This window comes from Periplaneta americana, chromosome 4 (genome assembly GCF_040183065.1).
Source record: "Periplaneta americana isolate PAMFEO1 chromosome 4, P.americana_PAMFEO1_priV1, whole genome shotgun sequence".
NCBI lineage: Eukaryota > Metazoa > Arthropoda > Insecta > Blattodea > Blattidae > Periplaneta > Periplaneta americana.
The window spans coordinates 135580004-136047122 of NC_091120.1; the positions used below are offsets into that span (position 1 = coordinate 135580004).

General features: G+C 35.6%; 3 protein-coding genes and 3 non-coding genes across 8 annotated transcripts; 2 read left to right on the top strand and 4 right to left on the bottom strand.

Annotated features, from left to right (window-relative positions):
- Nucleotides 1-13954: 13954 nt before the first annotated feature.
- On the bottom strand, nucleotides 13955-53085 carry LOC138698213 (cytochrome c oxidase assembly protein COX18, mitochondrial). Of its 2 annotated transcripts, XM_069824002.1 has the most exons (8): nucleotides 52570-53085; nucleotides 37405-37545; nucleotides 37014-37161; nucleotides 27578-27702; nucleotides 21567-21677; nucleotides 19313-19519; nucleotides 19097-19198; nucleotides 13955-15291 (listed from the first exon to the last, which is right to left on the bottom strand). In XM_069824002.1, the coding sequence occupies exons 1-6, from the start codon at nucleotides 53083-53085 to the stop codon at nucleotides 19319-19321; spliced, it is 1242 nt and encodes a 413-aa protein (XP_069680103.1). In that variant the 3' UTR covers nucleotides 13955-15291; nucleotides 19097-19198; nucleotides 19313-19318. The 2 variants fall into 2 exon arrangements, with proteins under 2 accessions (XP_069680103.1, XP_069680104.1); XM_069824003.1 differs by lacking the exon at nucleotides 21567-21677.
- Nucleotides 53086-53355: 270 nt separating this feature from the next.
- Nucleotides 53356-118834, top strand: gcl (germ cell-less). Of its 2 annotated transcripts, XM_069824001.1 has the most exons (11): nucleotides 53356-53485; nucleotides 53574-53758; nucleotides 65223-65346; nucleotides 84735-84831; nucleotides 85120-85271; nucleotides 90841-90971; nucleotides 92459-92631; nucleotides 98398-98599; nucleotides 106001-106219; nucleotides 110074-110164; nucleotides 116937-118834. In XM_069824001.1, exons 2-11 carry the CDS (start codon nucleotides 53595-53597, stop codon nucleotides 117111-117113), a joined length of 1530 nt encoding a protein of 509 aa, XP_069680102.1. In that variant the 5' UTR covers nucleotides 53356-53485; nucleotides 53574-53594; the 3' UTR covers nucleotides 117114-118834. The 2 variants fall into 2 exon arrangements, with proteins under 2 accessions (XP_069680102.1, XP_069680101.1); XM_069824000.1 differs by having other exon boundaries at nucleotides 53369-53758.
- Nucleotides 118835-142131: 23297 nt separating this feature from the next.
- Nucleotides 142132-464059, top strand: LOC138698214 (UPAR/Ly6 domain-containing protein crok-like). The gene is made up of 3 exons (XM_069824005.1): nucleotides 142132-142480; nucleotides 447700-447861; nucleotides 461795-464059. Exons 1-3 carry the CDS (start codon nucleotides 142411-142413, stop codon nucleotides 462028-462030), a joined length of 468 nt encoding a protein of 155 aa, XP_069680106.1. The 5' UTR covers nucleotides 142132-142410; the 3' UTR covers nucleotides 462031-464059.
- Nucleotides 238281-238353, bottom strand: TRNAK-CUU (transfer RNA lysine (anticodon CUU)). The gene has a single exon. It is a non-coding gene; the product is annotated as a tRNA-Lys (tRNA).
- On the bottom strand, nucleotides 243492-243564 carry TRNAK-CUU (transfer RNA lysine (anticodon CUU)). Its single transcript has one exon. It is a non-coding gene; the product is annotated as a tRNA-Lys (tRNA).
- TRNAK-CUU (transfer RNA lysine (anticodon CUU)) lies at nucleotides 260060-260132 on the bottom strand. The gene has a single exon. It is a non-coding gene; the product is annotated as a tRNA-Lys (tRNA).
- Nucleotides 464060-467119: the final 3060 nt, after the last annotated feature.

Consider the following 467119-nt stretch of genomic DNA (forward strand, 5'->3'; position numbering starts at 1 on the left):
ATGCTAATTGGCACATAATAAATAATGATGCCTTTTGTTACGTATTATGTTGAAGGTATGTTTCTTCATTTTTTCATAGATCTTTATACTTGGCCTAACTGTATTTACATCCTCATACTTTATTATAATATGTCAATAGTTTCCTCTCTTTACATTTTTATTTTATTTGCATAATTTACATTTGTAACTTGTTTTCTGTAATTATATTTATTTAAAATTATATTTTAAAAAGTTTATAACAAATAATTCAGGATAACAGTATTGTTGTGGTGACTGGCCAGGTTCAAACTAAAACTGGCTTCCTGAGTATCTGAAATATTTATAGAAAGCATAACAGATAATCACATGAAATTAAAATGTATATATCCTAGACCTTTCTCGTCAGATGTGAAACACCATAAAATCGCAAAACATTGTCAATTTGCTAGCCACAAATTTGTTCACTGAATGGAACTTAAGAATACTGCGTAGGAACTTACGTCTTTATTGTATTATTGATTTTATTATTTTCGGTGCAAGGAATATCTTATTACCATTGTACTATCAACAAAAAACATGTTTTTTTATAATAATAATTAATAATAATAATTATTATTATTAAATACCTTACTCTATGCCGATGATCAAGTCATAATTTCCAATTCAGAGGATAATTTACAAAGAGGATTGTATACATTAAATAAAATATTAAAAGATTTTGGGATGGAAATTTCAGCACAAAAATCAAAAGTAATGGCATTTTTAGGACAAGACCCAGTCAGAAGTAAGATAATACACAATAACCAATGCCTCGAACAAGTGCAAAATTTCAATTATCTGGGTTGTGAAATATCTTATCAAAATGAAAAAGATGTGAACAAGAAAATTACCAAATTTACACAAATTCTAGGAATAATAAACAATGCATTAAAAGCTAAATTAGTACAAAAATCTACAAGAATAAAAATATATAATACACTAGCATTACCCACCCTTTTATACGGAAGCGAGATTTGGTCATTAAAGAAAAAAGACATGAACAGAATCAAAGCAACGGAAATGAAATTTTTGAGGAGGACAGTAGGATATACTCTTTTAGACCGAAAAAGGAATGAAGAAATTTTAGAACAATTAGAAGTAGAGTCAGTAGAAGAAAAAATCAGCAGATACAAATTCAATTGGCTAGATCATGTAAGAAGAATGGAAAATTCAAGAATCCCAAAAATTATGGTGCAATATAAACCTAGAGGACATCGTCGACCAGGAAGACCTTTAACCCTTCAGTACTCGCGTGGATTACAATAGTAATCCATTGATATTTAATCCTTTATTACGTCACCACCTGCAGCACTGCGTAGTTGAGCGTCAATGCAATTTCTCGTCACAGTCTAAGTGAGGCATTACTGGTGTTTAGACGTATTTGTCGCAATGCATTGCAAAGTTATACGGAGTTTTATCAAGTGATGCACAATTTTTCCGAGTGGATTACCATTGTAATCCACGCGAGTACTGGCGTTATCAGATAAGTGAAATTGTTTTTATATGGTTTTGAGTGATACAATGCAGTAACTTTATGAAAAAAATGTGTGATATCGTTCCATCGTCTTTGTAGTTGGCTGCAAAGGGTACGGAAAATACAAGCAATATTGCAAGTGGCTAGATGAAGATCTGGATGATGGCATTGAAAATGAAAGTGATAATGAAAGCAACAGAGAAGATCTTTTGAACGAAGTTAACGATTCTAATTCAGAACTAGGCAATGAGGAAGAGGATGATGATAATGGTGATGAAAGACTAATGTATATAAATGATGGAAACTGCTATAAGGGGAGAGACAACACGACAATTTGGCAGAAAGAACCAGTAGCTCAACGAGGGAGAAGAAGAGCACAAAATATAGTGATTCATTTACCGTGCCCTAAAAGAGCTGCAAAAAATGCGCGGACACACACAGAGTGTTTTGACTGCTTTATTGATAAGACAATAATCAATGTAATAGTAAGGTGTAAAAGGTAAGGTAAAGGTATCCCCGTAACATGCCATGAAGGCACTTGGGGGGCATGGAGGTAGAGCCCCATGCTTTCCATGACCTTGGCACTAGAATGAGGTGGTGTGGTCGGCACCACGCTCTGACCGCCTTTTACCCCCGGGAAAGACCCGGTACTCAATTTTATAGGAGGCTGAGTGAACCTCGGGGCTGTTCTGAAAGTTTGGCAACGAGAAAAAATCCTATCACCACCTGGGATCGAACCCCGGACCTTCCAGTCCGTAGCCAGCTGCTCTACCAACTTACCCAGCCGCCAATACTAAGGTGTACTAATGTTTATATTGGAAAAGTGAAGCGTAATTACGGACGTGACAGAGATTGCAAATTGACAAATGACGTTGAAATTCGAGCACTCTTGGGTATTTTGTATCTTGCTGGCGCTTTGAAATCGGGAAGACTGAACGTAAGAGAACTGTGGGATAAAAATGGCACAGGTATAGAGTCAATTTACCTGACTATGACCTACAATAGATTCCAATTTTTGTTACGATGTCTAGGCTTTGATAACATTCATAACAGGCAGGAAAGGAAAGAAATTGATAAACTGCCTGCTGTACGTGAAATGTTCGAGTTATTTGTTCAGAATTCACAAAGGTGCTACATTCCAAGCGAATATGTAACTATAGACGAGCAGTTGGTTGCATTGAGAGGACGATGTCCCATGAAAGTGTATATACCTACTAAACAGCAAAATATGGGATCAAAATTTTTGCTATGGTGGATGTGAAAACACATTACACTCATAACTTGGAAATTTATGCTGGTATTCAATCAGATTGTCCTTTTCACCAAAGTAACAGTGCACATGCAGTGGTGAGGCTGGTTCATTCCATCAAAGGAACAAAAAGAAATGTGACCACCGATAACTGGTTCACGAGCATACCTCTGTGTTTAGATCTTCTAGAAAATGATAAACTTACACTTGTAGCAACCTTGGAAAAAAAAGAGAAATCCCTCCCCATTTTTTCAACTAGTCAAGACAGGCAAGTTAGCAGTACATTGTTTGGATTCAATGAAAACTGCACAATTAATTCGTATGTACCAAATAAAAACAAAACAGTGTTAGCATTATCAACCATGCATTATGATAAGGCAATGGATGAGGAAACGGGAGGAAGCCAGAAACCTGAAACAATATCATTCTATAATAGAAATAAATGTGGTGTGGATGTCCTGGACCAGTTATGCTCAGCCTATGATGTAAGCAGAAATTCACGCCGCTGGCCTCTGACTATTTTCTTTGACTTACTAACCATAGCAGGTGTCAATGCTCTTGTTGTTTATTCTGCAAACAAACAAAAAATCTACGGAAAAACTTCATAAAAACGCTTGCTCTGGACCTAATGAAGCCACTAATTTTCGAGCGTATCACCCAACAGACAATTTCAAGAGAAATAAAGAGAAGAGGAGAGCAACTTTTAGGTATTCCACAAACAGGTCAAGAAGAAGGAACACGGCCAGAAGGTATTGGTAGGTGCTACATGTGTGGTAGAACAAGAAACAAGAGCACAAGACAATCTTGTTTCCAGTGCTTGAAGAGAATTTTTCCTACTCATTCAGATGTAATTTGTTTGAACTGTGTAGAAGAAATGCATAGGTCTACTCAGATAATTGAATCAGATGTAGATTAGACTCACGTGTGTAAAGTGTGAACAGCAAACATAAAAATGAAAGTGCATCAATATCCTTCTTACAACACACAAAAACTTCTGTAAAATATTACAAGTGAAATGAGAATGATTGTTACATCCCTGAATTTTTTCATTGTACACCCCTGAGTGAGGTATTTAGTTATCAAATATGACGTAAGAAAGGTCAGCAGTAGTGAACTTGCGTTTCCTGTGGGAGAGATTACATCAAGAGTTCAGGTGACCTTCAAACATCGAGTGAGCAACATTGCTAGATATCCTACATAATTATGATGATAGTGAACTCATAACTATCGTGCAACAATAAATTATGACTCAGACACACGTCCAGCATGGAAATATTATGCAAACATGTCACTTGAATGCAATTTGTGTACTATAATATATTTCATTATTAATATTTATATTTAATACGTTCCGTTATGCGTAACATATCCATTCTCATTACTGTAATAACTGAAAACAATATATTTCTTAACATTTAAATCTAATTGCAATGTTTAAACCTTGTCTGTAAACAAAAACAAATATGGATTACCATTGTAATCCAGGTGAGTACTGGCGTTACGAAATTTAACGCGAGCAACGAAGGGTTAAGAAGACTGCTAGATGGGGCCGAAACAGGTCTACAGAGGCCTAATTCGTGAAGGATGATGATGATGATGATGATGATGATGAATAATTATTTTAAATGGCAGTCTTTGTATGTAAGTAGCCTATTTACGCCGAATTCTGAAGTAAGCTTATAGCTAATTGATTGCAATAAAACACTATTTTCGAATCCGTAATAATTTACATCACTACTCTGAATCTTGATCTTACTTTGTGCATGAAGTAATATTGAAAACATACGCATTCCATACAACGAAAGCAATGAGCAAGCACAATTACATCAATATCACTTGAGAATCTCCTGCCTCCACTCAGCATTGCCAAACCTACTCATGCTCCGGCTTGTAACCGAAGAAGGCTCTGCCTCGTCCCATCTGTGCTGACAGCTATGCATTTGTCTCACAGTAGTGTCATTTCCCATAACTATGGTCTGGAACACAACTATGGTCCATTCAAATTTTGTACTCCATAACGTAGTACCTCGTTTATCTAAATTTTTGCTGAACTGTAGTTTGGAGTTGTCACTGCAGCTACGGTCTATGTTACTTCTACAATGTTCTTTGAATAGTTGTATCATGGACCATAGTTATGGGAAATGACGGTATGTCATTTTATGACAAAATTTTATTCAAAATATTCAATATCTCCTCTGTGGTTGCATTACTTTTCAGTGATTCGCACTGAAGGAGGTCTTCTGCAATACAGAGTTGGTGCTAATATCTAACAAAGGCAAGCAATACTGCAATTCTTTCTACATTTGTGGACTCATGCATTTGTAAAGCAAATTCAGAGCACTTCTGCCACGAGATGAGTTCAGTTTCCACATTCTCTGCTAAGTCTTTTATTTGGCGAGATATATTATGTAAAAGTAGTACTGCAGCTATAGCAATAAATGCTTGCTTTATCTTTTAGTATGCACTTAACCATGTCCATAGCACAGGGTTTGAGGAGTTGCTCTGCAATAGTGTGTGCCTCTACTGCCTATGCAATTCTGTAACTGATCAATTAAGATGCTTCCATTGCCTTTTCATTTTCAATGTGTAATACTTTGAAACATAAATTCTTGGGTTGTTAACAAATCATCGTGCTTCTGTCTGAAATATTCAATTGGCTTATTTTGTTGGTCTGAATGGTAGGATTAAAAATTACAATGTAATTTAGCAGGGAACATGGAACTGTTTGGTAACACTTTCCTACATATAACACCTTGCGGCAAATTGTTACATGTGTTACAGAATCCAAGAAAGAAATAACTTTCATCATACTTGCGCTCCCCTGTTATTACGAGGTTGATTTCGAGATGATGCAAATTCCCCTTCTTTACTCGCATTGACTTGTATGGAATGGTTTTCAATTAAAGAAAAATTCTTTATTTTTTTTTCACTTCCAGCCTGCATGTCGGATTTTGCACAAGGAGAAGACGAGATTTGGAATTCTTCTTCAGCGTCCCAAATCTCAGACATTGATCCATCTCTATGCGTATAAACATGTACAGTAAAATCCCTCATAACCGGCTCCCAAATAACCAGCAATACCAAAACAACGGCACTTTTGGCTGAGCCAAAAAAAAGAAAGTTTAAATCTGTCACATTGCCACAGTCTGGACAGTCAGTTTTGCCACATTAGGAAGTTCGCATGAACTTTCATTTTCACTGAATACTTATTCGAACCTAAAATTAATGTATTATTTGTGTTGTGTGATGAGTTTTATTAAAGAAAACACACACAGATTTTAGGTTTGTTTTATTATTTACGGGTCGTCAGTGTTGCCGTATTAGGAAGTTTGCATGAACTTTCGTTTTCAGTAAATATTCGAACCTAAAATTAGTGTATTATGTGTGTTGTGTGATGTGTTTTAATAAAGAAAATCCACACAGCTTTTATGTTTATTTAATTATGTTCGGGCCATCAGTGTTGCCACATTAGGAAGTTTGCACCAACTTCAATTATCAGTGAATATTCGAACATAAAATTAGAGTATTATTTGTGTTGTATGATGTGTTTTAATAAGGAAAATCCACAGTTTTAATGTTTATTCAATTGTGAGCAAGTGATAGAGAAATAAGTTTCACATGGCTGCAGTTTCAACATTTGGCACCATGAAATACGATCTCTTTTTCTGCATATACCAGTATTTATTCAATTATCCGGCAAAATCTCGTATCCAGAACTAGCCTGGTCCCTTTGGTGTCAGATAGAGAGATTCTACTGTACTTCATGAACACAGATCTACCGGTACTTTTTGTTATGTTTTTTGAAGACTACACTGGAAGTTTTAAAGTGACCTACTCTAAAAAACGACCAGTGTTGCCAATGTGATCCTCAAATAAATATCTGGGTTACAATTGGAAAATATTATGTAGGCAATAGTAAATCATGTAAGCCTACTGCAAATTTAGTAGCTAACCTAATACAGAAACTAGTTAAACTCCTGTGTTATCAAGATACTTGCAGCAGAATAAATGTAAAAAAAATAGGAAAACTTGTACAAATCTGGCTTTCAGGTAGTAGCTCCCTGTAAAGCAGGTTTGAATAATTTCAAGGAAAAATTGTTCCGGGGCCGGGTATCGATCCCAGGACCCTTCGCTTAGTGCGCAAACGCTCTACCGACTGAGCTACCCCAGGAACTATACACGACACCGTCACAATTTTTCCTTTTATATCCACACAACTCACATGAGCTGACAAGACGCCAGAACTCAACTGTGACTGCACAAAAATACTGTGTGACTTTAAATTGTGGCTTTCTGTTAACGTACCTCCAGTAACGAATGTATTATACAAATCTGGCTTTCAGGTAGTAGCTCCCTGTAAAGCAGGTTTGAATAATTTCAAGGAAAATATAGGAACACTTGGTCACAAAATGGCTAAATTTGACAAATCTTCAACAGACGTCATCCGTGAAACATTAATTGAAGCACTAGCATCATATACTTTTACTTGATTTTTCATTACCTCAAGGGATGGCGCAGTAATCTTCTGCACTAGCTTAGAGCGTACATTATAGGCCTACCACATTTTTTCGAGTTATTAAATTGGATTTCTTGCTTTATTTCTCCATTATTCCCTAGAGTAGTTCGTGGAGTCCTTGATCACATCTCGCCTAGAGTTCTGCAGAGCACACTTTGAGAAACATTGTTCTACACAAATGTTTAAGACGAAGAGGGCTACGTTCAATAACTTCTGTACTCTACATATTAGAAGCTATTAGGAAGGAAACTTATGGTATCACAGTTTTCATTGTTTATATTATGCGCTAGTCAAATATGTTAAATGTTCTACGATGCATTTACTTGTGTTTAAATGTTCCTCGAAATGCTTAATTTGGAAAGAATGGACATTTATACAGAATAAACTTCAAATATGTAAACAAAGACTGGGTGAAAGTGTTAGATTTCACATCTTTCTATATTCTGAACTAACAGTGATAGAAATATGATTAAAAATACTATACCCATATATATATATATATATATATATATATATATATATATATATATATATTTTCCATAGCTGGTAATGGTTACAAGGATTAAAAGGAGGCATTATGTTTCTGTTAAGAAGTCATAGACGTCGACATTTTTTAGTTATTTTCAAAATATATTTCGTCATTTGTGTTTCATAATAATCGACAATAAATAATTACTAGATTTCATGAATCATAAATAAGGTGAGCGAATAAAACAGGTGATTATAAATATCATTTTTTCCCATCACATTTGGCTATTTCAACTGTTACCAATAAAAATAGAACCTTCATTCCATAACATTTAGTTCTGATGGAAAGTTGGACAGGAAAACAACGTGCATCCGATATTAACACATTTTATAAAAATATGGATAGTTTTGTGGCTACATAACAGCTATGTTATGTTATGAACAGAACAGCTCATCAATGATGAGGAACCATCACTCCATGCTATTTAAAATTGGATGCAGAATTTTGAAGCAATTGGTTTGAGTTGAAAAAGCTTTCTGGTAAACAAAGAAGTGTACATAAACCTGAAGACATTAATTCTGCAAGTGCTGCTTTGCTGCATAGCCCTAAGCATTTTGTCTGTCACCATGCAATTTCACTCGACTTGTTGAACACCAGTGCACTAAGTACTTTTTTTTTTTTTTGCTTTATCAACTGCTATGATTATTTAGCATCTGAGTGAGATGAAGGTGATAATGCTAGCAAGATGTCAAGGTCCAGTGCTGAAAGTTACCCAGCATTTACTCTTAATGGGTTGAGGGAAAACCCCGGACAAAAATCTCAACATGTAACTTTTTCCAACCGGGATTTGAACTCTGCCCCACCAGTTTCATGGTCAGACGTGCTAAATGTTACTCCACAGTGGTGGACTCCCAAAGTACTCTTGATAAAAATCTACACATGCATTTCATACAAATTCAAGTAGTAAGCTGATCAAATCAATCATATGACTTTTTGATGCCAGCTCTTGGATCACATAAACGTTAATAAAGACGTTATTCACAATATGGTAATGAGCGAAGAAGTACACTTCTGTCTCGATATGCTAATAAACAAAACTTTCGGATCTGAGCAACAATCACCATAATAAAATGCACCAGGAACAGTTGCATAGTCACTGCATGGTGTGTAATAGCATCCTTTGAAATCATTAGTCCTTGCTTCTTCAAGAATGATAATCGGAATTCTGTTACCATCACATTAGAGTAAAACTTATAAGCTGACCTAATACAGACCGTCTTTCATAGGAATTGTTCTCCTATGAAATCCCCATTGAACACAATTTTAGAGCAACATTTCCTAATGTTGAAATACTTTTTAGATTGTATTTAGTACTTAGGGTGTCAATGATAGAAGGGAAAAGGTAATTTTAAAAAATGAAGTTAATATAAAAATACGCTATGTGTAACCATGAACCAAGCTCATCTAACATAATTTTCCTTATTCAGCATGGAAATGATACTCTTCATTATATGGACTTTAAAGACATTATTGACAAGTTTGCTGCAAAGAAAGCACGGAAAGTTCCTACATAATTAACATTATTATATTTTGTCTCTATACAGCATACTTCCTTTTTCTTTGTTAGTATCACATTGTTTTTGTGTAGAATCAAACAGTTTCTTAATTTTTACATTTCCTCAGTTACACTGTGATGTTAGGGTTGTCAACCGTCCAGAATTTTTCCGGATTGTCAGGAAATCAGTCCTCTATGGCGGAAAAAATTTAATTGTTTTCAGGACACTTAATGTCCGGAATTTTGTTCATTGCAATATAATATTCTGAAATTTCGTATTGATATTTCATTATTAGAGATCCGACGTGGTTTGCAATGACTGCCAAAGATATTTTATAATTATACGATATACTTTTTGATGAATAGAAGCAAAGAGTTTGTAAGTATTATAAGGTCTTTGGAAAGAACACAGAAGTGAAGCGAGTTTGTGGTGCTCATTGGTGACATGGCTTTATAGTAGATCAGCATTTGAATGACTTGAGTGATTTTGATATGTATCTCTTTAAGAAGGAAGCACTGAATATGTATCAGATGGCCAATGACTATTTGCAAAAATGGTTTGATTACTATTCTTCTTAAGAAAATCACTTTTCTAAGCCTTAATGATACTTTCACATTCAATGTCCTTACTGAAATTGTCATTATATTGCATGTTAATATAAAACTGGACTTTAAAAATGGTGACGCATTGTACCAAGAGTACTACCTATTGAAAGAGATGATGCCGATACTGAGGGATATATCAACTCCTCAAGAAAGCTGCGACACTGTTTTGAAGATACGTAGTGTACCAAACTTAAAGAAAATTGCTGAACACATACATGCTCTTCCAATTAGCAGTGCTCATGTGGAGTGAGTTTTTTTTCAAAAATGAATAATCTCTGAACTGACGAGAGGAACTGGATGAGGCCAAAACTTGTAAAATCAGAAGTCTTAGTACAGACGAACTTCAATATGTCATGTAGAGAATTTTTTGATTATATTTCAACAAAGAACTAGAAAACAAAAACAAAGGAAGCAAGAAGTATTTTTTCAAACAATATTAATGTAGTGAATGTAGAGACATGTATACTTATCAACCCCTTTGCTTTTCAATGTGTACAGATTTATGGCATGTTCTTTAATATAGGGCTACACTGCTACAACCAAATAATAATACGAAGGCAATTCTAATTGATTAATTGAACGCCAAAATACAAGTGTATTTACGAGGCGCATCCAGAAAGTAAGTTTCCCTATTTTAAAAAAAAAAGAACACACACTTTCAGGAAAACATTGGCAACACGTACAGCAATGTTTCAGCTATTTTACAACATATCCACCATCAGAATTGAGACACTTGTCGTATCGTGGGATCAACTTTTGTATCCCTCTGTCGTAGAACTCTGCCGCCTGTGAATGGAACCAGTGTGTGACAGACGTCTTCAGCTCTTCATCATTGCCAAAACGCTCACCGGAGGACGGGAATTTCTTGAGGTGCAAGAAAACGTGAAAATCGCTGGGAGCAAGATCAGGACTGTAGGGTGGATGATCAAACAACTCCCAGCCAAATTCCGTCAAAACAGCTGCTGTGCGCCGAGCCGTATGTGGACGAGCATTGTCATGGAGGAGCACAACACCTGCAGTAAGCATTCCACGCCTCTTGTTTTGAATGGCACGTCGCAATTTTCGCAGTGTTTCACAGTAACGGTCAGCGTTCACTGTTTCACCTCTTGGAAGGAAGTCAATGAGCAGAATGCCCTTCCTGTCCCAGAACACCATGCACATCACTTTCCGTACCGACAGCGTCTGTTTGAATTTCGTCCTGACCGGAGATCCACTATACCGCCAATGCATTGACTGCTGCTTGGTTTCTGGGCTGAAGTGCGAAATCCAAGTCTCATCGCCCGTGACGATCCTGTCGAGGAACTCGTCGCCGTCATCGTGATATCGTTGCAGAAATGTCAGTGCTGCTCCTAAACGTTGCATTTTGTGTTCGGGTGTCAGATTTTTCGGCACCCACCTGGCTCACACTTTTTTGAACAGTAGGTGCTTAGTGACAATCTCATGCAACAAGGATCGCGATATCTGCGGAAAATGGCTGCTCAGCTCCGTAATCGTGAAGCAATGGTTCTCCATGCTGCACTGCCGCACCAGCTCAACACGATCATCATTGATGAGGGACGGTCGCCCACTGCGCTCTTCATCATGGACACTTTGACGACCTTCGGAAAACTGCCTACACCAGCGACGCACCATCTGCTTACTCATGATGTTTGGCCCATAGACCTGACAGAGCTGCCGATGAATTTCAATTGGCGCAATGCTTTGTGCATTAAAGAACTTTATCACCGACCAAACCTCGCAGGCGGCGGGAGAAGGAATAAGAGCTTCCATTTTGGACCACTGCTGCCACACTACTGGCACCAGGCGGGACCTGTCCCGCTGGCAAATGATTGATACGTCATAGATCTGTTACGCATGCGCAATTGACACGGCTAATTACGTTTACTTTCAAGGGGAAAAACTCGGGAAACTTACTTTCTGGATGCGCCTCGTACATTGAAATTAATTATAACTTTATATGTTTTTTATTTTTTAATGTGTCTTGAATTTCCAACCACAAGAGTTGGTAACCCTATGTGACGTAATTTAGGCCCGTTACACAGTTGAAGAGATTTCACTAGCAAGAAATGTGTTGCAAGAAAGAGGCGAAGAGCCTTCCTCCACACACTTAGCGAATTCTCGCTATCATAGATCACACTTCACTATTATCATCTATGCACTGCCTTCACGCAAAGAATATTTTTCTGATTATAGTAATCACTCATTGGGGGAAATATTACAAGTTATGTATTTACGTATATTGTCGTATTTAAATATATAACCTGTAAGTACATTGTCGTACTTTACAAATTATGTATGAACACTACTATGTTGAATCTGAATCTTCAGATGATGAGGAAATGGAGTTTATGAACATATTTTGTTAATGAAAAGAAAAAGTAGGCCTAAAATTAAAGTCAGAAATATCTAGAAATCACATTGTATCTCACGAAGATAAGGGCGAGTTTCGGTCACTGATTTCGATTCGGATGATGATACGTTTAGGCGATATTTCAGGTTGAATAGATCTCAGTTTTTTGTCATTCATGATATGATGGAGGATTCTTTGCTATGTTCTGATTAAATTATGTAAACTATTAAGACATATACGTAGATAAATTATTTAAAATGTTATAATTAATACTATCTGATATTTGTCTCTAGATTTCTTCTTTAAGTTTCGTGTTTTTATAGTTTTCATCCTGTGTATCATATAAATAGGCCTATGCGTGACATCGTACAAGTTCGATAAGTTTCTGACTGCAATTATCAGCCATCTTTCCTCATTGTCAATAAAAACAATACCATCCATTGCCACCTGTAATATTACTTCTTCATCTTCTTCTACATTAAATCGTCATAAAGAGTATAAATGTCAAACATCTTTGATAAATATGTCAAGAAAATTCGCTGAGCTACCGATTTCAGCGAGAAACTCGCTCGAGGTTTTCACCTCGAACAAGAATATCTTCCAGTGTGTGAATGTCCATTTGAATCCATGTTAACAATCTTTGAATTTTCTCGCAACACATTTCTCACTAGCGAGATCTCTTCAAGTGTGTAACGGGCCTTATATGGGTTTCTGGAGTTTCCTCACATGCATGCTGCCCTGGGCCTGAGGCCCCCCACATATATAAATCTCACCCTGGATGAAGGATAGAAATAACAATGAATAAAATATTCAGAAATAACAATGAATAAAATATTAGTCAGTATCAGCAAAGAGTAATGCCATATTTAATTAAGATAATTTTGTACATAAAGATATGGATAACAATGAATAAAGTACAATGGTACAGTGTAATGTGTACTTGTACAAACTAAGAACAGACAATATCTACGAAAAAAAAAAAAAAAAACTAATTCTAATATTGCTAAATAAATCAGTAAAGAAAACTGGTTAGTTATTACTTCCTCAACTATTATCCAATCCAATCACCATACTCAAACTTTACCTATCTCTTACCTGCAAAATCTTTCTCAATTACACACCAACTAACTTCTCAGCACATTTACTGCTAAGTTTTAAGACTAACTCCATATTTGTTGGATTAATAACTGTGACATAAGAGATAATTGGCTCCAATGTTTGGGTCTACAAATAAAATTTGTCTTTGTTCAAACACAGAATAACATAAAGAAGTTGCTGAAAATCAACAGTTTTCTATAACACATGATTGTGAAAAAATTTTCAACAGTAATTCTTAGTGGTCGAATGAATGGTTACCACTTTTTTCGTTACATCAGTGGTTTGCAGGTTCAAATCTAGTTATGAACAACGAATTTAACAATATTTAAAAGAATCCTGTTCATAATTGAGAGGACTCCAGGTAAATTTACCAACCATTTTTCAACTTTACTTTCGGAACCAGAATTGAAAACTGTCCTCCTGTAACACTTTACAACAAAGAACTTCCCCAAGCAGACGATGTTAAATATTCAGGTATGCATTTATATCGCCGATTAACATGGCGTAAACATATTGAAACAAACGTAAAGAATTAAATTTTAAAACATCAAAAATCTATTGGTTATTGGGACCTAAATCAAAACTGTCATTAGAAAATAAACTTCTTGTTTATAAAGTCATACTAAAACCAATCTGGAAATATGGCATTCAACTATGGGGAACCGCTAGCAACTCAAACATTGAAATACTGCAGAGGTATCAGTCCAAAACTTTATGTTCCATTGTCACTGCACCATGGTATGTCCGTAATGATGTCATTGATCGTGACCTAAACATTTCAACTGTGAAAGAAGAAATCTCTAAAGTTCAGTAAAAAATACCTGCACTGATTAAATCAACATCCCTATTATTATGCATTAAATTTGTTGGATAATAGTCAAACAATAAGAAGACTTAGAAAGACCAATGCTCTTGACCTTCCATTCATTTTTACTACAGCTATTTGAAACATTGTTATATTTCTTTTGGAGTGTTGTCATGGGATAACATCTCCACTCATGTCATATTCTTTTATAATATTTACTTATTGTCTATTGTAGACAGATTGTAAATGTGGCATAAGCGTTAAAAAAAAAATCTCAACCGTGTAAAAATTTCAACTCTGATAGTCAATAACGCCCTTGCCTATTATACCATTATAGATGGCGGGCTCATGTGAGGGCGGCAATGAACCTTCGGGTTCCTTAAAAGCCATTTATAAGTAAGTAAGAATTTCGTCTTGGTGACCTGAGAAATTCTAGATTAGATTGTTGTTGTGCACTGTGGGGGGCATTTTGGTTTCATCGATGGTACTCTATTTGTTATTCACAAGAAAATGGCAGATGCAACTGCAGACTATCTTGGCACAATGAACTCTTTACTTTTCGGAGAGTGGTTCGAAAATTACTGAAAATACTACAGAAGCCCTTTGTAATAATATGTAACAACGCACCTTAACACAGCCGAATTCTTAATCTGCGACCTAATTTCTCTTGTAGAAAGCCTGAAATCCTTCAGTACATGACCGATCACAACATTCTCATTCCCAATCCTGTCCCAATAATACCACAACTTTTGCAGACTGAACAGCAGTTACCACCAGCAGAGCGAATTAAGATGCATGTCACTGATGAAATGGCAACTCATTATAGACACATAGTCCTAAGATTCCCACCATATTATTGTGTCCTGAATCCAATAGAATTCGCCTGGTCTCACATGAAGCTGAAAATACAGTCGAAAAATCTTAAAGAACATCCCCTAGAAGAGCTAGTTAAACATATGACTTCCAGCAACTTTTATTTCTTTGCATTTCTCAATATTTTTTCAAATAAAAATTATCTACTTTTGAAGTTGTGAGACATTGCATAAAATTCTAATTGCCTTAAACACTCAGATGCGTATTTCTCTCTTCATGACCTTTCCTTCCATAACCAAAAGCAGCTGACAGCAGTTCCTCCAAGTGTGCTGTGGTACCTAGAATTTTATAACACATGTTAGACCATAATTAACATACCATCATTTCTCATAACTATGGTCCTGGAACACAACTATGGTCCATGATACTATTCAAAGAACATTGTAGAAGTTACGTAGACTGTTTGCAGATAGCTGCAATGACTTGACTGCAAACTACAGTACAGCAAAAATATAGATAAACGAGGTACTATATTATGAAGTACCATAATTGTGTTTCAGGTCCATAGTTATGGGAAATGACGATACTTATTTCGAGATTCTTACAAATACAGACTTGTTAAACAATGATACCATGGGATGAAAGAGTAATGGAACGGAGAAAAATTCTCTCCGGCGCCGGGATTTGAACCCGGGTTTTCAGCTCTACGTGCTGATGCTTTATCCACTAAGCCACACCGGATACAACCCCGGCGCTGGATAGAATCGTCTCAGATTAAGCTCCAACTCTTGGGTTCCCTCTAGTGGCCGCCCTCTGCACTACGTCATAGATGTCTATGAACGTAGGACCGAAGTCCACACATGTGCTGAGGTGCACTCATTATGAGTGACTAGTTGGCCGGGATCCGACGGAATAAGCGCCGTCTTAAATCACGAAGTGATTTACGCATATCATATATATTATTTTAATGTACCGAAGTACATATGATATTTCCATGCAGATATTCTGCGTCATCATACAATGAAAGAGTAATGGAACGGAGAAAAATTCATGGGAGATTAACTTACTGGCCCTTCTTCATGGATGTGTGTATGTTATATACAGGTGTTAACTAATATGTGAGAAACTTTTGGGGAATGGATAGAGGACCTAAAAGCAAACAAAGAAGTTCATGTGTATATATATATTTTTCGCTTTGTTTTTTTAATTACAGGCACTTTTCAGTTCATACATGTTTGCTTGTTAGAATTTTATTTTTTACATCTTTGTCTACAAAGTCCGTGCAGATAGTGCCGCCATAAACTCTAATACAGGCTTCTAATTGCCGCATCGTGATGTCTGTTGTACCTGCTGACATCTCAACTCAACACAGGAAGAAATTCAATGTCCTCAATAGGTTATGAATGCACAATTGCTTTTAAATGTTCTCATAAGTAAAAAACCAATGGATTGAGGTCAGGAGAAGGAGTAGGTCGTGTAATGTATTGTAATGAGTAGATGATTTAATAAACATAAGCCACTGATGTAAGAACTAAACCACATGAAATAAAAAGTTCCTGTAATTAAAAAACAAAGCTTAATTGACTATATATTTAGACGAACATTTTTGTTTGTTTTTAGATTCTCTATCCATTTTCCAAAGGCTTCCCAGATGTTAGTTAACATTCTGCATATCATAACTAGGGCTAGAATAGTTATGTAATAACTTTTTTCTATTATATTAAAAAAATATGCATATTGTAATATGTACATTAAACAATGTTTCCCCAGTCATAAAATGTAATTTTTTTAATAGTGCATGTTTTTACATTTTATGTGATTTTTTCACAATTGCACAATATTTAGAGGATATCGTTACAATTATACATATTTTGCGATTTTCACAGAAAAAAATGTTTTTAAAAATATGATTATTTTATTAAATTAATAGTTTATTACTAGTACCTACTCACTTATGGCTTTCAGAGAACCCGGAGGTTCATTGCCACCCTCACATAAGCCCGCCGTTGGTCCCTATCCTGAGCAAGATTAATCCAGTCTCTACCATCATATCCTACCTGCCTCAAATCCATTTTAATATTATCAACCCATAGACTTCAACAAACAAAATTTCATAACACAATCTCAAAGGTAAAAATGGAACTCTATGCATCATAATCCACAGTTAATTCCCAATTTACCACGCAAATCATCTGTAGCTGCATTTAGATTGGCAACAGGCCATGACTGTTTGGCCAAGCACTTGCATAGGATTGGAATATATCAGTCCCCTAACTGCCCATTGTGCAACTCAAATCAAGAAATGGATTCGGAACACCTCAAAATTTGTGCTTCAGTGGCTGACCATGACAATATGTTTGAAAAATTTGGAGTGCAAGAGGTCAAATGACTTTATTGTCAAATGCCTGGCATTAGAAAACAACAACAACATCTAAGTCTCGCTCTCCCCAAAGATCTTTTTCCCTCTGGCCTCTCGACTAACACTCTATGTGCATTTCTGGATTTGCCCATACGTGCTATATCTCCTGCCATTTCAAATGTCTAGATTTAATGTTCCTAATTATGTCAGGTGAAGAATACAATGCGTGCCGTTCTGCATTGTGTAGCAAGCAATATGTTCAAGTAACTCGAAGAAATCATCACAAATGAAGGAAGCATATAAGATGATAGCTCAACTTCACAAAACAATATACTTTCAATGGATTCCAGCACATTGTGGAATTGCAGGGAATGAACTGGCCTACATGCTTTCAAGGAAAGGAACAGCAATATTACAAACAAAAAAAGTCAATTTTCCATTTTCATCAATAAAACGGATAATGAAAACAAAACTCTCACAATAATACTCGCAAAAATTTCAAAAAGATGCTGCAGACAAGAAATGGAACATCCTTCTCTCCAACTCAGATGTAGTTCCTCAAGGACCAAGAAAAACAGCAGTAGCAGCTTTTAGATTGCTTACAGACCATGGTTGTTTGGCGAGCCACCACTACAAAATACGAATTCTGACTTCACCATCCTGCACTAACACTCAAACTGTTATGAACTAAGAACATCTGAAAACCTGCAGCACACAGTCCATATCATTTCTTGTGCCTCTTGTATCTTACCTCCCAAAAAACAAATAAATAAATAAATAATAATAATAATAATAGAATAAAATAAAGAGACAAAAACAGAGTCAATTTTGAGTTAACCACGATTTTCTGCGTTTCTAAGACCTATTAATTCTTAGTATAAATTGCTATATTTCATACACATCATCCTGGAATGTTTTATCACAGATATTGAATGTGATCAAAATCTGTACACAGACGAATGGAAAAAAATCATGCTAAAAACTACCTTTTTCGGTTTCAGATATGCTGAAGAAATGTGTTTCAATGAAAATCTCGAAACCTGTTTTTATAGCAACACAATATTTTGTCTTTATACTTTATAGAATGAGAAAATAAAATAAATAAAACACACACAAAATTACCGTATAAAATATAAAATGAGAAAAATTAATAGTAATAATAATAATAATAATAATAATAATAATTACACAGTGCAAACACAAAAGATAAATGTCTAATTTGTATACCAGTAGCGAGTTTTATTTATAACTAAAAAACTACCATTTAAAAAAAAAACCAGTACGAGATTGTGGTCAAACTTTTTTCATTATGGCACAAACTCATTGATGTATATGTACGAAGTGCACGAATTAAAAGTGATAATCTACAAAGCTGAGAGACTGGTAATGAAAAGGCAAATACATACTTAATTATACCAATGGACCAAAATACAGTTTCTGTATGACTTATGTGCACATTTTTTCAAGTGTTATATATCTCATATTCTCAACAACTTTGAAGTTTTACAGTAGCATTATTTTAAAGGTTACCAACAAAACGATTTCGTATATTAATTATACAACTGAATATTCGAGTTTCCATTAAATGGGAAGAATAACAGTTTATTTAGCTTATTAATTAAAAAAAAACTACTCTCCAAAATTACTTTAATACATAAAAAAATACTTTCTTTCCTTTATAAATATATTTTCAAGCAATGAGAACAAACAAAATTAAGTTACTCTTAAAATTAAAAAATCCAATATGTTCAATCATTTAAAATGTAAAAGGACAAAATACCTACCATGAACTCGTTTCTATGTAAGTTTTTCAAGATTACTCATTCATGCAGCAAACACTTCAGGCAATCTTCACAGTAGCTGTTGAAACTTCTGTTGCAAAGTTCCTAATAAAATTAAAAACAGTTATGTTTTCTCCATTCATTTTGTATATCATTTGTCTTTAAAAGTAAAAATATTATTCTTCACCTGTAAAAAATTTTAATAATCGAGTTTCATACCTTCTATTAATTTTTAGTATCAGTCTTCCTCCAAAATGGAATTCGAGCTGCTCGCTCTCTAATCACAGATGCGATATGTTGGTATGGGTTTTCCAGTTGACTAGGTGTCTCTGGTATGTGACTCAGCTTCTTAACACGTGGAGAAAGCAGAACTAAGTTCTGCATTAGTCCATAAGTACTAGATGTTACCCAATACAAATTCAGACACTGGAAAAGAGAGAACGAACTTTTAATCACAACTTTCTTAACAGAAATGAAGAACACAAGATGTAACTGAATATCTAAAATTATGAACTTCTAGAATAACATATACAGTAGTTCTGGTTAGGAACCCATGTCCAGAGACGTGCTGTTCCCACGTTGCAGACTGAAAAAGAATGGTTCTGTGAGAACACATGAATCTTGTTTATGACAATCTTATCAAATTGGAGGAAGATATGGTGGTAAGAATTCTGAGAGTGGCAGAAAAAATACAACACATGCCTGGCATTTTTGAGAACATCAGATATTACTTCGCAGCTACAATGTTTGCAACAAAGTCAGTGGTCCCTATTTGCTATGACGTCAAAATTAAATAACAAAAACAAAAACCACTGATAATAATCTGATGAACTCGTGGATGACATGGGATGAAATCTTTTCAGTCTGCAGCACAGAAACAACACATCTCCTGATATGGGTTCCTTAACAAATCTGCAACTACTCTGTTCCTTCTTCTCTGCTGTTACTAATACTGAGTAATACTGAGTGTTTGAAAAGGTGGGAGCCTTAATCTCCAGCTAGACGTAGAGCCTCCATGACCTGCAATAATGATTATTTTACTTTACTCTGTTCCCTCTACAAATCCTAGGAGTTGATATGTGCACCGCTGTGGAGTAACAGTCAGCTTGCCTGACTGTGAAACGAGCAAGCCTAGGTTCAAATCCCAGTTGGGACAAGTACCTGTTGGGGTTTTTTCCGAGATTTTCCCTCAACCACTTGAAGCAGAATTGCTGGGTAACTTTCGGCATTTGACTTCGGACTCAATTCGTTTTCATTGGCAACATTTCATCGTCTGTTAATAGTTACAGGTTGACCAAGAGGACGTGGTGGATGTGGTTCTGGTATCCGCCTACAGATGGCATCTATCTGCAGAAGCTGCACATACCTCAGAGAAGCACCAAGGTCTTCAATAAGCAGAGTGCGGTTTAATGGGGGAGTCTCAGATAGATGCTACCTTGGTGGATCGCAGAATCAACAGCAGGGTTTCCCTCTGGTTAAGGATGCAGCAGATTCAAGCACGTGAATTGCGAACAGATATCATTGATCTGAGAAGACTCCTGTAAGACTTGGATTCTGTGGCTGAATTGTACGATGGCACCAAGCAGTGGATCACATGCTTGAAAAAAAGCGATCCTAAAGACTTAAAAAATCATCCCAAAATTATAAGGAGGTTGCACAATTATTCTAAAGACTGTGGTGCTTGTCCAAAGGGCCCTCCTCTGAAGGAAAAAAAAAACGAGTTGATATTCTGTGACACCCTATACAAATTTTATTAAAATTACACTATTTCGTTTTAAACATATTCATAATTCACACTTATAATTTATAATGCATTCTGAAATAAAATAACTGTTGTTATCTACATGAAAAATACTCCATTTTATCCTCAATCAAGTGGTTATCATGTGGGTTCAAACCTGGTCTGGAGTGATGGAGATTTAAGTACGAAAAAATGCTTGGTATGGCTTCTTTCAGGCTACAGTGGACTACAGTGGACTTTACATTGTCAGCAAACAGCTGGATACATTAAGAAGATTGATTGACTGATTCTTTCAGAAAGGATGTAAAGTCAGTGGAAAGAGTCACAATGCATATTTATGACATGTAAGACAATTCCATCTATAGAAAGGAAATTTCCAAGGAAAACCATAGGCTATACATTGTTAGAATGGAACAGAAATTTAGCCATTGTAAAAAAACTCAAAATTACACCAATAACAGATTACATTAATCAGTACAGGATGAAACGGCTATGGCGTTAACAGAATAGACAGAACTAGGATACCTAAAAATGTTTTTTGTTATATCCCAGATGAAAATGATTACTTGTAAGCCATCAGAAAGATGGCGGGAGAACGTAATAGGGCATTAGACTGGAAAGGAAGATAATGAAACAATACAACTATTACTGAATTAAAAATGTGAAAAATTAACTTCATTCATTTTATTATTAATGTAACTTCACACATATTTTTCAGAAATATGTACTTACTGAAGGAACAGAAGCTGCAATTGGAATCATAACAAGGCTTAGTACTCGGAAGATGTTCACCACATATTTCTGAAGTTTAGTCTCCTTTCTTATTTTAGACATGGTTTGGAGCTGAAAGTAAAATATGACGTAACTCATATATGACTGAATTGATACTTGTGACTAATAAGATCGAAGAATGAGACTTTTATCCTGGTTCTCCATTCATATCAATCTAAAAGCCAAATTTACCAACACTTTCCATTTCATCTTACATTTCCCTTCATTTCATACCATTTTAAGTTCATTTTGTGAACATACTAAGTGAACAGAATGTAGAGAAACCAGAATGCAGCAACCCAACTCTTTGTCAAGCTACGTTTTGACTCCAGTTACACAGATGATATGCTGCACAGTACCAGTAGTTTGACTCCCACAAATTATTAATGTAAAACATTACTAAATATAAACAGTTAGGACATTATTTACTCACCAAAATTAAGAATGAAATGCTGAAACTATCTGTCTTCTTGTTCAAAATATCTGTTGCACATGTTTAACAAGTGGAGCATCACTTGCTGCAGATCCCACTGAGAAATGGTGGCAATATTTTTTCTGAAAATATTTTTCACTTCTTCCAGAATATGTAGAATACTTTTGTATACTTTATATTTTAGAGTTTCCAAAAGACAGAAGTCACAAGAGTTAGGTCGGGGAATCATACTGATAATTCTACTCTCGAATACAATACGAAGTTCGTTCAGTGAACAGTCAACTGTATTTTACCAAAGAATCCTGTAATAGCACATGTACAACTGACTATTCTATGGATGAATTTTATATTGTTCGAAGATATATTTTCAATGGGAACTATGGCAAGTGACGAGTCACTTCACTTGGTAAACAGGTAAAAAAGAAAATGTTTGGAATAATAAGGCAGACAGTTTCAGCATCCCCTTTCTTAATTTGTGTGAGTAAGTGAAGTTTTAACTACTTATATTTAGTAAAATTTTACATTAACATTAATAGTATGGGGTGCAAAGGATAGTGATGTGTATATAACCTCTCCTAATAGTGGTCCACTCTGTTTTTACAAACAAGGCTCTAGGACAGTCACAGTGGTATAATTATTACATCCAGTATAGAGAAAATAATATACTGAAAACATACAATGCTGGTCTACTGTGGCATTATTAAGTGTCCTCAGAGTGGCAATTGGAGGATATGGTCGTGGATCTAATATTTCAGTCTTCCAGGCTAGGTTGAATAACCCGTTGACCAACGGTAGGTATGGTCCTTCATACATGCGTCGATTAGTGACTAGTTCCTCCTGGATAATCTGTTCCTTTTCTGAAGACAATCTTTTGTAATAGCCTACACCAGGGGTTGGCAAACATTTTTTTAAATGGACCAAATAGTAATAGTTTTAGTCTCTGCAGGCCAAGAGCTGGAGAGGTAAGACCTGGCATACAGTGGCAAAGCGTCCTTAGAAGTTCTGGAAGCACCGCTTCCCCTTAAATTTTAGGAGAAATAATATTTATTTTATATCTTTAAATAACATTCGCCGTGTTGAAGATCACAGCCTCATGTTAGGCAGCAGACGGCAGCACAGGAACAAGTGACAAGTGCGCATTGAAAACTGAGCATGTCGTGATAAGCTGGACTCGACACAATCGTAGCTGCTTGGAAAAAATCGGGAGTTGTTGGTAATGGGAAGCGACTCCAGAAATCGGTCCGCTGAAATATTTGTGGTGGCAAAGAATATTTTATTGTTTTTATATTATGTGACATTATTAAAAAGAACTGTATGTATGTTTTTATTTGTAGTGATTCTCGTATTATGTGTACATTAGAGTTTAGTGGATAAAAATAAGGTTTTCTCATTAAGTTGTTAATGATTGGTAAAAGTGTGCAAAATACACATTAACTCCACCTTAGGTTGCAAGTTGATGGGGCGAGTGCCAGCTCCGTGAAATTTTGGACCCTTTGGACAGCATGGCTGCTGGCAGCAGCGTAGGCAACATTGCAGTGGAAAAAGGGCCTACGTGTGACTGTGTGATAGAAAGAGTACCTTACGAGGAAAAACTAAGTATAATTAAAAGTGACAAACCAAAAAAACTTCTTAATAATGACCTCGGTACACAGAGTAAAGTTGTTAAAGCGTTTATGCGTCATTTTAATGAAATGATACAGTTCCGTGGTTATGTGAATGTCATAGATTGCGAAAATTGTTCTACTGGCCATGCTTATTATTTTCGCAAGAGAAAAGTGCTTGGAGTCACAATGGCTTTGATGACTTAAATAACTTTCATAAATCTCAGAAAAGACATCAAGTCACACAAAATCACAATGTTTCTAAAACAATTTACACAGTTTAGTAAAAGAAGGATCAAATCGTGTTTAAGTGAACAATTCCGGCTTTGGATAGAGAAACATAATGAGGACATAAGAAGAAACAGAAGAATACTTTCTCAGATGATAAAGGTAGTATGTTTTTCGGGAAAGCAAGAGCTTGCATTTCGAGGCCACGAGAGTCCGAAGGTTCTTTGAACAGAGGGAATTATGTTGAACTGTTGAAGGAATTTGGAGATTTTGATGTAGAGTTATCTCATCATTTGTCAAATTCGATGGGTTTTTCGGGGTTGTCCAGTGATATACAGAATGACATTATCTTCTCTGTTTCGCAGCTAATGACTGAAGAAATCAAGAAGGAAATTTCTAACACTACTTTTGTTGGCATTATTATGGACGAAGCGACAGATTATGTAACAAAATCACAATTATCTGTTATACTGCAGTATGTGACAAAAGCTGGAAATATAGAGGAGAGATTTTTGTATTTCAGAGACGTCAGTGATGACAGAACAGCAAATTCTTTAGCACATCACGTATTTAAGGTCTTACATGAATTTAACTGTGAAACAAAATTGGTGTCACACACATATGACGGGGCGGCAGTAATGTCAGGCGAACACAGTGGTCTTCAGAGGAGGGTAAGAGAAAAATGCCAGCACACAGACTGAATTTAGTTTTGTCACAAGCAGTTAGTTTTATTACGCAGTGTAAAATATTCTTTGTCACTCTCTCTGGTTTTGGAATTTTCTTTTCTAAATCAACAAAGCAAATGGCAGCACTGACAATGAGATAAAGAAAAGATTTCCTACATTATGGACTTATAGTAACAGGCTATTACAAATTGTGTACGAACACAAACAGCAAATAGAAGAATTGCCAACTTCAACTGTTGAAAATTCAGATAGTTGAGATCCAGAAACAGTCTGTAGTACTCGAGGTTTTCTTTCAACAGTACATGACTGATTTCAATTTTTTCCTTAACATATTCTATTCCATATTTCCTCAGGCTGACAAATTGTTTCAAATTCTCCAGAAAAAGACTTTTGATATCGAGTTCTGCAGTAAACAAGTTGATAAATTTTCTAGTCATCTTACAAAACTCAGAGAAGATTTTGAATCTATTTGGGATAAAATCTCATACGAACAGTGATAAGCCTACTCCTAGTAAAAGACTAAGAATTGATGCTATTTCAGGAGAAAGCAGATCTACGTCCTATAAAAGAATATTTTTGGAAGTTATTGACGTAATGAAAACAAACATTGACTATCGATTTGCTGACTTGAGTAAACTCAAATTCCTCAGTATTTTAGATTCAAGATACTTTAAAGAGTTTTGAAAACAATTTCCAGAAGAGGGCTTTTTGAGCTTAAAGCAGAACTATGGCAAATTCTTTGATTTTTCAAGTTTGAGAGGTAAACTGAGTGTATTATACAAAGGTAATGAAATGCATAAGGACACTGTTGTGAAATTTCATCAGTACTTGACAGAAGAAGGATTAGTATCAGTTTTTCCAGAACTACACAAACTTGAGTTGTTAATAATCACCATCCCCGCATCTAGTTCATCTGCGGAGAGGTCACTCTCATCAATGAAGAAGATTAAATCCTATCTTCGGAACACTCAATGTCAGGAGAGACTATCTTCACTAGCTCTTTTGAGCATCGAAAAGTCCTTGCTTGCTACATTATGCCAGAGACCATCCTTCTACGATGATGTGATTGACATCTTTGCCAGAAAAAACAGGAGAATTGAATTAATAAGATACAATAATGTTTAATGTATTTTTAATTAGGTACATATTTTATGCATTATTTATGTGCACAAATTTAGATCTAATTATTTACTTGTTTCCGAGCTCAAGGACACCCGACACCCCATGCACTACGCTCTCTTAATAATTTTTACAGTGAAACATATGTATAACCTGAAGTAAAATTGTGAGGTCCACTTTACATAGATGTAATCAATGACATGAAATATATATCATATATCGTATAACTTGGAGCTTCCCCTATTTGAAATGTCACGCCTCCCCACTGCTGGCATATGATGTCAGGATAGGTAATTTTTAATTGTATTGTTTTTTATTTTCCTCTAGCCATTCTCGGACATATTGTGCAACAGATCTAATCTTTCCAGCTGCACTTAAATAACCATAAAAATTAATTTTCATAAATTAAACGAAAATAACAATAATAATAATAATAATAATAATAATAATAATAATAATAATAATAATAACAATAATAATAATGAGAAGAAAATAGTGTAGGTCTACTAATGAGAAGAATGAAATTGCCCTTTTTGAGATAATATTTCACAAGTCTGAGGTTCAAAATTAGTACACCCTATCATCAAAACTGATTGCAAATGATCATCTGTTAATACTGACCTTTATTTAGATTTTACATACTTCATCTATGAATATGTCTTTTCACAAAGGTAGGTGCTGACAAATACTGACATAAATTCCCAAGTGTATGATTTTAACTGATCATATTCATCACTTGGAAGACACTGATAGAATTCTGTTACATTATTCTCATGAAAGCTGGCTTTTAGCATGTCAACCTGCATATTAATCACTTCCAGTTGATGGATAGGTGGAAGCTCCTCAATTATACAGTCAAATGGATTTTGAAAAATGTAAATTTCTTTGGCACTTGCATCAAGGTCGGAAAAACGATGCTAGAACTGATGTTTTAGCTCAGAAAATATGATACATATGGCACTAAAATCTCTACCGAAATGCATGAGGTAGAAGAAAAGGAGAAGGCGAGATGGTTGTGCACATGCGCTGACTTCCACAACAGAAGCATCGGCAAAGTGTGAATGTAAAGCTATAGAAATGCTACATATGGTCTTTGTCACACCTCAACTTGACAGACAGATGGTACAGCATGTATTTTGATCGCGGGCCATACAAAAAGGGGTGGTGGGCTGATTTGGTCTGCAGCCATAGTTTGCCGACCCCTGGTCTAGATGATCAGTGCGTAAGTAACAGCTCAATCTTCAACATTCTTCTCTAGACAATACATGTAAGCAGACTCAGCAGTTTTCTTCCCTTCCCCGTAAAGGTATACTATATCAAAATTAAATCTCAAACAGAATATATACATATTTTTTTTCTCAGATTTTCTGACGCCACTGACTATGTCAATATACGGTAATATGTTCACAAATCATTTTTCCAAGACAGGAGTCTACATCATATTATCTCATTGTACACTTACTCAAAACTACTGAAAAAGATTAGTGTACATAGGCCTTAACATTACTTTAATTTTAACTACTATCACAGGGTGAACCCATATATACATTGTTTTAAACATAGTAATGATATACAATTTTAAAATGTTTTTATTTATATAATTCAAATAGGTCTACAATTGAAAATATCATGTACTATCTTTGTAAATTACCAGAGTATTCAAATTGAAGTGACCCATTGATGACTTACAAAGTAAAAAATGTTCGTCTCCATTGTTATAATTCAAAATATGTCTTGTAATTAGATATATTTGTATGTGATAAGTTATAGACGGTTCTAATTAAAAGTTCAGTAGCTTTAAGTGTGTTGTAGTTTAATTGCAATGTTAAGGTATTCCTTCCAGTACATTAGTAAGCCAAATCGATAAAAAATCTGTATTACAGTATAAGCTAATGTGATTCTTACCTCAACAATGGCAAGATTGATAAGTCCAAGAGCAACTGGTAATACCAAAGACTCATCAGGAACAAGAAGATTTGGAATCCAACCGAAACCCCCAACACTCAGTTCAAGATATGTCACCATAGCAGCTACAAAAAAAGGAAATATTTGTTAGCTTATAACCTGGAACTACATTTATACAGAATGTAAGACCAAACTTTGTGAATATAATTCTTTTTTTCCAAAAATTAAATAAGTCTATTAGAATATAAGTGAAAAAGGGTGATCCAGAAGGAACAGTAAATATTTTACGTGGTGAAAGTATGGACTATTTTGAGTAAAACGTTCATAAAGCATGTGTCCCATTTTCAATACATGTGCAGATACAGCTGTTTGAATATTATGGATGAGTGTTACAAGAGGCAAGAAAGACAAATAATACTGCTATGTAGGACAGGATTTCCTGAATGTGTGTCTGCGACGAGAAAAGCCATCTAAACTGTTTTGCATGTTTATTGTTTGAAGGTGATGTCTGCTGGAGAAAGGAAGGAGTATATGATTTAAAACACTTTCATGAAAGAATAAGAAAGCATGAAAGTTAATAAAACATCAACAGAATGTCGTCAGTTTTCAACTTCTCGTATATGTAATATAGCCGAAAGTTTGAGTAGTGTCTATAAATAATCTGTTCGTGTTCATAATGATTTAGTAAAAAAAAAAAGCAGTAATGTTTTGTCCAAAATAATTAATGTATTAAAACTGTGTATAGCATGCAATCTGCCTCTTTGCGACATGATGAGTCGACTACCTGAGGTAACATAGGTGTATTTTTAGAGCTAATAGAATACAGCAGAAACCTGATCCAGTAATACACAGCCACTTTAAAAATGCAAACGTTTTCAAAGGCACAACTATTATATAAAATGAATTGTTGGACTGTAGGCTTCAAGTTTGTCGAGAGTTTATTATAACACAGATGTGTCAAACTCATTTGGGTTGCGGGCAGTGTTATGCATTATCAAACCTCTTGCAGGCCACACATGATCTATATATCTTGCCATTGCTAAACTTATCAATGTTTTTTAAATAGCTGAGCTCTCGCTTGTTGTCAATTCATATTTATAGCTGATAATACATTAACAAATGTTTCAATGGAAATAAAAATATGTTAAAATAATACACTATAATATTATAATGACCTTTTCATATCCTAGCATGCTGCCATTCCATACAGCATCTACACATATAAGAAGTCGAGTGAGACAATGTTTCCTTACAGTTTGGAGGAACAAATTAAGGATAAACACTGGAAAGAAACACTAAACTCCTCTCTCCCCAAATGGCCTAGAAGAGAAGCTGTAGCGATGTTCCGCACCACAGTAGGTCATGACTGTCTGGCTAGTCTGGCTAATCATCTCTATTGACTGGGTGTACTATCCAGCCCTCATTGCATGCTCTGTGGATGTTTAGAAAACATGGACTCAAGTCACATTAAGACTTGTCCAGTGTTTTCATCTATCAGATTTGTGAATAGATACTGGGAGGCCAGAGAAAGAATGCAGCAGTACTGACATCCCTCCTTCGCAGTTTTACTCTGTACATTGTTTGCTTTATTTTGTTTTCTATCTTTCATTTTGGTTTTAATCGCCATTGTACGGCCAATGACTCCAGTCGAATGCCACTGCATTGAATTAAATAAATAAATACTGTAATATTATAAGGACTATGTTATGAAAAGCAAGTTTAATCCAGGTTATACATATAATTCAATTTACAAAGAACGAATTTTATTAACAAAAGTTATAAAATGGAGTATTTCACTAGAAAAACAAAGCAAGGAAAAGCAAGTTTAAACCGGATTATACATTGCAATTTATAAAAGAACAAAACATAAGAAAAAAGCTATAAAACACAGTACTTTACCAGAAACACGACCAACCAACTAAAAATATTTTTCGACTTCTTCCTAGTTACTTGACACTGCTTGTATTTTCACCAATTTTGGAGAAAGGGATTCTGAAGACACAACCTTCATTATAAAAGAAAGATTGGCATCTGTGGACTTGACCTGTGAGCTGTTCTGTTAGCTTTCATAAGTGAAAACAGCTGTTCACATGAATATGTGCTCCCAAAGTAAACAGGATTTCTGTTACAAACTTTTTCATCTGCGGATATTTTTCCCTAAATATGAATAGATTTCTGGGATTACAACTTCTCGGTATTTTTCTTTTAAAACTGAATAATTTTGCAGATCAATTCGTTCCATCTGTAAGGAAATAGGAGCACTGTTGACATTATAAGAAAAGAGGCCATTAAAAGGAGTAAAGTCGTCCTCATGTGCCTTGAGATCTTAAAGTACCACTCATATATTCTGTATTCCCTCACAGTATTTAAAAAAATTATAATTTTGATTTTCAATTTTGAACAGTTCACATGTAAGAAGGTAAACCAGATTACCTTCTTTTGAATGATTTTGCTCCAAGATCAACTTTTTTTTTTTAACTAGCCAGTGTGTCAAACATGTGAGTTAACTAACAGTTTGTCTCTAACTTGTAGTTTGATCAGTGACGTGCAGTCCACCCAAGCAACACAAGTACGGCTTGCAAGCACTGATTGATTATAAGAATAACGATATCTACGTAAATCCATGATTAAACTTTCTGTTTATTTAATCATAAAGTCCTGAAACGTTTCTAAACGTTTTGTTAATTGTAAGTCGCGTGATGAGGCATATACAATGCACATACTGTGTTCCCGAGCTGGCACCAGCATGCCAGCAGTGCTGAATGCAGGTTAGCATGGAAGTTGCCATGACAACCCACGTCATCATAACTTCTAACCAATGAGGGACATCTCACGAGACTGTAGTAGATGCATATACCCCAAGCAGCCGGTAGCCTGCCTGGGCTGGCTGTGTACGCGAAGTCGAATGAGTGTAAAACATACTGTTTCTAAATAATTGATTAAATGGTGATCTTACTCGTGTTAATTATGTAAGCATGTGCGGCTCACGCAATTAACACGAGTAAGATCGCCATTTAATCAATTATTTATATTCAAGTGTTAAAAGTAGTGAACGAAAGATTCAACATGGATACTGTTTCTCTCACGTTTGTTTGTACCGGTACTTTGTAGTTAACATTATGTACGTGTATATAAGTGCAATAAAAAGTTTTGATTATGTCTGGTGATAATTTAATTCAGCAACAAAAGCTAAATAGAGTAATTTAACTAAAGCAATACGGAATCATGATGTTGCTATTGCACATATTCGTGCTCTTAACGCACTTGCGACTTTTGGAACTGTTCATATTGAAACTGAGCTAAGTGACCAAACACAACAAAGTATTATTCTACATAATGAAAAGGTAACATGCAATAGACACATTCTGGAAAGATTATAAACGCCGTTTGCTTACTTGCAAAACTGGAACTTTCATTTAGAGGAAACGGTAAGTCGAAAATGTCCAACAACCGCGGTAATTATTTAGAACTTTTGGACTAAACCACCCAGTACGACCCACTTCTAAAAAATTACTTGGAGACATCTACAGTATTCAAAGGTGTACCAAATCGTAATCAAAATGATTTAATTTAATCTGTTGTCAGTGCACTTAATAAGGAAATTAAACAGCAATTACAGAAATCTGATTTTTTTTTTGCCATATTAGCTGATGAGACAACTGACGTCTCAAATAAATCACAATTTTCTCTCCTTTATCGATATATGATTGAAGTAAGGGTGGTAGAGTGGTATGTGTGCCTCCGTGATGTAAATGAGGACAAAACAGCGGCAGCACATTCTGATCGTATTTTTAAGAGATATTCAAGACTTTTCAAACTGCAGTAAGAAACTTATCGCACAGAGAGAAGTGCAGTGATGGCCTCTTCATTACACGGTGTCAAGCTAATATTAAGGCGTCTTTTCCACAAGCTCTCTTTGTTCACTGTTATGCACACTGTTTAAATTTAGCACTGTCCCAAAGTGCTTCAAGTATTCCTGAATGCCGTGAAGTTTTTGCTACTCTTTCTGGGCTTGCAGCGCTTTTCTCCAAATCATCAAAGCACACAAAATTTCTTGATGAATTTCTGGGTTGACGATTTATACCACATGTTTCCCCAACAAGATGGAATAGCTCGTCACGACTTACCAATACTTGGAGTAGTCTTTTATAATATTAGGTTATTTTTAATTTTAGGCAGTAGTTACAGTAGACCTAATCTTATAGATTTTGTAAAAAAAAAATGGGTACCAAATACCAACGTATTAGTAAAGTTATAAGTATTCGAATCAAATATAAATACGAGGTAGGTTTTTTCCGGGGTTTTCCCTCAACCCAATAGGAGCAAATGCTGGATAACTTTCGGTGCTGGACCCCAGACTCATTTCACCGGCATTATCACCTTCATATCATTCAGACGCTAAATAACCTAGATGTTGATACAGCGTCGTAAAATAACCCCCCAAAAAAAAAATAAATACGAGGCGTGTTCTTAAAGTAAGTTTCAAAAGGGTGTAGTAAGTAAATGGGAAGATATTTACAAACCATTTTTGTTGCATTGTATTCCTCACACTTCAATTACTTCTCAACATAATCTCCACCATTATTGAGGCATTTATCGAGTCATGGCACAAGTCTTTCTATCCCCTCATTGTAGAATTCGCTCGCCTGCGATGCGAACCACACCCGCACTGCTGTTTTCACTTCATCGTCGCCATCAAAATGTTGACCACCGAGGAACTTCTTGAGGTGCAGGAAGAGATGAAAGTAATTCAGAGCCAAAGCTGGACTGTAGGAGGGATGGTCAATTTGTTCCCAGCCAAATTTTGAGATGAGATTTTGGGTGTCACGAGCTGTGTGTGGCCGAGCGTTGTCATGAAGCAACACAACTCCATCGGTCAGCATCACACGTCTCTTGTTCTGAATTGAGCGACGGAGCTTCTTCAATGTCTGACAATAGGTTTCTCTATTAATGGTTTCATCCCAAGGCAAGAATTCGATGAGTAGGAGTCCTTTTCTGTCCCAAAAAACAGTGCACATGATCTTGCGTCTTGACATGGTTTGTTTAAATTTCTTTTTCCTTGGTGATGCAGTGTGCCTCCATTCCATGGACTGCTGCTTCGATTCAGGTGTCATGTGAGACACCTAGTAAGTCTCGTCACCTGTCACGATATGGTCAAGAAACTCATCGCCTTGCTCACTGTAACGTGTGAGAAAGCTCAATGTACTGGAAGTTCGTTTGGTTTTGTGTTCCTCGGTGAGCATCTTGGGTACCCATCGTGAGCACAATTTTCGATATCGTAATTGATCTGTCACAATTTTGTAGAGAACACTCTGCAACATTTGTGGAAAATTCAAGGAAAGCGAAGAAATTGTGAATCTCCTGTCCTCATGAATTTTTTCATCGACAGCACGCACCAAATCATCATTGATCAAAGATGGCCAACTGGTACGCTGCTCGTCATGCACAGAGATGCGGCTCTCGTTGAACTTCCTAACCCATCTCCTGACCATTCCATCACTAATGGCATCATCACCATACACATCACAAAGTTGACGATGAATGTCAGCTGGTTTGATGTTCCTCGCATTCAAGAAACGGCTAACAGACCGCATCTCACAGTCGGCGGGGTGCTCGATCACTTTAAACATTTCAACTGATCACAACTAACCACACACACGGACTGAAGCTCTGAAACTGCATGCACAGCTTGCCTGAGGACTGAAGAAGAAAACACACATGCGCAAAATAACGATTGCAGCGATGCGACGGCTATAATTGAAAACGGAACTTACTTTAAGAACACGCCTCGTAGTAAGAAGGAAAAGAAAACTTGACTACGCGGCTGCTTGGGTAATCTGTTGGGCCACTGCACGTCACTGAGTTTGATGTTTAGATTATTTAAGTGTCCTGTTATATCTACTAGGAAGATCTTGTACCCATGACAGATCCTTAAAAAAGAAATACATAGTCACCTTACATTTTCAGCAACAGTATTATTTCTTCCGAAAGTAAATAAAATCTCTTTAGTATGTTGTGGCAAGACAACCAGCAAACCTCCGTGTAGAATGGTAGCCCTTCAAATTCATGTCCACATCCTACTTGCGAATTCTAAATGAGGTAGTAGAGCAAGTGGACAGCTTCAAATTCTTGGGATGTGCGATAAACAGGAACGTGAGCTGCTGCCAGGAAGTCAAAAGGAGAAGGGCAATGGCCAAGGAAGCTTTTAATAGAAAAAAGAGCATTTTCTGGGGACCTCTGGAAAAAGAACTAAGGAAAAGACTAGTGAAGTGCTTTGTGTGGAGTGTAACATTGTATGAGGCAGAAACATGGACATTACAACGAAGTGAAGAGAAGCAAATAGAAGCATTTGAAATGTGGATATGGAGAAGAATGGAATATGTGAAGTGGACAGATAGAATAAGAAATAAAGCTGTGTTGGAAAGAGTAGGTGAAGAAAGAATGATACTGAAACTGATCAGGAAGAGGAAAAGGAATTGGTTGGACCACTGGCTGAAAAAAAAAACTGTTTACTGAAGGATGCACTGGAAGGAATGGTGAATGGGAGAAGAGTTCAGGATAGAAGAAGATATCAGATGATAGACGACATTAAGATATATGGATATGAGGAAACAAAAAGGAAGGCAGAAAATAGAAAAGATTGGCGAAAGTTGGGTTTGCAATAAAAGACCTGCTCTTGGGCAGAACACTAAATGAGTGAATGAATCCTGAAGGAGTTAAGGAAACTGGCGATGGTAAAGCCCTCTGAATTTAATGAAGTTCACTGTCTTGTGCACATTGTCTATTTTCAGCACTTTGGAACAAAGGGACTGCTGAATAAGAAAGTGGGAAGTTTGCAATTTTGGTTTTTCTGGATATTCGTTTTTCAGCTATTTTTCTCTTTGTCTGCCCATCATTGCTGGAGCGCCATCTGTATTCACAGCCACGAGCCTCTGGAGAGAAAGTTTGTATTTTTGTGAAATTTCCCATACAGCATCACAAATGTCTTCCCCAGTAGTAGTGTAGTTCCATAGATGGAAATTCATTCCAAAAGCTCTTCAGTAACTTTCAAACTATCATCGCAGGCTCGAAGAAACAATGCAATTTGTGCCACATCAACAATGTCATTACATTCGTCAAGTGCTATTGAAAAGCAATGGAACGATGAAGATACTTCTTGGAGTTGTTCACATAAATCGTCAGTTATTTCAGTTATTCTTTGAGCCACTGGCTGTGTTTCTTGACAACGAAGTTTCTTGGAACACTTTCACTTTTTCTGGACAGACTATTTACACCACTTTTAATTATACACTCCTTAATATTGGAGCCTTCACTAAAGATTTTGAATGTTTTTCCAATAAACAACTGATTTCATAACTGGTTTTCACTGCTCACTCACTACTTTTATTCACTTTTATAAATACACTTTGCTGTCTTTGCAATTTATTTTTCACTTCCTTTAGCTTTTTTCTTTTAATTTACCTTCAATGCAGAAAAAAGTTCCTTTATGAGCTGTATCATAGGGTAGTTTAACATTATACTCTTTGACAACACTTATGGATGCATTGCAAATAACATACACAATTTTACCTTCCACCTCCGTCCAAAAATAACTGAGCTCCTATCTTTCTTGGAATTTTCTCCCTCTTCTTCTTTTCCTGGATGGCTTGTACAGCGACATCACACCAGAATTACGTGAGTATGACTAAATATAACTAAAAATGCAATGAGTTTATTAAATTGTTAGTTAACTAGCTTTATAAGTTACCATCCGATTTGCAAGCTGCAATAGAACTGTCTCTTACTTGTTAGTATGGGAAACAATGACATATTTATTTATTATTTTTTTAACCAATGTCACCAGGTTGTCTTTTCGACGTTTCTGGTCTTCTCTCCTGGCAGTGGCTTAGTTGTAACCCACTTCAGAGGTTGGGGTGCCTGGAATGCGGAGTTACATTACCCCGATGATATGATAGGATGATTATGTGTTATTTTTTACTTGGTTATTTAACGACGCTGTATCAATTACGAGGTCATTTAGTGTCGATGGGATTGGTGACAGTGAGATGGTATTTGGCGAGATGAGGCCGAGGAATCGCTATAGATTACCTGACATTCGCCTTATGGTTGGGGAAAACCTCGGAAAAAACCCCAACCAGGTAATCAGCCCAAGCAGGGATCGAAGCTGCGCCCAGGCGCAACTCTAGATCAGCAAGGAAATGCCTTAGCCGACTGAGCTATGCTGGTGGCTGATTATTTGGTGCCAGGAGAGGTCTTAAATCTAAACTTAGCCTCCTTATAAGACAACAGAATAGGTTAGAACTCGCTAGAATTTCCTCAATTGAGAAACTAAATGTAGTTAACATGCCGAAAACAGATGACTCGCCCACCTGGATAGTCAATCTTAAATATTTCTGTCTTAAGTAGTAAGTGTTGTTTCGAATAGGTGACAAGCATATCAACAGTCGTCACAGTTATTTCGATAGATCGACTGGAGTTTGTGCGGTAAAATACAAAATTAAATTGTAGTCTTATTTTTAAAAGGAGACAGGACAGGCCGTAAAATAACATGCAAAGGGCCACATGCAGCTCACAGGCCGCCAATTTGACACACCTGGTAGAGCAATAGAAATAAAACAGTCATTTTTACCAGATTGTACAGCAGATGATATGGTGATACTATATACATGTCAACGCACACCCGGACAGTGATAATATTTCTATATAAGTTGAAGAAAACAATTTATGAGAAGAGTGGTTCTGGAGATTTTTAATGCAGAAGACCATAATGCACAATGATTACAGTAACTTCTCTCTCATCCAGACAGTAGGGTAATTATTATTGGCTACTCACATATAGTACAGTACGTACCTTCTTCCTCCCCCCCCCCCATCACTTTCAAACCCGTCATGCTCTCAGTCAACCTCAAGCACAGGTTGTACGTGGAAGAAGTTCACCATGCTCTCTAAGACATTTACTGATAAATGCTCGAAGTTTACTTATTCTTTAAAAGAAAAACTGGATATTTTGAAGCGACTGGATGAAGGGGAAACTATTTCTGGTATCCTGAGAAGTACAATTCATGACTGGAAGCGTAATCGGGCTGCATTGGAAGAATATTATGCATCCAAAAGCTCTAATGACAAGAGTCGTACATTGAAACAGCCTAGTGTTTTCAAATACGATAAGGCACTGTTTCTAACAAGCGGGATTCGAACTCACGACCGAAAGCAGCCTCGAATCAATATAATCAAATGCTCTATTGTCTGAGCTACGTCAGTGGCTGATGATGTTTACGGCAATGATGATGATGATGATGATGATGATGATGATGATGATATGACGATAATGACGTAACAGTTTTATTATTTTAACAGTACAGCAGTAATGATAATAACAAAAATACAAGTGGCTAAAATAAGTTTTGTGTGTATAATTAAAAAAATGATATCTTACCACCATCACTATGAGGCAGCATGTATACTAAATTTCTCAAAGCAACAGACAAAAATATCCACATGGGCAGCTGAACCCAGACAAGTAAACTGGCCTTAAATGGATGGCAGTTATCACGTATTACAAGGTCATTCCATTGCTTCTTTAACTGTAATAAAAAACGCAACATACAAAAAATATAATCTTATTCATTTAAGTGACTAATTTCTTATAACTTCTTCAATGCAAATGTAATGATAAACAAATCTTCTTACAATTATATCAATGGACTATATTAATTTAATTTCACATATTTATGATACCTTATATCACAATTTCATAAACATTTCAATTTGATTTACTTTACCCTCAAAACGAACATGGAACATATTTTGCAATTTTGTTACCTTACCGATCGATTATAAATTACTCGTGCTTGTTTCTCACTCCAATTAAACTTCTTTATAGCAATAGCTGTTTCTTTTTTCAGTTCCTTTACTAATTCAGGCATCTCAAGTAGTTGAAGATTTTCAACCTTGGCCAGAATGTAATTCTACAAAAACAAAACACAAATGAATTAATTATATACAGATGAATAAATGTTTAATATAAGACCAAAGGATAAGTTACAGAAAACAACATACAAACTAGGCTTAAAATAAATTGGACGGAAAAGAACACAGGTTAGTATGAAATATATTCAGTATCTACATTCAGAAAAAATCAAAAGAGAGTTAAAATTGAGATCTGAAGACAAATGTTCGCTTTCACTTATGCCCTAATCAAAGAATACATTTTTGTAATATATATTTAATATCATTGCAAACTATGAAAATATAATACAGAAGTTCTAGACTACTAGAAGAGGCTATTTCTATAATAGATTTTAGAATATGTATGATAAGACTTTCTTGTGTTAAATTCTAACGTACCGTGTTTACATGTTTCGATCTTATCATACATATTCCGAAGTGATACAGCGTTAAAAGTTGTGTAATCAAGATGTATGAATAGATTTTAATTTTTCCTAGCTTTGTCAGGCAGACATGTCTTTAATTTTACTTTTTTGTAGGTTTTGTGCTAATTCCATTAAAGAAAGAAAATTAGCAGCAAGGCTGAAGATGCCACATCACATTATTAAACGAAGTAGCTACAAAATATTAAGAAAGAGATAGTTTAAATAAAATTCAAAATAATCATATGGCACATCTTATTCCAGAGGTTTATTTTAATGCATAAATGTACGAGTACACAAGACAAAGTCATAACATACCATTTTGGTGATTTTATAACAGACTCTAAAACACATTCATTCATTGGATTAGAAGACATAGCTTACACAAGGAAAAAAACTATTTCAATTATTATGTAACTGATAATAATACAAATAATTTTGCTGAACTTCAAACAGCTTAATCGTTAATTAAAGAATCTTCCTTGCATAAGGTACATAAAAGGCAGCACAAATAAGTTAAAGCAACATAAAGCATCTGGAAGTGATTACATCACTCCAGATACCTGAAAATCGAGTTCTCATTAATTTTAAAATGTACAGATCTATTTTTCAATTAGGTATTATTATCACTGCTTGATTCAGCATGCAGCAGATGGGCTTCAACCAAACACCCAAACACAGAGAAGTTATTTTATAATGCAGAATTCGAATTAGAAGAAAAAGGCCGACAGTTTGAAAAGAAATGCGAAAATTTGAAAACATACTCATACTATTTTTAACGCCTTCAATTTTACTACTAAAGAACAATTACAACAAAGAATGAAAGCTTTTGGAATTCCACATAAATTGCTTCGGACATGACTTGTAGAACACAGGCCTATATTATAATAATAATAATAATAATAATAATAATAATAATAATAATAATGAACTCGACTGTCCCTATGAAGGGCAAAGGTTTACTGCAAGAGGGTAGCGCTTGTTCTCTAAAGCGATGAGCTAATTCGCATTAGGGCTGTACTCAGTGGTAGTAACCTGTATGATGATCTATATTGCATCACATATTCACTGTTTACACTTGGTCACTTGATTGGTTTAGATTGCTACATTTTGTTACACATTTGTCCATCGTGAGCCTGCCTGGAGAGAAATAAAAAATAGGTTGCAACCGCCAAATTACTCTTCAAGGAACGACCACTCATATAAATTGAGGGAAAGAAGATAGAGGACGGACACTGGAAAGTTTTCTTTTCTCAATCGTACTATCAGGGACTGGAATGCTTTACCTGCAGACTTACTAAAGGCTTTACCAACAACCAAAAACGTATTTAAAAATAGGCTTAAGGACTTTACTAATAGACGATAATTATACACAGTATGTAAAGGATATTTTGTTATTGAAGTGCTGTATCAGTGAAGAATTATGTTGTGTCAGTGAAGTGTGTTGTGTCAGTGAAGTGTGTTGTGTTAGTGAAGTGTGTTGTGTCAGTGAAACGTGTTCCTGTCAGGGAAGCTTTATAATTTATAGTGGCAGTGCAAAGTATTTGAACAGTGAAATGCTTTTGAAGTGTTAGTGAAATCAGGATAGAATCAGTGAAATGTGTCGTAGTTCCAGTGCAGTGAGTGAGTTGACAGCGAAATGAGTGTAATGTGGAAAGGTACTTGTGCAGATATGAACATATCATACTCGTGGGTTTTAGTTCGAATTTAGATTTAAGATACAAATTAGATTTATTTTAAATGTTATTTTAAGCGAACGTGCTTCATTTAATTTAGGATATTCCCTATTATTATTATTATTATTATTATTATTATTATTATTATTATTATTATTATTGTTATTATTATTATTATTATCATCATCATCATCATTCTTATTATTATAAATTATTGTTAGTATTAATTATTTGTATTAATTATTGGTATTATTATTAAGTGCATTTTTAATTAACAAGTTTATTATTGTCATTATTGAGTGTAATTAGTTACCACTGCCACCGGGTATATACCCATTGCAGTGTGAATAAATACATACATACATACAATGTTATGGTTACTTGTAGAAACAGGATCAACACCCAGCCCTGGAACAATTTATTCAAGTCTGCTTCACAGGGAGCTTTACCTGAAAGCTAGATTTGCATAATATATATGTTACTGTAGGTACATTAACAGAAAACCACAATTCAAGTCACACAAAGTTTGTGTGTACTCGATGTGGGTTTCTGGAGGTCTTGTCAGCCCACTCGAGTTATGTGGATAAGAAGGGAAAAATTGAGACAGTGTCGGGTGAAGTTTCTGGGTAGCTCTGTCAGTAGTGTGTTGGTGCGCTAAGCCAAAGGTCCCGGGATCGATACCTGGCCCCAAAACAATTTTTCCCTTGAATTTATTCAAGTCTGTTTGACAGGGAGCTTTACCTGATAGCTAGATATCCAAATAAATTGATACTTTCAGTATAAGTCGCAAAGGCTACAACCAGAATTTCTTCCTCATCATAAGTATATTAAAAGCCATGTAAAATAGCGCATGATCATTCCAGATCACTCTTCATAATAAAGAATTACCTACTGTTCACAGTCGGTTAACTAAGACCACTTTTGCATTCGAGTAAGGTTGTCCATAGGCCTATGTTTTTATTCTTGAATGATTCTCTTTCATAGTTCTGTTAGTTGATTAACAAGTGATATAATTGTAACCTCATCATAAATGACTAACTTGGCTAACCTCCTTCCTGTTATTTAATTATTGTTATGTTATTTCTTTTCTCAAATATCCAAATACAGATTGCTTACAGATGTTATAGTGTTCTAAAAAATTAAGATTATTCATATCTAAAGTACACACTTATGAATAAATTAATCAAAATTGTACATCTACATGTGTGGGAATCATATTATACACTCACAAAGCTGAATGAAAATAAAACATTTTTCAAAGGTAATATTTTGAGAAAAATGCTTGGAGAACTTCAGAATCCAACCACAGGAACATCATTATATTTTCCTAAAAAAGAAAACAAGGTGACTCAAATGAATGGGTCATGCTAACAGAGCTCCAAAGAAGAAAAATTAAACAACAATTTCTAATTCAAAGAGGAAAATGACCTTAACGCAGATCCGAAATAAGATATGGTAAAAATTAGGAGAATGATATCAAATTTCTACAAAGTATTGGCTTCAATACAAATACTGCAACTATGACAATACATGACACAAGAGGAACAATTGTTTATATACTTCTGAAGTCTGATTAGTGTAATATGTAGCTAGTCGGCAATGTATGCAATTGAGGGAGAAAGGAACTGGCCACTATACCTCATTATCTTCTGGCTTGGTTGCCTCGAGTGATGCGTTATGGCGTCACTTATGAGGTTCGGAACTGTTCTCGGACAGTTGATTAAACAGCAGCAGCAGCAGTTAGCAGCATTAGTTAATGATAGCAATAGTAGAAATCAGAAGCAGTAGGATAGGAGTAAGATTAGAAAGCAGTACAGTATTTTAGTATTAGTATTAGTAGTAGTAGTGGCAGTATTTAACAGTAGTAGTAAAACTAGATCGTAGCAGTAATTGCATTAGTAGTAAGAGTACAAAGTAACAGCAGCACCAGTAACAATAATAAATTATAGTAGTACAAGAAATAGTAAGTAGTAGTATTATACAGTTTGGATGGTAACGTCTGCACCAAAATTCAAAAGGCAATTCTACATGTTAAATATAACAAAACTTTTATTACACCTTTCCTTCGATGAAACACCATTAAGCAGGAAAAAAATTGTCTTTGCCTAATGTTTGCAGCACTCTATTGTGATAATAGCCCGAGAGAAATGGTTGATTATTATATAAGCAGAAAGGTAAAAAATATCTTAACAGTTAACATCTTGAATCTTTTTTTACAAATTAAACCGTTTACCATGAATTTAAATTGAATAATAGCGAAAATTGTTATAATAAATCTTGCAACGCAGTGCACGTAGCGTGTTACTGAGTAAGCAGAGGGGGAGGGGAAGGTAAGGAGTGCAGACCACTTTGCTTGCAGTAGCCGTAATGTTGCCAAATGCTTCATAGAAACATAAATTTCCTCTAAAACAGTGAATGTTAGAGGAAAAAACTTATTTAGATTTTTCAAATCTCTCCTCATGATCTAGTACCAATTTCATTTTGGTGCAGAGTTTACCATCCATTCTGTATAGTATATAATTCATTCATTCATTCATAGTGTTCTGGCCAAGGGCAGGTCTTTCACTGCAAACCCAGCATTCTTCAGTCTTTCCTATTTTCTGTCTTCCTCTTTGTCTCCTCATATGATCCATGTATCTTAATGTTGTCTATCACCTGATACCTTCTTCTGGCCCAAACTCTTTTCCCATTCACCATTCCTTCCAGTGCATCCTTCAATAGGCAGTTTCTTCTCAACCAAGTGACCCAGCCAATTCCTTTTTCTCTTTCTGATCAGTTTCAGCATCATTCTTTCTTCACCCACTCTTTCCAACACAGCTTTATTTCTTATTCTGTCTGTCCATTTCACATGCTCCATCCTTCTCCATATCCACATTTCAAATGCTTCTATTCGCTTCGTCGTATTGGCCATGTTTCTTCCCCATACAATGCTACACTCCACACAAAGCACTTCACTAGTCTCTTCCTTAGTTCCTTCTCCAGAGGTTCGCAGATGATGCTCCTTTTTCTATTAAAAGCTTCCTTTGCCATTGCTATTCTCGTTTCGACTTTTTGGCAGCAGTTCATGTTACTGCTTATAATACACCACGAGTATTTGAAGCTGTCCACTTCCTCTACTGTCTCATTTAGAATTCGCAAGTTTACTTTCTTTACTTTTCTTCCTATGACCATGGTCTTCATCTTGTTTGCATTTATCTTCATTCCATAAAAGCATATTATTTCAGAAAATAAGGAAATACAATGAAGAACTGTGAAATATTGCAGTATTTAGACTAAATAATAGATTGGTTATGAAGCCAAGTTGTTTTGCACCATTTAAATGCAGAAAAGATAAAGTGGTGGATTAAAATTAAGTTACATAGTATGTGCTCAAGTGCTGATACCTCTTCCTTCAAATATGAACTTTTTTTTGCTAGCTTACAGTTTTAACTGCAACCTCCTGCTGTGTATAACCCCCTCTACTGACCTACCATCCAGTCACAAGCATTACATATACAATTTAAAACTCTATGAGACAAGATATAAATAATGCGGTAAAAAAACTGTCAAAACAAACAGCTACAAACTATAACAAAAATAAATATAGATTATGACTCATAATGCCGTGTGAAGAGGAAAAGAAATTATTTCTTAGTGTGGAAGCAGAGTAAATTTGAACTTCACTTTAGAACAGTCACTAGACAATATGAATAATGCATGATCTACTTAGTAGTAGTAGTAATAGCATAGTCCTACTGGCTTTTCTCATACACTTTTTATGGAATCACATTTCGCTGTAAGTGCAATCTAACTGCACTGCAACCTCATCAAACTGGGATTCCAGTAATCTGAACGGGGAAGGGAGAAGTTGAAACTAAATGGAAATTTCAGTTAACTTCAACAGATTGCGATCATTTTTCAAAATGCTAAAACAATTTAAAAAATACGTACATAAGTTTGAACTTCCCATGAGATTCGGTTCGAATTCTTTCTACAAATGATTTGAAAGAATAAATAATGTGCCATAACACTGTTTAATAAGCAATCTACATAGGATGTTAAATTACAAAAAAATATTATCAGATATAGTGAAGAAACAAAAACATACAGTAATATAAGTAATATATTGAGAAACACAATTTCAGACAACTCAAACAGATTCGGACTTCAGTTAGTTTGGATTAGCGAGGTTATTTTGTAATAGAAAATGAAATTCAATTATAGTGCAATAACTGTTAAAACATTTTGGCTGACTTCCTTCTTGTTATATTATTCATTTTCTTATAGATTTTATAGAGCTACAGCACTGAACGCTCAATAAAATTTATATATATATATATATATATATATATATATATATATATATATATATTACGTCAACAAAAGGATAGGAAAATAAAATTAAAGCTTAAAGAAACAGGCATAGGCCTACTTAAAAATTAACAAACACAAAAAAAGTTGTGATCTTCTAAGTAAGTTTTTCTACTAGATAAACAAGATATGGCTGCAATATCGCAATAGATAGTCATTATTATTCTTAGGAACTAAAATATCTGAACCCTGCTATCTACGAAAATAATAATACCGGTACTATTACAGAAAATATTAGAAGTTTTACCTTTCTTTTTGTTTTCTTTTCTTCAGTGTGTTAGTTTTAATGATGAATAATTTTATAATACAATTTGTACCTATTTGTATTAGTTTATTGAATTTGGCAAGTGTTTAAATACATTTCTCGAGAATACCTACTTATGTCTATTTAAACACAGTGAAATAAACAAATGAGTATTGATACGCCTATAATAATAATAATAATAATAATAATAATAATAATAATAATAATAATAATAATAATAATAATAATAATAATAATAAAAAGAATGTTACAGTAAAAGATGAAATGAAAAGAAATAAAAAAACAGAACTAAACATAAAGATTCGAACCTAGAACCTCACGCATACTCATAACATTAAATCACAGAGTTTCAGGCTCAACTTTCCCTTGTCTGCCTCCAGTCATTTACCATTTATTTTCCTGCATTCACACTGACAGTAACTTCAATATCTATATGCATCCTCACATACAACAATATTGTGACATCAGTGACTCACACAGTAAATTTGTTTTGCAAGTACAAGCTTTCTCATATCACTCCTTGACCTATTTAAACTATGGCTGATGTATGTACGAACTCTACAGGCGGAAACAGATGTAGTGACTTCGATACAAAAACACTAGGCCTACCTAAATCTAAAAAAAAAAGTTACAATAATCGCAATGTAATGTGCATATGAATAAAACAAAAGTGAATAAAGTATGATAATCGTAATTTTTCATGAAATGTCCATTTTAAACTACCGAAACTTATTTATTCATAATTATTGACATAATTACAGTTCTTAAAACTCTTCCAGCATCACTTATCCATCGCCACACCTCTGGAAGGTGATAGATGCCATCCATACATCACTTTTCTCTAACATTCCAATTGATTTCTCTACAGTCGTTATTATGGCCTGTCTATTTTTGAAGTCTACTCTCTCATAAAATGGATTTGAGGGAGGTGTGATATGATGATAGAGAAAGGATTAATCTTGCTCAGGATAGGAACCAATGGCGGGCTTATGTGAGGGCGGCAATGAACCTCAGGGTTCCTTAAAAGTAAATAAGTACTCTCTCGTTGTCAGTGGTTCTTTCATGTTATGAAAAAGGTCGTAGGTGCGGGTACTCATATCCGGAGAATATGGAGGATACTCTAGAATTTCCCAGTTTCGCAGAATGGCAGCAGTACTGGACAGAACTTAAAGACGTATATATGTCAAAAAAAAAAAAAGACGTTTAAATGTCATTTAGTTCAGATTAGCATACTTTTAAGTCATATTTGGAAGATGAGTTATGGCTTTGCACTTTCTAATTATGGATTATTCTGATTAATGGTTCATTTTCTGCGTGGAAATGCGACAGGCTCATGTCAGTAGATTTACTGGCATGTAAAAGAACTCCTGCGGGACAAAATTCCGGCACATCCGGCGACGCTGATATAACCTCTGCAGTTGCGAGCGTCGTTAAATAAACCATAACATTTCTGCGTGGACAGCTCTTCAGTAATTTGGTAGGGTTCACACATATATTATTTTAATGTACCGAAGTACATATGATATTTCCATGCAGATATTCTGCGTCATCATACGATGAAAGAGTAATCGAACGGAGAAAAATTCTCTCCGGCACCGGGATTTGAACCCGGGTTTTCAGCTCTACGTGCTGACGCTTTATCCACTAAGCCACACCGGAAGAATCGTCTCACTTTTAAGTTCCAACTCTTGGGTTCCCTCTAGTGGCCGCCCTCTGCACTACGTCATAGATATCTATGAACCTAGGACCGAAGTCCACACATGTGCTGAGGTGCACTCGTAATGAGTGACTAGTTGGCCGGGATCCGACGGAATAAGCGCCATCTTAAATCACGAAGTGATTTACGCATTACGCATATCATATATATTATTTTAATGTACCGAAGTACATATGATATTTCCATGCAAATATTCTGCGTCATCATACGATGAAAGAGTAATGGAACGGAGAAAAATTCTCTCTGGCGCCGGGATTTGAACCCGGGTTTTCAGCTCTACGTGCTGACGCTTTATCCACTAAGCCACACCGGATTCCACCCCGGCGTCGGAAGAATCGTCTCACTAGAGGGAACGCAAGAGTTGGAACTTAAAAGTGAGACGATTCTTCCGACGCCGGGGTGGAATCCGGTGTGGCTTAGTGGATAAAGCGTCAGCATGTAGAGCTGAAAACCCGGGTTCAAATCCCGGTGCCGGAGAGAATTTTTCTCCGTTCCATTACTCTTTCATCATATGATGACGCAGAATATCTGCATGGAAATATCATATGTACTTCGGTACATTAAAATAATATATATGATATGCGTAATGCGTAATGCGTAAATCACTTCGTGATTTAAGACGGCGCTTATTCCGTCGGATCCCGGCCAACTAGTCACTCATTACGAGTGCACCTCAGCACATGTGTGGACTTCGGTCCTAGGTTCATAGATATCTATGACGTAGTGCAGAGGGCGGCCACTAGAGGGAACCCAAGAGTTGGAACTTAAAAGTGAGACGATTCTTCCGACGCTGGGGTGGAATCCGGTGTGGCTTAGTGGATAAAGCATCAGCACGTAGAGCTGAAAACCCGGGTTCAAATCCCGGCGCCGGAGAGAATTTTTCTCCGTTCCATTACTCTTTCATCGTAGGGTTCACACAGTTTTACACGTTTTTTATCTCCAAGTTAAAGAAATTGGTTTCATTAGCTTCAGCTACAGACTGTCATAAAAATATGTTTATTTCGAAGAATGATGTATTTGCTGTTATTTTGCGATTTCGTAGTCCTACTGAGATGCTTCCATAATTTGCCTAGTTAGGTCGCATAGGATTAGTTAGTCTCTGCAGTGGCTGCGTGGTCTACACCATCAACCTGTCACGCAGGTGTTCTACATTGAAGTCCCAATCAGGCCTGACGAAAAATTCGTGACACTTGTGGCAGATAAGGTCGCAGCTGGGGATTTTCTCGGGATTCTCCCACTTTCCTATGTTAGGTATCAACATTCCATGAGCTTCATTCCATTATCATTCTATAGCATTCTCCAATCTCTGGCTGACAACAGGGGCTGGACTAGGGACAAGCAGGGTTGCCTGCTTCAAAATCTAGATACTCAGCGAACCTTAGCATAATCAGCTGGTACAGGTTCGAAATGCGCATAGATGGAGGGTTAATAGAAAAAATCTACATGACAGCAGTGCTGGGTCTCTCCAATAGTATCACACTCACTCAGTAAGGATAAATTAGCTCAGGTTAAGAGTTTTTATTGTTTTTTGTGGTTTCTCAGTAATAGATCTGGTTTAAAATGTTACTTACTTGCTTATGGCTTTTAGAGAACCCGGAGGTTCATTCGTCACCCTCACATAAGCCCAACATCAGTCCCTATTCTGAGCAAGGTTAATCTAGTCCCACCATCACATTCCACCTCCCTCAAATCCATTTCATCTTCCCATCTACGTCTCGGCCCCAACAAAGATCTTTTTCTCTCCAGTCTCCCAACAAACATCCTATATGCATTTCTGGTTTCGCCCATATGTGCTACATGTCCTACTCATCTCAACATCTGGATTTGATGTTCCTAATTATGCCTGATGAAGAATACAATGCATGCAGTTCTGCATTGTGTAACTTTCTCCATTCTCCTGTAACTTCATCCTCTTAGCCCCAAATATATTCCTAAGCACCTTATTCTCAAACACCCTTAACCTCTGTTCCTCTCTCAAAGTGAGAGTCCAAGTTTCACACCATATAGAACAACCGGTAATATAACAGTTTTATAAATTCTAACTTTCAGCTTTTTTGAGAGCAGACTGGATGACAAATACTTATTAACAGAATAATAACAGGCATTTCCCATATTTATTCTGCATTTAATTTCCTCCCGAGTGTCATTTATATTTGTTACTATTGCTCCAAGATATTTGAATTTCTCCACATCTTCAAAGGATAAATTTTCAATTTTTATATTTCCATTTCGTACTACCCCACGAGACATAATCATCTTACTTTGTCTTTTCGGGATTTACTTCGAAATCTATCTCTTTAATGCTTCAAGTAAAATTACCGGTACCGTGTTTTCTCTATTAGTTTGTGGATTTTCTTCTAATATATTCACGTCATCCACATAGATGTAACCCATTCAATTCCAAACCGTGTCTGTTATCCTGAACTTTCCTAATGACATATTATAGAGCAAAGTTAAAAAGTAAAAGCAATAGTGCATCTCCTTGCTTTAGCTCGCAGTGAATTGAAAAAGCATCTGACAGAAACTGGCTTATACGGACTCTGCTGTACATTTCACTGAGACATTTTAATTAAACGAAGTTTCTTTAAAATATTAACATGATTATATTTTTGAATGCTGATATTATCATTATTCGTTTCATTCTATAGCACTAGTTGGTCAATAGTATTAGTTTATGACAGAAGAGGCAGGTAGTCATCATCACATGCAGCTGTTCTGAAGGGATACAATATTGAGTGCATTAAGTGTAACTCTGGATATTCTCTACTGTCACTATCTAGGCTGTTTCAACAAAATTACGTTTATTCATGTCATTTCTTTCCAAATAAATACAGAAGCAGGATTCAAAATTTGTAAATATTATTATCCAAAGTCAAAGTTCATTAAGTTATCACAACTAACTGTGTTATTTGCATAGGAGCTCTAAAGCTAACTTCCCTTGCATCTGTTGTTCCAAAGTCCTGATGACAGTTATAAATCTATTGGTTGCTAAAGATATAAAAATCCATAGCTCTACAGCCCTTTGCAGGGCCAAGACCAACCAACCGGCTGCTGGCCTCACATCCACATCATGTGGACGATCATTCAACCAGAATGGAGGTATCGTGTGGTTAGCACAATGAACCCCCCCAGCCGTTATAATGGTTTGCGAAACCGGATTTTTGCTACTTATCATAGCTCCCCAGGTGCATCACGATACTGGGTGGGCACCGGTCCCATACACTGGCTGAAATTTCATGAGAAAATTTCTTTCCCCATGAAGACTCGAATCAGTGCACATTCCATAACATGAGTCTTAGGCGGGATGCCTTAGACCACGACACCACTGCGTGGGACATGCTAAAGATATAAAGGAGAATAAATCTGCCAACTTGCACAAATTTACTCTTTTAGGTTGTCTGTCTAACCCCAGTGGATGGTGAGCACAATGGGTCAACACCAGTGGCGAAGCTATTAACAGGTTTTTGAGGCTTAGCCTACCCAAAAAATTTGAGTCATTCTAGTAACATTAGGTCTATAAATTCGTAATAACAATGTATTGTAACACTTGGTTGCACTCCAATCCTTCCATATAAAGTTCACTGTTGGCAGTCATTCCAGTATGTAGAAATCAGTGCGAGCCTTGTGGCAAAAGTCTCTAAAGGCATTGCTACGACCTTGACTCGAAAGTTTGAGGTGAGACCAGAGAAGGGGCATCAATTTGCTACATCTCCATATGAAATGAGACTAGCCTTCCATCACAATAATATATTGAGCTATATTGGTGTTCTCTGAATGCATTGTGTTGTTTACTTACTTACTTACTCCACAGCGATTACGTTCCTTGAAGGAACAGAGCCTGCTTAGCAATAGAAGCCCATTCTCTTCTGTCCTGAGTTCTTCTCCTCCATGCCCTTATACCCATCTGCTTTATATCTTCTTCAACGCCTTCAATCCATTTCTTCTTAGGTCTCCCAACACATCTCCTACCATCCGGCTTCCCTCTATAAATCTTTTTCAGTAATGATCCCTCTTCACTTCTTTCAACATGGCCGGCCCATCTCAACCTTGCACTTCTAATTACTCCCATTATATGTGGTTCACCATATTTTCCTTTCCTCATTTATTAGTAAAGACCCAAGTTTCGGAGGTGTACATAATCACGGGCCTGATTATTGTTCTATATATTTTCTTTTTTCCATTTCTTGAGAGATCCCTAGATCGTAACAAAGGAAGTAAGGCCCAATAGCATCTGTTTCCCGCCTGTAATCTTTCTTTAACCTCTGTCAAAACCATATTATTATCAGTAATTACACTCCCGAGATATTTAAAGTTCTGTACTCTTTCAAAATTGTTCCTTCCAATTGTTATGTTATTACAGTGTATCAATCTACCTTCCTCTCTTGTAGCAATCATATATTCAGTTTTACTAGTGTTCACTCTCAAATCCATTTTAATACTTTCTTGTTCTAGTTGGGTATTGTATTGTATTGTATTGTATTTATTAACATTCCATGGTATTCATACATGCTTACAGCTAGAATATGGAACAAGTCAAAAAACTTAATACTATTATAAAATCTTAATTTATAGTCACAGTCTAGATGAAATATATACAGACGAGATTTACAATATAGTCTACTAGTACAACACAAAGTTTTAGTATCAATTTCATGAAGTGTTATTGAATGTCATGAATTCACCTACAGAATAGAAGGGCGTGAGAAATTAGGTACTTCTTCAATTTGGCCCTAAATAATTTTATGTTTTGAGTTTCATTTTTTATATCGATAGGGAGGCTATTAAAAATTTTTACTGCCATATAACGCACTCCTTTTTGATAGCACGATAGACTTGCCGATGGAGTATGAAAGTCATTTTTTTGACATGTATTTATGCTATGAACTGTTGAATTAGTTACAAAGTTTCCACGATTACATACGAGGAAGATTATTAATGAAAAGATATACTGACAAGCCATGGGCATTATTTGTAGTTTTTTGAAAATAGTCCTACACAATTCCCTAGATTTGGCACCTACTATTATTCTAATTACTCTTTTTTTGTAATAGAAATATACTGTTACTATCTGTGGAATTTCCCCAGAATATTATTCCACAACTCATTACCGAGTGGAAGTATGCGAAGTATATTGTTTTTAAGGTACTGATATTTACTATCTTTTGCATAGATCTAATAGCAAAACAAGCTGAATTTAGTTTGGGGGTAATTTCTTTAATATGATTTTTTCAATTTAACACATTATCGATTTTTAAGCCAAGAAATTTGGTTGTTGTTGTTTCTAATAGGGATCTATTATTAATTATTATGCTATAAATTTGCGACGTTGAATTTGGACAGGATTTAAATTGAATCATCAGCATATGCTAAAATTTGAACCATTCTGTTATGTATCGTGCTCCCAGGATTGATGTCAATTTTTTTAGTTACTCTTGCCAACACAATATTAAATAATATTGTGGAAAGCATTGTGTTGTTTAGTTTAGTTTAATCAAAGGTTCATGAATATGTGTTACATATTAATTTTGTGTAAAATGGCTCATACTGAGAGAACATTGAGGTCATTAAATGTAGAATTAAAAAAAATACTTTTTTAAGTTGAACATATGAAATAAAATGTGCTTACAAAGAAGGAGATCGACAACACATTTACATATTAAAATAGCAGATGAAGACAAAATAGAAATTTTCAATTTTCATAGTATAAGAAATATCTTTGGCTAACAGGGTGCTCTGAGACAAATAAGTTATATTGTTTTATCTGTATTCTGTTTGGGGGTGAAAATGAATGATCATCTTCTTGTGGGGTCTGTGTCACAAAAAAATGTTGATAGACAAGCCGATAAACATCTGCTCTATAAAAAGTTACAAGATAAGTAGATTTTTTCAGCCTACCCAGTATTTACATCTTGGCTTCGCTACTGGTCAACACATGTTTTAGATCATTTCAGACTGTCTTGAAGGAGAATACCAAACACCAATAAAGCTCAGTTATTCTGTTAGTAGGCTGCAGAATTTGTATTAAAGATGATAACAATTCTCTTTTCAGGAATTATACAATTTAAATGACAATAAACTACATTCTGTAGTCTGTGCTTTCTTTTTTTACAAAGATAGGACAAACACTATAGATAATTGCAAATCTAGTCTTTCAGGTAAGGCTTCCTGTAAAGCAAATTTGAATAATTTCAAGGGAAAAATTGTTCCGGGGCCGGGTATCGATCCCGAGACCTCTGGTTGAACGTACCAGCGCTCTGCCAACTGAGCTACCCGGGAACTTGACCTGACACCGTCTCAACTTTTCTCTTTATATCCACACAACTCGCGTGGGCTGATGAAGCGCCAGAGACCCACATCGAGTGCACACAAACTCTGTGTGACTTGGAATTGTGGTTTTCTGTTAACGTACACACTGACGTATATATTATGCAAATCTAGTCTTTCAGGTAAGGCTTCCTGTAAAATACTGGTCTATCTTAGCTCGTTCCTTGCAGTTAAGAAAAATTAATCAGTTTAGATGAAAAATGGTGAGTAACCTTTCCTTGTGAATTACTGATATACCTACCTAAGAAAGACTACATGTGAAATAAGAGATCCGTTTTCAACCAACAAACCTGATAAACTGCTAAAGGAAGAGTCATGACGCTTCGTAAAAGAACTGTTGTCAGAACAATGGTTGTCCACCATGGAAGACCAGTTGAATTATGCATAAACAACAAGAAATCTTGAGCGTAGCTGACCGGTATACTCTCTGACATCCACAAAAACACGCGAGTCCACGGATTTAGATACTCATATGATTCTCCAGAAACATGTCTTACTTGCGTATACGAACAAGCAAGTGACAAAGGCATAATATTTTTACGAAGTGAATTTACTGTTCTGTAATTTATGTTTAAACATGTTTTAGGAAGCGATGCAATATTTTCATCTGCTGAATAACGACATCTCCTTTTGTTATTAAATGAAGAAAAATAAGTTCTGTGAAATGAATATGATATTGAATGTTGGTATCGGTAACAGAGTTCCCATTTTGTGAGACAATAGGGATATTGCTTGTAGGTTTTTAGTGATATTACAGAATTCGGACACCGGGAGAGGTTTTTCTGCACTTGAACTAACAAATTCATCGCGTAAGTCGTCACAATATATTTGTTTTAAATAAGTATGTTTAGGTTAGAATGTCATTTGCTTGCAAATACACGTGTTACCACACCAAGGTCACGTAATTCACACACGTCATCCGCCGGTGGGATCGTCTTCGCCAAATGCGATCCGTGTGAACCACACCTACTTCTTAAATTGGTCAGAATAAAGTCATTCTCACTCCCACAGCTTTCACTTTCTACTGTGTTACATAAGCGACCATAATAAACTTCCTTCCTGTAACGTTTAACTTTCTCCAGCAGATGCCTCTGTGCGTATAGGAGTGATGTGCTTTAAACTTTGTTTATTAACACCAGCTGTTCGTGTTCGTTCCTATTTGACAAAAAGGCGGCTGCATTGTGATGCAATTGCAACTATAACTATGTAAATCCGCTATGTGTTCATTAACGAAGTTATTGAAGTGATTTTTTATAGCTGTGTGTGTATGTGGAAATATTATATTGTGTTCCAGTACAAACAAGCTGTTTTTGATATGGGTGAGAGTATTAGCAAATTTGTGACAGACTATTGTGACCCACATACTGTTGCTACAAACGTCAGGGCTTTGGTAGGCAGGAAAAGACGGCGCGATGAAAGTGATGATCAAGATTCCGATTCTGATCATCTATTGGAAAAGACGTTACATACACCGAAAAAGTAAGTTTTTAAATTATTCATCATTCCGTATGTAAGTTAATTAAGCTATAGAGAGGAGTGAAGTAATATAGCTAGATTGGCTGTGTATGGCTTAGGAGCTGGCGTGTTTGGTATCGTGTGGAGCTAAATATTATATAGTGTAATGAAAATACCTAATACTTTAATAAAAAAAAACTTCACATATATTTTAATTAGCATAACAAACTATTCCTAACAGTATCTAAATTACTGAGCCCAGTATGCCCATCAACAAGTGACAATATACAGGTTACAGAGTTAACTTATGCCTACTTTATTTTTTCACACATAGGCCTGTATTTAGGCCTATAAGTGGGCGCGCTTCCATAAAGGGGCAGTGGCATTTCCTCTAAGGTTAGAGCCCAGTTTAGGTGTGTGTGTGTGTGTGTTAATCGAAAAAAAATGTCATATAAACATACGGCCTATTCTCAATATTTTCTAGCCCCTAATTTTTATTAACACACACACCTACACCTAAACTGGGCTCTAACCTTAGAGGAAATGGCACTGCCCCTGTATGGAAGCGCGCCCCTCCTTTCTTCGATGCAGAGTAAATCAATCTATTTAGGCCCTATGTAACTACCTGTCTACCAAAAAGCGCCTATGCAAGTCGTAGACTATCAAATGCGTCTATGCAAGGCATAGGCTACTAAAAGCAGGATTGGCATGAATTTCCCCGACCCATTAGTGTTTTTTTTTCGGGTAAAATCCACCCGAAAAAACCCGTAGGTTTTTGACTGTTTTTTTTTTTCAAAAAATCTACATAAAAGGTGTTCCAATAAAACTGCAAGTGATATAAAATAATCCTTTATTAACAATTCCAATCACTTTTATTATTTTATACTATGCAAATCATTATTAAGTAAGGTAACTATCCTCTAATACAGCGAGGTAGTTGGGGACGCTCGGGTTTTCGTCCAGAGCCAGCCCGGCTATCAATGTGTTGGTTATGGCGATGAACACGCTCACGTCTCCGGCACTTTTAGGTCTACAACCCTATTGTTATAATGCTTAAAAGTTACAGTATTTACTAAGCTCACATTCGTTCCTCAAAATGTTCTCCATTTACTGCAACACACATTTGACATCTTTTTATGAAATTTGCAATCACTCTCACAAGTTCTTCAGCACTGATACAATTTATTGCATCTCTTTTTTATTGGGTTATTTTACGACGCTGTATCAACATCTAGGTTATTTAGCGTCTGAATGAAATGAAGGTGATAATGCCGGTGAAATGAGTCCGGGGTCCAGCACCGAAAGTTGCCCAGCATTTGCTCGTATTGGGTTGAGGGGAAAACCCCGGACCGGGATTCGAACCCGGGCCACCTGGTTTCGCGGCTAGACGCGCTGACCGTTACTCCACAGGTGTGGACTATTGCATCTCTTAGGCCTATATTCTGTTTAAGTGCGTGTATGGAGTGTGGGTTTCTTGCATTTTGTAGGACTTTAATTTAAGTAATTTTGTCGCTACACGAGCAGAACTTTTATTTATTCCAGTTTCCTGGGCTAAAGGTCTGAGGGGTGTGTTCCAATTTTTCACCAATCTTGTCTAATTTTTCTTGCGACAGAACACGGCATTCTCTTATCGATTTTTTATCGTTTACCGAAGCTGTCCGCATGAATTCTTATAAAGTCTTTTTATTGTACTGGCAGCTGAAACAGGTCTCTATGGAAACTTTTCCCTAAATTTGCATCTTGTCGCACCACAAGATATTATAGATAAGTCCGTTCACGTAATGAATAAGTCATTACAACAGTAGCCTATACGGTGCACCTTAAATTCAACTTAAACTTTTAAGATTACAACTTTCACCGCCGACTTACTTCTCACAACACAAATAAAGCGAAACTGCAGTAACACTCATTGCTTGCACGCCGAGAATGCGGTTGCACTATTCCCAGTGATCATGCCATCTCTTGGCGGGGAGTGGCTCCTGCAAAACCCGAGCATCCCCAACTAACCTCATTGTAGTATACTGGTACCAAATTATTGTAAACATTTATTAAAATGACTAAAGTAATTATTATTTGTTTAATATTTAGTTGAACAATCCACCAAAAATTCTTAGAATTTACAAAGTAGTAGCCAATGTAAGAATTAAATCATATTAATGAAATAACAGATATTTCAAACAAATTTGCAAAAAAAAAAAACAAACTGTAATAGATTTTTATTTGACATATCTACATAGGCAAGAACCATACTTAATTTGAATATCGAAACTGTCACTAACCAAATTACAAGTCACCAATCCCACTCGCACGGGTTCTTGACACAGTGATACCGGTGTATGCTGACAAGTTTCTGGGCTTTTTCCACATCCCGTCTGTTCCGCAATTTTGTCCAGACGATTCCAATTGAGGCAGAACTGGCCGGACATGTAAACGACCAAAATCCATTGGGCAGTTTGTTTGCCTTTGTCACCTCCATCTTTTCAATTTTTTGGCCCACAGTTTTCCACCATTTACTTAGTAAAATTCTTGAGACTGCATTTTCATGAAAGAAGGTAGATACAGCAGTATCCTTGATGCTAAATAGCAAAACTCCAGCCAGGAACTCAGGACAGTCAAACTTTTCCCTCTCATAAGTGGACCCCCACTTTGACTCCAGCAAAGCAGGGGAGGGGAACCCAGGACTCTGCACCTGCACTGTAGCAGAGGTAATCATGTAAATCCCCTGGAGTAAATTAAATGAGGGAATCCCCTTGAAGGAAGTCCCAGATTCAGTTCTCAGTGGACTCCCCTTACTGTGAAATATGTTTTGTTAAAGTTAAACCTACTTTGGGTATAGGTAGGCTTACAAAATTTAAGTGTTAAAATTTATATATGTAGGCCTATATATTACATTTAAAAAATGTTTATGTAAAAACTAAAATTAACTTTACCAACATTTTTACCTGGATAAATGTAAATATCGGTAATTTTTTCTGAAACTCGAAAAAAAAAAAAAAACCGAAAAACCCCAGTGGACAGATGATTTTTGCTAACCCTGACCAAAAGCCACAACAAACCAAGCATAACCTGTCACTGATGCTGGACCTTACGAAAACTCTCTTTTATCTTTCTACAGTATAAGTTACAGTAGAATCCCTACTATCCGTGGTAATGAAGGGGGTGGAGTGAACAGTTAATCAAAGAAATTGGATAATCCGTACTATAAAAGGTGTCCGTAAACTAAGAGCATAATACAGTTTAATTTCTTTCGTGGTTCGTGGTCTTTTCTTTTAACACGCTAGGTAGTGGATCATAAGTTCACTAATTTAAGTCTAGTTTTCAACAGCCAAGGAACTCCTTATGACAGCTGTCTGTGGAAAAATAGGAATAGTAGAGGTCTCATGTTGTAGATTTACAAATTTGATGCACATTTTATTTTGTTTTTCATTAAATCGTGCACAGTTGTAATTCCTATCTCGTATTGTGATGAGACAGTTTCTCATTTTCCAAACCATCCAATTACTTGCATTTTTTTTTCATAGCAAACACGTTTTCTTTTGACACCTGTGGAAGACATTTTGCATAGAAGTTAGACAGTACGACCACTCGAAGAGTAGATCATACTGCGTAAGGGTAAAGGTTTGTAAAAAAAAACTTTGAAGAAAGAATTTCGTACTAATATAATGTGCAGTAAGTTACTCATATTTTTTCTGCAAAACAAAAAGAGCAAGAGAGAAAGACAGTCGGATAATCCACCAATCGGCAGTTAATAAGGTGACGGATAATCAGGGTTTTACTGAAAAATAGGCTATATGCCTATGCAAGACATACTAAAAACACAGTCTACTTATATACAGTCACGAAGCTTGAGTTTAGAGGGTACGAGGAACAATTGACTGTGCCAGTACTATTTCTCATTGTCTGTAATGAGGCGATAGTAGCGATCCTAGTGGTCAGCAACTATCTATGGATGCATATTTACTACGTATTGAACTTCGTGACTGTATATACTAGACTGTGCTAAAAGCCTGAAGAAACTAAAACTAAACTGATGCTCGACCCTATGAAAACTTGCTTATATTTATTTTTCTTGATATATGTAGGCCTATATTAAATTTGTAAACTTATGCCATCTTTCAGTTTCATTTCATCATGAAATAACACAACACAAACATACGTCAGTGCCGTGTATGGTGTGTAGTGAGATCGAAGTTTCAATAGTAGGGGTGAGTAGGTTTATGGAAATTTCCTTCTGTATGTAGCCTGATGGCCTGCGCGTATTCCTTTACCACGTTTATACTAGTAGGGCCTAAATAAAAATATGTCCTTCTACTAATTATACAGTTTTGTTGGCAATTTTATAGAACTAAGTTTAGACCTAAAGGAGGCGCTTACTAATTATTGCGTAATACTACTAGTACTAAGCACGTGGTTTTACTTGGCGACACTCAATACTTTCCACAGAATGACCGAACTATTCACCTGTTGTACTTAATAATGAATGGATGTATTGTCGCCATATTGCCCACATCAGACGTCGTAAACAAAAGAAATTAGCCTAGATTAAAAATTTCGGTAATTTTACAAATGGCTTTTAGGGAATCCAGAGGTTCATTGCCGCCCTAACATAAGCCCAGCATCGGTCCCTATCCTGAGCAAGATTTATCCAGTCCTACATCATATCCCATCTCCCTCAAATCCATTTTAATATTATCCTCCTATGTATGTCTCAGTTTCCCCAAAGGTCCTTTTCCCTCTGGTCTCCCAACAAACACTCTATATGCATTTCTGGATTCTCCCATATGTGCTACATGCCCTGCCCATCTCAAACGTCTGGATTTAATATTCCTAATTATATCAAGTGGATACAATGCGTGCAGTTCTGCATTGTGTAACGTTTTCCATTCTTCTGTAACTTCATCCCTCTTAGCCCCAAATACAAATATTTCCTAAGCACCTTATTCTCAAACACCCTTAGCCTCTGTTCCTCTCTCAAAGTGAGAATTCAAGTTTCACAACCATACAGAACAACCAGCAATATAACTGTTTTATAAATTCTAACTTTCAGCTTTTTTGAGAGCAGACTGGATGACAAAAACCTTCTCAACCGAATAGTATCAGGCATTTCCCATAAGTTATTTATTGTGTTTAATTTCCTCCCGAGCGTCATTTATATTTGTTATTGTTTCGCCAAGATATTTAAATTTTTCAACCTTTTCAAAGGATAAATTTTCAATCTTTATGTATCCATTTCGAACTATGTTCTGGTCACGAGACATAATCATATAAGCCTATGTTGTCTTTTCGGAATTTACTTCCAAACCTATCAGGCCCAGGGTTGAAAAAAAAAACAGTTTTTTTAAAATAAAAAACATGTTTTTTTTTTAACTGGGGATTTTTAAAATGTGTTGTCATTAACAAATACTGGGTTCTTGGCAATAAAGCCATTAACTCGCTTGTTCTCCTACATTTCTTACACACAGTGTGATTTAGAGGAAATGGCTGGACATATGATTCTGATCCATTTCTTTCTGAAGGCTGCACAATGAACAAAGTGGTGAAGAAAAAATTCCAATTTTGTTAAAGTATTTTAACAAATAGTCATATCCTTGAGTAATGAAAACTGCATTTTTCCTAGGATACTCAGGGATGATAGCCTGTTTTGTACATTGAGACTCTCTCATCTTCTATTATTTGAAATGTCGTGGAAATGGTTGATATTTTAAGTTGATTAGTCTTTTAACTGTTAAAAATGATAAAGATGACTCTTTTTTTTTTTTTAATATTAAACATGTTTTATGCATAGGATTGCCAGATGGTTATTGTAAAAATAAGCGAAATTCCAGATTTTAATAAGAAAAATTCGGGAAACCGACATTTTAAATTTATCGCGCTGTTTATTAAATTGAATAAGGTTAGTTATTCATAAAATTAATATCCTATTAACTAAAAAAAAAAAAAAAAAATACATTTTATGAAACTTAATGGTGAATTTTATAAAAAACTAATATTTTCAAATTTATCTCGGTTTAATTGCTTATATTTCTCTGAAGATCTATCTTCTATTAACAGTGAGAAATCATTTTTACAACATTATAAAAAAACTTGACAGTCCAGTTTTGGATTGGCACAAAGTTATAATTCTGATTTCATTAAAACAGTGGGGCATCTATTCCTGCCGTTTGACCATTTGTGGTTTATTGAGAGCTTAAGAGGAAATTTTTCCACATAGACACAAAGCCATTTGTACACATCTTTTCACCTCTTCAAATAAACACTTTTTTTTTTTTTTTAATGGAGGTTCCTCATCATCAGAATTTTGCGTTCCTAAATATTTAGACAGCATATGTAAAACACCGATTAGGGCAGGGCTGGGCACCAAGAGCGAATTCTACTCTTTCACAGGGAGCCAGATGAGTTCTCTTCAACCCCTTTCTTCTCCGCTGAACTCCGTGCAGTGTTGATGCCATGATGGATGAATATTAAACATCCCTGTTTAGAGTTTGGATTCGCTCCCGGTGCCCAGAATTAGGGCCTACTTTGGATTTACCATTTAATACTTAGACCACACAACAGAAACACAAAGACACATTTCCAATGAAACTGAATATCCAGTTTCTGCTTTCTTATGATGCCACTATTGAGTATTGATTAATGAGCAAGTGGTCATGATCAAATGATTACTTGTACCACTGAGGAGGCTGCCAAACTTGCATGTCTTTTTCGTGCACTCAACAATCAAAACATTTCATGAAGTAGAAGTGGTGTTTGGTGGTTTAATGACTTAATGGCACAACAGAAAAATTGGTACCCTGTGGTGTACTTTCAAAATTTTATTCTATAGCTCAGTTTTTCATTTTGAAATTTTAAGGTAAGTTTGTAGGAAAGTAAAAAAGACTAGAATAGACCCATTTTATAATTTAAGCTTTTTAAAATCCTTTTTCATTGAATTTCTTATATATAACAAAACCTGCTAGGCCTACTTGCAGATATCAGCATTCAGATTGTTTGCACTGTATATCCTACAAAAATTTCTTTTTAATAATAATGTTTGTTTGGAAAAAAGTTAAAGTTTGGCTTCATAAAATCAGGAGTTCTTGTAGTTTTTGAAGAGCTGAGATCATATTTTCTTAGCCAGGAAAAATGTCCAATGATAATGAAATATTTTTTTGAAAACTCATTGACGAAAATTGTTCTTTTTTTGCATAATCAAGCTACAACTTTCCACCAGGCAGTTCTCTAGGTAGAAAGTGAGTTAACAACGGGTGTTGAAGTAGTCATGGTACTTTCCAAGTTGAAAGTAAATATGACTGAGAAAAATGAGTACAATTTTATCCCAAATGTTGTAAAATGTGCTTTACATGAATTATTATAAGATGAATTGAGCGATTTTGCCTGCAATAGCAAATTGCTTAATATGAACAAATTCACTGAAAATGACATTATCATCAATATTTGATTCACCAGATACATTTTTAAACGTAGGTAACTTACACATAGGCTATTTCAACATCATTTCATTTTAGGACATTGTTAAGCAAGGTCCATACAAATTTATTATATAGGCTACCTACTTCAAATCTGTCAGTTCAGACTTTTAAGTACTGAATACATGACTCATTGAAACTATTTGCAACTTTTTGGTAATCCTCTACTTTCGAATAATGATGGAAAAGAAGCCCAACTGAGATGGGTAAAAATGTTTCAGTATTTCTCTTCTCAAAAATTGTCATTCAGTAACTTTTGTAAGGTTGTAGAATTTGAGTTATCACTGCCAGGTATATTAATGCACCTGTAGAGAGAGTTTTTGCAAGCATGAACAAAATATGGACATCAGAAAAAACAAAATTAAAAGTTGAAACGCTGAAAGCATTGTTGCTCACCAAAGTCAGTTGCTTTGAGTTTTTCAATTACTTGAAGCAAAATGAAAAACTTCTGAAGAAAATCCGTTCTTAAAAAAAAAGTCCTGTAACTATATGACATGATGTAAAATGTATGTTACTGGTATTTTTATAGTAAATACTAATGTTATATGTTGTGTATTCAGTATTGTAATCATTTTACTTTATGTTTGTAATAAATTGATAATCAGGCATATAGTTTTCTATTTGCTTTAATTTATAGGCCAAATAATAATTTTAAAAAGTCAGTTGATAAAGGTCCCGTTTTCAGCTCGAGAAATTATGGTCACATTACATAAGGGTGTACAAAAGTTGTCTTGTAGTTTCTACTATAACCAGTAAAAAATTTAGATCTCTGATTACATTTTTCACTGAGCCACAGGAGGTTTAAAGATTATCGTATAAGCCTAGGCCTACCTAAAGTAAAATTTTTATTTATTTTCACAACTCTTTGGTGCATGATCAATGAGGGCTCAAGTCACTTCTTTTCTACAATTTTTAGTTTCTGAAAAGCTATTAAAAAGAAAAACTCAAGTTTTCATTTGGTATTATGGACTTGTGTCTGGGTGGAATGCAAGTCATAATACAGTAAAATGATCATTTTGCCTTAAGTCCTATTTTCTTAACATTTTGTCTGTATTAACGGTTTACGTCGACATATGCCCTTAATATCATCACTATATGATGTACTATTATTTTCATCAGTGTTTTTATTTCTTTTTTGTATTTATATGTGCTATCTGGTAGGATGGAAGAGAAGGTCTTATGGCCTTAATCCTGTCAGATTAAATAAATAAAAAAACATGTACTGGAGAAATATTATGTTGATCACTTAAAGTTTTATGCGTCTGTACTTAAACTAGCAGGTGCCAACTCTATATTAATGAGGAAGCTTATAAGATTTATATTTCCATTGTTACATTCTAGAATACGAAAGAATAGCATTAACGAGCTACTGAAAGTCAACACAGTAGAAAGAAAATGAGTTTTTTTTTTGTATGAAAGCAATAAAGGTGGGTAAATGTTTTTAATAGAAGTATTTTCTGTGGGTATTTCTATTTTTAATATAGAATAGGCAAATTGAATCGCTATATAAATTAGAATCAAATTAAAATCATGATTTTAGTGACTGATATTATTTATTATATACAACTGGTAAATGCATATAGAGTGTTAATTGGGAGACTGGAGGGAAAAAGACCTTTGGGGAGGCTGAGATGTAGATGGGAGGATAATATTAAAATGAATTTGAGGGAGGTGGGATATGATGATAGAGACTGGATTAATCTTGCTCAGGATAGGGACCGATGGCAAGCTTATGTGAGGGCAGCAATGAACCTGCGGGTTCCTTAAAAGCCATTTGTAAGTAAGTATATACAACTGGTTCCGTGTGGGTTATTTTTTGTCCACTGCAACAAAAAAAATTCTTTCCATACCTGTGGCGTAACGGTTAGCGCGTCTGGCTGCAAAACCAGGTGGCCTACTGTCCTTTACTCAGGAGAAGACGAGGGGCAAGAATGTGACCTTCTTGACTATCGCTGTTGATTATTATAAACATCGCTCAGATAAGCATCCCAGTATCCAGGTTATTACTCGTGCAGGAAACATGAGTAACAATGCGTATGGAAATTAAAGCTAAGTTGAACAGAAGGAGACCTAATGTTTCCTCTTACTACATTACAAATATTGACGTGTTGTCGTACGTTATCTGTTCACATCCCTTCCCCCTCAGTCCGCTCTCGTCTTCTCCTGAGTCACCGACAGTAGGTTCGATTCCCGTTCGGGGCAAGTTACCTGGTTGAGGTTTTTTCCGAAGTTTTCCCTCAACCGAATATGAGCAAATGCTGGGTAACTGGTGCCTGGACCTCAGACTCATTTCACCGGCATTATCACCTTCATCTCATTCAGACACTAAATCACCTAAGATGTGATAAAGCGTCGTAAAATAACCTACTAAAAAGACTAAAATTTTCTTAAAATTTCACTTCTCACACAAATTAATAATAGAAATATATACATGAAAAATATTGAATGCTCTGTATTCAGATGCGATGTACTGATAGAAGAAGGAATTGAAAATATTATTAATGTTGGGATCACTAGCAGTGAGGAATCACAAGGTGAAGATGAATCAACAATGCCCGTAACAGCTACTTTGGAGACTGAAACTGCAGCGAAAGGAAATAATGGACAAAAGTATTTCAGATATATCCCCATAGAGTGAAACTGCAAGCAAAGATGGATATCGGCAGCATATATTAAAAAGCAACAGATAGCCCTGCTTTGTTGGTCAGAGACCGGGACAGCTCGCTAACGTGAGAATAGTATGTAATCTCTTCGTTCTGGATGTGACAGAAACTATTGTGTCTATATAAAAACATTAAACATTATTGCAGTCAATTATGTTCAATGTATGATTACTGTATAATATTGATAATGATAGGTATACTCTTTTTATGTTACGAGTATAAATGCATCAGTGGAACACTATATATTATTTTCTGAAATATATTATTTATAACAACTAAAATTATGTGTAACTAAGTACCCTATATCACTAATAATTATTAATTTTTTTTAATGTTATCTATTTATGTAAAAATACAAGATTTTTTCTTATATCCAAGCAAAAATGATGCCATGAAATCCAGATAAATATGTCGCATGGTTGCATCATATGACATTGAGTTAGTATCTGGTGCTTTAGTTGCCTCTATAGTCTGACTGCACCACTGACTACAGGACGGTATCGTTCGTAAACAGAACAAGTGACGCGCTCATCTGCCAGGCCCTCACTCACCTTGATTGGGTAATAAACATAACAGAATTTTGTTGCCTTAAAACTTAATATAATTTAGTTTTAAACGTTAAGTTTAAAACGTTTTAATCAATGGATAGTGTTTTAAACAATTTTGAACACTTTGTTTAAAACATTTTGTTTTTAACATGCCGACCCTGATCAGGTCTACTAATTACGTGGTTCTGTTTGTCTCTTCGCCTCTTCTCTCTAATTCTCTGTCATTTTCTAATGTTTTCTGTGTCTTAATTAACTTAAATTCCTGCAATATTAACGCACATTTAATTGAAAATGTTTATTACAAATTACATACTTGAGGTAGACTCAATCCATCGTCCTCTGGAACTAGTGGCGGAAGTGTTAGCCATTCAGCCAACATGGCACGTGCTGAAGAGTTATGTAATTTAAGTACCGGTACTGTACTTAAGTTTGCTCGAGAGATCCAGGTGCATATTTCTGGACAGTGGGTGTTGGGGGCCTGGACCGGACCAGCAAGAAATCATTTTTAGTACCAGTGGAGATGGAAATTATTGTCGAAAAAGGTCGTATTTAACATAACCTAATTAACAATCGTATTTTACATATAAATGGTCTTCTGATGTAGACAGTATGGTGGTGATACATCCATTCATTACTACGAGCAACAGGTGAATAGCTCTAGAATATTCTGTGAGAAGTATTGAGTGCCGGAAAGAACTACATGCTTGGTATCTATACCTACTATTTGTAGTACGCAGTTGTTACAGAAAAATTGTGCCTTCTTTGATTTAGACCTAGTTCTGTAGAATTACCATTTTTGCTCAATTTTCAGGAAGAAGCTCTTGTCCACCGCACAATATATCTACCGAGCCCTGTTCAAAGAAGGCAATAACAGTGATGTTACAGTAATAGCTTTGGGAAAGCCATGGAGATTACATAAAGTGTACCTTTGTCAGGTAACTAATTAACTTGAGTATTGATAGCATTTTCTGTGTACTTGTGTCATGTCATTTGACGTTTAATCAATCTCCATAAGAACTATACTAAAGGAGACACATCTCCCTCCCGAGCTCTATTCAAGGAAGGCCAAAGTAGTGACATAACAGTAACAGCACTGGGAAAGCCATGGAGATTGCAAAAAGTGTACCTTTGTCAGGTAACTAATTAACTTAAGTATTGATAGCATTTTCTGTCTGCTTGTGTAATGTCATTTGACATTTAATCAATCTCTAGAAGAATTATACTAAAGGAGACACATCTCCCTCCCGAGCCCTGTTCAAAGAAGGCAACAAGAGTGATGTCACAGTAATAGCACAGTCTAGTATATACAGTCACGAAGCTTGAGTTCTTGAGGGTACTAGGAGCAATAGACTGTGTCGGTACTATTTCGCATTGTTTGTGATGAGGCAATAGTAGCGATCCTAGTGGTTAGCAGCTATCTATGGATGCATATTCCCTACGTATTGAGCTTCATAACTGTATATACAAGACTGTAGTAATAGCTTTGGGAAAGCCATGGAGATTGCATAAAGTGTGCCTTTGTCAGGTAATTAATTAAGTTAAGAATTGATAGCATTTCCTGTCTGCTTGTGTCATGTCATTTGACATTTAATCAGTCTCTAGGAGAAATATACTAAAAGAGATACATCTCCCTCCCGAGCCCTGTTCAAGGAAGGACATAATAGTGATGTTCCAGTAATACCTTTGGGAAGGCCATGGAGATTACATAAGTGTACCTTTGTCAGGTAACTAATTAAGTTAAGTATTGATAGCATTTTCTGTCTACTTGTGTCGTGTTATTTGACATTTAATCAATCTTCAGAACTATACTAAAAGGACACATTTTCCTCCCGAGCCCTGTTCAAAGAAGGCAATAACAGCGATGTTACAGTAATAACTTTGGGAAAGCCATGGAGATTACATGGAGTGTATTTCTGTCAGGTAGCTAATTAACTTAAGTATTGATAGCAGTTTCTATCTACTTGTGTCATGTCATTTGACATTTAATCAATCTCTAGAAGAACTATACTAAAGGAGACACATCTCCCTCCCGAGCACTATTCAAAGGACACAATAGTAACGTTACAGTAACAACACTGGAAAAGACATGGAGATTGCATAAAGTGTACCTTTGTCAGGTAACTGATTAACTTAAGCATTGATAGCATTTTCTGTCTACTTGTGTCATGTCATTTGATATTTAATCAATCTCTAGAAGAACTATACTAAAGGAGACGCATCTCCCTCCCAAGCTCTATTCAGGGAAGGCCAAAGTAGCGACATAACATAATAGCACTGGTAAAGCCATGGAGATTGCATAAAGTGTACCTTTGTCTGGTAACTAATTAACTTAAGTATTGATAGCATTTTCTGTCTACTTGTGTCATGTCATTTGACATTTAATCAATCTCTAGAAGAATTATACTAAAGGAGACACATCTCCTTTCTGAGCCCTGTTCAAAGAAGCCAATAACAGTGATGTTACAGTAATAACATTGGGAAAGCCATAGAGAGTACATAAAGTGTACCTTTGTCAGGTAACTAATTAACTTAAGCATTGATAGAATTTTTTTGTCTACTTGTGTCATGTCATTTGACATTTAATCAATCTCTAGAAGAACTATACTAAAGGAGACACATCTCCCTCCTGAACCCTATTCAAAGGACACAATAGTGACGTAACAGTAACAACACTGGGAAAATCATGGAGATTGGATAAAGTGTACCTTTGTCAGATAACTAATTAACTTAAGTATTGATAGCATTTTCTGTCTATTTGTGTCATGTTATTTGACATTTAATCAATCTTAGGGCCCTACTTATATTTGCCAAAGAATTAATTTAAAAATCACTTGGTGCGGTGGGCCCTGCACAAAACTGTAAGCACAATACAAACCCCAACAAATCATCATCATCATCATCATCATCATCATCATGTTTTAGTTCTAGAAAAACTGTTACTGTTTGGTAAAGGAATTTTCATTTTCATGCCTTCTTTTCATAGTATGATCCAGTGAGCTTTTTCCATTTGAACTATTTATTATTATTATTATTATTATTATTATTATTATTATTATTATCCTCCTACTAATTACCAATATAACATGGACCTACTAAGTGTACAAATACAAATTACAGGTAAAGAAATTCTATCTTTTGTTGAATTGTGTTCATTTACATGTTTATGATATATATGGAGTTTATTTTTTGTTTTATTTGTATTCATAATGCTCCTGAACAGAATGTTCAAAGAAAAGTATAATATGTGTCCTTTATCACCAAATTTGTTACACATTTTCACCTGTACGAATAAGACTGATAGACACTGCATTACTACTACTTTGTCTCTGACTTCACCCTTTTGGAATTCGTGACTCCACCCAAGTACCTCGCTAACTCTTTTCATCATTCTTGTGTTACACAGGTCAGTGACACCACGCTGCAGCCGTAAACCACACTAATGATGCCACATAATGTGCCTTTGTGTAATACAGTATATCGTACTACTCATTTCGTTTTGTTAATAAGGCATCACAGTGTTAGGATGCGCCAATAGTAACAATTAGACGCTAATGTTGTTTCCTTTGTTCTCTTTAATTAAAAATTATAGAAGCTATGGTTTCAGTCATGTATAAAATCATTACATTTGATAGAATGATGTACCTACTTAATTAAGCATTTAGTTTAAAGTAATAGTACTCATAGTTAATTTTAAACTATGTGTGAATTGACGAAAGTGTAAATGAGAACTTAATTAATAAATATAAAAGATACAAACTTCCTGTATTCACACGCAGCTGGCTTTGTATACAAAGCTGTGAAAGAGTAGCTCTTGCAGTGGAGCATGAGAGTTCGAATCTCTTTCCTAGGTCGAGTGTTCAATGTCAGTGTGATATTACGTGTTGTCTTAAGGTAAGCGTTCACCGATCCGTACTGCAAGAGCCGCACGAATCGATATTCTTTGCATTGTTTTAAATAATTTAAATAGACATGTATTCGCTGATCCGCACCACAAGACTCGCCTCTTGAAAAATGCGGACGGATTCCTCTGCAGAGCAACTCTTTCGGCGTGTGCTGATGACGTCATAGCCGAATTCTGGTTAGTGAATGATACCACAAGAATCGTGCGTCCGTATTTTCTTCTTCAAGTATTGTACAGAGTTTCTCACAGGCAAAGTGACAGGTATAATGAATGATGGCACGCTTATCACAAGTGTTCAAAATTACGAAGAATTAATTATTTAATCTAAAACACCCTGATTACAGCAGTCATCAGCGTAGGGACAATATGTATATATGTATTTATTCACACTGCAAATGAGTATATACCCGGTGGCAGTGGCAACTAATTACACTCAATAATGACAATTAATAATAAACACAATTAATAAAAAATACAAAATTAATAATAATACTAACAGTAATAATAATAATAATAATAATAATAATAATAATAATAATAATAATAATATGTGGGAAGAGGTTGGAATAATAATGAAGCAACCACAGAAGTTTTAAAAATGTTTTATGTCTAGAATCCGCAAAGTCGAGACTCCTAGGAGAGGATGTACCGGTACATTGTTGGTTGTATGTAACCAACAATGTACCGATACATTGATACCAACATGACATGTTTATATTTATTTGATTATTATCATCATTATCTTTATTATAGTTTACAATAATCAAATAAATTTAAACATGTCTTGTCGAGTAGTTATTATCAGTTCTGTACGTAATCAACAATATAGATCTACGTCGTCTCTTAGGAACCTCGACTTTGTGAGATCTAGAAATAAAACATTTTTATAACTTACGTAATTGCTTCATTATTGCTCCAATCTCTTCCCATATATTGTCTCTACTTTGATGATTGCTGTAATCAGAGTGTTCTAGATTAAATAATTTTGAACAATTGTGATAAGCGTGCAATTATCCATTGGACCCGTATGAGAAAATTCTGTGCTCGTGCGCATGGGATGTGGGTGATACTGATGTTGATCACTGAACGCTTAACTTTAAGCTGCATAGCCTATACACTAGTATTTAATTTGATGTGGCATGTGTATTAAACACATGTTATAGTGTATGTGTATATATATATATATATATATATATAAAACCGGGCCCTATCTCATTTGAACGAGAGTGTTTACATTGCAATTGCACCTATGTCTTGTTATTGCAGCAGCAGATATTTTCATAGAAAGTAATCGATAGTTCTGAGATTACAGGACCATAGGTACCATCAGCAGTGTATCATTAACATCAGACGACAAGTGAAGAGAGAGAGATAACTGCACCAAAATTAAGTTCCTACAAAAACAGACAAAAATATCTGATTTGTAAAAATATCTTCTCACTGTGGATTAGAAGGGAATGAAATTGCAGTTTCTTTTTTTGCGAAGAAGGGAACCACAGTCCAACGAAGATTTCATTCTGAGATTTCGTGTATAATAAAGCTGCAGTGTGGGCTGCAAATAGTCTTTTGGCGTCAGTTCCTAACATAACATGACTCTGAAATAGATAATAGAAGGATTAGCCTACTTCCTTATCATGAAACGGAAACTTGACTCTCGGGCTCAACATTCCCACACGCCAATTACAAAGAGAGCGTGTTTATCAATGGTTCAACAGTCCTCAGATTATTGATGTAAAATATTATTAAATATAAACAGTTAAAACATACCGGTAATTTACTAAAAGATATGTTGAAATGTCTTATTGCAGACATTTGCGTGTATTTTCATACACATGGAGATAAAACCAGGTCTACTACGAAAACAGAGGGATTAGGGTCAACTTTACTGTCATGCATTTCCTTTAAAGTTCAGTCACAAAAGAATTTAGCCTATATTCCCGATTACACGGTCATTGGATCGTAGTTCTTGCTTACACCACTGCAAATTCGTAAGGTTTTAAGTTAACTAGCTTTGTAGCATTTCGAATAGCACTGTAAGTCATGTTAGTTACCTACAAAAGACGAGCTATTTTTAGGTGAATTTTCCAAGCAGTGTCCAGCGTCATCTAATTTCTCATCGAGGACAGTATGCCTTCAACATTTCTTATCTATAATACTTCCTGTCTCTCGGAATTTATTCACAAGGTCATGTATCGTTGGGTGACGTGGAATGCTAATGGCTTCATGAGCCGAATTTGTCAACACAATTTTATACATAAAGACTTACTTTCAATATTGTATCTGTATGCCATTTAAGCAATAAATAATTAACATGAACACAGACGTGCAACACCTGATCTAGTCTTTGCTTCAACTGAGACTAAGATGAGCAGAGGCACAATCGCAGATGACAATGTTTACTCATGGTATTCGAGCACATGGTAGCATTGTGCCAAGAGTCAACTTGCCACTTAGTGTTGATAACATTGTATAGAGTAAATACTAAAATTTGAATTGACTAGTTGTAGATCTAATTATTATTATTATTATTATTATTATTATTATTATTATTATCATTCCTGCCTAATAACTCTGGGTATAACTATGATAAAAATGCGAGCACGTTAATTCTCGAAGCCTGTATGCCAGACGTCATGATTTCGATTACTTATTCTTATGCAAGGACCTTAGAGGTGACATTAATTGTCAATCTTTCTTAAACAGTGTCAGCCTTCGTATTCCTATGAAGGACATGAGACATCACAAACTCTTCAATATTAGAAATTCTAAATCTTCCTTGCCGGTCTCCAAATGTATTAAACAAGCTAACTTATATGTAGGTGATTTCGATCCATTCAATGTATAGAAGTATTAGAATATGGCAGTGTCTTTGCTAATATTATTTGCATAATCCTTATACACAAATTGGTAGTAAGAATCAACTCCTTTCCCTAATATTCTATAGTATTAATTCTTGTAAATTATTGTAATCTATGTTCTTTATTTTGTTGTTAACTCAAGTATTTATCCATGTTGTATCTTTCGTACACTACTTTTAACACGTGAATATAAATAATTGATTAAATGGCGATCTTATTCATGTTAATTATGTAAGCATGTGCGGCTTACAGCTGTTTCGGTGCTACTTGACAGCATCCTCAGAGCCTCAATTATTTAAGTATTTAATTTGTACCATAGTTGTTCATTTTAATGTATGAATTGTATCACTGTGCTGGACTTTTATTGGCCAATGGCTGTTGTCCAGCACATAAATATAAATAAATAAATATCATCATCATCATCATCATCATCATCAAATGATCTTAGATTTTAAAATAGAATATTAATATATCATGATTTTACAAAATGATTAATTTGTTAGAAATTAAGAGAATGTGATTGGTACTCGCTTATATTTTCTTGTATATAAGCTCCAAAAGGCAGTTTTTCTTCTGAGTGAAGATGTCAATCACATGCTCTTTGAAGGTATGGTCACCACACATTTCACTTAATAACTGTTTTTCAATTGCCAAAACAAGACAGTCTATTGTTTGTCATTTAATTTCTTAAGTAAGTTTTAATTATTTTCAGAGTGCTCATACTACGTTCACTACTGCTGGTTGTGACAGGCATTGTCAACATCAGTCACAAGAGTTTATAGATCTCTGTGTTTACGTCATCTAAGCTATTGTCCACCAAGTAACACACAGAGGAGGTGACAGGTGCTTTTCTGTATCTCCGTAAACATTTGCTACTTCACCCGCAAGTTTTTCAGAATTGAAGCATGGGTACTGTTCAGTCAATTGAATTAATTTCATTTTTGGAATTTGGCTGCTATATTGTGGATGTAACTTTTCATTCACTAGTTCAACGAATTTAAGTTTGGGCAGATCCTCAAATCTTTTTTTCTAATTGAACAACTAGAGAGTCAAATATTTCAAAGGACAAGCATTTCAAATTTTATTTGTCAAATTCACTGATCACTAGTTTTTCATTCAGTTCCTTGCTTTTATTAATGTAATTGGTGATGGTGTCCTCCTCCCTAAGTTTCTGTATATTTAATATTGTGAATTTGATTTTGATAAGCCAAAATGTTTGAAGTAGTTTTGCATTGTATCACCTTAAACAAAATGTCAACAAAAACGAAGATCATCTTATACATATAAAGAAGATAAACAAAAAGCCTTTTCAATCCAGTAGCACAGTTGAATGACTCTGAATCCCACTGACTATCTGGATCATCAATAATTGCTTTGAATATTTCATACACTTCTTCAAAATGCATTGTTATTGTCGACACATCTCTTGAATGAAAATTCCAACATGTTGTATTTGTATGAAGCACCCTGAAACCTTTTTCTCTTAAAAGAACTGTGCGTTTAAATAATTTGCTAAAGAAGCTATGAAATGCCACAAGGTCATAAATGAATATGCGCACATCATTAATTGTCTTAGAACCATGCAATAACACAAGATTTAATTGATGCGTGTAACAGTGTAGAAAGAGAGCATTTGGCTAAACTTGCTTAATCAGCCCTTGCACCCCTCCCTTCTCAGTAGCCACTACCACAGCATCATCGTATGTTTGACTGACTAATTTAATGTCCCATTCTTTCAAAACTTTTAAAATTATTTCAGACAGACATTTAGCAGTTTTGCCTGTACATACTTAAAAAAATCTATAAACCTCTCCTCTACTGTGTCAGCTATGCAATATCGGAGTATGATTGTTTCGTCCACTTGTACAGATACAAAGCAAGCTTCTTTAATTTCTCTCTGAATTTGTTCATTTAGAACTGACGTTCATTCTGGATATCTGACGAAGTGCCTTTGAAACAGAAAAGAAGAAGAAGAAGATAAGTGGTCTCATAAATTGTTCTTCCTGTGCAGTATAGTCTAACAATGCTAAAAAAAAATGCCCTTATTGTTTGACTCCGACCCTTCTTTGTGTCCCCTGAAAGCTAGTTCTTGTTTTCCTAAGAAAGCTACAGCTTGAACAAGACAACCTATTATTTTTTGATTAGCAGATACTTTTTCATTGTCATTTCAGACAAATGTGCAGCTTCAGATAAAACATGTTCAATTAGTGTATCCCTACCCTGTAGTTGAAATGATTCCCAATTATGAATATGTCTTCTTCTTGTTTGCATGCTTTCCTTTCAATATTCTTTACACTTGGTATTCCTTCTTCACTCCACTCTTTTTCTCCCCCAAACAATAGATATACAAAGCAATACAATTTATTTTGAGTATGAATGCCTGTTAACCAATTAAATTTGTCATACCACAATGTTTGAAACATTCGCTTTTGACTCTTCCCATGCAAGATAATGTCAAATTCAGGAATTGGTCTTTTACTTTTTAATTCGCACTTTCTTCTGTAAGAGTGCCGAAAACGGCGTTTTTAATAAATAGTCAATCAAATCAATAGAATCGTCCATACTACCAAAACAATGAAGATCGGAATATTTATTGGCATATTCAGTCAACTGTTCCCCACCTCCATTGTCACTTCAAGAGAGCAGATAGTTAAAGACTAAACCCTCAAAAACAGCATCCAATCTCAAATGCTGCACCTTATTCCATTTATTAAAAATAAATAAACTCTTCCTTCAGCGGGCAGGTCAAAATTCAATGGGAAAAGCTATTTAACTCAAACTTGTATGAGATTCGGAAGGTTCTAGATTTTACTCGACTGTACTGCTGCATCCAATAATTTCAAGACTGCTTAATCACATGAGTTGGACATTATCGTAGTTTTTTTTTTTATTTATTAATTAATTAATTTGTGTTTTATTTTATATTTTTCAGTTGGTAAACTCACTCTCAAAGTCTCCCCTGATGCAGAGCCACTGCTAATAACAGAAAAATTCTAGGTCGCCTTATCCAAGTAATTACTTACTTAGGTAAACAAAAACTCCCACTTCATTGTCATCGCGAAGACGAAGATTCAGCAAACAGGGAAAATTATCTAGAACTTCTGAATTTACTAGCTGAAAAAGAACAAAATCTGAAAAATATTTGCACTCCAATTCCAGTTTCAGAGATACTTCTAGCGACATACAGAATGACTTGATAGATTGCATAACTGACATGCTGCAAGAAATAATAAAGAATGAAGTAGATGAAGCACAATTTATTTCTGTTCAAGCAGACGACTGACATGACGTCTAGTGCAGAGCTCAGTCGACCATTATATTCAGATATGCAATACAAGACAAAATTGAGGAAAGATTCTTAGGATTCTTTGATGTCTCAAAAACCAAAAGTGCAGAAGAATTGTCGTCCATTATTATGGACAACTTAAAACTCTGGAAAGTATGGAATATACTAGTATGCCAGACTTACGATGGGGCTTCTACCTTAGCAGGAGGTCATAAAGGTGTTCAGGCCCTTGTGCAACAGTCTTATCCACATGCAATGTTTATCCATTGTTATGCACATCAAATGAATCTAGTGTTATTGAATGGCTCGAAACACATTAAACAAATTAAACTGTTTATTTGTGATCTCACTATGTTCCACACATTCTTCAGTAGATTTACAAAACGGAATGAACTCTTGCAGGAATAAGATTTCAAACTTCCTCACCACAGTGACATAAGGTGTAATTATCATTTTCGAGCCGCTGCAACAATAAGATCTCATTTCTCAGAATTGAGGCGGGCAGTAGAATATGTAATAGACGATGATGATTGAGATGCAGTGCCAGTTGCGCTTGGAGTCTTGTTAGAAAATTAAATGACTCAACTTTCGTGTTTTTGCTGTGCCTTTTTAGCAAAATGTTTTTGTTCATTGAGAATAATCTGTTCAATGTGCTTCAGGCAAAGGAACATCTGACATAAAACTGTGCAACAATGAAGTTAAAAATGTATTATGCAATTTCAAAGAGATGAGAAATGAAGCTACAATACTTCACTGTTGTAAGCAAGCAAAACTGTTAAGTGACAGCATTGAGTATAAGACAAAATGTCACCAAACTGCGTATTCTCATATATGAAATTTTAGATTCATTGATTGTTTAAATCAAAAATAGATTTGAAGATTTTGAAGAAATAAGTTTTGTGGAACTGTTGGGCAAAAAAAAGTTCACTGACTATAAATTAAGTTTCCCTCACAGTAAAGTTCCAAAATTATTGTCAGTATATCCATTTTTCGAAGATGAGCAAATGAAAAATGAATTAAGTATTATCTGTTGTGTTTCTGAGAAATATTTGTCACCTCTTAACCTTCTAAAATTCATTCATTAGAATGACTTACAAGATGTTTACGAACAAGTGACAAAGCTTCTGCATTTAGTCTTGTGTTTACCTGCAACAACTATTTCAAGTGAATGTAGTATGAGTACTCTTAATGGGTTAAAACAATTTTACGAAATTCTATGATCAATGAATGACTATTGTGTTTATCTTTCTTGGCCATTGAAAAGGCACTACTATCTGAGATGTCAAATGATCCTCAGTTCGAAGATAGAATTATTGATTTTTTGCAGAGAAGAAATCTCGTCTTATTGAGTTAAAATACAAACGTATTTAGAGGAGTGCCATATTTTTTTTTTTTTTTTGCAATAACTTTAAAATTGCAGAACAATATGCATATAAGTAATTATATGTTGTATGCAATTTAATTACCGTATATTAAGAAGTGATTTATGGAATTTAAAAATGTTTGGATGTCTACCCTTGTTATAAATGTACGCTTCGCCATTGCAGTTTATTGCCCATTATTTGCATTGACAATTCAACTCACTGCTTGTTTGCTAAGCAGACAAAATGTAACTCAACCATACCGATTATGTTAGGGAAAGAGCTGTGCACTGCACGCCAGAATGGAAGTCAATTGGTCGCATCTTAGATTTACTACTATATTGCTAAGGAAATCATGATACTGCTATTTCAGTAAGGATTTCAATAAAATTTTTAGATGTCATAATTCGTTAATGTTTTTCGTTATTTTCATGACCATTCTGCTCGGAAAAAGCTAGAGAGATCACTAAATATTGTTATGGTAAAAAAAAAAGAAAGATTGACAAAAATTAAGATATGTCTTTTAGGCTTAGGACGACAGTGTAATGTAATACAGTGGACTCATGTTAGCAGTATCCTGCTGGATAAATTAAGATTTAATAATTGAACATTTTTTAGTTACAACACAAAATGCAGTTGCAGATGCCAATGACTCATCATTAGACCGCGGATCTTTAGGTAAAAGCCTATTTTTTTTTTTTCCCCCCAGAGAATGTAGTTATAAATACAGCTGTATATATGCGTTTGATGACTTTGAACTCGAAACCTGTAATTTTAAAATATTTAAAATTATCCAATTCAACATAAATGCCTATTTTTACTTATTTTATGTTAAAATGCCTAAAAACTGCCCATTTCATGCATTAAAATACAAAATTAATTACTGGTACCTAACAGTTTTGTTGAAGGAATGATTATTACAGTATCCTTAGAAGGGTTTGAAATTCCAGCAAGAATAAACAGTATCAAGACCTCGAGCTCATTCTGTAAAGAAATAGCCAATGTGAGAATATTACTGGGCTGGAAGGTTCAGGAAAACTTATATATGAAAGCATGGCTCTGCTGGAGGAAGTGAAACAAAAAATCAAGGAAGCTGAAGAGGATGTGGCAGAGAAAAAGTACGTACGAAATAGACAACGACCTGAAGGACCTGTGTGCAGCAACAGAATATATTCTTGCGGAAAAATCCAGTGCAATTGATTTCAACATTCCAGTTCAACAAGTGCCGAAAGTGAAGTGCCGTATATTTCTGCATATAAGATGATAGTTTAATCATAAAAAATACCCACAAAATCGGAGGTTTTCTTATATGGTTGATACAAAAGAAACATAAAATTGTACACTAAAACTATTATAAAATACAGCAAATCACAATCGTCATCTGAGGCAAAAAGTTTGTCGAAGTATGCCCTGACTTTCACTGTTGACAGTGTCAACATACAGGTCCCATTCTGAATGTAGCGAGTCTGTACTTCATCATCAGTATTCCATAACAAATCGTCCACTGTGCCATCCATAGGGCTACAAATTCTGCACTTTTTGAAGGATTTGATCATGGTTTCCGCTTTCACTTTTTCCAATGACAGTTGATAGTTTGAAGATCGTCTTAAAGGACAGAGGTAAGCTGAAACCATAATATTGTGCTCGAAATGTATACTTTCTTCTTGTTTGAAAGTCGTCTTATCTGTACAAATATGTGGTATGTCCTCATCACATCATTTGATGTAGAATGTTCTTTTTTGGCATATAAACTGATTTCGACTGACAAGTGCAATACTTTTTCTCTAGAAAACTTAGAAAGATTTTCAGTAACTTATTGCGATACCAACTATGATATGAATGTTTTAAACAATTCATTGCTTACTTTTGTAAAATTTAATCATATTCATTTAAGTATACCTATACGTGGTAGTGCCATTTGAAAATATTTAATCTTTTGCATGAACACTTTGAACACACAAAGTAATAATTTCCACAATGTTGTTAACTGGATGTGTGGCTTATTGTTTATTCCTTTGTCTTTAGTGAATAAATCTGCTGCTTTGGTGGTACTGGTATGCTACAAAATGCTGGGTTGAGAGAGCGCGTTTTTCTATCCTCCTGAGTCCTGAGACATTTGTTGTTTTATTTTTAAAGTTCAATATAATTCTACACTTCAAAAAAAAAAAGTCACTGACATGGGGAAAAATGCTAAAAAAAATTCTGCAGGTTACAGTTAAGGTATAAATGCAAGTATTTTACTATACTTTGGGTCTTGTATCATAATCATGTATGAAATACAGTACTGGTATAGTATACTATACTCTCAGGACTCAGGAGGCTATAAGTGAAAATAAATTGCATAAAAATAAGAGGAAGATACGTAAAGCGGAAAGTGGAGGTGGAATGAAATTTGTGAAGTGAAAGACTGGGGGATCTATACTCATACCCACGTTCATACTCTTGCCTGGGATCATATCCTAGTGTGAGGAATAATAAACCTACACTGTAGTATTTTTTGTGAGCAACCAGAAGAGATTATCTATGAACTTATTTAAAATCCCTTTTGAAGGTATTTTCTCTCCCATACCATTGCAACCTGTAGTGTAATCTCACCAACATTAACTAACCATATTCTTTTAAAATAACCATGAAGTAAAATAATAAACAAGTCAATAACAAGCTCTTAGGTGAGACTTTGTGCGTGCTATTGATACATCGAGTTTAAGTTGTATTCACGTATGATGCAGTAAGTGTAGAAACTGATAACATTTGATTCTTATAGTACAAGTATTTGTAGGCCACTGCTCAAGGTGAACTGGTGCCACTTCATTTTCCTGATCCATGCAAACAGTTGACAACTTAATGTCTTAAAATAGAACTAGCTCCGTTACGTCTAATTGACATTAATTACAGGAAGTAAGAACTATACAAACTTCGTCCTTGATAGTTGAGTGATTATCATGCTTATCATTAGATCCGACGTTCATGAGTTCAAACCTAGCAGAAGATGATACTTTTTAAGACGATAATAATCCTTAGCATGATGTTCTTCAGATGGGAAATAGAACTGGGAGGTCCAAGTAAATGATTTTCGATGTGTAGAAGAACTGTTGTCAATATAAAGAAGATAGTAAATTATTTTCGAATACTGTCAAGAACATGAGAGGAAAGTTTGGCAAAAGAATTAGAAATGTAAGGAATAGAGATAATAATATAGAAACGGAATTAGGAAGAATAGTGGAAACCTGAAGAGAAATTTGAAGAAAATATTGAACCGGACTTGGAAATTTAAAATAGAAACAGGAATAATGAAGAGGAGGAAGATCTAACAGAAGAAGAAATTGGTGGCGATATAACAAGGACAGAGATGGAATTGGTGATAGAAGAATTAAAAGTGGGGATGGCATCTCACCAGAATTGATTACTGGAGAGGCGAAGTTATAATAGATAAATTATGAAATCTGTACCAGAGGATTTGGAAGGAAGAGATAATACCTAAGGATTAGGAACGTAATATAATAATACAAATTTATAAAAAGATTTGATTGGAAATAAAAAAGAAGCATATAAAAAATTTCTCCAAATGAAAACATCTGAAGTAGAGGAACAATATAATATACAAAGAAATGCAACGAAATCAATTATGAGAAGAGCACAGTAAGAGTCCTGGGAGAACTTTATTAGTCAAGTTGAACACGATTTACATATCAGGCAACAATTTGCATATAAAGTTATTAAAATGTTACAAAAAGATGAGAAGGATAGAGCTAATATCAATAATATTCCAGAACAAGAGTGGATAAATCATTATAAAGAATTATGGTATAAGACAGAAGAAATAAAAAAATGATGATATTGATCATTCAGTAGATGAAATTAGAGAACAAGAAGTAAAACATGCAATGGAGAAAATGAAAAATAGAAAATCTCCAGGACCTGACTGTATCAACACAGATTTGTTAACATATGGAGATGAACTACCGCCAGATTATTGAAGTATATAAATAAGTGTTGGAAAAGTAAACAAATTCCAAATTCATGGTATCAAACTAATTTAATCCCAATTTTTTAAACGAAATAAATGTTCGAATTACCGAGGAATCAGTCTCCTAAATACAATGCCCGATTAGAAAGAATAACAGAAACAATATTATTAGAAAACCAAAGTGGTTTCAGGAAAGCTCGTAGCTGTATAGATAATATATTTGCAGTGAATCAAATAACAGAAAAGAGAAGAGAATATAGCCTAATTTGCAAACACATATAGCCTTTATAGATTTAGAAAAAGCATGCAATAGAGTAAAGAGAAATCTACTTTGGGAAATGTTAGAAAAGAAGGGATACTCCAGACATTTAATAAAAGTATTACAAAATATGTATAAAGCTTCTAAAATTAGGATAAGATTAGGAAATGAACGATTTTCAGAAGAAATGAAAGTTAACAGTGGTCTAAGACAAGGATGCAGTTTGTCTCCACAATGTTGTTTGAATATATATATATATATATATATATAGGGTGTTTCAAAAATACGGGGCATAATTTCACGTATGTATTTCCCACATGTAGACAATCAAAATAGTTCATTACAACATGTGACCGGAAATGCTTTATTTCCGAATTATGGCCCTCACAACATTGAAATTCACCGGAACGTTTTTCTTTCCGCAGGTCGTTGCCGTCAAAGAAGACATTAAGAGGGCACTCTGACAGTTCATTCCGAGGCAAAGGTTACATTCAGTGTTGTGTAGGCGTTAGACTGTGCGACATGTATTCAAATCAAGAGCTGGCAGAGAGACACTTCATGTACGGTAAGGCGGACGGCAATGCTGCGCTGGCTCGTCTTTTGTACCAGGAGAGGTACCCACAGCAACAATGTCCAGATTGGAAAACATTTGTACGTCTCCATTACCGTCTGTGCGAGTATGGAAAATTTAACTCTCCTGGTTTGGGAAGGGGCCGACCAAGATCTACAACTCCAGAAGTACAGGAGGAGATTCTGGAGGCTGTGAACATGACTCCTTCTCTCAGCACACGAAGGGTAGCGTTGCAAGTCAATGTTCCTCATACGACTGTCTGGAGACTGTTGAAAGAGTATCAATTGTATCCTTATCATTTGCAACGTGTACAGGCCCTGTCACCAGCAGATTACCCTGCACGAACGAGTTAGGTTCTGTCAGTGGTTCTTGCAGCAGTGTGGTGTAAATCCGAACTTTCCTGCCTTAGTATTATTTACAGATGAAGCACAGTTCACACGAGATGGCATAACAAATTTCCACAATCAGCATGTATGGGCGTATGAAAACCCACGTGCAACTGTTCCATCTCATCACCAGGTGCGGTTCTCCCTCAACATGTGGGCCGGTATCATTGGTGATCGATTAGTTGGACCCCATGTACTTGTAAACAGACTTACGGGGCAGGCGTACACAAACTTCCTGGAAAACATCATACCTCATGTTTTAGAAGACACTCCACTGATCAATTGTCAACACATTCACTTCTTGCATGATGGCGCTCCTGCACACTTCTGTCGTACGGCTCGCCGGTACTTGGATCGAAGGTTTCCTGATCGATGGATAGGTAGAGGTGGCCCAATTGCTTGGCCTCCACACTCACCTGATCTGAACCCTCTCGATTTCTACTTGTGGGGCCATTTAAAATCATTGGTTTATTCGTCTCCGGTGCCTGATTTGGAATCCCTTCGGAATCGAATTGTGGCATGTTCTGAGGACATACGCAGTACTCCTGGAGTTTGGGATCGTGTTCGCAGGTCAATGAGACATCGATGTGAGGTCTGTATTCAAGCAGGAGGTGGACATTTTGAACATCTTCTGCGGAAAGAAAAACGTTCCTGTGAATTTCAATGTTGTGAAGGCCATAACTCGGAAATGAAGCATTTCCGGACACATGTTGTAATGAACTATTTTGATTGTCTACATGTGGGAAATACATACCTGAAATTATGCCCCGTATTTTTTAAACACCCTGTATACAGTATATAAATGAAATTTTGAGAGAAATAAATGGGGAAATTACCTTCAGGAATTAGAATAAATAGGAATAATACAATGAATATACTACTCTACGCTGATGACATTATAATAATACAAAAAACAGAAAATAATTTGCAGAAAAATGTTTTTGAATTGGGAAATGTGTTATAAAAATATGAACTTAGAATTTCAACTAATAATATTAAAATAATGGCCTTTGAAGGAAAGTACCCTCATAGTTCCAAAATAATAATAAATGATATAGTACCGGAACAAGTACAGAAATTTAACTACCTCATATGTAATATAACGTATCAATGTAATCAAGATCTATGAGTATATAATAGAGTAAGTAAATTCCAGAAAAGTGGTGGAATATTAGCAAGAATATTAAAAAGAAAAACAAGAAAGGAAAGTAGTTCAAAATTTTATAAAACCGTGCGATTCCAACATTGACATATGGTTGTGAAACATGGGCTATAAAAAAAAGAATGGGATAAGATAAATGCGGCAGAAATGAGATACCTAAGAGCTATTAAAGGATGTACAATAATGGTTAAAATAAAAAATGAAGAAATAAAAGAAGAATTAGACATTTGTCCAATAAGTGATAAAATAAAACAATATAGAAATAGATGAGAAATCATTTGCAGAGGATGGATAAAACTCGTTACCCTAAAATGGTATATGATTATCAACCACAAGAGAAGAGATGTTGGAAGACCGATGAAGAGATGGAGAGAGACATGAGGCCAGAACAGAAGAAATCTCCTAATCCATGAAGAGATGACGATGATGATGATAATGACGATAAAAAGGTAGAAACAACAAATTGTGATAATTATACAGCAGTATGTTTTGCATCAGTAGCATTAAAAATGTACATGCGAATTTTGGAGAGGAGATTGAGGAAGGAGGTTGAGGATGATTTCGAGGATGAGCAGGTAGTCTTTAGACCTGAAAGACAGGCATAAGATTTAATATACACTATTAGAACAATAGACGAGAAGTTTTTGAATAAAGTTTTGAAAGTTTTTCTGGCCTTCCTAGACTTAAAATCAGCATTTGACATGATACCAAAACTGGAAGTATGGAAGATATTGAGGAAGAGAGGAAAGAATGAGAAGTTAATAAGGATTATGGAATCATTCTACAAGTCAGTAAAAGACTAGTGAGGATTGATGGATTACTATCAGAGGATTTTGAAATGAATAGAGGGGTGAACAAGGGGATAATTTGAGTTTATTGCTATTTTTTACTTTTATGGATGAAATAATTAAAATATGCAAAAGAAGGACAGCAAAGTTGAGAGTTGGTTATTGAAATATGAGACTAGTATATAGCCAGGTGTTGGTGTATGCACATGACATATTATTAGTAGCAGAAACAGAGTAAAAATTACAAGAATCAGTTGTTGAATGGACAGAAATATTAAGAAGTAAGGGAATGATAGTAAGTACCAAAAAGAGTAAAGTAATCCAGATGGGTAGAATGGAAAAAACAATAGGTACAATCCATATTAATTGTGACAGGGAAGAACTAGAACAGGTGAAAACTTGTGAATATCTTGGAACCATTATATTCGAAAATGGAAAAATAAAATAAGAAATACTAACTGAACCAAGAAAGCCTGTAATATTTACTATCAATTAAGTAACTTAATATTTGGAAAAAAAAGAAATACTGCCTAGAACAAAATGACAGATACACAAATCCGTTATAGAACCAACCCTGCTGTATGGAGGGGAAAGTTGGCTAGTGACAAATGAGAGAATAAGTAATATAACAGCAATTGAAATGTAATGCTACCAAAGAATAGTTGGAAAAACAAAGAGGGATAGAGTACGAAATGAGAGAACTAGAGAGGAATTAAAACAGAAATCAGTAGAAGAGAAGTTAAGAAGAAAACAACTAAAGTGGTATGGACACATGGTGCAAATGGCAGAAGAAAGAAAATTAAAGCAAGTAATGAAGGCAAAGACGAAAGGGAGACGAGGGAAGGGAAGACCAAGAAAGAAGTATATGGGTAATATTGAGATGATGGCAAAAAAAAAAGAGGGAAAGGAATTGGGGAACTGAGGAGAATGGCAGGGGATAGAGACGAATGGAGGAGATGGATCGAGGCAGACCTGATGCCGTGAGGCAAAAGGGGAAGAAGAAGGAGAAGAAGAACTGTCAACATTTTGTTAGCCATTTCTTTCCCATGTAGAAATTCATCTCTACAGTCTATCATCCATTCATCATAAGATAATGAATTCCACTTCAGAAATGAAATTCTTCACACTACCAAACTAGCATAGTAGTTTAGGAAGCTGTTCATGGACCATATCTAGGGTTGCTAGATGTCCTGTATTTCAGATCGAAAAAACTAGCCCCATATAGATTCCAAACAGAAAACCAACAGTTTTTCTCTTTTTCTTTTGTTCTTTATTTCTACTATATATGTACGAATATAGCATTGTATTTAATGTCACAGCAATCACTTTTTTATTAACAACGATATCTTTTCGTGACAATGAAGCAAGTCAATTTAAACCTCTAGCTTTTAATAGTGATTATTGCTTGGATTGTGTGTACTGTATGTGAAGATGCGAAAAGTGTTTGAAATCAAAATAGCGATTCTCTCCTTAAGAAACAAAGAGGAGGTACGTGTGTATTTAGAGAAATAGAACATTTTATTTAATAATTTATATGAACACCTTTGCAATTCCATCTTCCAAATCAAGATGCCATAGATCTCTCTCTCTCTCTCTCTCTCTCTCTCTCTCTCTCTCTCTCTCTCTCTCTCTCTCTCTCAGTAATTTCTCATATTCTCCTCTAGTTAAATGTTGCAACTGTCCCTTATTTGCATTCTGAAACACTGACATCCCTAACCATATCGGAAGTGCTAGTAACCAAGCAACCATATCAAGATTGTACAAATATTTTTATTTTATTGCAGAGTCCATATTTTGCGAGTATGTTTTCTGGAGCTTGGCGAGAAGCTAAAGAAGATGTTGTAAATATTAAAATTGTGGACCCAAAAATTAATCTTGACTGTAAGTTCACTTATTATTAATTATGCAATTTTAAAAGATATTTCATAAAATTTTAGAACAAGGAATTTTGATTACCATGCTTGGCTGTAGTAGGCATAATAACTTGGTGAGAAGCTAAAGAAGATGTAAATATTAAAGTTGTGGACCCAAAAATTAATCTTGACTGTAAGTTCACTTATTATTAATTATGCAATTGTAAAACACATTTCATAAAATTTTAGAACAGGAAATTTCGATTACCGTGCTTGGCTGCAGTAGGCATAATATGTGTGACTTCCTTTTTCACAGCTTTGTACACGGTTCTTGGTTCCCTTTACCTTGATGAGATTACTTTGGAACCAATAGAAGTAATTCCAACACTCGCTACAGCAACTCTATTTCAGCTGGAAGGAATCATTGATCAATGTGCAGAGATCATGATTGAAACTGTCAATGCTGAGGTAAGGTATATATTTTCAAGGTTTAGGAATAAACTGGAATTAAAATAAACATTGCAGATATTATAAACACGCTGAAAAAATATAAATTAATATTACAGTAGGAAAATGTCTTCTATAAAAACTGTGTTTCTCTGTTGTCTTATGTTGCCTTTAAGTAGTGTGTTACCCACATGAGCAGAACTCTCATATCACAATATATTACATGGTCATGCCTCACCTTGAGCAGTCTGTTTGTGAATGGGTGATTGCATTAGTCAAGAATGGGAATATTTCAAGTTCAGTTGCATCTCATCGCTATGAAATTTCAGCTCACACTGGTTGACAGTGGATAGCTCTGTACAGGACCTCCTTGATTTCACTCTTCAGCGAGGGTCGAGATTCTGGCATTTTTCAACGCCATGCTAGTGGACTTGGCTCAGGAAAATCCATTGAATTCCACCAAATTTAAATGCATCAGTAATTTTACCTGGGTGTTTGAGAACTGTGAGGAACTATCTGAAGGATGCAGCTAGTGTGAGCAGATTCACATCGATAAAAAAAAGAGGACACAAAGTTTTAAAAAGGAGGACATCGTTCGAAAAAAGAGGACAGAAAATAAGTACTTAGATGTGGAAGCGCAACTATGAAGGAGTGGCTCTCCAAGGACCACAGACTACCAGCTCACTTTTGCTCAATACGAATCGAAACTGGGAAGGTGTAATTTTCTCAGATGAGTCCATGTTTCCTTAGGCAAATGAAGGACTGATACGAGTTTTTCGGCCTGCAGGAATCTGATACAATGCAAAGTATCCCTGCCTGACAGGATGAGAATTGGTTGTAGAGAATGAGGAATATGAACATAAAACTGAACAGTAGTCCAATATGGCACCCTGACAAACAGTCTTTCAGGACTACCTAAACTAAACTTTCAGAACATCTAGTCAACATTGTTGACCGACAGTAGAAAATAAATGCTATGATGTTAAAAATATATATCTTTGAAAAGTAAATGAATTGCAAAATATGAGATATAGCAACTTCTTTGTGAACGTGAACCCTCTCACAACAGAGAACATCTTCTCAGCTAGGGTGACCAGATTCACATCGATAAAAAAGAGGACACAAAATTTCAAAAAGGAGGACATTGTTCGAAAAAAAGAGGACAGAAAATAAGTACTTAGATTTAGGTTTAGGCCTATATTATACTTTAAATTACGTCAATATCTATTTTATTACAAAATATTTATAGTACAGATTTAAGCTTATACCATACTTAAAAGTATGCTAATATTTATTTAATTACAAAATAATTAGGATCAAACTTAATAATAATGATTTTACAGTTAGCTATATATGAAAGTCAAGGGAACTATATTATCAATAAAGAGGACAGAAAATGGGCAGAATGGACAGACTGCGAGGCGAGAATGCGGAAATGGATCTACATTCACATCTCGATTTCTCGATTTACTAACTGACTGTGAGTAACGACCATAACAAGGAGGAGCAAAGAGTTTTACAATGTTGGCAAAGAGTATATTCCATCGATGCTACTGCAAATTACTTCAAAAAGGCGTTAAATCAGATAATTTCAAAATCTCAGGCATGCAAGTTACGAAAATTTCTTGATTCTTAAAAAACCTGCCCGGATTCTGGACAAAGGCCTAAAAAGGAGGACATGTCAGGACAAAGGAGGACATGTCCGGACAAAGGAGGACATCTGGTCACCCTATCCTCAACCCACTGTTTAACTGAGCTGTTTCAGCATGTTGAAAAGTAATATGGTATTCACATCTAATTCTGTTTTTGTGTGTGCGTGCGTGCATGCACGAGTATGTTCCCCCATTTTGATTGATTGATTGAAAATACAGATAATATACATATTTGAATAATTTCAAGGGAAAAATTGTTCCGGGGCTGGGTATTGATCCCGGGACCTCTGGTTGAACATACCAGCACTCTACCACTGAGCTACCCGGGGACTCCACCCGACACCATCTCAACTTTTCCCTTTATATCCACACAACTCGCGTGGGCTGACGAAACGCCAGAGACCCACAACGAGTGCACACAATCTCTGTGTGACTTGGAATTGTGGTTTTCTGTTAACGTACACAGTAACGTATATATTATGCAAATTTTTCCCATGAAATTATTCAAATCTGCTTTACAGGGAGCGTCACCTGAAAGACTAGATTTGCATAATATATACGTTACTGTGTACGTTAACAGAAAACCACAATTCCAAGTCACACAGAGATTGTGTGCACTCGTTGTGGGTCTCTGGCGTTTCGTCAGCCCACGCGAGTTGTGTGGATATAAAGGGAAAAGTTGAGACGGTGTCGGGTGGAGTTCCCAGGTAGCTCAGTGGTAGAGCGCTGGTACGTTCAACCAGAGGTCCCGGGATCGATACCCGGTCCCGGAACAATTTTTCCCTTGAAATTATTCAAATCTGCTTTACAGGGAGCTTCACCTGAAAGGCTAGATTTGCATAATATACATATTGAAAGATGTTTAGGAAAACATTAGGGGGAAAGAAACTATATTAGAAGCTATCTGTTATGGCAATGAAACATGAATGCTAAGAGAAACAGATTAAAAGACATGACAGATTCATTAGTCATCCTTTGATCTTGGGTTAGGTGAGGTACAGTAAGTGAAGAAATTACTTAACGCTATATTGTTGGTTCTGCACTCACAAGGGAATCTTCTACAAAATAAGTTCGATAACCGTGAAATTTTGCACAAGGGTAAACTCTCCAAAGGAAAAGTAACACAAAAATGTAGTTGTCAGTACAAACTGAAAAATACAAAGATTAGCTTGAAATGTAGCATAAAATGTTCCATTTTTTTATAATATTTCAGTAATATTCCGACTTATTGGCAAATGTAAGCCAGATGCATTGTATTCTATGCTATTACTGTCTTGTAAAATCATTTTCGTTTATCTATTTTTGTTTATTGTATTATATTTTATATTGTTTATAGTGATTAGTTCTAGTTGAGTAGAAATGATGGCCTGAAGGTCTTAATTCTATCAAACGAATGAATGAATGAATAAATAAATTAGAAATAATAATAGTAGAGTCTGTTCAATTTCCTCAAGTGCAGTTTTACAGAAAAGACTTTCAACTGACCCTATACTGCCTCCTACTAATTGATGTCATAAATAAATGTCTTTCTTTACTGTGATAGAAATCTTGTCTTTGCCTGTTATAACCAATCACAACCCACATTTAGAAAAGCTGACATTTTTCCTTCATCTTCACGTGGGGAAGAGTTGCCACATCTATGAATAAATTGAGAGGTTGAGAGTCGCTAGGAAAGCGTAGCATGTGAATGGAGGTGGTCAGAGCTGTTTGGATAGGAAGTGGTAAATCTGTTAAGTGGGTGTTCGAAGAAGTCACTGAACTGCACACTAGGAAATTGTACGAATTGTAGAGGGAGAATGATATAGCTTGAAAATCACAATTTAACTAGATCAATAGAAATTAAAGTTTTCTCTTTAGATGCCATGAAAGCATTTTCGAGCATAGAGGAAGACCTTCATGCTTTCATGACATTGACAGTGAAGTGGTGTGGCCAGCACCATGCTCCAACCACCTTTTTACCTATGGGGAAAACCTCGTACTCAATATGACAGGGTATACAATTCAGGCCAAAATCAAAATCGGTGCTTCAGTGGCTGACCATGATAATATCTTTGAAAAATATTGGAGTGCAAGAGGTCAAATGACTTTATTGTCAAACGCCTGGGATTAGAAAACAACAACAACAATTCAGGCCAATCTGAATGTGGGGTCAGCAAGATACAGGACTACTACTGGGACAGCACATAATATAATAATCACAAAGCAGTCCTGTGGTGTAAAGATGTATTCCTCGATTAATCTAAAAGTTTAGCTCCACCTGGGATTGATCCTGGGATCTTCTAGTCTGTAACCAGTTACTGAGCTATACAGTTACCATGTTGATGAGTATGTATTGTGAACTGTATATTATACGATCATTGAACACTTTTGAGGGTTTTTGATACTCCCTGTATAATTAGAAATTAGTAAATATTTAGAAAGTCAAAATCAGAATGTTTGAATATGATTTGTACGTGTGGACGATGAATCACGGAAGTGCTGTATCAAACATTTATATTTGAACAACCTTACAAGAAGTCTACTGAAATTCAGATATTAAGCATTTTGGAATCTGATTTTTGTGTCTTACAATTTGTATTGGTACCTAATTATTATTATTATTATTATTATTATTATTATTATTATTATTATTATTATTATTAACCTTTTCTTTTCAGTAGTACCTACTCGTGTACGACTTTAAAAACGAGTTTTAGGCCTGATGGTTTTTGGTGAGGTTCCCATATCAGTTGCCTAAGTATGAAATACAGACGTAGTATGGATTCCAGAATATTAGTGAGACACATTATCACTGTGTCACAAGGTAGACCTATCGAAACAGTTCAGTTTCAGAAAGTCCCTTCTAGAAAATAGTATTGCTTAAATAACGAAATTACTTCAGATCCATTACCTTGTTAACAAAGCTTTCAAACAAATGGGCTTGGAAATATTTCAGCTGTCAAAAGAGTGTTTAATCATTTTTGACTAACTATCCAAACTGATTGCTTTGTGCACTCAATCATGCTTTTGACAAACATTTCAGGTTGATTTGTATTTTAATACAGTGTGTTCGCTTAAATTTAAGTAACACTATTATAGACTATGATTATACAACTATTCTCCTTGCAGAATAAGGCTGAAATGGAGCCTTTGGTTTTCTCTATAATGTCCAAGTACTATAAATCTGTATGTTGTGTAGCGTTCATGCATGAGGAATGAGATTTATTTAGAGTGTAGAAGTTCTGTTATTTTTTAAGGGTCTACAGTCATATTGGGGCCCTAGTCTAATAATTCTAAAGAAGTTCTTGTAAACTAACGTTAGACACACACAGTTCAGGCCAACCTAAACGTGGGGTCAGCAAGATGCAGGAAAGCACAGGACAGTCACTAGGCAGTATCGTGATATAAAGATATGTTTCTTGATTAATCACTTCGAGAATCGAATCCAGACCACATGGTTTGGTCAGGCATATGTTGCCACTAATCCACCATGGTGGACATTCTCTTATTGTGCTCATAAAAATGTTTCCGTGTTCAGTATTTCAGAAAATTTAGATTTGGTCATGAACAGACCAGATATCGTGCTGACCTTCGTTACAGGAGTCCTACTATGTGCGTTCAGTCTCCAGTGTAATGTCAAAAAGCCCAAATATAGACTAAAGAGTAAAATCTTGCTAGGGTGTGAAAACTGTTAAATACAAAAGTAGGACTTATTAAAATATAATTTACCAAAGAGAGATATATATGTTTTCAGACTGCAGTAATGTATTATTCAGCAGCTTGTGAATATGGAGTACAATCAGTGAAAGAGGCAGCATTTAATTGGTTACTCATCAACTTACTAAGTCATTTTCAAGAGATTAAAGAATAAAATCTTGCTAGGAGTATGAAAACTGTTAAATACAAAAGTATGTCTTATTAAAATATAATTTACCAAAGAGAGATGTATATGTTTTCAGACTGCAGTAAAGTATTATGAGGCAGCTTGTGAATATGGAGTACAATCAGTGAAAGAGGCAGCATTTAAGTGGTTACTCATCAACTTACTAAGTCATTTTCAAGAGCAGCCCAAACGTCTTCGTGAAATCAGGTGATGTAATATTCAATGTAATGTGTAGGAGGAACATACTTTCGCTTTTAACTTTCATTTGTAATGATGAAGTATCATGCATGACAAAGCAAAATTTTTGTTAATAAACTTTTAACAGATGCTGACACATTTATCTGAGAGGTACAGTAGTGGCATTGGATGAGAGAGCCTTTCATATTTGTCCTCATTACACTTATAGCTAGTCAAGTCATTTTTTAACAGTTGCAGTACAGTACAACCCTGTTTGTCCGAAATAAAAGGGCGGAGCCATTTCGGATAATGTGATTTTTCGGATAATTGATGAGAAATATTTTCGATAAAAGTGGGAAAGAAAAGAGATCGTTGAGCATGTAAGTTACTATATAAACAAAAATTCAGTGAATTTAATATTGTAATTACACATCAATTTTACATCCAATAATCATTTTACCCGATATCACACTCGTGATAGAACATACTGATAACGAGATAACTGCAACAGAATTAAAATGAAGGGAGAAAAGAACATCTCACTTAAAGGGACTGGCCGCATCCAGTTGCTATACAAAAAAACAAGTGTTTGGTGGATGGAGTTGGAAAATAGATGGAACATTGATGTGACATCATTACCACTCAAATTTGTAGCTATGCTTTTGGTTAACCGAAGTTCGGTTAAGAGGGATTTTACTGTGTAAGAAAATTGACGTTATCATTGCTCAAAGTGCAGAGAAACACAGAGCTAGTAACACAAATTAATAATAAATAAACAAACATTGCTATATGAAAGACTATTCTAACTTTATGTATTTTATGCAGCAATTTTTTCTTCCTAAATTCGCAAGTCTCACATAAATGTAACATGTTTGTGCCAAAAAATGGTAATTTCACTTCATAAAAGAATAAAAAAAATGACATACAGTTTTTCAACTCTACAGTAAAATCACAACTCCTGTTGGAGTGAGAAATAGCCATCTGAATCTAACATGGATTTGACTTTAAATGAAGTATACTATCTTTGAATCTATCACTATGCACCATTAAGAACTACTCCATAAAATGTTAATATGTCTGTCTTAAGACTAGAAGTAAATTGAGATGTGCCTTGTGATATGTTTACAGAATCTGAAAAAAAAATCTGTTTGCGAATGACAGACTCCTAAGCAAAATTCAACACTTGCCTCTCATCCATGTCAAATTACCTTTATTGGTCATCATCCTGGTATAGGAGGTAATAAATTACGCATTATAAATTCCTCAGCTCAGGCATTGAATCTTTTACAACACTCGACTGACAAAATCTATAACAGTTGTGATAATATCTGGAGGAGTTGGAAAGCTAATCCATTAATCAAATAACTTAAAATTGTAAATGTCCTGTTACATATTACTGTAAGAAATTTATTTTCTATATAAATATTTGTGAATTCTGAACTCCCCTTGTGCTACTTCAAAGAAGCTATCCTTCACTTCATTTCCTTCTCATTTTGTATGTATTTTTGTTAATCTAGTGTGGACCTGATGCAGAAGCTGGTAACAAATTGTGATCTATATGTGATGCAAACAGAATTTTCCCTTTATGTGCTCCTACGGTTTTGGGTGTTCCTACAACTGCATCCCGAATGGGACAGTTCTTCAAGAGATAGTCTTCTAGAAGCACATCATTACTTTCAAAATAGGGAAGGTAAGTGCTTACATAAATAATAATAATAATAATAATAATAATAATAATAATAATAATAATAATAATAATAATACTCATATTAGAATTAGAAAGAAGTGATCATCAAGAGATAATCTTCTAGAAGCACATCATTTCTTCGAAAATAGGGAAAGTAAGTAAGTGATTACATAAATAATAATAACACTCGTATTAGAACTAGAAAGAAGTGAATAATCAGCATCACACTAGAATCACGCCACATGGAAGACAGACCCTAATTTCTGTAGAGTATAGGGAGTAAAGGTTAAATGATTTCAATTGGAAACAATCTTACAATTTTTATTACGTGCACTCACGATTGATACAAAATGTGCACTAAAATTTACCGAAAGTTGTACTCTTTTATTTTATCTTAAGATATTAGAAGTACAGTACAGAAAAACAAATCTTGTGATGTTTATCTCGAAATTTTGTCGGAAATATTCATTTTCAACAATCTCTACTCTGTAACTATTTTTGCAGTGATGTCTTGCTTTATTTTATACTGTTATCAGTCTGTCTGTCCATCATGGGAATATTAGGCCACTTTCATTTATTGTGATTATTGATAGTTCATTCCAAAACCAAGTATATAATATCAGTAACTCAGTAGCCAGGCTGTATTTAGATTTATCGAATCTCTTAATGTAACTTGTAGGTAAACGCAAGGAAAAATCATTATTAATTCATTAATATTTGAACTGTATACGCACAAACATCTTATGTAATTTTACAGCCTTATAATGGAACATTCAGGAATATTTTAATTAGTGGAACATAACTTTTAGATGCTTAGTTTTTTCTTTGCTTACTATTATATATAGTGTGAAAGAATATTTTTAAATTTACATACGAGTATGAGTGTACAGTTATCAAAAAAAAAGTGGCCGCACTCGTGAACAGCGAATATTTTCAAAGTCCACTTCGGGTCGAGGCGATGTTACACGATGCATGTGCTTGTACAAGCAATTCCGGAACTATGAAAGTGTTCCATATCTGCACCTCATAGACCAGCGGTAGAGTGCTTGTTTAATGATTCAAAGGTTGTGGGTTCGGGCCTTCTTTAAGTTTTCATTTTATTTTTTAATCGTTCTTTAGCGATGTAAATGATATTCTAATTATCATTTATATCCAGTTATCGTCCTTTATGGATATCACGTTATTTATATTTTGTTATCATTCTTTAGAGATATGAATAAAATTCAAGTCATCATTTGTATTCTGTTATCGTTTTATAACGATATGAATAATAATTATTATTATTGTATCTCCAATGGGGGTTAGCCCTATTTTACATATGTATGTTAGGGCTATAGTTTTATACACAAAAAACATAAGCATAAAGAGAAATGGAAAAGAAAATTAAATTAGCTTACGCGATGTAAACAAAACATAAACAATCCGTAAATTAGGCATTGCGATTGCAAAACAAATATCAGTTATCAATTTTAAACATACAAAAACATTAACAACACACATACGTAACACTTCTATAACACAAATATGCAGCTTTCCGTACCATACATCATAAATTAATACACAACAGTCACACAAACACAATCAAACTATAATTACGACATTGCGACGACATCAAGCATCCCATAACTGACTCACATACATAACAAATCAAGCATCCGTTGCAACACATACACTTCAACATAGTAACCACACTTTTAAAAGTTACAAATTTGGCTCCAAGAAGAATAAATAGGACACTGTTACTAATTACTATTCTTCTACAATTTCTTAAATACATCTGTAATAAATCTGTGAAATTCCGATATGAATAATATTCACGTTCTTTATATTGTTATCGTTCTTTAGCGATATAAATAATATTCAAGTTATCATTTATATTCTGTTTTCCTTCATTAGCATTATAAAACAATATTCAAGTTATTTATATTGTTATTGTTCTTTCGCAATATAAATAATCTGTATTTTATGTATAACCATCTTTCTTTGTAAAATAGGTTATTTTATTTAGATAATTAAATACGTATTATATAATATCTTATATTAATTAAACAAACCGATATTTATCATTTATATTCTGTTATCGTTCTTTAGTGATACTGTATAAATAATATTCAAGTTATTTATATTGTAATCGTTCTTTAGCGATATAAATAACATAAATTTAATATTAGGTTTGGAAAAATCCAGTTGCATAATACTGGTATTAGTTTTTCTTTTCGTATTATTACATTATACTATCTTGAACCAGAATAAAATGAAAAGGAGTAACGAGAAATTGAACCTGAGACGTTGATATCTAAATTCCGACGTTCGTCCGCTGAGCTACGAGGGCAAAAGTGTGGAAACATTTTCGGAAAAATTGGCCCAATCACACTCTTAAGATTTTCTGATGATTCGTAGAAGCTAGTCCAGGATTCGGGGGGCAAAGGCTAATTGAGATTTCCCGGTCTCTGATCGGGTCAAACATCCTGATAGAATTAATATTTAACCCTTGCCGTGACTTTCGGTGAAGTCCGGAGGGCCCTCATCTCCACGCTTGGGCCCCCTGGAATTTAATAAGATGCGAAAGAGACAGTGGTGTGCGGAAAGCAACGGGATGTTACCGCATTTAGGCCTATCCTTCACAAGAAAAACTGCAAACATGAACAAAGGAAGCTTTTAATAGAAGAAGAAGGATCTTCTGCGGACCTCTGGAAAAAAAACTAAGGAAGAGACTAGTGAAGTGCTTTGTGTGGAGTGTGGCAATGTATGGGGAAGGAACATGGACATTACGACGAAATGAAGAGAAACGAATTGAAGCATTTGAAATATGGATGTGGAGAAGAACGGTGCGTGTGAAGTGGACAGACAGAATAAGAAATAAAATTGTGTTTCAAAAAGTGAGTGAAGAAAGAATGATGCTGAAACTGATTAGAAAGAGAAAAAGGAATTGGTTGGGTCTCTGGTTGAAAAGAATAATAGACGACATTAGGATATGTGGATCATATGTGGAGACTAAGAGGAAGGCAGAAAATAGGAAAGATTGGAGATTGCTGGGTTTGCAATGAAAGACCTGCCCATGGACAGAACACTTATGTATGTATGTTCAGAGTGCCTGGAATATCGTTTCTAAGAACAGTCGCCATTTGCAAAGACTAGTCAATTCCATGCCTGCTCGACTGCAAGATGATCGAGATAAGAGGAAGGTAGACTAAATATTGAATTGTGGCTTTTTGTTTTGTTTTTTGAACGCTTAATTGTTTGAATGTTTTAAGGCCGACGCCAGTAAATTTGTTTTGTTTATGCTACGAAAGATATTTTATTGAGAATAAAATCTTTTTTCTTTCCACTTGCAGCCACAATATCATAATGATGAAGTCATGGCATAATATATTAATGAACCTGATGTTAATTACTAAAATAATCGTAAAAGAGAAAGGAGCCATTATGTATAGTTTGCCTCTCTCAAAAACAGAACAAAAAAGAACATAAAAAGCACGAGGTTGTAGTCGAACGCAGGACCTCATGAATAAGAGGCCTGAACACTACCATTACGCTATCGAATAACACACAGAATACTTCAATTATAACTGTAGATATCAGGCAACGTGGTCCAACAACATGTAACATCGCCTGTCTCCGAATTGTAGTGAAGATACCCGAAGGGAACTTTGTTTCAGGAGAGCGGCCACTTTTTCTTTTGACAGCTGTACATATCTCAAAAATAAAATTGTATTAGGAACTTGATTTTTTTTTACTCGTTCTTAATAAGGTAAGCTTTAAAATAAACTATTATAACAGTGTTTCTGTGATTGGTTATGTTAAAAGAATTCATTTGATCATAAAAAATCACTAATTAAAAATTCGTAATTTCTGTAAAAATACTTGAAATTCTTACATAAATATAATAATATTATTCTTTTAATGTATGGTGAACATATTCTTTAAGAAACACAAAAGTGCACAATGGACCTGGCACCTCCCTAAACTCTACAGCAATTCGCACGCCAAAATAGTCACAGAATGGGAGGGACAAAAATTTAAATCGAGAGGGGAGACCTAATCTCCCGGAAGTTATTTACAAGCTTGCTGGAAGAGATATTCCGAGAACTGAACTGAAAGAAATATGGAATCACAATTAATGGATACAGGTTCACAAACTTATAGTTTGCTGATGATGTGGTGCTGTTCGCCAGTAATGCAAACAAGCTACAAGATATGATCCAAGAACTAAACAACGGCAGCAAAAAAACCGACCTATCAATGAACATGAATAAGACACATGTAAGCAGGGTAATGACAAATAGCCAAGACATACCAATCATAATTGACTCCAAAGCACTACAATATGTACCAGAATACATATACCTAGGACAACTGGTAGGAATACAGAACATGGACAAAGAACTAAAACGCAGAGTAGTGATAGCATGAAAGGCTTTCTGAGTCTTAAAATTCATTCTGTTAGGCAAAAAACTAAGCCGGATCAAGATCAAAACACTAGACTTCTGCATCTTCCCATCACTACTGTACGGATGCCAAACCTGGAACTTGATGGAAACACAAAAGGAACACATTAAAGTTTGTCAAAGAGAGATGGAGAGGAAAGTGCTAGAATTATCCCTTAAAGACAAAGTACCAAACACTGCACTGGCAAGAGACAACGAGACAGACCAGGAACAAGATGGGATGACGCTTGCAAGAAGGAAGCAGGAACACACTGGACTAGGATTGCATGAGACTGCAGCAGCTTGAGAGACATCCAAAGGAGGAGACAGGAAGTGCTAAACACGATCATCTAGTGTCCGACTGGGAAGAAGAGAGGAAGTGCACACAGTGGAGAGTGATGAACACCATCACACAGTGCCTGATCGCAAAGAAGTGAGAAAGGGATAAATAGGTGAAGTGTGGAAGTGATCCAGTGACTATCCAGAATTGAGCGAATCCCAACAAAGCTAACTACTTACTTGGACTAGCTCCTCACGTGAGCCTTACCGAGCTATCCCTCGCAAAAGGAGGCTTTAGCCCTTCAGGGACAAATTGGCTCTTCATTCATTCAATTCATTCATTCATTCATTCACTACACACTATTTCAGCTTTGTAACATAATGAGCGTGTGATGTGTGCACAGTATGCAAATTTAAAAATATTTTTTCACATGTTATGTTAATGAGTAAGAAAAAGACTATGCACCTAAATAAAAGTTATGATTCACACCTTAAAGTGGTCCTAAATGATCCCTTATAACGCTGTAAAAATTGCATCACATTGTGACTATATTTTGTTTGTTTAGTCAACTGTCCGAAGACAGTCTGAACCTCACAAGTGATACCAAGAAGGCACCACTTATGAGGCAATTAGGCCAGGAGATAATGAAGTAGGATGGCCAGTTCCTTTCCCCCTCCATTGCATACATAGCCGATCACCTACATATTACCCTAGTCAGACTACAGAGGCATACAAATATTGTTCTTTCTCTGATACATATCGTCAAGTGAGATTACTGCCTAATAAAAGAGGTACATATCAGCCAGAACCTCTGTCAGAGAAGATACACTGTTAAAGAATGTTATGTATTATATCAGTTCCTTTTGAGATTTTTTCGGTCTGATACCAGACGAAGACAGAGTGGGACTCCCATGATAAATAGTTAGCATAAAATCGTTCTTACATTGGATATGATTGAACCAGTGACTTTGGCTTCATTGCAGTGACGAGCTGATTTCTATTGAAAAATATGATTCGTGAAAATATTACGTTTAATTTAATTTTATCATTTTCTTTTTACAGATGAAGAACCATTTCTTCTGACGAGAGAAGGAAGAACTTTTATTGGTCCATTCAAAGCCTTGAGATATAATCATTTAATAAACCATCATTTAGATGTGGAAATGCTGAAGACCGATAGGATTGTGCCAGCAGAGTGGTTGACACCAGCAGTATCAGATCAATGGTACCACATGTTGAGGGTTGATCAAGGTCTGGACAGAGGGTAAATATCATTTTATTTCTACAGATGAAGAACCATTTATCTTTACAAAAGATGGAAATCCCATATTGAATGCTTTCAAGGCTTTGAGATATAACCATTTAATAAACCATCATTTAGATGTGGAAATGGTGAAGACTGATAGGATTGTGCCAGCAGAGTTGTTGACACCAGCAGTATCAGATCAATGGTACCACATGTTGAGGGTTGATAAAGATCTGGACAGAGGGTAAGTATAATTTTATTTCCATAGATGAAGACCAGAGAAGGAAGAACTCTTATTGGTCCATTCAAAGCCTTGAGATATAACCATTTAAGTCAACACATCGGTGAAATTTCTGGGGAAATGTTAAAAAATTTGATTGTTTGTTTTTGAGGTTTTCATGATGTTTGTACCTTAACGTTTAAACTAGTGCTTTTGTTTTTCAAGTTCCGACCATATTTACCATAACGTGACAATTTAAATGCCCATGTGCAAGGGGGCATTGCCACGTGACAGTTCCCTGTTCTTGTTTTTCCCAAATAACTTCGATATATTTTCAACAACTTTGAATTTGCCGGGCACATGGGTTGTGGTGATATTGAAGCTGGCTATTTTGATAAACATATTAAGCTCGTAGGTTGCCATGCAACATAAAAATAAAGCCAGTTGGCGGTAATAATGTTGTAAACATGCTTTAGTTTAAGCGAATTCCGAATCTCAGCACTGGTGTTCCGAATTTCAATGATGACATCACTGATGCTCCACCGGTGTCGCAGCTGTTCCATCAGCTTGCAAAGGTGGTGGCAGTATCCATCAGCCTCCATCAGTGATTCAGATTGGTTCTTGTATAGGGCGGGAATTAGCAGACAAATGACATTGTGGACTGTTGTGTCATAGCGGTGTGTTCTGCTTTGCTTCAGCTGTGTTGTTTGTAATGAACACAACATAAAAAAATATGTTAATGACTTATGAGCAAACATGTCAACAGACCATTTATTACTACCGGTTCAAGAAATAAATTGTTTATGCTTTCTTTTCTTTGAACGAAATGACAGTATGGAAATTTAGCAAAATCTTGCTAGCATAGCACAGACAACAACTTGTACAGCCGCCATGATAGCCATTGAACCTTCCAGCAGTTTTGTTCCTATTTCGCTGCAGCATGATGTCATTGATGTCCACCAGTCCGGTGAGATTCGGAATACACTGTTTACATCCAAGTACCAGTTTATTATGTTCGTTCTTTGTTACTGTGAAGTTTAGTGAAATAGATATTCAGTTTTTAGATAATTAGTGTATTTATTAGGCATTTGCAAGATTTATTTCAAACGTATGTAGTTCATCAGTAGCTATAGTTATTGTGTACAGAGACCAAATTATATCATATTGTAACTTTTATTACAAAACAAGAATGTAGCTTTTATTTCAAAACAACAATAATTACTTTCTATAGTTGAATGTAACACTCCCGTCAACAATGGGATTTGCAATCCACACAGCAACACAGTATTCGTTATTGCACTCCACAGACGACAATGACGATTTACTTGGATTATTGAGAACAACAATGAACTGTTAATCGTAACTAATGTTCACAGAGCACTATTTACAATTCAGAACTGTCAGTTCTCAGTTCACAGTTCGTTTGTCTTGGCTAGTTCTTCTAGCTCAGTCACTCGAGTTCACAGTATCTCGAACCCCAGACCTTCAGAGACAGTCCACTGAACTTCGAACTCAGATCCCCCAACTGCGGTCCACTGCACTCGAACTCAGGGCTTCGGATGCTCACACAGCTGCGGACACACTCAAGTTGAACTCTGGTCTCGAAGCTGGCTTCACTGCTACACAAGACTGGCTGGCTTGCTGTCCTTAAGTTCACTCGCGTGTTGTATTTATAACTAAACCATAGATTCTGGAGAGTTCGCGATCAGTCGACAGATACCTAGAAGATAATGCCTATCCAGACTTCTCTGGATTTCTCCCTTCAGTCACCAGCTGCTTTACTCCCTCCTCACCCGTTGTCGCATCCGACGCGCCTCCACCTCGTGCCCCCCCCTCTTACGTCTCTCCCCTCCAGACCCGAGCGGCTGCAGCGAAGAAGGTGGCTGCGTTGCTCGTTTTCCTCGTGCACCCCCGACCTCTGTGGGACGCGATCGACTCCCGACTGTCACAATATTGTGTATTTAGTAATAGTGTTAAAAAAAAGACGCAGTAAGTTATCTGAAAAAATTAAAAAAATTGCAACATGTAAAAAACAAAAAAGCAGAGCTGATACAAGAAATTATGCCTAGTATTTGTGAAATGCCTTCAGCTCAAAGTAGTGAACCTGAACCATCCACAAGCCATAAAAAACTCCCTTTTTAGTGGTAGGTCTATAACAGAACATAATATATCAGAGCCAGAAAAAATTTATAAATATTCGGAATATAGCCTGGTTCACCATAGTGTGTGGGATAAAATTTTCAAGGATTGTGTATGTGTTATTTGTGGACTAGACACATTGTACATAGACATAATAGAAACGAAAGGGTTTTCTAATCACATGACTACAAAGTGTAGAAACTGTTACCAATAACTTTTACACAAGTCCTAGACTTGAAAATGAAAATTCATCTCGAGCACCAATCGAGATGAATCGAAGAATTGTAAATTCTTTCCTAGGTATCGGTAAAGGCTATGCTGCCATAGAACAATTTTGTATGCGAATGGATTTACCTGTGATAAGTTGTTCCACATACAGTGCTCATCCACAGAAACTGGGGAAGCACAATCACACCCTAAAGCAGGAAATTCTGAAAACTTCCCATTCAATTATACGTCAGGCCCATGTCGACACAAACCCCATAATAAACATAAACAATGTAATTGACATATCTGTCTCGTATGATGGAACTTGGCAGAAGAGAGGCCATACTTCTCTTTATGGAATGGAAATAATAATGGATGTCCTTACAGGTCTTGTTGTAGATTACCATATCCTCTCTAAATATTGTGGTATGTGTGCCAGCAAAAAAACCTACTTCAGGGGAAAAATCTCAGGAATACGAGGAGTGGTATGCTGAACACGAAAAAAGTGGTGAATGTGAATGTAATTTCACAGGCTCCTCCAATGCAATAGAAGTTGCAGCAGCAGAAGCTATTTGGAAGAGATCGGTGGATAAATATAAATTCACGTATGTAACAATGCTGTCAGATGGGGATGCCAAAGCTTACAGTCACTTACTGAAACTTTCTGTTTATGGTCCAGACGTCATTATAGAGAAAGATGAATGTTTGAATCATGTGGCTAAACAGTTGAAAACTGGGCTGAAAAATGTATCTGTGTGGAGGGTGAAGGGTGTTATAGGTGCCAAAAAAGTAGGGAGTTTGAAGGAGGAGACTACAGTTAAACTCTCTATTATGGCAAGGCGATAAAACAAAACTTACCTAATGTACACCAGATGAAATCTGCTACATATGTTACACTGCACCACTGTATGTCCTCTGATAAAAGAGGTGGTGAAAATTCATTGTGCTTTTTTAAAAGGGCTATTGCTGCTGGACGTGACATACCGAAGCACAATAGCAGCACCATACAACCATACTCACTCCAGAAGTGGTGTGTAAGATCATGCCAGTTTATCAGAGGCTTCCATGCAATGAATTATTGGAGAGATGCACTTTGGATAAAACCTAAAATTCAAATGAGTGCCTCCACAATATAATCTGGCGCAGATGTCGAAAGGAAGTGTTTGTATCAAAAAAGAAACTGGAATGCAGTCACATCAGCCATCTCTGTATACAATATGGGATGTGAAACTAGTGAAAAACTGAAAGAAAATGTATCAGGGTTAAAACTGAGTGACTCAGGGCAGAAAATTTGTGTAGTAAGAGACAGATGTCGATTGTACCACAGTGCATTGTCGGGAAAAAACAGTTATAGAACAGCCAGGAAGATGCTTAAATTAAAAAAATAAACAGTGAAAGAATTCAGGAAGAAAAATACAGAAGGCCCAATGTATGGAGCTGGGGAGTTTTAAGTCTATCAGAGGTTGATAAAATGTTGTTGTTGTTTTCTAATGCCAGGCGTTTGACAATAAAGTCATTTGACCTCTTGCACTCCAATATTTTCCAAAAATATTATCATGACCAGCCAATGAAGCACAGATTTTGAGGTGTTCCGAATCCATTTCTTGGTTTGAGTTGCACAATGGGCAGTTAGGAGACTGATATATTCCAATTCTATGCAGGTGTTTAGCCAAACAATCATGGCCTGTTGCCAATCTAAATGCAGCTACAGACGATTTTCGTGGTAAATCGGGAATTAACTGTGGATTTTGATGCAGAGAGTTCCATTTTTTCCCTTGGGATTGTGTTATCAAATTTTGTTTGTTGAAGTCTAAGTATGTAGATTTAATAAATCTCTTCACAGAGTAATACGTAGATTTAGTAACAGGTCTGTAAGTAGCAGTGCTGCCCTCCTTTGCTAATGCATCCGCATTCTCGTTTCCCAGGATTCCACAATGGGATGGTATCCATTGGAATACAATTCTTTTATTGAGTGATATTAATTGAGAGAGCATTTTAGTTATTTCTGCTGTTTGAGATGAAGGTGTGTGTTTAGAGACGATTGATAGAATAGCTGCTTTGAAGTCTGACAATATAGCTGCATTCCTAAATTTATTGATGTGGCATAGAAGATTCCTGAGACATTCACTTATTGCAATGATTTCACCATCAAAACTTGTTGTTCCATATCCAAGAGATCTATAAAGTGAGAAGAGACAGCACGTAACACCTGCACCGGCACCTTGTTCTCTGGAGATCAAGGATCTGTCGGTGTATAAATGAAGCCAGTTTTGTGGAGAGTACCTAATATTAATTGTCTCTACAGACAATTGTTTCAGTATTTCAGTGTTTACTTCTGATTTCAGTATTTCTTCTGTTAAATTTAGATTATATTCTATATTTAATAGAGTTAAAGGGTTTGGTTTAATTTGTAAGTTTTATTTTAAATTCGGGATATTGATTTTCTGTTTTAATTCTTGAACAATGGATATGAAACTTTTTTGAGTTTTCAATCTACAGGGAGGACTGTATGAATGCCAATTGTTTCCTGGTAATCTAATACGTTTTTCATATTTTTCATATTGAATCAGTGCTTTTTCTTCTATTGTCATTTTGATACTGTTAATATTAGTGAGGAATCTCATAGAATCTATTGGAGTTGTTTTGATTCCACCAGTAATGAGTCTGAGAGCTTGGTTTTGAACATATTCTATGTCGTTTATGGAAGGTGAAGTAATTAAAATTTCTCCGCAGTATGTCAGCACTGGCTGTATAAACAATTTGTATGTAGTGTTCAAAGTATTCCTAGAGCATCCCCATTTCTTTCCTGCTAGTCTTTTTAGAAGGGAGAATCTTTTACGAGCTTTTTCAGAAATATATTTCAAATGGTTGCTCCATGTTAACTTACTATCGAAAATAGCTCCAAGATATTTGGATTCATAAGTCCTAGGAAGGTGTTGGCCATTGTATTGTATATTGAATTCTCTTTATTTTTTACCGAGTGAAAATATTTGGTAGTTACTTTTGCTTAAATTGAGTGTCATCAAATTTGATGTATTCTATACATGTAGTTGATTTAGAGCTTTAAGAGCAGAATTTTGAATTTTGTCTCTATGTCTGTAAGATCTGGAAGTCCACAAAACTATATCATCTGCAAATAGAGAGGTTGGTAAAATAGTTTACAATGTAGTTAAACTTTAAAACTCTGTTTTCTCCTACATATCTTTTTCAGCATTTCTTTGTCTTCTAAGTACTCCACACGTCACAATTATCATTCAATCTCAGTACAAATTTCACTGGGTGTTCATAAATAGTGTATCTACAATTTCATGTCTGCTCGGTCTTGTGTGTGTAATGGTTTTCCCAAAATTAAATATTTTTCCTTCAATTTTATAAGAAATTAGAAAAAATCTATACGTAAACACATACATAATTTTTTTTTACTTTTATAATTGAAATACTTCAAAATCCCAACAACATTTTTTTACGTAATAATATCCGGGAGTTAGAAAAAAAAAATTGAGCTAAAAATTCATAACCATTTATCATGTGGAGTGTTTTGAACGTTCGATAATAATATTGTTAAAATTAATTAAATAAATTTGGTTGTAAAAATTTGTATGTTGTATGTTGAGTAATAGCTCAATATGTGGTCAAAATTTGATAAAGATTGGTTGGAAATTGTAGATTTTAGGTTTTTCACAGATGTGCTGCCTTAATGAACCATCATTTAGATGTGGAAATGCTGAAAACTGGTAGGATTGTGCCAGCAGAGTGGTTGACATCAGCACATGGTATAATTTGTTGAGAGTCAGTGAAGGTCTGAACAGAGAGTAAGAATCATCTCGTAAGAAATAAGGCTCTCAATAAAATGTTCAGTTATCGTAATCTTCACTGATGATCAGATGATAATACAAAACACTGGAGATAACCTACAAGAAATCTGTTTACTATATTGCTACAACTGTAATATGAACAATTAGAACTCGAAATATATATATATATATATATATATATATATATATATATATATACATACATACACACACATACACACAGTGCTTTTTTTCTGGAAAAAAATTTACCGGAACTCTATCACTCGATCACATTATACAACAAAAACGTAGGTATAAAAATATTAGGCCTACATACCTTATATTACAGTAAGTTCCAAACGGAGCTCATCGATTTTAAGCATAATGGAAATTTTGCGATTTCGAGCTATAGTTTCAGGATCAATAACGGAGGATGGCAGCACTAGATTGCACGAGTTACTTTTGCACCAACGATAATAATGAAAAAATATAAACTCTTGGACTCGGCAGTGGCGGCAATTTTAATTTTCAATTTTGCTTATAAAATGTATCTCGCTGGAATTTGTAATGGCAAAAAGTTTACCGGAAGCGTTCCGGACCGTTCTGGCTGAAAAAAAGCGCTTTATATATATAATGTATACATAAAATTAAAAGATTGTATATTATGTAGTGGTGAGGGATAGCAAATTTAAAAATATTGAAAAAAGTAGTATTAGCTTCTGAAGTGAGTATCTGCAAGTATGTTAAGATAAAACTGATAATAAAAAATTTGTGAACGAAAAATGTAGAGATATTATACTTGTATATTTTACTATGTTAAGTGACATCAAAACTAAACTAAGATGATTCATAGTTTGGAAGCGAAAAATCATTTTAACAGCTTGTGAAATGAAATCCGTAAAAATAGTTTGCTTTTCAAAGTGAGACAAATTTAAAATATCATAGAAGAACTTGACATTTGACCAGTTTTGAGGTATATTTCTAATGTTTAATTAATTAGAAAAGTGTATGGAAGTGTGATGAAATACGAGCCCTACTAATAACTAAAATATTTTTCAGGCCAAAGTCAGTAGCACATGACGACTTCTGTAGTGCTTGTTTCCGTTGTGGAAGGACATTAGTAAATTCTGGTGAACATGTATGGAGATGGACGGGTTTCAACATGGGGCTTGACCTTATCTGGTCCTGCAATACTCGTACTCTGAGAGTAAAGAGGAATCATCGCACAGAACATGAGGTCATGTTGAGTATGCAGTCTCGGAGACATATTATTTGTAGGTAAGTTAGTTTTCCCTTCGTTGTAATTCATACTGTAGGTAAATATAATAATAAAATTCCCTCATAAAAAATATCTTATAAATTCTCGAAATTTGACTGTAACATGTGACTGGTAGAATAAGTAATTGAGGAGTGTTTTTGCAAAAGTTGATAGATACAAAAATCAAAATTTTACAGAAATTACAGTTTTTAATTTAAACACACAAATATTTATTTTACAACAACCATTTTCACAGGAAGCATTCTTTGTTCTGAGGCAATGAAAGTAGTTTTGAAAACTATAAGAACTTTTTTTAATTACTTGTCAATTTTAGGCACAAAAATAAGAATTTTTTTCAAAAATCGATAGATGCAGTCTATCTTCATATGAGTCTCATTGCAACACCAATAAAAATTGAACAGCATTATTAGTGTAAACACAAATACAATTTTATCACAAAAATCTAATGGGACACATCTGCTAGAACGGTTGTGTAGAAGTACTTTGCCTCACCTGTTACTTCAGAATACTGCACGAGTTCCTTAACATCATTATTTTTTTCTTTTGACACCATGTTTACTTCTGAAAAAACAGGGGAGTTTAACATACTACTACTATTTTTAATTCTTGGTTTGAACACACACACACTGCCACTGGACACGCTGTATATGTGTTCTGCACTCTAACAGAAACATTATGATGTTTGCCCGAACTTTTACTGTTAGTGATCGCTGCGGAGCCATCTTACAGGGCAGTGTCGATTTTAACTCCTTTTGAGCACTCGATTTTAAGTCCATGATTTTCCAGTCCTTGTTGAGATTCTTGACTGTACCTGATTTTATAGTATCTTGTGGTAGCTATCAGGGGTCAGTATGTCTTACACTCTCCTCTACTCTTTTTCTGTTCTTCCGAAAACACGATTTGGAGCCATATAGCTATGACCTCGTATTGGAAAGACATGAAGAATGATAGTAAAAATACTGTTTTCCTCCAAAAAACGATTAGAATTGCTGTCATAATGCTATTCTTGTTCTGACTGGCAGCACAAGAATCAGAAAACAGATGGAATATCACAGTGTTGGAAAATGCACTTACTTAAAACTCGTCTGAAGTCACTGGTGAATGAATGCCGGTTTGAAAAGTATTTCATTTCATATTTGCCCCTTTATTGTCAGGTTGGGTGGAACAAATAGATAAATAGTTTTCGCATCAGTAATTTACAGTTACGCGAGAAATCCTAAACAGTGAAGCTTTAGTTTAGGGATGGAGGATGAGTAAGTAGCTTCCTTCTCAGCGATTTACTGCTAGACGACAAAATAATAGCATTCCACTTCTGCTGACAACCCCTAAGTAAAGTAAATTGTCTGAAATACTATACTGATAACTATTTTATTGGACCTTGCATATACAATTTCAAATAAGGGCTCGAACATCTATCGAGTTTTGCTTTAACTAAGTGACAGCATCTATTGAGTTTTGAAAAAACCTGCAATGTTTGACAGTCTCTACATACGCATGAATAAAGTTTTGCTAAATTCGATTTCATATGTCGATTCTAAAGCTAGAAAACATACCATAGCCATTATATAACTCATTTTCGGAAATTTCTGCTCCACAGTTGTGCAATATATTAACATGTTTTCACCTTTCCTTTCATTTTCATCTTTTCCTCGCTGTTCTCTTCTTCCTCTATTTTTCTTCATTGTAGGCTGTAGTTTGTGCCACTGTCATTTCTACCATTAGTTGTAGTGGACTTCTTGCTTTTGTTTCCTTCTAAAAAGCAAACTATGGCCTTGGATTGTAACAACTGTTTCATAATTTCTTCTGTTATATCAAAATATTTTCAGTTTGCAGGGCTATTAGGGTAGTTGTTTGTATTCAATGTTGTCACAGCTTTGGTGTCAGATCTCAGATTCGTCCCTCTGCTGTGAGATATTTCCTCTCTCTGAATGGATTCTCCCACTCACATATCACTAGTTCACTGAAGTTAGCTTGTGCAGGGATAAGCAAGGGCAGCTTCGAATTTCCACGAATTTCAAAGTGGATCACATCTGAACAATGAACACGTATTGTATTTTCACGGCAAACCATTATGGAAGTATGTTAGTAAATTCTGGTGAACATGTATGGAGATGGACAGGTTTCAATATGCAACTTGACCTTATCTGGCCCTCCAATACTTGTACTCTGAGAATAACAAGGAATCATCAAACAGAACGCGAAGGAATACTGAATACACAGTTACAATAGTAATATGCGTTACAAGAGTGGTATGTTGAAGTGTTCATGTTCGAGGAAAAGTTTGAAAAAGCGAAACATAGTTGAGCTTTTTTAATTTCCGAGAATTGAAAGAAAACATACCGCTCGTGTATCGTACATTATTTTGTGCGAAGATCGTTTATTACATACCTGAAAGAGGAATTTCTAATTAGTTGCAATGAAATCTCCATCTTGGTTTCTGTTCAATGACGGCAAATTTGCAAAACAAAAATATCTATCTTCAACATTGTTGCTTTAAAATGTTTTCTTTGTTTACTATACTCAGCAGGCTGTGATATAAGTCTGTCTTTTTTTTTCCCCAGTCTATAAATGCGAACTTAAAACAAACGGTAAGGTTATGTAATGATTTATTTTTCATTTTAATATTTTAACAATATTATTTATATAACATATTGCAGTAATAACATCGGCATCTGGAATCTTGTTGATTTTTTCATAGCTTCCTTAATGTTACTTGCATCACGAATGCAGTAACTTTAGTGGAGTTGTAGAGTTTACTTAATTTTTGCAGATATTTAAAAACAATAATTAACAGTGCAATTTAGGTGAAATTGCAGTGGTAAGTTTCCAATTTATAATTATACTATATTGAACGTCTCTAAAAATAATATGTTAAAAGCCTAAAGCAGTAAAATCAATATATCACTTAAGCGGTAAGAAGAGGGAAATTGTTATGTGTGTTAGGTTGGGAATACTGAATGTGGAATTTTAGACTTAACGCGGATTCGTTTTATGCGGAAACCAAGCAAATACGCACGATCTCGCACAAAGACATATTATGTATTTGTAGGTAAGTTAGTTTTTACTTCGTTGTAATTCATACTATAGGTAAATATAATAATTCCCTCATAAAAAATATCTTACATAACTTATAAATTCTCGAAATTTGACTGTAACATGTGACTGGTAGAATAAGTTATTGTACAATATATTAACATTTTTTTCACCTTTCCTCTCATTTTCTTCTTTTCCAAGCTGTTCTCTTCTTCCTCTATTTTTTCTTCATTGTAGGCTGTAGTTTGTGCCACTGTCATTTGTACCAATAGTTGTATTGGACTTCTTGCTTTTGTTTCCTCCTAAGAAATAAACTCTGGCCTTGGATTGTAACAACTGTTTCATAATTTCTTCTGTTATATTAAAATATTTTCAGTTTGGAGAGCTATTGGGGTAGTTGTTTGTATTCAGTGTTGTCACAGCTTTGGTGTCGGATCTCAGATTCGTCCCTCTGCTGTGAGATGGGAGTTTACTCACATATTTCCTCTCTCTGAATGGATTCTCCCACTCATATATAACTAGTTCACTGAAGTTAGCATGTGTCGGAACAAGCATGGACAGCTTCGAATTGCCATGAATTTCAAAGCGGATCACATTTGAACAATGAACACATATTGTATTTTCACGTTCCTACATTTTCACTGCAAACCTAATTTCGAGCTACAATAATTTAAAAGTATAGAAATTTTTGCTGGAACCTCAGAAAAAAACTAATAAGTGCAAAACATATAAAAGAAGTTTTACTTTAATTATGTATTTATGTATGTATATATGTATTGATAAAATACACCATTAGCATGACCTTGTTCTTACATTTCAGGGTCACATTAACATCCTTGAATGAGCAACGACAAGTGAAACATACACAGACTACAGGAATGAAATGTCTCACCTTATTCAAGAATGAGGAGGTAAAGTGAGAAGATAAATATTTAAATTATAAACTAAATATTGTCAGATGGGAATGGCATATCACAAATAAGTGATTACTTGTTGTATTATGGGGAAGGAAACAATAATCACCAATTAGGAACAGGATTCTTTGTTCATAAAAGAATAAAATCAGCAGTAAAAAAGGTCGAATTTATCAGTGACAGGTTATTGTATTTAGTACTTAAGGGTAGATGGTGCGATATCATAGTTATAAATGCTCACACCCCTACAGAAAGAAAGACGACCATATAAAGTATAGCTTCTATGAGGAATTGGAACACACTTTTGATCAGTTATCTAGATATCACATGAAAATTTTATTGCCGGATTTCAATGCTAAAGTGGGACAGGAGGATATTTTTAAACCGATTATTGGAAAAGAGGGCCTACACATAACTAGTAATGACAATGGAGTTAGGATAGTCAACTTTGCGACATCAAAAAATTTAATCGTCAAAAGTACAACATTTCCCTATACATATATACTTGGACTTCTCCAGATGGATTGACAGACAACCAAATAGATTACATCTTGATACATAAACTGAGACTTGCTAGTATAGCAGCATTCGAACTTTCAAGGGGACAGACTGCAATTCTGACCATTATTTGGTAATAGGAGAATTAAGAGAAAGACTATCAGTAGCCAAGCGAGTAGAGCAACAAGTCAATATCCTGAAATTAAAGGACGAGGAAACTAAGCAACATTATCAGGTCGAAATTTCAAATAGATTTGCTACTTTATAAAGCTCCGACGAAGTTGAAAATGAGTTAGATGTTAATAGCATGTGGGAAAATATCAGAGATGGTATCAAAATTGCAGCTGAGCAGAGCATAGATTATTATGAAACTAAGAAGATTGTTGCACGGTAGTAGAAAGAAGGAAACAGGCAAAATTGAAATTCTTACAGGATCCAGTTGAGGCGAATAGAGATAATTATTTCAATGAAAAACCGGAAGAAAGTCGTACACTTAGGAACAAAAAGAGAGATTACTTGAAGGAAAAACTGAATCAATCAATCTTCTTAATGTATCCAGCTGTTTGCTGACAACATAAAGTCCACTACAGTCCACTGTAGTCTATTCAGTTGTTGTTTTTCACGAGAAAAGGAAAAACTGAATGAGGTAGAAACAAATAGTAAGAATAAAAACATTGGAGATTTACCCATATATAAGGGTATAAAGGAATTTAAGAACAGATATCAGGCAAGAGTAAACGTGATCAAGGATGAGAATGGTGACTTGCTTGCAGAATCTCATTCAATCCTGAACAGATGGAAAAACTATTTCGGGCAACTACTAAATATAGGCCAAATAGAAATGATCAGGACGAAATTCAAATACAAACTGCTGAGCCATTTATACCCGAACCCACACGTTCAGAAGTCGAAATTGCGATAGAAAATCTGAAAATCTGATCAAATTCCAGCAGAATTAATACAAGACGGTGGAAGTGCATTATCCAGCGAAATTTATAAGTTTGTACTATCTATTTGGGAAAAGGAAATTGTACCAGAACAATGGAAGGAGTCCATAATTGTACCTATGTTTAAGAAGGGGGACAAGATTAACTGTAGTAACTTCCGAGGAATATCATTTTTGTTGATGTCGTACAAAATTTTGTCCAGTATCTTTTGAGAAGATTAACTCCATATGTAGATGAGATTATTGGGGATCATCAGTGTGGTTTTAGACGCAATAGATCGACATTTTTTGTATTCGACAGTTATTGGAGAAAAAATGGGAGTATAAGGTTACAGTACATCAGTTATTCATAGATTTCAAAAAGGCATATGACTTGGTTAAGAGAGAAGTTTGATATAACATTCTTATTGAATTTGGTATTCCCAAGAAACTAGTCCGAATTAATTAAAATGTGTCTCAGTGAAAGGTACAGCAGAGTCCATATAGGTCAGTTTCTGTCAGATGCGTTTCCAATTCAATGTGGGCTAAAGCAAGGGGATGCACTATCACCTTCACTTTTTAACTTTGCTCTAGAGTATGCCATTAGGAAAGTCCAGGATAACAGACAGGGTTTGGAATTGAATGGGTTACATCAGCTTCTTGTCTATGCGGATGACATGAATATGTTAGGAGAAAATCCACTTAAACGATTAGGGAAAACACGGGAATTTTACTTGAAGCAAGTAAAGAGATAGGTTTGGAAGTAAATTCCGAAAAGACAAAGTATATGATTATGGCTCGTGACGAGAATATTGTACGAAATGGAGATATAAAAATTGGAAATTTATCCTTTGAAGAGGTGGGAAAATTCAAATACCTGGGAGCAACAGTAACAAATATAAATGATACTCGGGAGGAAATTAAACACAGAATAAATATGGGAAATGCCTGTTATTATTCGGTTGAGAAGCTTTTATCATCCAGTCTGCTGTCAAAAAATCTGTAAGTTAGAATTTATGAAACAGTTATATTACCGGTTGTTCTTTATGGTTGTGAAACTTGGACTCTTACTTTTAGAGAGGAACATAGGTTGAGGGTGTTTGAGGATAAGGTGCTTTGGAAAATATTTGGGGCTAAGAGGGATGAAGTTACAGAGAATGGAGAAAGTTACACAACACAGAACTGCACGCTTTGTATTCTTCACCTGACATAATTAGGAATGTTAAATCCAGATGTTTGAGATGGGCGAATCCAGAAATGCATGTAGTGTGTTAGTTGGGAGACTGGAGGGGAAAAAGACCTTTGGGGAGGCCGAAACATAGATGGGAGGATAATATTAAAATGGATTTGAGGGAGGGGGATATGATGATAGAGTGATAGAGACTGGATTAATCTTACACAGGATAGGAACCGATGACGGGCTTATGTGAGGGCGGCAGTGAACCTGCGTGTTCCTTAAAAGCTATTTGTAAGTAAATAAGTATGTGTCATCACTCATTACTAGAGCCCGGATGTTGACACATTTATAACAGTTAAAATAGGCAGGCAAAAAAAGGCAATAAAAACGTAAAAAAAAGCACAATAAATTTTGAAAGATGTTATAAATTTGAAAAAGGCATAACCTATTTTAGCAATAAATTAAAATTATGTCAACATAACTCACATTTTTACTTCGTAGTTGATACATATTGATGTATAAAATACTTTTTTTCGTGATTAACTTGTCTTTTCACAAACCTTACATAAGAAAACTGTTCCATCAGTTGAAAGCACATGGGCACCAAATTCACTAATGTAAGCATGAAGCTTACTTTTCAATGGTTTACTGAATTTAGGCATTCTAGCTAACCGATCTTATTTATATCTTCTGTCACCCTACAATAACTCACTGTTCCTCACTCAGATTTCTTTCTCCTTCAATAATAAACCCCTGTAGCACAAAATTGTAACAGTAAGATTTGAAAATATGAAAGCAAACAATTGAAAATTCTACGTGACGACTTCTATGAGAATGGGCTTGATATTTAAAATTATAAAGCTGATTGTTGGTATTGTGAACACATGACATTATGTTTGTAACTGTGGATTGTCGATCATTATTCACATTACACCTATAGTATTAAAGCACGATTACTATAGTCCTGTCGCTGTAATTTCCGGCAGCCAATCATGTTGTAGATTGGCTACATTTAAATGTGTGCGTCTTGTGATTTGCTGATGAAGACGTTAAGCATTTCCTTAGCTGGATAAATACTTAATATAATCGCCCGCCATTTTGGCTCTTTCATTGGCATTCGCAGAAAGCACACGAGAACGTTATTTGCCACTCAGTTATTTGCTGAATTACAGTGTGTTTGATTTATTATCATAGAAGCTACGACATGATAATGTTTAACGGTATGGCAAATAGATTCCTCATGTGGTAACTCGACAACGAAAGAACAAAAATGGCGAACGATACTATCTACCTAGACTTTATAGAGCCTTCACTTTCTAAGACGTAAGCAAAGAGGAGGAGTCACGCCGGGAATAATAGCATCGTGACTATAGCAAATTAAGCACCGAAATAAATTACTTTTATTTAGGCTACTATTGTTAGTAAAGTGAGTCATTGTTTCATATATTTAAATTTCGTACACATTACCTTACAATTAATTAGAAACTTTTAAATAAACAAGAAATATTGCTTTAAAATGACAAAAAAAAATACATTTATTATTAAATTAGTAAGAAACACTTTAAAAAGGCAAAATAGGCAAAATAAAAAATTGGCCCATTACTTTGATTTATCCCAAATAACATTTATATCTATGAAAATAATGATTAACTTCCACTCAGTAAAAAAGGCATTTTTGCCCAACATCCAGGTGTTACTCATTACTCATAACTGAGAATCGGTTTAATATATGGTCGGAAGGTAAGATATTTATCCCAAAAGCTCCTTTTGTCACTTCAGTTATGTTCTTTCCTTTGTTGTTGTTTAAAATTCTTTATAGATGTTGCACTTCATTCTACTGAGCATGTCTTTGGTGTACCGTATTTACTCAATTATAGAATAGAATTTGGTAAACTCACCATCTTCAAGCTGGTACTGCATCTCGAATGCTTCAGATACCCTATTTACGCCAATATAATGACAAAATGTCATCTTGAAAACAGCATATTATAACCGTGTATTATATTCGCATGCAAACACTCAGATACGAACAAATTTAAATTAATGCTCTATACTACCAGATTCGGTGGGAAACTGCTGATGGAAATAGCCATTGTGAGTTCGTGTTTTCTCATCTTTTACGCACTTTTCATTTGTAATTTCACGTCCAATGTTGACAACAATAATTATTAATACGAATATTATTTTTAACTATGGTAGTGACTTATAGACACTTTTTCCTTCATTATGAGATTTTATATGTAGTACAACTTTTAACAGTCACTCGCCTTTAAATAAACCAAAAGAATGTGCTAATAATTACTGATGAAAGAGTGACATGACTACTTATTCTCAGTCAGTGTTCTGACATCAACCTTGACCTGTTGACTGAAAACTTTTTTACAGAATTAAAAATATTGCTGCCTGTCAATCTTTTCAATGAGACATAAAACTGTATTCTAAGATGGTGTGATGAGAATGGCATGAAATTAAATGTTTCCGAAACAACATTGTAATTTTCACTAGGAAAACTACTTCAAATTACTTTAAATTCAACTTATTTTAAATCAAAACCGGATCAACCAGTCTATTCTGACAAGCAAACATTCTGATGGGCGCAGATAAAAGAGTTATTTTTTTTTTCTTTCACCATGTTAATAATGTCTAAAAAAGTGCTATACAAATTTTGGCCACTCGACCGCAATTACGAGGCCGTCCAGAAAGTGATTTTCCCTGGGGTCGTTTATAGAAAAAAAGCACAATTGCATGAAAAGATTTATTGAAACAGATTCAGCAATTATTATGCTATTTGTCCACATATCCCCAACTAGGATTGAGAGATTTGTCATACCATGAGATCAATTTTTGTATCCTTGTGTCATAGAAGTCAGCTGCCTGGGATCAGAACTAGTGTTTGACAGCCGTCTGTACCTCTTTAGATCCTATAATATGACAAATGTCTCATTTCCAGTGGCGAATATGTTGAAAAATAGCTCAACGATGCTTTGTTTGTTCCATTACTGTAAATTTTTCCAATGATATTGTGTTTTCTTTCTGTTAATGGCCCCTGGCGAACTTATTTTTTTACAGTCCTTATGAGAGTTAACTTTATTTTCATAAACATGTTGATTTCCCTTGTCACCAGAATGTTGGGTCCATTACATGTCTTAACTTATCCTTTTTCAATAACTCATTCCGTTTATATTCTGGACGTCAATATATTGCTGCTTTCTTTATTCACTAAATTCTTTAAAGGAAATGAAATGTGTGAATCATTTATGTGCAACATGGGTTTACGTGTTTATTTGAAAGGTATGTGAAGTTGCAATCTTTTCTAAATGCCCAGATGTATGAAAATTGCTAACTCATACAGGAAAATAAGACTATCCTGTTACCAGCAGTATTTTAAAATTTTGAAATATATTGTATGTTAGCACTTTATTTTTATGCATTTATTTTATTATCAATCTCTAGAAACTAATTGAGGCGTTTAGTTGCAAAATCAGATACATCACTAAAACATAATTTTTCAGTATGAAGGAGAAACGTTTGCAAGGAACCAAGGAATTGAAACCAATACTATTCTTTAATCATACAAATCCATGTGATGTATCTGGCTTTGGAGCATAACAGTGATACAGCAGTTGTAGAATCATATGAAGATGTGAAATATAACATTACCTCATTTTCGAAAAAAAAAGTGATGTATCTGATTTTGCAACTACACGCCTCAATTATCAGCACAATCCCAACTTTTCGTTACCAGTATAAGAAACTTTTGCATTTCGAAGATTGTTATTACCAGAGGTAGCTGAAAATCAAATGTGACAAGTAGCCATTTGAGATCTCTGAATTTGCGATGATGTATGAATTAGTAAGAAAACTTTACTGTATATATTTTTTTCTATTGAATTTACTGAATTTTCCTTTAATGTCATGCACTTTTTCATACTTTTTATCCTGCGTAACTCATCTGTCTTTATTTATGATGTTATTAACAAATTGTTGTTGTATCGGTACTTCATTTTCCCATTCAATGCTGGCATGCCTGGCCTAGTTACAATACTGGTAGTCTTCTTGTCATTTAAATCTGCTGCTTCATTGTCTTTCAAGCACAATACGCAGACTTCAGTTGGAATCTTATTTCTTTTTTCAAACTGAACAGTAAGATTTAAATGCTTGCATTTCAGGTGACACTCCTGGTGCTGGATAAGGATCTCACATATCCATTACTTCTGTCTGTAAACTTGTTTCTAAATACTTCTCTTGTACCATCCCAAGAAGAAACAAATTCTAATGACGCCACTCCAGCTTCACCATCACCATCACCACCACTACAACCACAGAATGTCAATGAAGAAGGCTAGTCATGTATCAGAATCAAGGACTTGCATCCATAAAAGCATATCTCATAAATTTTTGTCCTGAGAGAAAAGAAGACTTTATTTTGAGAAACTTCGTTGATATGTTAATAATATTTATGTTTAAGTAAATAATCATAGTAAATTTATATTTATTATTTATCTGGATGCATTTCCTTGAAACTTTTCTTTTTTATGAAGGTTGGGGCATGTCATGGCAACTATTTTTTTTTTTTTTTTTGTGAGAATTCGAGCGTGGTTGGAAAATGTGAAATATACAGATGAAAGGAAAAGGAATGGACGAAATGTAAGGACATTTAACAACACTCCAACATTTTGCTCCTCATGTTTATTACTGTCATTGCCATAACATTACAGGGTTCCTGTGCCAGAATCATTACAAGACACATACCCATTCTAAAGGCCCTCAAAGTAGCTAATCACTTCGTGACTGTCCGGTATGAAAGGAGATTATTCCCAACAGCTTCTACCAACTCCTTGTGGCATTCTCTGGCATTCCTTCCACGAAGAACGACTATTTTGATATATAAGTGTTGTTCAACACGGGTTACATCCATCCTACACGGTGCTACACTGACAACTGATTTAACATTACTCTCTGTTCTATTACAGTCAAGTACAGAACCATCTTGTGTTGTGGATACACACTATGACTGCACGGCTTCCATGATACTACCTTTGAAAAAAAATAGTTGCTATGATGGCCAAACCCTCGTATTACGAGATATTAATTGACTGATTTCTCAGAATGTACAACTTGAGATGGATATATTTCCATTTTTATAATTCAAAGAATTAGTGATGTGCGTAGTTACCAAATTTAAAAGAAGAAAAAATAATGACTCTTCAGAATTTTTGAAGCACCTACATCCTATTATAAGAATGTACCATATACATCACTTTAACACACTCATATAGTACTTTATACTTAGTCAGAATTTTTATGATTATTATTATTATTGTCTTAATTTAATGCATATTAACTTATATAGCGCTTCCTGTTTTGGTAATCATTGTCATATATAAAAATGATATTTATTATGTAAAATGAAGACTAACTGAACTTGAGTCACATTTAAAATCTCTGACTTATTAGTTAATTTGTGATTAACATTTTACATGAAGTTTTGAGTGTTCATATATATTATGTTCATTAACATAGAGTATATTACAGTATATTCATTCCATTAATAATTAATATATTGCATTTTGTCATCCTTATGTATAATATTATTCCAGTAAGTTAATGGGAAAAGAACAAAGAACTTTTTCTACTATGTTTTGGCGTGCTCTTAGTGGAACAAATGGATCATAATACACTTTCTTATTCGATTTCAAGCAAGTAGATTTTTTTATAAATTGTTCTAGTTTCATTAATTTAACCCAACTTTCTTTGTTTGTATTAACTGAAGTTTATTTATCAGAAGATGATAAAACACATTATGTTTTTACTTTAGTTGGTAGCATTATTGTCTAAATCACGTAAACATGGAGAAGTGGACTTACATCTGTAGCAAGACATTCAACTGAAGTGATATAACTTATCAATGCAAATGTATATCTTGAAATAGTAGCAAAAACAAAGAACTTTCACAAAATTTAAAATTTTGAACTTGAATATAATTTAGAATTTTTTGTAATTTTGATGTTCAAATGGATATGTGCAATTCATCTAATAAAAACTGAATAATTATACTAATAATAAACGATGATGAAAAATTGTACTCTTCCTGATTATCTGCTTTATTATATTATACGGGTCAAGTGGCTGTTTCCCCAAATATGTCTAGAATATTCTATGTTTCATTATTTATTTGAAAGACTAAAGAGCATTTCATGAATTGCATTAACACAAATAATACAACGAAGTTTCATTAATTCCATTAAGGTTTGGCTGCATGAAACCTCAGATCACATATGTAACAGACTGCTCATCCCTATGTTAAAATCAGTAGCACTTTGAAGAGACCAAGTGCCAGGATTGCCACCCGTCCACTATAAACGAACACGAGAAGGCAGTACAGTTGCTAATGCAATTCAAATGGGAGTTATGATGTGACTCCTTATGTAACAACTAGATGGCAGCATAGTAAACCTGACAAAAGTTGTTACCGTCAAAGCCTATAAGGCCGAGCAATCTGGGTGTATGTGAACTAGGATAAAACTTACGTATATCTGCAGATAGCTATCAATTCTCTACCTTTTATCTAATGGATAAACACATGTTCGTTTCTGAAACCAAATCTACAGATACCACTGATAAAATTTAATAATTTTCGTCTGCTGCTAAACTGCAGTTGACCACGAGAGTCCAGAATACAAATTAACAATTCATTGGATAAGAAGTTACTTCTGTAGCCAATAGATGTCGACATATGTATTTGCATTATCATGGCCGAATTAATGCTCGCTTTGCTACTCTGTACAGAGATGTGAAGCAAGCATCAAGTCAGCCATATCATTGTTATTGTCTTACTATTTGATGAATATAAAAATAAATTACAGTTGGGATGGTCGTTCTGTGCCGGTGTGCTTGGTTACTTGAGCAACAGAGTGAGTTTATAGAAACACGTGACTTACCGCCTCGGCTGGGATCTGCAGCGTGTAGTGACATCATCATGCGCAGTTGGTTCCAGGATGTGCGATGAATGGCGCATTCCACTCACAGTTGTCCAGTGTCACTTATCACGTCACACGTGTTATCATAATAAATACAAACTGATTATAAACATAAAATGATATCCATGGTTCAATTATATAGCAATGAAGAGAAACAGACGCAATCAATGTATCTATTCATCAGACAAACTTTCGATACCAGATATATCACCACCATTGTCGTCGTGATTTTCGTTATGATCATCATCTTCATCGTCGTCGCTTTCACTACTGCTGTCTCCGCCCGTAATTATGAAGCTTTCAATTACATTTTCCATAATTCCTTCCTGTTCAATATATTCATCTTCGATTTTTTCAACATGTTCGCATACTTTTTCCCATTTTTCTACACTGATGTCATCAACCCGTTGTTGGCACAATTTCATCACTTGCTCTAATTTAAAAGTTGTGTTTTGACCGGCTACCCACTGCTTGATATCTGCCCAAATCAATTCCAATGGATTTAGCTCAGGTGAATCTGAGTACACAGTGTCCATTCATAGCTAAGAGATTCTCAATCACGTAAGTTTTATGAAGTGGCTTATGTGCTTTAATGAGCCCATAAAGCTCCACTTTCAGCATATTTTCCTGAAACTGCACATTGTTTCTTCTAAGCCAGTCCTGCATATCACTTTTCTTTGAATTACTTGAGGGAGCTTTATGCAACTGCACGTTATGGTAAGGTGCGTTATCTATTATAAAAACAGATCTAGGGGGCAAATTCGGAATCAACTTTTCCGTTATCCACTTCTGGTAATTGTTGGCATTCATTTCATGATGGTAGTCTCCAGTTTTCCTGTTCGATTTAAACATCAGAAATGCGCCAGGTACAAAACCCGCTCGACCCCCTGCATGAACAATAATAAGCCTAGGTCCTTTCGAAATAGGCGCCAGTAAACCTGAGGTTTTGTCAGCACTCCAATTTTTTGGTCTTGTATGCGTGCTATGAATATACGTTTCATCCTCGTATATTAGAGGCCTACCTTCTTCTCTGTATTTCTTTATTGCGTGTAAATATGATACGCGCTGTTCTCGAATATCATGCCTTTCCTGTAATACCGCTTTATTATTTCTTGTCTTCTTCCATTTAAACCCCATATTACGTAAAATGATCTTTAAACTTGTACTACCCCCGTTAAAGTTTATGGCATCTTTTAGTTTAGGTAGCAGTTTACTGACAGTGGGCACTGTTTTGTCATTTATATAAATATTATAAATTATCTGTCGTATAACTCTTTTATCAAAATCATCAACATCTGTGATGCGTTTCGGTACACGATGAACTTTACCGGGCGTTCCAAAAGAGGTCCCTTCTTCCTCACACAGTTTCCCTTCTTTAATTATCTTTCTTATTGTTCTTTCGGGCACTTTAGTTGCTGCACTCACTCGTTCTTGCACCTTTTTCAGCGGTATTAAAAAGTCTCTAGAAGCTGCTTCACTCTTCATGAAAGAATGTATATTGTACACAACTTCCCGAGTTTGTCTATGCAGTGTTTTTGCGCCAAGTTTAGACTGAATAGGAGGCATTTTAGTCTACACAAACACACACAACTGCAATTTGCCACGATAATAAATAAACAATATGAATATGAACTAACTAAACTAACAAACTGCAATTATCACGCACGTGGCAGGATGATGTTACACAGCCAAGGCTTTCTGCGATACTGGCCACTTGCCATATTCTGCGCATGCGCGAGAGTGTAGGCTCACTGGCTAGCTACCACATGATTCTCACCGGCACAGAACGAACGTCCCAACTGTAATATGTAAGTATTTTTATCTATAATATTAATAATACAATAACAATGAATGCTAAATGCGGGAAGAATTTCAATCACTTTGGGAAGAATCTATTAATTGAATTAATCATAGATTATAAAAAGATAATTGAAAACGAAAATACTGATGCAGTAAATGTAAAGCTGAAAATAAAGCACGAAATTATGATTAGGATTATGTTTGTAATTTGTACGTAGTTATATTACAAGTATTAACTGAAAAATGTGTTATTTCCATTAGCATCATTATTATGAATGGCATTATAATTCACATCATAAGGTACTTTCAGCAAGGATAGACACTATCGCCAAGAATGGCATTATCATAATTCACATCATAAGGTACTTTCACTTATTTCTCCTACCTCAAAACAGGCACGAAGACCTGAAGAATCGAAAATTGTATTAGTGGTGCTTAAGCTACAGACGTGACTTTTTTCATTCTCACCAATTGCTTGTTCATTATGCATTGTACAAGTGAGGGGGCGAGAAGCAAAGGAGTACAAGTGACATTTCTAAGTACACGAGTTAAGTGCATACAGGGCAAGCTAAAACATTTAAAATTTTAGTGACGTGAAGAATCGAAAACTGTATTAATGATGCTTAAACCACAGATGTAACTTTTGTCATTCTCACCAATTGCTTGTTCATTATCCATTGTACAAGTGAGGGGGCCAGAAGCGAAGGGGTACAAGTGACATTTCTAAGGACATAAGTTAAGTGCATCCAGGACGAGCTAATATATTTAAAATTTTAGTGGCAAAGGGACACATATTTAAACCACACCATACACTAAAATTTAAATAAAAAATGTCATGGAATTTACGAAATCTTAAGTACTTTTAACCACATTTTCTCACAAATAACTTAAGTGCACTTATACCCCTTTGCTTCTGACCCTTTCAAATGTGATCAATCAATCGATCTTCTTAATGTATCGAGCTGTTTGCTGACAACATAAAGGCCACTATAGTCCACTGTAGTCTATTCAGTTGTTTTTCACGAGAAATGAGGGGTACTTTGATTGGTGTTCATTATAGATGCCTGTTGCTAGTAGCCAGAGTTGGGGTGTAGTCAATATGTACTGCAGGGTTGTGTCTTCTGCAACTGTTACTGATGTTTTTAATTTACTTCTTTTGTGGTTTATGGATGGACAGTATAGAAGAATGTGTTCCAGATCTTCATCATGATTATTGCACCGCAGACGAGTAGGATTATCAAATGTGATACCTATGGCAAATTTTATTCTTGCTGAAAAATTGCACAAAGAAGACTTATATTTTACCAAGATGCAAAAAACATCACTCTCATCACGTATGCTTAAGATATAAGTGCGCTGTGAAGTGTAAAATATCATTTTCATGCTTGGCTTAGATATATACAGTGACAAGTCATGAAATCTGTTTTGACGAAACTCATACAAATTTAAAATCTACATACAACAATGAAACTATTGTCGTCGATAAAGCTAGGATGAATGAAAGTTTAGTGTATTGTGTGTCAAATGTCCTTGAGTGTTTTGTAGAGGCCTTGTGCAAATAGGTTAAAAATATTTCCGCTTGCCTTGGGCAGCCTTAACTCGGCAATGGAGAGGGCTAGGTCGATCAGACTTGCACCAAACAATTTGCTTCATCGAGTTCTATAAGATTAGCAAGTAGAAACTTTCAAACATTACTTAAAATTAGTGTAAAAATTGAAAAATTGTCGAACTTTATAGTAAAAATTCGCATTGTCCTGTCACTTGTGTAAAAAATATGGTAATCACAGGACGAAAGGTATGCAGTATTAAAGAATTTTAGATAAGAAAGAAATCAAGCAGCCATTGTCTGGGGCAGAGCGAATCAGGCTTTTAGGCAGCATTGCAAAGATACCACATGCAGTGCAAATATGCATTGGTGCGTCTAGCACACCAGCTCCCATACTGGTTAAAACACCTAAAATCAAATCTGAGTGACGCTTTGAAGCCAAGCAACTTAAAGTGACCACAGTGATCAGTAGAGCAATGCATGGACAGCATATTGGCAAGTTGGCAGATGATCACTTCGAGAAGGGATTTCATGCTAATATGTTTGGCCATATATGCCATATATACCATATATGTGATTGCTTGGGTGATCAGACATAATGTCCATCATAGAATGTCCAATGCACAAAAATGTCCACACCATATTGTCCTGCACTATATCGTCCAACCCAAAAGGTCCATTGCCAGAAACGTCCACAAGGCAACTAGTTCATACCAAAATGTCCACGTAGTAATGTAATTCCAGTATGATACTGTGACCAAGAAGCTGCATGGAGTTTAAGAACAATTTGAAACCTGCTATGCCTAGACAACTTCCACTACTGGTGAATCATTTTCCCAGTGAGAATGCCACCTTTCAATTGTGAATATGATTCTTTGCCAGTACCTGTGTCAAAGACATATTCTATGTGGATGATTTGTCTCCAACATTACGTAATGTCACGCCATCTTGTATTCTAAAACTGTTATTAGGCTACATGATACAAAGAAGAGACAATTTGGAATAGAGATTGCATATTCCTACAAGTTGGAAAGCCAGACCTGCGCTTTCCTCCTCCTAGATAGGTTTTCATTCAACTAAGGAGTTTTGTTCTTTCACCTCTTCAATGTAACTCTGTCATCTGAAATGTCCAGTGTTGTTTCCATATTCGTTATAAGAATGAGGACAGAGTCACAAGATCCAGTTTTGGAACATTGATAATGATGAAGCTAGAAGTTAATATACTGTATGTTCAGAATCATTAAGAAATATAGGCCTAATTTCTTTCATTCACATGAGATTGAGTTCTTTATCAGCCCATGCACAGGAATATAGTATGATTACTAGTTATAAAATGAGAACATTGTAATTAATATATATTATCTGTTTAAAATTGTTCTAGATTGGGATTTTACGAAAAGAAAATAATATAGAACAAGGTGAGAAATTTCTCTTAAACTTTAAGTTGTGATTCCTCCCCCCCCCCCCCATCCTAATGTCATATCCATTATTATTAGTTATGTTCTCAGATATACCATTTAAACCTCCTAAAGCATTTTCTCATCATTACATGTAGTATTTATACAAATTTATAAAAATATTTACAATACTTGAAATGTAAATTATGAACATGCTTGTATGATGCAGGAGCGAAACATGGTATGAAACATAAAGACAATGTCTACCGAATTTTATCTGTGTTTATAATAATTAAAATTCTAAGCTCTATTAATATTTGGAGTTACGAAATTACTGGTTATATCAATCAGTCAACATGACTTTATTATTGTAAGACAGCTTACTTGCTAGCCCCGCACCGCTACATTAAAGTAAAGCGCTCGTCCACATTATCAAACAAGTTGTCCGGACCTGTTGTAACAAGACATGACTTGACACTGTCTCATCCAGTCTTCATTTTTGCCATTCAAGTGGCTTCGGGCATGTGGACCAAGTAACGGGTGCATGCATAGTACAGCTCGTCATCTAACCGCTGTGAGACATGCCCAATATTGTCTCGGTTCTCTCGCGACTAGTGTGGCTTGTAGGCAACAGCGTAACAATGAAAGCTTAATTTCTAGCGCACTGAGCATTAATGTTATGGTAGATTATTAGTTATCAGTAGAGACAGTCAAAATTCGTGACTCGCAAAATCGCGAAAAACCCAAAAACCAAATAAACATAGTTTAAAACATGGTTCACATAAAAAATATCATATATTAACACGTTTCAACTCGCAAAAATCCTATGACTCGCGAATTTAGCATATTTTCTGTCGTTATTCGTGAATAGACGCAATGTTTCAGTAATTAATAAATACAATATCTAAAGTAGGAAATTTTAGAAGTTCTGTTTTTTTTTTTTTTTTTTTTTTTTTTTTTTTTTTTTTTTTTTCCCCACAGTTCTCGTGTATGCTAACAAATAGAAGAAAAAAAACCTTACAATGGCAAACTTAGAACTGTTGTCTGCATACAACTTTGAATGTTAAATAATGTTAAGTACCTATATCTTAGAATTGTTGTCAACGTAAAACTTTGAATATATAATTATAATTGTTAATTATCTTAAGCAACATAATAATTTAATAAAACAGGGTGAAAATTTCAGATTTACTCACGAAATTTTCGTTTTCACTCAAGAATTTTTATCCTTTTTAACCAAGAATTTTAGCCCCTTTTATTCAAGAATTTTGACTGTCTCTAGTTATCAGTTATTTTATAAAATGTGTGATCAAAGCAATTCTGATTCAATCTACTTTTTATTAAATACAGGTTTCTCGTCCTTATCTTATGAACAAAAGTGCGACATGAAAAATCGAAAACCTACTTCCAATTTAAATATAATTCAGAAGGATGGTAATGTGAACAGGAAATTCAAACACAATGGTATTCAAAATACAAGTAGTTGACTGGTAGCATAAATAGGAATAAATTGTATTGTTTTGTTTGTGTTATGCTTGGAGGTGAATCTGAGTAGAGTAAAGATGGCATCTCAACAATAAAAAATTTTGAACGTAAAGTGTGTAAGCATCAATCTTCACAAAAAAACATTTAAAGACCAGTGAAAGTTTTCATATGTTAACCAAAATCGAATTGAATATGCTCTGTCAGAAAGTTCGCGTCTTGCTGCTATTCAGCACAATGAAAAAGTTGCTAATAACAGAAAAATTCTAAGTCACCTTATCCAAGCAATTACTTACTTAGGTAAATAAAAATTCCCACTTCGTGGTCATCATGAAGACTAAGATTCAGCAAATAGGGAAAAATTATTTATAACTTTTAGATTTACTAGCTGAAGAAGACGAAATCTAAAAAATCATTTGCACTCCAACTCCAGTTTCAGAGGTACTTCTAGTGATATAAAGAAGACTTGATAGAATGCATAACTGACGTGCTGCAAGCAATAATAAAGAATGAAGTAGCTGAAGCACAATTTATTTCTGTTCAAGCAGACGACACAACTGATATTTCGTGCAGAGCTCAACTGAGCATTATATTCACATATGCAATACAAGACAGGCTTGAGGAAAGATTCTTAGGATTCTTTGATGTCTCAAAAACCAAAAGTGCAAAAGGATTGTCATCCTTTATTATAGAGAATTTAAAACTCTGGAAAGTAAGGAATAGACTAGTATGCCAGATTTATGATGGGGTTTCTACCTTAGCAGGAGGTCATAAAGGTGTTCAGGTCCTTGTGCAACAGTCTTATCCGCATGCAATATTTATCCATTGTTATGCCCATCAAATGAATTAGTGTTATTGAATGGCTCGAAACACATTAAACAAATTAAACTGTTTATTTGTGATCTCATTATGTGCCACACATTCTACAGTAATTCTACAAAACAGAGTGAAATCTTGCGGAAACAAGATTTCAAATTTCCTCCCCACAGTGATACAAAGTAGAATTATCATTCTCGAGATGCTGTAACAATAAGATCTCATTTCTCAGAATTGAGGCAGGCAATAGAAAATGTAATATACGATGATGATTGGGATCCAATGTCAGTTGCGCTTGGTCTCTTGTTAGAAAATTAAAAGGATTCAACTTTCGTGTTTTTGCTGTCTTTTTTTAGCAAAGCATTTTTGTTCACCGATAATCTGTTCAATGTGCTTCAGGCAAAGGAACATCTGACATAAAACTGTGCAACAATGAAGTTAAAAATGTATTATGCAATTTCAAAGAAATGAGAAATGAAGCTACAGTACTTCACTGTTGTAAGCAAGCAAAACTGTTAAATGACAGCATTGAGGATAAGATAGAAGATGTCACCAAACTGCGTATTCTCACATACTGGTATGACATTTTAGATTCATTGATTGTTCAAATGAAAAATAGATTTGAAGATTTTGAAGAAATAAGTTTTGTGGATCTGTTGAATGAAAATAATGTTCACTGACTATAAATTAAGTTTTTCTCACACTAAAGTTACAAAATTATTGTCAATATGTTGATGCCAATGTAGAGGGACTCCGTCTTGTTGGAAAATGAACCCCTGTTCCTCCTCGTCCTTGGATTGTGGCATTAGCGAATTTTCCTAAATTAACATCTATCAGGTCGATGGATTGGTCATGCAACGGTTGTAGACAGCATCTTCTGCACATGGCCACCCCGTTCACCGGAGTTCAGTGTGTGATTTCTTTCTGAGGGTTTATCAAGGACAATGTTTACATACCTCCACTTCCAGCGATGTTGGCCGAATTAAGAAGGTGCATTAACACAGCAATCAGAAACATCACACAAGGCATGCTTGGGAGGGTTTGGCAAGAATGGGATCACCACCTGGACGTCTGCCCTATTACACGTGAGGCTCACATCGAGTGCATGTAAGGTCAGTATAAAGCTTCAAACTTCCATCTTTCAAATGGTGGTAAGATCATGTATTGATGTTCAATATTAGTGAAAATATAGCCTTCTGAAATCGTCCAATAATTTGTAACCATAGTGTATAATTAACATGAAATTATTTAAAGAAGTTATACTAAAATTATACAAACATATTTACGAGTATGTAACTTGTGTGGAAAGTGAACTTTTCTTCTAGCTATTGTCAGAACGAACTGTAGGCAAAAAAGTCCACGCCTCACATAAGTTGCATATATAATTTTATTTATTAGCAAAAAAAAATTTCTGGAAGAAATTTGTCCTGATCTTAATAGAAACGTATCCTACGAATCCTACGATGTCCAGGGAACAGAATATTTAGTACATTAGAATAGCTCTGGATCGATTTTTAATGTTCATAGTAATAGCATTCTGTTTCTATGGTGACAAGCAGTGCTGTAGTTGGAAAAAAAATTAAGGGTATTGAAATCTTCTTGATTAGAATAGACTCCATACGGACTCATACTGCACTTCTATTTCAAGGTTATTTCGTCGGCATGCAGTCTCCTCTGCAGACCTTCCAGATCGCATCCACAATTGCACGTAAGACATGGGGTTAAATGCTGACCCTGATAGCTCAATACATTTTTGGGAACAAAAGCCTAGAAGTTCTTTTACTAGGAAGAGTATTCCTTTTCTCAGTCCAGATATCGTTCATTACACTAATGCACCTTCACATTCTGAAGTTTAAATTTCAATAGAATCTATTACAGGCCCATGTAACAAACTACAAAGCTCTGATGGTTTCACATTGAAATCAGTATATTCCCTGAAGGCCTGAATGTACTTTCGTTTCTCTTTGAGATGGAAATATTCATGCAAGTTTGAGATGCATGTATCACTATAGATTATGTATGTTTGTATTTACAAGTCAAATCTTTCAACAGTCTCTTTTTTTTTTTCTTTTTTTTTTTTTTACCTGTCTTCCTTTTTATATTACTAATCTTAGACCATCAATGTAAGCAGGATGTTTGTATGGAATTGATAAGCCTCTACTTGAAGTTTTCTGCCAGGCTTCTGTAAAATTGACTAGGGTTTATTTCAACTATCTTTGTCCTGCTGAGTAGTTAACTATCTTTGAAAACTTTCTGTTTGAAGCAGAGAATGCCTCCTCAACTTAAGATCCTGGCGAATGTACCATAGATTCAAAGACCTTAACAGTACAGTACGCTTTTGAGCTTTGGAATAGTTAGATCTCTCATAATAAGGCCATCACAGAATACTGCCATATTCTGAACAAAATCAACAGACATCGTAATTTTAGCTAAACTTGCATATTTAGATCTTTATTTAGAATTTCTTTACTTATTATTGGAGGCTTCAGTCTTGAGGCACCATGTTTTGAGATTAGTAGGCCTATTAATTAGAAATACCACGACAGTCTGTAAGCTTTAAATTAACAGATCACAACTATTCTTGAGGTGCCAGAGCATGGTTTTCGATAAAACAACGAATTTACAAGCATTTAAGCCAAGGATATGAGATGTCAGCTGTTAAGTACTTTTATGCTAGATATCAAAATTAAATATTTTCAGACATATCCTCCATTTCAAAGTGTATTAAAGACTAGTTGAACATAATGAATGTTTTCGAGTCTAATTTTTTGCCGCTAAAAAGTGGAGCTGCCCCATTTCACTGATGATTTCCAAGTATTATATAAGGATTAAGATGAAACAATTGTTTCATCTTAATAACTATTCAAAAAATTGCACCCCTAATATTAATTTCATATTCACTAACCATAACTATATTCATGTGAACTATTATTTTAACATCAGTTATTATTGGGTCTATTGGTGGATTAAATCAAATTTCAATCCGAAAAATCTTAACAGACTTTTCAATTAATCATATGGTAACAGCGAGTTTTTATTTTAGACAGTAGGGCATACAGCAGTGGTGACAAGTGACACAATAGGTTTCTCGATCATTAAGCATGACGTGATGACACTTTATTATTACATGTTCCGCATTCTTGTATTAGGGATTGAAGTAAATATGGAGCATTCCAGGTTAGGGAAGAAATCATTGGGCATATGGGGCTATTCCACAGAATGACCAGGTGCCATAAAAACGCCTACCTACTACACAGTTTCTACAATATGCTAGGTAAGGTCCATAAAACTAATGCTTTTTTCTTAACTTGGAATCGTCTATAGAATCGTTACTTTGTATAAAAAAAATCCTTCAGAATGTGAACATGAACGAGTTGACTAAAATTTAGTTAAAATAGTGTTTTTTTTCTAAATTGCTGTGTAGTATAACAAGCAACTATGATAATAAGAATAGTTTTTATTTTCCCTGGCAGAGTTAAGGCCATCTGGCCTTCTCTAACACTCAACCAGGATCAAAGCACATACAGAAAAATACATACCAGTATACAAGTATTAACTTAAAAAAAATAAATAAATAATAATAATAATAATAAATAAATTAAATAAAAAAAAAAGAAAGATTGAATACATATTATGAATATAACCACAAACAGGAAAATACATTCTGGTATACAAGTATTAACTTAAAAGAAAAGAATTAATACATATGAATATAGTAATCACACAACTAAAGGAATAGTAATAAAGGATAAAAGCCTTTGCTGCCCTAAAAGAATGGCATGGGTTTTATCTGGATTGATATTTAGCCCAAATTTTCTTGCTCAATTATTAATTGACAAAAGATCGTTATTAAGACTCGACAAACGTTCATTAAGAGTATCAGGCTGAGAATGTATATATACTTGAATGTCATTCACATACAAATGATATTGGCAATGCTCTAGAACAGTAGTGCCGAGTCGTGAAAGTATGGAGCTCTATAGAGCATTGGAGTTCAGGAAATACCTATGGATATATAGGCCCTAGGCATTTTCTTAGCTAACATATACCCTCATTGTAATACAGTTGATATAAGTAGGCTATGTTATTTACGTATTTTCTAACGTATATGAACTAACAGAAGTAAATCTAAATACTTGCTTCAAATATAAATGTTTCATATTGCTTAAAAATAGATAAGTATACTTACTTACTTACAAATGACTTTTAAGCAACCTGTAGGTCCATTGCCATCCTCACATAAGCCCACCATCGGTCCCTAGCCTGTGCAAGATTAATCCAGTCTCTATCATCATATCCCACCTCCCTCAAATCCATTTTAATATTATCCTCCAATCTACGTCTCGGCCTCGCCAAAGATCTTTTTCCCCTCTGATCTCCCAACTAACACTCTATATGCATTAAATCTAGATTCACCCATACGTGCTACAAGCCCTGCCCATCTCAAACGTCTGGATTTAATGTTGCTAATTATGTCAGGTGAAGAATACAATTCATCCAGTTCTGCATTGTGCAACTTTCTCCATTCTCCTGTAACTTCATCCCTCTTACCCCCAAATATTTTCCTAAGAACCTTATTCTCAAACACCCTTAATCTCTGTTCCTCCAAGGAACAAAGGCTTTTATCCTCTATTAATATGAATCCTTCAGCTTGTCTCTTTCAACAACAAAATAATTCCTTTCAGTGCTACTGTAAAAAACCTCGGCATCTATTTTGATTCATATATAATGTTACTGGAGCTAAATGATGGCTGTGAGCAGTATGGGTTGGAGATAAATGCAATCAAGACGAAGACCATGGTTATCGGAAGAAAATAAAGAAGGTAAATGTGAGAATTGTAAATGAGGCAGTAGAGCAAATGGACAGCTTCAAATACTTGGGGCGTACTATAAACAGTAACATGAGCTGCTGCCAAGAATGTATATATATTATTTAATGTACCGAAGTACATATGATATTTCCATGCAGATATTCTGCGTTATCATACGATGAAAGAGTAATGGAACGGAGAAAAATTCTCTCCGGCGCCGGGATTTGAACCCGGGTTTTCAGCTCTAAGTGCTGATGCTTTATCCGCTAAGCCACACCGGATACCACCCCGGCGCCGGAGAGAATTTTTCTCCGTTCCATTACTCTTTCATCGTATGCTGCCAAGAAGTCAAAAGGAGGATAGCTATGGCAAAGGAAGCTTTTGTTAGAAAAAGGAGCATCTCCTGAGGACCTCTGGAAAAAGAACTAAGGAAGAGACTAGTGAAGTGCTTTGTGCAGAGTGTGGCATTGTATGGGGCAGAAACATGGACATTGTGACAAAGTGAAGAGAAGCGACTAGAAGACTTTGATATGTAGATATGGAGAAGAATGGAATGTGTGAAATGGACAAACAGAATAAGAAATGAAGTTGTGTTGGAAAGAGTGGGTGAAGAAAAATAATGCGGAAACTGATCAGGAAGAGAAGAAGAAATTAGACAGCATTAAGATATATGGATCATATGTGGAGACTAAGAGGAAGGCAGAAAATAGGAAATACTGGAGAATGCTGATTTTGTGGTGAAAGATCTGCCCTTGGGCAGAAAACTATGAATGAATGAATATGAATTTATTTGTATTGCCAATAATCGAATAAAATGGAATAGATTTACTTCTGTTATTTTGTATTCGTTAGAAAATACGTAAACTTATTTAAGGTATATTACAATGGTACCGGTATTTTCAAAACTCTGAATGTTCTAAACCTCCATGCCACTTCATAACTTCTAAGGAGTATATCTTTACCCTTTTATTATTTGTTTATTAGTTGAATGAAAATGCTTTATATTATGCCATTACCTTAATAGCTACAAGTCTTGTTTATAACATTCCAAATCATGTTCCAGTCTCTGCAATGACCTTGGAACTCGAAAATACTCTATAGGCCTACAGGCCTACTCATGATTTGCTAGTTTTTCCAAAAAAAATACACTTTCGGTCACTCTTTTTTAGAATTACAGTTATTATTAGGGCCCGGAAGTTCATGCCCTAAAAACTATGAAATATGAAGCAAATATGCTCTTAAAAACTTGAAAATATGCCAGTAAATACCGGTATGCACTATTAAATTATAAGAATTAATGTCCCTTGGCAGTAGACAAGACGAGTTAGTATTAATAATAATAAACTTACATTATTCCTTAGAGGTTGAAGCAGAAGTGGTCCCGCTGCCAATGTTGACTGATGAATTGCATTCACAACCATCATTTTGCACAAATTTTCAACTGAAAAACTTCGTCTGTTGTCTCGCAAAACACTTTTTTAACGTGGAAAACTTCTCTCCACGTCACAAGATGTTATTGGGGCATATTTAAATGATGTTAACTTCTTCACAGAGAGAGGCAAGTCTCTTGGTGTGACAGACGGTTTTTCTTCGAGGATGTCTCGAATATCGCAGATCTGTTTATAACCAGGATTTTTTGAAATTACATAATTCACTTTCTCTTTCACTTTTTGTCCTATACTACCAGGAACAGAACTTAGATTGCATATTGTTTTTTTTCAAAAACAGTAAGTGATTTGTTTAAGGGAGATCCTACAGCTTTCAGTGACATTATGGCTGTTGGTAAGAAAGAAAAATGGGCAGATATGAAAGCAAGATTCTCTTCTAACCTAGTGCCTGACAGAATATTTTGCACCGTTTCTATTGATGTAGCATCATTCGAGTTCAATGAATTAACAACCTCGTTGGCTATTAATATGTGCCGAGCATAATACAAAGCTCCAGATGAAAAAAAAAATAAAAACCATAAAACTCATTAAAATATGCCATATAGGCATTAAAATATTGAAATATGATGCATTTATAAAAGTCACGAAAATATGCAGTTATATGCAGTATAAAATCATGTTCAAATAACTGAAAATTCCATAATTCGTGCACATAATGTATAAGCATACATTTTTAACCCCTAAGAAAAAACATGCAAATGCATGAACTTCCGGGCCCTAGTCATTATATTGTTCGATTGAATAAATGAACGAATTAATAGAGAAAACGGAAAAAAATAACTTGAAACGTACGCGTGACTATCTTGTTTTTGCAGAAACTAATTATGACAAGGACGTTTGAAACTAGTTTGTGCATTAGATGCTGTGTGCACTCTCTGGTGAATTTGTTGTCCAACTTAATTAACATTTCTCTCTCTCTTTTTTTTTTTTATACATGATCCACTGAAGTCAAACAGTAATGTCAACACTGACGTCACTTCTTTATGGAATTTTACACAATAGAGGCAGACAGGATGTGACTCATACATACTTATATTTCTGTTGAAATTCGTTTTGTAGTTTAACGTGCATATAGAGATGGAAGTTAAAAGAATAGACCATATTTCCTGTTTATTCAATGTTGTAGCGCAAACTTAAAATACACTGAACTTGTAAAGGCAACAGATATGGAATTCATATGCTACACTGGCATTAAGAATTCTGTTTTAAAATGGATAAATCTTGCAATATTATATTATATTCTGCGAGATTAGAAATACTTGAGTGTGTATATGAACAACATGCCTGATAGAATAGTGCCATACATTTTCTTCGTGGAAAATTGGAGATTACATGTCTTTTCTAAACATACGAATTCGAAATGAGGCAGCAGAGCAGGTGGACAGCTTCAAATACTTGGGGTGTACTACAGTATATGCAGTAACATGAGCTGCTGCCAGGAAGTCAAGAGGGGGATAGCAATGGCAAAAGAAGCTTTTAGCAGAAAAAGGAGCATCTTCTGCGGACCTCTGGGAAAAGACCTAAGAAATAGACTGGTGAAGTGCTTTGTGTGGAGTATGGCACTGTATGGGCAGAAACATGGACATTACGAAGTGAAGTGAAACGACTAGAAGCATTTAAGTTGTGGATATGGAGAAGAATGAAGCATGTGAAATGGACAGACAGAATAAGAAATGAAGCTGTGCTAGAAAGAGTAGGTGAAGAAAGAAAAATGCTGAAACTGATCAGGAAGAGGATAATAAATTGGCTGGGTCGCTGGCTAAGAGGGATGCAGTGGAAGAAATGATGAATAGGAGAAAAGTTCGAGACAGAAGAAGGTATCAGATGAAAGACATGATAAATGGATCGTTGGTAGAGGCTAAGAGGAAGAAGGAAAATAGGAAAGATTGAAGAATGCTGCGTCTGTAGTGAAATACCTGCCTTTGGGTAGAAAACTATAAATGAATTAATACTTACTTACTTACAAATGGCTTTTAAGGAACCTGCAGGCTCATTGCCGCCCTCACATAAGCCCGCCATCTGTTCCTATCCTGTTCAAGATTAATCCAGTCTTTATCATCATATCCCACCTCCCTCAAATTCATTTTAATATTATCCTCCCATCTACGTCTCGGCATCCCCAAAGGTCTTTTTCCCTCCGGTCTCCCAACTAACACTCTATATGCATTTCTGGATTCGCCCATACGTGCTACATGCCCTGCCCATCTCAAACGTCTGGATTTAATGTTCCTAATTATGTCAGATGAAGAACACAATGCATGCAGTTCTGCGTTGTGTAACTTTCTCCATTCTCCTGTAACTTCATCCCTTTTAGCCGCAAATATTTTCCTAAGAACCTTATTCTCAAACACCCTTAATCTCTGTTCCTCTCTCAAAGTGAGAGTCCAAGTTTCACAATCATATAGAACAATCGGTAATATAACGATTTATAAATTCTAACTTTCAGATTTTTTGACAGCAGACTAGATGACAAAAGCTTCTCAACTGAATAATAACAGGCATTTCCCATATTTATTCTGCGTTTAATTTCCCTCCGAATGTCATTTATATTTGTTACTGTTGCTCCAAGATAAATGAATTAATATTCTTTTTAAATTTAGATTTTAAATTTATTGTGTGAAAGCTATGTTTGATATTGTGCCTTTGTTTTGATTCAATTTCTGACCTAATCTTTATGCTAAAGGATCTACATGTTCATTTTATTAACATGAAATTGGAAAATTGTGCATAATATATTGAGTAATCTTATTAGGATTTGAAAAATTTTACTTGAGTTTCCCAAAATATAAAATTATTGTTGGAATCTGTACTAAATAAAATAATTAAACTTTAGATTTGCTTTATTGTAAAAAAATATCATATTGTCAATTTAGCTCTATAGCTATGAACAATAAAAATCTACTTTTCAAACCACATTTCTCAACAACATTCGATTCTATTTTATTTTGAACAGTGCTACTTTTCATAAATAATTGGTATTTGTGGCCTGTAGCGGATTACAAACCATATTATGTCAAAATTGTGCACGATCTCTACTATATATCAGACTATTTCATTTTTTAAAACATAATTTATTACTCTGTGTTTGGAATAAATTATTCTTGAGTGTACTATGTGTTTTAACCAGGGTTTAAGTTACAGTCGCTTTTGTCGCTTTTTGCTACTCGAGGTCGAGAAATGCGACGAACTTTAAAACAGAATACGGAAAAATTCGACAACAATCTTTCACAGAAAAAGCTTTCAATTTGTCCGTATATAGATGAGAGTCGGGAAAAGTATGTTCTTCTTCTGATATTTTTCCGACCTGTTTAAGGTTTGCAGACATCATGTCTGAACCTCTATTCTATTTTGGTGGCACGTACAGACTACAGGGGTCTTAAAACATGATGAATTGTACTCCTAGTTGGATTTTAAAAGACATGTTTTTGCATTAATTTCTAATATTCAAATTATAGAATACGCTGATACTATTCCCCTGCACAGAGTTGACTCTGAGCGAGGCTTTAGTTGCATGAACAATGTAAAAACAAATTAGAAACCGCCCTTTTTGAAGGGCCATCTCGCAATGACTTCGATTTTGAAAAGGCATTCAGTGAGTGGAATATGCATGAAAACTGACGTATTGTGGTGTGATATAACGTAATGCAAATGCAACAGCAATGCTGACAGTTTGCTGTAGATATGGTACGTGTAAATATATATATACATATATATATATATATATATATATATATATATATATATATAATTAATTTTAGTATGCTATTTTACGACACTGTATCAACAGCTTAGGTTATTTAGCGTCTGAATGAGATGAAGGTGATAATGCCAGTGAACTGAGTCCGGGGTCAAGCACCAAAAGTTACCCAACATTTGCTCATATTGGGTTGAAGGAAAACCCCGGAAAAAACCTCAACCAGGTAACTTGCCCCGACCGGGAATCGAACCCGGGCCACCTGGTTTCGCGGCCGGACGCGCTAACAGTTACTCCACAGGTGTGGACATGTATAAATATGTGTAGGCCTATGTGTATGATATGTGTAAAAGATAATTTAAAAACAATAAAATCTCAGTAAGCAGATTACCGTTTGTTTCAATTCAATATATATATACATATATACTTCACTTTTGGAACCCTCATTAATAGTATCATTTAGAAAATTTACTATAGAATTTGCACAAACTTTTCACAATTTGCACAAATGTAAATTTTGATCTGTGCATTTTTGCGACATCTTTTTATTTTCTAGCTTAAAACCTGGTTTTAACATAAGTTCCATATTTTGTAAAATCGTCTTCCACTTTTACAACTTGTAAACAATACGGAAAGAGTGCAAGTTAGCGTTGTAAATACAAAATAAACATAAAGTGATTTTGTATTTAATGTGTTCAATCTCTTATTACATTTCAGTAACACATTTCAGTAATTCTAGATGATGAAAAAATTGAAACAAAGATAAATCTCTTAAATATAATAATAATTAATAATAATAAGCAATAATGATTAATGGTGATAATAATAATAATAATAATAATAATAATAATAATAATAATAATAATAATAATAATAATAATAATAATAATAGAGCTAGAGTTGCAGCCTTGTATAATACTAGTCGATAGATTTGGTAGAATATGAAAATTGGGTATTCTACGGTGGAAATGGTCGTAGAATTGGTAGTATTGGTCAGAAAGGATACTTAATGCATGTAGGCCTATAAGGATATAGGTATTCTTTTTTAATTAAGGATTACAGAATCATAAAAACTAGAGAAATGCCTTTGTAAAATATTCAAATGGGACACTAAGCTGGTAATTAGTTTTATAATTACTTATGTGAATGGTAATTTGGACGTATGTGTAAAATATAGAACACATATTTAGCTAGAATTTCCAGGAGTGCGGAAAGAATTTCTGTTACTTCTGTTAAAATAATAATCATAGATATTTTTCTATCAGTAAAATTATGTAGTATTTTCGAAGCCATTCGTTTGAAAGATTGTGGACGCATGATACAATTAAGGTGATGTTCTCTCACAAGGGTGGCCACTGCATTATGGTAAATCGATCCGCAGTATTTGTATTTGGCTTCCTTCGTGTTGGTGATGGTTTTGTATAGTACAGAACATACAATTCAAACGTAGACGCATGCTGAGGACCTTTCCTTGGAACACTGATGTGCTCCTGTATATAGCAAATCCTTATATACACTCAGCGTCTAGATCTTTACATCATATACCAGAAAATTATAAAATAAGGGAACGCAAGTATGTGATTTTTCCTATAGAAACATATCATCACTCAGATAACTTCTGGAACTTTACGGGTTCCAGAATCATCATACTTAAGAAAAATCTTCTAGTGAAAGTATTAAATAGACTCTTTAAGGGCAAATTTCCATGCTCAGGACGAGGAACGTGACCGGGATCTCATGATTTGTAGTGAGGAATACTGAACACTAGACCACGGATCCGTATGGTATAAAATCTCATTATATTTTCATTTTTATAGCACTGATTGATAATATCGCCTGTTGTATATGCAACAAGTAGAACCTTGGTGTATCTAAGGGTGCATTATTTTCTACGAATGCTGCTAGGTTCACTGCCGTATTCTACACTCCTATTACTATTCTATGGTAGGCTACCCCAGATTTACACTAGTCAGAGGGATAGAACAACAGAAAGCTTGTCCTCTTGATTTCTCATATTCTTACAGCAAAAATATTTATAATAATAATAATAATAATAATAATAATAATAATAATAATAATAATAATAATAATAATAATAGTATCGCAGCTTATGTTCGACGAGTAGATATGTATCTACTACACGCAGATGCAATAAAATTATATAATTTGGAAATAGCTACAATTTCACTTGTTGGATTCCGCTTTCTTTTGTATTTTCCTTTCGTATTGTATTAGGCCTAACTCTGCTACAGAAAAGAATAATAAAAATATGCCTTAATAAACCTCTTGATTACTTACTTACTTACAAATGGCTTTTAAGGAACCCGCAAGTTCATTGCCGACCTCACACAAGCTCTCCGTCGGTCCCTATTCTGTGCAAGATTAATCCAGTCTCTATCATCATATCTCACCTCTCTCAAATTCATTTTAATATTATCCTCCAATCTACGTCTCGGCCTTCCCAAAGGTCTTTAGGCTTACTGTAAGGTTTCGTAACAAGCTGTTTTTTAAGGTGATGGATTGTTAGCCCTTCGCCCAACCCCCAAGCTGGAGAATCACCCGTTTTCGGAAGTCCACGAATGCTTATTCAATATATTCGCAGCCATCCTCTGTATTTATTATTATTATTATTATTATTATTATTATTATTATTATTATTACCTCTTGATTGTCCTTCAGAATTGTTGTATTCAGAATTTAAAGTATTTGACTTCCATCAAATTTATAACAATTATTGAATTTCGTACATAAAAATCGAAATATATTTAATTTATATTCACATAAATATAAAATCAAAAGATCAGACAACATATGCCTGACTACCTAAATGTACCACAAATGTAGCATATAATCACAGTAGCAATTTCGGTCCAAGGCTTTATAACATGATAATAGCTAAATTCCCAAACATACGTACAATTTGCTAATGCTCCTTATTTAAAAAAATCGATTAAAAATTGCTGATTAGAGAAAAAATTTAAAGTTCAATTATTGCGATCTAGCTCACAATAAAATTTAAAACGAAAAATTATGTAAGCAGGTTTAAACAAAAGAGATTAAGACATATAGAAAAAAATAGAACCTAGTACAATTTAAGTACACCATACACCATAAAGATGCTGGCGAAATATCGCTACAGGTGACGATGGCATCTTAAATATCTCTCTTCAGCTTGTATTGTTCTTGAAAGTATTGAAATTATATATTTTTTTTCATTCCTCATTCATGCAAACGGAATACATGTAATTGTATTAATATACAGAGCTTTCATTTCAAAACTTCCCAGTCTAAATAACTACCGGTAATTATTTAAATTGAATTCAATTTAAACAAAAAACACATCAATTTAGATATGAGGGGAAGTCTGAAACCAGGCTTAATTGCATTTTAGATTTCACCCCCTATCCCCAACCACCCCCACTTTGAAATTTCAAATAGCACTCCTATATTTTTATACTTAAATATGAAAGAGTATTCAATTGTTTATACAGCTCATTCATTTGTTTTCGCATCTTTTGTTTTCTAATGTCGCCTGGCAACCTGGATTGTTGTTATTGTTGATTAGAGCTGAATATAAAGCTTCAAAAATGTATTGAGCATTTCATGTAGGCCTAGTGGTTGTGTTTGTGTATTAAATTATTTTAAAATGGTGTATACCCTTCAAGAGAGAGCATAGATCATGCTTATTGGTTAAATTTAGGAAATTACACAAAATAAGCTGTGTTTTAATCCTACAATAAACTGGTAACAAAAATACAAGTTACCAGGCGACGATAGAAAACAAAAGATGCGAAAACAAATGAATGAGGTGTATAAACAATTGAATGCTCTTTCATATTTAAGTATATAAATATAGGGACGTCATTTGAAATTTCAAAGTGGGGGTGAAATATAAAATACAATTAAGCCTGGCTTCAGACTTCCCCCTCAGTATCTAAATTGACGTGTTTTTTTTTTTGTTTAAATTGAATTCAATTTAAATAATAAGTTATTTAGACTGGAAAGTTTTGACATGAAAGCCCTGTATACTAATGTTATATTAGTGTACGCCTATAAACTTCAAGGAGAAGCATAGAGAAAGTTTAATTTTCGTAATGTAGGCCTATTACTGAAATTATATCATTTCACACAGAGATCACAGAAGAAATTTTTATAGACAGATATTCAGAATTAGGGATATGAAACATATTATTAAAATTACATACAACTACTGGTACTGGTTGATAGATGAGTAACAGCTATATGACCAGAGGTCAGTGCTTTCATTCAACATTGTAACGCACTTCAGCCAAATAAAATAAATGAATAAAATATTGGTAGCCTACTGATGGTCTTTAATTTCGTTGTAAAACCACGAAAATGCTGACATTTACATTTTTTAACTCTGGGGACAGAAGAGTTCATTACCGGTAAGTATGTTTAATTAAAACATACAGTTAAAGCAAACTGTTAAGAAAATATTACGTAAAAAGGAGTATGACTTAAATCCCCGTTAGGCCTATATACAAAATGGAGTTCCGGTTCTAGAAAGAAGGTATGTACCAGTATCCAAGTCTTGTCATGTCTGTACAATAGTATGCACTTTGAAGGGAATGGAATGTACTACCAACAAGCCATTTCTTCCCCAAGGGAAGAATATAGCCATTAAATTCTTATTGTAAAGTATTTTTAGATGAAGGTTCAGGACAGAGAGTATTAGACTAGTAGGCCTAAGCAAATTCCCTGTTTACAATCCTTGGTAAGAAAATAACATACACAAATTTCCTTACACCCCATTCTTATTTAAACTTATGAGTCTTGATGTTGGACAAAGAGAGAAGATGTTACAGAGTTAGACATTTGAAAATGAATTTGTAGAAGCTTTTTCTACTTGGGGTGGATTTTCTCCTATAGGGAGAAAGTATTCTATATGGAAATACAATTAATTTGACCCAAAATCCAGTTTTGCACAGTCGGTAACCATGGCGCTGGAGTTGGGGAGATTAGAGAGAAAACCGGTGGCTCAAAAGTTGGGGGGGGGGAGAGGGGGAGACGGCGTTCTCCTCTCTTCGGCAGGGACATTAATCCAAATCCGAATGACCCAAGGAAGTTGTATGTGCATCCTATAAAAGATACATTTTAGGTTCCATAATTGTTTTTTATAAGTATTATAGTGTTCACGATAATAATAGTGGGGGGTTTTTGCAAAGGGGTTGCATATGTAGGGTGGAAGCACGAAGGCAGGGGGAGGTTTGTCATCTGAAAAAGAAGGGGAATTCGGTCGATTTCGGTGCTGAGTTCGTGTGGCATCGATCGTCGCGGGACTGGAGAAGGGGGAGGAATAACCATCCCCCACCCCACCACGGCTGATATGGAGAAGGTCTCCCCTCTCCTCTACCTCTTTTGGTGCCCTGGCTTTGCGTGTTGCAGAGGCGCCAGGCGCTACCGGCCAACACCGCTACCCGTCGCCACAGAGGACCGGTAACAGTGGAGCTTGTGGTCGGCAAGAACAACTTTGGGGGTCAGAGAAGAGAGGAAAGGACTATTGCTATTGTCGTCTCCGAATATCCTTCTGAGACGACAAACAAGAGACGAAATACGCAGTGTGATTAGTGATTCTGTTGTTGGGTGCTTTTTTTTTATTGAACCACTTTTTTTGTTGTGAAGAGACCTATCCATAGACAATAAAAATGGAAGGACTGCGGATAGCCACAATTACAACGGGGATTGTTGTCATCTTAGGCTTTCTAACATCCAGCGGTAAGTACAGTACTTTTCGTTTACTTTCTTTCCGTTTCAAATAGAAGCGAATGTCGGAACGATGACGGATGGGAGGAGGAGAGGGGGAAGACATGCCGGCAGCGAAGTCTCACAATAATTACTGCAGTCTGTGAAGTAGTAACACTGCTTTTTATAGCTCTAGATGTGGAACATGATCACACATATACGACGTTGCTCAGCCGGGAACAACCTTCAGAAATGACTATCATTTACGTTACGAAAGACGACGATGACAACCTTGTACCTGGCACAGTATGTAGAAACTTTCAAAAACATTTCTAAGAGCAAAGAAGCAGCGGTCTTATTTAAAAATACAACTTTTGAATACATTAATCAATGACAAGACTTCACGGAACTACTTTCATCACCATCAAATTCGGTATAGTTTTGTATCTTGCTGTAGTTATATTTATAATTATTGTTATGTCCTATTTAACCAATAGGCTATAAGAAACACAGCTAACCTGTAATAATGACAATTGCATGCTTTATTGTTTCATTCTTAAATTGTTGATGCCAAAAATTTAATTCCTATTATATTCATCATCATCATAATTATCGCCATGATCATCATCGTTGTTATCGTCAAGATACAATTGGCTTGTTTCGTCCAGAGGTAATGTAAGTTATTTTTGAAACTCGTTTTTCCTTCCTGACATATTTCCGAAAGAAATTTCTGGACGGAATAATATGTCTTGTTATTCAGTTTTCTCTCACTCTAAAGTGATTGTGACACTTTATTCCTTTTCTTCGTCTTCTTTCCCAATAATTAAGTCCACTTAAATCTGTGTTAGATTCAATTTCTTTAAAACTTATCTTAATGTTATTTTAAAGCAATTTTATGTCACAGTACATTATCATTATGTACATTACGGACATTCAGTTTCCAGAGCTCAAAATTAATGTCATAAGTTCGGCCCTAAAACTACGTAAGTTATTTTAAAAGTCGTCCCATACGACGGGATGGAAAAGTAAAGTAGATAGATATTCTACTTTATTTTTCCGTTTCATTTGCAGCTTATTATCACACGATTCTGTTCTATTTAATTCTTTCTACAGAATAATATACCTACCATGACTTATTAGTTATGGAATCATTTTAGTCAAGTTTGTATTAATCGATAAGTTATATTAAATGTTAATGTTTTATGTAACATTATACTTAAAATGTATCTGGAACACTCAAAGAATTTGCAGTCATGTTATGAGAACAATCATATTAATATCGCGACGAAACTGGAAGATTTTACTAAGCGCTTGCTGCAGTCAAGATATGAAATAGTTTTCAGCAGGTTGACCTATTTAAGAAAGCTCCGTCAATCACATCCCGGAAGACCTTGGATCGATTCCTGCGCTTCCTAGAACTGAGCGTCAGAACCCTTCCTTTATCTAGCGAATAAAGCGTTAAAACTTAATGATGCGGAACGACGCTGAATGCAACTTCTTATCAAGGCAAAAGATAAAGAGATTTCAAAATTCCTTTTTAACTATACAGACTATTCAGAAATTCTGATGGTATGATGGAAGTGAAGAAATTATGGAATTAGAATTAAAAAAAAATAGTTACGAATATTCATACTAGAAGAAAATCTATTGCAAAACCACTTCATCCACCACTAATTTCATAAATTCAGGAAGATGTTGAACTCCTGTTTCTTCTAATTACGGCTGAGTGACAATGGATAACACGCATTGATTACTATACTGCACAAAGATAGTACTTTTTTTTTTTACTTTTTCATTATAAAATTATTTTACAAAATCAAACGTTTCGGCATCATTAGCAGTAAGAAAAAAAAAAAGAAATCCGTGGCTCTACAACCCATGGAAGGTCGAGGCAGGCCAGCCGACTGCTAGTATCAAACCTACATACCTCAGCAGAAGTGAACGATCATCCTACTATTACAGGAGTGATGTGTGATCAGCATGATTTCCCCCAGTCGTTACAGTCGGATTTCGCTATTCGCTTTAGCTTCCTAAATTCCCCACACTGCTGGGTGGACACCGGTTCTATACACTGAAATTTCATGAATTATTTTTTACCAATGAGAACTCAAACCAGCGCGCATTCCTTATTCCTAGTCCAAGGCATTATGCCTTAAGGTTGGTTCACAATAAAGTGAGAACGGAAATAATGTTAAAATAAATGTATTTAAATATGAGCATTCACAATAGTTAATTGTGAATGATCACATTTAAATACTGTACATTTATTTTAACAATATTTTTGTTCTCGTTCTCGTTGTCGTTTGCGTTCCCGGTTTATTGTGAACCAGCCTTAGACAAGCCATTTATAGTGGAAATGTGATTTTTGTCATTCCGTCCGTTTGCCCTGTCCATCTATCCTCCCTCCGTGTGTTCGTATTTTTACAGTTTTTTCTTCTGAATGCTGTACATACTCGATATCTACTAGTCATTATGTCATGTAAGTATGCATATGAAATGTATCACTATATTTTGGCACTAACAAAGTCAGATTATATGGAGCATTTATGTTGAAATTGCGCAAGAGAGTTATTTACTTAAATCGGCTTTAACGATTCTTATTTCAAAAGGAAACGTTAAGTGAAGTAGTATAGACCATAAAGTCTCCAAATGTTCTGATTTAGATTACGCAATTATTAATTGTGATGTAAAGATTTTAGGTTTAGTGAAATGTAACTGTATCATATAGACGTAGAAACATTCTACACTAACTATTGGCAAAGGACCCACCAGATCCTGATCTTCCTGATAATGGAGCCAATACAAAGCTCCGAATCTTTGGACAATCTATGTCTATGACTCAGTGCAAAAAATCTGACATCACTTTGAATATCTTAAACCGTTATGTTGGTTCTCACCAAGCTTACAGGTTAGCCTAAGAATAAAATTAGGGAGAGATTGGAAACTTATCACTTGTTCAGGATGAAAATTTTTGTTGTTATAGTTAATTATATATTCCTCATTTAGAAGTTAGAGCAGATAGACAAATAGGAATATTGTAACTGATTAACATGGAGGAATATAAGCCTATAAATGCGATCGTGGATAACTGGACAAATCTTTTCTTTAAAGTCAACCCTTTTTAAGTAATTAAATGTCAAATATTGCGTCTTTTGGTCTATTCCTTCTTTCCTTCCAAGAGAAATGTGTACAGACATTAGAAATCCATAGATAGCACGGTCGCTTAAAGCAGTTCGATACGCCGCATACCTATACAGGGTGATTCACGAGGATTTACCGTCCTTTACGGAGCTTATTTCCGAAGACATTCTGAGCAAAAATATCATATAATATTTTGTCCTAATCTCAATATTTTCAAAGTTCCATTAATTTGAAGTTGATAGTAAAGTAGCTTTTTTCTTTATTTTTAAGGGTAAAAAATATCACAACTAGAGAATGAACTATTGAGAAGTGTCATTTCTTTAATTGGCTAGTGTTCTGAAGCTAAAAATCTGTTGTTAATTGTTTTGCACAGATTTTATTTTTCAAGTTTTAACTAAAATGACATCATTCTTACGCACTTATAAAAAAATTGTTACAAATCATGCGACTGTAGGAACTTGATTATTTACAGTTTAATTATACATTCTAATGTACAATCATAAAGAATTTATAAGAGTGGCGTGATTTGTAAAATTATTGTGATAAATGCGTGAGAAAATGTAATTTTGTAGTTAAAAATTAAAAAAAAAAAAAAAAATCTGTACGAAGCAACTAAGGAATTCACAACACATTTTAGCTTCATAATATTAGGTAATTAAAGAAATGATACTCCTGAATAGTTCATTCTTTATCTGTAAATTAACATTCTTTTACCCTTAAAACTCATGAATAATGGTATTTTACAAACAACTTCAAATTAGTGTAACTTTGAAAATACTGAGATTAGGACAAATGTTTATATGACATTTGCTCAGAATGTCTTCGGAAATAAGCTCCGTAAGGGACGGTAAATCCTCGTGAATCACCCTGTATAATGTTAAACGCCTCAAAGCATGATCCATTTTCTCAGAGAACTCCGAAATTAGTCTTCTTCTTCTTCTCTCTCTCTCTTTTTTGGGGGTTATTTATTTAACGACGCTGTATCAACTACTATGCCATTTAGTCGATGAGATTGGTGATAGCGAGATGAGGCCGAGGATTTGCTATAGATTACCTGACATTCGCTTTACAGTTGGGGAAAACCTCGGAATAAACCCAACCATGTAATCAAGCCAAGCGGGAATGAAATCCGCGCCCTAGCGCAACCCCGGATCGCCAGACAAGCGCATCAGCCAACTGAGCTACACCGGTGGCCAGTCTTCTTCTCTTCTGAATAATAAGTAAATAAATCAGTCATGTTCTCTTCATACTACGTAAATGAATCTTCAATTTTTGTAGAATCTTCTAATAGTGTTTATTATAAATTTTAACAACACCTTTCGTTAAGGGGAGAGAATAGTGAAATTTATTTATTTTTTTCCCTTATCAATGTAATTAGACAATATTTTGTGGGTAACATATCGATGGCTAATAAGTGATACCTCGTATCTATAAATTTGCAGATGAATAGAAAGATTGTTAAAAAAATTAATGTTTCTTAAACTACACAATCTTTTTTATATACGAGAGTGTCAGAAGCAAAGGGATAAAAATAACATTTCTAAATAAATGAATTAAGTTCATCCAGGGTAAGCTAAAGCATAACAAACTTTAGTGACAAAGGGATATATATATTTTTTAACATCTCACGTTAAAATTTAAAATTAAACCTTCACGAAATTTACGAAAACTTAAACATTTTCAAACACATTTTCTCAAAAGTAACTAAAGTGCATTATTTGCTTCTGACCCTCTCATACGCTTCTGCTTTGCAATTTTTTTACTCGAAGACAAAATATTAGTTAACTGCTCAATTTTGTGAACATAATAATAACGTAGTTAATCTAAATAATAATGTAGCTAAATTGAATAACCATTTTTAAGATGCGGAGTATTACTTAGCCATCGATATATGGCCAAATCCCTTAAATACTACGTTCTCACAGGATCAAAATTTTCCAAAATATTTTAGTCTGCTTATGCCCCTCTCGTAATATAATGCAGTACTTTGCCTGAAACTTAATAGCTATCATAATTTTTATGGTAGATTCAAATTTCTGGCATCAAAATGATCACAAATTATTGTCGAACAAATTGTTTGGGCAGAATTTTAATAATCCTGTGGGAAGTATTTTTAACTGAGGAAGAAATTTAAAATAAATATTAATTAATTCATTCATTCATTCTCAGAGGAGGTTTTCACTGCAAACCCAGCATTCTCCAATTTTTCCTATTCTCTGCCTTCCTCTTAGTCTCCGCATGTGATCCGCATGTCTTAATGTCGTCTATCATCTGGTATCTTCTTCTGCCCCGAACTCTTCTCCCGTTCTCCATTCCTTCCACTGCATCCTTCAGTAGGCAGTTTCTTCTCAACTAGTGACCCAACCAACTCCTTTTTCCCTTTCTGATCAGTTTCAGCATCATTCTTTCTTCACCCATTCTTTCAAACACAGTTTCATTTCTTATTCTGGCTTTCCACTTCACATGCTCCATTATTCTCCATATCCACATTTCAAATGCTTATATTCGTTTGTATTCACTTTGTCGTAATGTCCATGTTTTTTCCCCATATAATGCCACACTCCACACAGAACACTTCACTAGTCTCTTCCCTAGTTCTTTATCCAGAGGTCCGCAGAAGATGCTCCTTTTTCATTTGTCATTGCTATCCTCCTTTTGACTTCTTGGCTGCAGCTCATGTTACTGCTTATGGTATATCCCAAGTATTTGAAGGTGGTCACTTGCTCTACTGCCTCATTTAGAATTCGCAAGTTTACCTTATTTATTTTTTTACGACAACCATGGTCTTCGTCTTGTTTGTATTTATCTTCATCCCATACTACTCACAGCTGTCATTTAGCTCCTGTAGCATATCCCTCGTCTTCTCTTCTGCTAGCAACACCATATCATCAGCAAATCTTATGCACTTTATTCTTCTTCCTCCTACTTTTAAACCTCCCATGTTCTTAAAACAGTTCTTCACCAAATCCTCCAAGCAGATGTTGAAAAGGTAGATGATAAAGGGCATCCTTGTCATACTCCTCTCCCTGTTTTACTTCCGCCAGACATTTCTTCTCCTATCCTGAATTTGACTCGTTGTTTCATATATAGGGGAGAGTTGGGTATTATCGGACAGTACGTTTCTTTCATCTATCACCAGATAGTAGTACCTGAATAACATGGTTATGTTTCTGTATGCGACATCATAGAAACGTAACAATGTCATTCAGATACTGTCATCTGGTTGTAGATGAAAGAAACTCAATGTCCAATATTACCCGATGTCCAATACTACCTAACTCTCCCCTAGGTTACTGAACAGCTTCCTGTCTTTCCAATCCACACTTATTTTCTTCAGGATGTCCATCAGTTTGTTCCAATCCACTCTGTCAAACGCCTTTTCTAGGTCCACAAATACTATATACACTTATATATCTAATAATGTATGAGATATTAAACTTTTAGTATACACATCTGTGTGATATATGTACATGCAGACAAAGCTCTCGAAGTATTAATTATATGCAATTAGCCATTCCAGCACCTACCATTTAAAAATGGCGTCTCTGAAGGTGATAAAAGTCACTTAGAAGTATACAGTAATCAATGTAAGATTCTTTAGATATCAAAGGGTTATTTTAGTCGTCAATATTTTTTCAACATTTTCAAGTTTTTTTTACATTTTCCACTATTCCCGCCTCTTAAATTTATTAAAATTATGTGAGCTGTAATAAGTTGTAATAATAATAATAATAATAATAATAATAATAATAATAATTATTATTATTTATTTATACTGGCAGAGTTAAGGCCATAGGGCCTTCTCTTACACTCTACCAGGTCAAAGAAAATTGAAAGAAATATTGAAAATATTGAAAATTAAAAAAGAATTGTATGCATTTTTTAGACTTTAACGGTGAATATGTTCAGAAACAGACTGTGAAATACCCAAAAATCTATTTGCGATAAAAATATTTCTTTATGCTCATTAAAAAAGTACTGGATTAAGAAGAAGCCCCTTTGTTAAAACTGAGGACAGAACGAGGTATAAATACATGTGGTACAACTTCATTATTATGTTTCACACAAGTTGAGAAAATGGGTTGTAGTTTTCAAAACCTCTCAAGAGAATTCAAAATGGTTACGAGACAAGGGTACCTACAAAGATATCCTGAGAGAGGGAGAAGGGCTTGAGAGGAAGAGAGAGAGAGAGAGAGAGAAGATAGTGTGCATATGTAAGAGTGAGTGAAATCTTCACTTCTGTGTCGGGAATCGAACCAGGGTATGCGTGATTTTTAGCTGGGAGCACTACCAATTCAGCTATAATGGAAGACAAATTATTTTATTTCGAAATCAACTACTACAGCACAAATACACGCGTAAATTTATTCATCTCTGAAGCTACAGTTGTATCCACAGCTGCCTTTTCACATAGATAATTGAGTACGTACATCAAAGAAAAAGTTACGAACACAGTCACAGTACTTCAGTCAATATACGAGTATTTACATATTTTATTAATCTGTTTAAGGTTTCCAATTTTTTCCATGTTTAATCCACATCTGAAGGAGAGAGTTGAATTAGAGAGCCTGCAAGAATTGAAATATAAATATCGAAGCGCTATTTTGTTTGTGAACTATCAAACAGTTATCACAGAAACAAAAGATAAGATAAACCAAATAACGGAAAAATATTATTTAAAAATGTAGCCAACAAACGTTAAAATTGATTATGGTTCCTTTGGAGGAAATGGCTCGGCAAGAAAAAATGTAATTTAAAACATTTTGACAAAATTGACTGCATATTTCAAGTATCTAGGTTGTAATTCGTTATAGAACCATTATAAGGACATAAAGATAAAATTATCTGAACATGCAATGTGTAGTCAAATATTAGTATAGATCTATGAGTTAAGAAATTATAAATTTCTATAAAGCTTTGGCAATAGCCTACCTAATTCTTTTTGCGCATTAAAGTGCTGGATAATGAAACGTAAAGGTAATTCCTCCTACTCTTACTTCTGCTGCTCCTCTCCTACTACTCTTTTTCTTTTACGCAGGAGGGGCCCGAAGGCTTGCACCTCAGCCTGACGCTTATTGTGCTTACTACTCTTGTTCTGTCAATGATATTTGGTGCCGAACGGCGGCGCTCTTGTAAGAATACAGCACGCTACATCGTGAACTTAACCCAGAATATGGTAATGATCATAATATGTGAATAAATGACGGTGAAATGAATCCAAGGTCCAACGCCGAAAGTTAGTCAAAAATTCTGCTTCATGCAAATCTGGCTTTCAGGTAGAAGCTCCCTGTGAAGCAGGCTTGAATAATTTCAAGAGAAAAATTGTTCCGGGGCCGGGTATCGATCCCGGGACTCTTCGCTTAGCGCACGAATGCTCTACCGACTGAGCTACCCCAGAAACTATACACGACACCGTAACAATTCATTCCTTTATATCCACACAATTCAAATGGGCTGACAAGACGCCAGAACCCAACTTTGAATGCACACAATTCTGTGTGACTTAAATTGTGGCTCTCTGTTAACGTACCTACAGTAATGATATATATTATGCAAATCTGGCTTTCGGAAGCTCCCTGTGAAGCAGGATTGAATAATTAAAAAAATTATTCAATTCTGCTTCAGTTGGTTAGAAGAAAAACGTCGGAAAAAACCCAACCACGTAACTTGTCCCAACCAGGATTTGAACCCGGGCCTGCTCATTTAACGGGGCCAGACATGCTAACCTTTACTCCACAGCGGTGGACTATTATTATTATTATTATTATTATTATTATTATTATTATTATTATTATTATTACTATATTTCGTTCCCAACTCTCCGGTTGAGCATAACTGGTCTAGAGCACCAGACTCTCTCGCAGGTGACTCGGGTTTGCAAGCGGACGACGTACTAGTTGGAGTTTCTCTTGAGCTTTCCATTATTTCCAAACAAGCTGTCACTTCTTTAGGACCTCATCTTAAAAAAGAATTGTTTCAAACAAAGTTGCTTCATTTGTTGATAATCAGAACAGCCAAACAAATTTCAATAATTCAATTCAAAATATCAGAGTTCCCCTCCCCTCATGGCCCAGGAGTGGGTAACAATTGAATACCATCCATGACACATACAATATGATGTCCTCTAATGAGATTTGGAAAAATCAGCACCGACATTTAGTTTTATTTTTCCATTCAAGAGAAATCAACACAATCAAATACATAGCACAAGAAAACGGATACAATCCTAACATAATAGACAACATAATACGTAGGCCTAAGACAAAACATAACCACAAAAAACAGAAGAATTCAACACAAACACAAGAACACAAAAAAATACATCACACTAACATCCGAAAACAAAAACACACACAAAATTGCTATCTCATTCAATAAATTTAATTACAACATTGCATACAGAACAAATAACACTCTACAAAAGCATCTCAACACACAAACAACACAAACAAACAAATACAACCACACAGGCGTATACAAACTCAAATGTAACACCTGCAATAACTACATAGGACAGACAGACAGATCATTTCAAACACGTTACAAAGAACACATCACAGCCATAACAAGATTACAAAACACCTCCACATATGCAGAACATATCACAAATGCTAACCACACCCGCAGAGACATGAACACAGACATGGAAATACTACACATCCAACCAAAAAGCCAGAAACTAAACACACTAGAATAATACGAAATATACAGACACACGAAAACACACCCCAAGGATATTCTCAACACACAACTCAATTCCAGAACACACACACTCTTTGACTCTACACTATACTACACGAACACACCCTCACAGGAAACAAAACAAGAGGCGCCAAGACCAACAACGACCAGTTCTGAGGATGACCCATAAAAGGTCGAAACATGTAAACAAGGTACGTTAGAATTTAACACAAGAAAGTCTCATCATACATATTCCGAAGTGATACAGTGTTAAAAGTTGTGTAATCAAGATGTATAGAAATTAACTTGTAACACTTTATGTAGACCACCTTCTAAAGGCCTACTGACACCCATTGTAGGCCTATACAGGAATGGACTCTTTCACATTGTTGATTTTGTCGAATATGATGTAAGCACTTTCATGGTGACCGAAATAGAATGACGCCAGTGTAACTTCCGTTCCACCAAATTCTTCAATTTATTCTATTAATGTAGGTCGAATACAGACGATACACGTCAGTAACTCAACTAGGTACAGTATCAGCCCAATCGGGAATCGTACCTACATCCTAATGCAGCCTGGGAACGTGAGTCCCTCTCCATACCTCTAGATCACGTCAGTGACTTCCATTCCTTCTACGTGATCATACGAAAGTGATAGGTAGTCATCAATTTTATTTTGGCTAACAGAAATAATAATAATAATAATAATAATAATAATAATAATAATAATAATAATAATAATAACAATTTCTCACAAAGAAAGAGAGACATCTGCCCGACAGACCAGGTGACCATTCAGATCCAGACTACAATCATACAAGAATTTAATTTAATTAACATGAAAATTGTACTAATTTAGAAACTAGTATTACCAACTATAAAAATTTCTATAAAATTTTGATACAATCACATTAATATGTAGAATACAAATGAGTATTTAGTATAAGGACAGAGTCGTTAAGAATTTATAGATAAATATTTTCTATCATAGATAAATAAATAGTGCTTTCTATGCTGCAATATAGCTAGAGATATCAAATAATTATTAGTAGGCCTATATTTAAAACAACTTCCTCGAGCTACGAAAAGAAGACCCTTTACCTCCCATTATAACTCTCACTGAAGTGAGATATTATTATTATTATTATTATTATTATTATTATAGTACTAATAATAATAATAATAATAATAATAATATAATATAATAATAATAATAATAATAATAATAATAATAATAATAATAATAATAATAATAATATCCTGTTATTCTGGCGGAAAGTACATATTTCTTGTATTTTTCACATTGGAACCAAGAAATGTGTTTTAACATAATTTTTCTTTTAACTCTGCTCACCCTTGAAAGTCTTAAGGTTGGCGAAAGGGAGGTTAAAAACGACAAAATCCCCGTGCACTGGACAGTAATCATCTCCCCAAACGCTATAATATATTCAGCACAGAATTCCACCACGTTTTACTCCATAAGAAAAGCACTGATAATAATAATAATAATAATAATAATAATAATAATAATAATAATAATAATATCTGGAAAGATGGTCACAGTTTTCTCATGATCATTTCAATCGCAGATTGGTCCTCTGGTGCAACAAATTGCAAACTCGTAAGATGACATGAAATACGAAACGTCAATCACTTCTTTCCGCTTTATTACCAAAGAAGGCAGTCGTACACGACGTCGACATTCTGACGTTTGCTTGAATGAGGAGTCGATAACAGTTCAGACAACTACACGGACGAGAAAGGAAGTGGTGATAAACAATTATTGCTTGTGCTGCGAAAGAGTAGTGACGAGTCACTTGAGAATGAGTTTATCAGTTTTGTTCATAGCACAATAATAATAATAATAATAACAATAATAATAATAATAATAATAATAATAATAATAATAATAATAATAATAATAATAATAATAATACAGTAATAACCCTATATATCGGGATTTCAATGTTTTTGAAATCGTCCGATTGCCCTTCTCCATTCTTCTCTATCGAGCCATAGATCATCATCCAAATTAATTTCTATCATCACTGCTGTTATCCCATTTCGCCAGGTAATCCTTGGTCTTCCCCTTTTCTTTCTTCTTTCTGGTGTCCACTCGAATACACTTTAGAAAAGTGTCTCTCCATTCATCCTTTGCACATATCCATACCATCTCAACTGTTTTGTTGAGAAGTCACCCAAAATTGTATGTTTGACTCCGATTTTTTGTCTAACAACTTCATTTTGCCTCTGATTGAGATTCTTGCTGATATATGCATCTATTGTCAGGCAGTACATCTCACTTTCAGGACAGGAGAAGAAATGTCGGAAGGAAGCGAATTAGGGAGAGGAGTACGGAAAAAAATACCCTTTATCACTTACCCTGTTCAAAATATATTTGGAGGATTTAGTGAAGAACTGTTTTCAAAACATGGGAAGAGTGATAGTAAGAGGAAGAAGAGTAAAGAACATAAGATTTGCTGATGATTTGGCGATCTTAGCAGAAGAGGAGATGATACTAAGGGATATGCTACTGGAGCCAAATGACAGCTGAGAGCAGTATGAAATGAAGATAAATGCCAACAAGACGAAGATCACGATCATAGAAAAAAAAAGTAAAGATGATAAACTTGCGAATTCTAAATGAGGCAATAGAACAACTTCGAATATTTGGGGTGTACTACGTATAAGCAGTAACATGAGCTGCTGCCAAGAAGTCAAAAGGAGGATAGCAATGGCAAAGGAAGCTTTTAAGAGAAAAAGGAACATTTTCTGCGGACCTCTCGAAAGGAAGAGACTAGTAAAGTGCTTTGTGTGGAGTATAGCATTGTTTGCGGGAGAAGCATGGACATTATGATGAAGTGAAGAGAAGCGAATAGAAGCATTTTAAATGTGGATATGGGGAAGGATGGAGCGTGTGAAATGGACAGACAGAATAAGAAACGAATCTCTGTTGGAAAGAGTGGGTGAAGAAAGAATGATGCTGAAACTGATCAGGAAGAGGAAAAGGAATTTGCTGGGTCACTGGTTGAGAAGAAACTGCCTTCTGAAGGATGCACTGGAAGGAAGAAATGGTGAACAGAAGAAGAATTCGGGGCAGAAGAAGATATCATATGATAGACGACATTAAGATATATGGAGACTAAGAGTAAGGCAGAAAGTAGGAAAGACTGGAGAATGCTGGATTTACAGTGAAGGACCTGCTCTTGGGCAGAACATTATGAATGAATGAACATCTCATTTGGTAATATGTGTCAGAAGAAGAACAATCGTGTGTATGCATCTGAAGCCTGATTAGTGTAATATGTAGCTAATCGGCGATGTATGCAATGGAGGGGGAAAGAAACTGGCCACCCTACCCCATTATTCCCTGTCCTAGTTGTCTCAAAAGTGGTCCCTTGTTGGTATCACTTGTGAGGTTCAGACCTCTCTTCGGGCATTTGACTAAACAACAATAACAACAACTTCATTTCTGATTTTTTTCCCTTCTTGAGGTTCTGGTAGCTCGACCCCAAAAATTAATTAAAAAATTTAATGAGATGACGCCGAGACACAGAAGGCTCTGAGGATGGTGCCAAGTAGCACCGAAACAGCTGTAAGCCGCACATGCTTACATTATGAACACGAGTAAGATCGCCATTTAATCAATTATTTATATTCAAGTGTTAAAAGTAGTGTACGAAATATTCAACATGAATTAATTTCTGTTCGGCTCAGTCATAATTCCTTCAATTCTTGACTATCATCTCGTTTTCATCTCGCCATGATATGTAGCAGACTTTGCAAAACAACGCAAAGAGTAGAGTCGTCTAATCTGACCAACCACTTGGACTAAAGACAGAGAGTGAAAAATACACTGCAAAGTACGGATGGCAGGCTTGAAATTACCAGTTTCTAGAAACATACCGCTTTCTTGTAAGCTAGTTTCACCCTTGTGTGGATCTTGGGTACACATGGGAGTTGAAACGTTGCGTGAACGCACAATAATTGTATTCTGCCTTGCTACTCAAAGCGACAGAGTTGGTATCACATGTTCATCAAAGCTCTGTGTTTGTTGGGGGACTCCACAAACAGCCCTTGGAGCTTTCCTTTCAGATGCCACGCGATAGCTATGTGTTATAATGGTTAAATGTTGTAGTAGCTAGACATGTAAAACTTATGTACGGACATGTAAAATAAAAACTTGGCTTATCATGAGAGAAACTGTTTCTTGCTGCTGCTAAAATTAACGCATAAAAAGCTAAATATTACCACAATGTGAGCGATACAAACTGTCCCGAAAGTATAAGCTGAGGCAGAAATATCTCCCCATTTTCAACTGTACATAAAAGTCAAATACCAAACAGTAATACACCGTGTCCACACTAAGTGTATACAGAAATAATAGCTTATAATTTCCCAAAATGAATGAAAATTTGCATTAATCAGTCTAACTTCTTGTCAATAGAAATGTGGACGGTACAGCAAAAAGTTCAATGCGTGCTCTGGTTTGCAGAATTGAATTCAATTATGCGTGTTCAGCGGCGCATACGGAGGAAATAGAATGTGGATCCTCCTACACTCAAATCCATTTACGAGTGGGATAGAACTCTAAGAGATAATGGAAGCTTGATTTCAAAGACAGCACGTGGCCGAAATGATTGTGAATCAGGTGCGTGAAGCCCACGTAAATCACGTACCTCGATATGCTGGAGAACTTTGTTAGTCCACAATTTCCGCCAGGTTTAACATTTCAGCAGGATGGTGCTCCACCACATTTCCATCGAAATGTTAAAATGTTTTTGGATGTAACCTTCCCAAGAAATTGGATTGGTAGTGGCGGGCCAACTTCCTGGACGCCTAGATCCCCGGATTTAACTCTTTTCGATTTATTTGCGTGGAGATTTATTAAAAATTTTGTGTACAGCAGAAAAGTTCGTAATTTGATTGATTTGAGACAGCGCATCATTCAAGCAGTTGAGCTTATAACACCTGATATGTTAGTGAACACCTGGCGAGAGATTGAGTATCGTTTTGGTATCTGTCGAGCTATAAATGGTGCATACATACATACATACATACATACATACATACATACATACATACTGCACATACATATTGTACATAGGCCTACTTAGAATACATAGTATACATACACACATAACATACATACGTACATAGTATACATATACACATAACATACATATACACATAACATACATACATAACATACATACATACATACATAACATACATACACACATACATACGAGGCGCATCCAGAAAGTAAGTTTCCCGATTTTTCTCCTTGAAAGTAAACGTAATTAGCCGTGTCAATTGCGCATGCGTAACAGATCTATGACGTATCAAACATATGCCAGACGGACAGGTCCCGCCTGGTACCAGTAGCGTGGCAGCATTGGTCCGAAATGGAAGCTCTTATTCCTTCTCCCGCCGCCTGCGAGGTTCGGTCGGTGATAAAGTTCTTTAATGCACAAAGCATTGCGCCAATTGAAATTAATTGAAATTAGCTCTGTCAGGTATATGGGCCGAACATCATGAGTAAGCAGATGGTGCGCCGCTGGTGTAGGCAGTTTTCCGAAGGTCGTCAAAGTGTTCATGATGATCGTGTTGAGCTGGTGCGGCAGTGAATCATGGAGAACCGTCGCTTCACGATTACGGAGCTGAGCAGCTATTTTCCGCAGATATCGCGATCCTTGTTGCATGAGATTGTCACTAAGCACCTGCTATTCAAAAAAGTGTGTGCCAGGTGGGTGCCGAAAAACCTGACATCCGAACACAAAATGCAACGTTTAGGAGCAGCACTGACATTTCTGCAACGGTATCACGATGACGGCGACGAGTTCCTCGACAGGATCGTCACGGGCGATGAGACTTGGATTTCGCACTTCACTCCGGAAACCAAGCAGTAGTCAATGCATTGGCGGCATAGTGGATCTCCGGTCAGGACGAAATTCAAACAGACGCTGTCGGTACGGAAAGTGATGTGCACGGTATTCTGGGACAGGAAGGGCATTCTGCTCATTGACTTCCTTCCAAGAGGTGAAACAGTGAACGCTGACCGTTACTGTGAAACACTGCGAAAATTGCGACATGCCATTCAAAACAAGAGGCGTTGAATGCTTACTGGTGTTGTGCTCCTCCATGACAATGCTCGTCACATACGGCTCGGCGCACAGCAGCTGTTTTGACGGAATTTGGCTGGGAGTTGTTTGATCATCGACCCTACAGTCCTGATCTTGCTCCCAGCGATTTTCACGTTTTCTTGCACCTCAAGAAATTCCTATCCTCCGGTGAGCGTTTTGGCAACGACGAAGAGCTGAAGACGTCTGTCACACGCTGGTTCCATTCACAGGCGGCAGAGTTCTACGACAGAGGGATACAAAATTTGATCCCACGATACGACAAGTGTCTCAGTTCTGATGGTGGCTATGTTGAAAAATAGCTGAAATACTGTTGTACCTGTTGCCAATAAATATTGTCCTGAAAGTGTGTTTTCTTTTTTTTTAAATAGGGAAACTTACTTTCTGGATGAGCCTAATAGTTACGGCAATCGAATGGATTTAAAAAATATTTATAAATGTGTCATTTCTAATTTTTCTTCTACTATAGAGCGCTCCGAGTTTAGAAAATACCGGACGTTTTCATAGCGTACATCCTCCCTTTGTAATGTAACTAGACATAAAATAAGTTATTTACGTATTTTCTAACGTATATAAACAATAGAAGTAAATCTATTCCATTTACTCTTTTATTGGAAATACAAGAATTTATTTATAAGTAATAAAAAAGTTTTATGTGAAGAAATGTATAGTTACAATATTTAGATTCAGTAGAAGAGCCTATATATTCAATGGCATTTTCTAAACTCCGAACGCTCTATAGCATTCTTGTTCAACACAGGCAGTTATTGTTAATCTTTCGGGAGAAGGTCTGCTAGCCCCATACTATTTTAAAATACATTTTCTTCTAAAATGTTAATTTGTAGTTATCACCATGGAAATACAGAGCGAGTCAGAAGGAAAAGTTTATGATGTGATATGTGATAATATTGGTGATTCTGAAAAAAAAAAATCTATGAACATATGCCCTGTTCTTAACAGAATCTGACATACAACTGTTTGAAAATCACGGGTGTCAATCTCATGTCCATCAGCACTTATATGCGGACACAACCAAAACGACATTAGGTTGTAGTAGGATTAATGAAACGTATCCTGGGCGTTGGATCGGTCACGGTGGAGTAATTTTTTTGGCCACTGAGGTCACCCGACTTTACTTCATTTGGATTACTGTGTGTGAGGTTTGCTTAAGAGCGAAGTCTACAAGCGTAAATTGGAAACAAGGGAGGAACTTCTCGCTCGCATTTTACATACTTGTGCTCAAGTAAAGGAATGTCCGAATCAAATCATATCAGCAATACAGCAGCTGTCTACAAGAGCTGCAAAGTGCATTGAAGTTGATGGTGCACTTTTTTAACATATTCTGTAAAGAAAAGTACACAATTAAACAAAATATAAGGTAACAATATTTTAATTTATTATCACCTGCATTTCTCAAGTTCCTCATTGTTTCCATTAGTTTTCTCCGAAACCGTTAAGATTAGGACATACTGTATGTTCATATAAACTTTTGTTCAGAATCACCTTTCAAACCCTGTAACTTTCCTCCTGACTCAGCCTATATGTACTACCTGTTCCACTTCACGTTACCTCTCGAAGTGATGTCGCTACCGTCTCTGTTTACATCAGAACTACGGTGACTGCGGGCAGCAAGCGGAGTTGCGGGGGTAGGAAACATGGTACAGTACGTGTTGCAATGTTATAGACAGTATGTAGGTACACCAACGGCTTTGGTGCTCTTTCTACTGCTTTTGCTAAAGGTAGAATGAGATCCGCTCTTTTTTCCTCTCTACAAAATTTCAATACGTTATAAATTATCTTCCTGCTTTGAGAATTGTACACTTTCGGAGATGGTTTCTTCTTTGGAGGAGTTTCCATATTTTGTCACAATTGCAATCCTTCCCTGAAAATTCCACACAATATATTAGGCTATCTTATGGATTCGGTTATATAAAACCTAAACTGAACTTGATTGAATGCACAGTGTATTCAATGATACTACAACTAAATAAATCACTAATACAGTATTAGAATGCGTCAACGGCATGCAAACACGAAACGTTTCATTCAATACACAGCATATTAAAAGATATTACAACTAAATGAATCACTAATGCAGTATTAAAATGCTTCAGTGGAGTATAAATACGTACCGTTCGATTCAATGCACAGTATATTCAATGATAATACAACTAAATAATTCACTAATGCAGTATTAAAATGCTTCAACGAATTATAGACACGTCCCTCACGCTGCTCTAGTCTAGACTGATAGACTAATATTCTCTCGCGACTGTACATTGTGTGACGTAACGGATGGTTCACGGAGACGCCGCGGGTAACGTGAGCTGAAACGGGTAGTAAGTGGGAATTTTCGTAACAAAAGTACCAAAATCTTCACTGCTGATAGAAGATTGACAGGATAAAATGACAAAAAGCATACGGTACCTATTATAAACCTATTATAATCGTCCCCTTTGGTACTCAAGCTTACACCGCTCACCATGCGTGTATTATTTTACTCGTGTGTTTCTTACTCGCCGCGCCAATCAGTATGCCAAAGTTGCAATATTTCTTATTACTTTATTTCTAGTTCAGTTCAGAGTCTTTTGGATCAGTCAAGGGAGATGATGAGGTCAGCAATCAGGTCTTGTTTTCATCTTACCAGCGTGTAGTATACCGTAACTTATAATAAAACAGTCAGTCAGTGTTACAAGGGAAATCCGCGAGTGTTTGTTTGCGGTACACCCAACAGTAGAGGATACCCAGAAGTGCTGTACTAAGTGAACTCAGTGAACTAAGTGAAACCAAATGGCAAAGTGACTGGAATGTAACTGAGAAAGGTGTAATCACAAAATCATTCTTCCCAAATATTGCAGACAGACTCAAACTGAAATTCAGTGTAACCCCTGTTAACAGGACACGGCAAAACCAGAGCGTACCTACATAGATTTAAAATTATAAACAATCCAACATGCCCATGTCAAATTAGCCACCAAACGGTAGACCACTTATTGTTCGATTGCAAACTATTAGATCAGGAAAGAGATGCTTTAATTGCGGCTATATTAAGAACTGAAAACTGGCCACCTAACAAAGACGACCTCATAAAAAAATATACTAGGAAACTTATACAATTTGTAAATAATATACCTTTTGAGAAAATAAGCCAGTTGTAGAAAAAAAAACAAAATATAATTGTAAATAATGTTAAATGTAAATGGTAGAAATTGTAAATAATTGTAAAACTAGAGTATCATAAAAAACAATAATTTTAGAATCTGCAATAACATCACAGTCTAACAGTAGATTGTAAACTATAAACGGTAGATAGCTATAATTAATTGTGACCTTAGAACATTTTTATAGAGAAAAAATAAGAGAAAATTGTGGAAAAAATATAATATAATCCAAATCAGATTGTAAATTTCAAATTGCAGAAAATCAATATAAATGCAGCATATATTTCGAGAGAAATAAGTGAATGGCAAAAACAAAATCAACTGATCTTCAAATTAGATTGTAAACTTTGAATTGTTATAGATGATTGTAAATAATTGTAATATTATAAGAGAGCTCAGTGCATGTAGTATTACTCAGTGTAATGGAGCATGCCGTTTTTAATAAATACAAAAAAAAAACACCCAACAGTAACTCTTTGACTTTCCGACTCTTACCATTTGAGTGGAATTAATGATTTCTTACGAAAGGAGTTGGAAATGCTTAGTCACATTGTCTTCGAATAGCAAACAGATAGGCTCAAAATGTGTCGTATAAACGTTAAATGAAGCAACAGCTGACTGACACAGAGTCTGTTTGAGGTGCGTGTGAGCGTTGTGTGTGTATTGACATAGGATTTATAGCCGCTGAGTATGCATTGGCACTGATAATTAACATCAGAGAATGTGCAGACGCATGTTAACTGTGAATAGTGACACCTCTCAGTCGTTTGTCATTTTTGGCGTTATTTACCTTCAGTAGCCTATAAAAAAGTTCTACCTTATGCTTTACTTAATTAATAGAAAGTGTTGGAATGCTGCAATAGTAATATACGTTACAAGAGCGGTATGTTGACGTTTTCATGTTCGAGGAAAAGATTGAAAAAGCGAAACGTAGTTGAGCTTTTTTAATTTCCGAGAACATGAAAACAAACATACCGCTCGTGTATCGTACATTATTTTGTGCGAAGATCGTTTATTACATACCTGAAAGACGAATTTCTAATTCGTTGCAATGAAATCTCCATGTTGGTTTCTGTTTAATGACGGCAACTTCGGAAAACCAAAATATCTTTCTTCAACATTGTTGCTATAAAATGTTTTCTGTGTTTACTATACTCCAGCAGACCGTCTGTCTTTTTTTTTCCCCCCCAGTCTATAAATGCGAACTTAAAACAAACGGTAAGGTTATGTAATGATTTATTTTTCATTTTAATATTTTAACAATATTATTTATATAACATATTGCAGTAATAACATCGGCATCTGGAATCTTGTTGATTTTTTCACGGCTTCCTTAATGTTACTTGTATCAGGAATGCAATAAGTTTCGTGGAGTAGTAGACTTTACTTAATTTTTGCAAATATTTAAAAACAATAATTAACACTGCAATTTAGGTGAAATTGCAGTGGTAAGTTTCCAATTTATAATTATTACTATGTTAAACGTCTCTAAAAATAAAATGTTAAAAGCCTAAAGCAGTAAAATGAATTTGGCGCTTAAGCGGTAAGAAGAGGGAAATTGTTATGTGTGTTACGTTGGGAATACTGAATGTGGTATTTCACACTTACCGCGTATTGGTTCTGTGCGGAAAGCAAGCAAATACGCACGATCTCGCACAAAAAATATATTTATAATTCATTGCATTCACACTTAAAGAGTTACCACTAATATCACCAACTTTTTACAGACTTTTATAAATCGGTGTCTAAGACGTATAATAACTTCGATTCCAGCTGATTCTAGAAGATTCTAGTTAATATTACCTAATCGATCGAAACATCATATGAACTAGAATGTTCCACAGCATTGCTATAAAACTCGAATCCTGCCATCAGTAATCATGCACAGCTCGAGCAAGAGCAAATGTGACTGATAGAGAAGACCTAAGAATTTAATATAAGGCATTTCAGTAAGCAGAATACGTCGACATAGTCCAACTCCATGCGTGTTTTCGATCTCATATTATGTCTTAGACTAGCGGTCATCAGAATACTGCACTCTCGAGCTAGCGTCTCTTACCCGCAGGTCTCTTACAGCACTAGCGTGCATCCGTGGCTACTGGCGGTTATGCTGTCTCCCTATCCCTTCTGCGCAACGGAGCATATTTCGTTGCATTCCTTGCACTCTACCCATTTCAGCGAATGCTGACGACCACTGCCTTAGACTGTAATTGAGGCGGTTAGAAGAAAAGGGCTATAAGTGACATTTCCAAGAAAATGTTAAATGCATCCAAGGCAAACTAAGACATTTAAAATTTCAGTGGTGAAGGGATATACTCGTATCTTTTAATCACAACAAACATTAATACAATGTTACTATAAATGATCTTTCCGATTACAAACTTGAATACCTATCGTTAAGAGATACATATAAACATGATATTGGTATCAGTGGAAAGAGAAACTCAAATATTTTTTGTTATCCATTCGGTTAAATCACATGTGCTACTCTTAAATCGTCAAAAATTAGAAAACATGAAATTGGTATCAACAGAAACAGAAACTCCAACAATTTTTATTTATTTATTTTTTCACTGGAAAACATGAAACATGAAACAGAAACAGAAACAGAAACATTTAGTTCACAACCGTAAGTAAGTCACATGTGCTCAATGTGAGCTCCTTGTGTCACACGATACACAAAAATTCTGTAGTCATTTCCTGCCATACACATTGTAGCATTGGACCATCCACCAGTGCAATGGCCTCTGTAATGCGGACACGAAGATCCTCAATGGTAGGTGGTAAATAGGGGCTGATACACTTGTTTTATAAAACCCCACAGAAAAAAATCACAAGGAGTGAGGTCGGGGGAATGTAGAGGTCAATGCAAACATTCTAAATCTTCACGGCCAGCACGTCCAATCTATCTCCTTGGAAGTCGTGTTTTCAGTTCGTTTCTGACATCTAAGTGGTAATGGGGTGGTGCCCCATCCTGCTGAAAAATGAGACCTTCGATGTCCTGTTCCAGTTGTGGAAGAAGCCATAACTGTAACATGTCTAGGTACGAATTACCTGTGACTGTCGCCTCGACAAAAAAGAGAGGACCATACACCTTTTCACGGCTTATAGCACAAAACGCGTTCACTTTGGGGGAGTCGAGTACATGTTCCACATAACTGTTAGAATTTTCCAAAGCCCATAGCCTGACATTGTATTTGTGCACTTTTCCTGACAGATGGAAAGTGGCTTCGTCACTAAACACTAATGATTCGATGAAACCTTCAGTTTACATTCTGAGTTGCACCTCCTCACAGAAAGACTGTCGCTTGGCTTTCTCGTCTGGTTTCAGAGCCTGCAACAATTGCAGACGGTATGGAAGGAACTTCAAACGTTTCCGTAAAATCTTCCACACAGTTTATTGGGGAATGTTTAATTCTCTACTGGCTTTTACGGTGGATTTCTGTGGACTTCGTGTGAAACTCTCTCTCACACACGCTCCACATTTGCCTCACTTACTGATGGACGACCGGTTGACTTCCGCTTACAGATGCATCCCCTCGTTTTGAAGTCAGCGTACCATTTACGGATACTGGGCCCACTGCGTGGGTCAACACCAAAGTTTCTTCTAAAATTGCGTTGTACAGTGACAACAGACTGGGATATGTGAAAATCTAGCACACAAAATGCCCTCCTGTCTTCGTTTGCAGCCATTTTTCTATTATATCGTCTCCTAGCAATGAAATTAATAAATATGCGACGGGTTCACCAACATAACAAAAAATATTTGAGTTTCTCTTTCCATTGATACCAATATCATGTTTCTAAGTGTCTCCTAACGATAGTTATTCAGGTTTGTAATCGGAAAGCTTATTTATAGTTATACTGTATTTAAAGTTAAAATCACGGAATTTGCTTCTGATCGCCTCAATTATGATCTGTTACAATTTAAATCAAACATTTTTCTTGCTCTACCCAGGTTGTGATGTTCTCATGGTAGTGTCGCTGGAGTGACATGTCGTTTTTCCTACAATAACTTCTATGTGCTAAATATAACATTTTTCAGTAGGAATAAAAAACACATTTTTTTCATCCCATGGCAGCTGTACATTTTATTTTTTATTTTATTGGGTTATTTTACGACGCTGTATCAACATCTAGGTTATTTAGCGTCTGAATGATATGAAGGTGATAATGCCGGTGAAATGAGTCCGGGGTCCAGCACTGAAAGTTACCCAGCATGCAACCGTACATAGGAGATTGTGAATTCTTACATTTTCGAAAGAAAGAAACATAATTACGTATAGGAGAATTTATTATTTGCTATATCACTATTTAAGTTATTTAATAGAGCAAAAATCTGAAAATCGATAAATATGTCACATAGGAATTATTACAGGAACAACAACGATATTCAAAATATCTCGAACTGTGAATGAATAAGTTCTGTTAAAATTCTGCGTGGTCTGTTCTTTAAAGATAAGTTCCTTGGCTTATTGCGATTAAGAAAAACAAATGAATTAATTTGATGGACTGAAGGTGCAGTAACTTATTCGTATTTAGATATGATATTACCTACAGGAAATACAGGGTCCGGCAGAGAAGACTGACTATTTTCTTTCGTCAATAACTACTTTATTTGTTTCATTAAGTACTTTACAATCATTGCAGCAAAAATGAAATCTTGGAGATAACTCTACCTTTGAAAATGTTCATTTTTTGAAGATCGTGCGAAGTAAATATCCACTTTCCTCAGTGATGCATTCTTGGAGACTTTGGAAATATCTTGAAGCACATGCCGACCTAGTTGGCGAGTTGGTATAGCGCTGGCCTTCTATGCCCAAGGTTGCGGGTTCAATCCCGGGTCAAGTCGATGGCATTTAAGTGTGCTTAAATGCGACAGGCTCATGTCAGTAGATTTACTGACATGTAAATGAACTCCTGCGGGACAAAATTCCGGCACATCCGGCGACGCTGATATAACCTCTACAGTTGCGAGCGTCGTTAAATAAAAAAACATAATTGAAGCACATGTTGTAACATGTCCTGTAGTACGCTTTTAATTTATTGTCTTATGTTTGCCTTAAACCTGCATTACTCAGGTGGGGTGTGGTAAACCCCGGTGCGTATATTTCAACGAAAATCTAAGAGATGGAGCTAGTGTGTACTCTGTGCATCTATATACTTTTCAATCACATCCAGAAGAGTTCACTTAAGAAATTGTTTAAGTGAACTAAGGATAGCATATTTAATTGCGTTTATCTGATTTCTGAAACTTGCGGAAAAATATATTAGTTATTTAAAATGGGGTTTGTGAAACCCCACCTGAGCAATGGTGAGAATATTTATAACATGAGTAACGCAGGGTTAAGATCATCCAAGATGGTAGGACGAGTTTGCTACACGTGTCTCTTAAGGCACCCTCAAAGAAAGTAACAGAAGCTGACAAATCTGTGGATCTGGGAGGCCAATTTAAACCACCGCACCTCGAAATCAGACGACCAGGAGAAATTCTTCGTAATGTTTTCATGCTTATCCTGGCAGTATGTGATGTGACTCCATCTTGCTGGAAACACACTGGATGGTGAAATCTTGCTAATTCTGGCTGAATAAATGTTTCTATCATGTTAGTATATCGAGCAGCCGTCACAGTTCCTATTGTGCCCTCATCATCTTGAAAGAAATATGGCCTAATTATGCCAGTCACAGATATTGCATACCATATCGTTACCTTCGAAGAATGAAGCGGGTGTTGGTGAACCTCACGTGAATTGTCACTGGACCAATATCAGAAATTCTGTTTATTTACGAAACCCAAAAATAAAAATCAATAATCAGTCACAAATGTCGCTATTCTGTGCTTTAAGTTTCAAGAAGGCTCAAGCAAATGTTAGTCTAGCCAGGGCTGGGCACCAAGAGCGGATTCTACTCTCTCACGGGGAGCCAAATGACTTCTCTTCAACCCCGTTCTTCCCCGCAGAACACCGCGCAGCGTTGATGTCGTAACGGATGAATATTAAGCGTCCCCGTTTAGTCTGGATTCGCTCCCGGTGCCCAGCCCTGGTCTAGGCTGTTTGTCAATGGCACTATGGTTGAAAGTGAATGTCCTTTAGAAGTCTTCTTCTCACACTCCGATCAGACATGCGTAACTCAGAATCATGGAGCTTCGCAGATTTTTTGTGAACTTCTAATGAACGCCTGTCTAATCCTCTCCCTGTTTTCTGGGATACAAACTGAAAGCTGTTGGCCTGGGCGCTTCAAGTCTACAACACTCCCAGTCTGACGCCATCTTGACACCCACACGTTGATAATATTACGCGAAGGATATTTACACAAATTGAACCGCCGTCGGAAATTGCGTTGTGTTTGCACTATTGACCGACTTACTGTAAAGAAATTAACACGTATAATGCGATGTTCCACAGACCACGTAGCCATCTTGACGAGTGACTGTGAGCGTAGACAAAACTCCCATTGTTGCCCTATGCTCACGCGACCTTGAATACTTCACTCTCTCTTTTCTTCTGTTATACTACACAACATAAAAACGTCAGTCTTCCCTGCCGGACTCTGTATAAGATAAAACAATATCCAACGATAAATGAAACTGAAAGAAACGTTGGGAAGCCAAAATAAAATAAATAATAATTAACGCAAGAGATTGACTGCAAATGTTTAGCATAAAATTATCACATGAAGATTAAAATTCGTAACAATCACGTGACGAAGTCAGTGCATGTTATACCTACCCCTGATTCCATCCTCGAAACCACTAAATACTTCCCACATGTCCCGACTGATATTTGGGCTGCCTAACAGAAATGAACGACCTAAGCCAGATACCCTTTAAGCTTATAAACGGGAAGTACGATTTTGAAATAACTAATTCTGATTGTACTGTTTCGGACAGAAGTTAATTATTAGAACGAGGTCCAGAAATGCAAAATTATACTCGTATAATGCTCGAAGTTTGCCGAGATACTGGGGGGGAAAAAACTATGATATGCCAGTTTTTTAATGTACTTATCTTTCTTGAAGTACTCCAGTCAAAGTCGCGGTAGTTCAGTGTGTAAGTGTGAATGTGATAATACAGAGGTCCCGAATTCGAGACCTGTTAGTGTTTATTTTATTTCTTTTCAAACAATCAATCAATCAAAACAAAACAAACTGTCGACTTCTACGACAAATTTAATCATGCTATTACTTTATGAATAACTCTCCATCCATCCCAACTTGCAATCAATTCAGGATTGCATATCAGCAAATAAGGTAGTGACTATTCAGAAAGAAAGAAATCCTAAGCGTTTGGAACTTACTGATAGAAGAGTTGAGTGAATACTTCAGCTAAAAGGGGATAAATGTCAGTTATGCCATTCTGAAATCAGTGCATTGAAAACCCACACAAAATGTAGTATTTATCAAAGAGACTCAAAACAGACCCTTTTTCCTTCAAATTTATTTCCTGCTACACGGTCACTGTTCTGTGAGGACTCGTGTAGCATGATATTCTTAGCTAATATTTCGTTTGAAAAAGATGAAAATCGTCATTTTAAGATATTTATAGAAAAGTACACTAAAAGAAAACTTCCTTGTGCAATAAAACTGCGTAAATATAATTTTGCGCTCTGCTATCAAATTGTTCAAACTCTCGTAAGGTACGTATACCATATAAGGTAATAAGCTGTGGGTTTCGCGATCTGAAACAACTGATGTAGGCCTACTGGGAGATTCCTAGGTCATGTTGTCGCGGAACATTTACATCTAACAGTATGACGATGTAGACATCTGATATTCCACATTTTCAGTTTGTACCAGTTACTTTTTGAGGATTAATGGAGTTTTCTATATACAAGCATTGTCTAATAAAGGGGAGAAATGTTTAATTGGAAACAAATTACAACATGATTGTCAAATCTAAATTACCGTACATAAAAACAAAATTATACAGGTATACTGTAATTCTATAGAGTTTCGTGTTTGTTTTAAATTTAATTTTAAGTTTTGGTTTTTTCATATATGTTTTAGCTTTTTTGTTACAGTAATATTATACTGTATAGGCCTAAACTGTATAAAATTATTTTGTATGCCAAATATTTACTGAAAGAATTGTTTACAATTGGTTAAACGAGCGTTAAGTGACTTCTTTTCTTATTGCGGATATGAATCTTCAGCCGTCTTACATGTCGTACCAACATAACTTACGAGACAAACGAACGTTTCACGCTAGTTTGCAATGTTCCAGCGGTATAGAAATTCGGTCATTTTCATACCTCAGGGAAATGTGTAGAGTTAAGAAAATGGAGTGTTGTGACAGGTTAGGTTAGTTTAGACTTTTATTATGTCTTACGTACTTATCTGTGACAGGTTAGGTTACGGTAGTTCAGGGTTTTGTTATGCCTTGTATAGGCAAATCTGTGACAGGTTAGGTTAGTTTAGTTTATTTTAGGATTTTAGTGACAGGTTAGGTTAGTTTAGACTTTTATTATGCTTTGCATATACGAAACTGTGACAGGTTAGGTTAGGATAGTTTAGGCTTTTGTTATGCCTTGTATAGGCGAATCTGTTACAAGTTAGGTTAGGTTAGTTTAGGATTTCAGTGACAGGTTAGGTTAGGTTAAGTTAGTTTAGGCTTCTATTATCGTCAAGATGAATGTCAAAGCGATTGAGTGTAGCGCTCTTGAACAGGTAGTGTTTTTTTGTTTTCTATGTTGAGTGTTCAATTGCGTCGGTTTCTATTTAAAAATCGGCGTAAGTCACTCAACGCTCGTTTCTCCTACAATTTTATTTATTGTGCCAACCGACTATACCTTCATATGTATAAGATACACGAGATAAACTGAAGTAAGCCTACCTAGCACTCATTTCCGTAGCCTTGAGAATACTAGTCACTGCATACCTAACTTGTGTTTAATTTGACCAAATACTGAGCTTTACTCATAAGAGGGCGGATCTGTGTGCGCTGTCCCCTCAAAGTTAGTATGCATGGACTGTGTTGCTACTGCTAGCGTCGCGTCTAACCCCTTTCGTTTTCTAATCGCACCCAGATCCGCCCTCTGCCAAGCATTCACCAGTCAGCTGCAGTGAAGTCACCCGGGTATTAAATAAACTGTAAAACTGTTACGCAGTTATGACTAGGTTCGATCGAGTTTTAAAAATATTACATAAACGAACAGTACATTTTTCAACTCTGTGTTCTACAATCAACTTAAAAGTGCTTATTTCCTTAGCACTTCATTACGAATTACGTTGTCATTATATTAGAAATACGTGAACGACAAGTAAAGTAGCTTTATTGATTCCTCGTCTCGTGATGAAGTGCAGCTGCTTGTTTGTTTTTTTTTTTGTTCCCCCCCCCTTCTTATTTCAGCGTGTGAAAAAGAGAGGCCGGTCTTCAGATGTTTTCATTCCGTTCTAAAATGGCAACTAGCCAGAACAAAATTACCTTTACTTCTCAATCGATCTAGGAAACTTAATCCAACTGCAAAGCGATGAGTGTTGATTCCAAGAAGAACACCAAAAAAACTCAACTATTTTTCATGAAGAACAGTCGCATTTGTAATTCCTAGTGCTAACAGTATTTGAATCATTTATTGTAAAAACACCACAACCGACATTTTTTTACAAAATGCGTTTTTTGTGGATTTTTATTGCCAGCATGAATGCGCATCTTTTGATATAAAAACCTTATATCTAGCATGCCTGTAACATGTAAAAAATTGGACAAGAAATATGCATTTATTGTAAAAACCCCATAACTACCATCACATAAGGTGTTTTCAAATAAACTAGTCTGCCGCAGTAGCTAACAGCAGCACTGTCGCATCCAGCAGCTGATTCCAGTCCCAGCCGAATCAGTGTTTTGTTCTGTCTATTGCTGATTAAGTGTTGTCCTTACTATTATTATCTATTTTGAGTATTTTGTTACAAGATGGTTAGTTCAAACGATGAAAATGTTGCTAATGAGGATAACGAAGTGCGCAAGAAAAGAAAAGGGGGCGTTAGGAATGATGAAATGTACAAAAGAAATGTTATAAAGAAGGCAAAGTTAAAAGGAAAATCTTACTCAAACAACAAAGGAACTATTAAACCTGAAGTTCAAATTGGCCCAGATTGTAAGTAAGTAAATGGTGTGACTATTTTAGAGCTGTAAGAACATGATTCAGTGCTAGTATTTTAACTAATCAAAGAATTGTGTAGTCCTGATAAGAAAAATATCTGTTGCAGCAGAAAAAAATATGTAGCCTATATATATTTTTTTTGTGATTTTATACTGCAATTTTTTACATAGATTATAAAGTTTTTTCATACTTTGATTCACTCTAATACTTGGAAAAAGACAATGCTTTGCTTAGTTTCAGTTTGTTTGTTGGAAAAACCCCGTAACATCCTAATTAATTTAATTTTTTGGGGACTATATATATTATAAAACACAACTAATTGTGAATAAACCTCATATTTAGCAACTAATATCACTTGTTAAATAAAATTAATGAAACTAAACAGTTTTTATAGGTTCCCCAAAAGTTTTGTTTTTCTCACTTGTGGGGTTTTAGAAATAAACGATTCATTTGTAAGATTTCTCCTTTTTCATCCATCCTTTTCTGCCGAATTCCAATCCAATGCAGTTCATGAGAGGGTATCTTTAGACCAACACTCGACTCTCTTACAATGTGGTGCTCCCTGACTTGAGTGGTTAGAACGAATCAAGACCATTCGATTCCCGCTTGGGCTGATTACCTGGTTGGGTTTTTATTCCGAGAAAATCGATGGAATTGATAGCGAAATAGTATTTGGCGAGATGAGGCCGAGAATTCGCAGGATCATGGAGAAGTCACAGGATAAGTACAAGACAAAGGAACGAACAAATCTTTGGCAGTGCGGCACACCATTAGAACAGCGAATCTTCATTTATGGTACATACAGTATATTACGAATGGCCTATGCATTAATTATATGGGACCCGAGAATAGGGAAGAGAAGCCAGGGCAGACCGAGGCGGCAGCGTTCGGATCTGTTCAGAGAAGCAGCAACACACAGTGAAGACTGGAGAAGTCTAGAAAGAAGAGCGCTAGAAACAATATAAATAAGAAGGACCGACCAAACAATAAAAGAGAGTATACTCAAATTCGAGTCGCTCACTGCTCCTATACTGTTGCCACTACAATTGCTTACAATGAAGAACAATACTTTCATAAAAACATCAGGGAAAAGTGGTTGAGCTTTATACCAGTTATTTCCGATAGAAATATCTCCTAACATGAAAGATTGTGTAGGTCGTATAATTGCAATATTTGGATCGACATATTGTTGTGAACATTTTTTTTTTACGAATTAGTGTAAATCAATTGAGTACTTTAATATCAAAGATGGACATCTGTTGTCTCCATAGTTTTGATCTAGAGGCACTTTTTTGCTTCCCAGTGTTCTTTGTAATATTTTAACACAATTTATTTTTATAGATGTAGTATTAGAGTTTGCATATAGTTCACCATATCTGAAAAGAGCATGAAGAAGTGTATAAGAATCCACACTACCTAAATTTCGATCTGAGGGTCAGATGTCCGCCTTTGATATTAAGCTACTCAATTAATGATTACCATCTTGTCTCTGCTCTGAGTCTATGTACTAACACAATTAAGCAGAATATTGATACAGTATGCCTAGTGGAAAAGAAGAGGCGTCAGCGATCAGTTAATCACTAAATAGAGAAATGTTCAGTAGTTTGTGTGTACATTTATCAATCTTGTCCTAATTTATGTTTGGAGTGGTGATTGTTTTTACAACACGAGTTTATGTACTAACCGTCACTGAAGCAAGTTTGAGATTGAGAGCGATACATGAACGTCAAGTGTGTCTAAAGATTTGGAGGTTGACGTCATACTTTCTCCAACTGAGTTGGACGTGACTGTTCAAAGGTTTCAGCGATGAACTCACGAAAGTGCTAACGCTTTTTGGTCTCTTACAGAAACCTATACAAATTTTAATTTTGCACAGGCAAAAGTTACATCGGTTCAGAACATAGAAATCGGTTCACCTACCTATCTAATCAGTGAAATTGGCTGAAAGTAAGTTCCTCAATTTGGAAGCGTGATGAGGAGAGGCACCATTTAGTTGTCAAATGAAATCAATGTCTTTATAATCTGGAAAGTATCTCATTTCAGGGAGAAATAATGAACAACAATGAACAGTTTTGTCAACAATGTTGCTTGTGTGGGAAAAAGTACCTCAATGCACAAAATAAATGTAAAAGAAAACCATTATTGCAGTATTTCATTTCGTTTATTTGGTCTATGGGACGTCTTTCGACAACAGAACATTTTTTTCCAAATTATCTACCACTCGATATCAAAATCACAATACCATTGCTGAATAAATCCTGTGATTCAAAACATCAAATAAATACGTCACATGATTCAATACATATCATGCGTTCATTGTGATCAAAGCGTGTGTGTTAGTGTAGGTGTAGATACATACAAGTTCCGTCCAACAGCCGAAACTGTGCAGTCCTACATGTAGGAAATAAGATAAGAATTTCCCGGATGTAATAAATCTTTCAGGGTCAAATGTTGAGACTCAAAATTCCTACCTCTAATATCACTACGAGCATTTCCAGTGACGCAGAGCTATGATTAGCATCAGCAATTCCCGAACAGGGGAGCTCGCCAGACCGTGAGTGAGCGCTGCAAGTGTTGTTTGGTTTGTTTTCAATGCCGAATACTTTACAATGCAATCATTAACACTTCTCGACTAACCTCAGCTTTGTTGATAAACTCGTGCGGCCTGTAGTACTGCTTTAATTTAACTAACGTTACGTCGGCAGTTATCACCATAAATAGAAGGCTGTGGACAGAAACGAGGTTTTAATCGACATGCTTTGGCTCTTTTCTGCCAGAGACCACCGAAATCGTCTTCGCGCTGACGTTTATTATCAAACGTTGTTGTCTTTGTCATACTTACTTACTTACAAATGGCTTTTAAGGAACCCGTAGGTTCATTGCCGCCCTAACATAAGCTCGCCATCGGTCCCTATCGTATGCAAGATTAATCCAGTTCTATCATCATATCCCACCTCCCTCAAATACTTACTACGTACTGGCTTTTAAGGAACCCGGAGGTTCATTGCCGCCCTCACATAAGCCCGCCATTGGTCCCTATCCTGAGCAAGATTAATCCAGTCTATCATTATATCCCATCTCCCTCAAATCCATTTTAATATTATCCTCCCATCTACGTCTCGGCCTCCCCAAAGGTCTTTTTCCCTCCGGCCTCCTAACTAACACTCTATATGCATTTCTGGATTCGCCCATACGTGCTACATGCCCTGCCCATCTCAAACGTCTGGATTTAATGTTCCTAATTATGTCAGGTGAAGAATACAATGCGTGCAGTTCTGTGTTGTGTAACTTTCTCCATTCTCCTGTAACTTCATCTCTCTTAGCCCCAAATATTTTCCTAAGAACCTTATTCTCAAACACCCTTAACCTATGTTCCTCTCTAAAAGTGAGAGTCCAAATTTCACAACCATAAAGAACAACCGGTAATATAACTGTTTTATAAATTCTAACTTTCAGATTTCTTGACAGCAGACTGGATGAGAAAAGCTTCTCAACCGAATAATAACAGGCGTTTCCCATATTTATTCTGTGTTTAATTTCCTCCCGAGTATCATTTATATTTGTTACTGTTGCTCCCAGATATTTGAACTTCTCCACCTCTTCAAAAGATAAATCTCCAATTTTTATATTTCCATTTCGTACAATATTCTGGTCACGAGACATAATCATATACTTTGTCTTTTCGGGATTTACTTCCAAACCTATCTCTTTACTTGCTTCAAGTAAAATTCCCGTGTTTTCCCTAATCGTTTGTGGATTTTCTCCTAACATATTCACGTCATCCGCATAGACAAGCAACTGATGCAACTCGTTCAATTCCAAACCCTCTCTGTTATCCTGGACTTTCTTAATGGCATACTCTAGAGCACGCTGGGGCTAGTCTCTCTTACCCGCGGAAAACGCAGTGCACTAGGGTGCACTCCGTAGCTGCTAGCGGGTATGCTCTCTATCTCTCCCTGTTGCAAGACAGTGCACACGGGACTGCACCGCGTACCCTTTGCACATTTCAGCGAGTGCTGACGACCACTGCTCTAGAGCAAAGTTAAAAAGTAAAGGGGGTAGTAGATCTCCTTGCCTCAGCCCACAGTAAATTGGAAACGCATCTGACAGAAACTGATCTATACGGACTCTGCTGTACTTTTCACTGAGACACATTTTAATTAATCGAACTAGTTTCTTGGGAATACCAAATTGAATAAGAATATTATATAAAATTTCTGTCTTAACCGAGTCATATGCGTTTTTGAAACCTATGAATAACTGATGCACTGTACCCTTATACCTCCCTCAAATACATTTTAATATTATCTTCCCATCTACATCTCAACCTCCCCAAAGGTCTTTTTCCCTCTGGCCTCCCAACTAACGCTCTATATGGATTCCTGGATTCGCCCATACGTGCTACAAATGTAATGATCATTACATTTGTAATGTTTCTTCCCACCCATAAGCAGTGCTGACTGATCAGACGCTATGGACAGTACTCTATAACAGAGTCGCCAGTATGAAAGGATGATTCCGAGCCTTTAGCGTGATACGAACTCGATAGCTCAGTTGGTAGAGCACCTGACTGGAGTACAGGAAGTCGCAGGTTCGAATCCCGCTCGAGGTTGTGAAATTTTTCTTTCATACCATGGCATGATTGTGACTATAAAGCATTTAAATTCATTAATATGTCACATCAACGGACATATATACGTCATCCAACATCGTAAGATGAAATTACAGTAGTACAGTGTATTAGGAAGCAAGTGTCTATGTTTAGCGAACGAACGAAGCGAGTTTCCTCATTTTCACGAGTGGAATAAATGTATGACATTATAAACGTGTTTCATACGTTATTTTTTGTACGATAGCATTATAAAACAGCTAATAACTATCATAAAATGATGGGTAGTTGGATAATATCATGGTCTATGAAGAAAGAGGTTGCTATGATAACAATGATGTTTTAAATATTATTCCATGGCAAATCACTCCATAATATTAACGTTATGGCACTTAAGTTATGCCGTCATAATAGAACTCATGACGTTTTAGTTGGCATGGTAATATTGTAATGCAATGGCACAATAATGTGGAATATTATGCACAATTTTTACTAACGATAAAGATTGTTTATAATGCTGGAGTACAAAAAATATAATTACATGCGGCTATCGCCTTTACTTCCTTATTTAGTTGGAAGTCGCACTGAAAATTATTTTTTGTACGATAGTGTTTTTTGTCGTTACAGCAAATGGCCGCCACAATTGAAAGTTGATTTTACTGAATTCAGAGTTGCCAACCTAGATAAGTATGCTGAAATATTACAAGTAACTGCTCTAAAGTTTTAATGAAAATCACTGCCTTCTATGTATGCTACAATTCTACAATGCAAGTAAAATTCATACGAAAAAGGCAGTGTTAATTAATATGCTGTACATTATACGAAAGAAATCACTGATTTGAAATGTGCTGAATTTATTTAAACAATTGAAACTTCACTTTAAAAAGATAAATAAAAATTATTTCAATTATTGAACACGAAACATTACAAGTACCGCCAACCGGCTGACTTTATCTCATTTTCAGCACCTTTTCCCTTTTAAAAAATTTTTATTCCGTAAAAAGTATTTTTTTTAATCTTTAGAATATTATTATCAAACTGTTTAGTGTCTAATGAATAATTTGAAGCTATTTTAACAATTTCTTGAAATTTACTAAGTCCACATATTTTTTTTTTTTTTTTTTTTTTTAATGGGACAATCTCACCTCGATCTGGGATGACATTGTCTCGGACCTCAAAAACCACTGATTAAGTCTTTACAGGAAATAGTGAGACAATGTCACTCCTATATTATCATAGAAAAAATGAATCTCAATAAACAGTCATAATTTCTGTGTATAAAAAGTCATAATTTTCAGTAGGTAAATGATATAAACTAGGTGAACAATACAATTTAATGAAAATTTTCATTTATTTTCATATTTTCAAAGTAATTTGAGGAGTACAAAAGCAGACACAAAAAGCTGGAAAACAAACAATAATAAATTATTTGCAGTAATAGTCACTCAACTCTAGGACTGAAAAACTGTTGTTCCTCTTCACCGATACAGATCTCGGAGGATCAGTTTTCCTAAAAATGTTCTTACTTTCGTATTGCTGAGATGCCAGCTCTTACTTTCTTAATATTTTGCACAAACCTCACCGCTAATTCTTGGTGATCACGAAAAACCTTTTTGATCCAATCAGAGACTGGGGATTGTCCTTGAATTTAGACACACACCTTTGCGTTGCAGATAATATTCCACAATCATTCTAAAATCAGTTTCATCTACAGGGAACCCAAACTCTGATAACTTGATAAGATGGTCAACAAATTATTGTTCCTCCCTATCGTTGAAAAACTTTTGGGCCCCCAGTGTTTTTGTGTGCCTGTTTTTTTAGTTTATTCTTCAAAGTTGTATGGAATTCTATAATTTATGGCCGCTTATGCCAAGCTGAATACAAAATGCGAAATGTATGTGTTTCTGCGAAGTAAAAACAAAATTACATTTTATGAGATATTTTTATTGTTGTTTTCTTTTTTGTAAAAAAAAAAATCAGAATGTTTCTAAGAACCCCGTCACATAAAGGTTCTCACATTTTTTTTTCAATTAGTTTGATCATCCTTCCATGTTAGTGTTTAAGGTATGGATAACATAGAAATGTAACTTACCTGATACTCTCTTTGTTGTTATTTGTACCATTATTGCGAATTTTGAATTAATCTGTCTGGTGCTAGTGGTGGAATATTGGCTGCCTATGAAATCTCTTTAGGTCCAGTGTTCACTCACAAACAAGTTCTATGTGATGGCGAATGATTGTTATTGAGAAACAAGATGTAGGCCTACAGAGATAAAATCACACCATATTTTTGTCTGTGTTGCCAACGTAGACACTTTGCTGCTAGTTCTAACGAGTTTTCGAACTATGTTGGCGACAGATTTGGTGGTCTAGACCCTAGCGACAAATACAGTATAACGACATTTTAAGTTTAAAGCAACGACATTTCATGCATTAGATGTCATTGAAATCTTTAATTTTATAGAATTTTATGAGAAGTCCAAACTGCTTTGGAAATATTTCGAAGTGAAAATGCAGACCAAACAAAACTTCTAAACACACTAATTCAACTTCTAAAGCCATTCTGCAACAGTATTTCAGCAGCCAAAATATAATTATGTCATTGCGTTTTTTGAGCAGTACTTAGATCCATCACCACGCCTTGTTGATGATATTTAAATATGTGTTAAATATATTTGAGGTTTTTTAAATTAAACTCGCGCAGATTTTGCATTTATCAAATTGTGTATAATATAGGCTAATCCAAAATATTACTAATTAAACTTCAGAACATTTTAACAGACACCTCAAAAGTGCGAGCCTCCATGGCCATGGGATTAGCATGCCACAGAGCCACCGCAGAGACATCACAGGACAATCACAAGACAATGAACAACCACCCAGTCCCGTGGACGGAAGTTAAATTTCTTCCATTATCCACGCCGGAAATCGAATATCGGACTGTTTGGTCGGGAAGCGCACACGCTATCCACATAGCCACAATGGAGGAACATTTTCTTGCTTACTACGTAATAATCAATTCAACAATACAAGCAATAATAATCCCCAACAATTATTATATATTTATCTGCTGTGACAACGAATAGGATATGTACAGACCACATGAATGATAACTAATTTAATGTTACAGGTACTTTTTTTTGTCTTTTATTTCCTTTAACGACAGTTTTAGCAACTTTCGTGCGTTTCTTAGCGATTTTCTAACGGCTTTAAGATATCGGAATAGCGATTTATCCAATTCAGTTGTTGGTAACACTGATTTTTGGGCATATTTCTTTATGTTCACAATTTCACTGTAATTTTATATTTTCTTTACTTATTTATTTTCAAGAATTTAAATTGGAAAACCTAGAAAATGCACCTGTTAATACAATGATGACATTGAATTTCTACCACCAAACTTACAACAGTTTTCCAATCCAAAATGCCATAAAATGCTAAATTCTACCATTAAAAGTGCAATAAAATGCTAAATTTTATTTTTGAGGTACAACATTTTTAATTTCAAGTTGCTAAAATTTACCATTTCTAATAACGTCTTTCTCTCCTTCACTCCCAGTAATGATATGGGCTCGCCACTGTGAAATGTGACGTCACGAGATATTGACGAGTGTGACCTTGACCCTGGAGCAGGAAGTCAACGCTAAGTGCGTGTTCACGACGCGTGAACACACGTGATAGTGTCACACAGCTGTAATTAAAAATAAACACGAAATTTAAAGTAAAAGATTTATGAAAGTGAATAACATGCGCAAGCATTAATGTACACATTTATCCTGCATGTTAACTAGAATGCAACTGAGAATTATATCATGAAATTTTGAACAAGTTAATGTCTTTAATCGCACCGCAAATGACGACTGCAGAGTAGGCGAAGTTCCATAGTTTCCACTGTGACTTGCTTCGTGAAATGTTTGTCAACAGTAATCTCACTAGGGGTTTTGATTTATCTAGACAAAATCAAAACCCGAGTGGGATTTAAATGACTATTACACGATTAGAAGAAAGTATATAAAGATTAGAAGTAACGAAGTACTCCAATACAATAAAATATTAATTGACTTACGAAAATACAACTGTCTTCAATTAATATATTATTGTACCATCTCAAAATTACAAATATTACGCTAGATGTATGCTAGATGGCAGGGGTGTGTTATAATCAAAGAGTTTGTAATATATAAGTATTACAAACTCTTTGGTTATAATTATGTTATGTTATTAGGTGTGCCAACTATGGAATCTTCATTGAAATCTGTAGACGGTTACTAGTCAAGAAGGCTTTGTTGATTCAATTTCATTTTTATTAAAACAGTTGCATTCCACTTCAGTTATCCGGATCCCAGTAATCAACGTCACTTTACAGATGATTTGCAATAAATTTTAGTATTAAACAATCTCTGATTCGTGACTATCCATAATATCATATAGCAGAAGCTACAGTATAACATAACCTAAATAATATAAACAAGTGTTAGAAATGTTTTAATTAGGGATAATGAAATAAACAAGAAAAGTTTTAATTAACGATGACATAAAAATAAATATGAATAATTTTAAAAGAAACAATTATTGAAAGTACAATTTTCAAATTTGAATGTTCTAGTGGTTAGTGTTAGTGTTTTATATTAGACGTGTGTGTAAAAGAAGTGCAACTCGCTTGTGTACATGGTGTATTCCCCAACTTATTCAGGATTCTCGAATGGTGCTCTTCATTTATTTGTAAATAGGATTTCAGGGAAGATGCATAGGTATGAGCAGTTATCTTTATTAATTCTTGTTCTTGAATGCCAATGCGAGTCATATTTGAAACTGCTGTGCATCGACTGGAGTGGTTTGTAATTTTCTGTTTTTTTTTTTTTTTTTTGTTTTTGTTTTTTTTTTTTTTTTGACGTCCAGACCAGCGCAGTTTGAAATGTTGGCAAACAAAGAAACATATGCTAGGGACGCTAAAAATTAAACAAATGCTAGGGACGCGATAAAATAGCAGCCCTGATTGGTTGAAATACGTCCTTTCGTACCGTTGTATTGGTCAAAAGTAGTATGACGTAGTAAAAGTGTAATAGTCAAAAAAATTCCAGCTCTAGCCTAGAGGATTCTGTTGCATTTGAGGTTTGCCGATTTTTAAATGCGATAACATCCTTAGCATGACTTGAAATGAAGCTACAGTCCGCACTCACGAGAAGATCCGAGCAAGAAATGCGAGTTTTTCCCCTTCTCTTACAATCAACTCCCCAACATGGAACCGGCCGGCCAATGACTAAACCTTGTATTTGACTATGATTATGGTGTGTATTCCGCCTTTGCTTATCATACAATTAAATGAATGAATTAATTAGTCATATTTTTCATTAACGTTTTCGGTACGTAACTTGTAACATCTTCAGATGTATGTATATGATGCTAATTGTTAACCAAGCCTATGGGTACATGTATCGTGGACTTAAATGATCAGTGTTTTTGTGCATACTGTGCTATGTCGGTGAAGTGTTGCCATGATTACATAAATGATTACCTTAACTCTTATATACTATTTGCTGGTACAACACTTTGTCAAAATTAAATTAGAATGTTTCAGTCAATATTTAAAACACTATTTAAAAACACTGTTTAAAAAACACTGTTTAAAAAGCACATAGTTTGTACATCACTTTAAATATATGAAGTATGTGATCACTTATTGTGTGGTGTTTGCCGGTGTGAAGTTAAATGAGGCAGTTGTGGTGATCTTGTTATTTAGCGTTGAGCTGGACGCAGTATCGTAACATGGCTATGTTTGCTAAAAGTGATGTTGAGACACTTATATAATAGTTGATGGCATTACTGTGATTTGTACCTATAGATGTAATGTTATAACAGATTGAAGGTTGTCAAGTCCATGGATTTAGTGTCGCCTGGCGTGTCTGTAACAATATGATTAAGTATTAGTTTATGAATTTGAAATTGGGAATATTTGTAATTGAAAATTTGGAAATTCCTTTAACTGGTATTGGTTATGGTTAACTGCTTAGGTAATGCCTATTATGTAAGAAAAGTAACTTACAATTTTAACGTGTATTGATCTGCTCGTGCTTGATGCTAGGCTGATACTAGAGCGATGGGCTTGCTCACAGTATTTTTTTAGTTATATTGTCTGTTACCGGAAGTAGAGGGGGGATCGGTGAAATCTGTGTGCGTGATTGTTTGGGCGGGAATAGTTTGAATAAATTGAAGAGTGGATTATTTATGTTGGCTATTTGTTCATTTAGTAGGGGTTTTCCTGAGTTGTATTCTTTTATAATATGAAATTGTTCCGCCGTTTCTATTGTGGGGTCGTTTGTGATTTTTAGTATTTTCAGAGTGTCATTAATATTTGCGAGTTCGTGGTTTTCATCTATGAGGTGTTGTGCGAATTTAGATCTGTTTCTATTATAAACGAAGTCAGAGGTGTGTTCCCGAAATCTTATTTTGAAGTTGCGCCGGGTCTGTCCTATATATGTTTTGGTGCAATTTTTGCAGTTTAACTGGTATATGCCACTGTTTAGGAGGGGTTCATTGTGGTTGGTATTATTGGGAATTATGTTGTTTAGTTTGTTGTTGGTACGAGGGGCTATGTTAATATTTTGTTTTTTAAAAAAGTTACTAAGTTTATTTGAAATCTTGCCGTAATATGTTAGACTATGCCATTGTTTTTTGTTTTGTGTTTTCTCAGGCTGTAATGTTGTGAATTCTTTTTTATGTAGTTTTGTTTTTCTCTTTTGTATTAAGTTGTTAATTAGTTGGTTTTCGTATCCATTTTCAGAGGCTATTTGCTTTATATAATTAAGTTCTTTATTGTAATTATCTCTATTTAGCGGTGTTGTGAGTAATCTATCAATGAGGAAACGGAATTTGCTAATTTTATGTGTGGTTGGATGTATTGAATGTTTTTTTATAGCATGTGTGGTTGTTGTTTCCTTCCTGTATATGTTAAATGTAATTGTTGGGGTTGCTATTGTTATATTTAAATCTAGAAAATTAAGGCTGTTGTTATTGCTTTGTTCAAAGGTGAATTTTATGTTTTGATGCCATTTGTTAAATTCATCTAGTATTTGACTGTCTTTGTTTTGGGTGTTTTCGTATATTATTATTGTATCGTCAACATATCTTGCGTATGTACTGAAATTGAACTTATTATTTAAATTATTTATATGTTTGTTTTCAAGTTCTTGTAGGAATATGTTAGCTAAATATCCAGATAAGGGGTCACCCATGGCTAATCCAGTTGATTGAATGTATATTTTATTATCAAATTTGAAATAATTTTGTTTTAGAGATGTTTTTAGTAATTGGGTGATTTGTTGAATTATATTGTTATCTAATTGGGCTTCATTCAGTTTTTGAATAATAATGTTAATGGTTTTATCTATTGGTATGTTGGTATATAAATTTGTGACATCTAGTGAAAGTATTTTGGTGTTGCTCGTGGTTTTGAGTTTTTGGAGTTTTTTTATTATTTGTTTTGTGTTGGTGATGGTATATTGGTTGTCTTGAATGATATTATTACTTAAGAATTTGTGTAAATATTTATTAACTTTGTAATTTAGGGCTTCTCTGCAATTCACTATTGGTCTCATTGTCATTTCTTTTTTATGTGTTTTAGGTAGTGTTTTTAAATTAGGTGCTTTGGGGTTCTTCATGATGAGGTTTAGGGTTTTATTTTTTGGTATAAAGTCAGGTGCATTTTTTATGGCGGTTTTTATTTGTTTTTGATAAGTTTCTGTGGGGTCTGATTTAACTTCTGTGATCTGGTTGCTGGTGAAAAATGCGTTGGTTTTATCTATGTATTCTATTTTGTTCATCAAGACTACTCCATCATTTTTGTCTGCTTTTATGTGTAGAATGTTGTTGTCTTTTAGTTTTTGTTTTAATTGTTTTAGTTCTTTATGTTGGTTTTTGGCTATTTTGAACTCTTTTTTTTAGTGTTTGGGTTTTTTACATATTTTTCTATTATTTTAGCGGTGCTGTATTGTAGGAATTATTTGTTTTCGTGTTCGCTGTTCTGTATGATGTGTAATAGGAAACACAGCAATAGAAACCCAACATATCATACAGAACAGCGAACACGAAAACAAAGAATTCCTACAATACAGCACCGCTAAAATAATAGAAAAATATGTAAAAAACCCAAACACTAAAAAAAAGAGTTCAAAATAGCCAAAAACCAACATAAAGAACTAAAACAATTAAAACAAAAACTAAAAGACAACAACATTCTACACATAAAAGCAGACAAAAATGATGCAGTAGTCTTGATGAACAAAATAGAATACATAGATAAAACCAACGCATTTTTCACCAGCAACCAGATCACAGAAGTTAAATCAGACCCCACGGAAACTTATCAAAAACAAATAAAAACCGCCATAAAAAATGCACCTGACTTTATACCAAAAAATAAAACCCTAAACCTCATCATGAAGAACCCCAAAGCACCTAATTTAAAAACACTACCTAAAACACATAAAAAAGAAATGACAATGAGACCAATAGTGAATTGCAGAGAAGCCCTAAATTACAAAGTTAATAAATATTTACACAAATTCTTAAGTAATAATATCATTCAAGACAACCAATATACCATCACCAACACAAAACAAATAATAAAAAAACTCCAAAAACTCAAAACCACGAGCAACACCAAAATACTTTCACTAGATGTCACAAATTTATATACCAACATACCAATAGATAAAACCATTAACATTATTATTCAAAAACTGAATGAAGCCCAATTAGATAACAATATAATTCAACAAATCACCCAATTACTAAAAACATCTCTAAAACAAAATTATTTCAAATTTGATAATAAAATATACATTCAATCAACTGGATTAGCCATGGGTGACCCTTTATCTGGATATTTAGCTAACATATTCCTACAAGAACTTGAAAACAAACATATAAATAATTTAAATAATAAGTTCAATTTCAGTACATACGCAAGATATGTTGACGATACAATAATAATATACGAAAACACCCAAAACAAAGACAGTCAAATACTAGATGAATTTAACAAATGGCATCAAAACATAAAATTCACCCTTGAACAAAGCAATAACAACAGCCTTAATTTTCTAGATTTAAATATAACAATAGCAACCCCAACAATTACATTTAACATATACAGGAAGGAAACAACAACCACACATGCTATAAAAAACATTCAATACATCCAACCACACATAAAATTAGCGAATTCCGTTTCCTCATTGATAGATTACTCACAACACCGCTAAATAGAGATAATTACAATAAAGAACTTAATTATATAAAGCAAATAGCCTCTGAAAATGGATACGAAAACCAACTAATTAACAACTTAATACAAAAGAGAAAAACAAAACTACATAAAAAAGAATTCACAACATTACAGCCTGAGAAAACACAAAACAAAAAACAATGGCATAGTCTAACATATTACGGCAAGATTTCAAATAAACTTAGTAACTTTTTTAAAAAACAAAATATTAACATAGCCCCTCGTACCAACAACAAACTAAACAACATAATTCCCAATAATACCAACCACAATGAACCCCTCCTAAACAGTGGCATATACCAGTTAAACTGCAAAAATTGCACCAAAACATATATAGGACAGACCCGGCGCAACTTCAAAATAAGATTTCGGGAACACACCTCTGACTTCGTTTATAATAGAAACAGATCTAAATTCGCACAACACCTCATAGATGAAAACCACGAACTCGCAAATATTAATGACACTCTGAAAATACTAAAAATCACAAACGACCCCACAATAGAAACGGCGGAACAATTTCATATTATAAAAGAATACAACTCAGGAAAACCCCTACTAAATGAACAAATAGCCAACATAAATAATCCACTCTTCAATTTATTCAAACTATTCCCGCCCAAACAATCACGCACACAGATTTCACCGATCCCCCCTCTACTTCCGGTAACAGACAATATAACTAAAAAAATACTGTGAGCAAGCCCATCGCTCTAGTATCAGCCTAGCATCAAGCACGAGCAGATCAATACACGTTAAAATTGTAAGTTACTTTTCTTACATAATAGGCATTACCTAAGCAGTTAACCATAACCAATACCAGTTAAAGGAATTTCCAAATTTTCAATTACAAATATTCCCAATTTCAAATTCATAAACTAATACTTAATCATATTGTTACAGACACGCCAGGCGACACTAAATCCATGGACTTGACAACCTTCAATCTGTTATAACATTACATCTATAGGTACAAATCACAGTAATGCCATCAACTATTATATAAGTGTCTCAACATCACTTTTAGCAAACATAGCCATGTTACGATACTGCGTCCAGCTCAACGCTAAATAACAAGATCACCACAACTGCCTCATTTAACTTCACACCGGCAAACACCACACAATAAGTGATCACATACTTCATATATTTAAAGTGATGTACAAACTATGTGCTTTTTAAACAGTGTTTTTTAAACAGTGTTTTTAAATAGTGTTTTAAATATTGACTGAAACATTCTAATTTAATTTTGACAAAGTGTTGTACCAGCAAATAGTATATAAGAGTTAAGGTAATCATTTATGTAATCATGGCAACACTTCACCGACATAGCACAGTATGCACAAAAACACTGATCATTTAAGTCCACGATACATGTACCCATAGGCTTGGTTAACAATTCGCACCATATACATACATCTGAAGATGTTACAAGTTACGTACCGAAAACGTTAATGAAAAATATGACTAATTAATTCATTCATTTAATTGTATGATAAGCAAAGGCGGAATACACACCATAATCATAGTCAAATTGTGATAGCTTATCGGTATATCTTCAACATGAAATTCATAAACCTTGTATGTCCCACCGGCCAATGACACCAACCCCATTCACCTGCTTCTTCAGAGGAGCAGAGTTACTAGTTTACCCTCTCTTCTTACCCCGCAAGGACCATATCCCCTCGCAGGTATCCTCTCGTGAAATTTGGACAGTATGGTTACCATGTCGTTGATTTACGGCACGTCCTAGTATTCGGCTCTGATGTCTCAGTCTTTTACAACTAGAGAAGAGGTTTGGTGGAACGAGGAAGGACAGTAGGTGACGTGGCACCAGATTTACGTGCGGAATACTGAATGAATGAATGAATGAATTTAGCCATTATGCTCCACGAAGAGCAAAGGCCTCCTATAAAAGGGATGACTCGTTATTACTCGCCTGGTGAGCCATTCCAGCCGAGATTTCACTTTGTCGGTCTGTATAACTTAAAACTAATGTATACTATGTAGCACTAGTTGTCATTGTAGGCTAACCTATTAACACTATACACTATAACACTCCTAACTATTTCTACTTCGTATTAGTCCCAGTTCTTTCCACTGAGATCTGACCCTTGCTTTTCTTGACCACTGTGTTCACAAACATATCCGCCCATCTGAGTCGTGGTCTTCCCTGGTTCCTTCTTCCTATGTATGGGTCCCACATGGTGATCGCGTGTGTCCATCTTGAGTGCTGCATTCTCGTCATCATGGCACGTTCTGCTGCATCGGATATGTTGGCCAGTTTTTGTAGACTGTCGTTAGGGAGCTTGTTTTTTAGCGTGACTCCTAATATTTTCCTCTGCATCTTCCTCTGGCAAGTTTGGATCGCTGCATACTGCTTCGTAGACAGAGCCCATGTCTGACACCCATATAGGATTACTGGTAGGAAGCAGGTCTCTAGAGTCTCAAACCTTAGTTTGCGGCTGATTGCTTTGTCTAACAATATTAATTTTAAACTCCAAAACGCCTTCCAAGCCGATGTTATTCTTCTTTTTATCTCTATGTCAGTGTTCTTCTTGAAGGTACTTATATTCAGAGACGTATTGTAGTTCTGTGTCGTCCAGTTGTACTGAAGTTTGTTGTCCATTGGTCATTATTTTCGTTTTGTCGCTGTTCATAGTCAGACCTATGGCTTTACTCTGGGTGTTTAGTTCGTTTACCATCTCTTGAAGTGCTTGCTCTGTTCTGGCGAACAGAATGATGTCATCTGCGAAGCGCAGATTTGTTAGTCTTCTGCCATTGATGTTCATTCCCTGTTTTTTTGTTCCATTTCAAGTTTCGAAAAACGTCCTCCAGAACTGATGTAACCAGCCCTGTTTAACTCCTCTTTCAAGAAGGTATACTGCTACGCAAAAAACATTTCTTATTTTAATCAGATTCATCCAAAGAGGTGCCTGTCACCGTACTACCATTTCAGCACTCGTACCACTTTAGTCGTTCGTATCAACAATTATTATTCTGTTACATCCGCAACTATATCAACTCTTGTCCAATAGTCTGTCTCGAGTTTTTGTACCTGGTTACAGAATCCATCCCAGTCTGCTCAGGTAACTTGGTCAATGGCCCTGTTTTGTTTTTTCCAGTGAAATTTCGAAACAAAAATACATTTTCTGTGGGGGAGAAATCTTTGCCATTAGTTTTAAGTGGAGAAAGTTTTAGTGCAAACGTTACTTATTGACAGTGAAAGCATTGTTGACTTGCTTCTTTATTGGTTATTTTACAACGCTTTATCAACTACTGTGGTTATCTAGATAGATGGATTTATTGAGCAATATTATACATACAGATGTACTATATTATCATAATTTTCTCTTAAATCCAATGCACGGGTCTTCTGACCGTACGTGCTGTGTAAAACAAGTCCTACTTTGTAGGTTTCACCCTCCTCACCTATGATTAGATCCAACTACTCTCTAAAAGAACACACAGATTAAAATGAAAATGGCACAAACAAAACACATTATTATATCCTAACCCAAAACAGGCATAAAAGTGTATAATTGAGTAGTTACCATTATCCCTTCGTCAGTTCGCATTACGAACTTCAACAGTTGAAGTTCTAATCTGTCTCGCCTTCAAGAGGAACAATCCAGTCTTTTGTTCGCATTCTCTATTCCCCATGAGGTCAAGACATGCAAGCGAACTCCTATTCTGACTTAGCATCGAGGGAAGTAGATATTTTCTCCAGATATTTTCCGATTCGACACACTGCAATAAAATATGTCTCCAGGAGTCCTTTTCCCCGCAAAGTGGACAAAGGCGCTCTCCTTCTTCTTTGAAAATTTTATTACCCTTCCATGCTCCCAATCTTAGCCACGCTAAACCTGCTCTACTGTCTTTATTCTAGTGGCTGAATGAAATGGAGTCCAGTGTCCACCGCTGAAAGTTACCCAGTTTTTGTTCTTAATGGGTTGAGAGAAAATCCTAGAAAAAATCTCAACCAGGTAACTTGTTCCAACCAGGATTTGAACCTAAATAAAAATTTATTATTATTATTATTATTATTATTATTATTATTATTATTATTATTATTATTATTATTATTATTATATGAAGGAATGGTGCAACTCTTTGGGTTGCTTTATTTAGTGGAATAAACAAGACGTGTTTAATCTTCTCATCACATTGTTCGACAACAGAAGCAATAATAATTTCTCTGCTTTCACTATGATTTAGCTTAACATTTATTCTTATTTATAATACTGTTTCATTAACTATTTACACATTATTATTGTGCATTACGAGTAGCTTAAGTTTTCAAACTATATATGTTACATTATTACTAACTTCTGTAACATGCATCATAGCTAATCTCATAGAATGTTATAATTTTATTGTACTTACGAATTACTTTGTACCTCAGGTTGATTTATGGTGAAGCAGAAGAGAAGGCCTGATGGCCTTAACTTTACCCTAATAAATAATTCGAATTCTATGAACAGTCATATTGGTCTGCAATTTTACTATAGCTCACTTTGCAACGTAATTTTCACTCCGTTTAATTTATAATCATCATCATCATCATCATCATCATCATGTTATTTCCCATAAATCCAGGCATATTTCAAACTAAGATAAACCACATCTCTAAGATAACGTCGAAATTTTTAAACTAATTTTTGTTGACTTCTGTTACTTTTTGCTGTCCTGACAGCTGTTCTTTGTATTTTCAGAGTGCTATAAATGTGATTTCCATTGCACTTTTAAGCATCCTTACTGTTCGTACGATTGCTGCTTCTAGGTTCCATATTATTTGAATTTCTATATTTAGGACCTATATTTTAGGCATCTGTCTTCAAACATGTTTAATACTTTCTTATAATTTACTTATCCAAATTACTTCCTTACGTTTTCGATGGATTACTACACATAGAAAATATCAATCATAAGTGTAAATTTCTTTACAACGTTTCAGGGATGATAGAGGAGGTAAAAACTAACATTTTTCTTTTATGTGACAAAAATCTGACAAATGCGCCATTTTGCCAGTAAATGTCCTAAAATGATAGGTCGCTTGGCTTCCGTCAGACCACTTACCAGTCAGTTCTGTTTTGACTGTTTTGCCTGCAACACGTAGTAAGGCGAATAGTGTTACAAGCGCAGTGATTGGATTGTTAAGATAGGTAAGTTTGCAGTCTGCTAGCAGTATCATGGCCACCGCGATCGCCCGAGCTAACGCCTATGAATTTCTTTGTGTGGGTAGGATATGAAATGTCTGGTTTACGAAATCCCGATAAATACGACAGAAAAACTGGTTTCTCGTGTTATTCGACAAATTCCTGATATTTTTAGCACCACAGTCCGTGGTGCGTAGAAATCAATTGTGCATTCGGTTAAATGGAAGACAGTTTGAACCACATCTCTGAACATTTTTTTCACATCACTGCATTCAGGTAACAGAGTCTGAATACAATCTCTTCAAACCACTTATTAACTCATAGCGCCGAAATTACAAGTCTGAGAGATTTTTGTGACATACAAAATGTTTGTTTTTACCTCCTCTGCCATTCTTGAAATGTTGTAAACGAAATTTTTTGACACTCTGTATTGCTGTTGCTCACAATTTGCCCAAACGTTCTTGAGCTCTGTGACAGCACATCCGCTTTTAAATTAGCATTTCCTGCTACTCGAATTTCTTCCCTCTCTACAGCTTTGTGCAACCTGTTCGCAATACCAAACCAGCCTACTCAAACCGATGAAATCCCGACCAGGTATCTTTATTTTTTATGCAAAAAATATTAGATCTTACAGCTTAATATTGTGTAACACGTAAATACTTATCGGAAACTTATCTGTACAGACCTCAGGAAGGTATGTCTGAATTGGATGATTGTCCATACATACATGCTCAGGCTTAGTTCCTAGACTTATAGCTAGTTCACAAGGAAGTCGTGAGAGGTCGTTGAAATCAACAATCTCCCGTGGAGAAATGCGATCATTCGAGAAATACTATTTCTTCATGATTCTAAGTTCATAGAAATGCGTGAGAATAGTTTCTCAAATCTGTAGGCTAAGTACTTCCACAGCTTGCCGTCATTTAGCTACAGAGAACTGTTTGAAACGAAATACAGTCAACTCTGTATATAGTGAACTCGGTTATAGTGTATATTGGTCTAAAGTGAACTTAAATCGTTGGTCCCGAACAGCAAAGTTACATTAAAAAGTTAATTAATATTTCCGTTTATAGTGAACCCTCGCGTTGGTTATAGTGAACCTTAAAAATTGAAGTTACAAGAGTTGTATCATGACAAATTCGTATTTGAAGCCAGATCTTATTGTATAAAATTGAAAGAATGTGTTGAAAACATCATTCTAAGTTTCTTACTTTTTTAGTCAAAGGACAAAGGTAGGATTAGTGATTCCTAGACAATGAGTTGTACTATAAATCCAGGAAACGCGTGGACGACCTTGCCTCACTCCACCGTCGAAGAGTTGCCATTCTGTTCTCAGGCACACTACTCTACTGTTATTTCTAATCCTCCACCGTCAAAAGGGTTGACTTTTGTTCTCAACAACATTTTCATTACGATGGATAGCATCGAAACAGCGGAAAATGAAATCGCCTTCTTTTATTAAAACGGGACGGACATTATGTCCAGAGTATAAATGAAGGTTAGATTCCGATAACTTTCAAACTCCATTAAGCCCCTCCCAGTTTCAATTAAGTGACCCGGGAAATTCCAAGGCTGGGTACGCAGTCACACCATAACACCGTGTGTCATTTCTACCTGATCAGTCTGTTTCTAGTGTTCGAACAGTGAATGTATTGTATAAAAATGTTGAAGCGTAAAGATAAGTGACATTGAACGTGGTCTTTCGCAAGCGGACGTGGGTCGACAGCATAGGATAAGTAAATCAACTGTGAGTAACACTATACAGTAGGAATATACAATGTAATCCACTCCACAAAAATGAAATATTTTAATTATTGTACAGTATTTTATTTTCTTGTTCACAATTTCATTCATTTCTGTCACTTAAAGTTAGGAGAGAGACACTTCGGATTTAGTGAACCTCGGATATAATGAACGAAATATGTAAGTCCGCAGAGGTTCACTATATCCAGAGTTGGCTGTAATAACGAAATTTCGACGACAAGTTCGCAGTATCGTTTGTTTCTATGTTTATTTTTTTTCTCCCGTTTAATTTGGAGAGCACTACAGTCGGAAAAATAAAAGCAGTCGCTGAAATCTGGAGTTTTACCTCAAGGTCGAAAAGTCGTAATACTTCTCGCCCATACATGAGAAGATTTTTCCTTATATTTAGCTTTTTACAGACTTGCATTCAGGTAAGTCTCTGCATGTATGGGGCTCTTTAGATCTGCAGGAGTGAGTGAAGCTAACCGGAGCTGCCCTTATTTGAGTGGGAGAAAGATGAAAGGGAGGGAGGGAATTTAGCTCTATCATCCCTGATCAGCAGTTCTATCCCTCACAGAGCGTATTCCGAATGCCAGCGCTGATGGTATCACAGTGTTCCGAATTTCAACGATGACGTTATTGATGCTCCACCGGTGTCGAACCGGTTCCATCAGATTGCAGAGGTGGTGGCAGTATCCATCAGCCGCCATCAGTGAATCTGATTGGTTCTTGTATAGGGCGGGAATTAGCAGACGAATGACATCGTGCACTGTTGTGTCATGGCGGTGTGTTCTCCTTTGGTTCTGCTGTATTGTTTGTAATGTGCACAACTTAAAAAAAAATATATGTTAATAGCTTATGAGCGAACATGTCAACGGGCCAGTTATTACTACTGGTTCAAGAAATAAATTGTTTATGCTTTCTTTTCTTTGAACGAGATGTCAGTACGGAAATTTCGCAAAATCTTGCTCACGTAGCACAGACACAACTTGTACAGCCGCCATGATAGCCACTTAACCTTCCAGCAATTTTTTTCCTATTTCGCTGCAGCGTGATGTCATTGATGTCCACCGGTTCGGTGAGATTCGGATTAGGCCTACGCTGACAGAGACTCTCTATTTATTGGGCGGACAGTAGAAAGAGGGTACGACGACTATTCCACATTCTGACAGAATGACGGATATATACACTTGGATGTAGAGATGTTTGGAGGAAATTAATTCTTCTTTCGGCTACCATGTAAATTTAAGGAATAGTCCTGTGTATGATATAATAACTAGGATTGTGTGAATTTCTTGCTGATCTTCGGTTTTGATTTCATCAGCCAGTTCTCTGTACTTGGTGAATTTTCAGTCCAGGTCGTTTGAAGAATCTTATATTGTGTATTATTATTATTATTATTATTATTATTATTATTATTATTATACTACACAATGAAATTCCATGGTTTTGTCTAAAAAATGAATATCGGAACAATAAGAAAGGATGGCATTGTCAAGAAGTTCGAAACTGCTGGTAAGTCGAGCCTCCGCCGAACTAGACTGTGGAGCAAGTTCTTCGTTTGTTTTGTAATGAAGCTGGAATTGATTTCAATTTCTGATTAAATTAAAGCATAGACATTCAACAAAGAGCACTGCACACGCCTTAATGCATCGATTTGAATCTGAGATACAGTGAGAACTTTCATTTACGTTCCAATTGTGAGAGTTTACACATCACCAGCGGAACAACTGCGCGCTCGATATCGTCGTCAGCAACAACATTGCGTAACTATAATGTCACAACCGACAAGTTACACAAAATGGCGCACCCAATCCTTCTCATTCTTACTTCATGTAACTTATTTACCGTATTTGCTCGCGTAATTTGCGCCCCCGCGTATTTTGCGCACCCTACTTTATTTTTGCTCCGTGTATTTTGCGCACACATTTTACGTACATATTTTTTTTTTCAGTGTAGTAGGGATTACGTACATATTTTTTTAGTGTAATAGGGATTTTCCTTCCCTACAGTCCATCGTAGGTCATTCACCAGCAACTGAAGTAACTGCTTCAGAAAGAAACCCCAAAGTCCCGCCACTTTAACAATGCTTGTCCTTGGTAGAGACAAGTTACCGGTATAGAAAATTAGCCCTACCGTAAATACTTACCTATCATATACTAATTGAGATAAACTCAGAACAGGACCTCTTATTTGAAAAATCCGCATATTTTACGGACCCAAATTTTTCAGTGGCCAAAGTTAATTAAAAAGTGCGCAAATTACGCGAGCAAATACGGTAGTTACAAAGAATTAGTTACAAGTTAATTGTAGAAGTTAATCGGCGTTTGTGGAACGTAATGAAAAAAGTGGGATTTCCTATCACTGAGTGAGTAAATAAGTAAACAAATGAACAAATAAAGAATAAATAATAAATAAATACTGGTAAATAAAAAGTGAGTTGCTGAAGCAATGAATGATACTACATGAAAAATAATGAGCTTTATAAAGTGAAAAACAAATTTATAAGATGAGTTAATTAAGAGATATTATAAATGAAACAATGAATTGAAAAGCATAAGAAAATGAAGTAAAAAGAATGAGAAAATGAATTGGAAAAAATGAGAAAATGAATTGTAAAGAATGAGAAAATGAATTGAAAAGAATGAGGGAATGTCTAAAAAATAATCACAGTATTAATAAAAAAGAATCCTGTAATTAGAGAATGATGTAAATAAATCAAAGAATGATACAAATTAATCAATGACGTAAGCATATAAGCAAACAATATTAATTCAATCGGCAAATGAATAAATAATAAATTGATTTGCATTATTCACTATAATTAAGTTATAGAAATTATTTGATTAATTGAAGAAATGAATCAATTTTGAATGATTTAATTGAATTATTAATTAATTTAACTAATTATTTATCAGAATTGTTATTGTACGAATTAGTTAAATTAATCAGGTTCCTTAAAAGCGTAAGTAAGTAATATAAAGAATGGTAGCAGATTGTGCTTGAAATTAAGAGTACGAGAATATGTGCAGTTCTCCTGTCATTGCAAGGAATGAAATATGTGATTTAAATAGTTACGACTTTATGTAGGGACCGTATTTTGTCCCAGTGCGTACGGAGATAAAGTTAGCTGTTCATAGACTATATTGACGTGACGTCACATTTGACGCGTGCCACAACATCTTGTTTGTGCTGAAGTTGGCTTTCTATTCATGATTAAAAAATAGATCTCATAGACTATTTACAATGAATTATAGTGATAAAGAATAATACTATGATGAAGTTTCCTATAATTTAAATTATTTAATTTATTTTCACTGGCAGAGTCAAGATCATAAGGTCTTCTCTTCCACTCACCCAGTATAAAAATGCATAGCAAATGTAAATAACAGGAACACTAATAATAATAATAATAATAATAATAATAATAATAATAATAATAATAATAACAGCAAAATGTAAATGTGTTTAGTTACATGCAATTCGAAAAGTTAAACAATTACAGTTTAGTATTAAATAAGACAATTTGTATCAAAGACATGATATTTCATAATGAAGGACAATTGATACACAGAAAACAATATAATAATAATAATAATAATAATAATAATAATAATAATAATAATAATAATAATAATAATAATAATAATAATAATAAATAATAATAATAAAATAATAATAATAGTAGTAATAATATAATAATATTAATAATAATAATTATAATATTCATTATAATACTAATAACAGCAAAATGTAAATGTGTTTAGTTACATGCAATTCGAAGAGTTAAACAATTACAGTTAAGTGTTAAATAAGACAATTTGTATCAAAGACATGATATTTTATAATGAAGGACAATTGATATACAGTGCCTTTCAAAAGTCATGCACATTTTTTTGCTATAGCCAAATGGATTTTTTTTTTCGAAAAAAAAAAACGCTCAGACACTTCAAACACTATATTTTCAAAGATACTTTTTCACAAAAACAAACCATTCTTCATATATCATCGTTACGCGAGTTATGACGTCATCGGAAACATTTTTAAATGACACCATGCATTTTTCTGTATACTACCTGAAAGATTTGATTATTCTTAATGGTTACACAAGCTATCAATTGTTTTATACATCAAACGTTCCTATGGTGTTACAGAAGCAAATGTTCAATTAATTAAATGTTCAAAATGTTGCTTATTTACAATCTGGCAATGTGAAAGACGCAGAACAAATTCCTGCTTAACATTTTCAACGACTGCTGGTGATATTTCTCTACACTCCACTCATATTCTTCTTTTAACTCATCAATATCAGCAGGATTCGTAGCAAATACCTTAAATTTCAAATAACTTCATAGAAAGGAATCAAGAGGAGAAACATCCGGCGATCTTGCAGGCCACTGTACAAATCCTCTTCTTCCGACCCATCTATTAGGAAATACTTCATTCCAATATTGCCGTACAGGAGCAGCATAATGAGAAGGAGCCCCATCTTGTTGATACCAGATGGAAAGCTAAGTCTGAATCATGGAGGTTTGAATGAAGCACGGCAAGGGCTGGTATTAACTCTTCACGCAAAAATTCTAGATACCAATCCCAATTAACTGTATCATTAAAAATGTAGGGGCCCACAACTCTGCATCCTAGAATCCCTCCCATACAATTAATTACTAGGGAAATTGCGTGTGAATTTCTACCAACCAGCGTGGGTTAGTGTCTGACCAGTACCTGCAATTTTGTCTATTCACTTCTCCATCCAGACAAAATGTAGATTCATCAGAGAAAAGTAAGCTTGATACGAAAATGGGTCTCTATCGCAGAGGTTGATCGTTGTCTCACAGAATTGCAATTTTCTGTTTCCGTCATCTTCCATTAGCTCTTGCAAGGGCTGCACTTTATAAGGATGATGTTTATTACGACGCAGCTGTCTCCAGATGGTTATTCTCGATACATCAAACGTAAATTGTAATTAAGTAAGTGAAGAATGTGAATTATCTTTCACTGTTATCAAAATGTCTAGCTCCAGTTCTTCAGTAGTTGATGATCGTCTACCAGATCTTTGGACATCTATCACATGTCCATTTTCATTGAATTTGTTTCATCTTTGGACATCTCTCACATGTCCATTTTCATTGAATTTGTTTCATCTTTGGACATCTCTCACATGTCCATTTTCATTGAATTTGTTTCGTATTCTACTCACAGTGGACTGATAAATAGGAGGTCGACCTGGATGTGTTTCATTGAAAAGTGTACATACTTCATCTTGTGTACATTTCCTGTCACTATATCCAATCATCATTAAAATCTCAATTCTCTCACTTTCACTTAATAACATCGTATTTTTTCTGTTAATTTCTACGAATAAACTGCTTCCATAACACCAGGAAATCCAACTACAGTATTTATTTTGTTACCATAGCAACGTTTATTGTGTAAAATAATAATTGATAGCTCGTGTAACCATGGAGAATAATCAAACCTTTCAGATGATATACAGAAAAGTACTGGGTGTCTTTTAAAAATGTTTCCGATGACGTCACAACTCGCACAACAATGATACAAGAATGGTTTGTTTTTTGTGTAAAAGAGTCTCTTAAAATATACCCTTTGATGTGTCCCAGCGTTTTTCGAAAAAAAATTTCCATTTAGTTGTAGCAGAAAATATGCGAGACTTTTGAAACACACTGCATGAGAAATAAAAATCATATTTAACAAAAGTTATATTTGAAGAAAGATCATATTCTAGAGATGGAAAACAGTCTTTTTGAAAATCAGCTTTTGCAAGTAATCCATGTATAAAGAACCTTTACACACTATTTACAAAATATGTGGGCTATAGTACATGGGTCATTCAATAATTAGTGGCAACATTTGAATTATCAGCAAAGAAAAATTTTTTTTCGAACAGTTACATTGTTGCAGTGCTCAGATATAATCTCCTCCAACATGAAGAACCCGCCTCCACACCTCAGGGAGACGACGGACGCCATCCACTAATCTTCGAACAGACTGTTCTACTGTTGCTATAATTGCCTGTCTAGTCCTAAAGCGAACTCCTCTAAGTGGTAATTTCATTTTCGCGAAAAGGTCAAAATCACATGAGCTCATATCTGGGGAGTATGGAGGATGCTCCAGAATTTCCCCGTTCCATCTGCGAAGTAAATTAACCATAGGGATAGCTATGTGAGAGCGAGCACCATCATGTAGCAAAATAGGATGAGAATTCAAGAGATTTGGACGTTTACAGCGCACAGCTGGTCGTAAATGGTGTCCCAGAAAGTAACTGTAATATGCACCATTCACATGATTTCCCGCAGGAACTGAATGAGTGAAAAGGACACCGTCAAAGTCACAAGCAACAATGAACATGATTTTAAGTGGATCCTGTTCTTGCCGATACTTTTTTGGGTGTGGGGAATCATTGTGCCACCATTCATTTGATTGTCTCTTCAATTTTGGTTGGTAACATCGAACTCAGGTTTCATCTAAAGTTATGATACTCCTTCACGTCCATAGCATTCTAAGTGCAATCCCGCTGTTTCCATTCTGCCACATGTTTTCCTCTTTAAGATTGTGTGGAACCCACCGAGCGCAGATTTTCCTCGTCTTTAACGTCTTCTAAGTATGTGAAGAATTGTGCCAGAAGCAATTCCAACTTCCCTTGCTAGTTCAATACAAGTCCAACAACGGTGTTCTTCCAGCAGTGCTCTTACAGCGTTCACATGTACATCATCACTTGCCTATTGCAGTCTGCCAGCTCCATGTTTTTAATGAACATCTTTCCTCCCGTTGGGAAATGCATGTGCCCACATAGCCAAGATACGATATGGTGAAGTCTCTCTACCACAAGCTTCCAGTAATGCTGTATGACATTGTCGAGCATTCTTGCCTCTTGCAATCTGAATTTTAATTAAGCATCTTTGTTCGTATTTGCTAAATATTTTAGAGCACTACAGATAAACTACAAATTAAACTCACTAAAAATATCTTATAAATGAGATTGCCTTCAAACTCACAGATAACACACATTAGATGCTCTTCTTTCTCATTGTTATCAGTTTACATAATTTACAGCCGATAACGCCACATACAAACGTTGCTGCCACTAATTATATCACCCATGTAACATGAAATAAAAACCTTTCATTACAATACACAAACTGTAGGTCCAGTACTTAATAGTGTTTACTGTAGGTCTATAATGTTTGATCAATGTAAGCCTACATTATTTATCACAGTGTAAATATTGAAAATAGCGTATTCTAGTGTACACAATTTAAATCAGTGGTATTCATACTTTTTTGCTAGCGTATCCTCTCCCCACCAGAAAAAAAAAATATTTTTTAACTTTCGTACCTCCTCAACTGCACGCAGTTATATAAGAAATAACAAAAGGGTATGATTGATGTGTGCAAAAATTATCATTATCATTATTATTATTATTATTATTATTATTATTATTACTATTATTATTATTATTATTATTATTATCATAATTATTATACATACAGTAGTTATTTATTCAATAGTAATAATTAGTAATAAATTATGTAAAATGCTATTGAAGCATGGAAAAACAAAAGTTCATATTGTAAAAGAAAATATGTAAACTGCAATAATTATCAGCAATTATAATAAAACGAATGTGTCAGCATTTTTACATGCCTAGTCAGTGGGATGCGTACCCCTTGAGACAACCGCGCGTATCCCAAGTGGTACGCGTAACATACATTGACTACCACTGATTTAAATAATATAAATTTTAAATATTAGTGTAATTGTTAAAGTGGTCTATGTTTTTTGCCCAACTTGACAAAACAGGATTCGCGTGAGCAGAAAAAAGTACTTCGCTTGCCACATGCACGCAATCATCCGTTACAGTAAAAATTCCAGTAATACTTAACCTTGTAGCCTTCCGAGACAAAGTACGATTCCTAGTTATGAGAGCTCTAAGCCTGTAGACGACTTGTTCGACTCCGAACTCTACCTTCTTACTGAACGAACAACTATCCCAAATCCTTTTTGGTCATCACTTCACACACAAGACGTACCGGCTCCTCTTGTTGAGTTGTTCGCTAATTAACTGACTGTGAAGAGAACTGAACCTCATTGTTATTTTTGTCACAAATTCCAACAACTTCCTCTTGTGGTCGACTACAGATAAAGCTAAATTCGCAGCATACGTGCTCTGAGAGGACACACCCGCAGTATTAATATTTTGATCGAGGCTCATCACACGTCAGTCATCAATTATGGTAATTAGTAATGATATATTGCCTACAGGGGAAATCAGAACACAATATAATGCACGCAGGCCAGTGTTTCGCTATCAAGTAACGCGCTAACATATGATCTCCCATCTAAGCTCCTATTTTCGTTCTTGCTAATTGAAACATTCTCTCAGAAGCTGTTAACACGAAAAACTAATAACTGTACCGACATTCACATGTATTTTTTTTTAGCACTTTCGCTTCATTTTGACGTTAAAATCAATAGCTCTTTCCGTCTACGACAAATGTCGTGGACATAGATTGATGTAGTCAGTAATGATTTATTTAATCTCATTTCTTAATTATTTCAGTAACAAATGCTATTCGGAAGCGATGAGGCAATGACATGGCGATGCTGAAGCAATTACGTCATGTCAATTAAGAGAGAAACCAATGATTTCTCTCCGAGAAACTGCAATCAAAAATCGCTGTGCGTTTACAGTTCTTTAACTTTTGAAGACCGCTGAGATCATGATAGATAAATAATGTAAAAAATGGCAGGACGATATTGATAGGAGAGACTAAAGTACTATTAGAAACCAGGTCCACAGATTTATATAAAGAGAGGCTACGACATGGCGAGAAGAGAGGCTACAACATGTTAAGATGGGAAGCTACGAAGTGGTGAAAAGAGAGGCTACAACATGTTAATATGAGAAGGTACGACGTGACGAGATGAGAAGCTACGAAGTGGTGAGAAGAGAGGCTATGACGTGGAGAATAGAGAAGCTACGACGTGGCGAGAAGTGAGGCTACGAAGTGGCGAGAAGAGAGTCTACGAAGTGGCGAAAAGAGAGGCTACGAAGTGGCGAGAAGAGAGGCTACGAAGTAGCGAGAAGAGAGGCTACGACGTGGCGAGAAGAGGATACGACGTGGCGAGAAGAGAGGCTACGACGTGGCGAGAAGAGAGTCTACGAAGTGGCGAAAAGAGAGGCTACGACGTGGCGAGAAGAGGCTACGACGAGGCGAGAAGAGAGTCTACGAAGTGGCGAGAAGAGAGGCTACGAAGTGGTGAGAAGAGGCTACGACGTGACGAGAAGAGAGGCTACGACGTAGCGAAAAGAGAAGCTGCTTGGCGAAGAGAGTGGCTACGACGTGACGGGAAGAGAGGCTACGACGTGGCGAAAAGAGGCTACGACGTGACGAGAAGAGGCTACGACGTGACGAGAAGAGAGGCTACGACGTAGCGAAAAGAGAAGCTACGACTTGGCGAAGAGAGTGGCTACGACGTGGAGAGAAGAGAGGCTGCGACGTGGCGAGAAGAGAGGCTACGACGCACAGTGTGCAATTTTCTTAATCTAGCTGGACAAAATTAATTAACTTCACTTCTATGCAACAGATTTCCATGAAACTTTATGCAGAACTTCAAGGTAACATATTTGATTTCAAGATAAACTCTGGTTACGTTTGTGTAAAGGCAACTACCTCTATACTAAAAGCCAGGTTATGAACCGACTAAACCGGAAGCAACGTTCTGTTGGTCTCTTTCTGAGCTCTGTTGCCACATAGTGGGGCGAGATTCAAAGCGTGTTCAGCGTTTGTCACCGATACGTTTAAAGTAACTACTGTATATAGTTCTCGATAACACTATCTACAATATTAATAATTAAAATTGCTGTTTTTAAGAAAGCACGAGCTAATGACGCTGGTACGAAATGCGACTCGTAATGCACGTGGTACTGCAAATGAACTAGCTACACTGTCTCCGTGATTCCGTTGCCAGATTTTCGTTAGCAGACGAGATTTTCACGCGAGGTCCAATGAAAAGCTCAGTTCTCGTTCTCTCCTCCATCCCCCACACTCAACGTGTCATCACTGCACAGGCTACCCCTCTAACCCGCACTTTCCTCTCGCCCATCCAACTACTTCCTGTTTCGTCGGTTCATAACCTGGCTTTTAGTATAGGAGATGAATTTACACAAAATCAATACCTTCTTTTTTAACATATGTTCATGAAACATTATGCAGAACTTTAAGGTAGCATATTTTATTTGTTTACAAACTTTGATTACGTTTGTATATGGGGAACCCTTTATAGAGGGTGAATTTAAACAAAATTAATAACATTTATCTTATATAATATAATTTTTTGAAAGTTATGCAGAACTTAGAGGTAGGCCTATATATTTTATTTGTGTACAAACAATCTGAGTACGTTTATATAACAAAAACTCTTTGTAGGGGTGCAATTAAACGAAAATAGTAACTATCAATAGAAATGAATATATGAAAAATTTGACATAAAATATATACCTTATCTTGTTGAATTCATTCTATATGTTGTGAATTGTTGAAATGCATCCACATTTATATCAAATCCACACGATAATGTTTTGCAGAATCACACAGAATCGCTGGATAAGATCTTCATTTTTTCCTGTTGTGTTAGCGCTTTGTGTGGTATTTTAAAAAATCTTCTGGTCGTATTGCTGTCATTAGTGGCCACGCATCCAAATTTAATTCTATCAACCAGAATACCCATTTCACTTTGGAATTTTTCTCTATTTTCATCCTGGATTCACACTTCCATTTGTCAATTTCACTCCTGATCAGGCATTTTTTAATCTTTAATCTGTAGGCGATATGTAGAAGGTATTCGAAACAACGAATCCAGGCGTAAAGTGTAGAAAGAATGAAACTGTAAGTTTGGTGTCCTCAACGGTTGTGTCCTTCGTCGCTGGGTCCTTATTGAAATCTTTGGGCAGTGCACCCCAAATATAGTATTTCTTAGACGTTTTATTCTCTGTTAGAGTGAGCATCTTAGGTAGGTTCCAGAACACAGATTTGCTGTTTGAGCTTTATCTGTCTCTTCTCTGATTAACTGTGACATATCTTTCTGGAAGAGGGTTTTAATGGATATGCAAAAATATCGTAGAAGATGCTCGAGGATTTTGCTACATGATTCTTTCTACAAGGTCATTGGTATGAATTTGAAGAGGAAATTATGAATACATTTTCATTAACATATTTCTGAGAAAAGTATTCATTTGGGATTAATATGGTATTAAAATTTTTTGTTGTACTCTATTCAAGAAATGAGGTATTAAAATCTGCATAGTTATATTACTTCCACTCTGTATTTGATAATAGCGACGATAACTAACGGAAAAATGGTTGTAAGTGGAAACGCTTATTCCGAGAAAAACTGATCAATCACAGTTTTGTTTACTGCTTCCAATGTGATCTCCGACGTATGAAGCCGAGTTCGAGTTTGTTTCCTACATGCTGTTTCATCTGCACTTCGTTTTCCATCTCGCAATCACGATTGTATAGACCCAGAAACAAAATTTGGGCCATCTAATTTTACTAAGTTCCAGATACAACGCATTGCGCATGCTGAGTATACAAGAGCGCTTAATGTAACTTGTTCTACTTGTGACAGTTTTCCGAAGCTTGTTGCCTACATAGAGGAGGACTGCTACCAAGACTCGGCCCATTTTTTAATTCTGTTTCTGTGCATATGGGAGTGGACTGAACTCTTGAAGTGAAGGGCAAACACTGCTTATGAATATCAACCTACTTGTCCGGGAGATTAGGAGAGCCTTTATCTTCTTTGATATTACTTCATTCATTGTGATGAATGATCTTTCGCACTCTGATGTCGAAATTGGTAGAGTGTCGATTGTTTGTTTTAACATTTTCAGTTCACGTGTTTCAGTCAATGAACTCACGGAAAGCAGTCATGAAGAGTCGCTTTTTTGGAAAAAAAAAAAAAAACACAGATTTGCTCACACTTTTATCAACACCAGTGATATCAGTCTCAGGAAGCCAGTTTTTTGTGTTAATCAAGTTCAAGTCATTTTCAAGCAAATTCATTTGTTCATTACTGGTCTGGTTCTTTGAAGAAACATTTGAAGCCTGGCTTACATTTTCACATAGTTTCACTCTTAGGTTTTCTGCTAAGCTTCTGAAGAACCGACTCCTGTGAATTATAACAACATGGTGATTTTCATGTAATTCAGTTTCTCTGAAAACTTTCATTTCTGCAGCTGACCTATTTTGTTCTTCATAGGGACTTGGAGATGATAACTTGGATTCTAGAACCCTTATACAGCGCTTTATATCTCTGTCATCATTTGGAAGAGTGGTTTGCCTTTTCTGTAGAACCAAGGACAAGTCCGAGAGCTCATTAAGAGCATCCAGCATTATTCCCAAGTTTAGTACAAAATCACAAGAAGCTAGAGTTTTGTAGAATATTTTGCTCATTCCCTTATATCTCTTGTAGTACTAACTGACGCTTCTTTGAAGTGCTGTGCTAGAGATTTGTAGCTTTCCCAAACAGATTTAACTCTTTTCAAACGTGAGGCAATCCACCGAATAGTACACTATTACCTATTTTGCAAAGTCTTTCATGTAAAAATGCTGCACACGACTGAATTGTATAGCATTTTGACGAAATGCTGAAGAATGAATAGAGTTTGTCAAAGTAGAAATGAAAGTTAACACTTGGAACTTCTTCGCTAGTATCATGAACCGCTAATTCAAGTTTATGATTTGCACAATGCCAAATCACTAGGTTGGGGAACATGTCTTTCAATTTTTTGCCAACACCATTTTTTCTGTCTAGCATAACTGAAGCATCATCACAAGCAAACCCAACAGGCTTTCTTTCAGATAATTCTGACAAGTCCATGATGTGCCAAGTTGGACAAAATAGCTTCTTTAATTGAAGTGCTTGAAGTACTTTGTAATTTTGACAGATCCCAAAAGAAAGTGTCTACCGGAGAATCTACTGACATGGCACATTCTAACAGAGTACCAACACTGCTGTATCACTCACTGTTGTTGATTCGTCAACAAGCAAGCTCATTTTAATATTATTGAACAAAAGATACCAAGAAATTTTGTTTCGCATGTCTTTACTAATATGATTCAGAATATTTATACGGACAAGCTTTGAGTGTAATATCCTACCCATGTTTAAACCATTTAGTTCCTGAACTTAAATATTTGAAAAAAAATCAGAAAAGAATCTGTGTTTTTATCTTAGTTTATAAGCAATCCGGAAAACCCTTCTTGTTGTTTCACATATTCTTTATTTATTTTATTTACTTTTTCTTCTAATGTTTTCTTTGCAGCTGATATTTTAATGATTCCGGTTTTTATGAGAAAATGAATTATTGTGTTCAAATATTTTGTTTCGGATCATTTACTGCTCTTCCCTAATTTTTCCATAATACCCAACTTGACACTCCGTTATGCTATTTCATAAACACTGTCACTATCGTCTCTTTTAACTGAACCTTTATTCAACCATTTAATAAAGTAATTTTCTTAAACAATTTTCGAAGTTAACAATAACACACACTAATTAATTTAAAATAATTATTATTATTAACTTCCAAAGAAACAAATAGGCCTAACTTCTATCGTGATACCTCTCTTTTCAAACTGAGCTATGGTTATGGATTCCGTGCTACGAAGAGTATCAAACATAAAATGCTAAAAAAAAATGTTAGAATACGTTGTTTAAATACCTCAAACTTGAATGGAAGAAGAATCGAGTTATCCTAGTAAATATAATTTTATGCAATGTTAGCCCTCTGTACTGACTTTGAAAATAGCTACATTTAACAAGAAAAATTTCAATTGGTGACACTGGAAATGACTAGCTTCGAGGCGTCTCATCTTCATACAACAGAGTGCGTTCTAGAGAAAAAAGGTAGATTGCTCATGTCAGACTCCATCTTTTTCTAACATAGCGTGTTTCTGTGTAAAGCCTTGGTTTTTCTGAACCGACGCATGCGAGTTGCGATGTCCGCCTCGCACAAATCCGGACTACACGAAAGATAGTGAGTGGTTTCTACAGCTGCGAGGTGCGAGGTCTGCGTACCTCGCAGTTATAGAAACCACTCACTATGTCTCTTACAGTCCGGATTTGTGCGAGGCGGACCTCGTAACTCGCATACATCGGTTCAGAAAAACCAAGGCTTAACAGAAGCCTACCGTAAATAGAAATTTGCTCCAATATAAAACCTTTTAAATCGTATTACCGATAAATAAGCCTATTTAGGTACGGTGAAGTCATATTAGTTGTTAACCGGAAAGATAAAAGTTCAACTAAAATTTTAAACAGAATTGCGTTCCGGTCCATTCCGGCCCAACTACAGCACTGACCACAACTGGATTTCATCTCTTCAGGATTCCTTATCTCGAGTTCTGCGTGAGGAACTGGTTCGCGATTGCGATGGAAGTGAACAGGTGCGTTTTAAAAGTTTAAGTTAACGATGAGATCACTTCCTCGAATAGGTCGCAAAGGGGAGGACTGACATCGGACACTTGGAAGCCTTATAGGGGAGATGCCTGTCATGACTTGCGAGGGTTTGGAAAGCTTATTAGTTAGGTTGATGAAAGGAAGGACAACCATTCATTAATGCGTATATATAACGCGTGAAGATCAAGCTGAAACATTTGTCAAAACTTGCACTTACACTACTCGATATATCCGATAGAGGGAGAGGGAGCTGATTTTATTAGTTCATCGACATCAGTGTGTGGTGGTATGCAGTGATGTTCCTGCAGTTACTGAGGAGCTCAGTTATGAAAAATAAAAGTGTCAAAAAACAAAAATAAACAAACGAAAGTTGACCAATCAAGAATAGTCACAGCACAACATACGTTTACTTAACTTAAATACATTTAAATAAGCAAGCCAAAACAAAAACATTTTAAATCATTTCCACAGATAGGCGGAGTTTTAGATCCGCCTTCCGACTGATGCAGTTAGTGGCATGCCTTTGGACCAATACGTAACAATCAATTATTTATTTTTAGTTGGTTATTTTACGACGCTTTGTCAACTACTATGGTTATCTAGTGTCTGAGTGAATTGCCAACGAAATGAGTCCAGGGTCCAGTGTCGAAAGCTACCCAGCATTTTCTCTTAATGCGTTGAGGAAAAAGCTCAACCAGGTAACTTGTTCCAATCAGGATATGAACCTGGGTTCGCTTGTTTCACTGCCAGACATGATAACCGTTACTCCACAGCAGTGAACCAACAATCAGTTATAAAATTTTAATTTTTCATAATTTTCAAGATGCTGATTAGAGAGAGAGAGAGAGATATGAAACAAATTACAATGAATCAAATGTTTAATGGAATTGGAAAGAGGAAGCCAAGTAGCCTAGTAGTCTAAGAAAATTAGCCGGGATTCCTTTTCTACAACCTCAAGTCTCGTACGATCACTTGTGATCGGACCCAATGTCGTGTTAAGAAACAGATAGGTAACTGACTGGTATGTATGCCTGAGTAGTGTGACATAGTTACACCAAAGAGAATAAGAAACGAAAATTATGTGAAATAGGATGAAAAAGGGAGAAAGAGAAGGAATGGGAAGTAACAACGGAAAAGGAGTCCTGACGGGGAAAAAGGAGATCTGATGGGGAGAATAGGAGACATTACGGGGAGAAAGGAGACCTTATGGAGAAAAAAAGAGACCTGACAGGTGGAAAAGGAGACCTGACAGATGGAAAAGGACACCTAACAGATGGAAAAGGAGACCTAACAGATGGAAAAGGAGACCTGATGGGGGTTAAATGAGACCTGACGGAAAGAAGAAGAGAATTCACTGGGGAGAAAAGGAGACCTAACAGGGGAGAAAAAGAGACCTGACAGGGGAGAAAAAGGAGACCTAACAAAGGAGAAATCCAGACCTGACAAATAGAAAAGGAAGCCTAACAGGTGGAAAAGGACATCTGACGGGAAGAAAAGGAGACCTGACATGACTGGGAGACCTGACAAGTAAAAAAAGAAGACCTGACAAGTGTAAAAGGCCACCTGACTGTGGAAAAGAAGACCTGACGGGGAGAAAAGGACAAAGCAGAAAGAAAAGGAGGACGGGGAAACTTGAAGTTCTAAAGGAGGAAGAGAAACAAGGAAGAAATGTACGGCAGCGCTTTGAAGTGTATGACCAATAAACTTCTTAGGTCATGAGTATTTAGGAACAGTTGATTTTCATGCTGTGGTATATTTGAGAAAACTTATCAGAAAATGTTGCTAAATGGTATTTCACTTCAATCAACAATTTCCAGAAAACCAGATCATGAAACCGTCAGTACACGAGAGATACAGAGAGATAGCCCGTCGGTTGTGGAGGTGAATGCCTTCTGCGATAGCACTTACTTCGTCCGTTGGGGTAATGAGATCTGATAGAATGATCACCTAAGGCTCTACTCGTTCTGGACAACTTGCCCTCTGCAACGATGTGGCCCTCAAGAGAAATTCTCATCGATCCTGCTGAAACCCTCTTCCACGTGGGATATGTGTTAGGCTTTTACAGGTTGTGCGTGACGAGGAACCCATTGATAATCTTGTTCAATTGGAGTCACTACGAAACAAAGACCATGAACTCTTTGACACAGGAGGAAGATATTACAGACAGCAAACCTCAGACAAAATTCCTCACTAGAGCATATTTTCAATTTTATTATTATTATTATTATTATTATTATTATTACTATTACTACTACTACTACTATTATTATTATTATTATTATTATTATTATTATTATTATTATTATTATTATTATTATCAGTTAGTAATATTATTACTATTATTATTATTATTATTATTATAAATCAGTAATATTATTATCTATTATTATTATTATTATTACTATTATTCAGTGTTCTGCCCAACGGCAAGTTTTTCATTGCAAACCCAGCTTTCTTCAATCTTTCCTATTTTCTGCTTTCCTCTTTGTCTCCTCATATGATCCATATATATCTTAAGGTCGTTTATCATTTGATATCATCTTTGCCCCGAACTCTCAACGTAAGTCGTCGCGAACAATAAAACACATTCGCGGAAAAAAGCAACTAACGTATGAAATCGTCGCGTCCTTGCAACAGCTTTCCAAAATTCGTCAATCGTTGATGTCTTTTGCTTATCTTACAACGCAGAGTCGCACTGTAGTTCGATAAGTTAGGAAGCAAAATCTCCCGAATAACCCTGGGACAATGGAATTGCTATGTAAGAGGAAGTGAAATAGTAAAAACTTCTTTATCATTCAATCAAAGTCAGAGAAACGTCGCTTAAATTTCTCAGACAGGCTGTGCAAATGACTAATAAAATTTTCCTTTCTGACTGGATCCAAAGACGAACAAAATAATCAAAGTGTCAGGAAATTCTCTAAATTATTTGCACTTAGCTGCATACGGTACAAGGACAGCTTAAGATTAAAAGCTTTCACTCTGTCACGTAAATGTGGTACGAGCGAAACGTTTTCCTGAAGATTTACGTTAAGGTAATTTAATTTGATAGACTTGTCAGACAGGAATCTAAGGTCTTGCCACCAAACGTCATCTTCCAATTCAGGTACGTTGAATTTTTTCTCCTTTAAAAATACTTCAGTTTCTTCTCTCAAGTCCGCAAATCTCGCCAAAGTCTCGCATTTACAAGGCCCGCGCTCTGCTACAGGAACCGAAGACATCTCACCTTTCGGTACGCGGCTCCCGGGAGAGCCTCGAATCTGATTGTCGTAGCCTCGAAGCCTCAGTTCGGCACTCCTGCCTTAGAGCCACCGCGGCGGACGACTTGGAAGTTAATTGAGTAATCGTTCTTACTTTTCATAGGGCGCATTCAAGTCATTTGACTTAAGCTGCTTGATTAATGTGAACTCGCCTTAATAAATCAAGACTTTATTTAACGATGTATTCAACTGCAGAGATAATTTAGCGCCTAAATTAAACGTAGGCGAGAACTGGACGACTAATTTTTCCGAAGCCCTCTAGCGGGCACAAGATTAAGTACTGCAGTTTTAATTTTCGCCTGGAGGAAGCCATGGACAGAGGTATCGTGTGGTTAGCACGGTGATCCCTCCTGGCAATAACAGTTAATCCTTCTCTACTTAGGTGCTACAACACATTCATGGTTTATTCAGTATAATGTACGTATGTCCCCCAGAGACAGACAAAATGTCTATCAGGCTTGCCCATGATTGTTTACGTCCGTGAGCGGGCTTACGCTTCGTATCATTCGCCCGCCTGCAACCTTCCCTCATAAGCAGGCAGGCAGTGTGGTTGCACGTGACTCCCAAACAGTCCTAAGAGTGACCCGAAAGGACTGTTGGGTTCCGCCGACCTACGCTAGACTGTGCTGCTTTCAGATGCGTGATAAATATCAGCCAAGTCATTCAAACCTGACAAGAAGCCTACAGATATAGACAAACTACTGACAACTTAATTTGTTGTCTTCTCAAACGTAACGTTAATAAAGACAAAGAAAACTATTTCTCGTCAACATAATATGCATTAAATGCCTACAGTTATTATAAATTACTTGCACTTTTCTTTTCATCGTAGTAATATAAATTTAATACAAATCATTCAAACTTTCAGCTTCATAAATAAAAAGAAATCTGTCCCTCAGAAGTTAAATAGCAAATCAATATTCTGAAGAACGAAAAACTTTTATACATTTTACAGGTATTCATTAGGCTTTTAATTGTTGATAAGGAAAAAGTTAAAAATGAAATATTTTTCTATAATAGTTGTTGATATTCATAATAATTGTTACCAATATCTTTTCAACATATTTCCTCCTCTCCTCTCCTCTCCTCTCCTCTCCTCTCCTCTCCTCTCCTCTCCTCTCCTCTCCTCTCCTCTCCTCTCCTCTCCTCTCAACTAGTCACAAGTTACGAAATGTTACTATTTTGTTGAGTCAGATACACTTTGCAGGAATATGAAATGTATAATATTATCTTATTATTTTATGAATTCTGTAGCGCAATAAATCATAAAACTGTGTTTCTTTAATCAAGAATTATCTGCCGTGTTGGACCATAAGATAAAGATTTTTTGAAGTGACTAAATAGCCAACGAACTTAGATTTCAAACTAGTACTGTTTCATCTTAACCAGCGCAGATGGCTTCCGTGAATGCAAGTCACTCTACCTTATAATACGAGCAAACAGGCAGACTTTCTTGGGTCCTGCCTGGACTGAACCTGTAAAACCCGGGCTCAATGGGTTCGGTCTTAGAAATTAACTTGCTTTGTAGCGTCACCGGAACCCAAGCCTGACGGCAAGCAGGTACGGGCGTGAGTCTTGTCTGATTTGCCGGTCTCTAATGTCCCCCTATTTTTTTTTTTTTACAAATATGCACCTCATCTATTATTGACTACTCCGCTCTCTCTCTCTCTGAACAGTTTTAGAATTCTTAGTGTTCCTTTTCTTTTTGGTTTGTGAAAAGGCGACTAGGCCTACATTTCATTTTTACGTATGCACATGCCTCATTTTATTATCCCTAGCTTACCACATATATTAAACTATTAGGTTAATGTGCTACCAGTCGAAAGACTAGTACTTTGCTCACAGTAGCTTAATATCTTGAGCGCTGGGCGACGTCAAGGGACGTTACAATTAAATTGATCGAGCTTCCACTTTCTTCTTCTCCTGACGCGCAGGTAGGTAGCCTATGTTTCACGAGATAACGATTGGCATATAGCCAATAGTAAATTAAGTCATTAAAATAATATTATTTGAGCTTTGCAAATCTTTACAGACGAAAAAATACCGCCGGATGAACCTAACTGTTGGGCAGCGGTTATATAGTGAAGTAGTGCTATACAAAAGCAGAAAAATAAATAAAAAATATTTTAAAATATAAGTATACTAGGTAAACAAAGTCTTTTAACACTAATTACATCACCTGAGTAGAGTTACATATTTTTTTAATGAAGTGTCGTTCTTTCCAAATAAATTGATTACATTTCATGTTCATATTTCTGGATAAGATGCCTGGTAGATATTGAATAGGAAAAATATACATCCATTGGTTTAAAAGTAAAGGTTTTACCAAGATTGAATGGTTGACTCACTAGACTGTTAATGACAAAGCGACAGAGAGACAGACAGACAACATTAAAGTAGGCCTAAATAGAAATATGTAAACGTGAATATCAGTGAAAATCTTCAAATCAATTTTTGGCACTGTAATATTTCTACGTATTTTTCTATAATAAGACGTAGACGTCCGTGAGATAGAAATTAATTTTGCCTTTCACTTTTCTTCAAGAGAATACTAAAATTTACGTACACAAAACCCAACTGAATTTATCTCGTACATCGCTGGTGGCAGACGTATATTATATTAAAATATAAAAGACAAGTGAGATACAAAAATCAATTGATCTCAGTTATGCTACATGCCTAAGTGGGGTCTGACGTATCTAAAGAAACCAGACAAAACACTTCCTGTTTCCCTTTTATATATTGACTGTGCAGGTTTTTTAGTGTGTGTGTGTGTGTGTGTGTGGGGGGGGGAAAGAGAAGGGAGGGGAGAGACGGAGAAGGGAGTGGGTGGGGAAGAGAGCTGGAAAGGCTTTCCATTTATTAAGTACGAAGACGAATCTTCAATCGGGGTTTCCTCAAGCTTAGTAATTGGATAAGAGATAACCCAAATAAATATCACTTCCCTCGACTCTTGTACTATCCTAAAAGGAAACATTTCTAACAGCGTTCTAGCATAAGTATGATTTAAGAGTTTCACGTTGTTCGACGTGGTGCGAAAGTTTTGGGTTTTGCACCGTGTCATAAAGCTTTAGGGTGCTATTCCTAGACATTTCGCAGCACGCGCTACGAGCGTGCTAAACTAGCCCCGGCTATCCACTGGTTACTTGTATAGAATTCAAATTATATCATATCGCTTACACTGGTTTATGAACACGAAAAACGCTGATCATCCACCGGAAGCCCGCGCTAAGAATGTCTATGAATACGGCCCTAAGTGTCCAATGTTTAGGAGTTTTGTGTAGACTCCATCATCAATGAATATAAGAGAATAGTCTTATCTGCTGGATCCGTTACCAAAAAATAATATCCAAATATTTATAAATAAGTGTTTAAACACTTAGGGTGCAATTCATAGACATTTCGCTAGCCCGGGCTATGAGCGTGCTAAACAGGATTCATATCATATCATATCACATCGCTGACACTGGTTTATGAATACGAAAAACGTTAGTTCGCTGATCATCCACCGAAAGCCCGCGCTAAGAATGTCTATGAATACGGCCCTTACTTATCTATGATCTCTTTCTTTTCTTACAATTCGCTTTGTTAAGTTAACCTCTAAAATAATATAAATCAGTTGAAGTTACTTGAAAAAGAAATAACATAAAACGGTCACGAAAGACGAAAGCAAGACCACACCTCGTGGAATGGATCTGTTCCCTTGTTGTAACAGAGATGGAATGGAATGGGAATTTGTGTGCATTTACACCGTGTGCGCTGAGTGCAAACACTCATGTCAACCCTTCTGAAGATTGCCTAACCAGGGTGTTCATAATACATGTGTTCGATTTATTGCATCAGTAAATCAGACCGTACTTCACCTTCACTTTATAGGCTGTCCTGGATCCGTCTCAAAGAACGATAAACCATTCATTCTTTCACCTTACACTTCAATATTCTCCAGAGCTTTGACCTCCAGAACTTCTAGATTTCAAAATTTGTCCTCATACCATGCTAAAGATACTCGTTCACATCACTGTACCAGATTCTACATTCATAAACATAAAACACGCCTCTACTCTTCATATTTCACCGTTTCTACAGCCAATCTGGAACTCTCTACCACAGTATATCGGAGACTGTCGAATATTATCAAGTTTTAGGAATAAATTAAAACTGCACTTCTTCAATTTGAATTCTCTTCAATTATAAGCCCTTATCTGTCCCAGTTTTTTTACAAATAAACTGTAATTTTATTCTTCGTATTGTACTTGTAATCCTCTGGTAGAAGGGAAGAGAAGCCCTGATGGCCTTACCTCTATCAGGATAAACAAACAAATACTATATATTTCATCATCACTACAATCCCTGAAACGCCAGATTAATTTATCATACCTTTTTCTATTGAATTTTGAATTTATAATATCGTTTTTATTGTTCTTACTGTATTTCTTTTTTCACTTTCCTTATGTTTTCCTTCTTAACTATTTTTATTGATTGAATTGCTTAAGTTGTTTTGCAATCTATAGGACTGTATAGTACTTTACTTTCTTGTATTGTGGTTTTATTTTCATTTTGTATCATTTAAATTTTGTTATTATTTTGTAATATGTGAGTATTTTTGTTCTTTTTACTCTCCATTTAATTTCACTACTTGAATATATTATATTATATATTTGTGACCTGGTAAAGTGTAAGAGACGGCCCTATAGCCTTTAACTCTGCCAGTATAAATAAATACGTGAATGAATGAATGAATGAATGAATGAATGAATGAATGAATGAATGAATGAATGAATGAATGAATGAATGAATGAATGAATGAATGAATGAATGAATGAATGAATGAATGAATGAATGAATGAATGAATGAATGAATGAATGAATTAATGAATGAATTAATGAATTAATGAATGAATGAATGAATGAATGAATGAATGAATGAATGAATAAATAAATAAATAAATAAATAAATAAATAAATAAATAAATAAATAAATAAATAAATAAATAAATAAATAAATAAATAAATAAAAAGTATTTTCGTAAGAATTTTATTTTTATTTTAAAATTCAACAATATCTCTTCCATCCCTTCAGACGGTTTAAATTTCCACCACTCAAGATCGGCCGGCAGACCACCAATCTTCAAGCAAACCACTACCTGAAAGCCTACATAACATAATTTATTTTAGTTACTGAAAAGTCACATCAAATTGAAATACTGTATGAATTATATTGTTAGCTGGAAAAAAAAAAAAAAATCTAAAATATCCCGGGGGGAGGCATCCTAGAATCCTTAGGGGAGGGGGGAATTCCTCCCTGGACCAGCTTCTGAATTCATCACTGTCATTTACGACAAGGATCTCCAAGCTTTATTTCCCTTCCAGAGGAAACCATTCCCAGAATTTTATAACTCTTTTAAAATGCATCACCCTTGTCCGAGTTTGAACTCTCAAATCTTGGAGATGCAAACATTTATTATGACAATGATCTGTGTAAAGCTCATGACATGTCAGTATTTCTCTGATGAATTGGTCTGGTAAAGTCTAGTAATGGTCTGAAAAAGTACATGATAATATTTTTATTTTTGTATGTTTATTTATGCTCGCTTTAACATCTAGGTCACATCGCGTGTGTAGGATCTTTGGATATATCAGTAGGCCGTGGACTATTGTTATAATTCTGTTTCTATTGCGATGTGTTAAATATTGTTTGTGTTCATTTTAAATGATTTCAGCTTTCAATAATTATGATCCTAGTGATCAAGGCGGTGATGAATCATGGTATGTAAATTTTAAATCCGGCATTTGTCTTTGTGATTGAGTGAAATCATGAAAATTTTCAGCCAGATTGGCCAATCATGGCGTTTGAACCCGCGACCTTCCGTAGTGTGTTACCACTGAGCCACCTCGCTCCTTTAATAATTATTATTTTAGGAAATATGTGCGTTTTACATGGTGGCGATTACATTCTGTCATATGATTTACATGCTTCAGGACAAGCTAGAATTCAGATTTCTATGGTTTTAGGCTATTACTGAGACTATCATGCGCATACTATCTTATCGAACGTGTTATTACAGATTTAACTAGATGTCTGCTCCCTCAGACTTCATCGAAGTGGTGAGTCGCCATAATTATGAGCCTGAGGGAAGAACTTGGAACCTCCCTAATAATTTTTTTGCGCATAAACCTTACATGCTGTTATTGAACTCTATTTTGTATTTAAATGAATGCAATAAAACAGAGAAAAGTTTAGAGCAGACAACCGCATGTGACGTAAGCATGCTTGTACATTTGCTAGTCGAATATAGCAGGACTTTTTTTTTTATTTTGGTAGCTTTACTTCTGTAATTTTTACATTCATTAGTGAAATGTAGAAATGATTTACAAAACTTGTCTTTTGTATGTCAATCTGCGCACCTCCTTACTTTTCTTTATCATTTCTTTTCCTCTCCTTCCTATCCTCCCCTTCCTCTCCTCTTTCCTTATTTCCTCCTTTCATTCCTTCTTTCTTTTCTTCTTTCCTTCCTTCATCCTCTTTCCTTATTTCCTCCTTTCATTCCTTCTTTCTTTTCTTCTTTCCTCCTTTTTTCCTTCTTTCCTCTTTTCATTCCTATTTCCTTTCTTTCCTCCTTTCTTTCCTTCTTTATGTTCTTCTTTCCTCCTTTTTTTCCTTCTTCATTTTCTTATTTCCTCCTTTTTTTCCTTCTTCATTTTCTTATTTCCTCCTTTTTCCTTCTTTATTTTCTTATTTCCTCCTTTTTCCTTCTTTCCTCTTTGCATTCCTTCCTTTCCTCCTTTCATTCCTTCTTTCCACCTTTCTTTTCTAGTTTCTTTTTCCCTTTCTCTCCCTCTTTCCCTTTTCACTGCTTTTTCTTTTTTCCTCCTTTTTTCCTTCTTCCCTCCTCCTTTTCCTTATTTCCTCCTTTTCTTCGTTCATTCCCTCTTTCTTTTCTTCTTTCCTCCTTTCCTTTTTTCCTTTCTTTCCTCTCTTTCCCCTTTCTTTCCTTCTTTTCTCCTTTCATTCCTTTCTTTCCTCTTTTCCTTCCCTCCTTTCATTCTTTCTTTCCTCATTTTCTCCTTTTCTTTTTCCTCCTTTCCCCTTTCTTTTCGTTTTCCTACTTCATTCTTTCTTTCTCCTTTGTTTCGTTCCTTCTCTATTTCTTCCTTCTTTTTCGCTTCTTTTCATCCCTCCTCTATTTTTGGACCTTTTTTCTTTCTGTATGCCATACTTTCACCAATTTTTTTTATCACTGGTATATCTGGTTAATAATGACAAATGTACAAAATTTCACCCGTCTATGATAAATGATTCTCATTTTATTAATATTTTATTACAATATTGAATCGTTTTACATAAGAAGTCCCTTTGCGCCACAATTTACATTATTCTTAACTGATATTCACTTACATGAATTCTTATAAATGTATACATGAAATCAGGGTTTTGCTGTAAAATTAATCAGTAAATTACTAGAATTTTTAATTGTTGATTAGTCAACTGTCCGAAGACAGGTTTGAACCTCGTAAGTAACACCAATAAGGCATCACTCATGAGGCAACTAGACCAGGAGATAATGGGATAGGGTGGCCAATAATTTTTAATTATGAAAGAATAAAAAATAAAAATATTAATAATCATAAAAAATTCCTACTAAATTATAGATTGACTGTAGAACAAAACCCAATAGTAATGTTTATTCCAATGTATATAAAGAATCATATAAGTAAATATCAGTTAAAAATAATATACATTGTGACGCAAGAGACTTTTTTATATAAAGTGATAGAATATTTTATTAAAATATAAATACAATTCAAACAACTTATCGTAGAGGGATTGAATTCTGTATATGTATTATTATTAGTCAAATATAACAGTGATAACAATTTTGTGAATTTAACTTTAAAAATATGGAAGTTAGTAATTTCAGTATACAGTAGTGTCCCATTAACTTATTTGTTTTATGTTTTTCTTTTTCCCTTACGTACGGAGAAAGGATCCCGAAGGCTTGCACTGCAGCCTGAGGTTTATTCTGTGAATGACTGGGTAGTCGAATGGCCGCGCTCAACATTATTTGTTATTATTCGACCAAGGCCAGTGGAGTCCTGCTGCCCGGAGCCGTGGCGCTACTGCTCCTGCGTTCATAATATCGCATCGCGATAGTTCACATTACGCCCGCGGCTCCACTCGCCTTGGTCGAGTAATAATACAGATGGTACCTCTTAAATGCAAGTTTATAAAATTTCCATCAGTTGGACAATTATGCCATCTAGCGAGAGTTTCGTGCGTGATGAATTCCTGACAGTTCTTCCTCCTCATGGAAAATACACGAATAAATAAATATAAAACCACTGAGGCCCCGAAAAATTTACAAGTAATATTATTCAGCGTTCCAAAATTTTAAATCGAGTCTTGACTACATTAGGCAAGCTGATCTACCTTGTAAGTTACAATTTAACTAGATCAGTGTCTACTACGAACTGAGTTGTACTGTCATTGAACAATTTTAAAGGTTCACGTATACGAATAATAGGAGGAAATCTTAATATCATGTCCGCTCTGTCGAATATAAAACTCACAGATTCCATTCATAAATACTTTTCTGCTCAATGCCAGGTCTTTCACTGCAAACCCAACATTCTCCAATCTTTTCCATTTTCCTCTTAGTCTTCGCATACGATCCATCTCTTTTAATGATGCCTAGCAGCTCATATCTTTTCTTGCCCCCAACTTTTCTCCCGTTTACCATTCCTTTCAATTCATCCATCAAAAGAGAGTTTCTTCTTAACCTGTGACCCAACCAATTTCTTTTTCTCTTCCTCATATTTTCAGTATTGTTCTTTCTTCATCCACTTTTTCTAACACAGCTTCATTTCTTATTCTGTCTGTCCATTTCTTTTCCATACCCTCATTTCAAATGTTTCAAGTCGTTTCTATTCACTCTGTCGTAGGCCTAATGTGTATGTTTCTGCTCCATACAGTACTATATTCCACGCGAAAGCACTCCACCAGTTTCTTCCTTAGTTGTTTTCCCAAAGGTCCACAGGAGATTCCCCTTTTTGTATTAAAAGCTTCCTTTGTCATAGCTATCCTCTTCTGACTTCCTGGTAGCAGCTCATGTTACTGCTTTTATTTATTTATTTATTTATTTATAGTTCACAGAATAGTACATATATATAATAATAACAACAACAACAACATAAAGTACAATTTATAATTTTACACATTAAATATACAATTTTTAACACAATTTCTAAAATCAAATAATTGATAGGTATAAGTTGTCTTGTCTTGCACTTAAGTCTAGTTTTAGTGCAAGAATCAACCACCTTAGTATGTTTTAGCCCTTAAAATAAATTTGTATAATATTTCTTATTAAATCTTGTGATTATTTTCATTTGAATATATTTCTAAATAGTGCCAAAGTAGTAAGCATTTTTCTTATATAATCTTTACTCATTCGTTTCCAGTTATTTCATTAATTTTTTCAATTCCATTTTTTTAACCAAAAAGAGGTATAAAGCTATCAGCTTTTGTAGATTTGTTATTATTATACATTAGTTTTTAATAGCTATTTCTTTACTCATTAATAGAAAATTTTCATTTACAAATTTCTTCCCAATTTCTTTTGTAGGTTGACATTCAAGAAAAATATGAATGTCATCCTCTCTTTTTCCACATAAGGGCAAATACCTTGAGGTAGATTACCTCTATTAGTTACTGCTTATAGTATATCCCAAGTATTTGAAGTTGTCCACTTGTTCTACTGCCTCATTTCGAATTCGCACGTTTACCTTCTTCACTTTTCTTCTGATAACCATGATCTTCGCTTTGTTTGCATTTATTTTTATCCCAAACTGCTCACAGCTGACGTTTAGCTCCAGTAGCACAGCTGCTCTTCTATTAACAACGCCAAACATTCAGGAAATCTTATGCATTTAATTCTTGTTCTTCCTACTATCACCTTTCCCATGTTCTGGAAACAGGTCTTCGCTAAATGTTCCAAGTAGACGTTGAACACAGTAGGTAATGAAGGTCATCTTTGTCGTACTCATCTCAATTTATTCAATTGTCGGTTTCTGGTTTAATTATGTGAATCCTACTTGCTTGTAATCTAATACTAATATGGATTCCAATGTGTTTATTTTTATTTTTACTGTGTACATTTTTATTGAATTATCAGCTTCTGTTTTTGTGTGATTCAAATTTCATTCTAACATTAATATGTATTCAACTATGTTTATTTTTATTTTATGAGAAACATTTTTATGTAACTACCTCTTTTGATCTCATTATGTACCTAAATTGTATCAGTATATAATTATTTAAATCCGATTCAGTTGTACGTTCAACTATGTAAGCACGTTTTAATCCTAGTTGAGTGTATGAGAAGGCCTTACGGCCTTAACTCTCTCAAGTTAAATAAAGTCAGAAATTATTATTATTATTATTATTATTATTATTATTATTATTATTATTATTACTCCACTTCCCTCTGCCATTTCTTCTACTATCCTGACTTTGACTCGCTGTTTCATATAACTTATATTAGTGGCTTGTAGCAGCAACTGCTTCTTGATAGAGATTGAAAGCCACAATGAAATGCTGCTACTTATGATGAAGATGATGATGATGATGATGATGATGATGATGATGATAATAATAATGGTAATAAATAAATAACACATGTACCTAGAATACGAAGTTATAACAGTCGCTAGCTTATCCGAGTTAAAATAACATTATTATTACACAGTCGTTTATGAGTTCTTTATGCAGTTACATTTCTAAAAGTTCTACCACGTTTTCTTAGTCCACCAGCTACACTCATAATAACGAATTAATAAGAAAAACTGAATTCACAACGTAACAGTACTATTACTTTCTTAGTAACACCAGACAAAATACACACGTATATTAAAACACGAAAAAAATACGTGACAATTGAAAGATGAACAAACCATTATTATCGAGGCCTCGAAAAGCATGATATTGTGACGTCAACATCTCGCATGTACAGAAGGCTTCGATAACTACATTTCTGATCATTTTAAGGAAACTCGATGTTTTATTGTTTAAATTTCATTATTTGAGCCGTATAGCCTTTCCTATACACCGACACCATTCATGACCTTCAAAAAAACCTAACACAGCTGTATTAATAACTCTAATGAAGTTAATAGTACATTATGCAACGAGCCTATAATGATAGTAATTAAGACGCAAGTATGGATGTTTATGAAACGAGCGCAAGTTTCATACGACTTTTTATGCTCGACCATATTTCTAACTTGAAATTATTCAGATGTATACATTTTATTTGTATCTGACAAGATCGGAAGTGACCTTGTTCTAGGTCGTGAATTGTGAGATGTGCGCAGACGCGAAAGTATTGATTTTTTCCGAGGAACAATCATGTCAATGACCTTGATGTAATCCCGTTAAACTTGATATAACCTTGATTATTGAATTCGATATTGAAAAACGAGATGGCAAATTGAATTTCTTTGAACATTATTTACAATTAACACTAATTATTATAGTAACAGAACATAACCTTCTGCTACAGTATTGGATTTCCAGCCTCCGTGACTTTTCGCTAATTCTCTTTCGATTGCATATCAGAGAATAATCGATACTTGCGGTTTTATAACGGTACAAAGCTGACTTGTCATTTGCTGAACACCTGTAAGCTGAGTTGTCATTGGCTGAACACCTGTACTTTAATGAGTAGGTGTACTTTAATGACATCCATTAAAGGACTGCTACCAGGTGTATAATTACTACATTTCGGCATGGTCGAGCATAAATTACATTTAAAGCCAGTACGTGAACCACGGCCCTCTGCACAACACTACAAAATGAACTGCAAGATGTCCTACGGTATCCCTTTGCTGCGACGGACACACATACATATTTTTAATTTAAACCTTTTTTATGAACTTCGCTACAAATCATTTCGAATTTCCCGCAATATTAATATTATTAGCTTTCGATTGAGACATCACACAACTTCACAGGATGTATAGTTTTCATAAAATTTTCCGTCACAGTTCAAATTAAACATATAGACATTACTGAACAGACTCCTCTCTCTCCACAATTTTCTTCAGGATCTCCATAAGTTTCTTCCAATCCACTCTGACAAAAGCATTTTCTATGTCCACAAATACTGCATAGAGACTTCTTTATTTTATGAGCTCGAATTCTGGACAATTTAGTAAAAAACTATTACTGGGCTGCAGAGACACAATACTTTCCTTAGACTTCATTGAAATGGAACAATTCTCTGCTAACAGACAGTGGTGCTCAAGAACCGAGCCAAAAGGCTTTAATTCGCTACCACTTGGCAGTTACGTAAGCAGTAGCGTGTAATAGTCTGTATTCCTGTGGGAAGCGTCTCAGCGGCACATTTCCCCCAGGGCGCGGCGCTGTCCGTCCAGCTCGGTCCTTCCGCGGCCTCATATTTAAAGGGACGCTCAGCATTTCCAGTGCCCCTGTGCTGTACAGTGACAGATTTATTTGCAGGATTGTTAGCGACATGGTTGACCTCTCTCAACAAGCTGTTTAATCTCCAGACGTATCAGTTACACGCCTTCGGGCGTCTAGATTTTAGCGTTAGTCTCGTCTTTGAACGGATTCTCTCTCTGTGTCTCACGCTAGGCATGATAAAGGACAAAATGTCATTTATGATATATTTGAGTACATCTAAAATGACTAATATCGTTCGCCTAATGGATACAGGCCGCATTTCCGTGCCAAAGATCCGAGACCATTTGGAAACTATTTCATTAATAAAAGAAATATGAAGACAGTATCCTGATGCTTAAAAATAAATTACAGGGTGATTCAGGAAAAGTAGTGAATATAGTGCCATTTCTTCCTATTCTTCATTCTTGTCCCTTAGTGTACTTTCTTTCTCCTGTTCATTCTACTCTCTTAGTACTCGTATCATTTTATTCTACGCTTCATTCTTCTCTTTTAGTGTCACTTCTTTCTACTCCTCATTCTTCTTACTCTTCATTCTTCTCTTTCAATTACATTTAGTCTTACTCTCCAGTCTTCTCTTTCAATTCCATTTCTTCCTATTCTTCTTTCTTCTCTTTGAGTGTCATTTCTTCCTACTCATCATCCTTTTCTTTGAGAGCCATTTCTTTCTACTCTTCATTTGTCTCTTTGAGTGTGATTTCTGCCTACTCTTCATTCTTATTTTTGAATACCATTTCTCCCTACTCATCATCCTTTTCTTTGAGAGCCATTTCTTTTTACTCTTCATTTGTCTCTTTGAGTGTGATTTCTACCTACTCTTCATTCTTCTTTTTGAATACCATTTCTCCCTCCCTTTGAGTACCATTTCTTTCTACTCTTCGTTCTTCTCTTTTAGTTCCATTTCTTTCTATTTTTCATTCCTCCCTTTGAGTACCATTACTTTCACTTTTCATTCCTCTCTTTGAGTACCATTTCTTTCTACTTTTCAGTATCCTCTTTTAGTGTCATTTCCTTCTATTCTTCATTCTTATATTTCAATTCTATTTCTTTTTACTCTCCATTCTTTTCTTTAAGCACCATTTCTTTTCCTCATTCTTCTCTTTGAGTGCCATTTCTTTCTATTTTTTATTTCTTCCTTTGGGTACCATTTATTTCTACTCTTCAGTACCCTCTTTTAGTGTCATTTCCTTGTATTCTTCATTCTTATATTTTAACTTTATTTCTTTTTACTCTCCATTCTTCTCTTTAAGTATAATTTCTTTTTCTCATTTTTCTCTTTGAGTGCCATTTTTTCTATTCTTCATCCCTCCCTTTGAGTAACATTTCTTTCTACTCTTCATTCTTCTCTTTGAGTGCCATTTTTTCTATTCTTCAACCCTCCCTTTGAGTAACATTTCTTTCTACTCTTCATTCTTCTCTTTGAATGCCATTTCTTTCTATTTTTCATTCCTCCCTTTGCGTGCCATTTGTTTCTACTTTTCAGTACCCTCTTTTAGTGTCATTTCCTTGTATTCTTCATTCTTATATTTCAATTGGTTCTATTTCTTTTTGTTCTCTATTCTTCTATTTAAGTATCATTTCTTTTCCTCATTCTCCTCTTTGAGTGCCGTTTTTTCTACGCTTCATTCTTCTCTTTCAATCCCATTTCTATCTACTCTTCATTATTATATTTTAGTGACATATTTCTACCCTTAATTCTTCTCTTCCAATTCAGTTTCTTTCTACTATTCATTTTCCTAGTCTTCTCTCTACTCTTTTAGTTCTATTTATTTCTACAATTATTTGTCATTTTATTCACTTCCTTTGTACTCTCGTTTATTTGTTTTTTACTTTTTCTTACTAGTCTTGTCCCTTATTTATCTTTTCTTTGCCACTACTGACTTCTCTTTTCGCACAACCTCTATTCTCTTATTTCTTCTTTTTCTTTTTTCTTTCTTTTTTTTTCTTTCTTTCTTTCTTTTTTCTTTCTTTCTTTCTTCTTTCCTTCCTTTCCACTTCACTTCCTAAACTCAGGATCCGCTTATATAAAATTAAGTCATCACATAACTCGTCTACTTTTAAGCATGGAAGTAACGTAGTGATACTGAAGCAATATGTAAAAATCCTTATTATAATGATCCCCAAACATTTTGTCTCCAACCAAAAATGTAAAATCTTAATATAATTTACGAGGATGTGTAAAACTATTCAGTCGTCTAATGCAAGGGGTAAATCACTGTCTGCAAAGAGCCCCGTCAGCCGGGCCTTCTCGGAACTGGGTCGACTCTTATCGACCACCACAGTCCGTCGGAGCAACAAAGAGGAAAGAATTTCGGACATATCTTTCATTCTATTTTGTTTAAGTCCACGACACAGAATAACAGTTCTCACCGGTGACAGGATTCAGAGGTCAAACAAAAAGGTTAATTCTCATTGAAATTCAAGTATGAACTCTGAGATACATATCCAATAGGAACCCTTAGTGTTCTGCATGCCTGTCATTAATTAACAACGGACTTTGTAGGGCCGCGACCTAATCAGCATGATATATACGACCAGTAGGGGAAAGATGTGGAACGCCCCCGTTCTGTATTCTGGTGCCAAAATTCTCCACCCACTGCTCCCCATCTGGAACTTTTCCGACAACTTCAGATCGAACTTCTAGGCCACTCGTCTATTTATCTCCAGTCTTTGTTGTTTTTCACAGTCTTTAGAGGCAAAACTTTCCAACAAATCAAAGTAGAAAAATGGGCCTCTATACAATGAAGCTGAGGTTTCAGAAATATTGGATACAGTAAGAAATCAATTTCGATCATTCAATGCGACGAAATTTAATACGAGAGCCATTAGAGTAAAACTATCATAGGTAAAGACCATGAGAGGATGTGAAATTACATGTAAAATTCTCCAACTACGAAACTCAGATTCTCGATTGGCATTTATTAGGGCTATTTCCCGAATGGGACGTAAACACTAGAATCCAAATAAAATTCATATCATATCATATCATATCCATATCATATAGTCGGTCTGGTTGGCGAGTTGTTATGGTATAGCGCTGGCCTTCTATGCCCAAGGTTGCGGGTTCGATCCCGGGCCAGGTCGATGGCATTTAAGTGTGCTTAAATGCGACAGGCTCATGTCAGTAGATTTACTGGCATGTGAAAGAACTCCTGCGGGACAAAATTTCAACACACCGGCGACGCTGATATAACATCGGTAGTTGCGAGCGTCGTTAAATAAAACATAACATTTAACATTCCATATCATATATAATTTATTATTTTCAGTTGCTATACAATGTATATGGACACGTCAATCAATAAAATTCTTGAAGTGAATAAAAGCATTGTGAAAACAAATAGTTCTAGTCCTTTAACATCATCTTAAACTTCTTCATATTACAAATTTGCATTATGTCAGGTAGTAATTTATTTACAATGTTACTGGCAGAAACAACGGGAGACTTTGAATAATAAGATGTCCTGTAGTTATCAATAAATATTTCTAACAGATTCCCTTGGTTTTAAATTAAAATTATTCGTAAAATGCGTTTCTGAATAATAAAAACCTTCTGAATACTTCTTGCTTTGCCCCAAAATATTATATCATAAGATGAGGCAGAATGAGTTTTTGTAAAATATATATTTGACAAGTTTGTACGACCAAACGTTTGTTTCGTATCTTATAGCATAACAAATTTTGTTTAGTTTGCTAGAGACACAGTCAAGATTAGAATTCCGACAGAAATTATCATCCAGAATTATGCCCAAAAACATTTAGGCACAGTTGCTAACTGAAAATTATAAGAAATACCACTTATATGTAAAAATAATGTGTTGTCAACATTCATTATGAGGTTGTTAGTGTCGCACCAATTTTTAAAAGCTTCCATGATATTTATGACTTTGATATTTAGAATATCCAGACAATTGACCGAGATAGTGAAGGAGACATCATCAGCATACATTACTAAGCAATCAAATCAATGTAGTGCTCTAAGTCATTAACAAAAATAAAAAAAATAAAATAAGATCTCTGGAGTACACCAATATTCACTGGCCATTCACAGAAAAAATTGATATTTATTTTCACCAACAGACTACGATTTTTGAGGTAAGATGATATTAAGTCAACAACCGAACCACGAATTCCTAAATTATTTAATTTATACATAAGGAATGCATGATTAATAGAGTCAAAGGCACATGGTAAATAAAAAGAACAGCCCAACCACAATTTTTTTGTCAAGACATTTTAACACAAAATTAACAAATCCAATGCAGGCAGACTCCGTAGGTATGCCTTTAATGAAACTATGTTGATAAAATGCACTTTAAAAATTATAGGCATATTATAGGCAATTAAAATTCTGTTGGCACATGAACTGTCTCATTGCATACTACATAGTAACTGAACGATAATTATTTTATAAACGTTTCGGTAACTTCTGAAAACTAAAAACATTCAACGTTAGAATAAGGTAGCGGCCTACATGTTCAACACAATGTTGCAGAAAGTTATGTAATTTATTCGTGATTAACAGTAAAATAAATAGAATGGTATGTCAAAAGATTTGTTAATTAAATTCATGTTTATTCAAACACAGTTTGGTTATTAATTAAACACATAATTTAAAGCAGTTTGATTTTATTGCTACAACACTGACCTTTCTTATCTTTGGCATGTTCTATAACTGTTTCCTTTTGAAATTTCTTGCATCTCTAGCACATTCAAATTCTTTATCTACAAACAAGTTGAAATTTCATTGATATTCTCTAAATATTTCTCTTGTACCAGATTTGCTGTCACATTTCATATGGTTTTCACAGTATACTCTATATTTATCACCTTGACTTTCTCGTGTTAATACGGTATCCCTATCTGTTAAAATGTTTGCTATCCGTTGAGCTAGTGTTTCTCGTTTCAATTAATAATCACGTAGGTAGGGATATCTCACTTTTGAGATCGACTCCACCCATAATTTATATTTTTTTCTGCGTTTTATACCTTCGAATTCTGAATTATTTAATATATTTAAACATTTGTCGCTTGGCAAAAACTATTTGTAATGCTCGCATTGTCGCCATGTTGCAGTGCATACCGAATTTTACTTTTTATTTATTTATTTTTATTTTATTGAGTATGCCCCAACGAGTATAACTCATATGTAGGGGCTATACAAGAACACATACATTATGTTATACAATGTAATTGAAAAGTCATGAAACTACACTCTGTGAAAACAAACAATAATACAAGAATTTATTAAAGAAAGGAAGCAGAATAAGAACAAATAGTAAGATAACATAAAGTTTTGGGCAGAAAGAAGAGAAAGTTTGAAACCATGAAATAAATAAATCAACTGAGAATTAAAATAAATAATCTTCCCAAAAACGTACTTTTAAACAATTATTCTTAAAACACCGGCAATTTGGTAAAAGTCTATATTCTAAAGGAAGTTGGTTAAAATTTGTTGTTAAAAATGGTTAAGTCCTTTTGTATGTAAACCCAATAAATTTCTTAAAGCTCTATTTTGAATAATTTGTAAAGGTCTCAAAGCATTTTTCTTATAATGTCCCCAAATAAATGACATATACATTAAATGAGAATGGATAAAAGCATGATATACATTTAAGAGACAAGATATAGGCAAATATCTTTTAAAGCCTTTTCAAAATACCAGACATCGGAGCAATTTTCTCACAGACAGCTAAAATATGCTTATCCCATGTTAAATGTTCATAAAAGACCAAACCTAAAAATTTAACTGAAAGCTGGAGTTGGTAAAGTCCAAAACGATAAAGGTAAACCTGAGATTTCGATAATTTTCTGAAGAATCAAGGCTGTAATTGGTTCATATCTGAAACATTTTTTACCGTTATTGCTAGAAATTAGGATGACACAACATAACTGGAATACTCCGTAAAATAATTTTATGTAAAGCTGTTCCTCTCCAGTAGTTCAGTGATAGAGCGCGAGCTTATCATTCCGCGAAATCGGGTTCGAGCCCTGGCTGAGTAATACTTGTTGTGAATAAGATCGGAGGATGAGCATTTATCTGGGAATTTTCTTCTTTTCATTTCATATAAGAAACCTGGTTTCTGGGTAAAGTGTATGGACATCGTTGATGCCAAATGGACCAGTCAGTTTACTGATAATCTGTGAAACGTTTATGCCCGTGAGCCAGATGGAGAAGCTCAATGAGCGATATTCGCTGACAACCGGAAGGGTTTCCAGCGCTAAAAAAGTGACGCTTTGCAGAGAGACTCGTTAGCATCAAAGGAGAAAAGCTGGCATCAGTAGGAGGCTATCTGCTGTAAGTGGCATCCCGCTAGTGTTTGAAGACGATCTGAGACGGGCATAGCTGGTGGCCATTACGCATTTGCCTAAGACATCTCTAAGGTATTCCTATTCATCCAATAAGTCCCGAATTTTAACGTCTGTGTATGTCTTAGGGTACGTACGCGTAGGAGCAACGATAAACGATAAGAGAAATGATCTAGCGACGCTTTGGTATTATCAAAGAATCAAGTGTTCATATCGGAGCAACGAGAACGCGGGAAGCGAACATTTTGTTTTATCAGTAGAAGATATTCTACCTATGCGTCCACTTAATGAAAGAAGATATATAGGAAATATCAGCTGCTAAGTTCAAGGTTAATGTAACCTAAATACGTACAAAATTCAACCCGTTTCTCATCCCGAAGATAGTATAAATTCGTTGTGTTGTGATTGGTTCTTGTGATCACATAACATATGACGAATAAATACACAACTGATCAATTTGTCAATATCTACAATAATTAATTTAATAAGCCGAAATAATAATAAATCGATTAATATTCGGATATATTGATAATCACCGGTATTTATGCAGGTTAATATTATCTTAATCAGAGATCATATGAACGACAAGAGCAAAGAAAATGGAACTTTGGTTTTTCGTCGCTTTTATCGTGCATCTTCGCTTTTATCGTTACTCCAATATGCACACCTCAATGACAATGCATGCTTCAATTCTCTCTGATACAGCATCGCTGCTTCTTTTATTGTTTATCGTCGCTCCAACGTGTACGTACCCTAAGTTGGCAATCAGATTGTATGTAAGAATATAAATATGTGTTAATATTCCTAATAATCTTGTTAATATAAAGGTACTGGCTTGCAAAAATAACTGCCACAAATATACACCGTTCCAATAACATACAAATGATTATGTCCACTGCTGACGCCCGCACTTCATCGAAACGGAGGTCAGAATGTATACTTCCGGGACTAAAATGGCAACCATAAGATTTTCGAATCACCTTACTCAGAACTCAGAGTGTTGTATGCATGAGAGACATGTCTAAATGGTCGACTAAATGCAAAAGACCTTTCGTCCGCCCTTCCGTATTCACGCACATCCATAGCTGAGTATACAAAGTTTTACAAAAAGACTGTTTCGAAATATACAGTTTATCGTTTTCGTGTGTTAAATATTATATATAGTACCTTGTTGACTAGTTTCAGCCTGTTATGGGCTATCCTCAGAACTGGTTGGTCCTGTCTTCGCGTCTTTGTGTTTTTTTGTGGGGGTGTGTTTGTGTAGTGTAATGTGAGTCAAAAAGTGTGTGTGTTCTGAAACTGAGTTGTGTGTTGAGAATTTCAGGTGGATGTATTTTTGTGTGCCTGTATATTTCGTATTGTTCTATTGTGTTCAATTTCTCTTTCTCGGTTGAATATGTATAAAAATACTGTATATGACTTTTAAAAATCGAGAGTAATAAAATGAATGTATGAGAATCAATATGAAGCGATAACGATAGATGATGTATTCATTATAGCAACGTTGATATATCACCATGTCACTAGAATAGACAGTAGAGAATACACAAAGTCTCAGACAAATCAGTTCAACTTCAAAAACTTCCTGTAGGCCTACTTAGGGTGACCACAGTCACATCGATAAAAAAAAAGAGGACACAAAGCTTCTAAATGGAGGATAGTATCCAAAAAAAGAGGATAGAAGCTATTATGTTGGCTACTTACATTTATTTTTTACTTAGTTATTTAACGACGCTGTATCAACTACTGAGTTATTTAGCGTCGATGAGATTGGTGATAGCGAGATATTTGGCGAGATGAGGCCCAGAATTCGCCATAGATTACTTGACATTTGCCTTACATTAGGAAAAAACCTCGGAAAAAACCCAAGCAGGTAATCAACTCAAGCGGGGATCGAACCCGTGCCTTAGCCGACTGAGCTACGCCGGTGGCTATTTAGACTTAGGCCTATATATACTTTAAATTACGCCAAAAGCCTATCTGTTTTATTACAAAATATTTACAGTACAGATGTAGGCATATAACACTACGGTACTTAAAAGTATGTTAATATCTATTTAATTACAAAATAATTATGATGCAACTTAATAATAATGATTTTACAGTTAACTACATAATTATGAAAGTCAAATTAAAGAGGACAGAAAGAGTATATTCCGTCGATGCTGCTGCCATCTACAGGCAAATCAGATAACTTCAAAATATTAGGCATAGGCTACAAGTTACGAAAAGGAGGACATTTCTTGATTTTTTAAAAATCTGCCCGGTCTCCGGACAAAGCCTTAAAAAGGAGGACATGTCCGGTCAAAAGAGGACGTCTGGTCACCCTACCTGTACTTTAATAAAGGAATATATCTTGCAAACATGGTGAATTTGTGCATTATGCGCGTATGAAAAGAGTTTGGGTTAACATTTGCTTTGAATGTTTAAATGTGTACATTCAGAATACATAGTTGCCTATTTAATGTAGTAATGTACAGTGTACTAGTAAATCTGAAGTAAGAAGAAATTAAACGTTTGTGTTATTATGTTAAATGTTACTGTAGTTTTAGCCATCATTTTCCACGTAATTACAGCCTTGCATTATATTTGATCATTACGTGCGATTGCGTGAGAACATTCCGTTAGTTTTCGCCAACATTTATATCACTGACCCAAATATAGATTACAATGGATAGAATAAGATAGGAAATGAGTGGATTCACGTGAAACTCCCGGTACGTTCGTTTTCCGATATCGAGAGAGTAAGCCTATGCTGCACCTGCATCTACTAAAGCATCGAGTATATTATTATTACTGTTTCCAGAAAAAGAAACATTGTTTCACACAACAAAGAATACTTATCATAAGTTGTTAAATGAGAGTAATCAATAAAAAGCAAGAATGAATCAATATTATAGCACAGTCTAGTATATACAGTCACAGAGCTTAAGTTTATGAGGGTACTTGAAACAATAGACTGTGCAGGTACTATTTCGCATTGTCTGTAATGAGGCGATAGCAGCGATCCTAGTGGTTAGCAACTTTCTAAGGATGCATATTGACCTTCGTGACTGTATATACTAGACTATGATTATAGCTCTGAGACATGGAACAAGTAAAAAATTTACACAAAAATATACGAAAACAATATATATATATACATATATATATATATATATAATTATTAATTTAATTATAATAGTAAATATCTGTCCGTCTATCTATTAAATAATCTGAAAGGGATATATCTCAGAAAATCAACAAATACACAAAAACCATGAGCATAATCAATAGTGTTTTCAAGCCTGCAATTTCAAGCCGTTTACACCTGTATAATATTCTCGCAAGACCAGTTCTTTCTTATGGAAGTGAGGTATGGACCTTAAGAGCCCATGATATTAGGAGGATCACAGGATGTGAGATGAGATTCATGAGGAGGACTGCGGGATACTTTAAATTCAACCACAAGCGGAATGAGGATATCATGGAGGAACTCAAGGCTGAACCAGTGATTGAATATACAGTATTTGGCGATGTCAAGAAAACTAGAAAAATCACATCAGAATGAGTAACAACAGATTTCCAAAGGCAATGTTAAATTATCGACCGAGGAGGAAAGATCCATTGGCGGACCTCAAAAGAGATGGACAGAAAACACTTTAGCAAACCTTTTGAGATATTCCCTGTAGATAAGATTTAAATAATTCCCATTCAACCTCATTTATACCATAATATTCAAGTTTGGAAATCAATATCTTATGAGATACACAATCAAACGACTTTAAAAGGTCACATAATGTGACCACAGTACTATTATGTCTCTCAAAATCATTAATAATATAAGATACCAGCGTTTCAGCAGCATCTATTGTTAAGGATCCCTTCCTGAATACAAATTGTGATGAAGATAACAATGAATTTATTTCCAGGTAGTGCATTAATTGCATATTCATTACGGTCTCAATAACTATGAAAAACACAGGGACAATAGATATGGGCCTATAACTATCAGCTTTGGATGGATCACCCTTTTAGCTATCTTCAAAATTTCCAGGAAGATACCAGTCTCAAAGCAATGAACTATACAAGCTCTGTCGACGGCTGCAAAATATAAGGTATGACACGTTTAAGAAGATCAGAATTAATATAAAAATGTCTCTAGAATTAGAGCTATTCAAACTATTAACTACATTAAAATTATCATGGCAAGTAACAGGAAGCCATTTAAAAGAATTGGTATTACGCTGATTTATTATCAAGAAAATATTATACGATTGCATTTTCATTTCATTTCATTTATTATATTACATAGATCTTACATTAGCAATGAAGCTTTTAAGATGTGAAACAAGTCAAATTTTTACAAGATTACAATAATTACAATTTTTACAATTTTTTTAAATTTAAATTTCAACCTTTTACAATTTTTTGGCGAGATATAGTGAGATGAGATAAGACCGAGGATTCGCTAACAGATTACCTGACATTTGCCTTATGGTTGGAGAAAATCTCGAAAAAAAAATCCAACCAGGTAATACAAGGAGGAACCCTTAACTGAATATCTGTAACAGACTTACTAAAATAATCACTAAAAATTTGAGAGGATAAATTAAAATCCTGATGGACAACGTTCAAATTTCTAGTTTTGTTGATAATTGATCATGCGGCTTGAAATTCATTAATGGAATTCTGCAGTGCTTGGGAAAAGTGACATAAGTCAGTTTTCACAAACCTTTTTTGATAATTTATTGACAACTTACACTGATTTATGTCGATTTGATTTTTTCTGTATGAATTATTGCAATGGGAGGAATACCTATGTATTTTTTTTTCCAAGCAAACAGATGTTCCGTAAGTTGTCACTAAATTATAAAAAAAGGTTTGTGGAAACTGACTTGTGTCACTTTTCCCGAGCACTACAGAATTATTTATAAATGTTTCATTATATAATTGAGACTTCTTTTCTCTCTTAGCTTCTAAGTACTCTGTTTTAGCTAAATTAATATCTAAATTGAACTTAATATACCATTCCAAATAAATATGCAGTTTAGCAATTGTAACTTTCAGATTTCTTAAATCTTCATTAGGGCCTATACCATTTCGGATATTTATTATTATTTTTTTTACATGATTATCGTTAATTTTAATTACAATTATTAAAATTCTCAAGAAAATAAGAGAAAAATTTATCAAAACTATTAGAATTAGAATTGAGAACAAAACCCCAACCAACACAGCTTAACGTAGTGATGTAAAAGCAAAGCGCATTTTTCTGACCTTGACGTCGTGCGCGGGCTTTAAGCGCTAGATATGGAAAGAGGAAGGATTATGTGTATGAATAAACAGCCTGTTCGATTAAGAAAACAGTGGTGCACAAACTTGAAACGGAACGTGAAATATTATGTCGTTTTATATGAATTCTTTCTGTTTGATATTATCTATATTGTCTGTGAAATGAAAGTACTAACACCAATTTTTTAATATTGCAGTTGTGTTTTAAATGTTAATAAATAATACAGAGTTAAGAAGGAATATTCATATAAATCCCGTAGTACAACTATACTGTACTAAGTGAATGAAACACATCATTCATAAAGAAAGTGATATCCCAAAGAAAGAGATTGGGTATGACATGATAAGTTGGAATTGAACTTGATGGTATCTTTAACCTTATAAAAAGTAATCAACAAACTAATCAAAACAATATTATAGTAAAAAAGCAAAGTTACCTAGGTATACGTTTTAACTGTAACTGACATTACACAATAAAACTCTTATCGCATTATGCTTTTAAGGTGATATTTGTGCTCAACTTCCTATCATCAGAATATTAAATTTTCTCGAAATTTGTTGAAGCTGCAGCGCTAACGTTTTTACAACACATGGGCACATATCTCTTGTTTATGATGTAACAGTAGCTACTTTGTTAATTCATTTCCATGCGAATATTTTCAAAATTTTTAATACACTATCTTCAGTAATACATATTTACAATATATTAGATTTACGAAAACATTGTTTCAGTATCTGTAAGGCTCCTAAATAAACATCTGAAAATTTCACTTTTCTGTAAAAAGTTTACAAAATATTTCTTTTGAATAAAAAAGCACGCTTGTGAAAAATGAGCATTAAAATTAAACCTTACATTCTTATAATGCACTTACACCTCTCAGACAAATCTAAAAATTAATATGGATACAGTTTTTCTCTTTCCTTTATCCATTGAATCAGTGCTGGCCATCCCTGTATATAGCTCGACCAAGCAGCATGTACTATAGTTGCGACGCTGTTATTTCCGGCGTGACTTCGCCTCTTTGCTTACGTCTTAGAAAGTGAAGGCTTTATAAAGTCTAAGTAGGTAGTATCGTTCGCCATTTTTGTTCTTTCGTTGCCGAGCTACCGGACGAGGGATCTATTTGCCACATCGTTAAACATTATCATGTCGTACCTCCTATGATATTAAATCAAACGCACTGTCATTCAGCAAATAATTGAGCGGCAAATAACGCTTTCTGCGAACGCCAACGAAAGAGCCAAAATGGGGGGCGATTATATTAAGTATTTATCGAGCCTTCTTTATCATCAGCGAATCACAAGACGCAAACGTTTAAATGTAGCCGACCTACAATGTGATTGGCTGCCGGAAATAAGAGTGACGGGACTATAACTCTTTCGTATGTCTCTTTCCTTTCCGCCGTAAAACGCTCAGGTTCTCCTGAGCTCTAAAGCGCGCCTTGCCCATATGGACATCAGTTGACATGAATGCCTTAACGTAATATTCAAACTCAATTCATCGAAAGAACGCACTTTCACTTCTTTTGTTCAAGTAATATCCGAATTGGTATTACACTTTTTATTAAATATTTTTGTCAAAAAAGCATCATGGTCAGAGAGCGAAACTTTTAAAACATCAACATTAATCGAAGATCGTGGAAAATTTGTAATAACGTTATCCAGACAGGTATCACCTCTTGTAGGTTTTGTGTTCAAACAGTAGCAATTAACAGATCTCAACGAGTTTAAAATTTGATTTGTAGTAGAATAACATCTACATCAAACGCCGGGAAAGCCTCAAGTCATATATTGATTTGTAGTGTTAGTACACAAATTATATCAATATTAATATCCCCACATAAAATTAATGGTATACTGTAAAGACACAAGGCAGTAAGTAATTTCTCCATTACTTCCATAAAGATATTCATATCGTCACTTGGAGATCGATATACAGATAAAATAATAACGTCAAAGTCCAATATAATAACAGCAACTAGCACACTTCAAAGTGCTTTTCAGTGTAAAATTTAGATACGTCAAGAACTTTGAAATTGATATTATAAACACTACGATAAAATGTACAACATACAAAACCTTCGAGTACAGCAAGATCACAATATTGTTAACGTTGCACCAAAGTTCAGAAACACAAAAACATGAAGTGTTTTCTTCATTCAAAAAATAACCAGTTCATTAAGTTTGTTAAATATTGACTGGACATTTAAAAAAAAAACTATATTAAACAGAATCGTTATTAAAACGATCGTATATAGACTGGCGATCATTCACTCCTCAGATTACAATGACACATTGAAGAATTTTTCCTCAAATTTTATATCGGATTAGCGGACCCTAATAAATATTCCTCAAATTACATGCGCCTTAGTTTCCTAGGAGAAGGGCAAAATCCAGGATGGCGGACGAAACTCCCAGGAATGTACTGCCAACTATGAACTTCAAATACCACCAAACATCCCAAAATCCAAGATGAAAAATTATACATATATTGATATTTTAAGGGGGGGGGGCAAGCCGTCCTTAACCCCCGAAAATCACTAAAAAAACAATACAAAACATCATAATTGTTCAACTTACCAAAAAACTTCAATGATTTCAGAAGCAACCGCTTCTAAAGTTAAACCATGCAATCATCAAAGAATTGAACCAATACTCTGACGTGCAGTCAACATCACATAATTAAACCATGTATTTATACAAAATGAAGTCCTCTTCGAACACTTATGACACCTTAACCTATACAGAAAGTTGAGTAAATCATTCCTTGAAAACGTAAAAAACAAAGTTATCTTCTCCACAATCGACACAATTCTTATTCTCCAGCGAAGGAATTAAACCGAAATCGACACAAAACTGAATACTCTTTTCTATATTTACACATCTTTCACAAATATTATAAAACGACAAAGTTTCAATCGCTTCCGTATTCAGAGAAAATACACAACTACTCACGTCAAACCAACTACAATCCATTGACGATATTATCCATTCAAAATGAACGAAAATCCAGACGACACCTGGTATGAAAACCTAGAACTCACTAACAAAAAATCACTAAAACTGAAATCTAAAAAAATTGTTAATAGTTACTAGATCCAACCAGAAGCCCGTCTCCTAGAAATTTACTAAATAAAGACAACTAGACATAAATGAAAAAGACACTAAACATAGCAGAAAATGACAAAAAGAAAGATAAAGCAAAGACAGTAAGAGAGAAAAATATCAAATAAAGATAGAGTGGTCCTTTATTACCGTTTTAAAATTGTATTTGTTACAATTTTTATTCTATTCTTTTATATCCAAACCACATTTTTACAGACTTGAGCGGCATGGTAACAGTTCATCATATTAAATAATTTCGAAATTTAATAAACATTCACTATTTCATCCATCTGGATACATGCTATATAATAGCATATTATGAAACAAGTTCATAATGTTACACTTTATTGCACGAATCAGTTTTTAGGAAACGAGCGAAACGATTTTTCTAATTTTTACGAATACAATAACTGTATAACATTATAAACTTGTTTCATATGTTATTTTTTGTACGACAACATTATAGAACAGTTAATAAAGAAATAACATAAAATTTATAACATTGGGTAGTTAGATATCATGGTCTATGGAGAAAGGGGGATGCTGTGAGGACAATAAAATTATGTATTAAATATTATTGCACAACAAATTATTTCATAATATTAACTTTATGACAAAAGTTGTGCAGTCATAATAAAAGTCAGTTTTAGTTGGCATGGTAATATTTTACAACACTGACTGGTACAATAATGTGGAATATTATGAACGATTCTTTTACTAATGATAAAGATTGTTTCTAAAGGTAATGTACAACAAAGGAACAGTACGATTTATGAATATTTGAGTTTTTGTCTGTCAGTATTTAATATAATTTTGCGCTATTTACAAGATGAAATATTGATTGAATTAAAAACTTTCATAATTACAATTGACTTTACTTATGCGTAAAATAAAAAAAAAACTTCACGCCCAACGTGGGGCTCGAACCCACGACCCTGAGATTAAGAGTCTCATGCTCTACCGACTGAGCTAGCCGGGCGACAGATTTCGGAGTCTTCATAACATGTATACTAAAGAGCCACTGATGCGTCATTGCTAAGCACAATCTAGTCTTATTTGTAGTGCGTCTAAAATAAACTACACACAGAGAATAAAGTCCTATCGACATTATTTCGCTTTCTTCCTCTTCGAAGATCGTATTTTCACCACTCCCGCTGAACGGATTGTCCTCGTGTTTGAACTGGAAAAAGGGTCAGTATCAATGACGTGTATACGAATGGAAGACTACTTAAAAAATAGAGAGAGTGAGAGAGATACGAGTTTCACTTGAGTTCAAAGCAAGCATTGATGGTCGGGATAGGCATATCGTTTTGATATCGGTTATCTAGTATTCACGCAGGGTACCTTATACAATAATTCTATATGGGCCATAAATACACATTTCAGAAGTGACACAGTTTATGGGATGTAAAGATATTGTGCAAACCAGAAGATGACATTTATGCTATTTTTGTTTTGAAAAAATTTGTCATTTTACTCGTAAATTCCTATTTTGAAGTGTCCATAGCCTTTATTTAAATACCGTATGTGCTTCCCATCCAAGCGGTCCGTGTGGTTGATTCCCTGCATAAGACAATTTCAGTCTAAGGAACTGGAGCTTTGTCATTTGTTACATACTGTCTTGTGTTGTCTCAGCGGTGGTCCTGTGCCGTGCTGACCGGGCAGAAGCGCAATATCCACCTGTCCAGTATTAATTGTCAGAAGGATATAACCATATAAGCATACTCTTCACTACACCGCTCTCAAATAAAACTGAGAAATTAACAATAAATCAGCAACAATAATTCATTTTAAAGGAAAAGGAGAAAAAATTTAATTGAGAAAAATTTTGAAACTTTCTCTGAAAACGAATTAATCAAGGCAATGGATTTTGTTGAACAAAATTAGTGTTACGTCCCCCCCCCCACATACGAACCCTGTTTTACATAAGTAGGCCTATATTACGGTTAAAGTTTTTAACCAAGTAGAGATAATATAAAAACAATTAGACATTTACATTTTTCCCCGACAACGTTATTCTTTTCTAATTCCAGTCAATTTTCTGACTTCTTCTCACTATAAATTACAGAGGTCTATGTCTCTCCTAAAGGGGAGCTAACATTTTTCCTATTATTGTCACCACTCGCTAGTTCTGACCGCACTGTTCTGTGTATTATTCGACCGAGGCGAGTGGAACCGCGGGCGTAATGTGAAATACAGTAGAACTCCAATTATCTGTCACCCTATTAACCCATTGGCGGATTATCCGACTGTTTTTCTCTCGCTTTTTTTTTCTTTGCTACAGAAACATGTGAAGTACTATTGTACGTTATATTAGTAGGTATTTTTTCTAGAGAGTGTTATTACAATCATTTACATAGTTTAGTCTGCTGTTCGAGTTGCCGTACTGTACAACTTCTATATAAAATGAATTCCATGAGTGTTAAAAGAAAAGTGTTGTGTTAAGTATTGAACAAAATGAAAATAAGTTGTTTGGGGAAAGAGAAACTGTAGGTCATCTCGCATCAGAATACGAGAGTGATGTTACAGCTGTGCGCGATTTAGTAAAAATCAAATATAAAGTGTATACAGTATGTAAATCTACAACATGAGACCACTACTATTCCTATCTTTCTGCTGAAAGCCATTACAAGGAATTTTCTTACCCCTTAAAAACACGTCGTTGACAACCGATCTTAAATTAATGAACTTTTGGTTCACTACCAAGCGTGTTAAACACAAGACCACGAAGGAAATTGCGATAGTTGAAGTATTATTCACTTAATTTACGATAATATTTTATGGTACGGATTATCCGATCTTTTCGATTAACCGTTCAGTCAACTCTTTCATTACTTACTTCCTGGCTTTTAAGGAACCCGGAGGTTCATTGCCGTCCTCACATAAGCCCTATCCTGAGCAAGATTAATCCAGTCTCTATCATCATATCTCACCTCCCTCAAATCCATTTTAATATTATCTTCCCATCTCGGCCTCCCTAAAGGTCTTTTTCCCTCCAGCCTCCCAACTAACACTCTATATGCATTTCTGGATTCGCCCATACGTGCTACATGCCCTGCCCATCTCAAACGTCTGGATTTAATGTTCCTAATTATGTCACGTGAAGAATACAATGCGTGCAGTTCTGTGTTGTGTAACTTTCTCCATTTTCCTGTGACTTCATTCCTCTTAGCCCTAAATATTTTCCTAAGCACCTTAATCTCAAACACCCTTAACCTATGTTCCTCTCTCAAAGTGAGAGTCCAAGTTTCACATCCATATAGAACAACCGGTAATATAACTGTTTTATAAATTCTAACTTTCAGATTTTTTGACAGCAGACTGGATGATAAGAGCTTCTCAACCGAATAATAACAGGCATTTCCCATATTTATTCTGTGTTTAATTTTTTCCCGAGTATCATTTATATTTGTTGCTGTTGCTCCCAAATATTTGAACTTCTCCACCTCTTCAAAAGATAAATTTCCAATTTTTATATTTCCATTTCGTACAATATTCTGGTCACGAGACATAATCATATACTTTGTCTTTTCGGGATTTACTTCCAAACCTATCTCTTTACTTACTTCCAGTAAAATTCCCGTGTTTTCCCTAATCGTTTGTGGATTTTCTCCTAACATATTCACGTCATCCGCATAGACAAGCAGCTGATGTAACCCGTTCAATTCCAAACCCTCTCTGTTATCCTGGACTTTCCTAATGGCATACTCTAGAGCAAAGTTAAAAAGTAAAGGTGATAGTACATATCCTTGCTTTAGCCCACAGTGAATTGGAAACGCATCTGACAGAAACTGACCTATACGAACTCTGCTGTACGTTTCACTGAGATACATTGTAATTAACCGAACTACTTTCTTGGGAATACCAAATTCAATAAGAATATCATATAAAACTTCTCTCTTAACCGAGTCATATGCCTTTTTGAAATCTATGAATAACTGATGCACTGTACCCTTATACTCCCATTTTTTCTCCATTATCTGTCGAATACAAAATATCTGGTCAATAGTTCCACGGATAATAGAGGTTTTTTCTGTATCGTGGTGCAGAATTACGAACACAGGAGCAGTAGCGCCACGGCTCCGGGCTGCAGGACTCCACTGGCCTTGACTGCAATTGGTTCCAGCGCTAGACCAAGCCAGCAAACATTTCGCTTCCCATTTTATGCAGACTTATGACAGCCAACTAGACGGTAGTAGGTAGGTTAAAAATGTTTTGTGCTTGGAGGACACACTGCGTCGAATAACTTCATAATTTTATTTAAAGTTGCAATATCCACAACTTTAATTAATAAGTTATTATATGTCGACGTTCCATTTCATTATAATATCTGAATCAGAAAGTTTTTAGTAAAACATTATCTGGTGGTGTGGATTCCACACTGTGGAAATATATACTGTACTTGTGTTAAAAGAGGATGTAAGACGTAAATGTTTCATCCTCTGTATATTTGTTAATTCTCCATTAATTAAACCAATTTCGCTAGTCTACTGCCCAATTCTTAAGGCACAACATTCGTGTTTCAAACATCATTATTTTGTTGAAATGTTACCGTACTGTATGCAAACATGTAATCTAATTATAGCGTAAAGCTGAAGTAGTACTATTGAGTTTTTCGGATATGTCACGTTTACATAATTATAATATTGGCATATATTTTTTCAATAATATAAATAGCTTCATAATTATTTCCCTACCAGCAACATGGTTTAACTGTGACGATGCTGCAATACTATCTAGTGAGTATGAATAATTCCTATTCAAAACATTTTCTGTCCTTGGGTTGGATGCAATTGCTAAAGCAGAAATGATTAAAGCATCACGTGACCCTAGCCATAAAAGTTTCAATAGAAAAAAATGTTATGTTTTATTTAACGACGCTCGCAACTGCAGAGGTTATATCAGCGTCGCCGGATGTGCCGGATTTTTGTCCCGCAGGAGTTCTTTTATATGCCAGTAAATCTACTGACATGAGCCTGTCGCATTTAAGCACACTTAAATGCCATCGACCTGGCCCGGGATCGAACCCGCAACCTTGGGCATAGAAGGCCAGCGCTATACCAACGTACCAACCAGGTCGACGTTTCAATAGAGCTAACTAGAATTATTATAAAAGACAATATGAATAACTACAAAAGTAGATAATAATAATAATAATAATAATAATAATAATAATAATAATAATAAAGGTAAAAGGTAAAGGCATCCCCGTAACATCCCATGAAGGCACTTGGGGGGCATGGAGGTAGAGCCCCATGCTTTCCATGACCTCGACACTAGAATGAGGTGGTGTGGTCGTCACCACGCTCTGACCGCCTTTTATCCCCGAGGAAGACCCGGTAGCCTACTTAATTTTATAGGAGGCTGAGTGAACCTCGGGGCCGTTTTGAAAGTTTGGCAACGAGAAAAAATCCTGTTACCACCTGGGCTCGAACCCCGGACCTTCCAGTCCGTAGCCAGCTAATAATAATAATAATAATAATAATAATAATAATAATAATAATAATAATAATGTCCAATTGCAGACACCTGTAGACAAACATATTGTTAAGTAACGACATCTGTTCTCTATCTAACTACAATATTGTTAATGTAGCTCTTCAATGCAGTAAATGTTTCAAGTGTTTCACATTTTGGGACATCCAGAACTCGCGTACGCGCCCCCTCACCGACACTCGGGGAAGGACGTAATTCTACATCAAAAACTTATGATCATCTTCAATTTCAGACGCCTGTAGAATGTGTGGGTAAGGAGACTATAAATTTGTTGGAAATACCAATATATATATATATATATATATATATATATATATATATATATATACCTGTGTGTGTGTGTGTGTAAAAATTTAATGAAACCTTACATTTTTTTCAATTGCTAATTTACATATTGTAAATATAAAATTACATATTATAAATATATACAAAAAATACACATAAATACAAAATACAGGACATATAGCAATAGAAATGGAATAAAATGATACAATAATACCAATACAACTTAATTAAACTTTTTGTGAATAGTATAATGTGCATACTTACAAGAAATAAGAACTTCGCAAATAAATTTACATAGACTATTATATTCAATACAAATTTAATAACTAAAAGTTACGCCCAACGTGGGGCTCGAACCCACGACCCTGAGATTAAGAGTCTCATGCTCTACCGACTGAGCTAGCCGGGCATACGGATTGAACTCTCACACACTGTGATAGGCTGTTACTTGAATTCAGGTCACCCATCTCAGAACTTGGCAATGTGTTTGTTTACATTAAGCAATTCCTCACGAAAACAATAACAACAATTTTTATTTTTAAGCATTCTTAATAAGGAGACCTTGTATTTAATTAACTATTAATTGTCAGAAAAATAAAAATAAGAGGAGGAGGAAAAAATTGGACATATTTCACAATAAAACATTCAATATTTTTTTTGAAAACACATGTTATTCCTTATAAATAGCACAGACAATCTCTGGTGTGCTATTAACTGATTTTTTATTCAATATTTCACACGTATTAAAACAGAAATGTAAAAAATTCGATGCGTATTAAATTATTAAATTAGGCCTAATATGTAAACAATATTATCCGTTTATTCTAATGTACACACCGTAATAGACAGTTTTATTGTAATTATTTATTTTCTCGCATCTACATAGGCCTACAATTCATTTAAAATGAAAGCGTAAATATACATACTTCTACTAAACGTTTATAAAATCATATTTATACATCTAAGAAATGTATACTGTGGTAATGACGTAAGACAATAAAAGTGTTGTTGAAACGAATAGAAATTCCCTGAAAAAGATGTAACAATTACGTAAAACCAGAAAGTAATATCACAATATGAACAAGCGAAAGAACTGAAAAAAGGCCTACCTGTACCTGACGTAAAATATCTACAATCAAGGCGTAATCAACAGGATTCATGTACACTGTACACGCGAGCATTATCTGTGATATACCAACAAAATTATATCGTCCTCTAAATCCAGAATTTATTACCACTTTCTACTGTCCGCCCAACAAATAAAGAGACGCTGTGAGGTATTAACTACAAGTTCCCTCCTTCTTTTTTATCTTTGCCCACACTAATACAAAGTTAGGAAGTAATGCCTATAACTGATCGCTTAACAAATAAGATAGATCAACATTGCACTGATGATGATGTTGATGATGATTATGAAGGCGACGACGTTTCCTTCACGTTGTTCTCAAAGAAGAGTCTCGCTAATGAGCAAAATTACCCAAATGATAATTTTTTTGCACATCTGCACTGTCCAAGTTAAAATATATCATTATCTCACTAATGTCCATGTGCATCAACGTCGGTTAGTGTAACCACCAGTTAAAATTGCCACCTAACCGCTGATTAAGCATTTTTTACGGTGTATTGACCTTGGTTAGGATTCAAATAGGAGGTTAATCGCGGTAATCTGTAACCGGCCATATTCGAGCGGTTAAAGGAGATAACCAGTGATTAGTAGGCCAAGTAAAACAAAATGGCGGCCAGATCCACAGATGATTATTTCGAAGACGATTATTACTGTACAGTAATTGAATTACTTGGATAGAGATTATGGGGAGCGTGAAGTTTCTTCAGTGGAAAGAGAGAAATCTTACGAGGAATTAGGTGACAGAAAATTTCACAGAAACAGTCGTATATCTCCTATGAATCGGCTTCTTATATTACGATTCTATGCAACCGATATTTTCTGTACTTTATTATCTCTTCTTTTACGTCATTGGCTGAAAGAAGAGAGGTTATGGAAGGATCTTATGATAATGCAAGTTCTCTATTATAAATGGGGTTCTGGATCGTACACACATTCGTACTAATCTTCATCCTTTTCCTTTACGGATATTCCATTTTTTTCATACTGTATATAGTAATTAAGTCTAACAATACTTCAAACTCACATTGGGATATAATCATTTTTGTATTTAATTTTTCATTTTGTACGATTTTAACCTAACAGCACTGAAAAACAAAGAAATGCAACTCGCAAACATAACAGTGCCCAAAGGCAAACAACTGCAACGCGAAAATATAGGACACGTTCGTTTCTATGTAGAACGGAGTAAGCGCAGTCGTATTTAGACGTTGACTATTATCTTTGCAGAGGAATGGATGCTTTTCTTTAGTCGTTTTGTAGAAACAGTGTACCATCATAGACTTCACTCTGGTTAAATGAAGTGTCAGCTAACCATGTTTAAGTAATCGGTGATTATGAATGGTGCACAAAAAATACATTTTAACCATGGTTACTGTTTAACCGTCGTTTCGTAACTTATGATTACTGCGTTTTTAACCAATGTTGATGTACTTCGCCATAAGACAGCTTGAATAATAGACCATCGATAATCCAACATTTAAACTTCACAAATTTGCGTATTATATCGTAACTAATCGCGGGTTTCTCAGAAACTAAAGTTTAATAGTGTTTTAAAATAAGTCTAATTCTGAACATGTATCGAGTAGGACGGGCGATAATCTCATATCTATACATCAGGTTCATGCCTAGTAATTGTTTTCTCCTACTCTTCGCCTTCTTTTGCTTGTCCTCCTCCAACACTCTCTCTTACTCCACTGTAGTTCCTCTTTGTTTTTCTATTAACATTGTTATTCTTGCTCTTCCTCGCCTTCTCTTTCATCTCTCCTTCCTCTTTCATACACCCTTCTTCTCCTTTCTTTTCCCTTCTTGCTCCTACTCTTCCTATTCTCCCTTCTGTCTTGTTTCTCGTCCTCTTCTATTTATTTTCTCTTCCTACTCTTTTGCTGCTTCTCCTTATTACCTCCCTTCCCCTCCTTTCTTCAATCTCTTCCTTATCTTTTCCTTGCTCTCCATATTATGATTATTATTATTATTGTTATTATTATTATTGTTATTATTATTATTATTATTATTATTATTATTATTATTATTATTATTATTATTTCATTTTATCCTATTTCTTCTGATGATCATTTTTCTTGCTTCCAATATAACTTTCGAAGATATATAACGTGTTACATAATTATGTAGGTATTTAAAAAATGTACATAACACATGACCTTCACTAATTCACTTTCCACTGGAAACGTCTTTGAACTTCCATATAAGCAAGCATTGCCTTACTTTATATAAAAATTCAGATATTGGCATACCGTTGACTTTTTTTACATCAACATTTTACCACACACATCCAGAGTTGTGACTTTACGCGTAAAACATTAATTACATTACAGTAAAATACGCGTAAATAATGCGTAATTAACGTAATATGTGTAAAATATGTAAAAAAAAACCTCCAAGAACGTTTATTTTTACTCTACCTTCGTTCAGTTTGTGATGAAAATTTACCGTTTGAATTGCCAACAAACCTACAGTAGCTTATAATTCGAGGCTATCAATTAATTTAAAAAAAAATGGAGACCTTAAGAAGATTTTGTGTACATACCGAATGAAGTGAAAGGTTTCTACACAGAACTGTACACATTGCCTACGATCAACGAAGATAGTAACAGTGGAAACGAAGATTGAAAAAATAAGTTTATTAATGACTGACATACATGAAGTCTATTCAGTCATGCTTCCCAACTCTTTGATGATTAGTAGACAGTGGATGCAGGATGACTTATCGTTGAATGTAGGTGCACATTTACTATATGTTACATTTTTTTCATTCAGACCATTGGCTGAACAGGTTTTAAACGTAAAATAGACGACGTCAACATGCTACTGTATCTCCGTACAGTCAGAAGGAAAAGAAAAATAACGTACTGTAGTACATACCTTGCAAGGTTCAGTCCTCGTCATCATTGATGCAATTACCAGCGTTGCAGTAAACGACGATATATTCTCGTAAGTTGTCGAAGCTGAATCGTCTTCGCCTATCGCTTAAACAGTTTTTGTATCGAGAGAATTTCTGAAGAAAAACTCTAAAACGGGGATCACTCAATTTCTTTAGAGGAATATTTGCACTGAGCATCATGTTGCACTTGTCGTTTAGACCCGCACAACGATAATGATGATGATAATGATGATGATGGTTCCTTAGATTTCATTTCAACGCATTTCCAGTACGATGTACTGTTGCAATGTTTCTCTATAGCCTGAGTTGTTCTGGTTTTTATTTCAATTTTACATACATTACACACGATATTGTCTTCGTTAATACATAAAATGTCACTCTCATACTTCTTAATTGCATTTCGTATCTCTAAGCGAATTTAACGTTTTGACTTCGACATTATTAATGGATCAGCACTACACTATTCAACTCGTACTAAATACTTGAGCAGGATAACACAACTGCACACATTGCGTTGCAATGTGGACCGGGGTTCCTTCGTTATGTACTCGCCAGGTACACAAAAGACGAACGACGCGGCACGTGCCATATACTCCGTTACGAAACAACTTCATTTTTCCTTAAGTCATCCCGCATTCACTGTCTAATGATTAGTCATTTACTACATAAAATTTGGAAAATGATTACATTTAATGAGTTATTTTCAAATCAAAATAATTAGGCCTACCTTAAACTGTTATACTGCAAAAATACCTTTATCGTTAAAATCGTTTATTTTAAAAATCCCGAAAGTGACAAAACCAAAACTTTCGAGAAATCAATAAAAACTGTCTAATTTTATTAATTTTATTTTAATTGTCAAAATGTATTTAACAAGTGATATTAGTTGCTAAATGTTACCTTTATTCACCATTAGTTGCGTTTTATAATATACAATAAAGTCTGCCAAAAAATAATTTAGTTAGGATGTTATGGTGTTTTTCCAACAAACGAACTGAAAGTAAGCAAAGTACTTCTATTTTCCTAAGCATTAGAGTGAATGAAAGTAAGTATAATCTATGTAAAAACTACAGTATAAAATTACAAAACAGTTTTTTTTTCTGTTGCAACAGACATTTTTCTTATCGGGACTTAAAAGGAATGAAATAATTTATGTTTATATTGTCAAAAATCAATAAATATTAGTTTATTACTCCGTGTGTAAAACAGTTTTCTACATTACGTATTTTACATGTAAATTACACGTAAAATACGTACAGGTAGTAATTTACTCGCCCAACCCTGCACACACCACTGTCTTCCTAAATTAATACCACTGTTGTAAATACAGTTCTAATTTCCACTTATTCCACTTTTGAGGAAATTTTTACCATTTACTTTAAAAAAGATTCTTATTCAGACGCTTGTGATGCCCCATTTTGATTATTGTGATTCCTTTCCGACAAATGTAACCCATAACCTAGCTGAGAGGTTGCAGCGTGCTCATAATATGTGTATAACATTTATCTGCAATACTCCCAAATTTGATCATGTAACATCATCCCTCGAGCTGCTATCATGGGTTGGCCTGAATGAACGAAGAATCATGCATTCACTGACACTTATGTTTAAACTCTTGCATACCTCTATTCCTAATTACCTAGCAGCACGTTTTCAGTTTCTCACAACAGTACGGAACCAGAATCAAGCATTTCTTTGTCTCTCTCATCACGAAACGTTCTCACGAAATCTGACGCACTGAATCACCTCTAGGCGGGTTATTAGGGTACTTGGCTATATCACTTTTCGAACGGCGCCTTAGTAACCGAAACCTGTTTTCAAGCGTACACTCGTTACTTGCTAGCCAGGTCGAACACCCTAATGTGCCGTTACTAAAAATTGGGAATGACCGGTGCCAAGTACACGCCGAGAGAAACCGTTCAAAACACCGAATGTATTTTCCGCTACAACTTAATGTTTTTTTTTTAATACAGTGAATATTGAAATATGATTACATAGTAGACAGCGATAATGAAAGAAATGAGGAATTATGTTAACAGAAGAAATAAAAATTCTAGCAGAAGAATGTTCATAATAATCAGTGGCGTAGCCTGGTTTTCAGACTGGGGTATGTAACCCAGTTAATATAATTTAAAAATGGAATTTCCCATATCTGTATCCAGCATAGCGTATATACCGAATACAATTGTATCATGTAATATAAACACTGCATTTATCTTCCTTTCTAATACAAATTAACAAGTATATTACGTATCTAGTGAAACATCGACAAATAATAAACACACTGAAAAGTGTTTTAATAAACTTAGTTTAGGACTATGCAATAAAAATAAAATTAATAAACTCACGTTTACTATCAGCCTACTTCTTGTAAATCAGCTGGATCCTCCGGTTTTCTGAGCGAAGACTTCAAATACATCATCCTTAAATGAAGGTCGAGAACGTAGCTTCTGCAGAAGTTTGCTCTCAATGTTCATCAGAGCAAGGGCTGAGAGTCTCTCTTCATGCTGAGTGCTGCGAAGGTAATCTTTTATTCTTCTCAAGCAGGAAAAATCTCTTTCTACCGAAGCACTAGTTGCTGGTATAGTAATGATCAAAGTTGTCAGTTTGAAAGTTTCAGGGAACACTGTGGAAAGATCCATTGTCTTCATATACTGGTGTAGCTCAAAAACACTAGTTTTCTTCATATCAGGATCACCATAAATCACACACAATTCACTTTTTATTCAAATGAAATATAAAAGGTCTCACAATTTACTTTCAGACTTGAAAGTGTCTCTTCCGGGAACCATTTTTTGAAGTTAGAGAATTGTGCATGGTCAAGAAGATAGACAAATTGTAGCTTTGAAATTTAATTAAATCTCTGAGATATAGTTTGTCTATGGTATCAATGATTTCGAAAAATAATCGTATATAGTTGCATTTATCATTGTCGGTGTCGGAGACACTGCCAGTACGAATTCTCTTTTCTTGAAGTTCATAGCCATCCTCATTCATTTCCTTCCAAAGTCCGTCAAATTCGTTCCTATAATTATGCAAATAGGCCTAAAGTTTGAAATTTTCTAACATTCTATTACAGTAAGCAATATCTGAAAGCTTTCTCTGGAGTACTTGGAAGAGGACATCAGAGTACTGAAATATGTTGGAAAAAACTGTCAAAAGGAAATTGAAAGTGAATTCTTTTAACTTGGTCAATAAGCCTCCTGCACATGTAACAGTATCTTCATCCCATACCAATTCAGTGTTTTCATTTTTGACCATTGTTTCAAATAAATGTTCCATGTCAATTTTGTGTTCTTTTTCTGTCCGAACTTTGGAAGTTCCATCGAATCTGAGGAACAGATGGAATTCGTTTTGTCACATGCAAATCCAAAGCATGAACCCTCTTTGTTGATTTAGAAAAAAATGTTCCAAAACCTGCCGGAGAAATAAAGAAGACCTTAACTTGTTTGATAAAACTAGTTGACTGCGACAGCACAAGATTTAACTGGTGGGCGTAGCAGTGAACGAATATGGCTGATTTACAATGTTCTCTGAGCTTCGACTGCAATCCATTATGTTCCCCTGCCATGACAGCTGCCCCATCATAATATGTTTGGAAAATTAGTCTATCTGAACAAGAAAGTCATTAATAATATTGAGAGCATGATTCAAGAAAGAATGTGATTTTCTACCAAAACTTACATCTGCAAAGCAAATAAATCTCTCTTCAATATTACCGCCAAAAGTTACGTAACGAAAGACTGTAGAGAGTTTTTCTTTATTGCTTACATCAGGAGTTTCATCTAAAAACAATGAAACAAAAGAGACTTCTGAAATTTCCTTTTTAATTTCACGAGTAATAACTGCACTTACACTTCAAATGAAGCCATTCTGAATATCAGGTGAAGTTCCACAAAATACAGTTGACTTTTCTAAACGTTCTTTCAAAGACATGCCATATGTTGAAACTTCATCTATATAGCCTACTCAAAATAATTTCCTCTGTTTGAAGATTCCGCACTCCCATCGTGACCACGAAATGCAAGTCCTTGTTTTCCTAAAGAGGAAGCAGCTCGTATGAAATATGAAAGTATAGCTCTGTTTTTTTTAACTTCGTTATTGTGCTCTTCAATAGAAAGTCTGTACTGATTATTTAAAGAAAATTATATCCTTGGAGTTTTTTTACTTGGTTATATAACGACGCTGTATCAATTACGAGGTTATTTAGCGTTGATGAAATTGGTGATAGTGAAATATTTGGCGAGATGAGGCCGAGGATTCGCCGTAGATTACCTGACATTTACCTTACGGTTGGGGAAAACCTCGGAAAAAACCCAACCAGATAATCAGCGCAAGCGGGAATCGAACCCACGCCCGACTGCAACTCTGGATCGGCAAGCAAGCACCTTAGCCGACCGAGTTACGCCGGTGGCTCTCCTTGGAGTTTTCCCGAACATTTTTTAGTGTTTTTTTTTCAAATATCATATGGTTACAAAAATAGTTATGTTTCTTGGCTGCCTTATAAATATTATTTAAATCTTCATAGCCATTGGTATTCCAAACGGACTTTTCATTAGAAAAGACAAGACAAGACCAGCAAAACAGTTTGTTTAAAGTCTTACAACCGCACAGCCACGACTCACTTTCATAAATCTTTGCATTAAAATGTCTCACACACTTTTTTATGTTCGTAGTGATATTCAGTACTGGTTTTGAAAGGCCTGCTTTAATTACGTCTTCTTTTTCACAGAACGTTAAAGTTTGGAAGCTCCTTACCTTCAAGTTGTCGATTATACAACAATTTGTTTCCATATTTGATGCATCGCGACAATGAACACGAAACAATTTCCCTTTCACTCACTGCGTGACCTCTTGGATGTATATTGTCAGCGTACATACCTTAAGCCCATAAGCGTGTAACACAAAGATCTTAACCTAAATAATTTATTTCAACACTTAACAATCAAGCTTTCAAAGCAGTCTTCAGTGTTCACAAATGAAAAGAGTACACATTTTGGAACAAATAACTCACTCATCATTCTTTATAAGTCACTGGAAATAATATTATAATACAAGCATGTCTATACGACAATATGTACTACAACGCTATACATACGACAGGGTCACGCGCATGCTCATTGCATGAGTTTCCTCGGGCTGACGACAGGTGTCGTTGAGACGTTGCGAAGTGTTTTTAAACATCAAGCGGGCCGTGCCCATAGAGTTACAGTATAATTCTTACTAATGGTCGCGCCTTCTGTTCGAGGTGATTAAAACATAGTGCGAATTCAAAATTAAACATTCTGGGAAAAATTGATCTGTCCGAAAACGATTATATGTTACAATATTATAATTCATAATTCAGAGTCACCTTGAAGGAAATTGCAGGGTATGTAACACATCTCCCACATCCATGGACGCTACGCCCCTTCATATAATTCTTTGCGTTACAAATCCCTCTTACATTATATGCCGTCTATCGAACCTCAGGCTCATTGGTGAGAAGATGTGGCTCGATTGAGGTACTGCCAACAGGAAATACAGCCCTTTTAATAAGACATTTAAAAATAAATGTACATGAAAACATGCAAAGTGCTTGTGCAATTAATTTGTGTACAACACCTACATGAACAACGATGCTAGAAAAAAAACGAATGGAAGAGGACACGCCTCTGCAGTATCGATTAGCTGTAGCAAAATTGGCGTACAATTAATCTTACTAACTTAATTATGTGAAATGGTGCCAAAAAAGCAGAAGTTGTCAACGGTCGGCCATTGTTACTGGACATTTTTTAGAATTTTACTGCGGCTTCTTTCATCAGTTCCTTAAAATTTCAAAACGAAGATAGGAGCAATAACAGGATATGGTAACCCAAACCTTTCTCTTCTCTGCTACTAAGATATATAAAATATATATTACTTTATAATGTACTTTTATATATCCTGTATGTATATAAATATATATGTATATACCGTATGAGTATAATTATATATACATATTTAGGATTACTTTTTATGGGATGCGCAAAATAATTGTCGTGTCTACAACACCTATCACCAAAGAGAATATGAAGCAACGAATACGTGCTTAAATGTTAATGGAGATTATTTGGAGCATTAATGAATTAATGCAAAGTAATAGCATAGTTAATTGCACCTCATACATACTTACATACATACATATATATACTCGTACATACATACATACATACATACATACATACATACATACAAACATGTCCACTGCTGCAGAGTAACGGTTAGCATGCCTGACCATGAAACGAGCGGGCCTGGGTTCAATTCCTGGTTGGGACAAATTACCTGATTGAGGTTTTTTCCGGGGTTTCTCCTCAACCAATTAAGATCAAATGCTGCGTAACTTTCGGCGCTGGAGCCCGGACTCATATCGCTGACATTATCACCTTCATCTCATTCAGACGCTAAATAACCATAGCAGTTGATAAAGCGTCGTAAAAACCAATAAAAATACTCACGATTACAAAGTGGTTCTTCGTTTCAAATTGCTCTTAGTATTCCTTTATACATTACAGTATCGATATAGTAATATGGTTACTTTATCTTTCACTTCGGCAACTGAAGACTGAATCTCCTCCATCTTCCCTTCTCTTTTCTTTACTTCCTTCTTTTGCTCCGTCACTTTCCTCCATTTTTCTTCTTCCTTGCTTCTTCCAACACTCTCCTCTTCCATCTTTTCCTCTCACACCTTATCATCTTGACTATGAAGTGAAACTGAGCTTTGAAAATCAGTGCAACGTACTATCTTCCAGTATAAGGCATGGGCTTCATTGTGTCTGTTCTCCTATCAAATCTGTACAAAGAGCAAGATGAAATAGGAAATGTAAAAAGTGATGGGGGGATTTATGAAGTTCCTTGGTTTGCGTACGTCTTTATTCCTGGTATATAATTTTTAGGTTAGGTATGGATGGATTTACGGATTAAATAAATACTACCATAGGCAGGATGAGTACAACCTATCCAAAAATTAAAAAATGAAGCGAGACGGACAGTGCGAAATGACGTAATGACTAGGACCGTGACATTGATATATTTGTATTAATTGTATTAGTTTGAGGTCTACTGAAGGTGAACATACGACGCCGGACAGAATATAGTCGACGTGTTTCAAGTACAGGCAGCGGAGCGAGTTTGACACACGCCTAAGCAAGTACATCCCGTGTTTTGTATACGATTATTGCGTATTATAAAATCAAGACAATACACTCATTGTATTATATATAAGGGTTAATATTGGAAAGCTCTAAAATGCTGGTGAGATTGAGAATAATTGTTGGAAATCATAATTATGTTTTATCACATTTGTGACAATTTAAGTCTGAAAACATCTTTTTTTTATATTTAAAGTTTTGCATTACAGTTTTAGAAAGCCGAAAATATATATGGCGTACAATTTTGCTTTCCCTACATTTAAGCCGTTACATTAATTTATTTATCACATCTATTCCGTGCCTTACTTTTCTTGCATGTTGTTTGTCTGGTTTCAGTTCCTACTGCAATAAACAACAACATTAAATTTTAAAGTCTCAAATAAAAATGACCGCCGAGTGTCGGTATAACCTTATATGCGAAAAAACTACGTTCAACATTGGCTAAAACCAAGGGCGCATATGTAAAATATTTCACATCAGCCATTTCTACATCAGGTTGATAACAATCGCCCTTGTCATTTGACAAAACTCTTGCAATTTTGCATAATATATTGAAACCACCTTTTTTTTTTTTTACTCCCTCTGTCCCATAATAATTGTCCGGTACGCTTCTATTTCTTGTCCCATAATAATTGTCCGATATCCATAATTTTACACTGACGTTTACATACGAGCAAAATGAAACACATGAATGAGTAATACAACTGTATTACTCCAGAATCCGTATAAAATTGTCACTCAACTAGCAAAAGAAAAAAAATTATTAGTCCGGGATCTGTATAAATTGGCCAATCATTGAGCCAAAAAAAGAACATGAATACTACTCGTACAACTTTATGATTCCAGGATCAGTACAAATTGGCTAGTCATTGAGCCAAAGTAAATACTCCTAGGAGTGCAACTTTATTAACTCCAGGAATAGTACAAACTGACCAAGAAGTGAAACAAAGAAAAACATTCTCCTACGAGTAATGACGGAAAAACTGCCTGTTAGACCGGGAAAGTTGTCATTCTAACAGTTTACCTAGAACCACAGACCTATTGCTGCAGTGCTATTGTAGCCTCGTCGTAAATGTTCCGAGGACACTCCAAGCGAGATGGCAGGACGTTGAGGTGGTCCAGGTGCCCCTTCTGCATATGGGGAATCTTGTTGTTCTTCCCGTCATTAACTTTCATTATTTCAATAAGATTGAACTACAAAGTGAGGAAGACGTTGTTGAGCTTGTTGCGTGTCAGCTGAGAGAAAGCTGTTTCAATTGCGGCGATCAACTCATTAGTAGTTTGTGGAGCTGACTGATGCTGGAGAGACTGAATTTCCCGGAAGTAACCCAGATCTAAAACATTCATATCCAGACTGTTTGGCGGTTGGCATACGAGTTCCAAAGTGATTCCACTGGCTGCTGCAGCGTCCATCCAGGTGGGGTCATTGGGAGCGATATGCGGACGCGCATTGTCCTGCTGAACTGACACCTGAATTCTCCCTGTGCGCGGTCCAGGAGGCCATTTTGCATTTATTGCTGGGGTTAATTTGGTGATGAGCATGGATCCACTTTCCAAAGATTGCCGCCCCCGTTGCCAAATGCAGCGTGCTGTTCTTTTACTGACATGAAATTTCTCGGCCGCACCTGTTATGGCACCATTCTTCACTAAGTCAGCCGTAGTGTTTTTCAACAGAAACTCCTATAACGCCTGTCGGTAATCTTCTGGGTGGTGTGTGTTGCTTGTCTCAATAAGATCACGTTATTGCTCTGCATAACCTTGTGCACTGATCTACTGCGCTTCTCCTCATGCGTGCACTTCTCATTTGCCCCGTCGTCTGTAATTACTGTAATACCATTTCGGCGTACCGGACAATTATTATGGGACAGAGGGAGTATGTATTAGCCTACTGTGTTCATTTTCGCACACACCTTTTTGCTTATATCATCTTGCAGATCATTCACTTTTGAGATGAGATTATTTACTATCGAAATTTGCTCCACCAATTTCACACCAGTCTTTTCGAGACATTCAATTGTAGAGGAGATAAATCCAAAATTAGATGAACTACATTCACGCGGTTTTTTTAAATATTTGGGTCACCAAGAAGAATTTGGGCATTACTTATAGAAGCTGCATCGTTTCCGTCAAACATCTGAATTACTCCTTCTATCCTTATATACAATGATTGTATTGTCTTGATTTTATAATACGCAATAATCGTATACAAAACACGGAAAGTGCTTGCTTAGGCGTGTGTCAAATTCGCTTCCGCTGCCTGTACTTGGAACACGTCCGGCGTCGTGTGTTCAGCTTCATTCGACCTCAAACTAATACAAATATACCGAAGTCACGGTCCTAGTAATGACGCAATGAAAGAAGTGGAAATGGGAGGAGAAATAGTAAGCTATCCCGTGTTATTGCAAGGGAATTTGGTGCTGTGAGAAAAAATCTATTGGAGCGCTAAGCATGTTGGTTTTTCATTATTTCGTTAAAGGAACTTAAGGGAATTCTGAAGAGGAAAAGTCGAAAATGGAAGTAAAATAATAGCAATATCACATGGGATACAGGACCGTGTGGAAAATCCCGAGGTACATTAAATAGAGAATAGAGCGAGGAGAACTGCGTGGAAAACCACGAGGCATAAAGATCATCTTACACTTTCTGCTTTCATAGCAACACAAGTCAGAGTAAACCCACAATGTAGTATATACAGTCACGAAGCTCAATACGTAGTAAATATGCATCCATAGATAGTTGCTAACCACTAGGATCGCTACTATCGCCTCATTACAGACAATACGAAATAGTACCTGCACAGTCTATTGTTTCTAGTACCCTCATAAACTTAAGCTTCGTGACTGTATATACTAGACTGTGGTAAACCTTTCATGTGACAATTTTTCCTCCCTTTGCAGATCGAATAGAGACGTTTCATGCCAAAAAATATGAATACATTAGATAGTACATATGACAATAGTATTTCAACCTGGCAATGAAAGTAATAAATTTATTTTCATTGATTTGTTATTCATATTAATGTCTTATCCAATTATCAAATTTATTACTACAGAAGTTAAAGTTTTAATGAATCTGAAGACTAGCCAAAACGACTAAGAATTTCTTTCGTAGAAAAGATTCTGAATTCTCATGTCTTTCTTAGAAACACGAAATCTAGCATTATTTATGAAATATTAACAGATTAAGACATTAGACAAAAACAGAGCATCAAGATCTGGGCGTATGGAATATAAACTGAGACACTTTAAAATCACGATTTTTCCCAAAATACAATAAAATTAATATTTAATTATTTTTATTATCGGCGAAAAATGTCCATCACTTATCAATAATATGTACAGCCCTAGACACAAAAAATTACCGCTCTCCTGTAGCGTCAATTTTCTCTAAATCCACTTCGGACAGCGCCTGGTTCACACGATTAGGGAAAGGATGTTTATTTTGCATCTAATTTAACCCTTGAACATATCTTCGTTATAGATTATTCATAAAACTTGACATATAAATAGACAGAGAAAGCAACAAACACAACAAAGGGAAAACATAGCGGAGTCGTGCACGTGTAAACCTCAGCTGTCACTGAATCAAGCAAGTGGACTTAGCATAATGTCAACCGGTCATTTCTTGGTCTAAGATTGTACACACATTTTTAGTAGGTTATTTTACGACGCTTTATCAACATCTTAGGTTATTTAACGTCTGAATGAGATGGTGATAATGCCGGCGAAATGAGTTCGGGGTCCCGCACCGAAAGTTACTCAGCATTTGCTCATATTTGGTTGAGGGAAAACCCCGGAAAAACCTCGACCAGGTAACTTGCCCCGACCGGGAATCGAACCCGGGCCACCTGGTTTCGCGGCCAGACGCCTAATCGTTACTCCACAGTGTGGACTTGTACATACAGAGAGTGTAGGATTTAATATTTAAAAATCAGAGGTTTGTTTTTCCATTCATTCATTTTTTTTATTCATCATTATACAGAGTGGGTTAAAAGTCGCTTTCCCCAAACACTTCCTTACATTTAAATACATTCAATTTACGTGTTCGCGTAGGCTTCCGCGGCTGGTGTACATGGTGTGTGGATAAGCTTCAGGGCTTCTACCTCGTTGTCTTGGTGTTGGTGGCTGACGTTTCGACCGCCTTGTTGTGGTCATCTTCAGAGCAGTTGTTGGCTAAGGAACACCAACACCAAGACAACGCGGTAGAAGCCCTGAAGCTTATCCACACACCACATTCAATTTACATTTGACTACACATTCCTTCACAGATTTTGTTCAAGACGGAGGCCCTGTTTCTCGATACACAATTCACAACGTTTAGACACTGATTTGCAGATGGCAGAACATAACTTACAATTGTCACCTGTTGCAACTGATGCAGATCCTGCGGTTTCTGAGCAAAAACATAATTTTTCAGCGAAAAATCACATTTTGTCAGGTCGCATGACCTGGGTGGCCATTTTGTTGTGCCACGACGGCCAATCCATTCATAGAATTACTGGTTCAAGAAGTCCCTTACTGCTACATCAAAATGAGGTGGTACTCCATCCTGTTGTCGTATCAACTGCATATTGGCAAAACGAGGGTTGTTTTCAAGACATGACAATGGAAAAACAGTTGACGCACGAACATTGTTGCCAACCCACCACTTATTATACCAGCTGTTCGTTTGTTCAAGTTACGACATCTGTATAGTCCGGGTCAGCTTACTTCATACCCTAAGGGTGAAACTAATCATTTTTCCGCCCATTACTACATATGCTAGTGGATTATGGTGGTTTTCTAGTTTGCAGGTTGAATTTTCTTTTGCCAACTTCGTTTTGAATTTCGATACTGACAAATACTACAAATGGTAATGATTTTGTAAGTGATATGTTGGCAACTGAGACAAATATCGACAATATTTGTCAGTACTGGAGTTCCATGGAATTAAAATTGTACTAGATTTCTGAGCCGGTTACTGGAAGCTAGTGAAATTTGAACATACTAATAATTATTTAATATCAGTATTAATATTAATACATAATAGTTATTTTATGTGTGCGTTGTAGTTATAATTCAAGACTATAGTCAGGTAAGTTTTCGGAGATAGTGCTAATAATATATGGTCAAACAAAATGCATTTGTAGGTTAAGACTCGTGAGTCAATTATTTAGTCAAACCAATGAATTTCGTATTGCCAGACAAATTACTTGACATGTTGATCCCCTTCCCGTATAGTTTGCTGAGAAAATATGTTGCAAATTATTGAATTATTTAGAATAACCTCCCAACATAAAGTAGGCCTACGGTAAGTAAATAAGTCATTTAGAACGTAGGATCTGTGATTTCTGACAACACTGACAATACGGCAATATTTGCTGTTTAGGAACTGTACTTATGTGACCGTTACTATATATGTGTGTATAAGTGTGTAACCGAGAACGAATATTGGGGAAAGCGATTTTTGACCCACCTTGTACTATTAACAATTATACTTAATTGTACTTTTGTAGATCAAGAATATATTTTTTTTTGAACACAACAATCTGCACATCTGTTCGAATTTAATTAGGCCTATAATACAAGAAAGCAGTTCTGAATTATTTACCATACCACTCTGTCTCCATCTGCCAACATAATATACCGGTGTTGATTTATTTTAAATAAAAAAAAATGACATGATATACTGACTTAATTCTTTAATACTTATTAACACAACAAAATTATATCGCCCAACGTGGGGCTCGAACCCACGACCCTGAGATTAAGAGTCTCATGCTCTACCGACTGAGCTAGCCGGGCTTGTTATAAACTGCTTTCTTTTTGTTTATAGCATAGCCAAAGATAGACACCCTTCCGCCTCGTTGACCTGGAAATTCCCCGTTGAACAGGAAGACGCATTATTCAGGACGCAGCTGCCCTTATTAAAAAACAGTCGCTAATCCGCCTGAACCCGAACCATTGCAGATAAACTATTTCAGACTATGTAAGGCTGCTGTCACAGTGGTTCCCAGATAATGTGGTTCTGTTTAACTAGCACTTTAATATTCTTGTTGTACTAAAAATGTGCTTAGATTTAACAAATGTTTAGTTTGGCTGTTATCTGCTGACATTTTAGTAATGGTAGTTTTCAACTTTTCTACTCACGTAAAATGCCACAATTTGCACCGTTACTCGTTTTCTTCGAAGCTATGAAACTAATTTCACGTTTAATATCACTAGGGAACGCGATTTTTACCTCCGGAGAAACTAATGGCTGTTTTTTTAAATTAATTTTCATATGCAGACACCGAATATGTTATTTAAATTAGCCTCAGTTTTTATTTATACTCTATTCGATTCCAGACTATGGTAAAATTAATATCATGTAGCCTACAGTAAATACTGTACTAATGCATCGTTTACAATGACGCGACACACGCGACACGACACAGCGACGCGACATTATATAAATTATGGCCCAATAGGAAATCAGATTTCCATGACTTCACGACGGAAATCGCGACGCGACAAAAGTTGAAATTGAGTTAACTTTTACCGCGCGACGTTACCGGAATGCGTATGTGTTTTTGTTTATGATGGCGTTGTCTGCAACAAAATTGAATACTTTTTCAGATGAGATGTTGATAGAATTGGTTAAAGGATACCCTGAATTATACAGAATGAACCGCGAGTAATGTCATTTATAGAGGTTATTCTTTAGGATATTTCAAACAAAAAAGTTTAATATAATTTTGCTCGTTTTACCTTCATTTTCGAGAAAAAATTATTTTATGTGAAACATTTCATGGCGTATTTTGGAAAGCTATTGAATTAACTTAATTCCCAATATGCTTAGTCAATTTAAGAGAGCAGTGTATTATGATAAAAAATTAGTTTTTGTCGTTTAAATATGCAGAAATTTCATCTGAACAATTGTAAATTTTTGTCCTGAAAAGGAATTTTAAAACTTTACATTTGTTAGATCAAATTTCTGCGTATTTATTATGAAAATACAGTGCTCTCTTAAATTTACTGAACATATTGATAATTAAATCAATGGTTTTTCCAAAAGACGGTAAGACATGTTTCATATAAAACAGTTTTTATCTCGAAAAGGAAGCAAAACGAAAACAATAATCATATTATTTTTTTGTTTAAAATATCTCAAAGAATATCCCTATGAAAATAATGACATTACCGTTCACTCTTTATATTACTGTTTGTGTACATGAAATACACAAATCTTTCCATCCATGACTCCCATAAAGTTCGGAAAATTTACTTTTTTTTTTTCCAATAGGTATCCGTCTTCCATCTTCGTGAAATTATCTCAAAGAGCTTCCACTAAATGAGGTTCTTTTTAATTTATCCCAGATTACAGGACTTGTTTCTAAAACTAATGGACATTGTGAAAGTTACAATACGAAAATCGTAAAGAGAGAACGTAGGGAGAGAACCAAGTTCTTAAAGGGAAATCTAACCTCAAAGTTACGCTTAGATGCTCTGCTGGATGCCTCCCGCATTGGACGTTTTTGTATTTGAGGGCCAACGATATGCAGGAGATCATCAAATTGCGAAGATGTCATTCGCATATAGTTATGATATGTTGATTTCTTCTACTCAAAAAATAGAGAAGGCAGGCATAGTTTCGTTTTAAGTTTCCTAATCAACACGAACCAGCGATTCAAGTCGTGGAATTGTGAACACTAGTCCGCGACGCGATACTGCGATGTCGCGTCATTGTAAATTAAGCATAAGGGTTCTTTTTGTCTCTTGTACGGAGGAGAGATCCGAAGGCTTACACTGTAGCCTGAAGCTTATTGTGCTTACCATTCCTATTCTGTGAACGCCTGGGTAGCCGAACGGCCGTGCTCTTGTATGTAAGCTACAAATACAGCACGCCGGCACAGAGAACTTAACTCGTGATATGGTAGGGATGATGATGATGATGATGATATGTGAATTAATGATGGCGAAATGAGTCCCAGGTCCAACGCCGAAGCTACCCAACAATCTTATTTTAAGTGATAGTGGTGATTTTTGGTGGAAAAGTCAAGGTTTCTGTGTTTTTTTCGAAGTCTCCCTTTTCCTTCCATCATTCCACCATGGATAAATATATAATAGGATGCGAAATTTACAGAGTCTCCCGTAAGACATGACAGAGGCGCTAATGTAGAAATTGATCTTTCTGCCATCTGTTGGACGGAGGAGAACTTATTACATCTAGCAGCGCACCAAGTAGTGGAAATAAATACTAATTACTCCATGCATGTAGCAGCGCACCTGGTGACGAAAATTTTAAAATATGTAGAAAGTATTCCCTACCACCCTCATCGATATTCAAAACTAACCCAATTTAAAATAAAACATTTACATTTTTATTCCTCACAGCATCTTCCACTGAAAATTCTTACCGGAGCCAACAGGAAGATAAAAGAGACGATCTATTTTACACTACCCAATTAAAATATAACCAGACAGAGACAGAAAATAAAGCATAAGGTTAGATAATTGGGATTGTATTCTTTGGTTATTTAGTGTTTAGTGCAATGGAAAAGTCTGCAAAAACTACTTAGATAGTTCAATTTATTATATTACTGTTACTTTACAATACATTCAACAACACTATTTTTACAACGTCCATAAACATCACTGTTTAACATACACTGCTTATACACACACGCAGTATCACTTTATGTTCACTTAATAGCAAGTTTCTGGTTACCATCTTGTCTTCTCGAGCAACGTCTCGAACGAACGGATAAATAGAGAACTCTGGGTAATGTATCCAACACGTAGTTATAATGTTCACCACCTACGACGTCGGGCACTGATCACCTTATTTGAGCCCCCTGCCGCCAGATGGTGCTGACCGCAGTTTCGCATCCTATTATATATTTATCCATGATTCCACCGTCACTCTCCATTTCAATATCCATTATCATTACTGCAATAACATTACTCAAAACTATGTAAGTGTGATATACAGTAGTTTAGTGACCAGCATAAAGATGTCATCAGTCTAAGGAGGCGTAGCCTGTTGGATTAAGAAAACGGTGCTGTACAAACTTCAAACGGAACGTGAAATTTTATGTCATTATTTTTATGTTTTCTTTCTGTTTGATATTATCTATATTGTCTGTAAAACAAAAATACTAACACTACTTTCTTAATATTGCAGTTGTGTTTTAAACATTAAGAGTTAAGAAGGAATATTCATATAGATCCCATAGTAGTACAACTATATTGTACTAAATGAATGAAACACATCACTCATAAAGAAAGTGATATACCAAAGCAAGAGACTGAGTATGACATGATAAGTTGAAATTGATATTGATGGTATTTTTAGCCTTATAAAAGTAATCAATAAACTAATCAAAACAATATTATAGTACAAAGCAAAGTTACCAGAGGTATATGTTTTAATTGTAACTAATATTACATAACAAAACTCTTATCGCATAATGCTTTTAAGGTGATATTGGTGCGCAACTTTCTATCATCAGAATATTAAATTATTTTCTCGAAATCTGTTGAAGCTATAGAGCTAACGTTTTTACAATACATCGGCACATATCTTTTGTTTATGACGGAACAGTAGTTACTTTGTTAATTCATTTCCTTACAAATATTTTTCATTCGAAAATTTTCAAAATTTTAATACACTATCTTTAGTAAAACGTATTTACATTCTTTCAGTATCTGTAATGCTACTAAATAAACATATCTGAAAATTTGGCTTTTCTAAAAAAAGTTGAGGAAATATTTCTTTTCAATAAAAAGCAAATTTGTGAAAAATGAATATTAAAATTAAAACTTACATTCTTGTAATGCATTTATACTTCTCAGACAAATCTAAAACTTAACATGGATATAGTTTTAATAAGCTCTTTTCCCTTTATCCTTTAAATCAGTGCTGGCCATCCCTGTATCACGCCAAGCGGCATATACTACCTTTTTCGTCTGTCTCTTTGCATTCCGCTGTAAAGCGCTCAGGCTCTCCTGAGCTCTAAAGCGCGCGCTTGCGCCTGTGAGCATCAGTTGACATGACTGCCTTATGGTGCCACTCATGAGGCTCAGACCTGTCTTCGGATAGTTGACTAAACAACAAACAATAATTTAACTGCAACTCTTCTGCTGCACCAGTTTCCTCCATTAAAAAAAGCGTTAAAACATTTGAAGATCTTTCGCAACGTCTTCCTAAATTTCGAATATGTGCCTCCCACGTTAACTTAGAATAACAAATAAGACGCATAAATCTCGCAATGTCTGTATATTGCAACAATTATCCATTCCAGACGCAGCTCTGTATGTGATTGGAGTCCACGTAAATTGCAGAAATGGATACTCTTCATATTTAAATAGATAAGTTAAAACCATTTCGATTTTCCGAGACAATACGTCGTTGACTAGCTGCAACTATCGCCTGATGACTGGGAAATATCGGGATTTGGCGTCAATGGAATTGGTGATAGCGCGATTGTATTAGGAGGAACGAGACCGAGGATTCGCCATGTGATTACCTGATATTTGCCGTACAGTTAGGGAAAACTCGGAAAAACCTAACCTCAAGCGGGAATCTAACCCACGTCGGAGCGCAGTCCTGGATCAGCAGGCAATCGCGTTATCGCAACGATGCTATGTGAGCTATGTACTGTATTTGTCTTCGTCTTTTTTCACAGTATTATCATGGTTTCATAAATTCAAAAAATAGCCACGAATCACACAATGTAATGCATCATTGAACATTGCCCATTACCTAAATACGGCGAGCTGTTGTACACCTGAGACCATGAGTACGGGAGATATTGGTAGCCGAAGAGATAGCAGTGCCAACTGAAATCTGCCGATTGAAAGATTGATAAACCAGAAGTATCTATCCTCATTCCCATCACGCTATTTTCTCACTGCTAGCGAAATCATTACACATCATTAGATATACGACCAAAGTATTTATTTTCCATTGTCGGCCTTCTGGATTGAAATCCCGGTGGGACCAAAGTGAAATTTGTCGTGGTAAAGAACGATAATGTATATTTTCTGGGGAATTTCGTTTTTCCTGTCGCAGTTATCATTCATGACATCGCAGTCGCTATCATCAACATCACAGGCAAAAAATACTAAAGGAGAAGGTGCTAATATGGGACGGGGTTATAAAATGGGACGCGGCTGTTTTTCTGAAATTTGTGGCGCTATCTGTCAAGTACAGTGGCATAATTGAAGGGTTTGAGGGAAAAAAACATTTTTGAGTTGTTTATGCATAGAGGACAAAAAAAAAAAAATACGCTCTATCGTTTGGTTGAAGAACCAAGTAGTTCCAAGAATTACATTCACAGTTATAATACATTTTGGACCTGTCTCTTCTGTACATGCTTATTGTTTGGCGGTAAGTTTTCTTCATTATCTGGAAAAGTACTGAATTGGAATTGCCTGGTTTTTCCCCCAAACCCCTCAATTATTCCTCGAGGTAGTCTTTGTCTGCAGAGGAATATGCACTGAGTCAGTCGAGTGAAAGTTGTGCATGAGAGGAGGCAATATTACGCCAATTTTTGCAGGGGGTGCTTTTCTCGACTAATTGCGAAGTCTCTTTATGCATAAAATAAGTAGAAACGATAGATTTGCAATATCCTGCATCATAGAAATCAAATGTCAGTGTAAATTTAAGTTATTCGAGGTTTATATGCTATGATATGAGTGGTGGTATTATGGGACAGGGTTGGTACGTTATTTTACGACGCTGTATCAACATCTCAAGTTATTTAGTGTGTGAATGATATGCAAGTGATAATTCCGGTGAAATGAGTCCGGGGTCCAGCACCGATAGTTACCCAGCATTTGCTCATTTTGAGTTGAGGGAAAACCCAGAAAAAACTTCAACCAGGTAACTTGTCCCGACCGGTTTCAGAGCGCTAACCGTTACTCCATAGAGTGACCTAAAGTACAGGGGTCCCATATTACGACCCTACTATTCGTGTGAGAAAAATTGATGTTCAGGACAAAACTAGGATCTTACAACCTTAGATTTTGTGTGTAAGGTACTGCTGAACGTACATGGAAGGTACTGAGGGCAAAACTATGGCCTTCACCAATGGAAAATAGAGAACTTAATGTTTTTATATAACCATCAAGACATTGATTTTCACATGAATTTTGTGTCTAATATGTTACCAATGTTCATATTTTAAGCTATATGATTCCAGTTTAATTTTTAGATTATACGCAGGCAGTTTTGTCTGTCCCATATTACAACCTCATTTTCTGGAAGTTCAATTATGCAGCATGAGAACTTTCTAAAACATAACAGCTGATTCCTCGTTATAATTATGTTATGACTTTGTACACATAAGGAGAAATTATATCCCTATATGGAATCACTTCAAATCCAATTCTTAACTTGGTTACTTTCAAATTAGAGACTGTGGTAAAAGACCGTCCTATATTACCATCTTCTTCTCTACTTTTATAAATATTCAGCACATGTAAATGTATCTCCTATATAGTAAACTATGTACACCAAATGCCAAACTTACAGGCGTATAGGTGCTCCAACACAGTTTACTAAACAAAAAAAAAAAAATCTAATAATAGTTTGTCCAGAAAGAAATGGACTTTGCAAGGGTTTTGTGAAAGGGAATAACAGAGTAGAGTTCAGAAACTCATCTGAGCCCAGTCACTGAGAAGCAGGTATCACTACATACCTCAAATCAGCGGTCGAGGTTAAATCACTTACACTTTCCCATCATCACTATCGCCATCGTCCTAAAGCAGCGATGTCATTCCGTTTTATTACGTTTTGTTCTCCAATTTCGTTCCAGCAACAGCACGCGTTCAAATCTTACCCCTCCTGCTATCCCTTTTCTACCTGCAGTCTTACGCTAGACGTGATAGGGAAGTACAAATTTAATACAGTGCATCACTCGACTTCATGCTAAAGAGTAAAGAGCATTGAAGTCATCACAATATCTTCAATTACTTCCATTTTCTATTTTTATTTTAAATAATGAAATACAAATTTGTTTCAGAAATAAAATTTATATTCGGCAGTACGTATAGGTGTAAACAGTTTTTTCTTTCATGAAACTTAACGAATCTAGACCAAGGAGTCGACTGATAGGCAATAATTTATGTTCAGTTTTAAGGACTGCAACTGCTAATGTAATATTACCTAATATAAAGAATGTTATATATCGTCGTTATTCCTGCAATAACTCCTATGTTACATATTTATCGATTTTCAGATTTTTGCTCTGTTAAATAACTTAAATAGTGATACAGCAAATAATAAAATCTCTTATATGTAATTATATTTCCTTGTTTCGAAAATGTAAGAGTTCACAGTCTCCTATGTACGGCTGCCATAGGATGAATAAACGTGTTGTTTCTTCCTACTGAAAAAATTTATATTTTGCACATAGGAGTTATTGCAGGAACAACGACGATATCTAAAATTAATGTCAAACGTCTGCAGAAGGTCCTTCAAGTGAGATAAACGAATTCTTGTAACTTAAGAAAATCTGTTCTGACTTTGCAATTGCAATAGATGAGCAGTGAAATGAAAGCTTAGAAAATAAAGTTTTCCAGTTTGTATATTATATGTAAATACCTATCAGTATTTTTTTCTTTCTTTCAATGTTTCGTGACACAATATAATTCAGGTACAGTGCTTAATGTTTTCCCTTAGAATAATATGCGGGTACTATGTTATTTACGTGAAATACTATTAATTTATAAACAAATAGTCATAAAATAGTAATTATAGCCTATATTATAAAGATTTCAATTTTCAAATAATGTTTGTTCCTTATTCCTTTGACATATAAATTCATTACAATTTACTTACTGATGATGATTATTATTGTGCATGACATCTCAGGCTCTTACAACAAGGGGCGGCCCGTCCTTATGTGCTACAGTACGATGATAATTTTTGCTCAAATAATGTATTTGTAATACCATAGTAGCCTATTTGATCTGTCATTTGAAAATTTGCAGTGGTTATGTTCATGACGTGTTATAGAGTATTTAGCCTTCGCTCTTCACTCTTTGCTGCCTCAGGGAGTTCATTGTGCTACTCAGAACTCCACATGAAAATGTAGACAATTATGCGCATGTGCGAAGCCGAAATCACTGCTGTGATTGGCTATTTTTACGCTGGAAAGTGCTGTAGACTGCTTCAGCATGACATAGCTTGGAGATTGCAAAAGTAAAGCGTAACGAAAGAATGCTTGTTTGTGGAAGAACTCGAAACTATTGGTATTTGGTAATTCAAGTATCCGACTGCTGCTGCCATCCACCTGTATGAGGTTCCACCTAAATCAGCCACCAAGCGACGGAAAACGGAATCTCAGAAAATTGGAGCCAAGGAAGTATTGTGACCGTATAATTTAGAAAGCTATCCACCCTTTCCAGTCTTTAAGCTACCTAGACGCAACAAAATTGTTAAACAGCAAAATTTTTGACAATTTTTCGCATAATTTTCCAGAATGCGAACTTGAAGTTGCTGTCAACAGCTATACTGTACTGAACAAAAGTGTTAAAGACACAACTTGGAGTTCTATACGGAAAAGATCGGACTTCCGAAATATAGATGGATGTTCAATTGTTACAATAAATAGTCTCCAACAATTTACAGGATCCATTCTGTGAAGTAACGAAGTTGTTGCATATTTTGGTTACAACATCAATGACCACTGCTGAAACGTATAAAAAAGTTTTCTAAGGAACACTATGTCCCAGGATCGTCTCACTGCTCTTGCAATACTGACAATAGAAAAGAGTATGACATAGAGTATGATATGGAGAGTTTAACATCAGGGTAATTGACAAGTTCTGCAGTAGGAAGGAACGTCGTATGGATTTCATATTTCGTCACTAAGCGAGTCTCAAATTAAGATAAATACATATAAGTGTATACAGCAGGCCGATATAGAGATTGTAGCACACTCATTATTTTGACCACCAGCTGCTACTGCTTCTAACATAAATTATCTCATTTATATGATTGTGACTTTACCTGCAACTACAATTCCTTATTTACTGTAACACTTTATACATCCCTGCCTGAGCGCTGAGTAGTCGTACAGTTATATGCCGTCTTATAAGGCAGAGGATGCGGTGTAACACATATTTTCAAAATCACAAGCTGATTTTGTGACACCACTGCCCTAAAGGGAGAGAGTGAAACATTGAGCTACGTGCATTTCAGGGAATTATTACGCTGACCACAGCTAGGCGCATTTCCAACCCATACGAGCTGAATACGCTAAGATTCACTGAATGACCAAGGTTCGACGAGACAACCCCGCTCGTCCCTAGACCAGCCCCTTCGGAGTTGCCAGCCGACGATCGGGGAATGCTTTGAAACGATAATGGAATGAAAATTAGATGGAATGATGTTCATGCTTAACGGGAAAACTCCTTGAAAAGCTACAACTACTGTCCTTTTCTGCCGCTCAAGTTCACTATTAACTTTTGAATGACAACTCTCAAGCCTCACCGGGATTCGAACCCAAATCACCTACTTTACAGACTTACTTAGACCACGCAACCACCTCAGGAATGACTTGCACTTAGATAACAGAATTGAAGTTATTGGTGAATATTCTGTTAACTAACTTCATGATGCAAGTATGCTTAATTTGTGGAGAGGCGAGGACAGCGCTTCAACTTGTCAAGAACGTTTTCCGCAGCGTTGTCTTCATGCACGTCAACATTTGTTGCTGTTGCTGAAATATTAACATGGAATATGTGGTATGTTTTGCTTGGCTTTTGAGGACTCTACTCACCCAAGTCTTCCTATTCTGGATGTTGGTACGGAAATGATAATGGAGTAACAAGTTCCTTCTTAATTGGTAACAAATGATCTGTTCTTTTTTTCTGTCATTATTTTACATTCTCCTACATTCCATTGATGATAAAGTCTAATACAGATTCTAAGACCGTCATATATAGTGAAAAATGTATTCAGCAAAATTCTTTTAGAAACAAGTCTTAAAACAAAACAGAATAATGTTTTACAGAATGATAGCCACTTCCTTCTTCGGTTGAAAAATTATATTCGAAAATGGTATCCCTTTATACAAATTCTCTCACACGTTTAATTTTATTTACAGACCTGCTATTGGTTTGGTTTACCGATGTACCGGCGCGCGGATACTCGGCGAGGACTTCAGTTGAAGTGGCCAGAATGAATACCGTAACGGCGCAATTAAGCTACAACACACCTTATAATAGATTATGAAAATGTCGACCTCTTGTCCTACATAAGTGCAATATCTTGTAATTTCATAATTTCTAACTCAATGCTATCTTTCAGTTCCTGAAGTGTACGTGGATTATAGACTGATACACCCTCTTATGAAATTTCCCAATAAACTCCGTGCGAGAAGATTCATACTTACATGTCTTGTACACAAACATTCTCTCTTCTAGAGCTATTCTATGCGTCATCTCACCAGTGCATCCTTAAGTAGACAGTTTATTCTCAGCCAGTGACCCAGCCATGTTTGCAGTTTTTCTTGAGAAAGGTAAATGCGGTAACTTCCCGTTCCTTTCCCCAGACTACTCTCTCGTTCAAATCTTTAAATATCCCATGGGGTCCCAACGTGGAAGTGAGGAGAGTGGATTTGACTAGCTAGGCCATCCGGACTTCACCGAAATTCACCGCAAGGGTTAAATATCAGTTCTATCAGGGTTTTTGACGGGATCAGAAACCGGAAAATCTCAATTAGTCTTTTTTGTACGTTATATTTAATAAACGACCTTTGACAGGGAAGACTGGGAACATGTCGATTAATAATCTCGCCAGTTACGATGTCATATGTAGGTCTATGTAGTCCCTCTGCTGTAGTACAAAGATATCATTATTTTCCCAGAGTCCGGATATTCGCAACGAAACATAAGAATACACTTTTCATTCTACTTACAAGTTTCTGCTAGACCAAGTCTGTTCTTTATACGGTACCGAATCACTGCTTTAGAATAGCAAACACTAGTGTGCATCCATGTTGAATCTTTCGTACACTACTTTTAACACTTGAATATAAATAACTGATTAAATGGCGATCTTACTCGTGTTAATTGTGTAAGCATGTGTGGCTTACAGCTGTTTCGGTGCTTCTTTACACCATCCTCAGAGCCTAGTGTGCAGACAAGCGACTCTGCTTCGCCCCAAAGATACGTACACAGTTTATGTGGGACGATATGACGTAAGCGCCAATAACACTGAACAACAAACTTTTACTTTTTGTCTTGCTCCGAAATAAAACTAGGTGAATATTAATAATATGTGTGCCCTAAATCTGAATTTAAAATCCAAATTGCCCCATCACGTACCATTTTCCGGGGAAAGTGAATTGATTTTTTGAATGAAAATTACTTTTTTTTCACTGCTACTCATGAAATTACAACACACTATGGATTCAAAACGCCTCATAATACTTGAAAAATGTGTAGTGAATACAAAAATGATATTACATAGTTTAAAACGCAACAACAATAAAATATTTCATGTATAAAAAGAAAAATGTCGGATTTTGAACTTACTATTGAAGAGAATTTTCTGGATGACTTCTGTTTATAACTAGACCAGGGACTGTCTTTTACAAGGAACTAACAATGGTCTGCAAGGATACTGGATGACTGATCTTCCTTTATATCGCCTTTCCATTTCAGATATTTCTTGAGGAAATCTTTCCCCATGATCGTCGCTTACCGCTCCAAGATTAGGAGGAAAGAAATCCATATGAGAATGTAAAAAGTGTATTTTGATAGACATATTACACCCCATTTACTTATATGCATTTAAAATAGTTTTTACAACAAATTCTATGTAGTTTTCTGCTCTAGAATTTCCAAGGAAATTTGAACAAATATCTTTGAAAGCGCGCCATGCCACTTTTTCTGTGACGGAAAATTTTTCTCAAATAAAGAGTCAGCCATAACTTTGTGAATTTGTGGACCAATAAAAATGCCCTCTTTTAATTTGCTTTCACTTAAACTGGTAAACTTTTCTTTTATCATCATCATCATCATCATCATCATCATCATCATCAATAACTTCAAGGTTTAGGCCGATAGCCTGTTCCGCCTCCAGAATTTTATCCATCAAACTGGTCTCTCCAACGTCTCTTTGGTCTTCCCACTCGTCTTCTTCGTGTAGGTCTATAACACCATGTTCTGAAAGGTATCCTGTCGTTGGGCATTCTTGTTATATGGCCGTACCAATTATTTCTATATTTTTCAATTATAGTTATTACACTCTCGATATTAAGTTCTCGACGTATATCTTCGTTTCTCTTATGGTCCTGTAGTCTAAATCCTGCTAGTGGCCTTAAGAGTCTCATCTCAGCGGCCTCAATTCTTCTCTGTTGGGCTCTAGTCAGAATCCACGTTTCTGAACCATATAACAATGTCGGAATTGTCTTTTAAATACTGAAAACCACACCCTTGTTCGTTCATTTAACTGTTATGATATTTACTGAATAAAAGGGACCAATATCTGTTTATTTATTAGAAGTACAAAAGAAAATGCCAACGACCATAAGAAACCGGAAATAAATCATAAACTCATAAAATGCATTAGTTTTTGTTTTGGTTTACAACCCCTAGCCGCGCCAGATGTTTCCTGGGGGATCGCTTATCGAAAAGTGAAATCATAGTATATCTTAAAACCCTTACGTGATACGAAGAAAAGAGATGCATTTTCTGATTCAGCGCAAACCAAACCATAAGGGACAGATTTTTTTTTAAGTCGGAGCAAAATTCTTTTAGTTCAGTGTAATTTATTATATCGTTGTGCGCTGTACCCGCTCTCAAATTGTAAATAGATCTCTTTGGTGGTACTAATTGAAATTGGGCTCCAACCGAGACTAGCCATGAAGAGGCAGTGACTTATTTGTCAATTTTCTGGCATTCAAAATCAAGTACCGTAACCAATTTTGAATGCTAGAGAAATAAGTCTCCGTTTCGGAATAGCTCCATTACAAGGTTATTCGTTAAAGGAAATTTCATTATACTGTATATACACTGTTCCTAGAGCAATGGTTCCCAAAGCGTAGGTCGCGACCCCCAAAGGAGGTTGTATAAAGAGCTGAGGGGGATCGCGAGAAAATTTACAAACTAAAGCGACAACGCTTATTAATATATTATATTTATGTTATATTTAGAAACATAAACAGCGTTGAACATAAAAAAAATGTGAATAGTTATAAAGTGAAAGATAATGTGATAAAAATGTGTCTATTTCTCACAATCAGAAGTAGCTTCTCAAATCTGAACTCTGTATTCGATACACATACAGTGATATGATTTTCAAGTTCAAGAAAATTTCTCGCTTTTGTTTTCTTGACAATCATAAATGAGAAACTTAATGTGCACAAAATTTAAGAGTTTCTTTTGCAAACTCAGGTATTCCTGCATTCTTTCGATCCAAAGGTGGTCTGCACTCTGCGAAAAATATATAGTTTCAACATTCCATCAGTAGGTACATATTTCATTGAGTCTTTCCTTATTATTGTTATTATTTTTTTTTTGAATTTCAGCCAGTTGAAAGCAATTGTCTAGAAAACGGATTCAGTATCCATGTTATTTGACTGTAATAATTGTTTTGAGTTTATTCCGAAAAATAGTCAAAAAGCTGTTGTTTAAAACAGATGGGCTCATTGCAAGGGGAAACTATGGCACAACAACCATAAAGGGAGAAAAATAAGACTTTTACGAGAAGTGCCATATCTTAGAATTAATCAGACTACTGTACTCTAGCATCGGCTGGTGCAATGCCACATGTATATAGTTTAGGGAAAATACAAAAATGGGAGGAATAGCCTAAAACACATGACATGTCTTATTTCAGACCTTTGTGGCATAGCTGCCTCTTGCAGTGGCTCCCTCAACTGTGCAAACTTTAACTCTGAATGTCCGCAAAAAAAAAAAAAAAAATCGTTATCTACTCTCTGTGGTATCATACGGTACGAAGTAAAATTTTCCATTAATATTTTGATGCACTGAAATCAATCGAATTTCCTTTTGTCAACTGATGTCGAACGGAAATAAACTTCATGTAAATCTGGCTTTCAGGTAATAGCTCCCTGTAAAGCAGGTTTGAATAATTTCAAGGAAAAATAGTATAGTTCCTGTTGGGGTAGTTCAGTCGGGAGAGCATTTGTGCGCTAAGTTCGAAGGGTCCCGGGATCGATACCCGGACCCAAAAATAAACTTTCCTTATATATAACATGTTACCGTCAAAACCCGAAATCCGTCAAAACCAGTTTCAACTAGTAGAGACTACTTTAAGCAGACAATAATGCATGAACAAAAAGCATATATGAAAATCAAGTTTTCGTAAGGTCTAGAATCAGTGACAGGTTAGGTTTGGTTTGTTTATACTTTTACTACGCAAAAGCCTATACAAACCAAACCTAACCTTTCACTGATTCGAGATCTTACGAAAACTCGATTTCTGTCTATAATTGCTTAATCTAACTTTTACTAGTTGAAACTGGTTTTGACGGATTTCGGGTTATATATATATATATATCCGTCGATTTTATCTCTGGCTGTTATGTTAACATCTTGCCCTACAACTACTATTCAAAATGTTTAGAGTGTTAGAAAAATATATCAGCAAGGAAGGCTAGTCTACACATAGTGCGTTGGACATTGTGCCACTGTCACATATTCTGTAACAGTACATGAGGGTAGGCCACCAAAGGGAAAAACTGAGAGGTAGAACTTACACTGAGGATTTCTATCCGGCATCGGAACTGGAGTCCGGTGTGACTTATTGGATAAAGCGTCAGCACGTAGAGCTAAAACCCGGGTTCGAGTCCCGGTGCCGGAGAGAATTTTTCTCTGTTCACTCATCCTTCATCATATGATAACGCAGAATTCCTGTACGGAAATATCATATGTTCTTCGGTACATCATAATAATACTAGTCTAAGAAGCCAAAGAGAATTGAAAGTAGATTTGCATATTCTGATTTCTCGTCTTGAAGGTACTTGCACATTAGAAGTTGGGTGGTATTCATTGGTTTTGGGTAAAATTATCGTTGTTTTGGATTTTTACATGGGTTTGTATTTTTCGAATGTGGTTAAGTAGCGGCTTGGTATTGGGTTGCAAACAAAAGTCTCACCCAAAAGTGGGTCGAGTGTTCAAAAAGTTTGGGAAGCACTGTCCTAGAGAATAAATTATTGGTATTAGAAATATCTTTGCAAATTATAATGGCAACTATCAATTGCTCACTTGTCATAGAAGATTCTAGTTTCTGTTATACTTTGAAATAAACCCTATTACAGATCTCTTCATTAATAATATGCGGTTAAGGAGGCAGAAATAGAGCCGGCAGATAATCAAACGGAAGTTCGTGGGAACAAACCAACCAGCTAATCAACATTTATCATTAGCGACACTGTTAGGAACAACCGGAGCGATAAACAAGCAACAAAGCAAAGTCTGAGATTATTAAAGATGTAACTACGTCAGTTCTCGAGTTAGATGACGTCACCACAGAGTTTGGAGTTCGTCATCGTTTCTAGTGCTCGCAACAAATAAAGCTCAAGTCAGAGGGGTGGCTCTGACGTCATTTCCAATTTATATACTACGAGATGTGCGAGAATGACGGGCTTTAAAGCGAGATAAACTCTCCTTTGCGAGCAGTTGTGTGGGAGATTCGATGACTGCAGTGTAACAAGTGTTTTTCTTTTCTTTATTCGTACTGAAGTTCAGAAACGTTACGTTAGCACTTTACAGTGGTAATATAGAATACGAATGAATATGAAACCTATATTACAGAGGTTCAAGTTAAGATGCATGCATATTGTTCCTTTTTATTAGCCCCGATAGCTGAAATCGACGAAGTGTGTAAGGTTGCTGACTTATACATGTTCTTAGATACGATTTATGCTCGTCATGAGTGTCTGAATGTACATTCAGTGACGTGGAAATTTATTTATGGAGATTTTACATACCAATCTTCGACTTGCTCCATTTTACACATATGGCAATTCAATAACAAATGAACAAAGAATGCATAAAAGGACTAAATGAATAAGGTTTACAATTTTCGCGAGTTTAGAGAGCATTAAATATACTCGTAAATTTACATTTTTCATTATAATATTGTCCGCATTTCAACTTCATGTGTTTACAAGATAAGGAACGGAAAGGAGTGGAACTGAACTGCAAGTGGGCTGTTATTGATAAACAGATGCCGTAAATTACTTTGTGCGAGATCGTGCGTATTTGCTTGTTTTCCGCACAGAACCAATACGCGGTAAGTGTGAAATACCACATTCAGTATTCCCAACGTAACACACATAACAATTTCCCTCTTCTTACCGCTTAAACGCGACATTCATTTTACTGCTTTAGGCTTTTAACATATTATTTTTAGAGACGTTTAACATAGTAATAATTATAAATTGGAAACTTACCACTGCAATTTCACCTAAATTGCAATGCTAATTATTGTTTTTAAATATTTGCAAACATTAAGTAAAGTCTACTACTCCACGAAACTTACTGCATTCCTGATACAAGTAACATTAAGGAAGCCGTGAAAAAATCAACAAAATTCCAGATGCGGATGTTATTACTGCAATATGTTATATAAATAATATTGTCATAATATTAAAATGAAAAATAAATCATTACATAACCTTACCGTTTGTTTTAAGTTCGCATTTATAGGCTGGGGGAAAAAAAGACAGACGTATATCACGGCCTGCTGGAGTATAGTACACACAGAAAACATTTTATAGCAACAATATTGAAAGATATTTTGATGTTTCGAAGTTGCCGTCATTAAACAGAAGCCAACATGGAGATTTCATTGCAACTAATTAGAAATTCGTCTTTCAGGTATGTAATAAACGATCTTCGCACAAAATAATGTACGATACACGAGCGGTATGTTTGTTTTCATGTTCTCGGAAATTAAAAAATCTCAACTACGTTTCGCTTTTTCAATCTTTTCCTCGAACATGAAAACGTCAACATACCGCTCTTGTAACGTATATTACTATTACATACTACGTCGTCTCAAAAGTATTTCCCAATATAAATGTCCCTTCATTTGTCTTTCAGCTGCTAGGCAACGGACGATTTCTTTATATCTGCCATTGGTTTTGTTTTGAAACACATTTCAAGAAGCGTTTAACTGCATAATTATATATGAAGCAACAGTGAATTCCGATCTATTACAGTGACGCGTACGACCCACCTATTTTCCTTAGATCCATGAAACTTCGCTGTATTGGGATTTGAGTTGTGCTATATTCTATAGGTATCCTACAAGCAAAACTCAGCTCAGACTCCTCGCGCTGCGCATGCTACACCCCTCTTACCCCCCTGCAGTAGGCGGGTTCTTTAATAAGCGGCTACTGGTACAGCTAAAACGGCTACGGTTGCGGACATGTGCACTCAAAGAGCAGCTGTAACAATAACCAATTAATTGAATATAACATTACAAGATGTCAACATCGTCTCTTTCTAAAGCACAATCGGTATCTATCTTCACTGGAGCTGTCCTCATATTTAAATTTTAAATATTTAAATTAAATTAGATTAATATTTAATATAAAACGCTATGTGACTCCCTGACCCTGTAGCAATAATACGTGTTCAGTTCAGCACAAGAAGATAATACGTGAGCATGCGCATAGTGCCGGTGGTGTGATTGGAGACGGGGAGCATGCTGGGAAAGGGAGCATACGTCATCTGCGCGAGACAGTCACGCCCATAGACAAATAAATAGACCGCTGGTTTCTGCGCACTGAATGTTGTTTGTTGGATGCCTATAATAAATTACACTCACCCCTCTCATGCCAATCAGGTAAGAAGAAGGAGAAAAAAAGACGTTACATTTTAAAATCAACAAATGACAACGGCCTGGCCTCGAAACAGGCTAACAATATTCTCATTATGCTATAGAGAGAAAAGTAACGAGGGTGATATCTAGCGGAACTATAACAAAGTAGTACAATAATAATATTATAATAAAGCAGAAATGCGCACAAGTGTGCATAGGTTGTTTGTTAGTCTTCGGTGCAAAGTTCGGTCACTGTTTTCGGGCACTCAGTACGCTGCAGGACGTGGTACTTGTCACACCTTGCACCACAAAATTTACAGATACACTGTACGGAATTGTGTTGTGCTGCACACTTTGAAGTGAAATCCATGCACTGCTAGCCTTGTTAGTACGCTCCTCATGCGTTGATTAGTCCCAGTCCAGCTTCGGTCGACCATGGTGCCAGTGGCGTAGAACTCGTCGTCTATATTGTTCCTCTTCTAGAAGTTACTTGTACTCGTCTGTGGAAGGCAGAATTAGTGAATACCGTAAATCCTCGATCAGAAAGGGTTCCCTTGTTAACACTTAGATCACCCTGGATAATCATATAAAATAAATGAGGAAGAGCGTGGACTCTGGAGTAACTAAACGATAAAGTAAGTAATGTAAGAAAATAATACATATTAAATATAATCAAATTTACAAAGAAAACTGACAAAATAAATAAATAACAGAGAAATATAAAGTAACTACAAAATAAAAAAGTGTACAAAATGGAAAGATATGGAACTTTAGGAACCAAGGAAAAATACGTGACGTATGATCGTCACAACAGTGACAGTCAAATTTTTGTGATAACAGATTCATCTCTATTTTTTATCTGTGGGTGTGTATGTGTGTACGTGTGAGAGAATCTGCTTCCAAGATGAGGTATGTGTATTTTAAGTGAATAATTCTTAGTTCTGTTCAAAACCATCAATCAGCCATAACTCCTTAACGGTTGATAATCGGACCCATGTTCACATGACATTTTATACTCAAAATGGCCTAAAGAACTGATTCCTAAAGCGCAGGGCATTAGTCGTAGAGCACCCTGGATAGTTTCTCACCCGAAATATGTGGTGACACAGTTGCAATTCGAGAGATTCCGAGTTTCTTTTGAAAAAAGGTATGAGTGAAAAAACATCTGGAAAAATATGTTCAGTGGAAGATGAAGGGATGTTCAGCAGTAGGACAGCACCAAACTTGTTCAAGCCATTCAATGAAACCTAAATCTTGGAGATGCACCTCGTTCAAGAAGACTACCTATTGTAGAAAATGACACCATATTCACCAAAGTGGAAGAGCAGCCATTGTGTGTCGCCATCTTCAACAATTTGGGAATGCGTATAAACGGTGACGATTAGATCCGTATGCATTGCCCGAAGTACTGTTGTAGGAAAAAACTTCTGACATGACCTAGCAATTGAAAACGTTAATAATTCCCTTTTTTCACTCACTGATTCAATTCACTGTACCGTGTACCACAACCGCTTGTTAGAATTGAGTACCATTTCATGCTCAATATTAGCCAGGAGTTCCTCTAAACATCTAATATGTATTTGTCTTTCAAACTGTCCCATAAATATAAAATTTAAGATATGGAGAAAAAAACAGAAGAATATATAACAAGAAATCAATATACATATGGGAAGAAATTGAAATAAAAAAATAAAAGAAGAAATAGAGAACTCAGGAAACGAGAAAGGAAGAAAGCGCCGAAACAGAAAAGGAAAAGAAATGGAGAAAGAGAAAATTAAAAGAGAAAAAAAGAAAGAGAACAGTCAAGAAATCTAGAATAGATATCAGAAAAGGAAAGAAGAAATAGAGAAATCGAGAAATGAGGCACGAAAGGAGAAATGAAAAAAGAAAAGAAGAAAAAAAGAAATCAAGAAATGGAGATATAAAAAAGAGGAGCGAGAGAAATGAGAAATGGAGAAAGAAAGGAAACGCCAAAAATGAAAAGAATAAATAGAGAAATGAAGAAAAGGAGAAACTCAAGGAGGGTAGACAAGAACGCGTAACGCGACCACAGGCCAGTGCAGTGTTATTTCCCCAGGACGTATACACCGATCATAGGCTATATGAGACAGCTATGTAGTTTAATGACTATGTAATAGAGTTGCGGCCTTGTAGAATACTGGTCGGTAGTTTTGGTAGTATACGAAAATCTGATATTCTACGGTAGAAACGGTCGTAATATTGGTTCGAAAAGAAACTTGAATGCAAGTACAGAAATCGAAATATGTATTTTTAATGAAGGATTACAAAATCATAAATAACAACCAATGAAATGCCTTTGTAAGATTAATGTTAATGATAATTTGGGTGTATTTGAAGCATATGAAATATATATTTAGCTAAAGGTTCCAGAAGTGTGGAAAGAATTTGTGTTATTTCTTTTACATAATCACTAGGGCCGTGACATCGGTATATTTGTATTAGTCTGAGGTGAACATACGACGCCGGTCAGAATGTAGTCGGCGTTCCAAGTACAGGCAGCGGAAGCGAATTTGACACACGCCTAAGCAAACACGTTCAGTGTTTTGTATACGATTATTGCGCATTATAAAATCAAGGCAATACAATCATTGTATAAAATAAGTAAAGGTATCCCCGCCACATGCCATGAAGGTACTTGGGAGGCATGGAGGTAGAGCCCTATGCTTTCCATGACCTCGTCACTAGAATGAGGTGGTGTGGTCGGCACCATGCTCTGAGCGCCTTTTACCCCCGGGAAAAGAACCGGTACTCAATTCTTGATGTTTGGCAACAAGAAAAACCCCGTCATCACTTGGGATCGAACCCCGGACCTTCCAGTCCGTAGCCAGCTGCTCTACCAAGTGAGCTACCCGGTCGCCTATACAATTATTGTATATAAGGATTAATATCGGAAAGCTCTAAAATGCTGGAGTTGAGAAATCATACTTAAATTGTCACAAATGTGGTAAAACAAAAGTCTGAAAAGACTTTTTTTTAATATTTAGAGTTTTGCATTAAGTTTTAGAATGCCGAAAACTTATATGGCGTACAATTTTGCATTCCCTATATTTAATTGTTACATTAATTTATTTATCACATCTATTCTGTACCTTATTTTTCTAGCATGTTGTTCGCCTGGTTTCGGTTCCTGCTGCAATGAACAACAACATCCATTTTCAAAGTTTCAAATGAAAATGACCGCCGAGTGTCGGATAGTATAACCTTGTATGCGGAAAAATTGCGTTCTACATCGGCTGAAACGAAGGGCGCATATGTAAAATATTTCACATCATCCATTTCTACAACAAGTTTATAACAATCGCACTTGTCATCTGATAAAACTCTTGCAATTTTGTCAGAATATAATGTAGACCTATTGAAACCACAGTTTTTTTGTTTTATTGTGTTCATTTTCGCACACACCTCTTTGCTTATATAATTATACACCATATACGTTTTCGGCATTCCAAAACTGTAATGCAAAACTCTAAATATTAAAAAAAAAAAAAAAATACATATTTTCTGACTTATGTTTTATCACATTTTTGATAATTTAAGTATGATTTCCAACAATTATTCTCTACCTCAACATTTTAGGTCTTCCTGATGTTAACCCTTACATACAATGATTGTATATATCTAGTCTGCTGTCAAAAAAATCTGAAAGTTAAAATTTATAAAACAGTTATATTACCGGTTGTTGTGTATGGCTGTGAAACTTCGACTCCCACTTTGAGAGAGGAACAGAAGTTAAGGGTGTTTGAGAATAAGGTTCTTAGGAAAATATTTGGGGCTAAGAGGGATGAAGTTACAGGAGAATGGAGAACGTTACACAACGCAGAGCTACACGCATTGTATTCTTCACCTGACATAATTAGGAACATTAAATCCAGACGTTTGAGATGGGCAGGCATGTAGCACGTATGGGCGAATCCAGAAATGCATATAGAGTGATAGTTGGGAGGCCGGAGGGTAAAATATCTTTGGGGAGGCCGAGACGTAGAGAGGAAGATAATATTAAAATGGATTTGTGGGAGGTGGGATATGATGGTAGAGACTGGATTAATCTTGCTCAGGATAGGGACCAATGGCGGGCTTATGTGAGGGCGGCAATGAACCTGCGGGTTCCTTAAAAGCCAATAAGCAAGTAAGTAAGTAAGTAGGCCTAAGTAAGTAAGTTATACAATGATTGTATTGTCTCGATTTTATAATACGAATTAATTGTACACAAAACACGGAACATGCTTGCTTAGGAGTGTGTCAAATTCGCTTCCGCTGCCTGTACTTGAAACACGTCGACTACATTCTGTCCGGCGTCGTATGTTCACCTTCAAACTAATACAAATATACCGATATCACGACCCTAATAATCACAGACATTTTTCTATAGACTTTTTTGAAATACGATGTTTCTGGAACTCGCAAAGATCCAAAAGTTACCTCAGTGACTATATTAAGTGTTTCTATAGGAAAAAGCACATTATATTTTGAATTATACGAATTAATCTTCAAATTCACTTAATTAGAAATGCGATATCAATGTTAAAGATTTAAATTCTTAGAAATGACTCTTTGGGACGTTACGAAATTATTTATGTAATTTTCATTGTTAGTGTGTTTTATTTTATTCTCAATCTCAGCTATGTAACTTGATTTAAAATTCAAATTAACTTTCTTACAATGGTGAATTTGTAGTCTTGTCGATTTATTTACATTTTTAATTAAAAACTTAAGTGTTCAGTTGCCACTCCATTGTATGAATCGATACGCATTATTCCTTCCTTGACTGTACGTCTTTAACATACAATTACCACGCGAAGACTAAATTTCATAACATTCACGTACCGGTAACGATATCAGTGAATTTAAACCCTCCCCTGATTCCGCCTACGAAACCATTGAATACCTCCCACATGTGCCGACTGCTATTTGGGCTGCCTAGCAAAAATTAACGATTTTAAGTCAAACACTCAGTACGAGTACAATCTATCGTACTTTACAACTTCGTATAGGTCTCAGTCATAATGGATTAATCATTTTCAAGAAATATAGTGAATTGTCTTATACGTGTATTTATGTCTCAGTAAAACGTGTGAATTCATTCATTTTTAGTTTTCTACCCAAGGACACGTCTTTCACTGCAAACCCAGCATTCTCCAATTTTTCCTATTCTTCTGTGTCTTCCTCTTAGTCTCCGCATACGATCTGTATATCATCGATTTACAGCAAAACACATTAAGTAAAAAATATTACTTCTAAGAAAAAGGCGTTTGAAAGTGCTTGAAGAAACTGAATCCTCAAAATATTATTTCTATTTCTGCAGGGACGTTTTAGGAAACACGATTTTTATCCTCGAATCAGTAGATAATTTTAATAATTGAGAGGAGTCCGGTGGAAAAGGAGGCCCAGGCCATGTTGGTTTTTAGTTTCTTCGATATTCCGACAGATCTTGCCATCTATGATCTCTTTTATAAACTTCCAGGCTTATGGTATGTGTCTACTGGACATGGTAAGCATTTATAAATATATCTTCTTTGCTTAAAGAGAGAGAATCTCAGTGGAATAAATACTTCTCCTACAAAATTTAGCTTTTGTGGCATGGGCCCCTCTTTCACAGAGCTCCTCAATTCTAAGAGACACTCTTCTTTATTGAAGGTCAAACTATTGTTCGTCATCGAGAAGGGACTTTCTATTGAAAAAAGGGTGTATCTCTTAATTTTGAATGTCCATCAATGATGATGTGTTTTATACTCCCAAAGATATCGGACGAGATTTCTTCATGCGTTGCTGGAAAGTCACAAGAGAGGAAAATTAATTGAATTCTCTATTGATAACTCATCGAGACAAGTTTAATTTCTTTGTCGTTGCTTCAGTGTTTAACGGTGAACATATTTGGATTCTGAAGATTAAAATAATAAAAATATCGGACTTTCAAGCCAAGAGAAGTTCCTCAGGCGGATCCATTCCTGTTTAACTCAGCATCTCAAAAGTTTGAGTAAAAAATATTCCAGCCAGCTGATACAAATCAAAGAACGTGATAAAGTTAAACTTAGTTGAAATAACGTTTGAACACACACATTGGTTTCGCGGACCCCTTTAAATCACTCACGGACCCCTATGGGTCCGCGGACTCCAGGTTGGGAACCGCTGATCAGAGAGAAGTACAGTACGATTATTTAGTCCTGACAGTCGCCGGCAATGTGCGCCTTGGTCAGGCCAGTCTATTAAGTTACGGCAAGGGATGTTCAGGTTAGTCTGTCGCCTGCAGTCAGAGCGATCGGTTGTCACGCATGCGGTATAGCGTTGTTTCCAGTACAGTTAATCTGTCTTGCATTCCTTTACCGACCGCTCGCTCTTATCTCTACTTCGGAACTCTCCTCACTACTCCTATTACTTCCCCTCTTTCGCGCCGCTGAGCTGTCAGGACTAAATAATCGGTCTGTAGTCGTAAACGGAAAGACACAACAATATACAGACTGCTTACCCAAAACTATTTTCATTGTTAGGATTTGCTACAAATGTAACTTACGCGAATATGACAAAATCATTTTTTTTCTAGATTCATAATACTTCCTCCAGCGAGAAAGTAAAGAATAATTCGATCACCGGCATAGCTCAATTAACTAAGGCACTTGCCTGCCGATCCTGAGTTGCGCTCGGGCATGGGTTCGATTCCCGCTTGGGCTGATTACCTTGTTAGGTTTTTACAGAGGTTTTCCCCAACTGTAAGACAAATATCAGGTAATGAATGGCCTCATCTCCCCAAGTAACCTAGTAGTTTATACAGCGTCGTTAAGTAACCAATAAAAATAAAATAAAGAATAATTTTATTACATATTTATAAGTATTTTCATTTCTGTACATAATAATTCTTAAGGACTTTGAAATAATTTAGAAACGTGGTTATTCTCTGAGTAACGTAATACATGCTCAAAATGCAATATCATAGATTTGTTCAATCGAATTCGCTGCAGGTGCGCACTTCTGCATCGCCCCCTCACAAGAATGTCGTAGGGAACGAAATACCTGCATTGCTGTCTGGATCTTCACAACAGGTGCGCGCTGTCACAAGTCCTCGTCAATGTTGTCTCGTCAATATTGTGTGCATATAATGGTATAACCTTTTCATAGGAGTTTGGTGTTCCTGACGACAGTGCTCAACACGTAGGACGCCTTGCGTGCAATGCAGAGAGAATAGGAAAACGAATACCAGCGTCTAACACAAACACATTTGTCAGAAATGCAACAATAAACATGGAACCAATTTTGTATCATTATTTTTCAGTAGGAAGTTTTCAGCACGGAATCTTTGCAGCACCAAAACATATACTGCAATTGTTGGACAAGATTTTTAATTCAGTGCTAATTCATCACTCTTTTTCATCGATGAATGTTCGTGGCGTAATAGATTTTTTTTCACACTCTTTCTAAAATTTACTTTATTATCTCTATCTAAATGAAGTTTAATCGACACAAATTTTCAGTCTGATACAGATTATTTATTTAAAACATATTTTTGATTGATTTCCTTTATACTCCTCTGATTTACATTTTAACAGGGAATAGGCCCCTAATGATTTCTGTACTTGGATATATCTGATGTTTAATGTACAATTTAATATCGGATAGTTTGTCCATATGTTCGTATTTTCGTTTTATCTGATGTCAGTTACTCAAGTAAACTATCAGTATACTTTTTTAAAATGATGTTCTATTTTGTGTTATTCTACACTCCATGAATTGGCCATCGATTTTTGAAGTAAAATTATTATTATTCCAATTCAAAGCTTTCTCCAGTACTGGGTGTTCAGTTCAAAGTGTGTCATGGCTCGCTGTATGTCGTCATGTGGCTAGCCGATGAGCCTAGAGCAGGTATGCTCAAAATTGTAAAAGCGCCGATTACACGGATGATGCTGCACTGCATAACACACACTGTGTAGGAACTGGGCTCCGCAACTACATTGCAGCACCGCCCGTGGCATCGCTCTCACTGTCTTACAAATACGGATAATAAACTGAATTTGAAAAAGGAAATATTCAGTTATTACATTATTTATTATATTTTATACAGTTATGATATTATTATATCATAGATAATGTTATTTTCGTATTCCACATTCAACATGTGTAGGCCTATTTTTTTCTGCTAATAATTGGAAATCTATTTCCAACGAATTTGCTGCAATGCACAAAAGATTCTCATCTGTTAATCGGGATCTATGTTTGGATTTTTGGATTTAGCAACCTTCATTCTCGAAAATAATTGTTTGCACACATATTTCGAGTGACAGCGAATAAGCTCATCTTGGGATATTGCGTTTTGTTCATTTTTGAATATTTCTATGCTTGGCAAGTCATATTCTCCGCATTTAGTTCTGAATTCTACTTACAAACTTACTTACAAATGGCTTTTAAGGAACCCGAAGGTTCATTGCCGCCCTCACATAAGCCCGCCATCGGTCCCTATCCTGTGCAAGATTAAGCCAGTCTCTATCATCATACCCCACCACCCTCAAATCCATTTTAATATTATCCTCCCATCTACGTCTCGGCCTCCCTAAAGGTCTTTTTCACTCCAGTCTCCCAACTAACACTCTATATGCATTTCTGGATTCGCCCATACGTGCTACATGCCCTGCCCATCTCAAACGTCTGGATTTCAAGTTCCTAATTATGTCAGGTGAAGAATACAATGCGTGCAGTTCTGTGTTGTGTAACTTTCTCCATTCTCCTGTAACTTCATCCCGCTTAGCCCCAAATATTTTCCTAAGCACCTTATTCTCAAACACCCTTAACCTATGTTCCTCTCTCAGAGTGAGAGTCCAAGTTTCACAGCCATATAGAAGAACCGGTAATATAACTGTTTTATAAATTCTAACTTTCAGACTTTTGGACAGCAGACTGGATGATAAGAGCTTCTCAACCGAATAATAACACGCATTTCCCATATTTATTCTGCGTTTAATTTCCTCCCGAGTGTCATTTATATTTGTTACTGTTGCTCCAAGATATTTGAATTTTTCCACCTCTTCGAAGGATAAATCTCCAATATTTATATTTCCATTTCGTACAATATTCCCGTCACGAGACATAATCATATACTTTGTCTTTTCGGGATTTACTTCCAAACCGATCGCTTTACTTGCTTCAAGTAAAATTTCCGTGTTTTCCCTAACCGTTTGTGTATTTTCTCCTAACATATTCACGTCATCTGCATAGACAAGAAGCTGATGTAGCCCGTTCAATTCCAAACCCTGCCTGTTATCCTGAACTTTCCTAATGGCATATTCTAAAGCGAAGTTAAAAAGTAAAGGTGATAGTGCATCTCCCTGCTTTAGCCCGCAGTGAATTGGAAAAGGATCAAATAGAAACTGACCTATACGGACTCTGCTGTATGTTTCACTGAGACACATTTTAATTAATCGAACTAGTTTCTTGGGAATACCAAATTCAATAAGAATATCATATAATACTTCCCTCTTAACCGAGTCATATGCCTTTTTGAAATCTATGAATAACTGATGTACTGTACCCTTATACTCCCATTTTTTCTCCATTATCTGCCGAATACAAAAAATCTGATCAATAGTCGATCTATTACGCCGAAAACCGCACTGATGATCCCCAATAATTTCATCTACGTACGGAGTTAATCTCCTCAAAAGAATATTGGACAAAATTTTGTACGACGCCAACAAAAGTGATATTCCTCGAAAGTTACCACAGTTGGTTTTGTCCCCCTTTTTAAAAATGGGTACAATTATGGACTCCTTCCATTGTTCTGGTACAATTTCCTTTTCCCAAATAGCAAGTACAAGTTTATAAATTTCGCTATATAATGCACTTCCACCCTCTTGTATTAATTCTGCTGGAATTTGATCGATACCTGGAGACTTGTACTTTTTCAGATTTTCTATCGTAATTTCGACTTCTGAAAGCGTGGGTTCGGGTATAAATGGCTCAGCAGTTTGTATTTAAATATCGTCCCGATCATTTCTATTTGGCCTATGTACATTTAGTAGTTGCGCAAAATACTTTTTCCATCTGTTTAGGATTGATGGAGAGTCTGCAAGCAAGTCACCATTCTCATCCTTGATCACGTTTACCCTTGGCTGATATCCGTTCTTAAATTCCTTTATACCCTTATATAAATCTCGAATGTATTTATTCTTACTATTTGTTTCTACCTCATTCAGTTTTTCCTTCAAGTAACCTCTCTTTTTATTCCTAAGTGTACGACTTGCTTCCCGTCTTTCATTGAAATAATTATCTCTCTTCTCCTCAACTGGATCCTGTAAGAATTTCAATTTTGCCTGTTTCCTTCTTTCTACTACCATGCAACAATCTTTATCAAACCGCGGTTTCTTTTTCTTAGTTTCATAATAACCTATGCTCTGCTCAGCTGCAATTTTGATACTATCTCTGATATTTTCCCACACGCTATTAACATCTAATTCTTTCTCAACTTCGTCGGAACTTTCTAAAGTGGCAAACCTATTCGAAATTTCGACCTGATAATTTTTCTTAGCTTCCTCGTCCTTTAATTTCAAAATATTGAATTTAGTAATATTAGCTTGTTGCTCTACTCGCTTGGCTACTGATAATCTTTCTCTTAATTCTCCAATCACCAAATAATGGTCAGAATTACAGTCTGCACCCCTGAAAGTTCGAATATCTACTATACTAGTATGTCTCCGTTTATCTATCAAGATGTGATCTATTTGGTTGTGTGTCAATCCATCTGGAGAAGTCCAAGTATATTTATGTATATCCTTATGGGGGAATTTTGTACTTTTGACAATTAAATTTTTCGATGTGGCAAAGTTGACTAATCTAACTCCATTTTCACTACTAATTGCGTGTAGGCTCTCTTTTCCAATAGTTGGTCTAAAAATATCCTCCCGTCCTACTTTAGCGTTGAAATCCCCCAATAAAATTTTCATATGATATCTAGGGAACTGATCAAAAGTATGTTCCAATTCATCATAGAAGCTATCCTTTATATAGTCGTCTTTCTCTTCTGTAGGGGCGTGAGCATTTATAACTATGATGTCGCACCATCTACCCTTAAGTACTAAATATGATAACCTGTCACTGATAAATTCGACCTTTTTTACTGCTGATTTTATTCTTTTATGTACAAAGAATCCTGTTCCTAATTGGTGATTATTGTTTCCTTCCCCATAATACAACAAGTAATCTCCTATTTGTGATATGCCATTCCCATCTAACCTAACCTCTTGTACTCCCACAAAGTCTATTCTATATCTAGCTAGTTCTTTTGCTACTAATGTTACCCCTCCTATTCTATAAAGACTAGTTACGTTCCAAGTGCCAAATCTCAAAACCTTATTCCTTTGCTGTGGTCGTGCCAGAGAATGAGTCCTATTCCGAGGCTTACTGTAGGAATTCGTAACAAGCTGTTTTTTACGGTGATGGGTTGTTAGCCCTTCGCCCAACCCCCAAGCTGGAGGACCACCCCTTATCGGCTGTCCACGACTGCTTATTCAATATATTCGCAGCTACCCTCCATATCTGGAGGCCGTCTCCTCTATCCGCAACCTGAGGACGCGCCATGCCGTGGTGATAAGGACCCACCATACATGAATTCTACTTGACTTTGTAAATCAATTAACTCGTCCTGGAACTGCACTCTCACGGATTGTACTCAATTTACTATGAAAGGATTAACAAAAAGATTAATATCACTTTCCATACGTCTAAAATCATTAAATCGATGTTCTGTGAATTCACATTTAAGCTGTTCCAGTAATGAGATGTAATTAACTATATTTTGTTCAGGCACCATAGATTTCTTTACAAGTTCACAAGGGTTTTTAGTGCCTTAGCTAATTCCCAACATATTACATAACTTGCTCCTAAACGTAGACTCTGAATTGTTCGACTCTCTTCAATGTTTGGTGTATCATGAAGTGCTTTTAATTCTTGAAACTGTAGTGCACGTTGTACCCCTGAAAAATTATTTTATCATAACATGTATTTCTGTTGGAATAAAATCATCACAATATCAATAATTGTACTAGTAATAATAATAATAATAATAATAATAATAATAATAATAATAATAATAATAATAATGGTGATATATGAATACATATTACAGAAAACAGCTTCCCTGTCACTTTGGCATGTTCTGGATGGGAGAGCGTATAATGTTTTATGTTGCTCTGTAGTATTCCTGACAATACCTTACAACATAGTAAACACTTTACGTTTTCACAACAAAAATAGTCTTCCTCCCACACTGTACAGAATGATCGTTTGCTTACAGAAGGTTTTGACTGTCATTGTCCCGCACTGTTCGTGCGTTTACTAAGTACTTGAACTGCCTTCCGCAGTCATCCGTCGAGCTTCGAACGAGGAACAGCACGCTCTACATTCGAAGGTTGCGATTACAGAACGTAATCGGGAGTCAGAGAATGAGCATACCTGGCCTAGAGAATTCAATCTTCCTACACTTCCGCAGAGGCTAGAGAAGTTTCCTAGCAAGTACGGCGTTCATTCAGAAGAGTACGTACCGATACGTACGGTAATGCCGGTAGTGGCAGGAATGTGAACTGTTTGGAAACACGTACTGTCGGGATATGGGGAGAGGGTTAAGGCGATTACTTACGTATTTGTTGTCATTAACTTCGACGGTCAACATGGACACGGAGCATTTGATTTGTGTTGTGAAATGTTGCCGTACACAACCGATGATAACAAATACCCTGCGTACGACTTGCCCGCGCAAAACACAGTTCGAAAGAGGTTATGGTAGCACAGAGGCCGTACAGACCGCCATCTCTTGCTACGACGTTCAAGTTATACCGTACACGTTCTCAAGTTCAGATTGAACGCCTTGACTAATAGGAAACTTCTCTGACATGTAAGCTGAAACTCGCTTCAAATCGGTGACTCAGCAACAGTGACGTCATGGCACACTTTGAAATGAACACCCAGTACATAATCGATCCAACAGGAAGGGATTGAAGTAATTACTTACGTGAAAAGTGAAACAAATCATTAATGTTACAGATACAATTTATTGACCCAATTACTACAATTAATTGTGCATTTTCATAGAACGAGATAATAAGAAAGGTTACTTCATGGGAAATAAATAATGTAACACGAGTGTTATACAGATTACGACGTTGTATTTGCTGAGATTTAATATAATCGCAAAGGAATTTAAAATATAATATCTCACCCAAAAACTACAGCTGTAACATTCAAAACTAGAGCTATGAAAATCTTTCACTGTCCCGTAACATACAAGTTAATTGTAGATCAGATGCGGGCAAACTGGTATCATGATTACATCAATTACCGGGGAGTGGGTCTAACGTCACGTTCCTCCCACCAACTTCCACCCCCTCTGTAAGCGACCCTTAGTCGATGTGACGGATTGTCTTTGCGATGTTGAACATGTCAACCTCAATGAATACTCATAAACGCCAATTCCAAGTAGAGTGGGAAGAAAAATTCTTCTGTTATGCTCATGGAGAAAACGTGATATGGTTACTATACAACAAAATCGTTTTAGGAACGCACAGAAACAACACACACAGACATAAACAATGTCATAAGAGTCACAGCTTAATTAGAGGTAAATAATCGTAGTTGAAGTTTAATACCTACACAATAAGGTAATAGTACATTATGCAACGAGCTTATAATGGTAGTAATTAAGACGCTCGTATGAAAATTATGAAACTCGCTTGCGCTCGTTTCATACGAGCGTCTTAATTACCATTATAGGCAAGTTTCATACGACTATTTAAGCTCGACTATATTTCTAACTTGAAATTATTCATAAGTATTCATGTTATTCTTATCTGACTGGGGAACGGAACTGACCTTGTGCAATATCTCGTAAATTGTGAGATGTGCGCAGACGCGAAAATATTGATTTTTTCCGAGAAAGAAATGTCATTGACCTAGATATAATCTAGAGAGTAAAATAAAGATTAATATTGATATAACCTTGAAATTGATTTAGACATTGAAAAACGAGATGACAAATTGAATTTATTTGAATATTATTTACAATTAACGCTAATTATTATAGTAACAGAACATAACCTTCTGCGACAGTATTGGATTTCCAGCCTCCGTGACGTTTCGCTAGTTGTCTTTCGATTGCATATCCGAGAATAATCGATACTTGTGCTTTCATATTGCTACAATGGTGTTTTCTGATTGGTGGAACACCTGAACTTTAATGAATAGGTGTACTTTAATGAGGTCCATTAAAGGGCTGCTACCAGGTGTATAATTACTACATTTCGGCATGGTCGAGCATAAAATAATATTAGCTAGATCATTTTTCTGTTTTCACAAATTAAAAAAAAATATATATATATATATATATATATCTGTCTCAATTTATAGGGTCAGAACATACGGAGCAGCTTGAAAAATTAAAAACCGAAATACTAAGTAACAAGAATAGAGAGGAGGCGAATGCCTTGACTAAAAAAAAAAAAAAGGAAATGCTTGCTAGTAACATAGTTGCATGGAAAGTCGCAAAATCATTGAAACCTTTTAGTGGCTGGGAACTTGTTAAAACATGTTTAATAAGTGTGCCGAGTGTTATGTCTCCTCAACAAAAGGAACAACATGAAAACATTAGTTTGTCTCCTCGTACTAACTATAGGGAGAAGAATAGAAGATATTTCATATCTGGTGGATGAGCAACTAAAATCTAATATTTCGCAATTCATATATATATATTTTTTTTATTTTATTGGCTTATTTTACGACGCTGTATCAACATCTAGGTTATGTAGCGTCTGAATGAAATGAAGGTGATAATGCCGGTGAAATGAGTCCGGGGTCCAGCACCGAAAGTTACCCAGCATTTGCTCGTATTGGGTTGAGGGAAAACCCCGGAAAAAACCTCAAGCAGGTAACTTGCCCCGACTGGGATTTGAACCCGTGCCACCTGGTTTCGCGGCCAGACGCGCTGACCGTTACTCCAAAGGTGTGGACCCCAATTCATATCGTATTCACTTGCTTTAGATGAAAGTTCGGACATTGCTCAATCATTATGATTTATTTTTATATCAACTTCATGTAATAAAATGTGTGCAATTAATTTAATTGCAAAGCATTTATGAAAGCATGCTTAACACACGGCAGAGATAATGTGTGCTCACACCTTATATTGTGTTTCTGTTAGAGTTCGTCACTGCACATGAAAGGGGTGAAGTATATTCCCCTACCACAGAAACTCTCCTCTGTGTGGCGGGTAATACTTCAAGATCTGCCCACCACTGTTGTGGATGATAATATTATTGAATAAATGTCAAAATTGAATTATTTGGGCATAAATATTGGGCATACTAGCTATCCCTGTTGAAGAGAGGAAGTATTTTACCAAACAAAGCCAACAGAATTACAGGCTGTTTAAGGGAAGCAATTTGAAAAAATAAAAAATTAATTATGGATGCAGAAGTAAGAGCATACAAATCAGCTCTTAGACAAATTATCTCGTGTAAAAAAGAACCTGGGCAGCCATAAGTGAAACAAGATGTTTTCTAGAAACATGGGAGATGTAACTTTTAAGAGCATCAGCGAATAAAACGTTAACAGATCAAGTCAAATATGAAAAAAATAAGTCATGATTTGAAAGTATACAAAATATCACACTGTATCTTTCCTCTTCTTCTTTTCATGTAAAAAGCCTAATGGTCTGTTAAGGTCTCATTCCACCGTTTTAGTGTGTGGTCCAAAGTTATTTTTCCTCGTGGATGATAACTTAGTATTTGGCAAGATATTCCTTTAGATGTAATTATAACGATATAAAATACCTATTATTAGTTCTATAATTTCAAATGTTTTCTAAAATTGGATCAATTTTTAGTTCTAAAATGTCAGTACTTTTCTGTCTGGAGTAACCTGCATCTTCTTTTTAAAACTTCATTTTATTAGGAGTGATTCCGTGTTCATCACATTAGTTTACGTATGGCCCATGCCCCACTGCCATACCAATTCGTCCCGCCAGTGTTTTGCAGACTTTAATTCTAGTAGGTTTTTGAACAGGAGTGGGCTTCAAAATTTCATTAATAGCATTCACTGCAGAATTAAAATTATTCAATTTAGCTGGTATATCCTTTTCCAATTCATAGCTCAAATGATAGTCGAAATATTAAAAACATGAAACTGGTTCTAGAGATTTACTGACGTAAGAAGATGACTTTCTTACATTAGATTTTAAATGAGGGGGGGGGGGAGAATGGGAAAGTATGGCCATATAAGTCGTATAAGAAATGGAAGAATTGAACAGTTAGCAAGAAATAAATTTCCAATTGGAGAAATATGCGTAGGTCGGCTAAAAGGAAGGTAGAAAGACGATAAAAGCAGAGTATTGAAGAGAAATAGGCACAATGCCAATATTGGAAGATATAAGAAGAGAGAGAGAACATGCGGAAAATGACTATGTTCATTTTGTGCTTTATAATTTTCTCTGTAGGCCTGGTTCATCAACTTTGCAAACATGTACGGTTGCTTACAATACGTGATGCAAAGAAAGAACACTTATTTCACAAACTACAATCACTGAGAAATATGTGTAGAGGATAGCGCACTGCATTAAAATGTATTTCTTGGATTTTCAAGGGCTGGACCCTGGACGGATCCTTGAACTTAGGCTTGTATTAGCCCATTATGCGCCCTGTATATGCAATTACTTTTCAATTCCGACAAGTAGCATAGGCCGCATTTGTGAATTCAATGCTGACAGGTGGGCCATCCTACCTCAACTCTGACAGAGTTATGCCCCATCCTCAGAAGAGTACCCATTGAACCTTAGGACTTGGAGCCCCGAGCTCTTCTTATACAGCATCGGAAACCCTTTCTTTCCTCCCCAAGATTTAATCCCAGCCTATTTTTAACTATTGCATATGATATATGAAGCGAGGGGAAGCTGAGGAATGTTAGTGGAATGATAGAGGGAAGTGGTAGTGCCCCGAGAAAAATCATCTGCAGCTTTTGATTTGTTCACCACAAATTCCATCACGACCTAGCCAGGGATCGAACCGCCTAGACCCAGATGGAAGACTAGCACGCTAACACTGAAGCCACAGATGATGTCAAAGTCGCTTTTTGATAAATATAAAAGATAAAACAAGTTTTGAAAAGTAAATGAGTAATGAGATTGTAGGAGTCCAGGAGGTTAGGTTAAATGGGAATGGCATATCACAAATAGGAGATTACTTGTTGTATTATGGGAAAGAAAACAATAATCACCAATTAAGAATAGGACTCTTTGTTCGTAAAAAGAATAAAATCAGCAGTAAAAAAGGTCGAATTTATCAGTGACAGGTTATCGTATTTAATACTTAAGGGTATATGGTGCGATATTGTAGTTATAAATGCTCACGCCCCTACAGACGAGAAAGACGACCATATAAAGGATAATTTCTATGAGGAATTGGAACACATTTTTGATCAGTTATCTAGATATCACATGAAAATTTTATTGGCGGATTTCAATGCTGAAGTAGGACGGGAGGATATTTTTAAACCCACTATTGGAAAAGACAGCCTACACGTGACTAGTAATGACAATGGCGTTAGGTTAGTAAACTTTGCCACATCAAAAAATTTAATTTTCAAAAGTACATTTCCCCATAAATATACTTGGACTTTTCCAGATAGATTGACACACAACCAAATAGATCACATTTTGATAGATAAACGAAGATATACTAGTATAGCATACATGCGAACTTTCTGGGGGGGGGGCAGACTGTAATAAATTCTGATCATTATTTGGTAATTGGAGAATTAAGAGAAAGACTATCAGTAGCCAAGCGAGTAGAGGTTTAATATTCCGAAATTAAACGACGAGGAAATTAAGCAACATTATCAGTTCGAAATTTCAAATACCTTTGCCGCTTTAGGAAGTTCCGACGAAGTTCAGGAAAAATCAGATGATAATAGCGTGTGGGAAAATATCATAGATATCAAAATTGCAGCCGAGCAGAGCATAGGTTATAATGAAACTAAGAAAAAGAAACCGTGGTTTGATGAAGATTGTTGCACAATAGAGAAAAGAAAGAAACGGACAAAACTGAAATTCTTACAGGATCCAGTTGAGGCAAAAAAAGATATTTATTTCAATGAAAGACGGGAAGCAAGTCGTACACTTAGGAATAAAAAGAGAGATTACTTGAAGGAAAAACTGATGAGATAGAAAAAAATAGTAAGAATAAAAACATTAGAGATTTATATAATGGCATACGAGAATTTAAGAATGGATATCAGGCAAGCGTAAATGTGGTCAAGGATGAGAATGGTGACTTGCTTGCAGATTCTCATTCAATTCTGAACAGATGGAGAAACTATTTTGGGCAACTACTATGTACATAGGTCAAATAAAAATAATCGGGATGAAAAATTCAAATACAAACTGCTGAATGATTTATACCCGAACCCTCACTTTCTGAAGTCAAAATTGCAATAGAAAAGCTGAAAAATTACAAGTCTCCAGGTAACGATCAAATTCCAGCAGAATTAATACAAGGGAGTGGAAGCGCATTGTCTAGCGAAATTCATAAGCTTGTACTTACTATTTGGGAAAAGGAAATTGTACCAGAACAACGGAAGGAATCCATAATTGTACCTATCTTTAAGAAGAGGGACAAGACTAACTGTAGTAACTTTCGAGGAATATCACTTTTGTTGACGTCGTACAAAAAAGTTTGTCCAATATTCTTTTGAGAAGATTAACTTCATATGTAGATGAAATTATTGGGAATCATCAATGTGGTTTTAGGCGTAATAGATCGACTATTGATAAGATTTTTTGTATTCGACATATATTGGAGAAAATGTGGGAGTATAAGGGTACAGTAGGCCTACATTAATTATTCATATATTTTAAAAAGGCATATGACTCGATTAAGAGAGAAGTTTTGTATAATATTCTTATTGAATTTAGTACTCCCAAGAAACTAGTTCGATTAATTAAAATGTGTCTAAGTGATAATTACAGCAGAGTCCGTATAGGCAAGTTTCTATCTGACGCTTTTCCAATTCACTGCGGGCTAAAGCAAGGTGATGACCTTTACTTTTTAACTTTGCTCTAGAATATGCCATTAGGAAAGTCCAGGATAACAGAGAGAGTTTGGAATTGAACGGGTTACATCAACTCCTTGTTTATGCGGATAATGTGACTATGTTAGGAGGAAATCCACAAACTATTTGGAAAGCACGGGAATTTTACTTGAAGGAAGTAAACAAATAGGTTTGGAAGTAAATCCCGAAAAGGCAAAGTATATGATTATGTCTCGTATATGATTGTACGAAATGAAAATACAGAAATTAGAAATTTATCCTTTGAAGACGTGGAAAAATTCAAATATCTTGGAGCAACAGTAACAAATATAAATGATAATCAGAAGAAAATTAAATGCAGAATAAATATGGGAAATGCCTGTTATTATTCGGTTGAGAAGCTTTTATCATCCAGTCTGCTCTCAACAAAGCTGAAAGTTAGAATTCATAAAACAATTATAGTATCGATTCTTCTGTATGGCTGTGAAGCTTGGACTCTCACTCTGAAAGAGGAACAGAGGTTAAGGGTGTTTGAGAATAAGGTGATTAGGAAAATATTTGCGGCTAAGAGGGATGAAGTTATAGGAGAATGGAGAAAGTTACATAACGCAGAACTGCATGCATTTTATTCTTCACCTGACATAATTAGGAACATTAAATCCAGACGTTTGAAATAGACAGGTCATATATAACGTATGGGCGAATCCAGAAATGCATATAGAATGATAGTTGGGAGGCCGCAGGGAATAAGACCTTTGAGGAGGACGAGACGTAGATAGGAGGATAATATTGAAATGGATTTGAGGGAGATGGAATATGATGGTAGAGACTGGATTAATCTTGCTCAGGATAGGGACCGATGGCGGGCTTATATGAGGGCGGCAATGAACCTCCGGGTTCCTTAAAAGCTATAAGTAAGCAAGTAAGTAATGAGTAACAGTTTCAATTATCTACGTAGAGAGCATTGTTACACCAAAGATAGTCAACAGAAACATGAAATTATGATTATCAAATAACTTACAAAAAAAAAATCCAAATATTAGTCAAAATGTATGTGTGTCACATAATACAAAAGAAAATAAATTAATCTTTTCGACGTCTGTCATACCGAAAAGAATATTAATATGACGTCTATCTGTGTCAGCGATTTCTTCATAAATTATGGACTATATTTTTTTTCAGCTTTCTGTTTGTACGGATCGATTAATTCGGAAATGAGATTTTATTATATGCATTGTAAAATTTATTAAACTAATCATCGCCATCATCACTATCACTATCGCCATAAAGTTTTCAAGGATACTGGCAGCTGTTGAACTGTTCAGATCTCAAGTGAGTTTCTTCATCGGACACACTGCCCTATTATGTGACAACGTACAAAACCTCTAGAAAAGGAAAATGTAGTTTACGGAAGAATGAGTATAACGTCGTTGTTCCTGCAATAACTCCAATGTGCAAAATATACATTTTTCCTGTAGGAAGAAGAAACAGATATATTTATCCTATGGCAGCCGTACATAGGAGACTGTGAATTCTTACATTTTCGAAATGAAGAAATATAATTACAATAGGGTCCACATCTGTGGAGTAACGGTCAGCGCGTCTGGCCGCGAAACCAGGTGGGCCGGGTTCGATTCCCGGTCGGGGCAAGTTACCTGGTTGAGGTTTTTTCCGGGGTTTTCCCTCAACCCAAGATGAACAAATGCTGGGTAACTTTCGGTGCTGGACCCCGGACTCATTTCACCGGCATTATCACCTTCATCTCATTCAGACGCTAAATAACCTAAGCTGTTGATAAAGCGTCGTAAAATAACCTACTAATTACAATAGGAGATTTTATTATTTGCTGCATCACTATTTAAGTTATTTAATAGAGCAAAAATTTGAAAATCGATAAATATGTCACATAGAAGTTACTGGAGGAACAACGACGATAATCTCCGACCGCGACTGTGGCTCAAGTTCTAGCGCGCTGGTCTTTCTTCCTAGTGGATCAGGTTCCATCCCCGACCAGGCCGTGATTGAATGTGTGGTGGACAAGACAGATGTTGCAGATAATTTTTCTCGGGGTATTCCCGTTTCTCTCCATCATTCCACTCTCCATATCCTGTAGTACTAGATACACTGGGGTGACGTGTAGGAGGTACGGATTTACAATGCTGATACAGAAAGGGTTTGGGGCTCCGGGCCTCTGGTGTTATCAGGCTACTCGTATGCAGATGGGACCTGGACCTATCAGGAACTAAAGAACGATGGCCTACCTGCCAGCGTCGGTTGATCTGGAAGGGCTTGGGACTCCGGGCTCCTGGACTTATCAGGTTTCTAGTATACGAATGAAACCTGGCTCTATCAGTGGCTGTGGCAGGTTGGCCCACCTATCAGCGTCGGATTCACGAATGCCACCCAGGGCATCTGTCGAACCTGTACAATCGTAGCATACAGAGTGATTCACGAGGATTTACCGTCCTTTACGGAGCTTATTTCTGAAGACATTTTGAGCAAAAACAGTCTTATAAACATAGTTCCTATTCTCAATATTTTCAGAGTTAAATTAATTTTAAAGTTGTATGTAAAATACGTTTTTTCTTTCGTTACTTTGAAGATAAAAGAATAATACAAATAGAGAATGAACCATTCAGAAGCATCATTTCTTAATTGGCAAGTATTTTGAAGCTAAAAATGTGCTGTGAACTCCTTAGTTGCTTCGTACAGACATTTTTTTTCTATTTTTAACTACAAAATTACATTATTCTTACGCACTTATCACAAAAATTATTACAAATCACACCACTTCCACCGACTTAATTATTTGCAGTTCAATTTTGCATCCTAATTTGCAGTCATGGGAAGAGTTTACAACACATTCTTAAAAATGTCGCTGTCCGCTTCAGTACACTTGGCCGCACGTTTGTGAACGGCACTCGTCGCCCTACGTAACTGCATACGGCTATCTTTGATTTCCGTAGCGCTACCGCTGGCTGCTGCCTGCACGCTGACCAAGATAACGCGTTCACAGCAATGCGTTCCAAAAACGAAACGTAACTCTGTAAATATTGAGAATAGGACCCATGTTTATATGAAATTTTTTGCCCAGAATGTCTTCGGAAATAAGCTCCGTAAAGGACGGTAAATCCTCGTGAATCACCCTGTATATAAAGCGCACAATGGACCAAAGCATGCCGAAGTGTACAGACACGTTCTGGGTCCAGCTCTAGAAAAACAAAGCCAAGAGTAATTTCGCTTTCCTCGCGGGAATCAAACACTGATTCACTGAACATGAGGATACTACCACTTCGATAACACCGATATAGCTTCTACATAAAATATTATGAGGTAAGGAACGATAGAACATCAAACGAATAATTTCATTAGATGAAGAATGGGTAGAACGGAGAAAACTTATGTTCGGCACCGGGATTTGAACCCGGGTTTTCAGCTCTACGTGCTGAAACTTTACCCACTAAGCCACACCGGATTCTAGTTCCGATGCCGGATTGAATCCTTCTCAGATTAAGTTCTATCTCTCTGTTTCCCTTTTGTGGCTGAAAACCCGGGTTGGAGTCCCGATAACAGAGGGAATTTTTCTCCGTTCTATCCATTCTTCATCATGGTAGTGCATAATTCCTGCACGGAAATATTATATGTACTTCGATACATCATTGTAATTTCACTAGAGAAAAAGTACAGTAGGCTAGTAACGTACTATTAGGAAGTAGAAAAGCTTTCATTATTCAAACACACATAATACTTTATTGTCAAAGTACAATAATAATGGTTTATTTTAATAATAATAATAATAATAATAATAATAATAATAATAATAATAATAATAATGATTTATTTTAACTGGCAGAGTTAAGGCCATTTGGCCTTCTCTCCCACTCAACCAGTATGATAGAAAATTACTACAATGCTATGAATATAACATAATTAATACAATACAATTCAAAGTAATACAATACTACAATACAAGACATTATAATACATAATTAATATAATATAATGACAATTCTTTTCATCTTCACAACACCAATAAAATAATTATGTAATAATAATAATAATAATAATAATAAAAATAATAATAACAGTAATAGTAATAGTAATGATAGTCATACCTAAATTAAATTAAATTATTAAACTCGATCACAATAATTATAACTTCAGTTTGACTGCGCCCGTAAGAAATCGTTTAGCCTTTTCTTGAAAGTGGTTATTGTCTGGCAGCCCCTAATCTTCTGAGGTAGAGAATTCCATTCACGGGGGACTGAGACAGTAAAAGAGGATGAATAGAGGGATGTTCCGTGGGCAGGAATTGCTAGGATTTGGCTCTCCTGTGACCTGGTGTTTAGATTGTGAATGGAGGATAAGTAGTTAAACCGGGAACGAAGATAATTTGGAGTAGAATTGTGGAGAACTCGAAACAGAAGAGACAGCGAATGAAGTGTTCTACGGTTACTAAGTTGCAGCCAGGATAAATATTTGAACGAGGTGTAATGTGGTCAAATTTGTGAGCATTGCTGATGAATCTGACACTCATATTGTGCACACGCTGCAGCTTGTTCGAAAGGTCAGTTGTCAAGTCTGTAAATATTACGTCGCAATAGTCAAACAGTGATAGTACGAGGGTTTGCACTAAAGTCTGTTTTAATTCTGGCGGAGAATGGAAGTATGGAGATGCTTCTGAGCGGGTCATGGAACATTTCTATGCACTGAAGCCTAAAGAAGATTCTTTATTGTGAATTCATGATGGAATGAATTGCGTGATGCTGCCCCGCTATGACGGCCCCAGCCTTCATCCGTATACCATACCTCTGGTGGGAATTGCCGTTCTTCATAGGTCTGCATATGAATAGGGGCAAATCCTGTGGGGGCTTCGGTGCCCCTCCATAGAAATCCGTGAGTCCACAGTAACTCACTACTGTCAACAACCTATTTTTGGACAAATTGTGAGTAATATCCATTGTACATGGAGAACGGTGGATTCGACATTCCGCAGCACAAGAGATGTCCTATTGCTCGAAACGGAAATGATAATGAATGTCAATTGTGGATACTGTGGGTGGAAATATGACATAAATTAATACTTAGAAGAAACTGTAAAAACAAGTATTAAATTACACTGGTCAAAAAATTAAACATATCTTTTGTTAAAAGATAAAGAATGGGTGATTCTTATAGCATTTTCATGCTGATTTCAAATCCGTTTTCAAAATTTGATATCACCCAGGGTTTTTGAATAATCATATGAAATGTACTTCAGACTATTACATTATTGATACCTTGTAGGCCTAACATTTTACCTCACTGTCGACAACCTGTTCCCACAACTCTATCCACTTGTCTGTCATCCTCCCCAACCCCTCTATTGTCTACCTCTCAGCTGTTAAAGCAGTCTTTCTCACCTGACCCCAAATCTTTGAAAATAGCACATTTAAATTGTCAAAGCATTATTCCTCATTTCCAGGAATTCTCTTCTATTTTCACTAATATAGATGTCCAATGTATTCTTGTTAGCGAGACGTGGCTAAAACCCTCATTGTCTTCCTCACTCGTTCACTTAAACGGCTATACGTTATGTAGAAATGACAGACTATACAAACGAGGGGGTGGAGTTTGTGCATATATTAGGAATGATCTGCACCCTAAAATTATTCTAAAATCACAAGGCGATGCATTACGACCCGAATATTTGTTCGTAGAAATACAAGCAAGTCTTCATAAATGTCTCTTAGCAGTTATTTATAAGCCTCCCAAAGCTGGACATCTATCCGATTTAGAAAGCCCGTTAGCCGATCTTTTACCGCAATATGAACATGTCTTGGTTATGGGGGATTTCAATTTAAATCTTCTGGCAGTCAGATCAAATGGGACTAATCAACTCCGTAATTTGTTCGAAACTTTCAATCTAACAATTCTTCCACTCGATCCTACCCACCACACACCTACTTCCGATACTTTAATTGACCTAATCATTACGAATAATTCTGATAGAATTCTAACTTCAGGACAGTTACCAGTTCCGGGAATATCTGGTCATGATCTTATTTTTGCCGAGTACTCTCTTCAGTGCCCAAAAAATGCAGCTAAGGTAATTACTTACAGAGATCTAAAAGGCATTGACAACGACCAACTAACTTCTGACGCCTTACAAATGCCATGGCATACTATTTTTAATTTAATCACAGTTGACGAAAAAGTTGCCACCTTTAATGACATGATAATACAATTATTCGACAAACATGCACCTTTAAAGAAGAGACGAGTCACCCACCGACCCGCCCCATGGTTGAATGACAGTATTCGTAATCTTATGACGTCACGTGACGCTGCTTTCCGGAAGTACAGAAACAACAAATCTGCCGAAAACTTTAACAACTACAAAAAACTTAGAAACAAAACCACACAAAGCATTAGGAATGCTAAACGCCGTCACGCCCTGAGTCTCGTCGACCCGTCCATTCCCCCTCGGTGTCTTTGGAATAACTTACGTGATATGGGAGTAGGGAAGAAAGCATCAGAAGCTGAAGTTATAAACATACCACTTGATAAACTCAATGAATACTTTACCTCACCTCCCACTATACGACCTGAAAAGCAGTCAAAACTAAATACAATTAATACTCTCCTAGCTAATCCTCCTCCTTCTCGCGAAAAATTTTTCTTCTCGCACATTACTGATTCTGAAGTAAGAAGGGCTCTTAAAAGCATTAAATCTAAAGCACAAGGCTCTGACAACATAAGCATAGTCTTTATCAATAAGCTGGTTGATATCGTGCTTCCTGTAATAACCCATATTTTCAATTCTTCAGTTATCACGTCTGTTTATCCGCAACTCTGGAAAACAGCTTTGGTACGCCCACTTCCTAAAGTAAATTCACCAACTTCTGCAAAAGACTATAGGCCAATCTCCATTCTTCCCGTTTTATCCAAAGCCCTGGAACGCATCATTCATAAGCAGTTGTCAGACTACCTAATAGAATTTAATCTTTTAGACCCTTTACAATCAGGATTCAGAAATGGCCATAGCACTTCTACCGCTTTGTTGAATGTTACTGAGAACATACGCGCAGCCATGGATAAACGACAGGCTACTGTACTAGTTTTATTGGACTATAGCAAAGCCTTTGATTCTGTTGACTTCGATCTACTATTGACTAAACTACAAACGCTACACCTTTCTGATAGTGCTATCACCTGGATGTACTCCTACCTTACTGGCCGCCAGCAGCGTGTCATATGTAATAATCGTTTCTCATCCTGGCGTACTGTAGATACAGGAGTTCCTCAGGGATCAGTATTAGGCCCCTTGCTCTTCTCTATTTATATAAATGGAATTTCTAAATCATTTAAGCACTGCAGATATCAAATATATGCAGACGACGTTCAATTGTATATTTCAGCGCGCCCTGATGCACTAAATGATAGCATTAATAGTCTTAATGAAGATCTTGATTCCATCTCTTCCTGGTCTCAACAATTTGGGCTTAACCTAAACGCATGTAAATCACAGGCTATTCTGTTCGCGAACCGTAGATTAATTCCTGAAGTCAACGACCTGAATATTCCACCTGTGAAACTGGAAAAAACAATCATCCCGTTTAGCTTTACCGTAAAAAATCTCGGAGTGCATTTCGAATCTAATCTTAGTTGGGATACGCATATTAAATATACATGTAAGAAGGCATTCTCTATTCTCCATTCACTAAAAAGATTGTATCATTATCCGTCTAAATTAAAACAGACGCTGGTACAGACACTCATTCTACCTCACTTCGATTTTGTTCAGTGATCTCAGGATTGATTCCGCCCAGAAACTACAGCGTGTTCATAACGCGTGCGTCCGCTTCATTTGTAATGTTCGATACTATGATCATATCTCACCTTCTTTCGAGAAGTTATCATGGCTTAGGTTACATGAGAGGAGAAATCTGCACTCACTTTCTCTCCTATATCGAATTATGCACACTTCATCCCCCTCTTATTTATTCGCTCGTTTTCATATTCTCTCTCGCTATCATAATATTAATACTCGATCACAACGCGATAACACGCTAGAAATTCCACTTCACACATCATCTCTGTATTCCTCATCTTTCACTGTTGCCACCTCTCGTCACTGGAACTCTCTGCCGCCTGAAGTCAAGGGCTGCCGAACATTGAAATCTTTCAAATCCAAGTTAGAAAATTATCTTATGACGAGTTGCCAAACTAACTTACTATTATGACAAGTGTTGTATTGCATGTTTCCACGTATTCACATTTTTTTTTATGTTCTAGTGATATTTAACTTATTTTATATTTTTGTTTTCATATTTTCCGATAATGGTATATCTCTAATGTGATAACTTGAGCTATATATAAACATAATTTTCCTTACTGTGTATACTTAAAAATATTGTATTCATTGTATGCTTTGTACTGCACTATTGTATTACTACTGTTAGTATTATTATTACTATTAGACCTGTTATTATTATTATTTTATTTATTATTATTAATATTATCATCATTATTATCATTACTATTCTTATTTATTATTATTATTATTATCATCAATAATTTTCTTATTTTTTTATACTTTGTAGGCCTCATTTATTTTTGACCTGCTGTTCACATTTTATTATGCTTTTTTCTTTCTTTCTGTATGTTATATATTATGTCTGATTTCTTCTTACTTGTTGTTTACATTTTATTATTATTATCTTATTCAGTTTTGTGTGTACTTTGTAAATTTGTAGTGTTTCTATAACGCAGTTTTTACTCCTGGTTGAGTGTTAGAGAAGGCCGTACAGCCTTAACTCTGCCAGGTTAAATAAATCATTATTATTATTATTATTATTATTATTATTAAAATCATATTTGTTTACCTAAAATGTGTGTGAAATATATTTTAGGCTATCTTCGCTTGAGAAACATAATATTTGGGGTAGTCTGACAGAATATTTGGGGTCAATTTTTCCTGGCAGCTCCTTTCCATTTCAGAAAAATCCTAATGAAAACGCTCGTCATGTTCATCGCTTACTACTCGAAGGTATTGAGGAAAGAAAAAAATAGAAGAAAATCCAAGAAGTTATTTTAAGAGTTACATGACACCCCATCACGTTATAGTTCTGAATAAGCTCGCTGGCAAGTTCTCTGTAATCTTCTGATCTGTGGTTCCTAGAAAGTAACAGTCTGTTGAATGGTCCTTAGGTTCCCGACATATCATTGGAACTGGAAGAAACATATGATAGGATGCTTTTAGCCAACTAGTTAGGGTAATAGAATTACGCGAAGCACAACAGATATGGACCCAGTTCCTGTCCTCATCTATTCTGCAATCAAAAGAACACTCGTACGCTCTTTTAACTAGTTTAATAGCTAAAATTCACCTGTGCGGTTTCAAAGTTACGTAACAAAAATTGTTTGTGATTTACACAGTATTTCGAGGTATGTTTCACTTTATAAGATACTTTTACCACACTTAAAATTAGGAAAAAGAAAACACGGATTATGAAACTTGTTTCATGATTTAAGTTCCAACTCAGCTGAGAATAAATTAATAGTAACTCTCGCAGTCTTATGAGGAATAAAATTCATTTTTATGAATTCTGACTACATAGGTAACAGTTATCTAAACTTATAGGTCAATTGTTAAAGCAATAAAATTAAATATTTGACATATTTTCTTTCCACTCTCATGTTAAGGACTGTATGTAGCAATACAAATAGATCAATTTTTCTAAAATTACAAAAAAATGGTGGGAGGTAAAAAAATTCTGACTTCATTTTTTGAGTCAGCAGATGACATTACACAAGAAACAGCAGAAATTGTACATTTAACAAAATCATTGTTGACTAGTGTTATTGGTCGTGTTACAAGATTTGTGTAAAAATTACATATAAAGATTTCAATTACGATTACGTACAATCACTGCATAGCAAACAAACAATCGCAGCAAAACATCGATGTTGAAGTCAGAACATTCTCCACATAAAAAAATAAATGGGGCTATAAAATTTTGTCATAATATATCCAACATTCTCTGTATCTGAGACGTACGTTTGTCCTACTTTCGACTGAATTCTGAAAGATGGCATTAATCAATACCGGACGCTGCGATATATATAGCATGCAGCTGTTTTCGTACCGTTCAGTAAGCCTATTAATAGAAGACTATTATTAAATTCTGAAGAGAGTAAACTTGTAAACCTTCTTTCACTGTCATTAGTTTGGTTCATTTTCTATCAAAAAAAATTGCGACGTTGGAAACAAAATTCCCCTTCTCAGAAGATCTCCAAACAAGAATGCATTTGTAATGTCTGAGCATTAACCAAGCGAAATTCAGTGTGAATTGAAAACATCGTATTTCCAAAGAGGTCACATTACAGAAATGACATTTCATTAAAAAATGTCATGCTTTGCTATATTTCTTAAAGTACGCCATATTTATAAATTTTCTATCAAGGAACGCTTTTATTGGCAGAGCTGCGCTAAATGTATCTATTATGCGGCCCGCAGGATAATCGCAAAACACATTTTTTAACAGTCACAGACTATTAACACTATTCGGTGTTACATTAAGAACAGTTTTATTTAAACAATTCTACCCAAAGTGTTTATCATTCAGGGTTGTCTGAGTGAAATCAAGTCTTCCCCATTCCATTTTTTGTCTTGTACACTAGGGTGGAGTGAATTTATACACGAAATTGTTTTTATCAGTTTTCTAAATGTAATAGTTGCAAAAATCTGTATTTTCACTTAACTTAGGAATGTGAAAAATATGGAGTTTCTATATTTAATTTTTGAGGTGCCCGAACGGCTTTGGAAGTTTCTTAAAATTATATATTTTTTGTTTCATTGTAAAAATTGTTATATTATTTTGTTTTTCATTACATAGCTAATGCATTGCTGTAAAATCTCATATTTAAACTTTGTTTGGAAGACTCTAAATTGGGGTTGCAGTATACAGTATTTTTTTGGGTATCCAAAGGGACAAAATATATAGTATTTTATATAAAATATGACAAAAATTCCATTTCAGCCCATTTAGTTTTTAGTGGGAATTTATTCTTGTTTTCTTTTTCATTTCTTTCTGAATGGTAACTAAATCAACAGGTCCAATTATCATTCTTATTTCTGTTCTTTGCTCTAGTAAAACATTTTCTTGTTTTGGAATACGGCGCCGACGGCCTTTATCACAATTAGGCCTACAGTATTATTATTTTTTTTTTGTTTTGCATTTGCAACTGCATATATCAAACAGTTTATTTGCTTGTTCTTTGAATAATGCAATGTTGTAATTTTAGTTGCCGTCACTATGTCGTTTCTTACAAGGGTTCATTAAGTTTGTGTATTGATCATGGTAAGCACGAAACAATTTAATATTCTTGTGTGACTGACGGAATTTATGCATTTACTTGGATTTCCTTGATTTTGATAGTAACTCTTTCTGAAATCTCTGCAGCAGTAGATTCTTTTGATTTGAAGTAAGATTTTAATTCATTTTGACCCATAGATAATATTTCATTACGTCATGTTAGATAGGTAATTGTGATGGGTTCAGCCCCTCTGGCAGTGCGAATACAGGGTAGAAGGTCAGATTTCTTGTATTAATATTAGAGATATTCTGATTTAAATACCCTGCAACATATGAAGAATGAATTTCCATTAATTTTATTATATTAATTATAGCGCATTATCTAGCGAAATTTATAAACTTGTACTTGCAATTTGGGAAAAGTAAATTGTACCAGAACAATGGAAGGAGTCCATAATCGTACCTATTTTTAAGAAGGGGGACAAGACTAACTGTAGTAACTTTCGAGGAATATCACTTTTGTTGACGTCGTATAAAATTTTGTCGAATATCCTTTTGAGAAGATTAACTCCATATGCAGATGAAATTATTGGGGATCATCAGTGTGGTTTTAGGCGTAATAGATCGACTATTGATCAGATTTTTTGTATTCGACAGCTATTGGAGAAAAAAATGGGAGTAATGTTAGCAGAAAATCCACAAACGATTAGGGAAAACACGGGAATTTTACTTGAAGCAAGTAAAGCGATAGGGTTGGAAGTAAATCCCGAAAAGACTAAGTATATGATTATGTCTCGTGACCAGAATATTGTACGAAATGGAACTATAAAAATTGGAGATTTATCCTTCGAAGAGGTGGAAAAATTCAAATATCTTGGAGCAACAGTAACAAATATAAATGACACTCGGGAGGAAATTAAATGCAGAATAAATATGGGAAATGCGTGTTATTATTCGGTTGAGAAGCTTTTATCATCTAGTCTGTTGTCAAAAAATCTGAAAGTTAGAATTTATAAAACAGTTATATTACCGGTTGTTCTGTATGGTTGTGAAACTTGGACTCTCACTTTGAGAGAGAAACATAGATTAAGGGTGTTTGAGAATAAGGTTCTTAGGAAAATATTTGAGGCTAAGAGGGATGAAGTTACAGGAGAATGGAGAAAGTTACACAACGCAGAGCTGCACGCATTATATTCTTCACATGACATAATTAGGAACATTAAATCCAGACGTTTGAGATGGGCAGGGCATGTAGCACGTATGGGCGAATCCAGAAATGCATATAGAGTGTTAGTTGGGAGACCAGATGGGAAAAGACCTTTGGGGAGGCCGAGTCGCAGATGGGAAGATAATATTAAAATGGATTTGAGGGAGGTGGGATATGATGATAAAGACTGGATTAATCTTGCTCAGGATAGGGATCAATGGCGGGCTTATGTGAGGGCGGCAATGAACCTCCGGGTTCCTTAAAAGCCAGTAGGTAAGTAAGTAATTTTATCATACCTAAGAGTTTTGTGATTATTCCCAATTTTCTTATAAATTGAGGTTTCTGTGACACTTCAAAATGAAACAACAGGGGACAAAAAATATGCAGTCTTTTAACATGCACTTTTTATACATGTTCCTAGTATCCTGTTCAGATTAAACCACTGGAGAATGTTCTCTCGCTAAAAGATTTGAAGTTCAAAATTTTGTGACCATTTCAAGATGCTCTTGGGGCACCTCTAAATATTAATCTAGAGAAAATATATTTTGCATTGTTCTTTATGATATCATCCAAAACTTTTCTCTGGTATTACATTTTGATTCATAAACTTCTACTATTTATAAATTTGCTAAAGAATCGAGATCATGCAATGTAAGACGGCGAGGTACTTAGAGCCTGAAAATTCTCCGGAAATCTTCCCTTAGACTTGTCAGACAGAGCTACTGAACACACAATAATTAAAATAACACTGGCTGTTTTCTAGTAAACTCTGAAATATCCTTTCAAATCACAAGATTACACAAAAGAAATTCTGGTTCGTGCGACTGCTACACACGATAAGAAATGTAATTAGCTACTTTCTATAGGGACTGGGTGAAGCCAATATACTGTATTAAATTTGTCCTTTGTCGTATTATCATCGTAGGAGAATGGAACTCATCCAAAATCTTGGGCATTAGATTACTACTATAACATTATCATTAGGGCTAGGATTTTGATGAAGTTGCATCTTTTTTCTAGTAAGCCAGAAACATAGCTGCTTTAGTGTTTATATGTTATGTGATAAACTGAATGTTTTAAGAGTTATTTGTTAGGGCATTTTTTTTTTGCATTTTTTGCCTGTTTCAACTCATAAGAGCATCTTTTGTTTTATTCGGTCATTGTTTAGGCATTTTCATTTAATTTTGACCATAAATCCCCATTATTAATGTAAATTAATATTTATTTCCTTTGATATTTTCTTTACATTTTTGTCCATTAATACCCATTATTTTGTATAATATTTTAATTGTTTTTCTACACAAGTATTGCCATTTTAACGTAGTACACCCATGTAATGGATTTCAATATAAACTCCTCTATACCTGCTAATTTCGGATAAGAGTGGCCTTGTGGTAGACTACATGGAAACTAAAAGTAAAGTAAATCCATGGCGCTACAGGCCATGAAGGGCCAAGACCGACCAGCTGACTGCTGACCTCACGTCTACATGCCGACGCAGAGGTGAACGATCATACATGGGAACTACATCAGGTAAAATAATTAATTAAAATGTACTACTTAGAAAATATTACATAAAATTTAATTTAATTACTAGTCTAAATATTAAGTAATACAAAACCTCTTTTCCTACTAAGCCAATTATATAAGATAAATTTTTTAGGGCATTTTTAAGGACTTTTAGAAAGATTTTTAGGTCATAAATGCATTGTTTTTAGGACATTTTTTCATTATTTACAGGTCATCAAAATCCTAGCCCTAATTATCATCGTCCTCCACCTCCACCTTATCCTCCTCTTTCTCATCATCATTGTCAATCGTCGCCGTCATCGTCATCATCATCATCATCATCATCTTCCAGTGATGTCAAAGCAAGCGCATTTTTCTGACCTTGACGTCATGAGCGGTCACAATATATGTTCGTCACAATGTTAAGTTGGTCACAAGTATTTTTTCGTAACATGTGACATGTTCGTTACAGTGTCAATATAAATGAATGAATATTGAATCTTTTTAAGTTTTATTAATCTTATTATGTTTTCACTACATAAAAGTAAAAAATTTCCTGCTACGTTATGTCCAAGAGACAGTAAGTACCCAGTAGTATTGAGCCAATATATTATCGTTATCCTTGTACTTACACCACGTTTACTAGAAATCTAACTTGGTTTAGTCGACCTGGTGTTGCATCGGCTTTGACACCAAGACTTGGGATTGTTCATGAATGTAAAACATGAAATATATCACGAAATATTACAAAAAAAATTAGCACAAATTTTATTTAAATGGAATTTGAAACCGAAAACGTGGAAAAGTTGATAAAAATTTTGTTTGAATGGTATGTGAAACCGCAACTGCGGAAACGTATTGTTAACAAAAATGTAGGCCTAATGTGTTACGAATCGCCTGATAACGAAATTGTAATGTGTTACGAATCGTCCTAGTGGCGAAAAATTTGTGGCGAATGATCCGGATCCCCTCTAGCCTAACTTATAGGTCTACTGTTTCCCTCAATATATATATATAGTTCCTTATATATTTTCTTATATTGTTTCAATCATACCCTACTTCATATCGTACCACTAATACCCCAGATTAAACCGTTCCACTCATACCCCACGCGACAATGATGAGAGTTGGGGTAAACGCGACAAAGATGAGAGAAGAGATAAACGCAACAATGATAAGAGTTGGGCTAAAGGCATCAATGATTACAGTTGGGATAAACGCAACAATGATTATAGTTGGGATAAACGCGCCAAAGATGAGAGTTGGTGTAACCCCGACAATATTGAGATTGGAATAAACGCGACAATAATGAGATTTTGGAATAAACGCGACAATGATGAGAACTGAGATAAACGCAACAATGATGAGAGTTGGTAAACCCCGTCAATGATGAGAGCTGGAATAAACGCGACAATGATGAGAGTTGGTAAACCCCGATAATGATGAGAGTTGGTAAACCCCGATAATGATGAGAGTTGGTAAACCCTGATAATGATGAGAGTGGTAAACCGCGATAATGATGAGAGCTAGAATAAACGCGACAATGATGAGAGTTGGTAAACCCCGACAATGATGAGAGTTGGGATAAACGCAACAATGATGAGAGTTGGGATAAACGGAACTATGTTGAGAGTTGGGATAAACGGAACTATTATGAGAGTTGGGATAAATTAAAAATGGAGACAGTTGGAAATATGTGACAATGATGAGAGTAAGGGTACATACGATAATGTGATAAGAGTTAAGGTAAACGTGACAATGACGAGAGCTAGGATAAATGCGACAATGACGAGAGTTGGGATAAACGCGACAATGATGAGAGTTAATATAAATGCGACAATGATGAGAACTGGGATAAACGCGACAATGTTGAGAGTTGAGATAAACGCGATAATTATGAGAATTGAGATAAAAGCGACAATGATGAGTGGATAAACACGACAATTATGAGAGTTTGGATAAACACGACAGAGTTAAAGTTAATATGACAATGATGAGTTAAGATACGCACGACAGTAATGGTGGTAAAGATAAAAATACAATGACGACAGTAAATATAAACACGACAAATAATGATGGTGATAATAAACATGATAATTAATGACGGTGAAAATAAACATAACAAATTATGTCAGTGAAGATAAACACGATAAAAGACGATAATGAATATATAAACAACAATGATGACGTTGAAAACATGCACGATAATGATGACGGTGAATATAATTACTAATATGATATCGGTAATGATGACAATTAGGACGACCAATACCACAATGATGGTCAAGACAAACTAGAGGATGATGAAAATCATCACAAAGTATGATCGTGATGATGATGAGGAACTGGAATAATTCATATCGCATAATCTAACATTTTGTACTGAATCTGATATGGGATCGTGAAACAAACACGAGAATTAGTACCGAAGGGTCTTCATTTTCGCCCTAATAATCTACAGTGAATTCTATACGTTACTGAGATCTAAGGAGAACCTTTTGAAGCCAGCAAATTTTGAAAACTAGGACACCTCTCACTAGCAACCACGTGAGGGATAAGGGTCAGGGGAGGGGGAGGGTAGGAGGGCAACCCCCAGTTCTGTGACGTCACACCAAGTGCGGCGGCGAGATATCGATTAGGGGCAGGAGCCTGGTGTACGTACAGTCTATATATGTGTATGTATAGCCTAGCGAGGTATTCCCTTCTTCCTCACATTTGGCCCGCCACACAAAATGTCAAAGGTCACGAGCCATGGGGGTCGCACCAGGTCTGATGCTGGTGCAGCTGGAAGGGGCAGCACAAACTGATAAAGCACGTCCATGCTCAAAAGAAATTATCATCGAATAAATATTATAAAGGGTGTTCAAAATCTGTCGTTAAGGTACAGACGAGACGGCAGTGCACAATGTAGTATCCTGACCTAGATCAGGGAGTCTGTCTGAGCCAGGGAGATGTGCGGTTTTGCAGCCGTTCACTGCGGAGAACTCAGACACAGCACGGGACCAGTATAAAAACACATGACAGACTCTCTAGGCACTTCCCGTTCTCATGGATATTTTCAACATTAAAGACAAATCATTGCTTTCTTTTTTCCATTATACAAAGTAAAATAAAAATAAATTATTTTGATGCCGCAAGAAATCAATTTCAAAGTTTTGCCGAAATAGACTACACGTTTACACCTTCAAGCTGATAAAGCTATTTTGAATATGCTGCCTGCCTATTTGTCTCTGTATACAGCTACTTGCTCCAAAACCAGCAGTTCTCAACATGTGGTCCGCGAAACCAGGATGTTTTCAAACGGTATTTTGGTTAGCTTTAACTTTATCTTGGAATACGTTTTGCTTATCTCAGACTTTTTTTGACACAGATTTTAACAAGAACGAGATCGCTCGAGGGCGTTCTCGTGGCTTACAAGTTTTGCCCGTGTATCTAATATTTTTATTTTTTTAAATTATCTAAATTCCAGTCCTCAGATTCCAACTTTAACAATGTTCACCATTCAGTATAAGACAACGGCAAACAAATTAAACCTGTGATCTCGGCTAGTTATCAATCGAGTATTCCATTCATTTCCCATTCTCAGTGATTTTACAGCAACAAAATACATCTCCTCGGATATCGTTGGAAATACATAAAAAAAACTTTATTAACTAACATTAAAATTAAGGGAATATCTTCCTGTAATGGAAAAATTAATTGGTTGCGAACTTCCTCCTTTGTCATTAAAAATACAGTCGTTTGCTCGCCAAAGAAGAAGAGGAGCTATTAGAATTAGTTTATGATTTATGTTTAGTCTGATTAATGTAATATGTAGCTAATCGGCGATGTATGCAATGGAGGGGGAAAGGACCTGGCCACCCTACCCCCTTATCCCCTGGCATAGTTGCCTCATAAGTGGTGTCTTGTTGGTATCACTTGTGAGGTTAAGACCTGTCTTCGGATAGTTGACTAAGCAACAACTTCGCAAATAAAACACTAGTTTAAATTTTCACACCACAGGCATGCTACTATAGGCCTATCGTAAAATAACATTGTATTTATGTATTTTGATATTATATTCAAAACTAAAACTAAAATTGTGTACCGCTATCAATTTATCATGGAAATTTAATTCAGTACATTATATAAATATTTAATAGGTATAAAACGCTACGAGCGTAAATTACAGACGATAAAAGAAAAGAATTGCGACGATAAACGGAAGACACTTCATCATTAAAAGAAACTGCGACGATAAAAGAAAAGAAACTGCGACGATAAAAGATAGGAATTGCGACGATAAAAGAAAGGAATTGTGACGATAAAAGACAGGAATTGCGACGATGAAAAAAAGGAATTGCGACGATAAAAGACAGGAATTGCGACGATAAAAGAAAGGAATTGCGACGATGAAAAAAAGGAATTGCGACGATAAAAGATAGGAATTGCGACGATAAAAGAAAGGAATTGTGACGATAAAAGACAGGAATTGCGACGATGAAAAAAAGGAATTGCGACGATAAAAGACAGGAATTGCGACGATAAAAGAAAGGAATTGCGACAATAAAAGAAAGGAATTGCGACGATAAAAGACAGGAATTGCGACGATGAAAAAAAGGAATTGCGACGATAAAAGAAAGGAATTGTGACGATAAAAGACAGGAATTGCGACGATGAAAAAAAGGAATTGCGACGATAAAAGATAGGAATTGCGACGATAAAAGAAAGAAATTGCGACAATAAAAGAAAGGAATTGCGACGATAAAAGACAGGAATTGCGACGATGAAAAAAAGGAATTGCGACGATAAAAGAAAGGAATTGTGACGATAAAAGACAGGAATTGCGACGATGAAAAAAAGGAATTGAGACGATAAAAGATAGGAATTGCGACGATAAAAGAAAGGAATTGCGACAATAAAAGAAAGGAATTGCGACGATAAAAGACAGGAATTGCGACGATGAAAAAAAGGAATTGCGACGATAAAAGACAGGTATTTCGACGATAAAACAGGAATTGCGACGATAAAAGACAGGAATTGCGGTGATAAAAGAAAGGAATTGTGGCGATAAAAGACAGGAATTGCGACGATAAAAACAGGAATTGCGACGATAAAAACAGGAATTGCGACGATAAAAACAGGAATTGCGACAATAAAACACAGGAATTGCGACAATAAAACACAGGAATTGCGACGATAAGAGATAGGAATTGCAACGATAAAAGACACGTATTTCGACAATAAAAGAAAGCAATTCCGCAGATAGGAATTGCGACAATAAAAGTAAGGAATTGCGACGATAAAAGAAAGGAATTTTGGCGATAAAAGACAAGAATTGCGACGATAAAAAAAGGAATTGCGGCGATAAAAGATAGAAATTGCAACGATAAAGGACAGGTATTTCGACAACAAGAAAAGAAAGGAATTACGACGATAAAAGACAGGAATTACGGCGAAAAAAGATATAAATTGCGACGATAAAAGACAGATATTTCGACGATAAAAGAAAGGCATTGCGACGATAAAAACAGAAATTTCGACGATAAAAGACAGGAATTGCGACGATAAAAACAGGAATTGCGACGATAAAAACAGGAATTGCGACGATAAAAACAGGAATTGCGACAATAAAACACAGGAATTGCGACGATAAGAGATAGGAATTGCAACGATAAAAGACACGTATTTCGACAATAAAAGAAAGCAATTCCGCAGATAGGAATTGCGACAATAAAAGTAAGGAATTGCGACGATAAAAGAAAGGAATTTTGGCGATAAAAGACAAGAATTGCGACGATAAAAAAAGGAATTGCGGCGATAAAAGATAGAAATTGCAACGATAAAGGACAGGTATTTCGACAAAAACAGAAATTTCGACGATAAAAGACAGGAATTGCGATGATAAAAGACAGGAATTGCGACGATAAAAGACAGGTATTTCGACGATAATAGACAGGAATTGCGACGATATAAGATAGGAATTGCTACGATAAAAGACTGGAATTGCGACGATAAAAGAAAGGAATTGCGGCGATAAAAGACTGGAATTGCGACGATAAAAGAAAGGAATTGCGACGATAAAAGACTGGAATTGCGACGATAAAAGAAAGGAATTGCGGCGATAAAAGACAGGAATTGCGGCGATAAAAGACAGGAATTGCGACGATAAAATACAGAAATTGCTGCAATAAAATACTGGAATTGCGACTATAAAAGACGAGAATTGCGACGATAAAAGCCAGCTATTTCGACGATAAAAGATACGAATTGCGACGATAAAAGACAGGTATTTCGACGATAAAAGATACGAATTGCGACGATAAAAGAAAGGAATTGCGACGATAAAAGACGGGAATTGCGACGATAAAGGACAGGAATTGCGAGATACAAACAGGAATTACGACGATAAGAGACAGGAATTGCGGCGAAAAAAACAGGAAGTGCGGTGATAAAAACAGGAATTGCGACGATAAAAGAGAGGAAGTGCGGCAATAAAAGACAGGAATTGCGACGATAAAAGAAAGAAATTGTGAAGATAAAAGAAAGGAATTACGATGATAAAAACAGGAATTGCGACGATAAAAGACGGGAATTGCGACGATGAAAGACAGGAATTTGCGACGATGAAAGACAGGAATTACGACGATAAAAAAAAGAAATTGCGGCGATAAAGAACAGGAAATGCGGCGATAGATAGGAATTGCGGCGATAAAAACAGGAATTGCGACATTAAAAGACAGGAATTTTGGCAGTGAAAGAAAAGAATTACGATGATAAAAGAAAGGAATTACGACGAAAAGAAATAGTGGAAACGAAAATTACATCCACAAATATGAATTGCGACGAGAACTGCGATGCCGACGAAAAAAATTGATTATACGAAAAGAATACCTTAGATGAAAAATGGTCAATGATGAACAGAACAGCTGTGACAAAGAAAATAATCTAATATGACGACGAAGATATGTTGGCAAAATAACAACTTTTTAAAATAACATCTTAATTACAAGAATAAATATTGGAGGTAGACTGCAGTCTGTCGCATTTTTATGACATTGAAGGAGGGCACACTTGCAGTCAATGAAGAAGAAGCAGAAATTTCTTTAACGTGCGTAACTGCAGGTTATAATACAAGATCCTGTAAGGTTGGAAGACAGCCAGAATTTTGTAAGGCTTTGGAAAGTTGTTATTAAAACGTAATCAACTTTCATATTTCTTAAATATTTTGTGCTTGAGCGCTTTCCGCTTCTCGGTTTAATTGTGGGAAGTTATTATTAGCAAGCAACTACCTAAAAATATTAGTTTACAAACCATAGTCACACCTCACAAGGATCTTAAGTCGAATACATCGCAACAAGGTTTGTAAATTAATTTGTTGTATTAAATATTTAGGCTACAACTAGTTTACAATTTCGTAATTTTAAAACTGACAACCAACTACAAAGAAGTCACGAAATAACTCTTGAATAGGTGTGTTAGATAAATTCATACGAAACGAACTGTATAAACGTAAAGGATTAGTGAGACAGACGTCTAACGAATTAATGCCACTCCAACTACATAAATGATGCGAACAGAAGTGTGGCAATGATAGTTGATACGGAAATAGACAAGAGGAACTAGAGTACCATTGCAACAACTAAGACAAAGATAAATACATTTTTGTGAATAAGCTAACAACAGAAATAGGGTGTATTGTAAGCAGGAACATAAGCTGCTGCCAGGAAGTCAAAAGAAGCTTTTAATAGAAAAAGAATATTTTCTGAGAACCTTTGAAAAAATAACTTAAAGAAGAGACTAATTAAGTGTTTGTGTGGAGTGTGGCATTGTATGGTGCTAGAAAATGGACATTACGACGAAGTGAAGAGAAACGACTGGATGTACAGTAGAACCCCGTCACCCTATTAACCGATTGTTGGATTATCCGTATCATTCTCTCCTGTTTTTGTTGCATAAAAAGTATTGAGTACTGTACAATACATTAATACGTATTTTTTTTATAGAGAGTGATATTACAAGTCTTTGCCCTTACACATTATGATCTGCTGTTCGAGTGACCTGTTTAATTTCTCTGCAAAATGTCTTCCAGAAGTGCCAAAAGAATACATGTTGTGCTAACTAATGAAGAGAGGTGCATATAATAGGTTATTTTACGACGCTTTATCAACATCTAAGGTTATTTAGCGTCTGAATGTGATGAAGGTGATAATGCCTGTGAAATGAGTCCGGGGTCCAGCACCGAAAGTTACCCAGCATTTGCCCATATTGGGTTGAGGGAAAACCCCGGAAATAACCTCAACCAGGTAACTTGCCCCGACCGGGAATCGAACCCGGACCACCTGGTTTCCCGGCCAGACGCGCTGACCGTTATTCCACAGGTGTGGACAAGTGCATATAATTGAGTGGTTTTGGAAAAGAGGAACTGTGGTTCATCTCACATCGGAATATGAGACTGGAGTTACAACTGTACGAGACCCTATACTTTTTCTGTCTTTCCACAGAAATCCATCATGGGAAGTTTCCCTGGCCCTTGGAAACCCGTCATTGACATTAATTAATTAATTCATTCATTCATTCATTCATTCATAATTTTCTGTCAGTGCAGACCCAGCATTCTCCAGTCTTTCCTATTTTTGCCTTCCTCTTAACCTCCGCATATGATCCATTTATCTTAATGACATCTATTATTTGCTATCTTCTTCTGCCCCGAAATCTTCTACCGTTAAGCATTCCTTCCAGTGAATCCTTCAGTATGCAGTTTCTTCTCAGCCAGTGACCCTGCTAATTCCTTTTCCTCTTCCTGATCAACTTCAGTATTCTTCTTTCTTCACCCTATCTTTCCAAGAGAGCTATTATACTTAAAACTTCTGATCCACTACCTAATGTGTTAAAACACATGACCACGGAGAAAATTACGAAACTGCATTATGCAACATTTAATTTATGAAAGTTTTCTATAGTACGGATTATCCGATTTTTTCGATTAACCGTTCAGTCCACCCCTTCATTACCACGGTTAATAGAGGTTCTACTGTATTTGAAATGTGAATATGGAGAAGAATGGAACGTGTGAACTGGACACACAAAATAAGAAATGAAGCTGTGCTGGGAAGAATGGGTGAAGGAAGAATAATGTTGAAACTGATCCGGAAAATAAAAAGAAATTTTAAAAAGAAACTGTTTCCTGAAGGATGCATTGGAAGGAATGGTGAAAGTGAAGAAGTCCGCGGCAGAAAAAGAGATCATATGACAGCATTAAGATATATATGGATCATATGCGGAGACGAAGAGGAAGGCAGAAAATAAGAAAAGATTGGAGAACACTGGGGTTTGCGGTGAAGAACCTGTGTTTGGGCAGAAAACTATGAATGAATAACAATGACAATAATCTTTTTCTTCTTCTTCTTCTTCTTCTTCCTATACACAGTTTTGTTATTTCCCGTCTGTGAACTACAAATGGAATTGGTCCGTCCAACGTCGAGGAGGTCTGCCTGAATTTCTTCGTCCTCGTGGACGGTAATACAAAAGTCTCTTTGGTAAACGATTTTCAGGCATCCTAAGAAGGTGGTTTCTGCATTTACGTTGATAATGTTGGACGTCTGCGGTCATCCCCTCAACTTCCCACTGATTTCTTGACAATTTCAATGACAATAATAATATATTATTTCATTTGTCCAAGTAATCTCAAATCTAAACTATAATATATATTTCTTTCTTCTCTCTCTCTCTCTCTCTCTCTCTCTCTCTGGAAGAAAGAGTAGATACTTGAAATGTTTACCATCTGCATATAAGTATGATACTTAAGTTAATTGTGTCTGTTAATTTAATTTTGAAAATGTTAAAAATATTATTTAAATTCTGCACGCTTACATAAATATTGACAATTTATAATTTTGTAAATTTAAAGCATACAAAACTACAAAAAAAAAATCAGACAAACAGAATAATAACGTGGAGTCTTAGTTGGCAATGACGGATTTGCTTTAAACGAGAGCAGGGAAAGAAACTAGAGAAAAAGTTAATAGAAATAAAAATAATGACTAAGAAGAAATAAAGAAATAAAATGACAAAAATGGGAAGAAAAGACAAGAGTAGTCAGAAAGGATCAAAAAGAAAGAAGAGGAAGATAAAATGAAAGGAAAAAAGAGAAGCGAAAATGAAAAGAAAAGATGAATGAATGAACGAATGAAGTAAGAACAAAGAATATTAAGGGGTTAGGTACAGCTTACAAGCAGTAAAATTTTTGGAAATATTCAACATTTTTTTCCTCCATTACTGTATCTTGTAATGAAAATTGGTATGTGTAAAACACTATCCTTCTGTTATATGAAAAAATATTTTTAATATTTTTATGATTAAAAAAAATATCTATATATTTTTTTTTCAAAATTCAAAATGGTGACAGTTTACTGTGCAGTGATGAAGCGTTTCCCTCGTAACTCATAAACTTGTGAACTTCTTCATGTTCTCTCTCTTTTATTTTATTGCTGAAACTCATGTTTACAATATCATGCTCTTTCAAATAGATTCCTTGAAAAATAATACTTACTTACTTACTTACTGGCTTTTAAGGAACCCGGAGGTTCATTGCCGCCCTCACATAAGCCCGCCATTGGTCCCTATCCTGAGCAAGATTAATCCATTCTCTATCATCATATCCCACCTCCCTCAAATACATTTTAATATTATCTTCCCATCTACGTCTCGGCCTCCCTGAAGGTCTTTTTCCCTCCGGCCTCCCAACTAACGCTCTATATGCATTTCTGGACTCGCCCATACGTGATACATGCCCTGCCCATCTCAAACGTCTGGATTTAATGTTCCTAATTACGTCAGGTGAAGAATACAATGTGGGTTCGGGTATAAATGGCTCAGCAGTTTGTATTTCAATTTCGTCTCGATCATTTCTGTTTGGCCTATGTATATTTAGTAGTTGTCCAAAATAGTTTTTCCATCTGTTCAGGATTGAATGCGAGTCTGCAAGCAAGTCACCATTCTCATCCTTGATCACGTTTACCCTTGCCTGATATCCATTCTTGAATTCCTTTATACCCTTATATAAATCTCTAATGTTTTTATTTTTACTATATGTTTCTACCTCATTCAGTTTTTCCTTCATGTAATCTCTCTTTTTATTCCTAAGCATACGATTTGCTTCCCGTCTTTTATTGAAATAATTATCTCTATTCACCTCAACTGGATCCTGTAAGAATTTCAATTTTGACTGTTTCCTTCTTTCTACTACCATGCAACAATCTTCATCAAACCATGGTTTCTTTTTCTTAGTTTCATAATAACCTATGCTCTGTTCAGCTGCAATTTTGATATTATCTCGGATATTTTCCCACAAGCTATTAACATCTAACTCTTCCTCAATTTCGTCGGAACTTGCTTATACGGCAAACCTATTTGAAATTTCGACCTGATAATTTTTACTTAGTTTCCTCGTCCTTTAATTTCGGAATATTGAATCTTCTAATATTAACTTGTTTCTCTACTCGCTTGGCTACTGATAGTTTTTCTCTTAGTTCTCCAATTACCAAATAATGGTCAGAATTACAGTCTGCTCCCCTGAAGGTTCGAATGTCTACTATACTAGTATGTCTTCTTTTATCTATCAAGATGTGATCTATCTGGTTATGTGTCAATCCATCTGAAGAAGTCCAAGTATATTTATGCATATCCTTATGGGGGAATGTTGTACTTTTGACAATTAAATTTTTTGATGTGGCAAAGTTGACTAACCTAACTCCATTGTCAGTACTAGTTATGTGTAGGCTCTCTTTTCCAATAGTCGGTTTAAAAATATCCTCCCGTCCTACTTTAGCATTGGAATCCCCCAATAAAATTTTCATGTGATATCTAGGTAACTGATCAAAAGTCTGTTCCAATTCCTCATAAAAGCTATCCTTTATATGTTCGTCTTTCTCGTCTGTAGGGGCATGAGCATTTAATAATATTTATTTTATTTTGTGTTAGGAGAAAATACTGATATTTGACCATTTTTAAATGAATTTATTTTTTATCAGACAAGCTATTAAAGGTAGAGAAGTGATCTTGTGTCATATTGTAGATACGACATACATAAATACGTACAAAAAATTTCATCACAGAATGTTGAATAGTTTTTCAGTTATGTGGGAAAAGCTTCATCACTGCATAGTGAACTGAATTTTGAAAAAAGAAGTATAAATAATTTTTTTTAAATCGTAAAAATATTTTTTCCATATAGCAGAAAGACACTGTATTATACATACTAATTTTCATTAATGTACAATATACAGTAATGGAGGAAAAAAAATGTTGAATATTTCCAAACTTTTACTGGTGTAAGCTATATCTAACCTCTTAAATAATAGAAAGAAGGAATAGGGAAGAATAAAGAAAATAATAAACGCTCGAAAGTAAGGATGAGGGGAATTTAAATAAAGAAAAGAAAGTAAATAGAGAACGTAGTATGTTCCCAAGTTACCGTTCAATAACGTTGTGTAATGCATTTGTATATGTAGGTTTCAATGTTATTAAATATTGCAATATGTTTGCATATCTTATGTACTCGGCACTCTTGCATTGCTCTGACATATCTCATCTGTAGATGAGGTCGCAGCGTACTACTCGTACGTAACAGTTTTCTTCAATATAACAAAACACCATTAACAAATTGTACCAAAACACTTAAACCATAACAGACGGCTACAATATGACTACAGGTTTGAAAAATTCTCGTATTTACGTATTTCACTCTCAATATACAGAGTGATTCAGGAGGAGTTACCGCCACTTACGGAACTTATTTCTGAAGACATTTTGAGCAAAAAATGTCGTGGGAACATGGCTCCTATTTTCAATGCTTTCAGAGTTACACTAATTTGAAGTTTTTTGTAAAATATATTCTTTCTTTAGTTTTAAGGGTAAAAGAATATTACAAATCGAGAATGTACTATTCAGAAGTATCGTTTCCTTAATTGGCTAGTATTCTGAAGCTAAAAATGTGTTGGGAATTCCTTAGTTGCTTCGTACAGATATACATATATATAATTTTAACTACAAAATTATACATTATTCTTACGCACTTATCACAACAACTGTTACAAATTACACCACTTCTAACGACATGATACTTTACAGTTTAATTTTGCGTCCTAATGCACATTCTTAAAGAGTTTAGAAGAGTGGTATGATTTGTAACAATTGTGATAACTTAAGTGTAGAAGAATAATGTAATTTTGTAATTAAAAATCGAAAATAAATATAGGCTTATACGAAGCAACCAAGGAATTCACAACAAATTACTAGTTTCAGAGTACTAGACGATTAAAGAAATTATACTTTCGAATAGTTCATTCTCCATTTATAGCATTCTTTTACCAATAAAACTAAAGAAAAAATAAATATATTTTACAAACAACTTCAAATTAATGTAACTTTGAAAGTATTGAAAATAAGACCAATGTTACCGTGGCATTTTTTTCTCAAAATGTCTTCAGAAATAAGCTCCGTAAGTGGCGGTAATTTCTCCTGAATCACCCTATAACAGGGTGTTTCGCAAAGGGATATCCATAGCTTACCTAAGTGTACCTGGGATTATTTTGAGTGAAAAAGTTTTAATCAATTTGGGTCCGAATTGCAACGGGATCTACAGAAAACACAATTCTAAATAAAATTAATAATTACTTGTGGTTGACTTTGCAATTTTGTTTTGAGGAATACACATTCTGATTTGTCACATTTGAGATTCGAAATGACCAACAAGGCTGTCGAAGCATCTTTGAGCTCTGTCCTTAAGAGAGTTTATCGCTCTCATTACAACACCGCCATCATTTCTCCAACTTTCACCGCACTTCATTATATTCCCGAGAAGTTCAACGCTTGTGTTCGACCGAGTAGCATACACAACTGATATCATGTTCCCCCAAAGGAAGTAATCTAATGGAGACAAATCCGATGATCATGGTTTCCAAGTCACTGGACCTCCTTGGCCAATTCAACGATGTGGAAACTGTTGACTTGAAAATGCAGTCACACACCTGCCAATGTGTGGAGGTGTACCATCTTGCTGCAACCACATGCCTTGTCTGATAGGAAGAGCAACATCATTTGGTTGGTTGCAGAGCCTGGACACTTTGGATGTGAAATAGGTATGAACCAAAGTCATGTAGCTGAGCGATGTGTGCACATTCTGTTTAGAATTAACTGAAATACAGCCTTACGACGGAAGTTGCATACAGTTATAATTCAATCACAAGTAAAATCCTTCATTTAGAATTGTGTTTTTTTTTTAGATACCGTTGAAATTTGGACCCACGTTGATTAGAACTTTTTCACTCAAAATAATCCCAGGAATACGTACGTAAGCTATGGGCATTCCGCTGCGGGACACCCTGTATGGACACAACTCATGGCAAAGCAATGAAGATGGGATGTGCAAAAATTGTTGCAGGTTTTCAGTAAATCTGTAACAAAATACACCATGTCCCGCTCAGAGGGATCGAGAAACAAGTGCCAATTTAAAGTATAAATAATGTTTTTTTTATAACATAACTTTTTGTATAACTTGATGTAAAATCTCTCCGAGTTTCGGAGAATGGTCAGTGCAACTCGATGTGTGCGCCTCGAACTATTCTAAAGACATCTAAAAGATACTCAACTACTCAACCTTCTGCCAAGTATTCCATAACATTTGTGAAGTGATTAGCGCAGCTGCATTTATAATGCGTTGTCTCAGTTTTCCAAAGTGTCAACTGTATCACGTTGGTACACAACACTTGTCACAAAGCCCCAGAAGAAGGACAATGGGCGTCAAGTCGGTTGACCTAAGTGGCCAGGCAAGGGTTCTCCTCTTCCGATCAACCTATTGGGAAAGTTTGCATTCAAGAAGCCACGCACTGCTCCATAGTAATGTGGTGGAGCCCCATGTTGCTGAAAAACTGATTCTGGAAGGAGATGATCAACAAAAAAGGTTCTGCACATGTCCAGATACATATTCCCTGTGATTATCGCCTCGATGAAAAAGAATGATCCAATGACGGAATGTTCTACTGAATGGCGCCAGGCTTGTTTCCACGATAAATGTTAGTGCGCATGCGCATGAACATGCATCTGTATTTAAACCATTGGTGCATAAACTTGGACAGTTTCCGCATCTTGTCAGATGTAAATCTCAACGATATCTTCATCTGATTTTAAATGGTGAGCATTTATTCCTCGATCCCTCTAAGCGAGACACGGTGTATAACATATTCATTGTTGTTTAGCCAACTTTCCGAAGACAGGTTTGAATCTCGTGACACCAATAAGGCATTACACATGAGGCAACTAAGGCAGAAGATAATTGAGTAGTGTGGCCAGTTCTTTTCCCCATACATTGAATACATCACTGACTAATCAGACTTCAGACGCATACAGAAAATTGTTCTTCCTCTGACACATATCGACAAGTGAGATGTACTGCCTGATAATAGATTTAATATCAGTCACAACCTGAAGCAGAGGTAAAATATTCATTGTACAATAAAATAAATGAAATATATAGAAAGCCATATAATTATTTACTTTTTAATTTACATACAAGTTTGTGTTAAATCTCTTTTACAGGGTACTGAGTTATTGGTATATAGGCCTAACAATGTTACGAGCATGCGTGGTTACATTTTGTGTTCATTGCAGATTCACAGGTATAGTACGTTATTCAGACTTAAAAATAGTCATTAGAAACAAGAACAATAGGCCTATTGTAACTCCTACGCCATTATTGTAATTGTATTGTCCTATTAAGAAATTTCGCTAAACAGAAACCAATTTTATATTCACACTTAAAGCATTACTCCCACACCATTCAATGTAAAGTACACCCCTCGATGCAGCACCTACTGTTAATTATTGTCTTCAACAGTCATTTGAAATTTATGTTAGGAACAGATGCAAATTCCACAACTCCAGATAAAACATTACATTTTATGAGGGACAATTCAAGAGTCGCGTGATTAAATCCAGACGGTTTTCTTGAAATCTATTCCATCATAGGGTCAACGGTCGTCGTGATGTTTTCAATTTGAATTTTTTATTATACCTATATTATAATGTCAATTGCCGCACTTCTCTGTAAGTTTAAAATCCTGGATACTACTATTATACTGCCCCTTTTAATACTATTTAAACAAAAAGAGTGAGGTTTATCTACTTCCCTTCATTTCAGTAATGACGAAAGTCGTTCTCGTAGTATACACAAACAAGCATAGAAACTTAATTTAATTTTCTATAGATTAAACAATTGGTCATTCTTAAGCTGTTACCATAACACGTATCGTCAACAATATCGCTCCGTCCGCGAAACATAACTCTCTGTAGCAGAATTGCCAGATATGGCCACTTGTCGCCATTCTGGCGTCTTTTATGTTCCTTGTGGCGACGAAAATTTCCACTTGGCGACCTGGCTACTTTTTTGGCGTCTTTAATGTTAAAATTGTAAAAATAATTTAATACAAACATTTTTTTTCACAAGACTGAGATCCATTGAAAGTAATATTCTTCAGAAAGTAAATGTTCGTCAGTTATTGTAGTTCCGTTCATTTACAAAGGAAGGCAGAGTAACATTCAAGGTTGCGTAGAAAACTTCCCCAGGCTCTGACACGGGCATCTAAAACGTGTATGGTCTGTGATTTGCAATGATGTTTTTAATAACATAATTAAGTGAAATTAATGCATATAGATATATTATATTAATGGATTAAATAAGTGAATTTTATTATCAATTAAACTTTTAGTTTAAAATAGGTACATGAAATTCATTTCTATGCTTTATTTCTAAACTTCGATAATTAATAGAAACGACGTTGAACAGTAAGCCGTTAATTAATAATAGCGAGAATTCAGCGATTTATCGGGCCTATTAGCATTTAGCAGATTCTTTCACTTAGTACAAGAAGTGGGAAACCCGGCCCGGGCTAAAGATAATTGTAGTTTAATTTAAATTATATATTCAAGCCTCAAAATTCGGTACCGGTATTTAGTCATAATTCAAAATCACTACCGTTTTAAAAAAATGCACCATTAGACTACAGAATCACCTAATGTAGAAAATTAATATTTTCAGGCTAGATTTTAAGAAAAATTCGAATGAAGCAATTTGTAAAGTATGTAATATCTATAAGCAACAGAATACAGGTTGAACAAACAACAAAATGCAAGTATCAATGATACACATCATAGCTGAATAATGCCATTTAATGATCCTGTACCTTTCTATCAAACAATATCAACAATAAAATTATTACAAATTTATGAATGAATATAAATGGTTATGTTCATGATTACACTGTAGTTTTTTTTTAAAGTTTATTACTCCTTTCACTATCAACTTCACATATAAATAGCTACTTTCTGGCGACTTGTTGGTGTATAGTTGGCGACATTGATCTGGAATACATTATCTGGCAACCCTGCTCGGTAGTAGAAGTAGTTGTTTAATCAACTGTCCGAAGACAGGTCTGAACCTCATAAGAGAAACCAACTTATGAGGCAACTAGGCCAGGAGATAATGGGTAGGGTGGCCAGTTTCATATCCCCTCCATTGCATACATCGCCGACTAGCTACATTTTACACTAGTTAGACTTCAGAAGCATACAAACAAGGTCTTCCTCTGATACAATCGTCAAGGAGGTATACTGCCTGATAACAGAGGTACATATCAGCCAGAACCTCAATCAGAGGATACTCTCTGTAGTAAGGCAGGGGAATTCGGATTCTTTTCTACTCGTAATATGTATGACCGGAAATACAATAAAGTATGCCGAATTTTGACAGCGTTGCACATTCTGTTGAATACGGGAAAAAAATTCTGGCATCATAGTTAAATGTTACTTCAAGCCAATGGAAAGTAGGCCTATACATTCAATACAGTGCTCAGTATTTCAGGGAAACAATTTCTCGTAGAACATTATTTTCGCTCACACAATCTTTGTGGCCGAGCTAGTGTGAAAGCAGTATAAAAATATTATCCAAGTGTACGAGTGTAACATTAGGCCTACTCTTGGTGAGGAAATTCTGGAGAAAGTCTTTCTACTTGTATATTTTTACTCCCCTGTTTTTGTATTTTGTGTTTGTTTTGTAATTTCATTTATATTTCTTATTTATATCTTCTCACTGTAGTCTGATGGCCTTAACTGTGCCAGATTAAATAGATAGATAGATAGATAGATAGATAGATAGATAGATAGATAGATAGATAGATAGATAGATAGATAGATAGATAGATAGATAGATAGATAGATAGATAGATAGATAGATAGATAGATAGATAGATAGATAGATAGATAGATAGATAGATAGATAGATAGATAGATGGATGGATGGATGGATGGATGGATGGATGGATGGATGGATGGATGGATGGATGGATGGATGGATGGATGGATGGATGGATGGATGGATGGATGGATGGATGGATGGATGGACGGACAGACAGACAGACAGACAGACAGACAGATAAAAGGAAGTCGTGGCCGGTAGTGGGCTGCAGAGCTAATGATGGTGACGACGATGACGATGATGATGACGACAACTACAGCACACCAATCGAGTCTTGCGAAATCTTAGTACCCATTGTGACAGCTTGTGAATTGATTTTTAGTGATGGCATAATAGAAATTTCTGGATTCTGTTTTCGTCATAACCCTTTTCTGATAATAATTATGTTTGAAATCACCCCCGTTCTGAGTCCGGTTAGATCATACATCCCTTAGTCTCCAAATTAAGTCCTTATTTAAAATTAATTCAAATTGCCTTTCTGAAATCAATATACAGGGTGATTCAGGATCTCTGTAACAAACTCTAGGGGGTCTTTAGATCTCGCAATGAGGATCATTTTTCGTAAAACAACCCATGTTCTCCGATGCCTTGTGTAGAAACTACGCAACATCGAAAAAAAGACAGGTTTTAGTGACATTTACAGTTAATTACGAAATGAATTATATTCCTTTATTTCTTCAAGTAACCCTTGCGGGCAGGTTACAAGTATCCTGTCATTTTCCTTCCTCGTTTGAATAGAGCGCTCTTCGGAATATGCTTCCGCTCATGGAAGATGTACTCTTCACGATGTGAGAGGACATATGATTCAACATAACGTCCTAACGCACTTCAACCTGGTTGTATGAGCACATTTGAACAAAATGTACGGGGATAAATTGATAGGGAGAGCCAGACCTGTTACGTGACCAGCGTGATCACCCGACTTTACTCCTTAATCTTTTTTGCGGGGGACATGTGAAGTAATACACCACTCGAATTGACACCAGAGAGGAACCGACTATGCGAATATTAGGTGATTTTGATCAAATTCGACACAGGCCGATAACCACTGCAGCAACGGTGTAATAAATGTTCAGGGTAGACACTTTGAACACCTGTAACTTGTCAGCAAACATACTTGAAAAATAATTCATTTCATAATTGTTAATGTCACTAAAACCTGTTTTTGTTTCGATGTCGCTTAGTTCCTAAACGAGGTATCGGAGAACATGGGTTGTTCCACGAAAAAGATCTTCATTGCGAAATCTATCGATCCCCAGAGTTTGTTGCAGAAGTCCTGAATCACACTGTATACAGGATTGTTTCCGATCTCTGATAACGAATTTGAATGACATCACGTGCGTTAGGAATCACACCGACAGCTGAATTGCAGCGAGAGGTGACAGACCAGTAGCGAGCAATTTCATAATCACAGTGCACTGTGTATCACAATAGCAATGCCCAAGAAAATCGAGCCTTTTTTGGGAGGGGTACATAACCCTTTCCGATGCCAAGTACAGTTACGTGAAAATCATAGGAGCCTGCAAAAAACGTGGTTTCGTTATTTCCAAGAAAGGCATCTTGTGCGTACCTAATAAGACTGGCAAAGCTCGAATGGAATTAATTCCAGAGTGGAAAAAGCAAGCAAATCCACCCCCCGTCACAAGTCGCCGCACCCCACGAGATGATACAAATTAATTCCATTCGAGCTTTACCAATCTTATTAAGTACACGGAAGATGCCTTTCTTGGAAATAACGAAACCTCGTTTATTGCAGGCTTCTCTTATTTTCACTTAACTGTACTTAGCATTGGAAATGGTCTTAATGTACCCCTCCCAAAAAGGCTCGATTTTCTTTGGAATTTCTGCTGTGAGTCGTCGTGCTCTCTGACTATGAGATCACTCACTACTGGTCTGTCACCTCGCGCCACAGTTCAGCTGTCGTATGACTCCTGACGCACATGATGTCATTCAAATTCGTTATCAGAGATCGGAAACAACCCTGTATTACTATGATTGAAAAATTATCTACAGATAAAGAAAGAGGAAAAATACTTCGCTTGAACAAAATAAGCTTATTCCGATAGCTAAGTCATGAATACAGACGATTAATCTTTAGTTTATGTTTTTATTTGTCGTATAAGATGCTTTCGTGTTTATAAGATCACATTTATAAAATACAAGCATTCAGTACTAAAAACTGTAGTTTGACACTTTAGCCAAACAAACACCAATAATTTAAAAAATTTCACATTTACAAAACTGTTCTATGTAAATATTACACACTAACTGTCTCATATATAACAATATTTCGTAACGATTCACGTGGGTGCCATCGTGTCATTTAATTTCCCATAAAAATGATTTTTGCATCTCTTGCTTAAACATTTGCCAACAAGAGTAACTTACAACAGTAGCCTATGTTAATAATATAAGAACAGGAAAAAAAGATTTGTAGTTGCTCACAATCACGTCACTAGAATTCGTATGTAACAGTGGCGTGTATTCCAAGGAAGCAAACTAAGCGCGGCTTATCCTACGAGACTGAAAATTCTGAAGAAAAGCAATTATTTCAGCTCTATGTATGCCACAAATTTTAGGAAGTTAATGTCAATATATTTATGGCAAATCAATTCAAAGTTTCAATCATTCTGTCGCTCCAAACGTCACGCCACTTTACATACATAGTGAACCGTAAGGAATGTCATTAATTTCAGGAAGTTATTCTTTGAGATATTTTAAACAAATATATTTAATATAATTTTGCTCGTTTTGCATTTTTTTTTTTTCGAGATAAGAAATTTTTCATGTGAAACATTTCATAGCATGTTTTGGGAAAGTTATTGATTTAATTCCCAATATGCTCACTCAAATTAAGAGAGCGGTGTATTATGGTAATAAATAATTGAAAGAATTTTAGTTCTATCCTCTAAATGTGCATAAATCTGATATTAACAAATGTAACTTTTCGTTCTGCAAAGAATTTTTAAAATGTTAAGTTTGTTCAGATCAAATTTCTGCACACTTGAAAGATAAAACCATAATTCTTTCAATTATTTCTTATCATAATTCACTGCTCTCATAAATTGACTGAGCATACTGGGAATTAAATCAATAGCTTTCCCATAGCACGTAATGTAATGTTTCATATAAAATAATTTTTATCTCGAAAAGGAAGCAAAAACGAGCAAAATTCTATTAAACTTTTTGTCTGAAATATCTCAAAGAATAACCCCCTGAAATTAATGACATTACTTACTGTTCATTCTATATATCACTGCAGGACACTACTTCAAATACAGTCTCACGTGCATGCACACCACTACAGATTTGTCTTCTCAATCCACACGTTACCTGAGTGTTACAGTGATCGCCAGATCACCATTAGGTTCTCGCTTCTGAAATCAATTCTCTTCTGTTACAATTTGGTGACTGTATTCCCAAGTTTAGTTTAAGCTGTGTAAGAAACATAAGTCCATAGGATCCTTAAGGCCAAGGGTCTCCTACCACAATGGCAGGGCTAGCTCAAATAGTCTCACAAAGCGAGCCAATTCCTTTGACACCGTTGACTATTGTACACTAGAAAACACACACACACTTATACCTATATTTATACTAACTTTGTCCTTCATTAATCTTTATATAGTGGAGTTCACGTAAGATAAGTTCCTAAAAAGCTAATGGCCGTATTATCAGTGTAGTCAACTGTTACCAAATATTACCAAACAGGTAAAATCATAATACGTAAATATGCCTAATCAATGGTGAAACAAGAATTTTTTTTCCGACTTAAGTCAATGTGTTCCTTATGGTTTTGTGTGCGTTGAATCCGAAAATGCATCTCTTTTCTTCGTATCACGTAAGGTTTTCAAGATAAACTATGATTTCACTTTTGGATAAGCCTTCGGGCATGGGTTGGGGGTTGTAAACCAAAACAAAAGCTAATGCATTTTATGACTTGTAACTATTTCCGACTTCTTATGGTTGTTGGTATGTTCTTTTGTATTTCTAATAAGCAAACAGATATTGGTCCCTTCTATTTAGTAAATTTCGTAACAGTTCAAAGTGAGATCTACACAATGAACAAACAAGCCTATGGTTTTTAGTATTCAAGAGAAAAGTTTACCAGTTTGAGTGAAGGAAAATTAAAAGAGGGCATTTTCATCAGTCCACAAATTCGCACAAATATGGCTGACTCTTTGAGGAAAAACTTTCCATTACAGAAAAAAAATGGCATGGCGCACTTTCACAGATGTTTGCTCAAATTTGCTTGGAAATTCTAGGGCAAACAACTACATCGAACTTGTGGAAACCATAGTAAGTGCCTATGAGAAAATGGGGTATAATATTTCTCTCAAAATATACTTTTTACATTCTCACTTGGATTTCTTTCTTTCTTTCTAACCTTGGAGCGGTAAGAGACGAGCATGGGGAAAGATTTCATCAAGAAATATCTGAAATGAAAAGGAGATATAAAGGAAGATCATCATTCAGCATGCTTGGAGACTATAATTGGTTCCTTGTAAAAGACAGTCCTGAGTTTAGTTATAAACTAAAGTCATCCAGAAAATCCTTTTAAATGTTAAGTTCAAATTCCGAGATTTTTCTCATTATACACATGAAATATTTTTATTGTTGTGTTTTGTGTGTTTTAAACTATGTAACATCATTTTTGTATCCAGTACACATTTAGCAAGTAATATGAGGCATTTTGAATTCCTAATCTGCTGTAATTTTATCAGTAGCAGTGAAAAATAAGAAAAAAATTTTTTCATAAAAAAATTCAACTCACTTTCCCCGGAAAATGGTACGTGATGGGGTAATTTGGATTTTAAATTCAGATTTATTGCACACATATTAGTAATATTCACCTATTTTTATTTCGGAGCAAGACAAAAAGTAAAAATTTGTTGTTCAGTGAATTAATAAATTTTAACAATTATTTGGCCATTAATGATGATGATAATAATAATAATAATAATAATAATAATAATAGTAATAATAATATTATTATTATCATTATCATCATAGTTATTATTATTATTTTTTTTTCTGTTCTAATTACTATTAAAATGTATTTTGTCTGGCAACATAAAATTGATTGGTTTGACTAAACAATTTGTCATTCGTGAGATCTAACCTAAAAATTTATTTTGTTTGGTCATATGAAATGATTAGTACGAATTCCGAAAATGGAATACTACTTTAAAATGTATACTGTTAATTTTTTAACAAAATTGTTACTTTAATATCTAATATTATTATTTACGTTCAAATTTCAATAACATTTGCCAGTAATTTTAGCTTTATGAACGTTGGCAGCTTTTTCGAACAAACGTTTCTGTCAACATAACAGAAAGAAACTGTCAATTTTATGAGTAGTAGATCTATTTTGTCAGTACCGAAATTCGAGGGATGAGAAGGCTTACACTGCAGCCTGAGACTTATTGTGCTTGCCATTCCTATTCTGTGAATGATTGGGTAGCCGAACGACCACGCTCAAATTTGGACGTTACTCGTATATAAGTTGTCTGTCTATCGAGTTGGAAGGAGTACGTACCACAGTTTAACGGCTACAGTATATGTTTGGTCAAGTTCATTATGTGTACACTTTTTAATCCACCAGCCACTCAACATCACTTTCTCAGAATGAACACTAGTGGCTGACAGTGATTCCGGATCATTTTCACACATTTCTGATACAGAAAATTTATTTTTCATGGCCTGTCAGTATTTGTCTAAAAATGCGGCATGTTTTCATTTCGTCGACACAGTGAGTGGCAGGTAGTGTGATCCATCAAATTTTGTTCAGTCAAATTATGCGGAACGCAGAAATAAAGCATCTTTCGTTTCCACGCCTCACCATATGCTTGTGGACACTGCATTTTGGCACGTTTAACATTTCAACTAACTCTTGTCGTGTAACGTCGGTTTTCACTAATTAACATTTTAATATGGTCATGAGTTTTGGACGGTTGGCTCGAGCGCTCTTAATTCTCTAGTTTCAAATTACCGCCCATAATTTAACACACATTTACGAACATTTATTTCAGTTATATAAACATCTCCGTTAAAGCAGATATCTTTTGTGTCGTTTAGTGGTAGGCCTATCTCTTGGCCGTGATTTTTAGGAGGCATTATTAAAAATATACATTTTATTGGTTAAATTATCGTTACAGTAGGTCTGTATCTCACGAAAAAAATGATTCTGAAGCTTACAATACAGATAAGAATAATTACTGCAGTAATCCTAATCATTTTTCTCCACAAGATGCTAATTAATGCATGCAATATACAAAAATACGGCACTATAACACTGCACTTTAAATTCACACAAATGTAATGTTGCGTTAAATCAGCTGACACCTCACCAGTATGTGTTTATTACTTTACACCTCTTTCTTGCTTTTATCGTTTAACACCATTGGTGTTATTAAATACCTATATTTGAATGGTTCAGAATAAAATCCATAAATTATTTAGTGCGCAAATGTAAATCTAGTTACTAAAACCCACGTAAAAATTAAATGTGTTTCGTGAGTCGTAATGCTTGTTTACCAAGGGCAGTCATTTGTGAAATAGTCTGATGTTGACAATGATTACATAACCAACGTCACTGCTGCGGAAAAAGAGAATTTCCATGCGTTGGCAAGAGCTATTGACTTTACAGAATTTTTGCAATTTTTTCTAGAAACAAAGTCGACTTTTCGCTAAATAAAGAGAAATAACGCAAAATGGCAAAGGAAATGTCCGAACATTTTATCTTATCTGTATGCATTTCTCTCCTTGCACACCTTCCTCTCTCTCTCTCTCTCTCTCTCTGTGTGTGTGTGTGTGTGTGTGTGTGCGCGCGCGCGCCATAAGTATATTAAGTCTGGTAAATTATTCCTTTAGTAAAGAGCAACAAAAAAATCGCCATTTTGCTGTATTTTGATATTTTCCAGAAAAGTGTGCACTTTAAAATACATGAATTACGAGATCGTGCAACGCTGTGTAATCAGCAGGAAGTACACATAAGGCTGTGTTGCTCTGAACAATCTATTCACCTGGCTTTGTTATGAACGGGAAAGTTGAAGGTCATTGCCACGTACATTGTTTTTAAACTCGTAAGAAAAGAATACAGATGATACCGTTTAATTTTTGTGTTTAATCTGTCTTAAAGAGCGGAGAATGAACACTTCTCATTTCACGTTAAATAAAATCTTGGAAAATTTAAAATAAACTCTCGAACCTAATTTTAAGTAAGTGTTCAGAAAACGCAGACAATAAGATACGCTTATTTCAAACTAAATTTAAAACCCATGTTGAATCTTTCGTACACTACTTTTAGCACTTGAATATAAATAATTGATTAAATGGCGATCTTACTCGTGTTAATTATTTAAGCATGTGCGGCTTACATAATTAACACGAGTAAGATCGCCATTTAATCAATTATTTAAATTTAAAATATTAAGACATATTTCTACTCTTCCATTTCAATGGAATATTCTAGAGGACGTAAACAATTTTGATGCTTATGTCATGTTATAAAAAACAAATTTTTGAAACATTTAAATCTCTAAAGGAAAAAAAAAATACGAGATGCTTATTTTACATTGAACGAACTAAATTAAAACTATTATGTTAAACTCTTCGGTTTAATTTTAATTAAATATTCGGTGAACACAGACAACAGGAAAAGCTTATTTTACGTTATACAAATCAAATTAATGTTTAAAAAAATCTCCGTTTGTCGTACTGCAAGCATTTTCTTCAGCCAATTAGAAATAGTTATCTCCCACTTTCATTTTAAAGTGGTAACCGGCAAAAACTTACATACAAGAAATCAAATTTCCCTTAAAAGCAATTGAGGCGTTTAGTTGCAAAATCAGATACATCACTAAGACATAATTTTTGAGTATGAAGGAAAAGGTTTGCAAGGAACCGAGGATTTGCAACCAATACTATTTTTCATCATACAAATCCATGTGATGTATCTGGCTTTGGAGCATAACAGTGCTATAGCAGTTGTAGAATCATATGAAGATATGAAATATAACATTAACTCATTTCGAAAAAAAAGTGATGTATCTGATTTTGCAACTACACACCTCAATTGTGTGTGTTATGTTCGCATTTCTCTTTTTCTCATCCATCTCTCGTATTACGCGACCTGCGCTTCTTCAGCATGCAATAACCTTTACAGGGTTGTCAGAGTACATCAATCATAATTCCTTTGCAGAACGAAAAGTTACATTTGTTGGGATCAAATTTTTGAACATTTGAAGGACAAAACTAAAATTATTTCCATCACTTATCATCATAATACAATGATCTCTTAAATTGATTGAGCATGTCGAGAATTAATTCAATAATTTTCCCAAAATACGCAATGAAATCTTTCATATATTTTTTTTTTCTCAAAAAGGAAGTAAAAAACGAGCAAAATTTTATTAAACTTTTTTAAATGTTATGTTTTATTTAACGGCGACGCTCGCAACTGCAGAGGTTATATCAGCGTCGCCGAATTTGCCGGAATTTTGTCCCGCAGGAGTTCTTTTACATGCCAGTAAATCTACTGACATGAGCCTGTCGCATTTAAGCACACTTAAATGCCATCGACCTGGCCCGGGATCGAACCCGCAACCTTGGGCATAGAAGGCCAGCGCTATACCAACTCATCAACCAGGTCGACAAACCTTTTTTTTTAAGTAGCTCAAAGAATAGCTCCTTGAAATTAATGTATAAAGTTATAACACCGTGTCCCACTTAAAACACCAATAAAATAAATAGCTATAACTTAAAATATAGATATGTCAACGAGAAATAAATTTACATAGGTTGCAATTTATGTAACAATGATTGTTATGGAAATTGAGAAATGAATAAATAATGAATTGTAAAATCAAAGTTAATAGCTCTAATGAAAAACTTATTTAATTTAATTTAACATTTTCTGATACATTAGAATTGCAATTTATTTCTTCAATGGATTTCAAAATGACTACAATTTGTAGCAAGACAGATGTCTGACCTGTTGTCAACCTCTATCCAGATATTCCTCAGCATATCAATGGAGATATTTTAAACCGCAAGGTGGATTCTACGCTTCAAATAATCGAAATCAGCCACTGGTGTTTATATACATTTGATCCTTCACGAATCCCCATAAGAAAAAATCCAAGGGTGTTAGATTTTATGATCTTGGCGGTCAAGCTATGGTCTCGGATCCTCTACCAATCCATTGTCCCTGAAAGTTGTCATGAAGAAAACTGCGTACCTGGCATGCGAAGTGAGGAGGAGCGCCGTCTTGCTGATAAATGGTTCCAGCAGGAAGCTGTGGCACAACACAGAACTCAAGCATGTCTCGATGGGTTGTGACAGTCACTGTAGGTTCAGCAAAAGGAAGGAACCTATCACACGTTCGTATTGCATGCTGAAGAGGCGCAGGTTGCGTAATACGAAAGACATACAGTTTCCATCTTCTGGGCGCATTATAGAACTACCTGGCTGTTTGGAACCGCCAAACATAACGGACCCAACATAGCAGATAACCCTTCGGGTATAATTGTATTACCCTGAAGATGAGACCTGTGTGTATTTCCGAAACGTTGGATCTAACATGCTTGGCTATTCCAAACAACTAGGCATACTGGACACAACAAAGTAGGTGCTCCTTCAAGTCTAGCTACAGTATATTACCCTGAAGATGGAACCTGTATGCAGTTCGAAATGTTGGAGATATTACGTTCCTGCACACGGTGGGATATTTGAAGTCTTCTTTTGAAGTCAACCATAATGAAAGTTTAAGTTCTTATACCTTACATTGAGTTAGATGTTAATAGCATGTGCGACAATATCCGAGATAATATCAAAATTGCAGCTGAGCAGAGCATAGGTTATCATGAAACTAAGAAAAAGAAACCAAGGTTTGATGAAGATTGTTCCATTGTAGTAGATAGAAGGAAACAGGCAAAATTGAAATTCTTACAGGATCCATTTGAGGAGAATAGAGATAATTATTTCAATGAAAGACGGGAAGCAAGTCGTACACTTAGGAATAAAAAGAGAGATTACTTGAAGGAAAAACTGAATGAGGTAGAAAGAAATAGTAAGAATAAAAACATTCGAGATAGTAACTTTCGAGGAATATCACTTTTGTTGACGTTGTACACAATTTTGTCGAATATCCTTTTGAGAAGATTAATTCCATATGTAGATGAAATTACTGGGGATCATCAGTGTGGTTTCAGGCGTAATAGATCGACTATTGATCAGATGTTTTGTATTCGACAGATATTGGAAAAAAAATGGGAGTATAAGGGTACAGTACATCAGTTATTCATAGATTTAAAAAAAGGCGTATGACTCGGTTAAGAGAGAAGTTTTATATAATATTCTTTTGAATTTGGTATTCCCAAGAAACTAGTCCGATTAATTAAAATGTGTCTTAGTGAAACTTACAGCAGAGTCCGTATAGACCAGTTTCTATCTGATGCTTTTCCAATTCACTGCGGGCTAAGGCAGGGAGATGCACTATCACCTTTACTTTTTAACTTCGCTCTAGAATATGCCATTAGGAAAGTTCAGGATAACACAGAGGGTTTGGAATTGAACGGGTTACATCAGCTTCTTGTCTATGCGGATGACGTGAATATGTTAGAAGAAAATCCACAAACGATTAGGGAAAACGCGGAAATTCTACTTGAAGCAAGTAAAGAGATAGGGTTGGAAGTAAATCCCGAAAAGACTAAGTATATGATTATGTCTCGTGATCAGAATATTGTACAAAATGGAACTATAAAAGTTGGAGATTTATCCTTCGAAGAGGTGGAAAAATTCAAATATCTTGGAGCAACAGTAACAAATGTAAATGACACTCGGGAGGAAATTAAACGCAGAATAAATATGGGAAATGCCTGTTATTATTCGGTTGAGAAGCTTTTGTCATCTAGTCTGCTGTCAAAAAATCTGAAAGTTAGAATTTATAAAACAGTTATATTACCAGTTGTTCTGTATGGCTGTGAAACTTGGACTCTCACTTTGAGAGAGGAACAGAGATTGAGGGTTTTTGAGAATAAGGTTCTTAGGAAAATATTTGGGGCTAAGCGGGATGAAGTTACAGGAGAATGGAGAAAGTTACACAACGCAGAGCTGTACGCATTGTATCCTTCACCTGACATAATTAGGAACATTAAATCCAGACGTTTGAGATGGGCAGGGCATGTAGCACGTATGGGCGAATCCAGAAATGCATATAGAGTGTTAGTTGGGAGACCAGATGGGAAAAGACCTTTGGGGAGGCCGAGTCGCAGATGGGAAGATAATATTAAAATGGATTTGAGGGAGGTGGGATGTGATTGTAGGGACTGGATTAATCTTGCTCAGGATAGGGACCAATGGCGGGCTTATGTGAGGGTGGCAATGAACCTCCGGATTCCTTAAAAGGCAGTAAGTAAGTAAGTAAGTATACCTTACATTGAGTTGTATGCACAATTAATTGACTGATAAACAATCTGTCTTCACATGAAATCGAGGGTATTGTTTATTGAATATGTGTAGTCTGAAATAGTGAGAGCATGACAGGATTTATTTCATTATTCTGGTACTTGATCAATGTCAGGCTTCCTTACAATTTGAAGTATTACTGTACAGTCGTTTAGCATCTTAACATTCTGGTACAACTTAAATTTAATACTGTGCTTTCCACTCCTACTTGAGCACATTTTGATAATTTGAATTTGAGTTCTAGCATAGTTTGTAAAAAAAATCTATATTTTAAACAATGTAAAAGGGGCAGTCAATAAGTTTCCGGACTGCCCTGAATGTAGGCAGAACATAGGGCATAAGAAACGGATAAGTTATCTAGAACAGGAAAACGTCTGGAATTTACACTAAATGCATCACTTCAAAGGCAAAGAGGAGGACTATTCATAAAGATTCCAGAAAAAAATTCGCAATAGATCCTTGACAGAGATGAACGATCATCCAACGAGAACGGAGGTATCGTATAGTTAGCACGACGATGTCCCCAGCCTATACAGAGTGTTAAAAAGTATCCTATATTTTAGGAGGTAATAGTATGATCAAAACGAGAAAATAATGTCTAATAAACATAGGTCCTACAACACATACTTTCTGAGATCTGAACACTTGTTCATGGGAGGTGCTCAATGTAGCGTCAGGTGTTCACGCACAATGCGGAGAAAATGTGCTGGTGTGCCATCGTGCATGAACCACATCTTTAGTCTCTGCTGACATGGCACTTTCTCCAGGCAATACGTTAATAAGAAAGTCTCTGTGGTAGCACGTATGGCCCTATTAATCTATCACCAAGAACGCCTGCCCATACGTTGATTGAGAATCGGTGCTAATGCCTTGTTTCTTCAACTGCATGGGGATTTTCATCAGTCCACACATGCTGATTGCGAAAATTCACAACACCATCTCTGCTGAACCTCACTCATACCCGCAACCAGACTTTTTGTTTTCAGTATTCTTTACGACATACAATTATTCTATGCCAAGGGTGTCAACTACGGTATGATTATCTGGTAGTCTGCTGTATTGTGGGACAGAGAAATGCATTGCCATGAATGGACGTCACATTGAGTAGCCTACCTCCTATGAACAAGTATTCAGATCTCAGAAAGTATGTGTTGTAGGACCCATGTTTATTAGACATTATTTCCTTGTTTTGATGCATGTTATCACCTCCTAAAACATTGGATACTTTTTTTTAACACCCTGTATGGCTGGTTTCCGTAACCTAATTTCGCTACCTATCGCAGCTCCCCAAATTCATTACAATTAGGCCTATTAGTAAAGTGACATCTACAAGACCTTTTCCTTGCATTTTTAACTATGTCCTGATTGTACCTATGCAGTGTAAAATATTACCATGGCAACTAAAACTTACGATTAAGCAAAGCCTGCATGGTACAGTCAAAAAACAAGGTACAATAAAAATGTAAGGAAAAAGTTTTTGATGTCACTGTAGATACCTGGCCTATACACTGGTCGAAATTTCGTGAAAAAATACCTTTCCCATGAGGATTCGAACCAGCTCAACTTCGTAACGTGAGTCCTAGGCATTATTCCTTAGACCACGACGCTACGGCGCGGAACAAAATGAATAGAAAGTCGATTAATTGGTTATGAAAAATGAAATGTACACATGTTTACAGACACTTTTCTCTTACCGATATTGCAAGAAATCATTACTTCTGCATACGAAACATCAGAAACGCAGGTGCACAGTTCTGTCTCCAGATTTCTACACTGAAATCTTTACGTACAATTTTGCAGTCACTTTATAACGTTATTATTTATTTAACTCTTACCTCTTAACCCCAATCAAGAGTTTTCTCGCTTTAAAATGGGGGCCATAAACGGCATTTTCATTGCTTTACACGGTATAAAAATAGGCATTAACTTACTCTACCGCCATAAATGGATTAAAGTTTCGTAATCATAAAGGAGAATCTGAAGGAAACTGAACTGGAAATTGCAGATACGCTTTGAATAAAGATGCAAGTCAAGCAGATATTATAATTGTTTTGTTAATGAATTCTAAACTATACGCCACGCTCAGCTATAAATACACAAGTCTAGAGCAAGAAGGTGTTAAGTAACGTACTTTATTTTCCTTAACCTTTGTTTCGTATACAAATCATGAACACACACGTTGACAAAATTCACTCAGTAGTCTATGGCTGTCATTTTAACCTCTCACCATTTACACTACTCGGAAACTGTTATAATGTTACTAAAAGAGGTTTTCTACTGATAAAGTTCCAATAGAGACGCGCGGTAGTGTAGCAATTAAGACGCTACACTGAAAGCCGAAAGATCGCGGGTTCGATTTCCGGGGCGGAGGTAAACTACACACATCTTTCAGGTGTATTTTTTCTCATATCTTTGCTGTACACTTGTGGTATGTAATCTGCACACACAACAAAACCTAGATGGTAGGGGTCGTATGTAAACTACACACTATTGACTCCGGTTACTTTTTTAATAAATTAGGCTACATGTAAATCGAACGCAATGCCAACCAAAGTTACGAGCGACAAGCACAATTGACTTACGTAGTTTGTAATGGAAGAAGAGGGATATTCTATAACAAATATAAATACTTTACGTGGATGGCACATTCACATTTTGTATTAAGTATTTTAAACAACTATTTACTATCCATGGAGTACATACAACTAACATATTATTTGTTATCCGGAAAAGCTTATACTTATGTTCAAATATTACGATTGTTTTCTGACATATGCTATCATCTAAATTTACGACTGAATCCAAACACTGTAATTGTGGATTTTAATGTGCTATCCGTGCTGCAATAAATGCTATATGGAGTGATGCCAATGTCATTGGATGTAGATTCCACCTAAATCAGATTAATAAATATGGTTCGATAAAGGAATATAAAAGTGATTTTGAAATCGGCAGATGGTTAAAACTTGTATTCGGTGTACCGCTTTTAGACTCACATGTGGTTGGCGACCGTTTTGTATCTGATTTAGTGGCCATTGAGCCACTAGATGAAAAACTAAACTTTTGTGACTATTTAATAGACACCTATGTAGGCCATGACGTTACCTTTCCTCCTTCAATCTGCTCAGCTAAAACATGCAAGCTTGCATCGTACAAATAATGTCTGTGAGATTTTTCACAGTAGTTTCAACAATACGCTTTAGTCTGCTCATCCTGATATTTATACTTTTACAAATAGGTTAATTGAATTTCAAATTAATACATACGTGAAAATTCAGGGGATGTCTACCTACTGAAGCAAAAGTTAAAAATAAGGCTCCTTAAGGAGGAAAGATACTATGGAGAGAAATATAATGAGCGGCATATATCCCGATTGGAATTCATTAAGCGAGCAAAATACCATCTATCAGAATAAATTATTGGTTAATACGTTAATATTGTAATAGTGTATTCAAAGGAAGTAGGCTACATGCCATTATATGTAGCTCTGTGTGCAATTTACATCCCGTTTTTATTACCTGGGTTGTTAGCGTGTGAAGATTACATATCCAAAATCAGTGTGTGCAAATTACATGTGTGTAAATTGCCTTCTTTTAGGTCGTATACCTGAAACGTGTGTGCAGTTTACCGCCCCCGGCTTTCCGATGGGATTATGAATTTTCTCTATTCCTTGTGGCCGCACTATGACCTGGTGCTCACTCAATTTGTAACAAATGATTGCCAGAGTTTTTCGACAGTAAAATCGGCAAGCAGGTATAACTAACATCCCTACTGCTACTAATACAGACTGCCTGCAAAGCCGGGAGCTTTAACTTCCCGCCACTCTGTCGTTTCCATGGCCTACAAAAGGCGTAATTTTATTTTTCATAATTTTTAATGAAATTATTAGAAATAAAGTTATAGTAAAATAGAAACATATATTAATTAATAGTCCACACCTGTGGAGTAACGGTTAGTGCGTCTGGGTGCGAAACCAGGTGGCCCGAGTTCGATTCCCTGTCGGGGCAAGATACCTGGTTGAGGTTTATTCCGAAGTTTTCCCTCAACCCAATATGAGCAAATGCTGGGTGCCTTTCGGTGTTGGACCCCGGTCTCATTTCATCGGCATTATCACCTCCATCTCATTCATACGCTAAATAACCTTAGATGTTGATAAAGCGTCATAAAATAACTTACTAAAATAAAAATATCAAATACTGTGATTTTTTGTTGTTGTTGTTGTTGTTGTTGTTGTTGTTATTGTTGTTGTTGTTGTGATTAAGCACGTGCCGAGTTGAATGAATTCTGGTGAAACGTACACAAAGGAAAAGAAAAATAGCTTTGCAATTTCAAATTTTGCTTCACATTCTATAGACAGCAGACAACACCTTCTTGAACTCTATTAGTGTGTGTGTACTGGAAGAGCCGTTAACAATTTCAGGTTGTACAGTCCTCTTTTATTGAATTGTTCTAGTTGTAGACAAAAAAAAGTAGGACAATTTCTGAAGAAATGCGAGAAAAGCAACATTATGCCGTCCAAAATTGCGATAAATTATTAGGACTAACTTCGTAGACGATCTCAGTATTCTTCTAAGTGCTTTACTGGAAGATGCACTCTTTAAATAGACACATTGTGAAGTCAGCGGCAAGTAGCTTATGTAGCATTCAGATGTTAGACTTCATTCATTCATTCATTCATTCATTCATTCATTCATCCATCCATCCATCTAGTCAATCATCCATTCATCTAGTCCAGGGATGCGAAACTGTTTTACAATTGTGGCACACGTCACAAGCCGAAACACGTGATCATTCCTTACTTTCACCCACACACGTCATTGGATATGGTAGGGGGAGAGGAAAAATATGTATTCAATGTGCTTGCGGATGTCACAGATACGTAATTCAAGGCTGGGGGATTGTGGACGGGGAACAAACTCTTTTCCCATGCTTCCACCCCCTCTCTTCCCCAGTTCTGCATCCGTGATCTAGTCATCTAGTCAATCATCTATTCATTCATTAATCTATTTATTTATTTATTTATTTATTTATTCATTCATTACTAACATGATAACAAACATCGGATAATGAATACCTACTGTTAATAAAGGACTGTAGTATAATACTTAAAAATAATAGTACACATCTTAAATTACAATTCCACAAATTTTAAATTTATAATGTAGCGCGATGTATATTGTAAAATGATCATAATTTCACTGTACAGCATGAAATTTGTTTCAACTTAAAACAATGAGATTTTTAGGTTTTTACGTGAGATTTATCCGAAAATAAATTTTCTTTTTATATTTACTTGAGGTTTTCGTCATACACTAAAATCTATCTTTTCGATAATCGCTCCAGCGGAGAGTATCTGGCACGTGCTTTGATTATGAATTTCGATGGATATTAATCCACATTTTCTTTTCAATTTTATGACTTTTTCCGTTTCATATAGTTTGAGAAATGCCCTGTTACTGGAAATGTAGTGTCTTACGATTATCTTGTTATAATTCAGAACATTTAGGTGTGTTGTGAGTTTTGCGATAGAATTTGTTAGTCTGCGGTTTGCAAGTCAATAGTATTGCATTTTCTTCTGACTTAATATTTATAAATAGTAAAAAATGATACTCAGGAGGAAATTAAATGCAGAAAAAATATGGGAAATGCCTGTTATTTTCAGTTTAGAAGCTTTTGTCATCTAGTCTGCTGTCAAAAAATCTGAAAGTTAGAATTTATAAAACAGTTATATTACCGGTTGTTCTGTATGGTTGTGAAACTTGGACTCTCACTTTGAGAGAGGAACAGAGATTGAGGGTGTTTGAGAATAAGCTTCTTAAGAAAATATTTGGGGTTAAGAGAGATGAAGTTACAGGAGAATGGAGAAAGTTACACAACGCAGAACTGCACGCATTGTATTCTTCACCTGACATAATTAGGAACAATAAATCCAGACGTTTGAGATGGGCAGGGCATGTAGCACGTATGGGCGAATCCAGAAATGCATATAGAGTGTTATTTGGGAGGCTGGAGGGAGAAAGACCTTTGGGGAGGCTGAGACGTAGATGCGAGGATAATATTAAAATGGATTTGAGGGATGTGGAATATGATGATAGAGACTGGATTAATCTTGCACAGGATAGGAACCGATGGCGGGCTTATGTGAGGGCGGCAATGAACCTGCAGGTTCCTTAAACGCTATTTGTAAGTAAATAAAACAAAATATTGATCAGAAAGGTACAATGTTTACGAAAGCAAGTCAAATCTGCGCTTATGCTGACGACTTAGCAATAATTTCTAGATACCGACCTGCTCTTAAACAGCTATTTTCAGAAATACGTAATACTTCTAAAACGATGGGACTCAATGGGAATCAAATAACCCAAATAACAAGCAATACCAAAACAACGACACTTTTGGCTATGCCAAAAAAAAAGTAATTAATTCGAAAGGAAAGAGTTGGGCGAATATTTCAGTGGTTTTCGTGGATCGCACATGTCGCATATTGTGTTTACTCTTTACATTGTTTACACGTGAAAACAGACAGAAAACCCCCTTATGTCCCTGGAGTAGATCGGGTAGCGTCGGTAAGTTGCCGCTTGGGCTTTGCAAACAATGCGCAGAGACGATATCTTTAAATTAACCATTTGAACTCTCCCGTTTTGACGGAGGTGTTGGATGGGACTAAATAGGAAAGTGTGGAATTCTCTGTTCTTATAGCACGCAAAAGTTTCATTCGTGTGATAGATTGCATCATGGCTACTACCACTAAGTGCAAGAGCAACATCCTCACACTGTAGCAAAAGCTTGAATTACTCGAGAAAATGGAGAGAGGAGTTAGTAGATCCAAATCAATGGACGAATATAAGTTGGAAGTTTAACTTTGTATGATATAAAGAAACAAGGCAGTCAACTCCGACAATTCATAAGTAACACTGAATCTACTAAAGAATTAGATCGTGTTCTATACGAATGGGTCGCAATTAAAAGATCTGAGGGAATGTGCATTTCTGGGCTGATACTACAAGAAAACGCTAAGGAATTGCACCAGAAAATGAAACAGCAAAGTGAATGTGGATTTTTCATTGGGTGACTTAACAGATTCAAAGAGAGACATAGAATCCGAAAACTAGACGTGTCCGGTGAACAAAAGAGTGCCAAAAAAGTGTCCGCGAATCAGTTTATTAATCAGTTCCAGAAAATGTCTGACAGAGTAATGTTAGTGTGGAACAAATAGGCCTACTTAACGCAGACGGGACTGATTTATTATGGAGGTGTCTTTCTACAACAACTCTGGCGTTTGCGATGGAAATCTCGCCTAAGTACTTAAAACAAAACAAAGATCGTTCAGTGATTATTCGAACCGAAAATTAGTGTATTTTTATGTTAAGTGGTGTTGAATTTAAATAAAGAAATTCCACAGTTTTATGTTATTTAGTTATGATCAAGTGACTGAGAAATAAGCTTCATTTGACTGCAGTTTCAACAGGTTGGCATCATAAAATACGAACAGGTAATTTGTTAAAATACTTATTCAATTATCCGGTAAAATCTCATATTCAGAAATTGAGCAGAAATCTATATGAACATGATGATGACAACTTTCTAATTTTGCCAGGTCAGCTGTAACATGATTCCAGGCTACAAATGCATTCAGTATTCAAGCTTTGATATCGCTGATGAGTATATTAGTGAAGGTGAATCAGACATAGAGAAAGAATAATATAAGTAATGTTAACGACCTATTAGAACGAATATTCTAATTGTATTGGAATAAATGGAATTAACATGCAGCAATATTATTATATTAAAATATAATAATAAAGAACATTTTGGATTGTTAATCAACATGCAACATTTTCTTTCTTCTTCGTACAACAAAGCGTCTATCAAATCAGTTTTAGAGTGGATCGGGGAAGATGCCTGTCTTTTTCTTTGATTGAAAATTTAAGATACTATTCATTTAGTTTTGAATTTCATATTGGAATACCAAAGTCTGGAAGGTATTTTGAAACTATATTTTTGGTACAAAACAGAAAACATTAATTACCTTGTTTATAGATACAGGTTTTCTTCTTATCTGCACTGCAGGCATCTTTCCCCGATAGTCGGGTAAGATGGCAAATGCAATTAATACATTTACTGATATGTGAATTTTACCTAAACTTGGTTTGATACATGTACATAACAAAATTGACTTAATATAAAGCTCATGGACACTTTCTCACTCGTTTTTCACTACTTAGGAACACAGTCATTGCACATATTTTATTGCCGTGTGCAAGACTCGTGAAATCACTTCTTGCACACAATGAATTCAATCCAGTACTTTTTTTGTCTTCATTATTTTTAGGAGGCGTTTAAGGGTATGGTAAGAAATTCCGTATGCTTGCTATGCTCTACAAAAGTTCATACCCTCTGTTACAACATGTTTAATCGCAAGTTGAAGACTGTCCTCAATCCACTGACTTCTACCAGAGGATCTTACGTACATTCCCTGCAATAAAACAAAAAAAAAAAACAAGAACTCTTGCAACAAGTTGCCATCTTATCCCGAAAGAAAGTGATCATCTTCCCCAAGTATCGGAGTAAGATGCCTAGTGCTGTGACGCAACCTAAGATGGCGGAACAAGGTCGTTGGTTGTTAACAATACAAACTTTAGAACCTTTATTACAATATTCATTACAAGAGTTTGACAGTTATTACGAATTCAAGGATGTATTAAAATTGTAACATGCGTTTGCAATTATTTTATAGCAAAATGAGCTTTTTTCTTGCTTTTCTTCTTCTCACAACAAGAACACTTAGCAAAATGAGTTAGCTTCCGCTCTACAGACATTCAACTGTTTCAATGATCATGAGGACATGCGCGTGGCGTTCTCTCTTGGAAGAATGTGAAACTACAAAGAAATAAGCATCTTCCCCCGAAAGTCATCTCCCCCAATTCACTCTATAATTTTTCAGATTTCAGTTACATCTGAATTACGGTACTTATAATAAATTTTAGTAGCATTAATTAATTATTTTTGTCAATTTTGTAATTATTAGGTGAACAATTTTTAAGTTCATACCAAGCACTTCAATACCTGAAATAAAAGACCAGGAAGATGGTATCGAGTATTACCGTCTTTTAGATCTGGTTCTATGTAGCCTATGTACCTTACTGTATGAATCATGCATATATTGTATGGAAGGCACCAGTGGCGATGCGTCCTATACGTTCAATGGTTCAGAGAACCCCCCAGGAAAAACAATTTAAATCTTTAAAAATAAATTTATTTATAAATTACATTATTATTCTTTATTTCTTGCTCATTTTTAATAAGTTTACTTGTAGCTCTGATGTATTTTTGTCGTATGAAAACCCAAGAACCGCAGAAATCGAATACCTACATACTTGTAAGCTTCCGAAGTTCACTTTCTCCTCTGAACCTTGCCGAGCCAGCTTCTGGACTTACGTGCGGGGCGAGAGGCAAGGGGAAATGCTGCATGGCAAACGTGTGGTTGCGCTGGAATTTGAACCAGCGCAGATATAGTCACGTGATCGTAAGATAGCCGACACGCGAAAGATTTCGTGATGCAAACCGGAAGTTAGCTTCAGTCTGTAGCTGAGATCAAGCACATGTACGTGTGTTATTGATTGTTGTATTTATTAATGGTTTCGGTCAAGTTTTAGTTCCCTATGGCCACTTCCAACGGACTCCTAACGAACATTCACACGTTTATCACTGGGATTGTGGCGCTGGAAATCAATTTAGAACACTTTTATCTCAGCTACGACACATTAAAATTTTTATTGTACAATACAAATGCAATTATCACTACAATGACACAATAATTCTTGCAGATAACACAGAAACAACTTGGGAAACGTAATTAACAGAGTCGCAGTTTCACTTCACTTCCACTAGATGACTCAGAATTCCAGCAAATGACGTGGTACAGGTGTAGCAGGGATGCCAATATCGGCAAACAAAATGAAACTGTGAGGAATGTTACAACATGTGTGCTAAACGTTAGGAATGTTACAATAGGTGTGTAGCACGTTACGTTAGGTTAGGTTAGGTTAGGTTAGGTTAGGTTTTGTTAGGTGTGTAAGATAATATGAATGGTTACCACTGTTGGCGACAATGCAATCATTCTCCCACTCCACCTCAAATAACGTCACAACGACGAAATACGGCCGCTTTCTTCCTTCAAGTACGACAATTTTCCTATATAAGTAAGGAACCTATTTAGGGCGGGTTGGGTGGGACCACAGCTCTCCCAGTGATCACATCGAGTTTCTGCTACTCCACACTACAAAACTAAGGCATTTTCAGTGTTTGTCTTTAATTCCCTATACTGGCAATACCGAACTAAAACTTCACTATAGTTTCTTACAATCCTTTAAATGTCAATTTAGTCTTTCTTGGTGTTTTAGTCTTAATATATTCATCTGTGAGTGTGACCAGTGTTCGTTTTCAAATAAAATGATACAAATAAATTTTTCAGTTTTAATTTTGGAAGATACGTGTAAAATAAAGAAGCTTGGAAGGCCGTTATCTTAACTTGATTTAAAGCAAGCACAAACAAGCCGAAATAAAACATTTGCAGGGCTTTCAATGTAAAATAATATGAAAGAAACTGTTGGATTTGCAGTTGTGAATCTACAAATTAATTATTTTGTTTCTCGTGCCTGCTATTTGCTAAGGGTAAAGATACAAGCTGGACATGCACTGATGTGTCAGATTCAAGCCATTTTACACATAAAATTAAGAAGTATGAGGAATCTATTGCTCATAAGAATGCTTGCCTACATTTATCAGTCCTAGGAAGAACAGAAATTAGGCAACAGCTTAGCTCAGGTATGAGGCAGAATATTGAAAGAATGATAACGTAAGGAAAAATCGCTATGTTCTTTCATCATCATCATCATCATCATCAGGCAATAATCTACTTTAAAGAATCAACAATTATTTACTTTTTAATTTTCAGAAATGAGAAATTGTTTAAATTGTTGGAAAACTATGTAATATCGTAAAAGTAGTGAACTCCTTGTCATTTTAGGCACGAACAGCCACTACAAGGTATTAATGCTGAGACTTGAAAAGCGACATTAGTGACGAGACGAAGCTTACAGTACGCATGCGTTGTAACGCAGACAGCTCTCGTTCGCCCGTGATGGCGCATAGCCTTGTGGGTAGCGAACCGAGCGCCCAGACGACCCAGTTCTAAAACACGCTTATTTATGGTTGAGTAGATTTTCAGCTATAATGGGTACACAAATAGTCCACAAAAGGGTTAAAATATTAACTACGTAACGTAGGTTATGGCATTGCTTACAGTGCGACCGGCAGATAAAGATAACACAGCTTTTAGAATTTATGTTAATATAGTGAAAAAGACAGCATTGTGATAATACTTTCTACAGAGTGACACCATAGTCTAGTATATACAGTCACGAAGCTTGAGTTGTGAGGGTGCTAGGAACAATAGACTGTGCCGGTACTATTTCGCATTGCCTGTAATGAGGTGAAATTAGCGATCCTAGTGGTCAGAAACTATCTATGGCTGCATATTTACTACGTATTGAGTTTCGTGACTGTATATACTATACGGTGACACTATAGTAATTTTATTGTCGGAAGTAGTTTAGACATGTCTCGAGCTACAGTATATCATGTGAATGAAAACAAACGAACAAACACAGATCCTTAAATTCTTAGGGCCGTATTCATAGACATTCTTAGAGCGGGTTTCCAGTGGATGATCAGCGGACTAACGTGTTTTGTATTCATAAACCAGTGTTAGCGATATGATATGAATCCTGTACAAGTAACCAGTCGAAGCTAGTTTAGTACGCTCGTAGCGCTGGCTAGTGAAATGTCTATGAATAGCACCCTTAGATTTTCTGTTAGCATCACAGTATTTTTTTTATTTCTACAGGAACCAAGTAAAACAAATCAATGCATCGTCTATAAACTGATCCAGGATGTCAGTCCCTGCTTGGCTTTTCGAGGGACGGACGCGGACGGATCCTTGCGCTTAGGCCCACAATGACGCTCTATATGCAATGATTGTTCCAAGTCCGACGGATGGCCTAGAAGCATTCGTGAATTCGACGCAGACAGGCGGACCATGTTGCTTCTGTCTTGGCAGGACATGGTTTTATCCTCAGACGAGACCTGAGAAACATCAAGTCTGGAGCCCCAAGCTCTTTTGCACGATAGTGTATTTTTTCGTCGTTACAGCAAACGGCAGCCACTATGGAAAATTGATTTTACTGAATTCAGTGTTGCCAACGTAGATAAGTATGTTGAAACGTTACAAATAACTGCTCTAGGGTTGTAATTAAAACTACTCCTGCCATTACCGACACCTATGACAAACTTCTTGCTCAGAATCTACGAAAGAACGAAGTTGAAGAAGAATTCTATGAGAACAGCGCCATGACCAAGCCCCTACAGCCGAGGCTGCGCAGAAGTTTAATGTAGGGACATTGAAGCTTGCGTCCGCCGCCATGTTTTGGGAGAAGCACCGGTAGCAGGCGGCTGTACTATGCAATGTTAAATGTTTAATATACAATGTTTGATGTATATTATAAATCAATGTGAATGAATAAATTAAATAAATCCTATTAACATTAAAACGACCATGTTATGGACATAATCAAGCTTAGTTACCGTTAGTTTGACATGAAATGAAAGAAGACTGGAACAATTTGATACCGTAACCAAAGACGTTGTGTAGTTATTTGACAACATATAGAGCGAACAAAAATACAAATCCATACTGTAGAAATAGTTCAGATGAAAAGAAAATTATTAGTATTAACTATTATTATTAACAAAATTAATTCCAGTTGTGTAAGGCATTACATTAGGTCTATATTGTAAACACATGTTTGCTTTGATGTGGACGAGAAACGAACAATTATTATTTATCTTTCCATGTCACAGAATATACACCTGTAAAATAAAAACATGTACCGTACCTAATGTTTTAGTTTGAAATATAAGTAGGCCTACTATGCATTAGCTTATTATCACAGCTTTAGTACACCGGGGACAGAACAACTAGAGGCTTCAATGACGTCACTACAGAAGAGTCCACACACAGCAAAATTGTTCGTTGCATTACAAACTAAAAACGTTGACCACTTATTTTCACTGATCCAGCTGCGCTCTCACAATACAATAACTTCCGTTCAGAAAATGTTTTGCAGATGAATGATACCGTACCTGCTAGTGCGGGAGGAGGGGGTGGTCGGACCGCTTAAAAGTAACGGTTGGTTCACAATAACCCGGGAACGGTTAAATAAATAGCTTTACTTTTCAAAAACGAGTTCATATTGTTTCAACTATAACCAATTAACCAATATAAATTTGTAGTCATATTTTGTGATTTTTTTAAACATTTCTATACAAATTCAGATTTTCAGTGTTCTAACACGTGGAAGTTGAGTTTCAGAGACGATTTTTTCTTACTATTTATACTTTCACTAACATTATTAAAACCCAATGTACATGAAATTATAAATGATAATGAATGTAAAAAATTAAAATATTGATAATGGAAGATATAATCTTTGGGGTTCTTGTGGCGCCTGAAGATATGACTATTAAAAAATAAATAAATACTCTCATAATGCATCAACTTTTGCATGCCCAAGCTTTTTGATATAAGTAAAAAAAAAAAATCACTCCACTCTAATATTCAATCCACCTCATTCTGGTTTCAATCAATGGTATTCAATCTATGGTACGCGTATCCCCAGGGGTACTCGAAGTTGTCTCAAGAGATACGCATCTCACTGACTACGCATGTAAAAATGCTGACATAGGTATTTATTTTATTATACTTGTTATTATCGCAGTTCATCTCTTTTCTTTTACAATCTCGACTTTTATTTTTCCTTCCTTCAACAACATTTTACGTACTTCATTATTATTATTATTATTATTATTATTATTATTATTATTATTATTATTATTATTATTATTATTATTGCATCAAAACCACTACATCTATAATAATAATAATAATAATAATAATAATATTTTTTATTTTATTAGGTTATTTTACGACGCTTTATCATCTTAGGTTATTTAGCGTCTGAATGAGATGAAGGTGATAATGCCGCTGAAATGAGTCCGGGATCAAGCACCGAAAACTACCCAGCATTTCCTCATATTGGGTTGAGGGAAAACCCCGGAAAGAAACTTCAACCAAGTAACTTTCCCCAACAGGGAATCGAACCCGGGCCACCTGGTTTCGCGGCCAGACGCGCTAACCGTTACTCCACAGGTGTGGACAACAATAATAATAATAATAATAATTATTATTATTATTATTATTATTATTATTATTATTATTATTATTATAGTAGTAATAGTAATTTATTTTGTTTCAACATCAATAATAGCCTTTTATTTGTTATAAAATTGCAAAGCAGTTTGGAGATACGAAGGAAAAAAAAATGTAATTTTGGGGTACGTTAGCAAAAAAATATTGAATACCACTGGTCTAAATGAATTGATTTCGATATAGATTTCTCATCTTTTCTCATCCAGACCACCCGTGTCCTGATTTAGGTAGCCTATACTTTAAAAATATAAATAATATGAAACTGTGAAAGTTTCTTTCAGAGACGCACAAAAAAATCGACAAAATAAATAAATCTTTCATATCATTGTATTATTATCACTATCACCATCACAATCACCATCATCATCACAATTCAATTATTATTTCAAACGTTGACATTATTCTTGCAATCATTAAGCATTACTACTGCACCGTATTCCCCCACTGCTGCATGAGGGAATCTTCAGTCGATCATTACAGGCGACTGTCCTACCACCCCGGTTGACCAGGAGTTCGAGAGATTCAATTTAAACCCAATTGCCAAGTTCGACATGTGTGATGATGAGGTTATGCAAACTTGATTTAATAGTCATTAAGGAAGGAAAGCACCTCAAGAAAATCAGCCACAATGACGTTTTTAATCACTTCAGTTTGATTGGTAATTAAAACGGGATCTCTAAAATTAAAAGCCCTCATAATAGGATTTCCGCTCACAATATATTCCTAAAATAAGTATAAGCTCACAAGAAACCTAATTATTTTGTTGAAATTTGGGAATTTAAAGCCAATATTTTTATCAACATAATTCTCATGAATTCCAATTAGCAAACTCTGTATTCTACCACCCAAACCACCACCACCAAATAATAATAATAATAATAATAATAATAATAATAATAATAATAATAATAATAATAATAATTTTATTTATTTATTTTATTTATATTTATATTTAATGTGCTGTTCAACAGCCAGTGGCCAATTACAGTTCAGCACAAATATAACAAAAATATAAAACAAAATAATTATTACATATAAATACAATTACAATTAGTTGCAATAATGACGATGAATGGATAAATAATGGATGACTTTAAAATACATAACTAAGAATACTATGAGACAATGATAATTGAGTATAATGCCTAAAAGAATACATATATGATAAATCGTTGCCAAGAGCAAACTAAGTCTATACATTGAAGGGATCGAATTCGCAGCCATGCATGTTGGCATTTTTAATACATCTGGAGACTGGTGAAAGGAATTTCGAATTTCTAATATAGAAAATTTTGTGTGCTCTCATATATTTTGTTGGAATACGTAAGGTAATATTGTTTAAGAAATAGTCACAGGATATATCACCTTTGAGCACTTTACAAAAGAACAGATAATCTAGCTCATGGCGTCTAGCATATAGATTTTGACAATTAAAATATTCACATTTTCTCTCATTACTGTACCCGGAATTAATGGGCAGAAATCTGAATGAACATAAAGATATACATTTTTTTTGTATATGTTCTAATTTAGCCGAGTCCGTAGATGTAATCGAGTTCCAAACTACATATGCATATTCGAGTTTCGATCGCACCAATGTACATATAGTAAAGCATTAAAAGAGAATCGGGCGTGGAAAAAGAATAAGTTATTGACCGTATTATTCCTAACATTCTGATTGCGTGATTGTAAATGTAATCAACGTGACTATGAAAATACAATTTACTGTCAAAGAATATTCCCAAATCTTTTACGCAATCCGTTCTGTTAATTAGAACATTATTTAGATAATAATTAAATTTCAGTGAAGAAGTTTTTCTAGAAAAGGTTATTATATTAGTTTTGGATACGTTAATTTTCATACCATTGTCTTCCGACCATTTAGCGACTGAATTAATGTCACATTGAAGTGATTGACAGTCAGTACTACTTTTGATTGTACGAAAAAATTTTAAATCGTCTGCAAGTAATAAACAATCAGAAGTTGTTCTTTTACATATATCATCTATGAATATAATAAATAGGAGAGGTCCTAAAGTAGATCCCTGCGGGACTCCACAATTTATATTATAAGAATAAGAATGTATATTAAACAGTCTTACACATGAAACTCTATTACTTAAATAATTTTCGAACCGGTTTACGTAGCTTACAGAAAGGCCAATATTTCCTAACTTATGAAGGAGGATATAGTGCGGAACTACATCAAAAGCTTTACTGAAATCGAAATATATTGAATAAGTTTGTCCCTGCGTTTCAATTATTGGTACAATTTGATTTAGTATGTGACCAGGTTAGTGACAGTGGATTTAGTTTTAGTAAATCCATGTTGAGTAGAGCTGAGCTTGTTTTTCACATAAAAAGATGTATGTCTGTGAATAATGGTTTCAAAAATTTTTGAAAAGTTATTTAGGATCGAGATAGGTCTGTAGTTTCTGACATCGTTTCTTTTTCCATTTTTAAATATAGGAATAATTGCAGCTTGTTTCCATAGTGAGGGAAATTTACCATTTTTCAAACTAATATTAAATATGTGGGCTAAAAGAGGAATAAATATATCAGAGCATCCTTTAATTATAAAATTTGGAATACCGTCAGTGCCAATTGTTTTTGTTGGTTTCAGTTTTTTAATTGCTTTACGAACGTCATCATGTGTTACTATAGGTATAGGTAATGAGTCTTTTATATTCGTAATAATGTTTTCATATGTATGACTGTGTTTAGTCTGAACAGATTTGAAGTGATAAGCAAAAGCATTGACAATGTCTAATTGATCTGTGATGTATTTATCGTTAAGAATTAATTCAGAGGGTAATTATCTGTCTTCCGAAATGATTCAACGTATTTCCAAAACTTTTTGGTTCCGTTTTAAGATTTTCATTAATATTTTGAAGCCATGATAATTTATCCGATTTAATTTTAGATTTCACAAGTTTTCTATACTATGAAAATGTTTGATAATAAAATTCAGTTTTGAATTTTTTATATTTTTATGTGCATGGTCTTTCCTTCTAATAAGTTTACGTAAGGTGCTAGAAAACCATTGTGGATAACTAGACCTTTTGATTCTAGTGACGGGAACTGCCTGGGATAAGACACTATTAACTACTGAACATAGTGAGCTAGCTGCATCGTTAACATCAACAGCTTGGTAAACACAGGACCATCGTAATTATATAGACTCCAATATAAATTCAAGTAATCACCTTGAGAATAATTTGGAAAAGAAGTTTGTTGATTCTGGGGAGAAAAATTTAGTGTGACTTCAAGATTTATAGTTAAGGGAGGATGATAGTCATCCTGCAAGACTAGTGAGTGAGTGGCCAGATTGACCTCAATCTCGGTTAAATTTGTAAATACAAGATCAAGTAAGTTTTTGTTATTAACTATTGAATTTACTTGTTTCAATCCAAGAAAGCAAGAAGATGAAAATAACTCTTGAGCCTTAATTTTGGAGTAGTAATGTATGTTATTAGCACAACAACCAGATGACCAATTCATACCAGGAGTATTAAAATCGCCGAGAAAAACTACTCTATTATTGTGTGTATCGAGATGATTTTCAAGAAAATTTAGATAAGATTTTAGAAACTTTGGATCAATATCGGGTGGAAAGTAATGATTACCAATTAACAAAATGAATCCGTCTGCATAGGAATCTGAATCCATTCACACTCTCTAATGAATTCTAAGTCATAGTCTCCGGTATACTACAGATATTTTGATTGTTGACAGCTATTAAGACACCACCACCGCGGGTTTTATTGGTATCCTCAAATTTTCTATCACCACGAAAAATTGTATAATAATTAGGGAATAAATTATTATACTCAATAAGCTCTTGAAGCCATGTTTCTGTCAAACAGATAATAGTGTCAGCATTACTAACAATATTTCCGAAAAATTAATCAATTTTAGTGTTTAATCCTCTGACGTTTTGATAATATATTTCAAGATGATTGCTTGAACTATACATTGTATATCAATGGTAAAACTAAGAGGCATTCCCGCTGGATCCCACAGCTTCTCTAGCAGTAGAAGCATAGTGTTGCTCCGGTTTTAATTTACCATAAAATGGTGCGATAAGACACCCAACTGGCCAGACACCACTGTTGTTAATTAAGTGGAAATCTTTTTCTTCAACCGAAATATATAATAATAATAATAATAATAATAATAATAATAATAATAATAATAATAAGAAGAAGAAGAAGAAGAAGAAGAAGAAGAGAAGAAGAAACGTTATACAGAATGGGGCATGGGAACCAAGTATTTCTTAAGTAATCATAAAAGAGTTAGTTTTTGTTTTCAACGGAATTTATCGGTAGAACAACATTTGTGAGAACATACCATTTCAATTACGAGCGGAAAATTACATCTGGCATGTGATGTTCGTCTGCGTTGACGCATTGTTGAAGGCGCTGACAAAAAATAAATTAGTCTCTACTCTTTCCAGAAGATCTCTGTTGATTTGGGTGATGTGTTGACGTATTGCGTCCTTTAATTCATCTAATGTTCGGGTCTTATCCTCGTATACACGTGCCTTTAGTAACTCCATAGAAAAAAATAACATTTGGACAGATCAGGGGACCGAGGAGGCCATAAAACATCACTAAATCTCGAAGCGAGACACGGGAATACGGGACAAAGAACTGCCATTGACACTTTTTTGCAGCTTCATAATACTTTCTCTAATGAGTAGAGGCCGGATTTTTTAGTGCTGAAAGTTAATATTCCAATATGATAGTCATAAACGAACAAGCAATCCACTCACTTTAGTATATAATATCACTGTGTTGAAAGCGGTAGTCAATTGTAGCGTATGGCGCAAACTAAATGTTCGTGTGTAATTGACGAAGTTCGCGTCATACACGACCTTAACTGACGTAGTCTTGTGGATGATTTTAGTGGATAATGCTCACTTTTCAAGTGCAAGTTCAACTTAACGGTCCCAACCATTACTTACAAAATAGCGAGCGCCCTTCACTAGGTGCATTCTCTAGTCTTCGTGACCCAGATTACCTCTGTCAAATGTACGATTATTGTCAATAGGACCTCAAAACGGTTCTAATTACATCACATTCACTGTTACACTGGTCAACAGTCATTTCGCGCCAGACATAAAACTAACAAATTCTTACAAATTTCGACCTTCTGGATTCAAAAATAACAAGCAAAATGTTCCATCAGTTCGGGTTTTCGAGATGCACAATGTAATTAATTTTATACGCATTTTATTAAAAAAAATCACGGTATTTCATGTGTAACTATTTTGTTTTACAAATTTGACGACCCATTATGTGAAAACAATATTATTATAAGTAGGCCATCATGTTAGAAGCACTTGTAGAAACGGAAATTATTTTATTACTCTTTTACGAGTCTATTTGGAGGGGGTGAAACAGGTTAGCGGTATGAATTCGCTTGAGTTTACCAGATTTTGCTTCACTGTGAACTTAAATGATGTTACTGTAGTTTATATTTTGCAATAGACCACCCTGTCAAAACCACTTTCAAAAGCGAAAATTGTTTATTGTTCTTTTCGGTTCTATTTGGAGGGAGAGAAACAGGTTCGTCGTATGAAATCGCTTCAGTTTACCAGAAAATTTCCGTGGTGTTAGTATTCTGTGTAAGACATGCATTTCTTTAAAATGTGCTTTAATGTAATATTCAAAGTACGAATGGTTTATATGTGCGGATTTGAAGGTTGCAGCATTGCTTATTGGAATGCAATTAGGCTACACAAAATTGTGCTGCTTTCTGTGCGAATGGGACAGTCGCGCTCGAGATAAGCATTATAAAATAAAAGTAGGGCAACATGACAATCACTAGAGCCAAGGAAGAAAAATATTATACATCATCCCCTTGTACCTCAAATTAAAGTAATTTTGCCCTCTTTTCACATTAAGTTTGGGTTAATGAAGAATTTTGTTAAACGGATGAATAATGAAACTGAGCATTTAAACATATTCAGGAAAAATTTCCTGCTATTAGTACTAAAAAGTAAAAAAAGGGGTTTTCAATGTAGCACAAATTAGAGAAATAATGAAGGACAATCACTTCGAATCTTTGTTGGAAGGAAAAGAAGGAGGTTCTATTAAATTTTCTGGGTAACCGTAGAAGTGAGAACTATGAAGAACTAGTGCAAAATTTATTGTTGGCGTATGAAATTATGGGTTGTAACATGTCCCTGAAAATTCACTTCCTTCACTCCCATTTTGACTTTTCCCCCCGAGAACTGTGGCGATTTCAGTGATGAGCATGGTGAGCACTTTCATCAAGAAATTTCAACTATGGAAAAAAGATACCAAAGACAGTGAAGTACCATTTATGCTAGCAGACTATTGTTGGACTTTAGCTCGTGATGTATCTGATGCCTCGTATGAAAGAAAATGCAGGAAAAGAAAGTTGTAATCTTCTGAACAGTGAGTATTTAACCTTATTGTCATTATGTGAAGCAATATTTTGAATAGATATAAATTCGAAAATTTCTCAAAAACCGTAAGAAACAACTGCTTTTTATTGTCATATTCGTATTCAGTAGGTTCAAATTATATAGAAAACATGTATCACATGACCAGCGCAAAAAATAAGTTAAAATTTGTTACTCAGTGTTATCAGCACAACCTTCGTTACGTATACGTAAGTTAAGTTCTTTCAGTAGAAAGGCTACTCTGAGTGAGGAAAGTGGACAAAAAGGTTTGCAGCTCACACAGATAATCCAATTCCTTACTAGAATGCAAGATCGAACGCAACTTTTAAATTTGTCTCCAATTATTGGCATTATCGAACGGCTGTGCTTCAAAACCGATCATGGGAAACTATTTTCTGGGTCACCATTTATGAGTTGTTTTTTCAGACAATATTGTAATCCAACAATCGTTTTACACAGATGAGAACATTACTGTCAAAAACTCATCCCAATACAGACCTTATTTGTATAACATTCCTTTATCACCAACTTTTTACACACTGGTACATCGCGTGTAGTTTGAACATAATGTGGAAGGCGATAGTTGATGTAAAACTCTCTAATTTGAATCGTTCAAAAATAACCACCGTACGGAATAGAAATGCGACGTTTGATCAATACTGAACAAAGGATTCTTGTTTCTTCTGTACTACATTCCAGATGGAAAGTTCACTTCATGTGTAATACCCATCAACGAAGTTTTTGCTTCACATAAAAGAGATATATTGTACATACATTATGAATAAATTACAGTGACATGCACAGTCCTCAGCTCTGAACAAAGTAGTGGTCTATAGGCTACAAAACTGGTGGAAGACAAGTGATTAGGTTTATCATTTGTGTGTTACGCTTCTCCTATGTTATCTTAAGTTTAGTTATAAATTTAACACCACATAACCTAGTAATCACACTTAGTAGACTAAGTGTCTAATGTTGCCTACAATCCCTTGAAACAGATTCTATGGACGGAAACGAAAAGGGAAAGAAGTACACGCTCAACAACGAAAAGAAGTAGAAACTATAAAAACAATATCAAAAATAAATGTAGCAACAATAAGAAGTGGTAGAAATAGAACATTAACAAGTGAAGCAGTGAAAACAAAACCATAATAAAAAGCAGCAGCGGAAGCAGAATAACACTAAAAGTAGCAAAGTAAAAAAGAAGTAGAAGCAGAACAATAGTAAAAATAGCAGAACAACAATAACAGAAGGACGCAGCATTACAAATAGAACAATAACAAAAAGTAGCAATACAAACAGAACAGCAATAATAAGATCAATATAAGCAAAACAACAACAACAAAAAGTAGCAATACAAACAGAACAGCAATAATGTCAATACAAGCAAAACAACAATAATAAGATCAATACAAGCAGAACAACAATAACAAGATTAATACAAGCAGAACAACAATAACAAAAAGTAGCAATACAAGCAGAACAGCAATAATAAGATCAATATAAGCAAAACAGCAATAATAAGATCAATACAAACAGAACAACAATAACAAAAAGTAGCAGTACAAGCAGAACAGCAATAATAAGATCAATACAAGCAGAACAGCAGTGATAGTATCAACACAAGCAGAACAACAATAATTAAATCAATACAAGCAGAACAACAATAAGTTCAATACAAGCAGAACAATAATAACAAAAAGTAGCAATACAAGTAGAATAGCAATAACAAGATCAATACAAGCAAAACAATAATAAGATCAATACAAACAGAACAACAATAATAAGATCAATACAAGCAGAACAACAATAATACGATAAATACAAACAGAACAACAATAACAAAAGTAGCAATACAAGCAGAACAGCAATAATAAAATCAATGCAAGCAGAGCAACGATAATAAAATCAATACAAGCAGAACAGGAATAATAAGATCAATACAAGCTGAACAACAATACCAAAAAGTAGCAATACAAGCAGAACAGCAATAATAAGATAAATACAAGCAGAACAACAATAACAAAAGTAGCAATACAAGCAGAACAACAATAACAAAAGTAGCAATACAAGCAGAACAGCAATAATAAGATCAATACAAGCAAAATAACAATAATAAGATCAATACAAGCAGAACAACATTAACAAAAAAATAGCAATACAAACAGAACAAAAATAACAAGAAGTAGCAATACAAGCAGAACAACAACAACAATAATAAGATCAATACAAGCAGAACAACAACAATAATAAGATCAATACAAGCAGAACAACAATAACAAATGTAGCAATACAAACAACAACAATAACAAGAAGTAGCAATACAAGCAGAACACCAATAATAAGATCAATACAAGCAGAACAACAATAATAAGATCAATACAAGCAGAACAACAATAGCAAGATGAGGTTTTTTTCCTCATTTAGATTAAACCAGAGATATCACGAGTTATGTTATTTATGTCTGATAATTTGAACTAGGAAGGAACTTCTAAATTACTAACAAAAACTATGATTATTAAAACAAGCAAGGCACCTAAGTTATGGCTATCGCAATTTTATTAAAGCAGAAAATGATTTAACAGCCATGTCGCAGAATATATGACCAACTTTGTTGTGCCATTATCAGATGATCATTGGGTTTAGCAACCAATATAGTACATAGTAGGCCATGTTCGAACTCCACCTTTTTGTCAAGATAACGTGTCTATTCTACCGCCTCGTATCAAGGGAAATTTGCTCGTCTCATGAAATTTATCAACTCTCGTGAGTACCACGGCAGATTACACGCGATTATTCCACCAGGGTTAGAAGCGGCTAAGTACCAACTCCAAGCTATCGAAAAGTAAACTTTCATTACAAATGAAGACGTAATAGTAGCTACTCGTATGATACAACTTACAAATTACCGGGGTCACATTTTTGTGTGTTTAGGCTACACTTTCTCATAGACTGTTAGTTATAAAAATAATATTCGTTTTCTATGACTGAATTAACGTATATTATGCCGAAAATCCAGCAGAATAGGGCTTGATTCGATAGATATTTTGACACTGAAGTTAAAGTTTATACTCCAAAGTGACTGTTCATTTTCACAGCTCTCCATTTTATGTTTTCTAGCTACAAATTTGGGGTATTCAGACCACAAGGGAATCAAGTCACAAAAATAAACTTTTCAGAAAATTAGACTTAAAGTCTTTATGTATAGTTAATAACCCATTAAAGGTGAGTGTGATTTTAGACATTGCACCATTACAAAGATTTTGAGGACATGATTCTTTTATGCTCTGAAAGTAGCCTAATCTAAGGTATCTACAGACCAAATATCTCCCAATTGACCAAAAATGGACTTGATTCCCTTGTGCTCTGAACTCCCCATTTATCTGCTGTAGTGAAAAAAATAAAGCACTTTACAATGACAACAGACTTTTCAAGCCCACAGCTGATACTAATGTTATACAAAGTCTACAAGAATGAATGGTGGGGTTTCATGATGTTACTATGAAGTATATATTATATATAGTCGGTTTACAAGCTAAACACATTAAGCCAAAAATATTACTTCTGAGAAAAAGGCGTACCGTATATAATGCATATAATGTATGTGTATAAACTTAGAATTGGAAAATTAAATACACATAAAGAGAAACAACTTACTAAAAATAATATTTTGAGAGTTCAATTTTGTCAAGAGCTTTCAAAACGCCTTTTCTCAGAGATAATATTTTTGATTTAATGTGTTTTGCTTGTAAGCCGACGATATAATGGATTAAAAGTGAGTTTACTTAATTCAGTACGTCAAAAAGAATCCAAACAACGTTAGTATTTTTCAATAATTTCATTTAAACAACACCACATACGTCATAACGATGATCCGTTCCAGTCCACACTATGACAAGAACATTTGGAATAAAGCTTGAAATTGCTTCTCTAAATCTTTCCTTAAGAACGGCAAGATTCAGAATGTTTTCTTTGTAAACCTTATTTTTGACATAGCCCCAGAAAAATAAAATGACATTTTGGAGACTACGGGATGGTTGCATTTCTGTCAATCAACCGCTCTGGAAATCGAGATTCAATTACACTGGACAACAAATTTAAACGTTGTTTCTGTCCTTTAGTTGACACTATGTAATTTTAACTAAATGAGAGGTGCTAACACGTACCATTTCCATGGTACACGCACTTCACTTATTTACACAAATTTGTTACTTAGTATATAAAGCAACCCTTGTTTGGCCAAAATTCACAAATGAAAATGTATGTTTTGATCTTTTACGTTTGTAGACAGCTTCTGCAATCTTCCTGATGAGTGACCAGCAATATTCAGCGAGCATACTTGCATTCCACCTTCCACTGAAGCGCTTTTCGAAGGTAGATATTTCTTGATGAAACCTATCCCCTTGTTCATCGCTTACAGCACCAAGGTTTTTTTTTTTTTGGAAAGAAGTCCAGGTGGCTATCAGGAAAGTGTACTTTCAGTGACATGTTGCATCCCATAAGGTGAAAGTAGTGCAACATTTCACTAACATTAAATAACTTTTTATTTTGGAGAAACAGTACGTGCTGGAGAAAAATTAACTGCAGATTCATTTTTGCGACTACAAAATACATCGAATACACATATTTTTATAAAAAGGACAAATTTCATGTTGTACAGTGTTATTCTTGCACATAATTCGCAAAGTGGGGCGGTGCTTTATCTTGCTGAAAGATGATCTGAAGCCCAGCGTATTTCATTTACTAGATTTAAGGAATCAGAAAGTTCTCGAACAGCCCGTATACGCATTGTGGTTGATGTTGATTTCAGCAAAGAACAGGAGCTCAAAAATCTGGTTACGAACTTCTACTAACAAGCAAACATTCTGATGGGGGCAGATAAAAAAAAAGTATTTTTTTCTTCCACCATGTTAATAATGTCAAATCAAGTGCTTGTACAAATTTTGGCCACTCGAACGACGTAAAAATAAGTTTTCCTGAAAGAAATAAAACACACTTTCATTGAAAAAAAATATTGGAACAGATACAACAACTGTTGAGCTATTGTTCAACATATTCCCCATTGGAACTGACACATTCGTCATACCGTGGGATCGACAGAGAGTGCTGACGGCAGTCACACATTGGTTCCGATCCCAGACGGCAGACTTCTGCGACACAGGGATACAAAAGTTGATCCTACGGTATGACAAATGTCTCAATTCCGGTGGGGGATATGTTGAAAAATATTTCAACAATTGATGTATCTGTTCCAATAAATATTTCTACGAAATTTTGTTTTCTTTCTGTAAACGGGCCCAGAGAAACTTATTTTTTACAACCCTCAAAATTGCGTTCAAGTGGTTAAATTTGTATAAGCACCTGTTTTGACATTGTGAACATGGTGAAAGAAAAAAAGTAACTTTTTTATCTGCCCCCATGACAATGTTTGCTTGTGAGCATTTATAAGTTAGGCCTACAGTATGTAAGAATGTAAGATCTTTGTTGATGACTTCACAGTGTTTATCACTTAGCGTTCTTTAAATAGTTACAAAAATCTCACAATATGGGATCATAATCTAAATTAGCACAGTATCGTAAATTTAGGCGGTCATAATGTAATCTGTCCTTCCATAAATTCTTCCACAATCTTGTTAGCCACGTTTCCTACTACAGACTTCATCAAACGTCCATTTCATTGTAACTTACTCTTTCTGGGGGGTGCTAGAGAGTTCTTATATAAAAAAAATCAATATGTATCTTTGTTCTGGCAATAAAGTATTATTATTATTATTATTATTATTATTATTATTATTATTATTGTTGGACTATTATTATTATTATTATTATTATTATTATTATTATTATGAAGGCGTCTAATCTTAATTTTAGCTACAATAACATGCTTTTTAAGGGGGTTAGGTACAGCTTACAGCATTACAATTTTTGGAAATATTCAACATTTTTTCCTCCATTACTGTATCCTGTACAATAATGAAAATTGGTATGTGTAAAACACTGTCCTCCTGCTATATGAAAAAAATATTTTTACGACATAAAAAATTATTTATACATTTTTTCAAAATTCAAAATGGTGGCAGTTCACTGTGCAGTGATGAAGAGTTTCCTCATAGCTCATAAACTTGTTCATGTTCTCTCTCTTTTATTTTATTGCAGAAACTCATATTTACAATATCATGCTCTTTCAACTCATTCTTTAATAAATACATTTTTGTATTTCGTGCTAGAAGAAAATACTGATATTTGATCATTTTTAAAAATGAATTTATTTTTTTATCAGACAATCTATCAAATGTAGAGAAGTGATTTTGCACCATATTGTAGATATGACATTCATAAATACACACAAAAATTTCATAACAGAATATTGGATAGTTTTTGAGTTATGAGGGAAACGCTTCATCACTGCACAGTGGACTACCACCATTTTGAATTAAAAAAAAACATATAAATAAGTTTTTAAATCGTAGAAATATTTTTTTCATATAGCAGAAGAACAGTGTTTTACAAATAGTAATTTTCATTATTGTACAAGATACAGTAATGGAGAAAAAAATGTTGAATATTTCCAAAATTTTACTGCTGCAAGCTGTAGCTAACCCATTAAAATTATCATAAAATGTTCCCCCTTAAAACTATCCCTTCTCCAGCAAGGATTCTTTACAGTTCCTATTACTCCCTTTTAATTAGTTTTATTTTTTTCCGTCTCTTTTGGCCGTTTTCTGGGTTTAGTAAGAATATAAATTTCCCCGTGATCTTTGTCAATATTATTCTATAATTTAATTGACAGGGCATGATAAAAATGTATTACTGTATTTGTATTCTGATATCAATTTCTTATTTTAGACGGTTTTGTGTGCTTAAAAATGTTCCAGGATACTTAACTTGCGTTTCGAATTGCAGGTTGAAGTTTATCAACTGCGTAATGTAGCGTCTGAATGAGATGAAGGTGATAATACTAGCGAGATGAGTCCAGAGTTCAGCCCCGAAAGTTATCCAGCATTTACTCCTAATTGCTTGAGGGAAAATCCCGGAAAAACCCCCGACCAGGTAACTTGTCCCAACCAGAATTTGAACCCGGGCCCGCTAGTTTCACGGTCAAACGTCCACAGCGGTAGACCCCATTGCATCTTGCGCAGTGGCATTATTAAAGTCGCGAAGCTGTTATTTCCGGCGTGACTCCGCCTCTTTGCTTACGTCTTACGAAGTGAAGGCTCTATAAAGTCTAGGTAGGTAGTATCGTTCGCCATTTTTGTTCTTTCGTTGCCGAGCTACCATACGAGGAATCTATTTGCCACACCGTTAAACATTATCATGTCGTAGCTCCTATGATAATAAATCAAACGCACTGTAATTCAGCAAATAATTGAGCGGCAAATAACGTCTTCGTGTGCTTTCTGCGAACGCCAAGGAAAGAGACAAAATGGCGGGCGATTATATTAAGTATTTATCAAGCCTTAAGAAATGAATAACGTCTTCATAAGCGAATCACAAGACGCACACGTTTAAATGTAGCCGACCTGCAACGCGATTGGCTGCCGGAAATTAGAGCGACGGAACTATAGATGCTACATTGTTAATCAGAACTAATTCTTAGTGAGATTTTTTCTTTCTATAGCTTTAAGAAGTTTTCTTAGTACAAGATTAAATGAATTAAATTTGTAAGCCCTATTTGAGCTCCAATCTTCAACAGAATGTAACCTTAAGTACCGGTAAAAATACCCATATCAACATGACGTACTTTGCCGGTAAAAATCCTTAAGTACAGGTAAAAATACCCATATTAACCTAACGTACTTTGCCGGTAACAATAAACTCAGGAACTCAACAATAGTAACAACGGTCTACTAGTAGGCCTATACCCACAGATTCCAACACGCGATATGACTATGAATGTTAAAGCGTGTAAAATAAACTTAACAAAAGAATAAATAAAACAAATTTTATTAAGGTTTTAATCAATAGTAAGAGTGTATATACAGGGTGATTCACGAGGATTTACCGTCCATTACGGAGCTTATTCACGAAGACATTATGAGCAAAAAATGTAATATAAACATGGGCCCTATTCTCAACATTTACAGAGTTACGTTTCGTTATTGGAACGCATTGTTGTGAACGCGTGATCTTTGTCAGCATGCAGTCAGCAGCCAGCGCGAGCGCTACGGAAATCAAAGATAGCCGTATGCAGTTACATAGCGCGACGAGTGCCGTTCACAAGCGTGCGGCCAAGTGTACTCAAGCGGACGGCGACATTTTTTAAAATGTGTTATAAACTCTCCAAGACTGTAAATTAGGATACAAAATTGAACTGCAAGTAATTAAGTCGGTGGAAGTGGTGTGATTTGTAATAATTGTTGTGATAAGTGCTTAAGAATAATGTAATTTTATAGTTAAAAAATTGAAAGCGATGTCTGTACGAAGCAACTAAGGAGTTCACAGCACATTTTTAGCTTCATAATACTTCCAATTAAAGAAATGATACTTTTGAATGGTTCATTCTCTATTTGTATTGTTCTTTTACCTTCAAACTAAAGAAAAAACGTATTTCACAAACAATTTTAAATTAGTGTAACTCTGAAAATATTGAGGATAGAAACTATGTTTATCTGACTTTTTTGCTCAAAATGTCTTCAGAAATAAGCTCCGTAAAGGAATGTAAATCCTCGTGAATCATCCTGTATGTGAACCAGGTTTTAATGTCCATACCTACATTATTTCGCCATTCCATCTCTGGACATACACGTATTACGTATATGCAGATAGGCTTTCATGACGCAGTCACTGGAGTGTATCCTTCTTCCTCTATCTCTAATGAAACTTGGAAGTTTGGCCTAATTTCGTGTAGGCAAACGTTCGTATTAAACTTCTGGTAAATATCAACGACACAAATTGTTAGTAACGGCTTTATAAATATATGGAACAAACATTAAGCTGTAACATTATCACATGCCAGTGACAGCCGCCGTGCCCCACCCAACTAATGTGTAAGAATATTTATTCCTCTCACCGATGTTATCTGTCATGCCTTTCGCAGGCTGTAGTTGGCAAGTAATTCAGGTCCTCTAAAATCTCACTACAAAATATTAAAAGATATGAGGATGACTTAGGTTCTTCTTCCTCATTCAGGTCTTCTAAAAATCAGTCCAATTTTGGACTCAAATCTCACTACAAAACATTAAAAGATATGAGGATGAATTAGGTTCTTCTTCCTCATTCAGGTCTTCCAAAAATTGGTCCAATTTTGGACTCAAATCTCACTACAAAATAGTAAAAGCTATGAGGGTGACTTAGGTTCTTCCTCATTCAGGTCTTCTAAAAATCAGTCCAATTTTGGATTCAAATCTTACTACAAAATATTAAAAGATATGAGGATGACTTAGGTTCTTCTTCCTCATTCAGGTCTTCTAAAAATCAGTCCAATTTTGGACTCAGATCTCACTACAAAATGTTAAAAGCTATAAGGATGACTTAGGTTCTTCTTCCTCATTCAGGTCTTCTAAAAATCAGTTCAGTTTTGGACTCAAATCTCACTACAAAATATTAAAAGTTATGAGGATGACTTAGGTTCTTCTTCCTCAAATAAACTTTACGGATTAGACGAAGAGTCCTTTTCAAATTTACACAAAACATTTCACCGCTTCTTACCGTCTTCCTATTTCATTTTGTTCCTGATTATTTATACTGTTATGCTAATTTAAGTATTCATTTTTAAGATGCTACAAAAAATATTACTCATATATATTTACCAGAAATTTTAAACGATTTTAAAATGTTGAATTTCTAAGTGGGATAAGCGTTATATATACGTAAGCAAGCATGTACTACAGAGCGGACAGTTTTGAAGTCTCCAACATTGCTGGGCCGGTCGGCGGTTCGAGCCCCATGCAATATCTAACACTCCTCTCCATAAAATAGCTGCGTTCTTCCCGCCTGCAGCCAATTGTGAGTGAGATTGCATCGGAGTAGGGCAGTTATGTTGTGCAGTCGTGAGTGAGATTTCGTTAGAGAGTACAGTATTGCTATGTGATGGAGAGAGATTCACTGAGTTCTCTGAGATAGTTTTGTTCTCTTAATCACCAGATGAATTTATTATCATATCCCTTTTATTGTGGATTTTATTTAATTTTCTTATTTTTTTCTTTTTTATTATTATTTTATTACATTCTATTTTCCTGTATACTTCCTTACGTTTTCTCTATTAACTATTTGTACTAAGTGAGTTGCTTTTATTATATTCCAATCTTTAGAACTGTATTTTACTTTCTTTTTTCCATTATGGTGTTATTTTCGAGTTTGTTCGGCCATGTATGGTCAAGAACAGCGAAAGACCGACAACAATGGAAACTAATCACAAAGTGACTTGCAACCTAAACAGTGACTAGTGAACAGTGGACCCTTCAGATATGACACTACTTTCTTTTTTCCATTATGGTGTTATTTTCGAGTTTGTTCGGCCATCTATGGTCAAGAACAGCGAAAGACCGACAACAATGGAAACTAATCACAAAGTGACTTGCAACCTAAACAGTGACTAGTGAACAGTGGACCCTTCAGATATGACACTACTTTCTTTTTTCCATTATGGTGTTATTTTCGAGTTTGTTCGGCCATCTATGGTCAAGAACAGCGAAAGACCGACAACAATGGAAACTAATCACAAAGTGACTTGCAACCTAAACAGTGACCAGTGAACAGTGGACCCTTCAGATATGACACTACAAAAGTGACCATCATTCCCGGAGTGGCTAACCGGGAACTGCTTGACAAGCCACCCTGCATAGTCAGGAAGCCCTTGCCCTTCATGGGATTTCGTGGCTAATTCTAATTCTATATTATTATTATTATTATTATTATTATTATTATTATTATTATTATCTAATGTGTTAGTATTCTGTTCATTAACGTTTTGTTAAATTTTCACTGTTTGTATATTTTGTGACCTGTTAGAGTGTAAGAGAAGGCTCTATAGCCTTAACTCCGCCAGTATAAATAAATTATTATTATTATTATTATTATTATTATTATTATTATTATTGCTGTTATTATATATCCGGGAGGGCGGCAATGAAGCTGCGGGTTCCTTCAAAGCAATTTGTAAGTAAGAAAGTAAGTAAGTATTATTATATCCATCTTGGAGATATCAAATGCAGAAAGTTGTGTGGCAGTACAAGACGAGCATTTAGACGTAAATTTCATAGCCGATCGTGACGTTTAGCGTTCTTTTCCAGTCAGCCATAGAATCTAATTTATTAAAATTATCTACTAACTTTAATATTGCTTTTCGTGTGTAACTGCACTGCCAGGCAATTTACGTCTAAATGCTTGTCTTGTTCTGCCACACAACTTTCTGCAGTTGATGTAAGTCTACAAGTTGAATATTCGACAATGCAGTGATCTCACCACTGCACAATATTACTGTACTCACGACTGCACAACATAACTGTTCTACTCCGATGAAATCTCACTCACGACTGACTCCAGGCGGGAAGAGCTCCGCGATGTCATAGAGGGGAATGCCAGCGATTGCATGAAACTCGAACCGTTGTCGAGGAATGTTTCGAGACTTTTAAACTGCCCGCACTGTATATACGAGTATAATATGTGAGCATATTCTTGTATGAAAGTATTATGAGTGCGTACAGCATACTATGTATTTTCGCACGTAGAGAATCAGAGCCATGTATTGTGGGTCCCTATCACCACGGCATGGAGCGTCCTCAGGTTGTAGATAGAGGAGACGGCCTCCAGATATGGAGGGTAGCTGCGAATGTATTGAATAAGCAGTCGTGGACAGCCGATAAGGGATGGTCCTCCAGCTTGGGGATTGGACGAAGGACTATCAACCAATCACCGTAAATAGAACAGCTTGTTACGAAATCCCAACATAAGTTACACAACGCAGAACTGCACGCATTGTATTCATTTGACATAAGTAGGAACATTAAATGCAGGCGTCTGAGATTGGCAGGGCATGTAGCATGTATGGATGAAGCCACAAATACATGTAGAGTGTTAATTGGGAGGCCAGAGGGAAAAAAGGCCTTTGGAGAGGCCGAGATAGACTATAGATGGGAGGATAATATTAAAATGGATTTCAGAAAGGTTGGATATGATGCTAGGGACTGGATTAATCTTGCTCAGGATAGGGACAGTTGGCGGGCTTATGTGAGGGCGGGAATGAACCTGCGGGTTCTCTAAAAGCCGTTTGTAAGTAAGTAAAAGGATGCAGAGCAAAGATAGAGATAGAGTATCGAGTGGGACATGGTGCATTCCTATGCATTTCAGCCCAACTAGACTTTTTGTTACGTGCCGATTATACTGCCCGATTGAGCTGGATCCACCATCCCTAACATCACGCATTTCTCTCCAGCCATCAAACCCTTATATTATATCTCCCGTGATGGTCTGCTGTACTTCACAGATCTACAGGAGACTTCATTTCCCCGTTAGGGTAGGAACAACTTGTGGGACTCCGGTGTCCCTTATGCAGGTTTGTAAGTCGTCTACAATATACCATCACTGCCACTGGCGTCACGCAAACAAAAGTGGTGCCTAGTTTTAGATATAGAGATAATAGCCTATTTGAAGGGAATTGTTCAGGATATGGGCCGATGGCGGGCTTATATGAGAGCGGCAATGAACCTCCGGGTTCTCTAAAAGCTATTTGTAAGTAAGTAAGAGTTTGCAGAGCAAAGATAGAGATAGAGTTATCGAGTGCATATGTGTGCTATGTATGTGCATGTGTAAGTAATCAAGTATCCATGCCTGTATATACTACTTATACGCAATCTCTTTAACATTCAGCATCATTCTTGAATAAAATTTATGTGCAGGTTGAATAAGACATTAATCCACCCAATAATGTAAGAAAATCGCTACTTACAACTCGCCAAATCCACCTTATCGGTATAGTGGACGCAAAATATATTCATTTGATTTCATATGTTATTCACAGGTTTCCTCAACCAAAAGATACTCTCTTCTTCCTCAAAATGTGATTCATACGTCTTTCATGTTTATTTTCTACATAATGTTCGTTATAGTAGATCGTGGTCTTCCTCTCTCTTTATTTCCATCTTCTCTTCCATTATGTTTCCATAGCATCTCAATTGTAGTTCTTATATTTTTTGGAGTACTATATTTTTCATTCCATCCATTTTTTCCCCTTATATTATTTTACACTTTATTCGTTCAATGATATTCGTGCTGATTTCTGTAACCAATAACTCATTTTTTTCTGTTTGAGTGTCCATATTTCAGCACCATAAAGCAGGAGCCTATTTACTACTGTACTACTATACAGAGTGTTTCAAAAGTACGGGGCATAATTTCAGGTATGTATTGCCACATGTAGACAATCAAAATAGTTCATTACAACATGTGTCCGGAAATGCTTTATTTCCGAATTATGGCCTTCACAACATTGAAATTCACCGGAACGTTTTTCTTTCCGCAGGTCGTTGCCGTCAAAGGAGACATTAAGAGGGCACTCTGACAGTTCATTCCGAGGCGAAGGTTACATTCAGTGTTGCATAGGCGTTAGACTGTGCGACATGTATTCAAATCAAGAGCTGGCAGAGATAAACTTCATGTACGGTAAGGCGGACGGCAATGCTGCGCTGGCTCGTCGTTTGTACCAGGAGAGGTACGTACCCACAGCGACAATGTCTAGATCGGAAGACATTTGTACGTCTCCATTACCGTCTGTGCGAGTATGGAAAATTTAACTCTCCTGGTTTGGGAAGGGGACGACCAAGATCTACAACTCCAGAAGTACAGGAGGAAATTCTGGAGGCTGTGAACGTGACTCCTTCTATCAGCACACGAAGGGTAGTGTTGCAAGTCAATGTTCCTCATACGACTGTCTGGAGACTGTTGAAAGAGTATCAATTGTATCCTTATCATTTGCAACGTGTACAGGCCCTGTCACCAGCAGATTACCCTGCACGAGTTCTGAGGACATATGCAATACTCCTGGAGTTTGGGATCGTGTTCGCAGGTCAATGAGACATCGATGTGAGGTCTGTATTCAAGCAGGAGGTGGACATTTTGAACATCTTCTGTAATGACAACTACCTGTGGAAAGAAAAACGTTCCGGTGAATTTCAATGTTGTGAAGGCCATAACTCGGAAATAAAGCATTTCCGGACACATGTTGTAATGAACTATTTTGATTGTCTACATGTGGGAAATACATACCTGAAATTATGCCCCGTATTTTTGAACACCCTCTATATCACTTTATTCTCCAATATAATATATATACTCCATAAAACTGAATTAGATATATTGGTAGTTTTTCTGGTTTCAATCATTCTTTTTATGTCCAAACCTGATGTTCCGATTATTTGAGTAATTGATCCTATATACAGTACTTCAAATTTTGTGCTGTTCGAATTTCTCTCTCATTATTAATTTGTAAATAATCAGAAGGATCCGTGCTGGGATATTCAGTTTTCTCATCATTAATTATCAATTCCTATTTCCTGTATTCTTCTTTTCATTTTATTTCCATATACCTAATTGATGTAATGTGAATTTAAATACTATTATAGTCACAATCATGCCATGGTATTTAAATTCATTAATATGTCACATCAACGGACATATATACGTCACCAGACATCTATTATAGTCACAATCATGCCATAGTATTTAAATTCATTAATATGTCACATCAACGGACGTATATACGTCACCAAACATCGTAAGATGAAGATTACATGATGTAATGTGTTCCATTAGTGACTACAAGCTGAACGTCGCGAAGAGTAAGTAGTGTAAGAGAGTCTTTGGAATTCATAGTTAATTGGTTTGCATTTCTTAGACCATTCTGTTAATTCTATATCAATATATATCTTGAACAATGTTGATGATACTGTACAGTGACCAAAACTCGATATGCAGTAATTACATGCGACAGACAGTCTATGAAGTAAGGAGACGGAGGAAAGATAGGCCTACTTGACATGAAAACTACGACCAGCGGTGGTTCCTGTACTAATATCTTGATCAATCCCGCGAATAAAAATCTTAAGCTTTGCTGTATCAGTAATGTCACTGCTGTCATCAAGAGCCAGTGAATAATAAACGATATTTCTTGCTTCTTTTTTTTAACCTTCCTCTTGAATATAATCAGCAAATTTCTAAATTCTTCTCTCGATTCTTTGTCGAGAAATTCGTAGTTTTTCAGAATTAAAAACTTCTTATGGGCAAGTTATTTAAGCTATTACTCTTTTGAGAAAATCTGTTCTATTAAAAGGCTTTAGAGCAGGAGATATTTCAAACCCCATTAGGTAGCTGACTTCCTTACATTTATTTATCTCATCTTTCTCTTCCTGGCTATGATTTAAGACATGTCAATTCCTGGCGTTTAACAGTTCGTTGGCACATAATACTGAATCAGTTTTTCTACAATATTATTATTAAGTGTTATGATTAATAAATAGTTACCCTCATCTAAAGATTATGAAGATTAAAATTAAGATAAAACCTAATAATTTTATCCTTCTAGGGAGAAGATCTAAAAATATCAATATTCATGCACGTACAGAAGAAATAGAAATACATACTTAGTGGCTAATAATAATAATACGTTATTCAGCGTGGCAATTAATGTGTTCTACATACTCCTAATTGAACCGTTGAGCAAAGTAAACATTACATTTTGTCCGACAGAACAACAAAAAAGTTCCCTTCTCATTCGTTACGAAACCACCTTTTACTGCTTGTAGAGACAGAATTTGTAGAGCGACATGATACCGCCAATGCTTGCCTTCAGTACTTGTATGAAACACACAGCAATGTACAGGAAACTCCTCGTACCCGTTTGAATGTCTGTGATTACACGATGTAATCACGACACCCGCTTTGGTCACCGCTGCTGTACAGTCTTGTAGTAGGCCTATACACTTTTTCCAACAAAATTCCGAAGCGGACTCTTTGAACATCAAATAATGATAATAGATGGTAAAAAATATGTAAGGAGTAAGGCCTAATGTTATAAAAAGAAATTCTCAAACAAACTGTAATTTGAGTTAAACTTTCAAACAAGATACTCAACATAAGCAACGAATATCGAACAGTTACGTGAGTTAACTTATATACACATTGAGTGCTCCAGACATCGTCGCACGAAAGGGTTTGTTGAGTCAATCGATCGGCTACGCGAAACAAAACAGAGATAATATCTGTTATCCCCGTAAATCGTTTCTAATTATAGAAAGAGATCGTAATCATATGTTGAAATGTGCTGCGTCGAAAGGGAAATCACAAAGAAACAAATTAACAGAATGCTTTGTGTTTCGGTAGTACATTACCTTGACCTATGTAATATAGCGGACCTTTAAGAGTAAGGTAGAAAATTGGAAAGACTGGAGAATGCTGGGTTTGAAGTGAAAGACCTGCCCTTGGCCAGAACAGAATGAATGAATGAATGAATGAATGAATGAATGAATGAATGAATGAATGAATGACTTGTCCTGATTCTAAATTCGAGTAATAAAACAAAAACTCTTTGTTCTTAAGCTTCCTTTACCGCCGCCGCCGCCACCACCACCACCACCACCACCACCACCACCACCACCACCACCACCACCACGGGTGAAATCCATAATCCTACTACTAAAATCTATCCTGAGCTAATTGCGTTTTTTTTATGAAACTGTTAATACACATGCGAATCAGTAAGTTGCATCTTTGAATGAGGCAAAAGCTGCCACCGCTATATGGCAGCATTATCCAGGTGCCAAGGTGATCGATGTGCGCACAAGCGAAACAAAGAAACAGCAGTTACAAGAAGACAGCACATCTACACGTGTGTATCACTATCGAGTAGCGCCCCGATGACAATTCTCTGGGGAAAATGTCTAGAAACAGAGGATGTTAATAAAGAAATCCTGCCCTTCTATCGTGAACATCGCCTGTCATGTCAACCTATCTACAGTATAGGATGCAGAAGTTCTCTGAAGGTTGGACAAGTATCGGTCGACCAGTGGAGATTGTCACGAAGACAAATATGTGTAACAGGTTGGCGAATTGAACCGAGCAGACAAGATGATGGGGACGATATGCTAGCCCGGATAGTAACAGGAGATGAGCCTTGTTGCATCATTACCAACCCGAGACAAAATTTACATCAGTGCTTGGGTTAAGTGGCCAGTGGTAGTCAAGTACAGAGATGTACATCTTGTAATTGCTGCTTCTTGTTTCGCTTGTGCGCACATCAATAATACTGTCATCTAGCCGTGACAGCTTCAGGTGCCTCATGCAAAAAGTAAAGTTGTAACTAAATTACAAATTATGCGTCGTATCTATACTTATAGGTATGATTACGCTGTTATTATTCCAAGTGTCAATATTAAAAAGATTGTTCCGTTTCCAATTCGTAGCCTACCCTTGTCTTTTGTCTTATAACTACTGTTTTAATTCCACCTTGTTACATTCGTTTGAAGACTTGAAAGCATATGAACGTCTTAATAATCAGTTACTGGACGAGAAATAGTCCTATGATGGGGCTACAATTTTATACTCCTGGTTAGGCATCATAAGGTGGCATTCCTTCCAACCTAGATGAAATGGTTGTGCTAGGACGTCAGAGCCTCTTCTGTAAAAACGGAGTTCATCATGAGGATATTTAGCTAGAAGAGGTTATAGACTGCTCTGCACTACCCTTTTAAGTTCAAAGGCATATTAGAATGAAAACTTACAAAAATTTCTCATTTCTAATTTATGTTCCTTGCATTAATCATTTATTTACTATTTTATTCGCGAAGTAGTCTTGTTAAATATCACGCGAGATTTTAATTTCTTCTAAATCAAATTCATGAGCGTCAATTCATTTCTAGCATGAGCATTGTAAGAAACAAGATTATAAAGATGACGTTAATATTTTTTTAATAAATCACCATGTTGTGTTATTAACATAATGACCCTTGTTTCTTAGTCAATTGATTAGGTATCCTATATTTTATTTGCATAACTCAGGAGCAGACGTGGAAAACGGTATAAGTGCCTCCGAGGTCAAATTTTGTTTTTGTCATGGAATGTGATATGTGTACCAAACATCCTTCTATATAGTCAAACGAGTGCATTCTAGATGACACTCGATATAAGTCCCGTAGTATAGTCCTGATGAACTATATAAGTGCCACCTAGTGTATGTTCTGTGGAGGGTTACTCGCTGTGTTGATCTGCAGTGAATGTAGCGGTTTTGTAGCATTTATCATGGATAATAACAGGCCATTAACTATAAAAGTATCTAAGGCAAAGAAGTGTGTAGAAAATAGGAAACTACGGCAGCAAGGGAAGCCACACACAATTCCTAAGGGAGAGGGTTTGTAAAGCCATGATTCCTGATGAGATGCAGGGCATTGTAAGGTAGGCCAGAATTAAAAAACCATTCAAAGTGATTTCAGTGAAATCTGAAGACTTCTTGGATGTGGCTTCAGAAGCTGATAGGACTCTGAATACGTTAACATTGCGCATTACTCAAGTATCATGGATTCGAGTTGCTTGTGATCATCCAACATTGGTCCTTACCAGGAATAACTTGAGTGATTCTGAACAGTGGAAGACATGCCAGGTTCTAAGAAGAGGACGAACATTGCAGTCTTTTACAAATCTGGAGAAGTTTGCTATGCTGACTCCTAAGAACTCTTTAAAGGCAGACCTTCTGGCAGTGCTGGATTTCATGGACACTAAGTACCATGGTTTTTATAAGGACTTGTGCCAATAAGAAAAACAGTTTCTCATGCTTACAAATCAAATTGTTAGTGTTCTATCTTTTAATATTCACAAATCACTCGACTGTTTGTACTGTTTTCAACGAAATTATACATGGCACTTATATCGTTGTCAGACTTTGATAATGTGGGAGCCAGTTACATTACATAATATTGTCAGTAATGGGTTGTTTCACAGCTCATTATGTTTGCAGGGAACTTAATTGGATGTTGAGACACTTTATGTTGAAAATATTAAATAATAATTGCAAGTATACAGTTTTTTGTGTTTTCCCATACTTTGTCATTTTGGCACATATACCGTTTTCCTTGTCCAGTCCACATTACTTACGACTGAATTGCCTAGTAGATCATGATTATGAACAAAATCCATCCAATAATTCAGAATAAATCATTATACGCATACAGAGAACATGAGAAAAAAATATATCGGTTTTAGGCATCCTGAAATCTTATATTTGCGTGAACGTTTCGATCTACCTTCTTGAGGCTCAAAATAATTTCGTTTCATACACAAATAATACTCCTTTGTCGAAGTGAAAAATTTTTCATTTTAATCAATTAAATTGTGTAATAATAATAATAATAATAATAATAATAATAATAATAACAAATTACAACTTCTGTAAAGTGCTGTAATACTTTTTAATAATGTTTATTAATTTGCTTGCAACTAATGGAGAGAGTTGAACGTTGAATTAAGTTATTGTAAATTATACTCTTAAAGAATAATTTACAAAGGTTCAATTTGTGGAAAGTATGTCAATATACAGTCAGGCGGGGTTGAGGGGATCAACACGGAAATGGCACAGTGCGGTACAATTCCACTGTCATAGCTTACAGAAGCAGTCTAGGTCCGAACCCGGGATCAATAATACTCACGACCTCCTTACTCTGCTTTGGCATAGACTTACAGTTTCTTCCCGTCCAATCATAAGACGGAAAGCACATGTTACTACCATTTATTTTAAGCTTAGTTTCAATACCTTTATCTTAGGTTATGGATTTCTATTAATAATATTTTTTTCCATACTTAACCAACCTACGTGTCTTTAATTTCCTTACTCTTATACGGCATTTGCATTATCAGCTGCGCTAATGGCTTACGTCGTGCGTCTTACAAGATAGTCGCAAAAGAATATCTCTGGCAATTACTCACCTTGTTACTACATTAGTTGTACAGAGACATCATTTTATTTTTAATTCAATTTTTATTGTATCTGAGTTTTTGAATGTACTTCACTCCCACTTCTTCTATTAATGAAGTTCCATCCGTCCTCCACATAGAACCAAGGCCGCAAATGCTTCTTAAGGTCATAGTAAACAGTACTGAGTTAGTGAGCATAGTACGTTCCGGAAATATGTTCGCGTTTTTCAGTGACGAAAGAGCTATCAATATTGAATCATATTTTCGCATCCCAATTTCCCCCACCCGCTTCTGCTCGCCTCTCTGTAAAGGCTAGTGGCTGGGCTGCCTTAGCTCTTTTCTGAAAACGTTCATTTCTGTTAGAAAATAACATAAATAAAAGGGCCTCGTTAAGTAATTAACTGTCACGTAATTTCCCCCCTTTCTACGATCCTGCGACATAACCACTTGGACGGACAGTAGACAGCATGTCTGAGTAATTTTATCTTTTCGGATCGAGCAGAAATGAAGACTGAATTTACAGTATGTAAGGTACTGTTTTATAGAGTAGTTACAGAATTATTTCAATAGTACGAAGGACGAAGCTGGTAATTGGAATTAGGTGCAATAGTCTATAGTGCGATAATGTGCACAAAATAACTGAAGCTTATATCGAAATGAACGGCCACCATTTTTAGTTGGTTATTTAACGACGCTGTATCAACTACGAGGTTATTTAGCATCGATGAAATTGGTGACAGCGAGATTATATTTGGCGAGATGAGACCGAGAATTCGCCATAGATTACCTGACATTCACCTTACGGTTGGGAAAAACCTCGGAAAAAACGCAACCAGGTAATCAGCCCAAGAGAGGATCGAACCCGCGCCCGAGCACAACTTCAGACCGGCAGGCAAGCGCCTTAACCGACTAAGCCATGCCGGTGGCTGCCACCATTTTAAAAAATGTGTTTAAATATCCATATTATGATTATTTTTAAATTTAACTTCATTCTCTATATTGTACACTAATGTGCTGTAGACAGTATAATATAAACTGCATAATGAATACGTTCGCATGGATAGCTCACTTCGTGAGTAAAAACACTTACTGTTAATGCTGTACTGTATTTTGAGTAAACAAAAACTTAATGAAAATTATCAAACTCAAAATTGCGATATTTCCTAGTTTACGTAAATGGGTGAACTACGTATACGTAGTAAAGTTTTTATTTATTTATTATTTTTTATTTCAAGTTTTATTTTCAAGTTTTATTTACAACATAACATAACTTTTTGTATAACTTGATGTAAAAACTGAGTTTCGGAGAATGGTCAGTGCAACTCATGTGTGCGCCTCGAGCTACTCTGAAGACATCTAAAAGGTACTCAACCTTCTGCCAAGTGTTCGATAACATTTGTGGAGTGATTAGCGCAGCTGCATTTATAGTGTGTTGTTTCATTTTTCCAAAGTGTCAACTGTATCACGTTGGTACACAACACTTATCACTTAGCCCCAGAGGAAGGTCAATGGGCGTCAAGTCGGTTGACCTAGGTGGCCAGGCAAGGGTTCTCCTCTTCCGATCAACCTATTGGGAAAGTTTGCATTCAAGAAGCCACGCACTGCTCCACAGTAATGGGGTGGAGCTCCATGTTGCTGAAAAACCGATTCTGGGAGGAGTTGATGAACACAAACGTTCTGCACATGTCCAGATACACATTCCCTGTGACTGTTGCCTCGATGAAGAAGAATGGTCCAATGACGGAATGTTCTACTGAATGGCGCCAGGCTTGTTTCCACGATAAACGTTAGTGCGCATGCGCATGAACATGCAACTGTTTTTAAACCATTGGTGCATAAACTTGGACAGTTTCTGCATCTTGTCACATGTAAATCTCAACGATATCTTCATCTGATTTTAAATGGTGAGCATTTGTTTCTCGATCCCTCTAAGCGGGATACGGTGTATAACAACTGCAACTAACTACATTTACAATTTTATTGAAGACGGAATATGAAAAGCTAAGTGTCAATGTTTAAATTAGATTTTTTCCTGTAACAATATGTTCAGTATATCCCACAGTCAATGTCAATAAGAAAGGATTTAAAGTCCCATTACAATTCATTTCGTTTTAATTTCCTCCATATAGAGAACACGTAACATGACTACACGGGCGTATCTATTAGATACACTCTGGCCTTGGCCTCCCCCCCCCCACATAAAAATTTAACTGCAATTGAAATAGAAAAATGTAAGTAACGTCACCACTTTCTTAAATTTTCCTAAAAACGAATTCTGGTAAGAAGAAAGATTAATATTAATAATAATGATATTATTATTATTATTATTATTATTATTATTATTATTATATGTAGTTTAGTATATTAATTATTCCAGTTAAATAAGATGACTTTACACGATAACATTGTACGATGTTATCATTTGTGCAATGTTTGTCATTAAAAAGTTGAATAAGACGCAAGTAAGCCCATTATTATTTTAAAAATAAAAATAAAGGAGCAGGGCGCTCCCAGGTTACAGAAAAAGTACCGGGGCCGCGCCATGGCGCGCCCTGGCACGACTACACCCCTTATGGTCATGACTAGGACTCGGAAGTTGAGGAAAAATACTTTTTTTTTTCGAGTGTCCGAAGACGAGACCCAACATAATATATGTTCATTTTGGGTCATTGTAGGCCAGAAAAATATGGGTTTTATTTTTATTTGTTTGCCTTTTTCGGGGTTTTTTGACTTATTGGTCCTTTTTTAGTCTTTTTTTTTAGTCTTAATGGCTTTTTTGCAACTTCAGTTTCATTCGACTACATTTTTACTTCCATTTTTACAATTCAAGAATCCACCACAAGACCTCACTTGCTTCAAGTATAGAAGTTTCTCGATGTTTCGCAACGTACTGTCAGAAAACGACGATCCTTCACACCTAAGACTATTGTGATATACTGTAGTGCTAACTGAAGTAAGGTTTCCGAAGTCCAATTTCTGTAACCCTAGTTGGTTAAGACAAATAGGATCCTAATTACACTAATTTCAGTTTCTTTCTCCTGGATGTCCACTGCAGATTCGCTGAATTAATTCTAGGTGGCAAAAATCGTTCATTCTAAATTCTCCAAGTACTTTTTTTTAACAAACACGGATTTCCTTCTTCAGATTATGTTAATCTAAAAATATATAATGTCTAAAAGAAGAAGTATTTCATTCATACAGTTTTTTTTTTTTGCACTGTATGTTGCATGCCACCAGAATTTTGTATTTTTTTTTAAATATTATGTTCATTAAACATGTAATTGAAACTGAAATTAATTAATTTGAATCACCTTTTTACGTCATTTTTCAGTCTTTAGGTCCTTTTTAGGACATCTTTAGGTTTTTAAAGGTCCTGAACTTCCGAGCGCTAGTCATAACATTATCTTATGTGTGTCAGGGACTTTTAAGTCTGACATATCCCTCAACTAATTGTATTACATAATTTTGTGACTTTCTTCGAAATAATAAGAAATAATGTAGGATTAATACCACAGTAAATGAGTAATAATAATAATAATAATAATAATAATAATAATAATAATAAATAAAATAATTAATTAAACATTATATATGCAAGTCTTCCATTAATCAGTTCTCAATTTTTGACAAAGAATGTCACCCGCGATAACAATCTAGGAGACCCCTGACGGAGAGGAGTGGAAACCTATGGATTCAAACTCGCTAGTCAACACCTTCTAAGTCAAACGAATATTCGCCGACGTACATATATAATATGGCATTTCAAGTCACTTGGCATACGAAAATTGACATACGGACATTTGACATACTCAAAATTATGAGACATATATTTGGATTACGTTTATTTGGCATTCTACGTTTTCGTTCACAAAAATTTGGTATACAATAATTTTTGTATACCTTAACAAACAGAAAGAGAATGAATTTCATAAATTTGGTATACCTTAACAAACAGACATAGAATGATTTTAATATTGTTCGAAATATAGGCACAGTAATAGTCTATTAACTTACTCATAGATTAAAGTTATGACTTATGACCTAAAGCACTTAAATAATACAGAATTCTGTTATTTTGCTTGTATTGTTGGTAATTCCCTGCATAAGACAGCAGCTGGAAACCGGATCTATAGTCCCGTCGCTCTAATTTCCGGCAGCCAATCGCGTTGCAGGTCGGCTACATTTAAACGTGTGCGTCTTGTGATTCGCTGAGGAAGACGTTATTCATTTCTTAAGGCTCGATAAATACTTAATATAATCGCCCGCCATTTTGGCTCTTTCGTTGGCGTTCGCAGAAAGCACACGAAGACGTTATTTGCCGCTCAATTATTTGCTGAATTACAGTGCGTTTGATTTATTATCATAGTAGCTACGACATGATAATGTTTAACGGAGTGGCAAATAGATTCCTCGTATGGTAGCTCGGCAACGAAAGAACAAAAATGGCGAACGATACTACCTACCTAGACTTTATAGAGCCTTCACTTCGTAAGATGCAAGCAAAGAGGAGGAGTCACGCCGGGAATAACAGCGTCGCGACTATAGAAGTACGTATCAATTCACACGCCATTTTAGTGAAGATTAGTAGAAAACAACTAATATAGTTGAAAATTTACCACATTAAGTTAACCTGTGGCTTCATTGCAACACTGAAAGTGAAGAATGTTGTTATTAATATCCTATGGAAATTGTTCCACAATATAAATGAATATATGAGTATCAACCAGGAGACCTGGGTTCGAGTCCCGTACCAGATGGAAGTTTCCCTTAAAGTTAATAATATACCAATTAATAATATAATACTGAAAGTGTTTTCTTATAAAAACTGTAGTAGACTAAATTGAGTATGCGAAATGCCGTACAACAAATTTAGGTAGGCTAAACATGAGTAGCTGAAAGAATAGTCGGTGAAAATAAAGTATGCTAAAATTGAGTATGGCAGATAGCCATATGCCAATTTTTGTACACCAAGTAACCAGCGTTGCCAACTCCAGTTTGCAGAAATACACTAAAAAACCTGCTAAATATAGCATTAAATTTTTAGATGCATATTACATATTTAAAAATAGTAATAATAGGCTATAAATAATTATGAAACACTTAACAAAACTACAAAAGAAGAGATTCTACATAAACATTATCGTCTTCTTCTGCTTCTTCTTCTTCTTCTTCTTCTTCTTCTTCTTCTTCAGCCGTAGTTGCAGAAGTTGAAGCACCTGCAGTTTTTGGTCTGTTTGTTTCCATTGTTCCGATTTTTTAACAATGTGTTCAGGCAAGTCAAAATCATGGAAACATTTACCACAATGTCTCAATGCAGCTTTAGGCTGTCGAAATTGACCGTTATACCTTTGTCCCCATTCTATTTCTAATTTTGATTTTAATTATATTCATCTAGCTAAATAGCCTTTCTACTTCTGCATTTGACTAGGGAGACAGAACATAGAAAATGAGAACTTAACTAATTCTTTGAATGGGTTCATATCTGAAGCATCTTTATACTGAAAACCTCACACCAAAAACCACTGATAACCTCTTCAGTCCTGTTGTATCGTATTCTATACATAATTTTCTTTTAATTTTTTTGCAGTATGTTGGATACTTTTGAATTTTTGAATAATTAAATTTGATAGAAATGAAGAGTATCACTTTTGCATCATTTCTATACCAGATTTATAAATTAGAATTTAAAATTTTGGGGCACCAAGAGTCAAAATTGCCCCAAAATTTGATTTTCTGTGAAGACTTGATTTGGGATTTTTGGAACCCCAGAATGATTATGTGACTTTTTTTTTTTTTTTTCCCCCTTTCAATTTTTAAAAATTGTAAATTCGGGACTGAAGAGGTTAAAACATAGTGTGGTGCCTCCACGTGTTATGTATGATTCAGGGCTTCCCCTTTTCTACAGATGAGAGGAATGCTAACTCAGGACAAATTCGAGTTTAGTTGTTTAAAGAAAAAACAAATTCCCACTGATCTGAGCGCGAAAAGAACTAGATTTCCCACTGCCCACCGTTCAATAATTTTTCCCCACCGACAGAGAGAGAAAAAACTAGATTTAGTGGGAAAACCACCGTGTTGGCAACACTGCAAATGACATGGAATCATAATATAATGAGACAAAAAGGCAGAAAATAGGAAATACTTCAGAATGCTCAGTTTGCAGTGAAAGACCTGCCCTTGGGCGGAACACTATGAATGAATGAATTTACATACATATACTATAAGATGTGCACAAATTTAAAATTGGTATTAATTAATTCGAGAGCAGTCGTGAAGATTCAATAACTTAGCTGTCAGTGCATTGAAAGCCGACCAGCAAACTAAGTAGTAAGCGTCACGTTAGTAAAATGGTAAGAGACGATAACATTCTTTACACAAGAAATGACAGACTGAATTTCATAAAGCATATCACAAGTCTCCTTCGTGTGTGGAGCCTTTGTACCCGACGAATACTAAAGAAATAGACTGTTCTGTCTGAATGACGTGTTATCAGTTGTTTCTGCAGGAGCGACCAGGCAATTTATATTTCACTACTAGACACACTTCCTCCTCAAGTGCAGCACTAAGAGCACGATAAAATTTCTATTATGATAGCCTTGCCGTCCATTTTCTTTGAGTTAGATATGCAGTCTGAAGTTGACGATGATTTAACAATCATACCAGACGTCACAGAATAAGGAGGTCAAATTTCGTGTTGTTTCAACAGGGACATAAGCGTTATAGGACCTCATTTCGGTACTATGCGGCAATAATGTTGACATTTGCGTTGTCCTTATCCTTTTTCCAATGATGTGGGTCTGGCATAACCAGATACCCCCTCATTTCAGTATTAGTACTCGCTACGACATCCAACAGGTTATTTGAAGAACACAAAATCTATTTCGTGGTCAAAAATTTAAGCTATTTTAATTATTTTAGTTTCAAAACCAGTTCTTTTTCGATGGATAATATTCCAAGAGAACTAAATCTTCCTTGCGAGTGAACTGCTCTGATATAATTATATGTATTAACAGAATTTCATTCTTTCATTCATAGTAATCTATCGAGGGGCAGGTCTTTTACTGAAAACCCAGCATTCTCCAATCTTTCCTATTTTCTGCCTTCCTCTTTGTCTCCGCATAGTCTATGATCCATAGCCTATATCTTAATGTCGTCTATTATTTTATATTTTCTCCTCCCCCGATCTCTTCTCCCATCCACCATTTCTTCCAATGCATCCTTCAGTAGGCAGTTTCTTCTCAGCCAATGACCCAACGAATCCCTTTTTCTCTTCCTGATCATTTCCAGCATTATTCTTTCTTCACTCGCTCTTTCCAACACAGCTTTGTTTCTTATTCTGTCTGTCTATTTCGCACGCCTCTTCTCTTCTCTTCTCTTCTCTTCTCTTCTCTTCTCTTCTCTTCTCTTCTCTTCTCTTCTCTTCTCTTCTCTTCTCTTCTCTTCTCTTCTCTTCTCTTCTCTTCTCTTCTCTTCTCTTCTCTTCTCTTTGTCGTAATGTCCATGTTTCTGCCCCTAAACAACGCTACACTCCACACAAAGCACTTCACTAGTCTCTTCGTTAGTTATTTTTCCAGAGATCCGCAGAAGATGCTCCTCTTTCTATTAAAAGCTTCCTTTACCATTGCTATCCTCCTTTTGACTTCCTGGCAGCAGCTCATGTTACTGCTTATAGTACACCCCAAGTATTTGAAGCTGTCCTCATACTCTACTGCCTCATTTAGGATTCGCACGTTTACCTTGATAGAATTAGTGAAACAAATTTGTAAGTTCCACTCAAAATATTATGATTACTGCATTATTTGTATTCATATAGCCTATGGTACAGTACCAGTTCATGCCAATCACTGATTTAAAATCAAAATCCTTGAAAATGTTTACGTGTTTGCATATTGCTTCAGCAGATCGCTCTGCTCTTACATAAAAAGAAACGAATCTTTCTTGAGGTTCTCTCTTTATTAATCCCATAACTCAGACATATAGATAATTGTGGCTTATTAACAGTATCTGTCGTCTCATCAAGCAGAATTTAAACAAATTCAGATTGAACTATTTCCTGTTTGATAGTGCATACAGTAACTTTCGAAATACAGTTTATCAATCATTCTGAAATCTAAGTTATGTCCCATGAAAAACTTCACTTTCCTTCAAGCGATTGTTGATCATAACATCGTATTCACTAAGAACGTTAAACGGTTCTATGTAATTTTCCCTGTTTAAGGAACCAGCAATCATGGCCTCTAAATGGGAGCTCTTGTTTTGTCAAATAGCATATGTAATCAATCAATTAATCAATTTTTTTGTCACAGTCGCATCATGAAGTTGAACAGATATTTTTGTTTGCTGATTTAATTGGAGATATATTCTTGTTCGTCCAAATGTTGAAAGTTATAGACTGGCTCTAATATGGATAAGAGATTTTTCATGCCTTGCAGAATAGATACTAGTGTCGTGTAAATCTATCTTTCAGGTATAGCTGATTTGAATAATTTCAAGGGAAAAATTGTTCCGGGGCCGGGTATCGAACCCCAGACCTTTGGCTAAACGCATCAACGCTCTACCAACTGAGCTACCTAGGAACTCTATCAGACACCGACTCAATTTTTTCCTTTTGTCCATTTTCCCATTTTGTCGTTCATTAAAGGCGCTATGTTCGGTTCAAGTCTGTCGAGTATGGCGAAATTCGATATTCGCCCATGTTCGCTCTGTAGAAGGAAGCCTGTCATGTCTGTTTCACCTTGTTACAAAATATATATTCGCTGGCCTCCAATCCCACCCCTTGTTTTAAGAGCTTAAGGATTTTACACAGATCTCACTGTTAGTTATTCATATGATTTTTTTTATTTTAGTAGGTTATTTTAGGACGCTTTATCAACATCTCAAGTTATTTAGCGTCTGAATGAGATAAAGGTGACAATGCCGGTGAAATGAATCCGGGGTCCAGCACCGAAAGTTACCCAGCATTTTCTCATATTGGGTTGAGGGAAAACCCCGGAAAAAACCTCAACCACGTAACTTGCCCCGACCGGGAATCGAACCTGGGCCACCTGGTTTCGCGGCTAGACGCGCTAACCGTTGCTCCACATGTGTGGACTCTTCATATGAAGTAAGATGAAGTTTGTAATATCTTGGTTTTTTCTCTCATGTTCCAACATTGCAAGACACTAATAGATACTGATAACACATCCAAATTGCTGAATCCACCATTTGTCCACATACTTGTTTTGTCGACACCGAGTAATGGACAGGGCTTCCGTTCAATTTCATAACTGGTAACCAGTTTATTTACTATATCGTGAAACTTGAAAATGCCTTATATACTCCTGCTTTTTATCCTTATTTTTACTACATAAACTAATTAAAGAAGGTCAAGGTCGATCTTTTCCAACTATGTCTTGTTTTCCTGAGATTGATCAAAATCTGTATGGTTTCTTAGTTAGGTCTTGAAAACGCTCTTCTTTTCATTTTCTGCCATGGTAGTAGGCCTATGTAAGCTTAATATCGCGAAGTCATACGAAAACATTTGTGGCCAATGACCACATGAAAATCTAATAAAGCAAAGAAAACATAAATCAAAGAATAAAAACTAAATAGGCCTATATACTTATGTGTATGTGTTTGTGTCATTACCCAAGAAAATTTATCATTTAAAATTATATAGTAGAACTCCGATTATCCGTCTCCCTATTAACCGATTGGCGGATTATCCGACTTTCTCTCGCTTTTTTTTTTTTTTTTGCTACAGAAATATATGAAGTACTATACATTTTATTAGCACGTTATTTCTTCTAGAGAGAGATATTACAGAACTTTGCCCTTACACAGTATTATCTACTGTTTGTGTTGTCATACTGTATAACTTCTATATAAAATGTCTCCCACGGCCATCAAAAGAAATCGTGTTACCTATTCTAAGTATAAAAAAGTGCAAATAACTGAGTGGTTTGGGGAACGAGAAACTGTGGTTCATCTCAAAATATGAGAGTGGAGTCATAACTGTGTGCAATTTAATAAAATTCAAGGATAAATTGTATAAACTGTGTAAATATACAACACGAGACCTCCACTATCCCTATCTTTCCACAGACAGCCAATACAAGGAGTTTCCTTGCCCCCAAAACCCGTTGTTAACAATCAAACATATCAGTGAAGCGTGTTCAATAAGAGATCTTTGAGGAAATTACGAAAAGTGCAAGTTTTATTCACTAAATTTACAAAAATATTTTATGGTACGGGTTATCCGATTTTTTTCGATTAACCGTTCAGCCCTCCCCCTTCATTATCACGGATAATAGAGGTTTTACTGTATTCCAGTTTTAAAGCGGTTAGATCTGTACAATGCACAATATTAAACCAAACAACACAACAACATGTCTTAGGCGCAGAAACAAAGTGCTTCTACCGTTCAGACTGGAGTGAAGCATATTAATCTCGAGTCTCCTGAAGAGTACTGTTTACTCTAGATCAGGCATGTCAGAAATCCGACTCTAAATGTGCAGTTATGTGCGCGGATCGCCGGTCTGTGCAGGTTGCATCAATCAAGCGTTGCTCTTACCCGTTCTTAGCTGGAGGGGTGTACAATAATCTATTCTGTGCTTCTAGGGTTGGATTAAATAGACATTTGAACATTATAAACATAGTTAGCAGAACGAAAAAAACACAGTTATTATCAGTGTCTATATTTGACAATTGTAATACAAGAAACTTTAGGCTTACTAAGTTAGACTTCACAAAGTAGTGGTTTGTAAAGCATAATTTATTAATATGATTTTCATACAGTATTTGAAGAAAAAAATTGCGGTAATTTCTAAACAACAAAAAACGAACAAGTATTTCATTTTACGTAGTACGTACTAATTATTTTAAAGTAATAGACCCTCCTCTTTCATTGTTCGTCAAGCATTATTATTTACTTTGACCACTGGTACACAAATGTTGAAGAAAATATTATACTCCCAATTAATTACATGCAGTAGGACATTGTGTAGTTTTTACACTGAATTTATTTCTTTGCTGTATGTCAATATAAATTCATATTCATATTAATAAATATAAATTAAGCTTAAAATTTAAATTCATGACGTCACTGTTGTTGGGTCACCGATTTGAAGCGAGTTTCATTTTATATGTTAGAGAAGTTGCCTATTATTTAAGGCGTTCTTCAATCTGAACTTGAGAACGTGTACGGTATAACTTGAACGTCGTAGCAACAGATGGCGGTCTGTACGGTCTGTGTGCTTCCATAACCTCTTTCGAACTGTGTTTTGCGCCGGCAAGTCGTACGCAGGGTATTTGTTATCATCGGTTGCGTACGGTAACATTCCACAACACAAATCAAATGCTCCATGTCCATGTTGACCGTCGAAGTTAATGTCAACAAATACGTAAGTAATCGTCTTAACCCTCTCCTCATATCCCGACAGTAAGTATTTCCAAACAGTTCACATTCCTGCCACTACCGGCGTTACCGTACGTATCGGCACGTACTCTTCAGAGTGAACGCCGTACTTGCTAGCCAACTTCTCTGCCTCTTAGATTATGCACCTGAGCTGCGGAAGTGTAGGAAGATTGAATTCTCTAGGCTCATCAGCTAGCCACATGACGGCATACAGCAAGCCAAGACACATTTTGAACTGAACACCCAGTAGTTTATTTGAAAACTTGAGAGCAAGTATCGAAAAGTTGGGAGCGTTACTCAAAGAAATTAAAAGTGTAGTTCACAAGCTGTGAAGCGATGATATTCTCTTTATGTCACATTTAAAGATTTATTAATATCATTATATTGAATTAATATTGTGACGTGAGATGGAAAATTTGCCATTATATATTTTTCCAGAAAATTTTTAAGCCTTGCAAATAGTTGTTTTCTTCTCTCCTTACAACCTCAAGAGCCTCACATGTATTCCTCACTATATTCTCATCACTTACCAGCTTATGAAATGAAAGTCGTAAGTCGTCTAACTTTTGATGGCTGTGTTAGTACAGACTCCAAAACAACGCCATTGTCAAGTACTTTTGCCGTGAGAGTACTGATTAAGAAATAAGCGCTGTCAATATCATATTTTGAGAACTTTACTAATCTGATCTAAATTGTCATCTCACAACACTATTACCTTGACATAGGCTGATGAAAGCCTTTCATTTTAAAATTATTATTATTGTTGACTGAGGAAAATATTATAACAATTATGTTATATGATTCGTAATTTCTCTTCTTCGTTATCTGTGATCTCCTCACTTTATTTATCATAACTCATTCACAGACACAGCCAAATCGGCACTCGTACTGAAACTGTGTTTCTGACACAAAAGCTGCTGCAGGTATTGTATAGCCCTGTCGCGTTCCCCTCCAAGGCGATTCACTCCCTCCAGGTAGGGGAATAGAGAGTGCACATCGCACAGAGACAGTTGCACAATGTGCGCGACTGCACAATGTGCAGGGTTTTGACATGCCTGCTCTAGATATGTAATACAGGGTTGTTTCCGATCTCTGATAACGAATTTGAATGACATCATGTGCGTCAGGAGTCACACGACAGCTGAACTGTGAACGAGACCAGTAGTGAGTGATCTCACAGTCAAAGTGCACGGCGACTCACAGCAGAAGTTCCCAAGAAAATCGAGCGTTTTTGAGAAGGGCACATAACAACCCTTTCCGATGCCAAGCACAGTTAAGTGAAAATAAAAGAAGCCATGCAATAAACGAGGTTTCGTTATTTCCAAGAAAGATTCTTCTGTGCACTTAATAAGATTGGTAAAGCTCGAATGGAATTAATTTGTATCATCTCGTGGCGTGTGGCGATTTGTGACGGGCGGTGGATTTGCTTGCTTTTTCCACTGTGGAATTAATCCCATCCGAGCTTTGCCAGTCTTATTAAGTGCACACGAGATGCCTTTCTTGGAAATAACTAAACCACGTTTTTTGCAGGCTTCTATGATTTTCACGTAACTGTACTTGGCATCGGAAAGGGTTGTTATGTACCCCTCCCAAAAATGCTCGATTTTCTTGGGCATTGCTACTGTGATACACCGTGCACTCTGATTATGAAATCACTCACTACTGGTCTGTCACCTCTCGCCGCAATTCAACTGTCGGTGTGATTCCTGACGCACATGACGTCATTCAAATTCTTTATCAGAGATCGGAAACAACTCTGTATAGCATTGTTGTATTCCTGCTACGTTAAAGAATTTTAGGTTAACCTTGAAGTGTATCTTACTTTAATAAGTACGAGTATATAAATTAAAATTGTCTCATGCAAGATTCAAGTTACATTTGTTGTCATAGTAGCTTCCGTAACCATCGTAAAACTCGTCATAGTCTTCGTCATAAATTGTTACCATCAATGTTAGTTGTAATATTCGTTCTATATGCCTATATTATCACCACCACCAACATACAGAAAATACTGAACGGATTTTCGCGCCGGTCATGATGTACTACGTAACGCATAAACCGCCCAGTTCTTGAAACCAATGCTGTAGGTTCGAATCCCATTATGGTACGCTTGCTTTCTCATATCATTGTGACGTCTGTGTTAAGTGGAAAGCCTGCCTCTTCCCAATCCATCATCAGTATCGCCACATTTTCTTTCCCTTAAAATAGATCATTAAAAAGTTCAATATTGGCGTAGGTAAATCTTCCATAACTTATGAGAATTTTTAGTAATTACTTAATTATGCTTTGTATGCCTCAGGATACAAGTGCAGCTGTGGTCAGTGTATTCAGTAGTCTTCGTTTACTTCACAAGAACTTGACCGAAAACTTTTCGAACACCAGTGTAGAATGTATTCTTTGTTCTGTGGACGCTATTCCATTCCAATACAGTGTAATCCTCTGGGATATGTGGAATGTATATATAGATTGAGAATTTCCTTCCGTGTTACTTCTAAACTTTCGTACAAGACAAAGCTCTAGGGAAATAACTTTTAGAAGGAGAAACCTATGAACGACACAGAAGGAAGAAAACAAGTTTAATATTATTGCTTTTAGAAATACAGCAAAGAAAGGTTTCCTTATTCACTGATGTCCCCATCTAGATTATTGATTCCATTGCAGAGAAGTCTAATTCTGTTTGAAAAAGATTCAATCTCAAGTCACCTCAGAGAAAGCAGTAATATATTCCTCATTAGTAGTGCTGAGAATTATATGCACTAAAAACCACAAAATATGCATGCAAATATACACTTATATATGCACTAAAATCTCAAACTTAACATGGTAAACGATCTTAGAAAAAACAAAATATTAGCCACATAGTGGGAAATATTCAAATTATTACTCATGAAGAAAAACACAAATATTTTAATTTCTTAGTTATTGCCTTATTGACCATTGCTAATTTAATGAAAGAAATTTGATACAGACAGTTAATTTTCTTTTACGACTGTATCAAACTTTGTGACATAATCTTTTACATGTTTTCAGGATACAACTTGTTTCTTCTGTCGTAAAAATAAACTTATACATAGAAAATATTATTTCTATACACATTAAGTGAGGCGACAAAACTTATAATATGATAACAAGATAGGATTAATGTCCACATCACTGTCGCATCCTTAAAACGCTTCCCTCATCATCTTCAATCATTTTTCACTTTAACTGACGACACGTTTTCTCGATAAAATTTATTCAGAGCTCCTTGATTTTACTTTCGAAATACATACAAACTATTGTAATTGAGCAGAAAACACTATTTTTCAATTTGCATAAGACAAAATAGCAGACCAACTCATTAGTACATCACAACTCCCTCTGTACAGGGAACTCCAAAACAAACACATCAACTTCAGTCGCTCTTGTCAACTACACCGCAAACCAAGATTATATACCTTAAAGTCGTAAGTAACAAATAACTAGATAATATGAAATTTATTGCATTTCGTTCAATTTTATTAGTTTCTACATATTCTCTGGATCCAAAAAAGGAGTACTGAATAAATTTTGTCGAGAAAACGCGCCTACAGCTAAAGTAAATAATTACCACATGTTTCACCAGAGTCCAGAAAACTATAAAATAGTTCTCGCTACAAAAAAAAAAATAAACAAATAAAATAATAAGCATAAAATTAGCTCTTAAAGTCAAAATATGCACAAACGTCCAAAATAGATACATATATGCACGAATAACTATGGTAAATCATCTTAATTAATCAGGAAAAATGTAATTACTACGTTTCAATGATCTATGCATCTCCGATACAAATAAGCACTTTCATATATTTCTCATCACTAGACACTCATTAGGTATGAGTGGAATCGCAACTGAATCGGATGTTTCCAGCCAAAGACATCTTACACATTATAAAAGGATAGTATTCTCTTTACATCTCGGTTTTATCCGCGAACGTAATGTAATCCCATTCTTAGCTTGGCTTCTTCGAGGACTGGATCCGGGACGGATCCTTGCACTTTGTCCCATTGTGCGCCCTATTTATGAGATGATTATACAAGTCCGACAGGTTAACTGGATGACACTCGTGAATCTGATAAGGTAGATCATTCTGTCTCAGCCCTGACACAGCCAGGTTATAGTGAGAACCTCGCAAGAGCAGTTCCTAAAAGGCTAATTTGGCCGTCTCTTCAGTGTTATCAACAAATACCAGATATCACCAAAGAGGGTAAAGTAACAATGCCATGTACGGAAATAATAATAATAATAATAAAATATATATAATACAATATATATAACATTATAATAATATATATATATAATATAATAATATATTATACATTATAATAATATATAATAATAATAATAATAATAATAATAATAATAATAATAATCATCATCATCATCGAGGCACGACAGTCTATGAAGGGCCATGACCGATCAGCCGACTGCTGACCTCACGTCTACATGCCGAAGCAGAGGTGGACGATCATCCAACCAGAATAGAGGCATCGTGTGGTTAGCACGATGATCCTCCCAGCCGTTATAACTGGCTGTATACCTGTAAAAACTGTAATTAAGAATAACGAAACAAAATAAATACGTAATCTACAGTATTTATGGCTTCCATTTATTATGCAGCTCGAGTCGTAGCTATACGTTTAAAGCTTGCAGCATAGCACAGCTCTGCTCTGGATTCTTTTTTCGAAGTTTTACTTTCGCATTACATGTAGTACGAGTAATATGGAAGAAAAGTATTGCGATATTGCAGAAAATCTAGTTCTAGATTTTTACTGTAATAGACGTTTTATGTATCAGTAAAACCAAAAATTACTTTTTAACGTACCATCAATTCGTCCGTTCGTGTAGAGATATTTCTGAAATATTCGCGCTTGTGAATTTGTCCAAGGGAAACGAAAATCTCTCGTGATATTACAAGGCTATTTTTCGTGAACAGAATAATAAATAAATATCACATTAAAGGCAATAAAGCATACTATTTACTTATATTTTATCATATTTCATTCACATTCGTAAAGAAAGAAAAGATACGACTAGAACCATCTAGCCTTGTAACTACTCACGAGTTCATGACTGACAGAAATGAATAACGGAAATGTTCGATTTTCAATCATAAACACAATTGAATTTAAAAAAATGGAAATTTAATTAACTGTACAATTATGGAACTGACATTTCGTGAAAATAAATTCTTTGGTGTACTTGACGTTAGTTTCTGGTGTTCTACATTGATTTGTGAATCATCAGCGACGAGACAAAAGTGACAATGTGAAATCAAAGTTACAATGATAGAAGTTTTTATTGGCTCAAATTCAACAGATCCTCCACTCCACTGGTGAATTATTGGCACATGGACGAAATAATCTATAGACCTAGTTTATACTACTGTTAAAATGAAGTAGCTAAGAAAAAATAAAATGAAGCAGAAGTCAGCATAGAAGTTTCTAAATAAATGAAAATACTGCGTTACTTTTTTAAATCTCTACACCTGTGGAGTAACGATTAGCGCGTATGGCCGCGAAACCAGTTGGCCCGGGTTCCATTCCCGGTCGGGGTAAGTTACCTGGTTGAGGTTTTTTCCGGAGTTTTCTCTCAACCCAATATGAGCAAATGCTGGGTAACTTTCGGTGCAGGACCCCAGATTCATTTCACCGGCATTATCAGTTTCATCTCATTCAGACGCTAAATAACCTAAGATGTTGATAAAACGTCGCAAAATAACCTACTAAAATTTAAAAAAAAACTTTTTAAATAGAGGCAAATATTTCTTTAGTAAAGACAATTGTACTAAATGTGTATATTCTCGGATGAACTGACTGATAACGAATATGAATAGTTTAATAGAAGTCTATGTACAAGGACAAGGCATATCAAGAAACAGGGATGTAGGCTACTACTTCGTTAATATCTGAAAACCAAATTTTTGTAGTTATACAATATTTTCTCTTCGGACATATAGTAGGCTATAATGGAAATTAAAACATTAATTTCTTATTAGAAGGGTTTTTTGGAATTCCATCCAGCTTGCCGAGACGTGAAGAAAATATTGAATTCTTTTTTAATGTATTGCATTATAGTGCACTTCATTTTCATTGCAATTTATGGTTCTTCTTAGTTATCTGCAATAGTTGCCCTCAGTAGCCTATTGGTTACCATGCAAGTCGTTGTCTTTCAATTCCGCATAGCACTTCACTTGTTCCGCCTAACTCTCCGTTTACTCTTCTAACAATCTTCCTTTTTCGCCTGTCCTTTATTTGTTTTGCCAACTCTTCGTCTACTCTCCAATCTAACACCCTTTCGACTTCGTCCAACCATTCGCTTGTTTTTCCTAACACACGTCTACCCCTCCGTCCTACCCTCTTCCTATTTTACCCTCCTGTTTTTGCCTAACTCTCCGTTTACTCTTCCGTCTAGCCCTCTTCCTACTCGGCCTAGTTTTCGCCTGTTTTGCCTAACTCTGCGTCTAGTCCGTCTTACTTTCTTTCTACTCCATTCAGCCCTTCATCTGTCTTGCCCAACTCTCCGTTTACTAACCCCATCTAACCTCCTTCCTATTCCACCTAGCCCTTTACCTATTTTACCCAACTCTCCGCCTACCACTCCGTCTAACCCTTTGTATATTCTTCCTATCTACGTCTATTCCACCGTATAACTCTCTCCCTCTCCTCCCAGTTCTCCGCTTGTTTTGCTTAATTCTCTGTCTACTCATTCGTCTAATCCTCTTCCTACTCCGCTTAGTTCTTCGAATGTAACTCTTCGTTTACTCCCATATCTAATCCTCTTGCTACTCTGCTCAGTCCTTCACCTATTTTGTCTACTCCCTTATCTAGGCTAATTCTCTTTCTACTCCGCCTAGCCCTTCACCTATTTTGCCTAACTCTTCGTCTACTCCCAATCTAGCCCTCTTTGCACTCGTCTAATCCTTTTATGCTTTGCCTATCTCTCCGGCTACACCCACATCTAGCCATCTTTCCACTCTGCCTAGCCATTCGCCTGTTTTACCTAACTCTCCGTCTACTCTCCCATCTAGCTATCTTTCAACTTGTCTAATCATTTTTATGCTTTGCCTATCCGTCTATTGCCCCAGCTAACTATCTTTCCACTCCGTCTAGCCCTTCTCCTGTTTTGCCTAACTCTCCGTCTACCCAGTTCAACCTTCTTCCTACTCCGTCTAGCCCTTCTCGTGTTTTTGTCTAACACTCCGTCTACTCTGCCATCTAGACCTCTTTCCACTCCGTCTAGTCCTTTGACTATTTTGCCTAACTATCCGCCTACTCAGTCCAACAGTCTTGCTACTTCGCTTAGCCCTTCGCCTATTTTGCCGAAATATCCGTTTACCTTCCCGTTAATTTTTTTTTTTTTTTGTTCGCCTGTTTTCTAATTCTCTGTCTACTCCTCCGTCTAACCCACTTCCTATTCGCCTGTTCGCTTCCGTCTAGTTCCTCGTCTGTTTTTCTAACTCTCTGTATATTCTTCGTTTAATTTTCGTCTACTAATGCCTGTATATCGTTGTCTAACCATTCCTTTACTAGTCTAATTACTATTCGTCTGTTATTTTCTCTGCTGCCTGTTCATTTCTTTATCTGTTCATTTTTTTAAGTAATGGACATATTTTTAACCGATTTTCACAACATACTACAACTGGATAATCCCGCGTCATGGTCTGAGGCATTTTGCCTACTACTGGCGTTACGGAATGCGCACTGGTTCGAGTCCTCATGGGGGAAGAAATGTTATTATGAAATTTTGGTCAGTATTTGGGACCAGAGCCCACCCAACATCGTGATGCACTTGGGGAGCTAAGATGAGTAGCGAAATCCAGTTATGAAAGTCAGCTATAACGCTGGGGACATCATCATGCTAACTACATGATATCTCTATTCTGGTTGGATGATCCACCTTTGCTTCGGAATGTGAGGCCTTCAGTCGGCTGGTTAGTCTAGATCATTGGAAGGGCTGTAGCGCTATGGATTATTTATTTATTTATTTATTTACTTATTTACTTACTCATTTATTGATTGATTGGTTTATTTATTTATTTAGTTAGTTATTTACTTACTTATTTACTTACTTGCTTACATATTTACTTACTTGCTTACATATTTACTTACTTATTTACTTACCTACTTATTTACTTACTTATTTATTTATTTACTTATTTATTTATTTACTTACTTATTTACTTATTTATTTATTTACTTACTTATTTACTTATTTATTTATTTACTTATTTATTTATTTACTTATTTATTTATTTACTTATTTATTTATTTACTTATTTATTTATTTACTTATTTATTTATTTATTTATTTATTTATTTATTTATTTATTTATTTATTTATTACTACAAATGGATACGTTCAAAGTAACACAATTCCAAGTAAACAATTCTATGGCACAAAGCCTGCATGTTGAAGCTGCATCTCTTCTCCTAGTAGTATAACTTGTTCGACTGCGCACTCAATAGATGACGGAAGTGAATATTCAGACAATGCAGTCACAGATAAGGGAGGAACCGCTTTCAAAAGTTTTCCACTCCAATTCTGAAATTCGGATCAATGTTCACAAGGAACGAAGTTCAGATATAGACAAGACATTATTTTATGAAGAATGTTCAACATTAGAACACCAGCTTGCAAAACATATTTTGGGAAGGTTTCTCAATAGCTCGTATCTCTGCGGCTTCATTGCTTAGAACTGGCCGTTTTATCTTTCCAAAACGTACTTAAATTCGTATTATAGGATATAATGAAACCTGTCGAAATGGCCACTTCCACATAACGCTCACCACAATAAAATGTTTTTTTTTCTTATATAGTAAATTTAATTTTCCACAATGCCCGTTAATACACCCAGCGCTTCAGCGCTCAATGACTAGACAGCTTTCACAGATTTACCTTCACTTTACGGCCAACTATAAACTACTCTGACCATATTTTCTCCATCTATGAGTAAATCTCCAAATTAAAACTGACAAACTGTCAAAGTTCTAAGAAATGTTAGTGGATGAAAATGGATGAAAATGGATGAATACTGCGATTGTTTATGGTGCCCCACTTATTTCAGCCAGCGCGGCTTAAAACTTTATCATTTAATTGCACAGAAAGATACCAAAGCTGTTTTTTATGTCAACGAATAATTTTGTTAATTTTCCCGCAGTACAAAATGAGACAAAACCATAGGAGCCGACTTAAGGGAGGCAAGGGTACGACTCAACTCCAAAGCCAATGACTGCTGGGTGACGTCGCCCCCTAGTGGTTTAGATTAAGAAATATAAAAAAAAATAGTCAAGATAATAGTTTTAAAAATAACGTTGATTTCGTACAAAATGTTTGAATATTCCATTTATTACAAAATTCATCATGATTATGATTACTGTGATGATGATGATGATGATGATGATGATGATGATGATGATGATGACGATGACGACGATGGTGATGATGAATCATTTAAAGATTTAGTTTTTTCGTGTACATTAGTACTGCAGATAGGCTACTTAATAACACTGAACAACAAATTTTTACTTTTTGTCTTACTCCGAAATGAAAATAGATGGATATTATTAATATGTGTGTCTAAATCTGAATTTAAAATCCTAATTGCCCCATCACGTACGATTTTCCGGGGAAAATGAATTGAATTTTTTTATAAAAAAAACTTCTTTTTCTTCAATTTTTCACGACTACTGACAAAATTACAACACACTAGGGATTCAAAACGCCTCATAATACCTGAAAAATGTGTACTGGATACAAAAATTATGTTACATAGTGAGAAAAAATCTCGGAATTTGAACTTACCATTTAAAAGAAATTTTTAATGACTTCCGTTTATAACTAGACCCGGGACTATATTTTACAAGGAACCAACAATAGTCTGCAAGCATGCTGGATGATGATCTTCCTTTATATCGCCTTTCCATATCAGATATTTCTTGATTAAATCTTCCCCCATGCTCGTCGCTTATCGCTCCAAAGTTAGGAGGAAAGAAATTCAAATGAGAATGTAAAAAGTGTACTTTGAGAGACATCTTACACCCCATTTTCTCATAATATGGTTTCCACAACAAGTTCTATGTAGTTGTCTGCCCTAGAATTTCCAAGGAAATTTGAGCAAGCATATTTGAAAGGGCGTTATGTCATTTTTTTCTGTAACGGAAAGTTTACCCCCAAACAACGAGTCAGCCATAACTTTGTGAATTTGTGGACCGATGAAAATGCCCACTTTTAATTTGTCTTCACTCAAACTGGTAAACTTTTCTTTTAAATACTGAAAACCATACTCTTGTTTGTTCATTGCGTAGACCTCACTTTGAACTGTTATGAAGTTTGCTGAATAGAAGGGACCAATATCTGTTTATTTATTAGAAGTACAAAAGAAGCTAAGAAACCGGAAATAAGTCATAAACTCATAAAATGCATTAGCTTTTGCTTTGGTTTACAACCCCTACCCACTTTAGATGTTTCCTGGGGGAGCGCTTATCGAAAAGTGAAATCATAGTATATCTTAAAAATCTTACGTGATACGAAGAAAAAAATGCATTTTCGGATTCACCGCACACAAAACCATAAGAGACACATCGTTTTAAGTCGGAGCAAAATTCTTGTTGTTCAGTGACTATATTATTTAAGTGTTATCGTAATAACATGTTACCAATCGTCACCAATAATGTGTTTTCGGTCAAGTCAATATCCGAAATATCCCGATTGCTGCTTGTCACTGGTCTAGATCAGGCTGTAGGCGCGCTTGTCTGCTGATCCTGACCCTTCGCTCGGGTGTGGGTTCACTACCTGGTATTTTTTTCCGAGTTTTCCTGAGTTACATGAAGAATGTCAGGTAATCACAAGACAAATCCTTGGCCTCATCTAACCAAATAACATCTCGCTATCACCAATTTCATCGAAGCTAAATAATCCAATAATTTATACAGCGTCGTTAATAACCGACTAAAAAGTTAGCGTCGTTAATAAACGACTAAAAAAGTAACTGTCGACTGTATGTATTTAGGGTAACAAAGAGCAAAGCAAAGATATATCATTGCAAGCTCCAAATGATGATACTGTACTAACATTCAAGGGGAAAATTGGAGTAGGCCTAACACTTATTTAAATGCTAGTAATGGAATTAACGTAGTGAAAAATTGGCTTGACTCCGTTTCTTAAATACTAATAAAACTACCTATATTCCATTTTTTTTAACAACGAAAGCTTTACCTCCGCCTATGAATAATTATCACTTAGTAATATATAATATTTCACGTAATGAATTAACAAATAATTATTGTAACTGCCCACATCTAACACCTTCCACACAAGTCTAATATATTATTATAGATCAGCTCGTTATTACAGAAAAACTCGTATTTACTTACCTATTACATCCGCAATAGCCTACGTACAGATACGGAAATAAAATTTGGAGCTCCCTTGTATGTTTCGCTTACAACTCACTGCGCATGAGCAGTAAACAAGAGCCCCCTGTATATATGTTACATATGAACAGTCATGTGAAATTGTTGCCTACATGGAGATGGACTCCCATCAAGATTAGCTCCAAATTCTAATCCCGTATCTGTACACAACCAAATCTTGTACTTTGGACGTGGCAAGCGAGTGAAGATTGTAAGTGAGCGAAAATTGTTGCATGTTCTCAGTAATTATATAAATAGTGTATAAAATATTAATTACGGAGTAAAATAAATTACACAGAAAGGTCTTTATTTGCTCTTTAATTTGCATATACTTTGCGTAGTCTATCTTCTACAACTACAGTAGAGGCAACACCTGTCCTGTAACCTTATCTTGTGCCGTGGTTATATTACCAATGGATATGGAAGAGTAAGACAGGTTTCAGTCTGAGATGAACTCCCATGTCGGAATATGCTTATAATATTAACAATCATGAAACAAACTCTCTTTCTAACAGCTTATTTTTTCCCCTCTTGCACAGCTCACATGCCAGGTCTCGCCTCTTCATCTATACTTAAGTTATTGTTATTTAACGATGTTACGCGCCAGCGTGACATATTTTGTGTGTAGCGCAAGCTTGAGATACAGCACGTAATACACTCGTGAAGTGACTAAACACGAAATATTTGACGCCTTATCTCAAAAACTGATCCAGAGCAGTCACGTGAATTTTGTGACAATACAGGAAGCGAAACTTAATTGGTTTCATGGTAAATAATAATTTGAATAATGTAGTGCCACCGTTTTGTTTTCTTATTATTAAGCGACACTTACACTGTCCACAATTATACTACCTACTTCCGCCTGTAAAATAGCTGCAAAACGACCTCTTTGACAATTTTATTGTTATTACATTAAACATAAAAAATTATGTAGCTCTATTTAAAGGATGCATGGTCTAGTGTCGCAGTCAAGGCGTTGCGCTTAGTGATGGAGGAAATAAATTAAATACTGATATATTGATATTGCCTATCCTTATACTGCTTGTTTGAGGCTTGAAAGTAATGTAGTTTTCCCTAAGATAGGTTACTAGCAATATTGCAATATTGATATTGCAATACACAATAACCAATGCCTCGAACAAGTGCAAAATTTCAATTATCTGGGTTGTGAAATATCTTATCAAAATGAAAAAGATGTGAACAAGAAAATTACCAAATTTACACAAATTCTAGGAATAATAAACAATACATTAAAAGCTAAATTAGTACAAAAATCTACAAGAATAAAAATATATAATACACTAGCATTACCCACCCTTCTATACGGAAGCGAGATTTGGACATTAAAGAAAAAAGACATGAATAGAATCAAAGCAACGGAAATGAATTTTTTCAGGAGAACAGCAGGATATACTCTTTTAGACCGAAAAAGGAATGAAGAAATTTTAGAACAATTAGAAGTAGAGTCAGTAGAAGAAAAAATCACCAGATACAAATTCAATTGGCTAGATCATGTAAGAAGAATGGAAAATTCAAGAATCCCAAAAATTATGATGCAATATAAACCTAGAGGACATCGTCGACCAGGAAGACCGTTAAGAAGACTGCTAGATGGGGCCGAAACAGGTCTACAGAGGCCTAATTCGTGAAGGATGATGATGATGATGATGATATTGATATTGCAAACCTAATTTCGATAATCGACATATATTGCAGAAAATATATCGATATATCGAACAATTATCGATATATCGCTATTCCGTAAGCAAATTCCATTTTCAGGTGTACATTTACTGTATTACAATAAAATTACTTAAATTTTAATATTCCTTTTTACCATTTAAATTAACATCATGTTATGTTAGTCAGAAGCATAAATGTAAAATTGTAAGAATAAACAATACATTTTCAGTAGCACATTATGTAGGTCCTAACCTAAATCAAAATTATGGTGGAGGTAAGGTGAACTTAAATGATACAGTGGGAAAGAGTTAAGTGAACTGTACATGGTTGAGTATTTGATAATTGAAACACGATTCAATTATTCTAATTTTATATAGGATTCAATCCAGGACACAGAATAGATATAATGTGCTCTTTTCTATCTAACAACGTAATCATTTTTAAATGTAAGTAAACAGAACTTGTAATTATTTTAAAATGTAAGTGAACCGTACTTAGAATGTTAAAAGTTTTAACAAACTTCACAGTTGATTTGATACAATGCTTCTATAGTAAGTTCCCATTGCAAGTTATTATTACACCCCAACATTCCAAACAACAATGGTGATGATTATAGGGATAGAATTTTTGTGCACTAAAAAGATATAATAAGAAAACAGAATGTCAGCACTAGGTTGTGCATAGAAATCACAGACGTAAACAAATGTCACATCGGTATTAAATCCTTGTTTCTCTTTCTATTTCACAATATAAAAATAAAAGCTTTGCTACCCGTTTTGAGGTCAGATGGTTCCATTTCAGGGTGAGAGTTACTCCTGCCTTGGAGAACATTAATAACAAACCTCCCATCTGTCTCACGCTCACACACGCTGCATTTTGAATTTGGTGCTGCATATTAAACAGTTTGAATTCGAATTTCAGTCCAGCCAATTAGAACAAGGTATTGAGTGAGGTTGCACAATTATGTAACTGTGCACCTTCATTAGCGCCATCTCTCGGGAATATCGGAGTTGTCTAGTGTGGATTATGTTGTTGTTGATAATGACAATAATTCCACAAAAAATCGATAAATTAACGAGAAAACCGATATATTATACGATATATTGAATCAAAATTTCGATATCGATATATCGCTATACTTACTTACAAATGGCTTTTAAGGAACCCGAAGGTTCATTGCCGCCCTCACATAAGCGGGATTAATCCAGGCTCTATCATCATATCCCACCTCCCTCAAATCCATTTTAATATTATCCTCCCATCTACGTCTCGGCCTCACCAAAGGTATTTTTCCCTCCGGTCTCCCAACTAACACTCTATATGCATTTCTGGATTCGCCCATACGTGCTACATGCCCTGCCCATCTCAAACGTCTGGATTTAATGTTCCTAATTATGTCAGGTGAAGAATATAATGAGTGCAGTTCTGCGTTGTGTAACTTTCTCCATTCTCCTGTAACTTCATCCCGCTTAGTCCCAAATATTTTCCTAAGCACCTTATTCTCAAACACCCTTAATCTATGTTCCTCTCTCAGAGTGAGAGTCCAAGTTTCACAACCATACAGAACAACCGGTAATATAACTGTTTTATAAATTCTAACTTTCAGATTTTTTGACAGCAGACTAGATGATAAAAGCTTCTCAACCGAATAATAACACGCATTTCCCATATTTATTCTGCGTTTAATTTCCTCCCGAGTGTCATTTACATTTGTTACTGTTGCTCCAAGATATTTGAATTTTTCCACCCCTTCGCTCTGCCTTTCGGCCGCACTGTGGCTCTGGGGTTCAACAGAAATTAGTACCAATGGTATTTCCTTGGCAATAAAAGCTCCTACTAATTCCGGTAATTTATAAAGATGACAAACCTTACCGTGAGTCCCCATGGTCTGTAATGGATCATATAGCTTCATTTTTATTTGGCTTTATTTAAAATGTTCTATACGAAAAGTGACATAGTGCAGGGTTTCACGGGTCAAAACATATTGCTTCCTCCGACGCTTCTCGTCTTACACACGTCGAGTTTCTCTCAACTTCCGAACAAGATTATGCACTGTAGGACGAATGATAGTTCAACACTTGTACTGTACATTATTTATTTGTAAATATTTTTTCACTTTTTGGACATTAATTACCTATTACATATGAAAGGAATACTCGCAGTTGTTGTTAGTTGACTAACCAACAACAACAACAATGAGTAACAAACTACAAAGCTCTTGTGGTTTCACGTTGATGTCAGTATATTTCCCGAAGGCCTGAATATACTTTCGCTTGCCTTCAAGATGGAAATGTTCACACAAGTTTGAGATGCTTGTATCACTACGGGTTATATCTGTTTGTATTTACAAGAGCCAAATCTTTCACTAGTCTCGTTTTTCTGCCTGTCTTCCATTTCTGTATCACTAATCTTAGACTAGTAGGATGCTTGTGTGGGATTGATAATAAGCCTCTGCTTGAAATTTTCTGCCAGGGTTCTGTGAAATTGACCAGCGTTTATTTCAACTGTCTTTATGCAGCTATGTGGCTCAATTCTTTGAAAACATTCTGTTTTAAAGCATAGAATACCCCCTCTGCATGAGATCCTGGATATTCCAAGACTCTAACAATAGGTCTACACTTGATAGCTTTATCAGCTTCTGGAATTGTTTTATCTCTCCTTTGCAAAATATAGATAAATCTGACAACTCCATAGCTTTCCCACACTGACCACACCGTCCTGGTACTAAAGCCAGCCCATCTAATAGAAAATATCTTCCCAAATTTACTGAACTTTTCACTCAACTCAGCAGCAGCCTTGAAGTTGTATTTGATTTTTTGAGGAAATACTGCATAAAAAGTATATTTGTCAAATAAAATATTAAAATGGTTGAGCCCCTGTACTTCATTTTCATTTCTTGTATCATGGATTACTAGTTCTGATCTACAGTTAGCGTAACTCCATACAATGAAATTGTGGAAAAGTTTCTGTAACTCAAAGGCAACACTGTTTATACTTCTCAAAATAACGGTTGCTCCAACACAACCAAATCCAACCACATTCTTAAGAGAAGCTTAATCAGAACCACACAAAATCAGATTCTGTATTATAGGAGCAGCGGCGGATTTTCAGGGGAGGCAAGGGAGACCGTACCTCGCCTAATATTTTACCAGAACACAATATGACAGTACTAATTTCAGCTGAATTAGGATCACAGACAAGTTATAGCAAATGAACATTTTTAGCTGGTTAGCGGAGTGTTTAAAATTAACTAGAACGTTTAAGGGGAGCCGAATTTGGAGACGTACTACCCACCGCTGACAACAGCTGTACTGCTGTACCGCTAAAGATACCTAATTCATATCAAGAGGATTACTTAAATGAATGGTTTGCGGGCGTAATAATTTAATTAAGATACAGTGTTGCAAACATTAGACTATTAATATGTATTAATATTGGTAAATAGTTCCATAAGACATTCCATTATCACCACTTGAAACAGCAGGCTGCTTTTTAGATTTATACTGTTAGGCCTATAATAATGGATATTTGAATGTAACTCTAAGAGTATTGTAATATATTAACAGTATGTTGTTTGTTTTTATTTATTTTCCCCGTAAAATCATATAAATTCCTGAACATAAGATTTAAAATCCTAAAAAGATCCTTAAAACATAGAGGAAAACCTAATTTTAGTTTCTTAAAACCTATAAATTTTGCGTTTGGTAATGAGGTACGTCACAGGCCTTATATTTTAATACATATAATGCAAACTCTCATCTGTCAAGTCTTGGCCTCCTCAACTTTCAAGCCCAGTATCCGCCACTGTATCAGCCTTGATCGAGCTGCTAATTGTGTCTTTAAGTTCAATTATGTTTCAAAAGAAAGAATGTACTTTCTGTCATTGCACATTTTAAACATGACCAGTACAGGCTTATTGCTGATAGTCGGTGACTTGTATAACATGACACTGAATTTAATATTGTTTGAAATTACATATTTGGCTATTCTAATTCTTATTTTTCTATATGTGATTCACGAGATTAGTGCGGGTAAATTTGTAGTGTAAAACTCTGTCCAAGTGTAATTCATTTAACTGCTGAACTTCAATATCTGCTGGAAAATCGGTGAAATTAGCGGATTTCTTAAGCACCCATGCCATAAAGTTAATATCAATTACTTGTAGAAATACCGTGGCGGTATGAAGGCTCGAAATTAACAAATCACAACTACTCCTGAATTGTCAGACCATGGTTTTAGATAAAACAACGAATGAACAAGCGCTTAAGCAAAGGATGTGAGATGTCAGCCGCTACTTTTATGCCAGATATCAAAATCAAAATGTTTTAAATATAAGTATTAGTTAATATACTCCATTTCACGGTAATTAAAGACTATTAGACATAATTAATCTATTTTCGAGTTTATATTTTTGCCGCTACGGTAACAACTAGTTTTTATTTTACACGGCACAGCGCACCGACCCGTACCTACCCAACTACAGCACTGGTTACAAGTTAATGCTCATATTTAATTAATTCAATTTTTTTTCTTCCTGTAACCACTACAGGTTACCATCGACAAAGAGTACCATGATACAATAGAGTAAATGCCTTGAGGCTTAGTGATAAATTGTTGTTAGAGTGAAAAATAAACAATTTGAATTATATTGAAACACATGATATTAAACGAAGTAACGTCAAGGAGATGCGAATTAGTCATGGTCCATATGTATGATGCCTGAAAATAGCTATTGAGCCTTTGAGTGCTGCAATTGTTAGATCTCTTAAAATACTTTTATGCAGGCCAAAAGATTTACAGAAGTCGACTAGGAACTGGGGTGTGGTCCCACGGGCTCCTATCATTAGTCCCGTAATGACGATGGATTCCAGATGGTATTTGTCCTTATAAAAACTGATGGAAGGTTCATATATATTCCTTTTTTCCTCGTGTACTTCTTCTGGCTGGTATTCGTGCGATTCGAATCTCACAGTAGGATCTATGATGTAACCTTCAAGAGAGGGAGGTTTAAATGCAATTATGTCAATTCTTCGATTACTGCCCTCACTGGATATGCCGTGCACTTCTTCATATACTGAATAACCTTTGTTCCTTAAGGTAGTTGCTATTATAGATCTTACTGTATGATACCGCGTATTTCGTAGAAGTTCACCGTGTGGACAGGCCCCCAGGACATGGGCAAGGGTTTCAACCTCCCTGTCGCAACTTCATATTATTCACATTTTGACTAGGCATTCTATTATGTTGTTGCATGTCTGTATCGCAGTTGAAAATTACGCAAGGTGCGGCATGTGCTTTCGTGCGAGTGATTAATATTGTGGCCCAAATTTTGTTTCTGGGTCTGTACAAGTGACTATTGCTTTAGAAAGATAAATTAGGCTTTGGAGAAAACAATGAACGCAATATCTCAATTTCACAAAAAAAAAAGTGACTTACTTCGTATTTCCCGTGTGGTCATCTAAAGCATTTCGCTTTGTTAAATGCTTGTGCTTTCATTGCTGGACTTCAACGTAACACTGAGATGGGTGTTACAGCCATCTGGCTCTGCGAGCACAGTTTGAAATCCAATGTATACACCGGCTCTTAGGAGACGAGGCTTGATTAGTGAGCTTAATAACACATAATAGCTTACAAAACGACATTACCTAAGGTGTATAGAAAATTCACCAGCCATGCCATTAACTACCCACCGACGCAGTGAGAGGGTGGACGGTGGTAAAATACTACGCCGAGAGAGGGTAATAGAGGATGATGATAGTCAAGGGAAGAGATGAAAACTTCATTAATGCTGTTGCACGGATTATCTTCTGGCTTTAATTCAAAACCAGATTCGAGTACCGCGTTGCACAACGGTTCCTTTATCCCGCATACTTATACGCTGAACATAGCAGCTGAATTACTACCCTACAAAACTACTTCATAAAAAAGATAGTATGATATAGGTACCTTTTGATTTCTCATATGAATCATTTATTGTAAAAACACCACAACCGACATTTTTTACAAAATGTGTTTTTTGTGGATTATGATTGCCAGCATGAATGGGCATGTTTTGATATAAAAACCTTATACCTAGCATGACTGTAACATGTAAAAAATTGGACAAGAAATATGCATTTATTGTAAAAATCCCACAACTAACACCACATATAGTGTTATTGAAATAAACTAGTCTGCCACACTAGCTGACAGCAGCACTGTCGCACCCAACAGCTGATTTCAGTCTCAGCCGGATCAGTGCTTTGTTCTGTCTATTGCTGATGAAGTGTTGCCCTTACCATTATGATCTGTTTTGAGTATTTTGTTACAAGATGGTTAGTTCAAGTGATGAAAATGTTGCTAATGAGGATTATTGAGAACTCGTCTAAGTTCAAGGTAAAACGAGACACAGCTAATGATGTGGTTACCTTCAAAGCTTGGTGGAGAAAATTTTATAAGTTATCTAGCATGTCTGATTCATCTTAGGCTGTGGTGTACCAAAGGATAAAAAGGTACATTTTAAAATTTCGAAGGTGAATGAGTTTTTTCACTACAATGAACAAAAAGTTAAAGTTCTTTGTAAAGAGTTCATTGACAGCATTGTACCGGCAGAAGTATTCACCATTCGAATTCCTGAGAAAAGTGTTTGTGCTGAAAATTTATCGTTTGAACTGGCAATAGACCTAGCTTATAACAGCTCGAGGCTACCTCCATGGAGGACCTTAAGAAGATTTTGCAGTACATACCGGATGAAGTGAAAGGATTCTACACAGAACTGTACACTTGGCCAACCACCAACAAAGATAGTAATGACAGTGGAAGCGAAGACTAGAAAAATAAGAAGTCCTGGTAAGAAAAATGTCTGTTGCAACAGAAAAAACTTTATTTTTTTTTTGCGATTTTATACTGTAGTTTTTACATAGATTATAAAGTTTGTTTATACTTACTTTCATTCACTCTGATACTTGGAAAAAGGCAATGCTTTGCTTAGTTTTAGTTTGTTTGTTGGAAAAACCCCATAACATCATAATTAATTTAATTTTTGGTGGGACTTTATATTATATATATACTTACTTACTTACAAATGGCTTTTAAGGAACCCGAAGGTTCATTGCCGCCCTCACATAAGCCCGCCATTGGTCCCTATCATGTGCAAGATTAATCCAGTCTCTATCAACATATCCCACCTCCCTCAAATCCATTTTAATATTATCCTCCCATCTACGTCTCGGCCTCCCCAAAGGTCTTTTTCCCTCCGGTCTCCCAACTAACACTCTATATGCATTTCTGGATTCGCCCATACGTGCTACATGCCCTGCCCATCTCAAACGTCTGGATTTAATGTTCCTAATTATGTCAGGTGAAGAATACAATGCGTGCAGTTCTGCGTTGTGTAACTTTCTCCATTCTCCTGTAACTTCATCCCGCTTAGCCCCAAATATTTTCCTAAGCACCTTATTCTCAAACACCCTTAACCTATGTTCCTCTCTCAGAGTAAGAGTCCAAGTTTCACAACCATACAGAACAACCGGTAAAATATTATGGTATATAATAAAACACAACTAATGGTGAATAGACCTCATATTTAGCAACTAATATCACTTGTTAAATACATTTTGACAATAAAAATAAAAGTAATGAAACTAAATAGTTTTTATTGGTTTCCCAAGAGTTTTGTTTTTGTAACTTGCGCAGTTTTAGAAATAAACCATTCATATAGGCTACTAGGCATTCCAGAAGTAATGGTAACAATGGTGTAAATCAGCGCTCCTAGTAGTGATCGTTATAAATTTTTAGTATGTTACGGAGCAATCATTGTTGTATAAATCAGCCATATTGAAATTATTATCCAAACAATAATATGTGAATACAGTGACTTCTTATACGCAGTAACACCTCTCTGAAAGGGTGTTCAGTAAATATGCAAAGGTCCTTCATCAAAATCTAAGTTCCACGAGTAAAAAACGCAACTACAGTAAATGTTTTAGGACACTGGTTTTCAAACTTATTAGCACTGCGGACCCCTTTCCATAGATCAGTATTTCCGCGGACTCCTTCAAATGATGGGTTGGATATATTTTGAGGTTAATTCATATTTCTGTTATATTAGCTAAAATTGAATCAGCATTAACTGTATATTTGATACATCTTGATTATACAACTTTTAACACTATATCACTTCGGAAAACGTATTATGAGTCTTTTTCGTGTTAAATTTTACATTACCTCGTTAACATGTTTCAGCCTGTTATCGGCTATCTTCAGAACTGGTTGTTGTTGGTCTTGGCACCTTTTGTTTGTGTTTTCTTTGGGGTGTGTTTGTGTAGTGTAATGTGGAGTCAAAGAGTGTGTGTGTTCTGAAATTGAGTTGTGTGTTGAGAATTTCATTTGGATGTGTTTTTGTGTGTCTATATATTTCGTATTATTCTAGTTTGTTTAGTTTGTGGCTTTTTGGTTGAATATGTAGAATTTCCATATCTGTGTTGATGTCTCTGTAGATGTGGTTAGCATTTGTGATGTGTTCTGCATATTTGAAAGTGTTTTGTAGTTCTTTGTATCGTGTTTGAAATGATCTGCCTGTTTGTCACACATCACAGCCATAACAAAATTACAAAACACTTCCACGTATAAAGAACAGATCACTAATGCTAACCACACCTACAGAAACATCTACACAGACATGGAAATTCTACACATTCAACCAAAAAGCCAGAAACTAAACAAACTAGAATAATACGAAATATATAGACACACAAAAACACATTCAAATGAAATTCTCAACACACAACTCAATTTCAGAACACACACATTCTTTGACTCCACATTACACTACACAAACACACCCCCACAAAAAACACAAACAAAAGGCGTCAAGACCAACAAGAACCAGTTCTGTACATAGCCGATAACAGGCTGAAACATGTTAACGAGGTAATGTAAAAATTTAACATGAGAAAGACACAATACGTTTTCTGAAATGTATATCTGAATTAAACAAAATTTTAACAATATAATACTGTCCTGAAAAAGTAGATGGTCTTTATTAATATGTTACAGCAGAGTTGATATAAAAAATAATAGTAAAGCAAAACAATATTCTAATTTCAATATATTTCTTACATATTATTTTTGTAATGAAAAAGAAATCAAATTTATACACGTTCCCTACTTTAGTGAGAATTATGGAAATGTTTTTCTTGTACTTAAAATGTCTTTATATTTAAGATTAATGTTAGTTATATTTAATCTCAAGCAACTCTCAGTTACATTTCCAATATAATTATATCGTCAACAATACCATTTAATCATTTTCCAGCATGTATGTGCACTACCGTACATAATTCGATATGAAAAGTTTATTCCGCAAAAAGTTGGAGTTTATTTTTCAATTTACTTTACACTTCCTATCGAAGTAAGAAATGCTGGTCATAATTACACAACCAACAAAACCAATGCTTAAAAATAAACCACAGCCTGCCTTTCACAAATCAATTTTGTTTCAACAATGTTTCTTTGCATCAACCTAAATGCAAATTTGAGCAGCAGGCTGTAACGTGTGCATAATGCGTGCGTCCGTTACATTTGCAATATTCGTTTAGTATGATCATGTTCCCCTGTCTTTCCAACATGTCTTGGCTAAGGCTAGGCGGTCGACGAGCCCTGCATTCTCTTATGCTATTATTTCAAATTCTGAGCACCGCTACCCCAATCTATTTGGCTTCTCGTTTTCAAAATTTATCCGCATATCATCAGTTAAGTACCAGGTCTGATCATAACAATTTACTCATTATACCCTACCACAAGACATCTTTATATTCTTCATCCTACACAGTTTCAGTTGCTAGAAATTGGAACTCGCTTCCGAGTGATGTAAGGAGTTATTGGACAATAACTTCATTTACATCAAAATTACATAAATTCTTACTTAACAGATTAATTACTGGTTAATATTTGTTACTCATAATGAAACTAACATCTGTGCGTTCTTATTATTACCATTAATTTCTCTAAATAGAATATAAAATCTCTAACGGCAAAATTTCATTACATTAATATTCTCATTATATAAATATATTTTAGATTTATATTTTTTCTTCCTATAACATAGTTCTAGTAAACTTATATTAAATTAATTCTCATCATTTTAACCAACTAGCTATCTCAACTTAATTATAATTCTTTACATATTGCGTATAGACTGGATTGAATTAAATTAGCTCATAAATTAAGTTATTACTTTTTCTTATAGGTTCATCTAAATTTAAATAAACATGTACTAGTCGTTAAAACTTAACTGAAGAATATTGCTGGAGAATCTTTTAAGTGTATTGTAAATATTCATAATTTAAATATGTATGTAACTGGTTGAGTGGAATAGAATGCCTTATGGTCTTAACACTGCCAGCGAAAAAAAAAAAAAAAAACATGTCTGAGGTGCTTCGTCAGATCGACTTTGATTATAATATCATCAATGCTTTCTCTGTGAAGAAAGTGCGAAGAAAATCTTTATACTTCACAAGTAAGATGTATGTGTTTTGATTCCAGTAATTTGTTTTCTGAATTGTAACATTTATTTTAAAACTAATTTAAACTAAACATGACCTGTATAATAGCTACTCATGAACTGTTTGTGAGAGTTGGGGGCGGCAAATTTTAGCACTGCCTAGGGGCGGCCCTATAGCCTATTTAAATCCGGTCCTACTCCAGAAATAAATTCTGAACAAATTTGACCATGTATTAATAACAAATATTTTCTTTTGTGAATTATAGTACAAAGGTCACAATGCAACGACCCATAAGGATAAAGTAAAAATTGAAGTTTACAACCATATTTATTGTTTTCAACGCAAATCGTTTTTATCGGAGCTCGTTGACTGATCCTCGCGTTCAGTTTGGTTCATTACGGAAAATGCCAATATGTGAAACAACGATTCCATTGTCTTAATGAGCAACATTAGTGATGAAATATGTGTCTGCTTGGGGTATTTTGAGGCGGTCTTTCCTGGACGATAACCAAGTCGTTAGGCGGCGCATAACAACGGGTTTTTTGCGTTGCACCTCCAGCTCACCGGCTACAAGTGATGATAAATTACGGATTAATGAATGTGAGTGAGGAAATTCACAAAAACTCTTACCCTCCGTACACTTTAGACTCTCTTACTAAGCGTTGAAGTATATCAAAATAATTCCCTCTTTCTTCTTATAAGCAACTCAAATAAATTCAATGGAATAATTGTGCTCTGTGGCCTATACCGAAGTGCAACGTAGAATGAAAAAAAAAAAAAAAAAAAAGAACTATTAGTCCTGTCGCTCTAATTTCCGGCAGCCAATCGCGTTGCAGGTCGGCTACATTTAAACGTGTGCGTCTTGTGATTCGCTGATTCATTTCTTAAGGGTCGATAAATACTTAATATAATCGCCAGCCATTTTAGCTCTTTTTTTGGCGCTCGCAGAAAGCACACGAAGACGTTATTTGCCGCTCAATTATTTCCTGAATTACATTGCGTTTGATTTATTATCATAGGAGCTACGACATGATAATGTTTAACGGTGTGGCAAATAGATTCCTCATATGGTAGCTCGGCAATGTGAGAACAAAAATGGCGAACGATACTACCTACCTATCTACTACTACTAGTAGACTTTATAGAGCCTTTACTTTCTAAGACGTAAGCAAAGGGGCGGAGTCACGCCGGAAATAACAGCGTCGGGACTAGACAAGTCACATGAACTTTCGCACATTGTTGTCAAGTATTTCAGAATACCTATTTGCCATAAAATAGATTAAATTACTTTTGCCAGATATACATAACATAGATATAAAATAGTGAAATTTTAAAACAAATTGGCTACATTTGTGACAGATTCTGTTAACGCACTATAAGCGGTGGTGTCATTCAGCCGGTTTACACCGGTTCACCAGAACCACTTGTTAAAATTTATCACAGTTTGTACAACCGAAAACTATTTGAAGTTCAATGCTCTTCGTTTCTGAAAGAATGACAATTTTTTTTATTTAACATAAAATTCTTTAGGTTTTAATATAGCAATGAACATAATGTAAAAATAAACGACAATACAGCTCGAAACGATCACATTTTATTATTATGGTACATAGTTGTTTCGTGTGCAGCCATTTAGATCAGGAATATGCCTGCAACCTTGAAACTAGGATGACCAGATTGACATCGATCAAAAAGAGGACACAAAGCTTTAAAAAGGAGGACATTGTTCGAAAAAAGAGGACAGAAAATATGTACTTAGATTTAGGTTTGGCCTATATTATACTTTAAATTACGTCAATATCTATTTTATTACAAAATATTTACAGTACAGATTAAGGCTTATATCAGCTTAAAAGTACGTTAATATCTATTTTATTACAAAATAATTACGAAAAAGATCATAATAATGATTTTACAGTTAGCTACATACGAAAATCAAGGGTACTACAATATTTAAAGAGAACAAAAAAATATCTATTTAGATTTATATTCGCACCTCGATCTCTCGATCTACTAGCACCTGTGAGCAACGTCCATAACAAGGAGGAGCACAGAGAGTTATGATCGTTGGCAAACAGTATGTTCTGTCGATGCTGCTGCCACCTACATGCAAATTACTTGAAAAGGCGTCAAATCAGATAATTTTAAAATATCAGGCATACAAGTTACGAAAAGGAGGACATTTGATTTTTAAAAAATCCGCCCGGACCCCGGAAAAGGCTTAAAAATGAGGACATGTCCGGACAAAAGAGGACGTCTGGTCACCCTAATTGAAACCCATATGTGATTATTAATACGAGGGAAGATCGAAAAGTAATGCACAACAATTTTTTCTGGCAACGTATTTAGTAGGTACGCAAAACGAAATAATGCAGAAAAAGCTACAGGTTTTACCTATTTTTCAACACAGGAACCAAGTCTCTCGACACATTTCCCCAATCGTGACACCAGATTCAGTACATCTCGTTCATAAATCTCCGTTTTCTGAGCATATAACCACCTGCGCACGGCTTATTTCACTTCTTCATCCGAACCAAAGCGTTGACCTTCTAGGACTTTTTTCATTGCTCCGAAGAGGAGAAACTCAAACGGTGCGAGGTCTGTGACTGCCACCTCAATGCCTCTGATATTGGGTGGTGTTGCAGCGTTCACTGGTCGGCCGGAACGTGCTTCGTCGGTAAAATTTTCTCGCCCCTCTTCGAAGAACCTGCACCACCTGGAGATGTTGCTTCGGTACAAACAATCAGCACAATACTCCTCCGACGTTTCCCTATGGATTTCATTCGGACGTTTTTGTTTTGCTCAGAAAAACGGACTACACCTCGCTGCTCTTTACAAGTAGACGATGCTAGCACAAGTTTCATCTTTACTGGGTAGTTACCACTAGTTCATCCAGGGTGACACTTAATTAAACCATTGCTGTTTGTAGTGCAAGATTCAAACTATCTGTCAACTTTGAACGTCCTAACCAAAATAGTGTACCGTAAAGACATTGTTGTGCGTGTCTTTCCGATCCTCCCTAGTACTTTGCAAGTCGTCTATCTTTTCCACCTTCCAATAATTCTAACATCTCGTACATAACAACGAAACGCAATGCTCAAGAACATGATTTTTTAAAATAATGGACTTTCAACTACAAAATATAGTATGTGTGCAATGTCCGAAAATACTCTTATTTTAAGGAAACACTGACTTTTGCCACATTCTAGCAACTCCGTACTGTATTTTTGGTCCTGATAAAATGCAATATCGCTTTTTTACGAGTGTTTTTGTAAAATAAGAGTATTTTCCTTAACCAAAAAAATACAATATGGCGTTCCTATAAAGTGGCGGTGATGTGTTGAACATTTAATGTTAAATTAACTTGATGTAATAGTAGAGAGTATAAGATCGTGGTGTAGATGCATCTTCGAATGTTTCGAACAATTTTTCTGTGTGGTCAGATATTCGAAAACAGTGTTGTGGATATTTTGTACTCCCCTTCTTCGTAACGCGAGTCAGCATTTGCTGCAAGTTTTTTTAATTAATCTTGCATATTTCTGTAAGAGCATGTTGCATTGCATTAATTTCACTTTATTTACCTATATAGGTTATCTAGTTATTATTACCTTACTAAAGTTATGAAATTTGTGGCAATTAGCAAAGACAAGCGGTTCTCAAAAATTTTTAAAATTTAGAGTGACATTAATGACTATAAGTATATAGATAAAATAGTGGTGCTATGGATCCAAGAATTCTTAAAGGGTAGAGCCCAGAGAGTTAGAGTAGGTCACGAAATATCGGAAGTTGGCGATGTAAGTTCAGGGGTGCCACAAGGTAGCGTTCTGGGGTCATTAATCCTTATAATATAAGTAAATAATATATCGGCCGACATCGTGGATCGTGTCCCGGAATATCTCAGTTGGAAAGAGCGCTCAGCGCGTTGAGGGCACGTAAATGACTTATTCCAAAATATTACATCCAATGTGAGGCTATTTGCAGTCGACTGCATTGTCTATAGAAAAATTAGAAATAGTTCAGATGTGGATGCTATTGAAACGGACTTGAACAAAAATTTACAACTGGACCTTAATTCACGGGATGAAGATAAATGGTTCTAAAAGTAAATCTATAACATTTTGTAAAACTCGAGGGGAAACTAGCCTAAACTACGAATTCAGTGGCATTGTAATTCCACAAGAACAATGTTGTAAATGCCTAGGAATATATTTAAACTCCAAACTTTCTTGCGGAGAGAAGGTTGATAATGTTATGGGTAAAGCATGGAGGGCATTTCACTTTATTATAAGGATGTTGAAAAAGGCTAGCCTCAAATCGAGGGAAATAGCATATCTAAAGTTACTGCGACTGTTGATGGAATACGGAACTACATGCTGGGATCCCTATAAAATATATCAGATAAATTCCTTAGAAAGAATCCAGTACAGGGCAGCTAAATTTGTTCAAGTTAGAAGAGGACACGGGAATGATACGATAAAAGAACTTAAATGGAAAACATTGGAAAACAGACGAAAAAAAAAAACTAAATAACATCATTGTACAGAGCACATCTAAGTCAAAAAGCATGGGTAGACATAATGGCTCGGTTAGAGAAGCCAACATACTATGGCAGGAACGATCATCATTTTAAAATCAAATATAGGAAACAGAAAACTGATGTAGGTAAATTCTTATTTTTAAATCGAACTATAAATGATTGGAATGACCTACCTGCAGAGGTCTTTAAGAGCCGTCCTTCCTTAAGGAGGTTCAAAAATAACTTACAATGTTGTGAATAAAGTGTAAATAAAAAAAGAAAGAGACGTTAAATTACTTAAGGTGATATATATTTACTTAGCCTGACGAGTTATTCCCTTGGTTTGAATTGTAAATTAGTTTAAAATAGCTTGTAAGGGAGTCAGACTAGAAATTTTTAGTTTAATATAGTTTATAAGTATGATTCTACGGAACAAAAGGTGTAGGCCTAATTGTTTGTCTCATTTGAACTGTTGTATCAGTGAAGCGTGGTGAGTCAGTGAAGTTATAGTTTAGAGTGGCAGTGAATAGTTTCGATCAGTGATAATTTATAATTTCAATGAAATGTGTTCTATAGCGTCAGTGAAAATGTGTTATAGTGTGTCAGTGAAATCTGTTTTAAAGTGTCAGTGAAATGTGTCATAGTGTCAGTGCAGTGAGTAGGACGAGAGTGAAGTGAAAGAGTATCAGTACTAATGTGAAACTTATGTAGAGCTTATACATATGTACGAGTAGGTTGTAATGGAAAATTAGGTTCGCTTATTAAGTTATTTTATATATGTATGTATGTATGTATGTATGTATGTATGTATGTATGTATGTATTATTATTATTATTATTATTATTATTATTATTATTATGCAGTGCACACACAGGCACGTACGCACGCGCACGCACCCTGTGACCAAACGCTGGCTTTCACTCATTACTAGAGACAGGATTTTCATGCACTATCAAATCGTAAAATATGTATGCATCCATGCACTATCAAATGACCAAACATGCACAATGAAGGAAAAAAACACTGAAAATATGCACTATCAAAATTGAAACTTACTTTTATTTTAGAATGGCACAATGTACTACTCGAAGACATAAGAAATCGGTGGGAAGTTGAGGAGATGACCGCAGACGTCCAACATTATCAACGTAAATGGAGAAACCACCTTCTTAGGATGCCTGAAAATCGTTTATCAAACAGACTTTTGCATTACCGTCCACGAGGACGAAGAGATTTAGGCAAACCTCACCGACGTTGGACGGACCAATTCCATTTGTAGTTCACAGACGGGAAACAACCCAAAACTGTGTATTGGCAGAAGAAGAAGAAGAAGAAGAAGAAGAATAAGAAGAAGAGGAGGAGGAGGAGGAGGAGGAAGAAGACAATGTACTACTAATAGTCGTCCCAAATTTCTAAGATATTCTTTTCCCTTGATCCACTGTGCCACAAGATCTCTTCTCGAATATTTAATCGGGGGCACTACAACACTTCACAGATCACCACAGAACACGAATACAGTAGCTAATTCACAAAAGATCTGTACATGTAGCCTACTACAGACCTTCTACCTACCTGTCCAAATTAAAGGCATGTTAGAGGTAGCATGTTAGTGTTATTGTCGCCAAACTACAAAGTATGGGAGGGAGCAGAAGAGACATCCTTCTAATAATAATTTTAACCTCGAGATAAGACTTGTATAGAACAGGAGTGTGGAATTCCAGTGTGACATTACAATGAGAAGATTAGCTGGTAAGGTTCAAAGTCCTCAGATAGAAACCCTGCAAACCGTTACCATTTCACTTATATTTTTCAGTATATACACTCAAATATTGTCAGCTCAGAAATACCAAACTCTACGAGGCAACATTTATAAAATTCAGTATCATACGATTTAATATAAAATGTGCAAAGAAACTATAAAAATGGACGTAATATGCAACATAAACCACAAAATATGCATTATTAAAGTTGAAATAAAAAAAAACATACATTATGCATGAATTTACCATTAAAAAATACCAAAACATGCAAATATGCACGGAAAAATTATACATATTTCGAATCACTAAGTCATGAAACGGATATTTACAAAGTTTGAGAACTATAGCAAGCTTATATAAAAACATGAATTTGCATGGAAATCCTGTCTCTACTCATTACATAACCCTTCACCCACTCGGGGAAGGACGTAATGTAGTTCTACGTCAAAATATTCGAAAGATTTCATGAGAGACTAGGAGAAACGAGTTCTCAGCATCCACAACATGTAGGCCTATTATAATTATTTATTAATAATATTACAACAAATAAAAAACAGCAACTATTCACGATACAAACAATTGAGCAGTTCAAATATGTTAAAATTAAGCATGAGAGCAATGTCTGAAATCTTCATGTCAAGTTTGAACGGTCGGGTCCACCGGTGTAGCTCAGGGGCAAGAAGTTGATTTCATGAAACGAGTCTGCGCTCGGGCGTGAGTTCCAATCCCGCTTGAGTTAATTGTCTGGTTGAATTTGATTTATGATTTTTCTTCCATTGCAAGGCGAATTCCAGGCAATCCATGGTGACTTATGCCACTTCCCTATCACCAATTCTACCTTAGTTAAGTTACAGCATCGTTAAATAAAAATAGATAAAATAAATTATTCCAGTTTTAACATCCTGTAACACATTAAATTTGCTTCGCAAGACATAGATATCTATTAAACATTGTTTCAATCCATTAATTTAATGTGTTAACGAATGTTGGGTAAAATATTTTGTGACATACTGTATACTGACGCCAAAGCACTTAATCTGATTGCAAAACAGCATGGCAGGTAGATACATATTGCAATATCTGATTATGGAAAGAGTTGACACATTTTCCTCAGCAGAGACAGTGAGCAGACTTGCTTGCATTCGGAAAGTACAGGCCGAGTGAAAATTATTGACAAATGACAATCAAGAACTCCATGTAGGTTTACGTGCAGTCCGGTGAAGTGAAACTTTAGGAAGCCATATGTCATTTTGTCAGATATTGAGATTGTCGTTGTGAATACTGACAATTCTTTTATTACAAACAACGTATAACCACAGTCTAGTATAATAGTCACGAAGCTTGAGTTGTTGACGGTACTAGGAACAATAGACTGATCAGGTACTATTTCGCATTGTCTGTGATGAGGCGATAGTAGCGATCCTAGTGGTTAGCAACTATCTATGGATGCATATTCCCTACGTATTGAGCTTCGTGACTGTATAACTGTGGTATAACTTTGTAACTTGCTCATCTCTTTTATTTGTCGAAGAGGATTGGCTTGTGTCCTCACAGAGTAAAATATATTTTAGGATCAAACCACATCCAAAAGGTGATCTGTTTTAGCGATCTTCAATCGATGTTTTATATTAGTGTTTCAAGTAGGCCTACTACAATAATTGTGGGATGATAATAATAATAATAATAATGGAACGAACCCGGGTCGGCTAGTCTGGAGGCAGACGCGCTACGACGAGCTAACTCGGCGATCATACAGATAATGTTAACAGCAACAATTTATTGTTTTTTTTTTTTTGTGAATGTGAATGTGAAAAAGGAATGCCAAACATAAACCTAGCACAAAGTCGATGATCCATGGGAATTACGGAAATTTAAACAGAATTTTTTTGTGTTGAAGAAAAAAGTTGGAATTTTAACAAGAAAATTAGATAAAAATTTTAGTGTTTCACATAAATGACCATAACCGGGAACTGAAGATACGAGTAAAATGTAGAAAGAGAGGGAAGGTTTCAAATTATACAAAGGCTCCGCTTGCTTGAATTATCATTTATCAATGGTAGAATTATTATTGACGATATGTATTTTACTGTCTCCAATTTCCGAAATCAAAGGTAGCCCTAATGATGGTTTCAGGTACACTGTTATATAGGAAACACTCCTAATAGTGTCCTTTATAAAAGTAGGGCCAAATTTGAAGGAAAATAATGTCGTGGTGTGTAATTTCTACATTTGGCGTGTCTCAGCCTTTTCTTTGCTGCGTGAGAAGAGGTGTTGATGCCAACATACGAAAGAGAACGTTTTATCAACAGTAATCTCACTAGACGTTTTGATTTATCTAGAGAAAATCAAAACTCGAGTGGGATTTAATTGACTATTACACGATTAGAAGAAAGTATATAAAGATTAGAAGTAACGAAGTACTCCAATACAATAAAATATTAATTGACTTACGAAAATACAACTGTCTTCAAATGTATTATTGTACCATCTCAACGTTACAAATATTACGCTAGATGCATGCTAGATGGCAGTAGTGAACAATGCCTTCTCGTCGAGAAGTTCTCGATCTATTATGCATGATGGCAATGTTACTAGTCAAGAAGGCTTTGTTGATTCAGTTTCATTTTTATTAAAATGCAACATTCCACTTCAATTATCCGAATCCCAGTCATCAACGTCACTTGACAGATGATTTTCAATAAATCTTAATATTAAACAATCTCTGATACGTGACTATCCATAATATCATATAGCAGAAGCTATAACATAACCTAACTAATATACACAAGTGTTAGAAAAGTTTTAATTAACGACGATGACATAAAAAATAAACATGAATAATTTTAAAAGGAATAATTATTGAATGTACAATTTTCAAATTTGAATGTGATTGGTGGTTCAATTGATGTTATATTGGACGTGTGCGTAATAGAAGTGGAACTCGTTGATTTAGACCTACATGGTGTATTCAACTTATTCAGAATTTCCGAATGAATAATTTTAAAAGGAATAATTATTGAATGTACAATTTTCAAATTTGAATGTGGTTGGTGGTTCAATTGATGTTATATTGGACGTGTGCGTAATTGAAGTGGAACTCGTTGATTTAGGCCTACATGGTGTATTCAACTTATTCAGGATTTCCGAATGGTGCTCTTCATTTATTTGTAAATCGGATTTCAGAAGATGCATAGGTATGATCAGTGATTTTTATTAATTCTTGTTCTTGAATGCCAATGCGAGTCATATTTGAAACTGCTGTGCATCGACTGGAGTGGTTTGTAATTTTATATATATTTTTGACGTCCAGACCAGCGCAGTTTCAAATGTTGGCAAACAAAGAAACAAATGCTAGGGACGCGATAAAATTAAACAAATGCTAGGGACGCGATAAAATTGTGGGATAAGCAGCCATGATTGGTTGAAATACGTCCTTTCGTACCGTTTTATTGGTCAAAAGTAGTATAACGTAGCAAGAGTGTAATAGTCAACAGATATAATAGTAATAATAATAATAATAATAATAATAATAATAATAATATCATTATGCGCTAATCAATCGTAACTGGTTGACACAAAACCAATTTGAACCTGGAGAAGCTAATCCTCTTAATTTTCCCCAGGCTCGCCCCATAGAAATATTTTGGATCCCACTCAATCATGAAGTTTACAGAAGTATTTGAGAAGCCTAAAGTGATTGATAGTCCTATAGAAGAATCCTTCACAAGTTTCGTGAAGCACAAGTCTTCATCGTCCAAGAACTGATTCTTCAGAGTTTGAGTTTTCATTTTATTTCGAATACATATGTTAATTATTACTTCATCGCACAAACATTTTCAAATTCAGGGAAATATTTATCAAAAGAATGTAGTCTAATTGGCGAAAAATGGCAAAGAAGCAGACAATATAGCTTCACTAACATCCTCCAATACAAATCGACCGTTGCCAATCCTCTACTCTATGTACCTGGAAGTATTCCCTCAAAGGCATTACATGATACTAAGTTATATGAGAATAGCACACGAAAACATTATAGTCTAGGGAGTTGTGAAGGAAAAGGGATAAGAGAAACGGCACGCGATGACCAAAACAGGAAGCATGCATGCATGTATGTACAGTTAGAAAAAATAGAAAGGAGGAAGAATCCGTCTCCCTCAGTTCTAACTACTTTACTATATAGATCTATATAGTACTTCGACCAAGGCTTTTTCCATCCTCTCCCCTCATTGAGTTCAGTGATGGATCAATACTCGAAACTCGGACAAACCGACTCCATGTAAGGAGAGAAGATGCGGGAGAGAACCCATTCATAGAAATTTAAATGAACGTGTCGCTTCTTTAAAAGTTTATACTGTTTCTTAGACTGCTACTGAACAGCATTGGGGCTTTCGTGAATGCTACCATGTCAAAAATATGCTATATTTGCAGGCACTCTTTTTCTCATCTTCATCAGCGTAATCCTTCTACTTATCGTAATCCTATCCATTATTCTTCCTCTTTCTGATCCTCCCCTCCTATTCACCCATTTCTATACCCACATCTTCATCCTCATCCTCTTCCTCTTCTTTATCGCCATCGCTACTTGGTTTTATCCTTTCCATCTTCTTCCTCATCCTCTCCCTTTTCTTCCACACCTTCTCCTTTTTCATTATCTCTCTCTTTTTCTTCCCCGCCCTCTGCCTCTTCTTCATCATCCCCCTCTTCTTCTTCATCCTCTCCCTTATCTACTCCCTCTTCTTCCTCATCTTCTCCCTCTTCTTCCTCATCCTCTCCCTTTTCTTCCACATCTCCTTTCTCATCATCTCTTTTTCTTTCTCGCCTTCTGCCTCTTCTTCCTTAACCTCTCTCTCTTCTTCATCTTCTCTCTCTTCTTCCTCATCCTCTCCCTCTTCTTCCTCATCCTCTCCCTCTTCTTCCTCATCCTCTCCCTCTTCTTCTTCTTCTTCAACCTCTCCTTCATCTCTCCCTCTTCTTTCTCATCTTCTCTTCTTCCTCATCCTCTCCCTCTTCTTTCTCATCTTCTCTTCTTTCTCATCCTCTCCCTATTCTTCCCCACCTCTCCCTCTTCTTTCTCATCTTCTCTTCTTCCTCATCCTCTCCCTATTCTTCCCCACCTCTCCCTCTTCTTTCTCATCTTCTCTTCTTTCTCATCCTCTCCCTATTCTTCCCCACCTCTCCCTCTTCTTTCTCATCTTCTCTTCCTCATCCTCTCCCTCTTCTTTCTCATCTTATCTTCTTTCTCATCCTCTCCCTATTCTTCCCCGCCTCTCCCTCTTCATTCTCATCCTCTCTTCTTCCTCATTCCCTCCCTCTTCTTCCTAATCCTCTCCCTCTTCTTTCTCATCCTCTCTCCTTCCTCGCCCTTTCCTCTTATTTCTCATCCTCTTCCTCTTCTTTTTCATTCTCTCCCTCTTCTTTCTCATCCTCTCTTCTTCCTCACCTTCTTCCTCTTCATCCTCACCTCTCCCTCTTCTTTCTCATCCTCTCCTTCTTCCACATCTCCTTTCTCATCATCTCTCTCTTTTTCTTCCTCGCCATCTCCCTCTTCTTCCTCATTCTCTCTTCCTTCTTCATGCTCTCCCTCTTCTTCTTCATCCTCTCCCTTCTTTTTCTCACCCTCTCTTCTTCCTAACCCTTTTACTCTTCCTCTCCCCCTTCTTCCTCCTCCTCTTTTTCTTATCCTCTCCCTCTTCTTTCTCATCCTCTCTTTTTCCTTACCCTTTCTCTCTTCTTCTTCACCTTTCTCTCTCTTCTTTGATATCTTCTCCATTCTCATCATCTCTTTTTCTTCCTCGCCCTCTCCCTCTTCTTTTTCATCCCCATCCTCTCCTTCCTCATCCTCTTCCTCTTCTTCTTTCTCATCCTCAAAGTCTTCTTCATTCTAATAATTCCTCCTCTTTATCCGCATCCCTCCTTTCTCTTCACTGTGATCCTCTCAGGAATATCAGTATTATGAATGATATTATGACTATAAATTATGAAACTAGATCATTAGTATCAGAATAATTACGAATGAAATTATGAATATCAATATTATGAAATGAAATAATTAATTTATGTATCATGAATGAAATTATACCAGTATTATGAAACTAGATCATGAAAATCAGAATTATCATGAATGAAAATATATCAATGTTATGAAATCAGATCAGGAATACCAGTATTATGAATGAAATTATAAATATTAATATTATGAAATTAAATAACGAATTTCAATATTATGAAACTAGATCATGAATATCAGAATTATCAATGAAATAGTACAAATATCAAGAAATCAGACCAGGAAATGAATGAATGAAATTATATCAATATTATGATATTAGATCAAGAATATCAGAATTATGACAAATTATATCCATATTATGAAATTAGACCACAATATCAATATTTTGAATGAAATTATGTATAGCAATGTTGTGAAATTACACAAGGAATATCAGTATTATGAACGAAATTCATTCCTTCATAGTTCAATGCCCAAAGACAGGTCTTTCACTGCAAACCCAGCGTTCTCCAATCTTCCCTCTTTTCCATCTTCCTCAATCTCCGCATACAATCCATATATCTTAGTGTTGTCTATCATTTGATATCTTCTTCTGCCGCGAAATTTCCCTATTCACCATTCTTTCCAGCGCACCTTGTAGTAGGCTGCTTCTTCTTAGCCAGTGACCCAGCCAATTTCTTTTCCTCTTCTTTATGAATTTTGTCACTTCTTTCTTCACATACTCTTTATAGTACAGAGTTCATTTCTTGTTTTATCTGTTCATTTTACACACTCCATTCCTTTTCATATATCCACATTTCAAATGCTTCCAGACGGTTCTTTTAACTTCGCCATAAATTATGAACGTCACTATTATGGAACTAGATCACGAATATCAGAATTGTGAACGAATTTACATCAATATTATGAAATTAGAACAAGAGTATCAGTACCGATATCTATACTAATAATAAATGTTACGTTATGTTTAATGTTATGCTTTATTTAACGACGCTCGCAACTGTCGAGGTTATATCAGCGTCGCAGGTGTGTCGGAATTTTGTCCCGCAAGAGTTCTTTTACATGCCAGTAAATCTACAGACATGAGCCTGTAGCATTTAAGCACACTTAAACGCCATCGACCTGGCCGGGATCGAACCCGCAACCTCGGGCATAGAAGGCCAGCGCTATACCAACTGCACCAACCAGACCGACTACTACTAATAATAAATCTGTAATCAAAATTGTTCCGGTAATTTTCGCTTTTCCAAAAATAATTGGTGTTAGCATGTATAATTAACCATCCTGAGACCAAAAATCGCAATTTTGAAATTTTTATTTGTATGTCTGTCTGTCTGTCTGTCTGTCTGTCTGTCTGTCTGTTACCTTTTCACGCGATAATGGCTGAATCGATTTCTATGAAAATTGGTAGTATATAAATTAAGTTAGTTCCCACTTAGATTTTAGGCTATATGGCATTGAAAATACTTTATTTAAAAGGGGGGATCATAAGGGGGTTTGAATTAAATAAATCGAAATATATCGCTTATTATTGATTTTTATGAAAAATGTTATATAAGGAAAGTTTCCGATAAGATTTATTCCATGCAAATTTGATAGGACTTATATTTAACAAGATATAAGAGTTTTAAAATAACAATGCGTTTTATCAGTGCCGTCTCAGACTAATATAATGAAATGGAAACAAATGACTCCGTCTATTTAAGGTGGACTTGCACAACAAACGAAAGATATTCATTTAACACTACATATATATATATATATATATATATATATATATATATATTGTATTCTATGATAGGAATATATAAATTTTTTCAATATTAATATTTAGAGAGTGTTTTTCTGTTTGTATGAAGTAATGGTAGAAGCTACTTAACCGATTTGTATAATTATTATTTCACCATTGGAAAGTGTAGTTAGTTGTACATTGATGATTTCGGGTAGTATTCTCTGAAAAAGTTTCTATACTTTGACATTAGGCAGATAGGCCTATTGTTTTTATACAGTACGTTATTCAAATTGACAAAACAAAAGAATCAGTTATACCGAAACACTTCTGACTCAAAACTAAACAAAATTCGGAGATTTAATAAGAATGAGGAAGAACGGGAGATTCGTTTACGAACTAACAACGTACGATGACAGAATTCGAACTGACGAGGCTCGCGAAAGAGGAAACAATGCTGAATGTTTTCAGAAAATTAACGAACAACGAGAGTGTATTGATTTAGCATGCAGTAATAGTACGTTAGCTTAACATTCCATTATGATCCAAATATTGACTATATTGACTATGCTTATTTGAATTGTGTTAAAATATATAAAATTAATAAACTATGCAATAAATCCAACCCAAAAAATGGGGTATGAGCCAAACGGATTATGTTGCTCTGTTGTAAAAGTTGTTCCTCCTGAGATTCGAAAGCCCCACAACTAATTAAAAACTTACTTGTCGGAGTACATCCGCTAACACATTTTTGAAATAATATAAGACAGTACAACACCTTATTTCAAGTGGCATAGTTTGGTGCAAAAGAAATACATAAAGTCAATTCTACGCCATCATTTAAAGTTCAAGCATAGGCGTATCATTTAAATGGAAGTCTCCTTCCAGCTGAGAATAAGAGCTCTCAGTTGTTACAAGTATATTTTATTTCAGGCGCTGACCAATTGTCTACAAGGTCTAATATATCAAGCTTAAAAGTAGAATTGACTGAACAACTTCAGGAAGTACTGCATGATAACAGTTACATTCATACTTTTAAATACAAGTTTGAAAATGATTTAGGAGCAAACGACTTACAACATACAAAAAGCTATTATTCACTGAGTAATTATAAAACAGTATTCAGAGTTAAGTCAATAATATTTATTTCTAAGAAGTGCAGCGAAGCGCAGGGCATGGATAGTTATGAATGAAATTATGAATACCAAGGTTATGACTAGGGAGCGGATGTTGATGACCTAAAAATCTATTTAAAATGATCATTAAAATGCCCTTAAACTAATGTAAATATGACATAAAATTAAAAGAAAATGACATTTAAATATTATTCACGGTACTCGCACCACAACTTCTTAAAAATTAAGTCACTTTGTTTCAATGACTGCTCTGCAAATCTCGGAGAGAAGAGGCAACTTCCTGGAATTTGGCTAAGATAAAGGAAAAGAACATGCAAAAAATGAAGGTTTTAAGGAAAAACTATAGATTTTAATGATTTATTTATTTATTTATTTATTTATTTAACCTGGTAGAGATAAGGCCATCAGGCCTTCTCTTCCCCTCTACCAGGGGATTACAACTACAATATTAAGAATACAATTACAATTAATATTAAATTTACAGATACAATAAAAATCAAAGTACTAAAAGATTAACTGATTAATAAAAGCTAGACAGTTTATTGTGAAAGTTAAGAAGAGAGGAGCATTTCTTTTATTGATAAGTACAAATTAAACCTACTCCACGCAGTAAGAAAATGCTTAATAAGCTTGCTTTCGAACGCTACTAAATTCCGACAGTCTCTGATGTCACTGGGTAGGGTATTCCACAAGCGAGATTGTGTATGATGATGAATACGATGATGTCTTATGTGTTGGTATTGCTAGTATGCGGCTATTTTGCGTGCGTGTGAAGAGATTATGATATGATGACAGGTAACTGAAACGGGAGGCAAGGTACGTAAGTGTAGAAGTGTGAAGGACTTGGAAAAGGAGAACAAAAGAATGAAAATTTCTACGTTCGTTAAGCCGTAGCCAGTTTAGAGTTTGGAAGGATGGGGTAATGTGGTCAGCTCGACGGACATCGCAGATGAAGCGAACACAAGAATATGAACACGTTGTAATTTTTGCGACTGGTTGACATTGAGGTCAGTCAGTAGAAAATCACAATAATCGAATGAGGGTTTACAATGTGTATCAATCAGGGGTGGTCCATGTCAGTGCCTTCATTCTCCGGCTCCTCCTCCTTCCGCGCTTCACTTTTGTTACCAGATCTTCCAGATGAGGGAGTGTGAATGACAAAAATTGTAGGCGCAGCGAGCATTTTTCCAATCTTTGTGTTAAAAATACTGTCTACTACAGTAGACATCTCTTCCGAACCATGTTGAGGACACAATGTCCTGTCCAGGACATGGTGAAAGTTTCCCCTCTTCCAAACATAAATTCTAAAGACACCCTCGTACCAACAAAAGAACAGTAGCGGTCAAAGTCCTTACTTAAACTAAACTGCTGTCAAGCATTTTATATTACGGTACTTCCGTTGTGCGAAGTGAAGCCTTCAGTTGAATAAGGAATGGACTTTAGAGTCTGTTCCAAACTATAAAACTCAAATTTCACTGTTCTTTACTTATTCAGTAGCTAATTTCTACTTACCTATTTGGTTACAAAATGTTTTAATAGACCTATCGGTAAAAAAGAAAATTAAATGCATTCCAAATTATCTAAAAGTTCTTCAAAAAATGCCGAAAAAATATAAAAACGTCAAAAAATGCCAAAACAAATTAAATATAAGAAATTACTTTTTTACGTTGCTATTAACATAGAAAGGATTTCTATATTAATAGGCATCGTCCTAATGTGAAAAATAAGAAGATGACTTTTCATCAACATCCGCCCCTTAGTTATGACATTGATCGGAAATCAAAGTATTATAAAAATAATTACGATATGAATATTATGAATTTAGATCATGGATAGTAATACTGTATTATGAATGAAATTTTGATGATTAATATTATGGAATTAGATTAGGGATATTATCAGTATTATGACTGAAATTAGGAATATCACTATTATAAAATGAGATTAGGAATACCAATCTCTTGCACCATTAACTATTCCGCAATTCAGTGCCAGTGGTTAACATGTACAGCCTTACCCGTAGCAATTCAATATCGAGCTTCCATGAACTGCAGTGAGGTAGGCTGAAGCCATCACTAAGCCACGTCCCGGGTCTAGGCGGTAAAAATCTGCATCAGCCAATTTATATTAGATCCTCTTATTTTAATGTTTCTACCAACCCCAAATTCCACTAGAGGGTGATGAGCATACCTGCCGAGCACCCTTACCAGACTTATGACGTCACGGGCCAGTATCGACCTCACAACGATGACGTCACAGTCTGCAAATGTAAGCATGGAGACTGAATAGCGCACAGCACACTCCACTTTGTCAACGTCCACCCACCCTGACCTGACCCTGGCCCCTTCCCGTTATTCCGAAGCTTATAATACAACCGGTAATAATGAAACCCGCATTTAATGTTTATTTACGAGAAGCAGTAACGAAGATATCGCTTCGTCCGTTTTGTATGCATATAGTTCTCCATGTAGACTCTTTTTCTGGGGAGGGGGGAAACGCCAGTAAAAACGGGCATTTATAAGCAAAGATGATATAATTGTATGATTATACTAATAATCGAGGATCAAAGCTTCAAAATAGAGCCCGGATATGTGAGAAAATAAATGCAAATATAAACTTATGGATAAAATGTTATTCAAATATTGACTATTAAGTCTTCAACTACACTTAATTTTATTGTAATAAAATAGACATCATGCCAATTAATATAAGTTATTCTTTATTGTTGTGCCATGTAAAAAGTTATTCCGATAATTACTTCAATTGTATTTCTAAGTCTCTCATGCAAGTATATTTCAGTGACGTAGCAATAGCCTCATAAGTTTTGGCACTGTTTAATTTAAATTGAATTTCTTTTTATTATTTATCACACAGAATGGAAATAATATAACTGTGTAGATTTCAACACTTTATTTCATGGATAGAGCACAACAAAAAATTCTAATATCTTGTTAGTAATTAATACTTTTATAAGAAAAAAATAATTTTCCTCTAAATGTTAACATTCTACTACTCGATCAGTTTTATCCCAGGCTTGCAGAATTGGGCGCCAATTGTGGCGTTGCATCACTCATCGAAATACGTCACTCATCCCTTCCTTCCAATTTCCCGTCATTGACTTGGTAAGGGAGGGGATTTGTATTCAGTGCCTGTATTATGTAATTGTGTATGGGTCACAGTGACGTCATTCAACGCCGGTGGACTGTAGACGGGGAACCAAAGCTTTCCCCGTGCTTTGCACCCCTCTCTCGCCAGTTCTGTATCCCTGTTCTATCCATACGATTGTGATTATTACTCTTGTCATTAAAGAAACTGATAAGGAATGGTTTTATCCTTTTGTAGTTTTTCAATAAAGTGAATGCTTTCTTGCAAATTAAATAAAAAAGTTAACACGTATAGTTATTTCCTACATTAGGAAATCTGGAAACCAAGCCTACAGAAGTGAGTAAGAGATCGAATGCTGCTTTCAGACCTGAATTTGTGTGTGCAATCATAGGTAAACAGGCGATGCGCTGTTGTCAAACAACGCAGACTTTCAGCGTAATTTTCTAATTAGCCATGCACATAATTACAAAATGCATAATAATTTATTGTATTTATTTTTATGCTTCTTCAATCTGCACAGTTATATCACTTCCACCCTATACTAAAACTGGTATTAAGAAATGAAATAATAAAAGGAGATTTGGATTTACTACGTATCATTGAGTTAAGAGGCCTCAATACATCACCGATATTATGTAGACGTTCTGTTAGTACCACAAACACAAATGAATGACTGGTCCATCCAAGGTTCACGAAGCTAGGAAACGCGCAGCAATTCCATCTATACTTCGTTCCATAATGTGTGACAGGCGACGTAAATATTGGCCGGCAGAGAGAGACAGAAGGATAATTGCTATTGAACCAATATGGCAGTGGTCTCATTCCACGCTTATCTTGAAGTTGGGCTGTCTGAAGTCCGCCAACTTCAAGACAAGCGTGGAATGAGACCTCTGCCATTGGTTGAATAACAATTATACGTCTCTCCTCTTCCGGCAATGTTTACGTCGCCTGTCACACATTATGTAACGAAGTATAGCGAACTCATAGGTGTGGCAATAGACAAATATATTAGAAGACGTTCAACTCAATATATACGATCGAGAGACTATTGAAATTATTGTATGCCGCTAGTCGAAACAATCGGAACGTCTCATGTTACACAGCCTGATCGGTATTACAAGTATCCATGTGCATATGAATACAATGGTTGAATATTAAACTGAAATATGATGAAGAATGAGTGGAACAGAGAAAATTCTCTCCGGCACCGGGATTTGAACCCGGGTTTTCAGCTCTACGTGCTGACGCTCTATATACTAAGTCACATCGGATTGCCATCCCCATGTTAGATTGAATCCTCTCAGTTTAAATCCCACCTCTTGGGTTTCCTCTAGTGGCCTACCCTCATGCACTGCGTCATAGATGTATGACAGTGGCACAATGTCCATACATGTCATATTATGATGACGCAGAATTTCTGCACGGAAATATCTTATGTACTTCGGTACATCATAATAATATATATGCGAAAAATAATCACTTAGTGATTTAGGACGGCGCTTATTCCGTCGGATCCCGGCCACTTAGTCACTCATAACGAGTGCACCTCTGCACATGTGTGGACATTGTGCCACTGTCATACATCTATGACGCAGTGCATGAGGGTAGGCCACTAGTGGGAACCTAAGAGGTGGAACAAACTGAGAGGATTCAATCCGACATCGGGATGGGAATCTGGTGTGGCTTAGTGGATAGAGCGTCAGCACGTAGAGCTGAAAACCCGGGTTCAAATCCCGGTGCCGAAGAGAATTTTTCTCTGTTCCACTCATTCTTCATCATATGATGACGCAGAATTTCTGTACGGAAATACCACATATACTTCGGTACATCATAATAATAATATATAATATATTAAACTGAAAGCCATTAAAAGCACTTTCCACTACTATCCGATCTGTTCACGTCAATGGACTGTCTTTTTAATATTCAAACATAATAGGATCGTCAACATCTAATCACTGACCAGGTGAACAGAAGTCGCTAATATGGTTACGGTACTTTACCTCCGACTAAAATTGTAAATGGCCTAGGACAAAAAGACGATTTTATACTTTTTTTATAAAACTGGAAAATCCTGTAAATACGTTATATTCATAGTATTTGTTTAAAACTGTCAGATATGTAACACTTGTAACTAATTTTTTCTATCATTCCATCATCACCTCACTTTGAGGCTTTGCAGATCCTTGGAAAAGCGACGCAGCACTGTGGGACCTTCCCCATAGGCCTACATTTACTTTTTCTCTCTTCATCCACCTAAATTTTTGGGGGCAATTATTTTCCGTACTTTCTGTATGCATGCGAAATATTTTATCAAAATATGAATATAAGGGAAATAATGCTTATAATATCGTCGACGAGGGCTTAATTTTCAATTAGCCTTACTTTTGTATACGTTCCATATAGTTGTACGCTACAAGAAATTTGCGTATATAAATCCAGACTGCAATAATTGTAAATCTTTACCACCATATTGTTTAACAATGCTTTCAGTCAAATCCTTCGAAAAATATATCGTAAAACACATACAGCGGTTACACAAAATATATTTTCTCCCTCGGAAAGATTCAGGAAATCAAACCCAGGAGTATCGCGAAGATGGTCACCCACTGCGGTCTCCAGGAATGGTTTATAGTTGATGAGACACAAAATGATGCATTTGTGCCCGAATACTTATATAGTTGTCTACGTCCTGTGTTAGGAAGAAGTGAGACATTTCATGTAGCTACGTTTCAAACCACGTCCTCAGGATAAAATAATAGTTATTCTAAGGAGAAATATATCTTTCCTCAAATATTTGCTTTGTATAACTGGCAATTTTGCTGTAATTCATCGGCAAGAAGTTTTAGCATCTTGAACAACTACTTCGCAACAATTTCCAAATACCCACAACGACAATGTAACACAACTCCCAACCGAGGTGTGAAAACGTTATAATAATATTAGAGATACGATAGATTACAAAGACAAGGAATACAAGTCTATCTTACTGCACTTCTTAAGTGCATTATTTTGTTCCCAGCGATCAACTACAAATAATAATATACTCTCACTGCCAAATCCACGCTCTCGCTTACAAATAACTACAAACTATAACATACTACGACAGTCATGTCATTTCAAACTGGCCGAGATCAGAGTCTCCACTAGTGAAAAATAAAAGGCACCAAACTACGAGAGAAAAAAAGTACTAGATTAGTGTTTCTTCCAATTTTACCAATACTTTTTCTCCTTGTTTTATCTATTATGTAATACTTGAATTTATCGAGCTTCTCTTTCCACTTATCCATAATTGCTTCACAGATACCGGCGCATTATATAAAGACAGATTCTGTTTGGTGAGCGGTGGCGTGGAACGCACAGAAAGGAAGCCAATGAGTTAAGATTTCCGCCATAACTATTTTTTTTTTTTTTTTTTTTTTTTGTAAATGGTCTAGCTTTAGGAGGAGGACATGAGCTGCAGTCGGTTATCTTCACTGATCACCGAAAAAGACAATTTGTATTCAATGTCATGGGAACGTACTTTTGCAGATTTCACACAACCCATGAAACGTAGAAACGCACATGGTGATCATTTTGCTTCTTTAATCAACAAATGCGCGTATTATACGAGGAAACAAAGCCTAATATATTTTTTGGTCCTTTGGAAATATCCATGCAATGTAACGACAATGAGTATGTATAGTCGAGGCTATCCTTCAGTTAGCCTATGTAAGATTTTAGGCCTAAGATATAAAAATAATATTATGCAATTTCTGAAGATAATGAATGTATTAAATAGCGCTCTTGAATCGAATATAGGAAATAAAATCCATCCCATTGCCCCATTAAAGATCAACGCTAAACTAGAGAAAAGATGCGGAAAATTTCAGCCGAGCCGTTCTGATGACAACGAAGTAAAGAGTTGCATGTAGCATACTTCATACATTGATTCTCGTGCTACAGCAGGCAGTGATTTTATAGACTGCCTGGAAATTAACAAATAACCTTTTTTCTTTATTAATGTTTTGAAATATAGTCTCGGTATCATTATAATATACTCTTGTTTTTATAGATTTTTTCATTAGCAAACAATCTCGATCTCTCTATTAATATTTTGAAATATACTTTCTTTAGAACTGTAGGTAATTGTTCACTTTAATGACATGGTGGGTTACCTGTGACCTATTTGACACAGATCAGTGGTAGCGCCTGATCGTGTTTCACTGTGTTTTAGCCTTTGCCAGCGTGTATTTGCGTAAATATGGCAGGTTACGTGGGTTAGATGAGGGGATAGCTAAGGGACATGGAGCGGAGAAATATAGTAAAATGTAAAGCGGGTTACATGAGAGGATAGCTAAGTTACAGAAAACCAAGATCTGTGACAAGGTTAGAGTAGGTTAGATTAAGAGATAAGTCACATTAGACCGAAGAATGTGGCAAGATTAAAGTGGATTGGATGAGGGGCTGGCTATATTAATACAGGAGACCGAGGGCTGTGACAAGGCTAGAGCGGGTTAGATTAGATGAGAGGATTATTAATACAGGAGATCCAGGGCTGTGAAAAGGTTAGAGCGGGTTAAATTAGATGAGAGGGGGTAGATAAGTGACAGGAGACCGAGGGCTGTGACAAGGTTACAGGGAAAGAAGAGGAGATAGCTATCCCATTTACATGCAATAGTAATAGAAATCATCGATATTTCCTGTACCATGTCATATTTCTCCTTCATTTCGCTCTGATAGCTACTTATAATACATTTCAAAATCTGTTGAATCTGCATGAGAAGGTTGCTATGGTGATTTGGTGGCTGGAGGGGCCGTCGTATGGTGACATTCGGACAAAATTTCAACGCCTATTCCATAAAGCTGAACGCGCTGGTGATCAAGTTTAAGCGTACTCGGACTGTCACAATCTAGCCCTTACGAGGACGTCCATCATCCTCTGAAGCGTCATCAGATTGTCCATCGAACCACCTGCAGGTGGAGCTCCACTAGTGTGGTAGGGCTAATGAATCGGGTGGGAACACGTTCTTTGATAAATCCACACACAAAGAAGTCACATGTTGTGCAATCTCCTCGTCATGCAGGTGATGCAGAATCTGCAGATGGTACGGCTTCATCAGCGTGAAACGCAACCTATGCACCGTCGAACGCGGAATGTTCAATTCCTGTAACAAACGCCGCACTGATTTTGGACTAAGTGCGATGGACAACCTGACGGCGCTTCAGAGAATGATGGCCGTCCTCGTAGGTACGGGCTCCGTTGTGACTGTCTGAAGTCTGAGTACGCTTAAACTTGTTAACCAGCGTGTTAAGGGATTATGTATAGCTTACAGCAGTAACATTTTTGGAAATATTCAACATTCTTTTCCTCCATTACTGTATCTTGTACCATAATGAAAATTGGTATGTGTAAAACACTGTCTTTCTGCTATATGAAAAAAATAATAATATTTTTACGATTTAAAAAAATTATATATATATATTTTTTTTTTTCAAAATTCAAAATGATGGCAGTTCACTGTACAGTGATAAAGCGTTTCCCTCATAACTCATAAAATTGTTAACTTAACTTTTACATGTTCTCTCTCTTTTATTTTATTGCTGAAACTCATATTTACAACTTTCAACTACATTCCTTAATAAATATTTTTTTTGTGTGTTAGAAGAAAATACTGATATTTGACTATTTTTAAAAATGATTTTATTTTTTATCAGAAAATCTATCAAAGGTAGAGAAGTGATCTTGCATCATATTGTAGATATGAGATGCATAAATACACACAAAAAATTTCATCACAGAATGTTGGACAGTTTTTGAGTTATGAGGAAAATGCTTCATCACTGCACAGTGAACTGAATTTTGAAAAAAAAAAAAAAAATGTAAATAATTTTTTAATCGTAAAAATATATTTTTTTTTTCATACAGCAGAAGGACAGTGTTTTAGACATACCGATTTTCATTATTCTACAAGGTACAGTAGCGGAGGAAAAAATGTTATATATTTCCAAAATTTTACTGCTGTAAGCTATGCCTAACCCCTTAAGTGTTTTGTCTGTGGGTCCAGCTTTATGAAATAGGAGATGAAATTTCGTCCTAATGTCACGACGTCTAGCCTACACGTCATCATTGCAACCTTCTCTGGTATGCTAAAGATCATGCAGATTCAGCTACTTGTAACAACAGAACGCTGTTGTCACAAAGCCAATGCATGGACTCCAACAGCAACTACACTGTCTAGAAACACAGTGTACTTGCAATTTATTACCATACACATATTATCCCTAAACACCCTATTTCTACAAAATCAATACTTAATTTCTGGACACCCTGTAGTAAATTCTTAAAGAATATAGTCACGAATTTTACTACCAACATATCGTTTCTTTTTTGTTTCACATGGCTCGGTAAGACGTCGGTCACTAGTAGCGGCACTGCTGCACCACATGCATTATCCAGTTGTTCCAAGATTAAATAAAACATAAAGCAGTGGGAAAGGATGGTCTGGATAGAAATGAATGAATATAATATGTTACACTATAGCTATGATAACTTAAAAAAAATGGAATACTAAAAAGCGCTAAACTGGAGAATTTGCTACGGTAGCTTCGAACCGTGCCGTTACAGTTACGATCAAATTTAATTAAATACATAATGTCGCCAACATAAGGACATGACGTTGGTCTGTGGCGTCATTAAAATGTGAAGTTTTTTTCTCTCCCTACCTCCTTCGTTCTCAGAGAGATAGCACCACTGTTAGCGACAAGAAGTATTTGCGTAAATATTGCGAGTAGCTTATGTGATTTAGATGAGGGGCTCGCGACAGGAACAGTTGTGCTGTGACACTTGAGCGGATCACTCATGCAGTGGCAACGTGATCCTTACTAGAGTTTATTTTTGTGTGTCATTCCAGATAAAAATCAAGAAGATCCCCTCTTGCTCCGGTTATACATCTTGCATATTATACGAAGGTTAGGTTTAGTTAGTTTAGGTTTTTATTATCCAAGTCCGCGCAAGCGCAGACAGCCAAAATGATCTTGCCGGTCATGGCTCTTATGATAGTGTTTGTTTCGTAATATTGGTAAACAATAATATGATGAAAGCGGTGAATAATTTCATGGCAGCTAAACGTTTTCTTTGTAAAAGACGAGGTATTTTCTCTAGACCACAAATAAAACGGTAACGCGATCATAATTAAGTACTTAACGCTTTGGTCAACATTAACCGGAAATTTACTTTTCATTTGAATGGTATTCCCTGAAATACACCTTTTCCCCCCTTTATTTCGTTGTGATAACCTACTTTAAGATCTTACTACATCTGCATTTTCTTTTGGTGCATTCAAAACACCGCCGTTGTACTGCATAAACCTTGCACTTGACTAATGGAGTGAATTATTTAAGAATATAGTCGCGAATTTTACTATCACCATTTCGATTGTCTTTTGTTTGACACTTCTCGGTACGGCCACAGTCTAATAGATACAGTCACGCAACTCATACGTATAAAATATGCCAACATTTGACAGCTGACGCGACAGTAGCCCTCTAGCGGCAGGCAAGTAGTGTGCACACGACATATGATAACACATCAGAAAACGGGTTTTGCGTAATTTATTTTATATTTTTATGCTATACAATAAGTGTGTATGGTTCTTATTAATTCTACTTTAGAATCCTGGAAGAATTTCACACGCAGTTAATCTACAAGTTTCAGAAGCTGGGAATAAACGTAATTCTTTCTGCTCCTTACAACTGAATCATGGCCCTGATCACGTATCATTGTTTGAAATAATATAATTGTTCGTTGCGTGGTCGGTTAATTCAATTCATTCCTAAATATATTTATGAATCATTGGAACTTTGTATTTCCTGTGAGAAGAGTAAAAATTAGTAGCTTCAAAATTGTAGGGAATATCTTGTAGGGTACATCGCGTGGTGAACTCCTCTCCCTATTTCCTGAGAAATTAACGATTTTGCATACCGCAAATTGGGGTAAACTCGGCCGCTGAGGTAAACTTGAAAATAAAGAAAAGGGGAGGATTTAAACATTAATATGAAGTTTATTATTTTTCCATTTCTTAAGAACCGGTATTTCCTTTATTATTTTGAGTCACAAATAGTGCTGATGTTATGTTTAAATTTTTATGGCAAGTTTACCGCATTTTACATTACATTTCCAGTTTTCACACATAATGCCTAATTTTAACATATCCTACCTATATAATACGGAATTTACATGCACTTACTGTTAATATGACGTAGGTGAGAACAAATAAATGAACACACAATTTTGTTGAAAAAATTGTAACTTCAATTAACTCAGAAAATGTAGGCCTAATTTTATTTTCAGAGCAGAAGTAGTGTAAGTCAAAAATGGGTAATGAGGGGTTAAAGTAAACATTCTGTAAAATACAGCGCAAAGCGGCAGTTAATATTGAATGTATTTAAACTATTAATAGTCAGTGAATAGCACGAAGGATATATTAATTGCTACTTTGCGCTGTATTTTACAGAATTTTTACTTTAAACCTCATTACCTGATTTTGACTTACACCACTTCTGCACTGAATGGCTCAAATAATCACTGGGAATGTAAAAACAACACCAATAACAGTCATGCAAAATATTACAGAAAAGATTGCTTTTTATATTAAATTTAAAAAGGCTCTTTTATTTCTTGAGAACTTAATACGTCTGCCATATGAATCTACACCAACACATCAAAAATTTATCGACACAATCTGGATTTATTCAAGAAGTGAATATTTTGCAAAAGGATTACTATACTCCATGAATTCTTTCAAAATTAACACCATGATACCTACTTGAATGCTATATAACATTCAACATTTGAAAAATATAAAGAAAAAAACACGAATACAAAAATTATGGAATTACTTGCATTAAAAACTGTAGATATATTATCAAAAATCGGAATGGTTACACATTTACACATATGATCTCTGCAAAAAAAAATAATATACTGTAACAGGTATTTACGTTGTTTTTATTTAAACTGTCCTTCCTGACATACAAATAGGTAACTGATAAGTAATAAAATAATGTTTATGGAACACAATATGTAGGCTACCTACAACGTGGATTATTGGTTATGACTGAGTTTTGGTTTTCTCTTGGTCTTTAGGGAATCTGAAGAACGACAAATTCGGAGATTTAAACTTGTTGTTACTGCAATTTTCGTCATTGCACACATTGCCTTTATTCCGACGCATAATTAAAACGTTATTATAACATCTCGCATCCCTTTAAAGCACGTGCTGGCTGTATCAACCCTATGACCAGTGCCTTGCCTGCCGCTTGGGCGCTAGTGTCGCGAATGTTGGCAAAAAAAAGTGTTGAAGTTGCGCGACTGTATATATTAGACTGTGGTACGGCCCGGTGACTAGTGGCCAGCGAGCAACGTCGACTACCGACGTTGGTCTACCATAGGCCTACGTATTATCCTGTTGTTCCATAAAAAGAAATAGCAACACATTACATGACTAAATTAAGTGTTCAATATGAAATTCTGTAATATAGGCCCAGAAAAAAATCTTCGCTATATTAGGGATACAACAGCACATAAAATAGGTCATCCAGTTTCGGGAATGAAACTGCAGTTGTGTTGGTTGGAATGTTTTATTTTGTTTCGTTTTGCAAATGGAGAGTATCGGTCTATGTTAAGAGAAGTAATTATTGAAGGGCATGCATTGCATTTTCTCTTCCTATCAAGAGACATTCCGAAATTAGTCACAGCTCACAAAAAAATCTTCGCTATGGTTCACTCAAAGTGTATCGTACGTCTCTACTATCGCTTTAATATTGCAGAACTCGCAATATTACAGATCAAATGAGTGGCCGCACAGGTCTGTAGCTGCTCTTCATATCGAGGTATTACCACAGTCTAGTATATACAGTCATGAAGCTCAATATGTAATAAATATGCATCCATAGATAGTTGCTATCCACTAGGATCGCTACTATCGCCTCATTACAGACAATGCGAAATAGTACCTGCACAGTCTATTGTTCCTAGCAACCTCAACAACTCAAGCTTCGTTACTGTATATACTAGACTGTGGTATTACTGAGAGAGCTGCGCGGCACGGCAAATTTTATACTCAACTTCGTCACGTCGCCCTCGTGTCTGTAGCGAGGGGAGATGGCGACATTAGGGGTGGACACACAAGTTACATTTGTTCATGGTTCAACTATTAATAACATTAGTATTCGGATGTGACTCAAAATCTTGTTACAGTATGGGTTTGAAATTCTGTCATATTTTGTTTCACCACAGATCCCGAAACAAGTAAACATACCCGGTGCAGAGAAAGACGTATTCTACGTCAAAAAAGAGGGAGCACTTTTGTCAGCCACTGACATGGGCCGAAGCAGAAAGTTCAAGTTTAAATTCATTATTATTATTATTATTATTATTATTATTATTATTATTATTGTGAAAACAGTTTAAGTGACGGTGGTGGTGACGACGACGGTTGTGACGGTAGCGACAAGGACGACGATAAATTAAGATAAAAACAGTTACTGCTAACAGCTGGAATGTTCGACTGCTAATAGGAGTTAACAGGCTCCGATCTTAATGTTTTATTTGAGCGGGTGGGGGAGAATTAAAATTAAAAAAATTCAATATTCATTATTCGTTCTTACCCATGCAGTTTTGGCCGTCTGGTTAAATTGTGTAAGAAGAACGAGGTCTGTGGCCGTCATGTTAAAAAAGAAACAAAAACCGGTTTCATACTTCATTAGTAACGTGTAAAATAGGGAACCATAAATGTGGCACCTGAAGCGGGCAGATATAATAATAATAATAATAATAATAATAATAATAATAATAATAATAATATCTATTTATTTATTTTGGCGAATTTAAGGCCATCAGGCCTTCTCTTCCACTTAGCCAGAACAAAAGAAGCTGATACAATTTTACAGACTAATATTTGAAGAACACTGATAAAAATTTATATAGTTTTACAACCACAAGTCGAGTAAAATAATGCGAACATACTAAATAATAATTACAAAATAATATAAGGCTAGAAGTTACATTCAATGAATATGCAAGCGATAGGTGAACCAATATTACAAATTACAAGAATAACAAATTCAAATGTAAATTATAACTATACAGCACTGAGTAAAATTACATATATACCATATACACACAAAGGAGAATTAAACCTGAATACTGGTCACGTGTTTAAACAATTCACTTTTAAATTGCAATATCGTTCGACAGTTCCTGAGGGAGCTGGGTAGGGAGTTCCAGAAACGAATTGCTGATACTGTGAAAGAGGAAGAATAGTGAGCTGTTTTATGGCAAGGCATAGATAATAAAGGGTCATTTTTAAAACGAGTACCCAGGCTGTGATAAGAGGATAAGAAATTAAAACGCACCGAGAGATAGTTAGGCGAAGAAGTATTGATGATGCGAATTAGGAAAATTAGTGAATGGATATATCTTCGGTCCTGTGATCTTACCCATTGGAGCGTTTCAAGGGAAGGTGTAACGTGGTCGTACTTGCGGATGTTGCAGATGAAACGTATGCAGGCATTATGAACGCGCAGAAAATCTTTGGGCTAAGCTAGAATTTAAATCTGTTAGTAGAATATCGCAATAGTCAAAATGTGGCAGCACTAATGTTTGTATGAGAATTCTTTTTAATTTCCCTGGCAAGGAAAAATTAATACCATTTCAGCATGGGACACCCAATTCTCTAGGGGGAATGATCCCCGGAATACGCGGAGAGAGGACAGTTTCCTTGGGGGAGGGGGGGGGCAAAGCAAAACTAGAGAATCCCAATATAACGAGGTTACGGGGGATACCATTTACTTACTCCTCTGTTATAGCTTGACCGTGGTACAGTATATCGGAATATGATCATTTAATAAAAGTATTTTTAGGGTGCATGTTTCTTACAGTGTTACATCCATATCTACGATGTTTCGGACCGAGTTGTATAGGGCTTCAACTGTAGATCTACTACAAATTATAATAAGGCATAACCATAGGCAGAGTAATGGGAGGGTATATGGGAGCACCTCCCCCCCGCCCCAATTTTGTCTGAAGTCTTTTGTTTTATTAAAATTACAAAATATTCAATTCAAAAGACTTTTCTTGCTTTTGTTTATGAATGAGATATTATTTGTAAATGGTACCATCGTACCATCTTCCTGGAAAATTGCTGTTTTCGCAAAAAAATCTTTGGACTATGGTTGTTTTATGAAAACTACTGAAAATTTTCACTCCTTTAATATGGGACTATGGTGTTTTTTCACTAACACCTAATTCAGTAGATGGCTTCTGCAGACTTCTAACACAGGAGTACAGGCTATTGCAAAAGAAACATTACAGTGCTTCCATTCCTCAAACGAGATACAGAAATGTTTATACATTCAGAAATTTAAAATAAATATTATAGTCTAGACACATGATCTGAAGACATTAATTCGTCAATTTAAGCACAGAAACTTAATCATAAACAAAAGCAAGAAAAGTCTTTTGCATTCAATATTTTCTAATGCTAGTAGAAAAAAAAAAAAGAGTTCAGACAAGTTTGGGGGGCATGCACCCCTCATAACTCCGCCTATGATCCCCGGCATCTCACCCCGTCAATTCGCACACAGTTGAAACGTAGGACTTAATTATCATAATATAATTAAGGTATTTGTAATAATGTTTTCGAAATATTGAATTTAATGATGAATAAAATTAGCTAAGCACAATCAAATAATAGGCTTTCTACATAACTTACTTAACATGACTATGGAAGTTTGAAATTCAATGGACAGTACCTTATAACATCTCGTTTTTTTCTTCTTTTTTATAGGTTTGTCGATAGAATGCTACCAATGTAATTCGGCGTACGACCCGAGATGTGGTGATCCATTTGATGCTTATTCACTGGGACAAGTCAACTGCAGTATGAAACCTCCACTCGAACACCTAACAGAAGTAGTACCCACTATGTGCCGTAAGATAATTCAGAAAGGTAAGTATTCTGTCTTATCAGACTATAATTTGAAATCGTTTCTTCTATTATCACTGACCTCAAAGAATAGAAACGGGGAAAAAAATGTATTCCAATATACTCCTTGCATGCAAGTTTATTGAAGTCATTAGTGGATGAAGGGGTTATGTTACAAATATTAGCATAGACCAGGCATGTCAGAAATCAGACTCAATGTGCAGTTTTGTGCGCGGATCGCCGGTCTGTGCAGGCTGCATCATTCAGGCGTCGCTCTTACCCGTTCTTAGCTGGAGGGGTGTACAATAATGTAGTCTGCGCTTCTAGGGTTGGATTAAATAGGCATTTAGATATTATAAACACACTTAGCAGAAGGAAAAAAACACGGTTATTATCAGTGTCTATACTTGACAATTGTAATACAAAAAACTTTAGGCTCACTCAGTTATACTTGACAAAGTAGTGGTTTGTAAAGCATAATCTATTAATATGATTTTTATATAGTATTTGAAGAAAAAAATATTGCAGTAATTTCGAAACAACAAAAAACGAACAAGTATTTCATTTTACGTAGTAGGTACTAATTATTTTAAAGAAATAGACCCTACTCTTTCATTGTTCGTCGAGCATTATTATTTATTGGAACCATTGGTACAAAAATGTTGAATAAAATATTATACTCCCAATTAATTACATGCAGTAGGACATTGTGAAGTTTTTACACTGAAATGATTTCCTTGCTGTATGTCAATATAAATTAACATTAATATTAATAAATAATGTAAATTAAGCTTAGAATTTAAATTCATATATAGTTTATTTGAAAAAAGTTGAGAGCAAGTATCGACAAGTTGGGAGCGTTAATGAAAAAAATTAAAAGTGTAGTTCACAAGCTGTGAAGCGACGATATTCTATTTATGTCAGGTTTAAAAATGTATTAATGTAAGTATATTAGCATAATATAGTGACGTGAGATCGAAAATTTGCAATTATATATTTTTCCAGAAAATTTTTTCTCCTTGCAAATAGTTGCTTTCTTCGCTCCTTACAACCTCAAGACCCTCACATGTATTCCTCATTATATTCTCATCACTTACCAGCTTATGAAATGAAAGTCATAAGTCATCTAACCATTGATTCTTAGTACAGACTCCAAAACAACGCCATTGTCAAGTTCGTTTTGCCGTGAGAGTACTGATTAAGAAATAAGCGCTGGCAAAATAGTGTTTTGAGAACTTTAATAATCTGATCTAAACTGTCACAACACTATTACCTCGACATGGGCTAATGAAAGTCATTCATTTTAAAATAATTATTGTTGGCTGAGGAAAACATTATAACAATTATGTTATATCATTCGTAATTTCTCTTCTTCGTTAACTGTGAACTCCTCACTTTATTTATCATAACTCATTCACAGACACAGCCAAATCAGCACCCGTACTGAAACTGTGTTACGAAAGAAAAGTTGATATGCTGCTGCAGGTCTGTCTAGCCCTGTCGCGTTTCCCTCCAAGGCGATTCACTCCCTCCAGGTAGGAGAATAGAGAGTGCACATCGCACAGAGACTACTGCACAATGTGCAGGGTTTTGACATGCCTGGCATAGACAAATAACACTTCCATCCACTAAAAAACAGACTTGCATCTATAACATATGTCCTTCAATCCTCTTTGTAATTCTATATTCTACGACATGACAAACTGAAATAAGGTGATATGTGAAAGAACACTACATACCACCTTCATTCACTAAGAAAACTAAATCTTCACCAAAAGCTCATCCATTATTGTCTTTAATTCATAGAATAGGTAATCATCGAAAAAAAAAATTGTATGTTACAGTGGCTCAGTGCTATAGCGCTGGGCTTCTATGCCCGGGGGCCCGGGTTCAAATCCCGATCTACTCTGAATTTATAACTTGTGTCGGGGAAGACCGTGATCCAGGCAACACAGGGGTTTTCTCCGGGTACTTCGGTTCCCCTGTGACATCTCAACAATTCTCCATCATCATCATCATCATCATCATCAACACTAAATTACAAGTGAAATGTGTACTACTCGACCGGGGCCGTGGCGCTACTGCTCCTGCGTTCGTAATACCGCATCGCGATAGTTCACATTACGCCCGCGGCTCCACTCGCCTTGATCGAGTTAATACCCAACGCCTGTGGCTCATACTGGACAGTCTCTGACGAAGAAAGCGGTCTAAGTTTCTCGACATTAGCGACATCTATGAGCTGCTCGTAGAGTTGGGTGCGAATAACGATAGTTGGGGGTCCTACCATTGGGTGGAGGAAGAAAACTATAATGTTATGCAATATTGCTATTTTTTCACAATAATTATTGTTTGGTCTTTTGCACTTTTGAAAAATTTGTTTAGACCTAACATTTCACATAAACATTTAGCAGGACTGTAGTAACAATGGTTAACTACGCCAGCGTATAGAAGCTTTCCCATCAAACCAAAGGCATTGGCATTTAACATATAATTCACATACGAAATTCTACCGTGATGGTCTTGGCACACCATTACTGTCGGTTTTATCATTGCGTTTCGTCTCTAGGCCGTCAGAGCTTCTATATAATTTTAATTCCTTCATCTCCTGCTTTATTCATTATGATAATTCTATTGATCGCATTTAAATTCAGTGACTATGACACTGTGGAGATTAACACAATGCAAACGAATCGACTTCCCACGCCAAACACCCTAATTCAAATCCTAGTTGAGTTCAAGGGATTTTTTTTTAGGAATAGATACAGTGCTGGAGAAATTGTTTCATTTCTCTCACCATCATTCAACAGGAATTAAATTATCATTTTTCGCTAAGAGAGAAAAGTAAGGCAGACAGACACATCTCTATCTTTAGCTTTCCACACTGGAGGTCCTGCTTAAAATCCCAGATTATCCAAGTAGGCCTAATATTTATAATGAAGAAATATGGCGACTGGACGATCTACCTTTTTCACAGAGACGAGATTATTATAGACTAACATTTCATTTATCATCAACCATAAAATGAAACAGAGAATTATGTGCTGCGTTGTATTTATGCAGAGTGTGATTTTTAGAGGGAGATTTCTCTCATTCAAGAAACATCCAACCACCGGCATAGCGCAGACGGTAGCAAGTCCGATTCGTATTTCGAGGCTACGCTCAGGCGTGGGTTCGAATTCCGCTTGAGTGGATTAGGTAACTGGTATACTTTTCCCAAGATTTCAGGAAATTCCATGGTGAATCTCGGACACACTCACCAAATACCATCGCACTATCACCAATTTCATCAACGCTAGATCACCTCGCAATTGACATAAGCAACCGACCAAAAAAAAAAAAAAAAAAAAAGAGAGAGAGAAACTTCTCGATTCCAGTACTCACACATTGTTCACAAGAAATTACATTTAGTTTTCCTTAAAACGGAACTAAATAAGTTAACGTCGAAACCTCTCTCAAACTGCGCACACAGATCCCTAAAAGTAGATGGACAAAAAAAATGGCGCTCATATTAACTCTAAGGGTGGGAAAACTCATTTTGAATATTAAATTAAGAAATGATGGCGCGTACCTGGAGAAAGCAGATGAGCTGCCATCTTTCCTTCACAATAGTGTATCCATCACTCGCGTATGCATATGATACGATAATAATAATAATAATAATAATAATATGACTAAATGAAAGTGCAAAATATTACTCTAGAAAATACATACAGCCCAGTTCCAAACCATCGCGCTGAAAATTAAATGAAGTCATCATTGAGTACTTCTACTACTGTAGGCCTAGTCATCACTCATCAGTCGAAGGAAAACAAGTTAATTACATTTAAAATATAATCATCAAATTTTCAGTACAGACTCATAGTATTGTTGTATGTATTTCCCCCATATACTATCATGTGCCTAACGGTAAAGAAGCGGTAAAGATAATCAATTTGGTGTATTATGTACCATTCGGTTTTCACGAATAACTTTAGAAAGAGTACCTCCGAAGGAAATACTATAGTTACTTTATAGCAATGACACAAATTACTGATAAATGAATGTTAATTTTGTGTGTAGGCCGATTATATTCGTAATTCCATGTAGAAAACACACATACAGACATTCTTACAGGCATAACCATAAAGTAAAACATATTTATTCGGTTTTGATTCAGTTTGAACACTTATATGGGGTATATATTTATATAAGTGTTAACCAAAGTTTGCAAAACGTCCTCTCTTTTTTAGACGCAAAAATTTGGTTCTCCTGACATTTAAAACAGTAGGCTATTGTCATAATATAATAAATGAGCTTAAAATGGAGTTCTCTTCAGAATATTTCACAACAAAGTATATTTATGGAGATGATGATAGTGATGATGACGATAATTGTCGTAATAATAGTTGAGGCCGTTGAGGGTCACGCATGCCTCTCTTCCCCTATTCTAACACCCATTGCCATCGACGGAACTGGCCTGCTTCTATCCTGCCTGCATAGTATATTCTTTCGGGGGCGACGTTGGTTGTGCTTGGCATGGAGCCATAATCGATAGGTTCCCTGCTGCCTAGACAGCACCAACGCGCCATCAGCCATCAGTATCACTCAAGGGAAACCTCAAAAGTATATTCATTCTGTACGACAATAATTGTGCTATTTTGATGTCAATCATTTAGTCACCATCAATGTCATAAACTGAACGGGCTGTTTACACTTCCCAGTCTTGTTCTAAATCACCAAATGTTACACTTTACAACTACCTAATTTATTTATATTTTCTTCCCTATTAAGTCATATTAGAGATAATCTGATAAGATTATCAGTGATATCAGAGACATTATAATACTAAGAATAAAATGGATTTCTAAAGGAGAAATCATCTTCAAATTATGTCTTTTCAGTCTTTCGGATTATAGATAAACATTGAGAATTCAATATACCTACATACCAGTACACGTTTTATATACTTAAAAAAATCTTTGAAATACACGGTTAATTAGAAAATTAAGTTGAAAGTTTCAGCAATCTAACATCGCCGCTAACACACTGCTCTTTCTTCTCGTAATATAGATGTAAGAGGTCATCGAACTCAGGTCTGTCTCTTTAGGTCATCGTTGGCAGAACGTCAATGTAGGTGACGTCATATGAAACGCAGACTGCCTTACAAGACAAGGAGTGGTAGAAAGCAGTAGGTTGGGGCAGGACAAATAGAATCTTCTATTCATCCTGGTTGGGGTGAAGAGAGGACTGAACTCGCCCGTATAGTCTGGAAATAATTAACCAACTATAGGCCCTATGTTGTCTTTGCATCCTTCAGGTAGATTTGAAATTACTCATCAGTCTATTCCGATGTTTTAATTAGTGAAGTGAAATCTGGTTCTCCATCATAAGTTGCAATTTGTAATTGCTCAAATATATGTTAGTGCATCAATCGGGAGTGCACTTTCCATTTAACATGTTTAATTTTTTTTTTAAATTGCTCACATATATATGTAGAGCCAAATATTAAAATAAATCTAGCACAAAATGACCTAAGGAGTGGATATTGTGAATTGTAGTGAATCTTTTGGAAATTTTAAATCTGAGCAATTTTCTCTTATTTAGGCTTCTTTGCAAAGTTTCAAAATTTTATAATATCAAAAAATGATATTCGACAATGCTTTTCTCTTAATCAGTATTAATATTATGGCAAAGTACACGTGACAATGAAGTTTTGTATAATGCCTCTTTATGGTGGTAATATGAAACCTTGTAAGTAGTTTAGAACATAACAAACATATTACATTTTCTTCCTGTGCACAACAAAACAATTTCTCTTCCCATTCTTCTACAAATATTCGTTTTGCTGCACGCTTTACGTTTAATGGTTTTGAAACAGACATGCTGATCGCCAGTTACAACTACTTGTCTATATACGCTCCCTCTGGAACTGTCCCTGCAAAAGTATGACGTAAGCTGCTGCTTGCTGCATGACATGCTGACCACTGCTCTAGGTGAACCTCTCCCTCTCTGACTACAACGTTGTAATTTGTTTGTTTGTTTCATTTTTTTTTATTTTATTTTAGTTGGTTATTTAACAACACTGTTATTTAGCGCCCGAATGCAACTTCAGACCGGCAGACAAGCGCCTTAACCGACTGAGCTGCATAGTTCAGTGGCTAGAAATTAGTGGTTTTTAAATTAAATTTGCACAGAAATCGTCCACGCTATCAACATATGCCAGAGGAATAAATGATTCTTTATTACATTTTATATCAAGTTGGACAAAAATCACTATTCTACTCACAATAGTTACCGAATAAGAGGGTGTTAAACATTTTGGAAATTTTTTTTTCTGGGAAAACTATGAACTTTCCACCAATATGGTATTACACTTTTTTGTTACATACAACATCCGCATTTGTAAAGTGCATTTGAGTTTCCTTCCTTTATTACTAGGGAACGGATTTTTATGTAATATCAATGTGTGAAATATGTACATATTTATGAAAGAAAAATAAGCTGAATATGTACCAAAATATGTGAAATCATGAAAATATTTAATATCAATATCTGACAGGTATAGGATAGGTAAGACTCTCCAGTTGTGATTTCATAGAGCACCCAACTTTTTTACCGCACACTTGACACATCACTATTTTTCCATCTATAATGAAAGCTTCGTCCATCGCAATCCATGATTTTATTTTTGTCATTTGGTTTGAATATACAGGGGCCATTTTAGTTAGTTAAAAGCAGTAGATAAACTCACTTATACTTTACACTTAAGTACTAAAACTAGAGAACTGAGTGAAATGAATGACACAATAGTACTGCAAGCACTGTTTCGCTTTACTGGATTAGGAGAAAATAAGAGATGTGGGACACATGCATTTTAGCTGTTCCCTGGAAGAAACAAAGTACCTACTAAAACCTCAAACTATAGGCATTTACAAACTGTTGTTTGAAAAGTGACATTCCTGTCTCATTCAGAAGGGTAGGATTATTCCAGCCGAGAACCATACTTTCTAATTCCTCGGAAAATCCCATTTCTGTATAGGTCTACTAAATTTAAAGTAAAGAGGTCAAGCAATAACTTGAAAAGCTATTTATTTTAATCTTTCAACATCTTTCCAGTTTGTTCCTTTACTCCAGCTTCTTTTCAAAAGTCAGCTACTTTATTGCGGCTCATGTCAGATTGACACGGGTTTTTCCTGGAAGGATTAGGAAGAGGGTGGGTAACGTTGCAAATTACATGGGAACGGCTTGTTAAGACGTGTGCAGAACAATTATAGTTCGAGACAAGTCATGTCGTCCTCATCCCACTCCACCGCATGAAGGCAACGCTACTTTCTGAGTGATTTTTACAATACAAGGTAGTTGTATGAGAAAGGTTGCCTCTTTTTATTCATGTTTACAGTGGGCGGTATGGGGTGAGTGCCTCTATTACTTCCTGGAACTAAGGACGTTACGTTTAGTCCCGAAATATATCCTTTCTTGGATAGGTAGAAAGGCTTTTTAAATCTGTATTTCAAATTGTAAACTTCCCCAGCAGATTTTTTTTTTTCTTTTTAATGAAGTGAAAATGAATAAAACCCCTAAATATGTAGATTTATGTAATATCAAGCCATAATATGTAATGTGGGGTAAATATGTAAAAATATGTAGTATCAAATTTTAATATATTAATGGTAATTACAAGACTCGTATAGATTTGTTATTTATATACGGTTAGGTTGAAAGGAATATAATATGTAATTACATAAAAATCCGGTCTCTATTTATTACTCACAATAGGATCTGCCTGAAGTACTTCTGCACTGCAACCTTCAGGTTAATTGTCCTTACTAACACTCTGGCAGTAAATGGTAATGAGTGAACTCATATGGGTGAATTTGAAGCTCTGTACATACAATACAGATGTGCCAGATTAAAGGACCAACCACAGCTGATAATCAGATCTTGTGATGGGCATCGAAATGGATAGTGATTATGGACTGAAAAATAATATATTGTTAGAAAGGATATTTCCTGAAAATGTGATTGGTTCAAGAAATAATGGTGCTTTCATTACAAACTTAAGTTAACTTTACAGCATGCTAATAAATATCAGGGAAACCTTTGGGGATTTGATATTGGTTCAAGAAATAATGGTGCTTTCATCACAAACTTAAGTTAACTTTACAGCATGCTAATTAATATAAGGGAAACCTTCGGGGATTTGATAGAGAACGTAAAAATTAATAAAAAAAAAAGTTCATGTAGATATATACTGTAGTCAATTCCGCTTTTTTAAAATTTAATTACAGGTATTTTTTATTTCATGTGGTTTAAGTCTTATATTAGTGAGTCATGTTTATTAAATCAGTAGGCTTTTGTAGCAGGAAAAAAGGATCTACTCATTATTGCTACCTGGCAACTGCTACTGAGATTTGTTAATATTTGTTATTTACTGTTATATTTGTGATCAAAATGTATTTTAATCAGGAAAGGGCAGGTATACACCTCATGTACTAATTGCAATGTGAATGAAGCAAGGCATTCGTATGCTGAACAGTTTCCTAACATATATCTACCTTCCAGATAATACATGAACATCTTGTGGAAATAGGCTGTTTTGGAAAAAAAAGTTTCAGATTATGAAAGACCAATGAACACCAGAACATCTGATTTAGAAGAACGACGACAATAGCTATAGCAGCACCAGATGCATAGCAGAAACTCAGAATGTGAGTCATGTGACAGTGTGGAAAATCCTACGAAGCCAACTCCTTTATCCACACCATCTTCAGGAATGCAAGGTCTTAGCGAAGCTGATTTTATATCCTAACAAGCATTTTGTACTTGGTTACAACTGATGTGTTCAGGACCAGTACTTTCCTGTTTTCCATACTACTCCCTAATGAAGCAAAGTTTATCAGGAATGGAATACTGAAGTTTCACAATACTAATGTATGGATTGACAAAAATCCACTTATAGTTTTCCAAACAAGACACTGATAACAGTTTAGCATTAATGTATGGTCTGAAATAATTGGTGACAGATTAATTGATCCTTTTTTTTTACCTGGAACATTGGCAGGAAAATCATAAATTTTTAATGAAACATCTAAATGTTTTATATTATTATGATGTACCGAAGTGTATATATGGTATTTCCGTGCAGGAATTCTGCATTACCATATGGTGAAGAATGGGTAGAAGGGAGAAAAATTCTCTCTGGCACTGGGATTCGAACCCGGGTTTTCAGCTCTACGTGCTGATGCTTTATCCACTAAGCCACACCAGATTCAAATTCCAATGCCGGATTGAATCCTTTTCAGTTTTTTAAGTTCTACTTCTCTGTTCCCCTTTGGTGGCCTACCTCATGTACTGTACCATAGAATATGTGACAGTGGCTTAATGTCTAATACTATGTACAGAGGTGCACTCGTTACGAGTGATAAGGTGGCCTGAGTCTGATGGAACAAGATGCCGTCTTGAATTACAAAGTGATTACTTATGCTTATCATATTACTATGATGTACCGAAGTACACATGATATTTCCGTGCAGGAATTCTGCATTACCATATGGTGAAGAATGAATAGAACAGAGAAAAATTCTCTCCGGCACCGGAATTCAAACCTGAGTTTTTAGCTCTACGTGTTGATGCTTTATCCACTAAGTCCACCGGATTCAAATTCCGATGTAGGATTGAATCCTTCAGAGATGTAGAACTTAAAAAACTGAGAAGGATTCAATTCAGCATCGGAATTTGAGTCCGACACACGGCTTAGTGGATGAAGCGTCAGCTGAAAACCTGGGTTCGAATCCTGGTGCTGGAGAGAATTTTTCTCCGTTCTACCCTTTTTCACCACATTTAAATGTTTTGCTGAAAGAAGTTACACTGCACATAATTTACCGTATGTGGTTCATGCATGACTGGGTACCACCTCATTTTTCTCTTGCTGCTAGAATGATTCTAAGTCGATGATTTGATATGAAGTGGCCTCCTCGTTCCTATGACCGCAATCCATTATGGGGATATTTGAAAACAATAAGTGTATTCGAGGCCTATTGAGATCATTGAAATTCTTTGTCAGCATTTTGAAGAAGGATGTTAGTAGATACAGCAGATATCTGGAATAGGGGAGAGAGTAAGACAGTCCATGATGCGGCACTTAGAATCCTATATGAGAATGCATGGTGGCCATTTTGAGCACTATCTGTGGAATTATAATGGACTTTGTAAACAAAGATGTAAAAATAAAGTTTTAATAAGGAGACATGTAATTTTAATCCGAGGCACAACAGTCCATGAAGGACCATGACCGACCAGCCATCTGCTGGCCTCACGTCCACATGCCGAAGCAGAGGTGGAAGATCATCCAACCAGAATGGAGGTATAGTGTGGTTAGCATGATGATCCCTCCCATCAGTTACAGCTGGCTTTCATAACCGAATTTCACTATCTATCATTGCTCCCCAAGTGTATCACGATGTTGAGTGGGCACCAGTCCCATGAGAAATTCCGTGAGAAAATTTCTTTCCCCAGTGCACATTCCGTAACGCGAGTCCTAGGCAGGATGCCTTAGACTACGACGTCACAGAGAGGAATAAGCAAACGTGTATGAACTGAAAAGTACCTGTAATTAAAAAACAAAGTGAAATTGACTATACTGGTATATTTACACGAACAATTTTTCTCATTTTTAAGCCCTCTATCCATTTCTCAAAAGTTTCTCACGTGTCAGTTAACACCTTGTGTAATGTTCATATTTGTTTGAAAAAAATACCATTCAAAATATTAAACGTATACATAACATGGAAAGTTTACTTGTATTTGGACATACATATTAGAAACATTTTAAAAACATTCGTTTTTCATCATAATTACATTATGTCATGTCAAAATATTCTTAATTTTTGTATCACCCTTATACAGTGACGTGCGGTGGCCCAACAGATTACCCATGCAGCTGCATAGTCAAGTTTTCTTTTCCTTCTTACTATTTATATTTGATTCAGATACTTATAACATTACTAATTATAAAAATACGTTGGTATTTGGAACCAATTTTTTTTTTACAAAATCTATAAGATTAGGCCTACTGCAACTATTGCCTAAAATTAAGAATACTATTATAAAAGACTACTCTAAGTATTGGTAAGTCGTGACGAGTTATTCCATCTTGTTGGGGAAACACATGGTAATCGTCGACCCAGAAATTCATCAAGAAATTTTGTGCGCTTTGATGATTTGGAGAAAAACGCTGCAAGCCCAGAAAGAGTAACAAAAAATACGCGGCATTCAGGAATACTTGAAGCACTTTGGGACAGTGCTAAATTTAAACAGTGTGCATAGCAGTAAGCAAAGAGAGCTTGTGGAAAAGACGCCTTAATATTAGCTTGACACCATATAATGAAGAGGCCATCACTGTACTTCCATCATAGCTCTGTGCGACAAGTTTCTTACTGCAGTTTGAAAAGTCTTGAATATGTCTTAAAAATAGGATCAGAATGTGTGCTGCCGCTGTTTTGTCCTCACATCACGGAGGCACACAAACCGCTACCACCCTTCCTTCAATCGTATATCGATAGACGAGAGAAAATTGTGATTTATTCGAGATGTCAGTTGTCTCAACAGCTAAGATGACAAAAAAATCAGATTTCTGTAATTGCTGTTTAATTTCCTTATTAAGTGCACTGGCAACAGATTCAATTAAATAATTTTGAATACGATTTGATACACCTTTGAATACTGTAGATATCTCCAAATGATTTTTTAGAAGAGGGTCGTACTGGGTGGTTTAGTCCAATAGTTCTAAATAATTACCACGGTTGTTGGACATTTTCGACTTACCGTTTCCTCTAAATGAAAGTTCCAGTTTTGCAAGTAAACAAACGGCATTTGTAAGCCTTTTCAGAATGTCTCTATTGCGTGTTACCTTTTCATTATGTTTAAATTATTATATTTCTAATTGTTTCGATACATACTATAAATGGTATTAAGATTGGGGGAGTTCCTAATAATACTTTGTTGTGTTTGGTCACTTAGCTCAGTTTCAATATGCACAGTTCCAAAAGTCGCGAGTGCGTTAGAAGCACGAATATGTGCAATAGCAACATCATGATCCTGTATTGCTTTAGTTAAATTACTGTATTTAGCTTTTGTTACTGAATTAAATTATTATCATTACCAGACATAATCAAAACTTTTTATTGCACTTATATACACGTACAGATGCCTCAAACTAGCAAGCTGTCTCGTTCGCGCAGGCGCATAGAGCACTTCCCCCCTACCACTGTCCGCCTACTGCTGTGCACCATGGACTAGAACAGTACAGCTCAGTTCTAATAACAGTTGAGAAGGCTGCATAGGGAGGGTACATCTTGAATACATCGTCAAGAGGTCAACTTTTCAGATAATATGACTATACCTGGGTATCGGAGCCTAGGTGGGCCCCCTCCGTTAGCTCTACTACTTCCCCTCTCCAGGCAGCTTCCTAGTTTGAGGCATCTGTACACAATGTAACTACAAAGTACCGGTACAAACAAAAGTGAGAGAAACAGTACGTTTTACAATCATTTAACTTCGAGCACACAGCCAGCCCAGGCAGGCTATCGGCTGCTTGGGGTATATGCATTTACTACAATCTCGTGAGGCGTCCCTCATTGGTTAGAAGTTATGATGACGTGGGTTGTCTTGGCAATTTCCATGCTAACCTGCATTCAGCATTGCTTTGCCAGCCAGCTCGGGACAGCAATATGTGCATTGTATATGCCTCATCACGCGACTTACAATTAACAAAACGTATTTAGAAACATATATATTATTTTAATGTACCGAAGTACATATGATATTTCCATGCAGATATTCTGCGTCATCATACGATGAAAGAGTAATGGAACGGAGAAAAATTCTCTCCGGCACCGGAATTTGAACCCAGGCTTTCAGCTCTACGTGCTGATGCTTTATCCAATAAGCCACACCGGATACCACCCCAGCGCCAGACAGAATCGTCTCAGATTATGCTCCAACTCTTGGGTTCCCTCTAGTGGCCGCCCTCTACACTACGTCATAGATGTCTATGAATGTAGGACCGAAGTCCACACATGTGCTGAGGTGCACTCGTTATGAGTGACTAGTTGGCCGGGATCCGACGGAATAAGCGCCGTCTTAAATCACGAAGTGATTTACGCATATCATATATTATTTTAATGTACCGAAGTACATATGATATTTCCATGCAGATATTCTGCGTCATCATACGATGAAAGAGTAATGGAACGGAGAAAAATTCTCTCCGGCACCGGGATTTGAACCCAAGTTTTCAGCTCTATGTGCTGATGCTTTATCCACTAAGCCACACCGGATACCACCCCGGCGCCGGACAGAATCGTCTCAGATTAAGCTCCAACTCTTGGGTTCCCTCTAGTCACTCATAACGAGTGCACCTCAGCACATGTGTGGACTTCGGTCATACGTTCATAGACATCTATGACGCAGTGTAGAGGGCGGCCACTAGAGGGAACCCAAGAGTTGGAGCTTAATCTGAAACGATTCTGTCCGGCGCCGGGGTGGTATCCGGTGTGGCTTAGTGGATAAAGCATCAGCACGTAGAGTTGAAAACCCGGGTTCAAATCCCGGTGCCGGAGAGAATTTTTCTCCGTTCCATTACTCTTTCATTGTATTTAGAAACGTTTCAGGACTTACAATTAAATAAACAAAAGGTTTAATCATGGATTTACGTAGATATCGTGATTCTTTTAATCAATCAGTGCTGCCCAAGCTGTGCTTGGGTTGCTTGGGTGGACTGCACGTCACTGCCCTTATAGCATACTTCCATTCAATAGCTTATACTCTGCCTGCTGTTCCATAGTGAGAGAGGATCAACTGGAGAAGTGTCTTCAAGATTCTTAGGGAGCGATGTATTTCTAGAATTCTTGATGAATGCAGAAACTTCTATTAAATATCATTGAAATAAAATTGTAATACAAACTCATTCATGTTACAGTGTATGGTAAGATCCGAGTTGTCCGAGGCTGTGGTTATGTAAGAGATGATAATCCACGTGAGTGCATCCAGAGATCAGGAACCCACGACGTTCACGTTCAGTACTGTACCTGCAACGGCAATCTCTGCAATACTGGTGCAAGGCAGCAGTCCGTCTCAACGAGTCACCACATCCTGCTAGCGTTTACATGTCTTGCTACCACTTCGCTACTCAGGAAAGTCGCTGACATTTTATAACAACAGTAACTCCCAATAAATGCAATAACGAACAGCTTGTACTGTAAAGTACTACAAGAGAAATCAATTTTGAGGGAATTCATAAAAGGAACCATAATAGGATATTAAAGTTAATGATCTCGAAATGCGATTAGTCTTGACCCTGCTCCCAGGCAACCAAGACAGAAAAAAAATCTTAAAATAAATTAATAAAAAAGCTACAAATATGTTTAACACAATAGGGGGAGTAAGAAAAAAGTAACAATAAAACACAGTAGCTCTTATGCATAGGATATGATTCCAAAAAAATAAATAAATAATACCAATACCTTGTCTCTTGTCACAACACTCTCAATAAAAAGGAAGGCAGAAACTTTGATTCTGTTTCTTTATTTTTTAACTAGCATAGCCATGGCTCACCAAACCATCACAAATTTATAATAAGCCTAATAATGAAAGTGTGCTATAGGTTATCATCACATTATAATGTTAAAAATAATGAAAATAAAAAATAAAATAAGTAGGACTAAACATTTAAGTTTAGTCAGTTGTTTAGTGAATTATAATTTATTATGGCTTTTGTGTAAAAATTTGGCCAGCATGGTCATACACTGGGTTCTCTCTGTGTCCTAACAGATTTAAAGCTATTTTTATCCGTGTAATATAGAATTACCATACATATTCAAAGTGAGTGAAATATAGTACATATATAAATGTTCCAAAAAGCATATTGAATTAAATTATATTTTGCGCATTTCCCTATAGACATGTGTTATAGTTAAACTTCAGATATCATGTACTGCATGGTAAGCTATAATTATAAATTAAAATGCACGAATAGTAACAGTAATTTAAAATTTATTACATAATAAATTAATTAATACCAGTATTTATTTTCATTAAATATTTTCAGAATAAATTATAATTACTTCAATTTAATTATATAGGTATAATTGTTTTTAATTTATTAATTTAATTATAAGTTCACGGATTTATTTTATTACGGCTATGAAAGGATTGTACTGTTATAATGTACCGATATATTATAATACTTCCAAAAATTAATTAATATTTATGAATCTTAAAATTCACTATTTTCATTTAAAGTCAGATTAATTTCTAATTAAATAAGAAATTCTTTGGGCAATATTCAGCTTTCTACGTATGTTACAAAAACAATTAATTGTACTTTTACTATATTAAATTAACATAACATGTATGTATTCATATATCATCTTAATTGTATTATGAAGGCCAAACTTTAACAGTGTTACAGACGACAGAATTATTTTTATTCTATACATATGTCTATGACATACAAATTTTGCTTTTCATTTGTGCTTCGGGTTCTACCAGGTCATTAGTAATACTAAGATACGAACATTAAAATATAACATATAAGACATACACCTGTGATATATTATTACATTTCCATTGAATGTAACGTAATTTCTCATTTTAATTTGGAACTTTACAATATAACTGGTATGAAATGCATAAATTCTAATATGTTTTAATTCTAGCACAAAATATGTAATATTTTAAAAACTACAATCTAATGTATAATATATTGATTTTATATAATATTATGAAAAAATGTACTGTGTAGTAATTTACAATTATTTAATCAATAGAGCTCAGTCTTTGAAGCAAGCCTAAGTACTGTAAGTTCAATATCTAATAAAGAAAGGTTTTGTTTTTCACCAGTGAATACTGGTGAAATTCACTGCAAATTTAATGTGATATTTTTTTGTCATCATCGAACTACTACACTTGTTTGTCGTGTGCAATAACTTTAAACAAAATTATTAAATCACAAATATCGAAAGAATTCTGTTAGCTTCTGTGATCTGGGAAGTAAAACATGGAGGTGGTAAAGAATTTATAAAAAATACATTCGCATAGATAGAAGAAAAATAAAAACTTATTGCAGAGAGAACTTTCCCTCTCTTTCCAAACATCAAAAAAAGTCTTGGATACAAATCTATTTCTTGTAAATTTTGGAATAATTCTAGTGTAGGGTTACTACCATCTTCTGGTTCACAAAAAAAGACTATCATATTTCGTCCATAAAAATAAGAATAACTCATGCAAAATGAATATATATCTGTGTGTGTGTGGGTGTGTGTTTGCATGTGCGTGCGTGTGTATACCTACTTGTCTGCATTGTTTACAAGAAGGTTAAGCACAAGAATGTTCATAGAATTCCATTAAATATAATAGCTTTTAGCTCTGTAATAGGTTCCTAGGTACTTATCAGATGAATAAGATAATACCTTTTATGCATTACTGGTATCTAAACTGAATTTTATTTCACCATCCTTAGTAACTCAGCAACATAAGTAATGACTTTATTCACAGCAGTGAATTAAAATTTTTTAAATTGCTCTCTCCATGACAACCAACACATTAGCAACAATAAAATGGCCTACAATTTAAAATTAAATTTAGTATTAAATTTATTTATTTAACCTGGTAGAGATAAGACCATCTTAGGGAGGCCGAGACGTAGATGGGAGGATAATATTAAAATGGATTTGAGGGAGGTGGGGTATGATGATAGAGACTGGATTAATCTTGCTCAGGATAGGGACCGCTGGCGGGCTTATGTGAGGGCGGCAATGAACCTTCGGGTTCCTTAAAAGCCATTTGTAAGTAAGTAAGTAAGTAAGTAAGAGATAAGACCATCAGGCCTTCTCTGCCACTCTACCCGGGGATTACAACTACAATATGAAGAATAAAATTACAATTAATATTAAATTTACAATTACAATTACAATAAAAATCAAAGTACAAAAAGGAATTTAGATACCAGTAATGGATAAAATACTGTATAGCATACGAGAGTAAACAGATTTTATGTGCTCATGAAAATTATCACTCTAGGCTTCACCTTGGGCACTAAACTTTCCATTCGCAGATAAAATCTAATTTTACTCTCTTATACTATAAACTATTATTTCTTCCTCTGTAAATTTTCTTTATGATAATTCGAAATATTTAAAAACTGTTCAAGTTCATACTGATGTACCTACGAATATTTTTCTGTTGGTATGATTTTTAAACATTTTTTTTTGTATGAAAAATTAAGTTGTTTAAATTTAAATGACTGAAATTGAATTTAACAAGTGAATTCTCTTCACTAATTCTCCACGTAGCCAGTATCTTTGCATGGATGAGTCATTGCCTTGTTTTTAAAGTTTACTAAGTTCAGCACATATGGTTTCCTGAAGAGTTGTAAGAAACTCACAACTGATGTCCCCTAGTCAGGTACAGAAATTCAGATTGTCGTGTTATGTTATATGAAAGCAAGGATTAGAAATTTTTTAAATAGAACATTAATGTGCTAACATTTTTTGTTAATCAAATAGCAGAACTGCCAGGACCTATTCACCCTGCAATTCGATACTTTAACCATCGTAAATCTAATAAACATAAAAGCTTCTTGTAAGTCACAAAGGACAACAAAGACACAACGGGAAAAAAATAAAACGGAAATGTTTTAGAGATCTGGGTTAGAGAAGCACATTGTAGGGGATAGACGAGTCTTGGCCATATAAATTCGTTGATAATCCTGATCTTTTGTTCTGCCTTAAGTAACTGTGATTGTATCAAAGAATGGAGATCTGAAACCCGAGATGAAAATACTTTCATTTTATCAAAACAGAGTTCATCATTAAACATACAGCAATATAGTGGATTCCAGCTCATGTAGGAATCCAGAGAAATGAAATTGCTGATATACTCTAGCAAAAAAAGGTACAACTCTTTCCAAAACCAACAAAATTCTGGATGCCCAAGAAATAAAGTCACTTATTAGGAGAAAGGCTCTGCAAAATTACACCCCAGAATGAATGGGCTAAAATACAAGAAGAATGGACAGTCAATAAACAAAAACCATGGACTGAAGCAGTAGCAACATTTAGACTGAAGACAGGTCTGAGAAGAAGAAGAAGAAGAAGAAGAAGAAGAAGAAGAAGAAGAAGAAGAAGAAGAAGAAGAAGAAGAAGAAGAAGAGACGTTTAATTTTTTTAGTATTAATCTTGTGTCTAATATAAAAAATCATTTTATTTAGGCCTACAATAAGTTATCTAAGAAACTAGCCAATTCTCAAAATACAACGTATGGTAACCCTATGCTTATGGTGGTATAGGCTCTTAATTTTAGCAATATTAAGAAAGACATATGTGTTTAAATAGCCGAAAGTACTACTCTTTTCTTAGTTACTGTACATTAAATGGCACAGATTACTTAATTTACGAAACTTTTTATTATTTCTACGAGTCTATTCTTTCCTAATAACGTAATATTGCATATTTACAAATAAGTCAAATGCATACTAATCTTGAAACCATATGCAAGGCTAAAGGTTTACGTAGGTTTCACAATCTAATAAATTATGATGTATATATGAATACAACAGTTATATATTCATTATTTCGGAGTAGGTATTACTGAAATTTATTAATCTATGCCCAGAAGAAAAATATCTACATGAATCATGTTCACTGCAGGTCTAATGAAATTCTGAGATACCGGTACTATTATTTTCATTATGTTTTACATTGTACCTACCGTTTAATTTCGGGAATTTTTATGCAACATTAAAATATTGCTTACTGTGTCATAATTTTAAACTTTCAGAATTACACTTCTATTAATCTTAATTTAATATATGAGATGTCGGAAGAAAATAATAATATCTATGCTTCAGGTACAGAGAGATCCCATTGCATAATCATCCTACATATAAAAAAGTGCATTAGAAAATTAATGCTGAGTGGTATGGTATGTGTATCTGGATATATAATGAACTACATAGAGAATAAATCAGAAGGAATTATTTAAATATTTTTATGTTTTCATGGATACGTCTGCAAAGATAGAATGAAATTCCATATCTCAATTTAAACAGAATTTAATAGAGTAACTTTGTTCATATCTTGTCCAGGAGTTAGGGAAGAAGGAATACATTAAGGTATTGTAAATAAAAGATGGCTAAGGTAAGAAAAGATTAAGATAAAGATCATAGCTAAATGCTTTCATTAGAACTGGCGTTTGGGATTGAAAATCTAAACATTAGGGACAAATGAGTCCATCCATCCATGCA

What these genes read in the sequence shown, in the direction of transcription:
- LOC138698213 (XM_069824002.1), bottom strand. Translation starts at nt 53,085, where the DNA reads ATGAATTTGTTAGTTCAAGTGCAGAAAAACCTCTCCCGGTGTCCGAAT. An exon ending in GCTGCCTCATAGTGATGGTG is followed by an intron (nt 27,703 to 37,013) that starts GTAAGATATCAT and finishes CTTTTTTTGTAG; the next exon opens with CTGCTATGGTGACATATCTT. An exon ending in TCAATCTTGCCATTGTTGAG is followed by an intron (nt 21,678 to 27,577) that starts GTAAGAATCACA and finishes TTTTACTTTCAG; the next exon opens with CTCCAAACCATGTCTAAAAT.
- gcl (XM_069824000.1), top strand. Translation starts at nt 53,547, where the DNA reads ATGTGGAAATATTATATTGTGTTCCAGTACAAACAAGCTGTTTTTGAT. An exon ending in ACGTTACATACACCGAAAAA is followed by an intron (nt 53,759 to 65,222) that starts GTAAGTTTTTAA and finishes CTCAATTTTCAG; the next exon opens with GAAGAAGCTCTTGTCCACCG. An exon ending in AAACGTCTTCGTGAAATCAG is followed by an intron (nt 90,972 to 92,458) that starts GTGATGTAATAT and finishes TTGTTAATCTAG; the next exon opens with TGTGGACCTGATGCAGAAGC.
- LOC138698214 (XM_069824005.1), top strand. Translation starts at nt 142,411, where the DNA reads ATGGAAGGACTGCGGATAGCCACAATTACAACGGGGATTGTTGTCATC. An exon ending in AGGCTTTCTAACATCCAGCG is followed by an intron (nt 142,481 to 447,699) that starts GTAAGTACAGTA and finishes TCTTTTTTATAG; the next exon opens with GTTTGTCGATAGAATGCTAC. An exon ending in CCGTAAGATAATTCAGAAAG is followed by an intron (nt 447,862 to 461,794) that starts GTAAGTATTCTG and finishes TTCATGTTACAG; the next exon opens with TGTATGGTAAGATCCGAGTT.